Here is a 483,955-nt window from a genome sequence, read left to right as displayed (position 1 = left end):
TTTTTTTTTTTTTTTTTTTTTTTTTTTTTTTTTTTTTTTTTTTAAGTAAGCTGTACACCCAGTGTGGGGCCTGAACTCATGACCTGGAGATCAAGACAAGAGTCACATGATCCACTGACGGAGCCAGTCAGATGCCCCTAGATGGTACTTTTAAAACATTTTCTTTCTTTCTTTCTTTTTTTTAAAGATTTTATTTATTTATTTGACAGAGAGAGACATAGTGAGAGAGGGAACACAAGCAGGGGGAGTGGGAGAGGGAGAAGCAGGCCTCCTGCGGAGCAGGGAGCCTGATGCGGGGCTCGATCCCAGGACCCTGGGATCACGACCCGAGCTGAAGGCAGACGCTTAACGACTGAGCCACCCAGGCGCCCAAAACATTTTCAATGGAGTATATTTTGGGCCATCTGAATGCCCTCTAACTGCACTGCCATTTGGAAGCCTCAAAGACAACCTCAAACTCATGACCTCTAGCTCCACCCCTCTGGACCTCCTCCAGTGCTCTCTCTCTCTCTCTCTCTATCCAGTTATGTAAACCAGAAACCTTGGTGTTAGCCTTGACACCACCTTCTCCCTCCCCTTACATATCTAAGTCCATTACTAAGTTTTATAGGTTTTTTTTTTAAATAACAGCTTAACTGAGATATAATTCATATACCATAAAATTATCCCCCCCTTTTCAAAAGATTTTATTTATTTGACAGAGAGAGAGAAAAAAGCACAAGCGGTGGGGAGGGGGGAATGGAAGACAGAACGAGAGGGAGAAGCAGGCTTCCCCATGGAGCAGGGCGCCTGATGCGGGACTCAATCCCAAGACCCTGGAATCATGACCTGAGCCAAAGGCAGTCGCTTAACCGACCGAGCCATGCAGGCACCCTAAAATTATCCTTTTAAAATATACAATTCAATAGCATTTTGTATAGTCACAGAGTTATGCAACCATCACCACTAAGTCCAGACATTTTATCACCCCAAAAAGAAACCTAGATCCCTTAAGCAATTATTCCCCATTCCCCTGACCCTGACAACCACTAGTCTATTTTCTATCTCTAGGATTTACCTATTCCAGGCATTTCATATAAATGGAATCATACAAAAATGACTTCTTTGTGTGGCTGGCTTCTTTCAGCATAATATTTTCATGTTATAGCATATGTCAGTGTTTCATTCCTTTTATGGCTGGATACTATTCCATTGTACGGATAAAGTACATTTTGTGTAACCATTATATCAGGTGATGGACATTTGGGTCCGATGCCATTTTGGGGGCTACTAGGAATACAGCTGCTATGAACATTCCTGTACAAATTCTGCATGGACATGTTTTCCATTCTCGGCATTAAAGACTGAGAAAGTTCTACAGACTTTTACCTATTAAGATACTGTTGGAAATATCTCTTTCTTTCCATCTCTAAGCTACCAGCACCTCTCACGTGAACTGAAGTGACAGCCACTTCCCCACGGCCTAGTCATCTTTTCAAAATAGGAATCTGATTATATATATTATCCCACCCAGCTTACGACCCTGCAACATCCCTAGGACCCCTCATCCATGCCAGGGCCTTCTAGTTTCTTGAACGGAGCAAATCTCCCTCTCCACGACCCTGCATAGCAGCCCCCTCCCCTGGAAAGCTTCTCTCCTTTCTCTGCCTGGTTTACTCCTACCCACCCTGGAGAGCCCAGTGTAGGCATCTCCCTCGGGAAAGCTTTTCCTCGCCTCGCTGGCGAATGTGGACTCTCCTCAGGGCCCCGTGGCTCCGTGGCAGCTCTCCATCTTTTGTGTGATTAGCTGAGTATCACCGTCTCCCCCGAACACCGTGTCTGCATCTGTTCAGCACGGCAGCCTCGGTGTGAGCATGGTCCCGGCACACACAGTGTCTCCGCAAATGTTTGTTGAATAAACAGATAAACACCTGGACACAGGAATGAAGGCAATGGACAAGACAGCCTCAGAGTCATCAAAGGATCCCTCACGGGACAAGTGTGTGAGGATCGGCAGAACATGCGATTATCCCGAGCAATCAAAAACTTGACTTCTTTCATGATGTTTTCTGTAATATACTTAATATACTTAGGAGAACAGGCATTTGCTGCATTGATAGTATCGAAAGCAAAATACAAAATCATTTTAAGTACAGAACCAGATTGGAGACTATGTCTTTTTACTGGGAAACTCAACTCTGGTGATTTCATTTCAGTAGAACAATGTTATCAGTCACGTTAAATTAATGTTCATTTGCAGTCTTCTTATTTTGTAAGCTTTGTTTGTTCGATGTGATGGTCCAATTTGGGTTTAGGGTTGCAGTAAGTACTTAAGCATGAGGACTTTACATCTAGATTTATGTTAAAACATGTAACAAAGCAAATTAAGACTGGGTGTCTGGAAGAAAAAAGTTGATAAAAAGTCTTAGAAACAAAGACTGAGTAATACCAATCTATTGGATGGGGAGTTGGATCACTTGACTTCTTAGATCCTCTCCAACTATAATATTCTCTAATTCCAATCTTATGTTATATACTGAGAAATAGAGGTGTGAACTATTGAGGCTCTAAAGCTATAAAGAAATAATTCAGGAGGAGGGCAAAAGGAGAAAGCAAGGCATCCTTACACCAGACACTAGACCAACCAGGTATTTTTAACTGACAAGGCTTTTTTAAGCAAAAATGTTCCTCAAAGCATATCAAATAGAATGCATTATTTACTAGCATCTCAAGTCTCCAAGGAAGAACGGAAAAACACAAGAAAACATTTTCCAACATTAAATGAAGCAAAACACCAGAGGGTCAATGACTTACACTTAATATATATTAAGTCCAAACTAATAAAGCAAATTCCCTGGATCTTCTACATTCAAGGGCTGTGATCAATTATAAAGTTAGCTTTCGATATAGGACACTTTTTAAGGCTTCGGTAGTTTTGGTCATTTAGCTCTTTGAACCTGAATACAACTGTCGGCTGCTTACCAGGTAAACAAAGCACCAAGTCCTAAGGGTGCTGATTCCTTTGCCTGCCTCTTCTCTCTCTTCATCAATTACGTTCAGTACCCCTGCTTTAAGACCAATCTCTCTCTCTTTTTAAAGATTTTATTTGTCAGACAGAAAGAGCAGAAGCAGGGGGAGTGCCAGGCAGAGGGGGAGTCAGGCTCCCCACTGAGCATGGAGCCTGATGCGGGGCTCAATCCCAGGACGCTGAGATCATGACCTGAGCTGAAAGCAGACGCTTAACAACTGCATCACCCAGGCGTCCCTTAAGACCAGTCTCAAACCTACTTCCTTCAGAGGGTTTTCGGGCAAACCCCCACACCCCGTATTTACCTCTGCACTTTGCATAGTCCACATTAAGTCATACTGCCTGCGTGTATGGTGTGCCACCATTACCTTCTTGCACCTAACCCCAACAAGACGACAGGTTTGTTGAGAGGGACTGATACAGTTGACCCTTGAACAATGTGGCTATTAACTATGGCAGTCCATTGACAGTGGAATTATTTTGGTAAATACAGTACAGCATTGTAAATGTATTTTCTCATTATGGTTTTCTTTTTTTTAAAGATCTTATTTATTTATTTGAGAGGGAGAGAGAGAGAGAGAGAGCGCTCATGAGGCGGGGGGGTTGGACAGAGGGAGAGGGAGATGTCAACTCCCTGCTGAGCCTGGTTCCGTTTGTGGGGCTCGATGCCAGGACCCTGAGATCATGACCTGAGCCGAAGGCAGACGCTTAACCGACTGAGCCACCCAGGTGCCCCTTCATTGTGGCCTTCTTAATGTTTTCTTTTCTCTAGCTTACCTTACTGCAAGAATACGGTATACAACATACAATATATATAAAATATATGTTAATCTACTATGTTATCAGTAAGGATTCTGGTCCACAGTAGACTATTAATTAAGTTTTGGGGGAACTGAAAGTTATACATGGATTTTTGCCTGTGCAGGGGTCCGAGCCCCTAATCCCCACACTGTTCAAAGGTCAACTGTACTTCTTTTTGTACCCCATAAGGCCTGGAACTCTGAGCTCAAAATGTGCTTACCAAATGGGAAAACCAGGGTGATATCGTATCAGCCTATTTCACAACTGCTCATCCTTTGTTCTCACATTTAGTATATTTAGAGACACGGTAAAGCAGTGGAAAACCAATAGTTTTTCATCAAGTTAACTACTTTTGAAATGTTCAGGAGAAAAGACATTTAAATTCCAATTCTTTGCTTTTGAATGTCCCAGGAATTGGTTTTTAAAACAACCCTTAATATTAAAAATATTTCAGAAAACAGAAGTTGAAAAGGCTCAGCAGAGTGCTTGCAATCCAAATGATAGCAAATTGATTTTAGTAGCAGAAATTGAAATACGACCCCTGAAGCAGCGTTCAAACCTGGATGTGTATAAACATCTATATCTTTGTGTCTGAGCAAAATCAACTTCAAACTCATTGAAAAATATTCTATCTGAAAAATCCGCAATCTAGGTAATGCACATTTTTTTGAACTGAGCATATAATAAGGACAACTCATCATTTTCATATACAAATAAACATACTTCATCTTTTACCACCAAACTCTAAAGAAACCAGAACATTTAAAAAAGAATAAACACATAGTTTCTGCTTTTTAAATAACTAGGGGTGTTAAGAGGTTGGATGTATAATTGTAATATGCTGTTTCTATGCAGTCTTCACGTTCAAATCATAAATCCTTTCCCAATGTTAAATGAAGCAAAACCAGTTTTTAGATATTTGTTTAAAAGGTAAACAATTGTTCTTCATTTAGGTATAAGGCAAGCATTTTAGACTGATTCAATCAGAAATCCTTTGGCAAATACAATGGGTATGGTTGGTAGTTATACCAGTAATGTAAAAATAAAACAAGTTATTTCTGCTTTCATTAAATAAATCACTACAAGTACAATTTGCATCCACAATAAAGTTTAAAATTTAAAAATAAAATACTCCTCCCCCTCAAAAGTATAGGCTTCTGAAACAATGTATCTAAAAAATACATGCAAACCCAAAGCCAAGAATCTTAAATACCCATATACTGGGGACACTGCAGCTTATTGATCTACAGTCAGATCTCTTGGCCAGGTGTTGAAGCAGAAATATAAAATAATGTCACTGCATTCCTCACCAGCGAAGAGAATACCAAATTACTTCAAAAAGTCCTTTCTGACAAAATAATGAATTCCTCCCCATCCCCTCCAACAAGGGACCTTCTCTAAAGGGGAAGAGAAAAATATTCCATATAGACATAAATAAATAATGCAAAACAGATACCTGCGGCCTCTTTGATGCTGCACAGTTTGACAAGCTGTCTGCATGAAAATAATTCCCTTCAGCTCTGGGAACTCAAGGATCTCCAGGTAATCTTGAACAACTTTCCAATCTGGGATCATGTAATGAGTCACATCACTAGACAAGAGTTTCCCATCTAGAACATAATTCAAAATGTAAGCGATTAGACAACAATTGTGAACCTGGCTTATTACTACTTCAATGTCAAGGGTGCTCCACTCTGCAAAATAGCTTCCAGTCTTAACTACACCCTGAAGTTTTTAAAGGACACGACAACCCTACTTTGGTAGCGGCCCAAAGTTCAGGTAAATTCAGCATCTTCATTTGTCTGAAGCTGTGCTAGGTAAAAGCTCAATGTGGTTTATGGTGTTGCCAATGGTGAAGATGACTGATTTTTTAAAAACAAGCAAACCTTTAGCACGACCTAAATATTTATTTCTGTTAACTCACCGACCTACACTCACATTCAGATGGGGTCCCCTGAAATATACATGTTAACCACCTGTTTATGCCTAGCAATTTCAAGCGGGTTCTGAGTCTCAAGCTTGTGTACACGCTCAGAAGTCTCCAGAGGCCAGAAAGCCGGGATCGACTGGAAAACATTCTCGGTGCAAGCATGGGCAGTGGTTAGGCTTTCCACCCAGCCCGCATCTCAGGGAGCTGCTTAGCCAAGCTGTAAATGAAATGTTCACTTTAACCATAAACTGAGGATTCCCAGTACTAAGGACCCCCAGGCTCCTCTCCCACCAGACAGAAGTGAACCAGTCATCTTCCTCGTTAGATCCGCCACCCTTGCAGCTGAGAAACCAAGTGGGCGAAGGTCTAGCCCACAGCAGCTCCAAGTCCAACTTCCCCTTGACCTTCCTGTGCAGCGGGGGCCCAGACAATTCACAAATTTTAGTGTGGACGGCTCTCCACCCGCTAAGAGTCTGAGGATCTGGGCTGGTAGGTCAGAACATTTGTGCGAATAAAGACGTGTCAAATGAGCGGCAGCAGGCGCTCTCCGCGCCGCGGGATGGCGCCCCACCTCTCGCCGTGGGGCCCGCAGCCGAGCACCCCCCATTTCACCACCACGCGATCCTGGGGGGTGCAGAAGAGGCAGGTTCCTGCGTCCCCGGGCCCCTCGGAAAGCCGCGCTCGCCGGGCCTCTAGGCTGTGGGGGCGCCGGGCTCTGGGCCCTTCCATTTGAGAGGGGGGGCCGACGGGAGGGCGGGTGTGGGGAGCCCCCAGGAAGCAGCGCGCCACGGCCGTCGGGGCGGCTCCGGGGCCCCGGCCCTCTCGCTCCCCACCCGCAGCCCCGCCGCCGGGCCCGAGCTGCTGCCTGGGCGGGCGGAGGCCCGGCGGCCTCGGCCTCGGCCTCGGCGCCCGCGCGACCTCGCGCCCAGGCCTCCAGCAGCGCCCTGGCGCCTCCCGGCGGACGCCCGGCCCGGCCCGGCCCCGCCGCCCTCGCTCCCGCCGCCCAGGGCTCTCCGCTCTCCGGCCCGGCCCTGACCGTTGCGGCAGGCGGCGGGCTGCGGGCAGAGCGGGCTGTTGCAGGGCACGCTGGGCCGCAGGTAGTGCTCCCGCACGATCCGCAGCGTCCGGCCCTGGAAGGTCCTCAGGAGCAGCACCTTCTCCCGCTTCTGCAGCATGCTGGCGGTGCTCGGCGGGTCACGGCTCCGGAGCCCCGCGAGGCCCGCCCGAGCGAGCTGCCGGGAGGTGGCGGGCGCTGCGCGGCGCGGCGCGGGCGGAAGCGAGGCCGCGGCTCCGGGCCCGCCCCCTCGGCCGGGCGGCCTGGTCTACGCGGGCTCCTGGGCACCGCTGGCAGCCTCCAGAGCGCCCCGAGGGGCACCGGAACCGCCCTAACGGCCGAGGCCGCGGCTGAGAGCCGGAGGCGGCCGCGGGAGGGGTGCTCCAGCCCCGCCTCGGTCTCTCCCCAACCCACCATTTCCTGGGGGCAGGGAGAGGTGGAAACCGCCCAAACGACGTAGGGAGATAAAGATGTGTGGACTATGTGGAAGCTGAAGGGTTGGGAAGAAAGTGTTGGTCCAACCCTGAAGGATTATTAGATTTTGTTGCTACCCCCAGGTCCTTATGGGCATGGGGACTGCTGGGTGGGTAATTATTAGTGTTTTCTGTTCCTCGCTCTTGGTTTCCTAAAAGAGCTCAAAGATTGAGCGAATAAGCCAGAAACCCTGCCAGTCCAGCATTTTTTTCCTCTTAAAAAGTCGTATTTATTTTTAATTTCATGTATTTTTAATCCATATGAAAATTCAAACAGTGCAGATAAAATGAAAACCAATCCATTTCCTTGAGGTACACTATCTGTTCAATCTCAACTCTATGGCATTTGCAGCCTCTGGCAAAGCAACTTTAAACTGGGAGACTCGGCACAGTTTCTTCTGAGATCATACACTCTTGGTTGGATGCAAGCCTCTGTTCTTCCAAGCCCTCAACAAAGAGTTCTACCAAGCACTGAACAAGCATTCGTATTTTGAGCTGTACCAGAAGCATCACGTACAAGTGTCACATTTAATTTCCACAAGTCAATGGAGTCACGCATTAGTATCCCCATTTTACAGGCGATGAAGCAGGATTAGGGAGGTTAAGTGGCCAAGGTTACCCAGTTATTAAGTGGTAGAATCGATATTCAAGCCAGAATCTGGCTGAATTCAAAGCAGGCTCTTAACTAATTACTGTGTTATTCACAGATGAATAAAATATAGCTCCTGCGTCTAAGGACTTTATAGTCTACTTGTTGAGCTCTAGTTAAGGCAGCTCAACCAGCTGGCTGGGAATATCAGAGCTTCCTCTTTGTTAAAAAAAATTTTTTTTCAAGTAAATTTAAAGATCAAATTGGCTTTATTTAAGGATTTATGAATCATATAGCATCGCGTCTAGCAAACCGAAAAGGAGCACCAAGGAGCTGTGCAAAATGGAAGGGCTTTTTAGGCAGAAGGGAAGAGGAAAAAGAAGTTTTTAACAGAGTGGATTGTTTCAGACAAGGTTACCTTCCTTTGTGGGAAGAGTGGGGGTCTGTCATGCGGAATACCTCACTAGTGCTGATCAGATAATTCCAGATAGGCTGGTTAAGGTCACATTCCTGGGAGAGGCTGAAACTGCAATTAAGCGTTGGTTTGCTGTCACGGGGGCAATTTGGGGCCTATTGTTCCTTTCTTTTTTCCTCTCCCTTCTCTCTCAACTGAAACAGGTCATCAAAATTGAAGGCATTAGCGCCCCTCTCAGCTACCACTCTGGGAGTTCTCATAGGTTTTACTGATCCTCTGTGTGATTTTCACAGGTCAGGATGTTTTTGGCTGAATCTCTGTGGTATTCACATGTCTGGACGCCAGGTTCACCATTTTCTAGGTGGTCATTTTCTTCTTTCGTTTTTTGGCGTTCCAGTCTTAGGGAGATCATTTGCTTGGTGGTTCCTGGTTATACACCTGCATTTAAAGCTTTTTTAAAGATTTTATTTATTTATTTGAGAGAGAGCAGGAGCGGGGGAGAGGAGCAGAGTGAGAAGCAGACTCCCCGCCAAGCACGAGCCTGATGCGGGGCTCGATCCCAGGACCCTGGGATTGTGACCTGAGCCCAAGGCAGATGCTTAATCGACTGAGCCACCCAGGTGCCCCGCATTTAAAGCTTTTGAGGGAATGTAGTGTGCCAAGGAGACCACTGTGATTATTATAAGCAGAATAATTCTCAGTGTTTGGGGTGCACTTTGGAGCCATGGTCCCCAAGACCCAACCCAATCAAAATCAAGTAAGTCAAAGAAAGACCCCCTTTGAAGCAGTCACCTTTTTAAGCCAAGTGGCACGTATAGTGATCCTATGTAATTGTTTCAGCTTCTCCAGAAGTGTTAATCCAGTACAGCAAGTGATGTTGGCCATAGCACAGATACTCTTTGCTCAGCTGAAAGGTAATTGAGGGCTATCTGATTATCAAGAACAACGTTGGCCACAGAGCCTAAGGATTTTTGTTGGGTAGCTGTTGTCTTAGCAGATTCTGCAATATTTTCAAGAGTTAAAGACAGGTTCCTGATCGTATTCGTATTTACATTTATTCCTAGCCGAGGATGTAGGGCCCTGTGCAAGGAAACAAATCCTGAATCCTGAAAGTTTCTTGGAAGGTCCTTTCTAACTTGACAGTGTAAATTCAGGGGGGCCTGAGTAGTGAGGTGGCTTAGTTTGTTTGAGAACTGTTAGGGACACAGTTAGGGAACCTCAGAGGTATTGCCCAGCTGTGTGTCAGCCATCCAGACATTTAGAGACCCAAGGAGAATGATAACCACCACAGACAAAGATACACCAGACCATTCTGGTTTTGGTGGTACCATCAATGGATTCACACACAGGGATTGTTGCATTTGCCTGTTCAAGCCAGGACTCAGGTGGATTTTTAGTGTATTTGGGAAGTAAATCTCCTAGCACCACATAGTTGTTGTTCTAATTATCTTGCAAAGATGGGTGCTGCTGGTGAGTTTTTTTTGTGATTGGGGGCAGATCTGAGTTAGATAATCATGAAAATGTCGGGGTGCCAATGTCCTGAGATTTGCATAGGTATTTGTGTCTACTTGGGGAGGAACAGTTATAATTAGAGAAAGATAAAAACAAGGCACTGGATTTTTGGCTATAAGAGTTGAACTCGAGAAGAGACTTCTAAGTGGGGGGGGGGGCGTCTATCGTTGTGCAGGCATTGGGAATAGAAGAGAACTTGGTCACAGGAATGACCAGGGGGTTTCTAGCCTTAAGGACAGATTGGCGTTTTTGATGACAAATTCAATAATTTGAAAGGTTACCCTCCATAACAATGGTCTGGGAGATACAGATGATGCTATTATCTTTCCAGGCCAATGCCAGAGTAAAGGAAAGAAAGAGAAGAAAGGATTTCATGTTTAAAGTATGAAGTCTTGGGGCACCTGGGTGGCACAGTTGGTTAATTGTCTGACTCTTGATTTTGGCTCAGGTCGTGATCTCAGGGTCGTGAGATCGAGCTCCGCATCAGGCTCCTGGCTCAGCACGGAGTCTGCTTAAGATTTTAAAAGATTCTCTCTCTCCCTCTCCCTCTGCCGCTCTACAGCCCCCTTCCCCCGCCCCACTCTCTCTCTGTCTCTCAAATAAATAAATAAATCTTAAAAAAAATAAAGTATAAAGTCTTGACTGGCATCTTGGGTGGAAGCTGTCTACATCGATGTCAGCCACTTGTCTTCCTCACCAATTTGATTTGGAGGTTTCCAGCATCTGTATAGGACCAGATGTCGGGTGGGGCCTTCTTTACCTGTGAGATGTGCACCCAAGGCTCAATGTCTTCTAGTTTCACAGCAGTGTCAGGAACACTTGGTAAGGTCCCTTTCAACAGGGTTCAAGAGCTGTCTTCTTCTGACCTCATTTCCAGAACACCCAGTCAGCAGGTTCTGGACTGTGCCCAACAGGACCCTTTGAATTGGGATCTGGCAAAGCTTCCTTAACCTGTTGATGACAGGCTTTGACATAAGACATTAACGATTTATAGTTAATAGTTATAATTGGTCATACTAGCTTGAGAAAACAAGGGATCAGCGGACAGTTGTATACCAACAGACATTGGTTGGTGACTATCTTATGCGGAGTAAGTTTATGTTTCCCAAAGGGGGTCTGCAAATAGTCCACAAGACCAGAGGCAATATTTAGGCCAAAAGAGTCTAGGAGTTTCAGCAAGTTAAGATTTTTTTTTAAAAAAGATTTGTTTAGGGCGCCTGGGTGGCTCAGTCTTTAAGCGTCTGCCTTCGGCTCAGGTCATGATCCCAGGGTCCTGGGATCGAGGCCCACATTGGGCTCCCTGCTCGGCGGGAAGCCTGCTTCTCCCTCTCCCGTCCCCCCCTGCTGTGTTCCCTCTCTCGCTGTCTCTCTGTGTGTGTCAAATAAATAAATAAATAAAATCTTGAAAAAAAAAAAGATTTGTTTATTTAGAGAGAGTGGTGGGAGGGGGCAGGGGTAGAGGGAGAGAAAGTCTTAAGCAGACTCTGTGCTGAGCGCGGAGCCTGACATGGGGCTTGATCTCATGACCCTGAGATCACAACCTGAGCAGAAACCAAGAGCCGGACACAAATGACTATACCACCCAGGTGCCCCAAGTTTAGAGATTTTTAAGTTTGAGGATCCCATTTGTTCTCTTGACCTTGCCTGATGATTGAGGGTGATAGGGACAGTGATAATTCCAAGAGGTTTGTAAGATTTTTGTTAAAGCTTGTAGATTTGCCCACTGAAGTGGGTGCCTTGATCACTGGAGATTGTGGGAGGTGTACCCCAAGTGCGAACCATGTTTTCCAACAATTTCTTTGCCTCTGTGAGGGCATCGGCCCTGTGGCAGGGGGAGGCTTCAACCCATCCAGAAAACATACAGACAATAACAAGGCCAGATCGATAACCCATACTAGGTCGCAGTTGACTGATGTCCAGCTATGGGTGCTTAAAGGGTCCCGAGGGAATTTTGAGGCCTCTGGGAATAAACATAGGTTTTCCAGGGTTATGGACCTGACAGGTCAGGCATTGGTGGTAAACGGTTTTGGCAATTTTGTGGAAGTCTCTCCACAACTATTTATTTATAATATGAATCACCTTAATTGCTCCATGGTGGGTAAAGGAACTCAAAAACAGGAAAATGGGATATGTCAGGGAGTGGGGAAGAACCAAGTGGCTGTTTACCCATTGCGGTCTCTGATTCAGGAGCAGACTGTTGCCACGTTACAAGGAAGACATCAAGATGGCAAAAGTCTGGCAAGGAGGGGTCAGGAGCAGAATGGACTTCATCCACATCTGTTGCTACTGCCTTTGCATGAGAGTGAGCCAGGGCATTTCTCCGATGCTCAGGTTCTGTCTTTTTAGTGTGAGCCTCAATTTTGATAACAGCAATTTCAGAAGATAAGAGAATAGCAGTAAAAAGTCATTTATTTGTTGTACACTTTTGATTGGGGTCCCAGCGGATGTAAGAAAATCCCTTTGTTTCCATAACATCTCCAAATCATGGATGGTCCCCAAGGCATACTGGTTATCCGCATAAATATTAACAACTCTTCCTTTTGATGATAACTGGCATGCTCCAGTGAGGGCTTGGAGCTCTGCTGGATGGATTTAGCTCGTGGGAGGTTATCTCTTTCAAGGAGCTCCTACTGGATAGTAACAGCATAACCAGGTTGGAAAATCCCTTTCTCATTTTTATAGTGTGACTCATCAGCACACAAAATTAGATCAGGATTAGTCAAAGTGGTGTCTTATAAATCAGGATGCGGTGTCACGAAATGGGACATTATTACCTCACAGTCGTGGGGCTCACCTTCATCAGGCAGGGGTTGTAGCCGGAGGGATTTAGGACGTTGCCACATTTAAGATGTAAATTAGGCAGCAAAAGCAGACGGATCTTAGAGGAGGAGTCGGCTTGCAGAGAAATAGTGAGTCAATTCAGAGTTAAGGAGGCTTAAGGCCGCATGTGAAGTGTATAAATAAATGTCATTTCCTAAGGCTTCTACCAACTTTGTAGCTGGGGCTGTAGCCTGAAGGCATTTGGGATAGGCAGGAGCAACTGAGTCAAGCTGTATGCTGTCCAAGGCAGTAGGTCTGTATTCATTGCCATGTTCTTGCACAAGCATTTCCAGGGCTTGTGTTTTTCTGTCATGCACAAACAAGGGGAAGGGTTGTCAATAGTTGGGTGGCTCCAAGACACGCAGTTCTTGCTCTGCTTGTTTTCCTCGTAGAAAGTCCTGCTCATGTTTATCCTCCCAAGGCAGGCATCCAGGGACTGAAATTTTAATAAGTTCATAGAGTGGGGAAGCCAATAGAGAAAAATTAGGAATCCATAGTCCGCAATAGCCAGCCAGGCCTAGAAATACATTCACTTTATTTTTTTTTTAAAGATTTTATTTATTTATTTATTTGAGAGCGAGAATGAGAGAGAGAGAGAGAGCATAAGAGGGGGGAGGGTCAAAGGGAGAAGCAGACCCCCCGCCGAGCAGGGAGCCGGATGCGGGACTCGATCCCAGGACCCCGGGATCATGACCTGAGCCGAAGGCAGTCGCTTAACCAATTGAGCCACCCAGGTGCCCGAAACACATTCACTTTAAAGAGTACGAGTAAAGCCAAATGGCTTTTAGGGACTTCAGGGATGAACAAAGGTTTACAACAGTGAACCACCTTGAGTCAGGTAGAACTTGCTACAAAAGGGTGTTCGCCTTGGAAAAACTGAGAAACAGGGGCTAGCTATCTTGTGTTGTGTGTGTTAAAGATTTTTTTTTTTTTTTTTACAAACAACAAATATTTATTGAGCGCCTATCATGTGCCAGGCACTGTTCTAGGATCCCCCCCCTCCAAAAAAGGAAAACAAAACAAAATAAAATGAGACAGAGGCGGAAAATGCAGTTCTGAGGGAGAGGACAGGGGCAGCTGAGGAAGAAGGCTGAGGGAACGGAGAGCCTGAGGTGATGGTGCTCTGCCTTAGGCCTCCTCGTCGGCCTCCTCACCGAAATCCTCTTCTTCTTCCGCGGTGGCGTCCTGGTACTGCTGGTACGCGGAGACAAGGTCGTTCATGTTGCTCTCGGCTTCAGGGAACTCCATCTCGTCCATGCCCTCGCCTGTGTACCAGTGCAGGAAGGCCTTGCGCCGGAACATGGCCGTGAACTGCTCCGAGATGCGCTTGAAGAGCTCCTGTGGCCGTGCTGTTGCCGATGAAGGTGACTGCCATCTTGAGGCCACGAGGTGGGATATCGCAGACTGCTGTCTTGACGTTGTTGGGGATCCATTCCACGAAGTAGCTGCTATTCTTGTTTTGCACGTTGCGCATCTGCTCATCTACCTCCTTCATGGACATCCGCCCACGCAAGACAGCAGCCACGGTGAGGTAACGGCCATGGCGGGGGTCACAGGCGGCCATCATGTTCTTGGCATCAAAGACCTGCTGGGTGAGTTCGGGCACAGTGAGGGCCCCGATACTGCTGGCTTCCACGGCTGGTCAGAGGTGCGAAGCCGGGCATGAAGAAGTGGAGACGTGGGAAGGGCACCATGTTGACGGCTAGCTTGCGGAGGTCAGCATTGAGCTGACCAGGGAAGCAGAGGCAGGTGGTGACACCACTCATGGTGGCTGAGACGAGGGGGTTCAGGTCCCCGTAGGTTGGCGTGGTCAGCTTGAGAGTACGGAAGCAGATGTCGTACAGGGCCTCATTGTCAATGCAGTAGGTCTCATCCGTATTCTCTACCAGCTGATGGACGGAGAGGGTGGCATTGTAGGGCTCGACCACCGTGTCAGACACTTTGGGTGAGGGTACCACACTGAAGGTGTTCATGATGTGGTCAGGATACTCTTCTTGGATCTTGCTGATGAGCAAGGTGCCCATTCCAGAGCCTGTGCCCCCACCCAGCGAGTGGGTCAGCTGGAAGCCCTGCAGGCAGTCACAGCTCTTAGCCTCCTTCCTCACCACATCCAGGACTGAGTCAACCAGCTCAGCCCCCTCTGTATAGTGGCCCTTGGCCCAGTTGTTGCCTACCCCGGACTGACCGAAAACAAAGTTGTCTGGTCTGAATATCTGCCCAAAAGGACCTGAGCGAACAGAGTCCATGGTCCCGGGTTCTAGATCCACCAAGATAGCACGAGGAACATATTTGCCACCTGTAGCTTCATTGTAGTACACGGAGATGCAATCCAGCTGCAGGTTGCTGTCACCGTGGTAGGTTCCGGTGGGATCGATGCCGTGTTCATCACTGATTACCTCCCAGAACTTGACACCGATCTGGTTGCCACACTGACCAGCCTGGATATGCACGATTTCCCTCATTGTTAAAATTTATTTTTAATTCTTTTGCTCGCCTCAAGGTGTGTACGGGGCAAGAAAATGATAGGGAATTTTTTTTCTATACTGCTAACCGCAAGCTGGAAGGATGGGACATGTCCCAGAGGCTGGAGCAGCGAGGTCTGAACGCAGAGGCAGGAAGGTTCTGAGAGGGAGAAAAGCAAGATTTTTTTTTTTTTTAAAGATTTTATTTATTTGTTTATTTGTGAGAGAGAGAATGAGAGATAGATAGCAGGAGAGGGAAGAGGGTCGGAGGGAGAAGCAGACTCCCCACTGAGCAGGGAGCCCGATGCGGGACTCGATCCCGGGACTCCAAGATCATGACCTGAGCCGAAGGCAGTCGCTTAACCAACTGAGCCACCCAGGCGCCCAAGATTTTTTTTTTTTTTAAGTCATCTCTACATCCAATATGGGGCTTGAACTCACAACCCCAAGATCAAGAGTCACATGCTCTACTGATGGAGCCATCCATGGGCCGTGAATAGCTATGTTGTTAATAGCTCTCAAGTCCTGGACAAATCTCAAGTCCTCATTAGGTTTCTGGACTGGAAAGATGGGTAGGTTACAGGGGCTGGGACCAGGAATGATTAGGTCTTCTACTATTGGTGTAAGGCTTTGTGTGGCCTCAAAATTTAATGGATTTTTGAGGCCATTTGGGAAGAGGTTTAGTTATGTCTATCTGAATTTTTATAGGCTCTGAACTTTTTATTCTCCCAATGTCAATATTAGAAGTAGCCCACAGAGGGGCGCCTGGGTGTCTCAGTCGGTTAAGCATCCGACTCATGATTTCTTCGGCTCAGGTCATGATCTCAGGGTCATGAAACTGAGCCTCACGTCAGGCTCCGTGCTCAGCTCAGAGTCTGCTTGAGATTCTGCTTGAGATTCCCTCTGTCCCTCCCCCGACTTGTGCTCCCTTTCTCCCTCTCTCTCAAATAAATAAAATCTTTTTTTAAAAAAGCAGAGGCCCACAGATTTTTGGGTATCTTGATTAAATCAGGAGACTTTGTTGAGATTCTTCCTCTTCTGTGTCAAGGACATTGTAGGGAACATAGAAGATCAGGTTCAGGTTGGTCAAGAAATTCTAAGGTGAGGTCTCCATTGGAGGCTAAATGTATTATCTCTTTTAATTTAGAAAGGAGATCTCTACCTAATAGATTAACTGGGGCTGTATCACACAGCAAAAAGGGATGTTTTTCAGTGAAAGGTCACAGAGTCATTTGTACTGCTTGAGATAGAAACTCTTTCTGAATTTTATTAGATAACCTTCCTATGGAAACCTTCTTTTCACTCTGAGGTATTTGTTGTCCTATGAGAGTGGGGTTTAAAATAGAAAGTGTAGCTCCAGCAGCTACCAGAATTTGGCAAGATTTCCCATTAATTTTAATTTTAGTCTCCGCTAGACTGTTTAAGGGGATTACTGATGGCAGAGTAATCTGGAGGGTCCCTTGGAGTCCCATCTACTCTGGGCAGGGACCATAGGGGGGCCTCTTTTGGGGGCAGATACAAAGGCATTCGAGTTGATATGGAAGAATTTGTATTGGGCCTCGGAGGATGATCTCTTTTCCAGTGTCCCACTTGATTACAATAGAGACATTGATTTCTGGGCCAGGGTTTTGATAATGGACCCCTAGGAAGGTGTAATGCTGGAGGCCCAGGTATCATTTTAAGTCTCTGGCCTTGGGTCTGTTGTAGCTGTAAGGCCAATAGTTTGGTGAACTTTTTTATGGTCTTGCTTCAAAGTCCTTTCAAAATGCTCAGTTGTGGTCATGACATCAGTCTAACTGGTGGCTTCCCATCCTATTTTCTGCCTTTTTATCAATCCACTAATCTCAAGAGATAATCCATTTATAAATAGGGCAGCTAGAGCAGGTTGGGTGACCTAATTTATTGTGTGGAACCTGGAGGCTGTAGGAAGACAGCTTCCATGGAGGGTTTTAAAGTCTGCCACAGGTTCATCTTTCTTTTGTTTGCATGTTTGAAAAATAAACCAATCAATGTGGCCAGGGAAGACTCTAGGAATGGCTTTTTTTTTTTTAAAAATGTATTATTATTATTATTATTTTTGAGAGAGAGAGAGATGGGGGGAGGGGCAGAGGGAAAAGGAGAGAGAGACTCCCAAGCAGGCTCCACGCCTAGTACAGAGCCTGATGCAGGCTTGATCTCAGGACCCTGAGATCACAACCTGAGTTGAAATCGAGTTGGATGCTCAACCCTCTGAGCCACCCAGGTGCCCCTAGATTTTTTATTATTTTTTTGATTTTTTAATTATTTTTTTGATTTTTTAATTATTTTTAAGTAATCTCTACACCCAACATGGGGCTCCAACTTACAACCCTGAGATCAAGAGTCTCATGCACTACCGCCTGAACCAACGAGGCGCCCCTAGGAATGGCTTTGAAAAGATCAGTTACTACATTGCAAGCATTGCAAGCTTTTTCTGGTCCATGAGGGGAACATATTGAAGATTGAGGATCTCGAATATCATTCTTGGGGTTTTGCCATTTTGCTTCCTGCATGCGTTTTTGGGCTTCAACAGGTCCTACCAACATGCATACAAGCTCATAAAGATGTGGCTGCCTGGGTCATCGGTCCCAAGAATGACTCTTAAATTTTTCAAAAGCCATTCGGGGATCCTCCCTAGGGTTAGGACATTTCTTTAACTATGGCTCTTAGTTCGGCCTTTGACCAAGGAGTGATCGCCTGCAATCTGGGTTGGTTTTATCTTAAAGGGGAATTGTTTAATAGTCTCTTCAGAGTGGAAAGGCAATTCGGATAGAGAATTAGTAGAACATGAGTACTCAGGTAAATGAGGATAGAAGGGGGCAGTAGGAGTCACGTCAGTCTTACTGTCTTTTAAGGTACCTCTTGTGTCTTTAATTTTTCATTAGCTTTTTGCAATGAATTTTTTAATGAAGCAATTTTGAAATCTTGAAGACTTTTGAAAGCTTCTACATACCAATTAAAATAGGCATCTCGGGGTGCCTGGGTGGCTCAGTCGTTAAGCGTCTGCCTTCGGCTCGGGACATGATCCCAGGGTCCTGGGATCGAGCCCCACATCGGGCTCCCTGCTCCGCGGGAAGCCTGCTTCTCCCTCTCCCACTCCCCCTGCTTGTGTTCCCTCTCTCGCTGTTCTCTCTCTCTCTGTCAAATAAATAAAAGCTTAAAAATAAAATAAAATAAAATAGGCATCTCATCCCATTTGTTTAAATCAGGAATCCCGGCTTTCAAGGGCACCTCTTAAATGAAGAATCTTGTCTAATTGGAACATTCCCCATAATGGCCATGTTATTCTAGATTGTTTTTAGTAAGATTTTTGCCATTTTTTTCAATATCCACAGCTTCCATGACTGTAGTTCTTAGATGTAAAATAAATAGGTGGCTGGAAGGTGCGTATGTTCAACTCTTTAGAATTTAAAGACCCATTCTTCTCCTTCTCCTCCTCCGCCTTCCTCTTCTTCCTCCTCCTTCCTCCTGCTCCTTCCCCTTCTTCTCCTCCTCCTCCTTCTTCCTGCTAAGTTTTTAGGTCTCTTGGAACCAAGCCACTATCTAAGAGGGATGTGCTGCTGGGTTGGAGGTGTTTCACAGTGTACCTTCCTTGAATAGAGATTTTCTTGAAGTTGGTGGGTAATCTAGTGTCAATATAACTCATTCCACAACCAACTTACCCTAACACAAGAGTCTTTGGGTTAGCTGGCAAGTGCCCTAATAACTTTTAAGTGCTCAACCCATGCCCATCAAATTTGTGGCTTTTTGGCTCCCGAGGTCCCTGTTGGCCATAACTTTTATTGAGACAAACAAACATGTACACTGAAACACACCAGCAGTAACCAAGAGATGTTACTGTGGACTGGGCAACAGAGGGTCCTGTGTGCACCACCAGCAATTCCCAGCCTGGAACTGGATACTGGGGAAAGGACCAAAACAGCAAACTCCCAAAATGAGGACTGCAGACTGGACTGGATTTCCAAAAATGAGAATTGCAGACTGGAAAGCCAATAAGACGGTGGAGCTCAGAACTGAAAGGAATTTACCCACAGTCCTTGGAAACAGCAAGAAAGACAGAGAACTCAAAAGGGTTCGTGGGCATCATGTTTGTGTTTCTCTGTCCCCAAAGTCGTTGAAAGTCTCTTTTGATCCCACTGATGCCACCAAATCTGTTAAAAAATGAAATTCAACTGAGTAAATAATCAAATTAGCTTTATTCAATGATTTATGAATTGGACAGCCTCCCGTATAGCAAATAGAAAGAAGCTCTGAGGGGTGCTGGGGTTTTCAGAGTCCTGGGATCGAGCTCCATGTTGGGCTCTGTGCTCAGCAGGGAGTCTGCTGCTCCCTCTCCTGCTCCCCCTGCTTGTGTCCCCTCACTCTCTGTGTCTCTCTGTCAAATAAATAAAAGAAAATCTTAAAAAAAAAAAAAGAAAGGAGCTCTGAAAAGTTGTACAAAATGGAAGGACTTTTTAGGCAGAAAGGGGTAGAAAATGGAAGTTTCTAACAGAGAGTAGACTGTTTGGGGCAAGGTTACCTTCCTTTGGGAGAAGAGTGTGGGGGGGTTCTATCATGCAGATCACCTAACTAGTACTGATCGGTGATTCCAGATTGACTAGTTAAAGGTCACATTCCTGGGACAGACTGAAACTGCAGTTAGAATCTTGATTTGCTGTCATGGGGGCAAGTGACTCCATGTTGAGCCTGTGGTTTGTTTGTTTTTAACACCGTTATGCTGAAGTGAGCAGAGCTAGGGTGTTTTGTTGGATTGCTTAGTTTACGCTAGGGGATATATTAAAACGAGTCACTCATCATATTTTTATGTCAAGTTATCTGCAGTGTGGGATGATGTGAGTAAGATCAAAATGGCACTGCACGAGTTAGGAGGACATTGCAGGGCTGGTCCACAGGCCAGAGCACCGGGAGGCCCCATAAGCAACCAACAGTGCAGGGGCCCCTCTGTAATTCAGGAGGTCAGTTCTAGATATCCCAGAGGACAGGCAAGCAGCCAAATTTGTGCCCTACTTAAAAATACTTCAGACAGCTGCCCACAATGCCCTCCAAAGTTCTCCCATTTTCATTTTTCTTTTACTTCTGATTATATGTCCTTAACATCTCTCTTTAGCATTTTGTAGCTTTAAACTTCCTTAGGGACTCCTGGGGGGCTCAGTCGGTTAAGTGTCTGCCTTCGGCTCAAGTCACGATCCCAGGGTCCTGGGATCAAGTCCCTCATCAGAATCCTTGCTCAGCAGGGAGCCTGCTTCTCCCTCTGCCTGCTGCTCCCCCTGCTTGTGCTCTCTCTCTCTCTCTGTCTGACAATAAATAAATAAAATCTTAAAAAAAAAAAAACTTCCTCTAAATTGGGACTAGTGATCTTTTAAGGAAGAGAGTGTATCTGGGGCTCTCTTGAAAGTTGATTTTATCAATATTTAAAATAATGCAAAGCCCATAAAGCACTTCCTTTGCTTGCATTGAGGCAATAATATACAAATTATGTTCTTAAAAGCGTGATCCCTTTATTCTTAGAACTGATCTAAAATGGACAAGAATAACTTTTTGTTGATTTGTTCGTTCACAGACTATCCGATGACTCTTGCCTGAAAAAAGATTTCTATATCAGTCAGAATAAATATGTTATGCTGCAGTAATATACAATTTCCCAATTCCCAATGATTTAAAACAACACAAGATATTACATGAGTGCCGAGAGGCTCCACTGTGTGTTGCCCTCCTGGCTCCGGGCTGATGGAGCCAGTCCTCTCCAGAATATTGTTTATTGTTCATTGGCAAAGGGAAAAGAGCCCTCTAGACAGCCTTACACCGGCAATTAAAAACTCAGTCCAGAAGTGATACATGTCCTTTCTGCCTTTTGGCCTCAACTAGTCACATGACCACACGCTCAGCAATGTGGGTAGAGGCCTTTGGTGTGAGGGGTGGGGGGTGGAGAGGTAGAGGATTGGAGGTAGCGGGGTAGGGGGTGGTGTGCATTCCTGCCTTGTGAAGGCAGAGCACTGAAACCCTTTGGTGGGCAGCATTAGGACTACCTGAGTGCCCCCAACTCAAACCCCTTAGCCCTAATTCAGTCTGCTCTGTCATCGCCTTAACCCCGTGCCTGTGACTCCTCCAGCTCATCCCACTATCTAGTCCCTGCTTGGGCATTCTACAGCTTACCTCTTTTTTACATCCTTACTCTCCTCCCCAGTAGCCAATGAGCCAAGCACACCTCCTGACGTCGTCTTTAATCCTTATCACAACTTTCAAGGTAAATATGTGATTTCTTCCATAGAGACTGGCTCTCTGTTCACCAAATCCATGTCCTCTTTTCCTCTGGGCACAGAGATGAACCACATTTCCCAGCCTCCTTTGCACATAGATAGGTATGGCCACAGAATGTAACAGCACCATTTCCAGGCCTAGCCCATGAAAACCTCCCATGAACACTCCTCTTTCCTGTTCCACCCGCTGGATGCCAAAGTCCAGGGGATCTTGGAAGCCAGTACTGAAGACAGAAGACCTGCTCCCATCCCACCAACTTGGGTCCTGTAGGGACTGTACAGAGCAGAGCCCCACCTCTCCAATCCAGGAGCATCTGCAGGGCATTCCTGTAAGGGTGCAATGAACTTTTGTTATAGCACTAGCATTACCCTAATACCCTCCAACTTTACAAAGGAAATTAAGAAACTTGCTGAAGAGTTACCTATTTGTTTAAACAATCTCTCATTGGACATTAAATATCCTGGGAAAGCTGCTTGAGGATTTTACAGCAGTTAATGAATTGTACACTCCTCTGGGAAGTATAAGAGCTATGGGGCTCTGGTTGGGTCTGGGCTATGGTGCCACAGCCATGCCACCCTGGGAAGGATGCTTGGCGCTTGCTTCTCTCTTCTGTTTTCCCTTTCCTTGTCAATCCACATGCTGATGGACAGCCTGGTGCCCAGATAGCAGAACGCTGTGACAGCCTTCAGCACTCTATTGCTGATGGAAATCTCTGCTTGGGGCTCAGTTTCCCTGGCGCATGACTGCGGTCTTCTTCACGATGAGCCCAGCGTGCTTACACTTGCAGGAACTTGCAATATTTGCATGCCTTTTTGCAGATGCGCTCCAGGAGTGCAGACATCAGCAACCGCTGGATTATAATCAAAAGGTCTCATCAAAAGGTTAGCCTGGAGAGGGTGGGGCATCTTTACAAAGGACTAAGGGAACAGGGAGGTTAAATGTATAAAAGAAATTCTGGAAGGTGACCTCCAAGGGCTCAGTGGATTCCTGAAGTGGGCTTTGAAATATTCTGTCTTTATTTAATTAAAATTAAAATAGTACAACATGCTTGTTGCAACACAGTCCATACTTACTTCTGAAGTATGCCAAGTGAAAACAACATACTTCTGAAGTATGCCAAGTGAAAACACTGAAGTTCAATTTGCATCCGAAGTCTACTCCTCCCAAGTAATTTACCATTGTTGGTAGTCGGTATGCATCCTGGAAATGTCTGTTTATTTATTTATTTATTTATAAGATTTATTTATTTATTTTGGGGGGGAGGGAGAGTGAATCTTTTTTTAAATTTAATTTAATTTTATTTTATTATTTTTTTTAAATTTATTTATTTGAGAGAGAGAATGAGAGACAGAGAGCACGAGAGGGGGGAGGGTCAAAGGGAGAAGCAGACTCCCCGCCGAGCAGGGAGCCCGATGTGGGACTCGATCCCAGGACTCCAGGATCATGACCTGAGCCGAAGGCAGTCGCCCAACCAACTGAGCCACCCAGGCGCCCTTTAATTTTATTTTATTATGTTATGTTAGTCACCATACATTACATCATTAGTTTTTGATGTAGAGTTCCACAATTCATTGTTTGTGCATAACACCCAGTGCTCCACTTAGAACATGCCCTCTTTAATACCCATCACCAGGCTAACCCATCCCCCCCCTCCCCTCTAGAACCCTCAGTTTGTTTCTCAGAGTCCATAGTCTCTCATGGTTCGTCTCCCCCTCCGATTTCCCCCCCTTCATTTTTCCCTTCCTACTATCTTTTTTTTTTTTTTTTTAACATATAACGTATTATTTGTCTCAGAGGCACAGGTTTGTGATTCCTCAGTCTTACACCATTCACAGCGCTCACCATAGCACATACCCTCCCCAATGTCTGTCACCCAGCCACCCCATCCCTCCCAACCCCCACCACTCCAGCAACCCTCAGTTTGTTTCCTGAGATTAAGAGTCTCTTATGGTTTGTCTCCCTCTCTGGTTTCATCTTGTTTCATTTTTTCCTCCCTTCGAGGGAGAGTGAATCTTAAGCAGCCTCCACACCCAGCATGGAGCCCAACGCAGGGTGGGCGTGGGGGCTCCATCTACCTCACAACTCTGGGATCATGACCTGAGCTGAAACCAAGGGTTGGATGCTTAAGTGAATACACCATGCAGGCACCCTTATTTATTTATTTATTTATTTGAGAGAGTCACAGCGAGAGAGGGAACACAAGCAGGGGCAGTGGGAAAGGGAGAAGCATGCTTCCCGCAGAGCAGGGAGCCAGATGCGGGGCTCGATCCCAGGACCCTGGGATCATGACCTGAGCTGAAGGCAGACGCTTAACGACTGAGCCACCCAGGCGCCCCCTATTGATTTAAGTAATCGCTACATGCAATGTAGGGCTCGAACTTGCAACCTTGGGATTGAGAGTCACATACTCTACCCACTGAGCCAGTCAGGCGCCCCTAGAAGTCTTTAAATATAACCGAATGTTTGCAACTTCTTGAAGAGCTTGTCAATCTATGCAGTGTCAGCTAATTACAGCTAATGTTTCTCAGACTTTTACAGGGTGCCAGGCTCCACTCAATGTACTTTTCCTGTTTTCTCATTTAATCTGGGGGAAAAAAAAGGCCTCGGACTGTGATCCTGTTATCAGCTACATGTTATAAGGGAGGACCCTGAAATGCAGAAGGGTTGAGTAATTGCTCCAGGCCACACACTCAATAAATCGTAAAGGCGGACTTGGAACCCAAGTGGTTGGGCTACAGAGCCCAAGCAGTAATAACTCAACCATGCCACTTTTCAGCTAGTAAATGGGGAGAGTTACAGAATGGGGTACATTCCGTATAGTGGGCCATGGATGAACCCAGTTATTTTAGGCTTAGGGAATTGGAAATAAGGACACACAAATATTGACCCTAGTATTTTCCTATCTTCCCTGAGCCTTAGTGATTTCAACTATAAAATATGGCTAGCAGGACAGATGTTTCTGGGTATTGGTATTAATGAGTCGACAATTCTAAAGGGTCGCGGAAGTGTCTAAAATTATCCCATTTATCTGAAGAATCAGCTTACTTTCATTTGTGCTCCACCTCAGCAGAAGAATCGTTGGAGAACGAACAGCTGCGGAGATTACTCTGCTGCTTGTATTAGGGATAATTCAATTCCCAATATGTTAAAGGCTGTTAATCTTTTGATTTTCACTTTTCCCAGCAGATACAATGGCTCCCTTTTGGCTTTCAAAACACCCTGTGACTCCCCATAATCCACTTTGCAATAATTGTTCTAAGGTGTTCTGCTTTACTCTTTCTAATTTTTTAAAGAGAAAATTATTTTGTACTTACCGATTTATATCTCGGCAAGATTTTTACTGTACGGTTAACCTACCGACAATTTTGTTCTTCTACCACTGAGGGGCGCTGTTTCATTGATTTTTTTTTTTTGAGGGGGGCGGGGGTGGAGGGTGCTTTCACTGAAGTCCCTTCTGTGTTGGTATCTGAGTAGTTGAAATTTGGCCTTTCACATACTGCCATTAAAATGCATCCAATTATTTGAGACAAAAAATAAACAAACAAGAAACCTTAGTATTAAACAATACCTTTATTCAAGGAGCTCAAAGGTCCTGATGCTCCGAAATTAATTAGAAACTAAGCTTCATTGATTAATACAGAAAAGAAAAAGAAAATCCATTATGTCTTGAAGCAGACTAGAAAAAAAATTCAGTTATATGGATAGCCGTTTATAATTCAAAAATAGAAACATCACCATTTGGCATTTATTTTTGTTTTGTATTGATGTTATTTGAGGAAATTAAATTTTCATCCATCTTGTAGGATTATTACCAGTGGAATACCAGTCATGGTGTATAGTTATTTCATTGGATGAATATACTACAAGGATTTTCCTGTTTATTTTACTGTTTTGTTACTGCATATGTTTGAATTTGTCTTGGTCTTTGCAAGGATGGACTTTGAATTCTAAAGCCTTCTAATTGCAATAGAAAGGTTGTGGAAAAATGGAAAAGAGAATAAGAAGTACTTAGCAATGACCCTAGCCTCCAGGAAGCCTTCCAGGTTTGGGATAAGTATAAACAAAGTATTAAATATCTCAATTTAACCTTTATTATTTAATAAAGAAAAGGCATATGAAACTACATGTTTGCATCTGGTTCTAAAGGAAGAAGCACAAGGGCTAAAAGTTAAAATTACATTTATGCTTAAGTTCCTTTACATTTTAGACCAGAGCACGCTCACTCTATCTGCTTGTGTTCGATTTCCATTGCCACCTAACAAATTAACCACAAACTCGGCAACTGAAAAAAAAACACTCATTTATTATCTCGCAGTTTCTGCAGGTCAGAAGTCTATGCTCGGCTGAATTAGGTTCTCTGCTCGGGGTCTCACAAGACTGACATCAAGGTGCCAGAGGGGAGGGGCTGATTCCTTTCTGGAGCTGGGGGGCAGGGGGGCGGGGGCGGGGTGTCTTCTTTCAAGCTCACGCGGTTGTTGGCAGAATTCAGGTGCTTGCAGTTGGAGGGCTGAGGCTGCTCTAAGCTCCCAGAGGCCCATGCAGCTCCTGCCCATGTGGCCTCTCCATATGCCCTCTCACACTTTAAATCTTCTCACCGGAGGGACCCAGGCCCTTTAAGGGCTCACCTGATTCCGTCAGGCCCAACCTGAGGTTGATCTTTTACTTTCAGGTCAACTGATCTGGGAACTTAATTGCCTCTGTAAAACCCCTTCACTGCAGCATCTAGATTAGTGTTTGAATAACGTGCACCAGGGCACAGGAACCCGGGGGGGCCATCTTGGAATTCTGCCTGCCCATCTTAGTCTGTCAGGCTGCTATAGCAAAATATTACAGGCTGAGTGACTTACAAACAATAGAAATTTAGTCCTCACAGCTCTGGAGGCTGGAAGTCTGAGGTCAGGGAGCCAACATGATCGGCTGAGGCCCCGCCTCTGGGTTGTAGACTTCTCCTTGTAGCTTCATCGGGTGGAAGGGGGTAGCCAGCCCTCTGGAGCCTCTTTTATGAGGCATTAACCCCATTCATGAGGATCCCACCTTCATGTTTGAGCACCTCCCAAAGGCCCCACCTACCACCGGTACCATCACCCTTAGGGATCAGGATTTCGACATATGAGTTTTGGAAGGATGTAAACATTCAGACCCTAGCATTACCATAATGATTTATAGTAAACATTTGAACTCAATAAATTATATTTAAAACTATGGTATTAAGTATCTGAAAGCAGCACAGATGATGTTCTTAAAAAAGAAGAGAACCAAGAGTGGCATCCAGAAGCTATACAAAAATTAATGAGATAATGCAATGCTGCCTTGGTTAGTTCAAGCTAAGGGGGGAGAAATCCACCAATATAAACCCGCATTCTATTAGTCTTAAGTACCACCTGTTTACACTGGGCCCAGGATTCACTCACAAATCACTGCATGGAGTCCAGCCCCTTCTGCTAACACAGGATCAACTTGGAGAGGGTGGTATGTCTGGGGGGTCATGTGGGTAAGAACCATCTTCTTTTACTTCCCCCTTAGTTCCTACCTAAGAGGAGTGATGCTGTATCCCTCACGTTAGGATCCTCTCTTAAAACCCCACTGTGACAGGTGATAGAGGTTCTGGCATTTTTTGAAGATTTGAATTTTAAATGTAAAATGTCATCATCATGGGCATCCTTCATTTTGCGGCTAGCTGCCATCATCAAACCCAGGAGAGTGGAGGTGGTCAGTATTTGCTGCCTTGTTTCCATGTAGAATTGTGATGGGGTCAGAGCCATGATTAAATAAACTCTGATTGCAGTGTTCGGATGGGGGGAAAGCAGGAGGGTTTTCTTTTACTGTTTTTTTTTTTTTTCTGTTAAATGTGACATTTTAAGAGATATTAAAAAATATTCTTCTGCCCAGGAGAGAAAAGCCCTCGATCTTCAATATCTTTCATTGGAACTATAATGCTCTTGTTATGTTTACCATTTTAGCCTTCAAGGCCTTATCTTTTCTGGCTTGGAGAACTGAAGGCGTTTTGATCCTCCTCTGGTTCCACAAACAATGTTCTTTAATCAGCTTGAGGCATCACTGTTGATCAGAGAAAAGCACTTCCTCCCTCCCTGAAGGGAGCAGCACCTGCCAATCTCCTCATCCAGAGGCAAGAGAGAAGAGCTGTTCTTTGAGCCCACAGAGCACTGTTATTTCAAATGTACACAACACCACAGAAAATAACCTGAAACCCATTGCCTCATTAATGGACGCAGAGCACAGGGGCATTTGTAGACTTAAAAGCGTGGCCGTGGACCCCCCCTGCCCACCAAACATATTTGTTAGTTCATGCTAGTTTGATATTCCTGATATTGAAAACACGATATTTCATTTCCACTGGGATTCAATTCATCATTTTGGTGAAAATGCAAAAAGGATAAATAACTAACCAGGAGGTAGAAGCGTATTATTAGTCATATCGTTGATTACTACTGAGCAGACTGTAACAAACCATGCTTTCCTCTTTCAAGCTATTTGTTTTAAGCTTTCTTCAATTTTAGAAGGATAGGCTATGTATACGAATATATGGGATGGAGACATCACATATACAATATAGACATCGCATATATGTAAAATAAGTCATGATTGTCTGGGTTCTGCTGCGGTAACAAATACCCCTCAAATCTCAGTGGTTTAGAGCGACAAAGGTTTATTTTTTGTTCACATCGTATGTCCTTCTGCTCTGTGTTGTCCTTGTCAAGAAACCTAGGCTGATGGAGGCTTCCTGTAGTGCTTCTGCAATTGGTTGGTAGGGGAAAAAGAATCAGACAAATTGTGTGCTTGCTCTTAAAGCTTCCGGTTGAAAATGATGCAAGTGACTTCTGATAACATATCACTAGCCTGAACGGCCACTTGGTCACACTCAATTCCAGTGGCAAGAGCAAGAAATAGAGAAGCCAGAATGGAACCAAGGACAGACAGACAGACACATTTTAAGGTGAAGATTGTGAAGGAGGGAAATAAATTCTATTATAGCCAAGTGAAGAGAGTCAACTCTGATTTATCACTGGAATATGGTTACGTCAATAAGTTTGGAATCAGTGAAAACAATGACACAGGCAATATTCATAGACTATGTTGCCGTCGCTGAGAAGGGTAAGTCAGATCTTTATGTACAGACATGCAAATATCCCTGAAAAATACTGAATTTGAAAAAGAGCAAGTAGCCGAATACCACGATCTCATTTATCTTAAAAGACACGAAAATATATAAATATGTTTGTGCATGTGCGTGTGTGTGTGTTAAGTGCATAGAAAAAGGCCTAGAAGAGTTGTTCCCAAACAGTTACTATTCACATGGGGAATACAGAGGGATTTGTGTGCCGTGTAGGGGACTATCACCCTTTTCACTTTACATAATCCTGCATCGTCTGAATTAATTACATCCATTTATTCATGTATTACTTGTTGTATTAGTTTCCTAGGGCTGTATTAACAAATCACCACACACTTGGCAAAACAGAAATGTACTCTTTCATAGTTCTGGAGGCCAGTAGTCCAAAATCTGTCAAAACCATACTCCCTCTGAAGGCTCTCGGGAGAGTCTGTTCCTTGCCTCTTCCAGCTGCTGGTGGCATTCCTTGACTTGTGGCCACGTCACTCCAGTCTCTGCCTCCACGATCTCATTGCTTCCTCCTTTTCTGTGTGTCTCCTCTGTGTGTCTCTCATAAGGATGTTTGTCATTCGATTTGGGAGCCACCTGCCCAGAATGATCTCATCTCAAGATCCTTAAGACTCTTTTTCCAAATAAGGTCACATTCCCCAGTGCAGAGATTAAGATGGGGACATATTTTGGGGGGAGGGAGGGAGAGCATTATTCAGTCCACTCCGCATGTATAATGGGAAAAAAATCCAAAGGAAAAGATAGAAAAAAAAATCATTATGAACAGTGATTACTTCTAGAGGGAAAAATTTCCAAATTTTCTATGGTGGACCTTTATAACATTTACAGTCAGAAAACAGAGTCAATATGATAGAGCAAGAATAACAACCACTATCACAACAAAGCAAAACATAGCAGGTCCTACTTCATAGACCCAATTAACAAATGACCCTGACACATCAGAAAGGAGTGGAAAGGTCCTATCCCTAAACTCAGTGGTGAAGCCCAGTGGGTGAGCTTAGATTTAGGGCCAGGGGCCCTGCATCAGCTGTGGGTTCTTAGAGCCCAGAGACATAAGCTTTCTCTCATGCAAGGCAGAGAATTAACCTGGGACCAGTGCCTGGGAGAAGCTATCACCTACCTCACCAGAAGAGGGGAAAGACTTTCCTGGTGGTGGCTTATAGAAATTAATTTTTTTCCCCCAAAGAAGCAACATTATTGAGTGGAGGTTATTTGGGCCAGTTTTAGCCCCCTGATAGGACTTGTTTCATCTGCATTGTGTATAAAATTTTTTCAAGTTTGTTGCCAACTATTTTCACATAAAATGTTGGTTTTTGGCTTCTCCTGATCTGCTGTATGGAGTGTGTATTCTTCCATAGCAACCATCAGCCGGAGCTGGGGGTGGGTGGTTGTTCCCTTTAGATGGGACATGTGCAACACAGTTTCAATCATTCTGCATTTTCCTGACCTGGCTCTCTTCATTTCCACTGTCCACTACAGGCATTTGAGTTTGCAAGCCCCTGATGAATAGCGTAAAAAATTGCTTTGTGGTATTACAGTGCAGTACATTATGGGTTAAGCGGGCCCGTGTACCCTCTTGCTTCGAGGGAAAAGCATGTTCTAAGTTCCAAATAGCCAACAAATGAACTTGAAGCACACAACCTGTTCCTAAATTGGCAACTCCTCTACAGTGATGTTTTATAGTCTGCCTAAACAATAATGGAAAATGTATATCCATATATGTACTCAGATATCAGAAATTCAATTCCATGGGCTGTTTGGGAACGAAGTTTCAAAATTCTGCTGAGAATGATTATGTTGTCTGAGTCTGCAGGGTGTTGTGTGTGCGTCCGTGGGAGCATGGACGTGCTCTGCCTCCACTTGGCAGGCTCTGGCCTGTCCTAACCCCAACAGTGGGGATTACTAAGTCATAAGCCCAAACTAGCCTCATCATACTTGGGTCAGAATCCAGGATCTCTACAGAATCTCCTTGCTGGGATCCACGTTGACTCATGGCAGGTGTTTCCAGTGAGGCTCCTGAATTTTTAATTTGAGTTGAGCCATTGAGGCGAGAGGAAGTGGGTCTGAGGGAGTGTTACCTCATCTGGGGCAGGAGCCTTTTTTGAGAGGCAGTCCCCCCTTTTTTTTTTTTTTTTTGTAAATTCCAGAACAAACTGCTAACTTTCAAGACCTCCATGGAGAGAATGTTCTTCAGGCTTTCTCCTCTCAAATTGGTAAGTATTCGGTGAGCACCTACTCTATTTAGGACAGTAGGCTAGGGCAGCAAGGAAGTGGGGACCTGAACGAGGCTTGCAGACCAAAGAGCTTTCAACCTGATCTGGAAGTGGGGACACAAAGAGGCAAAACATTATAGGAAAGCACAGGTTCCTGTAAAACAGAAGAGAAGCCACAGGTAATGACCCATAAATTTCCAAGTGGGTGGTGGAGACTCTGGGTGTATTGTATGTACCTTTAGGAAAGAGGAATATTATTCTGGGCCAGGTGAGGGCCAAGCAGTGGAGGTGGTGACTGAGCTGAGCCTAAGCAGAGCAGAAGGCGAAACACCAAGCAGACATGGCAAACGGAAGGTGGCTTGGGCCATAGAGAATTGGGTCAGAGAGGTTAAGACCCCAGGACTGTGACTTGAATGACAGGATACTCAATCCTGGGCTTTGTTGTATAGACAGTGGGGACCCCAGAAAGTTTTTAGCAGAGGAATGGTATGATCCAAGTAGTATGTTAGAAGATCAATCAGGAGGTGATATCAGGATGGTTTGGAGGTAGGAGGAGATGAGAGCGGGAGGGAGGAGGGAGGAGAGGGAGGAGGGGGAGGGGGAGGGGGAGGGGGAGGAGGGTTTGGAGCTAGAAACCAGGATGGCTGGGGTGCCATGGGCTGAAAGAGCCACATGTGGTGGGAGGTCCGCTGGGAAATGGCAAGAGGAGCAGATTAATTTGAGTCCTGTATGGAGGCCCTGATGGGGCCCTCAGATGCGATGATCCAGCTCTGGTCCCACATTCTCAGCTGCTTGCTGGTGGTTTCCACCTGCGTGCGTTTATCTCTTAATTTCAAGCTCAATAGGCTCAATACCAGTAATCGCATAGGACCTATTGTGGATGCTGAAGCACGTGGTAGACCTCCAAGCCCCTCATGCTTCCTCCAGCCGGTGGCCAGTAATCTCCAATCAAGCAGACCGCCCACTGTGTCGCCTTCCTGGTTGAGTGAGTGTTTTGTATCCGAATGATTTGAAAAATGTGTAGTATTTATTCCAGCCCATGTCTCCACCTTTGGGGAGAAAAACCCACTGGACCTCTGAAATTCAACAAGCTCTTTTTTTTTAAAAATTTTTTATTGTTATGTTAATCACCATATATTACATCATTAGTTTTGGATGTAGTGTTCCATGATTCATTGTTTGTGCCTAACACCCAGTGCTCCACGCAGAACGTGCCCTCCTTAATACCCATCACCAGGCTAACCCATCCCCCTACCCCCCTCCCCTCTAGAACCCTGTTTGTTTTTCAGAGTCCATCGTCTCTCATGGTTCGTCTCCCCCTCCGACTTACTCCCCTTCATTCTTCCCCTCCTGCTATCTTCTTCTTTTTCTTTTTTCTTAACATATCTTGCATTATTTGTTTCAGAAGTACAGATCTGTGATTCAACAGTCTTGCACAATTCACAGCGCTCACCATAGCACATACCCTCCCCAATGTCTATCACCCAGCCACCCCATCCCTCCCACCCCCCACCACTCAGCAACACTCAGTTTATTTCCTGAGATTAAGAATTCCTCATATCAGTGAGGTCATATGATAAATGTCTTTCTCTGATTGACTTATTTCACTCAGCATAACACCCTCCAGTTCCATCCACGTTGTTGCAAATGGCAAGATCTCATTCCTTTTGATGGCTGCATAATTTTCCATTGTCTATATATACCACATCTTCTTTATCCATTCATCTGTCAATGGACATCTTGGCTCTTTCCACAGTTTGGCTATTGTGGACATTGCTGCTATAAACATTGGGGTGCACGTACCCCTTCGGATCCCTACATTTGTATCTTTGGGGTAAATACCTGGTAGTGCAATTGCTGGATCATATGGTAGCTCTATTTTCAACTTTTTGAGGAACCTCCATACAGTTTTCCAGAGTGGCTGCACCAGCTTGCATTCCCACCAACAGCGTAGGAGGGTTCCCCTTTCTCCGCATCCCCGCCAACATCTGTCGTTTCCTGACTTGTTAATTTTAGCCATTCTGACTGGTGTGAGGTGGTATCTCATGGAGGTTTTGATTTGGATTTCCCTGATGCCGAGCGATGTTGAGCACTTTTTCATGTGTCTGTTGGCCATTTGGATGTCTTCTTTGGAAAAATGTCTGTTCATGTCTTCTGCCCATTTCTTGATTGGATTATTTGTTCTTTGGGTGTTGAGTTTGATAAGTTCTTTATAGATTTTGGATACTAGCCCTTTATCTGATATGTCATTTGCAAATATCTTCTCCCATTCTGTCGGTTGTCTTTTGGTTTTTGTGGACTGTTTCTTTTGCTGTGCAAAAGCTTTTTATCTTGATGAAATCCCAATAGTTCATTTTGGCCCTTGCTTCCCTTGCTTTTGGCGATGTTTCTAGGAAGAAGTTGCTGCGGCTGAGGTCGAAGAGGTTGCTGCCTGTGTTCTCCTTTAGGATTTTGATGGACTCCTGTCTCACGTTTACGTCTTTCAACCATTTGGAGTCTATTTTTGTGTGTGGTGTAAGGAAATGGTCCAGTTTCATTCTTCTGCATGTGGCTGTCCAATTTTCCCAACACCGTTTGTTGAAGAGACTGTCTTTTTTCCACTGGACATTCTTTCCTGCTTTGTCAAAGATGAGTTGACCATAGACGTGAGGGTCCAGTTCTGGGCTCTCGATTCTGTTCCATTGATCTATGTGTCTGTTTTTGTGCCAGTACCATACTGTCTTTATGATGACAGCTTTGTAATAGAGCTGGAAGTCCGGAATTGTGATGCCGCCAGCTTTGCTTTTCTTTTTCAAGATTCCTCTGGCTATTCGGGGTCTCTTCTGGTTCCATACAAATAGGATGATTTGTTCCATTTCTTTGAAAAAAGTGGATGGTATTTTGATGGGGATTGCATTGAATGTGTAGATTGCTCTAGGTAGCATTGACATCTTCACAATGTTTGTTCTTCCAATCCATGAGCATGGAACGTTTTTCCATTTCTTTGTGTCTTCTTCAATTTCTTTCATGAGTATTTTATAGTTTTCTGAGTACAGATCCTTTGCCTCTTCGGTTACATTTATTCCTAGGTATCTTATGGTTTTGGGTGCAATTGTAAATGGGATCGACTCCTTGATTTGTCTCTCTTCTGTCTTGTTGTTGGTGTATAGGAATGCCACTGATTTCTGTGCATTGATTTTATATCCTGCTACTTGACTGAATTCATGTATGAGTTCTAGCAGTTTTGGGGTGGAGTCTTTGGGGTTTTCCACATACAGTATCATATCATCTGCAAAGAGTGAGAGTTTGACTTCCTCTTTGCCGATTTGGATGCCTTTGATTTCTTTTTGTTGTCTGATTGCTGTGGCTAGGACTTCTAATACTATGTTGAATAGCAGTGGTGATAGTGGACATCCCTGCTGCGTTCCTGACCTTAGGGGAAAAGCTCTCAGCTTTTCCCCATTGAGAATGATATTGGCTGTAGGTTTTTCATAGGTGGCTTTTATGATATTGAGGTATGTACCCTCTATCCCTATACTCTGAAGAGTTTTTTTTTTAAAGATTTTATTTATTTATTCATGAGAGAGGGAGAGAGAGAGAGAGAGAGAGAGAAGCAGAGGGAGAAGCAGGCTCCCAAGGAGCAGGGAGCCCGATGTGGGACTCGATCCCAGGACCCCGGGATCATGACCTGAGCCGAAGGCAGACGCTTAACCATCTGAGCCACCCAGGCGCCCACTCTGAAGAGTTTTGATCAAGAAAGGATGCTGTACTTTGTCAAATGCTTTTTCTGCATCTATTGAGAGGATCATATGATTCTTGTTCTTTCTTTTGTTAACGTATCGTATCACGTCGATTGATTTGCGGATGTTGAACCAGCCTTGCAGCCCAGGGATAAATCCCACTTGGTCATGGTGAATGATCCTTTTAATGTACTGTTGGACTCTATTGGCTAGTATTTTGGTGAGAATTTTTGCATCCATGTTCATCAAGGATATTGGTCTGTAGTTCTCCTTTTGATGGGGTCTTTGTCTGGTTTTGGGATCAAGGTAATGGTGGCCTCATAAAATGAGTTTGGAAGTTTTCCTTCCATTTCTATTTTTTGGAACAGTTTGAGGAGAATAGGTATTAATTCTTCTTTAAATGTCTGATAGAATTCCCCTGGGAAGCCATCTGGGCCTGGGCTTTTGTTTGTTGGGAGATTTTTGATGACTGCTTCAATTTCCTTAGTGGTTATAGGTCTGTTCAGGTTTTCTATTTCTTCCTGGTTCAATTTGGTAGTTGATACATCTCTAGGAATGCACCCATTTCTTCCAGGTTATCTAATTTGCTGGCATAGAGTTGCTCATAATATGTTCTTATAATTGTTTGTATTTCTTTGGTGTTGGTTGTGATCTCTCCTCTTTCATTCATGATTTTGTTGATTTGGGTCATCTCTCTTTTCTTTTTGATAAGTCTGGCCAGGGGTTTATCAATCTTGTTAATTCTTTCAAAGAACCAGCTCCTAGTTTCGTGGATCTGTTCTACTGTTCTTTTGGTTTCTAGTTCATTGATTTCTGCTCTGATCTTTATTATTTCTCTTCTCCTGTTGGGTTTAGGCTTTCTTTGCTGTTCTTTCTCCAGCTCCTTCAGGTGTAGGGTTAGATTGTGTATTTGAGACCTTTCTTATTTCTTGAGAAAGTCTTGTATTGCTATATACTTTCCTCTCAGGACTGCCTTTGCTGTATCCCAAAGATTTTGAACAGTTGTGTTTTCATTTTCATTGGTTTCCATGAATTTTTTAAATTCTTCTTTAATTTCCTGGTTGACCCATTCATTCCTTAGTAGGATGCTCTTTAGCCTCCATGTATTTGAGTTCTTTCCAACTTTCCTCTTGTGATTGAGTTCTAGTTTCAAAGCATTGTGGTCTGAAAATATGCAGGGAATCATCCCAATCTTTTGGTACCGGTTGAGACCTGATTTGTGACCTAGGATGTGATCAATTCTGGAGAATGTTCCATGGGCACTAGAGAAGAATGTGTATTCCGTTGCTTTGGGATGGAATGTTCTGAATATGTCTGTGAAGTCCATTTGGTCCAGTGTGTCATTTAAAGTCTTTATTTCCTTGTTGATCTTTTGCTTAGATGATCTGTCCATTTCAGTCAGGGGGGTGTTAAAGTCCCCCACTATTATTGTATTGCTATCAATGTGTTTCTTCGTTTTTGTTATTAATTGCCTTATATAATTGGCTGCTCCCATGTTCGGGGCATAGATATTTACAATTGTTAGATCTTCTTGTTGGATAGACCCTTTAAGTAGGATATAGTGTCCTTCCTCATCTCTTATTACAGTCTTTGGTTTAAAATCTAATTTGTCTGATATAAGGATTGCCACCCCAGCTTTCTTTTGGTGTCCATTAGCATGGTAAATGGTTTTCCACCCCCTCACTTTCAATCTGGGGGTGTCTTTGGGTCTAAAATGAGTCTCTTGTAGACAGCATATTGATGGGTCTTGTTTTTTAATCCAATCTGATAGCCTCAACAAGCTCTTTTGACTATGCTTCCCGGGTTCACCACTCCCTGCTGTCGGGAAGTCCTTTCTTACGCTTACTTTCACTTGCTCCCGGGGAGCTTTGACCTTCGAAATGGAGTTCCAATGTGTCCCCCGCACCTTTCAGCTAGGCCCTCTTGAAGTCTGTGAGCTCATGTGTAGAGGGGGAGTGGGGTAAGTCAGTTAAAGGAAATACCAGCAGTGACATAATGTTTCTGCGGACTACTTGTTAATTACTGCAAAGCCTTCCCCAGAATGGGGGGAAAACAAAGAAATGGCACCCTGATTGTTTGGGATTGTTGCTAAATGCAAAGACAACATCACCAAGCCACGCCCGGACTTCAGTATGACCGAGGATGTATTAGTCCACAGGACTCAGAGTAAAGCAGTCCTCATTCCTTTTTCTTCTTCCTATTCCTTTGTCCTCTTCAATTTTCGCCTGTCAGTCATCAAGTCCCTTTTCTCTGCCCTTCACTTCGATCTGCATCTCCCCTCTTTGCCCCACAACCAGTCTGTATTGATATTCATTCCAGAAGAATTACCCAGCCCATTTTGCGGTGGAAAACCGAGACTGGTGACCGGTGCAACTGTTGGAATATATAAACATGACTCTTTTTCAGGTAGCATCTAAGATGCCAGTCTTAGCAGCCTCATTTTAAAAACTATTTACATTCACAAAAGTCTATAGTAGCATTTTTATTGTGTACGCCTGTGATTTGGGCACATTTTTTTTTCCCATGCCAGTTTCTTATTATTGTTCAACACTGACTGCAGCCTTAAATGATAATGAAAACAGAAACACTCCTTTTAAAAGGCGATGACTCCTTTCCATGTCCTTTAGTATATGTGGGCTCTCCTGCCTGAAGGGGCTGGTTCGGTGTTTAAACCATCCGCACCTGACTCCCCCAGAGCCCGGGTTCATATGCTTCCTGCATAGACCCAATCTTTTATTCTTCTGCAGAGAATAAATTGAATACCAGGCTATTTAGTGTGTGGGTGTCTTTCAGAGCAGACCTTAAAACCCAAAGGCTTTCTGTGGCCCCTGGGGACATGGGAGTACCTGTCCTCCCATCCTTGCCTTGGGTTCCAGAATCTGGCATGGCCCCAGATGTCACACACTTGCCTTGGAAGAGAGATGTGTATTTGGATTTTTCTTCCCTCAGTTCCTGTTGTTTCTTTGCTTCCATGATGGGACCTGCTGCTTTCACCCCTTAGTTTTCCAGGCTATTAAGAAAGAATAACAAAGCAGTTTCCCTCAGAGTCAAAGTGCTAACAAATATAAGCTTGTTATCTGTATTCCATTATGATGACTAACTCACCGACTCTCATGCCCTGTGTATGATTGACTTGCAATTATGGGTTGTGTTTTATAGCAGCTCTGAATGGTATTCTTCCCTGGCTGCTCCTTAAGCCAAGTCTGGAACCCCCAGGTCCCCTGAGAAAGGGTGGATTTTGTGGACTCCACCCTACTTTCATTGTTGTTGTTGTTTTTTTTACCCTAAGCCTAGATATTGGATCTGTAATTAGTGATGTGATAATAATACCTTTCATTTGCCATTTTATGCCTTTTCAAAAAGGCTTTACATGTTTTTTGTGCTGATTCTCATAAAAATGCTTTTGGCACAGGCAGGGCAGATCCGATGGCCTGATTGTATAAGGAAACAGACTGAGTGAAGTTCAATGACTTGCCCAAGTTCTTACAGCCAGTCTAAGATGGACCTGGGGCTGAAATTAGATTTCCTGATTTCAGGGTGTGTGGTCTTCCTATGGCCACTGCATTTGTAACAAACTCAAGGTGATTGGTCTTCCATACAAGATTTCATTTGATCCTAAGATGATCTTAAAGGGTGAGCAGGTATTAGGATCCTCATCTTCCAGATCAGAAGCTCAGAGAGGGTGAATGCCCAAGGTAACATACGATAAACAAAAGAGGCAGAGGGACGCCTGGGTGGCTCAGTGGGTTAAGCATCTGCCTTTGGCTCAGGTCATGATCCCAGGGTCCTGGGATCGAGTCCTGCATCAGGCTCCTTGCTCAGTGGGGAGCCTGCTTCTCCCTCGGCCTGCTACTCACTCTCTCTCTCTGACAAATAAATAAATAAAATCTCTAAAAAAAAAAAGAGGCAGGATGCAACCCCAAGTCTCCAAGCCCACTGATCTTGGTGATACTTTGCTGGCTGATTAATGACATCATCACTCATTCAGCGGCCTTGGCCAAAAACTTAGACTCATCCTTCATACCTTCCTTCCTTTTGGCGCATATCTGAGCCACAGCACATCTTACCGATTCTACCTTAGAAATATGCCCCAAGTCAACCATTTCTTACCACCTCCCCTGCTACTGTCCTGAGCTAAGCCTTTGCTTTTTTACACCTGATTTGCTGCAACCACTTAGTGAGTCTACAAAGATTGTCCCCAGTGAACCAGGCCTCCTGGGAGTCATGCCCATCTGGATCTGTAACACTGAATCCTGGCTGACTTGTGACTCATTTTAATCAACAGAATGTGGGACATGTGATTCAGTGCATTTCTGGCCTAAGCATCAAGAAGGCGTCTGGGGTGCCTGGATGGCTCAGTTGGTTAAGCCACTGCCTTCGGCTCTGGTCATGATCCTGGAGTCCCGGGATCGAGTCCCGCATCAGGCTCCCTGCTGAGCGGGGAGTTGGCTTCTCCTTCTGACCCTCTTCCCTCTCGTGCTCTCTCTCATTCTCTCGTTCTCAAATAAATAAATAAAATCTTTAAAAAAAAAAAAAAAGAAGAAGGCGTCTGTACTTCTGAGAGCCCGAGCCACCTGTGTGAAATCCAGCTACTCTGCTGGAGAGACTCAGTGATGAGGCCCCGTGAAGAGGTCACGTGAAGAAGGGGAGAGGCCCCGAGACTGCACGGAGTGGGAGAGAGGCCCGCAGTCAGTGTCCCAGCTGAGCCCAGCCTTTTCACTGTCCTCCACAAAGGTGCCAGAAATATGAGTGACTGTCATGGACATGTCAGGTGGTTGTACCCTCCTATGACAGCAGTCCAGGTGATTTTACTGGGAGCGGAAGAGCCAGTCGGTTGAACCCAGCTGACCGACAGAATCACGAGAGACGGTAACACGGTTGTTCTATGGCACTAAGTTTGGGCTTGGTTTGTTATGAGGCAGATAACTGAACATCTAAAGGGTCTCCCTGCTTGCACTCCTTCTTGCCACCAGTTTATTTGCTACACAGAAGATTTCTTCTAAAATTGTGGTAAAATTCACATACCATAAAATTCACCATCCTGGGGCGCCTGGGTGTCGGTGAAGTGTCTGATCCTTGATCTCGGCTCAGGTCATGATCTCAGGGTTGTGAGTTCAAGCCCCACGTTGGGCTCCACACTGAGTGTGGAGTCTACTTAAAAAACAAATTCACCTTCCTAACCATTTTTAAGTATATGGTTCTAGTTAAGTACGTTGATATTGTTGTGTATCCTATCTACAGAACTGCTTTCATCTTCCAAAACCAGACTCTATATCCATTAAACAATAACTCTATTCCCCCTCCCTTGGCAACCACCATTCCACTTTTTTTTGTGTGTGTGTTTTTAAAAAGATTTTATTTATTTATTTGAGAGAGAGAGAGAGAGAGAGAGATAGCAAGAGATAGTATGAGCAAAGGCAGGGGGGAGTGGGGAGAGGGAGAAGCGGGCTCCTGGCTGAGCAGGAAGCCCATCATGGGGCTCAATTTTAGTATATGTGCTGCCGAAGCGAGCACACCATCGTGGGGCTCCATCCCAGGACCCTGGGATCATGACCTGAGCGGAAGGCAGACGCTTAACCTACTGAGCCACCCAGGCGTCCCACCATTCCACTTTCTATAAATCGGACTCCTCCAGATACCTCACGTAAGTGGAATCATGCAGTGTTTGTCTTTTGTGGCTGGCTTGTTTCATGTAGTCCGGCGTCCTCAATGTGGCAACGTGTCAGGATTTCCTTCCTTTGGTTGCTTCCACCTTTTGGCTATTGTGAATAGTGCTGCTTCGAACATGGGTGTACGAATCGCTCTTCAAGCCCCTGCGTTCCGTTCTTTTCAATATATACCCAGAAGTGGAATTGCTGGATCATTTGGTAGTTCTGTTTTGAACTTTTTTGAGGTACCATCAGACACAGAAGATTTTAAAATATATATTTTGTCACTCCCTTGCTCAATACCCTCTGTTGACTTCCTGTTGCTCTTAGAATAATACCCAAGACCCCTACTGTGGCCTCCGGGGCCTGATAGAACCAGCCCATGGCTGCCTTACCAGGCTCATGTCCTGTCATCCTTTTCCCTCCCTCTGCTTTGACCCTTTTCAGTACCTTGCTGCTCCCTGTCACCCCGAGCACGGCCCCAGAGCAGGAAGTTCGCGCTTGCCACTCTCTGCTTACAGTGCCCTTCCCTGGTTATTGACATGGCTCACGCCCTTGCCTCATTCAGGTCTCAGTTGAAATGTCCCCTCCTTCAGGGAAGCCTTAACGGAGCACCCAATTTAAAATAGCCCTCCACCATCTCTATATCTTTATTTTTATGTATTTATTTATTTGAGAGAGAGAGAAGTGAGCGAGCGAGAGAGGAGGGTCAGAGGGAGAAGCAGACTCCCTGCCGGGCAGGGAGCCCGATGCGGGACTCGATCCCTGGGACTCTGGGATCATGACCTGAGCCGAAGGCAGATGCTTAACGACTGAGCCACCCAGGTGCCCTATATCTTTATTTTTAATTCATCATTTTATCCCTGTCTGATAAGCAGGGAATTTATATTATTGGCACACACATATAATGCTAACTACATGCCTTGTACTGTTTTGAACACTTTGCATAAATTGATATGCTGATCTTAACAGCAACCTTGTGAATTAAGAATTATTATTATTATTACTTTTTTAAAAAGATTTTATTTATTTATTTGACAGAGAGAAACACAGCGAGAGAAGGAACACAAGCAGGGGGAGTGGGAGAGGGAGAAGCAGGCTCCCCGCTGAGCAGGGAGCCCGATGCGGGGCTCGATCCCAGGACCCTGGGATCATGACCTGAGCCGAAGGCAAACGCTTAACAACTGAGCCACCCAGGCGCCCCATATTATTATTATTACTTTTATTGTCTCCACTTTACAGATGAGAAAACTGAGACACCAGATGTTAAATAACTTCCCCAAGTTGCTACAGCTAGTAATTGACAAAGATGGGATCGAACCAAGGCAGTTGGGATCCAGAATCCATTCTATTCTACTCATCTCATTATAAATGGATATATGTAGGGGCGCCTGGGTGGTGCAGTGGGTTAAGCATCCGACTCTTGGTTTTGGCTCAGGTCATGATCTCAGGTTTGTGACACTGAGCCCTGTGTCGGGCTCTGTACTCAGCGTGGAGTCTGCCTAAGACTCTCTCTCTCTCTCCCTCTGCCCCTTCCCACCTCTCTCAAATAAATAAATCTTTAAAAAAATAGGTGGATATGTGTAAAAATATGTATGCATCATGTATGTGTTTGTTTATTGGCTGTCTCTCACTAATGGGACAGGAACTTTGTTTTGTTCGCTGTTCTCCAAGGCTTAGAACAATGTCTGGCACTTATTAGGTTTTCACTGAAAAATGTGTTGAATGAATGAATGAGTGAGTTCTCTGTATTAGGCAGCCATTGATACTTGTCAGTGCCTTCATGATCCAAAGACCTGTGGGGAAAGAATTTTACGGTGGTCTGGATCTGATGTTTAAAGCATATGCAGGAATGTGAGCTCTCAGTTCTTTTGCCCCATGAATTTGGTTGTATCTGAAAAGTACGACTTGCCAAATAGAGCAGGTAGATATAGTGGGTGCTCAATAGTTGTGTATTCAGGAAATAAGGTGTGAGGTTTTGAGGATTAGAGACTGGTGTCTGTTTTATCTTGATATCCCTCCCAGCCCTTGGCCCGCTGCCAGGCCGCCCAACCTTTGCTTCTGTTCTGGAAGAGAAGAATTTGCCAAGTGGACCTGGCCTACTGTGTTGTGGCAGCATGTAGTCGGCGCGCTTGTTTTCGAGAAGCAGCTACAAGGAGATCAGTGTGCAAGTTCCAGGCCAAGGACTAGGTGAAGGAGATACCATTTCCAGGATTTTTTTTCTTTTATTTCCTCTGATCCTTCCCATCAAAAACATCACTCCCCATAGGATTTAGCAGCAGCTTGTCTTAGACTCTGAAACAAGTTTCTAAAACAGGGTTTGAGAAAATACTCACGATTTCCTTTGTCCTTCTCCTAAAGAACTTCCATCATGTAAAATACACCTCCTCTCCTCGGCTTTTGGAAGACGTGGGACTTCAGAGGTCTACCCGGTGCTTTGCCCAGAGAAATTGCTCTGTAAACAGATGCTGCATGAATGCATGTCTTCTTCTCTTTAGAAACAGCCACCCGGAACTCAGTTCCACAACTGGTTAGCTTTCACCTGGGATCCACTTGTGGTTCAACATATTATTTTTTTTTCTCTGGTTTCAGCTATACTTAGGAGTCCTTCCAGTACCTTTTCCATCAGATTGTCATCGAAATGTAGGTCAGAAGTAAAGAAGACCAGCATTTATTGAAGAGTGGCATCGATGCATTAAAGGGTACCCTGGTGGCCTGAAAGACTTAATGCAGCTTTTTAAAAGGGCTAATTTATACACTGGGCTACTCCAGCTCACCCTGGCACACTGGCTCACATTATACAGGAAAGTAGATGGAACACACATATAATAGGTGGTGGCTGGGCTCAGTTATGACCTTATTTTCACTGATAAAGACAAATCTCATAATTCACTGGTGGCGGTGCCAGTCTTTTATCCTTCCCCGGACTTATGAGGATACAAGTCACATCCACTGAGCCTGCTCTGTGTGTGACAAGGAAACTTAGGCGGCCAATCATTGCAAAGGTGATTCATTCATTTGCATTCAGATAGCCTGTTGGCTAAAACGCAATAAAAGTGTTTGGGGCTTTTTTTTTTCCCCCATGCTATAAAAAGTGACTTACTGGTAAAATATACGCCTTCACTCATCTTACAGAGCTGCTATAAAAAATAACATTTGGCAGTGGGAAGTGGGACTTTGCTTGAGGAACTAATGTGTGTAGATAATATTTATACATTTCTTAGATGGCCATGGACACTTGTCAAGGCTTTCGTGTTCCAAAGACTCATACGGATAACATTTGCTATGGTGTGGGTCTTGATTTTTAAAGTGTATGCATGGATTTATAAAATGCAAGATTGCGGAATGATGTGGTAAGAGGCGCAAGCCCCTTGGAACAGCAGGGGGGTGATGTGAGGTGAAGTATTTAATTTGACTCTCATGCCAGTCATGAGAAAACACTGTGCTTTCTTTCCTCTGCATTCCCTGCCTGCGTTAGCTCCCTCTCAGATCTGCCTGCCCATGCCTGCTTCCACCTTCAGGCCTGTTCTTTGAGCCCTGACTTTGGCCAAAGAGGCCGGTTGAGGGCCAAGCAACCCAGACGGGGCTTCAGAACACTGGGCAGATTCCAGAAGATCCAAAAGTGCTCAAGGGAAATGAAGAAAGGGTATCAGGGGAGTGCAGGATCGAGTGTTCCAGAATTGCTGAAGCCTGGTTCCCCTGCTGGGGCAGAAATCCAGTAGGGGAGCCTAGATGTTTACTTTCAAAGCAGGAGCTGTGTCTTCCTTTATGCTCTGCGCTGTGCTAAGTACAATGTTGGTACTGGATAAATGTTACTAACAAGCAGCCGTAATGATGATGACAATACAGCGTGGTCACCCCACCCCCTGCAAGCCAAGGGAGTTTAAGAGATTTAACCATTTCTTGTGATTGATGTCAGTGTACCCAGGATCCCGCCCCCTTGGAATTTGTCCTGTTCTCCCATCTGTTTGGAAAGACTCGGGAGGTAGCAAAGAGCTCCCAGGGAGGAGCCAGAGCTTCCTGCATGTTCGCCTTAAGAGCTGTCACTCTGAGAACGAGCCAATGCTCCTCATGTGTCTTGTCTGCCAATTAGACCCCTCTGTCCACAGAGACCCTTTAAAAAAACAATAATGATACCTTCACTTTAATTATTCTCTTTCTTGGTCCCCCTTCAGGACTATGCCTTTTAAATAAGTTACACCAGAGTTTCTTCCTTCTCATCTCGCTACTAATTAAGGGCGGTGGGGGGTATCCTTTGGTCTTATTTTCTTATAATTTTAATTACACTGATCTCGGGTTAAAACAGGACCCATTTAAGCGCTGAGAAGATATGTATTTTCTGGTTCAGTGAGTTTTTTCCTCCATGCCTCATAGAAAGAGGGCATCATTGAGACACGGAACTTCTCAGAGCACCAAATCTCGCTAAGCTGGCCTTGCCCTGGACAAAGGACAACCCCCCCCGGGGGGGGGGCTCTAGCTGCTGCAGGGGGCCCTTGTGTCTTCAGGACGACTGGCACTTTTCCACAAGGAGCAGCGATCATGATGAAAAGTCAGAGTTGGAATGTCAGCCCCAGGAAGTGCTCCAAGGGAATGCAGTGGTGGCCGGCTCTAAAAAGGTGAATGATCTGCTAGGTGCTCTTCCCTGCCCTCCCCAGCACTCGGCCTGCTCATGCTTAGAAGGGCAGTCATCATGCCATTTCTCTTCCTCCTCCTCTTCCTTCTAGATCCCGGTCTGGCATGGCCTTGCTGGAGCACTGCCGTCGTCTGCTTCCTGGAATCCACATGATTCAGTGGTAAGAGAAGATGAGCTCTAGGAGATCAAGGCCAAGGTTTGAATCCCAACCTGGCCAATACGGGTCAGGTAGTCTTGGGCAAACGATTTGCCTCTTGAGCTCTGCGGTCCTCTGCCAAAAAAAGGGGGATCATGATATCTGCTTGGCAGGGTGGTTGGGGAGGATGCCTGTGACAATGAATGCTAAGGAAGAGCGCCTCCTACACCTTTTCTCGTCCCTTTCCTTTGTCAGAGAGGTGTGGGCAAGTACCTGGAAGGGTGGGCAGATATCTAAAGGGCCGAATAAGAAGGAAAGGAATTCCTGATGACACACAAACACACACACTCAAATGTCTATCTTGTCTTCTTTATCTGGCCCATGCTTTTCTCATGCCCTTTTTCCCTGCCTCCTCCTTCATAAAGTTTACATCCATCCTGCCCAACCGTTTTGTGCATATTACTTCAACCACAGAACGTAACATTACATGATAAACCATCAGGGTTTGTATGTTAAAACCTTCTCTCTCTAATCAGCCAAGTTCCTTCGAAAAAGACGAAGCATGATTCTTTTTCCTGTGGCTTTGCAGTGTCCAGCACCATGCCAGGCATGCAGTAAATGTTTAATAATTGATTATTAAGTGAAGTGCCTTTATTGGTCCTACCTGAGGGTGGAGACTGTATTTTATATGTTCTTTGTATCTCTGTAGCAGTTTAAGTGCGAAGCATCCAGACACTCAGGTACTCAATTAAACATTTGTCAGGTTAAAATTACCTTTTGTTTGAAAGATGGCCTTGAAGGATGCTTAGCCATTGATATGAGAAGTGCAGCCAGAGACCAAGGAGTAAATGCAGAATCTGCAGATGGTCCTAAAATACCTGGGATTTGGGGAAGACATAGCTTCCTTTAGAGCAGTTTGTAAACCATGCCCTGGGAGGGCAGAAAGGGCATCGCGTAGGGAGTTTGGAGACCTGGCTTCTGGTCTCAGCTGGGACAGTTGATCTGCTATGGCCTCATAGGCCAGGTCTGGAACCAGGTGGCCTTCTGGCTTTTAATAAAAAAGCAAGTTTCTTCTTGAGTTAGGAGCCCTTTGGAAACTTGTCACCTCTCACTGACCCTATTGACATCTCCCAGTTTTTTCCGATAGTTTGATCTTGGCCCATAATCCTTAAATAGACAAAACTTCCAAGGAGGCCGATTTGCATTGGATTGAAAGTCAATTGGGCTACTGCAAGAATATGAAATTAGGCTTCTGGGGAAGGCAAGGCAGTTCTTTTTCTTTTTCTTTTTTTTAAGATTTTATTTATTTATCTGACAGAGAGAGAGACAGCGAGAGAGGGAACACAAGCAGGGGGGAGTGGGAGAGGGAGAAGCAGGCTTCCCCCTGAGCAGGGAGCCGGGATGCGGGGCTCTATCCCAGGACCCTGGGATCATGACCTGAGCCGAAGGCAGTCGCTTAATGACTGAGCCACCCAGGTGCCCCAAGGCAGTTATTTTTCAATTATCTACAGGTCAGAGGCAGTCGTGGTGTTGCTCATCTTGGAATGATCCAGGAAGGTGACCCTCTGTTCCCTAAGTGTGACCAGGACACTAGGCTGGACCCCTCTTCGGGCTGCTCTCTCTCTTTATCTCTGGCCTGTCATGAGGCTCATTGTCCTTCTACCTGTGTGCACAGCCTTGGTTCCATCCCCTTTTGGGACCCTGCATGAAGGACCCCTGCAGCTGGTGGCCAACTTGTTCCCTGACCTTGGGAAGCCTCCAGGTGTCCACTTACCACAGAGAAGGTTACAGGAACTGTGAGATGTAGTCCAGGAGGCTACAACATCAGCAGCCACAGACTGTGACCTTGAGCTACCACAGCCCCAGACTTTGACCTTGAGCTAGTTTCAGGGCTGTTCTGGGGGCAACGCGCTGGGGTGGCTCTAAACACACAGAACCAGGGGACAGGGCAAGTTTTGCTTTGTTAGCGTTTCCCTCAGCCTTGTTTCTCTTTCACCCAGCCTGATTTCTTTCTTTCTTTTGCACTCTTCCTGCCCTTCCAACAGTGAAGGGCAGGAACCCTTCCTGGCCAAGCTTGAGGAGCGGTCCAGGGCAGCAATGGAGCCATCCTGGAGGGGGCTCTCCAAGTGCACAGCTCACAGGCTTCTATTAATTCACAAAGCGCTCTCCAAGAGGGAGCCAGACAAGCAGCATTATTATTATCATCAATCACCCCGCACTGAAGAAACTGAGGCAGCTCAGGGAGAGAGGGATGTGGAGCTGGCTCATTCACGGGAGGTAGAGGCGGAGGATGCAGCGGGGAAGGGGCATGCAGCCTGGCCCCAGGCTCCCTCTGTGCACCCGCTCGGAGGGGAACAGATGAGTGGATGCCCAGCCTGGGAGAGCCGCCTTGCGGACCACGCACCCTGCCCACCCCCCGCCCCCGCCGTTTTCTTTTCAGGTCCCTAAATCGAATACATTTTGATTCAATTTGGATGTTCTGAATTAGTGGAAGGGAACGAGGTTTAAAAGAGGTCAGCTCCATTACTCAGCATTATTAATGATGTTGTCGACTGTTAAAATCTCAAAAAACTAGGAAACTAATAAATTTTACATATTGAAAAATCACAGATGGATCAGGCAAATGGATAAATTCTTAAAAGTATTTAATATCTGTTAAGAGGACAGAATGATAAATTCAATATTGAAAACCAATATCAGATTCACAATTACAGGCCATTTATCATAACCAACTGCATGGACAGCATCTTATTGCAGGGAGCATGGTGTGATTCATAAGCAGAGACCCGGAACAAGTCCATACGAAACGAGAAATAAATCTGCTTTACATATTGGAAACTTATTTCCACTTCCTATCTTTATTGCCAACAATAATGTGAGCTTTCAAGAACAAATTGTTACACATTAAACCCATGCATAATGAGCCCAATTGAGTAAAAAACTTCCCTAAAAAGAGCTTTAAATTATTCCAAATTGGGTTATTAGCTTTAACTCTAATTCCTCTGAGGGGGCCCACCAATCTTAGAGTAAGTTTCAGCACTTAACCAGACAGTTGGTTTTCCAGGTTGGGCCCCAAAGTTCTGGCTTTGTTCTTTCTTCTCCTCCCCCCTACCTCCCCTGAAGATGTCACATGGTCAGTCTAAGGCACAAACACGATAGTATTTAACAGAAGTGTTAATTAAACAAATTATAAGAACGTTGCAATTTATACTTTTGATTGTAAGATGAATGATTCTGCATATTCTTTTTTTTTTTTTAAAGATTTTATTTATTTATTTGAGAGAGAATGAGAGATAGAGAGCACGAGAGGGAAGAGGGTCAGAGGGAGAAGCAGACTCCCTGCTGAGCAGGGAGCCCAATGCGGGACTCGATCCTGGGACTCCAGGATCGTGACCTGAGCCGAGGGCAGTCGCTTAACCAACTGAGCCACCCAGGCGCCCTGATTCTGCATACTTTCAATATTTGAGTACCTATGAGTAAATGCAATGATTGGAATTCAGACCCTTGCACGTCCTGGTTGGGAAACCAGCTCAGTCAATGTTTAAAACTAAAGACCTCTGAGGCTCAATAGACAGGGAGTGATTTGGCTGTGACGTGTCTCATTTCTCTGACTGCCCAGGCTCACCTAGCTGACATTTGTTTTAAAAACACACAGGGTAGGGTGCCTGGGTGACTCAGTTGGTTAAGCAACTGCTTTTGGCTCAGGTCATGATCCTGGAGTCCCAGGATCGAGTCCTGCATGGGGCTCCCTGCTCAGCAGGGAGTCTGCTTCTCCCTCTGACCTTTTTCCCTCTCATACTCTCTCTCTACCATTCTCTGTCTCTCTCAATAAATAAATAAATAAATAAATCTTAAAAAAAATAAAAACAGGGTAGATTTAAAAAGTTTTTTCATGATCTCAAGAATGAGGGGCTCAAGGGGCACCTGGCTGGCTTGATCAGTAGAGCATGTAACTCTTGATCTCAGGGTTTTGTAAATTTGAGCCCCACGTTGGGCGTAGAGTTTACTTAAAAGTGAAATCTAAATAAAAAAAAAAAGAATGAGGTGCTCAAATGTAGAAAATATGGAATGTGTAGGAGGAAAAAAGCCTGGTCCCCTCACTCAGGTCACCAATTACATTTTGACATGTGTCTTTTGCATTTTTTCTTTTTTTTTTCTGTGCATTTATATATATACATATATATAATTTTCTAGCTCATGTAATCATAATTTTGTTGCTCATATAGTACTCCATCATTTTATAATGAACCCTTTTCCTAATGCTGAGCATTTAGATTGCTTTACAACTTTTCTCTAGTATAAATAACATTTCAATAATCATCTTTGTGCATTCATCTTTGGGTGGATTTCTGATTATTTCTTTAAGATTTATTTCCAGAAATCTCATTACTGGGTTAAAGAGAGCTAATATTTAAAAACTTTTTATATATCCTACGGCTAAAAAGAGAATTTTATGTAAACCCCTCATTCATGAGTTTATTAATTGTTTGCACAAGCTGCTGCCACAGCCCACAGGTTAAAATTATGGGCTTTGGAGTCAGATCCATCTGCTTTCAAGTTCCAGGTCTGCTATGGATTAGCTGGGAGACTTAATCACTTGGATCCTCCATTGCCACATCTGTAAAATGGGCATCATGATACCTCCAGCTTGGGGTTGTTGTGAAGGTAAAATGGGACAGTGCTTATCAGGTGCTTAACACAGCCCTCTTGACATACAGTAAATACTCCATACGAGGCAAATAGTATTGGTCTTTATGCATTTTTTGTGGCAGAATATTATAACATATGTCCTTATAACATGTATAACATATACCTAAAGACATCATGTAACTTTAAAACCCTTAGGTTTTGGGGCACCTGGGTGGCTCAGTCGTTAAGCGTCTGCCTTCGGCTCAGGTCATGATCCCAGGGTCCTGGGATCGAGCCCCTCATCGGGCTCCCTGCTCAGCGGGAAGCCTGCTTCTCCCTCTCCCACTCCCCCTGCTTGTGTTCCCTCTGTCGCTGTGTTTCTCTCTGTCAAATAAATAAAATAAATAAAAATATTTAAAACAAAACAAAAAACCCTTAAGCTTTGATAATATTCTCCATTATCTCCAGAATAAAACTGTAACCTATCAGTCAATATCCTTCACCATCAGAGCCCAGCTCACTTTTCCAACCTTTTCTCTATTACATTTGCTCCAGCTGCCTATGATATGTGCGCTTCTTGAGTGTTGCCATGCACTTCCTATCATGGTGCCCACATGCCTTCTCTTTCTAGCCCATCCTCCCCCACTTCTTTAAGATTTATTTATTTGAGAGAGAGAGCGTGCACACACACACACACACACACACGCACACAGACACACAATTGGGGGGAGGGGTAGAGGGAGAGAATCTCAGGCAGACTCCCCACTGAGTGCAGGGATCTATCTCACAATCTTGAGATCATGATCTGAGCCGAAATCAAGAGTCAGATGCTTAACTAACAGAGCCATTGAGGTGCCCCACATCTTTTCCCTTCTTTTCACTGTTTGCCAGATGATACTCATGGATTCAGATGTGGCTCAGGCACCACCACTTCGGTCAAGCCTTCCTGATACCAGCCTCAGCAACATGAATATGCTTGTCCTCTGTGCTCCATGGCGGCTTGTACCTGGGTCACAGCATTTCCCAGTCTCACATGTTACAGTAGGTAAGGTGTGTTTCCGTCTTTCCCACAAAACTGGGAGCTCTTTAATGTTAAGATCATGTCGTATTAATCTTGGTTTTCCTTCATGCCTACTACAGTGCCTGACACAATAGAAGGACTCAATAAAAGTTGTTTCAATGTAACATAGGTAGGTGGGTAGGATCAAAGAAATCTGTAAAAGACATTTAAAGGCAAATTGAATTTCAACTGAATTGCAAGCTGATTGGACTTTAATTTCTTATTTATCATGGGATTTAGATTGTACTTTGTGCAATTGTGAAGTGTTTTCTAAGCCTTGGGATACCTAACGCTATTTGCAAAGTATTTCCAGGCAAATTATTGAGATTTAAAAATGTGCAAGGAATTTCAGAGGGCCCTGTATAAACATATATTAACATATCTCTTGGGAGATTACAGCATTTATCCATAATATAGGTGGGGATACTGAAGCCTGGGAAAGAGAGACCGTGGAGTTATTGAGACCCTGAATTTCTTGCCTTATTTAAATCATACTATGGTTGAAGCTGAAGTTTGAAGCAGTTTTCATATTGACTCTATACACCACTTAACTAGCCTCGTAAAGTATCTGGGTCATGTCTAATTAACAAATACTATCATTATCATTATTTTTGTCCATTTGGCTCAGTGCTGGATGTCCAGTACCTAGAACAGTGCTTGGCACATCATAGGCACTCAATCAACATTTGCCAAATGACCAACTGAATCAGCAATCACATTTGGTGTGACCCAATCTGCCTCCACTTGGGGTTGTTTAGTTCAACTTGACAAATCATTATAGAGTGGTTTCTCTGTGTCAGACTCCTTGCCAAGGAGGTGAGGGTATGAAGATGAATAGCATGTGGTTCTTGTCTTCACAATATCAATGTCCAGTGTGGGGAGCAGATGCATAACAGATCAATGCAGCATGCTGTGGTTAGTGGTGAGAGAGGCCTATGGACAGGGTTTCAGGAAACCCAGAGGAAGGGTATTTGGTACAGCCCAGGGGCTTCAAGGAAAACTTGCTACGGACAATATGCCTGAGCTCTCTCATTGGATGAGTAAGAGTTAGGTTGAAGAAAGATGGAAGGGCATTCCAAACAGAGGAGACATCACTAGCAAAGACAAAGAGATGAGATGTCATTCACTAATTCATCTAAGAAACATTCTTGATGGCCTACTGTGTTCCAGATGTTGTCCTAGGTGCTAGGTGTGTGGCAGCAGACCACAGTCCCTTTCATCATGTAGCTTGTTGTCCAATAGACACAGGGCCTGCAAGCTTTCAGCATTGCTGGAGGACAAAGAGGAGAGCAGGGAGTGGGGGCAGGGGAAGCTGAAGGGCAGGGTGGCAGTTTGTTTTATGGGAGAATTGAGTTGATACCCTACCTACTTCCACAAAAGATTTGGGCGTGTATTAAAAAGCTAAGGATTTGGGGCGCCTGGGTGGCTCAGTCAGTTGAGTATCTGCCTTTGGCTCGGGTCATGATCCCAAGGTTCTGGGATTGAGCCCTGCATCCTCCCTCTCCCTCTGCCCCTCCCCACCGCTCACGCTCTCTCTCTCTCTCTCAAATAAATGAAAAAATAAAATCTTAAAAAAAAAAAAAGCTATGGATTTGCCAAATCAAACTACCACTGGGCAGGAGTTCCAGACCGCTTCCTGAGGTGGAGATTCTTCTGCTTCCCCCAAAGTCTCTCAGTCACTGGAGAGAATGGCCAGCAGTGCTGGAGAAAAAGGGCTGCCCCCAAACCCTGTGCACTCCCAGGTGCTTCGTAATTTGGGTTGTGACTCAGGGCAGGGAGAGCCTGGCACCTGGTAAAAGTTTATAAATGCTGGTTGAATGAAAACATGAGGATGTTGACTTTATCTGCAAAGCAAAGGAGTAACCAATCCCTCTGAGTTTTGATTTGAGTCTACGAATGAGGAGCATTATGAGCTTTCTGGAAAGTAAGATGGCTCCTACACCAACACCTTGCTCCACTCCAGTCAGAGGATAAATAGCCAAAAGCAAAACCCATGTGCCTTTATGTCCAAGTCCAACCCTCCACCCCTCCGACATTAGGCCAGGCACTGTCTGAAACCTTGGAGATACTGAAATGCCTCTATGGAATTCACTGTCCAGTGGGGGCAGGTAGACCAATGAACCAATAATCATATGACAGTGGGAAGAGTGCTAATCAATGTAGGTAAGCAGGGTAGAGGGGCCAGGAAAGGCCTTGTCAATGAGCAGAGTTTTAAAGGACAAGACTGGAGTTTGCCAAGCTTGATAAAGGATGGGAAGGGCATTCAGGGTCTGAGAACAGCAGAAATAAAGGTGGGGGCCAGGGGTCGGGGGAGGGCAGAACGCTATGTCACATTTAGGACATTCAGACAAACTGGCGTGGCTCTCAGGTAGGATGTAAGGGTTGGCCGACTGTTGAAGGTGAGGAGAGGGGGAAGTGTTTAGAGGTATACTTTCCCCGATTATCTGCTGCAAATACAATAAAAATAGTATCCAAGAAGTATGATTACACAGATTTGAGTCAGAGGCTTACTCTCCACCCAATGGTTTTATAATCATTACTATTCTTTTGACAGCATTCATTTACATGTGCTCTGGACCCCAAATCAAAGCAAATCAGAATATGACAAAGGTGTGTCAGGGAAATGAGGTATTTGATGGAGGATGCATTTTCTCTCTTTTGTGAGTAAGCAGTTTACATCCTGCTGGGCTGCAGACTGCTGTGGCATAAGGACCATTTCCAATGATTTAACTTTGGCCCCTAACAAACCACATTTTATAATTACCTCTTACCTCGACAGCACCATTAATAATAAGGGTAACTTACATAAAATCTGCATACGTGGATATGCTAAGTTCATTCATTAACTTCCAGAATCTCCAATTCTCCAAGGACTTTCAGGAACCTCCATGATGCCTCTGGAAGCTTCGTTTTGCATCTGATTCTCTCATTTCTGTAAAAAAGATTCAGAAATTCATGTTGCTTGTCTGCAGTCCACTGAATTCCTTCTCTTGGACAAATTGGTCTTCGACAGTGTATACCCCATAAATTGCTTCCAGATCATCTTGTGCCTGTGGGAGGACTAAGGGCTTAAGACGTGATACATTTCACAACATCACATTTGGTCCCTTTTCCTGGTAAACATGGAGGAAAGATAACAAACCCAATCCAAATTTGCCTGGACGCAAGGAAATCCAATGTCTCAATGCCACATTTCCTGGGAATGTGTAATATTCCGTTATAATAGTAGAGCATCATAACAAATAATAGCGTAATAATGTCATGATGATAGCCTATAATTTAAATAAATCCATGAAAATGTACAATGGACAGATCTCCAGCTCTGGCTTCTGAGAATTCAAGTTCCATTCAATTCCCAGTTCAAAGCAATTGGCCCTTCTGACGGTTATACATAAATAGGTCTCTACCAGTCTCATGAAATATTCCATCCATATTCAAAGTTATTAAATATTGAACACAATCTAATAAATACAACCAAGTTAATCAAGACTTTGATTGGTGGCTGCGGGTTCATAAAAAGCTTATGAAGAAAGTTTTTCCAGGGTTTTACTCAGATCTTCTATCTCCCTCCCCCGTTTTGGAGTGAGGGCAGGAATTGTATTATATGCATGTGCAGGCATTTTGAGTTGTGTCGATGTGGACGTAGGTGCGCTGGGTGGTTCTTTCCTGGTAATCGTGTGCTGGGCAGGATTGCTGAGTGGGGGTATGTCAGAAGATGTGTCCGGGGTACTGTTGGTGTGTGTTCTGTGAGCGGAGGCAACACTGGTGGGCTCCCTCGGATGCTGGCTCCTCTGTGGTTTCTTCTCTGCACCTTGGCAGTGGCTTGGACACAGGGATCCCACAGTCCCTATAATTCTTTGAAGGGTTATCCGAAGGTTGCTTTTTCTCAGGGTTGTGTAAGTAACAGCTGGTGCCTGAGAGCGGGTGCCTCTTTGTGTTTTGGCTCGAGGATCTTCGCTTGCCTTACCCTAGTGCCAGCCCTAAAGCACAAGACTCGGTTGTGTGGAGGGAAGAGCTTTGAGCAGGCTTGAATTCAAATGTGGGTTCTGTCACTTTGTCTTGGATCCTCAGTTTCCCCTTCTGTGAAAGGGGGATGATACTGCCTGCTGTAGACTATTGCTGGGAGAGTTAAATGAGACCCTATGGATACCTTAGTAATAAACTGTCGATATGGGGATGCTGGGGTGTTTCAGTCGGTTACGCGTCTGCCTTGGGCTCAGGTCATGATCCCGGGGTCCTGGGATGGAGTCCCGCATCAGGCTCCCTGCTCAGCGGGAAGCCTGCTTCTTCCTCTCCCCCTGCCGCTCCCCCTGCTTGTACTCTCTCTCTGTCAAACAATTAAATAGAATCTTAAAAAAGGAAACTATAGATATTTTATTCTCTTACAAGGCTAAGCCGTGGAGGTAAGTAAGGCCCCAAATACCTTAGGGTGTGGCGGGGCAGGTTTCAGTAGGGGAGTTGAAATCTTTCTGTCACTCAACAAATTCCAGTCATCCCCTGATGTGTTTTGGGTAGTTGCCCCTCCCTGGGGCTCTGAGCCAGGGCTCCGCGGACAGCGAGAGGGGGAAGCAAGAAGAGGAGGGAGAGGGAGGGAGAACTTAGGGAATTCCCTGTACACCTGAGCGGAGGGAGGGTGGGGAGCGGTATGGCCGGAGTCCTGGACATCCGTCCTGTGTTCTAGCCTTCTTGGTCCTTTATGTCTAAAAATGAGAAGCCCTCCCACCTTGGTCACCAGAGTTTTGGCCTCCTCACCTTCCAGCCCCATCCAGGCTGAAGTGTTTAGAGGTGGAAATGAGCTGGGTGTCAGAGGCCGTTTCATGGGAGAAGAGACGCTTGGGAGCGCTCTAGAAGGAAAGATAGGAGAAGCCGAGGGGGAGGGGAATGGGGGGGAGCACAGACAATGAAGTCCATTCTGCTTGGGCTCTACTGATTTTCTTTTTTTTTTTTTTTTTTTAAAGATTTTATTTATTTATTTGAGAGAGAGAGAATGAGAGATAGAGAGCACGAGAGCGGGGAGGGTCAGAGGGAGAAGCAGACACCCTGCTGAGCAGGGAGCCCGATGCGGGACTCGATGCGGGACTCGATCCCGGGACTCCAGGATCATGACCTGAGCCGAAGGCAGTCGCTTAACCAACTGAGCCACCCAGGCGCCCCTGGGCTCTACTGATTTTCTGTGTGGCCTTGAGCCAGATGAGCCTTCTTTCTGAGCCTTGGTTTCCTCCTCTGTGAGATGGGGTTGGTAGCAGTGTTTATCTCGTTATCATTCCCATTTTGCAGACGAGAACACTGAAGCACAGAGGGATTAGGTAGTTCATTGGCCCTCACCTAGCTAACAAGTGATGGAGGCAGGACTCGAACTCAGGCAGCTGCTTTGGGGGCCTCTGCTCTCAATCACTTCACTCCACGCCTGCGCTCTACTGTCTTCTTGCCCCAGTTAGAATGTAAGCTTTTTGAGAGCAGGGCTTATAGCTCAGAATAGTGGACTTTTGTCTCAGATTAGGCATTTCGAGGGGCAGCCTGGTCTTCGATGTTGCCGTAATTTCCAAAACAAACTTGCAGCTGGGTTGAACATGTCCACAGTGGTGGGATGTGCAAAGCAGTGCTCCCGTAAGCAGGCACTCGGGAACTGGCAAATGAATGATGGCTCATGGGCTCCAACATGACCCCGAGCCGACCCTCAGAGATGTTTGCTAAAAGTGTTCCTGGCTCTGTTGGGACCTGTGTCCTTGGAGGCCTGCCATCTGGGCGGAGAAGGTGCAGCTTTATAGATCCGTGTGGCTTTTTAGAGTATGGCAGAAAACCAGGCAATCCCCAGCCCAGCAAAGAGGGGGCCAGCAACCCCTGGCTGCGCAATTCACGCCTGACAGGGTGGCAGTGTGGGAGTGTGTGGGTGGGGGGAGCAGGTTGCTTCCTGTGCATTTGCTCCTTGAGATGGGGTGGGAGGGTTATCCGAGAAGACCTGCCTACCTCCCTGGCAGAACTGGGGTTTGAGAATTACAAATGGCTGTCTACCACCCAGAGGTGAGGGTGAAATGCATGGTAGGAGGTAGAAGGTATAATCCAAAAGGCAATGTGAAGATGAGGAAAAAATATGCAAATACCTACCTTGTAGACTATCATTGCTAATGGTTGTCCAGTGCTCCTCTGTGTATTCTCAGCCAAGCCACCTAATCCTCAGAGGGCTCACAGTGCTCTTATCGTTCCCAACCTACTCACAGGGTAACTGAGGTTAGGGAAGCAAAGTGGCTGCCCAGTGTCACAGTTAATAAGGGCTGGAGCAGGAGTACAAACCCAGAAAGTTTGGACCTGTTCTCTTAGCCTTTGGCATCTCTGATACCCACAAACTGCAGCACCTCAGAGCTGGAGAAGGTCTTGGAGAGTATCTATTTCAGCTCCTTCATAGTCAGGTGGGGAAACTGAAGGTCAGAGAGGCATTGAGATGGACCAAGGTGACACAGCTAGTTAGTGGCAACCCTATTTGACCAGGATTAGGGTGAAGCAGGAGGACTCCCAGGGTGCAGAATTTAAGGGGGTGCTCCCTCTCAGATGCTGACTCTGCACATGCATGACACCGACAGTGACCGCCTCTTTAAACGTGCCCTAGGTACCTCACTTGCTTACCCAAATCCAGCCCTGGCCTGATGCTTCTTCTGGTTTTGCGGTGTGAACAACAGAGGCCCCAGCATGGGTTTATTTATTGGATTTGATGTCCCAAGGTAGGGGACTTGAAGGTTTTGTGGTGTGAACAACAGAGGCCCCAGCATGGGTTTATTTATTGGATTTGATGTCCCAAGGTAGGGGACTTGTGTGGGGTTTTGCCAATATCCCAAAGCAGGTTTCTACCCAGGGCTGGGTGGAGGGTCTGCTTTTGGTTGGTATCCTGGAAGGGACAGGATTGAAAGGGGCAAACTCTGGCCTCAGCAACTGGAGGTGAAACTAGGAGAATGATGATCCTGTCTTGATGAAGCAGGGCTACAGAATGGGATCTGTGGGAATCAGGACCCTGCAGCTCTCCTCTGGATCCCACTGGGCTGAAATGTGGAAATGCCAAGAAAAACTTGCCCCATCAGACCCAGAATGAAGATGAGCATCAGTGGTTGACCTTTGAGGGCTAGGTGCCCGGATAGTATTACAGACACACATTTCTCCAAGCTTCAGACAAACTGTTCGCTTTATTTGTAAGAAATTCCGGGGGAGACGTGTGTGTAGCACCTTTCCCCCAGCCTGGGCCTTCCTGCTCTTGTTCTAGTTCAAGGAGAAAAGGAGACAAATCACACAAGCAAAGCACCCCGTTGCTGCTTTATCCCTAATAAGGAGAAGTACACTGGTAAGTCCCCCGTTGCTCAGAGAAGAGTTGGGGTGGGGAGAAGGGGTTCCACTCTCTACATCCGGGCCAAATCTTCCGTTAGGGCTCAGCACCTTCTAGGAGTGCTGTGGGGCTAGCCAGGTGGCCCAAGGTGGGAGAAGTCTTCCTCCTAGTGGCCCTGGGGGCTTGGGGCTTAGGACAGGCACCCTGGCATTTGCCCTCACATTTACCCTGCCCGCGGAGGAGCAGGGGTGATATAGGCCCCGCCTCTGGAGCAGACCTCAGCGAGGCGAGTCCTTGCTTTCTTCTCTTTGGGCCTCAGTTTCCTCCTCCTACCAGGCTTGGCTCAACCCAGCTTGCTTCTTGGTGTTTGACATTCTGCGGGTTGTGCCTTCGCGCTTTATCCCCCCGGCCCAGAAATTTCTCAAGCCCCTTTCTGGAGTTCCAGTCTCCAGCCCTGGCCGGTCCCTCTCTCTCCTTAGTCTGTTTCCAGCAGGCCGAGGGGCTCCCCCGGTCTCCCTCGACACCCCCGGGGGAGATCTCCCATCCCGAGGCAGCCCCAGGCCGTTCTGACCCACCCGGAGGGAGGAGGGGAGGGCAAACGACAGTAGAGACGGGAAAACGTTAAAAGGAAGAGAAAATAGAGAAGAGACACAGAGAGGGGATAGAGTGAGGAAAGAGGGATGGGAGAGGACCGAACAGAAGGGCGAAAAGGCGGGGTGGAGGGTAGGGTGGTGAGAAGGGAGCTGGAAAACCCAGAATCAGAGAAAAGGGAACCTAAAGGAAAGCTGGACAGGGACTGAAAGATAGGAAAAAGCAGGCGAGCTAGCGAGGGAGAGCAGGGTCTGGAAGGAGCGAAGGGGGAGTCGGAGGGAAAACGGGAGGAGGGAGGGAGCCACGAGCAAGGAGGAGGGAGCTGGGAGGGAAGAGGAGGGAGGGACTGAGGGACGCGGGGGGTGGGGGCTGGCTCGGCAGCAGCAGCCGCCGCTCCATCCGCCCGCCGGCTCGCTCGCTCGCTCGTTCGCTCGCGGAGCCCGCCGCGCGCGGCCCGGCTCTAGGCTGCCCGCAGCTCCGGCTCCCGGCGCGGTGCTCTGGCGCGGCTCGGGCTCTGGAGGACGGGACCGCGCGACTGGCCCGCCCAGCTCCGGGCGGCGGCCGAAGCAGGTAGGCGGCGTAGTGGGGACTGCGAGGACGTGGAGCCGCGACGCGCGGGGGGCACAGGGAGACGGCGGTTGGGAGCTGCAGTCGCGGGGAGGGGGCTTTGCAGCCCCGCGACTAACTTTCCACCGGCTCCGCGGATCTCCGCTGCCCTGCTCGCTGCGGGCCGCGGGAGCCGAGTTTGGCAGCGGGAAGGAAGAGAATGCCGGGGCGTGGGAGAACGCCGGGGGGTCCCGGCAGGACGCTGGGCGCCCGGCGTGGGCAGGCGTGGGCAGGCGTGGGCCCTCTGGCCGCAGTCGGGACGCAGCGCCCGCGGCGGGGAAGACCCGAGCGCAGCGGCGCGGCGCGGCGCGGCGGTCCGAGGAGGGCGCCGCTCGCCCCCCGGAGTCTGGGGACTCCCAACCCCGAGCGGCCCCGAGCCGCCCTGGGCGCGCCGACTGAGCGCAGTGCCTCGGGCACCCTTCGTGCCGGGGTCGCGGCGCGGAGCCTGCGGGGCGCGGCCAGGTTCCCCGCCGGGGCCAGCGGAGCGCCTCTCCGCCGCCAAGCCCCAGTCCGAGCCTTGCGCGCTTTTTGCTTTTTGGAGGCGCGAAACGGAATGTATACTCCTTTCATTCTTTCTCATCCCGTCGCCCCGATTCTCTTCGGGGAAGTCCGGGACGCGAACAGCCCTGTGGGTTGACTTCCCGGACGTCCCTCCCTCCCTCCGCGGCGACCCCAGCTTCCGAAGTTAAAAGAGAAGCGAGACACTCCTAGTGCGCGCCTGGAGCGCGGTCCCAAAGTTCCCAACTTCTCGCCCAGCCTTGGGCGGTAGTGTTGGAGGTGGGGAAATGGTAGTGGTTGTGGCCCCTTGGACCTACAGAGCGCAGCTGCCTTCCTCCTGCACTTGATTTATTTTTCCTAATATGTTAGGAAAAAAAATACGACTTAAAAAGGTGCAAAATTGTTCCCCGCGGGCGTCCAGCTCCGTGAGTGAGACGGAGCCGTGACCCGTCGGGAACCTGGGAGTGCAGAGCCGGGGCGTGACAATTTCCGGAGTCCGCCACCCCGGCTGCTTTCTCCCGGACCTGGACTCCCCGGCTCCATCCTCCGGTAGCCGCTCTCGGGAGCCGTTCCTCCTAGCCCGCGCTGCGAGGCTGGTCTGCGTCCTTCCCGCGTGGTCAGGTTCTCTAGAAAAATATTTCAAAGTGGCTCCGCTTCAGGATCTCCACTCCGTCCTCCCGGGAGCGGCTAAAGCAGGGCCTCTGGCAGGTTGGAGGAGGCCTTTGGGTGGTTTCGGATCCTGGCCATCTCGGCTCGCTCTGGCCAGGGTATTCATGCCCGGGCATGAGTGGCCCCCCCCTCCCCTCCCCGCGCTCTGCCGGGGAAGCAGGGGTTAATTCCCGGGCCAGGTGGCACCGAGCGGAGGTTGGCCGTGGCTCTCGGAGCCTGCGGCTGGGGGTGGGGGGGAGGGGGCGTCGGTCCGCTGGCTTCCGGAGTCCCGGAGACCGGATTCGCCGCGCGTGCGGCTTCCTCGGAGCTAGCGGCCCCTGCCTCGCAGCCTTCTTTGTTGGAGTGCTATTGGAGAGGTTCTCTTGAAGGGTTTGGAGCAGCTTCAGTGGGACCGAGAGGTGGGGGCTTTGAGGAAAGGGTTCCTCCCCGCCCGCCGTCTTCCCTGGACTCCCGGTAGGTTGGGCGGGGTCCCGGGAGGGCGTCGAACCGACCACCCAGGAGCACTCCATCCTCAGCTCGTTTGGCGGGTTTTCCCTGGTGCACACCACACGCCACCCCTTTCGGTTGCTCACAGATTGTTTAAGCCTCTCAAAATTCAACGTCTCCTCGGTCTCCCATCTTTTCCTCCCATCTCCCAGATCAGCAAACTGAGGCCCAGAGAAGTGAAAGGACTTGCTTAGAGCTGGTTAAGGGGTGGAAGGGAATGTAAACCAGGTCTCCTGACTCCTAGTTCAGGGTTTGTTTTTTGTTTTTTTTTTTTCTCCTAGTACTCTCATCATCACTTTCTTAGCGTGGTGCTGGTGCTTCCGGTCAGGCCACAGTGTGCCCTTGGCAGGCGTTGAGGACTGGTCTCAGGATTCTCTTGTTAGTCGCTGAGCTGGGATCACCTTCCAGGATAAATCACTGAGGTAGTTGCATACCTATGCTGTGCCTTTACTGAAGTCTGCGGGGCAAGGGAGCCCTTAGACCTGGCCCAGCCCCATAAAGTGCAACTCACAGCGAGAACAGCCGTTGTCTTGTAGCCAAGGAAGCTAGACCTGCTCAGGTGAAATCGCTTTTGGAGGGGGCAGAATGATGGACAGTCTGGAGAAGGGAGGATTTGGAATTGAGCCTTGTGTAGATTTCCAGTTGGGGGCGGAGGATGGTGGGGCACAAGGCTTGAGCAGGGAGAGACGGGCAGGAAGCTCATGATTTGTTCAAAGGACAGCAGAGTCAGGGCGGATGAGAATCTGCCTTTTGAGAGAGAAGCACTAGGGCAGTTGGAAGAGCCAGCTCCTCAGAAAGCAAACTCAGAATGTGTCCCCAGAATCTTCTAGCACTAGGGTGAGCAATCGGCTGGGAAGTCAGCAAGGGTCATATTCAGCCTTTTGCTTCTCCTCTACCCTTTTCTCCTTGTTCCCTGGGCTTTCAAATAGTTTCTTTGTCCCTCCATCCAAAACTTCCAGAATTTAGATACTTGAGGGGTTTTGAACACACTCTTGGTGCTACTATGGGCAGGGCGTTTACTGTGCTAGGAATATTTAGTCAACAGATAGTTTTCGAGCTCATACTTTTTACTAGGCACTGGTCTAAGCCTTGGGGATACACCGATGAACCAGACAGGCAGAGTCCCATACCTCGTGATGCTGACATTCTAGGCTCCTGTTCTCTGTAAGGTAAAGTCTAGGTGTGGAAAGGAGGCAAATACACAAAAGATGTCTGAAGAAAAGGGACAATATAACAGAGAATCCTGAGCCTCACCTCTAGTAGTTCAAGGGTCTGAGGTGAAAGGCTTGGAGCTGTTGGCTATGAGATTTGGAGAGCCTGTGGTCTTCCATGACCCCAGCTCCTGGTTGCCAAGGGCAACCCAGAGGCAGCTGCATTGAAGATCTTAGATATGGCATTGGGGAACGGCTCTGCAGAGTTGCTGCCAGTCAGAGCACAGGGGGAGAGAGCTGGTGAGTGTTGGCAACTGTGATCTTGCTAGGTATCCATAGAGACTGGTGCCAGGTAACCATGTACCTCTTAAATTTCAGCATCCACAGGTACTTGAATTCTGTAGCCCCATTGTACAGATGGGTAAATGGAGCCCTGACTGCAGATTGGGAGAGCTATGCAGAAGGGAGCCCAGCACTATAGAGTCCAGGTATTCCCGATCTCTGATTTGATTTAAAATAATGCTCTTTCCTTTCTATTTTGTAGACCAGTGGCTCTTAGACTTCACCCTGGAAGGCTTATTTAAACACAGATTGCTGGGCTCTACCCCCAAAGTTTCTGGTTCAGTGGGTCCAGAGTGGGTCCAGTAATTTGAATCTGTAAGGAGTTCCCAGGTGATGCTGATACTCTTGATCTGGGACCACACTTTGAGAACCACCGAGGTAGAACAAAGGAAAGTGAGAGATTTTCTTGAGATCATGCGTGCAGTCGAGGAGCCTGGGACAAAGGCTGTGATTTAGCTCTAGGAACTCCCAGAATTTGCCTATGTATAATCCCTTCCCCTTCGCCCCCCCAGGAGGCCATAGAATTAAAAGAATATTTTATCTTCATCAGCACACACAGAGAGAGAATATATTGCAGTATAATTAGGGAATAAATAGGTGTCATGTGTTGGATGTAGACTCCATGCCCTGTGGCTCTGTGGGGGTTTATTATAGCAGTGGTTATAACTGAAAAGGTGTCATCTGCTTTGAGAACCCCTCATGAAACTTTCATGGCCTGGGTGGTCAGTGTCCAAAAAGGCATGTCTTCTTCATTTAAAAGAAAGAAAGTCAGAGAGATTGCTTCTCCTGCTAATGGGACTATCTGTGTTTCATTTGACAGTAACTACGCAATGTGTTCTTAGAGAAGAGAGAGAAAAATTGAACAACCATTGTGAACAGAGAGGGGTTGGAGGAAGTCCACATCACAGGTTTACAGATCTGTTTGTTGAACATTTTGGAATGTTTTGAAACTGTCTGTTTCACCTATATTTCTGATGTGAAGCCGGATCTCAGCAGGAGGAAAGGAGAGTTTGTGTTTCAGTTTAGCTGGTTGGGTAAATGTAACAGCACATTTTATCCCCAACGTGTTAATTAGACCTCAAAGAAAAGAACCATAAAAGGGTTGTTTTCCTAAATGCTGGCATTTTTCATCTGGATCCTATTTATTGATTATTTTACAGTTGAGAAGGAGCAAAAAAAATCCATGTTTTTATAGCAAATAAAGCTGGCTGCAGTAATTATGCAGGCTCAACATGTCTGTTCTGGAGCAGGAAGTTGGAATTCAGCCTGACTCTCAAACATTTGGGTGAGATCTAATTGAGAAAGACATTTCAAAGAACAAATATTTAGGAATGCAGAGTTTCGCTGATGGTCTCTTTGGGCCAAGTGCAAGTACCTTGCTTTTGGTACTTGTAGCTCGATCCTCAGAGGTAGGGGGATGCTACAGGGAAGGACCTGGTCAGTAATGTTGAAGTCAGAGTCCAATTGTGAGGCTGAAACCTAGAGATAATCAGTGAGGTTTAGTAAAGGGAAGAAAGATGCTTTCAGGGAGTATATATCACCTGGAACCGGTGAGCAAAGGGAGAGTCAATCTAATATAGATCGAACACTTACTGATTGTCCAATCTCGGGGCAGGCACGATGAGGGCAGGGACCAGGACTTTTACTTGTTATGTATCTCCCATAATGCTTGACTCAGGTATCTTTAGGGACAAGAGGCCTCTATTGGAGTGGGTATCAGTCAGGATTGTAAATAGCAGAAAACTTGAACTCAACTGGCTGAGGCAGTAAGGAACTTAGTATCTCCCATTGTAAGAGGTGTGGGCTATGTCTGCCCCAAGCTTGGTTCTTTCAGTGGTTCAACAGCATCATCAAGATCTAGATTCTTTTCATCTTCCCTTGTTCATAAGGTCACAAGATGGTTGCAACGGCTCCAGCCATTACACCTTTACAATAAGAAGCAGAGGCAGAAAAGGCTGGAGGGAAACCTTTCCCCTCAGCAGAAGGCCCCTCAGCAGAATTTTCCTTGGGTCTCATTAGCTGGAAATGTGAATCACAGGATCATGTACACCAACCACAGGCCAGGGAGGAAGACCACCATCACTGGCCTAGAACAATCTTGATTTGTGTGTTGGGCCTCAGAGAGGAATGCTTTTTGAAAGAAGCAACCAACAGCACCTGCTATAGACTTTAAGACCTGGGTTTGAATCGTCTGTCTACTTTTTAGCCTTGTGACCTTAGGCAAAGCTTTTTACTTCTTTGTGCCTCAGTTTACTCATCTCTGTAATGGGGATTTATTGGGAAGATAAATTCAAATTAACTCAATAATTACAGTTGATTGGTGTACAAGAAGTAGATTATTTGAAGATTTGATCTCTGACATCAAAGAATTATAATCTAGTGCAGGAGACATGAGAGCAGTAGGCTATCAAATAATCAGAGAACAACCAGAGAGTAAGTAAGTAATTATGACTTGCAGACCAACCATGGTAGGAGGAGCATGACATCAGCGGGAGCCGCAGTAGTTAGGGAAGGCTTCCTGGAGGAGGTGGTTCACAGTGCATACTGGAACGCCAGCATTTAAGTATGGATGGGTTATTAGCTCCTTCTGCACGAATTGCTTCCTCTTGCTTTTTTCTGTGGTAAAATGGGACCATTAGGCCAAGATGAGATCTTATCTCTACAGTTACAGTGTCTTTGAGAGTCCAAATATAGCCAGCCCTAGTTCTGGCTGGTAGGCAGGTCACAGTGGCTTCCTTACCAGTCTTGGATTCCTGGTTTCTGCTGACCCATCAGTCTCCACCTCTCATGCTACCTTTCAGTTGCCGATTCGATATTATTGTTATCACTATTATTATTTGGATATCCGGCTGCCATTGTAAAATTTATATGCCTACATTGAAATTTGATGTCTTCCCATGTCTCAAGCCATCTGCTCTTATGGAGCCTTCATTTCTGTTGTTGGCACCACCACCTTCCCAGCTGCTTGGGCTCAAAACCTCAGCAACACTTTTGATGCCCACCCCCTTCCTCTAATTCCAGTATTCATGTACCAGCTTCCTTTCTTACATTTCTTGGATATAAGTCCTCCTTTACGGCATGAGACATCCCCTTCATCAGGTTCTTTCTCCCTCACGCTGGGCAATGGCTCTGGTCTCCTGCTCCGGTCTCCCATCCTTGGGGCACAGGGACATATGTCTTAAGGAGCAGTCTGTGGGGCTTTGCAAATAGTACAGTTTGTAATCCGAGGGCAGAGGTGGCAACAAGTCTGGAATCTGGGGCCACAGACACATCATGTCGCTTGGAGGGGCCATTTCCCAGCCTCGCATCTGTCTCTCCTTCAAGTCATCCTAAGACCTTGTTTATTCTCCACTTGTCACCTTACATTTTTTTTTCTGTAGTCGTCAGTGGATGAAGCCCACACTCCTCAAATAGACATTCGAAAACTTCCACAACCTGCCTCGCTGTCCTTACCTGCTAGGACCCACCACCCCTGCCGCCTCTAAGCCCGCTTCAAGTTCTGCCCTTCTCCATGTTTAAACCGAGCTGCCCTTTCCTTCAAGGCCAGTGTCTGAGCTGCGTCCTCATTAGACCTCCCCTGACCACCGGAGCCCACAGTGATCTCGAAGCATTGATCTTTCCTTCTGAACTTGTGTAGTACTTATTGCTACACCACCAATTCTGTACTTAATAATATGATGCTGGTGTCATTGCTCCACATTTGGCTGGAATGTTCCTCGTCTTCCCAATTGGATGTTAGACCGTCGAGGTCCGACATAGGGGTGGGGGTGGATCCTTCTTCGCATCCAGCATTGTGGCCAGCGAGCATCTGGCACTTCCGTGTGTATTTATTGAATTAATAAATCACAGGAATAGGGGAAACAGGATTATTTACCTGAAAAGTCAGTTCTTATTTATTTATTTATTATTTATTTATTTATTTATCCTTTACTTCAGTTTAGGGAAGAGAATAAATTTGATGAATGTCTGCTGTATGCTGGGTACTACTTCAAGTAATTTTTCAGGACCTGTTTTAAGTCAGCCTTGTGACACCCCTGGGAAGGTGGGATTATTGCTGTCATTTTACTTATGAGGAAATGGAGGCTGGAAGAGGTGAAGTGGCTTGCCGCCCTTATTCAGCCAGCGGGAGGCAGAGTGAGGGTCAAGGTCAAGCTCTTTCCTCTGTGTCTATTTCATATATCTTCAGGAGGTTCTCCCAGCCCTGCAGTGCTCTGTTCTCCCAGACTTTTCCCTATTTGCTCTGTGCCCTGCCTCCTTCTGTCGCCTGTCTCTGATGAGACTCAGACCCTGTTTTGTCCCGAGAGTGTGTTTGGGGGCTTTGAAAACTCTGATGTTTCCCGTGATTCTTTCCTGAGGACCCGCTCTTCCTGTTAGGTTGTGGCTCATACTGATCACTCGCCTTTCTGGCTTGGCTGTCTTTCCTGCTGCCTTCAAGCCTGGGCTAGAGATTCCTTTAGAGCATAAAGCATTCTCTTGGTGGAATCAAGCCGGGTCTGAGCCAGGTCTTCTGAACTCCTCCGCCCTTCCTCTCCCCCATCCCATCCACCCTCACCTGCCACCACTCCTGTTCTGGGTCTCGGGTGTCACCTGTGGAAGGAAGACACTGCTGATTTGTCAGCAGGAGTGTAGTCTGTTGGAGGAGTCTGACAGCTCCGGGAGTTCTGACAGGCATTCTTCTGTCGTCTGATTCATTCATTCGGTAAATACTGAACATTGACCACATGTTCAACATAGCAGGGAATGAAACAAAGTCTTTGCCTTCGTGGAGCTTGTATTGAAGTGAGGCAAGACAGATGGTAAAAAGCAAACACATTATATAATATACTTTGTGTGGTTATAATGAAGAAAGATAGCAAGGGAAAGTGGTATATGTGGCAATGGGATGCTGCTATTTTATACAGTGTGGTCAGGAAAGGCCTCTCTGATGGTGACATTGGAGCAGAGACTGAGGGGAAGGATGCCATGTGTATAATCAGGGGCAGAGGGCACTGAGCAGCGGGAAGAGCAAGTGCAAAGGCCCTGAGGTGAGAACTTGCCTGGTAAGTCTGAGGATCAGCGAGAAGGTGGCAATGGAGACACAGAGAGGGGCTTGGTAGGAGGTGACACTCCTCTTCAGCCTCTCCACTGCCTTAGAAACACCATCATCCTTCTCACAGCTGTTGCCACTGGCTGAAATGGCCACTCAGCCAGGTCCCACTTGACGGGCACAGCTCAGCTGTGGCCCTCCCACCCCGTAGGGGGCTGCCATCTCTGCCCTCTCTTGTCAGTCTGCCTCTGCTCCGAGTTCCTGTAACTCTCTCCTCTTCACTAGACAACTGAGCCCTCGATTGCATGCTGGCCGGTCCCCTTCCCCTGGGCGTGTTGATCACACCTCCCTAACAAGCCAGCCCACCGAAACTGGTTTATTCCTCCCACCCCCCGCCCCCAGAAGCCAGCCCAGAGCGGGGCTCTGTGTCTACCCATTGGTGATACTGGTGTCAGAGGTGGGAAAGAGGTGGAAGCTTCTTTGCACTAAGCCCAGTGTCCCTGCACAATAGACCGGAAATCTTTTATTCCAGGCAATCTTGGAGCACTTTGAGCTGGGAGCCTCTGGTGCTGTTGGGAGCAGGGAGGAGGAGTCTACCTTTCCTACCACTTGGATGCAGCTTTGGCTCTGAGTGGGGGAGGGCGAGGAGCGGGGAAGTCTGCTTCTTTATCAGGCTTTATTGTTTGCTCAGTGAGGAGTAAGATGTTTTAGGAGCAAATGAGGAAGGAATTCATTCACCCAGGGCTTGGGAGACCTCCCTGCCATGCAGGGCAGGACTTCTGAGTGCGGTGGTTGACTTGTGAATGACCTTGGGTGAGTCATGTAAACTTCGCCTGTTCTACTGCAGTTTCTTCTCAGCCAAGCCACCTATCTTCCCATCCGCTGTCGAAGGAAATGACCAATAAACCTGATTAAAAAAAAAGATTGTATTTATTCATTTGAGAGACAGAGAGAACGGGCAGGGTGCAGGGGAGTGGGAGAAGCAGCAGCAGGCTCCCTGCTGAGCAGGGAGTCCAATGTGGGGCTCGATCTCAGGACCTTGGGATCATGACCTAAGCTGAAGGCAGATGCTTAACCATCTGAGCCACCCAGGCACCGCCCCCCCAAAGTAAACCTGATTTTTTAAAGGACCTTAACTATTCCCTAAGTTTGTTTCTTATTTGTTTATCTGAGAGTGTGTGTGTGTGTGTGTGCGTGTGTGTGTGTGTGCATGCACCTGTGTGTGAGCAGGGGTGGGGGGAGAGGGGCAGAGGGAGAGAATCTTCAAGCAGACACCCTATGGAGGGGCTCGGAGGGACTCCATCCCACGACCCATGAGATCATGACCCCAGCCAAAACCAAGAGCCAGATGCTCAACTGACTGAGCCACCCAGGGGCCCCTCCCCAGGTTTGTTTCTGCATTAATTTTCAGGCCAATGGCTTTAAAACTTGAGAAATGTACAGATGGTTCTACTTTAAATGGGGAGAAAGCTTCCCACAGACCTCTAATATTGTCTTAAATTATTAATAAAATAATATTTAAATATATATAAATACAAAACTAGGCATAAATAACGTATGCTTATAACTCTTACACAATATTAAACTCCAAACAAGTTTATAAATTAAAATGCAGACTACAAAGCCAATAATATCCAGATTAACAATATTAATTTGACGTGATAGATGCTGTTTTTTCCATTAAGATTAAATCACCCCTTGCTACAGATTGTGGTTTTGGCTGCATGGAGCATTTTGGCTGCTTCCTCTGCCACGTGCCCTGTGGTGACTCACCTGTCCTATTACATTTCTCAACTGGAATGACTGTGAAATCTTTGTCCCTACAACCTGCCGGGGGGTCATTTGGCTGGCCCTTGGCGCAAAAACATTTGTGTGTTAGGATGCTGCTTTTTTCTCATTAGCCCGCACAATTAAAGGAGCTCTGTTTAATTCTGGTGCAACAGCAGACCCTGGTGCAAAGCTGGGCATTGAGGCTCAGTGTCCCTACTTGGTCTTTGAGATAAAAAACACAACCAAGATTGTGTCTTGACAGTGCCTCAAGAACCCCTGCTTGAGAACAACTGGTGAGCACTCTGAATAGCGCCCCCAGTGGTCTGAAAGCGTTCATGCTAGAGCCGCGGCTAATTTTTCAGCAGTCCTAATAATAGAAACCATGTTCTGAACCCTTGTTATGTGCTGTTATTTCAGGAGATGCGTAAGCTAGAGGTAGGTATTATACTCATTGTACAGATGAGAAGGTTGAGGCTCAGAGAGATTTACCGGTCAGGGTCCCATTGATCGTTGGCAGCATCTGGACTCCATCCAAGTCTGCATGACCCAAAACCCATGAACTTCCCACCAGGCTGCACTGCCTTCCCATCCACAGACCCTCACCAGGCTTCACACACTTTGAGCGATCAGTTCATAAGGACTTTGGAATAATCAGGAACCTCTGGATTCTCACAGTGGACTCAGAGCTTTTTGGAGAGCAGTTAAGACATGTCACTTGTGCAAAAAGGAGGAGTGAAGCCAGTAAAGAGCAGGAGAGCACTTAATAATGGCCCTCAGATCTTCAGGACACTTTAGCTGGCAGGGCCAGGGGATAGAACCTTCCATGAAGGCCCCTGGGAGGAGTGCATGCTGGTTACTGCAGGAGAGTACTTTAACAATGCTTACCTTTTTTAGGACTTCCCATTTGAGCAAGCAGTTTTTTGGTGCATTCATTTTTAAGGTTGTGGTTTTTTTTTTTTTAATTATTTTTATTGGGGTAAATACACATAACATAAAATTCATCATCTTCACCATTTTTAAGTGTACAGTTCTGTGGTATTAAATACATTCGTAATATTGCATGGCCAGTGCAACCATCCATCTCCATAGTTATCTGGTTTGTGTTTCACAACAACTCTTCAAAGCTGGTTATTGTTGTCAGAAACAGCGACCCAGAGAGTTTGAGTGACTTGCCCGAAGTCATACCCTAAACCTGGTGCTGGCCTCGCAATACTGACTTTGAGTGACAGTGGCAGGCTTGGTTTCCCAGAGGCTTGTGTGGGGACCTGTGAGGTAGTCAGGCTTCCTGAGGTAGGGGCTTGATGGGATGACCCCAGAGTGCTGTTCTAGAATCGATTCTGTGGGTCAGAGTAGGGGCGACTTACTCCTGTATATCTAGGACCCACCTTTCCACAGTGCAAAAATTCTTATTATTATTTAAAGATTTTATTTATTTATTTATTTGAGAGAGAGAGGGTGTTCACATGCAGGGGGAGGGGCATGGGGAGAAGCAGACTCCCCGCTGAGCAGGGGGCCCCATGCAGGACTCCATCCCAGGACCCTGAGATCATGACCTGAACTGAAGTCAGACACTTAACCTACTGAGCTACCCAGGCGCCCCAGAGCAAAAATTATTAAAAATTATTTAAAATTTTTTAAATTTTAAAATTTAAAAAATTATTTAAAAATTTTTAAATAATTTTAATTTAAATAAGGGAGATGCCCTTCCCCTGCCTGACCTGCCTGGTTTATCATCCAAGCTTAGAATACATACAATAATTAAAAACATCTCCAAACTTTTTTATCCTGAAGGAGATGAGCAACAATCTACATATGCAAATAAATGGCATGCCAGTCTCCATGAATATTAATTTGGAAAGAGAGTCTGAGGCCCTAAATACACTCAAAACCAACAATGTGGCATTTTGTAACTCCTCCCTGCTCGCTCCGATAACCATGGCCTTATTATATTTTAAGGTTCCCTGGCTCCCCGCTGACCTCCCTTCTGAGACTCTCGAGGTTACCTGGGGGATGTGGAGTGTCTCTGGTTGGCAGGCCAGAGGCCTGTGGGTGATGGGGTGAATCCTGACCCTGGAGCTGTGTCTGCTCCTGTCCTTCCCTGGTGGAGGTCCAGGCATTAGCAGTGAGTCCCCAAGGCCAGGGGACAGTGCTGGGGAACACTGCAGGACAACTGTCAGCCTTATGCTCTTGTGCTATCAGGGAGACAGAAGGGGCCTTGGGAACTGGCTTGTCTTACCTCTCACAGCCAAATCAGGAAACAGACCCTGGGATGGGAGGGTGGCTTGCCGAAGGTGACATAGTGACTTAAAGGCAGGAGGTGAGAAATCTTACTCATTCTTGCCCTGAAAAGCACATTTCTTTTTGAGTGTGTGTTTGTGGGAAGGGGTGGGCAGGGTGGCATTTAAAGTTTGTATACTTTGGAAGAGAGAGTCATTCTTCTAGTGGGAATGTTCTTTCAGAGATAGGCAGCTACTGCAAATCCAGTCTTGGGTCCCATTTGGGTTGAAAGAAATGATTTCCTTCCACCCCCGGTAGATTTCCGGAGTGAATGTGAGGTTGCATCCTGGAGCATGTCCCATCCGAAGTGATGGGAGGGCGGGAGTGTCTCTGAGGGGGCCGGGTGGAGTTCAGGACCGGCTGGGGAGGACTGAGAAGTTGGGGGGGGGTGGATTGACAGTAAATTCTGTGTCTCACTGTCCAGGGGAGGCCCCACTGGGTGGGAGGGGGAGAATGTTGCAGCATCATGGTATTACAGGAAGCTGGGTCCTGCTGTTTACTGGGCCCATCAGTTCACCTTTGGGCCTCTTTTTCCTTGTCAGTAAACATTGAGATAATCATCCCCACTTCTTTTTTTGTTTGTTTTTTTTTTTTTGATTGAGAGAGAGCGTGAGTGGAATGGCAGAGGGAGAGGGAGAGAGAATTCGAAGCAGGCCCCACACTCAGCACCGAGCCCAAGGCAGGGCTCAGTCTCAGAGCCCTGAGGTCATGATCTGAGCAAGACTGTCGAATCACAGATCTGTACCTCTGAAACAAATAATGAAATATATGTTAAGAAAAAAAAAAAGAAGAAGATAGCAGGAGGGGAAGAATGAAGGGGGGTAAATCGGAGGGGGAGACGAACCAGAACCATGAGAGACGATGGACTCTGAAAAACAAACCGAGGGTTCTAGAGGGGAGGGCGTGGGGGGATGGGTTAGCCTGGTGATGGGTATTAAAGAGGGCACGTTCTGCGTGGAGCACTGGGTGTTATGCACAAACAATGAATCATGGAACAGTACATCAAAAACTAATGATGTAATGTATGGTGATTAACATAACAATAAAAAAATTTAAAGAAAAAAAAAGTCAGAGGCTTAACAGGCTGAGCCACCCAGGCGCCCCCACCCCCACTTCTGAATGTCGCTTTGTAAAGATTAAATAAGGACTTAAAGTTCCCTCCTCACGCCAGGCACAAAGTGGGGATTCAGTACATCTAGATTTCTTTCTTTTCCTGACAGATCTGTCTGCCCGGCTTCAGGGTTTCAGGATGGATGTGTGTGAATCTGTGCTTGTGTGGGGGGCTCTGTGTCCCTGTTGGTGTGTTTCTGTGTGCGTTTGTCTGCATGGGTGTCTGCTTTTTCACCCACGTGTTTGTTTTTGAGTGCGGGGTGGAGCGGGTGAGTATGGGTGTGAGTCTGTGTGCCTTTGTATTTGTGAATGTCCGTGTGTCTGTGTCAGTGTTAATGTGGCTGTGTGTGTTTCCGTGAGTGTGTGTGTTGTGCTGTGTGTGTGAACGTGTGCACGGGTGTGTATGTAGTGCAGGGCTGGTGGGACAGGAAGGGCTCTGTGTACCCCGCGGAGAGCTCCCCCTCAAGCACTCCCGCGGTCCCTGACTTTGGGCCCCTGGCCCCTTCCTAACTGCCCTCTGCAGGCTTCCCTCTACCCCCGTCTAGAGGCACTCTGGTGCCTTCGCCGGCCTGCTCTCTGGGCCATTTGCATTCACGTTTGCATATCACATGCATATCATTTGCATTGTCTATGTAGACTCTGCTCTCGGTTCTTCAGTTTTCAAGGTAAAATGTAGTTGCTCTTCTTGAAGGTCATTATGTTAAGAATTGTGGCTTTTTCTCTTATTCTTTCTGGTCCAGAATTCCCTCTCAGAATTGGGAGCTCCCCGGGGAGGACAGAAGCCCCAGAAACCTGTTTTCCCTTCCGTGCCTGCATGGGGAATTGGTTCAGTGGGTACAGGCCCTGGGACCCGGTGAGGTGCATTTCCGGGGAGAAGACTTTCTTATTCTGTGGGTGGTTGCTTCTGACCAGAGTCAACTATGTCATGTCATACCAGGGACAGATACAGTCTGACTTGTGCCCTGGTGCCTGGTTCTCAGGCTCCCACTGACTTACCCTTGGAGGAATTGGAAAGGAAGGGCCACCTTGGGTTTTCAGCACCCCTATTCTCATTCCTGCCTGGGGATGGACTGTGAGGCCAGGGCTGGGTGGGGGACCAAGGAGCAAAAGAAGTCTTTTCTTTTCAAACACCTAATGCATAATTAATGATATCTGTAAAGCCGCAGACACTACCAACCCAAAAAGCTTCCCCAGCGGGGCTGTACCCCTAAAGTCTTCCTTAAGGGGCCATCACTATACTTGACATTCCCTCCTGTAGATATGGGTTTGAGTCCTGGCTGCATGGTTTTGGGCAATTTACCTACAAGTTATAGGTTGTCTGAGAGCCTTTTCTCTCATCTCTGAAAGGGGAATAATACTAGTACTTAATACTAATAATACAGTACTTGGGGTTGTTGTGAAGATTAGATGAACAATGCAGGTCAAGGGCTTAGCTTCGTGCCTCGAACATAATAAAGACTGAATGAGTGTTAGCATCTCCAGTCCCTATGGGCAGTATTAGAAAACAGAGGTTCTAGAGAATGTCTTTTACACTCTAGTATAAATTGTTCATTGGCCTCTCTTTAGACTAGCTACAGATGACAGGCGGCAGGCTTGAATCTTCAGTGCCTTTTCGGAAGTCAAGTCCCCAGGACACGTGGGTGAAAACATTTGCAGAGGCGGCATGGAAGCAGGAGATTCCTTGTCTGTGCCTCCAAGGGTCTAAGTCCCTGCTGTTCCCCGATCGAAGGGTTCAGCAGTATCTAGTTTTCTTCTCAAATTCAAGTCATTCATCTTCTCTTGTTTATCTTTACTCTAAGCAAGGCCCTGCTGGGCATCAGGGGCCATCCACGGCTGAGCAGATCTGGGGTTCCCCAGAAAACAGAGTTTGAGGCAAAACTTGGTACTAGTGCTTTTCCGGGGGGAGGTGGGTAGGTAGGGGAGCAGTCTCGGGGTGAGGAGAGTGCGGGGGAAAGGGGCAGTGAGCCAAGGAAGGAGGGAAAGCAAATGGCAGCCGGCCACAGCTGGTTGCTGGACAGGAGGGCTGTGTGCGGAGCCCAAGCGGAGCCACTGCGACTCAGGAGAGTTGGAGGGGAGGAGGGAGAGTTTATCTGCCAGCGTCTTGGTTTTCCCCGCTCGGCCCTACCCTTCCTGCACTTCTGGGTCATCCCCTGTGGGTAGCCACTGGAGAAGCCCGGCCCGTGCCCTGTGGCAGGCCCTCAGCTGAGTTGGGAAGTGGTGACAACAGCCAGCAGCTCCATGTGTCCAGTGGGTCGAACCTGGGCCCTGGAGCTGCTCTGCGGGGTGGGTGGGTGGGTGCGGTGGGGACTGGGCCAGGGCCCAGCCGTCACCCCAGGGGAGGCCGAGGCAGCCCGTGGAGGTCGATGAGACCAGGTGGTGGCGGTGGCCCGGCTCACCGTGGAGAAGGCCGACGGTCCAGTTGGCAGGTGGGACCGAGCAGATCCGGGAAGGCACCTAAACGGGGTCCAATCCAGCCACCGTTAGCCAATTAATTAGTCCACTGTGAGGGCCAGGTGCTGGAGTCTGGGCCTTGGACTGCAGGCAGTGGGGAGCCACCGGCTTCCTCGAGCAGGTGAGACACCTGTTCAGCTGGGACAGGGTATAGTAGTCGGCTCGGGCTGCCATAACAAAATACCATGGCCTGGCTGGCTGAAACAACAGAGATCCATTTTCTCTCAGTTCTGGAGGCAGGAAGTCCAAGATCAAGATTCTGGCCAGTTTGGTTTCTGGAGCCCTCTTCCTGGCTAGCAGATGGCTACTTTCTCGCTGTGTGCTCACGTGGTCTTTCCCGTGTATGTGCTCCCTCTCGGGGAGGGAGGGAGATGCAGAGAGAGGGAGAGGGAGAGAGCCGGGCTCACAAGCTCCTGCTCGAGTCTCTTATAAGGACGCTAATCTTATCGGATCAGCGCCTCACCCTATGACCTCTTGACCTTAGTTACTTTCTTAGCCCAAATACCCTCCAGAGTGGGGGTTAGGGCTTCAACATGTGGAACTGGGGGGAACACAAACCCTCAGTCCGTAACACAGGGGTTATTTGGAGAAGGTCTGTTTTCAGGTCTACTTGTCATTGCGCACAAAGAGTCAGACGTGAGCTGCTCCCAGAAGTCCTGGCTTTCCCAACTCAGAATAGGGAACGGAAAAGGCTCAGAGATCATGACGGAGTTTCATTCAGTGGTGGTGAGGCTGGGTCCGCCTATAACACCCATACATGTCCTAATCGGAGAGGAGAATGTTCTTTCTGGGTGAGGCATGGTGATTCAGAGCACCGACCGGGTCAGGGCCCGGAGTGCCTGGTGTTTGAACCCCAGCTCTGCCATTTAAAAGCTGGGTGACTGGGCGCCTGGGTGGCTCAGTTGGTTGGGCAGCTGCCTTCGGCTCGGGTCATGATCCTGGAGTCCCTGGATCGAGTCCTGCGTCGGGCTCCCTGCTCAGCGGGGAGTCTGCTTCTTCCTCTGACCACCACCCCCCCGCTCATGCTCTCTCTTTCTCTCGTTCTCTCTTTCTCAAATGAATGGATAAAATCTTTAAAAAATAAAAAATAAAAGCTGGGTGACCTTGGGCAGGTGACAGAATGTTTATTGAACACTTGATATGTGCCTGGTTCATTTTAGCTGGTGGGGATGTAGCAGTAAACCATACAAGACGGGCAGACTGAACTCTGTCCCTTGTGGAGCTTACATTCTAGTGGAGGGAGCCAGGCTAAAACCAAACTCAGTTAGTAGGCGACAGAGCATATTTGTAGGTGATAAGTGATGTGGAGAAAAGCAGGAAAGGTGTAGGGATGGGGTGGGTGGGGGGCAGTTTAAAATAGAGCAGTTAGGGAGGGTCTCAGTAAAGAGGTGACATTTAAGTGATAGCCCGAAGGAGGTCAGGGAGTGAGCGATGCTGGTTTCTAGGGGAGCTCTCTCTGTGCCTCAGTTTACTCACCTGTACAGTGGGCTATGGTAGCACCTAATGCACACAGCTGCTTTGAAGCCAAAGCGAGTTCGTCCATGCAGTGGGCTTTGACGTGGCACAGCGTAAGCTCTCTTTGCTGCCTGTTCTGATCATCCCTGCTGCTCAGGTAGGAGCCTGTCCCTGCTGCCTTGGGGAGGCACACCTGGGCACCAGACTACAGGGGTTCTGGTGGCCTTCATCTCTCCAGGGGTGGGAGCAGCTCTCCTCCAACTCTCCCTATCTTCTCATTAAAAGGGGACACACAGCCTGCAGTTTGAGAAGCAACACATGCATTTTCTTTCTACTCGAGCATCTAACTCCCAGAGGGAATTGCAGAAGCGCCGTTAGCAAAATCCAGGTTTGGGAAGTAGCTTTGAGGCTTTCTCTGGAGGATCTGCAGACCGAGCTGGGCAGGTGTTTCTGTCCTGGCACAGGGCTGGGCCGAGGGGGCGGGGGTCGCCCGCCTGGACAACCAGAGACCCACAGCAGGTGGGACCTGAGTCCTGCCCTGCTTCCCCCTCCCTTGCCGTGTGGCTGTGCGGCTCTCATCGGCAGGCACCGAGAGTCCCACCAGCAATTGGGACACCATTATTTACTATTGCAGAGATTTTTGTGGCTGTAATTTACCACCACCGTGAAGCCCTGGGACCTAAATCCCAATAGCCCTCAGTATAGATATTGCATCTAATCAACGCTCTATTACCATGCAAATACATCCTATAGGCTACTGATGTCTTTTCCTTTCAAACACTTAATACATAATTAATGATACGTCTAATGCCACAGAAGACACCTACCCAAGAAGCTTCCCGCTATAATTCATACCCACCCAGACAAAAAGATGGGTTCATTGGTTCACTTATCATTCAGGAGTGTGCCTCTCCCTGCCGTCCCGTCACCAGAGGCAGGAAGTGCTGGGCAGGCAGCCTGCCCTGCAGACAGCATTGAGCCATGCAGGGTGATGGCTGTGCATGGCAGGGTTTTGTGTGCTGGCTTCTTTAAGGATTGTCTCACTCGGTTCTTACAAACCACCCTGTGAGGGAGGGCCTCCTGTTATCCCACTATCCGGATGAGGAGACTGAGGCCAGCGAGGTGATGTAACCCAGAGCCACACTTGGGTCTCTCTGCACGCTGGTGCACTTGGCAGACGAGCTTGGAGTTCTAGCCTTGAACTGGGAGTGTGACGGAGGTAAATGGCTTAGCAGCTCCTCGCTCAGGAGCCCTCTGCCTTGCCTCAAACCTTCTTCATCTTTTGCCTGTGATGGCCTCCCTCTTCCCTTTTGGTCCCTCCCTGGTCCATCCTCCCCATGGCAGGCAGAGGGATCTTTCTAAAGTGCCAACTGACCACGGCTCTGTCCTGTCGGAAACCCTTTAATGGTTCCTCCTTGCCCTTGGGATAAAGCCAAAACGCACAAGCACAGCAGTCAAGGGCCCCCTGCCTCCCTGGATCTCCTCTCCACCCCCTCCCTCTCACGCGGAACACACAGTGCTCCAGTCCTCCACGCCTTGGCTCCTGCTGTTTCCTGATGCGGTGCCCTTCCCTGTGACTCTCGCGCATCCTTCACAATTCAGCCCAGACACTGCCTCCTCTGGGAAGCCTTCCCTGAATTCCCCTCCCTGCTTCGGGCTAAGTGACCTGTTTCTGCTTCCCTGACACTCTGCTTATGATAGTCCTCTAACTTTAAAACCACGGTGAGAGCCTCAGGAGAAGGGGCCTGGTCAGGCAAGGACCCAGTACCCACTGCCATCCCTAGCATATCGTCGGGCTAAAGATATGTTGTTCCACTGAACTAGGAGAGTTCTTGCCCTTGGTATGAGACCCTGAGGACTGCCTGTGGCTCTTTCCGACCTACAGGGAAGAGGTGGGATTTGGCGGCCAATTTTGGGATGAACTGTGAGGTGTGGGAGTCTCAGCAGGCAGCCTGGAGATCCATCCAGGGTTTTGTTAGGAGGATCCAGGCTCTGCTGGAGTTTGGAGACCATCAGTGTTCTGAGCTCCTGGAGGGGCTTGGGGAGTGTTGGGGTGAAGGGGTATTGAAGGGCCCTCAGAGGCTTGAGAATAAGGATGATCCCTGGCATTTGAGGCACCTGGCTGGGTAAAGTCGTTGAATACAAAGTGTCCATTTTCCCTCCTAGTCCTGTCTCTGGATTTGTTACATATTTTGGCACCTGAATTGTTTTAATCAGCTCCCTACTTTTTGCCCCCTCTTCTCACATGGCTAGCGAAAGGGATTTAAGGAGAGGAAAATCTTCAAAAAGTAGGGGACTCTGCAATGGGTTTTAATGGAGACAGTGGTACTTCCTGTCCTGCTGTGTGCCGAGTAGGGCTCGAGAGGCGTGTGAGGACAGAGAAGAGGCCCCTGTGTCTTGGCTGGCAGGGAGGGCAATGCAATGACATCACCCGACCCTGAGCTCTGAAGGTGGGAAGGGCAGAGAGGGCCTGGTTCGGGGCCAGGAACTGCTCTGGGGCGCCCCACTGGAGGCTCTGTGTCCTTCTGGGTAATTTCCACCTTTAATATCTCCGAGTTTTATGAACAGGGAGTAAATCAGGATCCGGCACCAACTGCTTCGTGTAAAGGATTAATAAACTGGAGATTTATGGGGCAGCGGCGGAGGAAGGCAGGAGGAGTGGAGAAGCAAACGAGATTTGGTTCCCAAGGGGCAGGGGCTGGCTCCAGGATCTTTCCCCCGTTACGAGGCGTCCGCTGAGCATCCCTGCTCGGGTCCTGGTTCTTTGGGCCTTGGAGTCATGGTTGGGTGGCCAGGCTTGGCCTGGGCCCTGGCTTGTGTTTTCGACCTGGGATCGGATCAGGCAGGCCTAAGGTCGAGGGGACAGAGCCATGCTGGGTTTGTCTCGGTTGACGGTCTGATATCTAACCTCTGTTCGTATATATATATTTAAATGTATATTTAAATGTATTTTTAATTTTTTTTCTGACGTCCAGTCTTCAGAGTAACATACAGATACAAGTTCTGGGCTTGGACTCAATCTAGTTTTGAGTCTAGAGCCGGAGAGATGGACGTTCACCTTGCCTTTGGCTCTGTCAGTTCGGCTGCGAGTAACAGAAAAGCATGACTTCAAGGGTTTAAACAAGAAGCAGCCGGGTCCTTTCTACCTCTCTGGCTGCTTCTCCTCAGCGTGTCGGCTCATTGTCATGCTTGTGCCTCATGGTGGTGAGTTGGCTGCTGTGGTTCCAGGCATCACATGCAGAAATGAGAATATCCAGTGGAAGAAGAAGGGGGTGTCCATCTCTTACTGGGCATCTCCTTTTAAGAGCAAGGAAACTTTCCCCAGGAGCCCTCCAGCAGGCTTTCCTCATGGGTCACACACTCCTTCCTAAACCAGTCACTGGCATGATGAAAGGGATTTCCAGAATTGGCTCGAGTAATGACAATTCACTCGGGTTCTGTTTCCCCGGGTCCTGTTGGAGAGGAGTGGGCCCCTCAACAAAAGTGGGGCACTCTGGGAATGAAGAAGAGGGTATGGCTACTGGGCAGGCACTTACTGCAGTGACTTTGGGTCATTGCTGTTAGCTCCTCATCTGTAAAGTGAGAACGGTAATAATGGTGCTTCTCTTCTAGGGTTGTGAGGATCGAATGTGATAATGCATGTGAAGTGCTTAGCAAGGGGACTGGCACATAATCTGTGCAAAGTTGGTGTTCGTATTAGTAATAGCTGAGTGTCTGCCCTGTTTGGGTGTCAGGACCGTGTAAAATGGAGGTGGTATTCTCTCTCCGGGGCTCATACCTGCCTCTGTTGACGCTGGAGGTGGTGTTACTATGGTGGGAACACTGTGGCATCCTCATTAGCAGCGTGAGCCTTCCAGTCAGGCTAGGGGCTTCAAGTTATCTGTAGTGCGACTTTTGTGAAGTTACTTAAACTTTCTGAGCCTTAGTTTCCTCATCTGTAAAATGGCGTAGTATTGCTCACCTCGTAAGGCTGTTGGGTGGTTAAGTAAATCAGGCAGGAAGTATGGCACCAGGCTGACACAGGGCCTGGCCAACAACTCCCTTAATAAAACTCCCTATCCTTCCCTGGAAACTGGAGGTGTAAGGATCAGAATCCACTCCCTCTGGTGACCAGGACTGGGGGTGGAGGGGGTGGGGTACAAAGGCAAATGGTTAGTCAGTGGCTCTGGGGAATTCCTGGGGTTGCTAGGGATGGTTTCTACAGCCTAGGGGCCTTGGTGTGTCGCAGCTGGCTGCCCCTGGGGCCATCCTTGCCTCTCAAGACCTGCCACCAGGGGGAGGTTCAGCTCTGCAGGCTTCTGACCAGGAACTGCTCACTGGGGGGCAGCTTAATGTAGTGGTTCTGAGCAGGGTCTCCAGATTCCCCCTGCCTGGGTTCAAAGCTCAGTATCACTCATCATTTAGGTGATGCGGGCCAAATCCTTTCCCTTCTGTGTGCCTCAGTTTGCCCATCTGCAAAATGGGATGTAAAACAGACCCTAGGTCTGTTGTGGAGATTGTGTGTGGGTAACTACCCAGCACAGGGCTTGGCGCACAGTAAGTGCTCACTGAGGATAATAAACAGATGCATTTCCAGCTTTCACAAAGCAAGCCACATTTTCTCTTACTTACTTTTCTATGGCTCAAAGCCTCACTAACGAGTGGGAGAGGTGGAGAGGAGGTTGGAATAACCCAGGCTTCAGTAGTGATTAAGCGTCCATATAGCCACCCAAAGGGCTCGTGAAGCTGCCAGAGAAGCTGGTGTGAGCACAGAAGGGTCCAGGGGTGGAGGATCGGCAAGGAAGGGAGAGAGAGAGAGCGCTTGAATCAGCAGCTCAATTCATGGCTCAGGAGAGGGTTGGAGCATCGTTCTGGTAGAGTGCTCAGGGGCTGCCCGTGCAGGAAAAGCAAGCCCTCTCCCTCCTCCAAAATCAAATTTCACGGGGCTCTGACATAATTCAGGAGCCCGGAGGCCCGGGTCCAGGGAGGGCCTCAAGTGTCTGTTGGCGTTGTTGCCAACTCCTCTTCTGACCTGGTCATTGTCCAGAGGCCTTAACACCCCCTATAATTGTCCCCAACTCCCTCAGCAGATTCTGTTTGATCTTCTGTCACCCAGCACCTCGCACACACCCAGCTGGGCTCATCTGCAGCACATCGTTTCACTTGGGTTTCGATCTCTGGAAAGTCCTGCTCTGGGGGCCAGTGAGGCACATTATAGGGCTTCTCTGTGCCTGTGGGTCTAATGCACCTTGATATTTCCCAGCTGTGTCCTAGGGAACAGTAGTTCTAGAGAACGCCCTAGAAAGGCTCTGACAAATCCTGCAGGAAATGGACTGGATAGCTTTGTTTAACCCTTTGTTAATCTTATTTAGCCATGGGATCTTGGTCTCAGTAGAACTCTTTTAACATTCCGAAGAAGTGGTGTTTGTTGGACCCACTCTGGGCAACAGTGACGTAGGGAAGAGAGCCCTCGACAGGGGGTGGGGATGCTGTTTGTCTAGTCTTAGAGGTGTGGGTCCACACAAACTGAGGGACTGAGCTTCAGTTCCTTTAGCTTAAATAGAACCCTAGTGATGGTAATGCCTCTTACTTTACTGACATACTAGAGTGTTTTTAAAAAACTCTTTATAACAGAACATTTCAAACAGATCCCCAAGTAGAGAGAGCCGCACAAGGCACCCCCACATCCACACCATTCTGCCTCACCAGTAGTTTGCACTTCACCTGTCTTGTGTCATCTCGGCCCCTCCACCCCCCTTTCTATAAGGAGGATTTTGAAGATGATAGAAAATTAAGTCTGTGAAAGTGCTTTGCAAACTTCAAAGTGCTCCGCAAATATAAGACATCTATCATTATTATTGTTAGGTTTATTATTTCTTCTTCCTAAAGTTCAAAGTGCTGTGTAAATGTAAGGCATCTGTCATCATTAGTATTATACTTAAAATTTCTTTTTTTTTTTTAAAGATTTTATTTATTTATTTGAGAGAGAGAATGAGAGACAGAGAGCATGAGAGGGGGGAGGGTCAGAGGGAGAAGCAGACTCCCCGCTGAGCAGGGAGCCCGATGTGGGACTCGATCCCGGGACTCCAGGATCATGACCTGAGCCGAAGGCAGTCGCTCAACCAACTGAGCCACCCAGGCGCCCTATACTTAAAATTTCTTAGTACTATCCAGTTACAGCACCGGTAATGCCCACTAGTGGGGATACTAATGGAACTCTGTTCGTAAGAAGCTAAACCAAGCCCTGAGGGGGTATTAAGGCTTAACCCCCAGCCCGCTGCCAGGGGGCTTGCAATATAGTGGGGGTGTTAAGATGGAAGACCCCCCCCCAAAAAAAAACCAGGCTCATGATATGTGGTAGCCTGCGTGGTGCCAGATGAGGGAACAGACAGTTCTGGAATAATTTGGGGAAGGAAAGAGGCAGGAAGCTGAGGAATGTCACACAGGAGGCTTTTGCTCATTGGTGAGATTTCCCTCTCCCCAGCAAGTTTGGGGGCCTGGCTGGTCCTAGAGGCAGCCGGAGGGACAAGGTGCCCTTTCTGGGACATAGCCACCTAAGCACCTACTGATTGGATGGCCCTGAAGGAGGACAGGCGCTGGGCCTTTGTGAGAACACCAATTTCCCTCTCTCCCAGGAGCTAAAGAGGCTGCCGTTACCTCCCCCACCAGGATGGGGGGTACGGACCACTGCCATGTTCAGAAAGAACTTTGTGCAGAGTCAGAACAAACAGAGCTTGGTAATCAACCAGTGACCCAACCAACCCTAAATAACCCCAAACTGTTAGAGGCCAGCTCATTGGCCAGTGGGTCCCCCACTTCTAACCACCTCAGTCTAGCCCCATCTCGGCCAGCTCCATGCCCCTGACCTGGGGCCATTGACCTCACCGTTGCCCGCCTCTCTCTGTGGTCTGGGCTCTGCCAATGGCCCTCTTCCTTCCCCAGGACTCAGAGATTCAGAGTGTGCCGCCTTGGCAGGGCCACCAAAGCTGTCATCCTCTGAATTGTCTATGTCGAAGATGGAATTTCAGTCCTAGAGCCTAACTGAAGGGGGTACAAACAGGTCACTGTTGTCTGTAGCTGCGTTTGGCTGACATTTTGCTCCTGAAACATGTGAAACGGGAGACGATCTCACATAAAAATGTGCATTTCCGATCTCCTTTGCATACTTAGAAGACTGGCAACTCCAGGCCTGCATTCCTGGAGGGAGCTGAGCAGCGCCTCCTGTTCTGCTGGGTCATGTGCTATCTGGGTTGCCATGGCCCCTGGGAATCTTGGACTCACTCACATTCCTGGCTGGGTCCTGGGGGGGCATTTGGGTTGGGGACCCCACCGCTGAGTGCTCTGCTGTGCCGAGAAGGCACAAGCCCAGAGGACCCCGATGCCGTTTCTGCCTGACTTTCTCGTTTCTGGTCATGCCCATTTTGTCATCGTTGTTCAACCGAGAGCATTCTCCTTCCGCGAAGTCTTGGGGTCCTGGCAGGAAGCGGGTGGCACAATCAAGCTGGGCAATTTGATGAGTTGCTTAATAAAGGGATCGTTTACAAAGGTGTGGGCAGAGTTTAGGGAAACCCACAAAGGATAGTGCAGCGCCCTGAGGCTGGCAAGCGTGGGGAGCAGTTCGCATCCCTGGGCCACGGGCTCTGGGGGAGCGGGTGCTGTATAGAGAGGGCTGCCTGACAGGAAGGCAGCTTTCCAGAAGGGATGCGACCAAGTCACAGTGACCCTGCTCCCTCTCCTCCTGCTCTGCATTTGCCTTTGGGCTGCCCCATTGGCCAAACCCAACTGGAAGCCAGAGATCGTGGGAACCTCTGGTGCGATCTATCCCAGGAGGGGCCCAGATAGAGGGGAGAAGTGTGGAAGAAAAATCTGCAGGAACAAATGGAAAATACCCTTACAGGCAATGTTACACTAGGTTGACAAATCCTGTTCCCTCAGCTGACTGCTGGGGGATGGTTCGGTCTGGGTGGGGCAGTCCCCGTTACGGTGAGGTGAGCTGTTATTTCTGGGGGCAGAGGGGCTTCTCCCCTGCAGGCCTGCCTGGCCTGGTTCCCCGACCTGTTGGGTCTGACTCCTCTCCAGCATGTGTCTGCGTGTAGCCACCAGGCTACCCCTTTCTCTGGAGCTCTATAGGCTTCCACAAGTAGCTCTAAAAGGAGACTTCGGATAGTCAGGGGAGCAGGTCTGTCTGTCTGTGAGGGCTCCCGTGGGGACAGCCTTGCAGTGAGCCTCAGGGCAGGGCAGCATCCCTTTATTGACTATTATTTGAACATCCTCTGTGCACAGAATCTTCTCGAGAGCCTTCTTGCTGTGATATGTTGTAAAAGACTCCTTCACCCCAGATTATTTTCCCCACTAGCCTGCCTTGGATTTTGAGATTTTATGAAGCTCCCCAGCCTCAGAGAATGTGATAGCTTGAAGGACCTTCCTGTCCCCTCATTTGGCAGTGAGTAAGCTGAGGCCCCGAGAGAGGAAGTGACTGGCCCAAGGTCACAGGGTGATTTGGGGCTGGAGCAGGAACAGGATGCCTGGGACTACTCCTGGGCTGGGTGTCTTGTGTCTCCACACCCCAACCACCCTGGCAGGTGTTTTGGGGGTACAGTCTGACAGGAAGGCAGGGGTAGTCCCAGAGCCTGGGTCCGGTGGTCTTAGGAAGAGGGGAGGATCTGGAGCATAAAAGGATTTGCTGTCAAACTGACCCAGGGTTAGCCCTTCCCTGAGGGGCCTCAGGCAGAATGGGGATGAAGAGATGGAAGAGCCATTTCAGGGCATGTCCCAACAGCAGGGCCCAGACCGCATCCATGGGATGAACTGGGGAGGGAGGACGCTGTCTGCCCCTTCTGCAGGGAGAAGCTCCAGTCATGGGGCCAGGCTGGGTGTAGCAGGTCCCGGGCGAGCGCAGGGGGCATGGAGGACTGGAAAGAATTCCTGGGAGGTGGAAGGCCTGAGTCCAGTTTTGCCACTTGGAGATGTGATCTGGGACATAAATCCTCTGAAGTGCCAGGTCTTTGTTTTCATTTGTACCAAATGAAGACAATAATACCTCGCAGGATTGCCGTAGGATTTATGGATATTTAATATCCAATATTAATAATGCCTAGGATAAAAGCTATCATTTATGGAGGCTTACTACGTGACAGGCACTGGGCTCAGCAATTTCCACGCATTATCTCATTTAATCCTCACAGTGACTCCGTGAGGAAACTGAGGCTCGAGATGCTTGGGTGGGTTAGTGGAGCAGCAGGGGTGTGATGAGGTAGCATAGGAAGACATTCTCTAGAAACTGCGAAATGCTGGCATATTTTCTGACGACCTAAGAAAATCTATCCCATCACTGTCAACGTTTACTCCCTGTGGGCTATGGACGTCCTTGGAACCTTCTTCCAGAATGGGGGTTTTCAGAGGTCTCTGTAGACCCATGTGTTTTCCACTCTTCACGCCACTTCCCTGGGAATCTTGCCCAGGTCATAATTTTCTGAAGGAAGAGAAGAGCCTGGCAAATGGGAAAACAATCTTCTGACTTAACCATTGGCCCCCTGCGACCTGTGCCGTCAGCGGAGCCTGGAGCCCTGCGGGCTGAGGTTCGTGTGAGAGTGGGCGTGAACACGTGTGTGTGCATGTGTGAGGGTGTGGACACGTGTGTGCGATTGTGTGCATGTGTGAGCGTGTGAGGGTGCGCACGTGTGTTTCTGGAAGTGTGAGGATGGGTGTCAGTTGGAACATGTGTGTGAGTGACTGTGTGGACGTGAGCATGTTTGCTTCTGCATGAATGTGTGTGTGGGTGTGTGCCCGTGTCTGTAGATGTATATAAGCTATTTAGGTGCATGTGCAAGGGGTGTGTCCACATGCGAGTGTGTCCGCAAATGTGTGCCTGTGTGTATGAGTGTTCTTGTGTGTGGGATAGCGTTTTGGATGACTGTGTGCATGAATATGTGTGTATGTGCGTGTTTGTGGTTGTGTAGGTACGTGAGCTGTTTGCCTGTGGATGAGTGTGTGTACACGAGGTGTGACCAGATGGGTCAAGCCCACTGGGTCTCTGCTTCCAAAGGGCAGTCATTGAGGAAGCATTTTTTTTTTTAAAGATTTTATTTATTTTGAGAGAGAATGAGAGAGATAGAGCATGAGAGAGGGGCGGGTCAGAGGGGGAAGCAGACTCCCTGCCGAGCAGGGAGCCTGATGCGGGACTTGATCACTGGGACTCCAGGACCATGACCTGAGCCGAAGGCAGTCGCTTAACCAACTGAGCCACCCAGGCTCCCAAGGAAGCATTTTAATTATCCAGACCTGGTGGAGGAGCCTGGTGGGGTGCAGGGTGATGTCACCCACTGAGCGCTGGTCTCCCACCTCCTCACTGGGGCTTATAAAAGCCATGTCGCCTACCGAACGGGTTCCTCAGCCACCACTTTCCTGGGGACAGAGCTGGTTTTTACTGCCTTTCTTAGGCAAAATGGAGCATGTATGTTGGACAAGTGCACTGCAGACGACTCTCTTTAAGGCAGGGCGGCTGGCCTCTCCCCTGTGATAGGAAATGGCTCCTACAGGCTGGGCCTTGGAGCTGCCCCCTGATGGGCCCTTGGTAGAGGTGCTGGGCTGCGACCAAGTGTGAATCCATGCCAGGCCACTCACTGCCACCGGGAGAGCAGATGGCAGGGCTGGGCCCTTCTGGCTGGCTGCTCCACTGTCCAGGGCCTCTCCCTGCTGCACACCTGCCTCCCTGTCTCTCGGTCCCGAGGACAGCCAGAGCACGCTGCCATGTTCTTGCTTGTGCCCATGTCCTCTAGCACTCAAATGAGCAAAGACCCAGTTCCATGGGGGAGCAGGGGGGTTGACATGTTTTGGCTGAAAGGAGAGAGGGCTGGGGAAGAATTCCACAATTCAAGGAGAAATGGGTGCTTGGAGCGGTTGACTGAGGTGAAGATGAACTTTGCTAAGACTTGCCCATCACTAAACCTATTCAGGGGATTCACTCCCGAGTCTTGGGAAGTGAATATTCAATCTAATCCTGTATAGAGTTTACACTATGACAGGTACTTTATATGTATTAATTCACCTAATCTACCCAACAGCCTGATGAGGTAGATAATGTTGGTATCCCTTCCTTTTACAGATGACAAAACCAAGGCTCAGAGAGGTAGAGTAACTTGTCCAAGATCACTCAGCTGGTAACAGGCAGAGCTGGGATTTGATGCTAAGTGGTCTTCTTCTAGAGACTGCTCTTAACTGCTATACTTTATATCTAAGTAGAAAGTTATCCTGTTGTTGATTGAATTTACTCCATGCTGACTGATTCAGGGAAGGAGGTCATGGTCAGTGTTTCTTGGGCCAAGCAGGGAGCTGACATCTTGAGAGAGTTTATAATAGTGGAATAAAGATGCTCCGTGCTAAACAAGCTTTAGCAGAGGGGTGTCCAGGAGCTCAGGCTACTGGGGCTCAGCCCTTTTTGTGCTGCCCCTCCCCCACATAGTAAGTGCCCAACAAGTGATCTTTAAAATGAAAACACTTTTGTTAACATCTTTATTGAAATATAATACACATACCATACAATTCATATTTAAGTGTACAATTCAGTGGTCTTTAGTATATTATTATAATTCAGTGGTATTTAGTATATTCACAGAGTTGTACCACCATCACCATAATTACCCCAGAAAGGAACCCAGTACCCATCCATAGTTACTGTTATTCTCCCTCTCCCAGCTCCTGGTGATCACTAATCTACTTTCTGTCTCTGTATGGATTTGCCTGTTCTGGACATTTCACATGGATGGATTCATATAACATGTGGTCTTTTGTGACTGGCTTCTTTTGCTTAGCACAACATTTTCAAGGTTCGTCCCTGTTGTAGCATGAACTAGTACTTTGTCCCTTTTTATTGCTGAGTTATATTCCACTATATAGATATGCCGCATTTTTTAATCTGTTCATCAGTTGGTGGATATTTGGGCTGTTGCTACTTTTGGGCTACTGTGGATAATGCTGCTATGAAGTTTTGCATGGATATGTGTCTTTTTATGTTGGGTATGTACACTGGGGTAGAAGGGCTGGGTATATGGTTACTTTGTGGTTAACATTTGAGGAACTGCCAGACTGTTTTCCAAAGTGGCTGCACCATTCTACATCCCTACCAGCGTTTCTTGGGCCAAGCAGGGAGCTGACACCTTGAGGGAGTTTGTAATGGTGGAATAGCCATGTATGAGGGCTCCGATGTCTCCACATCGTCATCATCGCTGTTCTTTTTTTCCTGTTCTTTTGGTAGTGGCCATCTTGATGGGTGTGAGGTGATATTACACTGTAGTTTTGATTTAGGTTTCCCTAATGATTTGTGATGTTGAGCCTCTTTTCATGTGCTTATTAGCCAGTTGTTTATCTCCTCTGGAGAAGTCTGTTCAGATCCCCTGCCCCTTTTAAAATTGGGCTCCAACAAGTTTGTTGAAGGAAAGAGTGAAGGAGCGAGGGAGGGAGGAAGCCAGCCAACCTACCACATGTCAGGCACTGGGGGTGCCAAGGTGAATAGGACCAGTCCCTGCCCTCAGAGAGCTCATGACGCAGAGCTGGAGACAAACACAACCGAGGAATCAGACAGCTAAGTGCTTGAACAGCAGTAGGCATAAGATGCTGGGTCAAGCAAGGAGGGCTCCCTTGAGGAGGAGCCATTGGAGCTGGATCTTTAAGGGAGCTGGGGAAGTGCGGGGCTGAGGAAAGGCCATGCTGGTGGAAGAACTTGTTCTGGGATGAGGAGGCGCTAGGATAGCTGGGGACCTGCCAGGAAGTAAAGGGCAAGGCAGGGTGGCTCTGGCATCGGAGGCTGGTTTTGGAGCCAAGGAGAAAGAACCGGGAGAGGTGCCTGCGTGGCTGAGGGGTCTGGAGTGGCAGCAACTCGACATGGGTTTAAATTTGCCATCGAAACCCTGCTTCTCGTCAAGCCCTCCTAACAGAATTGCTGAAGCTGCTGCTGTGGTACCGAGTGGGTCCTTTTATGTTTCAGTAATTATCCTGTCACCCACCAAAAATAATTTCATCCCAGGAAGAAGGAAGGTTTGGTGGTATTGAAAGCTGCTGCCGTCTAAGTGTGAGCGGCCTATTTGGGATTCATAAATCCACTTTTTAACAAGCACAATTAGGAATACTTATTGCAGGCCAGCTTGAGGAAATCAGGAAAGTGCTGTTAGCTGGAGCATCTTTTATGTGGCTTTATTTAATGGGGTGGAAGACTTAGTTTGATCCTGGCATCTCAATTAGTCACGAGGGGAGGAAGTCTCAACTTAAAAGTGGAATTTTACCCTAAAGTTTAATTCTGAGTAGTTTATTAGGCAATGCTATGATGGGAAGAGAGGTATTCTAGATTGTTCTTTGGGGGGAAAATGCCAAATCCCCATAAGTGTGGGAAAAGATGAGAGAGATCCCTCCAAATCAGACTCATAGTATGGACAAACACTCCAGTAGGGGGGGTTCTATCCCTCCCCCCTTTTTTGCTTTATATTCACTCAGCTATGCCAACTGCTGTGGGGAGGGTGGCGGTCGGACCGGGAAGGTTGAACTCAGGCTCAGGATGGTTGTGATAATCACGTGACATCCGGAGGTAGCGGGGGTGGGGGGGAGTAGGGGTTGATGCAGCAGTGGTCGATGGAAGGAGAGACCTTTGTGGGCTGGAATAATCTGGAGAGCTTTCCAGGGAGAAGCAGGGTTGAATTGGGGCTGGGAGGATGGGCAGGATATAGGAATGTAGAAGGGAAGAGAGAGTGCTGGAAGTCCTGGGGACCCCTGACCCAGGCAGTCTTCCCCCCAGGAGGAAGGCAGGCACGACTGTCAGCAGGGATGGAGCTCAGTTCGGCTGTGCTGGGACCCATGCAGAGATAGCCTGATAGGAACTGGGAGGCCTGGAGGCTAGTCCTGCCCCTGCCTCCGTCTCCCTGTGGGGCTTGAGGCAAGTGCCTCCCCTCTGTGGGTCCTGGTGTCCTCTTGAATGCTCTCTGAGGTTCCTTCCAGCCTTGGCATTGTGGGATATGGACAAGACTCTGGCTCTCTATTGAGTTGGGGAGCCATGGGAGGGACCAAGAGGGTGAGTTTGAGAAGGGATGTTGGTGTTATTGCCTAACGTAGGCAAAGGATGCTCTAGTAAATTCCCAGGGTGGAAACATGACACAGTATGAAAAGGTTGAGCCTTTTGGGGATGCAGAGTAAAGAAGAACATCTGAAGGTCCTCAATAGTGTGGGGCCAGAGCACGCATGGGTCTGGTCTGGTCAATTCAGGAAACCCCCATGGAGAGAAAGGATTTCCAATTGCTTCTTGTTAAAATGAACGGATGGATGGGTGAGAACATGATGGGCTTTGTGCCTGGTGTAAAGGAAGGATCTCTGGATTAGAGTCAGGAAGGCTAGGGTCTGATCCCCATTCTGCCCTCATTGGCCGTGTGTCATTGGGTATGTTACTTACCTTTCTGAATTGAGGAGAAGGAGGTTTTTTTCATCTGAAAAATGGAGATTTAATACCACTTATGTCATAATCTTGTTGTAATAATCAAATGAAAGAAAATAAAGTGCTTGGCACACAGTAGGTTGGTCCCCTTCTCTCCTTCCTATTCCTCAGCCACCTCCTCAGCTGGAAAGTTGGGATGCTTACCTGCTCTGCCTCCAGTGGGGGTCTTGGTGTGCTAAAGAGGTATAATACATGTATGAAAATATTTTGTAAACTGTACTTTGCCACCATAAAGGTTGTTTTTGTAAGGCCATTTGGAATAGCACCTGGGGTAATGAGGAAGGGAAAGGCAGGGAGGGCTAGTAAATGGGGTCTCAGAGCAGGAGAGAGGAGAGAGTTTTTGCTGTGCCCTATTAATGCTGAGGGCTGAATGGTGGGGGAGCTTTGCCGACCTGGATGGGGCTCCCAGAGAGGGTGTTTGTTTCCCAGGAGGGCTCAGCTTCAGGGGCGGCCCAGCCCTGATGCGGGCCCAGGTAGGGAGATCTGGAAGAGCTATACTCTAGAGGAACCTGGGTTCCCAGGAGAACCCCGTTTGACCTTGAAGGGTGGAGTCAAATGCAATGGCAGGTGGAGAAAATAAATGGGAGAAGGCGCACTGGTTGGGATGAGGTGGGGGCTAAGATTTACCGCACCCCATCCACGTTCTAGTTATGGCCTCGGTTGCTTTTACACACATCATCTCAGGTGGGATATGAGTGTGGTGTATCATTACTCCGGCGTGAGAGCTTGCATGCGAGGAGCCTGAGGCTCAGAGAAGGGAAGTAACTTGCTCACATAGTATAAATGCGAAAACCAGGAATTGATGGTGGCACCAAACTATTAACCCAACTACAGATCTGGTTGGCATTTCACCAGGGTTTACATGAATTCACTTGGTGCGGGCATCACCGTGAATTTTGTCCTGCGTTCGGATTCATGGAACCACCACCGCAGTCAGGCTACAGAGCTGTTTGATCGCCCCCCAGAAACTCCCTCATGCTACCCCTGTACAGTCCAGCCTCCCTTCCCGACTCCCTGAGTGACCGCCGATCTGGTCGCCACCACTCTAATTTTGTCATTTTGAGAATGTCATATCAATGGAATCACAGAGTATGTAACCTTTTGAGGTTGGCTTTTTTCATTCCGCATAATTCTCCCAAGATTCATCCAGGCTGTTGCATGTATCAATTTGTTCCTTTTTATTATTGCCCAGTAGTCTCCTCTGGTGTATTAGTATCCTAGGGTTGCTGTAACAAAGTACCAGAAGCCGGTGGTTTAAAACAACAGAAATTTATTCTCTTGCAGTTCTGGAGGCCAGCAGCCTGAAATCAAGGTGGCAGCAGGGCCATGCTCCCCTGAAACGCTCTAGGGAAGAATCTTGCCTTGCTTCTTCCTAGATTCTGCTGGCTGCCAGCAACCCTTGGTGCTCCTGGCTTGCCGGCCCCGTTGCTCTCACCTCTGCCTCTGTGGCCATGTGGCCTTCTCATGAGGACACCAGTCATTGGATTTAGGGCTCACCTTAAAAAAAAAAAGATTTTATTTTTCTGAGAGAGAGACAGCACGAGCGGTGGGGGCGGGGGAAGGGGGAAAGGGGCAGAGGGAGAAGCAGACTCCCTGCTGAGCAGGGAGCCCGATGCTGGGCTCGATCCCAGGACGCTGGGATCACCAAATGCAGATGCTTAGCCGACTGAGCCACCCAGGCGCCCCTAGGGGTCACCTCATCTTAACTAATTATATCTGCAAAGACCCGGTTTCCAAATAAGGTCATATTCTGAGGTTCTGGGTGGATGTGAATTTTGGGGACACTAAGCAACCTTAGTATACGTGGTATGGGTGTAGTGTGGGTGTATAATCATTTGCCCCTTGAGGATATTTCGGCTGTTTCCAGGTTTGAGTTGTTACAAATAAAGCTGCTATAAACGTTCTTGTGTAGGTTTTTGTGTGAACGTAAGTTTTTATTTCTCTGGGATAAGTGCCCGAGAGTGTAATTGCTGGGTCATATGGTAATTGCATGTTCAGTTTAAAAAAAAAAAAAACAACCTACCAAACTGTTTTCCAGAGTAGCTGTATCATTTTAAATTCCTACGGCAATGCACGAGTGACCCAGTATCTCTACATCCTTGCCAGAATTTGGTGTAATTTTTTATTTTAGCCATTCTGAATGACATTGCATTGTGGCTTTAATTTTCATTCCCCTAATGCCTGATGATGTTGAACATCTTTTCACGTGCTTATTTGCCATCTGTAAATCCTCTTTGGTGAAGTATTTCAAGTTCAAGCATTTACCTGTTTTTAACTTTTTTTTTTTTTTTTTTTTTTTTGCCTGTGGATATCACATCGTTCTGAAACTGTATGTTGAACAGGCTATCCTTTCTCTCCCAGTGCTTGCAAGCTTCACTGTGGTGGAATAAACAGACATTTGTGCTGCTGAGGAAGCTGCAATCCAGAGAGAATGAAGGACTGGTTTGAAGTTAGGCTGCACGTTCTCAACAGAGTGGGAGATGACATCCAGGTTTCCATGGTCTAGGGACATCCCCATTTTAAAGATGTGAAAACTGAGGCTAGTTAGTGGCAGAACAGGCCCTGGCTTCCCACCAGGGGCCATCTTTTATAAAGCAGGCCGACAAGCAAGCCAACAGGATAAAGAACAAGAAGTTCAATGCTTTAGAAATAGAACTTGTGTTCCCTGTCCTACACCCCACCCCCTATTGAGCCTCATCCAGCAGGGAGGAGCGACTGGCTGTCAGCAGGGATCTGAGAAGTTGGTCCTAAATGGGAAAGGCAGGCTCAGGTACAGATTCCAGGGATTCCCTCCTCCTTGGCTTCAAGACCCCCGACCTGGCGGGCTGGCGGCATCTGGGAATGGTTGCTGTGGCCCTAAGAGCAGGCTTTTAGCTTAATTGAACCAAGTGTCTTAAAATGGCAACTCATCAGTCAGCTTTCATTTTGTTCCTTTCGTTTAATTGTACTTTCCTCTAGGGATTAACCAAATCAGTGTAAATGCTGGGTGATTCTGGGTTTTTATTTTTTTTCCTCCATTTAAAAATTTGGGGGACTCATGGACGGGTGTTTGTCAACTGTAACAACCCAGCTGAGAACGATGAAAGCATCTTTCCTTAGTTGAGCGAGGCTCTTGATAAATCTCGTAAAATGGCAGCACTTATGTCCCATTCTGAGAAGGATGCTGGCAAGACATGCCAAGAAACGCTGAGAGCCCTTGGAGCATGTTTTTGGCGTAAGGGCCCACAAAATGACAGAGTGAAAGCAGGGGCCAGTAGGGACCGGGAAATGATCTTTCTCAATTACTCATTGAGGGCCTTGCCTTTCTGGAGGGTTCCTGGGGGAGCGTGGTATCAAGAGGCCCGAGTTCTAGGGGCAGCTCTGCCAGGACTCGCCTCGTGCACGGAGGCAAATCTCTTCCCCTGTCTGGCTCCTTTTGGCCCTGTCATGAAGGACTAGGCTAGACAAGGGATCTCGTGTCACCTCGACATCTGTGGCACCTGCCACATCAGGGCTTGTCTCCCTCTTGCTCTGGTATCAACACGTGGGGGGAGTGAGGGCAGCGAAGTGGGGCAGAGGGAAGAGCCGGGCGGCGATGCAGTCTCACCGAAGGCCTCCCCTCTGTGGGGGGCTCTGCAGCAGCGGTGGCCCGCAGAGTGGTCCCACCAAGAGGCAAGGGGCCAAGCCTGGATAGCCACCCTCCCTGCGGCCAACTCACCAGTCAGTGGATGCAGCTGCCCCTGGGTTTGGGGTGTGACTTTGACCCAGGTGGCTTTCTCTGGCTTGAGGGTAATTCCCAGAGAGTGTCTTGGGAATGAATGTCTCAGTCCTGAAGAGGGGCTCTGGGTGGCCCACCATCGCCTTCAACACATCCCCCACTCTGGTCTCCTTCTCCAGGTACCCTGGCCTGAGATCCATCAGTCTTTGCAGTGGAAAACCAACTTCAATTTCTGCACTCCTGACTGTCAGCCAGCTCTGGCCGGGACCAGGGTCTGAGCAGAATAGAGTTCTAGGTCCCTGTCCACTGCTTCCTCTCCATAGCTCACCTGGGACCTGTGCTGTGCTAGGGGAGAATGAGGTTGGGGTGAGTTTGCTCAGCAAGGCCTGAGAAGGTAGGCAGCATTTTGTCTGGTCTTGCATAAATGTTGCCGAACACCAGCTAGGTGCCAGGCCCTGGGCACCGTGTTAGGTATGGCAGGTGCAAAGGGTCTGAGTGTGACCTGACTTTACTGTGCCCCAGGGTCTCCTTCTTGGGGTGATGGGGTGTCTCTTAGGACCAAAGCCATCCTCCTGGTTTCGGATCCCTCCTACACCGGACAGTGTGTGATTTTTAAGGGGAATCTGGAGTCCTTCCCCAAAGACCCCACCAGGCCAATGCCTGCCACTGAGCTATCACTCTCATCTTAGCATCATTGGAAATTCCAATTTACGGACCATGGTTTTGGAGAGACTCTATGACAGGAGCCATCAATCCCTGCATTTCAAATTTATTTTATTTTATTTTTCCAGCCTGGTGCCTGTTCTGCTATGAACTCTATCTGTCTAATCAGCTTGCCAGCAGTTGAAGGAGAGTGGGTGTCCCCTTGATCTGGGGGGTTTATGTGCATAATTCCCTTTAATTCATCTCAGACAGAGCTTCAAGAGCCAGGTTTGAGAGTGATTTTCAAAGTCTTTCACTGGAGTTCAAAGATACATCTCTCCAGCCGGACCAGTAAATTATAGGAGCAATTTGCCATGAATTTCCAATGTGGAGCGATTCCTAGGACTTCTCAGGGGCGCTAGCCCTCCGCCCCTCATTCCCTCCCCACCCCGAGCAGAGGCCAGGGACTGTGTGTCTGGAAGGCACCTCTTCCCCATGCTGCCTGGACCCCCCTGCACCCCAGTCCACTGGCCTCTGCTGGCCCCTGGCCCCATAGACTCTCCTGCTCCCCATTTCCATCTTATTCTGAACCTGTGCTGATGTCTCATTTGTTGGGGAGGACTCCAGGTCAATTGTGCACTCCAGTGCTGACAAAACCTTTATCCTGAATGTATGTCTTCACACTTTATTTGCCCGTATGATAAATGCAATTTCCACATCACGACTATCAGTCATTTTCTGATGTGATCTGTGCAGCTCTGCCTGAATTGAATCAGCTCCTGTATTATTGTGACAGTTTATTTGGTGAAAAAATGAAATAAGATGTGTAAATTAAAGTGGAGGTGTGCTCTGTTGTAATGTGGAGGTTTCAGGGGCTCAGGTGCCCCTGTCGACTTGTTTCCAGCCTCCCCTGCCCCCCACCTTGGGCTCCCAGCTCTACTACCCTCTCAGCGCAGGAGAGAGACTAAGGCAAGGGCACAAAGTGATGGGGGTGGGGGAGCTCACGATACTGGGATATGTCAAGAGACAAGCGGAGAAAAAGTCTGGATGCACTGAGACTGGAACTCAGGCTTAGCATTCTAGTCTTCATGCAAAGGGCTAGAGGTGGGTTGGGGGGAAGAGAGAGAGAGAAGAGAGAGAGGGAGAGAGAGAGAGAAAGGAGAGAGAGGGGCATTATGGCTACACATCGGAGATTAACGGCACATGGGACATCAGGACCCTTTCCCTGGATTCCCTGTGCATCCACCTCCCCCGCTACTCCTCAGCCCTTAACAGGCAGGATCCTTGCTGACTCAGGGTAGAAATCCTTTTCTTTTTCCTTCTCTTTCCCTCCCTTGCCCTTCCCATCGTCCTTCAGTGCACACTTACGATGCTCCAGCTCTGAGCTGGGCCTTGGGCACCGGGCTGTGTGGGAGGAAAGGGCAACTTCTGTATGTGCCGTATATGTAGGAAGGATGCCCATGGTATCGTGAGCTCCTCTGAGGAGATGTCAGGCTTGGGGGTGACGTGGCAAGGAAGCCGACACAACGATGCAGTGAGGAGGAGGGTGTGTGGAAGCCTGTAGGAGAGAGGAGGTCACTCTGCCCGACGAGTCCTTGGCAGCAATGGGTTCTACCTGGGCAGCTTTCCATACAAGGAATCTCAATGAACCAACCCTCCTGAGTTCTGTCCCTCATCCTTGTGCTGTGTCATTTCCAGCTGCTGTTGCCTAGGCCTCAGCCAACCCAGGAAAGCGAGGGTCCCCTCCCTGCCTGCACAGGACCCCCCAGAATACATAACCAGAATGTTTGCCCCCTGCAGTGTGGAGGCCAGGACTGGGAGGGGTCAGGCCACCCTGGTCTGGGGGAGAACCTGGCCTGAAGCAAGGACAGAGACAAGGTTTTGCTCCAGAAGTAGCCAACTCAGGTTTAGTCTCTACCCCCTAGATAGATCTGACTGCTTCTGAGTCTCAGGAAGGGGGTGTGGGTGGGGGGCAGGGTCCATTTTCTCCATCTTGGACAGTGATGAGGATCGCTTCCCCAGTTGGGGAGCTACCCTGGGGCTTCTGAATTCCTTGGGACACTGGTAGTGTTCCCCTGGGTGGGGGAGCTGGTCTGCTGAGCCACTGGCCGACTGGAGACAGAACTTACTGAACTGAGCTCTCTAAAATGGCATCGTCCAAAATTGTCGCTATTAGCCACATGAGGTTCTTTAAATTAATTAAAAACAAATACAATTAAAAATTCAGTTCCTGGATGGAAAAAGATACACCATGCAAACATCGATCAGCAGATAGCATGAGTGGCTATATTAATATCAGACAAGGCCACTTCAGAGCAAAGAAAATTACCAGTGATTCAGAGGGACCTTACATAATGGTTCATGAAGACATAGCAGTCCTAAATAGTAGGCACCAAACAGCATACTGCAAAATACATGGAGCAAGCATTTTGTTCTTTGATCACTATGGCTACATTTCAAATGCTCAAAAGCCACAAGTGGCTAGTGGCCACTACATTGGATACATTTTGTCACTGCAGAAAGTTCTATTGGGCAGCGTTGCTCTACATTGTTAACCCTATGTCTGTTTTGTTCACTGCTCTAACCCCACCATCCAGAAGAGTCAGTCCCCAGTGTGTAGCAGGTTCTTAACATTTTGAAGACTTGAGGAGCTCTGCCCTGGGCTGCCACCATCTTGCTGTGTGACCTTGGAGATGTTGCTTCACCTCTCTGGGTCTCTTCATCCTTCAGTCAAAGGATTGGTGTCAACTCTGAGATCCCTTTCAGCTCCCTTAGTAAGCTATGGCCAGAAGTATCTAGTTGGCTTATTTCATTTATTTTATTCACAAGGAGGGGTCAAAGAGGGCAGGAGAGGATAAAGGGGCAAGTTTGATTTTTAATTTCCGGCCTGAGTTAGCTGCAGCTCACCAGCAGCCCCCCAGTGTAGGGATTTGCAAGGTCCTGTGACTTGTCCTTCCTGCCCTTCCTTGTGCTACAGTTGCTTGATACCACCAAACAGCTTTCAGCTCCGCCTTCAACCCCAGGCAGGTCTGCAAAGCTGGGAAGCCAGCAAGGGCATAGGAGGGCTCACCCCACTCCCAGAGCTCGGCCCCCCCTCCCGCTGTCCAGAGCCTGCCGCTCTTTCTCTCTTTGGATACCTGCATTCCGCGGTCTGAGGTAGCCTGCCCGGCCTCAGTGGAGCCCTGCCCGCTGGTGCTCCCCGCGTGGGCTGAGGGAGTCTCTGGCGGGGGGGAGTCCCTATGCTGGCTGTTGCCTTGGTACATCTGCCAGCAAGCCTCTGGGGGCCGGCTCCGCCGTGGGGGTGCCACTGCGTGTGCAGGGGCAGATCAGGCTGCAAGCTGGCAGTGGGGGGTGGGGGGAAGTGCAACCCTGTGTTGTTGGGGGGCAGTGTGCCAAGAGGAGGAAAAGCAATGTAATTACCTTCAGTCCTGGGCTCTAGCCCTGCCTGGCTCTAGGGTTCTGCAGCTGAGTGTTCGGCCACGTTAGGAGGAGAAGCCCTCCTTTGTCCTCTCCCTCTCCTGGGGACCTAGGGCAAGGTCAAGGGCAGGGAGGGAGGGCACCCTGGCTTCCCCTTTGCAGTCAGTCCCCCTGGGACACAACAAGCCGGTGCCGATGGGAACAGGAGAATCCGAGGACAGCTGTGAGGTGATGGGTGGGTGCTGAGTCCAGCAGGTGGTTCTGGGCCTTGGTGTGCAAGGGACCATGTGTGCTAAGTGTCTCCGGGCCTCCGATTGCCTCTCTGTACCCCACAGCCATCTCTGCCCTCCCTGCCATGGACGAGCTCACGTTTGCATGCGCCCCTGCTTTCTGCTTCCTGGTTGGGTTTGGCCAATGGGAGGCACGGGAATTGGAGGGCGGGAGGAGAGAGGCTGGGGGATTTCTTCTCTACTCCTTCCCTGTGTGGGGCTCTGGGAATTGGAGGGCGGGAGGAGAGAGGCTGGGGGATTTCTTCTCTACTCCTTCCCTGTGTGGGGCTCTGGCAGGGGCTGCACGCCCCACAGCTATGGTGCCCCTCCTCCTCAGCTTCGGCTCTCATTGGGCTTCTGCCACCCTGACTCTTCACTGTGCCTGCTCAGGACCCGGGGTGGTAATATCTTCCTACCATCGCAAATCCTGGAGTGTTTTAACATTCTTTGTGGATTCCCTTAGTCCTGCTCATGCCTCTGCAAATAGTCCTTTTTCAGTAAACTCTGCTCAGTCCAACGCCTTTGAGTGGGACTCTGATGGTCTCTTTGAGTCTATATATATCTTAGGATGTCTGATTTTGTTTCATTAGGTCTGTGCCGTGGGTCTGTATTAGTGATTTGGATCCTTAGGGCAACAAATCAGTGTATTTTTCTGACTTCTCTGGCAAGAGGAGTTAGGTAGGGTAGGGAACATATCCTGGCATTTTGGATATAGCCAGAGGAAGGCAAGAAGCTGCTTCTAAGAGGCTCCCTCATGTACCGTGTCAGTCAGGAGAGTGCCTTAGCCAGCATCATAGCCAAAATATTTGACAATTAGTACATCATAGAACCCACCAACCAGAACAGGGCATTGAGCACTGTAAACAGTCTCCTGTCAGAGTCTAGTACAGATGCTGACCTTAACACAGCTGTTGAATCTGGATCAGTATAACCTGCTGATGGCCAGTCCTGGAACGCATCTCAGCTTTGCTTTCTCTCCTGTAACACGGGACTGGGTTGTACATTTGGCAAGATGCTGCTTATATTGGTCTGGTTATAAAGGTCCCAGGGAGGGTCATACGTGAGGAGATACCCAGGAACAAAGGAGGGGACAGGAAGTTATCCCATCATTCCCCCCCAGCCACCCTGAGATCTAGCATCCCCAGGATTTGGACATGCAGCGAGAAGGCTCAAGGTTGCCTAGTGCCCAGTACCTCAAAGGATGACAGCCAGAGCGACCTTTCTTTTCTCTGTTTTGCTAACATTTGTCATTCCCCCAAAGAGGGTATCTTCATCCTGGTCTCTAGAAAACAGAATCTGAGGCCAAAATGTGTTGCTGCTTTATGGAGGAGTGCCGTCCTGGGGAAGCAGGAGTGAGGGAAAGTAGAAGTGGGCCCGGGGAAGCAAGGAGAGTGGATACGGGCAGTGCATTGTGGAGTGAGCACTGCGTATGGGTGCTGAGCTCAGTGAGCTCCCTCTTGTCTTCAGAGAGGCCGAGTGCACCCCTGCATCCATCCAGGGCGAGGAAGTAGAAGAGGTTAAGCCCAGCTTCTGTCTCCCCACGGGTATCACCTTCTGACGCTTCTGGGTTGCGCATGTGTGGGTGCTGAGTGGTTCCTGGGGTATCTCACACCTTAGTGGCAACAGGGAAGCCCCAGGGCCAAGGGGGACTCATGGCAAGGGCATGAGGCCAGGTGCAGGGGGCTGTGCCTGGGTGAGGTCAACAGAAGCTGGGCAGAGCCCACACAGAGCCGGCAGTGGCTAGGTAGGACACGTGGCCAAGGGCTGTGATGACAGGTGAGGCCAGGAGGGTCTGAGAGCGTGATGAGAGGTGGCTGATACAAAAGTGGTCTGACCAGGCTGGTGGAGCACACTGTGCTCCAACGTCGTCTTCGACTACCACTCCTTTCTCACCAACTGTGACTTCTCCCTTTCCCTTGTCCTGCGGGTTCAAGTCCAGTTCTGCCTGGAGCTAATGGCCCTGGAGATGCTTGTTGTCGGGAATTATCTGGAAGGCAGAGATGTTGCCATATTTGCCTTTCATTAGAATGTGCTTCCTGCTCATGAGGTGAGAACCCCAGGCAGGAATCTATCTGGGTGGCTTTGGGAGAGTGTGATCTTTTCTTCTGGGCTTCAGTTTCTCCATATATGAAGCCAGATGATCTTGAAAGTCCCTCCCTTCTTTTAAATTCTGTCTCTACAGAATGCACTTGATTCCCCTTGAGTGCAGTGGATCGTCCCACTACCTTCTTACCTGGTGTTCCCCATATAGCCACTGTTCCACGTCACAACAGAGTTGGACTGGGGTGTTTGGGACGTGGATGGCCTCTTCAGGGACCAAATTTTGGTCCTCTGGTTCTAGGATTCTCCAAGTGGATTTGAGAAGGCATCATTCCCAGGCAGGGCTGGGACCAGAGTAAGGTAAGTGAGACCCCTAAGGTCCACACTTAAGGAGGTGCTCGCCCTCAGGTGACAACCCTGTACTTGCACGGCACTGAGACTGAGTGCCTTCTTAATTTCTTTTTTGAATTAAATTCCTATTTTGAGATACTTGTAGACGTGCATACAATTGTAAGAAATAATATCTTTTAGGGGCGCCTGGGTGGCTCAGTCGTTAAGCATCTGCCTTCGGCTCAGGTCATGATCCCAGGGTCCTGGGTTCGAGCCCCGCGTCGGGCTCTCTGCTCGGTGGGAAGCCTGCTTCTCCCTCTCCCACTCCCCCTGCTTGTGCTCCCTCTCTTGCTGTCTCTCTCTCTGTCAAATAAATAAATAAAATCTTAAAAAAAAAGAAATAATATCTTTTAGTCAGTTACTTCCAATGGTAACATCTTGCAAAATTATGGTACAATATCATAGCTAGGATATTGACACTGGTACAGTCAAGACACAGAACGTTTGCGTCACCACAAGGGTGTTGCTCTTTTATAGCCACACCCACTTCCTTTCCACCCCCAGGCAACGACTAATCTGTTCTCCATTTCTATCATTTTGTCATTTCACAGAATCCTACAATATGCAGCATTTTGTGATTTTTTTTCTTTCACTTAGCATAAGTCTCTGGAGATTCATCCAGGTTGTTGAATTTCATAGTTTGTTCCTTTTTATTGCTTAGTAATATTCCACGGAATAGATGTACCACAGTTTGTTTAACTCTTCACCCGCTGAAGGACATCTGGGTTGTTTCCAGTTTTGGGCTATTATGAATAAAGCTGCTTTAAATATTCTTGGGTAGATTTTGTGTGAACATGTCTTCATTTCTCCGCATGGTTAGTTTTTAAGGAAACTGCCAAACTGTTTTCCGGAGTGGCTCTACCCTTTTATTTTATCACAAGTTATATATTAGTCATAGTTTCTCTACATCCCTGCCAGAATTTGGTGTTGTCACTATTTTTAATTTTAGCCACTCTAGTGGGGCATGTTTTTTAAACCACTTTGCCAATCTCAATCTCCCTGCCACCTTTTTTTTCCCCCAGTCTCTTTTTAAATTGGTGTATTTAGGCCATTTACATTTAATATAATTATTGATTTCTTTTTTTTTTTAACTTTAAAAATATATATTTAATACTTATAATATTATTCACGGAGTTCTTGGCAGAGTTAAGTATTTTGAGGTTTCTATTGTTGAGAAATTTGAGGTTCATGTTGTCTCTCTTTCAGTCCCAAAAGCTCCGTTTTGAGTTCTCCAGGCTTTGGTGGAATTTCAGGTATTGTCAGGTCCGGCCGGTAGTACCTGTGCACCGCTTCGGCCCCGGTGCACATGGTCAGGAGGCTGGCAGCGAACATTTTCAGATACGTGGCCCAGGACACGCCCGCGGGCATGGTTGGGGGTCGCAGAATGCACCGGCTGTTGGCCGCGGGTCATTAGGCCAGCGGCATTGACTATAATTATTGATTTCTTAGGTCTTAAGTCTATCATTTTATTTTTGTTTTTTGTTTGTTTCTATTTCTCATTTCTCTGTTTTCTTTTCCCTGCCTTCTGGAGGTTACTTAAACACTTTTTAGAAATTCCTTTTAATTTATCTATGGTGTTTTTGTGTGTATATCTTTGTATAGCCTTTTTTAGGAGTTGCTCAAGGTATTTCATTATGTAGACATAACTTATGACAGGTTTCTGGGTTCATTTTACCAGTTTGAGTGAAGTATAGAACCTTGTATCCTTTTCATCCCTATAACCTTCTTATTTATAATATAGTGTTTAACATCAACTTCATTTCAATGGTATGCAAAACTTTATTTCTGCATAACTCCATTCTCTTTCTCTCTTTAGTGCTGTTATTTGTCATACAAATTACATCTTTATACATTGTGTGCCCATCAACACAGATTTATAATTCTTGCTTGATGCAGAAGTTGCAAACAAAAATAGATTTAAACTGTCCTCTAAAAACCCAGGGAAATCACCCTCATGTGAGATCTTGAGGTCCCTAGTTGGCCTGCTTCCTCCTTCCTCCTTCTTATGACTGTTTTACGTATAATGTCCAGAGTTTTTAGTTGGACCCAGCAGGAGGAATAGGGGACAGTGCATTTTCATTATCTTCTGGGAAGTGGAAATCCTTAACTTTTGCATCTTGCTGCCTCATGCTAGACTGACTCTCTTACCAAGTAGGGGAGATGAAGAGAAAGGACAAGAATGAATGTTTATTGAGGACCCATTGGGTGTTATATACTTCCACATGTAAAAATTCATTGAGTTCTCAGAACTTGGTGAGGATAGTCTTAATATATCTGCTTTACATATAAGAAAAAGCTGAGGCTAGGGGCACCTGGGTGGCATAGTTGGTTAAGCATCCAACTCTTGATTTTGGCTCAGATCATGATCTCAGGGTCTTGAGATCAAGCCCTGCATTGGGCTCCATGCTGGGCATGGAGCCTGCTTAAGATTCTCCCTCTCCCTCTGTCCCACACCTTCCTCCCCCCGACCCAACCCCATGCACAGACAGGCGCGTGCCTACACACACTCTCTCTCTCTCTAAAAAAACCCCCCAAAACCTGAGGCTGAAAGAAGATCTGTTCATACAGATAGGAGGGGCCGTGCTGGCCTTGAACTGAGGCTCTCTGACTTCAGTGCATGAGCCCTTTCTACTAGAACTCATTGAGTAGCTAAAATCTGAGTTTGCCCCTGGCACTGCAAGGCTGGGAAACATTCTTTGTGACTCTTCCTTTTTAAAAAAAGTGTTTGTGTTTTGATTTGTTTTGTTTTAACTTTTTATTACGAAAATCTGCCAAGGAATAGCAAAGTGGAAAGAATAGTACAATTAAAAATCCATATACCATGACCAACATTCAACAATCATTGATGTTTTTGTATACTTACTTCATCTATGATCTTTTTTTGCAGAATAATTTTAAAGTAAATTACAACATCATGATATTCACTCCTAACCATGTCAGCATGCATCTCCAAAAATAAGCACATTTTCCTGCATAATCACGAGAACATTATCACAACTGGCAAAATTAGTAATTTCCAAACATCCTTCCCCCCCCTCAAGATTTTACTATTTATTTGAGAGAGAGAGAAATCACAAGGCGGGAAGAGGGACCAAGGGAGAGGGAGGTACAGACTCCTCACTGAGTGCAGAGCCGGATACGGGACTTGATCCCAGGACCCTGAGATCATGACCTGAACTGAAGGCAGATGCTTCACCGACTGAGCCATCCAGGAGCCCCAGTAATTTCCTAACATTTTTTAATACCCAGTCCATATGAAAGCTTTCTCTATTGTCCCCCAAATGTCTCTTATAACCGTTTTTTCCCCAAACCAAGCTCCAGTTAAGAATCACGCATCACTGCATTGCTTGTGTGGTCTCTTTGTCCTATTTGATTTGGGTGGTTGCTTCTAAGCTCTGTAGAGTCTCATTTAGGTTAATTTAGGCGGGGCGAGGGGGAAGTTGTAGGGGTGCTTGGGTCATAGCTGGCACTGCCTGGCTCAGTTTCCCTCTGGGGTCAGAGTGCTCCTGGGGATCACCTCCTTCTTGTAAGCAGGCCGAGTTGTGGCACAGGAGGGGATCTGAGAGGTCACCCTGCCCGCACTCATAGTTTGCGTTGAGGATGACTGAGGCCTTGTGCACTAGTTCCTCCCCTGGGACTCCAGAGCCTGACCTGGATACCCTGCTTCCCCCCTATTTGCCAGTTTCAAATGAAAGAACAAAAGTGGACTCCTGCGGCCTCTTGAGCAAGCAGACAGTGGTAGGTGCAAATCAAAGTGATTGTCCCCCTCTGCTGTGGAGGATTGATCATGTTCTATAAATAGGGTGCAGTGGCCTGCAGGGGAGGCAGGCCCTCGGATCCAATGGGTCAGTGCTCTGACCTCTGACCTCTACCATGGTCTCTACTGCTGCCCCCCAAGAGAGTGGCAGGGCGCACAGGCTCACGCAGGTAGGAGCTTTGCAGAAGGCAAAGGAGCAAAGCAGAGGTGTTGTGGGGTTGCTGGCAGAGAGTAGGGGGAACTGGGGCTGATGTTTGGGGGCTAAGACTCCAGGAGCCCCTCTCCCTCAGGTGTGAACTGAGGATAGGGCTTTCCCCAGCCAAGAGAGGTGCTGGCTGTGTGGGGTCGGGGAATAGCACTGTTTCACGTGGCCAGATGCCTCTGGTGAGTTCTATTAGGCCCTTGAGGGTAGAAGGGCCAGGTCAGCAAGGCTGAAAGAGAGTGGTGTCCTTCCTGTTACCCCATTCACGTATTCTTCATACGTCTGCTTTGGTGCGAGCATGGCCCGGCTGTGTCCCTCTGACAGGATGCTCACATCCCCTGGGGACCAGAGCTCCAGCAGAGGAGGGCACAGCCCTGCTGGGCAGTCAGTCCTGAAGGAAACCCAGCCACAGGCACAAAGGGCAGCCTCCAGAAAGGAAAGGATTTCCTCAGAATTCTCTGTCGGGTTGCTGGCTGGGAACTGAGGTGTTGCTGCTGACAAAGGGCCGAGAGAGGCTGGGGTTGGGGGGCAGGATGTGCGGGATGCCAGAGGCAGGTGCAGCGGAGCCTAGGATAGCCGGGCCTTGAGAGTGGTGGGAGATGGGGAGCAGTCTGCCGGGCCAGCAGCAGGGGCTGGAGCACTCCCCCTTTCTCACTCCGGCTGAGTGGCTGCTACCGAGGAGAATGGAACTTGACCTTAGCGGTGAGTGCTGTAGGGCCCACTCACCGCAGACATGATTGCTCTTCATTGCTACTAAATATCTCATTGTAAAAACACAGGGGTCCAAATGGGCCTCCAAGCCGGCGCTGGGTGTTGATTGCTCTGATGTGTGCAGGGCATATGTATGTGTGTGGTGTGTGTACACAAATGTGTGTGCACATGTTGTGTGTGCACATGTATGGTATCTGTGTACGTATGTGTGGTGAGTGTGTGCACTTGTGCATGCTTGTGTGGTGTGTGTCTATGATGTGTGCGTGCACACGTGTGCGTGTGTATATATTAGGGTCTCAGCACTTACCATGGCTTTGGCCCCTATCTGTCATTCCTCTTTCTGGACACTGGGGAAAGCCCCCCTCTCCCCATGCTGGGATAATGGCCCGGTCTGCATGCATGTTGCCTCCTACCCTCTGTGGCTCCGAGAGCGGTGGGCTGGGGTGCCCTCCTCGGCCTCCCCAGCCCCACATGCAGCCTGGAGGCCGAGGCGGGGAGCAGGGGCCACGGAATGGAGGAAGGGGGCCGTGATACTCAGGCTAAGGCCGGGAGGAAGAAGCCAGGGAGGAGTTTGGATGGACTGGGGTTAGGATGGGTGAGTGAGAAGTGTGGACCTCACTGGGGTTTCCCCGAGGTGTGAGAGCTTCTGTTCCAGGCCTGTCGTTGGGCATCAGGAGCTGCCCCTTCAGAGACCCTTCTGATCCCAAGTGGCATGGAGGCCATTTGGTCCTGACCACAGCCGCCTCCCAGATGAGGGGTGCATTTAGGGTCAGCCCAGCCAGCTGGTCTCGGGTTTGTGTCTAAACACTTCTGTTTGGCAGTGGGGAGTTTGAGGGATGCCTTGGAGCTCAGCAGTAATCCCTGGGGACCAGACCCTACCCGGGACTCCAGGGAGGCACACTGGTTTCCTTGGGCTGCAAAGAGGTCCCAAGGAGGCCTGCTCTTACCCTGCCCACCCCTGACTTCCCTGGAGAAAGGAGTCTCCCCACTTTGTGGTTTAACCACCATGCCAAGAGGCAACTCCTGCCTGTCTCACCTCAGTCCTTCCTCTTGGAGCTATAATGCCTTTGTCTGGATGCCAGTGGAGATGGGGGTGGGTGCTGTGTCACAGCCCGTTTGCTGGCTAATTTGAGCTCAGTCACTAGTTTTCTGGGGGCTCTGGAAAACTAAGGTGGGGGGAGTGTAACTGATGATAAGAAGTAAGATCCCTAACTTCCGAGAGAGAAGAACTACCCAGGAAAAGAGGCACATTTCTCTAGAAAAAATAATACCCAATTACCCCCTAGAGGTTTTTACAAGGGGTAAGAAAAATGTAAGCAAGCAGGAATCAGTACATACAATTCAGATATTCAAAACAGTCTTTAGATTAATGGTATGAGCTTTCATAAGAAAAATATTGTTTGATTCTGTTTTATTTTTTGTAAAAGTAAAACTCGTTCTTTATAGAAAACTAGAAAAACCCAGAAATGTACAGCGAACCAAAATCAGCCATGATTCCATAAATCAGGGCTGAGCTCAATGCTGCAACACATAAGGAGCATCAGTGAACACTTAACTGAATTGGTGAATGAAGGCAGAGGAAGCCTTTAGCGACATTTTGGCATATTTCTTCCCGGGCTTTTTTTCTTATGCATGTTTGCATATTTATGTTGATTATGCTTTTTTTTTCTTTCTTCAGGAAGTGATGTAAACTATAATATGTCTCTTAGAACCTGACCCTTGGCAGGTACTTCTATTAATAAAATTTATACTCTGAAACCCAGTGAGCAGAGAAGCGAATTTACATTCTGGAAAAATACGATTTTTTTTTTTTTGCCATTGACTATATATACCTGGAGATTGAGATTAATTTGAAAAACTGTCTGCTGGTCAGAGTTTACATGTTTCTTATATCCTAGCTGAAGAATGCCTTCTGGGGGCGCCTGGGTGGCTCAGTCATTAAGCGTCTGCCTTCGGCTCGGGACATGATCCCGGGGTCCTGGGATCCAGCCCCTCATCGGGCTCCCTGCTTGGCGGGAAGCCTGATACTCCCTCTGTTTGTGTTCCCTCTGCCGCTTTCTCTCTCTGTCAAATAAATAAATAAAATCTTAAAAAAAAAAAAAGAATGCCTTCTGATCTGGTTTTATTTCTTAATTAGATGTGATGGACATGCAACATTGTATTGGTTTTAGGTATACAACATAATGATTTGATAGATGTTTATATTGCAAAATGATAACCACAAGAAGTTTAATTAGTGTCCATCACCTCTCATAGTTATAATTTTTTTTCTCGTGATGAGTGCTTTGATGGTCTACTCTCTTAGCAACTTTCAAGTATATAATACAGTGTTAAGTTGCAAATACACAAGACAGCACTGTTGACTACAGTCCCCCTGCTTACATTACATTCCCAGAACTTATTTATCTTATGACTGGAAATTTGTGCCTTTTGACCAGTTCACTCATTTTGCCCACCCCCACCCACCTCCTGTTTCTAGTAACTACGAATCTGTTTTCTGTATCAATGAATTCTTTTTTTATTTTTAAGATTCCACATATAAGAGATGTCATACAGTATTTGTCTTTCTCTGACTTATCTCACTTAGCATAATGCCCCCAAGGTCCATTCACACTGTAGCAAATGGCAGGATTTCTTTCTTATCTTTGGCTGAATACTATTCCAGTGTGTGTGTGTGTGTGTGTGTGTGTGTGTATCTTCATCACACATCTTTTTATTGTTATGTTAATCACCATACATTACATCATTAGTTTTGGATGTAGTGTTCCATGATTCATTGTTTGTGCATAACACCCAGTGCTCCACGCAGAACGTGCCCTCTTTAATACCCATCACCAGGCTAACCCATCCCCCCACCCCCCTCCCCTCTAGAACCCTCAGTTTGTTTTTCAGAGTCCATCGTCTCTCCTGGTTGGTCTCCCCCTCCGACTTACTCCCCTTCATTCTTCCCCTCCTGCTATCTTCTTCTTTTTTTTTCTTAACATATATTGCATTATTTGTTTCAGAAGTACAAATCTGTGATTCAACAGTCTTGCACAATTCACAGCGCTCACCATAGCACATACCCTCCCCAATGTCTATCACCCAGCCACCCCATCCCTCCCACCCCCCACCACTGCAGCAACCCTCAGTTTGTTTCCTGAGATTAAGAATTCCTCATATCAGTGAGGTCATAGGATACATGTCTTTCTCTGATTGACTTATTTCACTCAGCATAACACCCTCCAGTTCCATCCACGTCGTTGCAAATGGCAAGATCTCATTCCTTTTGATGGCTGCATAATATTCCATTGTATATATGTATACCACATCTTCTTTATCCATTCATCTGTCGATGGACATCTTGGCTCTTTCCACAGTTTGGCTATGTGGATATTGCTGCTATAAACATTGGGGTGCACGTACCCCTTCGGATCCCTACATTTGTATCTTCGGGGTAAATACCCAGTAGTGCAATTGCTGGATCGTATGGTAGCTCTATTTTCAACTGTTTGAGGAACCTCCATACAGTTTTCCAGAGTGGTTGCACCAGCTTGCATTCCCACCAACAGCGTAGGAGGGTTCCCCTTTCTCCACATCCCCGCCAACATCTGTCGTTTCCTGACTTGTTAATTTTAGCCATTCTGACTGGTGTGAGGTGGTATCTCATGGAGGTTTTGATTTGGATTTCCCTGATGCCGAGCGATGTTGAGCACTTTTTCATGTGTCTGTTGGCCATTTGGATGTCTTCTTTGGAAAAATGTCTGTTCATGTCTTCTGCCCATTTCTTGATTGGATTATTTGTTCTTTGGGTGTTGAGTTTGATAAGTTCTTTATAGATTTTGGATACTAGCCCTTTATCTGATATGTCATTTGCAAATATCTTCTCCCATTCTGTCGGTTGTCTTTTGGTTTTTGTGGACTGTTTCTTTTGCTGTGCAAAAGCTTTTTATCTTGATGAAATCCCAATAGTTCATTTTTGCCCTTGCTTCCCTTGCTTTTGGCGATGTTTCTAGGAAGAAGTTGCTGCGGCTGAGGTCGAAGAGGTTGCTGCCTGTGTTCTCCTTTAGGATTTTGATGGACTCCTGTCTCACATTTAGGTCTTTCAACCATTTGGAGTCTATTTTTGTGTGTGGTGTAAGGAAATGGTCCAGTTTCATTCTTCTGCATGTGGCTGTCCAATTTTCCCAGTACCGTTTGTTGAAGAGACTGTCTTTTTTCCATTGGACATTCTTTCCTGCTTTGTCAAAGATGAGTTGACCATAGACGTGAGGGTCCAATTCTGGGCTCTCGATTCTGTTCCATTGATCTATGTGTCTGTTTTTGTGCCAGTACCATACTGTCTTTATGATGACAGCTTTGTAATAGAGCTGGAGGTCCGGAATTGTGATGCCGCCAGCTTTGCTTTTCTTTTTCAAGATTCCTCTGGCTATTCGGGGTCTCTTCTGGTTCCATACAAATTTTAGGATGATTTGTTCCATTTCTTTGAAAAAAGTAGATGGTATTTTGATGGGGATTGCATTGAATGTGTAGATTGCTCTAGGTAGCATTGACATCTTCACAATGTTTGTTCTTCCAATCCATGAGCATGGAACGTTTTTCCATTTCTTTGTGTCTTCTTCAATTTCTTTCATGAGTATTTTATAGTTTTCTGAGTACAGATCCTTTGCCTCTTTGGTTACATTTATTCCTAGGTATCTTATGGTTTTGGGTGCATTGTAAATGGGATCGACTCCTTGATTTGTCTCTCTTCTGTCTTATTGTCGGTGTATAGGAATGCCACTGATTTCTGTGCATTGATTTTATATCCTGTTACTTTACTGAATTCCTGTATGAGTTCTAGCAGTTTTGGGATGGAGTCTTTTGGGTTTTCCACATACAGTATCATATCATCTGCAAAGAGTGAGAGTTTGACTTCCTTTTTGCCGATTTGGATGCCTTTGATTTCTTTTTGTTGTCTGATTGCTGTGGCTAGGACTTCTAATACTATGTTGAATAGCAGTGGTGAGAGTGGACATCCCTGCCGCGTTCCTGACCTTAGGGGGAAAGCTCTCAGCTTTTCCCCATTGAGAATGATGTTCGCTGTAGGTTTTTCATAGATGGCTTTTATGATATTGAGGTATGTACCCTCTATCCCTATACTCTGAAGAGTTTTGATCAAGAAAGGATGCTGTACTTTGTCAAATGCTTTTTCTGCATCTATTGAGAGGATCATATGATTCTTGTTCTTTGTTTTGTTAACGTATTGTATCACGTCGATTGATTTGCGGATGTTGAACCAGCCTTGCAGCCCAGGGATAAATCCCACTTGGTCATGGTGAATGATCCTTTTAATGTACTGTTGGATCCTATTGGCTAGTATTTTGGTGAGAATTTTTGCATCCATGTTCATCAAGGATATTGGTCTGTAATTCTCCTTTTTGATGGGGTCTTTGGTTTTGGGATCAAGGTAATGGTGGCCTCATAAAATGAGTTTGGAAGTTTTCCTTCCATTTCTATTTTTTGGAACAGTTTGAGGAGAATAGGTATTAATTCTTCTTTAAATGTCTGATAGAATTCCCCTGGGAAGCCATCTGGGCCTGGGCTTTTGTTTGTTGGGAGAATTTCATCACACATCTTTATCCATTCATCCATCTATGGCCATATGTTTTTTCAATGTCTTGGCTATTTTAAACAATGCTGTAATGAACATGGGGGTGCAGATATCTTTTCAAGTTGGTGTTTTCATTTCTTTTGGATAAATACCCAGAAGTGATGGAATTGCTGGGTCATAGGGTAGTTCTATTTTTAAATTTTCGAGGAACCTCCATACTGTTTTCCACAGTGGCTGCACCAGTTTGCATTCCCACCAACAGTGCTCCATTTTCTCCACATCCTTGCCAACATTTGCTATTTCTTGTCTTTTTGATGATAGTCATTCTGACAGATAGGAAGTGGTATCTCATTGTGGTTTTGATTTGCATTTCCCTAATGATTAGTGATGTTGAGCACCTTTTCACATATCTGTTGGCCATCTGTATGTTTCCTTTGGACAGAATACACTTTACGTAGATTTTGAGGCCTGCTTTTGCACTTGATTGTGTAGCTTGAGAATTTCCCCATGTTAGTAAAAATTTCTAGACAATATATTTTTAATGGCTGCATAATAGACCATTTTGTAGATATACCATAATTTTTTTCTCCAAAATCCTCCTGGTAGGTATTTAGACTGTTTCTAGTTTGGACTACATTGTGTAACATTTCAAGTGATATTATTATACTGTTGATGTGTCTCAACTCCACAATTACCATGAACGTAGAGACCCGGGGCTCTGAGCTGGGCTGAGGGTCCAGGAGCCAGGTCTGGGCACGGGAGCCTCTGGAACGCACCTGAGTAGCAGGGTGCAGGCCCAGCTGATGGCCAATGAGTACACAAGGAGTCCAGTAGACTGGGCAGAGAGCAACCCAGAGGTCTGAAGCAGATAGTAAGAGTGGAGATTTGAGGGAGGTGACAGCTAGAAAAATACCCAGGGCAGTAGGACTGGAGATGGGAGGATAGGGTGATGGGGAGAATATTTTCAGCAGTGACATCTACATTTTTTGGATCGTCCACTGCTCTTCATAAGAAAAGTTTTGAGTTCCATTCCAATACGTGTAAATTTGTTAATAATGTATTAACATTACATGTGCTGCTTATCCATGTACACTAAGTATTTAATAAAGATTATTTTTCTCCTTTTTGATAAAGTAATACAAATAGGAGATTTAATTTTTTTCTCCTCGCTTACCATGGATCTATTTGTTTACCTCCTTTTGGGGAATACCGGCTAGAGAGGGGTGGGAAGCTGAGCTTGGGTCCACACAGAGGGTTGCTGGGGCCCAAAGCAATGAGGGCATCCAGGTGCACAGAAAAGGGCCCATGGGGGGGGGGTTTAGAGGCCCACCCCCTGGGGTTCTCCCGAAGACAGTATTTGCATTTTTACATGGGATTTGAAAATCAGTATTCATGGTGAGCTTCAGGCTTGCTGCTGACATTAAAATCCCGTGGGTGGGGAAGAACTAAGGTGGGAGCAAATAAACTGGGGAAAATCGAAGAGCTTTCTGAAGGGTCACAGGAATGGTAGACGAGGAACAAAGTGAATGAGAATAAAGGAATATATATATAGCAGTGGTTTCCAACCTGGGATCCCTTTAAGAAGTATTTCCAAAATTTCAAAAAGAATCCTCCTCCCATCTCCCGTTCAACATTTATCCATGTTGAGACAATTTTTCTCTGCTTTCATCTGAAATGCTGTCAAGTTCACATGGTAGGTAGCTTCACGCTGGTCAGAAGCTCTTGACTCGTAGTTATGAAGGTGTTTGATTAATTTAAAGTTGGGAAAACTATTTTAATTATTTCTTGGTAAATGTAACTTGTTCTATGGGCACAATTTCTAGAAACCTGGAGGCCTTTTCGAGGGGAGGGACCCAGGCAGAATTAATAAAAGGCGTCCTCACCAGAGGAGACGTTGAACTCCTGCTGGGCTGATAGGATGTGAGTCTCTGAGCTACCCATTAGGATGCAGTCAAGGACAAAGGAATTTTGGAGACTTTACAGATGTAGTTGGAATGTAAAAACATAAGCGCTGTGAGAGACAATGGCCTGAAAGGCAGAGAAAATTGGCATTTAATGAAGCTGGAGATGAGACTGGAGCATATAGTATCCTGCTGAGAGGACACAAAACATTGAATGATCAGATAAGACTTTTGTGACTCAGGGACCTTACCCAGGATCAAGGTTTACGAATAATGTCAAGAACACAGGAGGGACAGGTGAAGCTGGGAAGGGTCTGGGACCACTGAGGCAGCCTACCAAGTCCTTTCTCACCAACGTGGGGCTCAGTCTCAGAACCCTGAGATCAAGATCTGAGCCTAAATCAAGAGTCAGATGCTTAACCGACTGAGCCACGTGGGCGCCCCTAAACACAAAGTTCTTAGTGAGCCTCTCTCTACACCTGCTTAAAACCCTTCAGGAGCTCCCATTTCTCTTGGGATAATTTGCAGCTCCTTAACATGGGCCGGAATTGTCTGGCACTTTCCTGCCTTCCCAGCCTCATCTCCCACCCCTGGTTCTCTCCCTGAGCGCCAGCTACACTGGCCTTTTAGTGTTCCGAACACTCTATGTCCCCTCTGGCCTCAGGGCCTTTGCACATTTTCTCTACTTGGAAAGCACTTCTTGCCACTCACCTGTCTCTGGTGAGCTCCTCCTCCTTCTGTCATTCACAGCTTACACTGGTACCTCTTGGGCCTCAGCTCATAGCCTCTCATGGCCGCATCTTACTCCAACCCCCACTGTGGCAACTAGTTCCACGCAGGCCTTGACCTGCTTTGCACAGAGGTGATCTGACAGGGTCTCACCTTGACTCAGCCCCAGGCCTCTGGCTTCCTGCCCCAGGACTTTTCTGACACTGAGGTGAGAGACCCCAAGCAGAACCCATATACCAATGTGGAATTGCAGAGGAGGTGACACCAGTGTGGCTCTCCCTAGACGGTGGAGACAATGGTGATGGATAAATGTTTCTCCGTTTCATTTTCTGGGTGGACACGTCTGAGCTGCTTCTCGGGAGTCCGAGCAGAGCGAGCCCAGCTGTGTATAGCGTTGGCCAACTCGACAGCGAGTCCTTGTGTCGTTGGTCTCTCCTGTCGCCCCTCTTGTCCCTGTCTCCTACCCTCTGGGATCACCTCCCAGTTAGACTACCCGCGTGCATGCCTTTGGCTCAGGCTCTGCCTTGGGGGGAACCCAGGCGACACCCACTTTGCTTAATACTGTACCTCTTGTGCTTAACACACCGCCGTAGTAGGTGCTTACCAGATTTTTGCTGCACAAATGAATGAATGAAATGAAAAACTTTTGAAGAGGCTAAGGGAGTCATTGGTTATGGAATAAGGGCAGCCATATATATATTTTTAAGATTTTACTTATTTATTTATTTATTTATTTGAGAGCACAAGCCAGGGAAAGGGTGGAGCAGGCTCCATGCTGAGCAGAGAGCCTAACATGGGGCTTGATCCCAAGACCCTGGGACCATGACCTGAGCCACAGGCAGATGCTTAACCGACTGAGCCACCCAGGCGCCCCACGGCGCAGCCATATTAACAAAATTAATCTGCTTTCGCTTGGGACCGTGAACAGCTGAGGGAGGATGGGTTAAAACATACGGAATCGTAATGGCTTTGGAGTAAAAGAACAGACTTTTTGCCATAACCAAAAGTACCAAAGGGTCTTCATGAAATGTTAAAATGGTATATTTAGCATAGGCCCTACCCTTGTCTACTGATAATGTATTAACATACGCTACTAATCTGGAAATAGAAATGCATTTAAGGATTTATATTGATCCAGGGATTGTCTGGTTTGTGCCAGTGATCCAGGGAAGGATGTAGTGTTTGGGGATGTCCTCATGACTGTCTCGGGGCTGACCCATGGAACAGCCCCTCTGGCGGGGTAATGAATAGGCGCTTGGGGGGATGGGTATTGTGGATGGGTTTCCACCCACAGCGCTCTCCCAAAGGCTGTACTGATCACCACACCACAGTCTTGCTCATAGGGCTTCTTAGCAGGTAACAGACTTCTTTCCTGATTTTATTGGAGTCTCGTACCTTATTATTATTATCACTCCCATTCTAAAGACAAGGAAACTGAGGCTTGTGGAAGTTAAGTAACTTGCCCGTTAAGAAGGTAGGGTTTGAAGCCAGCTTTTCTGACTCCACGTTTTATTTCCTTGGTGCCTCGGGGCAGGCTCTACAGACGCAGAGCTGGACACAGGGAGGCGTGTGCAGGTGATTCACTGAGAGCCCTGGCAAGTGGTTTCACATGGAGTTGAATTCAGTCTGATCACGGGGGGAAGCTCTGCAATGGGGATCGCACTGCAGGGTCTCCATCCTTGGAGTGAGGGAGCTGGGCTTATGTGTCAGGGTCCTCCTCAGTTGCTGGTGCACTGTGATGGGGTGGGGTGGGCTCCTGAGAGCCTCCCCTGCAGGCAGCTCCCATCACCCAGGCCGGGGGGGATGGGCATCTTCAATAGTCACAGGGACTCCAGGGGTCTGGGAAGGAAACACTTGTGATTTTAAAGGGGTCAGGAAAATGGTGGGCAGACCCAGATATGGTCCTCATGAGAGCACCTTGGTTGACATGAAATTTGAGGAGACTGAAGAGCACCAATATTCTGTGCCCCTCCCACGTGTACCTGCCACTCTCCAGCATCCCAACCCCTTCAACTTCCAGGGTGTCCCCCGGTGGGGCTGGTGTGTGTCACGCACGTGTGTGTGTGTGTGTGTGTGTGCATGCACCTGTGCGTAGTGACCATGCTGTCTAGCACCCCAGCACTCTTCTCTTTCAGATGAACACTGACGCTTGTCCACTCAAATGAAGGTGTGTTTCCTGGTGAACTAGCTCATTTGGTGGAATGGGAGGTCCATGTGCCAGTTTGAAGAACAGAATAGGAGCAGCAGAGAAGGAGGTCGTGGGCCAGGTTTGCCTCCAGAAAGCTGAGTTACAGTTTAGTGAGGCACCGGCTTATCTTCCTGTCTCTCCTTCATTCTCCTTCTTCCAGCTCTCCTTCATTTCTGCTTCTTTCTAAAAGACCCCGCACTCTCCCTCTATATTTCTGGTTTGGCTAATGTCTTACAAGGATCCCTGGATTATATTATCTTTGGGGTTAGGAACCTCCCTCAGGCTGGGGATACCTCCAATGGGGAGGTGCAGACTGAGGCTCCCTCCTCAGGTTGATAGCTCTTTGAGGGCAAGCACTGGGTCTTCCTGTCTGGCATGGTGTGTTCCTACGGCAGCAGATGCATGTCTTGCAGCAGACAGAAGGCTCTCTGGGGGCAGGGGCTGTGTCTCCCCCATCAGACAGGGAGCTCCCTGGGGGCAAGGGCCATGTCTCCCCGACCAGACAGGGAGCTTCCTGGAACAGGGGCCATGTTTCCTCTATCAGACAGGGAGCTCCCAGGGGCAGGGCCATGTCTCCCTCATCAGACAGGGAGCTTCCTGGAACAGGGGCCGTGTTTCCTCTATCAGACAAGGAGTGCCCAGGGGCAGGGGCCATGTCTCCCTCATCAGACAGGGAACTCTCTGGGGGCAAGGGCTGAGTCTCCCCCCATCAGACAGGGAGCTTCCTGGAACAGGGGCTGTGTTTCCTCTATCAGACAAGGAGTGCCCAGGGGCAGGGGCCATGTCTCCCTCATCAGACAGGGAGCTCTCTGGGGGCAGGGGCTGTGTCTCCCCCCTCAGACTGGCATCTCTGGGGGCACGGCTGTCTTCTCTGTGAAATGGAACTAGTAGTTGTTGGTGGTGGCTGATTTATGCCTCTGTCCTTCCATCAGGATGTGAAAAGCCTGGGTGTTCATTTCCAAAGCCAACTCCTTTCTTCTGGGTGAGGGAAGCTGTGAGCCATTTAATTGTCTCTGGAAGCACCATTCCTTAGCCTTTGGGTCTTTCTTTGGATCAAGAAGCAGAGGAGAAAAGAAATAGCTGTTCCTCCTTTGAAGATAGGGCGCTGTGAATGGGCTCTAGCAAATAGCTCCCAGGGAGCTGGGTGCAGGGTGGGGGCCCGGCAGAGACTGGCAGAGAAGCACTGGGGTGTCGCACCATGGTTTCCTGCTCAAAGGGGAGAGAGATTAGGATTGAGGTCACTTGGAGGAGTGGAAAATGGCCTTCTGACGAGGAGCACTGGAGGGCATGGGGGGTTGGGGTGCCCCCTGAGAGAGCTAGAAATGTTCCGATGAGCCTGGTGGGTAGGTGAGGGATGCACACTGAGTCTTTCCCCTTATCTAAACTCGTTTCTCTCCTGGGGGCTCAGGGCTCTGCCTTGTACCTCAAAATCCTTTACACTCATTATCCTCTGAGGCCTGTGGACAGGAGGTCTCCTCCTGTCTTGCAGATGAGGAAACTGGGTGTCAGGGAGGTGAAGTAACTTGTCATGTGGTATACGCGGCTAGAGAGTGACAGAGCAGGGATCAGAACATAGGTCTTCTTGAATCAAAGCCCTTTCTCCATCATGCCATGTCCAAATGCCATTTTGCCAAATGAGCAGCTAGTACCAAATCATAGGCGCATTTGATATTTGTAATATTTAAAGAGGTTGGGGGTAGTACGGTGGAAAGGGCCCACGCTGAGGTCAGAAGGCTTCACCTGCCAGCCAGTGATCTTAGGTGAGTCACTTAGGGTCACTGAAACTCATCCCTAACCATGCTGGTCTTCTTTGCTTTACAGGACAGCTGAGAGGCTTATGTGGTGTAACGTGGTGGTTCGGAGCCTTACAAGTGGAGGGCAAATCCTAGCTCTGGTGACTTCTAGTCATGTGACCTTGGGCTAATCATGCAGCCTTTTGGAGCCTCAACCTTCTCCTCTGTAGACTGGGACAGTTCTAAAGCCTATATCCTAGGATTGCTATGAAGATTTTAGCAGAATGCCCTTTTCAGAGTAAGCCCCCCAACATTTGTTGAGCGACTGTTTAGTAGGTTTCCTTGTTAAGAGTGTAACCCAGGCATCAGCTGGGGTCTCCCAGATCCTAGTGATCTAGGGAAGAGATCCTGCAGTGCCACGCCCATGCTCTCCTCAAGGTTTCTGCAACCTGGCAGTGGTATAGGGTTCATCGGGACTGGGTTGATGGCTCGGTCTGAAGTCATCTTGACCCCTGGGCCTCTCCCCACCCCTCCTGCCCCCCATCACTCCTAGGCCTCATTTCATCTAGCCTTTCTCCATTCTCGAAGGAGTAAAGCAGACCGTGGTCTTCCCTGTCTGTGGCACCTGCTCCATGGTGTCGTCCCCACTGCACCCCTCTGTGGTTGGCTGGCTGACTTCAGTGGTCTCAGACCCTCAGCTCCCAGGTCCCACAAGGGGTACATCAAAGGCTTTCCTCCCCCTAGAGACAGTTCCCTCCCCAAGGGATTCTGGTGCCAACTGTTAACATAATGGATTTTTCCACTCAACTATGTGATGCAAAGCATCAATTGAAACCCCCGTGTAAGAGCTTAGCATCGGGAGGGACCTTACAAGTCAGCTGAATCCTTTGTGCTTTGGCCTTGACAGTGTGTCTATAATAAATAAAATGACCATTTTGAAAAGCAGGCTTTCCTCCAGCCTGGGCTCAGACAGGAAATGTGGTCCCCACTGCAAGACAGGACAGCAAAACAGGGTTTGCTATTTCGGGGGGGGGGGCTACGGTTAAAACAGTGACAGTGCTCTGGTCCTCCTTCTGAGGCAGCCCTCCATCAGCCCTGGCCTGATTTGGGGGAGGAAACGTGGACTCCTGTCTCCCTGGAAGTCCAGCCAGGCTGTCTTCATCCCCACCAGCAGGTCCTCTCCAGGCTGCAGTGTTAAAATGTCCTCTGTGAACACTCGCAAGATGTTAGGTTGGAATACAATTGCAGCAGGAGGGACAATAAATAAGCCAATTTATTTTATCTCACCTGCTTGGAGTTGGGGTATTTCTTAAATGGAAACAAGCAAATTTATGCAAATTACATGCAAATTAGACCCTTCCTGGATTAACAGAAAGGAAATTGAAGTTCTGGGTAGTGCCCAGGGCCTGTGTAGGGTGTATTGTGAATCTCAGTGTGCCATGCAGGGGGGGTGGGGGGAATGGAGTCACTCTGGGGATGGTGTGCATGTCCTGAGATCCCAAGTTGGGTGGGAACAGTCAGATCATCTGGAATGTCCCTCTGGGGGTCTCAGGTGGGCAAGGGTTTCTGACAGGTTGCTGTCTGGCATTTTGAACGGTGCTATGTACTCACTCTTTCCCTCACTCCTTGCCCATCCTACCTACCTGGGACCTTGCTCAGTTCGGGTGCATACATGTTGGAGGAAGGCCTCTGGAAGGCTCCCCTCCTCTCTCCCAGGCTCTTCCTCAGTCACCAAGAGCTGCTCTTGCCAGTCCCCACAGAGGGACATTCTACATTATTCCTTGAGTCTGCCTTCTAGAACCCTTTAGAAAGGCCTCGCTTAGTGTCTACCCTGAGTCCTACCAGCCACAGAGAAATGTGTACCTTCACGTTTGTATCCTAAATGGAGACAGAGTATCATAAAGGTCCTCGACCATGGCTTCACGTTGGAATCACCCAGAGAGCCTTAAACAGGCTGAGATTCCAATTTGCTTGCTCTGGGGACCCACATGGGCTTTGGGAATTTTCAAAGCTTCGTGATGATTCCAACGTGCTGCCTGGTTGAGAATTGCTGGGATTACCGGGACTAACAGTTCACCAGTAGGATGGACATTTAATGACCCTGACTTCCCTAGTTGTTCCTTGGAGCCATTAAGGGCCCCAATCATTGAGCACCTACTAAGTGTCAGGTGTCTTAGCTGCACTATCTCTCAAAACCCTCTCAAGAGTCTTGCCAGGTGAGGATCATCCTCCTCTTCCCCATGAGGAGAGAGGCTAAGGGAGGTGAAGTTTCTTTCCCAGGGTCACTCAGGGCGGAAGCAAGCAGAGGCAGGATCCGAACTGGGCTTTGTCCGACTGGAGGCCCCCTGCTCCTGCTCTCCCCTCTGGTGGTCCCCCTGGAAGTTGGCCCAGCAGAGCAGGGAGGGAAAAGGGCCTCAGTGCATCTTTGTGCAGGAGCGCAGGGCTCCAGGCCTGGGTTTGGGTTTATTGTTCCCTAGCTTTGTGACCTTGGGCCGAGCCCTTCCTGGCCTTTGCCATTCCGGGCCTACCAGGGGGATTACGGCACGGAGCCCTGGGGTGGGTGTGAGGATTAATTAAAAAACAACAACAACAACAACAACAACAAACGAGACAGTGCTTTGTAAACCATGAAATGTGATGCCCGCATTAATTATGTTTCTCGAACTCCCCTTTCTTACTGTGGGGGGTACCACTGCCTCCCTCCAGCTCAGCTCCCCAGACACACAGGTGTTTTGAGCATTTGACTTACTTGGCCTCCCCTCTCTCCTGCCAGAGGATTCTGCTTTATCCTCTCCGCTCGACAGAACACAAGCGGCTGTCTCCCTGGGAAAGTCGGGTGGTAATTAGGTTAAATAATTTAAAGTAACTTTTAATTTTTAAATAATTCCAATTTGCATTTGTGCAATGTACTTTTCTTCTGTCCCCCACTCCTCCTCCACCACTGTCTTCCTTGGCCTATTTGTTTGTTAGTTCATTTATTTATTTATTTGAAAGTTTGGGGTATTCCCCCCCCTCCCAGCCCCAGATAACCAATTTGCTCCAAATGGCAGCTAGCCAGTTTGATTCAGAATAACCACAGATTGTAAGGCAAAGGCAGGAGGCAAACTCTGCTGACTTGGAAACGTCTGAAAGGCAACTTTGCCCAACCCCCCTTGGGAAAGAAGAATAAAGAAAAGACGCACAGGAGGTGGTTAACCTTCGATTTGCTGCAAGGGGTTCAGCTCGGTGCTGGGTGGAGGCTGGGAGAAGATGTACCGGCGCCGGGGTGGGGGCAGGTAGCAAAGAAGCAGGTCCGCGGAGGAGGCTGCGCACTGGGCTCAAGGCCCCCGCCCCCACCCCCCCCAGCTGGAGCTGCAGGGCCTGGGGCTCCCTGTCTGTGGAGTGGGTGCACCAGCACCTTCCTCAGGGGCGTGAGGCTTCTAGGAGCGCACATTTGTTTGGAAGGTTGAGCGGGCTGACATGCAGTGAATGCTCGCTTGGGGGATCCAGGATCTGGGAGCAAAGGGAATTAGGGCCTTTGGGGTGGAGACAGAGAGCTGGTAACCTGGCAAGGTCTTTTCTTTCTTCCTTTTATTTAGATTGTAAGTGCTGATAGAATTTTATTTATTTTGAACTTTTTATATAGAAATTATTTCATGTTTATAAGAATGTTACAAAAATTGAGGTTAACATTTTACCACACTTTCTGGCTCTTTCGTTCTTAATAGGAAGGGATTTTGCCCCCCTTTGGCAATGCCTGGAGACAGCTTTGTTGTCATACCTGAGTTGGGGGGGACGGGTGATACGGGCATCCATAAGGTAGAGGCCAGTGATGCGCTTAACATCTTAGGACGCCCAGAAACCCTGCTCCCCCATCCCCTGCCCCCACACGGAATGATCTGGCCCAAAATGTCTGCAATACTCTGCGGGGTGTGTGTGTGAGTGTGTGTTTGTGTGTCTGCGTGTATCCTGTTTAATAGTTGTAGACGTGATGCCCCTTTATCCCTAAAATGTGTATTTCCTAAAAGCAAGGGCATTCTCTTACATAACCACAGCTCAGTTATCAAAATATCATGGAATTGACATTGATACCAGGACGCTGAGGTCTGATGCTGGCGGGAGTCCTCGGGGAGCATGTGGAACTCAGTGTAAAGGGCACTGGAATCGGACATGGAAGTGACAGAAACTTGGGCTCCGGTCTGTTGAGGTCATGCCACGCTACCCTTGACAATCTTTTGTGATTTTCCTCCCTGCAAACTGGGGCTGATAGAGGTTCTGCTGCCCACCTCCCAGGACTGTGGGTGAGGTGACATAGATGGGAGAGGAAGGGCTTTGCATGAGTCCCAGAGATGGCTATCATGTACCCATTCCACTTGGAGCCCTCCTGCCCAGAGCAGAGATTGGGTGTGAGGAGCTGCGTCCCTGGTGGCTGGTCCCTGGTTGTGAAACTCCAGCTGTGACCAGGCTTGGCGTGTTGACAGAACTTCCGGCTTCAGGGGCACACCTGGCCTTGGCCACTGGACCCTGCAGAGCAGGTGGATGTGCCCAGCGGCAGGGAGCCGGCTTCCTTTCCTTTGGAAGGGGTGACCCTGACCTGGGGGTGCTGCTCTGTTTGCCCTGTCGTACAGAGGCCAGAGGCCGGGGAGGGGGAAGAAGGAGCTGCCGGGCCTGGGTGGCTGAAGACAGAGAAATGCGTGGCTACACAGGTTCCTAGATTCGACTTTCACTCGAGAACGAGAAAGTGCTTCGTTTTTCACCGAAAAGTCCTTTGTAACCTCTGTGTTGGAATTGTCCCAAAACAATATGTTTGAAAATTTGGAATTGGAGAGAAGAAACGTTTATTAACTGCTTTCTATGTACTGTCACTTTCATATATTTCACTTCTTTTCATTCTCCCTCGTATCTTATGAGATAGATAGTAATTAATACATTTGTTAGGAAAGGAAACTGGGTGGGGCGCCTGGGTCGTTCAGTCGGTTAAGCGTCTGACTCTTGATTCTGGCTCAGGTCATGATCTCAGGGTTGTGCCATTGAGCCCCACATGGGGCTCTGTGCTGGGCATGGAGCCTGCTCTCTCTCTCCCCCTGCCCCTTACCCCTCATTCCCTCTCCCCAGTGGGGGGAGGGGAGGAGAAAGAAATGAAACTGGGCTCAGAGAGATTGACTAATTTGCCCAAGGTCACACAGCTGATAAGTGGCAGAACTAGGATTAAAATGTAGATGGGATTTACTTCAAAGCCGGTGTTGCCGCTGGTTTAAGCCCTGGCTCAGCCATCACTAGCTCTGTGACACTGGGTAAGTTTCTTAACCTCTCTGAGCCCATTTCCTCACGGGAGAAGGATGATAATCATGTCTGTCCTAGCTGCCAAATAGGACAGAGAGAAAGTGCTTTATAAACTGTCCATCAGTTAGCATTTTGTTATTAGCACGAGGGGAATTCACCTTTCGGTTCGTTCCTCGTTCACCCATGGTGTGAATGGGTGGGGGCTCAGCAAGGGATTTGGCTTAGCAGCGTGAGGGCCAGTCAGTGACGGGCAGGGTCCCCTAGTGATGGAGACAGAGAGTACACCCATGACTGGATACATGGCAGGTGCTCCATGCCTTTTCTCTGGGATGAACTCCCACTATGTGCAGCTACCTGGCCTGCTCCCTGTCGCCCATCCTCCTTTCTGGAAGCCACGTTCGGTGACCTCTATGTCCTTCAGAGAATTATGCCAGCTCCTTCAACACAGGGGTAGAGAAGGGATGCCTACAGCATCACCACCCTTTGGGGCTTAGGATAGAAGCCACTGCAGGCTGCCCAGGTGTGGGCTGCTTCTCCTCCACAAACTCTGGGCTCTGGGCCCCACCATCGACCTCAAGGGCAGCTCACCGTGAATCCCTCTCCCTGCCTCCTGGAGGGTCTGTGCATGCGATTCTTTCCCTCCCCCGTACCATCTCAAGTGACGGAGAAGCCTGGGAATTATGGGGCTTGTCAGGGAGCACCCTGGGTCTGGGGCTCCTGTGCACCTCACTCTTTTGCACACCCCCCTTTGGCCGGGCAGAACTGAACGTATGAGGAAGGGTCCAGAGGGCTGCCTCCCCCACCCCAGGAGCCGCTGAGGGGGTCCTGACATCCAGACAGGATTTGGGCAGGAAATGACCAGATGTGCTGATGGGAAGGGATAGTTCTATGGCAAAGAGAAGGCCAGGAGTGGTGGCTGCTTGAGGTCTGTTTGGGGTTAGTCTAGCCCTCCGGATCTCTGACGCCTGGCTGGCCGACCCTTTAAGCCCTGCCTCTTGAATTCCTAGGGCTCTCTGGAAAGCCCTCTTGCCTGGTTTCTGCGTCTGATGAGCTGGTCTATCTGGCGCCTGGCTGCCGACTGGGCATCCAACCCACTGCCCTGACCTTTGCTTCCTGTGAGGCACCCATTTCTCTTCTGGCCTCTCTGTTACCTGACCCCTCCCTACCGGTACCCTCTCTTTGGGGCGGCCTCATCTGGTCTCCTGAGTCTGCCCCGGGCCACCCTGGGCTGGCAGGGAGTCCCAAGGCTTGGCTGCCTCGTCCGAGGGGACTTTTGTTTGGGTCCAGATCATCCTCTGAAACTTACCTTCCTACTCTCATTGGCACTGCCAGAGTTTGGGATACAAGCCCAAAAAGGAAGTAATTACATCCAAACACAGTGGTGTTGAAATTGTGGAAAGAAAAAAGCCTACAAAAGGCAACGTGCTGTTTATGCAAAGTGTGCTTTGAAAGGAAGGTTAAGGATCAGGTTGGACGTGAGGGAGAACTTGCAGATCAGCCTGCATTCCTGGTGGATCTTCTCTGCTGCAGCTGGGGCGGGCAGTGGGCAGGGCAGTACCGGAGGGGGGCTACGGGGAGGGGGGTAAATGAACTGCTGCCCCCAAGTCTGGAAATGTCTTTGCCTAGCAATGGCCAAAGGCCTTTGGGAAGGTTCACCACTCTCACAACAAACGAGGATTTATGGAGCACGTCCTACGTGTTCAGCCTTGGGTGAGGTGCCGGGCACAGAGGTGAGCAAAAGAGACATGGCGCCCCCTCCCGGGGCTCACGGTGCAGTGGGAGAGGCAAGCGCGAGTCATGGTGATAGACTGGTGTATGTGCGTGGAAGACAAGGAACATGGTTCTAGGAAGCTATGGAGCAAAGGAGCCTGGGCAGGGGGTGGTCTCTTGGGGAAAGGACACCTGAGCTGGGACTGGAGGATGTGTAGGAGTTCACCAGGCTAGAGCGATGGGGAGGAGGTGGGTTGGGTGAGCATTGTAGATGGAGATCCAGAGTGGATGGAAAGGTGGTGTTTTGGGAGAAGTAAAAGGAAGCATGGCAAGGTGGAGAGAGGACAGCGTGAAAGAGGGGCTGGGGGAAGCAGGTGGGAGGCAGAGGTGGGATGGGTGACGAGAGGACAAGGGTGGAATCGACACAGATTCCCAAGCAGGCAGGGGTGGGAAGGGGGTGGGCCTGAGGTGGGAGGGGTAGAGGCTACGGAGGAATGTTCCAGCCATGGGAGCGTGGGCTAGCTAGAAAGCTGTTCCTCACAGCTTAAAATGCAAACGGGGCATCTTCGGTGTGGTAGGGGTGGGGAGGAAGGATGCAGATCCTTTTCTGTTTGTTTTCAGCTTTGTTGAGGTATAACTGAGGCACAATAACTACCCTGAAGTGTACAGTTTGACGAGTGTTGACATATGTATATGCCTGGAAAGCCCATCGCCATGCTCAAGATAGTGAATATATCCATTATCCTCAAAAGTTTCCTTTGTAATCCATGCATTCTCCCCAGCCCCATGTCCAGGCAACCACTGATGTGCCTTTTGTCATCAAGGAGTAGTATGCATGTTCTAGAACTTATACAAATGGAAGCATACATTATGATCATGTACTCTTGTTTGTCTATCTTCTTTCAGGCAGCGCAATTACTTTGAAATTTATCCGTATTGGACATGTAGTCTTTTACTTGGACTTCACTGCTCATTTTTTATATTGGGTAAATCTCTTAAGCCTTTGCTGCGCATGGCAAGGTCTGTGGACCAGCAGCCTCTCTGTCACCTGGGAGCTTGTGAGTGATGCAGAACCTCAGGCCCCGTGGCAGCCGGAGGGCTCAGAGGCTGCATTTTAACCAAATCCTCAGGACATTCGTTCGCGTTGTTAGTGTTGGAAGAGCACCATCTCTAGCTCTCTGGACCTCGGTTTGTTTCTCTCCCTCTTTGTGGACTGCAGGTTCAGGGAGTTGAGTTAATTCCACTAGGTAGCTCATGGTCAACATCAGCCTTTGTGTGTCCTTTCTTTCATGTCATGGCATCCATTGGGTGCTTTCTCTGTCCTCCATCCTCACCTTCGTTACCCTCCCCCATAGTCACCCCCTCTCATGTGTTTGGAGTATGTTCTAAAATAGGCACGCATCATTGTAGAATAGTGTCATTCTCTGCGAGCACCTGTTTTAAATTCACACACATTCAGTTGTGCTACAGACCTTCCATTCCCAGCTTTTCTCGCTCAACACCACGGTTTGGGGCCCACCCTTTTGCTGTAGGAAGAGTTAGTGCATGGTTTCTTACTGATGCCGAGTTCCCTCTAGCGTGTTTCTACGGCCGGTTTCTCATCCGTTCTCCCAGGGAAGGGCGAGGGACAGCTAAGGATGTGTCCAGGTCCCCACTGCTACCCATAGCTTCATCCTTGTAGGCTGACCCGTCAGCCTCCAGCTTTGCAAAGGAAGTGTCTTTGGCTAAATGACCCAAGTTGCCTGTAGTTCTGACTCCAGTCACATATTTTGCCGGTGGAAAGACCTCAGCAAGTTGCAGGCCCCCATAACTGTCAGGCAGAAGATCTAAATAGTTATGTTTTCCTTTGAATTAAGTTTCCGGCTGACACCGTGCGTGGTCTGAAATCCTTTGATAGCTAGAGTCCCTGAGACCTTTTCTTCTCCCCGAGCACATGAAGTGCCTTAACTTCTGATTTTTTTTTCCCCTGTGAATAATACACACCAGCTGCTCCAGGGAGCTGAGTGTTTCGCCAGTTTGCAGCGCTGTTTAAAATCCCGATTCTGCAAGCTCCTCAGAATGGAGAGACAGTTCCTACTCCTGTGTAATCATTTATAGATCAGGTAATGATTTCCCTCTTGGCCTTAATGACAGTTCTATTCTCGGGAGAGCTGGTCAGCTTGTCAAATATTGCTGTTCCCTGGGAGATCAAGAACCGTGGCTCTATCTGCCATCCCTTCTCACCTTTGGCACCAACAGTGGGTGAGAAAAGTCATTTCTTTCACAAGAATCTCAGGACCAGTGAGAGTGCGGGGGGTATGAGGAATAGAAGACTCGATTTACCTTTGTCTGAGGGCATTAGAAGGCATGCCTGCTTCCCTCCCTGTTTTAGGGCTGGTTGTCTTGAGAGGGGCTGCCTTGCAAAAGAGGAGGCTGGAAGTATGGGGGGGCTCCTCTGTGGATGAGGGGGCCACGCATTTACTTTTCACTGGAATCCAACAACTGTTAAGGGAGAGACTCTCCCATGTGCCAGGATCTGGGCTGATTTCATGGGACTCAGGCTAGTAGCCTTGGCTGGTTGCCCCAGAGGACGTTCCCCTAGGAAGACGTTAGTGGAACTCCATCTCGTTTGGGGGGCAAATTGGTCAGCAGTGGAGGAACCCAAAAGATACGAGAGGTCAGTTCCTCTGGACCGTTGTGAGAGTGAGCTCTGCACTCAATGACCTGGGCTGATAAGCAGCAAGCAGAGACAGCACCCTCTGCCTGCATCACGCCTAAGCAGAAATTTGGTGAAGAGGGCCACCTGGGTGGCTCAGTCAGTTAAGCGTCTGACTCTTGATTGCAGCTCAGGTCTTGATCTCAGGGTCTTGATCCCAGGGTCATGAGTTCAAGCCCAGCAATGGGCTCCATGCTGGGTGTGGAGCCTACTTAAAAAAACAAAAACAAACAAAAAACTTAGTCAAGAAAAACCAGTCTATGCCAGGCATTGCCAAGGGCAGTCTGGGGACCTGGGCTAGAATGTGACCAAGTTTTCACAGATGAGATTAGGAAAATGAAGACAAGGTAGGGAGTTCTTCATGAAGCTAAATTTATTGACTATTAAGGACTATATTTTAAGATTGTCATCCTATATCCCTAGTGTTCGTGAAATTGGGATGATAGTAGAAGATGACCGCAAAAAGAAGATGTTGTTGAATGTTGTCAAATCTGCTGGGGCCTCTCGCGTGTGTGTGTGTGTGTGTATGTGTGCGCGCGCGTGTGCACGCACACGCTCATGCAGACAACTGTGCATAAATTTTACTTGTCTGTGAACTTCCAAAGTCTGAGCACTACACTCAACTCTGGAATCAGACGTACTGTGCTTTGATTCTTAGCTTCTCTCCTAAATGAATATCTTAACACATTGTATCCAATTTGTGCTTAAGTAATGTTACTTTGTTTCTAATAATAACAATGTTTGCTAAGATCAAAATCTGACCTTTGGAAGAGGAGCACCTTCTACAAATTAGGTTAATTTAGCAATCATTAACATTTTAATGAATATATTCTGTTAAAACTTGCATAAGTAAAAATGTAAATGAGCAGCAGACTGAGGTGCCGATGAGTGGTCAGCTGAGAGTAATTGAGATTCACAGGGCTCTTCTTCTGCTGTGGGTGTGGGGTCACTATGGGCAGCCCCTCCCCCGGCCCCTCCCCCCCCCTTGGCCCGGGGCTGGGACCAGGGAGCCTCCCCGGTGGTCCGTTCCTCTACTGTATTTAAATGGAGAGTCAGTGTGAGATCATAATTAAATTGTGGTCGTAGAGGAAGACAACTTAACTAGAGCCCCCTCATGCTACACGCTCCAGAATTTAATTTTCCAAATAAACTAAGTGTGGCTTTGATGCCCAGGGAGGATCAATAGAATGGAAATTGCTTGCAGTTTCCCCTAAAGTGTTACAATGGATTACTGCTCTCACATTTCCCCTCCATGCTCCTTTTTTTCCTGCCAGAGAGAGCCTGGTATTCATTCTAGGCACATGCTATTTGAGGAAATAGAAAATAAAAAAAACCCATAAATGAATAAAAAAGGAAACTACAAGCCATGCTGAGGAGGAAGATGAGACCGTGTCCTCCTGCCTGTGAGGTGAGTGAGGGCTCCTGGGTACCTGTGAAGGAGAAAAGCGTCCCCATCCCACTCTGCGAGGCCTGGGGTTGGGGGGCTCCAGGGGGAGTGGTTCAGGTGCTCTGGGAAGGGACATGGAGAGGCTGCTTCCCATCAGGTCACCTTCCCAGGGAGGCCACACTGGAAGGTGAGCCAAATGTCGGGTCCCAACTGAGGGTGCTACTGCCAGGAACCTCACTGCCTGCTGATCCCCTCTGGAATCTTAGAGAATGTTCTAGCTCCTTTACATCCTGTCAGAATAGTTGGGTCGGGGGGGGGGTGGTCCTCATTCACACTGACTTGTGGCAGTCAGTTCCATAGGCACAGGACTTGTCGCACTGTGGAACAGGCACACCTGTTCCTTTGGGGCTCAGATTGTGGAAGATGCCTGCCCCACGGACTATCTGGGGTTTTAATCTGAAATTTTCAGCTGTAGGGCTAACTTCACAGGGTCAAGTGCCATGTCTCTTTTTGCTCCTTTGGGGAGATACCAATGAGCTTGGACAGTTGGCAGGAAGAAGGGACTCTCAGGAGTGAGGTTCTTGGGTCAGAGGCCTCCCACCAGTTACGGTTTGGAAACCTTTTCCTGGTCTGGTGATGGCAGACAGGTTGCAACTGGGAGAGTAGAAGGCTATGATGCAATCGGGGAACACTTCAGTGGGCATTTTTGTGTGTAAGACAGTGTTAGGCACTGTGCGCTGGGGGGCGGGGGTAGGGGACAGAAATGAGTAAGACTCAATTCTTGCCCTCCGGGAGTTTACGGATTAGACAAATACCCTCATGGCTTTAATGCTTGGCAGGATAACATGAATTCAGTAATCTGAAACCAGGTTGAGTATGATCTTATTTTACATTTGGGAAAACTGAGGTAAGGGGACGGTTTTTCCCGGTTGCACACCCTGTTCTGCGTTCTAACATGCTGTTTCTCTTGGCTGGAACAGGTGCAGGGATATTGTAAGAGAGCAGGTCAGAATGGGGGAGCCTAAGCTTGCTGTGGGCTCCTCTCCTCCCCTCCTCTGCTGTGTGGCAGAGGATCCAGAACCACCAACCCCCTACAGTGGGTGGGGGCAATGTCTCCTGGGGCTGACAGATTGACCATGTCCTGAGATGAGTGGAGAGCGAAAGTTCTAGAAAATTAATTAGTGGCAGTAGACACTGGCTACCCAAAGGCTGTAGGAATTTATGGGGTTTTTGTTTCCTTCTTGTTATGGAATAAGTTATCAGCATGTGTGTTGATTGATTTCTTGCTAAATTCCCGTCTTTACAACACACACACACACACACACACACACACACACACACACACACACACACAACATTCTCACAGTTTGGAGTTCCTTGAAGCATTTTAATGAACTCCGTTCCAGAGTTGCTCTTTCTTCTTGGTGTGGAATCCCCCCCTCCCCGCCCCAAACTCCCCATCTCTCTCTCCTGGCTCTGACTCTTAGACCTACAAGGGGTTGATCCTTGTGGGGGGCCAGGACCTGGCTGAGGCTGGCAAAGCGCCTAGGGCCGAAGTAAGGAAGGAGTCGCTGGCTCTCAGGGTCTGCCAGGGCAGGGTTGGCACCTGAGAACCAGGACCACCTTAAATTTTTCTGCCTCGGGTGCCTTGCTTTCCTGACTGTTGTCCACTCTTTCACATCGGCAGAAGCAAAGGCAGTGTCTGAGAACGGGTGGTGATCTAAATGGACCAGGGTGGACCCCACCCCAAAAGGGATGTTAGTGGGAAGCACGGATTTTCATGGGGAGGCCCCTGGGTCCTCTGTGGACAAGGATGGGCCTGGACGGGCGCTCTGGGCTCCCTTCTCTGGCCTGTCTGAGGCACATCCTCAGAGAAGAGCCCCCCCAAAAGACCATTGAGTTGGGGCCCTGGGCAGGCAGGGCGCCCCGTGTTGCATTTTGGAGCTCACGATATTTACAGGGCATCAGTGGAGGTGAATTTGAAAAAAACAAAACAAAACCCAAAACACAGCTGTTACTAATTTAAAATGTGACAGTCCCCTCAGCCCCCTCCCTCCCCCACCCTGGAACCGGAAGACAGGAATTATTGACTATGTGACATCGGAGCAGAAAGATTACCATTGCATATTAAGTGAAGAGAAGAGTGATGCCCAAATGCTTGATTTAAGAGGGGATAGTTGCCACGAAATTCAAGACCAAAAAATGCAGTGGAAAATAATTATTGTCTATACATTATAGCCTTGACATATGGTAAGTTTTCTACTTTTAAAAGCTTCTTGTAATTTCTGGATAAGCCATTCAGCTGTCTGGTTCCTGCTACCCCGCCCCCACCCCTGCCAGGCTTCTGTGCTGTCAGAGAAGGTCTTTTCTTGGCTTTTAACCCCTTGTGGGGATTTCCCCAGCCCCATATATGGATAATTTCTGGGAAGATGAGGACCCCAAAATGATCCCTGGGGTTGGCTGAGCTCGCTTGAATCATGTTGGTAGAAATCTCCCAAATCTCGAAATGTTCTCTGGCTCTTTCTCCTCTACCCCCTCACAAGCTGTGGCATCCTTGAACAGTGGGAATGAGCAAGGAACAGATCAAATGGGGAGGGGGGAGGTGGCTGGCTAAGTGGTGGTCAGTGATCATTGACACTGTTTGGAGCTTAATGTCTATAACCTGCCTCAGGTGCCTGATGATGGTTAGCCTGACTGTGTCCTTCTCAGACTCTGGCAGGTGACTGAGTGTCCAGGGCCAGGCAGACAGGAAGGCCTACCCCATGGTCACTTGTGGTGAATCCCCATTCAGGACCACCTAGGATCCTCCCCAGAGCAGAGGACCGGAGAAAGTGGGCTGATTCTGTAGTAGGAAGGAATTAGGGACACTGGAGGAAGCACTTTGTAGAAACAAAGTTATCTTCTTGATCAGAGCTGTCCAAAAGAACTTTCTGCAGTGACGGAAATGTTCTGGATCCGCAGTGTGCATTACGGTAGCCACTGGCCATGAGTGGCTGTTGAGCACTTGAAATGTGACTCGTGTGTTGGAGGATTTGAGTTCTAAATTTTATTTGAGTTTGGTTAACTTAGGTTTAAATAGCCACACATGGCTACCGGGTTGAACTGTGCAGTTCTAGATAATTCAGGTTTCAAAGAGGATGGCCTAGAGAAGAGAGGGGAGGCTGGCCAAGGATGCCTCTGTCAGGGGTTGAAGGCTTTGACTCCTTTTGGGATGAGCTGGGCTCTTCAGAGCAGCTTCTTCCAACAGCCGACCCAGAGGTGAGGCTGGGCGGGTTTTCCTCCCCAGGGGTCTATTTCCGGAAGGGCATTATGGAATTCTGGTTGTCCCGAGTGCGGTGCCTGGGTTTAGGTCACCACAACCCTTCCCCCTGAAAAAAATGCACAGTCACATCACTTACAGCAGTAAGGCTGAACCGATCCACCCCTTTCTTTGACAGAAGAGGCCAGGATGGGGAAGGGCTCAGTGGCAGGATTGGCTACAGATCCAGGTCTCTGGATCTCCAGCCTAGAGGCTCTCTCGTATACCTGCCACAATTCACTGGGGCCAGTTATCTCTCGATTAAACTCGGGGCACAGGCTTTGTTCCCCTCTTAGAAGGGGTGGGATGGGGTACTTCCCAGAGGTCTCTAATAGAGCGATCCTATCCCTCTCACTTCAGCCCCTTTCCAATCTCTGTCCTCATTCTGACCTTTGGGGAGCTTTTTGGGTGATTGCCTATTCCATCTGAAGGTGGCAATGCAATAGGATTTGCTGATGACTTCTGGATTTGAGCCAGGTAATGTGAACTTGGCAGTTTCTTTGGGTTCCCATCCCTGTGGAATAATGGACACCAAGCCAGAAGGAGGTGCCAAGAATAGACCACAAGTCCCCGAGTGGGAGACCTGTGACAAGTGCCCACGGGGAAGAAAGAGTGCACAAGCACACCCGTGTCTTAGGCCTCGGAGAGGGCATGCCAGCCCCTTGGAGGACTATTCCGGTGAGAGGCCCCTGGCAATCAAAGGGAATACTGGCTTCCCTTGCAGGGATGGGCTGTTGATTGCGACAAAGTGTCTGCAGACTCTGCAGGGAGTAGGTGGCCAGGGTCTTCCCCCTGTAATGGGAGGGCTCCAGTGGGTTTCAGCGGGAAGGCAGGTCTTGGCACTCCCGAAGAACTCCCAGGGCTTAGGGTTATCCCTCTAGACCTCCTTGGTCTCCACCCCATGGGACAGGGAGGGGAGGAGTCAGTCATTCAGCCTCAGGTTTGTAGATCCTATTTCATTCTGTTAGCCGGAGTTGGCTGTTTATGTGCCCTACTAGACAAACTCCAGGGCCTAGCTTAGACCCTGGTCTCTCAAGAAGCTGGAATAGAAGCTCATTGACTACATACTCATCTTCTGTAATGAAGGACTTAGGTAAAAAGAGAGGACTTTGCTAGAAATTTGGGTCTCCCAATCTCTTAATTGGTGGGGGTTGGATGTGGCCTAGGCTCGGCATTTTCAATAGGAGTTGCCCCGTTGCCCGAGGAGGCAAATGGAAAAACTAGGAAAAATGTCTCAGGTCACAGAGCTACCTGGATGCCCCAGGTCTGGAATAGATGCCCCAACATCTGCAAGGGGCCGAGGAAGGGAGCGTCTGCACTGAGTTGATGTTACTGTCTCTGGCAGGGACAGGTTCTAGGAGCCCCAATGGCGTCTTGAACATGTTTCTCCCGGTGTGGCCCAAATAAAAAGAGGCGTGAACTGTGGTTAGGCAGTGGCAGAGAAGGAACGCAGAGCAGTCAGGAGGGCAAAATCTTATTAGACGGTTAGGGGACCTGAGTTCTGGAGCCAGCCCTGCCATCAACTCATGTGAGCTAGGACAAGCCCTGGTCCACCCGGGGCCTCCGTTTCCTCACTGGTAAGATGAGGTATATTGGGCAGGGTTCTAATAGGGTCCCAGTGGGAAACAGGTGGCATGCTCGAGCTGGGTCACTTGAGGAGAGTTGAAGGAAGGACTGCTTACAAACTGTGGGCAGAACAGGAGGAAGGCACAAGGGAGGTGTAGGAGTGAGGGGCAGTGGGCTGTTTCCAGCCCTAGACCCAAAGGGGCAAGGAAGGGCAAGTGGACAGAGAGAAAGGGTGTGTGTGGGGGGAGCGGGCGAGGGTCACCTGACAGGAGCTGGGACCTTTAGAACACAGGCAGCTTGAGGCAGCCCTGCAGGGAGGGGCCAGTCCGATGACCAGCCTGGTCTTATTCTCTTCCCTCCAATCTGCTGCTGGGACTCCCCATTGGCTGAATGCTAGCAGAGGCAGGGGACAAGGTTGCCCATTGACGCTGTCCATGCAGGTCTGCCCCCTAGGCCATAGAGCAGGCTGGAGAGTGAATGGGTGTGTGTGTGTGTGTGTGTGTGTGTGTGTGTGTGTGTGTGTGCGCGTGTGCGTGTGTGTTGGGGGTGGTGGTTGTAGGCTGGGCAACATCTGGCCCATGAGGGACGGACGGGCTGGCCTTCCAGCCCTGGGACAGACCGAGAGGGAGGCAGGCAGGGCCAGGGGCAGGCATGTGTTGGTTCCCGCTGATGTCCTGGGTCTCCGCTCTTCCCTGCCGGCTCAGAGGAAGGTGGCAGTCATTCTCCCTTGGAGCAAACTTCTGACTCTAGCCTGGACCGGGAGGAGGCGGAGGGCCATCTCCCGCGCTGCGCCGTCCAGCGCCGCCATCCGTCACTCTGCCAGCTGCGTGAAGTAATGATAGATTAGTGCACATTAGGCCTCCCATCCTGCAGGCCTACAAGCCCGGGCTTTACCAATCAGGGAGGGGGAAAGCAGCGCGAGGTGAGCGGGGCTCTGTGTGGGGAGCTGGAGGCGCCGGGAATTAATAAGCACTTGGAGATGGCAGGGATATTGAACTCATTCCTTAAATCAATCCTTAACCAAGAAGGATGAGGGAATGAGATTTTGGACAATTAGTGGGTAATGACGACCTTGTGAAAGGAGCTATTGACAAAGGGTGTGAAGGTGGGAGTGGGTGGCTGGCGGTGGGGGATTGGAAGAGGAGTCTGCAGGTTGTGGCCCTCCTGGAGGAGAGGGTGGGCTAGCGCGGGGGTGCTCTCTGCCCCGGAGGAGGAGGTCTCTGCGTGGCCTTCTTACTGGGTTAGAAAAAGAGACCTGGACAGGGTGACCCTTCCCTCCTCCCACCGCTCCATGCCCTTCTCCAGAGACCCCCAAATGCCGAACACTTGGCAGTGTGAGGTTAGGGTCCCTGCTTTCCGGACAGAGCCCAGCCTCATTTCCGGTGAGGGACCTGCAGTCCTCTCCATTCTCAGAATCTCAGGGCGCTTTGTGGCAAGGGGCTTTCTCACCGTCTTCCATCAGCCCTGGTGGTACAGGAGCAGGACCAGGGTCCCAGAGGTGAAGGCCTTGCCTCCCACTTTGTGGGGAGCTCAATCCTCTTTCCAACCCTGGCTTTTCTGCTCCTCTTGTCTCTTTGGCCTCCTCTCTGACTGATTGGGTACCTGTGCAGCCTGACCCGAGATGTCCGGCAGAAACACCGTCTGTACCCCTTCCCTGCTGAGCTTCTGCCATGGTGTCCTGCCTCTGCACTGTGGTCACCCAGACTCTAGCAGCAGCCACAGCAGTGCCAGAGACTTGGGAGGAGCACCTTTGCTTTGAAGGAGCCTTCTTCAGTGGCTTCCTTAGAAAGCAGAACCTGAGACAAGGATTCAGAACATGTGATTTATCCTTGGGAAGGCTCTTCAGAAAGAAACCTCAGAGGGAGGGAGAGAAACAGGGGAGGCGAGGGGAAGGAGCTGAGCAAGGATGTGGCCTCAGGTAAGGCCTGGATGTGGCCTGTCCCACTGGGGAAGTTCTGGAGTCTGAACCAGAACTCAGAGTGATCCCCTGGTGGGAGTGGGCTAGGCTTTTGTACTGGTCAGTCATTGACTAAGAGCTATCAGGAAGGGGAATTTAAAGCTCCTGGATAGGGGGCTCCAGTCAGCTGAGGACAGTTCTTGGGGAGTGGGTGGGAGGTAGGCATGGGGAGCGATGGGCCTTCAGCAGCCCACCCCCACGGCACTGGGGTCAAGGGCACCAGAGTGTTCACTGCAAGTGCTTTTCAGAGCCCCTGTGGCCACCCCGTCTCACTGTATAAGGGATGATAATAATTCAGATCCCTTACATTTGTACAGTATTCACAAGCTAGACGCTTGCAAGAAATTATCTCATTTTATCCTTACCGCTTAACTCACTTTGCAAGAAAGTTTTGATCTCTACTCTATAGATAGGAAGCCAAATGCATGCCCAGAGATCTAGTAGGTGAGGAGGCTGGGACCTGAACCACCAGGGTCACTGTGTTGATTCAGTTCCAATTGTCTGCCATCAAAGCTTTCCCCATTAGAGGCACTGCTCTCTGAGTGGGAGGAAGAAATGACCCTCAATAGAGCATGTTATTAGTGTCTTGCACACACTTCCCCACTTACTCACTACCTTCTTAGGCAGTCTCCTCTGCAAAAGTTGGGAATCTGAGAGCTTTCCTCTCTGGACAAGACCCCTGTAGGTTAAGAGGCATCCAGAAGGAAGTATTGTTCTCTCTGGGTTTCCCTCCACCTGCCTCATCTCTCCCTGTTGCCCACCCCAGTTCTTGACTCAAGCCTTATTACCACTTTATTATTATTTTGATCCTAGGGGAGAGGCCCCCGCATCTTTGGTGCAGCCTTTTAGATAGAAAGATAACCAAAAGGAGCCACACTTAATTTAAAACGACAAGTTAGGTTTCCTTCTGGATTTTTGGGGGAAGAAATTACATCTGACAACCTAAAATAAACTGAGTAGAAGATTTATGCTTTCTGTGGACTTGCAAAGCCTAGCTCCTGAGATGGCAGGGTGAAGGGAGCCTCTAGAAGCACTGGCTAATTGCAAAAATTAGCTGTGTGTGACTTACCCGGATGGTCTGGATGCTGCCAGTCTGGCTCCCATTCTGCCGGGGGGCATAATGGGGTGTGTGGGAAAGTCGGGGACAGCACTGCTAAGGTCTCACCGGGTGACCTGGCCGTGGGATAGAGCTATTCTGGTCTGGGATCCCTTCTTTTCAAACGTTAACCATAAAAAATAAAATGAAACAAAACAGGGCAGGGAAGCTTTAGATAAGGAACCAAGGACATGGCATCTTTGAAAGTTTTCCCAAAGGAGATGTCAGTGTCAGCTGAGACCGCCAGAATTTACTTTAGCTATTACTATGGATGAATAATTATGGGCAAGCCAGCAAGTACTGTGGGTTCACAGCAGGTTAATTGGGAATAATGGGTTTCATTCCAAACTGTGAGAAATGATATTTGGGGGGTGGGTGGAGAGGAGAGAGAGAGAGAGAGAGAGAGAGAGAGGGAGGCTTTGCTTGCCCTCATTGAGTGCCAGGCTGTCCTTTCGTTGCACATTTGGCTCTGCTGGTCCTGGCCAAGCCTCTCGAGTCCAGACATCTGGGCCTGGGTCTTTGTTGGGCAGAGGGTGTGTGTGTAGGGGTGTGGGATGGGGGCTGAAGCCAGCGAGATCAGGTGGCTTATTTGCATTGTTTCCCCTTCCTGAAACTGGGATGGGCGACCTGGCATTTGATCATTCAGCACATGTGCTTTGAGTGCTTGTGATGGGCAGGACCTCAAAGGCACTGGGGCCTGGGCATCTCTGTGAGTCTGCACGGAGGGAGTGAGGGAGGCAAGTACTGACAAGCTCACTGCAGTCAAATAGATATACAATGCCAGCCACAAATGTCAGCTACATATGTAATTTTAAATTTTCTCATAGCCTCATTAAAAAAGGTAAAAAGAATGTGACATTAATTTTAGTAATGTATCTTATTTAACCCAGTATATCCAAAATATTGTCATTTCAACATGGAATCAATATAAAAATTATTAAGGAGGTATTTTATACTTACAGCACATCTGAATTCATATTAGTCACATTTCAAGCGCTCAATGGGCCATCTGGCCAGTGGCTACTGTATTGGACAGTGCAGGATGAGATCATCACTAATCTTGTGTATGTGCACGCGCGCGCGCGCGCACACACACACACACACACAGTGTAGTGAGTGCTGCCAAGGAGAGGTTTCACACAGTGTCGAGCAGGGAGGCCTCATGGTTGGGCAGGGGCTGAGAGGGTCAGAGATGCAGTCTGAAGGGCGGGTGGCAGTTACCAAGGCCAGGGGGTTGAGGGAAAAGCATTCTAGGCAGAGGGAACTACATGAGCAAAGACTACGGGGCAGGAGTTGAAGGAACCAAGGAGACCGCGTAGCCGGAAAGGATGAGCAAGGGGAAGAACAGTGGAGGCGAGGTTGCTGGGGGCAGGCAGGAGCGTGCATGGCCCTGCAGGCAGCCTGGAGATTTGGGTCTTACTAGCAGAAGGGAGCTGGGGAAGAGGTGTAAGCAGGAGCAATAGGATCAGATCTGCTTTCTGAAGCGCGTTCTGGCTGCTGGGAGGAACCTGGCTCAGGAGGAAAGCAGGGGGTCTATCAGGCAGTGTTGCAGCATGCTGCCTGCTGAGGGGGTTCTCTGGAGGAGAGGCTGCATGTTCCAGAGGCCAGGCCAGCTGTGGGCTGTCGGAGCGGCTGCCCGCCCCTCCCTCCCGCCCTGGAAATTAGGCTGAGAGGCACCAATACAGGGGAAACTTACCCACATTTGGGGTAGGTCAGTGCAATTTGCCCTGCCTGAAGTTAGGTCTCTAGAAGGGTATCTCAGCTCCACTTCCTGGCTGTGCAACCTTGGACAGGTCTCTCCCCCTCCAGAGGCTTTCTTCAGCTGTAAAAATGAAGTGAGGGGATGGTATGTGGATGGACTAGGAGTCTAAAACCTCATGACAGTAGGCTAGGCTTCCCCTCTGGGTTGTCTTGGGCACCGCCTCCTTTGTTCTGGTTGGCCCTGGACTTGGAAGGTTTCTTTCTTTGTTCCGAGGAGTGGGAGTGGTGCTCCATCACCCTGGAGCTGTTCGCCCCTGTCAGATGCCCAACTCCGCTGTGACGCTGGCCACGGAAGCCACGTGGCCATGACAGGCAGGGCTGGGACTGTGAGACAGGGTTTGTGAGGAGAGAGGACGCCTCTTGGACCTCAGCACTGGCTGCAGCCACAGTGGCCATGACCAAGTTCATGGTGCCCAGGGGAGGGAGGATGGGATGGCAGGGGACCAGAGAGCCACATGCCGTGTCCTCCACCCTGCAGCCGTAGAAGTCCTCGCCTTCTCTGACACATTCCCTCAGCAGATACGTATCCAGGGTTGCTCTGTGCCAGGCAGCTGGAGATGCCGGGTGAGGGTGGATAGGGTCAGGGAGAGCATCTTGGAGGAGATGGTCTGAATGACGAGCAGGTGGCAGATGTGGGGGAAATCTGGGAGAAAGAAGAGCTTTCCAGGCAGAAAGGACTGCCCATGCAGAGCCCCTGAGGTGGGAATGGGTCTGCATTGCTGGAGGAACAGACAGAAGGTGCATCAGGATGGAGCAAAGAGAGTAAGGAGAGGGTGGTGTGAGAAGAGCCCAGAGGGGTGAGCAGGAGCCGGACTATGCGGAGCCTCCTAGACCTAGGAAGGGATTTGGATTTTAGTCCAATTGTGAATGGAAGACGCTGGAGGGTTTTAAACAGCAGAACAGGGTGATCTGGTTTATATTTTAAGGCTCTCTCTGGCTGCTGGGTGGGGGAAGCAGGAGGCCAGTGAGGAGCTTCTGCCACATGTGTGGTGGTGACCTCCTCAAGGCAGCGAATGAGGCAGCAGGGGAGGGCAAGGGAGAACCATGTTCTGTGTTGTCCATGGTGAGTTTGAGAAGGCTGTTAGGCATCCCGGGGAAGGTGTCCAGCAGGAGGTTGGTGGCTGTGGATCTGGAACGCGGGGGCCCTGCTGATATAAATCTGGGTGTTGTCACTGTCCTGACAGCGTGTAAAGCCTGCGATGGACCGGATCGCCCAGGGAGTGGAGACAGGTAGATGCGGACGGACTTCATGACATTCTCGTGCTCTGCCAGCCAGGGCCACCGCTCACACCTGAAGTGGTTTCGCTGAGGGCGCTGTCCTGGGTCCCAGCCACGCCTCTCCCCCGGGGGCAGGAGTCTTTGGTGGCCATTCCTGCGCAGAGCTGAGCCTGGACCAGGTGTCTCTGGCCTGGCAGGATGTGGAGGGTTCAGGGAGAGAGAGAGAGAGACCACTCCTTTGGGCTTCTGAGTCCTTCCCTACACTCTGGGATTATTGCAGCATCCAGAGGGGACCTGGGAGCTTTTCTTCCTGCCTTTTCCCATTAAGTCCCCCTCTGCTCAGCCTGGGAGATAGGGGACCCAGAGAGAGGCAAAAGGAAGGGGGACAGAGAAGCAGAGACTGAGAAGGGTGGGGGAAGCCCCAGCAGGGCTGCCAAGGGAGCAGGAGGGGCCCAGGCCCAACTGGAGAGAGCTGGGGAGGTCAAGGGTCATAGGACAGGGACGGCGAAGGAAGGACAGAGAGGGTTTGAAAAAAAAAAAAAACTTCCTTTCTCCCTCTGGTGCTGGTGTTGGTGGCTCGTTCCCTTTTCCTGCCTGGGACGTAAACACCATCCCTAATCTCCTAAAGTAAAGTGGCCTGAGGATTTTAGACAAGGTCAGTTGCCCTGTGGATACCCACCTCATGCCAGGAACTTGACCTACTCTCTCAGCCTCACACTACCTTCAGACCAGAAGATCAGGATGTTTATAGAATCTGCTCAAGACCCAGGGATTTTGGGTGGCGGGGGTGGGATTCGGCCAGATGGCTAAGTCAGGCTCCTGAGCAATCCTGCTCCACTTTGTGTTTATTTCTCTCAGCACCTAAGCCCACGTGCTTGGAAAATTATGATTTAAAAAAAGATTGTTTCTGAAGCGCTGTGAGGGGAAGGCTCCAGGGGTTATCCTAGTCTGAAAGGATGAGTCCACACACACACAGAAGAGGTGGCCCGCTCTCCTGGATCTCCCGGCCAGCTGGTCCCTGAGTTCGGGAGGGAAAGCAGGAAAGCTTGCTGGTGCTCTGCCGTACCTCCTGCCCCAGCCCCTCTTCCCGGGGGGTGCCAGGTGTTAGCAGCTGCCATTACCTGCCTGGGATCCGCAAACAGAAGGCCCTGAGTTCCTGGGACAGTTCCAATTCCAAATGTTCTCTCTGGTTGTCAGACAAACGTACTGCTTTTTAGTTCAGAAATTATGGAGCACCTTATGCATGGCTATAAATCCTGTCCGCTCTTGTAGGTTCTGTCCGAGAAAGGTGTGGCCCCTAGAAAGGCAGGATGGTACTTTTTTTTTTTTTTTTTTTTTTTTTTTTGGTGGGAGGGGAGAGGCCGAGGGGGAGAGAGAATCTGAAGCAGGATCCACATCCAGCACAGAGCCCAACTCAGGGCTCGATCTCACAACTCTGAGATCCTGACCTGCGCTGAAGTCAAGAGTCAGACGCTTAACTGACTAAGCCACCCAGGCACCCCAGGCAAGATGGTAATTTGTAAAGGCTGGTTGAGAACTGGGATTGGGGTCTGAATGGGCTCTGGAAGGGCCAATCTATAGAAGTCACCCTCTGTCCAAAACTGCACAAAGCCTATAGGAGATGTGTCAGACCTGGTGAGAAAGATCCAGTGGGTCAGAAGTTATTGTCCCCATCCTATAAGCACAGAAAATATGGCTCAGAGAAAAGCTGTACTTGCCCAGGGCCTTTGGCAAGTCTGGGATGAAGCTAGAACTTGAACCCAGATCCCCTAACTCTTGGTTTAGTGTTCTCTCCACTACCCCATCCTCCTGAAGAAAGACCTTTCACGTAGGTCCGGTAGGACTGCCATATACAGCCACCCAGGCTGTGCACTGCATAATTCCATTCACACTGGCAGTGATATGAAAGGTGCCTGCAGAGTTGTGTGGTGTAGCAATTCTGGGTTCAGCTCTGGGTTGGCTCTTCCCTGTCTATTGCGCTTCCACCTTCAGTCCTTCCTGGCACTACAAGAGAAGACATAAGAAGGGTGTCCCTTCAGAAGTAGGTGTGATGGCTCCACCTGGGTATTTCTAGCCTTGTTCAGGCCACACTGGGCCCCCTACCCGTCTAACAGCCCTGCTCCTAGGTGTATGGTCCTTTCTCATCTGCTCTTTCAGCACCATCTGCTTAGGGGTGGGACTGGTGGGAGGTGGGTTTGGGGACTCTGATGGGGGATGAGTCCAGCTGAGGGCCATATTTCGCACTGCTTTCTCTTTACTCTCCCGCACCCCCCGCATGCTTCCCTGGAATTAAAACTGTGGCACGAGCTTTCTTAAATACGACACATCTGTTCCTCCTGTGTGGGGTTGGGTGGGGGGGAGAATTTATAGGTGAGAAACCAGCAGACTGATCTTCCTTCTGCTCCAGTGGTCAGGCTGTCACTGATTGATGCCCCGTGTACCGCACTGCCTGGACGGCTCCTTTTTATGGGCTCCGCCCGCCTTCCCATAACTCAGGAGGGAGGCTGTAAATCCTCAGGGGTGGCCGAGCAATCCTCTATTAGGACAGCCACCTGGAGTTCCTGGCAAGTCCCTCTAGCCAGCAACACATCTTACTGTCAGAGCAGTTGTGAGTGGAGGGGACGTGCCCAGGACGGGGAACCAGGAGATCCGGCCAGCTCCGAAGCTCCAGGCTGGCAGGGGCCTGGAAAGGTCACCTGGTGCAAGTGTTCAGCCTATGCATTCCCTCTGCTGATGGGGGAACTCACTACCTCCCAGCCCATCCATCTTTGGAGAGCCGCTCCATTTCAGTTGATGAGCTTCTCTTCAACTGGAATCCATCTTCCGAGGATTTCCAGCTTATTTCTCTTCCTTGGGGCCAAACAGAAGGAATCTGAAGATGGAGTGATGGCTCTGTTTAACTTCTCTGCTGGCTTCAGGACCCGGTTCATTCAATTCTTACTGCAACAAAAAAAATCAATTTTTTATAACATAACATGTTACAGTTGCTTAAAATTAAAGCAGGGTGGAACAAGCCTGGATGGGTGGGCAGAGGGCTCTAGATTTTTCTTTCCCCTGCTCCCCGACACGATGTGACAGTTACTGCAAAGATGGATAGCTGCAGGCTCTGGCATCCATGCCTCAACATTCCCTCTGTTCTAGCCTTTCTCCAACCTAGTGTTTTTCCAGCTGTAGAAGGTATAAGCATTATGTGCCAGTGGTGTATTTTATACCCCACTCCATGGGTGCTTTAAGAGATTTGCAGGGGTCATTTTGACTCTATGCAATGTTTCCCTTACATGATGACTTTTGAACTTAACCCCCACCCAAGAAGTGACTCGATCATGTTTTCTTTTTTTTTTCCATTTCCTTTCCTTTAAACATTTTTTTCCCTTTATTTCCTTTCCTACCGAGGTAGAACTTACCAGCAGTGAAGTGTATAACTCTTAAGCGCACAACTCAATGAATTTTCACAAGTGGATACACCTAGGTGGCTCCCACGCTGCTCGAGATAGAGAATACTTTGCTCACCCTGGATGGTTCTGCATGCTCCTTCTCAGTTCATGCCGTCTCCCCTCACAGAGGTGACAGTCGTTGCCTCTTCTTGACCCTTGTATAAATGGAATCATGCGGGAAGTGCTCTGTGTATGCTTCTCGTGCTCTGCAAAACACCGCATTGCCTTGTGGGGCTGTAGTTCTTTGTACGGTGCTGCGTAGTATTCCTGAAGCTACTGCTCAATGTTATTTAAAGACAATGATTATAGGCCATTCTCCCCTTTTTAAAAATATTTTATATATTTGAGAGAAAGAGAGCACAAGTGGGGTGAGGGGCAGAGGGAGAAGCAGGATCCCCACTGAACAGGAAGCCCGACACAGGACTCGATCCCAGGACTCCAGGATCATGACCCGAGCCAAAGGCAGACGCTTAACAGACTGAGCCACCCAGGCGCCCCTCATTCTCCGTTTTTTAAGTCTAAATAATTTTTTATTTGTAGTAAACTAGGCATTACATACAATTTACTATTTTCCATTATTAAGTGTACAGTGTTCGGTGGCAGGAAGTACATTGACGTTTAACCATCACTGCCGCCAGGCTGTTCTCTTTTTACAAACTGTCTGGTTATCTTCTGGTCCCTCCTCTGGTCTCCAACCTTACTTCTCAGTACAGTCCATCCTGATTCCTGGTCTTTGTTCCCCCAGCACCCTGTTTGTTCCACACTCATCATGATGTGGTTCTGTGTTTTCCACATTGCTGGTAGCCAGCCAGGAGTGGGTCATCGAATCAATTCAGTGGATGCCAACTCACCTTCTAAAAATAGGAAAATAGAGGGACGCCTGGGTGGCTCACTTGGTTAAGCATCTGCTTCTGTCTTGGGTTCAGGTCATGATCCTGGGGTCCTGGCATCAAGCCCCACATCAGGCTCCCTGCTCAGTGGGGCGTCTGCTTCTCCCTCTCCCTCCTGCCCCTCCCCCTTCTTGTGCTCTCTTGCTCATGCTCTCTCTTAAATAAAAAATAAAATCTTTAAAAAAATAAAAACAGGAAAATAGAAAATATTCGATCACCCCATGGGTAGTAAAGGTAAATATAGCCGTGTGGAGCCTTCGTTTTACATATATATGCTTATATGTATTTGTGTCCAGAGGTTCATGGTGTCAAGTGGACTTCTTTTTGTGGGGTTTCTGAAGTGTGGAAGCCGCTGGTTGGTTTGGTGGGCTGTGAGGCACTGCCGTATTCCCACAACCAGCAACAGTGATCGCCTGTGATAGGTTCTCACCAAATGTCTGTAGAAGGGATGCATGTCCATCTGAGCGTCCACTACTCCAGCTCCCTAGGTCTTTCTGCAGAGAGGGCATCTCAGGGCTCCTTGGCCTGGCTTCATACCCCCGGGGCAGATTCCAGTTTGTCTGTGTCTTTTTGGCTCGGACTCTGGCTTCCAGTGGCATTTGGTCTGATGCAGGGAGAGAGGGGCTGGCACGCTCATTTAAAACATGTCCATTGAAAAGACAAAAACAAACAAACCAAAAAAAACATGTCCATTAAGAAGTACTTGGAGATCGTGTTATTAGCTTTTCAAGCAAACACATCCTTCTGTTGAATTTCCCACCACGGAACGCTCCTGGGCTTCCTTTGCTCACGTGACTGCCATGGGTTTCCCCATCTAGTGTTGTGCTGTTGCTATTTTAGATCAAAAGTGAAGCCCCTTACATGTATCCCTGTTATGTTTCATCTTCTCCCATCCCGTTCATTGCTCCAGCCTGTCAAGAGCTTTTGAGATACTCATCCTGCTCTCAGCTTACGTATGACTCAAGGATCTCGTGAGCCTGGGCTCTAGGTGGTTGTCCAAGTCATGGAGGAATAAGTTGAAGAGTCTAGCCCTCTGACCTCATGCTGTGAGCCTGCCTTCAGGAGGAAAGTGCTCTCCTGGTCAGCAAGCATTAGACTGCTCTTCCCTCTGCCTAGGACGTTTCCACCTCTAATACCTGCATGGCTGGCCCCTCGCCTCCTCCAAGCCTGTACTCAAATATCACCTGTTCAGTGAGGTCTTCCAGACCACTCTGATTTAAGTGTAACCTGTCTCCCAGCTCTGACATCCCATACCCCCTTCCTTGCTTTAGGTTTTGCCACAGTGCTTATTGCCACACAACATGTATATCACTTATTTATTTTCTTAATCTTCTCTGTCTCCCCACTAGAGTACAGGTGCTTCTAGGACAGGAGCGTGTGGGTATGTTGTGTGTGTGTGTCCTTTTAGTGCCTGGGGAGTACCTGGTATGTAGTAGGCACTCAACAAATACTTGTTGAATGAATGAATGAACAAATGGCATCAGTAATTACACCCACCAATTAGAGTATTTTAAATAAATAGAGGTATTTATTTCTCACATAGCAAGTTTTCTGGAGGTTCAGTATCTGCTGCTGGCAAAGGGGGTCCGCAGGGAGAACTAGGCTTTATCCACTTTGACTACCCTCCTTTGCATGTTGGCGTGTAGCCTCATGGCTCCAAAGTGGCTGCTGCACCCTCAGGCATCTTGTCCATGTTCCAGTCAGGAAGTGGGGAGAGAAGGAAGGCTTTTCCTCAGGAGGTTTTGTCTTTTTATTTAGAACAGAGAGTTCTCCTAGCTGACTTCTCGATACACTTTATTACCAGAACAGTGACATGTGCCTACTCTTATACCAATCACTAGCCAAGGGGGATGAGATCACCAATCATAACTCATCCTTTGGGGCTGGTGCTCCTCCTGAGGTGTAAGGGTCTCCATCTGTCATATAAGCAAATTGGAGTTCGATTAGCAAAGAAGAAAGGGGAGAGGGAATGACCATATCATGAGAGAGACTGAACATCTTTCAGAAGATTTGTTGTGCTGATTTGCCTTTTCCTAATCCAGAAGAATTGCAGTTAGTCTGACCTGCCTTATCCGCAAGGAGCCGGCGTCAGGCCATGGTGCCCACTGTGTCCTCTCCTAGAGCCTCTCTGGCCTCCCTTGACTAACCCTCTGGAAACCAACCCCCGCTGAGACTCTGGTAATCCTTCCCACCAAAACTCTCCCCATCTTCTCAGAACCTTGCTTCCCCCAAAGGATCCCATAGGGTACGATCACACCAAGACCCACGTCCCAAGGTCTGTCCTTGTGATCTGGTGAGAGTGTCACTGTGTCCCCTCTGGCAGCCGGGGCTCAGGCCTGAATCTTCCCCTTCGGCCGCCTGTGTACTGTGAGGTCACTGAGGGTCCAGCTGTGTGGGGGATGGTGGCTGGGTGGTTGTGTAGAAGGTGTATCTAGAGTGACCACAGTTGTGGGCCAAGTCAGGGTGCCGAATAACCTGGAAGGATTTCCCCTCCAAACTCCAAGTAATGGGATGCCTGGGTGGCTCAGTCGGTTAAGCATCTGCCTTCGGCTCAGGTCATGATCTCAGGGTCCTGGGATTGAGTCCCACATCGGGCTCCCGGCTCAGCAGGATCCTGCTTCTCCCTCTGCCTGCCGCTCCCCCCTGCTTGTGCTCTCTCTTTCTCCCTCTCTCTGACAAATAAATAAATAAAATCTTTAAAAACAACCCCCCCCCCCAAACTCCAAGTAATGGATTCAAAGCATTTACATGGGGCCCCAGACCTTAGGACTGGAGATCGGTCATTCATTCCTGGGGGTTCTTGGTCTTTCTCTGGGCCCTGGGGCTCCTGGGCACCGCTCTGGGGGGAGGACGGGAAGAAAAGTATTTCAGGATGGGCACCATGGATGCCGGCGCAGCCTGGCATCGGCCATCAGGTGGAAGACAGGATCCACTGGGCATTGTGTGAGTCTCTGATTTACCAGCTCCCTGCTGTCCCCTCTATTGCCATTTCAATGCTGATGCTCTCCCAGGCTCCTTGCCATATATATATATATATCCATTCATCTGTCAGTGGACACTTAGGTGTTTCCTTGTGGCAGCTATTGTAAATAATGCTGCAATGAACATGGGGTGCAGATATCTCTTCACGGTAGTGGTTTTATTTTCTTTGGATAAATACCCACAAGTGGAATTGCTAGATCATATGGTAGTTCTGTTTTTAACTTTTTGAGGAATCTCCATACTGTTTCCCGCAGTGGCTGCACCAATTTACATTCCCACCAGCAGCGCATGAGGGTTCCCCCTTTCTCTACATCCTCGCCAGCACCTGTTATCTCTTGTCTCTTTGATGCTAGCCGTTCTGACAGGTGTGAGGTGATAGCCGTGTGGTTGTGATTTCCATTTCCCTGATGATGAGTGATGGTGAGCAGCTTTTCATGCCTCTGTTGGCCATCTGGGTGTCTTCTCTGGAAAAGGGTCCATGCTGGTCCTTTGCCCATTTTAAAATTGGATTATTTGTTCTTTTGCTATTGAGATGTATGAGTTCCTTATATATTTTGGATATTAACCCCTTATCAAATATATGGTTTGCAGTTTTCTTCTCCCATTCTGTTAAGAGAGATGCAATCTAGGCTTGTCTGAAAACGCAGAGTTCAGAAGCCACAGGGTGGAGGACTTAGAAATACTTAAGTTGAACCCGGAGCTGGTTGTCTGGCCCGTTTTAGAATTGTGGGTTCATGCCTGAGTGGGGGGCACTATAGCAATGGGCCTCTCCCTGAAAGGGCAGTTTCAGGCACCCAAGGTGAAGGAAATATTTGAGGAGCAGTGACCTTTCGCTGTTCACCTTATCAGAGCTGATGTGGCCCATGCTTCCCAAGCTTGCCTGCTTATTAGGACCCTGGAGAAACTTAAAAACAATCTTGCTTCCTGGGTTGCATCCTTAGAGATTCCTTTCAGTGGGGCCTGGTGGGGGCCCAGGAACCTGTGTCTTCTAGATCTCTTTTCTCCCATGCTACCCTAGGTGATTCTGATGTGCAGCCAGTTTTGGGACCCTGACCCAGAGGTGGGGTGCCAAGGGCTGTCTGTGCCCCAGGCAAGCAGCTGTTGCTGGGACCTGGCACCTCCAAGTCCTGTTCTCAGCCCAAGGGGCAAAGTGGGTGGGCTTTGAGGAAGCTGCTCTGAGGCTGGGTGTCCTGATGGTTCCATCTGCCTGGTAGGGTAGATGTGTTTGTGTGAAGCCTGCCTTAGGAGAAGGAGAAGGAGAACTTGAAATGGTTGGCTGCAGTTAAACCAAATTGCCTTAGCTTCCACATGAGGCTTCTGACTATTGATGCTGCAGAGGAACACGCATGGGTGACCCCCACTCTGGACACGTGGATGTCCCCGATAGTCCTTCTGGTTTGGGGGCCGAAAACAAGGCAGGGCTTAAAAGAGACAATTTCAATATTTAGTCCCTTTTCTGGCCACGTATTTATCAAAAATGATTCTTGGGACTCTGCAGCCACATGCATTTCCAGCCCGGCTGCAAGTGGTTCACAGCAGCGAGCATTTCCAGCGCCTCCCAGGGAGCAGAACATTTCAGAGGGGCTGCGGCAGGAGGGGCATCCGGGGATTCATTTAAAATAAAAGCCTATTCCCGTGTTCCCATTACCGCCTCGGAGGTTGCTGTGCATATACAACCTCACGCCCCTCTTTCCTTTAAAATAATAGAAAAAAAAAAAAGCCCCATACTTAGCAGCAAAACTTTAACCTTCCCTTTAGAAATCGGTCCAAAAGGTCAGAGCTATGCTCCTGTACATTTCCTGGGCTCAGCTGGGAACTGATTAAAGCAGCCAGCCCCGGCTTGTCAGCTTTGTCAGAGACAACTCTATAAATTCTTTGTTATTCACTTTGCTGTGTATTATAAATATATTTATCTTCCCCTGTCAGGCGTCTGCAGGTCAGGTGCTAGGGGCCTGGGAGTCCTGCTTAAGGATTCCCTGAGTGACATTAGTGCAGCTGATGGGGGCAAGGATGAGGAGGTTCTGGACCCAGGGCTGCCGTAGGGCGGGGGCTCATGAAGCTGGCGGGGCTCGAGAGAACACCGGGCGCAAAGCCTTGTGTGTAGAAGGCCCCCCCCACCCCCACCCCATCTCGGGGTTGATTTCCCGTGATGCACCTCTTTTAGCTCTGTGACACACACATGGGTGTGAGGTGACATTGATGGGGCAGGACACTTATGCTTCCTCACTCACTTTGACTAATTAAGGCAGAAGTTTTTGTTTTTTGTTTTCTCATTCAAGGGTTAATACCATTCTGCCAGAAGTGATCAGGAGAGGGGGCAGTGGATAGGGTGGCTCCCATGAGGAGTGAGGAGGTCGGGTGGCAGCATTTGGCCGTGGAGATGTCATTATTTCTACAGCGATCCTTCATCCCTGTAGGATGTGGGAAAGCCATATATGTTCTGATTCAGTGCTGTTAGCACGTCTTCCATCCCAGATATTCCCCCTCTAAAATCTGTGAGTGAGGTGTTGGCTTCATTTCTACGGATGGGGAGTTGTAAGCATTCAAGAGGTAAAAGGACTTTCCTATAGTCACGGGGTCTGGGAGGAGTGGGGGTCTGGCTCAGGGTCTGGGCTTTCCCCGGAAGTGTGGTGTGGGAGGAAGGGACAGAGCCTCGAGGTGCAGGAGCTCATGCTGGAAGCCTCCCAAGGCCTCGTGGGAAGGGACGGGGCTGGGGCTTAGAGGGGTTTCGCACTGGCTCAGTGACCTTGGGCAAGTCATTTCCTCTTGCTGAGCTCTCTTCTCTGGGTGTAGAGGGAATTGGACTGTGATGGTGATGTCCTCTCAGCTTAGATACCACCCATGTCTGGGATGCCCTGATTTCGACAAAGGTGGGCTCAGGCTCAGGCCCTGGAGGCTGTTATGGCCCACGGTGAGTTCCTTGGACCAGGGAAGACTTGAATTTCCTGTTTTATTTAATAGCAAGGGTTAATAAAGGCAGAGGGAATGAGAAGGGGACTGGGATGGGGTACACAGCTATAGAGGCCCAAAGACTCCCAAACAGAGGGGATAGCAGGAGCCTTGATGCAGGAGTAGGCATCTTAATAGGCATCTTCCTCCCCTCGGGGACCAGGCTCTGCCCTGGCTCGACATAGGGAGAGGTGGCAGAGCCCAGGCCACCAACCATGTCTGTCTCTGCAAGGGACCTGGGACATGGAAAAGGAGGCTCCCTGAAGGGGGCAAGAGGAACCAATGATTCACAAACTGCTGAGGAGACCTTGCTGGCTGCTCTAATTTTGCGATCTGAAGCCCTGTACTGAGGCTGTGCTGCTGAGAAAGAGACTGATGTTTGTCTTGAACAGTCCATGAAGTACCGTGGAACCAGCCTGTGGGAAGGCGCTGGGAGCCGTCAGAACATTCCACAAAGTACCCTGGAACCAGCATGTGGGAAGGGGTCAGGAGCTGCCAGAACATTCCACAGAGTACCATGGAACCAGTGTGTGGGAAAGGACCAGGAGCTGCCAGAACATTCCACAGAGTACTGTGGAGCCAGCATGTGAGAAGGTGCTGGGAGCAGTGAGAACATTCCACAAAGTACCGTGGAACCAGCATGTGGGAAGGGGCCAGGAGCTGCCAGAACATGCCACAAAGTACCGTGGAACCAGCATGTGGGAAGGTGCCGGGAGCAGTGAGAACATTCCACAAAGTACCGTGGAACCAGCATGTGGGAAGGTGCCGGGAGCAGTCAGAACATTCCACAAAGAACCGTGGAACCGGCATGTGGGAAGGGCCAGGAGCTGCCAGAACATGCCACAAAGTACCATGGAACCAGCGTGTGGGAAGGGGCCGGGAGCTGCCAGAACATTCCACAAAGTACCATGGAACCAGCGTGTGGGAAGGGGCCGGGAGCAGTCAGAACATTCCACAAAGTACTGTGGAGCCAGCGTGTGAGAAGGTGCTGGGAGCAGTCAGAGCATTCTGCAGAGTACCGTGGAACCAACGTGTAGGAAGTTTCTGGGAGCTGCCAGAACTGGCAAAGGCATGGGAGTTTCTGGCCGTGGAGGTGCAGAGTCAAGGCTGCTGGGTCCCTCCCAGGGCTGCTGTGAAAAGATCCACATACTGGGCAGAGAGGTGGTTCAGGGCCTCTGAGCACCCTTCCAACCAGGAGACTCTGGGAGTCCAGGCTACATTTGCTGAGGGGACCAGATATGACCTAAATGCAGACATAGGCATTAAGACTCCTTGATGCATCAGCATTTCCTTCCCTGACTACTACTGCCCCAGCGGCTTCCTCCCAGGTGGGAAAAATCAAGTCCTGGCTCAGTTGGTGGGGTCCACTCTGGGGCCCCATCACCCCTTCCCACCACTTGCTTGGAAGAGCTGCCTTCACCATGAAAGCAAGTCATAGAGTCAAGGGCAAGAGTGGAAACAGGAGGACCGTGAGGAGGCTATTGCCAGGTGAGAGGTGATGAGAAGAATCAAGGGTGACTCCTAAGTAGGAGGAGCAGGCTTTCGGGGGGAGGTCAGATTGGGGCATGCTAAATTTTTTTTTTAAGATTTTGTTTATTTATTCATGAGAGACAGAGAGAGAGAGAGAGAGAGGCAGAGGGAGAAGCAGGCTCCCAAGGAGCAGGGAGCCCGATGCGGGACTCGATCCCAGGACCCTGGGATCATGACCTGAGCCGAAGGCAGACGCTTAACCATCTGAGCCACCCAGGCGCCCTGGGGCATGTTAAATTTGAGCCGTCTACTAGACATCCATGTGGGGAGATTGAGTAGGAAGGTGGAAACACGTCTGAAACTCATGGGCACAGCCCAGGCTAAAATTAGAAATTTGGGAGTGATCTGTGTCTAATAGATGTTCCTTAAGGCCATGAGACTGGAGATCAGCAAGGGTGTGAATATCTGACTCCTGGCCCTTAACCTCTGTTTGCATCACATCCTGAATTTGGGGGGTGGGGGGTGCTTTCTTCTAGGTTCATAAAGCCCTGTGTCTTAGGGTCTGCCCAGCCTCTTTCCTGCCCACTCCCCCTGTGCTCACCCCAAGGCAAATATGGGCAAATTCTTTAGCGATGGGCTCTCCCTCCTGGTCCTGTGTCTGAGCCCTAACCCAGGAGGGTGGGCATCACTGCATATGCTCCGCCCACCTGGTTACTGCTCAGCACAGTGACCTGTGGGCCTGGGGCTCAGCTCTGGTGACAGAGCCAGACCCGTGAGCACCGAGCGGGCCAGGGGCCCCTACAGGCCCTGCCCTCAAGTCCTAGAGTGACCTTGAGGAGCCTCAGTTTACACATCTGCCAACCCCAGGTTTGGACGATCCTCTCAATGACCCTTTCCAGATCTAACATCCTGACTCTGTGATTCTAATTTGGCCCTCGGTTTCCCCTGAAGGGGATCTTGCTGGCTGTCAGAGAACTTGATGCTTCCCTGGGGAAAGACAGGGAGTTTCCGCTGGAATAACCAGGGAAGGAAAGTGTGTGTGTGTGTGTGTGTGTGTGTGTGTGTGTGTGTGTGTGTTTAATGGTTGTTAAAATATTGCACTCCTTCCATACTGATTGGTAAATAGCTGAGCTGCTTCCCCAAGTCGCCCAAGGACTGTTTGTCTGCCACCTCAGCCTCTCCCCTGGGATCCACCCCCACTGAGACCACACCAAGATCCATCAACATAGAGGTGTACATCCTGGCCCCGCAGCTCCTCTGCCCCGCCCCGCAGCTATTAAAGATTTTGACCGTCACCCCAGTGCAGGTCCCCAGTAGGCAGGCAGCATTTTAGAGGTTCCTCTCGCTCTTACCTAGCCCTGTGCTTTGCTTCTGAATCTAGGAAAATAGTACGGTCCCAGTAAATAAAAATTAATAACTGCATCTTTATGACAGGGAGTCAGAAGCAGTCTCATGCTGGGATCCCTGTTAAATCCCTGGGTTACTTATAACCCAGATGTTGACAGATGTTGGATCGGGTATTGGAGCTTGTGGGCTTTTCCTTTCCTCTCTTCTCTGAAGACTCCATGTGCCGATTCACTCTGCAGCCCCTTGGCTCCTGGGGCCAAGTACTGTCTGCCGTGGCTTCTGGAAGGGCTGGCTCATAGAGGGGCTGACTGCGGTGGGGGAGGAGTGCGCCCCAGCGTAAGCGAGCAGAGGTGGCAGTAGGGAGCACAGCAACAACTCAGGTGTTAAACTACTGAGGTGGAAAATTGCTGTGACAGTTATGATGTTGTTTTGGGTAGCAAGGGTTACACTATCATTTACTTCAGCCACACCTGCTGGCACTGCGGGGCCGCCTGACTCAAGCAAAGCTGCTCATTGCCGGTGTCAGAGTACGCAGGGGTTTTCACCTGCCTTTGGAGAAGCAGGCCACCTGGGAGCTGGTGGGCTGCCCAGCCCCGGGGCGGTGATGGGGGCACCCTTGGGGTTGGCAGGACCCCGTGCATCATTCCTCTGAGCTGCTGATACCTGTTACTGGGGCCTGGATTGGAACCCAGAGCCACCCACTGGGAGGATGTGGGGAGCTGGTATTTAGGGAGCACTTTCGTGGGTCAGGCCCTGTGCCAGGTGCTGAATATGCCTGAGCTCTTGGGACCCTATCTGCCACCCTGCCAGGTGAGGGGACCGAGGCTTGGAGAGAAGCCGCAGATTGCTCAGGGAGCGCAGGAGGAAAACGGAGCCAGAGTTTGAGGCCAGTCTCCTGATCCCAAAGCCCCAGACCCATTACTTCTTCATCCTCCAGGCGCTTCCTGCAGAACCCGGTGTGAAGTGGCTCTCTGACCTGGGAGAGCCAAAGGGAGCAGGAAGTTCTTTGAATCACGCCATGAGTTGGAGCTAGTTTCTTTCATGAGCATTTCATCATGCCAAGGAGAACCTGCCTGACTCTGCCCATCAGCCCATCCACTAAAGAGCTTTTATCGATCACCTGGTCAGCTCCAAGTAAGACGTCAATGCTGTGGGGGATGTGGAAGCCACGTAAACCTGGGCCTCTTCCCCTGAAGAGTGGGGAGCCTGGGCGGGGAGTGACAAGGAATGAGTGTGGAAGGACGATCTGGCGTGCTAGAGGCTCTCTGTCAGAGGACTGAGGAGGGGGCGTGAAGGGGACCTAGGGCCAGAGAGGGCATCCAGGAGGAGAAGGGAAGGAGAGGAAAGGTGGGCGCGTGATCCAGGCAGGGGATTGTCGTGGGCAGTGTGCGTACTTTCTTTTTTTTTTTAAGATTTTATTTATTTATTTGACAGAGAGAGAATGAGAGATAGAGAGCACGAGAGGGAAGAGGGCCAGAGGGAGAAGCAGACTCCCTGCTGAGCAGGGAGCCTGTTGTGGGACTCAATCCCGGGACTCCAGGATCATGACCTGAGCCGAAGGCCGTCGCTTAACCGACTGAGCCACCCAGGCGCCCCGTGTGCGTACTTTCTAAGAGGATGTGCCTGTGAGCAGGTGGAGGCTTTAGCTGGGGGCGGAGGCTTCCTCTGAGGCCTGGGTCTCCTGCCACAGCCTCGTCCTGAGGGGCTCATGCCCTGGGCTCTGGGTCACAGCTGCCTCTAATGACAGAAATGTGCTCCCGTGGCCTCTGCATTCTCCTGTCAGGAGGGGAGATTTCCGGAAACCAGTGGGGACTTGAAACTTCAAACACAGAATGGTCCAGAGAGAAGCACATTGAGGCCCCCCGCTGGATGGAGGAGCAAGGGTTCGGGGAGGATGAGCCCTGCCCCGCCCTCAGAGTGTTCCAGGCAGGGCCCCTCAGGTGTCAGGGGTCAGCCCAGTCTCCTGGGTAACCAAGTGCAGAATAATTTCTATTTTCTCCGCCTTGGAACGTGGTTCTGGGAGGTGACTTCCACAGCAAAGAAAAGTCCGGAATCTGGTGGAGGTGGGGAGGCAAGGGAGGGGAGGCCCGGGCTCCAGTCCTAGCTCCTACAGCGAGCCATCCCTGCTTTTTATGTCTTTATTTTGTCTCTGAAAAATAGGGACCTTCTTTCATGCCCTTTCTACCCCCATGAGAGCACTAAAGATGCATTGAAGGGAAGGGTGTGACTTGAAACTGAAGTGGCTTTTTATTGAACAAATGGGGATTCTGAGGCATAGGTGCATGCTCACCAGTCACTACCACACCATCCCTGGCGGTAGGCCCATGTTTCCTGGGGGTCCGGCGGTGCCCAAGCTGGGCAAGGTGGTGCTGCCAAGCTGGGTCTCCTGGAGCAAAGATCCCAGGCAAGGCAGGGGGCTGCCAAGGCTGGGCCTTGGAAGCTGGAGCAGGCAGGTGGGAGGGAGAGTGAGGGGGTCCCTGCAGCAGCATCTACCTGCACTCCCCTCACCTCCACCCTGCATCCAGGAGGAGCCAGGTACTGAAGAGCATCTGGGCAGCAAGGGGGTGGGGAGGGAGTCCCACATTTTGTCCTACCCTCCCAGAGTCTGCTCTCCTTCCTCCTGTGGTTGGAGCTCAGAGCTGTTCCCCCTGGCCCCCAGGGAGAAAGGGGAAAGGGGCTGGGGCTCCCTGAGCTGGGATGATTCTCCCATAGCTGCTAGGAGCTGTTCTCTGCTGGAAACAGGGGTTGAGGGGGTGCACCAGACCTAATGACCCATTCTCTCTCTGAGAGGCATTGGCTGTAGGAAGTACGGAACTCCTGAGGGAGAAGGGGTGGGAAACTGAGGGCTCCTCAGAAGACTAGGAAGTCAAGTTTTCTCCCATTGCTTTAGAATCCGAGGATATCAGCCTGGAAGGAAAGTGACAGTCTGGGAGTGGTGAGCTCTCGTGACAGATTAAGAAACCCAGACCCAAGGAGGGGAGGGCTCTGCCCATGACTGCCGGCACAGCAGGACCTGAAGGCAGGGTCCTGATGGGCTCGTCTAGGGTTATCTGCCCCGGCGTCCCGCCTTCCCTCTAGCAGAGCTCAGTCTGGGTAGTGAGACCTTGGTTCTTCCAGGGGACTCAGCTCCAGCGCAGAGACAAGGCAGTGATGGTTTGTGGATGCCGAGGAGGAGGGGGGTGCTGGCTCTTCACTTCCATCCTCCCTTCTGGAGGTGGAGGAGTCTGAGGGGCAGGAGACCTCTCTCTGGGGACTTTGGTCAGGGTTCTGTGGCTTCCCAGCAGGGAGCCTATGTTTTGGGAGGTGTCTCAGCTGATTGGGACATTTCATTCCTGCTCATGGAATTCCAAGTAAGTCAAAGGTGTGAGGCTGGACACTCCTGAAATATTCCCAATGCATTTCAAGGCAAAAAGAGTACCTCCCCAACCCCCAAGACATTCCTTCCTTGTCCCTTGAATCTTTCCTAACTTCCACCAAAATTAAGCAAGGTGATGGTGGTGGAAAGGGGACTGATCATCTGACACCTGGGTTTTCATCCCACCTGCATTGCTGACAAGGACATTTGAATAAAGAGTGCCTAGATTATGATTCAAAGTGTTCTTACCCTAAGAGTCTAGCAGACTTCCAGGTGAGCCTCATCATCCACTGATCCATCTTGCTAATAAGTCTTAATAGCATGCCTACTATGTGCGAGTCACTGTCTTCATAAAGGGTAGTATCTGCCCACCCATGGACAAGGAGGGTGGGCTTCCTGAGGTTCCTAAGTCACCAAACTGGGGGAAAAAGCCCCCCTCCCAGGCTCTGCGACTCCTTTAAGAATATTAATTATTCTCCAAGGAAGTCTTCATTCTGAGTCCTTCCCGTTCTCCGGTAATTAACATTACATGTCATTAACAGTCAGAGAACATTGTATGATCAAAGACAGCATAATTCGTAGCAAGATTCTGAGGAATAGCACAATATTTGTTAATTATGTTATTGATTCTTATGGTCTGGAATGCCCTAATTATTCCCGATCCCAATCGGACCCCACCATGTCCGCTGGGCTGGCTTTGAACTGCTGTCTTACCCTGGGCGGCCTGGCTCCCTGCTCTGGGGCTGGTGGGACCACAACTTTCAAAGGGATCAGAGAAGCTCTGTGTCCCCAGAGCCACATGAAACAGGGAGCTGGTTGGGACGTGGGGGCTGCTTCTCCCAGGGTCCCACTGCAGCTCTGACTGAGTCAACGAGTGAAATGTAACACCTCTCTTTAATTAGCCAGATGCTGTTAATTGACTTTTTGGGGGCTCCTGCAGGCACTGCTTCCAGGGAGCGGAGGGATGGGCGTTCTTCTAGGCCTAAGGCTACTTGCTGCTTTTGAAGAACGTGCAGCCCTGGGTGAGGCTCTGGAGGCCTGGTGGGGACAGGGAGGCCCCTGGGGGCGGGGCTGTAGCTGGGGTGTCTTGGGCGAACCTCTCCGCCTGCTCTAAAACGGCTAAGTGGCATGGTGGATTTCTATTAGTGGCATAATTACAAAATGATGCTTGTTTCTTAATCAGCTGTATTTACGAGGGGGCCAAGCTCCCTCCCTCTTGTTGCTGAATCCTGCAATTAACCTTTGTAATTGTGTGACAGTCAGCTTCCCACTCAATGTTTTGTCTGAACCCTGGTGGGCTGAGCTCTGAGTGGTGCTGACGGGAGGGGTGGTGTGTCCAGCGCACCGGGGCGCCTGGGGGTGGGGACAGGGGTGGGAAGTTAGACCTAGCCTGACGAGACCCACGCTCACCACCACGAATAACAGTTAAAAACAATGCCTCCCCAGGCTGGACTGACTCATTCAGACCTCACAGAGACCTGTTGAAGTAGGTCCTAGTAATACCCCCACTTTACAGTTGGGGGGGAACGGAGGATCAGAGTGATCAAGCGACCGTCAAGTTCACACAGCCAGGCTGAATCAGGAATCCAGCCTGTGTTGATCACGCCAGGGAGGGTTTTTCCAAAGTGGCTTCTGGAGCCTTTCTGGGGTGTTTACTGAGCTCCAGCGTGCCTCCAGCTGTAGTTCTGGTGATTTGGAAAGGGAGATGGGGGTGGGGGGTGGGAAAGGGTCTGTGAGGGAGAGCTGAGCATAGAGGGGAGTAGAGGGGGCAGAGAGAGCTATTGCTGTAGGGCACAGACACTCAACTTCATTCTGTCCTGGGCATCTGCCTTTCCTCCTCTTGCCTGATCTCCTTACAGCTCTGGAGACTGAGGCTCTGGGCAGGGAGGTGACTTGACCAAAGGCTTCCCACTACTCATGGTGGAGCCATGTCCAGGAACCAGCTATTATTTACTGAGTGCCCTTAGGGAGTGGAGCGGTGTGGGAGATGGCTCCTGCCTCAGGCAGCCTCCACTCTAGCAGGGGATGTGAGATCATGGGAATGCCCTCCCATGGGGAGGGAAGGGGACCAGGGACCTGGCCCAGCCCTGCCCACTCCACCTTCCACTCTCCAGTCCCACCCTCAGTAACAGCTGGGACAGCACAGATGTGGAGAGACTGTCAGGCTGCTGGGGGGGAATGGGTTTGAGGACACTGGCTGAAGGGCTGCCCGCCCCTGGGGTGGGCGTGGAATCAGCTAGTGCAGTCTGCAGATTTGACCTGAGAGGGCCGTTGTGCCCCAGGCACACTGTAGCAGCCCTACCCTGCCCCACCAGCACTGTTCTGCCTGCCCAACCCCAGCCCATCTGATCCCTTCTCTCTGTGCCTCAGCCAGTGGGAAATTGCTTACTTTTCTTTTTACATTCTGGGGCTACTGCCAAGGGAGCCTGAGTGGGGGCACTGGTCAGAGGAAGGGGCAGATAAGCTGAGACCTGAAGGTTTCCACATAAATGCGATCATATCATATTTATTTTTTTAGCTCGTTCTTAAAATTTTTTTTTCTTTAACTTGCCTCCCTCCTCCCTTACCCCTGCATCATGCCCCTTACCCCTTATTCTCTCAGGGAATCCTTCCCCAGAGCCTGTTCTGTATTCTTCCATGTCATATAACTCTAACCACGTACAAACAGGTGTGTGTGTGCACATGCGGATTGTTTGCTTTAGAAAACAGAATGATGCTCTCTAGCCCCTGACGTTTTCCCTTTCCACTACCCTCCCCCGACAATCCTTCCAACTCAGCCACTGTTGCTCTCATTCGTTCCTTTTAATAGCTCCCAAATATTTCATGGTGTGGATATCCAACCATCATTTAAAATTTTTATTTCCCTATTAATGAACATTCACTTCTACTTTTTTTTTTTTTTTAATCAGAAAAGGATTTTTTGAAAATACAACCCTGGCCAGAGTGCCTGGGCGGCTTAGTCAGTTAAGCATCTGCCTTCAGCTCAGGTCATGATTTCAGGGTCCTGGGATCGAGCCCCGCATTGGGCTCCCTCTGCCTGCCGCTCCCCCTGCTTGTGCTCTCTCTGTTAAATAAATAAATAAAATCTTAAAAAGAAAGAAAGAAAATACAACGCTGGCCAAATAGATCCCTTACTTAAAACCTTCCAATGGTTGCCTCTTTATCTTGGGACAAAGTCAAGGCCAGTCATGTTCTGCGGCTGACCTTTCGCCAGCTCAGCCTGCACCCGCACTGCCTCAAATTCTGCTCCAGCCAGAAGGAGCCAGTTTTCCTTCCTCTTTCTCCCTCTGCCTGGAACACTCCTGCCCTACCTGGCTTACTTCTCAGCCTCCTTCAGGTCGCCACATCTGTGCCCCTCCTCAGATCCCTTGACAATGGCCTTGGAGTTGGTCCTCTCACACGTACTGGAACTTCATGGTTACAAGTTGTTCTGTCTCTCCCGTTTAGCATCTGACTTGGCATGTTATGGATCCAGGTCCTTGCCTAATGTCTGACACTTTCTAGGTGCTTCTGTGTTGCGTGAATGATTGATGAAGGGTGAAGCTTCGGTCCTTGGATGGAGGCTGGCAAGAACCTGGGCTAGACCATCATGTAAGGTGCCAGTTGGAGAGGGGCAATAAGTCAGGATTTTGGAGCAGAACCAGGGAAGGAGCCAGACTGTTAAAGCCCAGGCGGGGTGGGGGGGTGGGGGGACGGTGGTTGGGGAGGACAAAGTTAGACAGGGACTTTGGAACAGGTGAGATGACTGGGGTCCACCGCTGGGGCTCACTGGCAGTGGGAGAGGCTTAGGGGACAATCCGGGGACCTTGCAGCTCTGACCCAGCCACCCTCCATCCCAAATCCGAGGTCAGGAAGGGCATCCCCATTATGCCTGCCTTGGCAAGAATAGCTTCAGGAGTGGGGCTTTCCTGTGAGTTTTCAGGTGGGAGTGGTATGGAAACCCATAGGAAGTAGTTAGAGAGAGCAAAGGCAGAGGAAGTGCGCAAGGAAAGGGCAAGAGGGTGTGAGAAGGAGACATGATATTCCTTGAAAAGGTGATGATCTTTGTAAACAAAACAGGAGCAGGGCAGAGAACCCCATCTGGTTCCTCTGTCCCCACTGTCTTCCAGCTACTTAAAGTATGCTCCACGGAATGATGTGAGCCTCCACACTGTCAGGTCTCAGAAACAGGAGTACAGAAATTAAGAGGGGGCAGCTTGATAGCAACTTGACATTGATACAGTCAGTGGACGCCTCTCATTATGTGGGGTAGAGACCCGTGTGTCAGGTGGCAGTGGTGAGTCGCACTTGGTACACACCGCACGGGGCCATGTACTGTAACGACCACTTACCAGCCACATCTTATTGGAAATTAGACTGTTCTAGACTATGAGCAACTCCCATCCAAACGGTGAATGTTGGCTTGTCACTATCTCTCCCATGGGCAGAGCAAGAGGACATGCGTCTTCTCAAAAGCCAGAAGGAAGAACTTCAGTTAGACATCAGCAGGAATTAAAAGCTATAATCTGCTGTCACTTTTGTCTGGAAGAAATGTAGCCTCTTCTTCTGAGGTCTTGAGAGAGACTGTCCCTTGCTGCCTGGGGAAGGGAGGCCAACCAGGGCATCTAGAACCACCTTCCTGTTGGAGGCCAATAATGATGATTCCCTGCACCTGTGTCATTCATTATACCTCCCAAAGCACTTTCACTAGCATCATCTTTTTGACCTTTATAACTACTCCACAAGTAGATCAAAGCAGGCATCGTCATCCTCACTTTGTGGACTAGTTAAGATCAGAGAGGTCAAGTCAATTTCCCAAAGTTGCCCAGCAAATTAGAAACAAAAAAGGGTAAGCGACAACACGGAGGCTTTTGTTTGTTTGTTCTTGTTCTTGTTGTTTATTATGTTTTAGATCAGTGGCAGTAAGAGGAGTATGGGGGAACCGAAGGAGACAGCAGTGTGAACAGTAGCTACTCTTTACTGGGTGCCCAACAGTGACAGTAGCTATGTCTGTTGTGTTGTTACAGTGTATCAGATACTGTATATAATTACCTCATTTAATTTTCACAGTGGATACAATTACCATCTCCATTAGCAGATGAGGAAACAGAGCCTCTGTGAGATTAAGTCATTTGTCCAAAGTCACTCAGCTAGTAATTAACAGAGCTGGTTCGGGGATTCATACCAGCTGACTCTGGAGTGTGTTTTCTACACCACTACCCTAAGCCAGCCAGCACCCACGCTGATCCTCCCAGGGACCCAGCGCGGGACATGCGTTCTTGCCAATCTCCTAGATAGAAATTGAGGCTTGGTCACATTAGGGACTTGTCCCAGAGCTACACACCTAGTGGAGTTTGACCCCCCAGGCTGGGGTTCAAGGTGGGTCTTGCTGATTGCCAAGCTTCCCTCTTTGGGCACGTTCCACAGCCTCTCTCAGCAATAAGCTCTGCCCTGGCCAGGGTGCACGGGTGGGCAGGCTGCGTGGATGGGTCAGCCCACGCATTGGACCTGGTTTGCACCTTCCCTTTCTCTTCCCGTAGAGAGGACTAGAAAATCAAATGCATTCAGCACCTGGCAACTGCTAATTATTAACGCCCGAGCCGCTGGCAGCTCCTCGTTATGTCACGTCACACAGAAGATTTATGGCCACTTTGAAAGAGGCTTTGAAATGAGACAAAACTCAATATTGAATTTTTTTCATCTCCTTCTCCCTTTGGGGTTTCAGGGCATATGATATCAGCTTCCTCCCCATTAGCATATTTCTAACGAGCTCTTATTAAGGTGAATTTCATTCCAGCTCTCAGAGTTTTCATTAGAGGAGGAGTGGGAGGGAGGGCAAGACACAGGCAGATGCAGGGACCTCAGGACACAGGGACCTCTGGGCTCGGGGACCGGGCGGCCCTCGCTTGGCTCCAGCCTCCTCCAAGTGAGCACCGCTCTCCCATCCATGCAAGAGGGTCTCTGCTGCTTTTCACTGTGGGATTGGGCAAAGGGACATGGGCAGTTATGCAGCGGGGCTCACCATATGGGAGGGCCTGGGTTGGCTCAGCCACTGCCCAGTGACAGGCAGGCCATCACTCTTCTTTGAGCCCATAAGTGGGGACTGTGGCACCTGCCACGTGGCTATGCTCTGTGGGGAGAAGCGGTGTCTCCTTGGTTCACTGCTGGAGCCTTAGTGCCTGGCACATTTACTGAGGTGCTCAGTAAACAGTGGTGGAGCAGATAGAGGGGTGGAGGGAGTGATGGCAGTGTCGTCCCACAAATGGGACCGGCTGCACGTGCTAGGGCACCTGCTTGTGGGAGTGCCAGGAAAGGCTCACTCATTGACCATCTATGACTGGGCTTGCGTGGGGTGGATTGGTGCCCAGGGCACTCGTACCAGCCCTGGGCTGGGTAGGGGAGCTACACACCCCTCTGTCCATATCTGTTGCCATACAGATGTGCTATGGGAGGGTTTGACAGGCATTCCTGGTACAGCAGCTTTGCTCTCTGCTTTCACCCGGGCCTGGCTGGCTTCTTGAAGGCGTCGCTCAACTGCACTAACAGCTTAGCAGCACCCTGCTTCTGCCACCCAAACACACTTTGATAGGGTGGGGATACCCTGGGAGTCCAGGGCAGAAGCACAGTACCAGCCCGAAGGAGGTACCCAGGCTAGGTACCTGTGCCCTGGGGTGAGAATGGAGAAAGAGACAGAGAAAGGACAAGGTCACCCACCTGGTAGACTTTCATCTGGATGAGGGCCCCAGCCCCTGCCCTCAGCGGGTCCTAGTGGGTGATTCTCAACCCTGGCAGCTCACTAGAATCATCTGAGAAGCTTTCAAAAAAGAAAAAATACTGATGTCCAAGCTCCAGCCACACAAATTTGGTTCTCATTGGCTTGGAGTGAGGTCCCAAACATGGATATTTAAAATGTTCCTACGTGATTCTAACAGGCAGCCGGGGTGGGTACCACTGTTAAGGGTGTGTATGTGTTGGAAGAGGGGAGCTAGATGTCCTGCCTAAGGGGGCACCCTCCACCACCTGCCTCCCACCAGGGGAGCCTCAGCCCTTGCCCTGAGCTCTGTGATGGGGGCACCCTGATTTCTGCCGCAAGGAGAGAGGAGGCGCCACAGGAAAGGGTGAAGTTGCCACCTCTGGACAAATGTCAGCCTGCTGTCTCTGTGCCATCTGGTCCACGCTCTGCTACTGAAACTTTGGGCCCCTCTTCATCCCCCACCCCGAGTCCCACCTCAGGGTCCTCATCTCCAACCGGCACTTCTAGGAAGCCAACGAGACTGTAGACGAGGATTGCTTTATAAAAAGCCCACAAAAAGGTAAGGATTTTTAAGACCGGGAGACTCTGCAGAAGCTGTCTCGTCAGTCCTGGGGAGAGAGGGCTGGTGGAAATAGTTTCTGAGGGCCTCGGGAAGGCAGGGCAAAGAGGAAAGCTTTCCTGCAGCCCTCCACTCTGCCTCTCTAGTTAGTTGTGTCCTCTGTGCCCCTGTTTGGAGAAGGAAAAGAAACACCTTCAGGAAAGGCTGCAGGAGGTGGCAGGGAGAGACCCCGGGTAGCCACTGTACCCAAGGAGAGGAAGGCACCCCCCCCCGGGGACAGGGTTAGAATGGGCTGGAAAGTCGGCAGACACTGGGGTTCTTTGAGGGGCTGGCAGATCCAACATGTCTCCAGGGGACTCTCCCTGTCCCCTGCCCCCAGCCTCCCTGGGCCTTGCCCCCCCCCCCACCCCAAGGGGCTCTGCTCAAGGGTCTCCCTTCCCTTTCCTGTGGCATGGTGGAGTGGGAGGGGCGCTGGATTGAGCGTCAGCTCTGCCATCCGCTGTGTGACCTTGGGCAAGTCTCTCTTCTTTCACGCAGAAAGAGACCTGTTCATTGATTTGTTGATCGAACCATTGGCCAGTTATCAAATGTTTATTGATACTGGCCCTGGGCCAGGGGCTGAGAGCACCCGGGGGGGGAACCCTGCTTCCCTCTCACCTTCTCTTGCTGCAGAGAATCACACCTTAACAAGAGTCCAGGTTTGGCTCTAAAACAACAGAACTATCACTCAGCATCCTTTTATAAATGGGGAAACGGAGGTCCAGAGAAGCTGTTAAGGGTCTTCCCCTGGTCCCATAGCAGATAGGTGATGCTAGAAAGCGCAAACTCACGCCTGTAAGCCCATGTCCTCTCCTCAGATGAGCCCACCTACTTGAGAAGTGATTCTAGCTCCTCCCTATCAGGAAAGAGCCCAGAGGGGTACAGTGACCCATTCAGTGTCACACAGCAATTTTGCCAGACCTGCTGAGAGGCCTGGTTTCTGGGTTTCTTTGTCCCTGGCCTGTTGATCTCTGCCCTTGGCTGGGTGCTCGGCTCAGGCCATGTTGAGAGCCCACGGGCGCCTTGTCAGAAGATCCTGTCCCCTGACGGGCCCCCACTCAGTTGCTGTGCCAGGCTGGTGGCCATGCTGGCTCCCAGTTCATGCGCTGCGACGCAGACACGCACAGCTCTACCTTTTGGCTTTCGTGATGGCTCCACAGTGGGTGAAATTGGTTTGAAATAAATGTCCCCTCTGCCTTCTTCCCTCCGGGTGATTTGATCCTCATCTTCACTTTGTGGAGTGAACCAGAGTCTGGCATGCGCCTGTCCTGTCTAGATATGTCCTTTTTGATGCAAAGATGTTGCCATGGCTACTGCTGAGCCAGATGTTTCTTGAGAGGCATGCTGAGGTGGCTACTGAATCCCACGCCGGCTCGGCCCGTTCCCGGTCGCCTCCGGATGCATCCGCACCCCGAGGAGGCGGGGGGGCTCCATACGCAGAGCTGAGTGTTAACAAGGGCTCACAGTGTCCTCACCTTTCAAGATTATTGGAATATTTTCCAGACGGAGCTCTGCGTGGGGTGGGTCCTGCCCGTTCCTGGGCACAAACCACTGCTCTGCCTTGCTAGGGCAGTGGCCCCTTCTCTAATAAAATCACCTCCTCATCCTCTGAAGGCTGGGGAGATGCAGGGGTGTCATGTGCTCAGTTATGGATCCCATTCAGATCTCTTGTCAGTTACTGCTGCCGTCAGCACCCGAACTAGCCCTAAGGGGAGAGAGGGAGGGGTAGGCCTTGTCCCCTTGAAGGCCTGTCCCCAACCTCTTTCTCGAGTCCTCAGAGCACAGCTGAGGCGAGATTGGCACATTTAAAGAAGGTAGTTAGGCTAAGGGATGACACCAGGGAAACACACATAGAAGATATATTGTAAAGTAAGATAATCTGGTCCAGGGGCTGTGGCTTCCTCGTCTGTACCCCCGGTTGTGCTCAGGAACATCCCCCTGCCCGGTTCCTCTAGAGGAGGCACACAGCCTCCCCACCCATCTCTTGATGTCAGAGCCATAGGAGACTTAGAGACCATCTAGCACTTTCTCAGCCAGGCTCCAGAGAGAATTCAGCCCGAACGCCCCATGATGTCCACAGTCTCTAATGGATCGGATTTCCTCCTGTGCATCTAGAATGGTACTTCTTATGTACCACCCTTGGAAAAGTTGAGAAAATAGTCCCTGAAGTTATTTTCTGGGTTCTGAAATCATTAGATGAGGATCTCCAGCTAATAAAGGCTTCCTCTTCAGCTAACAAAGCACTGAGGAGGTGGGAGACTTGCCCAAGGTCACACAGGGAGCACAGCCACTGTACTGTACTGTCCTCCCTTCCTCTGCCCAAATTAGATGAGTGTGGAGGAGGCCCTGATCCAAGGAGATGGCCCATCCCTCCCCCAACACACCATATATGGCATGCAGACACGCACACATGCACACACAGAGGCTCTGAGCTTGAAGAGCAAAGCCATACTTGGAAGCACCGTGATGGACGAGCAGGTGGTCCTGAATTCAGATCTAGTTCATTCACCTCCAGACTGTGAGCCTCTGCAAATGGAGATGGTAACACCAGCTTCCCGGAGCCCCTGCGAGAACGCAGTGAGGTCGGCCAGGTGCCCAGCACAGGGTCCGGCGCAGGTCAGGATCTTGGGGACTGTTCATTTGCTGCTCTCCTCTGGTGCTCAGTAAGCTGCTCCCCAGTTCACTGTTGGACTCCATCTGTATCCAGCTTCTCATTCAACAAGGGACATTCACAGAGTGTTCTTAGTAAGTGCTGTCAGGGCACTGGATGTGGTGTTAGCAGGCAGTGCTCACTGGAGCTCACACTCGCGGTCCCGGGTCCACAGACCCAGCTCCCACCCACCTCACTCACTTCTCTCTTTTCTCCCTCTCTTGGCACAGCTACACATGCATCCTGGTCGGAGGCCTACCGCGGTTATCAGGCTTCTGTCCTGCCCCCCATTCTTCCCACCCCACTGAGTCCCTGCGTGTGTGATGGCAGATTTGGAGACTTGTGGGCACACCACAGAATTAGGAGCGTGCTGTAAATTTGGCACAAGCTTCCTGTTTTCTGCATATTGGCAATTCAGCATACTGGAGGTTAGCGCCTCGCAGGCCGGGCCTGCCTGGGGAAAGGGCAGAGGGCGACCCAGAGGAGCTGGAGCCGGAGGGGAAAGCTGCCCCCACTTCCATTTTGCCTTGAGGAAGGGATTGTCCAGATTTCTGAATTTTCTGTTGAGTTGGAAGTGAGGCAGAGAAGACCTTTATAGGGTTCCGATGCCTGCTACCCAAATCCTTTCGCAACGTGGCTTTTTCCCTTCTGGTCTTGGTAAGTGGATTCTATCGAGTGGGAACACATCTCTTTGGATTTATTGGGATTCTGCGTGATTTCAGGGTCATCGTTCCTAAAGGCGTTGTCCTTGTTCAGGAGTAGGTAGGAAGCAAGGGAAATGAAGCCAGTAAGTTACCAGAACAGAAGCTAGCCCTGGCGACGGTTTCTCAGGAGGGCCCTGGCTGGGGTGGGCCCCGCTCATCCTTGGGGCACAAACCGCTACTCTAGGGTGGAGGCACACTGATGAGAACCAAGCCTGACGGGCGCCACTGGACGTGACTAGCTGCACGGTGGCATTCTGGTTAACCGAAGGTTTCACCTCACTGGGGTCTGGCTCCGTTTTCTCCCCGACCCCGGTGCTCAGGATTGCCTGTGCCCAGATCCTCCTCCCTCCTCACGACCATGCCTCTCTCTCACCCAGTGTCTCAGGTGGCGTTGTTCCACAGAGCCCTCAGAAGGAACTGCTCTGACACGCTAAGCTTTTTAATTTCGCACACACGGTGCGTAGATGCCCCCAGACAAAACAGAATTGATTTATAATTCTCTTAATGGAAACACAGGCTTCAGTTGCTCTAGAAATAGATCGTTACCTCTGCCACCTTTGGTAATTTTTCCCTCCCATTTTTTCCCCCCACACTGCTGCGGTCTAAAAATACAACGGTCCTTCGCAGCCTTCTATCATAAGCCACTAACTGCCAGACGTTTCTCCTTAGACCTTTAATTTATAGCATGTTTGTTCAGTTTCACTTCATTAATTAATGTTCTTCCCAGGCCAGAGTCTTTGTGTAACTGTCTCTTACAGTAAGCAGGTGCTTTTATCCTTAATGAACAATTTCCTGTAAAATACTGAAATAAACAACAAATAATCAGGCCAGGAACACAATGAATCTGAGAGTTGTGTGCCATCCTGCAGATTAACCCTGGAAGATGAGGGATGGGTTTAGTTTAGTTTTTTTTTTTTTTTTTTTTTTTTATATCTTCCGCGGTGCTGTTTCAGTGGTTCCTTCCTTGGGGAGGGAGTGCAGGGTGCTGAGGTTCTGGAAGGTGAATGAGCTGCTCGCTCCTCCAGGAAACCAGAGTTCAGAGGAACTGTGTTTGATCACCAAGGCATGCGGCTGCAGAGATGATCATCAGACGCAGTGTAAGCCAGAAGCGCAGCCAGATCGGCCTCTGGTTCCAGACTTGGAATCCTCTCTAACTTAGGCTGTGGGTCAGCAGGGCCTGGGCTGGGCCGAACTGCCACCTCATTGCAGTTCATTCTGTCCTTAACTCTCCTTTCTGGCAAATTTGCTCCACTCCGAGGAGGCAGTTCTTGAGCCCAGGACCCTAATAAATTCATTCTCTCTCTGTGCACACAACCCCCACCCCTGCCAGGACTATTTGTACTGCACCCTGCCGCCCGCCCACGCCCCAGCAGAAGGGCAGTGACCAGACTTTACCCAGCGTTTTACTGTTGACAGGCCGCCTTGTAACCCTTATCTCTTTGGCTTCTCATGGCCTTGTGAGTAGGTTTTCTTACTGTTTCCACTTTACAAGGAGGAAGCTGGGACTCCCAGAGGTCAAGTGACCTACCCAAGGTTGCACAATGGGTAAGAGATGGAGGTGGGATTCGGACCCAGGAACTGATCAGGATTCCAGGACTCTGGGTTCTTGTTATCTTTGGTGGAGCAAAGCCTGTGTGGGTAGAGTGAGGACTGAGCAAGCTCTGGAGTGAGGTGAAGTGCCCCAGGCCGACCTGCCCAGGCTGTGAGCCAGAATTCATCAGTGTCATGAACAAAGGACTGCAATAAATTTCTTTTAAAATCTGAATACCTGATTCATTTATTATCCTGAATAGAGCTGACAGATTCATACATTATCCATCCATTTTTCTGTGTCGTAAGATCATTTTGGGTCTTTGAAATGGCATAATGTTTTTAATCACGGCATGGATACAATCACAGCATGGACCCATGCCATACAATTGTAATGGCAATTTTGCCCCAGCCTGATGGCTCCCAGGGCTGCCTGGGGAGCCCTGTAAAGTGGCCTGTGTCCCTAGGGGTAGCAGGCTCAGGGCTTGATGAATCCCTGTTTTCTGGGAAAAGTCACCCCAAGGGGCAGTGCAGGAAAATCCAGACCTAGAGGAAGGTAGGCTGTGGGGCACTGTCCAAAGGATGCTGCCTTCTTTGTTTCCAAAACGAAGATGGCTTTATTGTGGTGTTTCACATTTTAAAATCGAGACTAGCTCATCGTAGAACATGCAAATGTATAGAAAAATATAGAGAAGAAAGTAAGTCACCTAAAATGTCATCACCCGGATATCTTTGTTAACATTTTAAACATCCTTTCAGATATCTTTCCATCTTGCTTGCTCTCAACACACACACATACACACACACACACCATAAACATGGGCACTACATTTTATATAAATGCGATCCTAATGCGCATGCTGTTTTGTAACCTGCGTTTTTCATAGATTAATATGTCAGGGTTATCTTTCCATGTTGGTGAACTTATGTACATTATCTTAAAATATCTTTGCCTTTCTGATTATGGTGGTAATAATGTTTATTTTAGGAAACACTCATATAACAATAAAAATACTGACTTAGAAGCACAAGTCCTATGATACCGCTTCCTTCCCCTCCAGCCCCCATGAAAGATGATCACTATCAATGCTCTAGTGGATAGGCTTCCATATTTTTTCTGCACATCAATATTTTAATGTTTTCATAATATTTTGTTATGTAGACATGGTGGAATTTATTTAGCAAGGGCCCTACTGATTTAGGCATTTAGGTTGTTTCAATGCTACAACAAACATCTCTTTATTAAGAGATGATGCAACAAACATTCTTGAACCTATCCTTGACACTGGCCAATTTCTTAAAAAAAAAAAAAAAGAAATTGCAGAAGTAGAGTTCTGGATTACAGATACACATTAAAACAGGTTGCTATGCATTGCCAAGTTGCTTTACAGAATACACTGATGCATGTTTCCACGACGAGTGTGCAAGCATAGACATCTTAGGGCTTTGGGACAGTTGGGTTGGGTCATCTGGCTTCAGAATCTTCTGGCCTAGATACATGTGGAAGGTTCCAGAAGGAAACCCGGAGAGGTGCCATAGTCTGATGTGCATGTCTGCAGGCCAAAAGCCAGGTCCTCCTGTTTAGCTCCTGCCCGGGGAGGAGTGGCCCCCAAGACGTGAGGGGGCAGAGTCTGCCCTGATATGGGTGCTGGGTGGGAATAGAGCACAAGACAAGAAGGCAGTCTTTAATTAAAAGGATGCTGAGTAATGGACAGGGAGGGGGTCAGAACTACGGGTCACAACCATCACAGTGCTACTGATCCCCGCATTCCCGGTACTGAACTACAGTTGAATCCTCCCAAGGGTCTGTTGCTGTCTCATCCTGCCCATGTTGTCAAAGAGGAAAAGGAGGCTCAGAGCAGTGAAATGAGTTCTCCGGGATCCAGGATTAGACTCTGGTTCTCCGACCTCTTGTGTGTGTCTCCTTGCTGTGGGGAGATGGGGCAAGCCCCAGGCTGGGAATGGGGTAAGAGAGAAGAATATGGTGGGAGGAGGGGCAGGGAAGGGAGACACATTGTAGGTGAACTTGTAGAGCTTAAACGGTCCAGGAGATGATTCAGTCGGACCCCCGCCTTTGGCATAAGCAGAGCGTGAGGCTCAGAGAGGGAAAACCACCTTTCTCAGGTCACACAGCAAGTTAGTGCCCTTAGCAGACAGAAGGGGAAGGACGGGGCCTTTGGAAAGTCAAGTTGCTTCTGAGCAGAGTGGGCATTCAGGAAGAAAGACCCCAGCAGGAGGAGTTGCCCTGAGTCCTGGGTGGCCGGGCTGTTCTCTCTTCAAAACAGGCAGCGCGAATCAAGAGTGGATTCAGAGGCAACAGGAATGGAGACGGGCTGGGTTCAACGTGGGAGGCGCCTGCTGGGGTGTGAAGCATCGATTCCCCACAAAGGTCTCTGATATCCCATCACAACACTTGCCTGAGGCTTCCTGCCAGGGAAAGGCCTCGGGGCTTTGAATTAAGCCACATCCTGGGTCCACGGCCCTCTCACAGCCATTCCCACACACCCTCCAGCAGGCGGTTAGGGGTCTTGGGGGAGGGGCCTACCCGAGTCACCTTTGTGCCCACAGTGACTGGTAAGTGTTCAATAAATGTGTGCTGAGTGGATGAAACATGAGGCCTGTCTTGACAATTGTACACTGAAAACTGACCCAGTAGTCACCACATAGAGACGACCAAGCCTTGATTTTCCAGCAATTTTATATATATATATATATATATATATATATATATATATATATATACACACACACATTTTTTTTTTTTCCTCTCCAGCTCCTTAGAAATTCCAGAAGTCAGAATTGGAGAGTGGAAGGATCTTTGAGGTGGCGGAATATGGGTTGGGAGGAGACGAATATTTTATTGGGTACTTTCTATGTGCCAGATGCTGGACTTGGCCAAGTGCTTTACCTGCTGACTCACTGACTATCCCAACAGCCCCGTGAAGTTGGTCGGGCCCGGTGTGGTCCATGGGAAACACTCAGCCGTAAGGCAGATAGATGATTTTATCCAGGTTGTGCTGCCAGTAAGGTGGAGTCAGGATTCAGACAATGTCAGTCCGGCTTCATTATTCCTCTCATGTGGAGCCCTGCCACCCACGCATCATGTGATCTTGAACCAGTCCCCTGGGGACAGTTCCCCCTCCTGGGGGACGAGGTGTTGGACAGTTGATGCTCCTGGGTCCCAGTGCCAGTTCTGAAACCGTGCGCCTTGTTGTCCAGTCTGTCATCCCTCACCTCCGCCCATGTGGGACGCTTGACCTGCCAACGGTGGTGATTCTCCAGCGCTTTGTCCCTTAGCGCTCCTTCCTATCCAGGCACTGGTGGTTGCATCTTGTAGTCTGAGAAATGTTTTTTTCAGAGTGGGCAGGAATGGGACTGATCTCCACGGAGGTGCATGGCACCCAGTGACTGACTTATCTTTGGGGGTGTATGGACAGAGCCATGATTTAATGCTGGGTCGTGTGGGACTCCCACAGTCCTGAGACTCCCACAGCCCCAGGAGGGGGGTGGCAGAGGGAAGCGGAGCTAGGCCTGGGGAGGCTGGGCTGGGAGGGGCAGGCGGCCTCGGGGCTGGCCAGGCCGGCTGAGCGTGCCCTGATTTGCAAAGAAATGGAAAGATGGAGATAATTGCTTTGTGAGAAATGGAATGGTCTGAGAACACAGATAAGTTTTCTCCCTTCGTCTTTGGAGGGCCAGGAGGCTGCTGCCTGTTTGGGAATGGGAGGGCTGAGGGGCCCGGCACAGTGGGTGAGGGAGGGGGGTGCTTTATTGGCCTGGGAGTTTCTACACTCCCCCACTTCCTCTTCCCTGGGGATGTGCGGTGATTTCTCTCTGAGGCTGGCTGATGCCAGGGCCTCTCGGTCTGTAGGGCTTGAGGGCGCAGGGGATGGGACAGTCTTTTGACCCTGATTAATGGGAGCTGCAGGGTTCCATGGTGCCATTTTCAGGATTTGCAGCCCGAGGCTTCCCGGGCAAGGAGAAAGCAGGATTTATCGGGATGGCAGGCCCCAGACTCCGAAGAGGACATTTACCACGTCTCTGGAGGTGCCTTCAAACCCCTCTGATTTATCCCTGTGGGCAGCCACCTGGTAGGGCCTCCACAGTGGCCCTGGGGATTTCTGCTGTCCTCCCGCTGTCAGGGGATCACTCTTTTGGAGATTAAGAGCTGTGGATTTATTTTGAAAACTTTTTTTTTCTTTTTAAGTGCAGAGAGATTAGAAAGCGTTCTACATAAACCCGGCCCCTGGTGGGATTGCTGGAGGGCAGGAAGCTTCATCAAGGCAGAGGGTGAAGCCTCTTAATTACGGGGCTGATCACAGCTCCGCTTTTCATCTCATATTAATCAGACCCCAGCAAGGCCAGTAAACAGAGAGGGGCCTGGGGACTGGGAGCCAGCTCAGAGATCAGTGGGCAGAAGAAGGCGAAGGTCTGCCGGACGGGATGATCACCACGGCATTTGCCCCTTTGAGGCCAAACTCGGCTTTTGTTTTTTTTTTTATTCAGAAAAAAATAGAGAAGTGTGTGTGTGTGTGTGTGTGTGTGTGTGTGTGTGTGTGTGTGTGCTATAAATAGAAGATAGAAACCTCTCTCTCTATACCACATGCTGGGAGGGATGTGAGGCGTTTGCTTTATCAGTCCCAGTTTGGGGTTTGCTTCTGCTGCTTCCCGAGCCTGAAAGCGCCTTTTCATGAGGTGCTTGGAACACGTCAGCCCCCGGTTGCAGCTTGAACTATTGAGTAGGCTTCAATGCCCGCCTTGTGCTGGTCCCTGGAGCAGATGTACCCTGGCGCTGGTGGGGTGGCCCGGGCGGGAGTCTTTGAATCACTCTCAGGATGTCACCGTGCTCACTGTATCTGTTGCCAACAGACTGATGTCTCCGCGGGGCAATGTTAACGCAGCGTGGAATGCCCCCTGCAGTATGATCTGCTGTTGGGACAGATCTTTGGTGGCCTCGGTCGGGCCAGACACAAGCAATGTGGCTGAGCCCGAGGCTGGGGATGGCTGAGAGGTCAGGGGAGGTGCTTGGCTGTAGAGCCAATAATTGGTTGACGAGGGGTATTGAGCCCCTTCTACATGCAGACAACGCTGTGGGTGCTGGGGACAGCAGTGAACGTAATAAACCCACATCTCATCTCTGCCTCATGATGTGTGTTCTGGTAGTGTGGTACCAAGGAAGGGAAAATGATGTGCAGGTTCGAAGGCCCAGAGGGAAGAGCTGAGTCCACATCTAGATGGTTTATAGAGAAAAAGAGCAATTTCTAAAGCTAGTAACAACCCTTCAGCAACGTGGGACAGGGACAGGGGCACGGTACCCGTGAATCCCTCTCCCACCCAGTGCCTGTGACAGGCATTACTAATTGATCACGGCACACTTTCCCTGCTCAGCCCCAGTTTCTCAGCCAAGCCATTACTACTGATCGATGTCCAGTGTTGTAGAAGTGAAACCTCCCAGGACCCACAAAATAGTGCCTGACCACCACCATCCCTGCCGTCAGTGCAAATTTGTCAGGAAGGAAGGGCTCCCTGGAAGAGACTGGGGTAGACAGAGAGCAGGTTCCAGGTACGTGGAGTAGGCGCCCGTGTCCCCAAGATTTTGGCACGGTCAGGAGGACTAGGCAGATGAGGGAAGCAGGTGGGGGAAGATTTTTGCACAGATGGACTGTGAGGTCATAACTACCGATTCCAGGGCAGAGGCCATCTGTTTGTCTGTCTGCCCTCTGCCCCAGTTTTATGCATCTTGGTTGATGTAAGCATCTGGTGTCTGGCCAGGTGTGTGCTGCCACTAGAGAGTCAGGCTGGACTCTACAGGTGCTGGTGATGGCAGGGGCCCGGCAGGAGGCACAGGCTTCCAGAGGAGGCCGCCATCTCTGAGGTCTGCCCAGCCTGCAGGTCCGGCTGGGAGGAGGGATCCTTTGCTGTGATGTCAGTGTCTCTCGAGTTATCCAGGGGCAGGTTCCCTGAGCACCATGTGCCAGGCACAGAAGGCCCTCAAGTGTTAGAATAAACAAAGGAAACAAAGGATATAATCCACATCTAAGGATGCGGATTGACAGGACCAGGGCTTCCTTCACACTTGACCTTGATGAAGAGGAGCAGAGCTTTCCAAACAGGTACCCTGAGGACCTCTGCGCCTAGAGTTAAGGTGCACTGGAGACAAACCATAAGGGACTCTTAACTCTAGGAAACAAACTGAGGGTTGCTGGAGGGGAGGGGGGTAGGGGGATGGGGTAACTGGGTGATGGGCATGAAGGAGGGCACTGGATGGAATGAGCACTGGGTGTTCTGTGCAACTGATGAATCACCAAACTCTACCTCTGAAACTAATAATATACTATATGTTAATTAATTGATTTTAAATTTCAAAAAAAGAAAAAAAATACACTGGAATATTTAAAATGAAGAAATAAGCACATGCCGCATTTCCTGAACGAATTCACTCATGGAAATCTTTGGGAGATTTCTATCAATATCTCGAGGGACTAGTGTCCTACTGGGCATTTTGGAAAACGCCTCCCAAAGTTGCCCTCCCAAAGCACATGCCGCATTTTCTGAACTAATTCACTCATGGAAATCTTTGGGAGATTTCTAGCAATATCTTGAGGGACTAGTGTCCTACTGAGCGCCGTTTTGGAAGACGCCTCCCAAAGTTGCCCATGTGGCCACCACTGGTCTGCAGTGGAAACCATCTACTACCTGCAACACCACCCGCACAGTCCTGCCTTTGGGCGCTGGCTTATGCTCTACCCGCTCCCCAAATGCCCTTTCTCCGCCTGCTCCTGTTCCACGGTCTATCTTAAGTCCCACCCACTCCCAGGAGCCCCCCAGCGGGACTTCACCGCTTGCTGCTTGAGCTCCTCAAACAGATGGCAGCGGACCCGTGCTATTTCTTTGTGTCCACAGCACAGCCCAGGGCCAGGCTGGTGGTGTTCCGGGAATGCTCAGTTGATTGGCTCAGGCTGGGGCAGGTGTGAGGGCTCCCCTCCTAGCCACCTTCTCTCCCCTCCAGCCTCTGGCCCGGTTCATCCGGGATGAAGCAGCCACACCTCACCGCCAGGAGGGAAATTTCTTCACCTTTGCAACTTCCCTTCTCTTCCTCTGTTCCTTAATATGCAGGGCGCATGGACCAGAGGGAAGGGAACCAACAGATCTATTTCCATGTTCTCTTCCTCCGAAGTGAAACCCGGGGCATTTTCTTATTTAATTATTAATGCCCTAAATCAGATGGTGCCCGATGCGTTAACCTCTGTCACTCGGAATGGAGTCGGCCTAATAACCACTGTGGCAGCATTGATTTTCCCTCAGTCATCTCGTGAGCATGTCTTTGGGATCCTTCCTCTGAGAGAGCGCCAAGCCCCATTCACGTTCACAGTGGTGAGGAGCTGCCCCCGTGGGGAGGGGGCGTGGCCCCTCTCTGGCTACTCTTCACTTAGCCTCAGTAAATTGCCTGAGAAAGAAATACTTTTTCTAAAATCAGTTCCCCAGGGGCGCCTGGGTGGCTCAGTTGTTAAGCATCTGGCTTCAGCTCAGGTCATGGTCCCAGGGTCCTGGGATCCAGCCCCGAATCAGGCTCCCTGCTCAGCGGGCAGCCTGCTTCTCCCTCTCCCACTCCCCCTGCTTGTGTTCCCTCTCTCGCTGCGTCTCTCTCTGTCAAATAAATAAAATCTTTAAAGAATAAAAAATAAAAAATAAAATCAGTTCCCCAAAGGAACTGACTGGTCTGGCCTAGGACGTGACCCCACCTTCGAGGCGTTTCTGTGACATGTGGGCAAGATGAAGTAGGCGAGCTGGAAAAGCTGGCGATGTGAGATGGGAAGAGTGGTCAGCGCTGGGCCGTGTGGCCCAGACTAGAAGCTACGTGCGTGGAGCGCGCCCAGCACCCTGTTGGTGCCAAGCCCAGGGTAGGTGGAGGGCCCGGGGGCCCGAGCTGGACCTCGAGCTGAAGGTCCTTGGACACGCAAAGTTGATGATGACGCGCTTTGAGGGCAAGGGGAGCAGTGTGAACAAGGAGCAGGAGAGACCAGTCTGGCTCTGGGGAGGGAAGTGTGGGTGTTAAGGTTGCATCTATTAGATTGGGCTCCAAGAAAAAGTCTGAGGGCAGAGCGAGTCCGAGGGGAGCCTTCCACCCTCAGGCTGGACGTCCTTCTTCCCCGAGCCCCTCCCACACTTCCACAGGGGCAGACTTAGCCTCAGATGGGGAACTGTGTGGCTGCCCATGGCAGGGCTGTTCCAGGCTTGGGTGTGAATGCCCCCCGCTCTGCTAGCCTTACCACAACCACACGGACCGAGGAGTGAGACTGCCTCGCTGCCTGTGTCCTCTCGTGCTCCCCGACCACCTCCCCTTCCCCCTGCCCCTCTCTGCACCCGGCATCCAGGTGTGCCACTGCCAGTGGGAGTCAGCCAAACTGTCCTATCCACATCCGACGTAGAGGGAAGAGGTTTGCATGAAGATTTTTTTTTTTTAAGATTTATTTATTTATTTATTTATTTTGAGAGAGAGAGAATGAGAGATAGAGAGCACGAGAGGGAAGAGGGTCAGAGGGAGAAGCAGACTCCCTGCCGAGCAGGGAGCCCGATGCGGGACTCGATCCCGGGACTCCAGGATCATGACCTGAGCCAAAGGCAGCCGCTTAACCAACTGAGCCACCCAGGCGCCCTTTGCATGAAGATTTTAAAAGATCTCCCAAATTCTAGCAAGGATCCTCGTTACCTCCATCTCCCACCCCTCTCCTATCACCATGGGTCAAAAGGGGGCCAGAGGAACACTCTCCTCTAATCCAGGTGGCTTCAACCTTTGATGTTCTAAGCTTCATGAGTTTGAAGATGTGGTCGTGGGATCCACTCAGGAGATGATAGGAGTGGCCGAGTCAATGAGACAGGGCCGTAGAGAGAACCGGAACGAGGCATTCTCTCCCCCTGGCATTCCAATGCTGTGCCTTTTGGAGCACCGGGTCTCTTCCTTTACTCCTTTATTTATTTGGTGGTGGATCTGCCCAAACTCCACCTGGAAGACAATGCTCCTCCTACACTTGGCTCTCCCTAAAACTTAGTGCTACATCTGGGCACACTCTTTCTCATCCAGTTGTGACTCCTGCTCTCTGAGGGGAATGGGCTGAAACGCCCTGCAGCCCTAGAGGAGGCGTGGGCCCCACGCTGTGCCCTGCCTTTTGGGGGGGCCCTTAGGTCTCCGGAGGACTTGTTGTGGGGGAGGTGAGTGTGGGGGGGAGATGAGGGGCTGTGACCTGCATACTCCTGGACTTGGCAAATTAAGTGGAAACACCAGAATTGCTTTTCTCTTTCCGAACTGATTTTCAAAATATGTTTAGCCAGATTATTTTCAGATCTCAAACAGAAAAACCTCATTAATCATTAATTTGGATCCCTACAGTTATACAGAATTTGTAACAATTTGTTTATCTTTGAAGGAGCTGCTAAGAAAGAATTTAGTGAGGAAATTACTGGGGACGAGGAGGAGAGTATTTAACCTTTCACGAAGACAGGAGCTCTATTTAGCTTCCCTCTGGGTACCGATGGGGTGTGTGCGACATGCATGTCACTCTTGTCTGTCCCTGAGTGGAGTGAGTCCTTCCTCATCGGCAAGCTCAGGGCCAATGGACTGGATCCTCAACCATTTCAAACCTGGGGACCCCTTTCTGATGTCAAAATATTTTCTATATCATCCCCGCCCCCAATTATTAGAAGATGCATCTTTTATTTTTTATTATTATTTTTTTTAGAAGGTGCATCTTTTAGTGTAGCAGATTGAGAAGAAAAGCTACTCTGAATTCAGTAAAGCTTTTAAGCAAATCACAACAGCATCTGTGTACACATGAAAAATAGTGCTATCTTTCTGAGTCATGGTGTTATTCATTCTATAGCTGATGTTTGAGCACATGTGAATTCCAGCTCCCCTGGGCTATCCCCGCAGGTGGGAACCCTTGCACAGTTCTCTAAGTCTGTAGGACCACGGGGTCCTAGAGTTCCAGGGCAGGAAGGAGCCTAGGGGGTCACTGTGGTTACTCCCACCTTAATGATTCTCTGCCTCCATGAGGAGTCCTTTGTTGGGGGAGTCCTCAGTTTAGGGGACCAAGGGGGTTGACATGTGTGTAGGCACACTTGACACCTGCCATAAGCTGTCACTTCAGGGGCCTGGATCAAACTCTACAAGCTGCTTCCTCGAAGCCCCTCACCAGTCCTTCATCCCTCGGTGGGAGTGATGTGTGCATCAAGCTGGGTGTCAGTGACAGATATCCCATAGCAGCAAGAGAAGCAAGGTGCAGTCTTCTGGGTAGCCTGGAAGACTTTTCCCAGCTCAGCTTCCCCAGGGGCCACCAGACACCTTTCTTCCCTTTCTTTGTTGCAGGAAGTTGGGGAAGGGGAAAATGGATGTGCAAAGCACATCAGAGCTGAGGAGGAAGGGACCGAGGGGAAGACCCTGCACTTAAAGGTCAGGAGTTCTTGGTCCCAGCATGGGCTCAGGGGCCTGAGGACACCCTGATCTTACAGCCAAAAGTTGTGCATGTGGGCATTTTTCTGGGGAGAATTTCTTGAATTTGCATGAGATTCTCAAAGCAGTCCACAAGCCAACAAACTTTCAGAAGCCCTGGCCTGGAATACCAACTTTTCCCTGACTCAGGCTTCCCACTCCCCGGTTACTCAGAACTGGTGAAGTGTAGTCAAAGCCCACAAGTGTGAAATATCAAATGCTCATTACATGACGTTGGGGGCAAACTTAGTCTGTTGAGCGAGTCTGTTTTGCTGCCTCGTGTGAGAAGACTCAGTGGCGAACAGATGCCCGGGAAAACGGTCTGATTAATGACGCTGCTTCCTTTGTCCACCCCCACCCCCACCCGCCAGGGCCCGGGATGGCACTCTCCGTGACAGAACTCATTATCTTCTCCCTCCTGCAAACTGCCCTGTCCCTGAACCCCGAGGACCCCAACGTGTGCAGCCACTGGGAGAGGTAAGCTGTGGGTCTCGGGCGGCCAGGCGTTCCCTCAGGACCTGTCCCTGGGGCTTGGTATGGTTGGGACAAAAGCAGAGTCGGGAGGTACAGAAGCTGCCCACCGTGGGCCTGCAGTCCAGCTGGAGAAACAGCGCATGCACTGGAAGACAGGACCAAGCAGTGTCGATTCTGTCTACACTCGGGGCTGTGGGAGCTCCAGGCCGAGGGGCTTGACTTAAGTGATGCTGTCTGATAGTTTGCAAGGAATTCTGGTCTCTCCCTGCATTTGCCCTTCCTGGCCATTTTACAGATGAGGAAGTAGAGGCACAGAGGGGCTCAGTGCCCGCCCATAGCCAGGCGGGGGGTGGGGCGGGGGCAGCAAGTGTGGTCCAGATGTGCTCTTCTCCAAAACCGTGACACCTTGCCTGGTCCCCCAGGACTGGCATCAGTGTGGTGGCTTGCCTGTGCCGGGCGGCCGGCTGCCAGCCCCAGGGAGGACAGGTGAGGGACTCTGCTGCTTCCAGCCGGGGTGGGAGGGCCCCCCGGGGGAAGTACGGCCCGGGACCTTGGCAGAAGAGCTGGCTGCCTTCCGGCTGCCGCACTAGGTCCGCACTGGGTCCGTGGGGAATGGGCCAGGGCCCTGCAGACAGCCTGACTTTGAAGTACAAGGTTAAAGTATTGATTCTGGTGAGCAGAGAGATAGTGACCAGAGACCCAATCAGGAAAAGCGAATTAAACCCTGGAATTGATTGGTTATGCTGACCAGGACGACTCTGCCACTTAGATGTTAATACATCAAATGAATAAAATTAAGATGAGCTCCAGCGAGTGGGGCTCTCCGTGCTCTCTGCTTGTGAGGGGGAGTGTCCCGGCCCCACGGCAGGGCAAGGCGGCCCGCCCAGGCAGCACCAGGCCCTTCAGGGATGGGCTGGGGAAGCAGACGGACTGTGCCCCTGCTGGCATGGTCAGCATGGACTGGGCACGCTATGGGAGTCCCTACAGTCGGGGCGGGAGCAGAAGCTGGTGCTGTATCATGCCCCTTTTAGGGGAAGGGGGAAGAAGGCAAGACCTGTCAGGAGAAGACCTTTGTTCATTCCAGTCTGGATCTTGCCACCTGCTAGCTGTAAAGACTTGGGGGAAGTCTCTGAACTGCTTTGAGTTTGCTTCCATCTCTGTAGAGTGGGAAGAATAATTGCCCTGGCCTCCCAGGCTCGCAGGAGGATCAGGGTGCCAATGTCATGAAAGGGCTTTCAGGACTGTAAAGGTCAATTATGGTCTTTTCTTGTTTATACCTCTGGCTTTGCGGGAACTGTTTCTCACACACTTTAATGCACCTCAGGCTCACTGTAGGTGTGGATGAGAAACAGTCTCCTGGGTCCCAGCCCCAGAGACTCCGATGCTATAGGTCTAGGGTAGAGCCTAGGAATATGCATTTTTGATAAGCTTTCCGCATGACTCTTAGGTTACTCAGGCCCTTTGCCCCTTCTGGTCTTGGCGAATCGAAACCTTTATTTCCCAGAAGGTGAGAAAGCTGTCAGCTCAGATTGCACATTATTAGTATGTGGTACGTAGACTCCAGCATCAGTAGCCCCCCTACCATCCCCCATCCCAGCTGAGACACAGTTGCTTCCTGCCCACGGTCGTGCTATATCCCCGACCTCCAGAATACCCTCTCCCCGTCTGCCTTTCTCTGCCTTCCCCAGCTCCTCTGACCGGGCCCCTCTCCTCCAAGGAGCCTTCGCTGATGGCAGAGCCCTTCCTCACTTCCCTCTTCTCAGGGTCCCGACTGGATCACTTTGAACAGTGGATCAATTCAAACTCAAACCGAATTCTCTAATTTTCTAGACCTCCCCGATATCAATCAGTTTGGAATATGAAAATACTCTGAACGGAGCCTGCACTGAGCTGGCTGTCAGCTGAGGTGATCCTTTGACGGGAGGACAAGTACTGACCGTATAACTAAAGTGAAGTCGGGGGACCCCTGTGGCTTCTCCAGCCCCTAGGGAGGAGGCCTTGCAGGCAATGCCCCGCAACACCACGTGCCTTCTTCTTGGCTTGCCCACCTGAGCTCTGCTGCCAATGACACGTGGACAGATGTAGTCTGTGTCATTCCAGAAACAACGCTCCGGTCCCCAGAGACCGCTTAGGGAGAATTTCTCAGCCGGATTAGTGCTTGTGGCGGGCTCCCTGTTAATTATGCCCCTCCACCATCAAACCCAGTGGAAAGACCTCCCCTGGCTAATAAAGCCCAGCTCTACAAGATTAACCTGGTCCCTCATTAGCATGTTGGCAAGTGAGCGTGTTAAACCGACCAGCCATGAAACTGGGGGCACACCCTTCGCCCCAGAGACTTGGAGTTGATTCGAGGTCTCATTGCCAGACTTGCTCAGCCCAGGACACCCCTGCAGAGCCGGGACTGTCCCCCATGACACTCTCCTCACCCCTCTGTCGGGCTGGTGCCTCTTCTCTGAGCACCCGCTGTCTCTGTCAGGACTGGAAGGGGTGCCTGAGTCCCCCCCGAGTGCTTAACAAAGGCAGGGAGTCCATTCCGTGTGTGGGTCCTGCTCTTCTCTCCCCTACCACGGTCAGGGAGGAAATGGCCCCCAGTGCCAAGTGCAGGAGGTGAACCGCTGCGGTCGTATAATAATGGTGGCCAGCATCTATTCGGCACTGGGCACCCATTAAAAATTTTACACGTGTTATCTTGTGTTGAGCACTTTACATGTCTGTCTTCTCTTGCCTTATCTTCCCACCACCCTGAGAGGTGGACACTCTTATTGCCTTGCTGAATCCTTGCAATGACTGTGTGAAGTCCCTGGCAATTTTTGTCATGAATTTACAGGGGAGGAAAAGGAGGCTCCCATGAGTTAAGCAACATGTCTAAGGACATGCTGCGAATAGGTGACAGGGTTCACATGGGACCCAGATCTCATGCACTCTGAGCCGTTCATTCTCCTGCCCTAAGTGAGGTGTTCAGAAGCCGCGTGGAAACATAGGATCATGGACTCTGAGAGTCGGAAGGGGCCCCTTGGGAAGCCAGGGGTGGGTGTTGAGCTGCCTCGGTGTCCCCAAGCCTGGAGATGAAACCGGGCTTGGCCCATGTCTGCACAGACGTGTGCCTCTGACTCACATCTCCATTGTGCCGGCTGGTAGAGGCTCAGCAGGGACCCTCCTTACATCCTCAGTGCTTCAAAGAACCAGAATTTTCCAGCGCCCTGAGTCCCTGTGCCCTGCTGACTTCTCCGGGGCCCTCTTTCTGGATTCCAGATCTTTGACCTTTCAGGCATCAGAAAGCCTGCTGTGGACCCACTCGGGGAGCTGGCCTGCCCAGCCCCCTTGCAAGCAAACCAACAGTCTCCTCAGGCAAAGCAGACGGATTTTTAGAGCCTGGATCTGGCCATCTGGCCCAGGTCAGTGAGCCGTCTGGGGGGAAACAATGAGGAGTACCAACCTACAAAAAAATGAATTCCTGACATCTCAGCTGGGGCCCTCTCCCAGCCTGCATAGCAAGTGTGAATCTTCCCTTCAGCATCCTGGCTCGACTGCCTTCTCATACAAATCCGGCTGGGGGCGGGCAAGTAGAAAGGCTTATGGGTTAAGGCTGAGATCTTCCTCCCCAAGAGTTCTTCCCACTGTTCAGGTTTATAGCTAACGGACAGCATAACAAGATAGTACTTCGATTAGGAGTTCTGGGGCATGTCCTTGATGCTCCCCCAGCTATACTGGAGACAGAGCAGAAGGTAACTGGGGGACCTTGGGGAAGTCACTTATTCTTTCTTTTCTTCATTGTCCTTGTCTGTAAAATGAAGATAGCAATGCCACCAACCTTATAGGATTGTGAGGACTAAAATGGATTAAAACACTTAGCACAGGGCACTCAATAAATATCAGCAGTTAATTGGTACCGTGGGCAAGCTGGTCTCTCTGAGCCTTAGTTTCTTCATCTGTAAAATGGGACCACTTCATAAAACTGCTACAAGGATCAGCTTCCATATATATGCTTTGAAACCCATAAAAATCTGAACAAAGTATTTTAAAGCTTGTTGGCTCTGCCTTCCAGAGCCACATAGAATAAACCTAAACCCTCCCTTATTCATTCTCTGATAAATGAACAAATGATCTAGAATTTCAGAAAATGAGCTGGGCCAAAGGGCAGTAAGGGATATGTCTTGGATCCAGGCTGCGTCAGGGAGGTGTGAATGCTGAGGGCATCCAGGGCAGGAGGAGGGTAGTGGGGTGGGAGGAGGTTGGAGCCCCTGAATGCCTGGCTGCGGGCCTGGTTCCCCTGGGGAAGGAGCCCCCATCTTGAATATCAGCTCAGCCTCTCAAGTGCTGACCATAGCTTCTACCTCCTGTCCGGTTCTCAGCTATGCCATGACCGTCCAGGAATCATATGCACACCCCTTCGACCAGATCTACTACACGCGATGCACGGACATCCTCAACTGGTTCAAGTGCACCAGGCACCGGTGAGTACCTGATCTCGGGTGATGGTGCAGGGAGAATGTACTGGGCCCTCAGGACTCACCTTTGTGCCAGTTAGTAAAAGGCCCCTGGAGTAGCTGTAGGCAGTGCACTGCTTGTACCCCCTTGGTGCTCAGTCTTTACCCTGAACATCTGAGATGCTCTGCTGAGGGCTTCCTTCTGGCTAGAGAAGCTTATGGGCAGGGCGGGTCAGGAGTGCTGGAGAATTACTGCCCTTGGGGGCATCCCTCAGCCAGTGAGAAATGGGGAGTTGCTGGGTAAACCCCCCCCCCAGCTCCCTCACCCTGAGGGTAGAGGGGAGAACTCTGAGGAACATTCTACACATATCCCAGTGCACCGTGAATTGGCTGCCTTTTCTTCCCTGTCTGTTTTCCCCCCTCCCCTCCCAGCGCTTCCTTAGATTGCCTCTCCAATAAAATGCTTGTCCCTGAATCTTTGCCTCAGGGTCAGCGGGGGGACCTCTAACCTCAGGCAGATCCCTCAGAGCAGATGTAGCCCCATGGCAGGGCATCTGGCTTGGGGAACTGAGCACGGGAGAGAACTGGGCACCTTCTTGTCACCTTGGCCCGGCTGCCCATGGGAAGAGCTCAATCTAAATGACTGTGTGGGGGTCCCCTGCTCCCTTGTCTGCAGCCCTCCTGCAGATCATGCCATTCTCTCATGTTGCTGGGGGAGAGAGGAGAGGAAGGAAGAGAGAACACGTTTTATTGGATGACCCTGGGCAAACTGCTTTATTTGGGAATTCCCAGTGTGCTCATCAAACATACAATGATCTCTGCCCTACCTACTCACAGGGTCCATTGAGGTCAGGGATGAGAAAATGCTTTGAAAAGTGCAGGGGAAGACGGGGAAAAGCGAGCTATTAGATCTGAGCAAGGTGGCACTATTATTTGAGGGATGGAAACCAGCAGATGAAGGGTGGATGAGCGCATGAGGGGAAAGCCACCCATTAGGCCTCTTCCCTAGTCGCCGAGCATCCATGTTGGTTCCAGATTTCTTTGGCTTCCTCCACGGGGGCCTTGTCCCTCTTTGTGGTTTATGCCTGGATCGCGGTGGGTAGCAAGGTGGATGGGGAAACTTGCTCTATGCTGAAGTGCCAAAGTCCTGGTTTTCTTTGGGGTTTTGTTGGTAGGTTGCTGTGAGCATAGACATGATATAGCTGCTAATTCCAACGTCTGGGCCACTTCACGGTGGTCTTCATTCATTGTCTTTTCCTTTATGTAGGCAGTATTTTCCAGTTGCTTCTTGCATCTAGTAATTTTGAATTGTATTCTGGGCACTGTGAACAGCAGAGATTGTAGAGAATGAAATCTGTTACGTTCCTCCCGAGAGGATTGACTTGTTGTTGTTGTTTGTTTCAGCAATCAGTCAATCTGGCTGCATTCGACTTCCAGACTCTGAAAGTTCCATATTTTTAGCCTTAGTGGGACCGTGTGGGGTCTGCCCCCCACACATACCATTCAGGGGCCAGAAGTTTGGGCAGAGATTTTACAAAGAATATGGGACTTCCTCTTTGTGGCTCTCTCTTTTCTGGGGTTTCACTTTTCACTCTCAAATTGCTGGATCCACCCTGGACTTGTCTTGCAGTGCTTTAAGCCAGGAAGACTGTGTGTTTTCGATCTGAATTATAGCCAGCTGGAATATGGTTGATTGGGGCCTGCCCTTGAGCTGACCTTGTCCAGTGTCATTTCCTTCTCCGAATTTCTCTTTCCCTCCAGTATCCACCTTTGTTCCTTCTCTGGTGCCTTCTGGTAGTTGTGTTTTGTTTTTTGTTTTTGTTTTTGTTTTTTAATATTTCTCCCAGATTGTATAGTTGTTTGTAGGAACTTTGGTCCAACAGGAGCTACTCGGCCATGACCGCATCCCCTTCCCCTAGCTCTTGATTGTGAAATGAGGCGGTGGGATCAAATATCCCCTTCCAGCTTCCTTAGCTGTGCCACGTTGGCTGCCTGTGGCCCCGGTCAAAGGTGGAGGCAGAAATAGAGGTCCTGCTCCCTCCGTGAGCCCTGTCAGGCCCTGTGCCAGAGCCAAGTTTGCTCTGAGGTGTGGCTTTGTTGGGTACTCGGAGGCCGGGGCTGCCATCCATCAGCGCTGGGGGGAAGGTGAGTGAGTGGCTGCTTATTAAAATAGGCTGCCTTCCTGGAACATGAATTATTTTGCTAAATTACTGAGTTGCCTTGCAACTTTCCTGCTGACCTGGGGTATGCATGCTGACAGCCACACCATCAGTCTGCTTCAGTGTGGAATGTTTTATTTAAATGCAGCATCCTTTTCCTGACAGCCTGGCTCCTGGACCCTTCCCTCTGCTGCTCCCCACCCCAACGCTGGGAGCAAGCAAGGGTGGGAGAGCCAGAAGCAGCAGGAGACATCTCTCTCCTGGGAGGCTGCCATGGTGCCGAGACCACCCCTCCACTGGAAGGACTGGGGGATACCCCTGTGTGGTGGGACAACTGGGTTGGATGAACTCTGAGCCAACCCCGACTCTTCCTTTATCTGAGAGGTCCACGCCACCCCCAAAATTGCCAGGAGCTGCTTTCCTGTACCGGGGAAGGAGCTTCACTTTGAGGCTGGCTTACTTTTCATTATGGGCTTTTGACAAAGTAGAATGACCTTAGTTTATGACATTCCCAAATATCACGGATTTCCCTGGGGCCCTGCACTGTCATTTGTCATAAAGCGGGGGCTTTAAAGACTGGGAGGGCTGTGGGACTCCCTTCCCAAGTTGGCCTGACCCTCCACGAAAAGCAGGCTGTAGGCATCTCCCATGTCTGGTCCCCGCTGCTCTGCCCCCTGAGGAGGGGTCCTCAGGGCAGGCTCCCCTGGGGTGTGGGTGGGGATTGAAGGAGCTCTGGCTTCAAGGCCCAAAGACGGGGTTGAGTCCTTGTCATACATCATGACCTTGGGAAGTTAGTTCCTCTCTCTGTCCCTTAATGGCCTCTTCAATCTCTTCCATTTTGACTTTAGATGTGAGGAAGGGGTTTTGGCGTAACAATACCCCATCTTGATTTCCTCTTAAGGACTCGGTCCTCCCACCAGCCATTTACCTGGTCTTTCTCATTCACTATGGCCATCCCATATGGCCAGCCAGCCACCCTGTGGGGACTGGCACTGGACACTAGGTTAAGCCTAGTGGCTTTGAAATTAGAGTGACTTGGTTCAAATCTTGATTCTGAAGCTGATTCATTGTGTGACCTTGAGCAGGTCATTAACTTCTCTGAATATCAGTTTTCTCATCCACGAAACAGAAGAGGGGTTCATAAAGTAAGAATAAAAACTGTAAAAAGGAAATAAAACAAAGGTGACATAGTCCTGCTACCTGCCTCAGATAGAGAATGGAATGAGGTTGCGCCTAGAAATCTCTCTGGCACAGGATGAAGTGTCCATGCCTGTGCCAGCAGAAGGGCCACACTCCAGGTCTCCGATTCCCAGGCCAGAGCTGCTTCTGCTCCCTGGGCCTTATAGCTTCTTCCTATTGCAGAGCCAGGGGCTGGTTCTGAGCCTTCCCAGGGATGGCATGCGAAGCTCTTGCCCAGGACATGTTATTTTTGGCATGAGGGAGGTTAATCCACTCTCTGGGACTGAGTCAGACTCAGAGGGCCCTTTGCTGATCCTGTTTCAGTTCTCCAGATGGGTGGACTGAGTCCCTGGAGGCCGCGAGCAGCCTGCTCATTTGGGCAGTGGCCATGGCCACTCCCAGGGCCCAAGTCCAGTTCGGGTCCCCCCAGGAGCTCCCTAGGAGCTCCCCAGGGTCTGGAGGCTTTCAGGAGAAGCACCTGGTTACCTTCCACCGTCACCCCGGAAAGGATCTTCCTAAACCCTTCTCGGTATCACGCCGACGAGACGGGGGAAAGTAGGTGTAGCAAACGCCATGTCAGTAATACATTCTGCATCACAGTGGCCCAGATGCAGCCATCGATTTTTCTTTATTGTGTTCCTTCATATTCGAAGCTGCCATGCATTTTAAAGTAATTATTGAATGGCATCCTCAATATAGCTTAACACAAATATCATTCTAATGCGAGTGATTGATTTTCAATACTTTCAAGTGGCTTTCTCCCTTGTGCCTCAGGATCAGCTATAAGACGGCATATCGGCGTGGCCTCCGGACCATGTACCGGCGCAGGTCCCAGTGCTGCCCTGGCTACTACGAGAATGGGGACTTCTGCATACGTACGTAGGGGCTGCCTCCCTGGGGCGGGGAGGGAACCAAGGGGAAGGGAGGTAGGGGGCTGTCAGCCAGGCCCTGGGCAGCAGGCCTTGGCTGAGCTGAGGGCTCCAGAAATCCCTGCCTACTGGCAGCTCTGCGGGGATCAATGGGTCTGGTACAAGCACGTTCGCACAAATTTGTCCATCAGGTCGATCTCCTAAGAGGGTTGGATAGACGCCAGTCGGTTCTAGGCTTTGATGGGGTCAGGAGAGAAGTGGACACTTTCGGAGCGTGCTCTGAGGAGCTGTGGGGAGGAAGGGCTGAGTGCCTGGCACAGATCGGAAGGGCTCCAGAAGGCTTTGCTGGATGGAAGGAGACATGGATGGATAGAGGCTGGAAGGGAGGAAGGAAGGCAGGCTGGATCACTGGAGAGCAAGACTGTAGTACCGAGAAGGAGGGTAGGAAGAATAAGAGATCACAAGGGGCCGGTTCTAGGAAGTGGGAACATTTCCAAAAAGGGTCAGGAGACCTGAGGACACGGTGGGTGCGAGGGCTTAGTTTCTGGCAGCTGCAGGCCCTCTGGGTGGGAGGGCGGTGCTGTGCAGTGGGAGACACCCAGGAGTCTGCAGATCTGGGTTCTGGTCCCAGCTTCCCGGAGATGTGGCTTTGGGCAAGTCATTTAACCTTTCAGGGAGAATGACTGTAGGGTTAGAGTCTGTTAGAGTCCAACGGACTCTTTCCCACCACCTCTGACAGGTGCAATGGGGCCAGTATGGGGTGCTCCAGTGGGCAGTAGAGTTTTGCCACAACTGTGGAGAGTGTCAGAGAAACTGGGACCCCCCCCCATTAATGACAGAGGGGAATCCACCCCCATAGCTTCTGCCTCTTCATTTGGAGGCAAATTTGGAGAGTGATTTTCCTTGTTAGCATTCTCCTTGCCCTTTGGGTGGGTAGAGTGAGCCAGCACCAGAGAGCCGATTTGGGCAGGGTGGGCGTTAGTGTTGGGAATGAAATGACAATTTTCCCCTCCTGATGTTACATGTCCCCTCTCGCTGGAGAAGCTCGATCCTAATTGCATTACAGGAGTGAATGAAAAATGCTCACACAAATGGGTTCCGTAGTGATGGTTTTGCAGGAAACATACAAAGATACGCACGCAAAGCCATCCCCAAAAGGCTGTGTCTCAGGAGCGGGGCAGAGGACTGGACTGGGACAAGGCATTGGCCAACGCCTCACCTGGGATGGAGCTCCTACGGGGACCTGGGTGTAGAAGTGAGATCAAGACCAAGGTTTTACTGCTGCTGTCTGCCCAGAGGAGAGTGAGAGCCAGGCGTGGGGTGTGACCCAGGACTCACAAAGCCCGAGCAGAATGGATGTGAGCGGCCCTTCAGGGCTCGGGGCGCAAGGATGGACTCGGGGAAATGATAAAGGGAATTCAGCTGTCAGCACAGGGCTCCAGGAACAGAGGAGCACATTCTTTTTCTAATTTCCATCAGTGATTCTTGGTAGAGCTCTTGGAAAATGAAGAGCAGGGCAGAAGCACTAAGTGTCCCGATTGCACAGACCCAGTCTTATAATCTCCCACCTACTCCTTATGTCACAGCCGTGGGCCAGCACCCCTCTGGGAAGCCAGCCAGAAAAGCCAATTTTAGGACTGAGGGCTCCTCCTGAAGGGGGACAGGAGTTTCAGCAGTGAGATGGGTCACTGTGGCATGCGGGGTGCTGGTAGTGATGACCCAGGGGGGCAAGAGTCCCATAGGTCTGGGTTTGAGTCTCAGTTCTGTCCCCCCCAACTTCTTCCTCTTTATGCTCATCCTTATGGTCTTCAGAGCACACCCCCCACACGAGGCACTGTTCTGATCACTTTATATACATGAATGCATCAGCTCCTCAGAACAGCCCTCTGAAGTAGGTACCCTGATCTCTCCCATTTTATAGATGGAGAAACTGAGTCACAGAGTGATTAAGTGACTTGACCAGGATCATACAGCTAGAAAGTGGTAGAACTGGGATTTGAACCTAGGCTCTCTGGCTCTGGAGTCTGCTCTGACCCACTTAGATGGGCTGCTTCTCTCTCCATGAGCCTAGGCAAAATGCCGCCTCTTGGTACCTCAGTTTCCTTTCATGTAAAATGGGGATAGTAATAGATATCACCAGACACAGTGTAGGGGCTTAATAAATGCCAGCTTCCTACTCCATGACTTTGGGTCTTACCATTTTTCACTCTTGGCTTTTGTTTTAATTTTTTGCACCTCCATGGACCCTGTCCCTGGGAAAATGCACATGACATATATAACCCCCCCCACACACACACACAGCTCTTTGCACACAGTTTCAGTGGGTCCATGGAGCCCTCAAATCCCTTACAGAGTCTTTGGACCCACAGTAAATCATTTCTGCCATATTTCATGTTTATGTACACTGTTCCTTGTCGACTTGTTTCCTACTCAGTGCTGGGGACATAGACACACACGAGGAACAGTTGCTACCTCGAGGAGCTTGCGGCCTAGTGGAAAGAGATGGTCTGGTACATGGATACCTGCCCCCAGAGTTACAGATGCTTCAGTGGGCATCTTCATAAAGTAGGGCAGAGTAGAACGGAGAGATGTCTTCTTCAGCCATGCCCACTTGTCGGGTATTAATGAGGAATCAGCTTTAGGGGAGTCTGGGTGGCTCAGTCGGTTCAGCATCTGCCTTCAGCTCAGGTCATGATCCCGGGGTCCTGGGATCGAGCCTCACATCAGGCTCCGGGCTCAGCGGGAAGCCTGCTTTCCCTCTCCCTCTGCCGCTACCCCTGCTTGTGCTCTCTCTCTTTCAAATAAATAAGCAAAGTCTTAAAAAAAAAAATGAATCAGCTCTAGACAGAAGACTGAAGGGGGAAACCCTTGAAGGGTTTTCAACCCAGTATTTATTAGATGCCCGCTGTGGCCCACCCGCAGTGCTATGCCTTGGGATATAGGAGAGGTGTTAGGAATAGCTCTTGCCCTCGTGGAACTCATGGTCTTGTTGGGAAGGCCAGGCCACACGCAGAAAAACCCTGTGGATAACAGCCAGAGGCGAGTGTGTGAAAGAACACAGATGGGACATGCGAGGCTGGAGACAGCCCTGTGACCTGCTCTCCCTCGGGGGGCTTCGGAGGGCTTTGGGCTGGATGGAATGGTGTCTTTGGGCATGGATGGAACAGGGAACCCCATCAACAAAGACGGGGAGGCGGCTGGCCTGACCGTGGGGGCAGATCTGGGCTGGGAGGCTGGTTGGCTGTGAGGCAGTTACTCATTTCCCTGGGGCTGCCATTTCAAGCCGCACAGCCTGGCTGGCTTAATCCATAGGAGTGTACTGTGTAACCGCACTGGAGGCTCGAAGTCCAAATCAGGATGTCAGCAAGATTGGTTTCTTCTGCTCTAGGCCTCTGCCCTTGCTTCTGGTAGCTCCATGGCTCGAGGCGCCGGAACTCCATTCTTCACACGGCCTTCTCCTGATAATGTTTGTCTGTCTCCAGGTTTTCCCTTTGTATAGGGACACCCTTCAGACTGGATTAGAGCCCACCCTAATGACCTCATTTGAACTTGATTACCTCTAATAAGACCCTATCTCCAAATAAGGTCAGATTCTGGAGAATTGGGGATTAGGACTTGAACATATGAATTTTAGGGGGACACAATGGAGCCCATGAACAGGTGAGTGTTGGCCATTGCTAGCGTTCTCTTGTTCCTGCTTATTGTAATGGGAAGAAAGGAAGGGGACCGGCCAGGCTTTGTCAGCTGTCCAGGAGTGAGTGGAGACCCCAGAGTCAGGGATCTTGTGTGAGGGATGGTGCCCAGGGTGCTGGGTGCCAGATGAGAGCTTGCAAAACCAGAGGCTTTCAGGAATTGATGCCCTGTGGCCCCTCCCCGTCCACTTCTTCTCCACCCCTTGGGAGCCAGAGAACCTCCAGGTTCACCAGAACCTGGTGAGAACCCATCTGATGCCAAGAGTCCTCAGGACCGTGCACAGGAACATCTGTGCTCTGGGGCAGGGGACATCATCCTCCCTCCAGAACCACCTTCTGGAGCCCATTTCTTAGCAGATACTAGAAGGACACTGGCCTGGAGTAAAAGCCTTGGCTGACTCTGCTATCAACTTGCTGTGCAATCTTGGGCAAGTCCCTTTGCCTCTCTGGACCCACTGTGGCATAGGATGGATCATCCCTGTGCGTGGAAGGAGTAAGATAAAACAATGAGTGAGTGTGTCCTGGGGTGCATAGAGCTCGATACAGATGCAGACTCCTCTTTGTGCCATTTTCCCTGCCCCAGAACTGCCGTCCTTATCCCAGAGCCCTTGGCAGCCCTTCTAGAACCTTCTGCACCAGAACTGCCCACCCCCTCCGTTAGCTGCCGATACAGCTGAGTCCTAGCTCCTCTTGGTCACCCAGGCATCAAATATTTCCTGAGGATCACCGGGCACAAACACAGTTCTCTTTCTTTCTCCTTTCTTGGGAGATAGGGCAGTGAGCATCTTTGCCTGATCAGCATCTTTGAGCTGATTTTGTCACTTACACAGTGGGGTTTGCGGTATTTCAGCAAACTGCTCTTTGAAAATATTAGGTGCTATCGGACTGGATGGGTTTGGTTACGATGCTGTAACAAACAACACCCAAATCCTGGTGGCTTAAAAGAATAGTTTTAGCCCTTGTTCATTTGACATGTCTGTCCTCTGCCAGGACCCAGGCTGTTGGAGCAGGGGGCTCTGGAGTGTTGCTGGTTGCTGTAGCACAGAAAAGAGGGCTTGAAGTATTGAAAGCAGAGGGCCAAAGTATTTAGTGAGCACTATCAATGCTTAGCACCACACAGATGCCATGGTAATCACAATTCACAATTCACTCAAATGTATTATCGAGCACCTGATTACTTAATATAAGAATCACCTGGAAGACGTGTTCTAACTTCCGACACAGACTACTGAGCCCCAGCATCAGTCTCAGATTCAGAAGACTTGGGGAGGGGACTGGAGAATGTGCATTTTTTTTAAAAAAAAGATTTATTTATTTATTTGAGAGAGAGAAAAAGGAAAAAGGACAAGCAGGGGGAAGGGGCAGAGGGAGAGAGAGAAGCAGACTCCCCGATGAGCAGAGAGCCTGACATCGATCCCAGGACCCCAGGATCATGACCTAAGCCGAAGGCAGATGCTTAACCGACTGAGCCGCCCAGGCGCCCTGGAGAATGTGCATTTCTAACAAGTTCCCAGGTGATGCTCATGCTGCTGCATTGGGAACCACGCTTTGAAAGCCACTGGGCTACCTACTGCTGAGGTTACACAGCATGATGCCTAACAGGGGCATCCTGTTGGTATTCAAGGCCTCTCCTGATGGGCAAGAGGAGAGTGCCTGCTTCAGAGCAGCCAGCAACGAGGGGGAATTAATCTGTGCAATCCCCCATCTCCTTTTTCCTTTTGGTGGGGGAGGCAATGCCCCCGGACTTCCTGGAGGGGTCATCTAGCCCTTCCAGGGGCTGCTTGGAATGCTAGAGCGCTGCGTGTGGTTTTCATCCAAATGGAGAAGTGGAGGGATTAGCCAGCAGCTCCAGGTATGTGGCCTGGGGGTAGGGGAAGGGGTTGCTCAGCATCCCGGCAGGGGGACTGCGCAGGCCCAGTGGCGTCGGTATGAACCGCCCGGGGATGGCTAAGGGGGAGCCAGCAGCTGACAATCGGGGAGACTGGCCGCACTGAGGGCACCTGAGTGGTGCCTAAGACTGAACTCCAGCAAAGTCCTCACACCATTTTTGGGATTTAGGTACCCCTGTCTTATTATCACCGTTGTTTTATGTGGTGGATGGCTATTTAAATGTAAATTTAGCTCATGTTTCCTGATTTGCTTGCTCTTCACCTCTCTTGCGTCTCACTCCTTTCTAGATTCGGCCTCGTTCTTCTTGAAGGGCCACGTTCAGTAGTTTTTCCTGGGAGGGTCCACGAGCAATCGCCTCTCTTACGCTTCGCTCGTCGGAAAATGCCAGATTTTATTTTGTTGTTTAGATTTTATTTCATAATCATAATCTTAACTGCAATCCAGCTAGACTTGGAGGTGAAAATGCCTTCATTTTACCCTCACTCTTGAATGGTGCTTTCGCTGCCTGTGGAATTGTAGGTTTTCAGTGATTTTTCCCTCAGGGCGTGAGAATGTTTTTCTGTTGTGTTCCGGAATTTGTCATTGCACACGTTGCCGTTTTCCCAGCATGTGTCTGGGTGTGGAGTCGTTTTCATTCACACTGTTTGCTCCTCAGAGGCTATACATCTCCTTCAAGCAAAGGATTCATGTGCTTTATCAGTTCTGGAAAATTCTCAGCCATGTCTCCTCTAATATCTCCTGTCCTTCATTTGCTCAGTTTTCTCCTATTGAAGCTCCAAAATGTTGGAGACTCGTTTCACTCCCTCTCCTAGGCTCTCATGTTTCATCTCTGTATCTCTCCATGCTGTATCTTGGAGATTTTCCTCAGATCCATTTTTCAAATCCTTTAGCTCTGCTAACTAACCTGTTTGTTGAGGTCTTAATTTCAACAACGGCATGTTTCATTCCTAGGAGGTCTGTTGGTCCTTCTTCAGATCCAAGGGTTTCCTTTTTTATTTCATTTTTTCTCTGTAGTGTCCTGTTCTTTCATTATGAATTCTAATCCTTCAATGATTGCTTTAGTTATTTCAAACATATTTCTCTTATAGTCTCATGGTTTTATCTGGAGCTATTAGTTCTATATGGTCAAGATAATTCTATCTTGAGTCCATGATTTTGGTTGACTCAGGTTCCTAGAGTATCAGTTCTGTGTGTGGACACTGCTGATTCTCCCTTGTGATGGATTATTTCCCTGTATCAGTCATAATTTCTTTTTTCTTTTTCTTTATCACTGTGAACGCTTGAGCTTTTTGCCTCCTCCCCCAAGCCCTGGGGTGTGCGCGTGCCCCACACACCAATTCTGCGTTTTCTTATTAGGCACACTAACGGTTTTTAGTGGCTCATGACCCGTCTTTGCATTGATAACTTGGTTTGGGATTCCACACTGAGGCTAGAACTGTGGCAGAGGCTTAGGTTTGTTTGTTTGTTTGTTTTCTTTTTCCTTTAAAAAAAATGATGTGAAGTTCACATGATGCAGTAGTAACCGTTTTGAAGCATACACTTCGTGGCGTTTAGCACACTGACAGTGTTGTGCTCCTGTCTGTCTAGCCCTAAATGGTTTTCATCACCCCTGAAGGAGACCCTTGGACCCTTGAAACAGTGACTCCCCATTCCCCCCTCCTGGTTTTTGTTTCTTGTGGAAGACTTTTTACTCGTGCAGAATGCCTTATTTTTCACTTGGCTGGTGGCGCACTTTCAAGTTTCTCCTACATGGAGCCGGCATCTCCCAAAGCCACATCTGACCCTGTGTGGCTGTTAAACCCCAGGCTCCTAGCTGGGGCTGGGGGCAGCAGCTGGCTAGGTCCCCTGTTCCCCGGGCTAGCTTAGCTTTAGCATCTGCCCTTCTGTACCTCCTATAAACCGCCCGCTTTTTCTTACACTTGGGCATTTACCTTTGTCTCGTTAGAGCTCAGTCAGATATCTATTTTATTTTTTATTTTTTTATTATACTTTGGGAGCATTTTTGTAGCAGAAGGGGCTACATTCACACTTTCTCCATGTCACCGGAACTCCATGCCCCTGTTTTATAGTGAGCCGTGTGGTGGGGGGCTTCATAACCAGACCCAGTGACATTTAGTTCAATGCTTTCTTGGACTGATGGCTAACTTCCAACAACACTGATAAAACAACATAACATCTGGCGGTTGACCTGTCACCTTCCCATACAGTCTATTACTTGCTCCTCACAGACTGGTGGAGGGTCAGACGGGCCTGGCATGGCAGTGGAAACGGATGCCAGGGCAGCCCAAGTCCCTTTTCTGGTGGAGAAGGGCAGCCCAGGAACTGAGATCTGTGCTACCTTCAGGCCTACCCTTGCCCTCCTGCAGCGGGTCCCCTCTCGGCGGGAGGGACCTGTGGCCAGAAGAGGGAAGTGGGGTCGGACAAGAGGGCGGGTGAAAAGGTTTGTAGGGAGAGGAAGGGCCAGAAGCCAAACTGGTTTGATTTCAAAAGTTTGCTAAGCTAGGTCACAATAGGTGCCAGGATCGAGGTAGGGAATGGGAGATTGCTCTGTGTGTGTGTGTGTGTGTGTGTGTGTGTGTGTGTGTGTGTGTACGTGTACACGCAGAGCTGTAGGACTTGTCTGAAAGTCAGCCTCTCCTCGTAGCTACTACGTAAAATAATTCCCTCCTGACCCTCTAGGAGGCTCCCCGAGGGATGCTGTCAGCTGCCAGCCCCAGAACCTGTGCTGATGCTGCTCCCCCGGGTCACCAGCACCTGGTGCTGAGCCTTGCTGCCTGGAACAACATTCATCCTTCCATCTGTCCATCCATCCATCAACATTTATTTGCTCTCTATGCCTTGAAGGCACTGCTGAGCCCTGGGGATAGAGAGATGAATAAGAAGCATAGAATCTAGTGGGAAATATATATATTTTAAAAATTCCAACATAACATGATAAGCACACTTTAAATAAGTAGGCAAGGAAACGGGGGTGTCACCAGGCTGGTGGAGGTGGCCTGTAGGGGGGGAATGGCTGTTCAGCTGCCCCAACACGTCCTCACCGAGTGGCCAGAGTTGGTGCAGCCACAATGATCTCAGCTCCAGTCTCATGGGCTTAGAACATTGATTTAGGACGCCCAGAGTGGCTGAGCTCCAGCTGGTGATTCACACTGACCAGACTCATAAGGTACTGATCTTGTCCACCTGTTAGCACTTTTCAGGCCCTCATAAATTATTGTTGAGCAAGTAATTCATGGTAACAGCACCAAGGCCCAGCGGCTTCTCTGGACACCTAGCCTGTTAGCACCTAGTTTAGATTCCTCTGATTTTGCTCTAGAGTACCACTTGTCTGAGGGCCACATAGCCCCTGTCACTCCGTCCCATTGGTTGTGATGGGGCCTCGCCTGTCCATCTCTCCCACTCAAAAGTGAGTTCCCAAAGCTGAGGGACCATGTCTCCTACCTAGTGGGTTATTCCCAAGGCCAGGCACAGTGCCAGGCCCTCAGTGCTGAATAATTACTAAATGAGTGAGAAAGAAAATGCATGAATAGAATAGACTCAGACCCCCAGCATTGAGAGACCTCTCTGGGAGAAGTAATCGTAACACTGTCTGGGGAATTACGGGGCAAAGTTGGGGGGGGTGGGGATCAAAAAAGACTTCATTGTTTTTTTAAGATTTTATTTGAGAGAGAGTGAGCACAAGCATGAATGGGGGAGAGGGGCAGAGGCGAGGGAGAAGCGGACTCCCCACTGAGCAGAGAGCCCAATGTGGGGCTCAATCCCAGGACCCCCAGATCATGACCTGAGCCGAAGGCAGACCTTTAACCACCTGAGCCACCCAGGCGCCCGGTGCAGCCCCGCGAAGAAAAGACTTCTTGAAGGAGGTTAGTTTTGAGCAGAATCTCAACGGTGAGTATGGAACTTGCCAGAAGGGCAGGAGATGGGCATCGATTAAGACAGACCCTGCATTTTCAAGCCGTTCTTTGCCCTGGGCGACTGTCCCTGAGCACGTTATTTTGCTTCTCTCTGCCTCGGTATTGTCATCTGTAAACTAAGGGCTGTATGAGGTACCTGCTGCTCTAGGCTGTTGTGAGGACGAAATGAGTTACCACTAGGAAAGCATTCAGACAGAAGCGGGCACGTCGTGAGGGCTCAGTAAATGGTAGCTACTGCCGTTTGTGTTCTGTTTGTGAGGAGGGCACTTTGTGGCAGAGGGGCCAGTGTGAGCAGAGTTGGGGGGGTGGGCAGAGTGGATGGGCGCAGGGCAGCGCCAGCAGGCCTCCGTGGCCGGAGCTCGGGGAGTGTGGAGGTGGTGCTTGGAAGGGCTGGGTGGGGGTGGGCCTGGACCTCAGCACCACACCAAGGATCCTGGACAATCTCAGGAGGGCGCTGAAGGGTGAAAGCAGCCAGTGACACACTCACGGTGGTGCCAGGGGGCAGCAGCAAGGAGGGATTGTCGAAGGGGCGAAAGCTCAATCAGGAGGTGCGTGGGGCCGTGGACGGCCGTGCTCAGGCACCCTGGTCAGGAGGACCCGGGAGACCGGGGGTCTGGCTGGCTGCATTTTGCTGGCCTAGCCCTGAAGTCCTCCGCTAGGCCTTTCCCCCACCTGCAGTGAGTGCCAGCAGGGTCCTGTGTGCTGACGCAGCCGTGGAAGGATCGAGGCGCTGCTGCTTAATTACCAGCTGCAGCTGTAATGAAACCTCAGCTATCCGGACTGGGCAGCCTCTGAGCGGAAGCCTCCGTTAGCGGCTGGGCAGCTAGGCGTTTATGTAAAGCCCCCTTCCTGAGTGTCCTGGGCCAGGTAAAGCCTGGGAAGGAGCTCACCTGTCCCCAGCCTGACTCCCTGTTTCTCTACGGAGACTTCCCAAAGGCCCCACTTTCCGTCTTCTGATTTCCCTCAATATCTGTGGGATGCCAGCCCTGATTTCTGGTCCTTGTTGGGTGTGTTGGCTGCTTCTCCGATGTTCTCACGGTGGCCGTGAGATCAGCCCCGGCTGATTTCCATCCATCTCCTCCCTCCCTCCTCCATGCTGGCCTCCTTGCTCTTCTGCGTCTGCCCCACTGCAGGGCTCAGGAAACCCTGGGCCTTATTTCACTCCGTCTCTTTTCAAAAGCCATATTGTCTGAGTCCTTCCTGACCACCCTATCTGAAATAGCAGTCCCCCCACCATCTTTCTGTACCCCCTATCCTGTTTTGTTAATTAGCGCTATTGCTACCTGACACAGAGATGTAGACCGTGTATGTTTTTATTTTTTGTCTCCCCAGCTAGATAATCTGCTCAGTAGGGACAGAGGATTTTGATTTGTTCCTAGCTGATATCCTTACGCTTAGAACAGAACCTGGCGTATAGTAGGTGTTCAATAAATGACGAATGAATGAATGAACAAATGAGCTATAAGCTCCTCAGGGCAGGAGCACCCTTTCATAAACACACCGTTGTATGATCTACAGTGGCTCACAGTGTACCACACAGAGTAGGGGCTCAGAAAATAATGATCAGCTACCACCAATCCATTCCACGTCTGCCCTGCCCACGCCCAGAGTTTTGATCCCTCCTTCCCGTGCCCCCCACTACTGCTTACTTCAAATCAGGCCCCTGCATACTGAGATTCCTCATTCTGTATCTTGCTCTCTGGGGTCCCATTGTGGTCTCTGGTCCTTTCTGCCCCAGCCAGGCTCCTGAATTCTCCACAGTCTCCCTCTGGGACTTCATACCAGCTGCCCCTGCTCTTGGAACCCCTGGTCCTGCTTTGTGTAGCAGCTCTTGGAGACTCAGTGCAGGGCCGCATGGTCTCTGGGGAGCCCCACCTGACACCTCCCTCTCCTCTCCCAATCCCGATCTCAGCCCCGTTCACCCCCACCTGCCCTTCCGATCTCTCTCTCCCTGGACAGTGAGCTCTTTGACAGCCATGGCCGTGGGACCCCTCTGTATCCCTAGCACCCACCACAGGGCCCAGCATGGACACATGCTTTCTGTAGAGCCTTATTGACTAGAAGAAGGCCATGTGGGCTGCCTTTTCCTGGGGACCCTCAAAGGACACCCACAGAAGCGGTCTCTGGGTGGGACCCTGAGATCCCAGAGTAGAGGGTGGCCTGCCTCAGATAGGGTCCTTGTCCCCATTTCCTCTCCTCCTCCTTGGGTTCCCAGAGCCCCCGAGTTCTGGTGTCTGGGCCCAGTGTCACCCATGTGTTACAAAGAGCCTGGGGACCCTGCTCTGGGGCTCTGCAAGGACTTAGCCCACTGTCTCAGAACCCAGGAGGCTAACTCTCTGGGTTGGAGCTGAGCTTCCAAGACATGAGAAAGCAAAATTCCTCATGCAGTGCCTCCTGGTTTGTCAAGCTCCTTCTTCCCTCCTGGTCTTTGTAGCAGAGAGGTTTCAAAAAGTGGCCATTAATGGGATTTTGTGGATGACAGACCAGCCCCTAAGGCTCCCCTACTGTTGGCTTTTTGATTAAGGGAAGCCGAGTGGCCTCACTGAAGGTGGAAATGACACCTCAGAGTCTCCCTTTGCTCCCAGTGTCCACTCAATACTCTTGTCTTTGAAGAGCCTTGATCAGCTGCCCATCAAGTGGATGGGGTGGGGACCAGCTGGGAAAGCTGAAGGCCTCCTCATACCATTCTGGCTGGGCATTGGCCAAGACTCACGGAAGGCCCAAGAGCCAGGTCCCCCTGCCTTGTTGCAGGCACACATCCCACTGTCCCTGCCTTGCCCATACCTGGGGATAAGAAGGAAAATATTTAACTACATGTGTGGCACTCCTACCAATAGGTTAGAATGGAATAGGGACACAGAGGCCTATTGTGGTGCCAGGGGTTAACTCTGTAGGTGCCCGGTTATGGGTAGGTAGGGGACTGGGGGAGGGACAGGGGTGGCCGCACCAACTAGAGCAGAAGTATTTAACTATTTTAATGTTCACTACCCTTCTCCCCAGTCTAAGTCTTGGCTTGAACCTGAAGATGTGATAGGTCTGGACCACCTATGTGATATACGGATGCTTGAGCATCTGGCTGTGTGCACGTGTGTTATGTATGACCTTGTGAGTTCACACGTGTGGAGGCTACTCCCAACCCATGAAAGGGGTGTCTCGGGGTGCCTGGCTGGCTCAGTTGGTAGAGCATGTGACTCTTGATCTTGGGGTCGTAAGTCCAAGCCCTGCATTGGGTGTAGAGAGGACTTAAAAAATCTTGGAAAAAAAAAAAAAAGGAGTGTCCGTATGGCATGCTGTGCCAGACAATGTAAAGGTTAAGAATACACCAGACTGCTGCCTTCTGCCTCTGTGACGGGGGGCGAATTACTTAGCCGCTCTGTGCCTCAGTTTACTCAATCGTAAAGTGGTGTAACAATGGTACCTTTCCTCACGGGGTTGTCGTGAGCATTAAATAAGTGAATAACTGTAACCGAGCACATGGTCAGTGGTGTGGCAATGCTAGGTTTTATTATTGTACACACACTGGTCTATTTGTGAGTTTTGGGTTTCACCATGTGTGAAGGGCTCCCCCTCTGACACGTTGCGTGTGTACAAGTGTGTTCTTGGCATATGGACTTGCTGTATGTGTATGTCGCGTGTCTGCCAATGAGAAGGGCCCCGTAACCTGTATGCTGGGTGCAGAGCCACAAGCTCGTGTGTTTAGAGTGTGTGTGTTCACGTCTCCCCGGGCTCTCCTGAGAGTCACCTTCCCCACCCTGCTTTCCCACTTTGCTTTCTCCTTTTCAAGCAGCCAGTGACGCTGAACCGTCACCAAGGGAGCCAGAATTGTGTCTTTGCTCCGGATGGAGGGCGGCGGGGGGAGGGGGAACAACTGACACCATCAGTCTCCTTCTGGGATGGAGCGGACCTGGAGCCAAGGGCAGAAGCCACTGAGGCCTCCTCCCACCCCCGGCCAGCCAAAGCCCAGCTCCTCCAGCCACCTTTACCCTGGGCTGAGCCGATGGCAAGGAGAAGGAAAGTCTCAAATCTGGGAGCCAGGGGAACCCCAGCTTAAAGGCAGCCCTCATCCCATTGGTCTGGTCAAGTGGAAGGACCAAGGCCTTGGCCTCTGTTTATCCACAAGGTTCCATCACCAAACAAACTGCAGAGGCCTGATAGTAAATCAGCAGTGAGTGTGATTTAGAGGACTGTTTGCTCAGCTAAGCTTTTGGCAAGGTAAATGCATAAGCTGCAGAAAAATCTCTTTGAAACAGCCGCAGGGCTCAAACGCCCTTCAGTCCTCCATAAAGGATTCTCAAAATTATATGGACTAGATTAGTATCTCTATTACATAAAACCACTTCCATGCCTGCTCTGGGCTTTGAGAATAAAGTCACCGGACAGAGCTTTTGTCGCAGTGCCCCGCCAGCCCATGGTAATTGAAGATTTCGCTTTAAAAGTGTGTCAGGTGGAAAGAGCTCCTAATTTACTAAGTGGAGGGGCCTTTGTTAGGGAGAGTGATGCTTTGTTCTGCCTGTCCCTTTTAATCTTGTTTTTGCGCAGTGGACCTACAGAAAGCACTACCAGCTGAGTTGGTTCTGGGGGCAGGAAGGAGGGCAAGCGGGGCTTCCTTTCCCTCCTCCTCCTGCGGCTCTCCTCCTGGTCTCGATTTTCCCTTTTCTGGGCTCCGACCTCCATCCTGTGGGGCAGGCATAAGCCCTGGGACAGACTCTGTGGCTTCGTGGCTGCTCTAGACCCTCCTTTTTTAATTGCCTCTCTGCATGAAACCCCAGAGGCAAGACCCAGGCTTGGGGCTACACTCTCTGCTATTTGCTGGGTCTGAATGGAGATGAGGTCTTCAGCCCCAAAGTCAAACGCCATCTGGTGCCTGATGGGATGGTTTGGGTTGGAGGGCCTCTCCAGTCCTGGGGCACAAAGCAGGATTTGTTGTGGGAGAGCCCTCCCTGATGCAGGCTTCTGGCTCTGAGGAGGAGGTCCCTGACCCTGGCTTCGAGGACTGGGGTTTTGCCTCTAGCAGGGAGAGGCTGTCCGATGCGAGCCCCGGCCTGGCTTTCAGAGATGGAGTTCTCACCCACTCCGCCATTCTCTTGCTGTGCCGGCTGGGTACAAGACTCCACCTCCCAGGGCTTTCGCTTCCTCGTGGGGAATTAGAAGATCTGTAGGCTTCTCTGTAGTGTGAGTTCCGGGGATGGAGACGGTGGGGCAGAGGGTTTTCCCATAGCCAACGTGAGACCTAGGACCAAGGGGATAGTTTAAGATGGAAACAAGCATTTGGAGGAAGAACCAAATGGAGGCAACACGCCTGGCCACGGATCATGAAACCGAGTCAGGGAGATCTCTGCAAGGGCTGCAAGGGGGTGGACGTACGTCTCCCTGGGCTGATCGTGACAAGTTTCACATGGCGGAGAGGTTCATAAAGCTTTCTGAGGGCGGGACCTTTCGGGGCTGGCACGGGCCTTCACAGTTTCTCCTAAAGATTTGACTACCAGGCAGGGTGGGAGAGGGGAAGGAGGGGCTCCTGGTGAGCCCAGACTGGGTGGAGGGGCTTGTTCAGGCACACCAGGCCTGTTTGGAACACATCCTCCATAATGACCTCCTTTGGTGTGCATTCGCCTTCACAAAGGGACCAACTGAGGGGGGGGCTTACTTTTTTGGTGTCAGGCTGTCACGTATGTCACCTCATTTTATCCTCAAGATGACTTCCTAGGAGCTGTTCCTCTCTTCACACATGTGAAATGGAGACTCTGAGAACTTGTGTTTTGCCCAAGGGCCGACAGCTAGTAAGTGGTGAGCCGGTTTCCAGTGGACTGGCGGTCCAGGAACCTTACATTTAAAAGCCTGGGGCCCCAGCCCTGGCCGGGGCGGGGGTGACCTGTCATTAGTCCTCAGGCTTGGTAGCAGAGCCTTCAGCTCAGGAGCCTGGGCTGCAACCCAGATGTCCACCTCAACTAGCTGAGCAACCCAAGACACCTCTTCCCTCCTCATTGCCGGTGCAGACTTTCTCTTGTGTACAAAATACGAGCATCAAGCCTGTCCTGCAAGACCATGTGATGGGGCTTTGTAACCGGAGGCCCTGCTGACAGACACCTAACTCATCGGGCGGTAGGAAGAACAATCTTCTCCTCCCTTACCTCTTGCTCTTCCTCCTGGTGCTGCTTTATCATCACCATAGCTAACCCTTACATAGCACCAACTCTATGCCAGGCCTCACTTCTGTGTTAACTCAATCCCCACAACACCCCGACGAAGTAGGGACTGTTCACATTCTCGTTTTGTAGAGGAGAAAATGGAGGCACAGAATGGTCACGTAGCTTTCCCAAGGCCATCCAGCAATGAAGCAAGACAGCCAGAAGCCAAACCCAGGCATCTGGTGTTGGTTCCGTACTCCTAACCATTCTGTGACAGCCAGTGGTCTTCAGGCTTAGCTGCTGCAAGGCCACATCTGGAAGCTTCTGGTGTCTCTGGAGGTTGAGCGTAGTATTTAGCTGAGCTGGCCATCCGTCCCGCTCAGTTCCTATGCCTGTTCCCCTTGCCTCCTGAGACGAAGCCTTGTCTAGGGGACCCTGCTGTGTGTCCTCTCTTTACCTCACTTTCGTTATCCGTGTAATGGCGTGATAACAGTGCCTTCCACTGAGGCTTATAAGGATTAGGTAAGTTCGTGTGAAGTGCTTGGAACCGGGCTTGGCACACAGTAAGTGCTTAATAAGTGTCAGCTCTTGTTATCTAGTATGGCAGGATAATGCGGAGAGAGCTTCCCCGCTAGGCTGAGGGCGAAAGGCATCACAGTTTTCGGATCTGGGAAGAACCCCTGCGTGTGTAAGCATAGGGTCGAGAGGTGGGGCGCATGGGCCCTTCCCCTGACTTCCTCAGGAGAATGGTTGAAATTGTCAGAAAGAAGAGCAAATAAACATCACCAGGCTCCTGGTATGTGTCACCTTTGTACATGCTGAGGCCCCAGTCGTGGCTCTCTTTGCTCCAGGACAGTGCGCAGATTGCCACAAAGACTGAAAGTCTATGTCTGCATCCCCAGGGGCCTGGGGTGCAGTGTGCAGGTGTCCCAGAGAGGGGTCCGAGGAGCCAGCCTGCTGGTGACAGTGAGCATCTCTGTCCGGCGGTGCTGTTGATGTTCCGAGGGGCTTGGTGCATTCCTAAATCACAAGCTAGTCTTAAAGGTCTTTGTTAATGTGTCTGTCTGAAACAAGCCTCCATCAGAAGGTGGACAGTGTGACCTCTGAAGGTCACTTCCAGCCCGGAACCCCGGGGCGCGTCTGGGTGGGGGTGGGCTCACCATGTACAGAGGAATGGCGAACCGAGTTCTGGGGGGGCCTCTCTCTCTCTCTGAGTCTGTGATGGTAGGGGCTTCCCTTGAGTAGAAGACAGTGCTGGCGGGCCTCGCCCACCTGCATTTACCTTGATGCGAGCTTTAAAACACTGCTCTGACATGTGTACAAACCACATGTGGAGCAACATGGATGCCTCAGCTGGAGGTCTTAATTACCCGCTAAGAACAAGCGACAGTTGCGACAGTTCTAAGATCTGGAAGCTGCCCATGCAAAGTGGTTCATTTCCCAGAGCAGGGTGCAGAGCAAGGGGAACCATATGGCCCAGCAGTGGAACAGCTGTCTCTTGAGAAGGAACAATTCGGGAGCTTCCACCATCTGGGTGAATTATGAGACTTGCAATTCTCCCACATATGTCGCGGCAACCCACCAACCCAGCAGTCAAGCAGGTGGATGATGGAGAGTGACGGAACATCCCCGCGCTCGGTGCACAGGTGCACTGCGTGGCCAGCCATCCCGAGAAACCCCGACTCAGCGGCTGCCCCCTTGCTGGGCTGCCCTGGCCGGGGCCTGCCTCTGAGGTCACGTGGGCCAGTGCCCTGCCACCTCCCCTGGGCAGGTGGGTCTTCACTTCCTCCAGAAAATGTACGTGTCATTCCTTTAACTGGGGCCGCCGCTGGCCTCTTTGGCAGGGCTGGGAAAATCGAGTTGAAGAGTGTTTAGTGGTTTGGGGCCGTTGTATTTTCTCTGCTCTATGATCCGTGCTAGGTTAAAAGGGCCAGAGCTGCTTTTCCTGCCCACGGAAGATAACTCAACCTGGACAGGCTCCCTCTGGGAGAGTTAAAGGTGATTAGGGGCTTCTGGTTGGCTGGAACCGTTAATATCCTTCCCCCAAAGTGGCCCGCTCCTGGCCCCAGCTCCCCAGCTGGTTGGAATGATGAATATAGTCCGGTATGTTCTCATTCCAAATGACAGCTCTCTTGTTTGGCACGTGCGCCGTATCCAGTGGGGCAGGAGGAGAACCGTGTGGCCGGGCCCACGGCGTGCCAGCCCCGTGACAGGAGCTCCTCTGATCTCCTGGCGATGCTTTGTGGTGGGTTGTGTCATCCCAGTTCACAGATGAGGAAGCAGAAGCACGAGAGGCCAAGTGACTGGCCAGAGGTCCTTGAGCTGGGAACCAGAAGCGACGACTCAGACTTAGGTCTGTCTGACTTCCTAGAGACTGTGCCAGACCTCGACAGAAGCCAATCTAACAAATCGGTGTTCACCGAGGGCATGCTTCTTAGGACAAAGGCGTCATGCAGACTGCTATGTCTCAGGGCTTCTCAGTATCTCTCTCCCACTGACGAGCCAGGAATTTTGGCGTTAGAATCTCCTGGGTGATTTCCTGTTCTCCAGAAGGTTCCTGCTAAAATGCAGCCCTGCTACCTGAGGAGGGAATGCGTTAACCTCCGTGCTCCCCAGGACGGAGAGAGGTTGCTATAGGTGATAGGGGAGAGAAGACCGAGGTGGAGGATAGTAGCACCCTCCCCCCTTTAAAATTTGATCTGAAGCCAGCTCTGTTCTTATCCTTGATCCTTACCTGCCTCTTATTATGAGGGTACCCCAACTCGAGACTCCACAGTCAAGACATCGCAACTGATCTAAGCGGGTTGGCCTTAGATTGCCCTAGCATCCCAGCAGGGAGGAGACATGGCCCGTGGCCCCCTCCTCATCCCTCATTCTCTGGCTTGTGGAGATGGGACCTGGACTTGAGGTCTTGCCGTCTCCCCAGCCAGGAGACTATGCTCTCCTCAGAGGCCCAGGGCAGGCTCTGGGTGCTCTGCTGTTTGACTTGGGGTGCTTTGCGTGCATCATGTCCTTGTCCCCTGTTCTCCTCCCTTGAAGTCCCCTTGGGGAAGTTGCCCAGAAGGTCCGCAAGGCAGGGTTTGGGTCTGTATATTTCCGTGTCTCTGTGGAGCTAACCGGCGATTGGAAGGGTTTCTTTACCGTTTCAGTGTTTGCCAGGAGCGGACTTGAGGGAAATCAAAATAGTCCCTCCCCAAAGAGGCTGGGGGGCTTGCTCATGGATCTCTGGCAGCAGAAGGGCTGATCCCAGCCTTTAGGGGCCACCTTTCTGGTTCCCCCTCCCCAGAGACAGTGAGGCCGGGTCCTGGGAATGGGCAGGCAGACCCAGGCCCTCTGGGCCTCTTGTTCTGAGGTGGGTGTGGCACTGGCCGCCAATCAGTAAAGCCAAGGAGGCGGAAGTGAGAACTTTTCCTGCTTGGCGTCCCCACTCTCCTTCTCCTTCGTGAATCTCCCTTTTCCTTGTGTGGAGGCCATCTGAGAGTTCTCCTTTAGTTATGCCCACGGAGCGGGGAGGACCGCAGGTGACAGCTGCATGCAATGACCCTTAGAGGCAGCCAGGAGCGGGCACCCAGTCCTGAGATGACTGCCTCCCTCCCCCCTTGTCTCTGGGTCCAGCTGCACCTTGTTCTCCCCACGCAACGGTGCCTTCGTGCTGGGGGTGTGGGGGCCCCTGGGAGATGGTTCTCAGGACTTTTGGGGGTTGTGTGTGAGTGAGATTGTGCCCCAGTGGTAGAGGGAGGGGGAGATGCACCAAGGGGACAGTGCGCATCGGGGAACCCACACTAGGGGGGAGTTTTGGTTTTCTGATCCCTGGTGAAATGGGGTAGCTGAGGCTTGAAGCCAAGTTGTGAGACCCTCTGGTACCAGAACCCCAGGCTTCATGTCCCCTGGAGCTGGGGACTATGAATCTGGAGACATGGGGGTGGATCCTGATTCCCTTCTATTCTGAGATCAGGGAGTCACACATTCTTGGGATTAGGTGGAACCCTGCAGACCACTGACCCTGGACATGGCTCTCTGGAGGCTAATCTACCTGAGCCTTTGGGCCATCATGCATACTCTTGATATGTAAATAGAGCCCCAGGGTTCTGTGTAACACAGAGGCCCTGCTGCTATTATAGCCAGAGATGGTGGTTCTGGCTCTGATTACCTTGGCTGACAGGGAACTCACTCTTTCCTAAGGAAGCCCAAGTGGGTTTGGACTACTCTCAGTGGGAGAAAGGTATTTATTTTGGTCCTAGAGCAAGTCTCTTTCTTCCATATAACAGCTTTTTAGATGTTTAAGAAACTGTCTCCTCTCTCCCTTACCCCTTCCTTCCCATTTTCTTTTCTAGGTGAAACATCATTTGTTGATTTAGCAATTTATTTTCAAGTATCTCTGTTGGGCCACACGCTCTGGGCTTGGTGATGGAGAGACACGAATTAATAAAACAAAAATGGTCATTCACTCAGGGAGCTCACAAGCCAGCAAGGCATCCTTTCCAGACTTCTCCACTCTCCTCTTGAATGTGGGAAGGGCTGCAGGTCTGGCTTGATCAGAGCAGAGGTGACAGCCCTGCTTTGCTCTCCGTACTTCCATTAACCTCTGTGTGAAGCTGGGGAAATCACTTAGCCTCCCTGGACACCATCATGAGGATAGCAACATTGGCCTACCTACCTGGCAAGGTTAATGTGTGGGATCTAACAGGAATTAGAGTTTTATTTTGTTACACACAAATGCAAGGGGTTATTTACATCCAATCCCATGGAGGCCTGGAGTGGGGGCAGGAAAAGAAGAGTGTCTATTTTGGTAGTGTCTTTATGACCATAATTACGAAACCTTTTCAGACAGAAGGGTTATTTGTTTAACACATTTGTTGAGTGCCTACTCTAGTGGCTACATAGTGTGTTCATTTACTTTTTAGTCAGGCAACGTGTATTGCGTGCTTACTGTACTCCGTGCTGGGGCCAGGGATAGAGGTTCAAGGGTCAACAAAAGAGATGCCGTATTTACCCCCATGAAGCTAATAGCCTAGAAAGAGGCAGGCTTTCAACATGTGCTCCCCAGGTAAATGGAGGATGCCATTTTCATTGGTTTTCTTGAAGGGGAAGAACATGGGATGTTGAGAGCCACTACCAGGGACCCTTCTTTCGCATGGGAGGATGGGGACATCAGGGAAGAGGGTTGGGGCTGAGATCTGAAGGAGTGAAGCCTGGGGATGGGGCTGGAGCTCTTGGCTGGGCAAAGCGCATGGATGAAGACCCTGAGGTGGGATCGAGATTTATGCACCTAAGAAACTAGAACTTGGCGGAGGGCGGAATAGAAGAGGTGAGCAGGTGTGCCAGATCCCACAGGGCACCCATGGGAATAGCATCTGGCCTTGGAGTCACCACCTGGCCCGGGGCTAATGCAGGCAAGAGCCTGGAGCGGAGCTGGGGAGCGTGGAGGTGTCACTGTTGCTGCAGTTGCGGGCGCTCTGCCCTGTGACTGCCCGGCCATCTGGGCTAGGGAGTGGCAGCCCCTGCCTTGGGCAGCCTGGCAGGGCTTCCCTCTTCCCTTTGTGGGCATGGGACTCCTGCTGTGGGGTGAGCGATGTCCCATGGGCACTCTGGTACCCCACGCCCAGCACAGTGCCCAGCTAAAGCAGGCTTTGCTGGACCCGGTTCTGGCTATGACTCTGCTGTGAATCTGTGGTGTCCCCGGCTCCCTGTGAGCTGTTTGGGGTCCTCTTCCATGTGCACCTGACAGATAGTCCTGGCTATGAGCTGCAAGTAGGGAGGGGAGCGGGAAAGCAAGATCGTGGGAAAGAAGGGTCTTGGCACACTGCTAATGTTCTAGGAAGATGTGAAGTTGCTCTGGTAACGGACACCTGCCCTCAGGCTATCTTCCACCCGCTTCGTTTCTCCCTGTGCCAGGGCCAAGACCTCCCTTACCTGTAGTGCCTGCCAGCTGCTTGTTCTTGCAGGCATGAGGGGAAACAATGCAGCTAGCAGTTAAGCGAGTTGCCCTAGTAACTAGCTAGTAAGTGGTAGAATGGAAATTGAACGCAGGAAGCCTAGCTCTAGGGCCCACACTTGAGCAACTCTACCGCATCTTTTATTTTCTGCAGAGCACTTGCTATTCTGTGTACTTTGCAACAAGGAAGGTGTCATCTGCCTCCTTCTCCAGATGAGAAAATTGAGGCATAGAGAAGCACTCACCTGGTCTCCTTCTGGGGCTGGGGGGGGGGGGGGGGGGGGGCTGGAACACGGAGCAGGGGCTGGGGGTTGTGTGTCCACACGCATGTGCAGGGAGCCACGGAAGTGGGCTTCGGCCCTGACCGTGGCCTTCTGAAGGCTTGTCCGACTCCATGGCAACCCACGCACCACCACTTTGGGCCTGATCTTGCCTCTTGTTTTGTTAAAATGTTTTGTTGAGTGCATGCTATTCGTGGGTGCTCTGGGACAGGGGTAGAAGAAGCAACATTGTTTATGTGTTTAAAGGCTGAATGGTTACTTTTCCTGTACTTTTCTGCCCCCAGGAGAAAACGAGTGTCCTGCCCTTTCAGGCTTTCTGGTTTCTCGAAGTGTGTGTTCTCGGGTACCGTGTGAGGCAGGGCTCCTGGCCCCCTTCCCAACACAGCTCCTTGCCACCGGGCCTTGAGCAAGGCCTGCCTTATGGCTGTAGTGACCAGCAAGCATCCCCAGGCCACTGTGCAATGCCAGGCTCTGGGCTTTGTCTGTGCACTGGAAGGAGCATCAGGCAGGGGTCTCTGCCCTCCAGCAGCTGATAGCTCAGCTTGCAAGATGAGCCCTCCACAAGAGGTGATATTTAACCTTGCTAGCGCTCCAGGGCACGGGCCAAGGGAATGCTACAGGTGAAGAGAGAGACCGTGACAGTGCCGGGGGCCGTCTCTGGTGTGGGTGACCTTGGGCAAGTACCTTCATGTCTCTGAACCTCCCTGTCCCCATCTGTAAAGTGAGTATAATAACAGACCTGCCTTGCCAACTTCTTAGGGGAGTCGTGGAAGCAGATGGAATGGCGAACGTAAATGTGCTTTAGAAATGCTCAAGTGCCAGATGAAGAGTAATTACTACATGCTTGGAAAAGTCAGAGGCAGAAATCAGTTTTCTCTTTCTTCCGTTTCTTCCTTCTGCCTTTCCTCCTTCCTTTCTGCCAATACCTGCCACATTGCTTTCCTCTGTAAATACTATGCTAGGTAATGGGTCAGGGTTGGGGGAGAGAGTGGGGCACAGATAGAGAAGACCTGTTCCAACCTTGAAGGAGTCTGAGATCATTAGGAGGCAGGGGTCCCCAGAACTGTGATACAAAGTAGAGTATGTCACCTTCCTGACAGCTGGGGTTCAGTGCCAGATACCTCAAGAGCAAGGGCATGGCCTGAACCCTAAAGAAAAGGGAGAAAGGTGGATGGGCAGCAACAGGGAAAGGACAGTTCGGCATTCCAAGGGGGAGTTTGCGCTAGTCTGGGGGAGTGCAGAGAAGGAGGGGAACAGGGACTCAAAGAAGATGCTCATGTGTTGTCAGCATGCTGCGTAGATTCAGCTGCGGTCTGCTGGAATGCAGCTTCCTCTCAAGAGCTGATGCTGACCAATGGGTGGGTGGGTGGGGGTGCCCATCAGCTTCCTTCCTGCAGGTTCCTCTAGGGTGCGGGGCTCTGGCCTGAAATGACAGGACCAGCTGGGCCATGCTGCAGCCCCTGCCCTCCCCCTCCTCTCTCCTTTATGCGCCAACCCATCACCCGCCAAGGGCCGGAGCAACTGGGTGTGGACGAGGGGACCATCCCTGGAGATGAAGGGAAGAAGGCAGCTTGTAAGCAGGGCTGCGAATTGCTGAGTTAACAAAGAAGGAAAGTGGAGCCGGCAGGGTGAGGGAGTGGGGAGAGGGGTGGGAGAGAAGGGGTGGGAGAGAAGGAGAGGACGCAAAGAGGAAGGGACCGAGGAGGGGCGGAGAAGGCAGGCGTCTCACCAGATTAGGCTGATAAAAGTGGGAATGAGGGAGAACCAGGGTCTTATTTGAAAGAATCAGGCCTAGTCTCTGCGTGATACGGGAGTAACCGCCACCTCGGGAACCTGGGCGGTTGTATTTTACTGGGTCTCACGGTGCTGTGCTGAGGCCCGCGGCAGCCCTTGCTGCCGGCTCACCCCTTCCTGCGCACGGCAGTCGCCCTGGGGAACCTGCTGTCGTCAGGGCTGGGGGAGACAGAGACCGGTCATTGCCGGAGAGGTGACTTCCAGGCCCTAACTCAGCCGGAGAACCGACCTGCACGCAGTGCTTGGGCCCATGACTCAAATTAACCTTCCACAAAACTCATCATCAGTCCTGAGTCCCGCCCGCTCCGGCCCCCGTGGGGGTGGCTGGCGCTCTCACTGGGGACTAGAACATGTGATGCTGTCTTTCCACTCCTGGAGGATTCTTCTGTATGTTAACAGAAGCCTTTTGCATGGCATGCCTTATTTTTTACAGTTTAAGTGATCTTTATTTTCTGCGCAGACAATAGCCTCACCTGGTTTGATATTTAACCACTAGAAAGGGGATGTGCCTTTCTCCCACATGCCCTTCCTGGAGGAAGTTTTGGTGCGTCTTCCCAGTGCTATTTTATGCACCGAGGAGGAAATAGACACGTGCAGTCTTTTCCAACACATTTTCATTTTTACACCACAGGCAGCATCTTCTAAACCCTGCTCTACCTTTACTTTTTTCCTTTTGGCTCTAGCGGAAGTTCGCAGTACAGGAAGAGTGGTCTGGTTCCTTTTTTTCAGCTGCACGGTATTCCGCGGTGTGGCTCTGCCATCATTTCTTTGCCCTTTGGCTTGTGGATGGACATTTGGTTATTTCCAAGCTTTGGCTCTTCTGGACAGTGCTGCAGGAAATGACTCTCATGTTTGTCATTTTCTCAGGTGCAAGGATATTGAGGTGATGCTTTCCCCCAAAGAGACAGAGACAGGCCCATGGGCGAAATATTTAGGGGAGAACAGAGTCCCAGCCCGTTCTCGCCTTTTCTGCGTAGCTGAGGGCTGCTGCAGGGCAGGGCAGGGGGAGGGGACAGGGAGTAAGGAGGGGGGCAAAGGGCAGGGGCATCCTGCAGAGTGAGACTGGAAGGCTCATGGGATGTTTGTTCCCTCCACCCAAGTCGCCAGGGCCAGAGTGGTGACAGGTCCTCTCCTGGAGCAGTGAGAGGCTGCTGACGCCACCCTGGCCACTGGAGTCTGAAGAGAGGGCTGGTCGGGGCTGGGTGTCCAAGACCTCAGTCTGCCCACGTGAGGTGCTTCATGCCACCCAACTGGGGCGTTTTCTTCTCCTCTGGGAAGCCTTCCCTGCTCACCCAGCCCACGGGCAGCATTGGTCCTTTACCCGACTGCCTGACAGGCTCAGGTCTGCTCCGGAGGCCATATGGGAGCGTGGGGAGAGGAGTGCCAGGTCCGGGCCTGCAGAGCCCTCCGCTTGAATCCTGGCTTTGCCACTGAGAAGCTGTAGGGACAGGCCATCGCGATTTTGAAAATAAAAAGGTCATTTAAAAATAACACTTCCCCTTAATTACCGAAGCATTAAATGTTCAAATAGCGTTATTTGGAATGTAAGGAAACACTCTGGGCTTGGCCCCGGGTCAGGGATGGTTTGAGTCAGTGGGGGTGGAGGGGTAGAAATCAATGTCTCTGAACCTGAGCAGGAGAGGCCTGCAAATTCCCCGCTCACGGGACCTCAGATGACGCAGACTCTGAGCCTCTGCCTCGTCCTGTCACCACCTGCGGTGCTCAGGCAGAGGCTGTAAGTGGTCCGTCCCCACGGCCAATGAATCACAGAGGAGCTGGGGCACAGGCAGAAGGCTCTAGACTCTCAGGCTAGGGTCTTTTTAGAGAAGAGAAGTGTTAAGGTCCTGAGGTGGCAGGAAATTCCTAAATAGCCCAGTGAGAAACAAATGGAGCCTGGGCTGTAAAGGGGTATGATTGTGAAGGGGCACTGCCTCATAAAAGCACCAACTCACCTTTGTGGGACTGCAAGGAAATTTAGGGGTCCTCAGGCTGGGCAAAGAGGCAGGCAGAGAAGGCAGGAGTGCAGTAGATGGGGGGAGCCACTGACAGTGACCTTCACGGCTGCCTTTCCTGTTCGCTTTGCATTATTTTTATTAAAGCCCTAAATCAGTGGTGCTAAGTAGCTCCTGATTTAGCTTCTCAATAGAAATGAAGTTTAAACCCAGCAGGACTGCGGGCTGCTCACTGCTGGGGGTGGGGTGGGGCAATGACAGTGCTCATATACTTTGGGTGGGCTTCATCGTGCTGGTCGGTGACCGCCACCTGGCTGCAGACCAGGACAAAAGACTAACTTTGACAGAAGGAAGGGACACTTCTCCATGGGCAGGCACCTTTGGTCCCAGCCACATGCTGCTCAGAAGCTGTGGGGTCCTATTACTCCGTTTCCGTTCCAATAGAGAAAAGCTCCCCGAAGGCTTCTTATGTGGAATCAGGAGAGATGTAGGTTGGGGGACAGGAAAGGGCAAGACGGCAGCTGGGCAAGCTCCAAGGAGGCAGATTTCAGCTCACTGAAGCAAAAAGCTTTCTAGTGATCAGAGCTGTTCATAAACGGAAGGGACTTCACTGATTCGTTCATTCGTAGATTCAGCAGATGTGTATCAAGCTTCTGCTCCATGCCAGTACCACACTGGGCCCTGAGGAGTCGCTTTCAGAAGCTCCTGGGCCAGTGCTGAAGACCGTCAACAAGCCAGACAGGGACCTGTGACCTGTGCTTTGATGAAGAAGGGCAGGTGCTAGGGGAGCACGTATTGGGAACACCTCATCTATCAAGGGTGGCTAGGGATGACTTCCTAAAGTAGGCACCATTGAAGGTGAGACCTGAGAGATGCGTTAGCCAGGCAAAGAGGAGGGCGAGGAGTGGCTCCAGGAAGGAATACAGCATGTGCAAAGGCCCAGAGGTTGGAGAGAGCCTTTCTCACTTGAGGGTGTGGATGCAATTGAATGAGTTTGGAACAGAGTGACTGCATTCCCTGCTTATAGAGGCATGTCTGTCGAAGTTTGGCACGGATATGGGAGAGGGGCTCCAAGCTCTGGATGAGGTGGTAGAAGTGGGGACTCTAATGACCTGGCCCCTTCTGCTCTGAGACGCTGTGGTTCTGGGTGTCTGCTGAGGTCCCTGAGTTCAGCATATTCGGGCATCCCGTGTGGGCTGCCTCCTCTAAAACCAATCATGACAGTAAGAGCTGAGACTTATGGGGCCCTTGCTAAAAGCCACTCTGTCAACCGCTCAGTTATTTCAGCTAGCGCCCCCCCCCCATATCACCCTTTATTTAGGCAATGCTGTCGGTCCAGTTTCACAGATAAAGAACCCAAGTCTTTGCGATGTTAGGTCATTTCACTTGACTCAAGACCACACAGCTAGCTCAGTGGAAGAACCAGGACTTGACCCCAAGTCTGTCCATCCTGAATTCAGCCCATGTGCTTAATCACATCCTTCTGCCTGGGGTCTCTCTCTCATCCATCTGCCCAGCTTCCCAGTGCCCCCTCCTTTGGGCCTCTGTCATGTGTGGCCAAGAGAAGGGGCTAGCTCCTTCAGGAAAGGCAAGTTGCAAGACAGAACCAGGGGACTGGTTTATAAATCAAAGCATTAAAAAAAAAAATACTCAACAAGTTTCATGTTTTTCTTTCCTTGTAGATGATGAGAATCAATTTCCCAAAGAAAAAAAAAATCAATCAGTTGGAATGGGTCTTTCTAGAGAAAGCCTGGCATCTGCCAAATGGGAAAGAAAAGACCCAGAAGAAGATTTTCTTGGGTTGTGTGCTGGGGGTTGCTGACTCAGGCTGTATGTTCCAACATCATTAACAAGTTGAAAAGCTGTTGCTCCTTGCAGGAGTGCGGCATTGGTGGTTGGAACAGGTCAGCCAGGAAAATCTTTTACAAAGCGAGGAGGGCCGAGCCCACCAGGAGCACCCACTGGCAGCTCTGGGGCCCGCAGGATGGATCAAGGGAGTTGACTGCAACACTGGGGCTTTTGTCAGGCTCAGTGGTTAGACATGATTGCTCTACGTGGAAACCCTCAAGGGACATCCTGACAAGTTGGCAATTTTAATTGATAAACCATTATTAATAGTTAAGCCATGTTGAGGCAAGCCATGAGAGGCAGGCTAATACCTTTGGGTGATTGGTAGAGATACAAAAAAGGTGCCCAGGGGAGTCTGCGATCTCATACTGGCGTTTGATGATTGATGGACCCCAGGGCTCCAGGCTAGAAGGGGGAGGCCCAAACCCCAGACTGAAATCCTTCTTGTCGGGTTTGGCTGAACAGTTCTTGTCTATTAGCCAGAGAATCACTGGAATTTTTCTCAAGAGCGTTTCATGCCACCATGAGATGATCTGGGACTTCTTGGCATTGCCCTGGTCTCTTAGCTGAGTTACGTATTCCATCCCAACCAGACTGGTGTGGCCCACATTAGAGACAGGTAGGGCTCAGCATGAAGGGAAAGGAGAGAGATCCTTTGTAGATTCAGATACATATTCATTCAACATTTATGTTTTGAGTACCTCCCATGGGCCAGGCACCATGCTAGGTAAGGAACATATGGATGAACAACAGAGGCCCATTCTTTGCCTTCGTGGAGTTTATGGGAGATAGATAAGTGGCATAGAGTAGTCCGTTCTATGCCCTATGGGGCAAACCAGATGCTTAGGAGCAGGGAGGGAACCAACCCAGCCTGGAGGTGGGGGGTTGGGCAGTGCAGTCAGGGAAAGTTTCCTGTAGGAAGTGGCATCCAAGTTAACGTGAAGGGTAAGCAGAAGTGGTAAGAGAGCTGGAGAGCTGGGTTGCAGATGGAGTTCCAGGCTCTGTGAAGGCCCAGGGTAGGGGGAGTTGAGGCTCATTTGCAGCCAGAAGTTCCATGTGCCAAACAGAAGAGGGCAGGAGGGAGGGCTGTGGCTGGACAGGTGAAGGGTGGGAAGGAGGAAGGTAAGGGAAGTTTCCTTCTAGCCGAAAACCCTCAGACGCAAAATTTCACGGTCTGTGGGAGAGGGGAAGGCGGATACAGTACCCGGCACGCGGTAGGTGCTCTATAAATGCATTAGGAATGAAGGTCAAGTCAAGCATTCCCCTTCCTGTGAAGCCTTTCCCCTGTCCTCCAACATACAGAATTGCCTCCCTTCTGTTGGTGCCCACCCTGTACTCTGAACTGGCTGTGATTTCAGCATCAGAGACCTTTTATTTTTAAAAAAATTTTTTTAGGATTGATTTATTTATTTTGGAGGGGGGGAGGGAGAGTTACAAGCAGGCTCTGTGCTGAGCACGGAGCCCAATGCAAGGCTCCATCTCACGACCCTGAGATCATGACCTGAGCCGAAACCATGAGTCAGAGGCTCAACCGACTACACCGCGCCAGTGCCCCAGCACCAGAGACCTTTTAGTGCCCTTGCTTGCTGACCCACTTGCTTGCCTACCCACCCCCCCCCACTCGTCCCCCCACCTCCCTGCTTGCCCACGTACTCCGCTGCTGGCTACCTCTCCCAGTATCACCCTGTGAAAGCAGGGACTATGACCTACTCGCTGATGGTATTCCCAGCACCTAGCACAGTGTCTGGCACAGAGTAGGTGCTTAATAAATGCTTCTGGAGCCAGTGACTGCTCAGAGGGAGGGGGATGGAATAGGTGACCTTGAAAAAAAAATAATAGCTTGGTCCCTATGTGCCAGGCAGTACTCTAAGCAGTTTATTTGTATTGACAGTTTAACTTTGCAACCAAATTATAAGGTAGAGGACCATTGTCCCCATTTTAAAGATGAGAAAACTGAGGCCCAGAGAACTAAAGTAACCTGCTTGAGGTCCCAACTAGAAAGTGGCCAAACTAGGACTTGAATCCAGACAGCCTGGCTCCCACGTCCGTTCCCTGCTCTCCTCCCAGTCTTGGCCCCTGTGGGAATCCAAGTGCAGTCCTTCTGTGCACAACTCTCCGAGAGGGCACCCTGCCTCCCAAGGGGTCAAGAGCAGGCAGGAAGAATATTCTCTGCCGAGGAGTCCCATGGGCAGGACAAGGCCTGCATTTCTGCATTTTGGACTCCTCTGCATAATCCCTGCCCAGGGGGCCCAGCACACAGCATATACTGGCTAAACACTTGTCAGGTGGGTGCACGTGTGGGTGGGTATTTGCATGAATTGGGCAGAGGGGGCACAGGAGTAGGGTGAACACTTGGCAGCAGGTAGCCCAGCCCCACCCAAGTTCACATTCCCCCCTGGAAGCATGACCAACAGTCCTTTAGGACCGTTGGCCTCCTTTTGTTCCAGGCTTCTCTTCTCTGGAATTACAATTATAATTCACCAACGAGCTGAGCCTGGACCGTGGGTCCTCCTTGCCTGTCCCTAGTGCCCACGCTTCGAGGCTTCCCAGCGCTGCGTCCCCCCTCCCTGCCTCGGTGAACGAGGAAGCCTCTTCATGTCTCAGGCCTTTCTCTCATCCTTTGAGCTGGAAATGAACCTAAGAATGCTTTGGGGCCATGGGATCCCAGCTCCCCTAGGCAGTCCTGGGAAGAGGACTATTAATTACAATAGCATAAAGAACAAAAACAACCGGCAGCAATTATAACTGACCTCTGGCTCTAGGTGCTTTGCATGAATCAACTCTTTTATTCTTTGCAATAACTGTCTTAAGCCCACAGCCGTTTTATAGATGGGGAAACTGAGGACCAGTGTAGCTTATGGACATGAAGCTAGTAAGTAGCAGAACAGGGATCCAGGCTTTTAGCTGTCAAAGAATAAAATTCAGCAAAGGCACCACCAAATTAAGATGAGTGGCCATGGGCCAGCTTGGCAGATTGGGTGGGAGCAGCAAACCCCTGGTTACCTGTTCAAGTCCTGTGAGAGCCTTCCCGGTGCCCATCCCCCCCCCCCGGCCCCCCTCCCTTGCCAGAGGGGAGAACGGGAACCTGCAGGCCTATAGACTCCAGACAAGAAGAGCTCCTGGCTCCCAATGTCCTTCCATCTTACCAGCCCTGCAGGTTAAATGCTTCCTTTCTTTTGTTCTGATTGACTATGTCTTGGAGCCAGATGTGACCACAGCAATTCAAAGCCAGCTCTAGATGTGCTGAGAGGGAGGGCCAGGTGTTTTGACTCTTCCTGGCCGTGCAGGGGACTCGGTGCTGGTAGTTATAAAGGAATGAGTAATAGACATCTGATGAATTGTTTGGTGACTCCCCGATGTGGGCACTTATACCAGCCCCCTGCCACATGCCACATGACCTTGGGTGTGGCAGAATCACTCACGCTAAGTGTGTCACTTTGGAATTGGCACTTGGGCCCACTTCTTTGTAGGTCGTTTTATTTCCAAGCAGAATCAGATGAGAGCCTGATCTGTGGTTCCTGCCAGGAATGCTAATGGAGGACTGATCAATGTGCCTGGGGGCACCAGGGACACTGGGTTGGGGGGAAGCTCCAGAAGCCATATGCTGCAGAATTCTGGGAGGCCACTGCCTCCTTTCCCTGGCTCCCTAGTCTTCTTTCGTCCTAGCTGGGGATCAGCCTGGTTGGCCGGGGAACATGGAAGTTGTCTTTATTTATCTTGACCTTTTCATGTAAGTAATTTTTATAGTTCCATTAACTAGTAAGACCGTTTCAAAACCGCCAGGCAAAATATATTACCATGAACGCCTCAGGGACTTATGGGTTGTCTTGGGTGGAATGCTAATAGGAGTGAGAATTGATTCAGAGGGCTTACCATGACCGAGGGACGGCGGACGGGGTGCCTTGATCACGGGAGGGCCACTGTTGTCTCGGCAGTCTGTTTGCAGAGGACACCTCAAGTCTGACCTAGACCTCTTTGCTTGATGCCAAGATGCCTGTGCTGGGTCTTGGGCTGCTTATCGGGGCTCATCCCCGGCCCAGGACTGATGCTCCAGCCTTGCATCGGTATCTCAGAATACATTTGTTCCATGGCATGCTCTGTGCCTGCGTCTGTGGAATGGATTCTTCTCAAACTTGGTATAAATCAGTAAGCCCAGAAGCCAGTTTCTGCTACAGTGGAGCCCTAGACTCCCAGAGCTGGAAGGGACATTTGGATCATGTCCTTCAACCCCTTCATTTCACCGACAGAGAAACTGAGACCCAGAGGAGGGAGGGGACTTAGCAAATCCATGACCGATCTGGTGCTGGAACTTACTTCTCTCAACTGGGGGTCCAGGTGGTGGTGGAGCATGTGGGGCAGAGCCTGTTAGCATCACAAAGATGTGGGCTCAAGCCTTGGCTCGGCTGCTGGGTCAGTTAGGGTCCTGGCGAGAAACAGATGGTGTGTTCACCAAGGAGAGTTTAATAGAATGATTACAGGCACCCTCCACTTATCAAAAGTTCGCCTTATGCCTTTTTGCTTTAACAAGACTTTTATATTAGTACCTGGTTTTGCTAACGGAAAGAAATCCAAAGAGGATTTTTACTTTTATGAAAAAAGGTGAAAGTGAAAATAGTGCTTAGCGTTGGTTTTGCAGCAAGTGGTTATGAAGTCAGCACGCACCCGGAGGAGTCAGAGTGGTGCCCCAAGCTCCTTCCCCCCGGAACTACATTTAGCATCTCAGCAGCAAGCCTGCATAGCTCTGAATTGTGTCTGAGCATCTGTGCTTTATCTCAGTTTCATTTTGTGCATCTGTTAGCGAGAGGTGGCATAAGGTATCAGAAAAGCCTAAGAGGTGATTTTTTTGGGTCAGAATTTTTTCCTATAAATTAATGGTAATTGCTTTTTTGCTTTATGCCATTGTGGTTCACAAAAGGTTTCATATGAACGCTGTACTTTCAGATGGGGGGAGGGATCTGTATTTATAAAGGCATGGGAAGGGATAAGGAAACCAATAGGAAATGGTAGTGCATTTAGGGCTAGCAACCAAGGAGGACCACTCCACGCTTGGGCTGCAAGAAGCTCCCCGCCCCCCAACTTGCCCCCTGATACCTTGAGCTGTAGGGGAGAAGACCACCACTACTGCCAACCCCTTGCCCTCCCATCTCCTGCTGGTATTTCCCATTGGCCAAACCCATCCAGAAGCCAGAGGGTAAGGAAGCCCATTAATGCAGTCCATGGAGGCCTGCTTCTCAGGGCACAGAAGGGCAGAGAATGACCCAGAGGGGCAGATGCCCTACATTCTTGCAGGGGGTTCTTAGTCTGTTTATACAGGAAGCTCAAATACACTGTATATCGGTGGTATCAAAATTTCATGAGAGAGAGTGATTAAGAAAAAACTGTCTAAAGTGGTTCCCAGAGGAGGAGGGGTTGATTGTGAAAACAAGGTTGAGAAATAACTGATTTTGCACAGTAAGTTGTGTAGGCCTCCCTGTGGTTGATTCCCAACTGTAAATGGGATAGTAATCATGCCTGCCTCAAGGATGAAGGGGGGGGGCAATGGGAATTCAGTGCCCAGCAGAGAGAAAGGACTCATCACTTGGCTTTTTCTCACCACCGTGACTGGTGTCTACCCGAGCAAGACCACCAGCTGCCCCAGGAGGGGGTCACTAAATCCTCCATAGTCCTCGTCCCCAGCCCTGGGAGGACAGAAAGACTCAAATTAAGGGCCAGCTGAGCGTCTGTGGCTGCTGAAGTTTATGCGTCCCAGCTTGAAGGCCCCTCGTGGCTTGGAGTGGCCGCGGAGTACTGCTTTAGAAAGGAGGCTGGGCATCGTTGGGTGTTTCACCATCGGATCATACCTGGGTGTGAGTAAATGATAGAAGAATAGAAGGGGGGAAGGGACCTTTAAAGTCCCATAATCTGATTTCCCACCAGACCAGGAATCCTCTAGAGCAGAAGGGCCCCCTCCCCTCATAAAATATTAGAGAGTAAATATTTTAGGTTTTGCTGACCATCCATCCCCGTGGCCACGGCTCCACTCTGTCCTGGTAGTGCAAAATCAGCCCTGGTAATATGTACATGAATGGGCATGGCTCTGCTCCAGCAGACCTTTATTCACAGAAATAGGCAGCTGGTGGGATTTGGCCCGAGAGCCGGTTTGCCTGTTGACCCCTCCCCTCGGGCATTTGTAGGTTCTCTGTGCTTGGCTTGAGTGTTCCCAGCGATAGGTTGCTCCCTCCCTATGGAAACAGCCCTCTGAACTGCTGAACCCATTCAGGTGTTAGGACGTCTTACCTTGGGTTGGGCTGCAATCTGCCCCCCAGGACCGAATGGCTCCCACTGTCCCGCTGATTGTGATCTGCCTCGCGTCCAGTACTTCCTTCTTCCGGTTAGACAGCACCCCCACAAGTCCCAGCCTCCTTGACCCTCACGGGTCACGTGTCCACATCCTCTAACTCCTGAGCCTTTTCTCCTGGCTTATTGATGTCCCTTGGAAAGGACAGACACTCAGAAGAGTCACCACCAGCCACACATGGAGTATCTGTAAGGTATGGCCCATGGGGAAATCGGGGGATATTTAAGACTCTGGATTTAGTCTCAAGGAGCTCACAGTCTAGCTGGGGAGACTAAATGAACCTGAGCTAAAGGGGGAAGTGGCAGGAGGCCAAGCGTGCTATGTACCATCAGCTGGGCCCCCTCCCACACATAGAGTGTGTCATTGGATTCAGTGGAAGGAGAGGCCTCTGGGCCAAGGGGAGCCTCAGGTACACAGGGGGGCTCTGGTGGGGATATATTTTACCTCCACAGATGTGCACACTGTGTGGCTGAAGCCATCCTAGGTTCTTGGTGGAACTGGGTGATGGAGGCTACCCCTGGCCTTGGTGACTGAGGTGACCCAGGGCCAGGGAGCCTAGTGGAAGCATTCTGAGCTTCCAGCTGCTGCACGGTGACATGATGGAGCCAGAGTGGCCCTGGAAGTATCTAGGGGTGTCCGCAGTAGAAGGAGCTTTAAGGGTGATGTGTTACAGTGCCAGAGAGAGGAAGCCACCTGCCTGGGGTCCTATGGCAGGTCGTACAGAGCCGGAACTCCCACTCAGGTCTCCTTGCCTCCTAATCCAGTACCATTTCCAGAGGAATGGAGGACAGAGACCAGGGTCCCCGTGATGTCAAGGGTGCAGGTTTACTAGGCCATAGAGAGGGGGGCTCCTGTGGGGGCCAGGAAGTGGGACTAGGGCAATGGCAGTGATGCATGCATTTCCTGGAGGGGGTAGGGCTGGGCAGGATGGTAGCTCCTGATGATTCTTAGCTGAATGGGACTTTGCAGATCTCATCTGGTCTGGTCTCGATTTATAGGTGAAGTTGCAGGGCCTGGAGAGGAAAGTGGGATGCTTGATACCTTTGAGATAGATGCGGGTGGCCACCAACCCAGATCTCCTCCCACCTGTAGCTGGGCTTGTTCTGAAACCCCACAGCACCGTTGCTCAAGATCCCTAGCCACCCCGGTCCCCCATGGCCAGAAACAGCCTGAAGCCAGTGCGCAGGGCCCCGAGATTCGGTGACTTCTCTGTGACTGAGCTCTGAAGCTGAGCTCGGGGGAGACAGCCAGGCCCTCCCTGCATGTGTTCAGGGGGCTCTCTCCTGGAGGAGATGACTCCCTCCTTGGGATCCACCAACACTGAGACAGCTGTTTTGTTTCAGGCAGCATGAGAGCTTTAAAAGGGTGAGTAGGAAGTGGCCTCTGTCCTCCCAAACTCCAGAGATTCACAAAGGAGAGACAGGTGCTGACATTGCTAACTCCATCAAGGTGTACTGGGATGGCCTGTGACAGAGGTGGAGACAGCATGTGTTGGAAGTTCCGAGGCCTGGCACGTAGTAGGTGCTCAGAAAATGGTAATGTACAGGAAGCAGTGATACGTGGTAGCAGCTGTCAGCTGGCTTAGACATCAAGTCCAGACCACATGGGGCACGCATGTGTATGTGTGTACGTGTATGTGTGTGTGTGCATGCAAATAATCAGGGCAGCTCATGCTTACTGAGTACTTACTGTATGCCAGGCACTGGCCTTAGCATTTTACCTGTATTTCATTAAATCTTTGCAACAACCCATGAGTTAGGTACTATTATTGTCCCCATTTTACAGATGAAGAAACTGAGGTACGGGAGGTTAGATAATTTGCTTATTGTCCTGTAATTGTCATCGACACATGCGGAATTTAGACTCAGGTCATCACCTTGTCTCCCACCCTGGCTTCCCCCGCAGGGCTGGAGATGGGGCCACCCTCCAGCATACCATCCCCGACCAGGGTTTATCCGCAGATCCCTACAGCCCTCCCCATGTATCCATGTGTCTAGGGCCTCAGTGAAGGAGAGAGGGAGACAGCTAGTGTGCGGAGGCCCCCGCCTTGAGTCCGAGGACACCCTACTAAATAACAATAGCAAGACTCAGCCTAGTAGACCCCAGGCACCGCTCTGGGTGCTTTGTCAACTCCTGTAATCCTCACACACAGCCTGAGGCCCGTCCTGTCACTGTCCCCCAGTGAACAGATGGGGACTGACATGGAGATGGTGTGAACTTGCCTGAGGTCTAGAGCTACTAAGTGGCATCTCTGGGTCTAGACCCGGCTTTCTCGTATAGACTTTGCTGTGCTCCTTCTCACTAAAGACACCTCCAGCATCCGGATGTTGGGAGCAGCACCGGGCAGGAGGGTAGGTGGTGGAAAGCTGAGAGAGCAGAGGTTCAAATTTCTCAGTGGGGCCGGGAGAAGGGAGGTGGCTGGCACTCAGTCACACTGTGGGCATGTCTCCCAACAGCAGTTGGGGGACAGCAAGTGGGAAGAGGGGTTCAACAAAATGCCCCTGTTGAGAGTTACAGGAGCCGGAGAAAAGGGAGGCCAGGGTGGCAGAACCCTAATTCAGCCCTTCCTGGGGGGTCAGCTGGCATGGGGGGCTGGGGTCAGAAAGAACTCGGGGGACCTGTACACCCCAGCCCTCTGCAGAGGGGCTGCCCACTGCTGGGCTAGTGAAGGGTCTGGGGTAGGAGTCAGGAACCCCAGCCCCAGGGAGAAGCTTGGGTCTCCCCTCCATTCCTCCTCAGGAGACTTCCCTCACAGCACCTGCCTCCTACCCCCTCCCCACCAGGTCCATAAGCACATGATGGCCCAGTTGCCAAATCTGGCCATCTGAGCCTCAGATATTTGCTATCAATATTTCTTGCTTCAAACAACACTGTCTAAACACCACCTATGAAATATGAATGGATTGAGGTTTTGACAAGCAGAGAGCCCAGGCATAGTCCCAGGGCGATGAGGAGGGGAGGGGCATAACAAGGTCTGGACGGACCACGGGGACAGCAACAACATCCCTGGAGCCAGGCCCAGGTTTTGTGGGATGGCTCGTCTCCGCACATCACGTCACTGGGAGCCAGCAGGCTGGATACAGGGCTGAGCTGGGGGGACATGCTTGACAGATTGTCCTAGGGGATCCCTGGGGTTTGGGGCAGAGTCCAAGGGAAAAGGTGGTGTGGAGCTTGCCTGGAGCACCCGAAGGCCCCACCCTTCCAGCTAGGGAGAGGGCGCAGGAGATAGGCCTGTGGATAGCTCCTTAGGGTGAGAAGGGCCAGGGAGAGGCGAGGGTTGGCAGGGTACTTCATCCTTCCTCCTCCCTTGAGCTCTTCTGAGCCCCCCTCAGCCCCCCTGCAGGGCGCCCAGTGTGTTGAAGCAGCTCCTCTGGCTTCTTCCCTTAGCTCTCACCCTCCTGGGGGTCACCCACTCTCTGTCCTTCTGGGCTGGCTCCCCTAGCCGTTGGGGCTGGGAAGACTTCCAGGTGGGTGAGAGCTGAAGGTCCGTGGTCTCGGGCACCTCTTCCCTCCCTTTACCTTCAGGAGGCTCATCCCCAAGCTCCTTCCCTCCTGGCCAGGAGACCACACTCTGTCCACGAGGTCACAAACACTTGGGCCTCTGTTTCTCCGTGCATAAAATGAAGGGGTTGGACATGATTTTCTCTGCGGTCTCTTCCAGCCCTGATAGTTGGCAGCTTCATTGTTCACTGTCTGCTTTCGCTGCCCTCCCAGCAGAGCCCCCGGGGATCAAGGTGTCGCTCTGTGCCGTGAGAAAGCAGCAGAGGTGTCTTGAGCCAATCTGAAAAGCTGATGGGAGGGACCCAGCAGTAGACCATGCAGGGACCTCAGCCTATGGGGATGCAGATGGGGGAAAGAAGCAGCTGAGGCCAGAGCTTGGAGCTGGCTGGGCTGAGGTGCTGGCCTCTGATGGGGAGCCTGGGGATGGACATCTCGTGTCCGGTGTGTTCTGGGCACACTGACCTGTTTGAGTTTGTTTAGAACGTCCAGCAGAGCAGGAAGAGCCCGGGAAGCAGGCATGGTCAGACGAGGTCTTGCCAGAGGTCTTGCCAGCAGCTGAGTGAGCAGCTCACTGTGGTTCTCAGTGGAGCTGGTCACCGGAACCAGGAGCCAACCCAGTTCCCCAGAGAGAACTGGGTTAGATGGTGGGCCCCCTGCCACTCCCCGAAGCTCCAGGGCGGTGGAAAATTTCACAGACCAGACCCTTCCCTGAGAGCCACCTGTCCAAATGTGAAGCACATGGGTGTCGGGGCCCTCCCCTGATATACCACAACGAGGCCTGGAGAGGGCAGGCTGACTGTGGACCGCTGACAGATGGGGCATTTGAAATGGCTCTTCTGGGTGCCTTTGCACGGGGGCTTGGGCAAAGCCAAGGCAATGGCTTCAGCGTCAGCATCACACCAACCATAAAATGGACTTTGTTGTCTAACCTGACCGTGGCCTCTAGATGGGCGTTCAGACCGGGCAGTGGACATAAGAGTGGAGTGGGTGTTTGGAAGTCAGTGGTTGTCCATCAGGACTCAGGACTAGGGGCCGCCTGTTCTCCCCCACCCAGGCCAGTTCCAGGCGGAGAGAAGGTCTCTCACTGCTTGTCCGAAACCCCTTCATCTAGATCCTGTCTAAGAAATTGACAGGGTCGATGGTAGCTGCTGATTTCCCGAGCTTACAAAATTGGCCTGGGTGGCAAAATGGGGGTTTTCGCTAATCCTTCACTGATGGATTGATTAGATGGTGGGGCAGATCTCTCAGGAGTAGAGGACGACCTTGAGAACGTGTGGATGTCAAAGGAAGAGAGAAATAATCCCCCTTCCTCAAACTGCTGCCAGTAAGCCTTCTCAGAGCTGGAGGAAGTAGATGGAACCTTTGCCACTGCTGCCTCCCGGCTCAGGAGGCTATAGCATTGACTGTGTGATAAGAAATTGCCAGGCACTTTCTAATTACAATTATCATCATCATAGATGTCTCTCTTAATTACTTTCTTATAATTAGCTGTTGCTTTTTCCTCAGCATCTGTGTACTTTGCAGATTTGCTGACATTTGAGAGCCCCAAAATAGAGGGGCATTTGGGGAGGAGAACAGAAAGGTGGGGGAAACGGGAGAGGAACCTGTTCTTTGCAGGCAACCTGATAAATTTCGGGGCCTTTGTAGAAAGAAACCGGGAAAAGCAAAGGATGGACATGACAGGTCACTTCCTGAGCTCATGGGAAAGAGAGCAGGAGTGTGGATTTAGGGCCGGTTTGTGGAGGGTCTCCAAGTGTTAAATCTTGGAGAGAATGTTCTTGAAAAACTAAGGCTGCCCTTTCTTGGGCTTGGGTTTCCTTTTAGGAAATGAGGCTAGGATGAAGCACACTCTCGTTGGATTCGTTTCAGAGTTAATTAAATGATGCGGGTCAGGAGTAGCTTGATTTTCCCCAAAGCCAGTGATGCATTCTGAGCAGCCCTGGGCCCCAGGGGATCATTACAAAGTGGTTTATGCTCTTTGACCAGATGGTTGGTTTTCACTGTCTGTTCCTGTGCTTCCTCCCTCTCTCCCGGCCTCCTGCAGCCCTGTGTACGGAGGAGTGTGTGCATGGCCGCTGCGTTTCCCCGGACACCTGCCACTGTGAGCCTGGCTGGGGAGGGCCTGACTGTTCCAGTGGTGAGTCTGGGGTCTTTGGGGGCCAGGAGGTCCCTTGGCTGTGGCTTGGGGGAGGCGTGCCATGTACAGTCTGAATTCTTTGTGTTGGCCTGGGGCAGCCCAGGTCAGTGTGGACATCTGGGAGGAGGCATCCCTGCATTTACATGGTGATACTTGGGGTGGAAGCCTCCAGGGGCATGGGGAGTCATGGTTTGTGGGGGGTCTGGAGGAGCGTTGTGCGTTGCATTTGTTGGGAACTGTGGAGTATTTGTACTACTCCGACTTGATGAAACACTTCTAGATACGGTCTTTTAAGGGTCAAAGTGAAATTGAGATGCTCTTGGGACCGACGGACAGGGCCAGAGACTGCTACCACCTGCAGCATGGGGCATTGCATCTGCCGTGGGGCTGACAACCGAGAGGGTGGGGTGCACCTAGCAGCTGTTCAGGGAATTCTCTGCCAAGAACCCAGATGAAAACAACTCCTGCTCTTCTGACTCATTTCCCCTAAATGCTCACAGATGAACCTCTTTCCATTGGCACATTTTGCAGTCAATGGTTGGTCAACATTATGGTCTTATGGGATTTTCAATTAGGCTTTGATTAGTGTTGAAACCCAGTGTTCTTTCTGCTTTGAGCTGGGGTAGAGTGTCTTTTTTATTGTGACTTGAGTAGATAACATATCTAAGCTGATCCATTGGGGTCTAACCCCCAGCATTTACCCATCTTTGGGAGCCACCTCTCTGTTTCCAGTCCCAGTGTAACTGTAATGGTTATGAAAAGTTGAAGAAGGGAATGGTGGGTCCATGATGGTCTAGTGTGGTGCTCTTGCCCTTTTCCACTATCTCTGCTGGGGTGGAAACATCTAGTTACGGTCCTTTTTCCCAAGGGCCTTGACCGGAGCTTCCCTGTCTACCCAGTACATGAGAACATACCCCCCAGCAAGGCTATTGGATGTGGTTTTGTTTTGAGCCTGGAGGTTATCTTGGCTCGGGGAGTCTGGGATCTGTTTTGGGGGACTCAGGAAACTCTTCAATGCACTGGGGCCTCAGTGGCCTCTGCCTCCCACCTGTTTCACTGCTTTGAGGTGGGCCACGCTGAGCAGCGAGGCCAGGGATTCCTCCAGACATTGAAAAGTAAACTTTAGGGAGGTAAGGGAATGTGTTGCACCAGTCTTTCTGTGGACTGCAGGAAACATGTGGGCTAGAATGTTCAAGAGCTTGTCCTCCCCCACCTCCCATCCATGTTTTGTGTTATGTAACTTTGCTCACCACGAATGCTTGACGGAGAACTGACTTGGATTAGGGGAGCCTTGCAGGGACAGGTCTGCTTGCTTCGTGCTGGATTATAATGTCAAGGGCAGCCTGTTGGAGGTGAGAAATACAGCCTGAGTCTCGGGGGCCCTGAGTGCGTATAAACCACCGATCAGTGCAAGTGCATGTGGCGCTCGCTCTATGCTAGACTGTGCCAGGCCTGGGGTGGGCCCTGGAGGGTCTTTTTGACATGGTCTGTGTCTTTCAGGGTTTCCCTTCTGTGAAAGAAATGGAATGAAGGTGGCACTCGATTGAAAAGGACTGGGCAGTTTAGAGTAAATCTTGCCCCTAGAGTGAGTTTACCAAACAGGGAAATGGCCTTGCTAGCTGCCAGTATAACACGGGACTGCCTAATTTCCCCCACCCCTGATTCAGCCATCAGACTCAGTGGTGAGCTGTTTCCTGAATTAAATCCATTTTCGTGAGCTGAAGAGCCACCATCCCTAAGTCGACTCAAAGGCATGTACTACTGAACCCATAGGAAGTCCCAAAAGATGGGTTCCAACCCTCTGCCGGAACCAGCCTTGAATGAAAGGAATTTATCATAGACTCTCCCGTTCAAAATCATTCAGAGCACCGAAAGCTTAGATGTCACCAAGAGCCTTCCCATTTCTGCGTGAGTCCCTCCATTCACAAGGAGCTCACTGCCTCTTGTGAAAGTATGTCCTGACTGTTGGAAAGCTTCTCCTTCTATTAAGTGGAAATCTGTCTCAAGGATTCACCAGTTAGTCCTTACTCATGATAAAGTCCAGAGCAGGTTGATGGATCGCCATGACTCTCCTCACCATGTCTGGAATTTCTCCCAAGGAGATCAGTGGACAAGGCCATGGATTGGGTACAGGAAGATGTTCATCAAAGAGTAGTTGATAATAACCACTGGGGCTGCATAGAAGAAACCGGGGTCCCCTTCCACGGCTCAGCCCTTTGGGTGTTAGAAGACAGCGATCACTTCCTTCCCCAAGTTTTTATTCTCTAAGCTCCTTTGTTTCTTGCCTGATGTGGTCTGATCTGCCTTCCCCATCTGGTTCCTCTCCGTTGGCTGTGGCCTTTAGTCCTCTTAAACTATCATTCCTAGGTCTGACCACACAACTGTAGGCTGGTATGGAAAAATAATAATAGAAGTAGATACTGTTTATTGAATTTTATGATGCACTAGGCACTCCAGTTACCTTCTCACTTAATCTCCACAACAACCCTGTGGAATAGGAATTATTAGCCCCATTTACAGATGAGAACAAACTTTGCACAGACACACAAGCTAGTAAATGGTGAAACTGGGACTGTCCACCAAGCAGACACCTGAGTCCCAAACCTAACCTCTTAATGATCACGTTCTTCCTCTAGATGCTCAACCTCTATTCATACAGCCTAAGGTTAAAATAGGTCTTTGATGAGAAGACACTTTTGCTCACAGGAGAAAGAAGAATCCGCTTGGAATATGTGGTCCCAAGATCCTATTCTGGAGGTAGATGAATCAGCCACAGGACACAAACTGTGACCAGGGGTAGTCCAAGCAATTTGAGCCTGCTTGCTAGCGTGCCGCTGGATGCTGTCTGCTTGAGTGTGCCTTAGGGTCTTTGGGGCCCGTGCCCATGGGGATGGGTGTCCTGGTCCATGCAGTGTGTACCTCTGGAGATTTCTGAATGTGAGCTGCCCATGTACATGTCTATACATATGATCCCCTTGCAGGGAAGCTTGGATTTTCGTTTAAAAAAGCATCATTTTTGTTGTGGTTTTGATTCTAAAATCACACCTGTTCATGTTAAAAAGAAACTCCAAACTACACCAGAATCCTACAAAAAGGTTAGAAACACACACACACACACACACACATTTGGGTGGTTGCCCTCCCTGTCATTTCTCTACATATTTGCACTGAAAGCTACGTCTTTTATGAGAGATACAACTTTTATGAATGAGATCATGTCTATGTGCTGTTCTGTAACTTGCTTTTTAACTTTATGTCATGCACTGATATCTTTGTCGATAAACACGAATCTCCCTTTAAATTTGTTAAGACCTTTATAGAGTTTTCTTCTGTGGATTACCAGAGGTATTTGACCGGTCTCTTGTTGATGGGCTTTTAAGTTGTTTTGGGGTTTTCACTATTGTAAGGCCCCACCATCCTGTATTCAGGGTCCTTGGGGCTTGTTGATTTCAGAATTTCAATTTTTTTCAGAGTTTAGAAACGTGTGTGGTGACAATACGTATATGACCTATACCCCCAGAGGGGTCTGGGCAGCACCCTGGGATGAGACATAGTAATATTTCTGAATAGGACTAATTCCATCTAGTGACATCAAGGCAATGCATAGCCATGAATCAGTTCCATGAAGATCTGGCCTCTAAATGAATTTTGGTGCTGAACTTTAAAGCAATTTTTCTTTTGGGCTTTTTAGGGATTTTTGGATTGTGGGCAAGGGACTATGGCCCTGTGCAAAAAAAAAAAAAAAATGCTACAGTGCAGTGATTCTTCTCGTGCATATATCTTTGCCCATTTGTCCCGATTTTTTCCTAGGATACATTCCTGGAAGAAGCAAGGAGGGTTATAAAGATCCATCATTCCTACCGCCTGCCCTGCTCTGCCCTTTGTGGCTGCCAAGGGATTTATGACTTTGACAGTTGTGAAGGGGACAGATCTAGTCCTGGGGTGGGGTGGGAGAATTTTCATTCTTTTCCAGACTGACAACCCCATAGCCTAATTTCTTTAAGGCCTGGACTAAATTCTTTCTGCTTCATAAAGAGAGGTGATGCTGATTTGCCTGGCAAACAGGCACATGAGCTATTGTGGATAATTCCGAGGTGTTAGGAGGACTGATACAGGGAAGTGCAGTGCCTGCATGCTTGGTCATAAACCTCCATCCCATATCATAATGAGGAGTAGAAGGATGAAATGTCAGTTTACACCGAATAAAGACGACAGAGTGGCTGTTATTAAATTGCACTAATCTCACAAGTGGAAATAAAAAGAAAAAAAGTTTTCCTATATTGAATATCTAGCTTTTTAAAGTAATTAGGAATATTAAAGCACTGACAATGATTGAGATAGAAACATTATTCATAACTTTTATTTCCACACTGGGCACTGATCCAGTATATTCCATTTATGAGGTTTCAGCTCTAAGGAGAAGGATGTGGGCCAATTCCTAAATTAAATATGCCCTGTTAACGTTTACAAATGATACCCAAGAATCAACTTGGAAATTTAAGCCTTCATCGTACTATTTAATTATTGTGTTTCCTGGGTCCTGCTTCGCAGCCTCCCATCCCGTGGTGCTTTGTGGTTTGGGTTTGGGGCTCTAGCGTGATGCTTTGGGCTGGGGTAGACGTGAGAGAGAAGCCCTCCCCTCTACCTCCCCACCTTTCCCTGCCCCCCATTCTTAGATTCCATTGAATGTGTTTCATCCATGTGCACAGACCAAGTGCAGGACAGTAAGCGCTCCCTCACTACTCCGTGTCTCACTTCTGACGCCGCCGCCACCCCGTGCTGGCACGAGGCAGGACCGCAGTCCCCGAGTAATGAAGGCAGCGGGATCCGCATTGGGCCACCACCAAGAGTAGCTCCTGCCAAATCAAATGTGTTCTTATCTTGAATGGTGTGTGAGACCCCTGGCTGACTTGGCTTGCAGTTATCCTTGCGGATTAAAATAAAACATTTACCAGCTCAGAAATCTGCCCATACTCCCAAACTAGCCTGGGATGGTTTAGGTCAGTGCTTTTCAGAACTAAGGTATGGGCTTATTAGAGTTGTGTGTGTGTGATAAAAGATACATAACATAAAATTTACCCTATTTTAACTATTTTTTAAAAACGATTTTATTTATTGAGAGAGAGCGTGTGCGCACATGGGAGGAGGAGGGGCAGAGGGAGAGGCAGACCCCCCGCTGAGCAGGGAGCCCGCCCAGGACCCTGGGATCATGACCTGAGCCAAAGGCAGATGCTTGACTGACTGAGCTACCCAGGCACCCCCCCCCATTTTAACCATTTTTAAATGTACAGGTCTGTGGCATTAAGTACATTCACATTATTGTGCAATCATCATTATTATCCATCTCCAGAACTTTTTCATCTTCCCCAAATGAAGCTCTGTACCCACTAAACACTAGCTCCCACTCTCCTCTCCCTTTAGCCATAGCAGCCACATTCTATTTTCCGTCTCTAAGAATTTGCTCATTCTAGGTAGCTCATATAATATCTGTCTTTCTGTGGCTGGCTTATTTCACTTAGCATAATGTCTTCAGGGTTCATCCATACGGTAGCATGTGTCAGAACTTCTTTGCTTTATAAGGCTGGATAATATTCCATTGTCTGTAGATACCTCATTTTATCTGTTCATCCATCAGTGGACACGTGGGTTGCTTTCACCTTTTGACTGTGGTGAGTAATGCTGCTAGAACACAGGTGTACAGATAGCTTTTTTTTTTTTTAAAGATTTTATATATTTATTTGACAGAGAGAGACATAGAGCAGGAACACAAGCAGGGGGAGTGGGAGAGGGAGAAGCAGGCTTCCCGCCGAGCAGGGAGCCCCATGCAGGGCTCGATCCCAGGACTCTGGGATCACAACCTAAGCCGAAGGCAGACGCTTAACGACTGAGCCACCCAGGCGCCCTACAGATAGCTTTTTTGCTTTCACTTTTTTGTGATTGCTGATCCAGAAGTGGGTTGCTGGATCATATGACAATTCTATGTTTAATTTTTTGAGGAATCATACCTCACTCCACAGCATCTGTACCATTTTACATTCCCACCAGCAATGCCCAAGGGTTCCACTTTCTTTATATCCTTGCCAACACTTGTTATTTTCTGTTTTTTTTTCCTGATTAAACAACAACAAAAAAAGTCCCTGTGGGTGTAAATTGGTATCTCATTGCGGTTTTGATTTGCATTTCCCTGATTAGTGATGCCAAGCATCTTTTCATGTGCTTGTTGACTATTTGTAGATCTTCTTTGGAAAAATGTCTAGTCAAGTCCTTTGCCTATTTTTTAATTGGGTTGTTTGTTGTTGACTTGTAAGAGTTCTTTATATATTCTGGATATTAATCCCTTATAGGATATATGATTTGAAAACATTTTCTCTCGTTCCGTGGGTTGCCTTTTTGCTCTGTTAATTAGGGTCCTTTCATGCACAAAATTTCTAATTTTGATGAAGTCCAATTTATTTTTTCTTTTGTTGCCTGTGCTGTTAGTGTCTTATTCAAGAAATCATTGCCAAATCCAATGTCATGAAGCTTTTCCTCTATGTTTTGTCTAAGAATGTTATCATTCTAGCTCTTGCAGTAAGGTTTTGATCCATCTTGAGTTAATTTTTGCATATGGTATAAGGAAAGGGTCCAACTTAGGTTTCTGTGTACATGGATATCAAATTTCCTGAGCACCATTTGTTGAAAAGACTTTTGCTAAAGATTTTTGAGGCTGTGTAGTTTAATTTTTCACCATGTAATGGTACATTAGTTATCTGATAAGTAATTTTAAACATTGCTCCTTATATTAAAACAAATAAAGATTGATTATAGAATTAAATGCAGAATTGGCATGCTTTAAAAAAAATCCCAAAAATGTGATTATTTGAGCCTTTGGTGGACCTTTTGGAGCTATGCCACCAGACCTCCCTGGGGGTGGGGCTAATTTAGGGGTAAAGTTTGGGAAGCAGTAGAAAAGGCAAGAAGTCCATAACCAGAATTAGACCTCCCAGTGCTGGTGACTGTTTGCAAGGATGGTTGAAAGTGAGATCAGGCCCTGAACCCCTTTCCCCACTGCATTCTTGGGCACTGTCTTTCCTCCAACATGCTGGGCTGCCTGCGGTCCCCCCACTGTCTGTGTCTGGGCTCCTTGGCTCTGGATTGGCATAAAGCCTCTGGCCCAGCCCACACTATCTCGTCTTGGGTGTTCCAGGGTCTCTGCATTTTCCACAGTGCTCAGTGCTGGCCCTCCACAGCTGTGAGTCATACGAATCTCACATTGCTGTTTTCTTGAAGATCTCTTCACATATCTTTCATTGAGCCACTAATTCCTGGAATAGAGTATTAGAAAGTATGGCCTGGGATCCTGGAACCAAATGTGAGATCTCATGATTTAACCTGAAACCACTGAATCAAGAACTAGGAGGGACCATAGAAATTGTTGGGTCTGCTTCCATTTTACAGATGGGCAAACTGAGGTCCTGAGGAAGGAAACTGCTTCTGGGTGACCCAGGGAGGTCGTGGCAGAGCTGTGACTTGATCCCAGATCTCCTGACTTCCATTCCTTTTGTCTCCCCTCAGTTGCTTTAGGAGTTCAGGACTAGAGTTATCTTAGAGGCAGATGGATCTCATTATACCAAAACAAATAGGCCAAGTTGTTCTATAGACTTTTGTGCTGATGACCTAAAGGTTCCCGACCCTCCTGGTTCCTTCTTAGCCTAGGCCTAGAGCAGAGACTCCTGACCACGGGTCAGACTAGGGCACTGGGATTAGAAATTTCCAGAAGGGCCAACCCTGTGTGGCTTGAAAAGTACATCAGGGAAGAGTTCCCACCTCAGGGGCCCCTGGACACACTTCTCACTGATGGACATGGATACGTCGCAGTCTAGCAGCACAGAACATGAGGGCAAAGCAAAAGTACAGGATGTGGGCCGAGGTTCCTGCCTCCTGGGGCAGGTGAGGGGGGCCCAGAAGGACATGGGCAGGGCCTGATGGGGGAGCAAGTGGGCCCAGCCACATAGGTCTGCTGGCAAGGGCCACAGCCAAAACTTAGGGGCTCCTCCTCAGTGATGGATGGGGTAAGGGGCCCAAGTGTGAGCAGTGGGAGAGGAGAAGGAAGCGTGAGGGACCACAGGGTCTGAGGAGGAAGGTGAGTGGGGATTCCTGCTCTCACCATGCGCAGAAGCCCCACAGAGACAGTCTCCTTTCTGCTGGCTGCTTGGAGAGGTCATGTGTGTCACAAAGAAACCAAAGCTCAGGAAGTGGAGTAACATCTGATCTTTGCCCAGCTAACGAGGGGCAGATCTGGGATTGGAACCCAGAACTGTGTTTTCCCAAAGCTCCCTACTGCTCCAAAGAAATGGAAGTCCTGTGCCATAAAACACAAGAAAGCTGGCTTCAGGTCAGACCTCTGCCTGGATGACCCTAGCTAAGTCCTAAGTCCTTCCCTCTCTGTGAGCCTCACTTTTCTCCTCAGTAAAATGAGAAGTTTGGCGTGGATATTCCACTCTTCAATCCCATGATGCTCTGTTTCTGGGAAGTTACAATCCAGCATCACCTAAGCAAGGACCCCTGTGACCTTCCCACTGACCTCTGGGAAGGGAGTCTCCTCTCCCCTGCCCCCATGCACGGCCCTCCTGTGATTCTCTCTCCTCGTTCTGGGACCTGGGAAAGGAGTGGGGAGGGGCCATGGGTGGGGGCAGCCGCATGACTCACATCCTTGCCTCCCCCGGTGGGGCTGGTGGTGGGGGGGGTTTCTGGTGAGCCCTTGGCCACCTCAGCTGGGAGGGGGTGTGTGGAGGGGCATCTTGCCACCAGGGAGGCTGCAGCTCCCCCGCTATGTTTCCACTACGCCGAGCCTGCTGTCAAGGTGAAAGCAGCTTCAGATGAATCACCACAAAGCAATTACACTTGCTCTGCCCAGCCCGCGGCCCCTTGCAGAACCGCCTGGGCCGCCTTCTGCCGGCATCTGGTGCGCCTGTGGGCCTCCCCGGGACAGTGGGCTCCGTGTCAGCAGCGCACACCGGGGTGCAGTCACCGTGACGGGAACAGAAGGGAGAGGCGGATGCGGCAGCAAAGGCGTTTTCAAGGTCTGTGCGTAAGAGAAGCTGCTATTCACCCCAGAATTCTAATTTTGAACAAAAAAGAAGTCAGCAGCCAGGGCCCCAGACCCCACTGGCTCCATGTTCTCTGTCCCTTGAGTTCCACTTAATGCACATTGTTGAGCCCTTCTCAGAGGACAGCACTGCCAGGGGCGCAGGGCTGACGCGGGGCGGGCTCTAGGGACGTGCAGGGCATAGCCCCCATCCTCAGGGAACGTGGAGCAGAAGCCAGAACTAGCACAGAGAGGGGGGAGGGGGAGGAGCCGAGCGAGAGGGAAGGCTCTGGCTTTCCTGGGCAGGGGCACCTGGCTGGCTCAGGAAGGCCCTCAGGGGGAAGGTGCAGGAAGGAAGGCTGCGTGCCTTGCTCTCATCTCAGATGAAGAAACTGAGGCCCAGAGAGGTGAAGCAATGGCCTGAGGTCCCGCAGCTGGTGAGCGTCAGGTGGGTGTGCCTGGCTTTTTGTCCACAGGCCACAGGGATAAGAAAGGGATAAGAACCAACTCACTTGTGAGGAGCCTATGATGGACGCCAAAAGAGACCTCAACCCAGTTGCTGCCCGAGTCCTGGGGGCTTCGGGGGGAGGACCGCAAGAAGGCGGATTTGCCCTTGGCTGTCGCCCCCCCCCCCCCGGCCCCTGCCTCGCTCCTTTTAAGACCCCCCACCCGACCCCCCAGCCTTGGCTGTGTTCTGGAAGCTAGTGAAGAGGTTTACTTCCTCTTTCCAGAGTTTCTTCGTCTCCGGAGGTGCCTCTCAGGAGAAATGGGGGATGAGAAGCAGGTGCTGGGGTGCTCTGCCCTCATGGGCGTCCAGACCATCGTGTGGGCGAGGATGAGGCTGGGTGGGGGGGCAGCCTGTGGAGATCCCGAAACGCGAGCATGAGGACAGCTGGTCTCCCCGCCGCATCTCTAGCCCAGGACTGGCTCTTGGTCCTGGGATGGCACCCGCCATGGAAGGAGGGGAAACCTAAGGGTCTCCTTCCCGGGTCCACGGGGGCAGAAGGGGGCATGGGGCTAATGCTTCTCTGGGGCCTTGAGGGAGGGCAGCCCCTCAGCTTCACCCCTCGCCCCTGGGCCCCTGGGCCTCTCACACCAGGGGAGGTATTGGGACCAGGCCCATCCGAGCAGGATCAAGGGTCAGGAAGGCCTGTGTGGCCTCTCCTAAAAGTCAGTTTTTGTTTGAGAATTCCAGAAACGGGGTCGCCCGGAGCCTGTGTGAGCTGCGCGTTCGAGGGAGCTGTCAGAGGGTGGGGGTTGGAGGCACGTTCTGCCAGACTCAGCTCCGGCCATCTGCTCCCCGAGAACAAAATTAATAAATAAGTGACACACAGGGAGTCTCAGGAACCGGGGGAGAGGGAGGAGGGTGGGAGAACCCGCGGAGAGTGTGACAACAGCAGAATTGAACGGCAGCAGCCAAGCTGGGCTCTTCGTGTGGGGCTGGCAGGCAGGGCTGCCACCCCTCCCCGGCCCCACTCAGGCATGAAAAGGACACTGTGCCCACCCCCAACACACGCACACGCACACGCACACGCACGCACTCACGTAAGCACACGGCCTCGCTTCCAGGAGGGTCGCGTGGGCTGTGTCTCCATGGGAAACCGCCCCTCTGGGAAGGGACGCGCGAACTCTGCCATCTTGGTCCCAGCAGCCTAGAGAACTATCTGGAACTCTGACCGGGAAGGGGAGAAGGGGGCCATCGCCTCTGGGGCAGCCCGGCCCTGCAGCATGCTGGGCACCCCTGCAGATGGGGGTTCGATCTAGCTTCACCCTCCTGCCGCCCGGCGAGGTCGGGATGACGGCCCTTGTGCTGCAGTTGAGGGAGCTAAGGCCACTCAACTGCCCCAGTGTGTGCGCTCTCCACTCCGAAGTATTTCCACCATGGTGTGGGACTCTGGAAGAGGAGGCATTTGAGGCTGAAAGGGAGGCCGGTCTGGCCTTTGCTCTCGAGGTTGAGTATCTGGCCTGAGGGCACTAAGTGTTAGAGTCAGGATTTGAACCCAGGCCGTCGGTTTCTGGAGATCACACTTAACAACTCGGGGTCACACTTCTTTACAGGGCTCCCTGGCTTCGCTCTCCAGCCCCTCCCACACTTGGGAGGTAGGGAGGGAAGAAGAGCGCACTGGGCCCTGCCACTTTCCTGCTCCCCTTTGCCTGCTGGGAAGTGCCCCCTGCTCCTTGGTCAGGCCTATAAAGCTCCTCTGGGTCTGATGCCTGCCTAGTTTCTAGCCTCATTTCCCATCACTCCACATCCCCCACCCCGCGCCACCTTCCTTTGTCCACTGGCCCATTGCTCTTTTGCTCATTGACTATCTACATGTGGCCAGTGTGGTCCACGCCACCCCGGGGGGATCAGTGTTTGATTGTGTGTTTGCTAGCCTCTCAGCCCCCTCCCCCTTCGACCTTCCCCGTGGCATAGCCCAGATCTTGTCTCTGTGACACCGGGGCCCTGCATGCCACAGGCACGTGGGGGGCGCTCAGCACAGTGTTAAATGGGATCCAGTGCATTCACTCTCTCATTTTATCATGTTTTGTTCCTCTGGACGATGATCTCGTGGTGGTGCTAGGACTAGGGAAGAGTATGGGGCTCAGGGCTAGCTGCTTGGGAGAATTCAAAGCCACGTCCCTTGATCTTCCAAAAGTTCTCACCTACCGGCGTGTCCCCGGTGCATGTTCCCAAGGATGGTGATGTGAGGCCAGGAGTCAGGTTGGTCCTTCGGAAGAAGCAGAGATCACGGCTAGCTGGGAAAGTGGGAAAGATGCCAAGAAGACACTGGAACCAGAGCTCAAAGAAGGATGAGGTTTGAAGTTTCAGTAGTCAGGTACGGAAAGAGAGGGCATTCCAGGCGGACAGACGCGCCTAAGTCAAGGTACCTCCTGGTGAGCAGGTTTCTGTGGCTGCTGCAGAGGCTGACTGGGGTGGAGGAGTGGGAGCCAGGCTAGGTGCTGTGGTGCTCTGACACTGACAGCCCGAGGAGCTTGGACACTATTCCATGGGCCTTGGGGAGCCCCCGAAGGCTCACATTTCATCAGCCATCACATTTCATCAAACCAGTTGTTTCCTGGTGGAGCAACCTCTGAACTCTTCCTTCTCCCAATATCCTGTGACCAGGTCTGGGCCTTGGTCTGGGAACAGAGAACACGCTGGAGGCTCTGATCGGCCCTCCAGTCCTGGCTAAGCCCCCAGGACAGCTGGGCCATGCTCTCCTTCCCCTGTCCCCGACTGGAGGCCACTGAAGAACATATGGCAGGCTAACTTGGCATGGTGTGGGGAGCAGATTGGATGGGGAGCGGGGGAGACTGCCATGATTAAGAGTTGGTGAATGGATCTGGGCCGGGGGTGACCCACACAGGCCAGGCTGGATATATTCTGATACCCTTCTGCCTCCTTGGCCAGACCGGGGAAGACAGATCTGATGGCCCATGGGATGTCCAGGCAGATCGCCTGAAACAGCCTTTTTGGCCTCCAGGATCTCTGACTCCCAGCCTGCCTGTCAGGGGCAGCCCTACCCTCCACCTCCCATCCTCAGACACCGGGGGGTCCCCAGGCGGGTAGCCACTGCCCAACAGGGCTGCAGCAGCAGAGGCAGCAGCTGAACTGGGGAATCTGTCACCCTCTAATAAGGAAAGCCCATTTTGGCAGGCTGGGTAATAGACCTCAAATTGAATAATTAATAAAGTTATAAAAATATGTCTACTATATGGCCAGAATAATTCAGCCCAATTAGAAGCAATTATTTCTTGCAGTTATGCCACTTGGTATATTTTATGAACAGCTGCAGCAGGATTCCCAACTTTGGCTGCCTGCTTGAGAGGTTCTCTTGACACCAGATCTTCCCCTAGGGCATTTTCCAGATGAGGAACATCCACCCATCCATTCATCCATCCATCCATTTAACTATGTATCAGTTTATCTCTGAATCTGTCCAGCATTCCATCCGACCATTCATCTATCCATCCCTTCATCCATTCCTCCATCCATCTGTCCATCTGTGCATGCGTCCATTTGTTCATCCATTTGTCCATTCAGCAGATGCTTCTTGAGCCCCTTCCTTATGCCAGACACAGTGCTGAGTCCTGGAATGTGGAGACAAGTAAGACCCTGCCCCTGTCCCTGCCAAAGGATCCCCTAGCCCAAGCAAGTGGACCTTGGATTAATGCAAGCTATCATTCCTGTTCCTGTTCTGAGGTTGTGCCGAATAGGGTTTTTGTCCTTCATCTCTCTTTGTATCCCAGCGATACATATAGAGATATTTGGACTTCAACTTGGCTTGTGTTAGGTAATAGGTTCCTTCCCAGTATGGTCAGCTCGTTCCCCTATATCTGAGAGCTTGGGGATCTGGCTTCAAACTACCCACTGCTCTGGGTCCCAATCTTTTATCAGGTGGAGGTCAGGAGATGTGGGATCCAGCTCCACCCTGGCCCCTGCTTTCAGTGTGATCTGGAAAGACATTTACTTTTTGTTGGTTCACCTGTGAAGTATGAAGAATCAGTGTGCTACTGGGAACTCACAGGGATGACCGAAGTCAAGATGCTTGGGCCACCTGTTGGAGACCCCAGTTTGCTCTCTGGAACACTGGACATAAGTTGAATTCTGAGTTAAACCAACTCATAACTTTATATAGATATCCTGCAGAAAATCCTTCCATAAGGCCAATGCTCTTTTTGACAGTGGAGATACCCTCTTTCTGATTTCTCTGCCTGCACATTAAGACTTTTCTTATAGTGCAGCAAACCTATGACTCAATTCATTAAGTCTCCATAGGACCTTTGCTGTAAGCCCAGCTCTCTGCTGGACAAATCTGACAGAACTATCACGTGAGTTATATTATGGGCACCAAACATTTACTAGGGGTCTGTCTGCTCTGGGGATGCAGAAAGACCTCAGCCTTCACCCTGCTCTAGAGTCAGCCTCTCTGATGTGGGTCCCCTTTTGCCTCATTGTGAATCAGAATGTCAGAGCTGGCAAAACAAAAAAGGCAAGCCTCCAACTGGGACAAGACACTCATAACACATACAGTCCACAAAGGGTTAATATCCAGACTGTATTTTTAAATCCTACAAATCAGTAAGATCAACCCTTCAAACCCTGGCACAGAATATAAACATGCACTTCACAGGAAAAGGATATTTTGATGGGCGGTGAGCATATGAAAAGATGCTCACCTCCCTGGTCATCAGGGAAATGCAAATTCAAATTGAGAGATGCCACCTTATCCCAGTCAACAATCTGGGGAAAACCAATTTCTCATAATACCGAGTGTTAGTGAGGATGCAGGCAAACGAACACTCTTACGTGCTGCTGGTGCGAGAGGGAGAATTTGGGGAGCAACTTGGCAATTTTAAATAAAGCTGACCATAATACCAACCCCATCATGCCTTGTTTCTTAAACATTTTTTTCTATCACAACCTGGGTTGAGAAACACATTTTATATTGTGCCCCGGCACACACACAGGCACACACTGATGTTTTAATATATCTTCGAGTTGTTTAAAAGGGTTGTTGTGACCTTTGATACTAATTTTGTGACTCTCTTCAGGGTTCCAGGTTACAGCTTGGAAAGCTGCCCCAGAGAGCTTCTCCAGCTATGTGTTGCCTGCACCATTGTTTGCAGTGGTGAGAAGCTGCAAGGAGCGGTAGAGGTCCCACAAGAGGGGACTGGATGACTTGTAATATATTCATACAATGAAATCTCCACAGCAGTTAAAAGGAATGAGCTAGCACTGTACCTGTCTACTTGCATGAATCTCAAATATATAATATTGAGTGAAAAAAGCAAGTTGCAGAGGGCTACACACATCCCACATAATAATCATTTATATAAAGTTCAAAAGCCTGCGAAATAATGAATATGCTATTTGTGGGTCCATTCATATGTAGTGAAAGTATAAAAATAGGCATGGCAATGATAAATGCTGAAGTCGGCCTTAGGTTGCCCCCGGGAGGGAGGAGGGGAGGGGGGAGGGAGGGCTACACAAGGAGTTTCAGCTGTGTGCTGTTTTATTCGAAAATGCAAACATCTGTAGCAAAACTGGGGCATGGGACTTGTTGGGCAAATCTCTCTGCTTTAATTTTCTCTAAACTTTACAATGTGCTCAAAATATTCCATATGCAGAAGAAAAAGCCCTTACCTCTTTCTCTACCTGGCAAGCCCCCAAGCTCAGGTGAAGAGAAACAATGTGTTGGTCTGTGTTAAACTTAGGTGTCTGTTTCGTTCGATTTAGTTCAACAGATGTTTACTGAGCACCAACTACGGGACTGTCAATGCCAGATGTGAGGTACAGAGCAGGCAGGGGGAGGCAGGGAGGATATTGCGAGTAAAAATTGGGAGCTTGGCAAGGGCACGGGCCGCCCATCCTGTCTGCTACAGAAAGCAGATAAACTGTGCATGCCACAAAGAAGGGCTTGGGTCTCCCTGAGAAATCAGGGAGGGCTCCCTGGAAGAGGTGAGGACTGAGATGGGCCTTGAAGGATGGACAGGAATTGACTGGTAAGGGACTCTGGAGACAAGAGGGATCTTGAGCTCCAGAAAGCTCCAGGTCTGCATGGGAAAGAAGAGGTGACAGGGCAGCTCAGGCCTCTGAACTAAAACACTGCAGCTAAGATGGTGAAATGCACCTTTGTCTGCAGTGCCTGGCAGGAGCCAGACAAATGGAGTGGGGAAGAGTGAGTCATCATGGGGGCTGAAGCACCCTGGGCTCCTAGAAGCTGCAGGAGATGGTAGACAGCCTGCCCTCAGCGACAGCCCACTGCACTGCCCATCCCCAGACCAGGGCCCCAGCAGGGAAGAGAGGGACAAGGTTCTGCTCAACTCCCAGACTTCAAATTTATTTGACCAGCTCCCAATAAATTCCTCACACCAGAGGCCTCACCATCCATCTCAGGGTGGTGGGGCAAAGGCAGAGGTGGGGGTGGACGGCACAGGAAATGTCTGTCTTAGATTGCTTGGGGACCTGTCCATGTGTCTTTCCAGGAGGCAAGCCCCTAAATCCTCCTCTGACTTGCTCCCCTCCTGGTAAATCTGAATAGTTTAAAATAACTCCCTCCAACCTTGAGGCTGGTGCCAACTTGGTGTCATCCATCAACTCTAGCCGATTTCTTATTAAGGTTTTGCTATTCCCTTGGAAAAGTCGCCACCTTAAATCAAAGGGCCGATAGGGCCGGGGAAAAACAGAGGAGCTGGAGACAGTGGGGTGACAGCAAGTCAGGAAGGTGAGGTTCTAGTCCTACAGTGGGGGCAAGATGGATGGCCTTCCCGGGTCCTGGCTCTGCAGCATCCCTGGGGGTTTGGGGACATGAGCTGTCTAAGGTCTATATGGCTTGAAAGGGCTGCCCAGGGAGCAGCTCAGAGGTGAGCACCTTCCCCCAAGAAAGCAAGGATAAAGTGGGCTCCCACCACTGAATGTGCTCACCCTTCATTCACTCACTCACCTAGGAGTGCATTTCACTTCGTACATTGGTGTTGGATGCCAACTGGGCATTTGTGCCTGTTCTGGGTGCTGGAGAGACAGCAGCAAAGAAGACAGAGCGTGTGCCTTCATGGGGCTTACCTTCTAGTGAGGGAGACAATTAGCAGGCACAGAAATAAATACGGTAACTTTCAGATGTTGGTATGAAGAAAATAAGAGTAATAAGTTCAAGGGAGTGAGGCAGGGTCGTTAGCTAAGGCCTCCCTGAGGAGGGACATTTGAGCCAGGACTTGGATGATGAGGAAAAACAAAGACTGAGGGTTCATGTGTTGGTAAACCCTAGGACTTGGTCGATTTTTGACTTAGCAGAACAGAGTTTGTTTAATGCATACAGGACAGTTGCTAAGCAGGCTCTGTTTAGGACTTATGAATGGACAGGCAGGTTCCTGCCCACAGAGTGCCTTCAATCTAGGAGGTGTGATTACCCCACTACCCGAGGAACAATAGGGCGGGGGATGGGGGGGTTCCAGGTGGGACCACCCATTGTGCTGAAAGCTCAGAGAAGGCACAGGGCCCTTCTGGTTGGGATGAGCAGCGAAGGGCTCCCGGGGGACAGAGTGCCTGCAGGGAGTTGTCCCGCGGGACGTGGGTTCGGCCAACAGCACTGGGCTGGGCCAGGTAGTATTCATTTATGCCTCCAGATGCAGGTCTTGGGGCGGGGGGTTGGGGGGACGTCCCTGGTGTGTGAGCCAGGGCAGAGAGTAACTTGGAGTTGGAACCAGCTTTCTTTCCATCGTTGGCAGCAGGGTGAGTGGTATCAATTGTTTTCTCCTTGCCGTTGCTACCACCAAAGGAAATCACTGAGGGTTCCCCTCTTTTCTGCACTGCATGTTTCTTGGCTCTGGGTCACAGCCCTGTTGGGGAACCAGGAGCCCTGCATGGTCCAGATCACGGGAAATGACAGATCTCCAATGCGGCTGTCGGGCTTCTCCGGGGAGAGCATGAACCACAGAGGCAGAGCTGCTGTTGAAACAAACAACTCTCTTTCGTAAGTCAATACCGTTTGCTTAGCAAATAAAGATTAGCCGGACAGGCTTCCCTGCCTTTGCTCTCAGCTCTAATAGAAGTCTCTCAACATTAGTCACAGCCAGAGTGTCCAGAGGGCAAGCAAGAAATGCAGTGAGTTTCTGTGCAGCTCGGAAGCAGACGGGCTGATGACTCTGAGGGCCGGCCCAGCAGTGTATCTCACAGTGGGAGCCCCCAGAAAGCGGGCTCTAGGTTAGGCATTGGGGAGACAAGGCGGTAAGATGCTGCCCCTTTCCTTAAAGGAACATAGAGCCTAGTAGAGGGAGACAGACAGGTGAATCAGAGCGTGACAGTGTTGCTGGTGCTGATGCCCGTGTACAGGGCAGGTGGGCAGGGAGGGGGCAGTCCCATAAGGTGGGTCTTAGGTAGAGCTTTTTTTAAAAATTTTTTATTGTTATGTTAATCACCATATATTACATCATTTGTTTTGGTGTAGTGTTCCATGATTCATTGTTTGTTCATAACACCCAGTGCTCCATGCAGAATGTGCCCTCTTTAATACCCATCACCAGGCTAACCCATCCCCCTACCCTCCTCCCCTCTAGAAACCTCAGTTTGTTTTTCAGAGTCCATCATCTCTCCTGGTTCGTCTCCCCCTCTGACTTACTCCCCTTCATTCTTCCTCTCCTGCTATCTTCTTCTTTTTCTTTTTTCTTAAAATATGTTGCGTTATTTGTTTCAGAAGTACAGATCTGTGATTCAACAGTCTTACACAATTCACAGCGCTCACCGTAGCACATACCCTCCCCAATGTCTATCACCCAGCCACCCCATCCCTCCCACCCCCGACCACTCCAGCAACCCTCAGTTTGTTCCTGAGATTAAGAATTCCTCATATCAGTGAGGTCATATGATACATGTCTTTCTCTGATTGACTTATTTCACTCAGCATAACACCCTCCAGTTCCATCCACGTCGTTGCAAATGGCAAGATCTCATTCCTTTTGATGGCTGCATAATATTCCATTGTGTATATATACCACATCTTCTTTATCCATTCATCTGTCAATGGACATCTTGGCTCTTTCCACAGTTTGGCTATTGTGGACATTGCTGCTATAAACATTGGGGTGCACGTACCCCTTTGGGTCCCTACATTTGTATCTTCGGGGTAAATACCCAGTAGTGCAATTGCTGGATCGAATGGTAGCTCTAATTTCAACTGTTTGAGGAACCTCCATACTGTTTTCCAGAGGGGTTGCACCAGCTTGCATTCCCTTAGGTAGAGCTTTTATCTCCCCCACTCTATTCCCATGCAGTGCTTGGAACAGAATAGAACAAGCTATGAGACATCATGGCCACTAAATTATACCGAGAGAAGCCACAGCTGAAATGAACGACAGCTGTCCTTTCCTAGTTCTTGGTGGGGAGGTGGGGAGATCAGACTAAGGCAGAGTTTTCTCTCACATCTATGTTTTTCTTTTCAAAGTCTTCCTATAACCTTTGGTTTCTACAGCTGTTTGGCTAGACAAACGTTTAGGGAAGGGGATGGAACATCAGTAAGCGCCTACTATGTGGCAGGTGCTGGGCAGTTCTGTGTCTGTGCTCACTGAATCCTTCAGACAGCCTTGCAAGTTATTCTCATTCAAGAGGTGAAGGAACAGAGAGGCAGAGTTGTCAAGGTCTCGTGGCTGCTGGGGGAGAGGCGGATTAATTTGAAGAGCATATCTGTGTAAGAGGATATTCGCCTTAACTCAGAATTATCTAGTTAGCTCTGCAGCAACTTCGTAAATGGTGTTGGGACAAGACTCCTCTAGCACCAGAGCCAGCCTCTTCTTGAGTACGGGGTTACAAACTTCTGAACCAAAGATGGTCGAACCCCCTTTTTGTGGGGTGGTGATTCCAGAATGCTGAGTGTTCCTCTTTTCCTGCTGAAGTGGATCTCGTCACATCAGGTACCCTCCGTGCAGCCAGCACAGGTCAGGTCATCAAATGAGTCACAGTGGGGCAGGTAACATCTAGGACAGGTGTGCCTTTGAGCTTTCCTGGGCCCAGCTCTCTGACTGCTCACTGTAAGGCTCTGTTTCAAGGGATAGCCAAGCCTGACACGGTTCCCACAGCTTGCAGGCTCCAAGGACTTCTGCCAAAGCTGGGCTTCCCAAGCCCTCACCACTTGTGGGGGCAGCCTTGGGGCTGACCTTCCCATGAGCTGTCCCCTGCCCCAGAGCCCACGCATGTAATTTTTACTCCAGTCTTTCCTGGATGTTCTCCCCAGACCACTGGGCTCATTTCTCCTGGGCTGGAGAAAAGAGAGGGACCTAGGCACTTTTCCCAATTAAAGTAGTTCTCTTAAAATGGGTGGGCAAACTAAGGCCTGTGGGCTATGTGTTTCATAGCCTGCCTTTGTAAATAAAGTTTTATTGGATCACAGCCATGCCCCTTTGTTTCTGAAGGTCTATGATAATTTTCTCACAATATCAGCAAGATTGAGTAGTTGTGACAGGGATGGTCCTGCCTGGAAAGTGAAAAATATCTATTGTCTGGCCCTTTATAGAAAATCTTTACCAATTCATATCTTAGAACATTAGAATTTTTTGCCCCAATGTTTTCCCCCATGAAAAGCATTCAATGGCTTAAAGAGAGCATCACCAAACCTTTTTCATCACTGAGGATAATATCATCATCATCACCACCACCACCACCACCACCACCATCACCATCATCACCACCACCACTACCATCACCATCATCACCATCATCACCATCATCATCATCATCACCACCATCACCACCACCATCACCACCACCATCACCATCATCATTATCATTATCAGCACCGCCATAGTGGCAGCAGTCCTGGGGTAAATGCTTTGTCCTGGGAAGCTAAAGGCACAGGTTATAGAAGCAGACTGGCTCACATCCTGGTTTCACCTTTGTCCCAACTGTGGGGCCTTGGACAAGTTATATGACCTCCCTGTGCCTCGATTTCTTCTTCTATAAAATGGTAGCTGCTTTGGGGTCTTGTTGTGTGAGATGAATAAGGTATAGCATGTAGAGTTCTTAGATGGTGCCTCAACAAAGTATCCAGTGGATGCTGGTCTACACATTTAATCCTCACGGCAAACCCGTGCCGATCCACAGTCTTGCTATCCAATCAGGAACAGAAGAGAGGGATATCAAATTTTGGGTTAATCACTCACCATTACAGCTTCTTCTGAGCTCAATTAGCTTTGGATGGTGAGGGACCCTTATGCTTGTGATCTTTAAGTTGCTGCCATTATCATTCCCATTTTACAGATGCAGAAATTGATGTTGAGGCTGCTTAAGTGTCCATGAGAAACAGGATTCTCTCCAGGCTGTCTGAGCACCCAGTAATAAGCATGTGCCCCTCCCTGGTGACTCTCAACCAACTGAGTCCCTGGCTAATAGTAGATGCCCATGTTTGATGAGTGAACTCATGAATGAGAGACACTGTAAGAGCCATCTGATCACACAGGTGGTTTTGTCCCACACATTGTCACCAGAGCAGGGGACCTTATACAACTGGCTACGCAGGCCTCCCATGACCAGCACCCATATTATAGGGTAACTGAAGGACAGCCCAGCAGCAACTGGCCTCCAGTTTGGAGCTCATTGCCATGTCCTGATGGGAGGGCTATGACGGCGAGGCACTGAAGACAGGGACGATGTGGAAGAAGCCCTGGGCTTAGAATCAGGGCACCCGGGTGTGAATCCCAGCCCTGCCACTAACTTGCTGTGTGACTTCTGGAAGTCGCTTTCTCTGTCTGGGCCTCAACTTCCTCATTTTTCAGATGAGGTCATTCCATGTCATTAGATCAGGGGAAGAGTGGGTTGCCCCTCAGGGGACATTCTGTAGTATCTGGAGACATTTTTTTTTATTGTCACAGTTGGGAGAAGGGTGTGATTCCTTATTTAGTGGTAGAAACCAGGGATCCTGCTAGGCATCCTACAATGTATAGGACAGCCCCACAACAAGAAATTGTCATAGCCCGAATGTTGGTAGTGCCACCGTAGAGAAACCCCACAATCTATAAATCCGGCTCTAAAATTTCACCCGTCATTTGTTCATCAAAGATGGGTTTAACAGGTGCCTATTATGCACCAGGCAGTGAATGGGACAGAGTCCATAGATAATAATCATAGGAGTTCATATCAGCTGAGTGCTAACTATATACCAAGTTCTTTACATGAACTGGCCCTCTTAATCCTTGAAAAGTACTATTACTCCTATTTTCCAGATGAAGAAATGGAGGCTCAATGAAGTAAAGCATCTTGCCTAAGGCCACACAGCTTGTAAGTGGTGGCCTTAGCATTTTTATTCCAGAGCCCAGGCTCCTAACCGTGCCTACTCTTACCTGCCCCCAAACAGGAGAAAGCAGGACTGTCCCGCCAGCCACCAGCCAGAGCCTCCCTGGAGGAAAAGCAGCTCCAGAAGGCTTAGCCCCGTGGTCTCTTTCTCATGCAAACCATTTGCAAACCTGAAAAAGGCCTTGCGACTATAAACCAGCCAGTAATGACCTGACAGGCAAAGGGGGCTGAGAAGTGTTAGGGCCACGGAGACATTAATCTGCTTTCAGCCACCGCTGCTGGAAAGACATTTGTTAGAACGGTTATGGGAGCCCGAAAAGCCGATTTGACGGCTGTCCTCCCTAGGCAGGTGCCTCAGCAAATAAAAAAGACACCCCCCCAGGGCTTAGGTGTTATAGGCCCTGTTGGCCAGAGGCAGACACTTCCTTCTGCCCCAAGTAGGATGCTGGGAAAGGAACAGCAGAGAGTGTGGCATTGCCCCAGGAGAGCTGGATTCGGCCCCTTCTGTGATTTTAAAACAGCCCCAAGGCCGCCAGCAAGTCCTGTCCTTCCTCTGGGCCTCAGTTTCTCCATCTGTAAAATGGAGACTTTAATGTTTTGGCTCCCATGGCTATTTTGAGGCTTTAGTGTGGTGATAGACGGACCGTGGATGTGACAGATTTCACAGAGGTGTTAAGTGTCATTATCGTGGGCGGTGGTCATAGCAGTAATAGTAGCTGCAGCTGCAACGTACGGGGCTGACTCTGAGATTGAATCAGACCTGAGACCTGGGTGTAGCTTTATAGCTGCCTCTAGCTCGCCTTCCCCACTGGATAAGGAATAGCCTCCATTCATCACGCACTGACTATGTGCCAAACCTCGTTCTAAGCACTTTCTCTGTACTAACCCACTTAATTCTTATATCAAACCTATGAATTAGAGATGGATATTATCCCCATTTTACAGATGAGGAAGCTGCACTCGGTACCCAGAGAGGTACCAAAGTTGCCTAGCCGGTTGCAGGCAGGCTGGCTCACCTGTGGCCATCAGACACAGATGCGGAGTGGAGTCAGGTGCGGGGGCGGGGGGAGGATAGGGGTGGGGAGGGGAGGTAGGCTGATGGCACTGTCCTTCCTGGGGGCCTCCACTGCCTCCTGATTGCTGGGGTCGTGGGGTATCACCTGACCTCGGTCTCCCGTCAGGGAAACAGCACACACTGGCTTGTTTTTGTGGGGCTTGACTTTTCCCAGGAAGTGGGGCCACCCCAAGCCTCAGCTCCGGGTGGGGTGGGCTAATCCTGCGTGATGCGCTCAGGAGGCAAGGCTCAGCCCTCCTGAACCACGCAGAGGAGACATTGCAGCCCCACCAGGGGCCTGGCCGGGCGACGACAGAACTTCACCTCATGGGAGCCTAGAGGTCCGGGTGGTTTCTGTAACTGGGACGTGGTGTGAGGACAGGGCAGCAGGCTCGTCTTGGACTGGGACACACAGGGGATAGTGGTCTCCGTTTGGGAGCAGGCCAGGAGGACAGCAGAGCGGGTGCCCACCCCAGACAGATACAGGGCTGGAAAGCAGGGAGGGCAGCTCGAGGCTCAGTTGCAGTGTGGTCATCCAGGGTCCGTACAACATGCTCATGTTTGGGTTTTTTAACTTATCATTGAAATAGACACATAAAAATGTTGAATTCCTGTACATTCCTTCTGGGCTTCCAACAATAGTATAGAAACATTAGCCTGGACGAATCCCAGCACCTGTGTGGGTGAGGAGGGCCGGGAGTGGTGGGGGAGGGAGGGTCAGTGGCTAGGGAGATGGTCCAGCAGGCTCAGGTGCCGGAACCCCATAATTCACACTCTCATGACCCCAAGTCCCGGGCAGCTCACTGCCACCTTTTTCTTCTCCTGCTTCTGTTCTCAGAAAGCATCCTCTGTGTGTCTACTACATGGCTTTTCCAGCCTCAAATCCTGTTAACTTGGGGTGTGTCTGTGCAAGATGCAAGGTCAGACTGCTCATCCCAACCCTGAGGTATGTCCCTGAGCCCTGGGCCACAGCCCCACTGAAGCAGGACAGTTGGGTGGAGGTTTCCCATGTTCCTTAGAAGATGTTGCAGGGAACCCCAACTGCTCCCCACCTCACCATGCCCTCCTCAAGTATCCTCAGCAGGGAAAAGTCAGGGGAATCTTGGTGTTTGCCAAGTGGAGATCATTAGAGGGGAAAAAAAAAATCTCATTTTCAAGCTTCTAAGCAGGTATGGTAATCAATAATGCAAAGGGCAGCAGGAGGCCATTAAGCCACACTTGGCAGTGTCCCCCTGGACAAGGAAATGTTTGCTGAGGAGAGAATTTCTAGAGCATCTGGGCACCCACCCCTGCCTTCCCTAGGGTGGTGTCTCTTAGGGAGCTGTCTGAAGTTTCATGGGGGAAACACCACTTGGAAGTGAGTTAACCAATCCCCCAACCCCAGTGTGGACCCCAGTGTGGTGGGCCTGCAGATCCAGACAAAAATAGGGAGGGGAGGGCAGTGTCCAGGATGACCTGGCATTGGTGGTCTCGTCAGGAGCGGGGGGCTCACCATTTCCCCCTTTTCTTTTCAATTCTGGTGATAAACATGGCTTTTTTCACCCCCTCCAGAACAAAGAGACTCATGATTTATGTTCCATAATTTCCTAGTCTATTGATTATACTGCAAAGTTTCACTTTTAAATCCCATTTCTGACAATTGCCAAAAATGTTAGGTGCCATGGTGGGGTCTCGGGGTGTGCTCCGACGGTGGGCATGTCCCCTCCTGCCTCATCCATGGCCAAGTGTGCTTCTCCTCTTGCCTCCGTCAGTTATGGCCGTGCTTCTAAAACCTGTGGGGTCTGTATGGACACAGGGCCCAGGGAATAGGGGCTGTGGATGGAGCTTAGTAGGCAGGGCTGGTGTGGGGTCTGGGGGAGGAGCTATAGAAGGGTGAGCCTGGTCCCTCCAGAAGCTCTCAGGTTGATGCGGGGGCCCCAGGGCTCTGACTCACAGAGCTCCCAGGATGAGGGAGGAGTCTAGACCCTGTCTGTAAGACAGTGGAATAATAGCACTTAAAGAAAACATAATTGTATCATGGAATAATAACACAAATTAAACATATAATCCACAAACCCCCACCCTCCTAAGAGATGGCCCTAACTCATTAATTATCCTGGAATGCTGTTGCCCTAGGTATTGCTTGGGAAAAGTGGGTTATTCGGTGGGGTTTGGAGGTGTTCTATTCCGTGTTTTATTTTGGCGTTTCATCAGAGTGCCGGGTGGCTGGCATGGTGGTGGGTTCTGAAACGTGGACCTTGGAGTCAGACAGACTGGGTTCAACTCCCAGCTGCGGAGCTGAGAGTTTCTGTGCAACCTCAGGTCTGTTACTTGCCTTTTCTGAGCTTGTCTCCTCATTAGAAAAAAAATGAAGGCAGTCATGCCAATCACACTCTTCACTTCAGAAGCGAAGGCTCCCAGGATACTGCCTGATAAGCAGTGGGTTCTCAGGCAACATTTGTTCCACTTCCTTTATTCCTTTTCTCTGTGGGTTTTAGTCTGACTGAGGCACATTTAATGGGTAACTCCCAAGAGTGGGGAGCTGGAAGCACAAGGAATACTCCCAAGTTTGGGGGATTCATCAGGAAAAGCTCCTTAAAGAAAGTTTAGCATCTGCCCTAAGCACAACCTGGGGTCTTCGTAACCCAGACAAGAAAGCTAAAGATGACGGGAGGGGCTCGTACAGTACTGAGGGCTTGCATCCTGGTTTGGGCTAAAGCTGTGGCCTGAAGGTTTTGCTGCCCAAGGACGGGGACCAAGCTGTGTCATTTGCCTTGCCTTTGCAGGCCACCCCAGGGCCTGCCAGAGACCAGCCAGGCTGGTTGGTGGGAGGGGACAAGCAGCAAGTTTCCTCATGGTTCACCACGGCTTGTTCGGCTCCCTCTCACCCCACTGCCCTGCATCCACCTTCGCCCTCCTATGGCCCATTCTCCACCCAGCAGCCGCGTGGATTCCAAAATACGAGTCAGGGCAGGTCCCTCTTCTGTTCAAAACCTCCAGGAGCTACGTAGAAATGATGTTTAAAGCTTCAGGTGTGTCCCAGAGTGTTTCCAAATAAAAGGATCATATTATCTAGGTACAAAGCCATTGGTTTTGAAATTATGTAACGTGTTAGCATTTGAATAAAAATGAAATTTTGGGGCAGTGAATATATACCGTTTTACAACTATAACTATGGTTCAGGGGGACATCTTTTTTTTAAAATTTTTTGTTGTTATGTTCATCACCATACATTACATCATTCGTTCTTGATGGTAGTGTTCCATGATTCATTGTTTGTTCATAACACCCAGTGCTCCACGCAGAACGTACCCTCTTTAATACCCATCACCAGGCTAACCCATCCCCCCACCCCCCTCCCCTCTAGAACCCTCAGTTTGTTTTTCAGAGTCCATCGTCTCTCATGTTTCGTCTCCCCCTCCGACTTACTCCCCTTCATTCTTCCCCTCCTGCTATCTTCTTTTTTTTTTTCTTAACATATGTTGCATTATTTGTTTCAGAAGTACAGATCTGTGATTCAACAGTCTTGCACAATTCACAGCGCTCACCATAGCACATACCCTCCCCAATGTCTATCACCCAGCCACCCCATCCCTCCCACCCCCCACCACTGCAGCAACCCTCAGTTTGTTTCCTGAGATTAAGAATTCCTCATATCAGTGAGGTCATAGGATACATGTCTTTCTCTGATTGACTTATTTCACTCAGCATAACACCCTCCAGTTCCATCCACGTCGTTGCAAATGGCAAGCTCTCATTCCTTTTGATAGCTGCATAATATTCCATTGTGTATATATACCACGTCTTCTTTATCCATTCATCTGTCGATGGACATCTTGGCTCTTTCCACAGTTTGGCTATTGTGGACATTGCTGCTATAAACATCGGGGTGCACGTACCCCTTCGGATCCCTACATTTGTATCTTTGGGGTAAATACCCAGTAGTGCAATTGCTGGATCGTATGGTAGCTCTATTTTCAACTTTTTGAGGAACCTCCATACTGTTTTCCAGAGTGGGTGCACCAGCTTGCATTCCCACCAACAGTGTAGGAGGGTTCTCAGGGGGACATCTTAATTGCTCTGAATATATATAGCAGTCTTAGTTGTTTTTGTAGATTGTATTTTTAAGGTTTTTATTATTTATGTATTTATTTTTTAAAAGTAGGCTCAAATTCACGACCTTGAGACCAAAAGTCGCGTGCTCTACCAACTGAGCCAGCCAGGTGCCCCTGTAGATTGTATTCTTAAAATCCCTATCTGAAAATATGCTTTTTCATAATTCAAAGGGATTGTTTAACAAAATGTCTATCAGACTAAAAACAAAAAATCCTCCATGTCACTCAGTCACGTCATTCAACTTCATCTCCTACAGTTATTGCCTTGCATGGCTGTCATTCTGACCTCCGTGGGATTCCTCTCCTGCCTCAGGGCCTTTGCACGGGCTGCGTTGTCTTCCTGCCTTTGTTTTCCTCCAAATACCTGCATAGCTCATTCATCATATTTCGTTTTCTACTGTTACATAATAAATTCCACAAACCAACGCACACTACCTTGTAGTTTCTGTGGGTCAGGACTTTGGGTATGGTTTAGCTGGCCCCTCTCTGGAGGTCCCACAAGGCTGCAACCAAGGTATCAGTGGGCTGTAGTCTTACCAGGGGATCAACTAGGGAAGATCTGCTTCCAAGCCCCCACCAGTTGGAAAATTCAACTCTTTGCAGCCATAATACTGAGGCCCCGTTCTCCTGCTGGTGAATGCAGGGCAGCCAGGTGGGAAGATATGGGTTGAATAAATGAATTAGATTCATCTCACCTGCTAAGAATCCTCCAGTGGCTCCCCATTATCCTTAGGAGAAATCCAAAATCCCCCAAGTCTTGGCTGTCCTGACAAGACCTGGCACTCCCAGGCCCTGTGCTACCTCCTCCAGCCTCACCCCTGCAGGCTGTGAATCAGCCACATTGGCTTCCTGTAAGCCTTTTTCTGACTTGGGGCCTTTGCCCTTGCTAATCCCTCTGCCTAGAAGGAGCTTCCTCCAGTCTTTGCAGAGCTCCCTCCTCTTAGTCCCTCATGTATCTAACACCCCCTTCCCAGAGAGGCCTTCCCTGACCACCTGACCCAAAGGAGGCACCCCTACCCCATGCACTGTACCCCCACTCACCACACCACCACACCAGCTCTGATGGCAATCTGTGATCATTTTATTGGCCAGGTTACATGGCTGTCATCGTCTCTCTTGTAGACTGTAAGCGCACCGAGGGGCCTCCTCTGGTCTTCTTCACCAGTGTTATCCCCAGTGCCTCGAACAGTGCCCATCCTCAAGAAAAATAGGAATGAATGAATGAATGAATGAATGAATGAGTCTAAAGCTGAGATGTGGGTGGTGAGACCTTCCCAGGTTTGGGCCAGGGAGGGAGATGGAGATATTAGGGGAAGGGGACAGTGTGGTGGGAAAGCTGTCTCACCCTGAATACTGGGGATGGCCTGGGATGGCTCCCTTCCCTCCCTCGGTCTCTTTGGCAGTCAGGTTGGAGCTACAGTTTCCCTGGTCCTCTGAGCAGAGTCAGGGCTTAACCCCTTGGCCCCACCCCCAGAAACCCCCCAGGTTTGAGGGGGCGGGAGGGCAGCCTTCAGTTACCACAATTTGGTGACATGCCTATTAGGTCACATTTGTCAGTCCCTTCTGAGGCCCTGGTCTCCGCAACCAGCACCCTCCTTTTTTCGTGCTCCCCATCTGCTACTCTAGCCCGGACAGGGGGCTCCCTGCTTCCTCCAGTCCCCAGTCTGGCCCCTGCCTCCCCCAGGGGGCCTGGGAGCCTGTGCCATAGGGACAGACGTGCATAGAGAGCCGGATGACTAAAGTGGTGGGCAGGCCAAGTGCCTCGGGAGCCCAGAGGACAAGGTGCGGTAGAAAGGAGGGGGCCACTTGGTCGAGGCCTCTGCAGGAGCAAAGGCGTGGAAGCTGGTCACTCAGGAGCAGGGTACAGTGTGGGGCACCAGGCACACTGGGGACCAAGATGGGTCTGCGAGGGAAGAGACCGTGGCCAGGTTGGGGACCTTAATGTGTCCCCACACCCCCATCTGTCCCTTCCCAGGTGCCCACTCAGATCCTCACCAGTCCTTCCCCTGCCGCCCAACCTCCCAGGAACCCAGGCAGGGAGGTGTGGCTGCTTCCTGAACAAGAGCACAGATCCACCTTAGTTTCCAGCTTGTTTGTTTTACGATAATTAGGTAAATAAATCAGCACATTAGCTCCCTGCTTGGGAGCCTGGCTTCTAGAAGGAGCAGCTCTGTCTTACACCCAGAGTGGGTAGGGGAGTCTCCAGGGTCTGAGACCTATCCCCAGCATTTCTCAAAGGTTGGCGGGCCTGCTGGCCCTCCCCCTGTCCTGACAGATGAGAATCACTGGCTCTCTGTCTCTCCTGAGCCTGCACGACTCATGTTCCTCTGACTTAGGAGCCCGGAGCTAGCGGTTTGCTGGTCTCCTTGGGGGGGTCTCTGGGGCTGGGCAGGGGCAAGGGGGCTCGGGGCGCAGCTGAGTCAAAAGCAAGTGGTCATGAGGGCTACAGGTGTTGCTCATTAAGCCGCACTCCTGCCTTTTGCTGGCGTCCTCAGCTGGCCTGGGGCCAAACATGGCAGCCGACAAGCTCATCCCTCTGGCCAGGACCATTAAAACCCAATTAGTGGAAAGAGAGCGGGGTGCCGTCTTCCTCTGCAGGAATGCTAGGGGGCTGGGAGAAGGGGTAGTGGAGCCCTAATGAGGCTGGCAGGCCTGAGCCAGAGAAAGTGATGCCCGGAAGCAGCCAAGACTTGGGTTAGAACCGGGGGGAGGACTTCTGAGTGGTGAGGATGGTGATGGGGGGCGGGATCCAGCCCTCGTCATGCCACTGGGTCACACCCTCCCGTGGCCCTCCGTGTGAGTTAAGGGGCTTAGGTGGATGGTTTCTAAGTGGGATCAGGTCGAGAGCAGCTCCTCCAAGGTGACTAAAGGTGATGTTAGAAGTGTGTGTGTGTGTGTGTGTGTGTGTGTGTGTGTGTGTGTGTGTGTGAGTGAGATGAGGGTACTGACCCACCCACCACCAGACCTCAAGCTGCCAAGCTGAGGCAGGAATGAATCCTCGAATTGCTGAGTGGTTGGGAGTCCTGGAAGGGGAGGTCCCAGTGAAGGGGGTGGGATGGCTGGGGCAGTGGGCAGAGGGACTTCAAGGGCTCGGGGAAATGGGTCTTTACCAACCAGTATGGAAATATTTGAGGCTATGTGGTAGCTGGAACAGATGTGCCGACGTGTACCAGCTGAGTAACTGCATCACAGGTCTTAAGGGAGGCAACACCGTCTCCTTCTCTTTCCTGGAAGGGAGTTGGAGTTGCACTGGAATAGGGCCACCCTAGAAGGAGGGGACGGGATGCAGTGACCCCTTGATGCCTCCCTTCTGCAGAGCTGGGATATGGCTGGGGCACCCAGAAGCCCTTTTCCTCCCTTTCTCTGGAGCTCTGGAAGGAGTGGGGGGGTTGGGGATGTATATAACTGGGATGTCCCAGCCCTGCACAGCCTGCCCCAAATCTCCTCCTGCCTCATGGCCCGGGGGCCTCCCCCAGAGCCCAGCCCACAGCTGCCCCTCAGGCCCTTGGAAGGATGTTTTTTTTTTTTAATTTTTTATTGTTATGTTCATCACCATACATTACATCATTAGTTTTGGATGTAGTGTTCCATGATTCATTGTCTGTGCCTAACACCCAGTGCTCCACGCAGAACGTGCCCTCTTTAATACCCATCACCAGGCTAACCCATCCCCCCACCCCCCTCCCCTCTAGAACCCTCAGTGTGTTTTTCAGAGTCCATCCTCTCTCATGGTTCATCTCCCCCTCCGATTTCCCCCCCTTCATTCTGCCCGTCCTGCTATCTTCTTTTTTTTTTCTTAACATATATTGCATTATTTGTTGCAGAGGTACAGATCTGTGATTCAACAGTCTTGCACAATTCACAGCACTCGCCATAGCACATGCCCTCCCCAATGTCTATCACCCAGCCACCACCATCCCTCCCCCCCCCCCCACCCCCTCCACCACCCCCCCGTTTTTTTTTTTTAATAAATACTCATATCAGTGAGGTCATATGATACATGTCTTTCTCTGATTGACTTATTTCACTCAGCATAACACCCTCCAGTTCCATCCACGTCGTTGCAAATGGCAAGATCTCATTCCTTTTGATGGCTGCATAATATTCCATTGTATATATGTATACCACATCTTCTTTATCCATTCATCTGTCGATGGACATCTTGGCTCTTTCCACAGTTTGGCTATTGTGGACATTGCTGCTATAAACATTGGGGTGCACGTGCCCCTTCGGATCCCTACATTTGTATCTTCGGGGTAAATACCCAGTAGTGCAATTGCTGGATCGTATGGTAGCTCTATTTTCAACTGTTTGAGGAATTGGAGGGATGTTTTTAGCAGTTCCCAAAACTGCTTCCTCAGCTCCTGCCTTGTCTTAGCCTAAGTAGGCCTTTTGGATTTATGAGTTCTGGGCGTGGAAAGAAAACAGCTTCTCCAAGAAGTGTGTGTAGTGCCACATTTCAAACTTCCAGGCTTGATTGAAATGGTAGTTAAAACATTTTAAGGCTCTTAGGTAAAGTTGCATTTGCCTTCTGCACGGCCTGTATTCTGATATTAACCGTTTACTGCGGTTGCCCCGTTCTATTACTGAGCAACAGTGTTTTATCGAGAGCCGTCAGCCCATCCTGCAGGGATGTGGCCCTGGCTTCCATCTGTGAGCCCATCTCCTTGAAGCCACCAAGAAGAAAAAAAATGTAGAATAATTGTGCATTTTAATTAAGCCTCAGTGTGCACCCTATTGTGGAGATGCTAATATTAAAGAATTCTTTCCACTTTGCAGGAAGCCGGGATATTTGTTCCCCATGTCATTTTTATAGTCCTTCAGTGTGGCAATTAATATTTAACTCCTGGGAAATAAAGCTGCCACCCGATACGGTCTTTATGGCCTGGTATTAAAATAACTGTTCCTGATAAACTATTGTAATAAAGTATTAGGAAGACCCTGCTGGAAGGGGGTTTAGCTCAGGTATTAATTCTACTCAAGGAGCTGGGTCCCGAACAAGCCTTTTTATCCTAGTTCATTTCATTTTTCACGATGACACGTCAATGAGCCTAAACATAATCATAATAACTGAGGAGAAGAGAATATCGTGTATTTAAGGGATGAGGGGGAGGGACCTGGTCCGCCTTTCTTCCCTCCCTTCAAGCTATTTCCAATTAGGGTCATCGGTAACGCTGGTGCTTGGAACTTGGCCTTCATCTGCTTACATCACCTCTAGCCAGAGCATGTCCTTGATGTGAGGGAGAAGGTGAAAGCCGTGCATTTGTAGTCACAGGTAGGAGTCCAGCTCTACCTGGTATCAACCGTATTTAACTGGGAGACCTAATTTGAGTTTACAAGTGATTACAAGCTGTCCTGTGGGATTCTGCTTACCGATGAATTCTCAAATAAGTTGCAAAACAGTGACGAATTAACGTGGTATGCTGTTAAAATCAATTACTGCAGAAGACAGCTTAACTTCCCGGCCTGCTCTCAGGGCCCTCAAGCCAGCGCCGCGACCCTCTGCCTCGTGCGGGTGGATCAAGGAAGTGTGCCCTGCCCCAGCCTCCTGTCACAACCAACCTCCCCTCCCTACTTCCCACCCTTGCTTTGCTTCGCTCAAAGTCCGCAGCTTGAATTTTGGTAAGTAAATTCTCCAGAGCAGGGAGTGGGGGAAAGCGAGAGGAGAGTCAGCCTGACATATGGTAACCACCCCCTACCCCCCAAAATGATGTTCTCTCCCATGAAGCCTGGGGGAGATTGATTCTAGCTGGGGCTTTAAGTAAGATAAACATCTGAAGGCCCCAAGATCTTTCCTCTGCAGCACTGAATGGAAGATGCAATTTATAAATGTTCCCTTAATATTTCTGAAACAGATTGGCCAGTAATTTATAGACTGCAACATTGAGGACTGAATTAATTTTCCCGGTGAGAAAAGTCTGCATGCAGCTTGGCGAGAGCTGTTCCCTGCATCTCTGAGCAAAAGCCGAGAGTGACAGGGTTAGAAGGGACTTTGGAGATAATGAATTCCACCCTCTCTGTGGCACAAGTGGGGAAACTGAGGCCGAGGGTCACACAGTAAGTTTCTGGCTGAGTCAGGTCTGGAGCCCCAGTCTTCTGAGTCCTAGACGGTATCTTCACTTTGTGCCCCTTATCAGCAAGTGATGCCTCCCTTGTGGAGCTTACCTGTCTTTGTTACGGGTACCTGCAGCCTGATATCATTGAGGGGTCCTGCTTATTTTTCTGGCTTTTATTTCCTTTCTTCTGAGGAAATGAAATGAAATGGATCAGAGACTTCCAGTGACTTGGAGGAGTCACTGGGGCATTAGCTAGACCAGGACGTCTTACACTGTAATGTGCACATATGTCCCCTGGAGATCTTGTGAAAATGCACAATGTTCTGATTCAGTAGCTGGGAAGGGGATAAAATGTGGGGCCTGAAATTCTGCATTTCTGTGTGATGCCCCTGCAGCTGGTCTGGGACCACAGCTCAAGTACTAAGGGCTGGATCACCCTATCAGGGCCAGCTGCCTCCATGCTTTCCAGAAGCCTTTGACCCACTGTCACGCATTCGTGCATTCCTGCTACTGGCCATGGCTTCCAGTGGTCATGAAGTCCATTCTCCTGCCTCTGGCATGTGGAGCTTCCTTTTTATTGTGAGCAGTCTCTAGGAAAGAGATGAGAAACTGCCCCCCCACAACCCGGAGAGATTCCCAAATCAGAGAGAGGCTGCTCCGTATTTAAAACCCAAGCAGTGTGGCCACGTACGGCTTCCCAGTATTGTGATTTAATAACTAGTAATTGAACAACAAATTGGCCCCTTATATTTACTCGGTCCTGGAATCACAGAGCTTGTGTCAGGGGCAAGATATTTACTGCAGAAACTGAGTCGAGACCAGAACGTTACCAAACATTATAAATAGCACCAGGTTTATTTTTTGAATGCTGCATATTCTGAAATGAGAAAAGAAATGCACAGAGCCTGGGAATCAAAGAAACTGCTTCTTCCCTTCTGGCACCCCAGTGCAAATACACACCACCGAGTGAGGCACCCTTCTGCCAATTATGTTGTGGATCACGTCTGAGTGTCTCCTTGTACATGACATTTACGAAGAAAAACACTTGCAAACTAAATGTTTGATTAACATTACATCTTTTACCATTTAAAATGGGCGAGTGTAATTGAAAGCTGTGTTCGCTAATGCTTATGCACTTCACAGGAGCCTTGTCCTGGGCCTGTGACCCTCGATAGTTCTATTGAGTCCTTAGTGCCAACAGCCCAGAGTATTTATACTCAATGTTTCATGAAGTAATCGAAAAGTGCAGGAGTTTGCAGCCTATCAGAGGAATTTTGGCATAGTTGGAGCGTGAATCTTGTCCAGTGGCAATGGGCAATTCATGTTGGCGCTTGGGGTACATTTTATCAAGACTGGGTTGGTGAAATGTACTCTTTCTTGTGGGGTTCAACACAGGAGGGATGGTTACCCAGTTACCCAGATTCTATGTCTACACCGGCCACTTAACCGGATTCTATGCCTACATCAGTAATGTCACCTGCTTGTATTGCCTGCTTCTAGAAAACAGCCTCTTGTAATCTCAAGATAGAGACACACGTTTTCTGGACTATTCTCTTCTTCCTTTTTATTGTCTCATCCTCTTTTCTTCTTTTTCTTTTCCTTCCTTCCTTCCTTCCTTCCTTCCTTCCTTCCTTCCATCTTCCCCGATCACCCCATAAACCCGGAGGTGCCTCATGTTTGGGGGCTGTGTCAACTCTCCTAAGGTAGGTCCCTGTTCAAGCCCCCCCCCCCATGACTGTGTGTTTTAAGTGGAGTTTTATAAAGTAGAGTAAAGCCCTATTTGCATTATTTGGACCTTCTTATATTGAGATTTTTCAAAGAACACACTTGAAGTCCATGTTCACACATGCACCACTTGCCGGGCCACTAATTCTGCCCAGGCCAGTGGAGAAAAATCCTCATCCAGATGGCCATGGATGTGATGTTTAAAGGCTGAGGTGAAGTTGATCAAGTGAAGAGGCTGGAGCAGGGAAGGGAATTCCAGGCAGTGGGAACAGCACGTGCAAAGGCCTAGAGCTGGAAAAGTACACAGTGTGCCTGAGAAATGTTGAAAACTCCGTTTGGCAGGAGCACAGGCTAGGTGGAAGTCAGGGGCTAGAGCTGGAGAGGCCTCTTAGAATCGGGCCCTAAGGAGCCCTCAGGAAGGAGCCCACCGAGAATTTGAAAGCAGGAGGGGACCCAATCAGGTTTGCATTTTCAAGATCTGTGGATGACTCGAGTGCAGGATGGACCACAGTCTGGTGGCGGGGGCTGGGTGGGAGCAGGCTGGCGTGCTGGAGTCAGGGCCCACGCTGGGCAGCACTGCCGGGAAGCCTACTGGGAACAGAGCAGAACTGACAGCTCAGGGTCTGAGGGGAGCAGGGGTGCTGGCCAGGAGGGGGCGAGCTGGCAAGAGAAAGGCTAAGTCCTCAAGTGGAGAGCAGAGATGCCAGGGTGCTGAGTCGTGGCGTCTTGGCTGGGAATGGAGAGGGGTCAGTGTTAGATTTCAAGGGTCCCCAGAATGTCTGGGTCCATATCTCCGTCAGCGGGGGCCTGGGCCCTCAGGGTGGCAGCTAAAATGTCACCAAAGTCAGGATGGCGTCTGACTACAAGTGATGCAAGGGAGGTTGGGGACACTGTGTTTGGCTGGAGAACTAAATATTAGAGATAACGGTAATAATAATGCTATTCCCCATGCATACTATACTTTAAAATTTATCTGGGCCACTTGGCCTTGACAAGTTGGCAGGGGTTATTATTACTATTGTTGTTCCTAATGCCATGAGAAACCTAAGGCAAGTTGACTGAACTAGAGTCACGGTAAATGGGGAATGCAATATTTAAACGCCCGTCTTCTCCTAGTCTAGTGTTCTTACCATGCAAGTGTGTTAGGACTCCCTTGAGCACTGGTTGTCTCTGGCTCTACCTGAGCATTGCTAGGGGACATAAAGGGTGTGAAAAATTCTTGCCCTAAGAGAACTCATAGTCTTGATGATAAGAGGTCAACCCAATGAAAATAGAAAAAAAAATTTTCTTTTTTTTTTTTTGGCAAAAAGTATACGTTTATCACCCACCCAATCCACCTATCCACCCACTGTCCATGCACTCCCACCTACCTGTCCGTCTGTCCATCCACCCCTCCCTCCATCCCTCCCTCTATCCATGCACTCACCCACCTGTCCACCCACCCATCCACCTCTCCATCTATCCACTGAGCATTTGCTATAATAATTATAAATTGGGTTATCCAGATCCCAAGTGGGTTCTCCCAACTCTGGCTGGATATTAGAATAATGTAGACATTAAAAAATATCACTGTCCAGGCTCCACCCCAGAGATTCCAGTTTATTTGGCGAGGGGCGGGGGGCGGCTAGGCTCTGGTAAATGTTTTTTAAGCTCCTTGGGGATTCTACTATGGAGCCAGAGATGAGAACCCTCGGAAGAGGTTTAATAGTTCCAAGATGGGAAGGCTTGTGAGGATGAGGGCTGGGATGTTCAGTGAGCTTCAGATCTGGAAAGGTCCCGGAAGTCCTTTGTACAGCCTCCCATTTTAAGATGAGAGGAAACTGAGTCCCAGCAGTGTGAGGCCTGGTCAGTATGGAGTCAGGCGTTGGCCCTTCACCCTCGTCTTTGTTGTGCTTTCGGCTCAGGGGACCTCCTCCCACTCTGTGTTGCTGGGGAAAGCCCTGGGAAGGAGGCGTGATCTGAGTGGGGCTTGGAGGCCTGGGCAGGCCTCGGACAGGACAGGAGGGAGAGAGGGGTTTCAAGGAGGAGTGGCAGCCCGGCTAAGGATCTAGACCAGGAATGAGGATGCTGTGTGTGCTTTTGAGGGCTCTTTCAGTTGCATAAAACAAACCTCTGCCCAAACACCCTGGCCTCCCTTCTGTGGAGCGCCCTGACTCGGGCCCGCACCTTCCATGGATTCTGCTGTTTCCTGAGGGAACACCAGGCCCCCAAGCCCCTCAGCACAGCCCGGCCCAGAGAGCAAGGAGGAGAGCTGAGCCTGTTGCAGGGAGGAAGTTGAAACAATTACTTCGCTCTGATTAGGAAGGGTAATGGCTCTCTTTGAGGAGCAGCGTTAAGGCGAAGGTGGGGATGATGGATACCTGCCCCCCCACCTCCGCCCACCTAAATCTCACCTCTGCGCCTCGGTTGCCTTCTCATGATGCATGTATGAGATAAATTCTCCAAATCTATTTTTGTGCTGTTGCCAGCAGCCTGCTGATGGAGTAAATAAGAGTTATAGCCGCCATAATGGCATCACTTATGAGGGGCTAAAAAAAGCAAACATGTCCACACAGTTCTTATAAATCTATTATAAATGTGGGCTCAAGTTTCAGAGGAAGCCTCAGCAGACTGCACTGTGCCCTCGCTGTCCCTGGAGTTTAATGAGTGACCAGGTGGGCAGAGCCCAGAGAAGGCCGGGGGACAGGGGGGCGAGGGGGGTGGGTGGTTGCTGAAATGACCATGACCAGTGAGCACTTCCCTGTTGCTTCCTCACTGCCTCTGAGTTCTGAGCCCTGGTCAGCCACAAGCCACACAGGGCCACAGAGCCATGCCCCAGAGGCTCCAGCCTGGGGGCTGAACGGCCGCCATCAGCACCTTCCCCCAACAACGCCAGGGCATAGCAAACCTGTGGAGGCCGGCTTGGAGTGCGCTGACCCTCCTCTTCCTCCTGCACCTTTCTCCTGGGTGGAATTGAGCCAAGTTCCTCTGTGGGAAAGGGGGTCTTGGACCTGGTAGGTCTTGGTTGGACCAGGTCTCAGAGTCACCTCGTGGACGGCTGGTGTCCATAGTCCGGAGGAAAACTGCCTTTGCTTTTGCCATCCCAGCCTGGAGGGAGAAGGGCTCACTGGCATGGGGGGTGGGAGGTAGCGAGACTCAGGACCCTCTCCACCCCAGGCTCATGTCGCAGCCTCTCCTCCCTGTCCTCACTCTCTGTGCCCTAACTGCGGCCTCAGTTTCTCCACCTGCCAAGTAGACACAATAATAATAATAATAATAATAAAATGCGCTAACTTGTAGGATGTTGTGAGAGGTGCATGAGCTAATGCGGGTGAAAGTACTTTGCAAGGGTTAAAGCTCTGGGAGGCATAAAGGTTCCTTGCAGGGTTTCCTCTTTGGGGCTCATCTCTCTCTGGGAAAGCGGCCTGAGTCCTGTGCCTGTAAATGGGGGTCCTCATTGACTCCCAGGGGGACAATGCTTAGCCAGTGCTGCGGTAAGCCTAATGATCATTTAAAGCAGGCGTCCTCTCATCCCAAGATAGGCTTTAAGCCCCCAGAGGGCAGTGCTGGCCTCTGAAATGGCTAGAAATCCCAGCTGAGCCACGTTCCAGAACTTTCTCGGGTCAGGATGGGCCTGTGTCTGGGGAGTTTAAGGACTCACTTTCTCTGGGGGGCTCTAAGGAACTCTGGCTTAGGTTATGGCCATAGCCTCCTCACTGCTCTCTGCCTGTCTCTCTGAGCCCCTGAAATCTCTCCACAAAGTTGCCTGAGTGGGCCTTTTAAAACGCTGGCAGGGCATGCCTTTTCTCCAGTGGCTCCTCACAGCCCCCGGAATAAGAGCCAAAGCCCGTTGGAGGCATGTGTAGCCCTGTGTGATCCTGGTCTGCTCCTCCCCACCTTGTTCACTCATCTCCAGCCGCACTGACCTCCTTGCTGTCCCCTGCACATGGCGGGTCTCTCTCGGCAACCTTAGGGCCTTTGCACTGGCTGTTCCCCATGCCTCCATGGCTCACTCCTTACTGCTCCAGGTCTTTGCTCCTCTCGGTAAGGCTGTTCCTGTCTAAAGGTGCAAGTGCAAGTCTTCCTCTCCAGCTTGCCCTCTCCCCCTCCCCTCCTGTATTTTCTCCCCAGCACGTTGCACAATTGATATTCCACATATTTATTTTGTTTCTCTGTCTTCTTTACTAGAATGTAGGCTTTATGAGGACAGGGACTGGGTCTGTCCTAGTCTCTGTTACATCCACGGTGCTGAGAGCCACAGTGCCTAGAACATTGCCTGGCACATAATAAGCCTTTGGTAAATGTTAGCAGCTTGCATGGATAAATGGATGGATAGGCAGAGAGATGGCCTAAAGAATCAGGCCCCTGGCTGGGCTGCAGGAAGGGGGCCACATTGGCTGGAGGGAGAAGGCTGGACACAGTACCACGGAAAGGAACAATCTTTCCTGGGAGGAGGGTGGGCTTGAGCCAGAAGGCAGGTCAGGAAAAGGAACCCCGATCTTTTAGTTCCTTGGGTTGTGAGAGAGTGAAGTCTCCGGGCCCACTCTAGACCAGAGCCATCCTTTCTGCCGCCTCTTCCTGGCATGGTCCAGAGCAGCGAGTGGGTTTAAGGATGCAAAATCAGCTGCATCTGGAACCCACAGGTATAAAACTTCCCACAGTCCCTGGCAGTCACTTTTCCAGAAAGCCAACAAACCTGTTAAAATGCAGCTCAACCCCCACCCTGTAAAGTATGCAAATGGCCCAGGCTGGGAGAACACATCCACAGGCTCTGAGTCCCCATTAAAAAAACATTGCCTCCCTCGCTGCAGCACTTGGCTTGCAGATTCTAAATGTCAATAGTTCCCCCAGTGAAGGCAGGCAGAAGGTTGAAAGGTTAGCCGTCTTTGGACGCTAATTGCCACCGGTAAATTAGAACTATGAACACACCGTCCCTTTTCCTTTGTCACCTCTCCCCCTACCCCGACCCTTCCCCTGGCCCCGGGGCCCCAGGATCAACACGGTTTGAAACCCAGAGCTGCAGTCTTTCTGCAATGAGGAGGATAATGGGGAGTAAGTTCCCACCTTCCTCAAAGTAAGTGGATCCGGTGTGGGTTGCAGCCAGGCTGGGCCACAGCAGCCGGTCCGGAAGCCCACACTTCCCAGTTCCAAAGGCACATGGCCTCGGAGGGTGGGGCAAGCTGTTTGGGGGCATAGGGGCTGTCTGCCCCAGACCCTTAGCTCCCTTGAGCAGCCCTTCTATCCTATTACAAAAATACCCCTGATGGTCTCTTCTGAGAGCTGGACTGAGAAGCATCAGAGTGCCTTGGTTTTCCCTACCTGTAGAATGGGGATGAGAGTGTGTTCCTCACAAGGCTGTTTTGAGGTCCAAAGGGACTAAGGCCTGTACAGTTCTCACTCAGCACACGGCCCCTGGAAGCTTCCATAAATGATAGCAATTTGGATTTTGTCTTTTAGTTCTGGTGCCTCCTAGAACTTACAGTATCATTGGTGGGGTCTCTCTCGCCCATCTGGGACCCTGGATGGGCAGGTCTTCCCTCCCTGTTTGCCCCCCAGCTGTCAGCCAGCATAGGCCGGGCTCTGGCTGTCAGGGGTCCAGCCCACAAATGTTTCCACACATTGTCTCCTTAGAACACCACAATGAGCTCGGAGCCAGGTGTAATAGGTGGGGGAAGCGGGAGCTGAGGCTCAGAAGTAGGCTTGTCCATGGTCCCATGGCTGCCATGCCCTGCAGAGCCCTGCGCTAGAGAAGCCACCTTCATTCGTCAAAATCCACACAGGTAGCTGTCTCTCTTTTTCTTTGAACCTCCCAGAGAAGGGCACCTTCCAGGTTCCCCCCTGATGATAGCATGCAGGATCTAGAAGCTTAGAGAGACCTAAGGAGCCCACTGATCCCCACTCCTCTGAGGCTGCTCCATGGTCTGCAGGGAAACAAACACTCCTCCAGTGGGGGTGACTTAATGTCCCCTCAGGCTCTGATCATCCTGCCCTGGGCCCAGTGTGGCACCTTCTGCTTTCGCCTAAACTGCTGCCCCACTACCAGACGTGTAGGCCAAGGAGCCAGCTCAGCCTTAGTCCGGGGGACGGCCTGTGGGGCAGGCAGCCTGGCATCTTGCGAGACCTGCTCTCTCCAGACTCTCCCAGGTTCGCCGGAGTCCTGCCGGCTGTCAGCACCTTTGTTCTCATCTTTCAAACAGTTTCACAAGGAGTTTGGATGGAGTTTGTGGGCCGGGGATAAAGGGGTCCTAAGTGGGAGGACGTGAAATGAACCGAAGAAGGTATCTAGAATAGGTGGGGATCTGTTCTAGATAGTGTATGTTAATCTTTGTGAAGTGAAGCGGGCCAGTAATAAATAGGTCATTATAAAGCATTTACTACACCCCAGTGCTCTGTGTGTGTGTGTGTGTGTGTGTGTGTGCGTGCGTGTGTGTGCGCGTGCGCGCACACAGAGTTCATTTGGTCCTTACAGTGAACCCATGAGGAAGGCAGAATCCATTCCTTTTTGTAGATGAGGACACCAAGGCTCAGAGAAGATGAATAACCTGCCTGGTTAGCAGCTGGTGGAAGAAACAGCGGTTCAGAGACGTGTAATAACGGACTCAAGGTCACACAGCCAGTACGGTGCAGAGCTGGGGTTCAAACCCGGTTCTGACTGTCAGGAAAAAAAGGAAAGGATGCCTTGTTACAAGCAACTGCACAACACCTGGGGTTTTTTTTATTCCTTTTTATTTTTTAAATTTGAATTCAATTAATGAACATATAATGTATTATTGGTCTCAGAGGTAGAGGTCAATGATTCATCAGTCTTATGTAATACCCGGTGCTCATTACATCAGATGCCCTTCTTAATGCCTGTCACCCAGCTACCCCATCCCTCCACCCCCTCCCCTCCAGCAACCCTCAGTTTGTTTCCTGTGATTAAGAGTCTCTTACTGTTTGTCTCCCTCTCTGATTTCATCTTGTTTTATTTTTTCCTCTCTTCCCCTATGATCCTCTGTTTTGTTTCTTAAATTCCACATATGACTGAAATCATATGGTATTTGTCTTTCTCTGATTGACTTATTTCGCTTAGCATAATACTCTCTAGTTCCATTCACATTGTTGCAAATGGCAAGATTGCATTTTTTTGATGGCTGAGTAGTATTCCATCACACACACACACACACACACACACACACACACCCCACATCTTTATCCATTCATCTGTCGATGGACGTCTGGGCTCTTTCCATAGTTTGGCTGTTGTGGACATTGCTAGTATAAACATCAGGGTGCAGGTGCCCTTTCAGATCACAGTAGCTGTTTAAATACTTGCCCTAAATAGCAGGCATTTGGACCTTCCTTCTTCTGTTAGGTAGGGTTTTTGCCTCCCAGGTCCCCCTCTCAACAGGCATAGGGGCAGCATGACAGTCTGGATGGCTCCCTTTAGACCCGAATTTTGGGTCTGCTGAGCCAGGAGTCAAATGAACTCCATGAGATGCATTGAGATCCACATTTACTGACTTAGTGCATTCACCTGCAGAGGGCACCTGGGGAAGAAGACCCTCCCTGCCTCCTTTTCCCCATTCCTGACGGGGGATGGTAGAGCATGGGATATGGCCTTAACTAGCTAATTGTACGTACATGAGCTTTGGGCAGGCTGATGCCTGTGTGGGCAAAGCCAGCCCGGGGCAGAGGGACGGGGAGGGGCTGCCCATCAGCATCTCTCCTCACTGCTGCTCCAGGCGTTCTCTTCAGAAGTGGACACGGTGTACACCACAAATGAACAAATCCCTTAAGAACAAAGCAAAAACAAGGAAGCCCCTCGACTGGGACACTCACGCTAAAGCCTGTGTGAGAAGCCTCTTCTCCAAGAGCAGAGGCTCTCTGCCCATGGCCGCTGCAGGTGATCTACAGGATGCTCAGCGATGCCGGCCCAGAGCCCAGCGGTCCTCCCAGATCTGCTTCTGCAGAGCTCTCGAGGCAGCCTGACCACCACACCCTGCAGGCGGAATGCCCACCTTCCAGAAGCAGGGCTTCCTGAGCCTTTGGTGGGGCCCCCCCCCCGCCCCGGTTAGATGAGAAACTTCCAAGGGTAATCTGGGCTGTTTGGTATTGGGGATAGCGGGTGTGTGAGTAGGGGTGGAGGGGTAGGAGGCAAGCTGGACAGAAGGGAAAGAACAAAATAAGGCAAGAAAGAGTGGAGAGATAGTTCCCTGTCACTTAGCTGCTGTGTGACCCGCAGCAGGTCGCTTGGCATCCCTGAGCCTTGGTTGCCACAACTGCAAAATGAGACCATGATAATCCCTACTGCACGTGGCTGTGGGGAGGCTCAAATGAGATCATGCTGGGGCCAGTGCTTTGCGAACTGCGAAGCCCTGTGCCCACACACTCTGCTGTTGTTGGAAAATGAGGGAGCCAGAGAATGTGCCAGAGTCACACCTCTTCTTCTGTGCTGCAGGCAGGGGTGATACACGTCACACCCCTCACGTCCCACTGGGCACAACTATTCTCACGGCCCCTCCTGGCTACCCAGGGCTGGCAATGGGGCAGAGTGCATGTGGATGTTGGGTGGGCATTCATATCTTTGCTACAAATGGCCAAGCTGAGATGCCAAGCTACGGGGCCCTGAATCAGAGGAGCTTGTGTGGAGGGAGGTTCAGGCCATGAAACGGGAGGGTGCCCCTGGGACAGTGCCTGGAGTGGACCAGCCGGCAGCAGCAGTCTTCCCATCCTGCCTCTCACCTGCCATGCCTGGCATCCTGCAGCTCGGGACCTCTATACCAAAGCCCTGCTGGGTTCTATGGCCACAGGATTCTAGGTGGGGACAGGAGAGGGAGAAGGTATGATGGGGGTATATGTTCTCCCCTTCTGCGGGAGGCACAGAAGCCTCATGTTGAGATGGGGGAGCCACAGAATTGGAACTTCCTGGATTGCTGACTCAGTACATGAAGGCCAACTGCCCTGGAAAGCCTCCTGGACCCACAATAGACTTTGTATGAGCCTAACAGAAATCTTTGCAGTGTTGATCCTCTTAGATTTGGGAATTATTTGTTATAGCAGCATGACCCAGACTCTCCTGACTATTGCACTTTCTCATCTTGCACTGTTTGGGCTTCATCATTCAGACTGTCCCCTCTGCAGAGCACTGGGACTGAGACTTTACTCTGGTTCTGCATCCTGTAGACATGAGCCTCCCAGTTAATACACCACACCTCCGTTCTCCTTATCCTCCAGTTTGACTTCTAAGACCAAGTGGCCCCAAAGGCAGACATAAGAGAACTTTCCATCACCCATTTCCTCTTGTGAAGAAAATCATGGGGCACCTTCTGGGACACTGGCTCTATGTGTGGCATTGGGGGTATGAAGATGGACACTATCCCTTTCTGCCTTAAAGGAGTCCACAGTGTAGAAGGGAGCACAAAGAGAATGCAGTGTGGTGATGGGTGATGGATGAATGGATGAATACATAGATAATGGATGAGAGGGTAGGTGGGTGGGTGGATGGATTGGTGGATGTATGCATGATGATGGTAGATGGGTGGATGGGTAGATGGATGATGGATGGTTGGAGGTGTGGCTTGATGATGGATGGATGATGGATGGAGGTGTGGCTTGGTGATGGATGATGGTTGGAGGTGTGGCTTGATGATGGATGGATGATGGATGGAGGTRTGGCTTGGTGATGGATGATGGATGGAGGTGTGGATGGATAATGGATGGATGATGCATCATACCTATTGATGATGCATCAGTAGGTAGAAGGATGAATGAAATGATCATCGATTCAGTGCCTACTGTGGGCAAGACCCCTTCTTGTCCATTACCTTCCTTAATGCCAACAATTCTGTTAGGTAGGTATTATTTTCCCAAATGTAGGGGTGGGATTTGAACTCCTATCCGGGTAATGCTGGATACCATCTTCTACATCATCTTGCTATAGCAGAGATGTCTGTTTTGTATAAGCTCCCCAAGTATAGAAGCTTCCTCTCCTTTCTCAGATTAGACCCAGTTTACTGCCTCCTCAGGAAGTATTCTTAATACTCCTTCCTCCACCCCACGCCCACTGCACCAAGTTTGTTTTTAATTTTTTTTCTTATGGAATATTTAAAATATATACAAAAGTAGAAGAAGAATATGAATCCCGGGTAACCATCACTCAGCTTCACTAAGTAATAACTGCTGGCCAGTCGTGTTTCACCTCCATCTCACCTGCTTACCTCATCCAGGTATCAGTTTACCTGTAAATACTGCAGCCTACAGTTCCCTATTTCTGTGTATTTTTCCCCCTCTGGGGCTGGTATTGTGGTCTTTTTCATCCTTAGATTCCCAGTGCTTGGTTGACTAGAAGTGGCTCAGGATGTATATGTTGAGTGAGTAAGCGACTGAGTTGTGCGTGGGGCTGTTAGTAGGTGTGTGGTGCACGGTACTGCCTACCGATCAGCTGGGCCAGCCCTGTGGCCAGTACTTCTGGATGGCCTACTCCTTAGATTCTGTGTGTGTGTGTGTGTGTGTGTGTGTGTGTGTGAGAGAGAGAGAGAGAGAGAGAGAGAGAGAGCGCCTTTCTGTTGAAGCAATCTGGGACTTTTGGGGTGGCCGATAAGGCCTTCTCAAACATGGCTCCTATTGTAGCAACATCTCGAGGGCATAACTGCATTAGCTGTGCAAACACCCAGGCAGAGGGCCACTAGGCTGCATGCTTTCTGGCATTAGTGTGGCCTCTGCCCAGTTGTCCCTCAGAAGCCCTGCCAGGAGAGCAGATGGGGCCAGTGCAGGGCCCTCCTGCCCCAGGACGTCCCCAGCATCCCAGCTGGCCTGGCAATGCCTGGTTTATTTGCATCTGATTTCAGCCCAAGAGGAGCCACAGAGCTGGTCAGCCCCATGGCCCCATGGCCTAGCTACTTTTCCAACAGAGGTGTGGAGGGACAGTTGGACATGATCATCAGGTAGCCAGCTACTACTGAACATGTACTGTGTGGAGACGAGGGAATAAGACCCAGCCCCGGCCTCAAGGAACTTTCAATCTATGGGAACAGGGAAAGTTCTAGAAGAGGACATTTGCCATGGAAATAGCCCTGAACTCACCCGACTCTGGTTGCCTGAAGGGCTCTCTTCCCTCTCTCTGGCTCCCTTCCCGTCTGGCTGGCTCCCTGACTCAGAGAAGGGTGGGGACAGCCCCTTCAGAGTTTTGAGACATTCCTTGTTATGGGCTGAATTTTGTCCCCTTCAAAAAAAGATATGTTGAAGTCCTAACCCCTAATATCTCAGAATATGACCTTGCATGGAAATGGGGTCATTGCAGGTATAATTACTTCAATTAGGATGAGGTCCTGCTGGAGTAGGGTGGGCCCGTGACCCATATGACCAGTGTCCTTAGCAGAAGATGGCCACGTGTAGTCAGAGACACACAGCGAAGGCAGAGATGGAAGTGCTTGCTGCTGCACTTGGCCAAGCAACACCAAGGCCTGCCTGCAAACCACCAGGACCAGGAAAAGGCAAGGAAGGATTCTGCTACAGGTTTCAGAGGGAACCCAGCCCTGCTACCACCTTAATTTCAGACTTTTAGCCTCCAGCACTGTGAAAGAATTTGTTTCCGTTGTTTGGTGCCCTAGGAAGCTTATCTATTCCCCCATCTATTCCCCCAGACTCTTAGCATCCCTGGAAAATAAGTCTGTTCCCCAGAAGCTTATCTGAACCTTTCCTGGCCTTATTTCCCATTTCAGCCCTGACCAGCTCCCCTGGGTGATGATATCTGCATTATTTTCTCTCTTGCATGAGCAACGACCTCCTTCAGGTTGGCTTTAAGCTCTTGTTCTCGAGCATCCCCTTTGTCCTTGGGGTCTAGGACCTTCTAAACTGGTCCCTGCCCACCCTGGTTTGATTCTCAGCTCTGCTACTTCCCCACTGTGTGACCCTGGACAAATGACTTAACTGCTCTGTGTCTCAGTTTTCCTATCTGTAAGATGAGGGTGATAGTATTAGTACTTAATGCATAGGGTGGTTAGAAAGGTTAAGTGAGTTAATACAGGTATTGGTGTACTTTTTCTGGAAAGGACCAGATAGTAAATATTTCAGGCTTTGTGAGCCACATGAGAGATTTCTGTCACAACTACTCAGCTCTGCCGTTGTGGAGTGAAAGCAATCTCAGACAATATACAAATGAGTGGCTTGGCTGTGGTGCAGTAAAACTTTATTTATAAAAACAGTTGGCGGGCCGGATTTGGCCCACAAGATGGTTGGCCAACCTTTGAATAATGTGTCTGAAGCACTTAGTCTAGTGTGTAGCACAAAGCCTCCCTCAGTACATGGGAGCCATGATCATGTAGCTCTTCAGAAGTTACAAAACCCTTTCTCACACATAATTTCATTTTCTCTCACAGAAACCTTGTGAGATAGGGATTGTGGATATCCCCACTTTACAGACAAGAAAACTGAGGTCTAGAGAAGTTATCCTTCTTGCTCTGTAGGGAGCCTGAGGTGGAGAGCTTGTGTCTTCTGCTCAATAGCCTGTGTTTGTTCACCCAGCTCACGGTGGGTCTTAACAGACATGGGTTTCTCTCTTTCCCAGCTGATCAATTTACCAAGGCCCTGTTGTGTGCTCAAAGCTGTGTTAAGCTTAGAGAGGGAGAATTGGAGATGTTGAGAAATACTCAAGAAAAGTAAAAGTCATGGTTCCTGCCCCAGTTTTCTGAAAGCTGGTTTCTTATTTGTGAAATGGAATAACACGCCTGCTTCTTTCAGAGCTTTTCTTTCTTCCATGCAGTCATTCTTGGATTCTTGCTTAGTTGCATGCCTTCAGTAATGCAACAAACATGTACTGAGGATCTACCGTGTGCCTGGTACTGTGCCGGGGGTTAGGGATACAGCCAGGTGCAAACAGGCACAGTATCAGGCAGGGGCGCCACGAAACTTAAACGAACCCTTTGTGAAGACTGCAAAAAGGCAGCCCTTCCTCTGAGTGGACACAGCCCCAGTGGCAAGCTGAGGGCAGACTGAAGATCAGCCCATTTCCCTTTTGGCCAGGCGCCTGAGCAGTGCACAACTCACACAACCACACATGGTGTTCCTGTTCCTTTGTTCCCTGGAGCTTGAGTCTACTAGAGTTTTGAGGCATGGAAGTGAGTGATGAGAGTTGTGCTATGATTTCTCCAAAAGAGAGGAGAGTACAATGCTCTAGGATGCTCTTGACTTCCCTCCCCATCTGCCGGCTTCTGACTCCCCATTTGGAGCTGCCACCTCTGTGCCCCCATAACCAACCCTCAGCCTAGACCTTCATCAGCACCCCCACTGAAGAGTGGCTTCCTCACCTTGTAGTGTTGGGAGGGGGCACTACTTGGAGGACTGAGTGCACATTTGCTGTGAAATATACTTCCCAATGTACCCAATTTGCATTAATATGTGCCATTAAAAGATAATTATTGTATGGGAAGGAGGCCGGGGAAACATCAGTGAAACATCTGGAATTATTTTAGAGGCCTGATGGAGAGCCAGTCTGAGGTGCCAGACTTTCTGCAGCCGCCGCCACCACCGCCGCCGCCACCGCCACCGCCACCGCCGCCACCACCACCACCACCACCACCACCACCACCACCACCACCACCACCGGCTCGGGTGTTGATTCTGAGCATTGTAGATGCCCCTGGGCCACTGAACCCAGGAAGCCCTCCCAAACTGCTCCAGGGCACACTCCCCTCTCCCCTCTCAGAATTGTTGGTCTTTAACCACTTATTATCTAGTAGTCAGAAATGTTTCAGTTGGGTTACATTTATCTCCCCAGTTGGGCCGTAAGCCCCTCTGATACCACATTTGGCATTATCATCTGTGCTGCCTCAGTGAACATCAAAGACCACCAGCTCCAGCACCATACCTGAAGCGCAGGAGGGTTCGCTAAGAGGTAGAGGTGGGCGAGAGCCGGCTCCCACCTCGTTCCACCTGATGCAGGTCAGAACCCTCAGCCAATGGCTCCGCTCTGCCCTCCCTGGAGGTATGGGCTTTGGGGGCAGGGCTGGGGTCCTGGATCTTGTCATCCAGTGGAGAAAGCACAGCTGGAGGGTTTGAAATCATCGAGGCCTGGGTTTCAGGTTCCATCCTGGTGCAGCCACTTGGCCAGTTTCTGCAAGTTCGCTGGGCCTGTTTCCCCATCCGTAAGTGGGGAGCGTGCCGCCTACCTTTCATTTGCAAGAACTAGATGAGCTGGTCAAAGTCAAATGTGTAGCTCAGTATTCAGCTCATTAGAAAGCCACAGCACATGTCTGTCCTCTCCCTCTTCCCTTAGTGCGAGATTGGGCTCACCAGCCGGCGTTAGGCTGAGTACCAAAAACACTGAACTCCCCTCCTCGGCTATCAGCGCCTGCTCTGAGCAAAGCATCTCCACTGCCTCTTGGTGCAGGTGGGTCCTGTGGTCCTGCTTCTGGGGCATTTACCCGGCTGGCCTTCTCACTGTGGAATGAAAGCCTCCCTCCCTGTTCTTCTGCTCCTCAGATCTGCTCGCGGGAGATGTTTTACAGTGCAGTTGTGAATCCTGGCGTTCCGAAAACTGTATCACATAGCTAGCTACCTCGTGACCTTGTCTAACGTGGACCTGTTTATCATTCATTTCTGATTCAACAGGTCTGAGGTGGAGCCTGAGACTTTGCATTTCCAACGAACTCCCGGGAGACACCCCTGCTGGTGCTGCTGTCTGGGGACCGCACTTTGAGGACCATTGCCCTAGACTGACTGCACCGGCAGGAGCGTGTGCCGTGAGTGAGCTGGGAAGCCCCACAGAGGCTGAAGGGTTAAACCAAGCCTTCCCTGCTACTCCTGTTTCTTTCCCCCCACCCCCTCTCCTGCTTTGGATCCGGGTGCTGCTCAGCACAGGTGCCAGGGAGACCCAGGTGATTGGATTAGTGAACTTGGCTCGGTCCCCCATCATCTGCTCCGAGAAACTGCATCATATGGTGGAAAGAACAAAGGCTTAGAGGCCAAACCTGAGTTCAGCCTCGTGTCTGTTCCGTGACAGGGATGACCTTGAGCTGCTTGTAGTTGTGATTGAAGCAGTGGTGACCTCGCTCAGCTGAGCCTCAGCTTTCTCATCTGCAAAATGGAGACAACAGTGTTCTCCTGGCACATCTCTCATGTTCCCCCAGGATGTGCTTGAAAAGGCTGGGTTACACCATAATCAAAACCACGGATCTTCTTGTTCCCAGTGTGAAAGAAGAGGAAAGAGTGAACACTGAGCTTTAACAGCACAAAGATGCAAAGCCTTAGCTGCAGAGGGCACTCTGGGGGATCACATCCTTAAACATCTCCCCATTTTTCAGAGGAGGAAACAGGCTCAGAGACCAGGGTTGAAGAGTAAAATTGGGAGAAGATTTCAGCTGTCCCCTGAGCGCTGCTCTTTCCTCCGTACCAGAGTGTAAACATCCCCCCGAAGTTGGCCTCAGGAGCCCTACCTCCCCGTCACCCCATCTTTGAAGAGAGACCAGGTGTAGCCCTCGATTTATCATCCCTGACCCTCTTAGGAAGCTCCCGTTCTTAATCTTCTTAATTACTCCTTTCTTTTCTCTTCCTGGTTCTGGGCTTGTCTCCTTTTCTGCCTCTCAAAGCCAAGACTGAGACAATTAAAAGATTTTATTACATATAAAACCGCTTTGGTAAGCACTGCCATTAGCGGATAATAAAAGGAATTTTTTTGAGTGTTGCAACCAGCTGTTTTGACCTTTCCTATTAATTGCTCAAAAACGTTAAGTCCGGTGCAGATGTCAGGTTGAGGGTTGAGGGTGCCTCCTGTCTGTGTCCCCAGCATTGGCCCTGCTAGGAAAGAACTGGGCCTAGGGAGGGAGCCCTGGGACAGACAGCGCCAGCAGCATCTTGCCCTACCCCTGGAGCCCTTCAGTCGGCTAAGGGAGGTGAACTTGCTTCCTCCCCACCTCAGGGAAAATCCAGTCTCATGAGGAAATTAGGGCCAGCCTTCAGAGGGCTGCCAGGATGATGGGAGAGACCCAGAGGGAAGGGTGGCATTTATCCATCGTTCTGATAGGAAAACTCTTTCCTGAACTTGAGACCCCTCCTCCCTACTGCCCCCACCCATCATCGGGGCGAGAGAATGTCCAGACTACAACAGCTAACCCTCTAGGAGCGCTGACTATGTGCGAGGCACTGTTCTAGCTACTTGGACGCGAGAACTCATTTTGTCCTCACAACAATTTTGTGAAGTGGGGGCTGTTCTTACCCCTGAGGAAACTGAGGAACAGAGCGGTTAGGTTGCCTGCCTGAAGCCAGCCCCCAAGGACACAGCAAGCTCAGATAGGAAAACTGTCAGGCTCGCTTCAGCAGACCGTGAGTTCACTCACCCTGACTACAGTAGGTGCTCAATAAATGCTTATTGAGCCATTGGCTCAGCAAGCGTGAGAGACATGCTCGACGCTTCAGGATGTTGGTGCCTGGGAGAGTCAGGAAGCCTTCCGGGAGGGTGCAGGGTTTGATGGGAGGGCCAGATGCTGCAGAGACCGTCTCTGGCTCACCTGCCCAGCATCACCCGGGCTCGGCCAGTGGCAAGAGCTCGGAACTGCTGCTTGTAGGCCATCTGCACGTAGGTTAACAGGCTGTGAAGCATCACTACCGGTGTGGTGTTCTAAGAAGTAGCTCAGGTTGGGCGCCTGGGTGGCTCAGTTGGTTAAGCGACTGCCTTCGGCTCAGGTCATGATCCTGGAGTCCCAGGATGGAGTCCCACATCGGGCTCCCTGCTCAGCAAGGAGTCTGCTTCTCCCTCTGACCCTCTTCCCTCTCGTGCTCTCTATCTCTCATTCTCTCTCTCTCAGATGAATAAATAAAATCTTTAAAAAAAAAAAAAAAAAGAAGTAGCTCAGGTTATTGCTGGTGATGCTGGTAGATACCCCCCCACCACGCCCAGCAGTATAGCCTCTAAACTTCTGCAGGAAGTCCCTGGGGCCTGGGAGGACCCCTGAGGAGGTGGGGAAGGAATTAGGGAGAGGAAGTTGATGAAGGCCTCTAATCCCATTCTGTGTGCCCGGCACATCAGTGTTTGCTATGGGGATGAATGGGTGATCATTGGAGACTCAGTGGTGATACCCAGCTGGATCCGGCTAGGGGTGAAGTCCACCAGGCCTGACTTCCTTTCTCTAGCCTTCTAGGGCTTGCCTTTAGGCAGGGAGACGTGGACTTCAAAGAGCTACATGGCGGGGGTGGGGGGGAGGCGGAAGTAACTCAGAGTGAGAGAGACTAATGGAGAATTCTAGGGACGCAGGAACCCGGCAGGAAGGTTCACTGCATCTCTGTTTGTCATAGCGAAACGTTGGCGGTCACCTAAGTGTCCCCCAGCCCGAGAGGGGTATATCGTCAGACCTGTACATTCTGCGGAATACCACGTGGCACAGAAACAGAGTGAAGCAGAGCTGTATGTGAGAACATGGATCGTTTTCCAAAGTGATGTTGCGGGCAAGAGCGAGACCACCCCGCAAGAGCAGAGCTGCGTGTGGGGAGCTCCTTTGGGAGCTGTCCCCAGGAGAGAAGGAGGGAGATGAAGGGGAGAACAGGGAAGGGGAGAGCCAGTCAAGGGGATTACTGAGCAGGTCACTGGGGGCGGGGGCACTGCCTGGGCCTCTGAGGAACCAGGTAGCACGCCCATGGGAAATGGCACCTGACGGAGGGAACTGGGTTGGCTATCCACGGAGTCGTCTCCCCCATTGCTTGGGATCCCCTGGGATGCTGGCTCTCAGCCCCTTTGGCTGTGTCTGCACAAGCTGAGCACTTGCAGGGATGGGGGAGTGAGCCCTGAGGCCAGACAGCAGAGACTCCACGGGGCTGAAGTGGGAGGCTGGCAGGGTGCCCCGAGTGGTCCCCACAGCTGTGCCCAAGGCAGGAGGGCCGAGGACACATGGCACAGGGTACACAGAGTGCCTGCGACAGATTCCATACATGTCCGTCCAGCTTAAAAACATGCAAAAGTACAACTGATATTGACAAGGGTTATACAGGTGGTAAAAACCCATAGACAGTCCTGACAGCGATAAACATCACACTCAGGATGCTGGTTCCCTCTGGGAAGACAAAGAGAAATGCAATCAGGAGTGAACCACGAGACCTCAGTTGCATCTCTGATTTGCCTTTTCTTTTTGAAGCTGAGTGGTAGCTACATTGGGTATTTTTTTTTCATTACTTTTTGTTTGTTTAAAACACTTCACGGTAGTGATAAACCCCATAGAAATGCATGTGGAGGGACCTCTGATGTGCAGTGAGAGGGGGTGGTTCATGGTAGAAGTTGGGTAAGAGCCTTGGCTTTGAAGGAGAAAGAAGGTTTGTTAGGGGCGCCTGGGTGGCTCAGTCGGTTAAACGGCTGCCTTCGGCTCAGGTCATGATTCCAGGATCCTGGGATCGAGCCCTGCATCGGGCTCCTTGCTCAGTGGAGAGCCTGCTTCTCCCTCTCCCTCTGCCTGCCTCTCTGCCTACTTGTGCTCTCTATCTCTCTGTCAAATAAATAAATAAAATCTTAAAAAAAAAAAAAGAAGAAGAAGAAGAAGGTTTGGCGAGACAGAGGAGGGGGAAGGGCCTGCCGGGCGGGGGGAGCCTTGAGAGCAAAAGCTCGGAGGTGGGAATGAACAGGGGAGAACAGAGCTGTAGTTGTGTTAGGGAGCTAAAGGGAGGGGGAGGCCATCCTGTGGAGAGCATTCTGTGCCGTGCTGAGGAGTATAAACTCCCCAGAAGGAATGTCAGCGAGGCAGTAGTATTAGTAGAAATAATAACTAACAATAATATAGGACTAAGAAAACAACTCTGTACTACTAATCCTTAAGCTCTTATTCTGGGCACATCAGTTCATTTAAATTGCACAACAACCCCATGAGGAATATTCGGCTGTTATTTTTTTTTTTTTTAAGATTTACTTATTTATTTGAGCGAGAGAGAGAACAGGGGAAGGGGCAGAAGGAAAGAGAGAATTTCAAGCACACTCCCTGCTGAGCATGAAGCCCAATGCTGGGCTTGATCCCAGGACCCTGAGATCACGACCTCAATCGACACCAAGAGTTGGATGCTTAACCGACAGAGCCACCCAGATGCCCCTGACCGTTCTATTATTATTATTATCCCATTTTACACCTTTGGAAACTGAGGCCCAGAGAAGACATGTAGCTGCCCAAGGTCACATGCCTAACAGATGGTGGGATGTTGATTTGAGTCGGCTTTATGCCAAAGCCCAGCTTCTCTTCCACTCTCTCTTTACTGCCTTTCCATGACTTGCATATGGATGCTCTCTCCCCTGCCCCCAGAAGGATGCTGAATGTGGCAGCAGCACTTCTCTTGGAATGGTGCATCATTCTCCTCCTGCACATCGCCTCCGATCTGTTGGTGGTGGAGTGCTGAGTTTGAGGGAGAACCCCAGCCCAGGCTCAGTAGGGGAGAGTGCGGTGCTTAGCGAACAGGGTTGGCCAAGAGGGTCTTGTGTTTGCTAACCCTGTACCCAGGCCTCCTCTCCCAAGGCCACAGCCTTGCATATTCTGTGCTATATCCCAGCAGGGGAAACCAGCCTGGGCATAGCGGGGCCTGGCTATGCACAAATGGACCAAGCCCCCCCACACATCGAGGAACAAGGAATACCAGATGTTAATGGGTGCTGAGAAGGGCGTCCTTTCCATGCAGAAGTGAAGCGACCTTTCCTTGGGCAGAGCACAGAACCCTTCAAAAGATGCTTGTAAGACCTTCTAACTTTGGTCCTGATGCTGCAGAAAGGCGGTCAGAAAGGAGACCCCGCTTTCCTCCCCTTGGACAAGGTCTGGTACTCTTGTATCAAGCTGACCATCCCAGTGGTGGGCCCTAGATCCCACTGATCCTACTGAAAGCATATAAGCCCTTTCAGCTCTCCGTTTATTTTTCCCTGAATGGGAATCGGGCCCTGGGTCAGATCCTCAAACCAAGTCTAGGAATTAATTAGCATGTAATGCTCATTAGCAGTAATGAACATTCCTCGCTGAAGTCCTTGTGCAGCCTGGTGGGGGATGTGGCCTCTGGGAAGAATCGAGCATTTTTCCCTGAGCAGGATCTTGACAGAGCAGGAGCCCAAAGCCTTCATGTGAGGGGATGTGTATGTGTGTAGAGTGTGTAATGGGTGTGTGGTCTGAGGCATATATATAACATGTATGGGATATGCATCATGCATGTTTGCATCGCATGAGTTTTTGGGGTGGGTATTACATGCTAAGTTTTTGATGTGTGTGTGTGTGTGTGTGTGAGAGAGAGGGAGAGACGTGGAAACGTGGTGTCTGCTGAACATACGGTGGGAATGCCTGCAATTTTGCACATGGCACATATGTAGGACATGTCCTGCAAGTGTGTGGTGTGGGTTATATGAAAAGTGGTGCCTGTATCTGTGAGTGTGTGCTCAGGTATCTGAGCCTGAAGGACTTTGTCACTGTCAGAAGCAAAAATTGCCGAGAATTCCCATGACATTGGGCAGAATTATGATCCCGCTTAGCGCTGAGATAACATTGGTTGGAGAAAGGACGGGTGAAAAATGTCCTCAGGAAGAGAGAAACTGGCTCAGCAGAGGATGAGCTGGGACGGGGGAGACAGGAAAGAATACCTGATTAAAACAGCAAGTCTCTGTTAGCAGTGGGGGGAGGTCAAGAGGAAGGAAAGGTGCAGCTCAACCTGGAAGAGTGGAGGAGAGACAGCCTTTGGAAGCAGGAAGCGCAGGGGGCCGTGAATGTCGGGGGGAGGGGTGCAGAAGAGGACGTTCCAGGAGGGGAGAATGAAGGCATGGTTGTCCCCCATGAAGCCCCTAGGATAGAGACAAAGCATAGGAGCTATGAAATAGGAGGGGCAGGTGAACCAGGGCCCACGAGAAACCCTTCTTGACATCTCTGGGTCTGGGACTGGGTCCCCTAGGAGAGAGAGACCCATCCCCTCCCATCATCAGTCACAGGGCAACTTCTCCTCTCTTTTCCTGCTGGGATGCGGTTTGAATAATGTGACCATGTCCCATCTGGGACACTTTTAAGACTAAAGGGGCTATTAATAATTAGGCCAGGCCAGCAGGTGAAAATCGGGACTGTCTCAGGCACAAGAGACATAGTTTCTCAAAGCTTGAAGGTAAGGATGCGTGGGTGTGGAGTGAAAGCCTTCTCCCTCCTCATCGGGACTCATCCTGTCTCCTGTGTGAGAGGCCCTAGCAGGAAAGACCTTGAACTTGAACATCCTCTGACCCACCCCCCCCGGGCCCAGCCCCCCACACTGTGGGGCAGCATGGGCTTCTGGGAGACTGAGAAAATCCAACCTTCCCCAAAAGGTACCCCAGATCATTTAAGAGCACTCAAGAAGGCAGGGTGACTCTGTGTTGGCATGCCATGCTTCTTTAAGGCTCAGCCCCATCCAGAATCTCACTGTTTATTCCGACGCCAGGGAATTGGCCCAAGATACTCTGGGATAGAGACAAAGCTAGATTCAGTCTCCCCCCACCCCCCAAACATCACCACTCTTCCTTACCTCTCTCTCCTTGCATTCTTGACAAACATTTATTATTTGGCTAGTTAGCTTTTGCATTGTGAAAATGGCATTGTAACAATCTTTTAGGCAGTGTTTAAAAAATAAATAAATCACCCCTAGTCCTTCCACCTTAACATGATAATTTCATTTTTGCCTAGTTCCTTCTGATCCTTGTCAGCATTCCTGTTTTCATTACATAGTTTTAACGTGCATGTAATCTTATGTTCTGCGTTTTTTATTTCACATTTTATCATCAGCATTTTTCCATGTTACGTAGTTTGCATAAATATTTTAAATGGCTGCATAATAGTTTGTTGACTTTATATACCATAATTTACTTAACAGTTCCCCTATTGTTGAACATTTAGGTTGTTTCCTGTTTGGGGCTGTTACAGATAATGTTGCAATGAATATCTTCATGCGTATATAACACGTGTTCTTTTGAATGATTTCCATTGGATGCAGTATTAGGGGCGGGATTACTAGGTCAAAATGAATAAGCATTTTTATAACCCTTGATAGATATTGCCATATTGCCTTCCAGAATGATCATTCCAATTTTCAGCATTATCGGTAATGGGTGTGCCAATTTCCACCTAACATTGTCAGTCATCCCTGTTGTCATTTTTCCCCCTGAAATTGCTCATTTAGGAAGTATAAAATAGGACCTCGGTGTTGCGTTCATTTGCACTTATTGGCTTGCTAGCAAGGGCAAACATTTTCTGTGTTACAAAAGACTTTTCTCGGCTACTTCCTGTGTGCCGGGGTCCGTGGAAGGGTCTGTGCCGCAGGGGCTATGAGAGATGCGGAGACCAGGGTCCTCTCCGGCATCGTGCAGTCCCGTACAGGCTTACATTGGCTGCCAGGAAGAGGACACTGGGCACAGTAAGAGATGTCTTCTTGGAGCAGGTGCCACTGAGGTGGCTCTAGAAGGGTGGCCGAGCTTTGACTCTGGGGAGGGAGGAAGAGCAACTCATGTAGAGGTGACAGCTCGAACAAAGGCATGGAGGTGGGAAAGCAGAGGGTGTGTGCCTGGAACGCCGATGGAGGGTGGGAAGGAGAGAGCCAGCTGCGAACATGAGGCACAGCCAGCAGGGGGAGCCTGCGCGGTCAGGTGAGGGACTCTTGGAGGGACCATGGGTGGTGCTGGCTGGCTGGCTGGACCTGGGATGGAGTTCAGGGATGGACTCGGGAGGATGCTGCTGGGTGCCCCGGCACCACACTTCTCAGAGCACCTTGTATTTGTGCGTACATCCATCTTTTCAGGGTGTTTCCAATTCCTGATCTTTTTTGACCCTGTATATTCCTCCAGGATGACTGGCATCACTGTCCCCATTTTGCAGATGGGGAAATTGAGGCCCAACTCTGTTAAGTGACTGATCGTAGGTCATGGCTTAAGGTGCACAGCCAGAACTTGAACCTGGGGTTTCTGATCCTGCACCCAGTGCTCATGGGCATCAACATAAGGGCGAGGAGAGCATGGAGGGAGGGCAGTGGTCCTCAGCCCTGACTGTGCATCAGCATCACTGGGAACTTAAAAAAACAATAGTAGATTATTGCGACCCCCACCCAAGGGGGGGGTCAATCTGAATCTTGGTGCTGAGGCTGTGGCCCACTGAGATACGGATGGTGTGATGGGATTGGGGTGAGCTCCTAGTGGGGCAGAGCATGGAGATGGGGCTCTGACCCCATGAACAGGGAAGAATGAGTGACCCCTGTTGTCTCAGTAACTGGTTATGGTTCAGAGGGATGGAAAAGGATGAGTTCCAGGTGGCCTTACCTTGTCATGGGTCCCCTGTGCCCTGCCTTCCAGCCTGTCTGTGGGCGGGCTCAGCTTGAAGAGATGCTGGTGTGCAGACACCACAGCCTGGGGCTGCTTCAGAAAAGGGTGATTCGGAAGCTGGTTGTTTATGAGGGCTTCTGGGAGCCCATATGTGGGCTGGAAGAGGCAAAGTTCAAATTCGAGCCCAGGTGCTCTGAGCCTTTGTGTGCTTATGAATCTAGAAGCCTGCTTGTTTCTGAGTGAGCTTTTTGGGCCGGCCAGGGGTCTGGAGCTGGGTGGGGAGATCCGGGACGGTCTGCATAGCTAGGGTGACCAGTGCTTGTTGGATTTCAGGGCTGCCAAAGATAGTCGGCCAGATTAGAGGCATGGAGAGGTCACTGAGGATGGGCTATGTGTTGTATGTGCCCTTCAGTGGCAGGTAGAAGAAAAAAAGAATATTAACAAGTTAATTTCATTAACTAGTTAATTTAATATTAACAAATTAATTTCATTAACTTGATACCATTTTATTCTCCTACTGATCTTATGAGGCTTTTGGGGTATTTAATGATGTACCTATTTTATAGATATAGATACTGAGGCCCATGGTTGATAAGTGCCTTGCCCTAATCCACAGAGCTAGAACAGTTCAAGTGGGAATCAAACAGGCCATCGGGCTCCGAATCCATTGCCGTTTCATTTATGGGTGCATTAAATTCCACAAGTGCTTCCTGAGAGGGATGCTGGGCAGAAACCTATTAGGGCTGGCAAGGAACAGAGATGATCAAGCCAGGGTGTCCTCATCAGGGCAGTGCTACTGAAAGTGTAGTCCCAGAACCTGCAGCATCTGCATCAGCCAGAGCTTGTTAGAAATACAGAACCTCCGGCTCCACCGCAGGACTCCGGAATCAGACACTGCATTTTAACAGGCCCTCCCAGGTGATACTCACACACATTAAAATCCAAAATGCCTTGTCTCGAGATGGAGGTTCTGCATGCCGGCTGCACATTAGAATCACCTGGGGAGCTTTTCCTCACCAAAGCTTTGGTGAGGAAAAGCTCCCCTGCCCGGGCTCCACCCTTAGAGATCTGAACCAAGATCTGGGGCTGGACACTGGCGTTGACTTTTATAAGTTCCCCAGGTGATTCTAATGTGCAGCCAAGGTGAGAAAGCTGGTCCTGGATGCCCTAACCAATTCAGGCCTGTCTTTTCTGACTCCTCCCCCGACGCCCTTTCTCCTAAGTGTTCAGTTCGATGTGCTGTGTGGTTGAAGGCATTGTTAATTATTATACCTGGGAACAGGTGGGCCAGGAATTCCCCAGTGTCATGAGGTTTAGAGAGGTTGATCCTGAAGCCTGAGAAGCTGACGATGTGTGTTAGGTCAGAGGTTCACAAAAACTCAGGTCTGCAAGCCCAGGCTGGGTCTCAGGGACAGAGGGAAGCTCCGAGGGCCCTGCAGGGCAAAAGGGGGTCCACCACTTAATGATTCACACAGCACTGCCCAGCATGGATCTGGGTGGCTGGTTTATCATTCCAACTGTATAGCTTGAGGTCACTTAAGCTTGTAGGAGTTAGACTTGAACCCAGGTCTGACTACTGTGCTACCTTTGTTCTCAGGGTAAAGATGGGAGGCCCCGTGGACCCCAGTGCAACAGCCCTTCTTCCCTCCTCCCTTGCCCCTAGGTGGACTGGGGGCCCAGCATGAGTGTCAATAAGCTAAGCTAGAGTGGGCCAGCAGGAGGCCCCACCCAGGAGTCAGCATGGAACCAGCGCCTCCCGGAGGTGGCCACCAGTGGCCAGGGATGGGGGGAAAGAATGAGCGTGTGTGGGGGCATGTGCACTCCCCTTTTCTTGGGCACCGGCCCCAGTGTTGAATCTACATGCTGAAAGAGAGAGTTCAGTTTGGCCTTGATCCAAACTCCGCAGTCACTGAACTGCCATCTTCATTTAGTTAACGCTCTTCCTGGGCCGACCTGGCCAGGATTCATCTTCATTATCCAGTGAGGGGGCTCACTCTGGGCCAGGCTCTGATCTAGGAGCAGCAGAAAATTGCCTCTTGCAGATGATTTTCCCTGTAGGCCATTAGCAGGGGTGGTGGGAGGCTGCCACAATTGCCCCACCAACACAAACACAGCCCCACTCCACCCAGATAGGTGCCCAGTGCACCTCCAGCAAGACCCAGTTCACATCTGGCCTCACTTAGCTGAAACGGACTGAGATCCTGATTTCTTCCTCTCTCTGCTCCCCACAGTTTTCCCTGCCCAGTCCCAGCCCTGATTACTGACACCCACAAAGCACTTTACAAATCCCCTTCATGTCTGATTTTTACAAGCTCTGCAGTCAGACCCACCAGGGTTCAAATCCTGGCTTGGCCACTGACATGCTCTGTGACCTTGGGCAGGTTACTTCACCTCTCTGAGCCACCATTTCCACATGTACAGAATGGGGTGATTCCACCAACCTACAGCATTCTTGAGATGAATCCACAACAGAGTGTATGTTAGGGGCTCAGCACAGGGCCCGGCGCATAGTAAATGGCAGCAATCATGAGCACTTCCAGGAGGCACATACTCCCATACCTGTTTCACAAACGAGGAGATGGGCTTGTGGCAGCACCCTTGACTAGCCATGGGACTCTGGGAAATCACTTCTTTCTGAGCCTTGGTATTCTCTGAGGTCCAGGGGGTGTCAGTCCCACCCTCTGAGCTTGCTGTGAGGATCAGGTGAGATCATGTTGTGGGGAGGCCTAGAAGTCCCAGAGGGCTGGTATGAGTTCAGAATTCTGGAAACTGTGGGACTGCCCTCATGGGGGGGGGTGGTTTGTTCTGGGTAACCACACTCCCCAAAGCACTTGGACTCTAAATAGAAGCCCGGAACTTCAGGAGACTTGGTGGCTCTTAAAATTGTTCCAGTGATTGGTTTGGGCTCCAAGAATGCAGACAATGCTGAGTCAGTGAGAATCTGAGTGTGGCTCCCAAGAATAACCCAGCCCCATCCTGAACCTACATTGTCCCCCTGCTTCCTACGCCCCCCCCACTTTTGCTGGTGACCTTCATCCCCTCTATCCGAACCCTTCCTGGCCCTGGTCCCAGCCCCCACCCCCTCCATCCTCAGCCCGTCAAGGTACCCCTCCCCCAAGACCTCCAGGCTGGACCCCCACCTGCCCCTCCCACCACCCCCAGCCCCTTTCTTGGCTGCTAGCTCAGCCTCAGGGCTTTCTCTCAGGGCCATGGCCCCTGGCGGGTTTTAATCCGCGGTAATTGGCACTTTCTGACCGTGCAGGGTAAGGACATTAGGTTTGAGCAGCGGGTGCTTCACTGCTATTACGTGCCCACGCCGCAGCGTCTCTAATCCAGCCCGTTGATTGAGCCGCTTTCCTTCTGCACACGCACAGAGGCACTCCGACCCCACTCGGATTTCTGGGAACTCTGCAGTGAGCAAAGACAGAGGAGCCTTTTCGCAACTGGGGCTGTGAGTCTTTGGGAGGCTTCTCCATTCAGAAAGGCCAGCTAGGAGGGATTCATAAAGTGCCTCACAGAGCCGAACAAATGCCTTGTGTTCCCCAGCATGGCGCCTTGGCCAGCTTCCTTACACCTGACCACCCATTAATCTGCCTTTTAACTGGGTCTGCATGTGGCCGACCCACATGGTTACATCCTCCAGCCCCAGCTGGGCCTCCTCTAAACTGGGTCACCCTGCGGGGTCATGTCTTGGGGCTCTTGTGGATACAGCCCTGCTTCTTCCAGGCAGGCTTCAGCCCCGGGGCCTGAGCTGATGGGCAGTTTATTGCTACCTGGAATTCAGGACAAGAAGCAGCTACCTCTGGAGTCGGTCCAGGGGATGATCAAAGAATAGGATCTCCATCTGGGCTTTTTTTCTGAGCCCAGTGGCCCTAGAAATTTAAACAGAAATTTGGGACCCGGAGTCTGTGGACCTGAGCTCTAGTTGGACTGTGAAGTCCTTGAAATCATACGCAAAGTTGTATGTATGTATGTGTGCGTGTTGTGTGCATTTGGGCAGGGACAGTCCCCGGCTTTCTTCAGATTCTTGTAAGTATCTGGGACCTAACGGTGTGGTCGAAGCACAGCTGCTTCAGTAGGGACCATCTGTCGTGACCCAACAGCACAGCTGAGAGCTTAGAGGTCACCCGGACCAAGCCCCTCGCTTTACAGGTGAACCTGGTGGGCTGGAGGTCAAGTCCGGGAGCCACGTGGGGGGCAGAGACAATGATCTAGTTGTGAAATAGCAGGGCCTGAACAAAGGTGAGTGGACATGCAAAGGGGGCACCAAGGAGTTTGGGGAAAGGAAGAGCGACAGAATTTGGAGACCAATTAGTTCCAGAGAGTAGGGAAGAGGAAGAAGGTACCTGCGGAGGTTTCCAGGTTTCTACCTGGGATTTGGGAGTCAGGGGCTCCCTAGGTGGTACTGAGATTGGGACAGAAGTGGAAGAAAGGGGAAGGAGAAGGGGATTTTGCAAATTGGATGGCCTTTCTTATTTTTTTAAATCTTGTCCCCACCATTAGCAAGGACATTATCAGTACTGGAAATTATAATACTGGAAAATTGGCCCCAGCCGTCGGCCAAACAGAAGTTGGGCTACACACCCTTCTCTTCCGCTTGGGTGAGTTTCCATGTTGCACTGGGTCCAGGAGAGAATGTATTTGTGGGGCTGGTAAGAGGTAGGGGGACTGGCTCATAGCTGGCTTCTGGGAGAATGTGGTCCCTCTGTCTGGACATAGAGGGAGAAGGGGCTGGGGTGTGTGGTCAAAAGAGGGACTGCAGTTCACCCCAGCCTCGGAGAGGTTAGCGGGTTTGCCCATGGTCACTGTCAGGGAGGACAAGTTAGGACAGAGCCCCTTCTCTCTGCCCCAGCACTTTCCCTCTGTGCTCAGGACTATTTGCCTCTGTACCTTGAGAGAGAGCACAGGGCCCACCCCCGCAGCACCTCTCCCGCTGGATGGACCTGGCCTCATGCCAGGGCACACGACCTGGTGAGTGAGGGCCAAGCGGGGTCTAGTCCCCACTGGCTCCCTCCACTGGGCACCCTTTTGCAGCAAACATCCTGTGTTACTGTACCTCGTAACCCAAGAGGGCACATGAGATAGAAGAAGCAGCTGGCCTTGAGACCCCAGCATCTGTCACCACGTCTGGGTCCCAAGCCACCAGGCCTTACCTGCAGGAAGGAGCCCCGAGCTCAGCTAGCTGTGGCCCAGGGCAGCTAATAGTGTTTGCAGGGGTCTTTCTCTATCTGGTCTCTTGCCTGTCCCTGGCTCAGAACCCTGATGGAGACCCCAGAGCCACCCACCTGCCTGGCTAGCCCTAGTCTCCTCGTTTGCCTCCCACCCTGCCCTTAATCCCCAGCTGACCCAAGAGCTGTGTCCTGCCTGTCTCTCCCAGCATCAGCTCTTTCCTGGGCTGTCCCCTCCTCACACTCCAGCCCCAAGGTGCCCTCTGACTTCGAATTTTTCTCTCTTGCCAGAAACCACTTTGAAATTTGCAGACTTGCAAGTGAGGAAATAGTGAAGAGAAATGAGCTCCCCACGAGGGCCCGTGCTCCCCCTTGCCCTCTCTTCTCCCCTCCTCCTGCTGAGTTTTCACACCAGCCCACCAGGGGCTTGGTTCCACCCTTCGCCAAACCAGCTTGGAAAGGCAGGGGCATCCGGGAAACTCCTCGACACCCAGACCCTTCCACAGAAAACTGTTCGGGCTTGAGGTCCCTGGCGCTGGCTGCTGTTCTGTCTCCCCGAGACATAGTCTCTTTCCTTCTCACAGATTCTGAGAGCCAGGAAGGGGCCTGTGGTCCACCCTGGCCACTTCTCCGCTCCTTTAGAGTTTGCCTTTAGGATAGCATTCTTGTTTTTTGGTTTGGGGTTTTGGTTTGTTCGTTCGTTCCTTCCTTCCTTCCTTCCTTCTTTCCTTCCTTCCTTCCTTCCTTCCTTCCTTCCTCTTTCTTTTGCTTTATTGTAATGTGTCTTCTAGTCCCAAAGAGATTATGAGGTTAAGAATAGAGTCCTTTATTTTTATTTCTCCAAGTTTCTAAAACATAGTTAAGATGCACAAATATGAACGATGTTAGAGCCGGGTTTGAGTTCATCTTGTCCAACGCCCTCACCCTACTGACAGGGAAACTGAGGCCCAGAGGGGCATCCAACCTGCCCAAGCTTCCTGATCCTGAGCCCATATTCCACTTTATCTTTGTTGCTGGTTACCTGATTGATTGGTTGATTGATGACAGTACTGAGAGCAAGAACCCCAGGCCAGGGAGGGGCGGGGCGGGGCGACCCCAAGAGCTGTCCAGGCAGAATCCTCCCCAGCTCCCCGAGGGAAGCTGGGAGTTTCACAGGGGAGCCATCACTACAACTGCTGATTGTATTTGAATTCTTCAGGGTGCCTCCAGGGGTGAGGGGACTGGGACCAGCCAGCACGGAGCCCCCACCATTTCTGCCAATTGGATGCCTGGCTTTCCCCAGACATTTCCCAAGGGATGAAAAAGGTTTTTTAATTAGTGAAATGAAAAGACATGCTTCAGATCCCAGGCATTAACCAGCCCTGTTTTATTGCAAGTGACAGAAACCCAACCTAAGATGGCTTAGTCAGGAAAGGGGATTTGTTGTCTCTTCTAACTGGAAAGAGCAGAGGTGGATATTGCTCTGGACAGAGCTGCATCACAGGGCTCAGATGATGTCAGTAATCTGTCTCCACCTTGGAGCTGTTTTCCTTTATTTTGGCTTCATTCTGAAGTGTTCTCTTCCAGAGAAGTACCAGAGATGGACCCCAGCAGCTCCAGATCCATGGCCTCGCAACCTAACACCCCCAGCAGAGACAGAGAGAGAGCACCCCTTTACCCGGCTATTCCAGCAGAAGTCCCAGGATTGTCTCATTGGTCTGGTTGGGTCCCATGCCCATCCCAGAACTAATCACTGTGACCAGGGAATGGAATGTTCTGATTAGCCGGGCTTGGGTCATGTCCCCTCCTTCTGGGACCGGCGATGGAATCAGCCCTGCCCATTCCACATGGCCTGAGCCCAGAGAAAGGGTAGTGCTTTTGGGCTGTCAAAACAACAGGGACACCTGGGTGGCTTAGTCGGTTGAGTTTCTCCTTCGGCTTGATTTCAGCTCAGCTCATGATCTCAAGGTCGTGAGATCGAGCCCTACATCAGGCTCTGCAATCAGCGGGGAGTCTGCTTGGGATTCTCTCTCTCCCTCTCTCTCTGCCCCTTCCCCCATCTCTCTAATAAAATAAATCTTTAAAAAAATATACCGGATGTCTACTATCCCCTTCCCAGCCCCATCTAGATTTGCTTACTGCCGGTGGGATGGGGTAAAGAATGAAAGTGGGATAGCAATAGAAATGGCTTAATAGCATGGATGCAGAGGAGGGTAGGTTGTGGTGGGGATAAAAGTTTTTGGATAACTCTGCCTCGGCTCCCAATCCCAGGGAAGGGTGATCATTGATGTGTATAAAGTTGTTCACAGCCGTTGCATCCTTTTTGATCTTCATAAGACCGTTGTAAGGCAGAGGGAAGGAGCAGGTGCAGAGAGTGAGGTCACGTGACTCGGGTTACCCCGCAAGTCGGGGTTGCTGGGAGTGTTCGAACCCAGCTCTCCATCCCAAGCTCTCGGCGTTGCCCTATTCCTGAAACTGGGCCGTGCCCCTTGAGAAGCTGGTGATGGCCATGAGTCCAGAGGGGCCTGCCATTGCCTGTCTGCTCTGAGAGCTGCCCAGAGCCCTGGAGCAAGGGGACTGTTCCTGCCCCCAGGGGGAGGGAGGGCAAAATTGGCCTGAGACCAGGCAGGCTGAAGGAGGGGGACAGCCTCCCACAAATGAAATATTCATGGTGGTTATTGAATCAAGTATTATTGGAATAAAAATACACTTGCTGAATACATTTATTTCCCCTGGTTCCTTTCAACCCTCTTCTTTCCCTGAGTGATTTGATTTGGGGGCCAGGGAAGTTTTCTTCCCCAAGTAAATTAGACTTAAGTCAGCAGAATACGCATGTAGTGTCAGGATTGGTGCATGGCCAGAGAGGAGCCGCCTGGGGGCTGTCGGTGTAGTCGCTGAGATGGGAGGGATGCGGGGAGAGGGGAGGGAGGAGGGGGTGAGGATACGCATAGGCCCTGCCCACCCAACCCACCCATACATTCAACAGACACGCGTGCTCTCCCCTCTCCCTTGGCCTCTGCCCTTCCCCTCCATAATAGGGGCCAAGGCTAACATTTGCGACCAGAGAGAGCCCCACAGCTCTGGGGTTACGGTGACGGGTCTCACTGTGAGGCTGACCCTCCGGTCCATCTCAGGGGGCCCCCCCATCTAGGGGATGCGCAGGTGTCCCTGATTCTGCCTTCTCTGCTCAGAAGCTGTACTTTTACTGCTTTCTTTCCGCAACCAGCCTCCCTCAGTTTCTCTCTTCTCTCTATCTCCGCAGACCTCCACTCCCTTCGTGGTCGTGCTAGGCCTGTGTCTGGGGCCTCTGCATCTCTAAATCCTTCTCTGATCTCAGCATGTCTTTGGCTCTGTGTCTACCTGACTCCATCTGTAAAGATCTCTTTGTTGCTCTAACCTCACGTTCTGAATGCTCCCACAGCCACACGCACCCCTCGACATGCTCTTCACACTCTGACATATTCACGCTCACGGTTGCACACGCGCGCACACACACACACACACACTCATGCACACACACGCACTTACTACTGTCACACACGGGGTCAGGCTGCTGGCTGATGCAGCAGAGAGAACCAGGGTCTTCTGTTGCCTGGAGTGGGCCTCTGGGGCTCACCCCTCTCTGCACCCACTCCACTGACAGCATAGGGTGGCTCTGAGACCAGCCCAGCCACCTGTAGGCCGCCCCCTTATGCCACAGCGGGGTCAGAGGTGAGAGCCAAGAGGGTGGGGCCCAGACGGGGGTTACTTGTCCTACAGGATGAGGTGGAGGCCCCTCCTGACTGGGCAGTGCCACCTGGATGGTCCATGCCCTGACTGGTCACTGGACTGAGAAGGGAGGGGCAGACTCTGAATGGCACTGGGGGCTTCGCCGTGACCCTGAGATGAGACTGTCAAGCACCCGAAGGAGACAGATGTCCTGTCTCATGGGAGCAGAGCCTGGCTTCCCTTCCTGTCTGTCCCTGACCACTGCCTCTGTGGCCCTGCTCCTTGAGGCCTGGAAGACCCTGTCAGGTCTGAGAGGCCCTGCTGGGTGGGCAGTTTATTTGGGTGTAGCTCCCTATCTATCCCTAGGCTCATCTGGTGTCCCCGTCAAACTCTGCTGGTCCCCCTGGTGCCCTGCCTCTCACCTCCACCCACTCCACTGTTTCTTGTTTCAACCCTACCTGGCTCCTCTCCAGAGAAGTCTGGAAGTCAGGCTCTTTTCCTTCCAGGAAACCAGCTCAAGTCTTATCTTTGGGGGCCTGTCTCATCTCTCTCTTCCTGGCCTTTACATCCAGCTACCCCTGGGTCAGGCTCTAAGTCTTTAGTATATGTGCTGCCGAAGCGAGCACCAGGCTCTAAGTCTTATTGCACAGTTGAGCCTGGCCGACAAGTCAGGTTCACACTGCCTCACCGCCCCCCCACCCCACCCATGCACACATGCACCCAAACGCTCTCTCTGGGACACCTGTCAGAAGGGACCTGACCGGCAGGCCTTAGAGGGTGGAGAGCCCAGGCTGGAGTCATTTTTGTGCCTAGAGCAAAGACAGCAGCAAACGTGCCCCTGGCTTCGGCTGCCCAGGTGCCTCTAGCAGGCGGAGCCCGTGGGCACTGAGGAGAAGGGGCCCGTGGGAGCACGCACGTCCCGGGGAAGCACTCTGAGAAGGGGAGGAAGGTTGGGTCCAGAGGACTCAAGGGTGGTGGGCGGTGGGGGGGGCGGGTAGTAAAGCCAGCTTTGTCTGAAAAGGAGGATGGTGGGTGGCTAGGCAGACCTGACCCTCATACAGCGTCTTCACTTTCTTGGCAATGAGACCTTGAGTAAGTCAGGGTCTCTGAGGGTCAGTTTCCCCTCCTGGAAAATGGGCACAGGAACACCCATTCAGGTGCTACCTACCTTATGACTCGGGCTCGGCCCACAGAAGGAACTCGGTTAATGGCAGTCACTATTGTCACCATCATTAGCAGTATCCCAAGAACCCGTGGGCCCCAGCAGTTCCCTGAAGTGACACCAGGGCCTCCTGTCAATCTGACCGTCTCTGCCAGGCTTGACATACGGCTGTCTGTCTGCAGAGGACAGCTCCGTTTCGGCGGTAATAACGGTCCTGGCTGGTGAGCCCTCCTCCCCGCCTCCATCCCCCTGCTGCTTATGATAACTTAATTGATCCAGCTCACACCAGCTGTGCTTCTCCAGCAGCATTTCTTGGCTTAACTCAGGAAAGAAAAAAAAAGTAACTCCTGTCCAACATCCCTGTAATTAGGAGGTTTGGCTCAGCCCAGAGTCAGATGACCACGAGTGAACCAGAGGGAGATGCAGAGTCTGCCCCGTGGGGAGGTGTTGGAGGAGGAGAGAAGTCAGCCCCCGGCCCAAGCCAGGCGCACCTTTGGGACAACTTCCTGTCTCCATAGGCATTCCCTTTCCTACTCCCAGGGAGTAGATAATTAAACCAGAGTAATAAAGACTCATTCGTTGCTAATTCCTGCAGTGTTGAAACGAATTTACATTCCTGTGCAAAGGGGAAAAAAAAGAATTAAAAATTGAAAACAAATAGAACCTCCAATACTTGCATAGCATTCACTATGTGCTAGACACCCTTCTAAGCCCTTTACAAATAATAACTCATTTAAACTTGTCGTTTTGAAGGTGATATTTGGCTGTCAGCTTGGATTTGTAGCTGGAAGCTTTGTAAAAGAAGGCAGTTTGGATCAGAGACAATTTGTCAATGTTGCAGGTTGTCAAGGGCGTTGCTAAGAGGAGTCACTGTGTTTAAATTTTGTTTTAACTCTTTGCTTCCAGAGAAAAAATTGGATGGATGGGAAAGAGATTTTTTTTTTTTTTAAAGAACAGAATGACAGATTGCTTTGTTTTTACTAGAAAATTAAGAGTTTTGATTCTGATCTCAGATAGAATTCTTTGAACCGCGTAAACGAGACAGCCTGCCGCTCTCTGGTGGCAGCATACAGGTATTGTAGGAAAAGTACTCAAGAGGAGGTTATTTTGCAAACCTGGAGTGACGGGGTAGCAGCAAAAACTCAACCAATCCTAACTGATTGTTGAAAGAGAAAAACCAGGGGGAAGGTGGGAGGACAGAAGATAAGTTGAAGCAAGACTGACCATAGAAAGAAGATGACCACTGGATGAGCAGACAGGAAGGGACAAGGGGAAGGTGTGACCTTCCCATCTTCTAGCCCAGGGGCCGTTTTTGCAGTCCCCAGAGCTCCTAGCGTGGAACCTTGCCAGAGCAGGTGTGTGCCATCTCTTTACTGATTTCCCGCTGCAGATTTGCTTTCCGAGATTTAACAAACATTTGCTGAGCCCCTATTCTGTTCCATGTACTGTGAGGAGCTTTCTGTGCATGTTCCCATTCCATCTTCTGGAGTAGATCCCTGACTCCCATAGATGAGACTGATACCGACCCCATGATATTATAATTTTTATGACTCTCTTTCCACCAAATGGTGAATTTCTTGATCCAGGGACTGTGTTTTATCTTTCATCTTTATTTCCCCATCATCTATAACAGTGAAGCTTCAGTAATTGTTGAGTGAATGATAAATCACGCAACAAGAGGTTATGTGATTTACCCGGGTTATACAGCTAATAAGTGACAGACCCTGGATTCAGATCTGGCCCAGGGCACCTTTGCAGCACCACACCTGCCCAAATGATGCTCAGCCTCCCCCAATTAACAAGAGTTTTGCCACTTCTAAGCTCATATTTGTTGGTGATGACCACCGCAGAAATGAGCAAAAGGTTCTGGCTGGTGGGGAGCGGGGGTGGCGTGCATAGACCTCTCCGCACAGAGGACTGTGTGTGGTGGTGCTCTGAACTGACTCATTCTAGCACGTGACGGCCGATGGTGTGCATTTCTTCCCAACTCTGTTCTGTTACTTCATATTGGTAGCTTGAAATTGCCCTTGGTAGAAGTATTTACACCACAGAAATGAGCAAATGCTACAAATCAGGGCTTTTTCTCCGCCCCCCCCGTGAAGACCTGATTGTTGAACATTCACAGGCACCCCACTGGCTAGGTTATAGCTGGTAAGTGGGAGCTTCTGGAGCACCATGTGAACATGAAGTGTGCATCTGCGTTACCCTCTCTGGGGAGAGCTGTCAGTCCTGCCACTCGATGCACGTTGTGGCATGTGCTGTGATGGCACGGGAAGTCCGTGGAGATGGAGGATGAGAACTTGAGGCGGTGGGGCCGGGGGAGAGGGGGGCTCCCTGGGGCACTTGATGAGTGATGGCCAACCCCAGTTTGTGCTCCTTGGGTACCCAGGGAATCTCAACGAGGATTTTGGTGACTATCCCTCTCCCTCCTGGATTTGTCCTTCTATATAGTCTTTCTAAGGCTTCCTGGCTGGGGATTCTGGAGCAAACTCTGTACCTCGAGGAACAGTGGAAGTCAGGTAGTTGTTTCCCATGATCATATCTCAGCCCTAGGAGGGGGCCACCCTGTGAGGCAGAGGTATTATTCCCCTGTGTACCGTGAATGGTGACCCCCAAGTTCATGTCCACATGGAGCCTGTGAATGTGACCCCCTCTGGGAGTAGAGGCTTTGCAGATATAATCAGTTAAGATGAGACCCTACCGCATGCCAGTGACCCAAACACAAAATCCTGGAGACCCCACATTCAGTCAGCTGCACGTGATGTCAGGTCAGGCCTACCCACGTCTGGTTGTTGCTTTCTTCCCTGTTCCCACCATCCCTGCCCTGGCTCCAGGTTTCATTAGCTTGTACCTAGAACGTCGTGGTAACTTTCTAATGGTCTCTGCTCCATCCCAGTCTCTCCCCACGCTGACCCACCCTCATCAAATCAGGGTCCCTGGATCACCACCCTGACCACGGCCCTCCTCTGCTCAAAGCCTGAAGCTGCTCTCACTGGCCTCAAAGAAGGCATCCAGATTCTCCTCCATTCATTCACGAGTCTTCCGTGATCTGGCCTCAACCAACCCCTCCAGCCTCGATCTCTCTTTGCCCCTTCACTTGCCTTAAGCCAACCTGTATCCAAACTGAACTACTCTTGTTAATGCCTGTACTTCCCTCTCTTTGCCAGTTTCAAAATATCATTCTTCGGTTCATTGACTGGGTGCCCTTCCCAGTGTTGTTATGAGGACCACATGTATCCTATGGTCGGCGCTATTATATGCCTCTCCTGATTTCTTTCCTTTCTCCTTCCTGTGAAGGAATCATGATGCGCTTTGGAGTAACACAGTCCCAGGTTCAAATCTTTGCCCCTTGTTCTCAGCGGGAATATGGCAAGCTACTTTATCTCCCCGAGCCTGTTTCCTCATACCTCTGTTCTTTGGCGAATTGTGGAGATGAAAGTAGATCATGTGTGTGAGGTGCCCAGCACAGAGGAGGCACGTAGGCAGGGGGTTGGGGGGTGGGGGAACTCATCCAGACCCCCAAGGACTCAGGAGTGCAGGTGTGTGACATAAGTCATCATGTTGAGATCAAGAGCAGCTGTGGAGTCTGGAGACCTGGGGCAGGGGCGGGAGGCCTGAATTCTCAAGGCCCAGAAGGATGATAACAGGAAGCAAGCCCAGAGCCAGGGTGGGAGGGTAAGGCCATGAACAGATAGGGCTGGCTCACCAAGGCCACGGTGGGTACCCAGCTTCTCTGCCTGATGATAGACCCCATGGTAGAGGATGGAGACAAAAAATAAAACCTGTCCCTGCTCTCCAGTCTCCCCCCACTTTCTGCTCCATGTGGATGGGACAGGACATGGAGGCCAGAGACTCAAGTTCTAGCCCCAGCTGCGCAATGACTCAGTGGGCCATTTTGGGCAAGACTGTGCTCTCCACGGACCTTGGTTTCCTCACCTACAAAATGACAGGGCAGGAGAGGAGAGTCTCCCAGACCCTTACTACGAAAGGAACACTGAGATGGAAGTCAGTCTCTACCCATGGATACAGCAACAGAATTCTGAGCACCGTCTAGAACAAAGCCCAGAACTACGGTAACCCTTTCTCCAGAGCCCCCTGCTCCAGGACAGGCCCGTTGTCAGCCACTTGCCCTGCTTCCTCAGGGAAGCTAACGAGGGCTGGGATGTCCTCCCCAGGGCTCCTAAGGGAAGCGCTGCAGCCTGGTGGCTGCGGGCCGAGGGGGCCTGGGGGGAGAGGCAAGGGCAAGACAGAGATGATAGCCTCATCTGCCCTACCCGTGTTTCCTTATTTGTTCCCAACAGGAAATCGATGGTGTCAGAAAACGTGGGTAACTCTGCAGCCGCAATCAATAGACCCTGATTAATTCAGTCATGGCTGTTGGGTGAATTTGCTGCATCATAATTAGAATTATTAATTAAAAATAGGAAATCGATTGACACAAATTAAGCAAAGGAGGAGTCAGTTGGGCCACTTTGACATTGCTTGGGCAGGTGCTTGGGGACTCTCCACGTTCCCCTCTAGCTTCAGGGTGCCCCCATCCCGGGGGTGTCCACACTGTGGACAGGCCTCCAGGCCCTGCAGCTAACCAGGGAGCAGAGAGAGCCCCGAGGCCTCCACATGCTAGAGATGGGGGCCCCCCCAGGAGCATCTCACTCAATACCCTTATTTTTTTTTAACACTGAGAGATGGAATTTGGGGAGGAAAAAAAATCTGTATTTCTGCTCATTATTTTGTATACTCTTTTCACATGCATACATCATTTTATCATCATAATGTATCCATATGGTATGTGATAATATGTTCTTTTCTCTCCCATCAGCATGGCATAATCACTCTTTTATTTGCCACATAATTATCATTTGGAATGGCTGCATACTATTCCATGAATTTGCTAAATCAGTTCCCTATTGTTGGCTCTTTGAGTTGTTGAACAATAGTAATACTAGCTAAATTCATTGGAGGTCTATTCTCACAGCTTGCACTATGGGCTTTAGATGCATTGTTTTATGCTCACAATAGTCCCATGAACTATTATTATGCCCATTTTATAGACGAGGAAACTGAGACGGAGAGGAGTTAAGAGGCTTGTCTGAGGGACCTGCCCAAGATCACACGAGGCTTGTTGGAGGTGGAGCTTGTAAGAAACCAGGGATTCTTGAGCTCAGTGCTTTCTATGCCCACTTTCTTGATATGCACATAAGCAGGTAGCCGTACACAGCTTCTCACATCTTTTTTCTTCTGCAGATGTCATTTTTTATAGACAAGGAAACTGAGGTCTGTAGTCATTTGGTCCAAGTCTCACAGCTGGGCAGTGGCATATCCAGTAAGTGAGTCAGGCCTCCGGTCTCCCTGGTCTGGACCCTTTCCACTCTCCCCGACCCCCCCACCATCCCATGCTTCCTTCTTCCTTGGCCCTTCCCTCCTCGTTGATCCCTCGGGGTCCTCTAAAATCTTATGGTGGCCACATCTGGTCAGAGGCATCCCTGAGAACATCTGTCCTGAACGCAGGGTCTGAAGCCAGTGGAGGGACAGAGAGAGAAGCTCCCTGGGCATTTCTATACCAGCTATGAGACAGGCCCCACATGTGACTGCTTCTGCCAGGTCCCTTTAAATGCCCCCACACCATGCCACATAGAGCCACTGGGGACCCTAGACTCTAGTTGGAGGATTCCCTCCTTCCACCCTCTGCCCCAGCCCCATCGCCACACCTAATGGCTCCCCACCTGTCAGGAGTAGACCATCTGACTGTGTAGCCTCAAGAACAGTTTTCTCGAACTTTATTCCGCTGAGACACAATGACATATGCTATTCACATGGGCAAGGGCCGAGATAAGTTGGCTGTGGGTATGGGCAATCTCAGTGGCTCCTGGTGGCAGAATCCCGCTCTTTCTCTCCCATTCAAGAAAACATTTAGAGGGCGCCTGGGTGGCTCAGTTGTTAAGCATCTGCCTTCGGCTCAGGTCATGGTCCCAAGGTCCTGGGATCCAGCCCCGCATTAGGCTCCCTGCTCTGTGGGAAGCCTGCTTCTCCCTCTCCCACTCCCCCTGCTTGTGTTCCCTCTCTCACTGTGTCTCTCTCTGTCAAATAAATAAATAAATCTTTAAAAAAAACATTTAGAAATTGAAGTAATGTAGAGGGGAGTTACTGTGCACTTCCAACCTTGACATTTCTGTCACTTAGTACGAAAAAGAAATTATTCACCAGCTTTGTACTACATTAGTAGCAAATCACTTGTGACAAACCTCACCCCCTATTGATTTGTCACACATGATGCAGCATTAAGAAGAGCACCTCATCTAAAATACACAGATTGTTCTGCACAGGTACCAAAAATTCATCTCTAAAATACCTGCAGCTTTGGGCAAAGTCTTCCAAGGCTCTCCCCTATTCCCCCTTTTGTTTAGAAGACTAAATATGACCCAGTGTTTTCACTCACTAGATTCTGTTCAGCAACCCCAACCTCTGCTTTTGAAATGCCCACACTCCGCCATTTTATTTCACCGTGACATCTCTCCTCCCTGGACAGAGTCATGGGGTTTTCAGTCACAGATGTCAGCTGGGTCACTGGGTCTTGAGTCACAGCCTCATAGCCCAGGTCACATCTCCCTTCCCTTCTCTGCCCCTTTCTTCTCATCCCCCACAATTTGCAGTCCCCCAGCTCCTCGGAAGGGGCCCCCAAGGATGCTCCTTCCTCTCAGAATGAGGTGCCTGGCCCCCCATGCCTCCCAAGAAGTACCATCAAGGGACCGGTTTTCCTTCGGAACCAGTAATTTACTGCACTTGTGTGCCGTAAAAAAAGTTAGTTTGAAGTGTTCTCTAACCAACTTAATTACCACGAGCCTCCTTCTGAAGATTGTTCCAGCTAGTTGAATATTAATCTGCAATTCAAAGAGTCCCCAGGCACAGATTGCAAGATCTCGTACACGCAAGTAATTAAGACCATAAGTAGACAGACTCCAAAGAACCAGAAATTTTCTCCCAGGATGCGAGAGCAAAAAGCTCTTATGAACTTCAGGTTACATTGCTGCCCTTCTCGTTAGCCTTCCAGCTCACCTGGCAGGCCAGGCCAGGACAGGACTGCAAGTTTTGTTACTTCATGGGTTCTGGAAAAGGCAATATTCTTTGACAGAGGCAGTGTGAAAAGAGCACTGAACTGGAAGTCCAGGGACCTAGTTTATAGGCACCCTGTGACTCTTTTACCATAGGCAAGTCACTGTCCCTCCCTGAACAAGAGCATCCTGATCTATAGAAGAAGGGAGATATACCAGACTGTAAGTCCTGTGGGTCAGGAATCAGGTGCATGTGGGCACATGGGGTGTGTATGTGTGTGTGTGTGTGTGTGTGTGTGTGTACACACATCTGTACCTGTGTGTCTGTGCATGACTTTATTTTCCTAAGGTTGTTCCAAGTATGGGCTTGGCTATTATTTGATGCTAAACTTTGCATAAGCCTCATGCAAATAATGCCATGTGTTAACTCCGCCATTAGCATTAGGAGGTGGCCCGAAGTGCCTGGTGACTCACCTGTGCTGACCTATGAGTCCCCAACTTAGTGCACTCAGTGCTGGCACCGTGGACCCCTCAGCCCCAGGCAGGTCAGCAGTGTGAAGCCACTGAATCAGAAGATGAATTAGGCTTACTGATAGCCACTGAGCCAAGAGAGAAAGAATTCAAACCAGGCTAATAGAAGGAGTGTGTTGAAACGCAGTTCCTGGGGTGAAGGAGACTGAGGGGCTGTGTTGGCTTGTAAGGCTGGATCTGCAGATTCAAATTCCTCTGCTTTCCAGGAAAAGCATGAAGGTCCCTTTCCCATTGTGTGTCCACATGCACAGACTCTACTTTCTTGGACACTGGATAGTCCGCCAGTGAGGAGCTGTCCTTGGCTCTCTCCCAGCTGGGGAGCCCACCTCTCTATGCTTATTGTTCTGGCCTTTAGAAAGGACTTCTATACCCAGGTTACTTAATGTCATTCAGATATCTTATTCCTGGGATATAGACTGGAACAAAAAGCAGAATGACAACAGCAATTAATTTTCCTGTCGAGGGTGCCAGCAGTAGGGAGGGAGCGGGGCTGGAGCCAAGGAGCTCAGTGAAACACCAAGATTCTGAATTCACAACCCAGTCTCTGTCTGCAGTCTCTGGGGCCCACTGTGTATAAATCATGCCCCCTTTGGGGTTTAGCCACAGGTGCAGGAGAGGAGGGAAGCCTGGTTACTCTCTGGACTTTGATGCTTGGCCCTTGTTGGCTCGGCTGCTTCTCATTTCCCTCAAAGAGCTCTAGGCCAGTGTTGCTTTAGCTCTGTGGGCTCAGACAACTCAGGGAGAAGCCCAGTGCTTGGGTATGTTGTACATTTTAGCTGGCAGGGACCGAGTCCCATCCTTCACTTTAGAGATGTGGAAGCTGAGGTCATGTGGTTGAATGGGGTAGAGCAGAGACTAGAACGCCCATCTCTCACTTCCAGCTCAGCATCTCTCCTCTGCCCATCCTGCGTTCCCCTTCCCACCCCTCACAATGATAACAAAATGAGTGCAGGTGTATGATTCTTCTCCTCATCCTTTCCCAACTTATAAGGTCAAGCCTTGTTGTCTCCATTTTGTAGATGATGAATACTGAGGCTGACAAAGGATAAATACCAAGCATCATACAGTGCTACAGGTTAGCAAGCCCTTGTCACCCAAGACTTCATTTTATTCTTATAGCCATCCTTGTGGGTAGACTTTAATATACCCATTTTCCGCCAGACAAAACTGAGGGTTGGAGAAGTGAAGTGACTTTCTCACGGTCACACAGCTAGTCAGTGGGTAAGTTGGACTTGAGTCCAGCTGCTGTCCACTATGTGAACAGGTTAGTGGCAGAGAGCCAGGACTAGAATGTGGGACCCGACATTCAGCCCTCAAACCCTTTCTGTTGTCCCAGGAGGACCCCATTTCCCTACCCAATGAGACTGCCCCTCAGCTCACTGAGTCCAAATAACACCACACCACTTAGAGATGCTTCACTACCCACCTCCACTCTGAAATTCTGTGATGCTTGCAAATGTCAACAGACAACCATCTGAAAAGGTTTTCATTTACCCATAAGGAAGCCAACAGGACAGTTTTCCTCTAAACTTTCCCAAGAGTTCTCTCAGCTTAACTTAACCCCCAACACTCACTGCCTTCTTTCCTTCCCACCCTGAGAGATAGTTCCACTTCATATTTACTGGAGCGGGAGCCATAATATTATTACCAATTAATAATTCTGTTACACTTAAGTGTTTTCAGAAGCATGTTTTCAAGCATTCTATCACCTGGTGCAATTATCTCCACTTGACAGATGAAGAATCAGAGGCTCACTATAATGAAGGGATTTGCTGTGGGTCATGAAGGCCTGTGGGTGGCTGATCTAGAACTCAGTCCCAAACTTTCTGGTTGCCAGTTCTGTGCTTTTCCGTGTAAGGTTGGGAAAGAACACGGAAATACTAGCAAAAGGTGGGGATGGGAGAAGAAATTTCAGGAAAACAAATGCCAGAAACCCCTTTAAGAAGGATTTGTCCCTGTCATTTTGGTCACCAGAATGTCTTGAAAGTTGAAGCATTTATTTGTATCTTAGAGTGACAAGAATGGAAGGAATTGTTCTGATTTCCAGGGTCTGTGTTCAGAAGTTTATGCGTGTGGAAGTCAGCACCAAGGACAGCACCTCGGGTCCCAGAGCCCAGATAATCAGAAGAGTCCCTCTGAGGTCACAGAGTCCAACACTCACCCTCTGTACAAGCCACTTTGACAATATGTAGAGCCCATCTGACCTCTGCTTGAATACCTCCTGCGGTGTGGGATCTCATCACTCCAAAATGCACTGATACATGGTTTGCACTTGGAGATAATACCTCCTGTTAAAGTGGGGGAAGTCGGGGAGATAGGTGGTTACTACTGAGAAGTGGATCACAGAATTCTTTTTTAAATTGTTAAATATTTGTGACATAGGGAAAAATAGAGAAAATAATATGAAAAACACCCACCACCCAGAGTGAAAAAAATATTAAGATTCACTGTATTTATTTCATATTCTTTTTAAAGGAAGGAAATGTTACAAAAATATTTGAAGGCCCCTTTGTGCCCCTCCCGAGTGAATTTTCCTGCCTCCTTCCCTCTCTCCTCGGGGGTCGTCTGTATGGTGGTGGAGACTCTTCAACCCAGAAAGTTAGGTCAGAGCTGAAAGGTTTCCTGGAGGCCTCCTTCTCCAACCCCCTCATTTAGCAGAGTAGGGAAGCAAGCCCTGGAGGGAGGTCTTGACTTAAGGTCTCAGTGGTGGCCCTGAGCCCTTTCATGGCCTCCCTGTCTGTTCATCCCAGTCTTTGATGTGGGGTGAAACGTGGATTAGTATACCCACTTTTACAGGCCTTTGGGTTGTCCTCTGCCCTTTTAGCTCTCTGCCTCAACTCAAAGACATCAAGTGACCCTCTGTTGCCTATGGAAATATCAGAGAAATCCTAGTTGGAAGAATTCCTTGTCTCACACACTGTTTTCCGTATCAGAAATTTGAGTCACTATAAAAGATAACTGAACAATAAGGGAAGTCGAACCAACTTGCTTTGTGAGGGTTTAGAATGGGACGACGTGAAGGAGGACTCTGGGTGATGGGGCAGGGGCGATCGCTTCAGCAAAGAGTGAGGCCAAAAGAGGCAGACTCTACTGGGAACCTGAGTGGGAAGGGGTACCTGGAGGGACTGGGAAGTGGGAAGCCTGGGCCTGTGTGTGGAGAGTTTTGAATGCCAGGCCCCCATGCATCTGGACTTGAGCCTCAGGTCACTGGGGAGCCATGGAAGTGCTCTACACAGGGTGGTGACCTCATCAGATTGGGCATTTAGAAAGATTGCTCCAGGAGTTAGGCAGAGGTGGGATGGAGGAAGATGCTGGAAGGTGTGACTGGTTTAGAACCCTTGTTACAGTCATCTGTGGCCACCTGAAGTTTTCTTTCTCCTGGTGCTGTTGGGTTATTTGGCAGATAACAAGCAACTCTTGGGCTCTGATGGCTAATCCCGGGCCAGATCTACCTCCCCACCCTGAATTCAGCCACTCCCAGGGATAGAAAATTTGTCTGCATGAGACATGAGAAGAACATGGCAAATAAGGGGAACCACCATAAACCTGCTCTTAAATGGCAGGGAAAAGGCAAAGGGGAGTGTTTTGCCCTATTCATTGCTGACTCACATCTGCGGTTCAGCTCCCGGGCTCTGGAAGCAGCAGCCCTGGGCCTTTGGAGACCTGTTGTGGCCCCAGCATTGTTCCTAGTTCACCATGTGACCTTGACCAAATCACTTTCCTTTTCTGGGCCTCTGATTCTGCATCTGCAAGAGGAGAGCACTGGACTAGCTCCTTGCTCAGGTGTCTGCCATTCTAATAATTTATAATTACATCTTCCTCCTCACTCTCTGAGAATCATCTATGGGATTCTTAACTCTGAGGCCTGTAAATGGTCCACTTAGCCCTGATCCTTCATAATCATACCTGATGTAGGAAAAGACATTAGGGTCCGAAGCCAGTGGCCAAGAAAGAAGTCTTGAGATGTCTTTGGTGCAAAAAGGCGGTTTTGTTAAAGCCCGGGGACAGGACCCGTGGGCAGGAGCTGCTGGACTGGGGTCATGAGGCGTGGCCCATTATGTGCTTTCAAGTTGGGAGGGGGTTAGGGTTAGTGTAAGCCTCCCAGGTATTTTGGAAACACGGTTTGCAGGATCCTGAGGGGGCTAACTATTGTTAGGAAAGTCATTTATTACTGTTTATTAGAAACTCAGTCATGAGACCCTTCAGATGTATATCGGTGGGTCAAATGCTTGGGAGACGTTTGCCAACATGTATCTTGGGGGTAAAGATAAAGGAAGTTTCCAAAGCAATTTTTATATGTTAAAGTAGACTTACAGGATCCTGGGGGTCGGGCTAAGATTGCCTTTTGCCCTTAGCAAAGTATTAACATTGAGGCAGCTGTGTCCCTAGAGGAATGTCACTCTGCCTGTTTCAAGGACTTGTCAATGGGCTGTAGATAGTAAGGAAATTTAATAATTGTTCTTCTGCCTTTGTTTCCCACATCAATAAGGGCTACAATTTATTCATTTATCGTGTGCTTGGCACTGTGCTAAGTCCTGTGTGATTGCATTGAATTGCTACAACTACTCTACTTGGTGGGTGCCATTATTATTTTCATTTTACAGATGAGGAAAACTGAGACACAGAACATTTTAGTAACTCGCCCAAGGTCACCCTGCAGAACCATAACTTGAATCCAGGTCTGTTAGCCTCCACATAGCTCTAAATTCCTATGCCTGGCCTTAATGCCCAGCCCCCAACTCAGATCCAGGCCAGGTCCCAATGGTAGAGTCTTCCAAGTTCTCCTCGGTCCACATCAAATCATAAGAGAAATGCTTGTTTGGGGCCCTCCTAGGCTTTGTGAGTGATTGGGCCCTGCACCTACCACCAACCTGGAGAGCTCGGCTAAGGAGCTGGCCTCCTGTTTGCTCATTTTAATAAAATAGTTCTCTCTCCAGAGCCTGAGTGATGACAGCTAGCCAGCTAGAACTAACTACAGTGTTAGCTTTGCCTTGAAATCCTCTGCAAGCTCCCCAGCTGGAGACAGCTTGAGCCATGAGCTCATTAAGCAACAGAAGCCCGTCTCCCTACAGCCTAGATGCAGGCAAGAAAACCTGTAATAGACCTGCTTTTACTTTGAGTTGAAAAGAGCTGCGCTCCCCCAGTCCCCAGCAACTTGCTTTCGGCCCCCAATCCACTCCCCTCTCCCAGTATTCAAGTAGCTGCCAATTAGGCGTCAGGGTTCCCCAGCCCCCTGCCAGCCCCTGACCAGGGACAGGAGAGGACCATAGAGCTCTCAGCCCAGGTTCAAAGACATTTTGACTGCGTGCCTGAGTTTATCCCATCCCTTCACTTGGGCCCGGCTTCCTTCGAAAGTGAAATGTTTTAAAAGGAAAAGAAAAGAAAACCCCCACACACTGGGGAGGCCTGTTGGGACCCCCTTTAGTTCAAACATCCAGTTCAGAGGGCTGCCCGACTGCCCTCCCACGGAGTCGGAGTCTCCCGCTCCTGCTTCTCCTACCTTGTCTCCTGGCACGTCCTGGGCTCAGGCAGCCTCACCTAGTCCTCCTACCCCCACCCTTTGGGTCCTAGCCATCACAGGGAGGGAGATGAGAGAGAAAGATGGGAGGGCAGAGGCAAAGGGGGTGAGAGTATGGAAAGAGGCAGCAAAGACGGAAATCAAGACAGAAGTGGAGGGACATCAGGGAGCCTCCTAGTGTCCCTAGAGGGCCCCGGAGCTACAGAATGAGGGCCACCTTTGTTACCCTTCAGCTTCCAGGGAATTTGATTCTTGGTAGTGACAGCATCGTCTATGGGCTTTGGATCACTGGGGGCAGAGTCCCGATCAGTCCAGCCTGGGGAGGTGTCCCTTCCTCCTCAGTTTCGAGGCCCTTCTTATCCCTCTCTCCCTGCTTATACCAGCCAGGCGAGGATGCTAGGTACAGATGTTCGGGCTGTGCACTGCATGGAACAGACATAGAAAAACTTGAGGCTGCTGAGGTGGGCATTCTCCCTCTGGTACCTCCTGCTTGCTGTGTATTGTTCCTCTAGCAGTGTCACAGGAGTTTGTCACAGACAGCCTTTGGTGTGTAGAAGTGTGCACTGAGACGTCTGGGGATGTGGGGGGCACATGGGTGGATGTGGGGACCCCAGCCCTCCCAGAAGTCCTGGAGAAGCTTCTCCTACACATAGTCGGTGGCACACACTGCCTGGAGGCTGCTCCCAATCCCAGTTCTTCCTAGACAGGCCCTGAGGTCCCTTCTCTTATGAGCTCTCTGAAGCCAAATTTCTGTCCCTAAGCCCCAACTCTAACCCTGACAAGGGTAGAGAAACCGGAGATGCTCCAACCAGCTCTCCCACCCTGTGGTCTCCCTACACACCTCCACTCACTCCCTACTTTCCTGCCTCCAGGTCTTTGCCTGTGCTGTTCTCTCAAGTCTCCTTACTCCTTTCCCTTATGCCTAAGTCCACTCTTCCTCCAGGCAAAGCAAGTCCCACATTCTCCTTAAAGCCCTCCCATCCCCAGAGGCCACTCCTCTTCTGCGCCTCGTTTGCAGTGTGCCTTCACTCTCCCCGGGCCTTATCTCCCTGACTTTGAGTGAGACTCCTCCTTTGTCTTTTTCATGTGTCCTTTTTCCACCCCCATCCCCATCCCAGGTCCTGAGGACCCCAGGGCAGGAACCCGGCCATCTTTTCGTCCCCAGCTCCTCTAACCATGTCTTAGGTAGATTTGTTGATGAGTTAGGTATTGAATCAATAAACATTAAGACTGAGTGCCTAATGTGCACCAGACAGCACGTCAGGTACGGTGTCCATCGTGGGCAACAAAACAGACTGGCTCCCTGCAGCGGATGCTCCTGATTCCCCAGATGACTCAGTGTGCACTTCTACGCACCAAAGGCTATCTGTGACAAACTCCTTTGACACTGCTAGAGGCGCAATACACAGCGAGCGAGAGGTGCCAGAGAGCGAATGCCCACCCCTGCGGCCCTCAATGAAGGGCATGACCAAGAGGTCAATGGATAAACACCCTGTCTTCCTTGCCCCTTGACGGGGGTATCCTAAGCCCTGTTCTCCATTGTCTCCCAGAGGTGCAGGTGGGGCTTCATCTCGCTTCCCTTCCCCATGGAATCACCTCCGGGTTTGCCTCTGGGGAAACCCAGACCAAGTCCCTCCCCAAAGGAATTTTCAGCCAGGCGATGACAAGGATGACCCATTATTAATGCAACTAATAATTCAGCTACCTAATGAATTTACCCCTGCATATAACGTGATGCTTCGGGGCATCTGTGTAACTCAGTTGGTTAAGCATCCAACCCTTGATTTCGGCTCAGGTTGTGATCTCATGCGTTGCAAGGTTGAGCCCCACGTCGGGCTTTACGCTTGGTGGGGAGTCTGCTTGAGATTCTTTCTCTCCCTCTCCCCCCTCCCTGTTCATGCTCTCTCTCTCTCAAATAAATAAATAAATCTTAAAAAAATAATACGATGCCTCCATCGCTGACTTTAAGAATTTATCTCCACATTTTCTCGAAGGGTTTGTCCAGTAGTACTGAGCACCTCCTATTGTGAGTCACTGAATGGTGCAAAAGTACTTTATATCCCGACCACAGCCCTCTAAGGCATGCATGAGCCTCATTTTCTAGGGGAGATGAGGAAGCTAAGGCTCAAGGGATAATGTAGCTTGTCAGATGCCACACAGGTGATAAGAGGCAGCAATGGGATCCGAACCCAGTTCTGTGTGATTCCAAAGCTCGGGGGCCTGATGGGTAAGCATCCATCTCAATGCTAGGCAAATAAACAGTAGGCACCATGGATTTAGAATGCGGTGTGGAGCTGGAAGTTTCCTGAAGCCTTGTCTAGGGAGGAGCATTTAATCTGAGCCTTAATGGATAAGGGGGCTTGGGGAGGTAGAGAAGCCCCTCCCCTGTGTGCAGGGCCTCAGGGAGTGACTCCCAGGCGGAGGACCAGGATAGGTGCTCTGGAGGAGGCTGCGGGCCCCCCAAGACAGAATGAGGGGTGCTAAGGGCCTGCAGCACTTTTTTAAGTTAAGCTCATTAGCTTCCCTCTGAAGTCCCAGGCCCCGAGGAGCTCAAGGGATGTTCCAGAAGCATAGAATGTGGATGTCCTGCTTAATGAAGCTTGCTGCTGCTGCCTGCTATGGGCCATGCCTGTGGTCATCAGAAATCCTAAGGATCATTAACCCCGTCCCGTTTGCTCATGTGCTGCCCGGGTTCCTGAGCGGCCAACTGACGGGGACATCAGCGGCCGGAGTGGCCCTATCCTTCCCTGCAGCCCTGGGCTCCTCCCCACGGTTCTCAGCTGCACAGGGGGCCCGCCCACCCTGTGTCCAGCCCTCTCACCTCGCCAGCTTCTGGCGAACACGGCACCCACAGTTAGTGATGGGTGAGACAGGCTTCAGGAGTCCCTGCTTGGCACCCAGAGACATACATAACAGTAAGGGGAGCTATATTTAGCAAGGCCTCCGCCTCTCCGGGGGGGTGGGGTGTAATTTATGAGATCTCAGCTTGTGTACAACTGTCAGCACATTTTCTGAGTCACCTGGATGCCGAAGTGTACTTAGCTGCCCTGACTGATTCTCCTCCCCATTCATCCCCCTCCCCAGCTGTCTCCTGCCTGGCACAGGGGTGGGGAGACCTCATTGGCAGCAGGTAGTGCTGTGAGCAAATCTCTCCCCCACCCCATACTCTTCCCCCTTCTTTCGCTCCCCCTCCCCCCTTCCTTTCTAAGCCAGGAAAGTCCTGGCTTGCCCAGGATGATGATGAGGGACCACGTCCCTCCTGGTTCAGGGTTGCGATTCCTGCTCACAGGGGAGTCCTGCCTTATGACTGTCATTGAGTCATGATAGAACCCTTCAGGAGCTTCCCATCACTCTTAAAATCCTGGCTCCCTGCCATGCCACGTGTGGTCTGACCCTGTTGACTCCCGCTGAGCCCTTTCCCTCTCTGATTGCTCTCACCGTGTCCCAGCTATGCTGCCCCCTATCCATGCCTTGACTCTGCTCAGCCTCGCCCCACCTCAGGACATTTGTCCATGCTCTTACTTTTACCTGGAAGGCTTTGACCTTCCACTCTTCCCACAACTGCCTCCTTCCTATCCTTCCTTCAGCTCTCCGCCTAAATGACACCTCCTCAGAAAGGCTCTCCCAACTGAAAGGAAGCCCCTGTCTTTGTTTACTATCAAGCTCTTATTTGGACCCTTCATACCTTACTGCAACTTCTAGTTACATACTAACTTGGTAATCCATTCGCTTGTTTGGCAAATATTTATTGAGCATCTACTAGACACCAGATGTTGTTCTAGGAACTGGCGATACAACAGTCAATAAAATAAAGCCCTGCCCTAAAGGAGCTGATATTCTAAAGGGAGTCCCAGATAATTAAAAAGATGAAAATAAATATATGATGCAGTGATAATATAATATCAGATTGAATAAGTTCTAGGGGGGGAAAAAAAGCCAGGGGGATTGGGGAGAGAACTTAGTGATGAGGAGGCACCATTTGAGCAGAGGCCAAAGCAGAGGCTTTTATTTGCTTATTGTCTCTCTCTGCTGCTGGACTATTAGCTCTGGGAAGGTTCTGTGGGTGTTTAATTCCCCACTTGATCCCCAGTGTCTGGCACACAGTAGGCGTTGGATAAAGTTTTACAGAGTGAAGGAACAAATGGACAGTTCGCACACCTCCTACTGCAGCCACATGTCTCTCCTTGGCTTCCTCCTTCACAGATCCTAGGAGCAGCCAGTCCCTGTCCTTGATAATAACTCTCAATAGACGGGAAGGCCATTTGTCACTCACCCTCAGGCCTCCTCTCTCCAGGGAGACCAGAGGTCCTCGCCCAGCAGTGATAGATAGAGTGTCCTCTGACTGGCAGGCCCAGCTGGGAGCTACCCTCAAGGTCCCTCCCTGTAACAGGGACAAATGGACCATGACACAAATGACATCAATACCAACAGACTCCAAACATCAAAGAGCTACAATTTGCTGCTGATAGGTAGGCTCTGTGTTAAATGACCCCACTGGGGAAGCGGTACCAGGGAGCGCGGTGGGCTGGGATCAGAGCCTGAAGACCCGGAGTCTCAGCTCTCCTGCTAACTAGACCAGTAGCCTTGGGCAAGCCGCTTCACTGCTCTGGGCTTCAGTCTCTCCATCTGAGCAATGGGATTGCCAGTCTTTGCTTTGAATACCTATCAGCATAGAGGTCATTTAGAAGGTCAAAAGTGTACGGATAAACAGGGTTATTCCAGATAGCAATTGCACAAAGATTGGAAGAATGGTTGCATAAAGTGAGGCAAACCTGCATTCATTGTCCTTGTGAAAATTCTTATTCATGCCTGTAATTCGGTGAGCTTCCATGAGCAGAGATTCAGAGCACACACGTGTGCTCCAAGATTCAACACTGGGCTTCCTCCTTTGGGTTTGCTGCTCTCCGCATACCTGCCTGGGTCTTTGTCCCTTTTAGTTCTTCCACGTGACTCAGAGGGTTCAGAGAGCCCGAAATGGAAGACATCTTGGGGATCAGCTTGTTCCACTCTCTTTATTTTACAGTGGGGGAAACGGAGGTCCAAAGAGGGGATGCAGTTTGCCTAAGATGGCACAGAAACTCAGCCGAGGGACCTGGACTATCACCTGGTTAGTGCATAACTCCCAGCTGGAGCTGGGGGCCGGAAGGGGATGGGGGCTATGGCAACATCTGGATGCTCAGCTTACGCGGGGCATTACCTCTCTGTCTCAGTTTCCTCATCTGGAAATGGAGATTGTAGGATTGTTGGGAGGATTAAATAAGATAACTGTGGAGCGCTCAGACAGTGCTGCCCATTGGCTGCTCGGCGCTGGCTAGAACAGCAGGTTCCCGTGCAGCCGCAGGGCCGTTCTGATCGGTGGGGGCCCTGCTCCGCCAGTTAGTGATCTGGGTGTCACCTTGGTTACCTTCATCATTCCCAGGTTCCCGGTGTCTTAGGCAACACAGCAGCCCCTTGGAGTACACGTGATCAAATAACTTTCTGACCATGAGGGGAATTAAACACAGACTTTGAAAGACAAAAAGGATCTTGGATTGGGGTTTTACCCCCCTCCCCCCACCACCCACGCCAACCTCGAGCTGCTTAAGACTTTGTCCTTATGTGAAAAACCAGCAAAGCCCACAGCAGCTCCGAAGGCCCTGGCATGGCCCCGACCCCTACCCCACACACAGGACCCCTCTGGACTCCATGGGTCACCGCTTGACACCCACCCATCCGGACTAATCCAGTCAAGGGAGATGCTGAAGCCTGGAAGGGTGGAACCTTGCCCAGAGCCATGACAGGCAGGGAGAGGCTCTTTCCACCAGACCAGACCTCACTGTTTGGAGAAAGTTGGGATGACGCGAAATAATGGAAAAATGGTAGGCAAGGGTGTGGAATGAGTTCACTTCTCATGGGAAACCAGCTTGGACCCCGTGACCTTCCTGTGTCCTTTCCCGCCCCAACTGTGAGTTCACCTCCCTCAGAGCTCACAACTGGGGCTCCCATCCCACACTCTGGAGCTTCGCCAGCTTCCCTTTGATCCCCCACGGCCCTACTCCCATCCCGAGCCCAGAGTTTGCTCAGGAGCTTTGAAAGTGAGGTGAGGGCTGGGCCACGCTGGGGAGGGTGTGGGGCCAAAGCGGTGGCCCCCCCCCCCCCAGCAGGTCTGTGGTGCCTCTGCCGCTGCCTTTGAAAGCTCTTCCAAAGAGGTAATTCCTTTGTGCACAGACATGATTTATGAGGCTTTCTAGGCAAATTGTGGAGATAAATGGTCTTTGGGGCTGGGAAGCTTCAAAGGCAGTGATACAGGCAGATCAGAAGGAGCCAGGCAGCCAGGAGCTGAGCCTCATTAAAAGCCTGTGGAGGTGGGGGGGCGGGGAGTAGGTTTTAAGCAGAGCTGAGGACACAGCTCTGGTCCACCCATGGATCCACTTGGGGACAGCCCCCAGCTTACCTCTCACCCCGGGCCTCGCTGACCCCATCACTGAAATGTATGAGCCAGAAGCGCTGGGGTGGCCAAGGTACATTTATCCCAGAGAGGAGTACAGCCTAGGGCTGAGAGGCGGGACACTGCACGCGTTCCAACTTGGGCTCTGGAAGGGAAGGGATTGGCGGTGCCAGGAGCCCATGGATTCTGCACCAGCCTCTCTGCCCAGCATGGCCTAGAGGCCTCACATGAGTCCCAAGTCTCACCCTCTCCTGTCACTTGCCTGCTGGTGACCTAGATGGCTCCCTGCCCTCTCTGGGTCTCAAGATCCTCTTCTGTAGGAGGAGAGCACAGGTGTACATGAACTCCGTGTTCCAGCTCTGCCGCATCACGCCTGATACTCTGTAGTTCAAGGCATTTGTGTTAAATGTCCCCATTCAAGAAACAGGCCGGAGATTGCCCTGGCTGGGAGGTCATGAGCTAGTCACCTAACCACACCTGACCTTGCTTCCTCCCTCTGTAAAATGGGGATAATTCTAGCTAGCCTGAGGAGTTGTGGCTCGAATTGAACAAACTAGGTACTACAAAGTACCCAATGCCTAGTTTTCTTTTTCATCACACGTACTATCGTAGCGTTCTATATCCAGAGCCGTCCCTGCGAAGTTGATAAAGTTGACTTTTATACCTTCCCATCTCCTCTCTCCAAAAGTAGACACAACACACCCCCTTCCTAATCTGGCTCCCAGGTCTACTAACTGCCACTCAGATGTTAACAGATAACTGGGCTATTAATGGCCTGTATTGCCTCATGTTGTGACTGACACACACACCCCTCACACAAACGTGGGTGATGTGCATTTCAGTAGGGGATCCCTGCACACCCTGAGGAGTGGAGTCCTCATGGTGGAATGCGGGCAGACTCGGCGACATCTTGGAGCCAGGGCCCAGCACAGGCCTCCAGATGCTTCTTTCCACAGCAAGACGCGGGGCCCTGATGGAATGGAGTTACTGCATCTCTCCACTCCCTCCTGGTATTTTGATGGCTTGATGACATCTGGTTAAAGTGGACTTAGGTGCCTGGAACTGTGGTTGAGGCCATGGTGATGGAGGTGAGGAAGGTGATGAGCCAAAGTGACCGCCTTTGCTTGGGGCTTTTTAATGTACCTGCTGGCTTCGTTCCCTCCTCCTGCCCTGCTACCTCAAGACCCTCCTGGGTCTCCTGACCCCTGCACTGACAGTGAGGTACCCTCCCCGATTGTAGCTGCAGCACACAGCCTGACCAGCATTTGCTAGTCACTCCATGTCCCGATGGGTCCATGTTTCCCATTTGCTCGTCTGCTTATCAAACTAACTCTGGGCTTCTCAGCATCTACAACAGAGTAGGCGCACCATAGTTGTTTGCCAAGCGATAAATGAACCTAACTCATCTCCCCAAAATCAATACGGTGGGATGCAAAGAGCCCTAGATCAAGATGGCCAGCTGGTTTCCAACCTAGCTCTTCACTGCATTAGCTGTGTGGCTACAGGCAAGACACTCAGCCTCTCTGGTCCAGAGTTTCCTGACCTGTAACGTGTTTAGAGAAGACCTCTAAAGCCTAGCAGTAAGACAGGCAGGCTCAGACTCTTAACTCTGTCTTTTGTCATCAGGGGTGATTTTGTCCCCAGGGGGACATGTGTCAATATCTGGAGACATTTTCAGTTGCCACAATTGTGGAGGAGGGTTTGCTGTTGGCATCCAGGGGGTGGGAGCCAGGGGTGCTGCTAACCATCCTACACAGGACAGCCTGCACAACAAAGACTTTTCTGGCTCAAAATAAGTGCCAAAATCGATAAGCCTCAGTTTAGTTATTTAAAGTCTCTGAACCTCAGTTTTCTCAGTTGGAAAATGGGGTAATAATCCCACCTTCGCACCGGACCAGAAGAGGAACCAGAGTGAATAACCCAGGTGAGGATGCCCCTGACCCACAGGAGTGTGCAGGGGGCGGGGGTGTTCCTGCGCATGCGTGTTTCTCCCTCGGCTCCGTGCCTGGGAAACCAGCAGGACGTGGAGGTGCCCTCCGCATCCCCAGCAGCCACTGTGAATCCCGCCTCCCTTCAGAGGCTTACAGGAGATACAGATAATGTGGTTAAATAACAGAGTAAGTAACAAGTGTAATAAATAGATCACTAAGAGCTAATGATACATCATTATAATCCTGTGCTGTCAGCATCTTCTGGCTTAGGGACTGCATCAGGAGATTTGGGTTTTAATCTATGGCACCTTGGTCTATTAATATTTAATTCCAACAATCTGAGTGGTGGAAAGGTAGGGAGCTGAGCGATGGCTCAGCTCAGAGCCTGAGTAACCACCTCGAATTTTTCTTCTCTACACGAGGACAAACACACCTCTCACCCCTGTCCCCTCTGGCCTGCTTCTCAAGTGGGGACATTTAGCAACAGAGCATAGAATCACATAATATCAAGGCTGGAAGAGACCCCAGAATTTTATCTACTGGTTTCTTGAATGAGAACACCCCTGGCTTTGGGGAGCATAGCTCTTCATCATGCAGGACAGTCCCTGATCATTTGTGACAACTTAATTCCTCCCTCCCCCCATTTCCAGATGCTGTCGTGGGGAGGGTGACCTACTCTAAGCACAAACCACTGGTCCAAATCGGTCGTTTTACACATGAGAAAACAGGCCCAGAGAGGGGAGGGGGCTGCCCCAGATGGCACAGCGCTGGCTGTGACTCAGGCTCAATTCACCCTCAGAATTGTGGCTCGGACCTGAAAAGAACGGAGGCACTCAGCCTCTGAAAATTTGTCTGTGCTTTTATTAGGGCAAGTCAGTTGACAAATGACCTCCCTCACTGGGATGTCACTTTATTTATCAGCTGGAATGGTTTCAGGCCATCTCTGCCTCTTGGCCCGCTGCTTTGTAAACCCAGGAGTAATTCCATGACGTGTCAGCTCCCCCTCCATCTTCTTGGGGTGGGGGGCATAGGGAGGTGCTCTATTGCTAAAGGGGGGGGTGGGGAGACCTTGGCCCAGGCTCTAGCACAGGCCAGGGCAGCGCAGGGACAGTGGATCCCAGGTTCATTTCTGAACACCTGACCTTCACTTCAGCGGCCAATTCTCCATGCTGAGTCTCAAGATTCCCATCTGTGGAATGGAAAGAACCATGTATCTCTCCCATCCCACCTTGGGCCCAGCATCCACCTGCCTATCTCTGGGAAGACCAGTGAGAATGCAGGTCACCAGAAGGACGGTAGTTCTTGTCAGCTGCACTTTTTAAAAAATTTTTATTGTTATGTTAATCACCATACATTACATCATTTGTTTTGGATGTAGTGTTCCATGATTCATTGTTTGTGCATAACACCCAGTGCTCCACGCAGAACGTGCCCTCTTTAATACCCATCACCAGGCTAACCCATCCCCCCACCCCCCTCCCCTCTAGAACCCTCAGTTTGTTTTTCCGAGTCCCTCGTCTCTCATGGTTGGTCTCCCCCTCCGACTTACTCCCCTTCATTCTTCCCCTCCTGCTATCTTCTTCTTTTTTTTTTCTTAACATATATTGCATTATTTGTTTCAGAGGTACAGATCTGTGATTCAACAGTCTTGCACAATTCACAGTGCTCACCATAGCACATACCCTCCCCAGTGTCTATCACCCAGCCACCCCATCCCTCCCACCCCCCACCACTCCAGCAACCCTCAGTTTGTTTCCTGAGATTAAGAATTCCTCATATCAGTGAGGTCATATGATACATGTCTTTCTCTGATTGACCTATTTCACTCAGCATAACACCCTCCAGTTCCATCCACGTCGTTGCAAATGGCAAGATCTCATTCCTTTTGACGGCTGCATAATATTCCATTGTGTATATATACCACATCTTCTTTATCCATTCATCTGTCGATGGACATCTTGGCTCTTTCCACAGTTTGGCTATTGTGGACATTGCTGCTATAAACATTGGGGTGCACGTACCCCTTCGGATCCCTACGTTTGTATCTCTCTGGTAAATACCCAGTAGTGCAATTTCAGCTGCACTTTTTTTAAAAGGACCTATGCTTGGGCCCCTTTCACCCCGGAATAATTAAATCAGAATGTCCAGGGATGAAGACCAGGCATGATTGTTTTTTTTTTTAAACCTCCCAGGGTGATGCTAATGTGCAGCCAGTCCAGGAACAACCCTGAGGGGCGCCTGGGTGGCTCAGATGGTTAAGCGTCTGCCTTCGGCTCAGGTCATGATCCCAGGATCCTGGGATCGAGTCCCGCATCAGGCTCCCTGCTCCTTGGGAGCCTGCTTCTCCCTCTGCCTCTCTCTCTCTCTCTCTCTCTGTCTCTGTCTCTCATTAATAAATAAAATATTTAAAAAAAAAAAAAAAGAACAATCCTGAGGAAATGAATTGTCACAAGCAGCCAAGAGAAGGCTCTTTGGTCACTGGAAAAGCGCTGGCCAGGCCCCCTTGTCGGATGGCTGACGGCTCTTCCTGGGCCCAGCTCTGGGCCGGACACTGGGGAAGACTGTGTGCATGTGGGGGACAGGGCAGCTTCGAACAAGGGCACACCCCAGCTCCCTCCACTCCTCCCTCTGCAACCCACAGAATCTCCAAGGCTAACGGAAGAGACTGGACACAAGGTACCTAAACCCTGCTTAGAGAACAGGGGTGACAAAAAGCAGTGGTCAGCCAAGTTATTCCTAACAGAGTCAATGAAGGCATGAAAACATCGTTGTGCCTTTAATAAATGATCTTCAAAAAATACTGTACCCCAGTGTTTATGACAGCATTACTCACAACAGCCAAAAAGTGGAAACAACCCAAGCGTCCATCGGCAGAGAAACGGATAAGGAAAATGAGGCATATTTAGACAATAAAATAATACCATTGAGCCTTAAAAAGGAAGGAGCTTCTGACACAGGCTCCAACACGGATGAACCTGGAAATATTATGCTACTTGAAATAAGCCCGTCACAAAAAGACTAATATATGGTTCCACTTATACAAAATATCCAAACTAGGCAAAGTCGGAGAGACAGAAAGGAGATAGGAGGCTACCAGAGGCTGGTGGGGGAGGAGGGAACAGGGAGCTGGTGACTTAATGGGTGCAGTTTCTGTTTGCAGGGGGTGATGGAAAAGTCTGAGAAACAGTGGTGACAGTTGCATAACACCGTGAATGCAATTAATGCCACTGAATCATATGCTTAGAAGTGATTAAAATGGCACAAGGTATGTTATATATATTTTACACAATAGAAAAAGTTCTAAATAAATCATCTCGAGAGAATAAAGTTCGAGAATCAGGACCAGCCATGGAAAACCTGGGACCTACGACCATGGAAAACCTGGGACCTATGACCTGCCACCATTCGCACGTACACCAATCCTTGCATAAAAGTACCTGCGACAAACGAGCCTCTGCTTTCTCATCCCTTTGTGAATGATCCAAGGTGGTTGTTTAAGCCCAGGCTGGCCGCCAGTATCCCATGTCCCCTTTCCATCAACACCAGACCATACTCAGCAGGACAGCAGTGGTTAGGAGCTCAAATGCCCAGTCACTTCCCCAGCTGTGTGACTCTGGACAAGTTATGTCACCTCTCTGGGCCTCTGTTTCCCAATCTACAAAACAGAGATCATAATAGCATCCCTTGCAAATGGGTTGTAGGAATTAAATGAGCCGGGAACACATTAGCCCTGGACCCCGAAGTCTAAAAGAGGTCAGCCGGGAAAGGGGGGTGAGTTGGCCAGCTTGAAGGAACAGAACAAGCCAGGCCCCACAGTAGCTGTCCATAGAAGATACATCCACTTGAAACATCAGCCAAAGCCAGAAATAATGAGAAAGAAACATCTGTGACAGACAAAAAGCGGGTGAGGGGGTGACATTCCAAGGCCAAACTGGAAACAGTTTGTGAGTATCTGCAAAAGAAGGCTCAAAGTCCTGTTGTAATTTTAATGACCATAGTTTTTATTCACCTTCACCAGGAAAGATAATTGACTCGCCACAGCTCTGCCTCATTTCTCTGTCATTGCTGGGAAATGAGGTGTTTTTAAGTGGATTTTCTAGATAACTGAAGCTTATCCCTGTGAACCCTAACATTTTTTTTTTCATTTAATCACTCTGAGGGGAACTTTAAATGGAACGGATTACACACTTCCCTGCTTCCTTAATCAGAATATTCTAAATTGAATGTAACCTCTTCCTGTCAACTTGGATTTGTGGGGCTATTTGCCCCTATATTAACGGCTCTTTTAATACAGCATATGCTTTGCTTTTTTTAGTCCAGAAATGTTTTCTGTGTGGTTCCATGGTTTCCACCTGTGATATGATGCTCTTTCTATGTATTTTTAGGAGCTCCATAAAACATACAGACACACAGACACAAATGTACACATGTATGTGTACATGTGAAAGCCCCTAAGCATTAGTGCATCAGTTAGTGGTAAGTGAATGGCTTTGAATGCCTTCCTGGCTGCCCCTTGGGCACCTCAGACTCAGTGACCAAGATTAATGTCATTCTCTTTCCCCCAACATCATTGCTCTTCTCCTTGAGTTTCCCATAAAGAGTTCAGGTTAGGGTTTAGTGGCGCCAATATCCACCCAGCAGCCCAAGCCTAAGCTGGGCTGACATCCTTCCTCCCTCCTCTTCCTTCCCCCAGTGCCCCATTGTCACCAAGTCCTTGCTGCTTGTAGCTCATAAATACAGCTGGAATCTGTGCCCTTCTCTCCATCCCCAGTGCTACTACCTTAGTCAAGGCCACCACCATCTCTTTGCTGCTATAACCCCCAGACCCCACTGTTGCTCCATCTCTCCTGTTCACACATCTATTCTCACCAGCACGGTCTTTCTAGGGCCACACGTAATCATGTCTGTCCCCTGCTTGGAGTACATCCAGAGCTTCCCGGCTGCCCTTGCGGGAAGTCAACACCCCTGAACACAGCTCACAAAGCCCTAGACCTCGGACCCTGCCCAGGAAGCTGCCCCACCTATACCTTGCCCTCCCTTAAAGTCTATATTCCAGACACACATATCTTTTTTTTTAATGTTATGTTAATCACCATACAGTACTTCATTTGTTTTTGATGTAGTGTTCCAGAATTCATTATTTGCCTATAACACCCAGTGCTCCATTCAATACGTGCCCTCTTTAATACCCATCACCGGGCTAACCCATCCCCCCACCCCCGCCCCTCTAAAAACCTCGGTTTGTTTCCCGGAGTCCACAGTCTCTCATGGTTCGTCTCCCCCTCCGATTCCCCCCCTTCATTCTTCCCTTCCTTCTCCTAGTGTCCTCCATGGTATTCCTTATGTTCCACAAATAAGTGAAACCATATAATTGTCTTTCTCCGCTTGACTTATTTCACTTAGCATAATCCCCTCCAGTTCCATCCATGTTGGAACCAAATGGTGGGTATTCATCCTTTCTGATGGCTGAGTAATATTCCTTTTTAAATTTTCTCCCGTGTCTTGCTTTTTCCCAGCTCCAGGCTTTCACACATATCAGTTCCTTTGCTTAGAAATATATGTAGAATAGATCATTCCCCATGCTCACCCCTCCTTCCAGTCTCTTCTTTGAGGACATGTTCCCTAACCCCCCAGTCTGGACTCAGACCCACCCATGCCCTTCTATATTGTTCAGAACAACCCCTACTGTATCACGTTTGCGGTATACTTTCAATGCTGCTTTAGCATCTCCATCCCCACGAGACTGCACACCCTACAGTTTGGGGGTTTGGTTGTGCCACAGAGAATCAGAGGTCACCTCTGATAAGCAAAGTATAACTGTATGCCCTGGGATGCACCAAGGACCAACTGGCTTTGGACTCTAACAGTTTCCTCCAGAGTCAAGGTCTGAGGGCAGTAACTATGGCCCTAACAATGAAGGGAATCATTGTTCTGGATGCTGGGGTTGTCCCCAGTGACGAACAGAGAGGAAGTGGCTAGCCTCCGTGGTATCTCTGCACTCGCGCTTTGCAACTGCCGCCTTCTGCCCAATGGCACCTCAGAGTTTCTGTCCTCAGAATCGTCATTCAGAAAGTGTCCCATTTACCAGCAGTAGAGACTGCTGGAGCCAGACCGGAGCCCACCCTTGTCTATAACCTTGGACCGTCACTTAACCCCTCTGACCCTTTATTTCCCATCTGTAAAATGGAGAGTAATAAAACCTGACTTACAGGGTTTTAAATGTCACAAGTGAACATTTAAAATGGGGTTGTCATTATCATTACAATGGAGTCACATCATATACACATTAAATTTATAGGAATTCAACTATGTGTGCTTGGCAACAAAAAGAGGTAGAAAATGGTATAGGAGGTAATTCAGCTAGTCTTTCCACTTGCTGATATATGTCCCAGAGGGTGGGTGAGGTGGGGGACACCGACTGCTGGGTACTCCATTACTCTCAGTCCCATGAACTTCTTCCACTGTGGGTGGAGGTTGTAACTATAACTGGACTTGATTTTTTAATTGAGATATAATTGATATATTAGTTTCAGGTATATAACATATTGACTCCACATTTATATACATTGTGAAATGATCACCAGAAGTCTAGTTAATATCTATCACCATACATAATTACACATTTTTTTCTTGTGATGAGAAACTTTAAGATCTCCTCTTAGCAACTTTTATGTATTATTAATTATACAGCATTATTAACTAGAGTCACCATGCTGCACATTACATCCCCATGGCTTCTTTATTTTACAACTAGAACTTTGTACCTTCTGACCACCTGCACCATTTCACCCACTTCCTATGCCCCACCTTGGGTAACCACCAATCTCTTCTTTGCATCTATGAGTCTGGTTCTTGTCTGTTTCTTTGTTTTTTAGATTCCAGATAAGTGAAATCACATGGTATTTGTCTTTCTCTGTCTGACTTAGTTCATTTAGCATAATGCCCTCAAGGTCCATCCATGTTGTCACAAATGACAGGATTTCCTTCCTTTTGTGGCTGAATAATATTCCATTGTGTGTGTGTGTGTGTGTGTGTGTACCACATCTTCTTTATCCATCCATCCATCAGTGGACAGTTAGGTTGCTTCCATGTCTTGGCTATTGTAAACAATGCTGCAGTGACCATGGGGGTGCAGATAGCTTTTCGAGTTAGTGTTTTTATTTCCTTTGGATAAATACTCAGAGGTGGAATTACTGGATCATATGATAGTTCTATTTGTAATTTTTTGAGGAGCCTCCATACTGTTTTCCATAGTGGCTGTACTAATTTACATTCCCATGCCAATGAATGAGGGTTCCCTTTCCTCCACATCTTTGCCAACATATGTTATTTCTTCTTTTGATACTAGCCATCCTAACGGATGTGAGGTGATATCTCATTGTGGTTTTGATTTGCATTTCCCTGATGATTAGTGATGTTGAGCACCTTTTCATGTGCCTATTGGCCACTTGTATGTCTTCATTGTAAAAATGTCTATTCAGACCCTCTGTCCATTTTTTAATTGGATTGTTTGGGTTTTTTTGCTATTGAGTTTGAGTTCTTTATATATTTTGAATATTAACCTCTTGTCAGTTACATGAATTGTAGATGTGTTCTCCCATTCAGTAGGCTGCCTTTTCATTTTGTTGATGGTTTTCCTTGCTGTGCAGAAGCTTTTTAGTTTGATGTAGTTTATTTTTGCTTTTGTTGCCTTTGCTTGTGTCAAATCCAGAAAATCAGCACAAGACCTATGTCAAGAGCTTATCACCTATGTTTTCTTCTAGGAATTTAATGGTTTTGGGTCTTACACTTTGGTCTTAACTCCATTTTGAGTTAATGTTTGTGTATGATGTAAGATAGTGGTCAAGTTTCATTCTTTTATAAGTGGCTGTCCAGTTTTCCTGACATCATTTATGATGTCCTTTCCCCACTGTATATTCTTGACTCCTTTGTCATAAATTAAATGACTGTATATGCATGGGTTTATTTCTAGGCTCTCTGTTCTGTTGATCCATGTGTCTGTTTTATGCCAATACCATACTGTTTTGATTACTATAGCTTTGTACTACAGTTTGAAATCAGGAAGCATGATGCCTCCAGCCTCGTTCTTATTTCTCAAGATTGCTTTTGGCTACTGGACTTGATTTTGCCTCACTCACTATAGTACCAGGTAGAAAATGCAGGGTGAGACTTACTCATAATCCGGCAGCTCAGTTTGTAAATGTGAATATTTGGGGCACAGATGAAGAAGGAATAAAGCAAGATAGGGTAATTGGGATTTGGGCCTAGGCTGGCTCCATCTACTAAGGGATGATAATCAGGCTCCATGACATTGACCACTTGCCCTTGATCAGCATGTGGCAGATATGTACAGGGGAGTTTGTGGGGCTGCTGGAGTGATTCCTCCATCAATGCCTGCATCATGCCAAAGTTCCCATGTACTCACTGGCCTCACTAGAACCTTGTGCTCTTGTACCTGCCCAACACTCGAGTGCCCCCATCTTTTTGTTCATACCGAGTCTGCCCAGTGACACCTTCTCCAATCCCACTCAACTGCCTCCTTCCTCCCTGGGTGTCTCAACCCTAGAATCACTGGAGCACAAAAGTCAACTGATCATCTCCTCGTCTTTGGGAGGTAGGATGTCTAGCCATTCCAGTTTGCTCAAGACTGAGGGATTTCTCAGAATGTGGGATTTTAGTGCTGAAACTGGGACAGTTGGTCACTCTGATAGGCAGACAAGTGAGACAGCCCACTTCAGATCCCTCTCTCTAGGAAGTCTTGCCTGGTCTCCTTAGCTGGGAGCAATCTTTCCATTGAACTTCTCCTAGAACATTATTTGTGCTTGTCCATGTCCATGCTTGAACTCCACATCCACCATACTCTAGGATTCAAGTGGATGAGGCTATGGTTTGAGGACACCTTCTTATTGTGTGTCCTGTAGTCCTGTATGCACCAGATGAGGGTCAGAGTGGGAGGTGGATGCAGGCTGGGTGACCTACCTGGGGCTCTGCCGTTCAGGCCCTTTTCACAGCTGTGGAAATTTCTGCAAAGCTGGCTCAGATAGTGCTCTTTGAAACATTTAATTACATATAAAGATCCTGAAGTCTCTCTGTCCCCTCCCAGGGAAACATTACTTTTTCCTGGTCCTTCTGAAGTTGGCTTTGGAAAGTAAAGAAATTGAACTGAAAATGAAGCAACCAGGGAGGGAGGGTAGAGCGGCGGGGTTGGCGGGGAGGGTAGGCATTACTGAAAGGGAGAAGCAGCAGAGAGAGAGATGGGAAGGGTGACAGGGAGATAGGGTCAGCCAGGGGAGGTGCAAGGAGGTAGAAGACAGGTTCACTGAAACTGAGGTACAGGAGGTGAGAAAACTAATGAGTTTTAGGAAGACAGGGCTGGGCTGGGGAAGCACCAAGAAAGGGAGGGGGTGAGTAGGGTCACAGAAAAGAGGGCTGGCAAACCAGGAGAGAAACAGCCTGGCTGAGAGAAAGAGTCAGCCAACCAAGAAGAATTTAGAAAAGCCAGAGGGAGGTGAACAGTTTATGGTTCCAGAATTTCAGTCCAGGGGAGGGGCTTCAGGGAAGCACTGGTTGGAATGGGATGGCTCTGACCAGGAGATGCTTTGAAGAAACAGTCTTCTTAGCTTGTATAATATTTGGAGTCACTTAGTGAAGAGCCGGTGGAGGTTATGAGGCACCAAAGCTTCCGCCCAAACGGCCCTTGCTGCCTCCTCTCCAGGAGAGAGCAATGCAGAGATAGGAAGGCCGCCGTTGGGGCACCGGTGCTGGCCACCATCCCAAGGAGAGCCCCTCAGGGCCCTCCCTCAGCCCTGACCGGCTCCTGTCTTGCAGGCTGTGACAGCGACCACTGGGGCCCCCACTGCAGCAACCGGTGCCAGTGCCAGAATGGAGCCCTGTGCAACCCCATCACGGGCGCCTGCGTGTGTGCCGCCGGCTTCCGCGGCTGGCGCTGCGAGGAGCTCTGCGCGCCCGGCACCCACGGCAAGGGCTGCCAGCTGCCGTGCCAGTGCCGCCACGGAGCCAGCTGCGATCCCCGCACCGGCCAGTGCCTCTGCGCCCCGGGCTACACCGGAGTCTAGTGAGTACTGCCCCCCGGGGGGCGGGGGCCGAGGGGCGGGGCGGGGCCGCCCCCTCCCGCAGCTGCGCAGTCCGCCACTGGCGCCTGACTGGGGAGGCAGGTGGTCGCCGCAGAAGGAAGTTCAAGGCAGTTCTGGCTGTCGGATATCCGGCGCTGTGACTCCAAGTCCAACAGAGGTTTAATACCCAGGCGTCTCCCACGCAGGTCTTAGGTCCCTCCCACCCAGGCCCCAGGGTGACTGGTGCCAGCTGAAACCAAGCATGGCCCGGGGAGTTCATTAAACTCCTCCACCTTCCTGTCCGGGGCCCCAGACCTTAGCTTGGCATTCTCCGATCATAACCCAAATGCCGCCCCTCACCTGGGTCCTGACCTCTTGAGGCCATTTGAGAAAGAGGTGGGTGAGGGCCCTGGGCAGGTATCATGCATAGATTCGGGGAATTTACTGTGCCTGTTCCTCTCCCTCATCTTCTCCCCTCAGACCCCAACAGCCCCTCACTCCAGTTTTCTGGAGTCTGTACTGACAGGGGCCACCACGACTGCTTAATTGAGACTCCCTGAGAGGCAAGATTGAAGTTCTCCTCCCCACCTGGTTGAAGGTTCAGTGGCCTCCCAATAGCCCTAGATCCCGAGAGGGCACCCAAGGACACTGGCCAGGAACACATCCTTGATTGAGGATGTTTCCTGCCCCGATGTCTGGCCAGCTCCAGGGCCAGCTCCAGCTAGAGGCCGGGGCCATTGCCCTAAGGCTCAAGGCCAAGATCATGTGCAAATCCTCCCTCATACCTCAGCAGTGCACGAGAGACTGTTATGATAGCTGAGAACCTTCCAGAGCCTGGAAGTGGGGCAGGCCCCAGTTACTCCCTCTCCCTGAATCTTTAAGAATCTAGGTGGATTCTTAAAAGCTGGATAGATAACCGCTTTTCAGTGCCTCTACTCATGCTGTTCCTTTTGCCTGGCATGCCCTTCCCTTCTCCCAGTGAAACTAACTTCACCCTCAGGACCCAAATAAAATGTCTTCCTCTTCCGGAAGCCTCCCTCCCCAGAAGAATGCTCTTCTTTACACTCTAAGCACGCAAGTCATCCCACCGGTACTGGCCCAAGCACTCAACATTCCAGTTCATTATATCCGAGCCCTGTTTCCCCCTTCTGGCGGGAAGCAGGACTGCATTTCAGCTAACCGCAGCCCAGTTCATGCTGATGGTGAACTCACTAATTCCTAGGGAGTCCTGGGGCCCTGCCGTCTGACCGAATGCTGCCATGTCTAACACCTCTGCTTCCCCATGCAGCTGTGAGGAGCTGTGCCCCCCTGGGAGCCATGGGGCTCACTGTGAGCTGCGCTGTCCCTGCCAGAATGGGGGCACCTGCCACCACATCACAGGAGAATGTGCCTGCCCCCCAGGCTGGACGGTAGGTGGGCCCACAGGACCTGGGTGGGACCCTGTAAGAGGGATGAGCATCCCTCACTCACACACCTTGGGGGCGCTAAATTCCTCTCCCACCCTGAAAACCCTCCCTCCTGTCTGTGGTCATGGGCATCACTAGACACTGCCAGTGGACACAACTTTGAATCACGTCTGCATACTAAGGGCTGTGTGAACTGATGGCAAGTTACTTAACCTCTCTGAGCCTGTTGTCCCTCATGCTCAAAGGAGTGGAAATCTAGATCAGCTCTGTCCTTGGGCATAGGTACTCACCTGAGCTGCCATGGACTCTGGGCCAGACGTGGCAGAAAGGGTGTGGAGTAAGGGCAGGGGAGCAGGCGGGAGGAGGAGAGAAGATGGCAGCGTATGGATCCCCCGAGGTTCTAGAACTTCCGATACCGAGCCTCCATTCCCTGCTCTCTCATGCACACATCCTGGTTCTGTGGGCCCAGAATCTATTTTAACATGTGCTCCAGGTGATTCTATGCAGCCTCCCCCAGTCCAGGTCTTGTGTCTGGGAACCACTACATTGGAAAAGGGGGATGGGAATTATAACCTCACAGGCCTAAATTCAGGTGCTACATCCAGTGTTGACACTGAAAAAAGTACTCAGTTACTCTGGTCTCTGTTTCCCCCTCTGTAAGCAGAACTGATACAACACTAGTCAAGCCCTGCCCTTGGTAACTGCCATGCTTGGCAAAAGGCTCACATGAGGCAGTGCATGTCCAAAGTGCCTTGCAAACTCTGAAGTCCTTTATAATTGCTTGTGTTATATCCCTGGATCCCACAGACAATGCACAAGCCTCCTTTTTAGCCAACGCGTTCCCTTCCCCCACCAAAGACCCAAGCTTCTCAGGAGCAGCAAGTGACTAAGGCTGACTTCCCTGGGCTGTGTTCTGCCTCCAGCTCTCCAGGAACAGCCCCTGTTTCAGGGGAAGCTGGGTGCCCCAGCTGGCTGCCTCCCTTGGGGCCTGAGACTTTGCAAAGCTGGAGAGGACAGGGTTGCTGAGCAGAGCAGGATATTTCAGGAGGCTGTGAAGGCAGAGGTCATGGGGAGCAGGCAGGGGGGACGCCTGCAGGGCCCACTGAGGCACACATGTGCCAGGATTTTCTAGAGCAGGAAGGGACCAGGGGATGATTTGGTGTAGCAGTGTCCAAACCTGGCTGCACAGAGTTCCTGGGGGCAGGGACCTTAAGTACACATTCCCAGGCCCTACCAGGAACCTTCTGGGGCCTGGATCTCTATCTTTAATAAGCTCCCCAGATGATTCTGAGGCAGCCAACCCTGTCTGCTTGTCTGCATTCGGAAATAATTGATCGAGACTATAGGATTTCCTTCTGTGTTTCACAGAAACCCTAGGGTTTCTTGGGGTGAGGGTGAGAAGCCTGATAATTAGGGCTCTCGGTCCCACTCTCCCCCTCTTCTCCATTTGAATCTACTTTCTATATGGAGGTTCTAGGTAAAATTTCACATAAAAACGGGGTCTCCCAGAGTTTAGAGTTTGAACACCACTGGTCCATCAAGATGTCCCTTTCTCAGATGAAGAAGCTGAGGCCCAGAGAGGCTGAGTAACCTGCCCAAGGCCACGCTGCTGGTTAAGGGGAAGGTGGGCTAGTATCTAGGTGTCCTGACTCTGGACTCCTAAAACCCAGCCCTTAGTGTCTGAGGACAAAGGGTGCTATGGCTGCCTCTCCCACACCTGCCCATTTCTCCCACCCTGAACCACTCTCTGGAAAGACCCTCTTATCTCCAGCCAGCTTCCAGAATTCCACCACCCACAGACTGGGTCCTTGGAGGCCTAGCAGCAGGCAGTGAGGGTGGCTCTGGGCGAGGTAGGAGGAGAATGGGCCACAGGCAGGCCCTGCCCCTGTAAAGGCCTCTGTGGAGAGACCGATGGAGGCCAGTGGTCATAGGAGGGGAAGGGAGGAGGCCAACACATGGAGGAATTTCTTTTTCTCCCCAACACATGAGAGGTTTGTTCTTCCTGATGACAGGAAGCTCTGGCAATAGAAGCCTTTGGATTTGGAGACTTTACGTTTTTAATTTTATTGTAGACAATTGCGTTTCTATTTTTGACATAGCATTTAACTTGCAGATTTGTATGAATTATTAATACCCCTCATTCATGCAGAGTCACAGTGGAATGAAGCTGTGGCTCAGCCCTGAGGCCCCTCCCAGGGGGGCCTGGGGCCCAGAAGAGGGTGATGGGCAGAAGGGTCCTGCCTTGATCATCCTCCAAGACCTCACTTTCTCGATGGGCCCAGGTGGCTTCCGCCACACTCAGAGATCTAAAGAATATAGTTGCTGGGTCACACAGTGCGGCTCCCCAGAAGACTGAGGCCTGGTGCAGAGCTAGAGAAGAGCCCCAATGTAAGTGGGATCTCTGGCCCTCCAGGCCCCTCCTCGGAGATTCCTGGCCACCAGGCTCTAAGTATGCCTGTAGGACACTCCACTTGCCTAGCTGTCATTAGCTCATTCCAGGAGGGCCTTTGCAAAGGGCCTGGGAAATTACTCTTTTTCTTTCACTGTTCAGAGGAGAGAAAGCAGGTGTGAGTAGTTGAATGAGAGTGGGCACTGCAGACAGAAGGGGAGGTAAGAGATGTGATCGGGCCCCATTAGGAGTCCCCAGTCTGATGGTGGATACTGGATATAGTGTATTCTCTCTCTCTCTCTCTCTCTCTCTCTCACACACACACACACACACACACACACACACACACACACGAAACAACAGGCCTGAGGAGAGATGGGGCTGAGGTGCTGGGAACTAGGACCAGGTGTCCCAGAGGGCCAGAGATTGGCCTTTGGAGCTGAGGCTGCAAAATTACAGATGCTCAGGTTTAGGAAGGATGATTTGTAGAGACCCACGCCCTGGCCGGTACCTGGACCATTTCCTCAGCACCCACAGCAGCCTTTGGTCACTGACAATTGAGAGCATCATGCAACCTGGGACGGTGGTTGAGAGGCTGAGTGGTCCCTTCTCTGGGAGAATCGATGTGACCTTGCCTAAGTCCTTTTATCATTTTGTTCCATTTAGCCATGGTCCTCTTAAAGAGTGGCTGGTTTTCAGATTTTGACAAACCATTTGGTCTAACCAGTTCTTTATTTTTTTTTTTAAGATTTTATTTATTTATTCATGAGAGACAGAGGGAGAGAGAGAGAGAGAGAGAAGCAGAGGGAGAAGCAGGCTCCCAAGGAGCAGGGAGCCCGATGCGGGACTTGATCCCAGGACTCTGGGATTATGACCTGAGCTGAAGGCAGATGCTTAACGACTGAGCCGCCCAGGCGCCCCTGGTCTAACCAGTTCTGAGAGGAGGGAGACTATTGCCTCCGCTCATCTCCAACCTTCTGGATGCCACAGTGCCCAAGGTCCCGCCACAGTTGGAGATGTGCCCTCTACTTGACCATAGAGCAGGTGTGTTAGTGTGCTGGGGCTGTTGTAACAAAGTAGCAGAGACTGGGGTACTGTCTTTTCTCACAGTTCTTAAGGCTAGAAGTCCAAGATCAAGGCGTTGGCAGGGTTGCATCCTTCTGAGGCCTCCTGCCTTAGCTTGTAGTTGGCTGCTTTCTCCCTGTGTCTTCACAGGGTCTTCCCTCTGAGCATGTCTGTGTCCTAATCTCTTCTTACAAGGATACCCACCAGATTAGATTAGGGCCCACCTTAATGGCCTCATTTTAACTTTATTACCTCTTCTCTTAAGCTGACACTTTGCTGCCTGCTCTCTCCCCCCACCCAACCCCCAACGCCTGTTCTTCCACCAGCAGTATTACTAGTTAAGGTTCTCCCACTCTTTCAAGGCTCTGCTGGTCCTGGGCCCCTATGACGTGCAACATTGGGTGTCCCCTTAGGTGGAATTAATATTAATTAAGGAACTGCTCTTTAGGACACTATACTAGGTTCCATCCCATCTCCAACCTCACTTAACCTCCACAACCACCTTGGAGACCGGGAGTTATGACTCCCATTTTATAGGTGAGGAAACTGAGGCTCAGAACAATCATAGGGCTCGTCCTAGCTCAGCCATCTGGGAGGAGGCAGAGCTGGGACTTGAACCTAAGTGCTGACTTTGAGTCCAGTGTTCTGCCAACCACACCAAGCAGCAGGCCTTCCAAGGTATTGAATTCCTTCAGGCTGTAGGAGCTCAAGCCCAAGGAGGAGCCCAGGGATTCAGGCACCTGGGTGCCTGCAGTTGGGAAACATTGAGCCGGGGCTTAAGGAGGTGCTTGCCCACCCGTCCGAAAAGCCTCCAGGATGCTTGATTTCCTCAGGAAATGTTGGAAGGAAGTACTCTGTGCACCAAGCTTCCCTACTGGCCTCCTCAGGGGGCCCTGGTCATGTCTCAGAAGCTTGTGGGGTGCACTGAGGAAGGCAGGCCTCTGTGGGGAACCCCTACCGCCTCCAGGAGGAAGAGGCCCCCTTCCTCTGTGGCTTTTCCCTGCCCCTCTCCTCACATACACACTCATCTTGCTGTCATCAGCTGCTGCCTCTGCCCCTTCAATCCCCCTTCCCCTGTCCCACCTCTACCCCATGTGCGGAAGAGAAATCTGAGCTAAAAGTTCTCCCCCTTAATTCATTACAGTAAACTGGAGGATATTGAAAAATGAGTTAGTTCTGGCAGCATTTCCCTAAGCAAACTAGCTTCCTCTGGGTTGGCAGTTATTGGTGCTTAATAACTGTGTGTTGAACTAATTGATTAATGAATTGTGGGAGAACCCTCGGTCTCCATAAGAGAAATGACTGTCTCTGGTGTGGGAGCAGCTGGAAGGGCAGCCACCTCCAATTCCTGTTTAATAAAGACCTAAGACTCGTAGATATAATGTTTAAAGTTATCTAATCCCACAAGGCTAGTACTGGACGGAGGGGAAAATAGTTCTCCGACTGACTCACAAATCCCACTCCAGAAAGGCAGGTTTGTTCGCATTTTGTGTTTCTTCTGGCATTTCGTCCATATTTCTGCACCACATATTTCACTGCCATTTCCTGACTTTTCCATTGTAGACATCTGTTGAATCTGTTGACTTCCTACCATAGAATAAGATTCAGATCAGATACAGAGAAGTGCAACCCTTCCCCCACCCTCTCAAGTGGTACTTTCTTACAATTTTTGGTTGAATCATTTTGATAACATTAATGATTTCATAATGTCATGACATAATGAATTCAAAATCAGTGTTTATGTTGATATGCTCACTTACGTATCATCACTAGTTTATCCCTAAAACACTCTGGCAGAACTTGAAAAGACCTCTCGATAAGGTCAGACACATCAGATATCTCTCAGTTTGGTTTTTGTTTCTGTTTTTTACTTTGAGGCCGCACTCCCATGCTGAAGCTTTGTGTGTTTCAGTTCCTGCTTCCTGGTGTCATTATGGACTCCCTTTCACTGCCACCCTGTAATTCCCTTCACCTCTCTCTTCTGTTGTCATCCCCATTTCTTTCTTTTTCTTGGATAATTCTTTTTGATGAAAAGAAAATCCTCCAGTAGCTTCCTGAGAAAGTTCATGGAAAGTTAAATTTTTTGAGGCTGTTCAAATCTGAAAATGCCTTTTTTGAATCCCCACTTAAGTGTTAGTTTAGCTGGATAAAGAGTTCTAGGTTGCAAACTATTTTCCTCTGAATTTCTAAGGCATTAGTCCATTATCTTCTAGCTTCTAATTAAGAAGCCCAATACCTTTTGGTTCCTGTCCTTTTATATGACTTTCTAAAAGCTTTGAGGAAAATTTATCCATAGAAGTATAAAAATTTATAGTGATAAGCTTTAATATGGGTCTTTTTCACTTTTCATGCTGGATATGCTAGAGACCTTTTCAATTCAGAGATCAGTGCTTTCCATCTTCCATTCTGGGAAAGTTTTCTTTTATTATATTTCCCACTTAATTTAGGTGCCTCCATTTTCTCTGTTCTGCTGTCTGGAATCCTCTGTTACTCAGATATCAGACCTCCTGGACGGATCCTCTAATTTTATTATATTTTGCCTACAATTTCCTTCCTTGGTGCCTCCCCTCCTTCCCCTTCTTTATTCTTCTTTGTGGGAGATTTCTTCATCTTCCAGCTCTTCTATTGCAATTTTAAAATTTCTGCCATCTTATTTTTAGATTTTTTTCAAAAACTCTTTGCTTTTCTCTGGATATCCCCTTTTATAGCACTCCACTCTTTCATAGATAAAATAATTTCATATAACTACATACAGATATTCATTTTAATTATAATAGAAGTTCTTAATTCTCTTTTTAAAAGTTTTCTTTCCTCCCTGCTTAGTTCCCATTTCCTCTGTGTTCCACTTGGGTATTTGTCTGCTTAGGTCTTCATCTGTCTTGTTGGAGACTTATTTGAACTATCTGGTCGTCCTTCACCACCTGTTCATGTTTTACAGTGAGCCTCAGAAAAGCTGGTTGGAAACCTGCAGGGTTAGAGGGAGTTGCCAGGCTTGTTGACTGATGGGACCCTTAAATATCAGGATCTGTAGGTCTTTCCTCCGGAGTTTTTCAGTGCCCCCAGAAAAGAATCTTCCAAAACCTTGCCAGTGGGAATCAGCAATCTGGTTGCTGAGCAAGCAGAGGTGCACGGGATGCCCGTTTCTCCTGGCACCTGTTTAGCCGTGCTTGGCATCCTCATGTCCAAGCCTACATGGGCCAACCTCTTCAAAATCAACTGCCAGGCTTCTGCCAGACTGGGCAAGTCACCTGGCTATTTGAAGCAGGGGCAGAGATTTGGGGTCTTATTCTCTCTTTTATACACTTTCAGACAGCCCTCCTGTTTCAGCATACCTGCATTCTGACCCTGAGAGGTTCCTGATGTCTCTGATTCCTGAGCTCTTCCGAGGTTACGATCTTCCAGCATGTGACATCTCGTGTCCTGCATGGACTCTGCTCCCATTCCTTTTGTCCTTGTAGGCTTATAACTTTTCCCCCTTTGCTCTTGTGTTAGCGGGGTTTGGGAAAGGAGTGGAAATGAAGTGTGTGTTTCCAGACCAGAGTCTCCTTTTTTTTCCAGAGCACTTAGCCACTGTGCTTTAGTTATCTGCATCACTTACCTCTCTCCCCAGTAAACTGGGAGCTCACAAATCGAGTCTGCCTCATATTTTTCTCTCTCCAGTGTCTAACACAGTACCTGGCATACAGTAGGTACTTAATAAATGTGTCCTGAATAATCGGAGGAGCCGATGGGCCTCAGTCTCCCTATCTCTCAAATGGGGCTTTAGGGCCACAATGCTCAGCTTCTTAAGCTTCTGTGATTGCAGAGGATGTCCCACTGAGGAAATGGGGAGGTCCCCGGGGCTACACCAGCTGTGCCAGTTCGAGGAGAGAATGACATCATGTGTGTCTCACCTCCTGTGCTTCAGGGAGCAGTGTGTGCCCAGCCCTGCCCACCGGGGACGTTCGGCCAGAACTGCAGCCAAGACTGTCCTTGCCACCACGGAGGGCAGTGTGATCACGTGACCGGGCAGTGCCACTGCACGGCTGGCTACATGGGGGACAGGTAAGACTATGGTCCTTGCCGGGCGTGTGGCTCCTTTTCCCAGACGCCTTGCAGACAGTGGCTGAGGTTTGCCAGCCCACAGCGTTCCTCTGCGAGCTTTCCTGCCTTCTCAGGAAGCATTCAGAGTCCTCCGGCCAGGAAGACTCATCACTCATCCTTCCTGGCCCTTGGGTCTGCTACACACACACCCCTCCCCCTGCCCAGTGACCCAAGCCCTACGCTCACACTGACTCACCAGGAGAGGGAGGTGAGCACCTGTCACCCACTCTGCTTTCTGCCTTACTGGAGGGACGCAATGGCACCAATAGTCCAAAGAAGCTGGGAGTGCACACTAGTTCACACATTTTGCATAATTTCTTCTAGAACTAAATTTTGACTCCGAATTTGGGTTGTACCAAAAGGGTACTGGCCTCAGTTTGCATCCTCTGAGGGCTAGTGGCCTGATAGCTGAACAGGGGCTCCAATGTCCTGGAATCAAACCAGCCTTGTGGAGCGGATAGCCCACAGAACTCATCACTGAGGAATTCCCGTATGCGCACATTGGCCGAGGCAGGAAGAAGGATGCTATGACAATCAGGTAGGTGCTGTGGAAGAGAAGCAACAACTAGTGTGTTGGATAGTGAGTGAATTCAGAGCTAGAAGAGGACATTTGTCTCGGACAGAACCCAACTACGCCTCAACTATATGCATCTTTTCTAGAAGAGAGAGGAGCGGTAGGGCGGAAGTTCTCACACCCCTTCTCTGCTTCTGTGGGATCCAGGTTTCATCTCTGGCCCTGGATTTTGTTACTCTGCCCAGACAAAGCGAGGCAAGAGGAACATTTTTTCACCATCCCCTGCTTCCCCTGCCCAGGTAACATCAGCAAGCAGGGATCGAAGCTGAGTCAACTCATCGATCCTTCTGGCTGTGACTCTTCCAACTGTCACTGGAGTCAGCCCCAAATCCTTGGTGATGCCCAGAAAAGTGATTTTCCATTTTTTGCCTTAGGTTTGTTTGCCCCTAGCCTGAAGTCTTTTGAGCCAGATCTGATCTCTTTGTAAGCTAGTGTTCATCTACATGAGCTTCCCAGCCTTAGAACATGGGGTATGGCATCTGGAGATCCTCCCTGACTTCTGTCAGAGAGGGGGGTCTCTGGGGGAAGTGGGTGGGAAGGGGGACTGAAGCACTGAGCCCAACGTCCCATCCTCACCCTCTCCCCCGGTAAGGGAAATGCTCAGGATGAGCTAGTAGGGTCAGGAGCCGGAAGACCCCAGAACCAGAACAGGACCCTTTGTTTCAGTCCACTTGCACGTGAGAGGTAATCCAGCTCACTTGTTGTTGGAGATGAACAGGCCCGGACTTCCAGCTGGTGGGACCCAGCACCAGTAGACCCTACATCATTGGCTCTCTCAGTTTTCACTGCCAAGATGTACCCAAAAGAATAGTAATCCTAATCTCTCATCTTGTTGGGGCCAGCCCATGATCCCGGGGCAGAGAGATATCCCAAACCCTTGGGGGCCTCTGAGCAAGCTTCACCCATCAACTATAGAGAGTTCAGGGGGAGAGCCAGGTAGCATTTGGGTTTCCCACCTCAATGGGCCGCCTAGTGTTTAATATTTTATAAAATTGCCTCCATTAATTTTGTAGGTGACAGCTGCATTAACCCTCCCCAAATCATTGCAAGCATATTAAAGTTGAGTGGGTGTAATAATGCGGGCCCCCCCCCGGATAGGCAGAATCCAGTGCAAATTAAACATGAAATGTAACGAGGGCTTTGCAGCTCATTTTGTAATTTAATTGAGCAATGGATCTGGTTGTTAATGGCAATATCAGACACATTAGATTGATATGTTGCAAAGGAAAGATGTTTAAGTAGAAAACTAATTCCTGCTGTGATTACCCTTCTGTTCCACAGGCCCCCTTATTAGCGTGCTTTGTGGAAAATTCATTAGCAGTCATTGCTTGATCTCTAAATAAATAAGTTGTTTAAATTGTGAGTAGGAAAAAAAAAAGAGGCTGATTATGTAAATGGATTAGGTTGTCAATATTTCATTTCCAGATTCTTTTTCTGGGGCTATGGAGTCAGTCACTACATAAATATGGCGGTGGGGGGGGCGGGTAGTGCCCTTCAGGGGGAGCTCACTGGCTGGGGCTCTGCCCAGTCCTGCTGGGTGGCAGGGAGCAGGAATGTTCCAGTGGAAGGGTGGAGTTGTCAGGAGGCTCTGCTGGCTTGGGTTTCTTGCCCTGGTGTCTGAGACATCTGAGGAGAACCAAACTGGACTGACTTCTGGGAAAATCCATTCTTTTTTTTTTTTTTTTAAGATTTTATTTATTTGACAGAGAGAGAGACAGCGAGAGAGGGAACACAAGCGGGGGGAGTGGGAGAGGGAGAAGCAGGCTCTCCGCTGAGCAGGGAGCCCGATGTGGGACTCGATCTCGGGACTCGATCCCGGGACTCCGGGATCATGACCTGAACCGAAGGCAGTCGCTTAACCAGCTGAGCCACCCAGGCGCCCCGGGGAAAATCCATTCTGAGAATGGCTGAAGAGGAGCTAGCAATTCAGACAGTGATCTTCCAGCCCTTCAGTGCTTTGTGTCCTGCCCTTCTGCCTCAGTTTCCCTCTTTCCCTCCCCCATCCCACTACTCCTCCTCCTTCTTCCTGTCTTCTACCTTCTGTTTCTTCTCCAGACAACCTCTTCTTTCTTCTCTCTTCCTCCCTCTCTTTTCTCTTCTTCCCAAATGGGACCTTGGACTGGCTAAAATGCCGGAAGATCTGGCGGGCAACAAGCTGGGGTCATCTCGGCCACTTGCAGGCTGTATGAGCTTGGGACACACCTCACCTGTCTGCATCCCAGCCCTCTCAACTCCAGAGTGAGGATGATGGGCATAGCCCCTGCTTTAGGGACCCGGGGCCGGCTTTGGGGCCTGCCTAGCTGGGAGCCCCTTTCTGGCCATTGCCCCGGGCTGTGGCCACGCTGGTCCCTGCTGCCCTTACATTCCGCCATGGACCTCCTTTGGCCACAGTGACTCTGTGAGGGGACAATGGGTGGCAGCTTCCTTGGGGAAGCCCTCAAGGTTAGACCCCAGTCACCCTTCTCCTCTCCCTGTCATTGTGGGCACAAGGTGACAAAGAAAAGACAGCGGCATCCCGGGCACAGTTGCCAGGACTCACATCCGACACCCCGGCCACTCTGGGCCTCAGGCACTCACCGCCCAGCCCGACAGCATCGCTAGGGCCCCGCCACGCGCCCTCATGAGCAGCGCCCGAGGGCCCCCAGACATGGCTCTCCCTGCCCTGTTCGGGAGAACAGCACTGGCTCCAACTCATGACTCTCCAAGATTTAATAAAGAAGTTAGGGCTGTATTCTGTTTTTTAAAAAAAGCATCTTTTACTGCTCCCTCCCCACTGTCATTGTGGAAGGGACAGGAAACCAGAAAATGGTTGTCTAGATGACAACAAGAACACTGTAGAATTCCTCAAGTCCACTCCATGGGTAACATTTTGGAATTCTTCCCTCCGAGCCTGTTCATGCCAGTACCTGAGGTGGAAGGTCGGATGGGCTCTGTTCCGGGAACTTCAGAGAACAGTATTAACAAGGATATTAATCGTAACTAATATTTCTTCCTGAGCCCTTACACGTGTGGGACACCTTCCCAAACGTTTACACACCTTATCTCGTTTAATCCTCTAACAACTTTGTGAGCTTTAGGTATTATCATCCCAATTTATGACGAGAAAGCCGATGTCAGGACTGACCTTCCAGCACCATGGGAGCCGTGTGGGACGTGGGTCATGAAAATCTCAGAGGCCATTTCCCAAGTCTCTGGGACGCAGGAGCCGCCCGCCTCTTTTACCCTGGATGCCCACAGGTGTCCCCCTGACCTTGTCAGGGTCCAGGTGCAGGGCAAAGACTCTGCATCCCTGGGGAATAGCCCCAGTCTGGGGTGGGGGGGGGGCGTCGGGCAGTCGGCAGCAGGGATCACGCTCCCCAGCAGAGGCTGTGAGGCAATGAGTGGAAGAATTATGGTTATGCTGGGCGCTCCGAGGAGCAGGCAAAGCTACTTGACACGGAAGGAGCTCAGTCCTCCTCCTTCGGGGGCGGGGATTGGTGCTCACGGGCTGATGGTCGAGGGTGTGGGCTGGACGGATCTGGGAGGCGAGGGGGCGGAGCCTCACCCCCCCCCCGCCCCCCGCCGTCTGCGGTCCTGCAGGTGCCAAGAGGAATGCCCCTTCGGGACCTTCGGCTTCCAGTGCTCACAGCGCTGTGACTGCCACAACGGGGGTCAGTGCTCGCCCACCACCGGAGCCTGCGAGTGTGAGCCTGGCTACAAAGGCCCGCGCTGCCAGGAGCGGCTGTGCCCCGACGGAATGCATGGCCCAGGCTGCACCTTGCCTTGCCCCTGTCATGCTGACAACACCATCAGGTACGAGCTGGGGTCTGGGGATGCTTGGGTGGGTGGGCACCGGTGGAGAGGGGGCTTCTCAGGGCACAGACCCCCCACCTCCAGCCCGGTCACCCAGGCAGGGCAGCGAGAGAGCTGGGGTCTCAGCAGTCATCTTTGCTAACTGACGACTCTGATGAAAAGAAGGGGAAGCCAAAGCCACACAGACAGCCAGGACCGGGACCCAGGTCACCTGCCTCTGTCTGCCATACCCGGCTGCCAGCTTTGAAAACAGGCCCACCTGAGACCCGCCACAAAGGATCAAGGAGGGAGTTTGGCGATCGCCAGGGTAGCAGGGCGGGATGGAGCCGCAGGGTCCTGCGGTGCTGGGGTGGGACAGTGCTCCGGGGGCATTGTCCTTGAGAAATGTCCCCTCCACGTGCTCTACATCCAACTTAGCCATTCCCCAACCCCTAGAGGCCCGGAGACGAGACTGCCAGGGCAGAAGCAGGGGCTTGAGCCACAGAGGGTCCGTACTGGAAGGGACCTTAAAGATCAGTAGGGCTCTCCGAGGGCCTGGTGAGGGCTGTCCCAGCGGGCCCTGGCTAGGATGGAGGAGCAGGAGGGACAGAGCTCAGGCCCAGCCTCTCCTTGCACTCTGTGTCCTTTCGGGCTTGAGGACGCCTCGGCTGAAGCTGGCCCCATGAGGGAGGAGCTTCAGGGGAACCTGAGTCTGGGGAGCAGAGAAGCCAGAGCTGCCCCGGCCCCCTCTTTCTGCATCTCTTCACGTCCCGCTTCATGCACCAGCTGGCGCCACCCTCTGGTGATAAATGAGGCTGTTGGCCCCAGAGAAGGCCTCTGTGGCCCTTTATGTGGCTGCCCCTTATCTGGGTGGCGAAAGGTGGGGGAGTCTCCCTTGTCCCCTCGGACCTGCAGGACAGCTCAGGGGAGGACTGGCAGCTCTGGGTGGTGGGTATTGTGGCAATTTGCCGGCCAGAGATGCCTCTTTGCACCCCCGTTGCTAGGACGGCCAGGACTTGGCCTCAGCCCCCCCCTTCATTTCCAGCTTTTGATTCTCCACAAATACCCCCCCCAGAGCCTCTGGTTGCTGCAAGTGTTTTGGCTTAGGTAGAATCTGTCCTTGGTCCTCAGTCCCTGGAGCTGAGCGGCTGGGGTGGAGCCACCTGCAAGCTGGAGGGCTGGGAAGGAGGCTGTTGAGAGGGGCCCTGGAGTCAGCGGAGCAGGCCCGTCTATGACCCGAGCACTCATTCACTCAGTCAGCCATTCAGCAAACACCGAGTGCCTGCAGGGCTGGACCACGAGGAGGAAAATAGAGTCCCTCAGCACCAGTCCAGCCCTCGGGAACTCGGGTCTGGAGCACTCACACACACTGAGCACCTTCTACCACATTTCTGCAAGTACAGGACAGTACCAGGAGTGAGGCACAGCTCTGTTTTACGTACTACCAGGAAAGGAGAATGCTATTAATGCTATTAACTGAACCATGATGTGCCATTGATTGTATAGCACACCCAATATCTGAGATGTGAAATGTGGGGGGAGGTGCATCTTAGAATAAGTGAGCTATGTGTGGCTGGCCCTGCTGGGTCCCAACGTGTGCTCAAGTAACTGTGACCAGGGCTGTGTGTAGAGAGCACCAGAGGAAACTGCTGTGCTGGTCAGGGAAGTCTTCTTGGAGGAGGTGGCATCAGGGCTAGGTCTGGAGGACAGGGTAAGAGCTTTAAGGCTCTCAAAGACAGGGGTTCCCTATCGCCGGTCAGAGGCTGGGCAGCTGCCTCAGCCTGTTGCACAGGTGGAGAACTGCACCAGGAGCCCCCACCCCTGCTGACAGCCAAGGGAGGACTCTCTCAGGGCTGGGAAGCAAGGCTGCCGCTGAGGTCCAGTGCAGGGAGAATCCCTGCCACAGAGATCCAACCAACCCCCAAATTAAAGAGCCGTTGTTTTCCTCCTGTGCCTGAGCAGCCGTGCCCTGCATAATTTATTCTTCCTCTGAAGGAGTCCTCGATGCATTATTAATCTGGAAGGACTCCCTCTTCTCCGTCGCTAATCTCAGCCCATCCAATATTGATGATTATTTGCTTTGCTGCCTTTAACACGTGGTCCTGTCGCAGGGACTGGGAGTCAGTAGCGTTTCTTAGAACTGGGGGCTCCAGGCTGGGCTCCTCCATGTCGGCACGACACTGAGCTGTGTCACATTCCAGGCTCCTTGCGGGCAGGAGTGGCCTGGCTGGTCCTCCGCTGCAGCCTCAGCATGGCATGGTGCCTGGCACAGAGCAGACCTTCAGTGAGAAGAATCACTGAATTCCCCCAACAGCCCATTCCTCTAGGTGGTTCTGCCCCCGACCTGATGTCTCTCTTATTATTTTTTTAGTGATTGGCACACTGGCCCAATAACTGAACCCACAACACTCACACGTTTTCATTCACTCTAACTCAAGACTGTCTCAACCTGGCCCCTACTGACATGTGGGGCTGGATAATCCTTTGATGTGCATTGTAGGGTGCCCAGCAGCATCCCTGGCCTCTTCCCACTAGACACCAGTGGCAACAACCAGCCCCCCAAGTTCTGATACGCAAAACTGTTTCCTGGGTGCGGAGGGGAGAGGCAACCTGGCCCCTGGTTGAGAGCCTCTGGCCTGACTGAACTCTCTCGTGCTGCCCTTGGCTTTGCTCTCGTGGTCACAGAGAACACCTCTCTTCTTCTGTGTGGACACAGGTCACTCCTCTCTTCCATGAGCCTTAGTCCCATTACAGAGCCTTCTCTTGGGGTCCAAGAAAAGTAGAGGGAGGATTCTCTGACTCCTAATCTCGAGGCAGTTAAGCTGGCCTGGGTGGGGTCTAGGACCCCCGAGTCCTGGCTAATATGCCCAGTGTGGGTAAAAGTTCTCTTGTGGTCTTTGCAAGTGAAGCTTCCACCCAGCTCCCTGAGAGATGGAGTGTGGGATCCCCAGAAGCCTAGCCTCACCGCCCCCTGGCTTCCAAGAGCGCTTAAGACAGAGCTCCACCAAGAAGGCTTGCAAGGCCTTGTGAGGAGGATCTTTCCTAAGGAGACAAAGTACTCTCAAGCCCCAACTAAAGGAAACCCTACTTGTCTGGCCCCAGCCTCTGTCTGCCTGGTGCCCTCTGGAGAGGCTGCTTCAAAGAGGTTGAATCCATGTGCCCGGGGAAGGAAGAAGGGGCTGGGGTGAGATTTCCCCATCACATTGTTCTCTTTATAAATGCTCTGTAGCATACACGAAGAAATGATTCCCCTTCGTAAAGGAATAACCTTGAGAAAGAAAGTGCCTGTGTGTCAGGCCTCTGTTGTGTTCCCTCCACAACTGGATTGTTGTAGACGAATTCTAGCAGCCATGATCATGTATTACCTTTGAAAGATTTTATTTAGCCAACAGATGCAGCATTGATAGAAATCTCAGAGCAGCCCAAAAAAGGGGGGAAAAAACCCAAACAAACAGAAAAATCCACCATGAAAAGATTCCTGTATTGTTCAGCTTTCGGCTCCTATTAACTTGTGATTAATCTGTATCTGGGGAAAATGGCAGAAAGACAAGGAAAAAAAAAAAGAGAGAACAAACAGCCAGCCTGAACACCACTGTTTGTGACTTCTGCCTGAGCCTCCCCAGCAGTCACTTGCCCACCGTGTGACCAAAGGGAATGGCTTTGCCCCCATGGGGCAGAGGGGAGTGGGGAGCAGGGGTGCCTGGGAGAGATCAGACGTGAGGAAGGCACCCAGTTCTGGGTCATAAACCACTCGGCCAGCCGTCGCTGCCCACCCTCTCTTCAAAGGGATTTGAGAGGTTTTATGATAAATGATAAGCAATCAAATTAAGAAACTAGAAATCTTGGTTTTTTACATAGTATTTTAGGGAGGGAGAAAGAAGTGATTGCAGAATCAGTTTCGAGCTTTCTGGTTCTCAGAGTGGAAAGTAAATTTGGCACTGAGCACAGCCCTAAGCCGCCAAAACAGTGGCGGCTGAGACAGCAGAATCGGGCACTGCTGGAGTTCTTAGAAGTCAGTATTTGCCCACCAGCACGTGCCTGGTAGGCTCCTCACAGGGTGGTGGTCCCACTGGAGCCAGCACCTGCAACGAGAGAGTCCACCAATGGGAAGGGCAGAAGCGTGCCTGAGACCCTTGGGCATCGCCAGGGCTAGGCGGAGCTGCCGGGTCCGTTTGCTAGATCCACGTGTGTCTGTCTCCAGGACCGTCACGGAGCCAGTCCCTCTAACCCCAGGGGAGGCCCCTGGAAGGTTGGAACCGAGAAAGGGCTGGCTCAGAGTGTTGAGACAGAGCGATGTGCCCCACATCTGTCTGGCCGAAGGTCTGGGCCACCACATGGGGACCACCCGCCCCATAGCACCCGTGCAACCTACTGTTTCCCCCTCATAGTGTGGGGATCAGGAGGAGTTTGTCTGGAGCCAGGAAAGTCAGGAAGTCTTCAAGCCCTCATCCCCTTACAGGATTCTCCTTTTCTACCTATTTACAATTTTCATTGCTTTACATCTGTTTATAAATGTAACAGATGCTCAGTTTGGGGGAAGTTCGAGAAGACATAGAAATTTAAGGAAAAAACTTCAAATCACTCATAATTTCCCAACCCAGAGATGAGCCCCAAAACCATTTTGTTGTGATTTGTTCATTCTTCATCCGTGTCAAGATATATATTTTTCCCATATTTTAGATTGTGACTTTGTATATAATTTGCTTATTTCACTTCACCTTCTATCACTAACAAGTTTGGAAAACATTTGAATACTTCTCTAACATCCCTTCATACGAATTGTCATAATTCACTTAACAAGCACTGTGTTGTCAGAGGAGGCATGAGGCCGCCAGACAGATCTCGGTTTAAATCCCCGCTGCCACTGACTTAAGCCGTGTGACCTTGGGCAAGTCACATAACCTCCAAGTGCTGTCTGTAAAATAGAGGCTCTCGTGCCCAACTCGCAGGCTTATCTGAAGATTAGAAATGTGTGTGAAGTGCCTGGTGCTTTAGTAGCCTGGTCACATTATTATTTAAATTGCTTCCATTTCCCCACTGTTATAAATAATGCTTTAGGGAACATCTCTGTGCATAAATCTTTCTCCACAACTCTGATTCTTTCCTTAAGATAGAATCTTAGAAATGGAATTATAAGATCAAAGGGTCTGAATATTTTTAGGACTCTTGCTACATAACCCCAAATAGTTTTCCAGAACCCTTTACCAGTGATGAGTATTGTCCCTTTTCATTAAAAAGAAAGAAAGAAAGAAAGAAAAATACTATTTTGATAGAGAAAAAGTGGTATCCGGTTGTTATTTTGACTTGGTAATTAACGAGACTAAACATTTTCCAAAAAGATTATTAGCTACTTGCACTTACTATTCAGGAACTGCCTGCTCCCATCCATCCCTCATTTTCCGTGAGAAAACCAAGGCTCCAGGAAGAGAAAGAGCTTGGCTGGGCTTCACACAATTAGCATGTTCATTAATTCATTTGCCAAATATGTACTGAGCATCTCCAATGTGCCAGGGTTTCTGCGGGGCCCTGGGGTACAATACACAGAAAGGTGAAGTAGACAAAGGGCCTTGCCTCATGGAGCTGCCACCTGGTGGGGGAGACAGATGATAAACAAGTCAATAGACACAGACAATAATTACTCATAGTGGAAGTACTATTCACTCCCAGATACTTAATTGGGCAGTGAATATAAGCCAGGCACTGGGGATCTACCAGTGACCCAGGGAGACAAAGCCTGTGTCCTTGTGGAATTTAGCAGAACCAAGACTTGTACCCAGGCTCCCCTGCCAGCCCAGAGCATGCTTCCTTTGATCCTATTGCTTGAGCTGGACTCCGGAGCTGAGAGGCAGGTGACACATGGAATCTAGGAAGGTCGGCTTGTCTCTACCATCCAGCATCATCTCTGGAGTGTTAGTCTGGGTTCTCCCCACGTGCAAGAGATTTACTAGGGAGACACCTATGAGGGAGAACGGGGAGGGGGCTGGAGAGGCTAGGAAAACATCAGACTGCAGGGTAGGTTGGACCCATGTGGAGGAGAGGGAGGGAAGGAAGGCTGGGTGGAAAGCCTTAGGCTATATCACAGTTCTAAGAAAGACTGGCAAGATTGGGAGTCTTCAAGCCAAATTGCCTATCAGAGGAGTTTCAGACCTCCCAGGAATGTGCCAACCTTAATACCCTTGCCCTGCTCTAGGTGGGAGCAGCCCAGGGGAAATGTGGGCTCTGAGCAAATGTAGTGGTGGATATCAGACACAGTAGCTGGGGCCATTGGGCTTTTACCCTGCCCCCAGAAGCTCTGAGAAGCACACGGTAACCACACAGGCATTGCCTCTGATCATGGTGGATAGTGGCTGTTGGATCAGACCTCTGCTAGCCAGGGATTGCCCACCCTCTATGGGTCCTGCCGGGCAGCCCCTGCCTGTCTGGCCTAGACAGATAGGGGGTGGAGACTATCACAGTCACTCTAAAAAAGCACTAGCAAAGCCCAGATGGAAGGTATTCTCTCGTGTAGACATTGCCAGAGGGGGGAGGCCACATCTGCCCCGAGGTCTCATTTTAACTTAGCAAACGTCCGCGGAGTAGCTACAATGTGCAGCACCGCTGGGTCTCACTGCATCCACCTCGTGCCTTCCCTTACACCAGCCATCTGCCCTGGGTTCAGGGTGAGTGAGGCTCTGGATGTCATAGTCCTAGGGCAGGGACTGAAGAAGGCTGCCTTCTTCTTTGGACTGTGCGTATTTGTATTAGAAAGAGCACTTCTTTGGGAGTCAGAAGACCTGCGTTATAATCCCGATTTTGTTGCTTCCTTGCTATGTGACTTGAGGCAAATTATGTAACTACCAAGAGCCCCAGTTTCTCGGGGCCGCCAGGACCACGTGACCTTGGCACCTTCTGACAAACAGGGCAGTAAGCAATTCAACCTCAGAGGCCCTTGGATCCTGCTACCCTGGCCGACCAGACTTGGGGTGGGCAGGCGGGGGGACGTGGCTGCCTCCCTGGCCAGACTGTCCTCTCATTCTTCTCTCATCTGCTCAGCTGCCACCCAGTCACTGGGGTGTGCACCTGCCGGCCAGGCTGGTCTGGCCACGACTGCAACGAGTCCTGCCCTGCTGGCTCCTACGGCAATGGCTGCCGGCTGCCTTGCACCTGTCAGAACGGCGCTGACTGCCACAGCATCACTGGGAGCTGCATGTGTGCGCCGGGCTTCATGGTAAGATGGGCGGGGCCTCCCGTGGCGCCAGGCTCCCCACCCCACACAGGAGCAGAGGGGCCAGCTCGGCCCACCTCCGAGGAGAATCGGGGAATGTGGCCCTTTGCCCAGGGATGAAGAATGGGAGTGTCTCTGTGCTGCCCTCTCAGAGATAGGGCTCCTGACCACAGAGCCCCCAAGCTGTTCTCGAAGGGCCAGTTCCACTGGTTTCTGTAACTGCAGATGTAATAGGAGAGGGTCTTCCCATTGTCCCTTCCCCCTGGAATACCAGTTGTCTTTGCACTTTGCGCTCAGCTCCTCCCTGTCTAAATCCGACGCACACGGTGTTTTTACATCATAATGGCCACAGTATACACACACACACACACACACACACACAGTTTTGCATTCTACTTGCCTTCACCCACATTTGCTGCTCAGGCTTCTCAATTATCATTTTAAATAGCTGCATACCACTGCAGGAGTTGCCATACCCCCCAGGTTACTCAGCCATCCCCTTACTGCTGAATACTGTCTCCAATGTTCACAGCAAATGTTGCAATAAGCATCTTCCTACAAACAGCTTTTCCTCTCCTATTGAATTATTTCCTTAGGGTGAATTTCCAGGTCAGTGGGCATAATGTATTTATGGCTCTTGATGGATGTTGCCATATTACTTTCCTCAAGGGTTATATAAATCTATACCGCCACCAACCATGTATGAATGTACCTATTTCAAAACAACTTTGCTAACATCCTTTTTTCTTTCTTTCTTTTTTTGCTAATTATATCGGTAGAAAATGGCTCCTCGATGTTGTTCTAATTTGCATTTCTCTGATTACTAGGGAGAGTGAACCTTTCCCCCACATGTTTACTATTTGTGCTTTCTCATGAATTATGCTGGGTTTTATGAAGTTAGGGAACTTGACACTGGAAGTGGAATCCTGTTCGAAGGCGGGGCGTGCCCAGTGGGTCTGAGGACCCAAGCACTCGGGGAGTCCCCTACGGCCATGTATTTTGCTGTGCTGTAGGAAGTGGTTGGTGCGGTACCAACCATGGTCTTTGGAACCAGACTGGAGTCAGTCACATCCTGGCTGTCCTATCACTGACTGTGTGACCTTGGGCCAGTGAGTTAACCTCTCTCAGGATGGGTTTCCTCACCTCTGGAATGGAACGCCTGCCTTGCAGAATTGCTGCCAGGTGGAGAGATGGACTATCGAAGGTAGCTCACCCTAGTGCTTCTCGGACTTTCGTGAGTGTATGGGTCAGCGGTGGGCTCTCTGACCTTGCAGATTCTGATCCGGTACGTAGGGGTGGGGCCTGAGGGTCTGCCTTTCTAACAAGCTCTAGGTGATGTCGGTGCTGCCGGTCGGTGGCCTCACGCTGAGTAAGAAGGGGTGGTGCCCAACTTGGACTCCCTGTTGGAATCACCTTTGGAGCTTTATAAACACTGATACCTGCCCCCCCCCCCCCCCCGCTTGCCAGAGACACCGATATTTTTGGTCTAGTTAAGGCCAGTGTGCTGCCAAGGTGGAGATCCACTGGTCTACAGGGAAGCCCTGCTCATGATGTGGGAGTGTGGGTTTGCCAGGGGACTTTTGTGGGCAGGTTGCGCTGGTCTATAGAACTAAACTCTGTTCAGTTCCTTCTTCCTCCTCCCCAGGGCAGGTAAAATTGGGTGAAAATGAATTCTAGTGACATCTTTGAAAGAAAGAAGTCTGTTCCTCCTGCAGGTCTCCTTTCTAATTTACCTTTATCGATGTGACCTTTGGCCATCACTTCCACAGAAAAGTGGAGTGCCCTAGGTTTGGGGCTCGGGTAGGAGAGAATAGTTGTTTGGGATTAAAAATCTCACACAGCCGAGTGATCAGGAGATGGAAGCAGAATTGAACTGACCACATCAGGACCGTTAGTGGGGCCTTCTGACCCTTGTCCCAGTTTGGCTTCTATGACTTTGGGAAGGTGGCTTTCTCTCTCAGGGCCCCAATTCCTTCATCTGTAAATGATAAGTGTGTAGGGGGAAATGAATTCACTGATTTCTAAGATGGTCCACTATGTGGACTCCATGGACCACACCCTTATGGGGAAAATAAAGGAAAGTAGGAGCAAGGAAGAGAAAGAGAGAGAGAGCGAGTGTGTGTGTGTGTGTGTGTGTGTGTGTGTGTGTGTGTGTGTGTTCGTTCGTCAAGGGAGAGGGGGCTCATTGAGGTTGTATACATCGTATATGCGCCTGCCGAGAGTCCCATATTCCCCTTCACCCCCAACTACCTGGTCACTGTTCCTCAATAGAAGGAAGAATTAGCACCCTTCGAGGATTAGGGAGGCCAGTGTCTGTGTGCCCACTGCCCTCAGGCCAGGGCTCCTGCAGTCTGGAGGCCAGCCCACTGCTTCTCTTCCTCCCATCTGGGATGCAAATGACTTCCTGCCCTTGAACTTTGGGAGACTTGGCACTTGCAGGAATCATCTCTTTGTGGAGTCCCACCTGCCTGGGGCTCAGGGCTAAGACAGATTGTAAGCCAAACAGCCCTGGTGAGACCCCGTGAATTCTCATCCATCTCCTCCTGCCCAGCCTCATTATACCTGAAAAGGTCCTTCTGGGGCCCTGTTGGGTGTTGAGCAGGAGCTGCTGGAGGTGATTACAGAACAGTCAATTGTTCTCATGAGCGTGACTCATTTCTGCATGCCCCAGACTCCAAGAGGGAACTCATTACTGTTGCCTTTACCCCAGCTTCTGAATGAATGCAACTTCCTGCAATTAGCTAGCTCTGGTCAGGGTCAGGGATTGAGGCAATCAGCAGAGCAGGCTTGGCTGAGACCCTCCCCAGAATGCCCTGCAGTCAATAATAATTAACAATGCCTTTATTTGCTAGCTAGTCTATAAATTTATGCAGCTGCCCTTTTCCTTGAAAGATTTTTAGGATGAGCAATTAATTAGAGACTAATTAAAAGAGCCCCTTTCTGAACGTCTGGAGACCTCAATCCTAGGATCACTAACCTTGGACGTGTTTCCTCACTTTGCTGGGCCTCAGTTTCCTCCTCTGTAAGATGGGAGTGACATCACTCCTGCCTGCTATCGGATGTGAGTAGCCAACATGGTAATGGATGTGAGGCGGCATCCTCAGCTGGCCCCTCCCACCAGAGCCCTTCCTGCCAAGGGCTCCCTAGGGAGGATGTGGGGATAGCTTTAGGAAAGCAGAGTCTTGAGGGCCGGGAATGGCCTCAGACTCAACATAGATGTGAGGAGTGCTAATAAGGTAGTGCAGAACCACCCCTGGGAGTCCAGTAACATGCCTGCTCCAGCCAGGGGTCCAACCCCTGCAGAGGCCATGAGAATATGGGGCAGGAGCAAGCCCCACCTGGCACTCTGGGTGTGCTGGCCCTCACACTCTTTCTCCTTCTTTCCCGGAGCACTAGATATTTACTTTGCCAAGGACTTGGGGGGCAGCTGGGGGCATGGAAAGGCTAATCAGACATCCATCCAGCCTTCAAAGAGCTTGTGCTCAGCGATAATCATATTCACGCTAGTAGCAAACGCTTATGAGTCCTTGCTGCATGCTTCATCTCTATCCCTCACAGGAGCCTGGTGGAGGTGCACTTTATGTTCCTCAATTTGAAAATGAGGAGCTGAAGTTCAATCAGGACAAATGACTTTGCCCTGGATCACAAAGCCACTGAACTGTCATAGGTTAGATGATAAACTTAGATTGACAGGTCACCATGGAACCACACAAATCTGAGTTCAGATCCTTGCCTTCCAATCCCCACTCTGCCTACTGGCAAGTCACTTATCCCGCCTTAGTCTGAGTTTCCTCACTTGTTAAGAGGAGACTTTGCCATGAGACTGAGAAGCTTCATATGGGAAGTTTGTCATTCAGTGCCTGGAACATAGTAAGCACCCAGTAAAATGGTAGTAATTATTGGTGCACTGTGAGAGTAGTAGGGGAACAGTGCTTCTTCCAAGCCTGGCACCCCTCTCAACAAGGAGAGTGTCAAGATGAGCTACACCCAGGGATTCCTGTTGGAGCAAGCAGAATCATGAATATGCACGGCTGCGGGTCCAAGCAGGTCCACCGAAGCACCTGTGGGTCACCCTGAATAGTCAGTCTCAGGAGGCCTTGTGGGGTGGGACACACCTGTCAATGTTTGGAGAAACGACATAGGGCTGGAGATAGGAATAAAGTCTGGGCGTTTTACATGTTAGCTTGGCAACAACATTGGAATCACTTGAGGCATGATTTGCTGAATTGCATTGAGGCTGCTGGGTGGGGCAAAAGAGCCCTGAACTGGAAGGTGAGAAAACATGTTCCTAGCTCTGGTTCTGCTAACGTTTAGGACTTCTATTTCTTATCTGTAAAGTGGGAATGTTATTCTCTACCCAACAGGAACAGTGTTATGGGAACCGGTCATTGAAATGGGAGGGCTTAAAATTCAGCACCTCGGACAGCCACCACGAGGCTCTCCTCCAAGGTTGCTCTTGTTCTATTAGAACCTAGGGTCCTCACCAGTCAGAACACCAGGGGGAACAGGGGCGGGGAAGGGCAGAGTGAGGGTCACATGACAGGCGGCTCAGGCCAGCAGAGTCCTATGTGTGTTCACGTGAAGGATAATCCAGGAAGTGAGGAGGGAATAGCTGAACTGTGGTGAAGGGACTAAGTGGAGCCTTCCATCCACTTGGAAGTTGGAATCACATCGTTCTTCTCCATGGCTTCTCATTACCTACCAAACAAAACTCAAACCCCAGTCCTTTGTAACCTGCCCTTAAAACTAGTTAGTCCACCCTAACTTCATCTCCTGCTAAGTCCTGCTGCAAACCTGTGCTGTGGCCACACATAACTCACCTTTTCCCAAGCACAGTATCTGCTTTGGGCCCTCTGCCTGTACCTTTTCTCAAGCTTTTCCCTCCTCCTAGAATGCCCTCCCCACTGTCCTTTTCTTAGTCCATGAAAATCCTTCTCAGCCTTTTAGGGCTGAGATCAAAGGCTGCCTCTTCCATGAAGCCTTCCCTGAATATCCCTGTCTTCACAATTAAGCCTTCCATCTCCACCATTCCCATAGCAGGTGTACTCTGTACCCACTCTTCCAACTGCCTCCCCCTGGTCCATGTCTGCCATAGGAACATCTTGCTCAATATACTCGCTTTGAAATCAATGAAATTTGGGGGAAGAGCAATGAATGCCCTTAAAGCAGAAGTTTTCAGAAAGGAAATTCATGGCACTTCCTGAGGGGCATGCCAGCAGGGCTGGAGCTTAAAAATACCCGTTGGCTTCTCTGCAGTTCAGGTAAACAGGTATCGGCAGTGGGACTAGAAGAGCTGTCCGCCAACATCATCTCTGGGGTTTTTTGGCTGGGGGGAGCAAACGGTGTGAGCTTCTACCTTATGCAATACTACGTAGTGGCTACTCAGAGGCTCTGGAGCCAGATTCCCTCCCTTCCAATACCAGCTTTGCTGCTTACTAGCTGTGTGACCTTGGGCAAGGTATTTTACCTCTCTGTGCCTCTGTTTTCTCATATATGAAAGGGAATATTAATAAAGTCTTTTGGATTCCTGGGCTGATTAATTAGTACATGTAAGATAACTAGAATACCTGGCATGTTAATACTCTTCCAGCATGAGTTAGCTTATTATTATCATTATTATTATTATTGTCAACGCTGCCACTGCTATTGTTATTTACTTCAAGGGGTCCCCTACCTAAAGAGATGGACTGGTCCTGGTGGAAACACCCTCTTTGGGGGTACAAGCAGGAAGGGAGGCAAGAGGAAGAGAATAGGGTTAGTTGAAACCTCCTCCTGGCTGGGAGCAGCAGGGTTGATGGGGGCTCCTGGGTTCCCAAGGGCAGCCACAGAACTGAGAAGAGACTTTCTCATCACGGGAGGGGGTGGAGGGAGTAGGCCAGCTTCTCAGCTCCTTCACACGCCTCTGCTGACCAACTTTCCTTAATTAAGGCCTCACCTAGGTGGCCAGCCTGATGAAGCCTCCTCTGCTGCTCTCGGACTAATTGCTGCCACCTTGGCACCCGCAGCGAACGGCCTGTGAGGTCACCAGAGCTACAGGGCCTGGCTTTCCCAGACCTCCTCCCTGCGTGGAACCGTGTGGCTGGGAGATAAGGGGCCCTCTGGTCATTGCTCAGCACAAATGCTCCCTTTCAGCTCTGGATGCAATGGGTACGGAGAGCATGGGAGGCGGGGGAGAGGAGCCCAGTGTCCCCGCCCAGGGGATTCGGGCCCTATATTTCTCCTCTGGATGACAGAATTTCTATTACCTTAAAGGGCTCATCTATTTATGCTGCAATTTTTTGAAGCCCTGTCTGCTGTTATTGAACCCTGCATGCTGGCGTGGGGAGCGGGCGCTCCATCACCCAAATGAACAAACTCGTTTCTGCATTTTTCTCCCTTTCCTCCGTGCTGTCGGGAGGTCAGTCGCAAACCTCAGCTGCTCTGGCCGGGGAAGGTGGGACAGGGGTGAGAGTTACGAAAATCCAGATCAGTGAAGCAGTGACTGAATTTTCCTCCAAGGTTTCTGGTGTCCTTTAAAGATGTCACTCTCCCTCAGCCCCGACTCCGGAGCTGGACAAAATGCGTGCCTGCCTTTTGTGCAGCTCCTGAGCTAGAACTCAGGAGGGAGGACAGCTGCGGGTCCAGGAGAGAATGTGGACTGAGAAGTACCGCCCGGTGACATGTATAGAATGTATGTGTGGTTCCTGTTCTAATTGTTTTGTTCTTCAGCAAACCTGAGGTCTGCAAGCTATTAGCCCTAAGCTTTCCATGCCACATCCCCGCCTTCCACCGCTGACTAGCTTCCTAATTATAATAAAAGATTTTCCAGGCTGTTGCACTGGAGACGAGGAATTCACCCTCCAGCTGCCCTGCCTGTGTGAACAGAGGGACACAGGTAGTGCAAACTAGCAGAAGTGATCGAAAAACATAAACACATGCACGCCACACTCCGGTAGTCCCGCCCCAGCTCCGTCCTCGCCTGTCGGGTGGCCTTGGCCCACTTACTTATGCTTCTCAAGCCTTGGTTGTTCATCTACAAAACAGGGTAAATAATGGTTCTGTGTTCTAGTGTTCTTAGGATTGAATTAGATAAATACGTACAACGTTTCGAACAAAGGCTGACATGTCACAAATGCTCACTAAATGATTGTGGAGGTCCCTGATGGAGTTGTATAGGGATGGTGCCCTAGAGGCCAAAGGCATGGACTTTGGGGTCAGACAAGCCTGGATTGGAATTCCAAGTCTGTCCCTCAGCTGTGTGAACTAAGGTGACGTCCTCAGCCTCGTTGAACCCCAGTTTCCCGTCTGTAAGATGGGCTGATAGTGCCTCCCCTTCAGGGTCAATGTGAGCACAGAATGGGTCACACAGCAAATCATTGGCAGAACTGGGACAGAAATCAGGTGACCTAACTTCCAGTCCCATGCCTTTCCTGCCTTCACCTCCTTCCCCTGAGTTTGCGGTCCCCAGAGCAGACATCTACTGATTTTTCCCGGGGCAGAGAGGGATGGGGTTGGGGGAACAGTCACCAGAGTATTAAATCATGTTGGCAATTAATCCACAGAGCAAAGTAGGGAAAATTGGGTTTATGTCACTAAGGCTGAGTCCAGCCTTCCCCCTCTGGGACCCCGTGGTTTGTGGCTTTATTAAGGAAAACTGCTGACTCTTCTGTTCCAAAAAATAAACATTCCCATGTCACGCCACCCTCTCCCTGCCATGCTCCTCACGTCTTTATCAGTGCCCTCATTACTGGAGTCTGGAGCGCGGGCTTTGGTCCAGGCCTGGAACCTAGAGTACTCTCCATGCAGCAGAAGAGGGTGTGGGAGCTGAAGCGTCCATGCTTTGAGCTCTCCCAGTTTTCTTTTTGTCCAAGTCTCTGGTGCTGATGGGATTTCTGCCCCTGCTGGCTCCTGGGCCCCACCACCCCACAGATTCTGGAGGGTGGGCTCGGGCCACCAGTCAGAGGAGCTACCGTGAAAGGTCTGGAGGAAGCTGACGAGCGGGGTGTGAAGGCCCACCCTTGGAGCACCGAGTCACTGTGGCAGGCCCCCTGCTCTTTGTCCGTTACTTTATGTAATCCTCACAACAACCCTTGTGGGTGGGGGCTGTCAGGATCCCCACCTTGCAGATGAGGAACCGAGGCTCAGAGAGGTGAAGTGACCTTCCCTAGTTGGTAAGTGGTCATCAGGAGCTGAGCCTGTGGCTATCTGAACCCAGAGCCTGCACTTTGAGCCACAAATAAAAACTGTGGGGAAGGAAAGGGTTGTGGATCTGTGGGAAATAAGCAGCTTGGAGACTCTCTCAGGGCTTTTCCGAGGAAAGGGGACATTCCCAGCAACCTCATTTCTCAGTGGGAGCCTAGTGCCCTCCCTCACTTTGTCTTTGAGGGGAGATAGGCTGAGACCGTCAGTCTCCCTCCCTTGCTTCGGGGCGGCCAGTCCCAGCTAACCCAGCCGCCTCACACCTGGGCTTGTTAGTCTCACAGCTCTCCTGTGAGGAAAGCAGGGCGAGAATCCTTAGCTCTATGGCACAGACAAAACCAAAGTGCAGAGCGGTTACAAGTCTTGTCCAGGGTGACGTGTCTTGTGAGGACATCAAGCTGGGCCTCGAACCCAAGGCTTACGGCTCCAAGGCCGTGCTTGCCTTGGGACGGCGGTGCAGGGAGGGGAGGTCAGTACGGAGGAGAAAGCCAGCAGGGAGGCCGACCTGGGCTCCAACCTTTGACCAAGTCACCCCACCTCTCTGTGCCTTAACTTCATCTTCTACGAAGACAGGTGTTCCCTGTCTCCCGGGGGCCAATGTCAAGCTGAAGGGAAGCACTTCTAGGAAGGACTGGAGGAAGGGCCAGGGAGTGTGCACGCAGAGGCATGAAGAGGAGCAGAGGGCCCTGGCCCGCAGAATGACTCTCTCACCAAGCTGGCAGGTCTGGAATAAAGGAAGAACCCACTCCCCTCCTGCTACCCCTGCCCTCCAGCTCCGAGACCCCACCCAGCCTGGCCCCTCCCCAGCCATCTCCCCATGTAGTCATTAACACCAATAATGCCAGCTGCGGGAGTAATTATGCACCCTGGGAGGGGAAGGAATTCCTGCCAGAAGATGTGATTGTGTCTGGAAAATGAAAGATGTTGCAGAAAAAGGTCACGAATAAATTACTTCAAGGTGGGGTTAGCTAATAGGAAACTAACAATGGGGGTAATTGCACACACACACACACACACACACACACACAAAACACAACCAAAAAAAACAAGCAAAAAAAAAAAAAAAACGTCAAAAGTTCTTTCCAAAAACACTACCCAGATGAGCAGGGATGGAGGAAATGTGAGGGAGAGAGTGGGAGCAGAGCAGGCGGGGCCCTGTGCGCCAGGGTGGGGGCCTGTGCTGAATTCAGCAGGCACGAGGGAGCCACTGAGCAGGGGCATGACAAAACAGTGCTGCCCTTGACCTCCGTAGCCTGTGTGGGGAGATGGGGACATCACTGTCTGAGAACTCAGCATACAGTAAGTGCTCAGTAGATGCTAGCTCCTGTTATTCCCCGCAGTTCTTAGGTAGGGGCTGCTTGGCTCAGTGGGGAGAGCGTGGGCTTTGAGCCAGGGGAAGCCGACTTTGAAGCTCCCCAACTGGGTAAGCGGAAACAGGGCAAGCACTAGGAACGTGGCCCAGCGCAGGTAAATCTCAGTATCTCTCCTTATATCTGCCGTGGCCAGAGCTCTTATGGACCATGTGTAATAGTCAAGATGCCTAAAGCATTATGGCACTTCCTCTGGGCCAGGCACTGTTCTAAGAAGATTACATAGGTCAACTTATTTAATCTTCACCACTACCCTTGGAGGAAAGTCCTACTAGCATCCCCATTTTGCAGATAGGAAAACTGAGACATAGAGAGGTTAATAACTTGCCCCAAGTTTGTCAGTTATACCCCATTAAAACTAAAAAAAATAAAATGCCCAAGGTTCTATAGGTATCAGAGCCAGGACCTAAACCCAATAGTCAGATTCTGGAGCCTGTTGGAACCTCTGTGCCCTGCCTCTTCTGTGGGCAAACCCTAAAGGATCCTTGCCGCAACCCTACCCGCCCCCAACCAGGGTAAAACCTTGACTGGGGCCACGGGGGTGCTCCAGCCACCAGAGCCGAATTTGAAAGTAGCATCAAATTGGAGAGCAATCAGGCATCCATCAGGTAGTCCAGGGAAAGAGTCAGCTTGCCGGTGGTGGTGTGGATGGGATACCCGGTCCCGACCATGACACCCATCCGTGCCACAGTTCTGCCATTACCAAATGCTCTCCTAGCCATCACCTCATGTGTTCTCATAGCCCCGTGGGGTGAGATGTCACTGCTGCCATTTCATACACAAGGAGACAGGCTCAGAATGGTTTACACAGCTTTGAGCATCTTGGCCTTGCCCACTGTCGAACCCAGTGCTGAGCCAACCCCAGGCAGATGCTGCCAGGACACGCCTCTCCTGCCCCATTTCCCTCTGAGGCCTCACTCCCCTCTTTTCCCTGGCCTGCAGCCCCGGGCTGGAAACCACCCCATCCCTTCCTCCAGGGAGGCCAGATCTGCTCTACCCTCCCTTCAAACCTGCCCCGTGAGGCCGCGGGGCCTTAAACGGGGAGCACATTCCAGGCCCACGTTATGTGTAGTGAAGCATTCTATGAGAAGTTGGCTGAGAAACCTCCGAGAGCCAGAAAAATCCATAGGGCACCAGCTTTAGAAAGATGCAGAGAATCTGCAGTTGGGGGATGCGAGGGGGATGGTGTGGGCAGCAGGGGCAGCCTCTTCCATCTCCACTCTGCTTCTGGTCCCCAGAAAAGGCCTCTCTTTCTTTGCGGTCAGTTCTAGAACTTTTTCTTTGATGACTGACTGCACAATCAGTAAGCTATTGAATTTGCCTGAGTCTGGGTTCTCAGCCTCTCTCACCCAGAAAAGAGTGGTCCAGACTCCTGCCTTTGGGGAAGGGGGTTCCTAAAATAGGCTGGAAACTTGAGTCCCTTACCTGCTGTCGGACCCACCTTTGCCTTTAGGGCAAAGTATGAAGCCTGGCCCTCGAGGCCTTCCTGGGTGGGCTGGTCTGACGTCCAGGCTCCTTTCCCACCTTGGCCCCTCAGACCCGGTGCTCCAGCAAATCCTAACAGAATTGCCTTACCCTGGATGCCCACCCACCCGTGCACGGCCCTGCCACCAGGCCTTCGTTCCATCTACCACTTCTCTGAATGCCCTTGCTCTCTACCCTCCTGGCCAAACCCTGCCCGTGCAGCATCGGGCTCAGCTCCGCTGCCCCTTCTCGGGCAGACTTCTTGCTTTCTTCCCACCGGGACGTAACCTGTCCATAGTACAGTGGCACGTCCGCTCTGGTGGCACACTGTAGATGTCTCTGTCATCTCAACAGCTGCCGGGAGCGGGTCTGTTTGATTCATCCCTGTGTCCCTGCCCTAACCCCCACCCTGCCCCCCCACGCCTCCCTCCTCACTCCGGGCCCTCCCAGGCCTGGCACAGTCTCCTGAACAGAGTGGGATCAGTAACTATTCATTGAATAAATGCACGGGTAGTTTAGAAGCATCCCCTAAATCATGAATATGCCACGCTTTGCCTGGACCCTGGTAAACACCCCCCATAGGCATCTGTAGGACCCTCTGTCTCCCATAATCTGGTTCCCACTTGGGACATTGTTGCTGTCACTGTATTGAGACTCAGGCTCTGCAAGCCACTGCCCAGGGCACATACCACTCAGCCGCCACCTCAGAGGATCTGGGTCCTGCAATACACATGCATGCACCCTTCGTATATCCAATCCCCTTCACATGGATGCGGCATGTCTGTACCATACACACCACACTCAGAGCTCCCACGTACAAATCACCCTTAGGGCTCTATGGCCAGAATCGGCCCAAATGTCTGACACGCAGATGCTAAGCTTACCCCATAGCCGTCACACCGCTGAGACAGAACACACACCAGACTTGCACACTGCATGGACCACACCTGGGGGCCCCGATAAGCTACCATCCAAATCAAGACCCTGGGACAATAGGCATAAATCCCATCCCTGGCCTGCTCTTCACCACCTGCAAAGCATTTGTCCATCTTGTATATGTGGGGCCTACATGTACTGTTCACATGACATGCATCACGAGTGTATACCACTGCTTGTGCACACGCGCGTGCACATACACACACACATGCACACAGGCTCACCAGAAACAGCCTGCAGAACATCTGGAAGTAGGGAGGTAGCCCTCCCGTGCTAGTCTCATCTTGTGCCCCTGCCCCACTCCGTATTCTGCAAACTCTCTCCTCTAAGCTCATGAAGACTTCCCCTAATGCCCCACAAGAGGGTCTCCCGGCAGGTAAGAAGCAGTGTTTTGCTGGCACTTTTTAAAACCACTAAGGAAATCATGAAACCTAATGCAGAGTGACTTGGGCCATATGCTGTCGGGGCTTGCCCAGAGCCTTTGCAGGGGAGCCTTGTCCTGTCCTCAGATGGCTTGCAGCGGAGGCCCTGATCCTCCCCACCCCCAGTCCCTCCGGGAGCACAGGAACTGGCCTGGGCGCAGGGGGAGGGGCGGGGGGGATATGAGGACGAGAGTAGGAGAGCGAAGCTGTTCTAGGAGCTGAGAGCTGAGGCCGTCCGCGTGTGCGATGCTGACAGCATGCCCGGTCACCAGCAGCGGTGTCACGCTGTCACCACTGTACCCGGCGCCCTTTCAGGGGATATGCGTCATCTGATGGATGCTGGCACACGCCCCGGGCCCACGCTCGCTCCCATGGCCTGTTATTCCACCGTCTTAGCTTTATTCCTTCAAGTTTGGTTTTCTGTTTGTTTGTTTTTTTTTTAAGATTTTATTTATTTTTTGACAGAGAGAGAGACAGCAAGAGAGGGAACACAAGCAGGGGGAGTGGGAGAGGGAGAAGCAGGCTTCCCGCCGAGCAGGGAGCCCGATGAGGGGCTCGATCCCAGGACCCTGGGATCAGGACCCCAGCCAAAGGCAGACTTTTTAACGACTGAGCCCCTATTCCTTCAAGTTTTAAAGGCTTTGAGGTTTTAGGAGTCTCCTGACACAAGATACAAATGTTCCCAAAGACTGCCCACCGGAAGCCCCTGGTAGCCATTTCTGCCTCCACCAGCAACAGATGTTTAAAACGAATGTGTAGGAAGCCACCTAGTACAGGGCGTGGCATTCAGTAGGCGCCCAGGACATTTGGGTCCCCAGCATTTGCTGTCCTGTCTGCCATCAAAGCGGCCAGGCCGAGGGGAGAGCTTGGTCTATGGAGTCGGTCGGGCCCTTCCCCACAGTGACTTAGGGCAGGGTGAGCCCTCCAGTCTCGGTTTAGCCTCTTTCTAGGGTGGTTCTTTCTCTGGGAAGGTAATTCCTTCCCTGCAGGGCTATTAGAAGAACAGAAGGGGACAGAGGGCAATAGGCACAGGCTGGTACCAAGGGAGCAGCCCTAGGGGAGCAATCTGTCCTAAGCCAGTGCATCCACCTGTCTGTAGGGGTGCAGGGCTGTGGCCAGTGGTGAGGACCAGAGTCCTGCCCACACCTGCTCTCCCTCTGTGGGGGCTGCCCACTATGCATGCAAGAATGCCACAGGAACCTTAGACCTGGGGGTCGCCTGGCAAGATGCAAAGACCTCTGACCAGTGCTCAGTAAGCCCTCATTAGCCTGTGATTCTCTCTCTGAGCCCAGAAGAGACTCTCGGACTTACAGATGGGACAAGGGCAGCAATGCAGAGCAGAAGGGACACTTCGTTTTACCAAGACAGCAGCTGAGTCTCCAGGAGGACCCCCAGTCTTGCGGTCAGTAAGCGGCCTGGCTTTCACTTGAGCCCAAATGTCCTTCCTTGACCACACTCACTGCCTCTCAGGTCTCCCTGAAATAGCTTGGTATCTGTCTAAGAACTATTAGAAGGTGTCTGTGCTCCTCCAGAGAAGACTCTTGAGGGGTCAAAGTTAGCATATTTGTGCAGATTAAAAAAAGGCATCCCTTTCTGGAAACATTCTACCGTCATCTGCCAGGAAATTGATGTCATGTACACGCAAACTACGATGACTGTCATGTTAATGGCACCTCTAGAGTTGTGCAGTGCTTAGCCTGCACAGCTGTACACAGCAGCCTCAGGTCACTGACAGCCGGTTCATTTGGGACAGACAGAGAGAGAGGGCTTCCAGGCCTAACCTTCAGCCCTTTTCCACCCATCCCCCTCGGGAGCCAGACAGAATGACCCTGGGCATTACCCACCTCAGCATGGGGAGGCGGGGATGGGAATGGATGTGACAAGTGGCCTCCACCCTTCTCTCCCTCTCATCTCTCTGACCCTCTGCTCTTCATGCCTTATGCAGAGTTTCTTTTCCCCAACATGCATCCACTGTCAGTTGCTGCTTCATCAGTGACACGCTAATGAGGTCCAGTGAGGTTTGCTCTGCGTTGGAGAGGCCTCTGTGGTTGGCGTTCGGTCCACGCTGTTCTCTCTTTGCCTTGTGGGCCATGTGTCGTTCTTTCACCCTGGAAAATCATAAACGAGGCTCCCTATGTGGGACTCCCACTGCCTGAGCCTGGGAGCTGGGAGTGGGGGTGACTGAGAAGGGTGGGCAGGGGGAGCCAGCGGCACAGCCCTGGTACTCTGCTTGGCAAGGAGCGGACACCTGCCTGGAGGGGGCTTTGGAAGGAACAAAGCACACTCCACATGGGTGCTGCTGGCATTGACGTGACATTGGACACCAAAATCAGCCTGCATTGGTGGCCCTGAACTTCCAGGGTTAGTAGAGGAGAGAAAGGAATGGGAGCAACCAGCAAAGGTCTCTGGACTGAATGGATGGAATGCGTGAGGCCACGTCACCATGAGCTAGTGCTTCTGCCTCACACCCATGTATTCGGACCCGAGGTGCAGGGCCCTCTCTTGCCTAAGCCAATGATACTTCTCCAGCAAGAAGACAGGTGGGTCTTGGCTGGCTGTCCCAGAGTCCTCCCTGCTGAGCTCCCATAGGCTGGCAGGGGCATACCCACTGCCCCGGCCTGGATCTAGAGAACCCAGTTCCACTCTGTTCCCCCTGCCTCCTACCCACATATTTAAGGGGGACCTGGAGAGGAACTTGCAGCACTAACACTACCTCCTTCTTTTGTGAGAGGGAGGGTCAACCACTTCCCATCCCCCTCCTCCTACCACTCCAAAAAATACTCATTAACCTCTGGCCCATTGCAAGCAAAATGGATGATCCACATAAGAAGCCCAGCTGCTGATTAATTTTCCCAAACAGGGCCCAACTACAAAGTAGCGTATTGCAGGGGAGAAAATTCAGTTAACAGCGTTTGAAACAAATTTAATAGAACATATAGCTCATTACCCACTGGGGTCTGGGCCTCTGCTGCCACGTTGTGCAAGAAGGCAGGTGGAAGGAGTAGGGGAGATTTGCATCTCTTTAGCAGGACCAGCTCCAGGGGTTCCAGTCTGACAGTAGCTCTTTCAAATCAAGTTCAAGATGTTAATAGCCAAAGCTGCATCTATAATTAACAGGCCTTTGGATGGGAGGAGGTGCTCCCATCCGTCCTCCATTCACAGAGTAGAGACGCTGAGCGGGAGTTGGCCCCATGCAGTCTTCCCCGCCCCCCCCCCCGGCCCCCCAGCGGGAGCTGGAACCTCAGGGACCCTTCCCGGGGCTGCGGGATGTGGGCTGTGTGGAGGTGAGATGGGGATAGAAAAGGATGTAAGAATACTCAGGCACCAACTTCCAGGTGCTGAGAAAGGCTCAAAGCATCTGGGCCTCAGCAGGCGGCCCTTCTTCGAGGTCAGGGCCATGTCTTGAGGACGCTGTGTGCTTTGGTGTGCGGTCAGTATGGGCAGGGGCAGCATAGACTCTCTGAGAGTTTCACTCCATCTAGACTGTTAGGATCCTGTGCCCGAAATGGGAGCCAAGAGATTCAAGTCCCACGGCCCCTCCCCTGCCTGGCTTTGGCTGTATGGCCTTGCGCAAGTCACTTCCCCTCTCTTGGCGTCAGTTTCCTTACGTGTAAAACAAGGCAGCTGGACCAGGTGATTCCCAAAGTCCTTCCAGCGCTGGCACCATGGGCTGTCCCCCGCCCCGTGTTATGAATGGTATGTGGTCAGGCCCAGGCCATGAATTAGGAGGCGGCCACCTAGCTGGTGTGATTGGTGGGGCCCCAGGGGGACTCCCCAGCCCTGGGCCTCCGCTCCTACCATTCTTCCCTCCTGTGGGCTAAGACCCCTGCTGCAGGCGAGAAGATGTTCAGAGAGTCAGAGCTGAAGGGCCCTTAGAGACAACCCAGCCAGTGGTTCCCAGCTAGACCGTTGCAAAGGCTGCAGCAGGTTGCCAAGAGAGGTTTTGAACATTTCACAGAGCCTACGGGCAGCCTTCCATTACCTGTGATGAAGCGAACTAAAACACCAAGGTTTTTCTTTTGCTTTTAATTAGAATTAAATTAAGTCAATGTGATATTTCAGGTTAGCGTGCGTTCTTCAGAAGCTCTGATTGGTTGCAGGTGACATCATCGGAATTTCTAGGTCATGGTTGGTGGACAAGATGCTACCACCTGAGTCACATGGCATGTGGTCACTGGCCAAATTGCACCTGTTCAGTACGTGACTGGCTTTAGACACCAGCACAGAGGATCAGCAGCGTCTTTCAGACTGAGAGGGCTTTAGAGGGAGGATACTCACAAGGGTCCTTGGTGGCGAAAAGTCGGGGAGATGGATTGATTTTGATAACCGCATATAATCGAACAGGAAACCAAGGCCTGTATTTTACCCGGCATGAACACAAGTCCATCAGAAGAGAACACTGTCTTCACAGCAGTGAGAGATGTGCTGGACAGGGATCTTGGGGGACAGCCTCAGTCCAGGGCCTGGGGGTGCTCCTTGCTGAGGGAGTGGGGGTGCGAGTGCTAAGCTACGAGAGGCATGGGAGATGCTGAATGCAAACTCCCCAACTTCACCTCTGATGTGTGCTCACAAGCCTGGCCTCGTGTCCTGTTCTTACCCCCCGAGTGTGGAAAGATCAACAGACATGGGTTCAGGGCTGGTCTGGGCCAAGGCTGGGCGGGGGGGAGCGGACAGGACGTGGTCCCTCAGCCGGTCTCCTAAGGAGCACTGGCCCACCACGGGTCTCAGCCCCTGGCCCTCTGGCTCGCAGTCTCCTTTTCCTGAAGGCCCTGGGCTTGGTCATCTCTACCGTCCTGTTCGGCTCAGGGGGCCTCGTCTCCCTGAGCGGACGCCCTGGCGGCCAACAGATTAATTTTCCAGCTGGACTTCTCAGCCTCAGCCTGGCCGGGCAGGGCTGGGGCAGGATCTGGCCTGGCTTTTCCTTTTCACAAGAGCCCCCAGAGAGGCCCAGAGTCAGTGCCGTAGCACAGGACCAAGTCTTAGACTAGACAATATTCCGTGTCCTGTGTGTGATGGGAGCCACGGAACCTGGGCCCACGAGGGCCCCTCAGCCATCTGCACGACACTATGGACTACATGTACTCTGTGCCTAGATAGATGGGCACCTCTGGACACGGGCAGGAGTGTGCCTGTGTGGACACTGCCTGGGAGCTGCTCCAGGGCGGAGAGTCTCAGCATCCTGGGAGCCCCCGGATTCCGCAGCCAGGGCTAGCTCAGAGTTGGCCCCATGCAGCGAGCGTTTGTTGAATTGCCTGGCAGGAGAGAGAAAGCATATGGAAGGTGCCCAGCCAGTCCTTCTGGTTGTCCACAGGAGAAGCCAGCGTGTACGCACAAACATTGCATTGCAATTCAACAACATTTATTGAGGGCCCATTATGAACCAACAGGGCTCAAGCCCTGAGAATCTAGACATGAATAAAACCAGATCCCTGTCTCCCTGAGCCCCCCAGCCTAGGGCAGAGGCAGGCACATGAGCCAACCAGGACCCCCAGTGTGCTCAGATGGTGGTGGCTGTGTATGCACCCATTCCCATGAGGGCAGGACTGGGAAGGGAACACAGCAAGGGCCGGGGGGCGGGAGATGAGGAAGGAGTCACAAATTTCTACCCAAATCCACCCAGGCAGGTAAACGGATACCCCCAGACACACACATAAGCACACACGCATGCACGCACGTGCACACACACACACTCTTAGGTGTACCCACTGACCACCTAGGCATATGTAGACACAAATACCCTGTAGACTCAAGCGCCTCGCAGGCCTTCGTGATTAAAGCCTGTTAGTGGTCCCCCAATCTGGGGAGGTGTGCACGAGAGGATGGCCTGTGTGTTGGGAGCCGGTACCTGGGGCAGCATGGAAATCACTCCACCTTGGCCAGGGGATGGCCGGAGGTGGGCAGAGCTGTTAGTCTAAATCTTGACAGGTTAGGGGCGCCTGAATGGCTCAGTCGGTTAAGCGTCTGCCTTCGGCTCAGGTCATGATCCCAGGGTCCTGGAATCGAGCCCCGCATCGGGCTCCCTGCTCAGCGGAGGGCCTGCTTCTCCCTCTCCCTCTGCCTGCCAGTCTGCCTATCTGTGCTCTCCCTCTCTCTCTCTCTCTCTCAAATAAATAAATAAAATCTTTAAAAATAAATAAATGAATAAATCGGACAGGTTAGGCTGATTATTGGCTTGCTGTGAATGTCAATCACCAGAGACAGCCAATCAACTATAGACCAGGCCTGACGCTCAGCTCAGTGGCCAGAAGTAGGGAATCGGACATAGAGTTCACTTGTTAGTACTTGTGCTCCTTGAGGAGTGTGAACCAGGCAGGAGTCAGGACAGCGGGGTGGAAGAAGGGGTGCTGGGAGTTAAGCTGTTGCACGCTCACATCCCTTCACTTTAGAAACAGCTCAGTTCCCTCTTTGGATTTTTTGCTATTGGGAGCTAACAAATGGAAAGTGTTTGGAGGAGCTCCTGGCACACAGTAGCCCCTCAGTGGGCGGTCATTCTGTCCCCCAAGACCATGCCCCTGGTGTGTGCCTGTTTTAGCTCTGAGGAGGAGAGCCAGGGCTCCAGCCTGTAGCGGGTAGCAAAAGGTGAACCTGGGGGCACGAAGCTAGGATTCCTGCCCCCTTGTGAGCACCAGCCCTCCTCCACTGCACAGGGCCCAGCATGATTCATTGAGTGAGAGATAGATCCCTCCTCCAGAGCTGCCTTATGCCTAAACCTTGGAGAGTTTTGTGTATTCCTTCCATAAGCGATATTTCTTTGCAATAATAACAGCTTTTGCAGCGCTTTCTACCTGCCAGGCACGGTTCTCTCTACTTGAGATATAACTTAACAATCATACGAGGTAGGGACGTTATTTTTCACATTTTACAGATGCAGGAACTGAGTCCCAGAGTAGTTAAGTGTGCAAGGTCATGTAGTGAGTAAGTGTGGCGGAAGCAGGATGGCACCAGAGTCCATTCTCTAACCACAGGGCTCTGCCATCTCTCCGGAAGGAAGATCTGATACTTTCTCCTCACGAATACCCCATGGGGCCCTGGATAAGTCACTGAGTCTCTGTTTCCTTCTCTGGGAAGGAGAAAGTCCTCTCAGCCTGGCGACCTCAAGCTGTCGATACTCCTGCATGGGTTTCGCTGGGAGGAAATGGTGCCCTGGTGTAACATTCTGGGGGCCAGATATTCCAAGCTGGGCACTCCGCATCTTGGCCCCTGGAGTAGGGCCAGGGTGGAGGGTCCTCTCTGAGCCCCATCAGCAGACTCGCAGCTGGGCTCACAGGCCCCTGGAGGCCCCCTGGGAGGACCGGGGCTGGAGACACTAACGAGGAGATCAGGAGAGAAACCCCTCTCCCTGGAAGTAAATTCATGCAGAGAAACTTATAAGCTGTGCATGCAATTTGCAAGCGGGCCAAGGCCCTCAGAGCTTAAATATCTTCCTAGGGGCTATTTATAGTCTTGGGAAAGTTAAGAGTTTTCTGGGTAATGGGAGTGCTGCAGACTCCAGCTGGTCAGGGCCTGCCAGGGACTGGCAGAGAATAGAGTGGGAACCATGGAGTCTTCTGGTGAAGGACTCCAACTTCTAGTGACCACCTGCCCAGAGCAGACAGCCCCAAAAGTGGGCTCCTGAGGTGGGGAAGGAAGAGAGCCCAAACCCCCTTACCTGGCATTTAAGGCTCCCAACTCCCCTTTAAATACCCCCCCTCACCTTTCCCTACACAAACCCCTCCCCCAGCCGCCCTTAGCACATTCTCAGCTCTCAAGCTCCTCTGCACTCCTGTCACACCCTTCCCACCTGGACTGCCCTCACCTCACTCTTCTCTGGTGAGCTGACATGCTCCCACCCCGCAAGGCCCCTGACGTCGCCATTCCTGGTCCCCGCTGCCCTGGCCCTTGCCCGCACTCTGAACCCTTCCCTGGAACGAATCGCCTACCCCCGGAGACCTGGTGTAGTGGACGCCGTAGTGTGCCCCTCAGATTCACCCTTTGGGCCTGAGGCACCACTCCTTCCCCGGCTTCAGGAAACAGGGGCTCCTGGCTGCATCCCTCTCAGTCAGAGGGGGCCAATTCGTCTGAAACCATGCCTCCTTCCCCGGGGCAGTAGATAGCCAGTGCTTGTCGGGGAGGGGCGTGGGGTAGAAAGGTCCTCCCTCCCTTTCTGCTGGCTGGACGATTCCAAGGGCCACTGCAGCTTCAGAGCTTCCTGGCAGATCAGCAGAAGCCACCTTGGTGCAGGATCCCCCTCTGTCCCGTCCTGCCTCCCTTGCCCCCATGGGGGCCATTCTCAAGAGCTCGCTAATCTCCATCTCGGACAATGCTTTCTGGGCAAGCCAGTTTATGACAGCTGGTAACAGAATGACTAAGCAACCAGCCTGGGTGCCAGTAGAGATCAACCGTTCTTAGCGCCCTGACCTGGGCCGAGTTACCTAAGTTCTCCATACGATTGCTTTATCCATAAAATGGGAATAATGCTGAGGCAACAGTCTCTGGCGAGTCTTGTGAGGATTAAACGTGATGATGTACGAAAGCGCCTGATACTGAGAAAGCGCTCAGTAGACATTAACTATGACTGTCTACATTAAACTTCTCTGAGGTTCAGGTTCATGGGGATAGAGTCGTCTTATCTGTGTCATGGGGTCGTTGGTGAGAGTCAAATAATATTGAGAGGCAAAGGGTTGCATTCTGTGCTGCTGGGACCTAATACAGACTCGGGGGTCCAGTTCCACGGGGGCTTTGCCCACCTGGAGCTGTAGTCGGGAAGCCTGACCCTTCCCCCGACTGGTGACAATCACTGTATTAGTTTCTTATCACCGCTGTGACAAACTACCATGCATTTAGTAGCTTAAGGCGACACAGATTTATTATCTTACAGTTCTGTAGGTCAGGTTTGGGTCTCATCGGACTAAAGTCAAGGTCTGCAGGCTGTGGTCCTTTCTGGAGGTTCCAGGAGAGAATCCACTTCCTGCTCATTCCGGAAGTTGGCAGAATTCAGTTCCCCGGGTTGTAGGACCGAGGTCCCCATGTTCTTGCTGGCTCTAAAATGAGGGTGGTTCCTATCTTTCACGGGCCGCTACCTCCCTATGCTGTGTTCCCCCTTCCTCCATCTTCAAGGTCAACACAGGCTGATGGAGGACCGGCTTTAGTCATCTTTCACTTTTAAGGACTCGTGTGATTAAATTGGGTCCACCTGCCTAATCTAGAATACTCTCCCCATCTCAGGGTCCTTAATCACATCTGCAGAGTCCCCTTTGCCACATAAGGTGCCATATTCGCAGGTTCCAGGGATTAGAAGATGGGTATCTTTTGTGGGGGCTGGAGGGGAGGGCATTATTCTGCCTCCCCTAGCCCCCCAGCGTGGGACAGCGTCTGATCCAAAATTCACCTCCTCCTCTTCCAGGGAGAGGTCTGTGCAGTTCCATGTGCCACAGGAACCTATGGCCCCAACTGCTCGTCTCTCTGTGGCTGTAACAACGGTGGTACCTGCTCCCCCGTGGATGGCTCCTGCACCTGCAAGGAAGGTGATGTGCCTTCTTGCCCAATCCCATCCCCCTCAGATGTGCGCACTGCCCAGGTGGGCTGCCGGCTAGGGAGTCTGGGCTGTCCCTGCCTCATCCACCCACACGCAGGGTCAGGGAGCTTAGAGATCAGGTCCCAGCCAAGGAAACCCAGGCCAGGGACTTCAGTAGGAGGAATGTAATAGAGGGGATTAGTTACAATCGCGTTCTAATCGCTGGGGGAGCACACGAGGGGAAGTGCACAAACCAGAGATCACAAGTGGGGGGGAGAAGCTGCTACCACTCCTAGGGTGGGAGGGACAGATGGAGGAAGTGGTGTTCCAGAGCTTGGGAGTGAGGGCCACCTGGTGAGAGCTGGGACGTGGATAGAGGGGCTGCGTGACAGCAGTGGAACATGGGGAGACCCAGCCCACACCACCATCAGAGGCCTTGCCAAGGCCAACAAAGGTGTCTCTCCTGCTCCCCACCTCCAGTCTGTGGGCCAGGTCTCCCGTGGTGAAGCCCACCTGGGAGCCAGCTGAGGGGGAAGCCGGGGATATGCAGCTGCAGGGACCAGCCTCCTGTGACACCGATCAGAGCCAGGGAAGGGGAGAAATGGATCTGAGAGCAAACAGGCTAATGACCAGCCTCAGAACGGGGAAACCAGCCTGTCCTAAGAACAAAGGGCCCTAAAATAAGCCTCCTGATCCCACTCCAGGCAGAGATAGACCTCCGCATCTCAGCTGGTGCCCTGTCCCAGGTGGGATCATGCACCTGCAGCAAGAGCAGTGAGAACCAGGAAGGAGGAGCCCCTCGGGCTGGCCCTAGGTCTCCTGACAGCCCTGCTGTGTTTTGGAGCCGACTCCATGTGGAATGTGTGCTCTAACCCAGTGATCAGAGAAACGGTGGTTTAGGGGGCAGGGACAGAGCTGGGGGAGTAGGCATAAAGCCAGCCGTGCGGGGCCCCGATGGAGAGGTGACAGACCCTTCCCCCCCCCCCCCGCCTCAGGGTGGCAAGGCCTGGACTGCACCCTGCCGTGTCCCAGCGGGACGTGGGGCCTGAACTGTAACGAGAGCTGCGCCTGCGCCAACGGGGCAGCCTGCAGCCCCGCAGATGGCTCCTGCTCGTGCACTGCCGGCTGGCTCGGAGACACCTGCGAACTGCCCTGCCCAGTGAGTGCCCAACAGCCCTCTCCCCCTCTCCCGCAGAGGTGTGCAGAGAAGAGCACTGGCCTCGGTAGTGGGACCCTTGGATTCCGGTCTTGCATCTATAAAATGGCAAATATCTGGCAGGCGTAGCACCCTGGCCTCACTCCCCCCTTGCTGTGCTTGGTCAACGTTATTAATCGACCCTGGCACACTGACCTGAGCCCAGAGGCAGCCTCAGAATCATTCCCAACACAGTGCTACAGGACAGCCCTTACCAATCCCTCAGAGTCACTGTTCCTCGATAATTTTATGATCAGGGTATGAGAGGGCAAAATCAAGCACTATTCAGTGATAGCCACCCAGACTTAATCACCAGATCTTAGTCTGAGAGACAAACACGTTAAACCAACCAATATATGGTATTGTTGAACGAGGCCTGCAGTCCTGGGTTCAAATGCTGACTTTGCCACATCCTAACTATGTGACCTTGAACGTGTTACTTCAGCTTTCTGACCCTATTTCTCATCGTTAAATGGTGAATATAATGGAAGCATCCCATAGATCTGCTGTGAGGATTAGGAGAAATGAGTGATAAAAGGCTCTTGATACCTAATGAGCACGCGGCAGATGTCAGTTGCCACCATCCGTCTTCCCTAGAAACAAAGAACAAATCGGTCATTCTTCACATGTGATCAATGCATTCTGATTTGCAAAGTGCATTCTCATTTACAATTTTAGTTAACAATCACTAACGACACCCCTTTGAGCTTAACCATCAAGAAGTAGGGCAAGACCGGGGTGCCTGGGTAGCTCAGTTAAGTGGCTGCCTTGGGCTCAGGTCATGATCTCAGGATCCTGGGATCGAGCCCCACATAGGGCTCCTTGCTCGGCGGGGAGTCTGCTTCTCCCTCTCCTTCTGCCTGCCACTCCCCCGGCTTGTGCTTGTGTATTCTCTCTCTCTCAAATAAATAAAATCTTAAAAAAAAAAAAAAAGGGCAAGACCATCACCCTCTCCTTCCAAACCCCATACTTCTGTTAATGTAGTCAAAGAATTATTTGGCATGGCCTCGTGGCTATGTGGCTCATCAGTGATAAAAAGTGCTCCCACTCCGCTCTGGCCACAGTCTCTCTAAATCCTCATGGGGCAGAGGCTCACTTTTGTTATCAAAATCTAACAGAAGTGTGTGAAGCTCTGGGAGTCTAGGTCTGATCATTTCTCTGTCCCCTTCCCTCCACAGGACGGCACATTTGGGCTGAACTGCAGTGAGCGCTGTGACTGCAGCCACGCGGATGGCTGCGATCCTGTCACGGGCCACTGCTGCTGTCTTGCCGGATGGACAGGTAGCCACCGCCCCCGCTGCGCCGCCCCCCGCCCCCACCCAGGGCCTGGGAAACCAGGTTCTAGGTGTTCTACTTCTCTTGACTGTTCTTTCTCTTTCTCTTTCACTTCTTCTTGCTCCTTATGCATGCACGTTTCCCTTCTCTCCTCTGGGCCTCAGTTCTCTGTTCCCTACAGTTCAAGCAAACCAATTATTGAACACCTAGTATGTGCAGGCTTCATTCTAAAGGCTAGGGACATACCAGTAAAAAATCAGACAGAGGCTAATACATGGTGAGCACAGGTGCTTAATCTGCATTCTCGGAGGATATGGTCGAGAGGGGGACGGGGACCTTCCGCTTAGCCCAGCCTCACACTCCTGGTCCCTTATATGTGTCTGTCAGCCTATCTCCTAAGCACATGGCAAACCCATCCCACTGCTGCTATCCTGGTCCTCCAAGGACCATCTCTCAGCTGGCTCTGCCCCGGCCTCCTCCTTACTCTCTGGGCCTCCCCTGTTGCCCAGCTGCATCCATTCTGCATATGGTGGCCAGAGTGAACTTCTCAAACCCCAGCTCCATTCACATCAGTTCCTGCTCAGAGTGCCTCAGTGGCTTCCCATGGCACTTATAGAAAATCCAAAATCCTCACAGTGGCCCAGGGTCCCTCTGACCTGGCCCCCGCCCAACTCTGCCACCTCCCTTTTGCCCCGTCCCATCATTCACTACACTGCAGCTACCTGGGCCGACCACCTTCCTGACCCCAGGCCTTTGTGTGTGCCTTCTCTCCACAGGCATTGCTCTTTCCTTTTCTCTGCACCTGATGATGCCCTTCCCCATTACCACCCAGCCAAGACTATGTAAGAGTCCCTCTTATGAGTTCTCGTAATATCCTACACTCTTCTCTTTGCCATACTTACCTCCATTGTCACTGAACAGTCATTTGAGTATTTTTTTATTATCTGCCTCCTCAACTAGACCATCAGCTCTCTGGAGGCAGGGCGGGCCTTGCTCACCCCTGTGTCCACTGCCTGCCACCGAGAGATGACATGGTGGTTAAGAACACAGAGCTGGAGCCAGACTGCCTGGGTTTGTGACCTTGAGTGAGTCCTTTAACCTCTCAGGGCCTGAATTCTCCATCCATAAAATGCAGATAATTATAATCCCTGCAATTATAGGGTCATTTTGAAGTTTAAATGAGTTAATACCTGCAAGTGCTAACAGGGCATGGCGCTGTGCTCTATAAATGTAGCCCATGAATACGGGAAGTGCTTAATAACGCTGTGCTGGGTGAATGCATGCAGTCCCAAGGTGGTGGGCAGAGGGAGAGATACAGGCGTTCCTGGCAGTGTGGGTCTTCAGATAATCGTTCACACCAGGTTGCTGAGCAGCCTCTGTTTTCCACAACCAGAAAGTGTCTGAGCAGCAGAAAGCCCAGGGATATTGCTTCCTCGGTAGCATCTCTGACCTGGCTCCCCTGCCCGGCCTTGTGGTACAGAGTAAGGCTCATACCCTAGTCACTGGCCCCCCAGATTCCTAGCTGGAGCCAAGTGGAAATCCGCTTTAATTTTTCATGGCCTTAATTTCAAGTGAGCCGCTGATAAGATTTTAATGCTAGTGCTTAAAAATTCTGTCTTTGATGGGCAACTTTTCAGCAAGGCCTCTGCTGTTCTCATATAAAGCCAATTTTCCCAAATATGGTCCTGAAGTCATTTCAAAGGAGTGACTGATGTCCTGAGGTTTGTAATGGAAAAGGGGACCAAGGCAGGGAAAGGAGGGGATGCAGGCATAAGACCTGGACTCCCACTCGGTGAACCCTCCCCACCCACCCCTGCCCCAAGAAGTCTGTCTCTGACTTCCCAGCCCCTGGCATATTGCTCATGCCTTGGCTCAACAGTGGCTTTGCTCTGCCCTAAATATGTGCAGGTCTTCTCCCCTTGCCCACACAAACCACAGATTTTGACAGGTGCCACCATGTTTCATTCACTTTGCCCTGTGCATAGCAGGTGTTTAGTAAATGTCTATTGAAGTAAATTGAAAGAAGCTGGGCTGTAACCATATATGAGTTTTTCCCCTTGAAGTGAAGGAACCTCCAAGGTGATCTACTCTAACCTCCTCAGACTACAGATGAGGAAAGGGACTTGTCCAGGGTCTCGGGGCATTAGGGCCAATAGGATGGGGACATGGAATTGCATCGTAAAAAGGAGCCATCTATTCATTCAATTAGCATTTATTGACTCAAGCAATCATCAGGTCCTTAGTTGGCAACTACCATGTATCCAGCACTGTGTCGGGCCCAGCGTTAAATAGCAAAATTCAATAACAGCAATGGTCCCTGGACGCCCGTTATGTGCCAGACACCATGCTGGGCACCAGAGAAGCAAAGATAACCAAGAAGGCATCCTGTCCACCAGGAGCACCAAATAAGGAGGGTCAAAGTGTCAATAAGCCACGTTCCCTGCCTTCAAATTGCTGGCAGGGGAGATGAGACTTATGCATGAAACATTCAAATAATAGGCAGGGACAAAGCTGTATGCCACTGACTACCCAATAGATGCTTGAATCCCTGAGCAGACATCTGGGAGGGCTTCCTGGAGAAGGAGGACCCTAAGCGAACCCTGAAGGATATAGACTGCTGAGTTGCTGGCCTCGTGGCATGGACTTGAGGTCACGCTACGTGGATTCTTAGCCTAGCTTTACCCATCAACATGGATGTGTAGGGAGTCCTGAAAAATAAAGCAGGGAGATTCCCTAGGGATAAGACAGGGAAGGACCTCTGAGGGGGATTATTATCCCTATTTAACTAGGGAAAACAGGGCCTAGATAAGGTAACTGGTGAAGCTATGTCTCTTCAGAAGCTGTGCTTGGAAGACCCTCTCACAGGCCAAGGGGCAGCCCCTTTGAGCACTCTAGTAGAACCGGGGCTCTCCACGCAGTGGGAAACCCTAGACCCTTCTCCCCACTCAGGGAGTGTCTTAACTTCCAGGGAGTTCTTAGAACATATGAAAACCTCCAACAGGGGCCCCACTCCCACAGAACCAGGCCTAGAATATAATAATTGCCAGATCCTAAAAACAGTGAGCCCTTGCCACCACCTGCCATCTGCATGATCACCTTGCAGCCATGGTTCTCAATCCCCAAGAAAGAGAACCCTTTTGGGACGTGAAAACATCTTGAGGGTCCCACACGAGAGTAGCTGTAGTTTTAAATACCCGTTGATTGGGAGAACACTCGATAGCAACAAGCTGCCATGAATTCAAGGGGGCTTTTGCATGCATTGGGTTTCATTAATTACAGCAGGGTGTGCAGACGGGTTTAGGAAAGAGCAGTGTGACCCGTGTGCCTTGGTCAGACTACGTGAGCACGTGGGGCACAGATGGGATCAGAGGTCCCTGTCAGGTGGCAGGGTGCCTCCCGGGAACAGCAGAGTCCCTCGGCCCGCAGCCTGATCCGGGCTTTCCCACAGAAGAATTCCTTGGTCACAGCTCCTGTGTCCCCAGAGAAGGGGAGACGTGAAGTTGTATCCAAAGCTTTGAGCAGCCTTGTGGTTCTCACTTCCTCAGGCTCCCCTCGGGTCCGTGCACGGGCTTTGTCCGGGTGTTAGCCCCTTGAGCACCTGAAACTGCACCGGGCGAGACCTCCATCAAGGGGTGAAGCGGGCCAGCCAGATTCCCTCCCTCCACAGAGAGGCCTCATTTCTCAGAGAGTGGCATCGAAAGCCCTCGCCCTGCTGCCAAATTGAGATGTCCCCGGGAGGGAGGCCAGGGAGGGAATGTGGGCGCTAGACTAGACGAGAGCTGGAGGATGAGTAAAGCCCTGTTGCGGCCCCTCCCTCTCTGCTCTCTCTGGCTGCTCAGCCCTCTCCTCCCTTTCCCACGGGCTCGGGTGGGCTGTACAATTCCAGCCTGCCTCCAAATTGGTCCCACTGCTCTCCTGCTGCTGCTCGGGCTGGCTCTCTTCGCTGGGCCTGAGAGTCTTCCTCCCTCTTTCTGTCTCTTTTGCGTAATCCCTGTCCCTGTAACAAGGCAGACATGATTTTTAAACCAATTCTCTTCTCTGAGCCTCTGATGTTCGCCTTCCCGAGCCGAGCCAGTTTCCTGGGCCCACGCCTTCCGTTCGCCTAATGCAAGTCAGACTGGAAGTATTTCTGCCCAAGAGGAAACCCCACCCCAGAGCTGGGGCCTCCAGCCTCAGGCCTTTTGAAATTCCTTCTTAGCCTTTGGGCTGTAATCACCTCAGTACATATTCGCTCTATCTCAGCTCCAAAAGATTATGTAGGCCTTCTTCCTCTTTCTTAATAGAGTACATCGCAGTGCAGAGAAAACATCAGAGTGCATCACCTCCAGTGACAGTAAAATGTCATTTTGCAAAGTGTTGGTTTCTGTCATACACGTATGTGCACTTATGATCTAAAATCCACGTTCCAGGCAGGGCCACCTGGGTGGCTCAGTCGTTAAGCGTCTGCCTTCGGCTCAGGTCATGATCCCGGGGTCCTGGGATCGAGCCCCGCATTGGGCTCCCTGCTCGGCGGGAAGCCTGCTTCTCCCTCTCCCACTCCCCCTGCTTGTGTTCCCTCTCTCGCTGTGTCTCTCTCTGTCAAATAAATAAACAAAATCTTTTAAAAAAATAAAATAAAATCCACATTGCGCTGAGGGCCATGGTCAAAAGACTCTGAAGAGACCCCACGCACCGTCTGGGCCTGCACCCTAGGTTGGCTGGAACCCAAAGGCCCCGGAGCTCCTAGGCTGACATGGGTGGGCACGAAGCTCACCCCCAGCTGCTGCAGCCAGCCCCATGACAGCACTCCCTTGCCCCACAGTTGGTTTCTGTCAAGCCTAACCTTGGATTCCAGCGAAGATGTCAAAAAGGAAGGTGACCCTTCATGACCTGGTTCCTTCTTGGTCCCACAATCTCATCTCTTGCCATACCTCATTTTGTACTTTGTGGCTCAGCCACACTATGCTGTTTTCTTTTAAGGCGTGATTCTCTCTCCTGCCTCCTAATTTTTGGACAGAGTTTCCTTTACCTGGTAAATTCCTCCGTGGCCCTTAGGACTGACTCACTTTGGGCATCACCTCTTCCTGGAAGCCCTCCCTGACCAGCCAAGCCTGGACTGGAGTTTTCCTCTACATTCCCAGATGCACTGTGCTCACCTCCACCCCTTCATTCTGCAGAGGGCCCCTTCCCATCGTCCTTCCCTCTGCCTTCACTCCTCTTACCACTGACCCAAATTTACCCCCGGCCCACAGGCATCCGATGTGACAGCATGTGTCCGCCTGGTCGCTGGGGTCCCAACTGCTCCGTCTCCTGCAGCTGCGAGAACGGCGGGTCCTGCTCCCCAGAGGATGGGAGCTGCGAGTGTTCCCCTGGCTTCCGAGGAACCTTATGCCAGAGAAGTAAGGCTGAGCCCCCCACCCCACAGATGGCTCACTTTCCCCACCCCTTCCCTGTTGGAACAAGTCAGGGCTGGGCTCTCAGGGTCGGCCCCCATCAAACCCCTCCCTTCTGGTCCCCTCTCTCCCTGCGCTGGCTCTTCTGTCTCTTAAGTTCAGGGCCCAGCCTGGCTCCTCAGTGGAAACTGGACCAGACCACAGCTTCTCTCTGCAGGAAGGGACAGGCCCTCAAAGGTGCAGGGTGGGGACAGCTTTCCCCATACTCTTGAGGAGCCGCCCTTCATCTCCGTGTGGGACAGGACAGGTAGCCAAGCTGACTGGGGCCCCTGAGGCTGCTGACCGTCATCTCCACTTCATCCCCAGTCTGCCCCCCTGGGCTCTATGGCCATGGCTGTGCCCAGCCGTGTCCCCTCTGCGTGCACAGCAGTGGGCCCTGCCACCACATCAGCGGCATCTGTGAGTGCCTCCCAGGATTCTCCGGAGCCCTCTGCAACCAAGGTAGTGTCTCCAGGGCAAGTGTGGGCCGGGGAGGTGAGGCATCCTGGGAAGGAAGCGGCTGGAAGGAGGGGCTGGGGGATTCTCATCATACTCCGTGGAGGCAGCTCCCTGCCTCACCAGGGCTCGGGCCTACCCTTCTGAGAATTGGTCACCACCAGGCGTGAGACGAAGCTATTATGCAGTTAAAGGAACAGGCTCAGAGAGGTTAAATGGCTTCTCCATGGTCTCACAGCTAGGAAGTGGCAGAGCCGAGAAATTCCGACTCCAAAGCTGATGAAAAATGAAATTAGCGTAGATGAGTTCTGCATAAGAAGTGTCCCCAAATGGCTTATGCCAAGTGCCAAGTGGTAAAGGCAGAGGATGACGTGGGAACTCAGAGGGGACAGTTCTGGCAGGAGCTGGAGATGGCAGCTTCCCAGCCCTTCTCCCCCCACACTCAGGCCAACATCGCTGATCCCTCACGGCACACTTTCCTGTCTCAGCGGCAGAATCCTTCGCAACGCCAACTCCAGCCAACCTCCACCACTCAACAGGACTCGGAAAGGGAGACAAAGCTCATTTGCATTGGTGTGCTGCTAAACTGGCTCTCTGTGGGGGAAAAGCCTTGCTTTGTAACATTTGCAAGCAAGTTCCATGATCTGAATGTCTCCACCACGGCTGATTCCGTGGTACCAGGGGTTTGACACGGGTCACAAAATTCCTGAATATTTAACAACCAGTGTGAGGGTAGAAGCTGGCTCCAGCAAATACTGCTGCTTTTTGCCATCCCTGGCTCAGTTAGGCCAAGGCGGTGTAGATTTGGGGGGGCGGCTCCGTGCTATTGCAGGCCTTCTGTGAGGCCTCAGCCTAAGAGGCAGAGAAGGCAGGAAGGCACTGTGGGTAGAGCAGACAGCTTGGGTGTGGACATCTGACTGTCCAGCAGTAGAGAGTGGCTGAAGGATGCCGGGGGGCTGGGTGGGGATGGCAGAGGGAACTGGGAAGGGAGTCTGGGGCCCTCGGGACAGCTTAGAACACAGGGTTACAGAATTTGCACTCTATCCTATAAGGAGCAAAGAGATCTTAGACTAAGGTAAACGTTAAGAGCTAAAAGCAACTTCAAGGTCATCTGTGCAAGAATCTCATCTGGCCTGTGTTTAAATGCTTCCACTGAGAGCTCGCTACCTCCCAGGGGAACAGATTCTTTTGATGAATAATCACCACTGAGCTGGGCTGGCTTTGTAAGTGTATGGGCCGTTAATATGTATGAGTGGAAAGTTCACTCCATGATGCTTTGAGGTCATGAGAAGTTTGGGCCCCAGGGAAGCATATGTGACAGTTTCATTTGCTTGCAGTCCTCCCAGGACAGTTTAATCATAACCTGACACGTCGAGGTTTACTTATTAAACATTGGAGACCCAGCCGTCAATACAGATAGGCTGGGTCTAAATTAGGATCTAAGCAGCCCGAGGAGTAAGTCTTGGATCCTGCGATGTCTGATTTATCGCCCGCTGGTCTAATGAGTATTTTCCACATATAGATCTAATAGAGTTTGCTATTAATGGCAGCTGCCCTGGTTAAGTCTCAAACCTTGTAAAAAATTGAACTGACACTTTCTAATGACCGGCTTTCCAGCGAGTTACAAATTACAGACACTGCTTATGCAGAATCATTAAACATAGATTAAATATAACCGGATGTTTTCTTTTCACCAGCCCCCTTCTCCACCACCCCTTTTTGCCTCACTCTTGATTCAGCTAAGAAGTCGACCAATTAATGTATTAGACTGATCGCATTAGCAGCTCTGTAGGTGAATTTGTCAGCCTTGTGTGGGTGAGAAAGACTTCAAAGATAAGACTGTCTTGTTAAAGAAGCTCAGAGCTGGTTTGGGGGGTATGGGTAGGTGGAGCAGCTCACCCCACCCCCCATACAGGGCCAGGACTGGAGAATGGGCTCCCCAAATCAAGCACCTCCCAGAGGTGGGGAAGAGGAGGCTGGGCAACCTGCTGTTCTGGAAGCTGAAGCTGGGACCTGAGCTGCAGGTGGCGAGGTGTGTGTCAGCCGCCCTGGTAGGAGCTAAGGTTTTTGCCAGGGGAAGCACAGGGCCCCACTATCAGCCAACCCCCACGTCATAGCTGTTAACCACAGCCTGAGGCCAGTGTGTGACGGGTACAGGCCCCATTTCAAAGATGAGGAAACAGGACGTAGAGGGGTCATGCAGTCTGCTCAAAGCGCCTAGCCAGTAAGTGGCAGACCTTCCGAGCTGTGTGACCTTGGGCAAATTACTTAACCTCTCGGTCCCTCCGTTTCCTTATCTGTGAAGCAGAGTTAATAATAGGGAGTAATAATGAAAATATCTAACATTGACAGTATTACGAGGTTGACTGAACTATTTGTGAAGCACTTGAAACAGTGTCCAGTGCATATAAGTGCCATAGAAATTTTTGTGGAATACATAAATAAAATTAAGACCCAAACGCAAGGCTTTAGACTGGAGACCCTGGTGTGCCATGCTGCCTTCATGATCTGTCCCAACCACTGATCATGCCCAGGAAAGGCATAGGGTGGACACAGATCCTAGGCTCCAACTGCCCACAATCTGACCATCTTGTTGGGGAAGGGCTGGCAAGGGGAGGCAGTGTGGCATAAAGGAGCGGGTGCGAGCCCAAGGTTTAAGAGAACTGGGTTCTCTGGGTACGTTGCTTTGCTTCAAGAATCAGTACCTTCCCATGATCCTCCATGTGGCTCACCCAACTGAGGGCCTCGGGGGGTTCAAGGAATTCCTCCCCCATAACAGGAATGCAATGAAGCCTTCTTTGAGGATGGAGGGCTGGCTACAACCAGGCTTTGAAGGGAGAAGGTTGAACTGAGAAGAGCTCAAAGGGACAGGAGTCAGTGATCCCAGCAGAACCCACTGGAAGGTCACCGCTCCTGGGGCCTATTTTGGTATTCCATTTTGGAATACTTCCTGAGTATTTGCTGTGTGTCAGGCACTGTCCTGGGCACTCAGACACAACAAGAAACAAGAGAGCCAAGTGCCTTGCCCTCACACAGCCTGTAGTCTAGAGGGGGACATTCAGAGCTCAGCCTTCCCCAGCAGAACTTGGGAGTTGAAGGGGAGCCAGTTTACTCCCATACGTTCAGCCACCATGCCTGCTTTTTCCAGGCATAGTGGAGAACAAAGACATGGGCAGAACTCAGGCCTGGCCTGAAATTGGCTCACAAGTCACAGTAACAGAAGACCAGGGAAGAAACTAAGAGAGAGTCTGGAAGTTCAAACAGCTGGGAAATAGCTGCCCAGAACAGAGATGATGGGCGAGTCAGGATTAAGTTCAGTTTTAAGTGACATAAAAACCCCAAATACCTGGCTTGAAACTGACAAACATTATTTCCCTTAAAAAGAAAGAAAGAAACGATCCAGAAGTAGACCACTGGAGAATGGCAGGCTAGCTTATACAAAGAGGTCAGGAGCCAGCCTCCTTCTGTCCTGTTCAGCCATCCTCAGCACACGCCTCCACCTCTGATGGAAGGTAGTTGCTTAAACTCCAGCCACCTCATCCACAGTTCTTATCCATAATCCACATTATCCTTCAACAAGGACGAGGAATGGACAAAGACACACATTTCCACTTACCAGAGTGTAGTCACATGGCCATATCCAGCTAAGCAGGAGCCTCAGAAATGAAGTCTTTATTGCAGGTGGCCATAAGCCCAGCTAAAACTCCAGATTCTACTTCTAAGGAAGACTGGATGGTTGAAGGACTAGCAGCCTACTACAGGGGGAGCATGGGGAAGGTAGCATTTTAAAATGAGTCTTACGGGCGCCTGGGTGGCTCAGTCGGTTAAACATCTGATTCTTGATCTCGGCTCAAGTCTTGATCTCAAGAGTCTTTGAGTTCAAGCCCTGCCTTGGGCTTGATGCTGGGCATGGAGCCTACTTAAAAATAATAATAAAATAAAAATAAAATGAGTCTTATAGGCAAGGTAAGATTTCCACAGCTGGACAGGAGGGTCAGGGAAGCCCTGGAAGGGAACAGCTGGAGCTAAGTTCTAATAACATGGGGTGTTATTAGAAAGTGGTGTGTGGACCAGTGGCTTATGTGTCTTGGGAGAGAGGGGTAGTCACCAGGTGAAGTAGCTTAAGTGTTGCTCTTTAGGATCCAGATTTTATTGTGGGGCAGTGGGAGCCACTGAGGATGTTTGAGCAGGGCACAGAAGTGCCATGAAGAGAGCTAAGATTTAGAGAGCTTAAGTTGTAGGAAGCAGGTGGAGGATGAACTGCAGGGGAAATGAGAGGCCGGTGCTCAACTAACACTCAGACCTTGTTCTACAGCAACTCGCAGCCTGGTTGAGGAAACCAGCCCTTGCTTTAGGGACCAAGGAGTGTCTCCTCCGGGGGGGGGGGGGAGAGGGGGAGAACCGCAACCCTACAAGTGACTCAAAGTGAAATACCACAGGGGCTCAGTGGAAGACAGCACCTTGCGAGCCCAGGAGGGCTGTCCGGAGGCTGAGCTTAAGGCTTGAGGAACAGGTGGGATTTGGAGAGACAGAGGCAACGGGTGGGCAGAGACAGTCATCCAACAGTCTAACTGCAGGCCGACCCGGCCCCCTGCACTCGTCCCTCTCCTTCCAGCTACAAACATTGTCCACCCTCGTGCCTATGGGATCAGTGATGCTGGCAAGAACATGGTAGCGGACAGCAGGAGGCTGCGGAGCAGTGTGGGGAGCACTGGATGGAGGGCGGAGGTGGGATTCCCGGCCTCACCCGCTTCCATCCGTGGGGCCCAAGTCAAGCGACTCTACCCCTCTGGGCCTATCTGTGCCTTCAAAGGGATCATTAATTGAGCCTCCAGAGGAATGCAGCTGTGGGCACAAGAAGGGAACTCAATTGGAGAAGGGTGATGGGGCTGTGGAGGTGGGCAGTTCCCACCCAGATCTGGGAGCCCCGGGGCCGTCAGAGCTGTGGCCTGGGAACTTGCAGGGGCGCAGCAGCTGTGGGTGGGGGTCTGAGGAGAACAGGTGGGAGGGCAGGTGCCAGGCTGTCCTGTGCCCACAGTGTGTGCTGGAGGGCACTTTGGGCAGGACTGTGCCCAGCTCTGCTCCTGTGCCAACAATGGGACCTGCAGCCCCATCGATGGCTCCTGCCAGTGCTTCCCTGGATGGATTGGCAAGGACTGCTCACAGGGTAAGCAGCTGCCCAAGGAATGCCCTCCACCAGGAGCCAGGCCCCAAAGCACACCCTCCTCCTTGCCCAGAACCTCTTTTTTGCCCCTGGTGCCTCCACCTCCCAGGACTGAATTCTCCTTCCGCAGACAAGACTATCCACCTGAGTCCCAGTTAAGAGTCCCATAGCTGACGGAATGAGTTATCAGGGTTGATCATTGGCACTATTAACTGTTAGTACGAAAGGTACTGACATTGTTGGGAGTACCATTGTTACCCTACCAAGAATTGATACTCCGTGAGCCCCTGAGCAAGGAGTAGCCCCTAAGTTTGGTTGGGGAGGAAAAGGGGCAGGGACTAGCATGCTGGGGTTTGGAAGTGGGGAAGTGAGGTGAGAGCGGGGCAGTCACCTCAGAAGGGTGAGGGCGTCCCCTGAGTGACCCATGTGAATGATGTCCTGGGCACATAAGCCTGGACAAGGCATTGTAGAGGCTGTTCTTGTAAGGTGTGCCCAGCCTTGTAAGGTGTACCCAGAGACCACACAATCTAAGGATGGAGGCTTAACCTCTGCCCTGTGGAGCACCCTGTCTGACGGGTGAGACAGGGACAGTACCCCTAGGGAGGTCCCAGTTAGATGGCCTGGCCTGAGGGAATTTCCATTCTGGTGGAGGAGACCCAAGTGTCATCCTCAGGGAGCTCAGCAGACGAAAGAGGGGAGTCCCTATCCTGGGAAAGTCCCCATCATGGGGAAGTTAACACACAGTGTTCACACTGTAAACTGCAATGTTTCGTTTACCACACCCACCCACATGCTCCAAATCACAGCCAGTCCCCCGAGAAGGGAAGTTCAGGAGCCCTCAGAGCTGGGAGAGTGGGCAGAGAATTTGGGCTTCATGGGAATCCTGGGTAAGCAGGCCAAGAGGTGAGTGGAGGAATTCTGGGAAGTGTGTCAGGAACGCCAGAAAATACCAGCTGGGTGTATCATGGCATCTTGGCTGATGTGCCATCCCGCTTCCTCTCTCCCCCTTTCTGTCTGCTGCATTCTGCCTTGCCCTCACCCTGTGCATCCCACCCACCCCCAGCTTGCCCACCAGGGTTCTGGGGCCCCGCCTGCTTCCACACATGTAGCTGCCACAATGGGGGGAGCTGCAGCGCTGAGGATGGAGCTTGCCACTGCACCCCTGGCTGGACTGGACTCTTCTGCACGCAGCGTAAGTCCTGCCTCCTGGCCTCCCAGCCTCGCAGCCATTCAGAATCTCATGCTGCGGCCTGCTGGCTGCCTTGGGCATCGTCCAGGCCGGTGGAGGGAGAGAGGAGGCGGGGCCCGAGGGTCCGGAGCTGCCCCCACCCCACCCCACCCAAGGAGTGGGAAACTTAGGTGGATTCAGGGGGTTGAACAGCCCCGTGTCCTGGAAAGTCAGGGCTGTAAGGTGCTCCAGCAATCACCGAGACCTGAGAGTGGGGCCCAGAGAGGGAGGAACAGCCTGTGGCTACACGGCAGGGAGACCCCAGCCTGGCCTCTCATGCTAAGAAGGATTCCTCACAGCCACCCCTACCCTGTCGGCCTGAGAGTCCAGAGTGCAGAGACAGCTGAGGTGAGGTGCTGGGTCTCACTGCTCCTCACCGTGTGCGCAGAGAAAGAGGCAGCAGATGACAGGTTTGGTCCCAACTGTACCGCTGCAGTTGTCCCCACCGTTTCTCCAGGCTGCCCTGCAGCGTTTTACGGGAAGGACTGTGGGCGTGTGTGCCAGTGTCAGAACGGCGCCAGCTGTGACCACATCAGCGGCAAGTGCACCTGCCGCACGGGCTTCACCGGGCGACACTGTGAGCAGAGTAAGCTGTCCCAACCCCTGACCCTGGGTGTTAGTGCCAGGCATCAGCCTCCTGCCGGGGAAGCCTCTGCCTTCACAGTCCACTCATTCAGGGCTCTGCACCTCCTGTTCCCTGGATTTTTGGAGCAGCTTCCAAGAAAAAAGGCTGAAGAGGGGTCATGCCTACATCAATGTTCGTTGAGTTTCTTCCTCCAGTTGGGGGTCGGGGGAGGGATGGGGGGTGCTGAGAGCAGAACAGACGCCTGAGGGAGTACTGAGGGAATAAAGGCAGTCAGATCTTTAATTCTTCTTTGAAGCCACAGTGGCACCCAGCTCAGGGCCTGGCACGTGGAAGATGCTGCATACATGTGTCAAGTGAGGAAGAAGTAGAAGTGTGTGCCCGCCCCCCCACTCAGGGCTGAGGTGCTCCATCCACCCCCAGGCATCAAACCAAACCACAATGGGAGCCACAGGGAAATAGGTTTTACTCGGAGTCAGAACTGGCTAATCATAGCTGGCCACAAGTGTGTCTCACTGTCTGTTGCATGTTTCATGTCTTCATGCTACACAGGATGTGCCCCAGGAACCTTTGGCTATGGGTGTCAGCAGCTGTGCGAGTGCATGAACAATGCCACCTGTGACCACGTCACTGGCACCTGTTATTGCAGCTCTGGATTCAAAGGAATCCGGTGTGACCAAGGTAATACACAGGTGGGGAGTTCCTAGGCAGGGGCTCTGGAAAGGGCCTAGGGAGACTCCAATGGGAACTGGATTTTGTAAGGACAGTTTGTGACTTCCCTTTTATTCACTTCTGGAAGGAGAGCAAAGGGGTGTGTTGCAGAGGGGCAGGCAGAGGCTCCAGGTACTGTGTACTAGAGGCAGTCGGAGCAGGAGCCTCTCAGTCATGGCTTCCCCATGCTCATCCTTGGCAGGTTTCCTGTGAGCCAAACAAGGGTAACCGCAAGCTAGTTCATGTGGGAAGGCCAATGGACAGTCGAAGATAGGCCCAGTTCTGGTTCTACTAGATGTCCTGGGCAGGTCATTTCGTTGTACTGAGCTTATTATTCCACATGCAAAGTGGGAAGAGATTAATCCTTGTCTTCCAGCACAAGACAAGGTTCTTTTGAGGGCCAAGGAGCCCAAAGGGGCTCAACCCTGGCTCCAGCTCTACAGTCGGAGGACACCCCAGAGTACAGTTGTGAGGACCAAGTTGAGAAAATATGAGTAGAGGACTTGGCACAGTCCTGGCGCATAAGCAAGCACTCAATAAATGATTTTGTATACATAAAAACCCTTTGTGAAGTGCTGCAAACAAATAAGGGATTATTATTGTTGTTTGGTCTAGAAGATGGGGAATGAGAATGGGCTTTCAATCTACCCACATAACAGAAAGGGGGCCAAAAGACATTTCCATTGCATTCTGATGATAGAGCATAAAGAATGATAATGCAGCACATTATTTCCCCGAGGATGTTGGCTAGCTCCGTTCGGCCAGTTGCTGATGACAGCCAAGGAGAGGTCTAGACGGTGCCAGGCAGCAGGATGACCTCCACCATGGGCTTAGCATCAGCATGCAGTTAGCCCACACGTACGTCATCAGGAGGGGTTTTGTGGACAGTATTCCTGGGCACAAAGGCACACTTTCACTGCCAGTCTGTCATGTGATGCTCACAGTTCCCTGCAGAGGGTGGAATTACTGTCCCTATGTTACAAACGAACAATATGAGAACTTGGGAGTCACACAGCTGGTAAGCAAGGAGATGGGCTGAGTCCAATTTTTCCCAACTCCTAAGGAACCTGACTTCACCAATTACCTGTTATATGATCTTGGTCAAGTTATCTAGCCTTGTGATGACTTCCTTCATCTGTGAAAGGGAAATAATTAAATAGTCCCCATATTATATGGCTGCTGGGAAGATCAAATGAGTGAATATCTGTAACTCACTTTTTAGAACAAAGTACTCCGTAAACATTCGTTGTTATTTTATTTGCCATCCACAGTCACATTTGTTCTTTGTCATAACCCTGGAGCTCCATCCCCTGTAGGCAGTTGAAGAAAAACAGGCACAGTAAGGGACAGGATTGAAGAATAGGGCCAAAGACCAGAACCAGGTCTCCTAAAATGAGAGGAGTCTAGGCCCTGGGCCAGGGTCTGAAGAGCAAGCAGGCCTGCCCCAGACTCAGGTCCTCCCTCTATCCGCAGCTGCCCTCATGATGGAGGAGCTGAATCCCTACACCAAGATCAGCCCAGCGCTGGGTGCAGAGCGGCACTCGGTGGGTGCTGTCACAGGCATCGTCCTCCTGTTGTTCCTCATTGTGGTGCTGCTGGGCCTGTTTGCTTGGCGCCGGCGGAGACAGAAAGAGAAAGGCCGTGACCTGGCTCCCCGTGTCTCCTATACACCTGCCATGAGGATGACCAGCACGGACTACTCGCTCTCAGGTAAGGGCTCTGCCCCCAGCATCCCCTCTCCTACCCCTACACACACACCACACACACCACCCCCCACTTCCCCACCCCACCCCCCAGGAAGAGACACATGATACCCCTGGGGACACCTGTGTTTACTGCTGAATGTTGGTGGTCAGGCTTGCAGGATTGCCTGCTGGGGCTGGATGCTCAGACTCTCCTGGGAGAGTTGGAGGTTGGGAGCAGAAGCCTACTTGGGAAAGGTAGAGGGGGTTTTATGAGTGTGTCATTTCCCGGATGCCTAGCTCTGAGCAGCTATGATTAGGAGTCTCCTTCCATCTCCCCAGAGCTTCCTTCCTGTCTTTCTCACCACGCTTTGGCCACAGGAACACCTACACTAAACAGTGACTTTCCTAAACTCTCCAGGGGAACCTCTTCTCAGCCCAATGCCTGAGCCACCTCAAGAAACTGGCCCTGGGGCTATTTCCAAGCCCTGTTCCATCTTTGCTTCCTTGGGGAAGGCCTCAGAGCAACTCTTCCTCCCAGTTTCCAGAGTTAAGAGGGCCCTATTAATACAGTGGAAGGGGATGGTGCCTGACCTGGGGTGGGGGGAGAGTTGAAAGTTTGGGCAATGTCCCAGTATATCCAAAATGTGGTAATTATCTCTAATGGGCATTCGATCTAGAGTCTGAAAGGGGTGGAGGTGGGGCTGTTAGGCCAGATCCTTCCTCTGTCCTGAACTCTGGACTGCTACCTTAGAAATGAGGCTTTGGGCTTCATATTTAGTTAAACAGAAGAGGTCAAAATGCTCTGAAATTGCACATGGCCCTGGGCCACAGGACGCTGGGCCTGTCTGGGTAGGCACAAGGATGATCACTTTCTCCAGCTGACTCCATGCAGCCTCCAGCATCTTGGACTCAGAAAACCAAGATCACATCAGCCCATTCATGCTAAGTACTGCCCACCATGTGCCCACTCCATGCTAGGTGATACAGGGTAGACAGGGGTGGTCCAGGTGCAAACCTTGCCTTCAGAGAGCTCCTGGCCTGCTTGCCTCCCTGGGTTTCAGCCAAAGCAAATACCCCTGATGAAATCCCAAGCCCACAGAGCTGATTTGGGGATTTTCTTCTATGACTATAATGAATAAGTCTGGCTGGTTTTCCCATACCATTCCACTGGAATTCCCCTACACCGTGGAGGGGTCCTAGAATCCACAAAAGGGCAAGGCTAGGGCTCAGAGGAGAGGGATTCTCTTTATGGCCTCACTCCTGGGATAGATCTCTGGAGGGAGGCAGGGGAGGGCAGCACAGCCCTACGGAGCGGCTCAGGGACATACGAGGCTGTCAAAGCCAACACTCCTCATCCATGCTCTAGCTGCTGGATGCCACCCTCCACACTAGCAAGCCTAACTTGGATCCTGCAGGGGGCGGGGGGGACACCATGAAGGAAGAGGCAAATTAGGATCTACAGATTTCTGTGGGGGTAGTGGATACCAGAAAGTTTGGGGGATGGGGGACTTAGGTGTCTCTCTTTGCAGAACATTCACAAGGCTGCCCAGCCCAAGTGTTAATATTGGGGTGTCTCATGCCAGGGACAGGGGTATGATGGTATGGCACCTTGTTCTCTTCCCAGATTTGTCTCAAAGTAGCAGCCATGCACAGTGCTTTTCCAATTCCAGCTACCACGCACTGGCGTGCGGAGGGCCTGCCACCAGCCAGGCCAGCACTCTGGACAGGAACGGCCCCACCAAGGTACCGGGCCCCCGACTCCCCAGCCCCTACCCACCGTCCTCCCAGTGAGCCCTCACCTCTGCTCAGGGGGGAACCGTATCCCACCCGGAGGGTCCATATAGAACCAACTGCCAGTACATTAAACACAACCCTGTGATCCATGGGACATGTAAACACTCTGAAGCATTTAACAGGAAGCCAGCAGGTTACATGGAACCAACAAGTACCATGTAAGCAGCAGACATCACATGTAACCAACCTACAGCATCATTCAATAGGATATATACCCCCACACCTGTGTGTAAGGAATTGGTACCAAATCATGTGATCATCACATGGAGCGTTCTCATCACATATAACCATGTGGCCATTTTTGTCATATAACGTGTAATCAAAATACTACACCACCTACGACTAATCACTACAGTGCATTTCCAACACCATGCATGCAACCAGCACCTTAGAGAATAACCGCTGGTACTCAGGTACCACCAGATGCCCTTATATCTGGCATACACATTATCACTACATACCCGCAAAACCATATTTTGCAATCAGAACCACCACAAGGGACAGGAAACCCAAACATCAGCTATAGGCAATGTTCTCATTGGCAACGAACCCTTCAGGCCTTCAAGGACAGGCGTGCACCACCCTGGACAGGGTTCTCCCTTCACAGCTCCCAGCTTATGCCACCCTGGCTGATGGCAAGACCTCCTCTTATAATCACAGGCCCTTGGGCAAGGATGTTTCAGCACACGGTGTAGGAAGCCCACCCCATGGTGTGTCAGGACCCGTACTGGGGACAACAGGAGGTTCAGAAATGTAAACAGCCTCAAGGACCAAGAGGTCTGACAGGCTCATGCTGCACACCTCCTGACACCTAGGCATGGACACGTGCACACGCACACACACAGCTGCACATGCATAGCAGGACCGTGAGGCGGGCAATCCCAGGGCTCCTGGCCTCCTCTCCTGTAACATCCTTCCTGTGTCAGGAACATGGACAGAAGCAGTTTTCATATTCCAAGCCTCTGCCCTAGAGCTCTGGGAATCCTTTCTCCCTATCTGGCCCACAGAAATGTCCACTAGTCCACAGGCCTGGTGGCAATGCAGCTTGAACCCCGTAACAATAACACAGGGGCAACCACTCTCAAGCCAGAACCCCAAGGCCACTTTCTTCCACTTGTTCTCAGCCTTAGCTTTCCTATGAAATGGGAGTGCTGTATGCAGCGTTCCTTGAGGCCCCTATGCAGTCTGTGGCCCTAAGCCCTATAGCTTTGGCCCCTCTTCCTGTGTATCTCCTCAGCTCGGACTCTCATTCCCAGCTTCAGCTTTAGGCTTATCTGAGGAGCTGAAAGCTGAGGGAAGGGAATCTGGATTTTCCTAGTATGAGGCTCTTGATTAACAAGAGCCACATTATCAAGGCTGCAACAGGTTAGAAGCAAACGATGCCAAGGACAAGGCTTTCCCTTGCTCACAAAAGGGAGACTCACACACAGGCCAGGTCAGGTAGCAGAGGTGACAGTGATGTGGCAGACCACCTTAACACCTCCCTTTGTGCTGGAGATGGCCTCATGTGGCATCTGAGACAAGGGCCAGAGCCTGTTCTCCTATAGCTCAGTCCCACCTAGCTGACCTACTTCCCATCAGAGCCAGCCACCCAGGCTCAGGCCACTTCTTGGCTCTTGGGCGGCCCTGGCCTACTTGGTCCCAAGGGGTGGGAACCCTACAACTTCAGCCAGACAGCTTAGAATTCCGCTCCCGCCGATCGCAGTCAAGCTGCAGTACACCTAGCTCTTCCTTTCCCTCAACGATCTAAGATGTAGGTGGGTCAGGATCATCATAGGGGGGGGTGCCCAAGGCTGGGCAGGGGCACCTCGGGAGCAGAGGGATTAACTCACTCTCCTCCTCTCCAAACAGCTCAGTAACAAGTCCCTTGACAGAGGCACAACAAACTGGACCCCTTACAGCTTTGTGAACGTGTTAGGTCAGTAGTGGTTTGAGTCTGGTCCCCTGTCATCGTGTCCCATCTGTTCTCCTTTCTCCACATTGAAAGGCTCCCTGTCCTAGTTCCAAGGGAGAAGATTAGTAGATGAATCGTGAGCATGGGTTCCCCCAGGGAGAAGGGGCTTCGGGAAACCCAAGCCCTTGTTTCAGTTCTCATAAGCAAATGAAGCCCACGACACCCCTCATTTCTATTAGGGGAGAGGGTGGCTATGACCCAGGGACCACAAAGGAAGACAGCTAGGACCTGGATGCAGGCAAAAGATTTATTCACCGTCTGGGAAAGGGACCCTTGCCTGAGCCAGGCCCTGCCAAGGTACTCCTCTCCAAGGGCTTCTTTCCTCTGTCCCACTGCCCTAGTGGCCACCAGTTCCTATTGGGGGCGGCGGGGGGGGGGGGGGGGGAGGAGGTAAGGGAGAAAGGTAGATGGCTTCAGCTCTAACAGATCCTCCTAGCCCTTGCCCCTTTGGATACTACACATCGGGGCCCTGACTCCTTCCAGCCTGCCCTACCCTGATCCCCTCCATACTCCCCACCCTGCCATACCAGGGCCCTGGGAATAATGGCTCCTCCCTGTCATTCCTCTCACTAGACTCCCATTTCCAGATCAGTGCCCTGGAGGCCAGGTACCCGCCCGAGGACTTCTACATTGAACTTAGACACCTCAGCCGCCCTGCTGAGCCACACTCACCAGGTTAGACCCCCAGCCCTACCCTCTACCTGCTGGGCTCCCAAGGCTCTCATACCCGACCAGACCTACCCCTTCCTGCCCTTTGACTCACCGCCATGGTCCCAGAACGCTCCGCTGGGCCCTCCTCCTTCCCAACATGGTTAGTCTACAGGCCCCATCCCCTATCTAAAGGAAGCTTGCCTGGATTCATCCCCCATCACCCCTTCTGCTCCCATAGTGGTCAGTGGATGTGGACAAACTGTGACTGGTATTAGGTGAAGGAGACACAGCATAATTGTACTCCCTATAGGCCACAGAATACAACCCTAAACCACTGAGAAATGACTTGAGGATGGGGACACCTTTGGGGTTCTCTGGGCCCTGTGGGTGTAGATGACAAGCCCAATGTCTCCCAGAGAGAGACCCCAGACCCACCAGTGGCTCAGATCAAGCTCTCCCAGGTCATAGGGTAGGGTTGTCAAGCAGGGATCTGGAGAGGTTGGGGTAGGATGTCAATCGACATCCACTCTGCTCTGTATTAGGCTCAAGCTAGTGGCTTGGGAAAGAAGAAAAAAGGAGACTTGCAAAGTCAATCCTGATGTGGGAGGATCTGGAGTTACAGAAATAGGTGCCATAGGAGTAAGCATAATCAATCAACAGAGAATGTAGCCTCCCTAACAAGTGGCCTCTCTAGGGCAGGGCCTTAGTATACTGGATAACCCTTGGGCTCTAGCTGGTTTCTAGAGCTCAAGGAATGCAGCTCTGCCAACCCCTGCAGGTCCCTGGGTGCAGTAGCACTAAGAAGCATGAAGGTTCTGAATTTATCCACCCACTGAGGAGCTGTGGGCTGCAAAGACCCTGAGTCTGTACCTAGGAGGCTACGCTCTTGGCTGCGGGTCCCCTGGGCCATGTCTAGGTCTTTCAATAACTCCACCAAATACAACCCTCAATCTTCCCAACCCCCCTCCCCTGCCCCCCACTACCACCATGCTGTATCTTTCCCCAAGGGACCATGCTCTGGGCTCAGCCCAGATTTCTCCCTGCTTTCTAGATGTACACTCTCCAGTGTAGCCAGGGCCACCACATGCTATCTTGTGGCTTATACTAAGGCAGGCTGGTGGCCAATGGAAGAGAATACTTGGGGAGATTAGCTTCTAGTTCATGTGGTGTCAGACAAGTCACTGCCCCTCTTTGGGCTTTGGTTTCCTGTCCTAAAGAAAGGAAAAGTTAACAGCCTAGCCTCCCTCCCTCAGGGAGGGTGAAGGAAGCCCTGTCTAGTATAAAAAGCTGAACTGGTGCCAGGAATACAAATTGCTAATCATGTTTCTGAAGGGTACAGGTTACCTATAGGCCTTTTAGAAGAATAGCAAACTAGAGGAAAACTTGGACTGGTTCTGCCGTATCACTCAGTAATGTGGGGAAGGCAGGCAGGTAAGAACAGGTTTCTACATATTCAACTTAGGAACTCTGTGGAGGAGGTATGGTATGGGGATGTATCGAAATAGCAGTGCATTGGCCTTCAGTGTCTCAAACAGGGGAGAGTCAAGTGGAGTGACATTGTATTTTAGTAATTATTTGCTGCATGCCTTGCCTGGTAGTGTGTCCTCAGTTAAAAGCTGAAAAAAATGGACTCTGAGCCAGAGTCATTACAGTCTCAACCTAAAAATGCCAGACAGCTTCTTTTTTGATATCACCAGCAGCAAAGAACCTGAGCTTGGTCCCTTAAGTATTATGTCCTGCCTCTGGCTATGGCTAAGGACCATGCATTTTAGGAGCTGGATAAACTGTGACAGCCAAAACGGAGAAAAATCCTTCAGATTAAAAACACTAGTAATACTTTTCAAAGACAAGTCTCAATTATGTACAAATGGTCCACTCCCCAAAATGGGTAACTAAGAGAGCAGACTATGGATGGGAGTGACTACATTCTGGAAAGATGACTAATCAAGCCACCGGTCCACCTCCCTCCCTGGCTCCCCTCAGTCGAGCTTCAGATCCAGGAGAGGAGGCAGGACCAGACCTGAGGTAAGAAACAGTCTTCAACCCCATTCCAAGATCCAACAGAACTGGGATTTGGAATGTCATACACCTCTTCCCCAAGCTAAGAACTGGCTCTGATTCGTTCCTTATCCTGTACTTTTGGAGCTTGGGACTTCACCTATGGTGACTGCAGGTGGCATCAGAACTGCCTGTGATCACCTCATGGAAGACACACCCCTCAGAGTTAAGGTTAAAGAGGAGGAGTGCTGCATATGCCAGGGGGCGCTGTTGCTCACCACTAATGCTTCTGAGCCCTGAAAGAATTCCTGCATCGTCAAAATGATTTAGAGTAGATTAAACCCAGAATAATCCTCTAGCACTGAAGAACTAATTTTATGGGTAAGGAAGGAAAAAAAGGCAAGAAAAAATAAAGCAAAAACACATGCAGTCTAAGTAAACGTCACGCACCCCATTTTTCTCTTTATTCTCTTTTAATGCAGGTGCTTGTGGAATGGATAGACGTCAGAACACATACATTATGGACAAAGGCTTCAAAGGTAGAGTATCCAATCCTGACGCCCCATTAGAAAGGGCTTAGCAAGATAAAGAGTACAGATGTGAAATGACCAGGAATTCTACCAGAGAGACACTGCGCACCTCTCTTCCCTCACTCCCCCCAAAAGTAAAAAGACCACAGGACCTGGGGCTGCTGGGTAGCTCTGCTCAGGAGGAGCAATCATAATAATAATGAATTTATATTTCGATTTAAGTTGCACCTGCTTAGCAAGTGCTTGTGGGTTTTTTATAGATGCCAACTAAATGTCTTCAGAAATGGAGAATGTCATTATCCAACCAATTAGTATGAGTTAAATTGATTATATATTCTGAAATAAAGTCAATCTACCTGCCCCAGAGGCCTCCTGTCGTCGTGCTGGCAAGGACTGCCACCCTGCACCTGCTGGCTTTCTGGGGCACAAGGAATGAAAATTAATACCTAGTGTTAATACTGTATGGCACTCCACCCTCGAGATCTCTGCCCCGAGAGTGGGGAGGTAAGGACTGATCCCAAGCACATGGGAACAGCAAGTTGGATCATCCTTCTAAGAAGTCTGTGAGTGAAACCAAAGATGAAGGTCAGGTTCTGCCCTGGGCTTAGGCCTTACATTTAAATAACAGAATGTGTGAAATAGGTGGCTTTGGGACTATGTCACTTATTACTCTGTCAAGTATTAACCGTGCCCTTAGACTGGGAGCTCTCCAAGGCCTAGTTTCCTCATCTGCAAGGTTCCAATTATGCCTAACCTAGTGTCCAATAAGGTTATCCTGAGTATTCAGTAAAAATCAGAGATGGGAAGTGTTTTTGCATATTGTAAAAGATTGTACTAATGTAATAGGGCTGTCCTTTTGTCTCTGAGGTCTATTTAGGAGTCTCAGCCACACTGAAAGAGACGACGGACAGCAAAGATCCCAATGGCTATCATAGATCTAGCTGTGCACCAGAATCACCTGGAAAGCCTGTTAAACATACAGAGGTCCACATCCCATCTTCCCAAGACTCTGAAGCAGTGTATCTAGAGTGGGGTCCTGGAATCTGCCTTTGTAATGAGTACTTCAGGGCATTCTTAGGTCTAGACTGACCCAGACTTCCTGGATTACTGTTCTTTCAGACTTAGCCCTTGGTGGAGTGGTTATTAAAGGTGGGGTGAGCTAGGGGTGGGTTTTTCTGAGCAAGAGAGCAGGAAGGGCAAGTCTCCATGAACACGTTAGGATGTATACAGCTCAAGAGAACAATCTGAAAACAGGAGGTCACCCCTCGGCTTCTGGTCAGCCAAAGTTCACTACTCCCTTGGGAGCATCAATTCTGGCCATTTTCTGCATACTGACTCAAACCATCCACATGGAGGCAAGCACCATTACAGTAGTGAAGCTAAAAACAGAAAAGAAAGCTTTGCTGTTTTTATCATTGTGACCTGAGACCTGTTTCTTTCTCAAAGAGGAGTGGGGACTGGGCAGAAAGATCTCTTAAATAAGAGACTTTCTAGCTCCGAAAATATGCATGACTCAAGAATGAATAAGCTCAGACAGGCCCAAACAGCTCAATTAATGAGCACACAACTTTCCTATGCACTTTGTTGTGCTGTGCATTGTGATTAGGGTAACTGCTTTCAGACTCGAAACCATAAATGTATATATAACAAAGCTAAGGAGGGCAGTATCTCTGCCTCAGTGTCATTCACTCCCGTTTTGTGGGATCATGTATCTGAGCCTGAGTACAGGGAAGGCCAGATTTTGCAGCCAGATTTTGTCTCACCACTCTGGCTATAATCATCCTTTAGAGAAGAGAAGGCTGCCCAGGTAAATATGCCAACGGGTGCTGGGAACCAACACATCAGAACAAGAGAATTCAAGAACAGGAAAATGAAATGTCACGGTTTGGAACTTTACAGAAATATTTATCAAAGACATGGAAAAAAACCCCACTAACTGAACTCCCAAATAAACATTTAATAAACTAGTCTGTACCAGGAATGAAATTATTTCCTAAAACTGCTGGGCCAAACCAAATGAGAACCATTAAGAGTGAGGAGTCTTGAGTGTTCTCTGAACTCAGTGGTCTCAAGACGCTGGCCTGGAAGTTTTGGATTCTAGTCCTAGTTCTTACTGTGTGGCACTGACTAGGTCACACTGTTATTTTCTGCGCTTGGTTTCTCTACCTCCGTTAGAACCATGAGGTTGTACTAGCACTCACTCTAAGGTCTCTCTAATTCAGCCAGTGCTCCTTCTTGCCCTTGGTACTTACTTTAGACCTCCGCTCACTGTCATCCTGAAGTTACACGACACCACACATTGCTTGCTATGCTAATCGCATTTTACCTCTGAACACCTATCCATCTCCCCTTCCCCTTCTCCCCCTCAACACAATGATACTGTAACAAACTATGTTTAATTCCTTGTCTGTCAGGCCTTTCAAAGTGCTACAGAAGAAATCCTCCCTGGCACTCTCCACCACCTTTATGATCCTGAAATCCTGAATCCCACTGTTGCTGCCAAAGGGAAGCCACCTGTATGCTCCTTGCTAATCCAGCCTCCACGTGCCTCCTTGCAGTAACTTTGGGTTCCAAGGTAGTGAGGAGTCCAGTGACATCCTGAAAACTTTTTTTAGCCAGTGTGGTTCTCCTTCTGACCGTGAAATCTCCCCTTTCTTCTCCCCATATCCTTGTCTCTCAAGGAAAAGAGGGCTAACTTGGGGCCCAGGAAGAGAAAAGGCAGTGTGGCTTCCTAACAATAGTAACAGGCTGAGAAGAAACATGTTCAGTGCCTGGGTTTTCCCCAAGGGCGAAATACTGACTTTACCTAGATGTTCGTGTGAACCTAAAAGCCTAAGTAAGTTCCAATCCCACTCACAGGGTGGCCTTGGATAGTCATTTCCCCCTCTCTGGATTTGCTGCTTCATTTATAAAATGAAGGTGTTTAGGCTCATTTCCAAGGCCCCTTCGGCATTTGAGGGTATAAGACTGTGTGATTTGGAAGAGGTAGGAACTAGGTGAGAACAAACACCAAGGCATTTTAAGGCTAAGCCTTCAATCCTGATGCTAATTACAGGCCTTGGAGGAGTGACTCTCCAAAGCTTAGGTAGGTAGCCTTGGTTGACGCTTCCCCTTTCTTTGCAAAATGCCCTGAAGTGCATGGACTGGCTGGGGTAGGGTGGGGCTGTAAAAGGATGAGGAAGTGTCTTAGAGAGACTGGTTGCTCTTCCCCTTACCCCACCCTCCCTGAGGGCAGGCAGGTAGATGACTCGGCAGGAGGAGAGAAGAATAGCTTTCTGGAAGTGTACATTTTCCAGCGGGCCTTGCCCTTTCCTCCTGTCAGTTCCCAGAAATAGAATCCAGATTATCTATAATCCAACACCCCCTTCCGACCACCTCAACCTACACATAACACTTCTCCATCCTTTCTTTCCCTCGGGCCCCTTTAAATAAGGAAGGTACATCTTCCCCTGAGATGAATCCCCTCCCCCAACCCCAACTTCTCTTTTATTCACAGAGATGCATCCCCTGCTGCACAGCAAACTATTGGCAGTAGTCCTCTTATCCGCAGTTTCGGTTACCACTCCCCCCTCCCCCCTCCCCCGTCACAGGATCAAGGTCAATAGTGGCCTGTCACAATGCCTACCTAGGTAATTCACCTCATTTCACCATCTCACATCATCACAAGAAGGGTGAGTATAGTACAATAAAATATTTTGAGACCTCATTTACATAACATCTATTACATTATACTGTTATAATTGTTCTATTAGTTACTGTGGTTAATCTCTTAGCGTGACTGAGTTATAAATTAAACTTTAGCATAGGTATGTACGCATATACGCGTTAAGAAAAAACAATATATCGAGGGTTCAGTATTATCTGTGGTTTCAGGCATCCACTGGCGGTCTTGGAAAGTATCCCTGTGGATTGGTGGGGGCGGGGAGACTGCTGTATACCCCTAAACTTAAAGGCAGCCTTGACTTTTCTGGTGGAAATAAGAGGGATACTACTACTGGCTGACTGAGGCTCTGTTAGGCTTTGAGCCACAGCTTCAAGACTCTGCCACTGCCGTTACTGAATCAATCATGGGATATCTACAAAAAGCTTAGAGCTTGGCCTTTCTCTGTCAGCAGGGCTTGGCCCCATTGGTAAAAGGTATTCCTTGCTGAAGGTAAGGTGAAGCTGTTGCAGCTGTAGTTTGCATTTAGAGATCTAGAACAGGAGGACGGGTAGTAAGATGCAAGTGGAAAACATCATGACTGGATACCGGAGATTATGGGTTGAGCCCTATTTACTAACATTAGGTGAACTTTATGAGCTTCAGTATCCTCCTTTCTAAAGCAGTAATCATAGTCCCTCCTGCACAGCCCTCTCCACAAATTAACAAGTTTCAAATGACCTAACCGGTGTGAAGATACTAGCGTAAGGGCTACATTTTCTATCACCATTCCTCAAGTTTTAAGAAAACATGCAGCTAAGGTAGACGCCAATCAAAGTAAAAGGATGTGCCTGGGTGGGGAGGAGAGGAGGGTTTTAGAGGACTTTTCACTCAGATGATAGCCCTTCTGTAAGCAGTTCTAGTCCTCAGCTTCCAAACCAGCAGCTCCGAGTCATGCTGCCTTACACTTTGGCTGCCAAGTTCAGAGAACCCAAGGTGGGACTGATGGACCATGCTGGGGTTCCTGGACATACCCCAGCCCCTTGTACTAAGAAACAAAGTACTCACTAGAAACTACTTCGTGTGGCTCTGGGCAGACTGTGGCCCAGGACCCACATCCCCCTTTCCTCATGAGAGCCTCACCAGCAGCTGGGCCTGCTCACTGCCCAGCAAGAATGTTTTCTCCTACCCCTCTCTAGGGTTCTATGCTAGAAAGAGGCCACAATCTCAGATGGGACCAAGGCCAACATCTCTCTCTCTACACCTGTGGGCCAGGATGAGATGGAAAAGGCTCTGAGCCTGGTTGTGGAGCACACTCTGCTACTGACAGCAGAGTGACCTGGGGAGGTCACTTCCTCATGCCAAGCCACGGTTTCCTCATAAGCAGTTAAAAGGGAAGGAGAGAATTAATTATTGCTCTAGCTACATCGCAGGTATTAGGAACGAACTAATGGGTAAATGTACTTTTGTACAAGATTGAAGAAATGTTACCTGCTGAAACAAACATCAGTAACCCTATACTCAGAATTCTAAGTAAATCCCCTCCCAGCCAGTCACCTGTTACGGAAGAAAACACTGCTAGTGGTCACACACAACTCAACTTTCAGCCACATGGAGTGTTCTGCTCTCCCAGGACCTACTCACCCCTTGAGTTACAATGATCCCTTTATTATTATTATTATTTTTTACATTTTCATTAATCTCACAAGCTGAAGGCAGAGAGCATGTGATGGTTCTAGTGGAAGACTGTCCAAGAATTTCACCATCTGCTACCACTTAAGAGAAATTTAGAGCTGAGAAATATAGAAATTTCACCATCTGCTACCACTTAGAGAAATTTAGACCTCTGAAGACCACTCATTACTGTAGAGCCCCTACAATTCTATGCTTATTTCTAGACCCCCTGGCTGGCAGACTGTCACAGAAGAATGAGGGCCAGAGTTGGCCAGATTACAGAGACTCTAGTGCCTTTTTCAGGCAAGTCTTGCCTCACTTGGAATGATCTATAAGAACCAGTGATCTTCCCAAAAGGGGAAAATCGCATAGAAGCTGAAGGAGGGGCTCCCCTTCCCTTCTGTGACTCCCAGTCCCAAAGAAAACACTTTCTTCCTCCAGTGAGCTACAGTTACTTTGCCTCGTACTTGGGAGACTAGTTTGCATTCTTTTGTACCCCAACATACCCTGATGTCTTGGGGAAGATGTACCTGGGAGGCAGCAGGAAAAGAAGCATGAGTTCTCCTAGTATCAGAAAAAAGATACTGCTAAAATTGGTTTCAGTTAGCATTCATAAGTACTGGGATGAGTGACCCCAGAGGATACATTGGAAGGCTTACTAGAAAACAGGAACTTTCCAAAGGCCAGCCTGAGACCCAGGTGCTTTTTACACCTCAGTTACACTTCAGTCTGCCCCACCTCTGATCACAAGCTTCTCAAGAGCCAGGGATGCCGCCAAAATTTGCTGCCTAAAGGTTGCCAAGTTGCTGACACCTGTGCCAAAACACACACCTACTTCTTTTGACTCTAAATTTCTTACTCATCAAAAAGAATTCAGAGGAAGAATGATATCACAGAACAAACACAGGCCAAGGAGTCCCAAGGCCTGCATTCAAGCCTTGGCACTGTCATTTATGAGCTTATAGGACATTAGCCAAGTCACTTCATCTCTCTGGGCCTTCATCCTATAAAATGCAAAGTATCATCTTTGCAGGATTTTATAAAAATTAAATAATAGATGTGAAAGCACATTGTGAAAGCACATTATGAATATCTTGAATCAATCCCCTTCTGGTTCTGAACCTGACTACTAAGAACAAAAATGTCCCTATCCTTCCAAAAACATAAGTTTCTTTATGAAAAGAACTCTGCCTACCTAGGGAAGCACCCTTCAACATATTTTAAGAAGGAAATCTTGGATTATTATAGGCTTTTACAGATCCAGGATCCTGATGGCACATAAAATGCAATCTGTTTCTGGTACTGAAATTAAGTCTGTGTCCTTGCATGTCCTAAGAAATCTCTCTTGCCTTACAGATTACATGAAAGAATCCGTGTGCAGTTCTAGCACTTGTTCCTTGAATAGCAGTGAAAACCCTTACGCCACAATTAAGGACCCACCCATTCTCACCTGCAAGCTTCCAGAAAGCAGCTATGTAGAAATGAAGTCGCCTATGCACAGGGGGTCTCCGTACACAGATATGCCATCCTTGTTGACATCTAATAAAAATATATATGAAGTTGGTAGGTGTCTCAAATAAGTAACTTAGTGAAATCAGGGCAATAGTGCAGCATCTGAAATAAAAACAAGCCCTCTCCACTCACCCTGTCTTGAAAACACACCCTTCTTTTGTTGCTTTTTAAGGAATCCAAGGTGAACGGTCTTTCCCAGGATTACCCTCCTCTCTCATGCAGGAAATCAAATTCTCATGTCAACTCTGCTTTAAAAAAAAATACCAGGACTACTATGAAGCAGAAATGCTGGGGGTGGAGAATCAGTGGGTATACACACCTCAAGTGATTCAATCAGAACAGACGTGCAAGTTTCTAAATCACCGTCTTCGACCTTCTCCCGGTTTCCCCTATGTCCCTGGACTTACTGATAAGATCCAGACCTCTTGGTTTTGACCAGAGCTTGGGATTCTAATAGTACACTCACTTAGATTCTCCATTTCGTGAGCAAGCCTCAATCCTAACCCTCATATATTTATCACAGATTTATAAATCCCTGGCTTCTCTCCCTAGCAAGTTAAATAGAACTCTATTCCCCTCAACAAGGCAACCAAAGCTAATCTGTTCTCTGAACTCATTTTTCACTATATTCCTTAGAGCCCACAATCAGTGTGGTCCAAGAAGGCCGCGGTCATAACTCCAGCTATATCCAGAATCCATACGACCTACCTAGGAACAGCCATATTCCTGGTCATTATGACCTCCTCCCAGTAAGACAAAGCCCTGCCAATGGGCCCTCCCAGGACAAGCAGTCTTAAGAGAGAGAAGCCTCTCTCTTGCAATGTGTTCTGCTGAATATTCTGACTCTGAAAGAAGACAATCCCTTGACTCGAAATAATGATACAGACTGACTCCAGCTGCGTGTTAGTCATTACTTTCACCTGGAACTAAAGAAGAACTTCCAAGTGGGACTGGGGTAATTATTCAAACAGTCTGTTCACAAAGGCAAATCCTATCACTCACCCACACCCAACCCCAAATGCCCAGGATTACATGATCTTTTAAAAACACTTAAGATCCAGCTACTCATCAACATCAGCTAAATACATATATTGAGATACGTAATTCTCTGAAACGTGATGCTTAGAAAGCATACAGCATAGGTTTCACAAACCTTCCTGGGGGAAAAGGGAACTGGGGAGGGGAAAGGATTCAAGATCCCGAAATGTATGTGCTTTTGGTTGCTGTTACCCTCAACATCTGTTTTATTACCTAAGATAAATAGCACACAAACTGTGCTAATATCAATCCTAAAGTACCTGTACATCTATGTCTGACCTGTCAAATCACAACAGCCAAGATTATAGTATACAATCTAATACTGACAACTTCAATTTTTAAAAAATAAGACTTTAATAAATACAAATTAACTTTCCCTCTTCTGCCCTTCGTGGTAGTAAGGAGGAGAAGTTTCCAAAGCGCAGTAGCCTCTTTCAGTCTATAATGATTTCTAGGCCAGCTTTACCAAATCTTGCTGATTCAAAGTTTGAGAACACTGCCAAGTCATTCCTAGCCTGGTCATAGCTCCTCAATCCATCCAACACGAGTCATTCCATGTGAAACAGAATTCTGAGATGATGCCTTTAAGCAAGCAGTCACAGACTGGTAAGAAGGAAGTATCCCTAAAAGGCCTCCCGAATTTATTTGATTGGCATCCCTTAACTCAGAAGAGTACTTGCTTTCATGCATTTCTTCATAAATCTTGAGCTTGATGTAGAATACAACCCAAAAGTGTAGAAGAAATTAGATAAAAGTGGATATAGCAAGTTTAAAAGTTTAATAAGCTGCTTAAATTACATGATGCTTTTTGATGGAACTAAATGAAAAGAATGGACTGTAATCAGTTGCTGTAACATGATGTAAAACTTTACAGTAAACAGCAAATAAGGATATGAAGTACTTCTACCTTAAAACCACCACCTACTGAAATGGCCAAAAACATATTACAATGAGCTAATGCTCCAGATCCCAGTATTTAGACGTGTCTGTACCTTCCACTACTAACCAGGTAAACTGGGGCTCAGTTTGAGTCAAACTGGAGCCAACTCCCAAGCCCTAAAAAAGAGGACCTCCTCACAAGAATTAAAGACCAGAAGGACAACCCGAGGAAACTAATGGCCACCCCTACACCACTCCATTCTCTGGTAACAGCCAGCCAGTAAAAAATACTTCCAAAAAGGTAAACAGAAGAGGAACTAAATGACCGCAAAGATGGAATAGCAGCGACAGGAAGTGTGGGAGTCCTGAAGCCCTTGATACAACCTGGAAGTCTGCCATGGAACCCATTAGTTGGGGCAATGACCAGCAAAAGCAAGAAAATAAACAAGTAAATCCCCCTCCCTCACTTCACTCACGGCTTAAGCAAATTTTACTGTTAGGGGAAAGCATAGAATACTTACATGAATGCTGCATGTGTGCATGGGAGCAAGTGATCAGCAATAGCAAATTTCCTTTCCACAAAAGCCTTATGAAATATAAATAATAGAAAATTCCTTTGTAGACCCAAGTAAATATTGCTCATACATATGTAGAAAGAAATAGATAAGAGACTTACCTCAGTATTTCAGGGCAGCAAGTGCTCAATTACCTTTGTAAAGCAAGGATCAAGAAGCATGGCGAAGTCAGATCAGCCAGGAGAAACTTCATCTCAATCCCAGGCTTTATCTTCTTCCCCTACCCTTCGTGTACAGTCATTGCTGCCTGGCACACTGCAAACAAGCAGCATCATGCCAGTTTCAAGTGTCGCCTCTTGTTTGCCAACTATCTTATGGGCAAAATTCAGCAAGAGGGAGCATGGTGGAACTGCTAAAGCATGGGGTCAAGAGATTTGAGTGTTACTTGCCCTCTCTGGGCTTTCTTCCTCACGTATTAAAAAGGAGAGAAGGAGAGAGAGGGAAGAAGCTCTAACAACCCTCTGGCTCTAGCATTCTATGACTGTTAAAGAAATGTAATACAATTCAAATTAGGCAATACAGAGAAGGGGAAGGCAGAGGGTGTGATTCATCTCTGGTGACAACAGCTGCCTTCACAGATCTAAGAGTTACTGGTAAAAGACATTTCATTCTTACAGAGCAACTGTTAGGAACTTCTGTCTAGCACTGTCACACATAGGTTCATGGTCAACCTAAATATGTGTCTGTGCATTTTGTTGGCAACTTGGAAAGATCTGTTTATTTTAAAGAAACCAGTTTTCACTCAAAGTAATCTGCATTCAATTCAAATGAATAAAGGAAACACTATTATTGTACAATAGCATAAGTGAGACTATGAAATGGCAATACTTTTTTAAATAACCCAGATTTGTAATATATTTGTTCACTGTGCAAAGGGACCATACCTTGTACAAAATAAAAGGAATTTCTCAAACTAATTTAACAAGAATGCCTACTGTTGTGTTGCACATTGAAAATGTGTCTATAATCTACAACTTAGGTTTAAAAGGTAGAACTAAACTACATTTTGTGTGGTCACTTTAGGCAGCCAGAGAAGTGAAAATTATCCCAATAGACACTTGAAAATAAAGTGAACAAGTTCTATCATATTTATAACAAGAGTCTCTTCCTTTAATGAATGGGATCAACACATTCTTATTCATGTCTAAAAATTATTGAAAAATCTCATACACATCAAATGCTCAAATAGAGAATTTCTCTGCTTTCACAAAGATTTAAACTCAAAGGCAACTATTACAGCCTGTGCTCAGCTCCAGAGGCACAAAGGTACTTCTATGGAATGGAATAAAAGCAAGTGATGGGCCACCTAATTTGCATAAGTGCAATGAATAGCTCTCCACTAGTAGAAGTTATCACCCAGTACGTTACTGTGGGTGCATGTTTTAGGACCTTTTAAAACATAACCTTATGACCTCACTGGTAAAGAAGCAGCAGGATTAATTTTATAGTAAAACGTGGATGCTAAAAAAATAGCTTACTGGATGCTTTCAAAAGTGTAAGTTTAAAATTTTTCCTTCATACTTTCAAAGTTTGTACATAATCCTATCTAAGTCAACCTAAGCCTTTCAACTTGTCAGTTCACAAAGCTTACATGACACTCAAGTTATTCCCAATGTTTAACCAAGAATAATACATTTTTGTTAGAGACTAAGACTCATTCTGAAATTATCTTACTAAGACAATTCTCAAGGGCTGGAGCTTGACATCTCGGTGAAAGACAAAACATGATCAAGAGTTATAAGGCTAACAAAGGTGTTTACTGAGAATAGTGGTATTAGATTATGACTCATGAGGCTCAGATTACTACCCAATACCATAAAGGATAACCAAAGGCTGCAAGTTATGCACTCAACACAGAAAATTCAAGAATGATACATTCTACGAGCCATTCATCTAACCAGAAGGCCGGCAGAAGGGGCCCATTTAATCAGTATGTGACAACAGGAGACAGACTCTTTCTCAGAAGGGATGGATGGATACATAGGGATTCATTACACTGTCATTTGTACTTCTGTATAATTATTATATAGCATTTATATAATCATTTTATATAACTTTTAATTAAAGTATTTTTTAGTCTGAATGGTAGTTCTCAAGACTATAGCTCCCCAAGCTAGACTAGAATGAATCCTAGGATTAGCCCCCTCACTCTTTTAGATGTTCCTTCTTTATTGTTCTGACATGGAATAGCAGGGGGGATAGGTATTAGGAATGTAAATATGAACAATGAACATTCCCACACTTATGGATCTTACAATTTAGCAATTACAAAAGGGCAGAGATAAATGCAGGGCCCTAGTGATTAGTAGGGTACTGATTATACATTTTCTTCCCTGACTTGCAGAGCTAGAAAGACTCGGACTCCAATCCAAACCCACAGAAGGCGGAAGCCCTAGTCTGTAGCGATGGGTTGTCAGATTCCTTCCTCAATTCCAGCTTCTACTTCCCAAGCCATTGTCTAACCCAGCAGATGGCCTTCCAGAGCCTTGGAGAGGAGAAAGCACAGGGACTGGAAATCTTAAAAATCCTATTATTGGGCGCCTGGGTGGCTCAGTTGGTTAAGCGACTGCCTTCGGCTCAGGTCATGATCCTGGAGTGCCGGGATCGAGTCCCACATCGGGCTCCCTGCTCAGCAGGGAGTCTGCTTCTCCCTCTGACCCTCTTCCCTCTCATGCTCTCTATCTCTCATTCTCTCTCTCTCAAATAAATAAAATCTTTAAAAAAAATAAAAAAATAAAAAAATAAAAATCCTATTATTTAGGAATCCACTTAAATGTAAACCAAAACCAGTAACTGATGATCCTAACAGATCCTGCATTGTGGGGTTCATATCAAAGATAGTCTGCAGAAATAGTATTGCTTCCTGGGGCTTTCCAGACTGTCCCATTTCAGGCATAACCTTCTATTAATATTCTTAGGGCCATATGATGAAATGCTTTGGCATAGAGACTAATACAATGGTCAGCACGTCTGGGTGCCTGGGTGGCTCAGTTGGTTAAGCAACTGCCTTCGGCTCAGGTCATGGTCCTGGAGTCCCGGGATCGAGTCCCACATCGGGCTCCCTGCTCAGCGGGGAGTCTGCTTCTCCCTCTGACCCTCTTCCCTCTCGTGCTCTCTGGCTCTCATTCTACCAAATAAATAAATAAAATCTTAAAAAAAAAAAAAAAAACAACGGTCAACAAGGATCTGTCACTTCCCTAGAGAGATCTGAGAAAATGGTACCCTGAGACTGGAATTTGTCAAGGGAAATGAATCTGAAAGCAATACACTTACTCACTGGGATGGGAATAACAGGCAAGTTAAGTTCCACTGACTCAAAGAGAGAAAAGGAATCCTACTGGCTACTAATTTTCACTACCATCACTGGTACTGGTAACATATAGTAGTTAAGAGCAAATATATACAACGACGTGGATGGAACTGGAGGGTGTTATGCTGAGTGAAATAAGTCAATCAGAGAAAGACATGTATCACATGACCTCACTGATATGAGGAATTCTTAATCTCAGGAAACAAACTGAGTGTTACTGGAGTGATTGGGGGTGGGAGGGATGGGATGGCTGGGTGATAGACATTGGGGAGGGTATGTGCTACGGTGAGCGCTGTGAATTGTGCAAGACTGTTGAATCACAGATCTGTACTTCTGAAACAAATAACGCAACATATTTTAAGAAAAAAGGAAAAGAAGAAGATAACAGGAGAGGAAGAAAAGGGGAGTATGTCAGAGGGGGAGACGAACCATGAGAGATGATGGACTCTGAAAAACTGAGGGTTCTAGAGGGTAGGGGGGTGGGGGGATGGGTTAGCCTGGTGATGGGTATTGAGGAGGGCACGTTTTGCATGGTGCACTGGGTGTTATGAACAAACAATGAATCATGGAACACTGCATCAAAAACTAATGATGTAATATATGGTGATTAACATAACAATAAAAAAATTTAAAAAAAAAGAGCAAATATATAGAACATCTGTGCTGGGACCTATCGCTAATGATGTTAAATAATTGATTTCAAATGATCAGACTACTAAACTAACAGCCAAATAATGCCATTTATATCATGTGTATTTTGCCACAAAAACCTATTCACTTGGATTTAATCACTGGTTCTCTCGGACAGCTAGCTCTATGGACTGCTCTACCTTCTTATAGATGCCTGTAAGAGATGATAGTAAAAAATTAAACACAAGATATTGTTAAAAGTTCTCTCACCCAGACATGAATATATTTTAAAAGTATATATTAAAAGCCAGCAGGATTTTAACAATAAAAGCCAAAACAAGCAGTTCTCAATTTACAGTTGACATAGCAGCCCCTCAAGTGCTCCTCCCCGCCAAGCATGATATTTCGATGCATATTTTTGAAAATGACAGTCATTTTGCAAATGTTCTAAAATCTTTCATCTTATGGAATGAGGTTAACATGGAAATAGTAACATTTTAATCAAGTTATAAGACCAAAAACATTTTGCAAAGTGATTTTTACTTATCTATTAAATTTGAGTTCAAATGTGTAATGATTTGGCTCTAGTACCTGAAGAGTTCGTTCATAGAATTGCTGAATTGGAGCTGGGATGAACCCCAGGAATAATCTAACCCATTCCCCTAACTGGAAGAAGGTGAAGCTCAGAGAAAATGACTAAAAGATCTGTGACTAGAATCCAAGTCTTTGTCACCCAACCACTCTTCTATTATACCTGCCACTTTCAATCTAACTCAGTTTAGCATACTTTCTAATATATGCCTGGTATCAATGTCCTTTCAGATATTCTTTCTCTATCCTCCAATTCAATTTTCAATGAAATGGATGCTTCAATTAAAATGATCTCAGCCTATGATCTCCTTTACAGAAGCTGTAATGACATTTTATATAACTTTATTGTTACCCTTGGCCTCCTATAGTTTGGGGAAATACAACCATTCTTTAAAACATCCCAATGACAACTTCAGTTTATTTAGCATATCCTTTAGGTGAGTGGAAAAAGTGACCTGTCAAATCCCAGCAAGCGTGTGGTACCAGCACCAACCCAACCAAGGTAACAAAAATCAGCCCTCCTCTTTTTAGCACTAGCCTATTATGCTACCCCATTAAAGCATGTGATAGAAGAGGATCCTTTCATGGTCTTTGTTTTTTTCCCCCCATACAGGGAATACATGCCATGCACAATCCTTATACAAAATTCATATTTTGTGGGCACCTGGGTGGCTCAGTGGGTTAAGCGACTGCCTTCAGCTTAGGTCATGATCCTGGAGTCCCGGGATCGAGTCCGGCATCGGGCTCCTTGCTCAGCAGGGAGTCTGCTTCACCCTCTGACCCTCTTCCTTCTCGTTCTATCTCTCATTCTGTCTCTCAAATAAATACATAAAATCTTAAAAAAAAATTTTCATAATTTGTTTCGAATTTTCTTCAGGTTTAAAATGTTTGTGAGATATCAAATAACCAATCTCTATTTTCTTCCTGTGTTTAAAAAACAAAAACAAACAAAACTCCATAAATTGAAACCTAACAGGCTGGGAATAAGTTCTTAATATCAACCCAGGCTTTCAATTATTCTGCTTCTGGTACTGGCCAAAACGGCCTAAACAGTTTTTTTCTCTTTAAGGTAGATGGAAGAAATTACGACAATAGTCAAACCATTGACAGCATTTGTATTTTGTAAATACAAGTCACTGAAGACAAAATTAAAATGTCCATTTTCCCACTGATACAATAAATAGGACAAGCTCTGATGGACAATCTAAACTCAAGAGGTCTAACTTTTCTGCAGAACCTTTCAGAACTTAAAACCGCTGGCCTAAGTCACCAGCTAGCACCCCTTCTTAGAATTAGAATTTAGCATACACAATGTAATGGCTAATGATAACTTACCCCTACAGAGTTGTAACTACTATTATTAAAGAAAAATCATAGATAGCACTTGAGACCAATGGCATGTTTAAATCAAGTCAAGAAGGCTAACTGGCTTTTCAGAATAAGTTAAAAAAAAATTCAGTTAAAATGACTGAAAAGCAGGGTCAAGCGGCAAAACACTTCTAAACTACCTTGAGCCCTACATTGTCATATTTTAAAACTTAATGTTTCTTACTTGAGACAGTTTGTCTCCTGAGATACTATTCAGAATGAAGACACTGTTAAGATGCAATCAAAGACATATTCTACTACTACTTAAAGGGTTCTTGGAATTCTCCCAAGATCCAACCATGCCCACAGCAACATTAAGTCTATACTTGATACAAATTCAAAGTTACTCATTTTCAATTCACCACCTAGAGTTTCCTTTTCTTAAATAATTTTGTGAAAGATTTACTACCGATTTCGAGTAAATGCCTCTTCCCGGGTCTGGTGACACTGTTACATATGAAAGTACAAAGATTACTTCCTTAATGTTTTTGGTGATACTTTTTCCAAGAAAAGCATAATTGAAACGTATGTCTAAAATCAAAGCTGAATTCACACAATGATGCCTCCAATTTAGTGTTTACTCTGTAATGCAAGGACCTATGCTCTTACTCATCAGAATCAAATATTCCATGGCTGCATCCAAAGCACTCAAAGGAAAAATGTAATCTGACAACATAAAGAATAGTCCCCCTATAACTGTTTATTAGAATGTGAATATATTCCAAATCAATAACTAAAAAATAAAATAAAAATAAAAATAAATCAAGTTACAGAGCATGCATAAAATACAAAGTAGCAATTTACAAATAGATAATAGTATCTTCATAACCAACCAACACTCTAATAAATGGCTACAGAAGAAAACCGAAAGACTGACCACAGCAATGCCTTCCGTGTGCCCCACACGACATGTGCCCCACACGTCATGAGCACCGCAAAAGACAGATTAACTAAGAAACATAGTAATCTATGCAAGCCCAAACACATATATTTTTGTACTGGGGGGATATTCCACCATCCTGAATAGTATCAATTCAGTTGACACAACTTTCAGAACACTGCAGAGTAAGTGCTTAATATTATCCACAATAAAGTAAAACTCAGTATTAGTGTGCACATTTCTAAATGGGAAACTAGTTGCTCCACTGATTTCAATAATGTAGTGGGGGAAAAAGTAGTTCAGGTTTGTATAATGCCTAAATGCATTCTATTTAAACTCAAGGTACTACATACTAAAATACATGCCTTTAAGTGGTACCACTTGAGCAGAAATTAACCTCTTACTATATTCCTTAGACATACTGAAACCAGATATTTAACTGGACTGTATTCCATAATATACTGCAAAACTCAAAAATCAGCATAGTTAAAATAATTATCCATGCCTGCTGATAGATAACGGTGATAAAACTAGGTTGCATTTCATTTACTGGAAGGTTTTAAGACAAAATTAACACTTCACAATTTGATACTAACAGCATTAAACCAGTTATTGCCTGAGCAATAAAATGCCACATATCTACTGCTGGGAAATTAGAGGAGTTCAATGATTTGGGCTGCCTGATCATTGCAACAGAGGCATCTCAGATGGAATTCCACCAGTCTCTCAAGTTCCCAGCCTGCCAGGCAGCATTGTTGAACATATGGCTCCATAACCACACTGCTACTGAAACCATAAACAGTCTTTTGTTTATTAAGATAATTCTTATCCAGAAAAAAAGTGTCCCCCTCTCTAATCAACTTTGACGCTTACAAAAATTAAAAGACAAAATTTACTAAACTACTTAACCTTATTAAGGCATTTTTAGAAATTGACTTCCAGAATAATGGAAAATTTTCAAGCTCTCAAAATCCTGCTATGTTTATAGGGCAATTCTTAGATTTGTGGAAATATACACTGCATTGAGAGAAAAGTGTATGAATTATTAGCTGCTCATTATAAGCTGCTCTGTGGCAAAATGATAGCTTATTTCTTCTAAAGTCTTCTTAGTTTGATTTGATCAAGACCAATAGGTCTGAGCTTCAAGTGATCAAGTTCTAGTATGTCCTACAGTGACAGGCTTCCATGATGAAAAGTAAACAGTAAATGAGGAATCCAAACATTCAGTTTATTAAACTAAGGCTAGTGAAGCCATAGCATGAAAAAAAGCTGCAGTCATTCGGGGCAAGTGGATGATTTTATAAAGCTAAAATCAAAAGACTTAAGACATGGAAAAATTCATAAGTATGAGGAAGTAATAAAACACAAAGTGACCACAAGAATTACAAATATATTTAAATCTCAGACCTGGGAAATGGACTATACACAGCCTTCTAGGGGAGAAGAGAAACGCCTTAAATGTTCTGACAGCACTGCACCTTTGGCTTGTTTTCAGTGGTTGGTGGAACATGAATAGGAACCACATTGTTGCTTGGAGACATGTCATTTTCACGTCTGTCTGACATTTGCTTCTGGGAAACAATGCGGTATATCTCTGGGGGGAAAAAAACCAGCAATACTCACTGTGAATAGACACTTTAGTAGCTGATATAGTAGTACACAGAAGTAGAAAATAGATTTGCAGAAAAAGACTGCAAATAAACTTGGACAAAGAATGTATAAATGCAGGGGCGCCTGGGTGGCTCAGTCGTAAAGCATCTGCCTTCAGCTCAGGTCATGATCCCAGGGTCCTGGGAGGGGGAGAAGCAGGCTGGGGGCTCCCCGCACCGTGGGAAGCCTGCTTCTCCCCCTCCCACTCTCCCTGCTTGTGTTCCCTCTCTCGTGTCTCTCTCTGTCAAATAAACAAAATCTTTAAAAAAAAAAAAAAAAAGAATGTATAAATGTAAAGTTTTATTTTCAAATAGCCACTGAATAGAAGAATGGTAAGAAGAGAAAAAAAGTTTTCCATTTCAGAGATAAAGGTTCACCAATTAAATAAATTGGTTTAAAGAGAGTACATAGTTTATGGGATTAGATCTAAATTAAACCATGAGAAAAAATAAATAAAAATTAAACCATGAGAGTATTTTCAGTCTACCCTTGTCAAAAAACCCTACATACATTGATACTGTACCACAGAAAAATAAAAATAAATCTGCACTATGAGATACATTAGTATTTTTCCTGGCTGTGTAGGGAAGAGCACAACTTCATAAATATTCCAAAATCCCAAAGTACTCTTAAAAAAGGAGGGAAAGATAATGTTTATCAATGCCTCCTGAATTAAAGCTAAATTGTAATTAAATAGTTATTAACCAGGAACTTAAGATTTTCTGACACTCATCAAAACTAACTGTAAAAAACCAAAAAACAAAAACTGTTGTCTACCTCTTCCACTAAACATTAAACTCTGTAAAGACAAGCACTGTGTCTACCTTATTCAGTTCTTTTTCTCCAGCATATGACTTATAGCAGGGGTGTGATAAGTAACTAGTTGGTCCAATAAATGTTATTAAATTCCTCTACACCAAGTATCTTTACTTAACTCATTTTAGTTGGTCTTTTATTTCACTGCCTAAAAGGGTTTCCCTCTGACTCAATTATAGACTCCTTACAAACAGAAAAATGTATCTTATTTATCTTTATTCTCCCAGTTCTCCCTCAAAAAAAAAACCTCAAAGGGTAAGAGAATTCTAAAAATGGGACAAATTGACATCATGTGCCTACTATTATGATCTACTATGAAAGACACACTGTAGTCCTATGATGAATACCTATGTATTCCTGCCAAAAATGTTTAAAATGAATTTATCCTAATAAAACCACTAGATAAATCCAGATTGAGGGACATTCTACAAAAAAACTAGCCAAGAGTCTTCAAAAAACTTATTGTTATAAAAATACATTTAAAAGATGGGACGTAAATGTTCTACAGCTGTAGTGTCCAATACAGTACTCACATATTTAAATTAAATTTAAAATCCAATTCCTCAGTCCACTAGCCATATTTCAAGCATTCAATAACTTGTGCCCAACAGCTACTCTATTTAATAATACCCCAGATATAAAACAATTCTATCAATGTGTGACCCTTGGCTGAACATTTAAAATGTAAAAACCAAATCTATAAAGAATTATTAGTACACTTGGAGAAATAGGAATATGAACTGCACATTAGCTAATACCATATAAACATCATTTCTTAAACATGGATATATGGTACTGTGATTATACAGAATGCCTTGTACTCAGGAGCTAAAATGCTTCAGTATTTACTTGTAAAGTGCCACAATGTCTACAATTTATATTCTGAAGACTGAGCAAAAGGGAAAAAAAGAATATGCACACATGTAGACATAGGTCAAATGTGGTAAAGTGATGATTCTATATGAAGGATGTAACATATTTCTATAATACCTGAAAATTTTAAAAATATAAAGTTATAGGGTAAAAAGAGAAAGCAGAATTCTATTTTCAAAATGCTCAAAGAACATGTCAACCAACTGCAATGTAGTAACATCATTTGGATTGGATTCTAATTTGAACTGTAAAAAAATAAAAATTGAGACAAAATTTTAGTACTGTTTGGATAATAGATAAGAAATTACTGCCAATTTTTAGTAGTTTTGTTGTTTTGGGTTTATGCCCTAATCTTTTAGCTATACATCATGAAATGTTTACCAATGAAATGATGTAATATCTGGGATTTGTTTCAAAAAAATAAGGAAGGGAATAGGTGGAACAAAACACTGGTCATGAACTGATGGTTGTTGGTGGCTACACTGGAGGTCAGGATACTGTCCTACTTTTGGTATGTTGGAAACTTTACATTCAAAAAGTTAAAGAAAAAGAAATGTGTTAAATGAATACATTTTCTCCAAATTAAGAACTAATTTCCCTAAGTTGAAGAACAGCAACCTATAGTCAATTGAATGTGTGAACTAGCAAGAACACTGACAGCTATAATGTACATTTTCCTACTTTTTTCGGGGTGGGGGGTGGCTAAAATCTGTGTTTGAGGAGGCTGACTGTACTTCTCAAAGCTGAAGAAGTATCAAGGGAAAACCAAAAAAGCCTACTGACTGAATTAAAAAAAGGATATGTAGTCTTCATTTAGATTCTTTTCATTGCAAAGAGATGGAATTGGGGAAGTGTGTCAAGGGTAAAGAAAAAGACACTCATTCATCAGGCTAGTGGCTAAGGAATAAAGACAGTTATCAACATAATGTAAAACTCTACTATTCATTCTTTAATGTTCTCTCTAATCCCAAACTGGATGGGTCTTCTTTAAGTGCAAATGATTATATGTGACCCTCTACAAATTTTAACTTCTTTACAAGTTGGAAGATTCAAGTTAGAGAAACCAAAACAAAAAGTATTTTGCAGGCTCTTACATGAAAAGCGAATACTGTAAGAGAAGAAAAGGCAGAGTTCTCAGAGAAAAGAAAGTTAAATATTAAAGAGATCTCATTACAAAGCAAGAAATCTGAGCAGTTATTATACAACTGGTCTGCAAGGACTGCACACTGTTTTGTAGAAATGGATTACTACTACATTAGTTCCAGTCACCAAAAAGATATCCGCTAATGAAAATGCCAAAGCAATAAAGAAAATAGGAAAGCGTTGATCAAAAAAGTAAAAGAAAAATTTTCTTTCAAGTAGAATGAGCACTAAGAGGCTACTGAAGTAGTTTATTTAACATCTCCGGTGGCTCGGCGTGTCACTAAAAAAAAAAACTTTGATAAGGTAATAGGAAGCAGGTACCTTCTAGTTGGTATCTGATTAGAGGTTATTTAAGTGGGGGAAGGGAAACAAGACTAGTGACGTGCTAAACCAGATGCAAGTGTTTTCTTCTTTCAAGGGCATGTTCTCCTTTAGAACCAAATGTATGTGATACAATTCCTGTACAGCCCCTTTTCAAGATGTCCAAAGGCTAGGCAAGGTTAAAAAGAAAAGGAATTCTGCTGTATCGTTCCTATGTTAGAATCTCTTATAAATCTAAATAGAAAGTTAAAATATTAATAGAAGATAGTTTTAAATATAACCTGGTAAAGTTAAAATTAAAAAAGACATATGCCTATTTCTACTCTAATGAAAGTATGAAGCAAATTGCAAAGTACACTCTAAGGAAGTTAAATGCAATTGTTCCAAACTGGGGAACAAAGAGCTAAAATTCTTTGGGCTCTCAAAAATTATGAAAATAGCAAAAGCCTGAGTTATTCCACTACAGCCTAGGTCAGAATTTGTTAGGTCTTCTTCAAACCCACTGCTCACCATTAAGTTTCTTAAACATAAAAAAAAATGTTCTGATCTGATACACTGACACATACTTGAAAACACTGCCACATGCCAAGAACAAAAATAAATTACTACACCTAAGGGCGGCACCTGGGTGGCTCAGTTGGTTAAGGGTTATTAGACTCCTGATTTCATCAGCTCAGGTCTTGATCTCAGGTCTTGATCTCTAAGCCCTACAATGGGCTCTACGCTAGGCATGGAGCTTACATTAAAAAGAAAAAAAAAAATCCTACACCTAATTAAATGATTCTCACTACTTTAACCATAAAATTAGCAATTCAGTTTTCGTAACTAAAAAGATGACTTGGGCTTATTATGTGGAGAAACCTTGCACGTACCACTCTAACCAAGTGATCAGAGTTCGCATCATCAGTAATGAATACAACAAACCAGTATCACAACCTCCTGATGGGATACAGAGATCACTTTTGTGGTATTCTTGCTGAAACTGCAATAATCTGAATTTAATTATGAGGAAACATGAGACAAACCCAAACTGAGGGACACTACAAAATAAATGACCTGTACCCTTCAAAAGATGTCAATAAACAAAAGACTAAGGATCTGTTCCAGATTAAAGGAGATGAAGGAGATGGGGAGAGCTGAATGCAATGTGTGATGTGATCTCAGAATTTCTTTTGCTAATAAGGACATAATTCAAACAACTGGCAAAATCTGCACAAGGTCTGTAGCTAAACATTGATTTGGACTACAATCTAACTCTTGATTTTTGCTAACTGCACTATGGTAATGAAAGAGAACATCCTTGTTTTTAAGAAATATGCATTGAAAAGTACTTAGTTCCAAGAGGCAACATGTCTGCCACTCTGAAATGGTGCAAAGAAAAATTAGTATATAGCAACAGGAAGAAAAAAAATAAAGCACATACAGTAAAATACCAACATTTGGGGATTATGGTGAATGGTATGTACAAATTCTTTGAACTATTATTGTAACTTTAACTCTGAAATGGTCAAAAACCAAAGTTAAAAGAAAAAATAATTAGGAGTATGGAAAGTATAGATTAAAAACATCCCTTAACAAACTTGAGCATGAAAGAAAACAAAACTGCACAGCAATGCAAAGGCTGGGCAATCTCACAGACTCACTCAAGTACTAGCAAACTACCTCTAAAAACTATCATCAGCAAAATTGTCATGGAGTTAGTATCAAATTCACGGATGTCAAAAATGCCACAGGTCTATTCTAATAAAACAAGCAACACAATTAACTTTGGAGTAATAATGTAGATAAATTTTCTAACACATAATTTTCCACCTTAAAAATGAAAACACTTTTTTCTTCCAGCAACATCAAAATACAATGTAAATACTCCCTTAATGCTGTTAACATTCAAGGTAGAATTAAAACCTAATGAAATTACTGTTGTCTTTCCTGGGTTTTTTGTCCTATTTCTTTTTCCTTTAAAAAAAAAAAAAAAGATTATTTATTTTAGCAGGGGTGGGGCAGAGGGAGAGGGGGAGAGAAATCCAAGCAGACTCTGCACTGGTCACAGAGCCTGATGAGGTGTTAGATCCCACCACCCCAAGATCACGACTCAAGCAGAAACCAAGAGTTGGACACTCAAACCAACTGTGCCACCCAGGTGCCTCACTCCTCCAAGTACTAATACTCCTACTGGTATAAAGAGAAGTTTAGAACAAACATCCTAGCACACTCAAAAGAACAGAGAGGTCTACTGCCATATGCAATGATTTCTGATCCCACAGAACAACATTGAAATTTATGGAGGAAGCTGAGAAAATAGTGAATATAGAAAGGAAAAATGCTAATAAGTGAAGCTAGTCTTGTTTGCTTTTAAGCAAAATTAAGCAGTAACAAATGTTAAATCTAGAGTGAATTTTAAGAAAAATAGCCAAACCTTCATCTTTTAAGATTTTATTTATTTGACCGAGAGAGAGAGCCAAAGAGCACAAGCAGGGGAAATGGCAGAGGGAGAGGAAGAAGCAGGCTCCCCACTGAGCAGGGAGCCTGATGTGGGCCTTGATCTCAGAACCCTGGGATCATGACCTGAGCCAAAGGCAGATGCTCAACTGACTGAGCCACCCTGGCACCCCTAAATGTTCTTTAAGGACAAAACAATTCAATTTGAAGTATATATCATACTTATTGATTAGTTCATGTTTGAGCAGATCATTAAGTTCAATGTTACAAAATGATACTTAAAAGAGTTAACTGCAGATGGTCTCATCTTCACTTAATATCAGAATAGTCTAGAAAATGTGATCAGAATGGGCTACAATGCAGAGGAGATCTGATGGGACATAAAAAATATCTCAACAAGGACTGACTAAAAAACTTTTTCAAATGACATTTTCAGAGGCCTTGAGAGACTCACAGACCCTCAAGGTGACTTAACTCACTCATTATTTAAGGCACTGTGACTCTGAGGACCAGGGAGTTTCAGTTAACTAGTTACACAGGGAGTGGGAGCAAAGTGCTAGTAAAAACCTACAACTCCTAGGTCTAAATTTAGTACTCTACGTATCGATTCAATAGAATCTGCACAAGTGATCGTAAGAAAAGTAGGATTTGCAGATACACTGCAATATTTAATCAAATCTTGCTTGCAACAGTCTGTAGTGAAACTTGACACAGAAAAGATTCTAAAGGAAAGCTACTGTGTTCCAAAGACTAATGCAACCGCAGCACCAGTTGTTAGTTAACTATTTTTCTGGTAACAGAAAAGAATTCTAATAAACTATTGTTTATTATACCTATTGTATGAGAATCACCAATATCTCGTTTATGTTTAAGTTTTTTTGTGTGCTTTAACTGCTATTTAGCTACTAATTCATCAAATGTCCACTCTGTACCAGGGATAGCTAAGGATTTTACATGTATGAACTCAAGTACTCATTTTTGGAGTCTAGAGTAGATGTCTCAAATAACAGGCAATTCTTTTCTGTGGATTATAGAGACAAAAACCTTTAAGTCTCAACACAAAAGTCAAGTCAAATCATATCACAATGTATTTATAAATAAAAGCCCTCTTCTCTCAAAACAAAAAAACAGAACTCCCTAGAACATATTTAAATTTCACAAATAAAGAATTTAAGGCCTAGAAAGGTTAAGTAATTTGCATAAGATTACAGAGCCAATGGAAAGTGAAGGAGCCAGGACTAAAACTAACATCTAAGTCAGGCTTCCAAGTCCATGTTGTCAAATTCTAGGCTTTATTCCCTACCTATTTCCAGTATAAAATAAGACATTTAAAAGTTAAAATCTGTGAATCACTAAATTCTACACCTGAAACTAATATTACACTGTATGTTAACTAACTGGAATTTAAATAAAAACTTGGAAAAATTAAAAATAAAAAAACTGGGGCATCTTTGTGCTCAGTTAACAGTCTGACTGTTGTGGAGCCTGCTTAAGATTCTCTCTCTCCCTCTCCCTCTGCTCCCCCACCTTGGGCTCACTCTCTCTATAAAAAAATAAATAATGTAAAAATGTTTTAAAAATAAAAATTAAAAATTGAAGTTAGAATCTGTTCACCTCTAATACAAGTGATGTATACAAAGAATGTTAAAATCTTGTTACATTAAAATTGGAAACTCATTTAACCATTTCTCCATACAGACTTGTTAGAACACATTAGACTATGCTATATAGTAATCCTATACTCTATATTGAGAGTTCTTAAAAATAATGTATAATTTTACAGTACTTTAAAACAACCCATCAAACTATTTACTAGAGGATTATGATTAAACTTGCTGATAAGTTGGTCATTCTAATAAAGTCAGAGTCAATGTGAGTCAACACAAATACAATGTCTTCTTGTAATTCGAAGCTGACCTGATCTGCACATCTACATTTTAAAACAGCATGAACTTTGTTCTTTTCCCACTACTTATTTAAACTTTTCCATATGCAATCACTTGCTGATTTTCTTCATAGCTGACACCATGCTTCTTCTACAATATATCACAGGAGAATTTTACTTTTTGTTTTTTCATTTAAATTTTTAAAAATACGTTTTTCCCTAGCTGCTTCTATAATATATCAGAACAAAGCAAGTCTTTTCTTTACTGAATTTCAAAGGGCATTTATGTCTTTCCATAGCCAGGATTTCAATATTTATCTTATGAAAGTGCCTTTAAGCATTATTTTGTGCTTGTGACCACAAAGTATGGAATACCTGGACTGAAGTAATAATAGAAGTGAACAAAATATTTTCAAAGTACTTTTCCCAATATAAAGCAGATAAGGGAGAATGATTAAAGTTCAGCACGCAAGGGTTGTTAACTAATTTTGTACTTTAAACAGCTCTTGCTATAGCAGCTCTCAAATGACAGTGATTCTCACTGTGATATATAGTTTAGTTTCCTAATTTGTCTAAATTACATTCCTAAAACTTCTAATCCCCACTAGTATAATCTAAAAATTCAAGTCTTACCTGTCAGAATTGTCTGAAAAGCAGCTTCTACATTTGTAGAGTCTAGAGCAGAAGTCTCAATGAATGACAAACCATTCTTTTCTGGGGGTGAGGGGGAAGGAGATAAAAACTTCAGTCTAGTCAACAAGAGATATAATACATTCAAGCCTTCAAAAGGAAAATAAAAAACTTTCTAAAAATTAAGGCCTCCCCAACTTCTTGAGCAGTAAGGACACCATTCTATTTACACTTTAGCAGATTAAAAAGAACAGTGAGAAATTTTCATTGGCTCCTTAATTAAAAAATACTTATTACATCTATATACTACCAATGAATGGTAATGAACGACATTACTCAAAACATAGTAAACTTATCAAATATTCAGTTATTTCCATCCACGACCATCCTTCTCCCCCATCAACCCACAGAGTTAAGGTATAAACATGGATAGGTAGGTGTTATTCACTTAGAATTCTATAACTGTATTTTTTGAAATAAAGCTTCTTGCCTGGAACACTAAAAAACTATTATAAAAACCTTTATTCACAGCGTAATCACTAGTACAGAGTAACAACTTTCATTTGCCAAGAATACACAATGCTGCCTTCTGGTAGGCTACCCCAAACAGAACAGAAGTAAGCAGATCCTCTACTAAAGCAAAGAAGTTCTAAATCCTAAGCAGCCGCATTCCCTGTGGGTTGTTGACACTCCCTGGGCCACTGCTTTTCAGACCCACAAAGAGCAGCCTTGGTAAAACACAGACATAACAGAAAGAGACAAGAAGCACAGAATAAACTGATAGATGTCATCTACCCCCTTCCAGGGAAAGGAAAGAAAATGGGATTTATATTCAACTTTTGGCAGCAAAAACTACAGTGTTTTAATGACTCAAAGTTAAGCAAAAGAGAAAGTCACCACAAACTTTCAGAATAACAATCCTTGCTGAGCATTCATGTTTACCTTTCTGAAACTACTGTAAGCGATTACAGTCATTGGGAAAGTATCAAAACTGCATGACATAAGAGTAAGAATCTCTGTAATGTCATGAAATTCATATCACCAACCTGCAAAAGCTCTTGCTTCATCTGTAGGAACTGCCCTGAGATGACGCAAATCACTCTTGTTGCCCACAAGCATGATAACAATGTTACTATCAGCGTGATCTCTCAGTTCTTTCAGCCATCGTTCTACATTTTCATATGTGAGATGTTTAGCAATGTCATACACCAATAAGGCACCTACAGCTCCACGATAGTATCTGAAAACAGAAACAGGTATGTAACTATTAGAAAACAACCATAAGATGGAAGGGAACACCAGGAAGAACTAAATATATGGATTATGTATGTTTAAAAGCACATTTATAAATACATTTCAAAATCCTGATACAGGAATTCTTACAAGGAAAAAAAAGTACCTTTTCCAATACCAAAAATCAGCTAATTCAGTTGATGACAGTGTATTTCTCAGAACTTAAAGACTATGAGACTTACGCTGATGTTATAGCTCGGTATCGCTCCTGCCCTGCCGTGTCCCATATCTGTGCCTTTATTGTTTTCCCATCAACCTGGATGCTTCTGGTTGCAAACTCTACTCCAATGGTGCTCTTACTTTCGAGATTAAATTCATTTCGAGTAAATCGAGATAAGAGATTACTCTTTCCAACACCAGAATCTCCAATAAGGACAACTGAAAAAAAGACAAAGCACTTAATGTCAGATGAGTGAGGCAGACACGTTCAGAATTACCACCATGTTTTAAAGCAAAAAAAGAGCATCTGATTTTTTAAAAGGAATAGGGGTAGCGGAGGGTGAAGAGCCCATGTTCTTAACCTGTTACCAATTGATAAAACCAATTTATTCTTTTTAAACTGTGTCTACCTACATAATAACTTCCACACATCATCTGCTTAGCACAAATACAGTATCTTGTCTTACACATGCAATTTTAACTACAGGTCTGCTAGGCACTGATTAATTACCATCAATGCTGTACCAACCTTACTACCATAGAAGGTAATAACATGAAAGATAAATCCTACACCAACTAAAAAATTTGTGATTAAAGAGTATCATACATGAAAGTAATAAAGGAAGTTAGTGAGTAGAAAGGAGAGAAAGAATGAAAATGTTCTTAGTTTCATCAAAGACTGGGTGTGACCTCAGGACTCACACCTTGGCAAAATTAAACATAACATTTACCGTAAGAGGCATCAGGTTTATAAACTTTGCCACCCAGATCAGAGAAACTAGAATGACCTTTTCATAGTTGCATTTATCAGGTGGGCAGGAAACTATAGAGACCCCTACAAAAACAGACATCCCAATTAAGTTTAACAGGGGCCCCAGGAAGCTAATAATTCTTGACTTACTCTGAGTAAAGGCCAAAGCAAGGAGGGCACATTACTCTCTCTTATGACTTAAGAATTTTTAAAAAACAAGTTTGGTTTAGATGAATTTATTTCCTGTGATTACTATAGGAGGCAGTTTATTACTAACTAAATACATGAGGATTTTTTTTCACGCAAGGCTATGTTATACTTAAGAATTTCATAAACATTGGGAAAATAGGCAGTTAACTTGTTCTAAAGCATTTCTATCTGAATTTAAAGAACAAATGAGTTCACAGGTTTAGAGAACATGAGCTAAAAAATTTTTACGAAGGAAAAAAATGCTATCAGCATTTCAGGAAATATACTTATTTCTACTGTTGACTACTGTTTTTCTTACTAGCTAACTGATTTGGGCACCAGGACTAGAAAATCAAACATGTGAGAACACCACTAAGGAGTAAGACCATACCTTATTAAAGAGACTGCGATTTGGTGGTAGGGGGAGAGGGAGGTAAAAACTCTTAAGAGCTCATTGCACTCTGGTCAGAGGGCAAAGAGAGTCTATTATGCATTCCTTCCTTGCCACAAGAGCGGATATAAGCTGGCCTCTGGACAGTCTTGGATAGAGTACATTACTCTATTAGCTGATTCAGCAAGAAATCATCTAGGTGGCAGTAACTCCATGCAGCACAAACAGCAGTAATTTCTAGTTATATAGTCAATCAGAGATGTCAAAGGTATTGTGACAAACACAGATATATAGCAAATGCTTTAACTTGGATACCAGAAAAGATAAGGTCATCAAAGTAACATACAAAAACAATGCACTTCCAGTTTTATAGGACGGTTGGTTATGTTAGTTTCCAAGGAGCGCATTTCTGGCAGTGAGGTCAAATCCCAGTTTCAGTGATAATCTACCCAATTAACAGGATACACACACTGTTGCCTCTTAGTGCAAGAGGCCTAATGTTCTGCTGAGGAAAACCTTTGAGAATCATTTCTAAACCCACACTAGCAATGAGGTATAAAAGCCTCACTTGAGGGGCGGAATAGGGAAGAAGGGAAAAACCAAAAAGTTAAAACATGTCTACTTCATAGACACTCAGATATCAATCAATTCAGGAGCCAGCCAGTTTAAAACCAAAAAGCAACACATCTAGAATGACAATGCCTCTGGAAAATTAAGTAAGTAACACACTCAAAGAACATCTTCTCCCTCCCACAGAAACTCTAGCACTTTCAAGTTTTGGTTTTTCCCTTTTGACCTCCATGTTAACTAATGACTATGCTCATTATCTCCCCACCTCAGCATAAAGATAGCAAAGGCATTTTTTCCCCTCCATGTAACCAATTAATTTTAACATTATAAAAAATAGCACCCTTATCTGAAAATAATTCAAGACTCATGAATGCTTTATACAGTATAAAATAATTATGTTAACTAGACATGGACAGAGTGGCCAGAATTAAAAGACTAACAACTTGTTAAAGGATTAGATCTTGAATGACACCAGAAGATACTGGTTCTGTAAGAATTGTGCTGCCAAGAAGATGCTGAGAAATGACACAATAAGGAAAGCTGGTTCTATTCAGTTACCAAATGAGAAATCAAACCAAGATGGGTTACATTTAAGGTCACTAAAAAATAAACCAGAATGGATTAAATTACCTAAGCAACGTAAGAGAATTTACTGGCTATGACTGAAAAACGTTTAAACAACAACAACAACAAAAAGTTCATGGACTCAATTTCTAATTAAAATAGTTTCTCTCATTAAGATGACAATATATAATTGATCTTTAAAAATGTGATAAACTATACGATCATATCCTATATTTCAAGAAAGGAATTTGCAGTGACTTTCCAATGTTTTCCTTAACTATTACCTTAGGTTAAAAGTACTTCCCACTTTAAACATTTTATAACTATATCCATCTATATAGTATATGGGGGGGAGTATGTATAATAATATAAACATAAATAACAGCATCTATATATCAAACATCTATATTATTTCTAAAATAACCTAATGATATTTATTACCACTTGGTTAACCTCACCTGCTCAATTTTAACTACCATTCTAATACCTAATATTAAATTTGGTTCATTATATATCAAATATTAGGCTAAATGCCATAAAAGCAGAATATACATATAAATTATCCATTATTTAATAAGAAGTTCCACCTCTTCACAACCATTTAGTTTTATACACTCTCTTGCAAACTAATGTACTGGACTAAAATTTAATTCAACAAATCAATCACAGTACATCAGATCTAAAAGTTATCACCTGAAAGGATAACATAATTTTCATATTGATTTTTATAAATAAACTTGGGAGATTCTTCTACTCTTTTCAGCTATATTCATAGTCCTACCTCACCAAAAGTCTTGAAAATAAAATGCATTCAATAAGTCCATAAGGCTTTTAGCCTGGACAAGTTTTTCCAGATTCAGCAGAATGTGAGTTGCTCAACCGAAAGTTGTGAAAGAAAAACTACCAAGATGCAAGACAGCAAAGTTCCTAAGATCTTTTCCATTGACAATCAGCTGATGGTTAATTACTACTGACCTTCAGATAGATTGAAAAGAAAATGATGTAGACTATGTATCCAGATTATTTTCAAAAAATGTGACTCTGAATTGGCGTCCATAACACCAATAGCAACTATGACTGATGCTTACTTCTGTGTCCCACAGGGCCATAACCACATTGTATGTACATAATTGTAGAATTAAATAAAGCTTTTAAATAAAAAGTCAAGTTTAGGGGCGCCTGGGTGGCTGAGTCGTTAAGCGTCCACCTTCGGCTCAGGTGGGTCCTGGGACGGAGCCCCGCATCGGGCTCCCTGCTCTGTGGGAAGCCTGCTTCTCCCTCTCCCACTCCCCCTGCTTGTGTTCCTGCTCGTGCTCTCTCTCTCTCGTTTCAAATAAATAAATAAAATCTTAAAAAAATAATAAAATAAAAATAAATAAAAAGTCAAGTTTAAAAAAATAACCTCCCCACCCTGCAACCAAAAGTCTCCTGCTGAAATTAACTAAAGATTAATGTTCAAGAACAAATACATAACGTAGAGTAACTGTCCTGCTCTCTCCCCACATTACGTTCCCATCTGGACCGCTCCATCCTGTACTAATCAAAATATCCCTTCATTTTGAACTGTTAAAGAGTTACAAACTAACTTCCAATTCCCTCACGTATTAAGGGTGCCAAGTAAGCAATCTTACAAGTAGAAAGGTCTACCTCATCTCGGTGTATAAACCTCTGTAGAATGAAACCACTTTAAAATTGTTGCTTTGCTTTAAAATATAATTGTATAAATAAGAAATTGCCAAACAATCAGCAGTAAAGTAAAAAAAAAAAAAAAAGTGACTCATATCCTGTTAGAGCTTTTTAAAAAGTGGAAATTCTTCTCAGCAGAATTTTTTAAACACCCTATCTTGAACAGCAAAATGTACAACAAAATGAAACCATAACCCATGGTAACATAAAACACTTTAAAAGTTCCTACTTTTAAGTTTCTTTCGTAATATTTAAATGCTCTTATAAAGATTAAAGGTTCAAAAAGCTGACAAGAACCACAGTAACTTTCTTCATATTATTATCACTTAACTCAATCCTCAAAACGAGTCTCATTTTTTTTTTTATTTATTTATTTGACAGAGACACAGCGAGAGAGGGTACACAAGCAGGGGGAGTGGGAGAGGGCGAAGCAGGCTTCCCGCTGAGCCGAAAGCCCGATGCGGGGCTCGATTCCAGGACCCTGGGATCATGACCTGAGCCGAAGGCAGACGCTCAACGAGTGAGCTACCCAGGCGCCCCAGAGTCTCACTTAATTCTGGTTAAGAGTTCTGAGAGATAGGTATTATTTCCCTTTTATAGACAAGGAATTGGGAGGCTCAGAGATCACAAAGCAAGTTTTAAGACCTTGAGTCAGAATTTGAATGCAGGCCTGTGTGATTCCAAAGCCCTGTGCTCTCAATCATTGTTAGCAGGATGTTCTAATCCCAACGTTAAAATCCCTTAAACCAATCCAGGATAATTAATATTCTTAGTGAAAAAAATAAATGGTTTCTATAAACAGTCAAGCTCCAAACCAAACAGGAGAAATACTCTTCAGTTGTTTGTCTATCTTTGTTCTAAATTAATCACTTCAAAGGTAGCTAGCTGCCTAATGCCTTGTACCTTATTTTAAAAAAATAAATCTTTTAATGACTAAACACTAGTCTCTAGGGTCTCACCTAAGTAATTTCACATGATCTCAGATGCCTTCAGCAAACAGTATGCTAACGAACCCACATCTCCTTTTTGTATTTATAAAGATGCATTAAGTACTCTTCTCTGTAAATGATTTTCCACTATAGGGGAGTGAGGGTGAACACTGAATGTACTCACCCTATGTAACAGAATATTCTGGCCAAGAGGAGTGAGGTGATGATAAGATTTGCAAAGTATTGGTAAAGCAATGTTTCCTGCTTCCTTTAAGTCAATCATTCTTAGCACGCAATGACAAGGTCAGAAACAATCACCATGCTTAACACTCTTTTTAAACTCCACCCTCCACTGTAAAGCTTTAATAGCAATGGCTTCTTCCTCCCTGGTAATGATCTTTGTTAAGCATACTACTGATGGCTGCCCTAATTCAGGAGCTGAGAAAGAGCATTTGAGTAACAGCGCATTCACTTAACAACAAAAAAAAAGCATTTACCGTACTCTTTCCCATTGAAAACGGTACCCCTTATTTTTGTTGATTAAAAAAACAACTATTGGGATTCTTTCCCGACTAACCAATAGGCAATTCTTTCTGTCCATTCCCCACCCTCCAATATGTTTTGTCCAAGGGCACTACATGTTTCCCTATCTCATAATACATATTAAATTTCACCAAAGAGCACACAACTTCCCCCTAGCCCCCACCTTTTGGGAAAGGTATGTGGCTAACTAGGACTCTTCCCTTCCTGTTCTAAAAACACCAAAAGGCTGGATCCTCCCACTGTTGCAGCAGGAAGCAACCAGTCCATAGTGATAAAGCAGGCTAGTATTTGTGCAGCGCACAACCTTTCCTGCTCAGGAACTGGGCCTTCAGGTCTGGCAAGGATAACAGCCACCACCCATCCGCAACCTCTTGTCGCTAGCAGTCTAGAGTTATCCCGGCTGGCTGTCGCCCGGTAGGGAGGGTAGGAGGAAAAAAGCCTAGATTAGAAGTCACAACAGTCGGCCGGGTCACTGCGACAAGTGCGCGCGTGGGTGATGGACAATCCCTCTTGCCTTACCCCCCACGCTCGGGGTCGCACAGGAGACACGGGAAAGCTCTCAATTATTTGGGGAGGAAAGACAGGGAAAGAGCTACCAATCCCGGGGGCAGGGCGAGAAGGTTATTGACCACGAGACCTGTTGGGCGGGTGGGGTGGGGACCCCTGGCCCGCTCAGATTTTAACCAGGGCCTGGCCCAGGGAATGGAAGAAGACGGCTCGAGAGGCGTCCGTCCGAGGGGAGGGGCCGTGAGGAGACGCAGAGAGGCTCGCTCGAGGGGCAAAGAGGGGCAGATGAGAAAAAGACCTGTAGTGGGAGTCTGCGCCGAAGGAAAGGTGAGCGAGCGGAAGGGCCGGCCAGAGGGGCTCTGGAAGGGGGGCGAGCCAAGAAGGGTGTATACTGAGGAGGAGGGGCGCCAAACCCGAAAAGATAGATGGTGGGAGGGGCGGCCCCTTTCAAGGGGCCATCGAACCCGGGAAACGAAGACGATTTGGGAGAAAGCAGCCGCCGTGAGGACACAGGGTGAGGGGCGCTGAGGATAGCCTATGAAGGCCTATGGGGAGGTCGCTAAGAGCCCGGCGTGTGGGGAGGACTCCCCGTCTGAGGGGAGAAGGGCTGAGCTGGGAGACCGCAGGACAGATCGCCCAGAGAGGAAAGGGCTGAGGAAGGCCGACTTCAGTGCAGGGGCAGTCCGCACGCGGGTCCCCCGGGAGTGTCCCGGGCCCCCGAACCCGGACTCGGTGAGGAAAGTGGGAGAGCCCACGGCCTCACCTTTGAAGAGATAGTCGTACTCGTCGTCGCGGGTGCCCATTGCGCGGCCGAGGAGCGAAGGGGCGGGAGCAGCAGTGGTATCGGTGGGACCAGGGGGCGTCGCTGCAGGGGTAACCCGAGAGCCGAGCTTCAGCTGCCCGACCGGGTAAAGAACCCCTCCCTGCCCCTACGACACTTCCGGCAAGCCCCAGCCCCTAAGGGGAAGTACTTCCGGGAGGCGGTGCTCCGCCCCTGAGCCTAGGGAGGGCGGTGCGCGGGGGCGTCGCGTCCGTCTTCAAATTCTGCCCCCCTCCAAGAAGCTTAGGGGGGAAACTGAGCTCTGGACTCCAGGCTCCTAGCCGCCGCATGCCACCCTCTGAATGGCCTCTCCCTCATTCCTCGCATCGATGTGCGGGGAAGTGGGATGCTGGGAAGCGCGTCAGTCCCGCTTGTGAGTGGTAGGTTTGTGGATGGGGGCGGGGTTCTCTAAGAATTAGAGAGCCGAAGGCGGCGGTGCTCTTGTGGCGGTTCCATGGTGTAATGGTTAGCACTCTGGACTCTGAATCCAGCGATCCGAGTTCAAATCTCGGTGGAACCTGTGTCGTCTTGTTTTTTTTCCTCAACAGATTTTTAATTCATTTACTTAGTCACTAAGTGATTGTAGTACAACTACGATATATATGGCCTTGAACGAAATGGGGACAGAATTTCTCAAAACAGTCTTTGACTACGAAGACCCTTCGGTTCTGTAGTCACTGTCACCTGGCTGTCTCCTAAGAGACTCACTTCGCCCCTTTTTTTTTTAACCTGGGCCTCTGCCTCAACGCTAGCTTCAAAAGCTTCGATGTAACTTGATTCCTTTTGCTAGAATTTTTCAACCTCCAAATTCATTCAAGGGCAGGCGCTTTTCGCTCCTTTTCTCTGGAAATCTCTCAAACTATCTCCAGATGTCATTCAGAGAACTTCGCCCACCCTCCTCATCAAGATTCATCAAGAACTTCTTGAGCCTTATTTGTCATCCTCTAAACTAAACCCGTTTACATAATTATTTCATTTAACAAGCAGAGCAAAGAATGGCAATTTTCATTTTAGCGGACATGTGGATACTAAGACACAAGTGACTTGCCAAAGATCACGCAGCAGGGCCTCCCTGTATTTGAAAAGAGTTCTTTTATTACAAAATGCTTTTACCATTTGCTGCCATACCCCCTACCACCTATATGCAAACCCCCAGTTTAGACTTTTGGGCAAGGGTGCCTGTGGTGAGCAGGATAATGACTCCCTGAAGATGTCCACTTCCCAATCCCTGGGAACTGTGAATATGTTAAATTAAGTGGCAAAGGGGAATTAAGGTTACAGATGGAATTAAAGTTTTAAATCAACTGACTGTAAAATAGGGAGATAACCTAGATTCTCCAGGTGAGCCTAATTTGTCACAGGGATCCTTAAATGTGGAAACCGGAGGCAGTGATGTGGTGTGAGAAGAGCTCCACTTAGCCGTTGTGGCTTTGCAGATGGAGGAAGGGGGCCAGGAGCCTAGAGATGCAGAGGCTTCTAGAAGACAAGAAAAGGCAAGGAAATGGATTCTTCCCTATGGCCCCCAGAAGGAATACAGCCCTGCAGACATCTTGATTTTAGCTCCATGAGACCACCATGCAGAATTCTGACCTAGAGAACTATAAACTAATAAATTTGCATTTTAAGTCACCAAGTTTGTGGTAATTTGTTAAAACTGCATTAGGAAACTAACAGTGCCATTTTCAGTGCTTTCTGTGATGGTATAAGTAATAGACGGTTTATCTAAGGCCTAGATACTGCCTTGTGCCAAGGTATTATCCACATTGGGGGAGACGCACAGTATTCTCAAGCAGCTAAATACTGTATGTACGACAGATGATAAGACACAGTCCTACCTCTCCTCAGGTGAGTAAACAAATGGGCCCAAGAAAAGGGGGATATCACTAACTAGAGAGTTCTGAAGTTGTAATTAATGAGAGCTCTGGTGCTAGGTGTCACAGTTCAGAGAGACTGAGATAATTAGGAAGAACTCCCTGGGGAAGGAGGAACTAGCACTGACCCCTGAAGGAAGAAGCAAGGAAGGAAACTCATTTTGACCCGTGGAGGAAATCCGATGATAAAAAAACATGTTTGGTAAGGCATTAATGCCAGAAGAGTTATTATGAACTTTTCCCCTTTAAGCCATTGTTTCTCAAGGTGTGTCCTGAGAAGGTCAATAGTATTACTCAGAAGAATTGCATGGCCAAATAAATTGAGAAGAATTACAGTCTCTCCTGCTCTAGAAGTTTCCTTAGCACATTGGCATTTTAAAGTCTAGATATTTCACTCTGAAGAAATCTTTTTTTAACTGTGTTAATCACAGCATTTCCTAGATTCACCAGACCACAGAACTCTTTTCCCATGGAACACCTGTTAGCATCTCTCTGAACTCTTTGGGGGATCCATAAAAGATTTTGGACAGAAGGATGTTGAAGTCAACGTGGTCTTAGAAAAAGTAAGTTGGCTGTGGACTGCAGGACTGGGGTAAAGAAAGACTGGAAGTGTGAGTATCCGTTAAAAGGCTTTTGCAATTAACCAGGTACAAACTAATAGAAATGGAGTACCCCGTGGGAATAAAGGAGAAAGAAAAATCAAAGGCTATTACAGAAAAAAAAAAATGGTAAATGGAATCCATGGACAAAGAAGCGAGGGTTTTATGTTCTTGTTTTTTTTTTTGGAGGAGGGGTAGTAATTGCTTGATGTGTCTTTTTTAATCTCTCAAGAAATATAGGAATTTATGTAAATGACTTAAATAATACAGAAATATAGACTAAATCTTTTTTTTTTTAAGGATTCTATTTTTAAGTAATGTCTATACCTAACCTGGGGCTCAAATTTACAACCCCAGAATCAAGAGTCACATGCTCTGCCAACTGAGCCAGCCAGGCACCCCCCAAAATAGGGAGTAAATCTTTTTTTTTTTTTTAATTTTATTTATTTATTTGAGGGAGAGAATGAGAGAGAGAGAGAGAGAGAGAGAGAGCACATGAGAGAGGGGAGGGTCAGAGGGAGAAGCAGACTCCCCACTGAGCAGGGAGCCCGATGTGGGACTCGATCCCGGGACTCCAGGATCATGACCTGAGCCGAAGGCAGTCGCCCAACCAACTGAGCCACCCAGGCGCCCGGGAGTAAATCTTTAAGGGCCTCCTCCACTTCAATTTCTCCTCCAACCCCAGAGATAACTGCTACATTTTTTTTAATGTATATAAGATCAGGTTTGTGTACTGTTTTTCATTTTGGAAAAAATCTTTCCACATCAGTCCATACAGTTTTAATTAATTTGCTACAGTTTTTCTTAGCAAGAATATACTATAGTTGGTAACCATTCCCCTTCTCTTAACCTAGGATATGGCAAATACTGAAGGTTCACTAAATTAAAACCTATTCCTAACCCATTTCTTCCTTGCCCACTTGCCCTAGAAGCTGGAAAGCCAAATACTCACTTTCCCAGCTACTCTGCAATATTTTATATACTACTATTTGAGTATCTCAAATATTGAGAGAGAGAGAGAGAGAGAGAGAGAATGCACAGGGAGAGTGAGAAGGAGAAGTAGACTCCCTGTTGAGCAGAGAGCCCAACAAGGGGCTCGATCCCAGACCCCTGAAATCGTGACCCAAGCCACTCGGGCACCCCTGATTTTTAATGTTATTAATGATGCTTTTTCCCATATGTTAGTTTTAAATTTTAATTTAATCAAATCTCTCTCATTTTTTTATGGCTTCTGGGTGTTGCATAAGAAGGCTTCTCCACACCAAGATTATTCAAATATTTTTTCTTCAAATGCTTTATAACTTTTTTCTCCGTCCAGATTTTATTTATATTGAGGATGATGTGACATAGGGACCTAAATTAATTCTTTCCAAAAGGATAGCCAGTTGTTTCAACATTATTTGAACTGTCCATCTTTTCTCACTGATTTGAAATGCCTAATTTATTATAAATGAGTTTCACATATATAGATGAGTCTGTTCTTGAGTCTTCACAACTTACTTCTGGCAGCTACAGAGGAACACTGCTCACATGGCCCTTCAAGAGAGCCTGTTTTGAGAAGTGTAGTTGGCTGAGTCTCCAGCTGCCACACCTCCAGTATCTACTACAATGTTCACACTGAAACCATGATTCTTCTGGACTGTTTCAATGACTGAGCGTGATGAAGGTACTAGAGTTGGGCCAGTTCTATCTAAAATGACACTTCTTGGGGCACCTGGGTGGCTCGGTTGGGGGTCTGCCTTCAGCTCTGGTCATCGTGGTCCAGGGTCCTGGGATTGGGCCCCAAGTCGGGTTCCCTGTTCACTGGGGAGCCAGCTTCTCCCTCTCTCTTTGCCCCTCCCCCTGCTCGTGCTCTCTTTCTCAGATAAATAAATAAAACCTTTAAAAAATAAAATAAAATAAAATAAAATAAAATGAGACTCTTCTAATGGGCAGGCTTTGGAGCTCTCCATTGGCCTGGCTCAGATTTTCTTAGAATTGCACTACAGTCTGGGGTGCCTGGGTGGCTCAGTCAGTTAAGCCTCTGACTCTTGATTTCAGCTCAGGTCAGCGATCTAGCCCCACGGGTTCTGTGCTCAGCGGGGAGTCTGCTTGCAGTGCTCTCCCTCTGTCCCTCCGCACCTCATGCGCTCTCTCTCTCTCTCTCTCTCTCTCTCCAACACCAAAAAGGAAATCTTAAAAAAAAAAAAAAGAATTGCACTACAATCTGAGGCTCTTCTTACCCAATCCTCCTTTCTTCCCTCTCTCCTTGCATGGGTATTAGACCTACATTGTGGTCTGAAGACTCTCCTTCTTCCTGTTGTTCTTCACAGGCATTTCTCCCAAATGAATCTCTTACACTTCTAATTCCAGAGGACCTGACCCTGATACAATCCCATTAATCAAGTTTTCTATTTCTATGCCAATATCACACTGCTTTATGCTTTATTACAGCTTTATAGTCTATTTGATGTCTCATATATGGTACTAAATGAGTAAATATTTGTATAGTGCTTAGAATAGTGCCTGACATAAGAACCACATGTATTTGATAAACAAAAATAAATACAGCAATTCCTTCTCACTGTTTTGTTTTGGGTTTTTTTTTTTTTCCTAAACTTTGACTCTTTTTAGGGACTTTCTTTTTCAGATGAACCTTAAACTTCTTAAGTTCCAAAAAGATTCATATTGGGGTTTTGATTAGGATTTCATTACTAATCATTAAAAATATTTTTTTAGAAATGAAATACAGAGTTTGGACAAGATGTACAAAAATATGAGATTCTGCTTATGAAAATACAAAAAAAGTCAAAGAGATCAGAGGTTTAATATCTATTTGGAATAATGATTAATAGAAGAAGAGAAGGGGCGCCTGGGTGGCTCAGTCAGCTGAGCATCTGACTCTTGATTTTTGGCTCAGGTCATGATCTCAGGGTCATGGGATGGGAGTCTGATTGAGATTTTCTCTCTCTCAAAAAAAATAGGAGAAGGGAGTGGGGGAAAAGGCAAAATGTTGACTTTACTTTCAGGCATGTCCAACTTAAACAGCCGGTAGGAAAACCAAAAGGAAATATCCAGTAAAAAGCATAGAAATATAGATTTAGAAATGTCTTTTTTTTTTTTAAAGATTTTCTTTATTTGAGAGAGAGAGAATGAGAGAGAGAGAGCACAAGAGGGAAAAGGGTCAGAGGGGAGAAGCAGACTCCCTGCTGAGCAGGGAGCCCGATGTGGGACTCGATCCCGGGACTCCAGGATCATGACCTGAGCCGAAGGCAGTCACTTAACCAACTGAGCCACCCAGGTGCCCTGTACTACAGTTAAAAAGTGTGTTCTCCCCCCTCATTGTAAATTCAGAATATACAATGCAAACTGGCCTTTCAACTACATGTGCTATCATTCTCATGTTATAAATGAAAATGTTCAAGTTAGGTATTGGGCCAAGTCCTCTAAGTGCTGGTGCTCTCTTTCACACTTTCTGAGGGGAGTTGGCAGAGGGTCTCAGGCCCTCATACCCTTACTCCTAGAATCTGTTAGGTGGATTTCTGATGTACAGGTAAGGAGGTAGGGGTGCTAAAGCATTTACACCCAGACCAGAAGAGAAAAGCACTTGTTAGCATTTAATGAACGCCCTCAAATGTGGCTTCAAGCTACTAGAACGCAGGCGCCCCCGACACCCTTAATCTTCTCCTCTGCTCTTCTACTGAAGAATTTGGCCTACACGATGACAGGCTGTTTTGGGAGTTTTCCCTTTCCCAAAACTTTGTAGTAGCCCGATCGCACCACATCAATGATAGGAGCAGCTCCAGTCTTGTTTTTGGCAGCATTTACCCGTGTCTGCTCACTGACCAAGGTCCACAGTTTATCAAGGTTGACAGTTGGGCAGAAGCTCTGGTTCCTCTTTAAGTGGTAATGTCTCATACCAACTTTTCCAAAGTATCCTGGGTGATATTTGTCGAAGTTGATCCTGTGGTGATGCATGCCACCAGCATTACCCCAGCCTCCTGGGTGCTTCCGGTGCTTGCCGATGCGGCTGTGGCCGTGGCTCACGTGGCCCCGAAGTTTCCGGGTCTTCCTCAGTCTGGATGGCATGTCGGCAGCTCAGACGGAAAAGATTTAGAAATGTCTTAATGAAAGAAGCAAGATCTGGAATATACCCCATCCTCTACCGCCTGGGAGGCAACTTTACATGGTTGTTGAAAACAAATTGAGGACTGATAGGTCTGTGCATAAACTCCAGCTCAGCCATTCACTTGCTGTATCACCTTTAATAATTTATCTAATCCTCTTGGAGCTCAGTTCCTTATCTGCAAAATGAGGACAGACATGAAGATTGAAATAATGAATGTATAGCTCTTAGCACCATGCCTGGCACATTGTAAATGTTTAGTTAATGCACTGGGTCTCAACAGGGGCCAATTTTGCTCCTAGGGAATTTGATAATGTCTGGAGATGTTTTTAGTGTACAACTGGGAGGCCCTCCAGGCATCTAGGGGGTGAAGACCAGGAATGCTGCTAAACATTCTACCATACACCGGACAGCTCCACACAAAGAATTATCTGGCCCAAAATATCAGTAGTGCCAAAGGTTGAGAACCGTGAGTTAATAGTAAAGACTAGCCAGAGGCCACACCGGGGCCTATGGTGGGAAAAGAGCAGCATACCATGAGCCTCACCTCTCCAACCTTGCTCATCTTTGAAAGGCTGACCATACCCCCCATGCCTCGGGAAGAGTGTCCAGGACAGACATATTTCCCTTCAGTATCTCATAAAGCAGAGCCCAGAGAGCCACCAGCCTGACACTAAATACTTCCATATGTGCGTCCTATTTGTTAAGTAAACAGATCTCAGTGTCCTATTTCTTGATCCAAAAGGATTTTTACAGTGTCATTCACTTTATAACTATTAAATTCTACATATCAGTTTCATGCTCTTTTTTATAATACTAGGTTTATTTCACAATAGAAATTTTTTGAGGAAAAAAATTAGACCCTTATGAAGTGGTGACATTTGTTTTCTTGCTTTTTATCTTTTCAATTGAGTATATTATAAGGTGACAAATCATACATAAGACAAGGAAATTCTCAACTTCAATTATCTGATTACAGTCACTAAAGCACCGAATAGCCTTAAAGGAAGAAATGGTAAAATATACATATGTGTACATATATTTAAGTTATAAACATACATGTTTAAAATAAATGTGTATCATAGGGGCGCCTGGGTGGCTCAGTTGGTTAAGCAACTGCCTTTGGCTCAGGTCATGATCCTGGAGTCCCGGGATCGTGCCCCACATCAAGCCCCACATCGGGCTCCCTGCTCAGTGGGGAGTCTGCTTCTCCCTCTGACCCTCCCCCCTCTCATGTGCTCTCTCTCTCTCTCATTCTGTCTCAAATAAATAAATAAAATCTTTAAAATAAATGTATATTATAGCTTATTATTTATACCAAAATGCTACACAGCTCAATCAGATTTTTTTCCATATCATGAAATCTGAATCAGAAAAACTTCTGACTTTCATTATAACACTTTACCCTTCACATAATCTTAGTCTTCTAGGTTCAGGACTCATAGATCACAGATCATATAGCACAATCATCTTTCAAAAATTAAAAAGAACGGCACTATCAAGAGGATGAAAAAATCACCCACAGAATGGACAAAATACTTACAAATCATATAAGTGATTCATACCCAGAATATATAGAGAACAACTACAACTCAATAACAAAACAACAAAGAAAAGAAAAACACCCAATTCAAAAATGGGCAAAGGACTTGAATAGACATTTCTCCAAAGAAGATATACAAATGGCCACTAAGCACATGAAAAGATGCCCAACATCATTACTCATTAGGGAAATGCAAATCAAAACCATATGAGATATCACTTCACACTCATTACAATAGCTATTATTAAAAAAACCAAACAAGTGTTGGCAAGGATGTGAAAAACCTGTACCTTGTATACTGCTAGTGAGAACGTAAAATGGTGCAGCCATCTTAAGAGTTTGTTAAAGGGTTTGGTGGTTCTTTAAAAAGTTAAACATACAATTACTGTATGGTACAGCAAATCTACTTCTAGGTATATACCCAAAAAAGTAAAAGTACAGACTCAAACAGATACATGTACACCAACGTTCATAGCAGCATTATTCACAATAGCCAAAAAATAGAAATAACACGGGTTCCATCAACAGAGGGATGGATAAACAAAATGTGGTATGTACTAACAGTGTCATGTTATTTAGCCTTTAAAAAGGAGTAAAATTCTGATACATGCTACAACATGGGTGACTCCTGAATACATTATGCTGTGTGAAATAAGCCAGGTACAAAAGGACAGATAGCATACGATTCCACTTATAGGAGGTACCCAGAATGAGTAAATTCTTAGAAAGTCAAAAGGACCGGGGAGCTATTGTTTAGTGGGTACAGAGGTTCTGTCTGGGATGATGAAAGAGTCTGGAAATGGATGGTGGTCTTGGTTGTACTTAATGCCACTGACCAACTTCCATTGGTTAAAATGGTAAACTTCACATATATTTTGAAACACAAAACTACAAGGAACTGGATTTCAGTTTTTAAAAAATGGAGAAAAACAGGAAACAGAAGGTCAGGATAAAAGGGCAGATAGTGGCACAAGACTGGGAACAGGCTACTGTGAGTTCCTCAGGCTTTCCAGGATCCCTGTCTTTCTGGGGCTCTTTGCCTCTTTCCCTGACAGCCTCCCAGAATTTCTGTAGGCTGGCTGGCTTTTTAGAACAAAGTTAGCTTGTTCATCCTCATCCACACCCATCCCAGAAGTGACACCCCCTACGGCCTCTGAAATTCTACCATGACAGTCATTTCTTTGGACGAGTACCAATTAGCAGCTGCCTTCCTTCCCCACACTCTTGCCCTGTGCCTCTGTATGTGGTTGTGTGTTTACTACCACCTCTTAGAAGAGTGAATTGGCTTTGGCACTGTGGAACCCCACCAAGTCCATGCAATCTCCCATGTGGATAAGAGCTATGCTCATTCAAAAGAGGAAAAAAACCCAGCAGACAACCAGTCTCATTTTTGTTTCTCAATCATCAGTGGGTGGGTGGGGGGGACCTAGATCTTTTAGAAATTTAAAAATAGAAATACCACAATACTAAATTGGTCATGGTAAGCAAAAAGAAGATAAAAGTGACACTTTTAGATGTAGAGCCAAAGCTTAAAACAGGGGAATAATTACTGTATGACCCAGTCAATCCGCTCCTAAGCATTTATCTGAAAGACATGAGAGCATATATCCAAACTCCTATATATGAATGTTTATAGCATACGCCTTTGTAATAGCAAGAAACTAGGAAGAGCCCAAACGTCCATGAAAAGGTGAATGGATAAGCACATTCTGGTGCATCTACACAATGGAATACTACTCAGTAATACTGGATACACACAACAAAGTGGATGAACCGTAAAATAATCATGCTGAGTGAAATAAGCCAGAGGGGAAAAAGTACACATTGTATGATTCCATTCATATAAAATTCTCGAACATGCAAACTGACTTAGGGTGAAAGAAAGCAGACGAGTAGTCCTAGAGACAAAAGGGGGGGGTGGCGGTTAAAGGTATGAGGACATTTGTGGGGGTGAGGGATATATTTGTTGTCTTGGAGTGATGATAGTTTCACAGGTGTATGCATATATCAAAACTCATCAAGTTTCACACTTTAAAAATGCAGCTTATTGTTTTTTAAAAAAGAGAGAATGAGAGACAGAGCACACAATCTGACAAAAGATCCTCCCTCATCTTCAATATTTTACTGAATGCAAGGCTGGAATGCATAAATGCGAAACAAAAACACCCCTGCTGCACTCTCTCTCTCTCTCTCTCTCACACCCACACACACCCACACACACTAATCACTCTCTAAATTACCCGAGTGTTTCCTTCACAATATGTCTAAGTAGTGTCCCTTTCCATTCCCACAGTCACTGGTCTGGTCTAAGCCCTCCTTCCCCACCATTACGCTACAACCTAGCCTTACCCTCAATCCAACATGGGCTGCCAGAATAATCTTGACAAAGGACACCTCCAACCACATGACCCCAATTATCCAGAGCCCATCACTGGAAAATCCAAATATGTACGCCTATGCCTGAAAAACTAAAGGTTATAAAATAAAACGTTAGAAGTGGTTACCCCTAGAGAGTAGGATCATGGGTGATTTTTTTTCTTTTGCCTATCTGTTTTCTAGATTTTGCAGTAGTTTTTTAAATAAAAATATCCTTATTGGTCTTGCTGAAGATCATTCTTGCAGAAAGAATGAATACTCATTGTCAAATATTCAAATAGTACTAATACAAATGATATTGGAGTACAATAAAGTTGGAAAAGGCAGTTTGTTTCCTCCTGGTCACCAACACTGTGGTTGCCTCCCCAACATCCACCCCATCCCTCCCATCCAGGAAGCAGCCAGGCACTTTGGTGGGATTATCTCCACCCAGAGTTCTAAGAGTGGCTTTTGGAATGGTCTAAACCTGCAGTTCTCAACCTTAACAACCAAACCCTGATACTGTAACAAACATTCCATAATACTACTTTACCATCCTGACTTAACAAATCAACAGATCATGTATTATGATATAACTGATGATATAATGCTATAACATAAAGGAGAGATAGTAGGACAATAATTCATTATAACATGATATGTATTTCAATATGTAAATGCTTGGGCACAACAATAAGAGAAGACATAATGAGGTAGTTAGGTGCTTGCACCTAATGTCATTCATTCAACAAATAGTTTTTGAGCACTATGTATTGAGCACTGTCCTAAATTTACTGGAGATACAGACAGAAATCCCTACCTCGTGAAATTTACATTCTAACAGGGTGATGGGATACAGACAACAATCAACATGATACTTAAGTAAATTATATAGTACATTAGAAGTTAATAAGTATTATTGGTGGGGGAGAAACCAGAGTTCAGAGTGGTAGGGAAGCCAGTAGGGGATTGCAGTTTTAAATTAGAATGGTCAGGGCACCTGGGTGGCTCAGTCTTTTACGCATCTCCCTTTGGCTTAGGTCATGATCCCAGGGTCCTGTTGAGACCCGCATCAGGCTCCCTGCTCAGTGGGGAGTCTGCTTCTCCCTCTGCCCCCCCTTTACCCCTGCTCATGTGCTCTCTCTCTCCCTCTCTCCACCCCCTTTGTCTCAAATAAATAAAGTCTTTTAAAAAAATAAAATAGAGTGGTCAAGGCAGGTCTCACTAGCGAGTCACATTAGGGCAAAGATTTGAAGGAGGTAAGAGAATGAATCATGCAGATATCTAGGGGGAAAGTATCCAGGCAGAGGGAATAGACCGAGCAAAAGCCCTAGGGTGGAAGCTTGTCTGGGGAGTGTGTGTGCTTTAAGTAGCCCGTGTGGTGGATTGGAGTTAATAATAGAAGAAAAAGCAGAAGCGGGAGATGAGTCAGAGAGGTAACAGAGCCAGATCTCGCAGGGCTTCATAGAGCATTGTAAGGCTTGTACTCTCAGTAAAATGGTGCAACATTAGATGGTTTGGAGCAGAGGAGTGACATGATCTGATCTACATTTTAAGAAGAAAAATCTGGCTGCTCTGTTGAGAATAGATTGTAGGGTGGAAGCAGAGACCAGTTGGGGGTTTGTTACAAGAATTCAGGCGAGAACAAACACAACAGCTACAAATGCATTCAGTACCGTATTTCATAGAATCTAAGATGTCATTGATCATAGGATACATCCCAATTTCAGGGATAAAATATGCGGTGTGAATTGCATTATGCAGTGTGAACTGCAATATGCAGGGCTGAACTGGTAACTCAAATACCATAAGTGGTGTTGGTTGTGGAAAACATGATTTTCTGAAATAGTGAACAACTCTTGGTAAAGATCCAAATGAAACAAAGTACTATTTTTTCTCACTTTACCCATAATTCTCACATCTTGAAGTTCAGTGTATATTAAGACCATACAAAAAATAGTTCGTGTTTATATATAAAATGCAGTTAGGGTCTAAGTTCAGGTTATTATAAACAGATTTTTTTTAATGTACATTAATGTCAAGTAGGACATTACAAGTCATGCAAGATGTGGGAAAATTCTGTATTGGATTGGATTGTTCTATACATTATCAGAATCCAGTATCTCTGCCCCACATTCTCTAAATGTCCAATCATTATAACAACCAAAATGACTCCCTAAGTTTACAAATAGGTTCCTAGAATGTGAGGCCAGCATAGTGCATGATTTCAGGAAAAGGCACCTGCCCAGGACTACGGTATGACAGGGGACAGAAGCCCATAGGCCCGAATGTGCCAGCAACCCTCCCACCACCAGGGGGAGCCAGCCTCAGGGTGAGGCCTTTACCTTTTTAAAAAAAATGTAGGTTTTTTTAAATTGTGGTACAAAATACATAAAATTTACCATCTTAACCACTTTTTAAAGATTTGTTTATTTGAGAGAGAGAGCACATGCGCATGTGAGCAGGGAAGGGGGGTGGGGGGCAAAGGGAGAGCGAGAGAGAGAGAGAGAATCCTTAAGCAGAGGCCCCACTGAGCTTGGAGCCCAGTGCAAGGCTAGATCTCAGGATCCTGAGATCATGACCTGAGCTGAAATCAAGAGTCAGAAGGTTAACCGACTGAGCCACCCAGGCACCCCGCATCTTAACCATTTTTAAGTGTACTTCACATTTTTGTGCAAACAATCTCCAGGACTCTTTTTATCTTGCATAAAGAAACTCTATACCCATAAAACCACAACTCCCCATTCTCCACTCCCCACAAGTCCTTGGCAGCCACCATTCTCCTTTTGTCTCTGTGAGTTTGGCTACTCTAAGTACCTCATATAAGTGGAACCATACAATGTTTGTGCTTTTGTGTCTGGCTTATTTCATGTAACATAACGTTCTCAAGATGCTTTTACCTTTGAAGGCAAAGGACAAGGCAGAGGAAAGCTAGCAGCTGAATGACATTGTTGAATCCTTTCATCAATCCTTCAACAAAGCCCCCTTTACGGCTGGACATTTTGGTTACTTGGCCAACATATTCCACTTATTATTTAGGCATATTTGTGTCTAATTTTCTATTACTTGCAGATGAAAACACAAAAACTGATACCCTCCCCTTCTGTCCTCAAATAATATTAACAGCTTGGTATATATTCTTTCAGACTCTTTAATATACAAATAAAGATGTATATTTTATTTTTACATAAGTGAAATTCTGTAGTACTTTTAAGCAACCTAATTTTTTCACGGACATCTTCCACTATTAATAAATATAGATCTAGGGCGCCTGGGTGGCTCAGTTGGTTAAGCGACTGCCTTCGGCTCAGGTCATGATCCTGGAGTCCCGGGATCGAGTCCCATGTCGGGCTCCCTGCTCGGCGGGGAGTCTGCTTCTCCCTCTTCCCTCTCGTGCTCTCTATCTCTCATTCTCTCTCTCTCAGATGAATAAATAAAATCTTTAAAATAAATAAATAAATAAATAAATAAATAAATAAATAAATATAGATCTAGCTTAAATTCTTCTAGAGCCCTGTTGTATGGATGAACCAGAGTTTATTAAACCAATCCGGCATCGACAAACATTTAGGATCTTAGTGTTTTGATTACCGTAAACATGCTGTAGTGAACATCCTTCTGCACATTTATTTCCTTTGAATACATTCCTAGAAGAAATACCTTTCCAATGGCTTATTAATTTCTATTCCCAATAATAATGTGTAAGAGTTCCTGATTCTTTATAGTCTTAAAAATATTGTCCATCATTTTCATCTTTACTAATATAACATATAAAAATAATATCTGGGGGGCGCCTGGGTGGCTCAGTTGGTTAAGCGACTGCCTTCGGCTCAGGTCATGATCCTGGAGTCCCGGGATCGAGTCCCACATCGGACTCCCTGCTCAGCAGGGAGTCTGCTTCTCCCTCTGACCCTCTTCCCTCTCGTGCTCTCTATCTCTCATTCTCTCTCAAATAAATAAATAAAATTCTTTAAAAAAATAAAATAAAAAATAAAAATAATATCTGGGGCACCTGGGTTGGCTCAGTCAGTTTAGCGTCTGCCTTCAGCTCAGGTCATGATCCCAGAGTCCTGGGATCGAGCCCCACATCGGGCTCCTTGCTCAGCAGGGAGTCTGCTTCTCCCTCTCTTCCCCACTCGTGCTCTCTCCCTCTCTCAAATAAATAAATAAAATCTTTAAAAAATATATCTAACTTTTATTGTAATTAGTAGTTCTCTTTCGCAAGTAAAGAATTTTTTAAATATTAATTGGCCATTTTCATTTCTTTTCTTGTGAAATGACTGTTGAAATCCTTTGTCCATTTGCCTATCAGGGTATTCATCATTTGCCTAATAACTCATAAAAGCTCTTTAAAGAAGTAGGCATATTAAAACCTTATCAATTAAATATGTTGCAAATATCTCTCCCAGTTTATTATTTTTATTTTAACGTTTTTAATGAAATCTTTTCCATACAGAAGTTTCATTTTTGTAGAAGCATTATTTTATTCTCATATGAATAGCCAGTTGTCCCCATATTTATTGAATAATCTGTCTTTCCTGTTTTGAAATGCCATCTTTACATCTTAAATCCCCACACTAAAACTTCACAGTATATGGATCTGCTTTAGAGCTTTCTATTTCATTCTATTGGTTCTTTTTTCTACCCATGTGTCAGCTGCTCCTTCTAATTCTTTTTTTTCTTTCTTTCAAAATGTTCTTGGCTTTATCACATTTGTTTTTCAGATGAACTTCAGAAACAATTTAAGAAATTCCAAAGAATCTATTCTGATTTTGTTTGGAATTGCAATTACAGATTGATTTGTGACGAAATGACTTATTTTTTATATTGAGTTTTGCCTTTTTTATGTATTTTAGTAAAATAATGTTGTTTCCTCTGAAAGCTCCTACACATTTTAGATTCAGTTTATTCATAAGTATTTTATAACTTTTGCTATTACTATAAGCCAAATATTTTTCTAACTGGCATGTATGTTGTTTGTGTGTGTGTGTGTGTGTGTGTGCATATGTGTGTGTTTACATACATACCTATATAGTATATATATCCTTTTAGCCACCTTCTTGAACCCTTTAAAAAATTTTCTCCTTACTTGGAGTTACCTCAATATATAAAAAAACAGTCGGGGCGCCTGGGTGGCTCAGTCAGTTAAGTGACTGCCTTCAGCTCAGGTCATGATCCCAGGGTCCTGGGATCGGGCCCCGCATCGGGCTCCCTGCTCAGCGGAAAGCCTGCTTCTCCCTTTCCCTCTGCCTGCCCCTCTGCCTACCTGTGCTCTCTGTCTGTCAAATAAATAAATAAATAATATCTTTAAAAAAAAAAGGTCTCCAAACAATGATTTTTTAAAACTTCTTTCAAAAGTCATACCTTTTATTTATTTGTCTTGTCCTATCATATTAAACAGGTCTTCCAGAAAAACATTTAAGAATAGATGTAGTAACTGGAATCTTTGTCTTGTTTCCATTTTTTTTATAGTGTCAGTTTTTTTCTCATTTTTTAAAAGATTTTTATTTATTTAACACAGAGAGAGAGAGAGAGAGAGAGAGAGAGTGCACACAAGCAGCGGGGTGAAGGAGAAGCAGGCTCCCCGCTGAGCAGGGAGCCCCACATGGAGCTCAATCCCAGGACCCTCAGATCATGACCTGAGCTGAAGGCGGCCGCTTAATCGACTGAGCCACCCAGGCACCCCTTCTTCCATTTTTTAATAACAGTTTTGTTGAGATATAACTTATATACCATAAAATTCACCCTGCTAAAGTGTACAATTTAGTGTACACTTAGAAAGGTAGGGCTGAATCCTAAAGGCACTTACAACTGGAGTCTGATAGCTAACTATAGTCCTTACAGTTGACTGAGCATTACATTTCCACAGTTGCCATATTTGTATTACAATCTCTTAGGTATATATTATCTCACAAAGTTTAGAATATCCTCCTCTTCTTTAAATAATATTTTGTATCCCCCAAAGTCCCTAGCATAGCTTCTTGGCCATGGTAGGACCTCATTAAACATGTGTGGAATAAATAAGTAAGTACCTACCCACTAATTTCAGGATATTCAGATAATTCTGGGCAGAAAAGCATTTGACACAGCTCTTACCAATGGTATGCTGGTAAATGTTTAACAACTGGTTCTTTTTTTTTTTTAAGATTTTATTTATTTATCTGTCAGAGGAGAGAGAGAGAGCACAAGCAGGGGGAGCGGCAGGCAGAGGGAGAAGCAGGCTCCCCGCTGAGCAAGGAGCCGGATGCGGGAATGGATCCCAGGAAGGACCCTGGGATCATGACCCGAGCCAAAGGCAGAAGCTTAACTGACGGAGCCACCCAAGGGTCCCTTAACAACCAGTTCTTAGGAGTACTGATTTCTAGTGTTTGCTGATTTCCAAGGTATCAGTATTCCCACCATGGTCAATTTTGTTACCTATATGATGTTAAACAAGATGCAAAATTCCTGAAAATTTAACAATCAGTCCTCTCAATCTGATACAAGCCAGCTCCAGCACACCACTGGTTCTTAACCTCAAAGAGGTTTTGGCGTGTTTTTTCTTTCCTTTGGATTTTTTATTTATTGAAAGATAAAATTGGAATAATGTTAAATGAGATTTAAAAAACTAATTCACCCATAATTCATCTACTCTAACAGCTAACATAACTCCACAGTTTTCTGTGTTCTCTTCCACTCTTTGCTTTATGCATACATATTTTAACTAATTGTAATCATCCAATTCTTTAAAATGTTTTGTTTTAGCAAATTCAAATATATACAGAGTAGACAGAATAAAATAATAACCCCATGAACTACTACCCAGCCTCCCAGAACATTAACTATGCTAACTACACCAGCTACTTGCCTCCCACCCACATTTTTTTAAACAAATCCCAAACATCACATCCTTCCATCTGTAAATATTTCAATAGTAACCATTTAATTTTTCATTCAGCTTTTTTTCACTTGTAGTCTAAAGAAGACAAAATCATAAATAATTCAACCAAGAAAATATTTAAATATTCTGATGTGGGCCGTGAGAATTGATTTAAGGGTCAAGGGAGGACTGTCTAAAAGCTACAACATCTGAAGAACTTTAGCAAATCTTTTCCATTTTCGTCATCCTTCTTTTTGTGGCAAAGTGCAACAGAACCCAATTAAAATCCTACATGTTATCTATATACACAGAATCACATATAACATGGATCAGATCAATCAGTGTCTCTATACATGAAAAAATAACCATCAAAGCAAATTTTATTTATTACAATTAAATCCCAAGGCAATTATTAGTCATGTTCTCTAATTGAGCAATTTTAAAGATTTCACTACAAACCCCCTTGGACATATTTTTTTTTTAACTTTCCATCTGATGATCCATTGGTCCAACATTTCCTGGAAGATAGATTATTGTCTCCTTCCCTCATTCTATTAATTCATGCTGTCCTCAGGCCTTCAGGGAAGAGCAGTACAGAGCATGCCACATTGAAGCCCAGTCACAAATACAAATCTGGCAAACAAGAAGTCCTCATTATTCCCACATTTTCCATAAGACACTTGATCCTCTAGTAGAGTAACTCAGTGTAAACTGGGAGTGGGGAGCAGAAACTGTTTATTAATTTTATAACCCTTTTAGACTATTAGTTACAATTTTGGGCATACACTATCTCCTACCATGGCTCTAGCTGCAGGGTAGATTTTATTGTATCCAATTTGCGGGTGAGAAAACCAAGACCAACAGAGACTTACTTACTTACTTACTCAAGATCGCAACACTTAAATGTGGTGAAGCCAGATCTGAACCCTAGTGCATCAACTGGGTTATCTGGCTGCAAGCAAAAGATTGGCTAAGTTCAGCCAAAAAAGAGGATATTAAAAAGAGGATATTAGGGGCGCCTGGGTGGGTCAGTCGTTAAGCGTCTGCTTTCAGCTCAGGTCATGATCCCAGGGCCCCGGGATAGAGCCCCACATTGGCCTCTGCGGGAAGCCTGCTTTTCCCTCTCCCATTCCCCCTACTTGTGTTCCTGCTCTCACTATCTCTCTGTCAAATAAATAAATAAAATCTTTTTTAAAAAATCTTTAAAGGGGCGCCTGGGTGGCTCAGTCGTTAAGCGTCTGCCTTCGGCTCAGGTCATGATCCCAGGCTCCTGGGATCAAGTCCCACATCAGGCTCCCTGATCGGCAGGAAGCCTGCTTCTTCCTCTCCCACTCCCCCTGCTTGTGTTCCCTCTCTCACTGTGTCTCTCTCCGTCAAATAAATAAATAAAATCTTAAAAAAAAAAAAAGAGTTTGGGCGCCTGGGTGGCTCGGTTGGTTAAACGACTGCCTTCGGCTCAGGTCATGATCCTGGAGTCCCGGAATCGAGTTTCACATCGGGCTCCCTGCTCAGCGGGGAGTCTGCTTCTCCCTCTGACCCTCTTCCCTCTCGTGCTCTCTATCTTTCATTCTTTCTCTCTAATAAATAAATAAAATCTTTAAAAAAAATCTTTAAAAAAGAGGATATTAATTGAACAGCTCACAGAATAAATGGGAAGCCATATAAGACAGGGCTGGAACCAAGGGCAACAGGGATGACCCCATCCTCTAGTCGAGAAAGTATGAACATCAACCATTTTTTTTCATCCTTCTGTCATTTTGTTCAAGACTCAAAGTTCATGGAAAGAGTCCTCCCACGGTCTTTAACTTCAGAAGGAGGCAGGACATGTAATTTACTACTCCATAAAGAAGCCCCGTTCTGTAGAAGTAATTCCTCAAAAAGAATTCAAGTCACAGTTTTGAAGAGTGACATGGATGCTGGGTGTGAAAAAAAAAAAGTTCTGTGATGACATCTTGAATGCACTGTGCAGATCTCCCTCCAAAGAGGGACTTGTCACTCCAGCTGTGGGAGTGTTGTTTATAGAGAGACTTCAGCTGTCAGTCCTTCAGGAATTGCCTTTGCTGCAGAGAGCCACTTCATCCATGGTTACACCCTTCCAGGGACAGCCCACATTATTGAAGTTGGGGTAAAGCTTCATGGCACAACTCTGTAGGGCCATTTTCACTCCAGAGCCCCTGTGAGGCTGACTGGGGCTGTTGGGAGAGCCTGCAGCACAGCTCCGTTTTTCCCTGTACCCACACCTGCTTCCTACTCCTCCCTTCCATAGGTGTGGTTTCCAAGAGACGTTTTAAAAATAAACATCCTGAATGCTAAACTCCGTCTCAGAGTTTGTTTTCTGGAGAAGCCAACCCCACTTACCCATTCTGTCTGACACCAAAAGTCCCACATTTTTACCCCACCGATTGTAATTACACTTCATTATGACTTTTTTTATTATGGTAAAATATATGTAACATAAAATTAAACATGCTAACCATTTTAAAGTATACAGTTTAGTGGCATTAAGTACACTCACATGATTGTGCAACTTCATTTTGGCTTTTTATAAACATTTAGAAACACAGATCCACAGAATATCAGAACAGAGAAGGAGATCTTTACATGCTAATATACACAAATCAAACTATCAGAACATAGCAAGCATAGAAAGAAACAGAAAGATTGATGGGGGGTAAGAGAGAGAAATAAATTAAGCAGGCATGTCCCCCCTCTATGGCAAGTGAGCAAAAAGTATAAATTTGCCGCTTCCTTTGGGAAACTCAGTCCCTTCTGCTTTTCCCAAGAAGGCATCTTTCCATGCTGAGGGTGACTGTGGATTTAAGATTTGTATTTGCTATAATATGGCACCAAACCCAAGCCAACTACTTTATCTGTTCTCAATGAAGAAATAGGGATATGACCTAATACCAGAGAAAAAATTATCTGGGTGAAGCTTAATAATAGATGATGTGACAGGGAGAGTTTGAGGCCTTGTTAAGGGATTTTCAAGGGTAATTTTGACTATATCCAATTTTTGCCTTATATGCTAACCTTATAACTTCACCCAGGTAAGATACAACCCCGTATCCATTTTCCTGCCTTGTAGTAGTACAGCATCAATTCATACCAAAAATCATGATATTATTGGGGTGCCTGGCTGGCTCAGTCAATAGAGCATGTGACTCTTAATCTCGGGGTTGTGAATTTGAGTCTCATATTGGGTGTAAAGATTACTTAAAAATAAAATCTTAAGATAAATAAATAAATAAAATCTTTAAAAAAATCATGACATTGTAAAAGAAATGGTGAATGGAAGGGTAGGGTGAAACAACAAAATGAAAGAAGTTCTTATTAGAATGCTTGTGGGTTTCCCTGTTCATCAGACTCTATGGCAATGCTGTCCAAGAGAAATATAATGCTAGACACATAAGTAATTTAAAATTTTCTAGTAACCTCTTCAACAAATGGTGCTGGGAAAACTGGACTACAACATGCAGAAGAATGAAACCGGACCACTTTATTACACCATACACAAAAATAAATTCAAAATGGAGGAAAGACCTAAATGTAAGACAGGAAACCATCGAAATCCTAGAGAACCTAGGCAGCAACCTCTTTGACCTCAACTGTAGTAACTTCTTACTAGACACGTTGCCAGAGGCAAGGGAAACAAAAGCAAAAATGAACTACTGGGACTTCACCAAGATAAGCTTCTGCACAGTGAAGGAAACAACCAACAAAACCAAAAGGCAGCCTATGGAATGGGAGAAGATATTTGCAAGTGACATATCTGATAAAGGGTTAGTATCCAAATCTATAAAAACTTCTCAAACCAACACCCAAAAAACAAATAATCCAGTTAAGAAATGGGCAGAAGACATGAATAGACATTTTTCCAAAGAAGACATCCAGATGACTGATAGACACATGAAAACATGCTCAACATTATTCATCATCAGGGAAATACAAATGAAAACTTCAATGAGATACCACCTCACACCTGTCAGAATGGCTAAAATTAACAACACAAGAAACAACAGATCTTGGTGAGGATGCAGAGAAAGGGGAACCCTCTTACACTACTGATGGGAATGTAAAGTGGTGCAGCCACTCTGGAAAATAGTATGGAGGTTCCTCAGAAAGTTAAAAATAGAGCTACCTTATGATCCAGCAATTGCGCTACTAGGTATTTACCCAAAGGATATAAAAATACAGATTCAAAGGGGTACATGCACCATGATGCTTATAGCAGCATTATCAACAATAGCTAAACTATGGAAAGAGCCCTAGTGTCCATTGACTGATAAATGGATAAAGAAGATGTGGTATCTATATACAATGGAATATTACTCAGCCATCAAAAAGAATGAAATCTTGCCATTTGCAATGACTTGGATGGAGCTAGAGTGTATTCTAAGTGAAATAAGTCAGTCAGAGAAAGACAAATAGCATATGATTTCACTCGTATGTGGAATTTAGGAAACAAAACAGACGAACATATGGGAAGGAATAAGAAGAAAAAGAGAGAGAGGAAAGCAAACTGTAAGAGACTCTTAACATTAGAGGACAAACTGAGGGTGGATGGAAGGATGTGCGTGGAGTATGGGCTAAATGGGTGATGGGTATTAAGGAGAAAACTTGTTATGATGAGCACTGGTGTTATATGTGATAAATCACTAAATTCTACTCCTGAAACCAATATTAACAAACTTGAATTTAAATAAAAATTTGGGGAAAAATAGTAATAAATAACTTACTGCTGTACAGAAAAATAAATAAATTTTCTAGTAGCTACATTTATAAAAAAGTAAAAAGAGGGCGACTGGGTGGCTCAGTTGGTTAAGTGACTGCCTTCGGCTCAGGTCATGATCCTGGAGTACCAGGATCGAGTCCCACATCAGGCTCCCTGCTCGGCAGGGAGTCTGCTTCTCCCTCTGACCCAACTCTCTCTCTCTCTCTCTCATTCTCTTAAATAAATAAATAAAATTTAAAAAAAAAGTAAAAAGAAACAAGTAAAATTAATAACGTAATTCATTTAACCCAATGTATATCCAAAATATTGTCATTTACAATGTAATCAACAATTATTAATGTCACATTTTACATTTTTTTATACTGTGTATTTTGTACTTGCAATGCATTTCAATTAGAACTGACCATATTTCAAGAGCTCAGGGGTCACATGTGGCTGGTGACTCCCTTATTGGACAGTCCAGGCCTCAAACATATTCTCCAATAATAGAGAAATCTCTCATTTCTCTAGAAAGTTTGGTCTAATTGGGTAACATTTGAGGGAAAGATGTGGAAATATAGTAAGTTCTGTATCAAAATTTTACCTGCCAGAACTGAAAAAGACTTCCATGCATACTAGATGAAAAAGTAGGTTGGGGTACCTTGGTGGCTCAATCAGTTGAGCATCTAACTCTTGATGTCAGCTCAGGTCATGATCTCAGGGTCATGGAACTGAGCCCTACATCAGGCTCCACACTCAGAGGGGAGTCAGCTTGGGATTCTCTCTCTCCCTCTCCCTCTGGCCTCCCCTTACTCATGTTCTCTCTCTCTCTCAAATAAATAAAATAAATATAAATAAATAAATAAATAAATTGTGGGCAATTGTCTGCCTGTTGGCAGAATGGAAGCCCAAACCCAGCCCTATAATGTACCCTTAGCAGAGAGAAATAACATCACCCAGAGCAGAACATGAATCGATAGTTTCCAATTCCCCAACAAGCAGTGAATTATTAAGACTTCACAAGGATTAATTCACAGTGCATTCCAATCAAGTCTGTAAATTATAGACAAGAAGTCTATTCTTCAAGCCTCGCTGCCTTTTATCCCGGAAGAGAAAACAGACAGCTAATAGAGAAGGCATGAGAAAATGTACCAAGTATTAAAGTTTTGATTTAATTTAAAACAACAAAATACATTTTACAACAACATAAATGAGTGGAGGTGAGAGCTCAAATTTTACTACTTTGAAATAAAACTGAAATATGGAACTAAAACAACTTTAACAAAAATGAGACATTTTAGGGTGCCTGGGTGGCTCAGTCAGTTAAGCAGCCAACTCTTGGTTTCAGCTCAGGTCATGGTCTCAGGGTCCTGGGATGGAGCCCCACGTTGGGCTCCTTGCTCAGCGGGGAGTCTGCTTGAGGATTCTCTCCCTCTTTCCTTCTGCCCCTCCCCCCACTTGCACACTTGCGCTCTTTCTCTCTCAAATAAATAAATCTTTAAAAAAAAAGAGAGGCATTTTAAAACCTTGAATTCCAGGGGCATCTGGGTGGCTCAATCGGTTAAGCGCCTGCCTTCGGCTCAGGTCACAATCCCAAGGTCATGGGATCGAGTCCCACACCAGGCTCCCTGCTGGATGGGCAGCCTGCTTCTCCCTCTCACTGCTTGTGCTCTCTTGAGCACTCTCTCTCTCTCTCTCTCAAATAAATAAAATCTTTAAAACAAATAAAAAATAAATAAAACCTTGAACTCCATTCTACTAATTCTGTGCCTACATAATATCAAACAAAAGAAAGGACTAATTTATTCATATACCCCCAGGCAGATACCACACACACACACAATTTTGCACCTGATGTAGAATCCTTGAACTAAAAGTTCAACATAAAAACTCTTTCATAATTAGTGAAACCTGCAGGGTCTTGGCAACAGCAAACTGCAACTGACCTGTTAGAAACACCCTCAAAATCCATGACACACAGAACTCCATGGAAAACAACCCTACTGCTGATAAGCTCAAAGTCAAAAATTACAAATCATATGAGGAAATAAATCACTAAGAGGCAGATTAAATGAGGGAGAGGAGAAACAACAAACAGGAAAAACCCTCAAGGTAATAGAACAATCTGAAGAGATTTTTAAATAACTTTCTTTAAAAATTTTAAGGAATAGATACCTTATGGCAAAAACAGGACACTATATAAAAAGTATAATATGGTAAAAGAACCAATTAGAAATTTAAGACACAAAACATATAATCACTGGGGGAAAAAAACACTTAATGGACAGATTACACAGTATATTAGACATAGCTGAAAAGAAATTAATGAATTGGAACTGGATATAAAGAAATCATCCAAAATCCCCCCCAAAAAACCTTAATAGAGACATGAAAGATAAAATGAGAAAATCTCACATACAAATAAATAAAATGAGGGAGAGACAATATTTGGAGAAATATAGGTGAAATTCTAAGGATTTGGTTTTCTTTAATTGAAGAAGCCTGGCAACCAAGCAGGAAAAATAACAACATGCCCTCACCCACACATAATGGAATGAAATTGTAGAACATCAAAGTCGAAGGGAAAAATCTTAAAACTACCAGAAAGATGATAAAGCTTATCTTTAAAGACATGACTATTTATTAAACTTATAGCAGACTTCTCATGGACAACCAACATTGCCAGAAAACTGGAATGTCACCTACAAAGTGCTGAGGGTCAATGACCTAGAGTATTAGAGTCTCCTACATTCTCACTCAAGACATTTCCAGACATACAAAGACTGAGAGCTTACTTTTTACAGGTTCTTGCTGAAAGAGCTATTAAAGGATATACTCAGGAAGAAAGAAACTGAAGTCTGAAGGAAGAAGCATGTCCCAAAAGCAACTGTAAGCAAAGGAATTGGTGAACATACTGGTCAATCTTAAAGAGCTTAAAGAAAGAATAACTAGCTGATTATGTATTAGGAATTAAAATTACTTAGATACAATCCCAACATTTCAGGAAAGGGGAGAATTCCTCTCCATTCCTGTGCCAAATTTGGCTCTTATCTTAATTCCACCTAACACACAGAGCAAATACCAGCCCAGATAACATGAATAAAGATCTCAATAATAGCATCTTGCTTTAAAAGTCTTTATTAGGGATGTCTTATGAGCCCTCAAGACAGGAATGATTTTCTGGGACCATTCTCTCCTATGGAAAGTGCCATTTTCTATTTTCCAAGAATAACAATAGAGATTTTTTTCAAGAACATCTGTACTTCCCAACATGAAATAAACATTTTTAAAATTTACCTGATGATTTTAGCTATGTTTGTTGAGATTAGTAACTTAAAAAATCCAGATTTTTAAAAGAGGGATATCTTTGTGCAAATATCACCTTCTGTGTATCTGTCTCTGTGTGTGAAATTCTAGAATTGTATTTAAATCAAAAAAAGAAAACACATATCTCTATGCCTTTCTTTCTTTGTGCAGCTCCATGTTTCTATCTTAAAATGAACTATTCCTTTGTTCCTCTGTCTGCCTCTCTCTTTCTTGCTCCCTTTCTTTCCATTTCTTCTCCAATTTTTTTTTTCTTTATCTTATCTACCCTCTATTTCCTGTCTTTAACTTGCCAGTATTAGAAATCACTTCAGGGAGGCCTGGGTGGCTCAGTCAGTTAAGCGTCTGCCTTTGGCTTGGGTCATGATCCCAGGGTCCTGGGATTGAATCCCACATCATGCCTCTTGCTCAGCAGGAAGCCTGCTTCTCCCTCTGCCTGCTGCTCCCCCAGCTTGTGCTCTCTCTCTCTGACAGATAAATAAATAAAATCTTTTTTTTTAAGAAATCACTTTAAAATGATGTGTTTAAGATAATAATGTGTCAAGTCCTAGTTCTTCAATTCCAAGCATTGTGGACCTTGAGCCAATTATTATCCCCTCTACCCCTTAGTTTTCTCATTTGTGAAGTGGGGAAATGATGTCTGTTGCAGAGTTGTTGTCAGGATTACCTGAGATAAAGTATGTGAAATAGTTAACATAGAGTAAGTACCCAGTAAATACTGACTTGCCTCCTCACTTGAATGGTTTTATGATCTTTGTTCTTCATTCAGAAAGAAAATGAATAAAATATTTTCTATTTCTCCCCCAAAATTCTCTATTTCTAGTTCCTTCCAAAGAATTGCTTTATACCTAATATACCTGAACTTGTTTTCTTTCATTAATAATCAATGGGTTTTCCTTGGATGATGCTCACTACAGGTCCAGTCATTTCACCAGGCAACACAGGCACAGAGCACTCCCAGAACATTCCAGTAACACCCCACTTCAGCTCCAGACATTTGTCAGGGCACCCACTGCATAGAGTATTCCAGGACCTCCCAGCCCACACCTGCTTCAGCTCCAGTTGTCCTGCCAGGGCCCACCTGTGCAGAGTGCCAAGGAATCCCAAGTCCATGCCCACTGCAGCTCCAACCATCCCACCAGGCAGGCCCTAGTGTGGAGTGCCCCAAGACCACCAGGCCATGCCAGCTACAACTCTAGTCAGCCAGTGAAAGCTGCCAGGCACACACAGTCTACACAGGGAATGTTCCTACACAAGGCCATCCCATTAAGTTTAGGAGAAGTAGCTGTTCCATCTCATTCACAGAAACAAACACAAGAAGTCAAACAAAATGAGGAGACAGAGAAATATACTCCAAATGAAAAAACAAGACAAAACCTCAGAAAAAGAACAAATGAAATGGAAATAAGCCATTTACATAATAAAGAGTTAAAAGTAATGGTCATAAAGATCTCATTAAATTGGAGAGAAGAGGAGGTAAACTCAGTGAGAACTTCAACAAAGAGACAGAAAATACTAAAAAAGAACCAATCAGAGTTGGAGAATGTAGTAACTAAAATGAAAAATGCACTAGATGGAATCAACAGCAGATTAGAGGATACAGAAAGATGGATCAGCACTTTGGAAGAAAGGGTAATGGAAAGCACCCAAGCAGAACAGCAAAAAAAGAATTTTTAAAAATAAGGATAGGTTAAAGGATCTCTGAAACAACATCAAGCATATAACATCCATGTTTTGGGGTCCCAGAAGGAGAAGAAAGAAAGACAGGAGTACAAAACTTATTTGAAGAAATAATAGCTGAAAACTTCCTTAATCTGAGAAGGAAACAGACATCCAGGTCCAGGAAGCACAGAAAGCCCCAAATAAGATGAACCCAAGGAGGTCCACACCAAGACACATAATAACTAAAATGTCAAAGATTAAAGATAAAGACAGAATTTTAAAAGCAGCAAGAGAGAAGCAACTAGTTCATGCAAGGGGAAACCACATAAGGTTATCAGCTAATTTTTCAGCAAAAACTTTGCAGGCCAGAAGAGTGACATTATTTAAAGTGATGAAAGGAAAACTACAACCAAGAATGCTCTACCCAACAAGATTATTACTGAGATTTGAAGGAGAGATAAAAAGTTCCAAAGACAAACAAAAGTTAAAGGAGTTCATCACCATTAAACATATGAGAAATGTTAAAGGACTTCTTTAAATGGAAAAGGCCATAATTAGAAGAAAATTATGAAAGGAAAAATTTCACAAGTAAAAGTAGACATACAGTAAAGGTAGTAGGACAATTACCTATAAAGCTAGTAGGAAGGTTAAAAGACAAAAGTACTAAAATCAATTATATCTAAAAAATTAGTTAAGGGGACTCACAAAATAAAAAGATATTAAAAATGACTACATATACATAAAATGTGGAGGGGAGGAGTAAAAATGAAGTTCTTTTAGAATGTGTTTAATTTTCAGTAACCATCAACTTTGTAGAAACTGCTATATACTTAGGATGCTGCTATATGTGAACCTCACGGTGACCACAAACCAAAACCTACCTATAATAGCTACACAAAAAATAAATATAAAGAAAGCCAAACATAAACTAAAGAAAGTCATCAATCACAAGGAAAGAGAATAAGAGAAGAATAAAGGAAGAGAAAACAACTACAAAAACAACCAGAAAAATAATTAACAAAATGGCAATAAGTATATACCTACTCATAATTACCTTAAATGTAAATGGTCCAGAGGTGCGTGAGTGGCTCATTTAAGCATCTGACTCTTGGTTTCAGCTCAGGTCATGATCTCAGGGTTGTGAGATCGAGCCCCACATAAGGCTCCATGCTCAGTGTCGAGTCTGCTTGTCCCTCTCCCTCTGCTCCTCTCCCCTCCCTATCTCTCTCTCTCTCTCTCAAATAAGTAAATCTAAAAAAAAAAAAAAAAGGATGACATAGGGTGAGAAGGGATGAAGAAAAACAAGACCCATATATACTGCCTACAAGAGACACACTTCAGACCTAAAGACACATACAAACTAAAAGTGAAGGGATAGAAAAGATGTTCCATGCAGGGGCTCTTGGGTGGCTCGGCTGTTAAGTGTCTGGCTTCAGCTCAGGTCATGATCCCAGGGTCTTGGGATCGAGCCCTGCATCGGGCTCCCTTCTCAGCGGGAAGCCTGCTTCTCCCTCTCCCACTCCCCCTGCTTGTGTTCCCTCTCTCGCTGTGTCTCTCTCTGTCAAATAAATAAATAAAATCTTTAAAAAAAAAAAAAAGATGTTCCATGCAAATGGAAACAAACAAAAAAGCAGGTAGCAATACTATATCAGACGAATAGATTTTTTATAACTAGTTTAAACATTTTATTTATGTGTTTATTAGAGAGAGAGAGTGCATGCATGCAAAAGCAGGGTGAGGGCAGAAGGGGAGGAAGAGGGATAGGGAGAGAATCCCAAGCAGACGTGGTGCTGAGCCCGGAGCCCCATGTGGGGCTCCACCTCACAACTCTGAGATCATGACCTGAGCCAAAACCAAGAATCAGATGCTCAACTGATTGAGCCACCCAGGTGCCCCTCAGACAAATAGATTTTTAAACAAAGACTGTAAAAAGAGACAAAGAAGGGCATTATATAATGATAAAGGGATGATTCAAAAAGAGTATATAGCAATTGTAAATATCTGTGAACCCAAATTGGAATGCCTAAAACCATAAAGCAACAGACACAAAGAGAGAAATTGACAGTAATACTTTAAAAATAGAGGACTTTAGGGGCGCCTGGGTGGCTCAGTTAAGAAATCAACTCTTGGTTTTGGCTTAGGTCATGAGATAGAGCCTCGTGATGAGCTCAGAGCTCTGTGGGGAGTCTGCCTCCCCTCTCCCTCTCCCTCTGCCCCTCCCCCACTCACACTTTGTCTCTCTCTTTCAAATAAATAAATACATCTTTAAAAACATAAATAAATAAAAAAATAAAAATAGAGGGCTTTAACACCACACTTACATATATGGATAAATCATCGAGAAAGAAAATTAATAAGAAAACAGTGGCTTTGAATGACGCATTAGACTAGATGGATTTAACAGATATATACAGAATATTCCATCCAAAAACATCAGAATATGCATTCTTTTCAAGTGCATTTGGAACATTGTCCAGAATAAATCACATGTTAAGCCACAAAGCAAGTTTCAATAAATTTAAGAAGACTGAAACCATAGAAGCCTCTTTTCTGACCACAACAGTAAGAAACTAGAAATCAATTGCAAGAAAACAAACTGGGGAAAAAACTCAAAAATATAGAGGTTAAACAATATGCTACTAAGCAACTAATGGGTCAACTAAGAATTCAAAAGAGAAATTAAAAAAAATACCTTGAAACAAACGAAAATGAAAACACGATGGTCTAAAATCTTTGCAACACAGTAAAAGCAATTCTAAGCAAGAAATTTATATCAATACAGGCCTACCTCAAGAAACAAATAGAAATCTCAAAGAAACAATTTAATCTTATACCTAAAAGAACTAGAACAAAAAGAACAAACAAAGCCTGAAGTTAGTAGAAGGAAGGAAATAATAAAGATCAGAGCAGAAATAAATGACATAGAGACTAAAAAACAATAGAAAAGATCAATGAAACCAAGAGCTAGGTCTTTGAAAAGATAAAGAAAACTGATAAAGCTTTAGCAAGATTCATCAAGAAAAATAGAGAGAGGAGTCAAATAAGTAAAACCATAAATGAAAGAGGAGAAAAACCACCCAAACCACAGAAATACAAAGGATTATAAGAGACTACATGAAAAACTATTTGCCAAAAAACTAGAAGAAATGGATAAATTCCTAAAAACATACAATCTTCATAAAACTGAATCAGAAAGAAATAAAAAAACCCGAATAGACCAATTACTAGTAACAAAATTGAATCAGCAATAAAAAAACTCTCAACAAAAAACATCCAGGACTGGGGCGCCTGGGTAGCTCAGTCGTTAAGCATCTGCCTTTGGCTCAGGTCATGATCCCAGGGTCCTGGGATCGAGCCCTGCATTGGGCTCCCTTCTCAGCGGGAAGCCTGCTTCTCCCTCTCCCACTCCCCCTGCTTGTGTTCCCTCTCTTGCTGTGTCTCTCTCTGTCAAATAAATAAATAAAATCTTAAAAAAAAAAGTCCAGGACCAGTGGCTTCACAGGTGAATTCCATCAAACATTTAAAGAAGAGTTAACACCTATCCTTCTCAAACTATTCCAAAACATTAAAAAGGAAGGAATGCTTGCAAGCTCATTCTATGAGGCCAGCATTACCTTGATATCAAAACCCGACAAAGACACTACAAAAAAAGAAAACTACAGGCCAGTATGACGGATGTAATTAGATGCAAAAGTTTTCTACCCTATATTAGTAAGCCAAATTCAACAGTACATTAAAAGGATCATTCATCATGATCAAGTGGAATTATTCCATCCATAGGCAAGGATGTTTCAATATCCACAAATCAAACATGATACACTATGTTAACAAAATAAAGGATAAAAACCATATGATCATCTCAATAAATGTAGAAAAAGCATTTGACCAAATTCAACATCTGTTCATCATAAAAACTCTCAACAAGGTGGGTTTAGAGGGAAAATACTTCAACATTTTAAAGGCCATAAATGAAAAACCCACATTTAACATCATACTCAATGGAAAAGAGCTAAAAGCTTTTCCTCTAAGATCAGGAAAAAGACAAGGATGTCTTTTCTCACCACTTTATTCTACATAGTATTGGAAATTCTAGCCACAGCAATCAGACAAGAAAAATAAATAAAAGTCATGCAAATTGGTAAGAAAGAAATAAAACTGTCATTATTTGCAGATGGCATGATATTATACATAGAAAACCCTAAAGACTCCACCAAAAAGCTACTAGAACTAATAAATGAATTCAGTAAAGTCATAGAGTACAAAAATCTGTTGCATTTTCATACATTAATAATGAAGTAGCGAAAAGAGAAATTAAGAAAACAATCCCATTTACAATTGCCCAAAAAGAATAAAATACCTGGGAATAAACTTGACCAGGGAGGTGAAAGATCTGTACTCTAAATACTATAAAACACTGAGGAAAGAAATTAAAAATGACACAAATAGAAAAATATACCATGTTCATGGGTTGGAAGAATATTGTTAAAATGTCTATACTACCCAAAGCATTCTATAGACTCAATGCAATCCCAGTCAAAATACCAATAAGTATTTTTCAAAGAACTAGAAAAAATAATTCTAAAATTTGTATGGAAGTAGAAAAGACCCTGAATAGCCAAAGCAATCTTGAGAAAGAAGAACACAACGGGAGGTATCATGCTTCCTAATTTCAAACTATACTACAAAGCTATAATAATCAAAGCAGTATGATATTGGCACAAAAACAGATACATAGAATAGGATAGGTTAGAGAGCCTAGAATAAACCCAAACTCATATGGTCAATTCATCTACAACAAAGGCAAGAATATATGATGGAGAAAAGACAGTCTCTTCAATAAATGATGCTGGGGAAACTGGACAGCTACATGCAAAAGAATGAAACTGGACCACTTTCTTACACCATATGCAAAAATAAATTCAAAATAGATTAAAGACCTAAATGTGAGACCTGAAACCATAAAACTCCTGGAAGAAAACATAGACCGTAATCTCTTAGACATCAGCCTTAGCAACATATTTATAGATATGTCTCCTCAAGCAAGGGGAAGCAAAAGCAAAAATAAACTATTGGGGCTACACCAAAATAAAAAGCCTTTGCACAGCAAAGGAAACTACCAACAAAATGAAAAGGCAGGGGTGCCTGGGTGGTGCAGTTGGTTAATTGTCCGACTTTTGGTTTCAGCTCAGGTTGTGATCTCAGGATCGTGAGATCAAGCCCCGTGTCAGGCTCTGCGCTCAGCATTCCCTCCCCCTCTCTCTCCCCCTCCCCACCCTGCACACACACTCTCTCTCTCTCTAAAATAAATAAATCTTTATTTTTTTTAATTTTATTTATTTATTTCAGAGAGAGAGAGAATGAGAGATAGAAAGCACGAGAGGGAAGAGGGTCAGAGGGAGAAGCAGACTCCCCGCTGAGCAGGGAGCCCGATGTGGGACTCGATCCCGGGACTCCAGGATCATGACCTGAGCCGAAGGCAGTCGTTCAACCAACTGAGCCACCCAGGCGCCCTAAAATAAATAAATCTTTAAAAAAATGAAACGGCAACCTACTGAATGGGAGAAGATATTTGCAAACAATACATCCAATAAGCAATTAATATCAAAAGTATATTAAGAATTTATACAACACAGAAAAAATCAACAAATAATCCAATGGGGTAAAATGGACAGAGGACCTAAGTAGACATTTTTTCAAAGAAGACAGACAGATAGCAAACAGACACATGAAAAGATGTTCAATTATCAATCATCAGGGAAATACAAATCAAAACCACAATGAGATATTACCTTAAACCTGTCAGAATGGCTAATTTCAAAAAAACAAGAAATAAGTGTTGGTGAGGATGTGGAGAAAAGGGAACCTTCTTACATTGTTGATGGGAATGTAAATTGGTGCAACCACTGTGGGAAATACTATGGAATTTCCTCAAAAAATTAAAAATAGAAATACCATACAATCCAGTAATTCCACTACTGGGTATTTACCCAAAGAAAACAAAAACACTAATTGAAAAAGACATATGCACCCCTATGTTTACTGCAGCATTATTCATAATAGCCAAGATATGAAAGCAGCCCAAGTGTCCATTGATAGCTGAATGGGTAAAGAATATGTGGCGCGTGCGCGCATGCGCGCGTGTGCGCGCGCGCGCGCACACACACACACACACACACACACACTGGAATATTACTCAGCCATTAAATAAATGAGATCTTGACATTTGTGACAAAATGGATGGACCCAGAGGGTATTATGCTAAGTGAAATAAGTCAAAGAAAGACAAATGCCGTATGATTTCATTTCTATGGGGAATCTAAAAAATAAAACAAATGAACAAACAAACAAAAAACAGAAACAGACCCAAAAATACAGAGGACAACCTGGGGTTGTCAGAGGACAGGGGGGTGAGGATGGGCAAAATGGGTGAAGAGGAGTAGGAGGTATAGGCTTCCAGTTATGGAATGAATAAGTCATAGGGATGAAAGGTACAGCATAGGAAATATAATCAATGGTATTATAAAAGCGTTCTATGGTGATAGATGGTAGCTATATCTCTTAGCATAGTATAACATATAGAGTTGTCTAATCACTATGTTGTACACTTGAAACTATGTAACATTGTGTGTTAAAAATTTTTTTTAAATAAATAATGTTCAAACTGAAAGCCTGAAAGATGAGTTAGGAGCTTTCCAGAAGAAAAAGGAAGGAAAGAGAAAAACATAATTCAGAGAAAACTTGCATATTCTTTTAGCATTAATGTTAGTCTAAAACATCACTACTGTTAGTTCCTTAAAGGGAAAAACTATTTGCCTTAAAATATTAATTGAGCAATTCGTGTTTAGTAAGGAATAAAGGAATGTGAAAGCTGCTTTTCCTAGAAAGCTTCTCAGTCCGATAAACTTCGCCTCTGTTTGTGTAGTTTGTTTGAATTTATACATATGTTGGAGTCTCTTTTGTACTAGGCTTCTCTTTGGAAAGTCTAAATTTCTTTTTAAATTTTTTTATAGATTTTATTTATTTATTTGACACAGGGAGAGAGATAGTGAGAGAGACAGAGCACAAGCAGGGGGAGTGGCAGGCAGAGAGAGAGAGAGAAGCAGGCTCCCTACTGAGCAGGGACCCTGATGCGGGACTCGATCCCAGGACCCTGGGATCATGACCTGAGCCAAAGGCAGACACTTCACCGACTGAGCCACCCAGGTGCCCCTGGAAAATCTAACTTTCAATTTTACTGATACCTACATTTATGTGCCAAATTACACACAAAAGCAAAATACAATCAGAGTAAGATTTCACCATTTGGGGTTGGTACCCATTGCTTTAATTTGCATTTGACTTCCCAGTTACTTAAGGGCCTATGCCTTCTGCTTCTTTCAAACATATAGGGGGTTCTTGGTAAATGCATTACACGTTTTTGCCACCAATGTTTTCTGTATCTATGAGTTCGAGGTTTTTTTAGATTCCACCTATAAGTGAGCTCATACAGTATTTGTCTTTCTCTGCCTGAATTGTTTCACTTAGCATAATGCCCTCACAGTCCATTCATGTTTTCACAAATGGTAGTATTTCCTTCTTTTTTATAATTGATGAATTTTTTGATGGAAAACTATTTCCCACCCATCAGTGTTTCCCAAATTGTGTTCCACAGAACACTAGTACCTATTAGGCATTAATAGAGATCAAATCAGTTTGCATATGCTATGTTTGTCTTGTAGACTCCTGGTGCACACTAGCCTATTAAAGGCAATTCTTCAAGCAATTTCCATGAGAAGCTTTGTGTTTTCCATCATTCGTTGTCCATACCCATTTTTCATATAACACCTATTAACATCCTGCACAACAACCCAAGCAACCCCTTTTAGAAAATGCTAATCTACAGAGATGGATGGGCTTCTACACACTTGACACTCATTTTTCCATAAACCTAACTTCTTTCAACAGAGAGATAAGAGTTAAATAGCATCCAAATACAAGTATATATTCTTTGGCAAAGGCCAGAAGAATTTTAACTTGGTGTTCTGGATTATCTGGGTTTTGACTGTTTTATTCTATTATTTTTTAATGTAGCTATCAAAGGAGAGTCAAAGGACACTAGCTGAGTGCACCAGAGTACGATCACAAAGACAAATCGCACACACTCTTCTGCTAATGTGGGAGATTAGGAATTTTTTTACAGGCTTGCTGTGAGGGCCTAATGAGATTACCGTGTGAAAGTAGCTTGGATTGGTTAAAAAATAATGCCCTTGGGATACTGTGGACTGTGGGAGTAGAAGTGAGAGGGGCATCCTATTGCTCTAAACAGAAATAATCATCACTGCCCAATTGGGTAGGGGGAACGATTTGAGCTCTGACCCAACCAGGGTATGATTTTTCTTTCCAAAGGAATTTTAGAGTCCACAGAACACTCAGATTAGATATCCCAGGTCTGGAGATATGAACAAGTTGGAGGGAGGAAAGAAAACACGACCTCGCAGGGTTATTACGAGGGCACAGTAAATGTACCATAAATGTTAGCTATTATCAGAGAGCTGTAAATACTCTACTATTTGAGAAAGTAAATAATGAGAGGCACAAATGACCACTTACAGAACTAAAAGCCAAATTACCTCGAAATTACCAGAAAGGAAAAAAATATATGCCTAGGAAGCATAAGAATATAAAACAAAATAAGAGGATAGGACTAAAACTATACATAATTAATACATATGAATGAGATTAATTGAGAGAAAAATACTCAAACTGATAAAAAAAAAATCAGTATACAAAAGCCACATCTAAAACCAGAAATTGATAAAACCCAGTGTTGGTGACAGTGGGGCAAAGATGTCCTTCAGTCCAGTGTTGGTGAGAAAATAAATTGGTATAACATTTCTGGAAGGAATTTAGCCTATCAAAATGTAAAATGTATGCACCATTGTACTGAGCTGGTCCACTACTAGAAATTAGCTGAGGAGAAAATTGTACAAAAGCAAAAAGCTGAGCACAGGATGTTTATCATTATGTACTTTATGTCATTAAAAAATGCAAACAAACTAAATGCCCAACAATAGAAGACTGGTTGAGTAAATCATGGTTTATAAATATCCTGAATGGTTGGCAAGCATTAATAATCATGGCATTAGTCTGTAGTTTTTGACTTGGAAATCTATCCATTGCAAGTTCTGAGTGAAAATAGCAATTACAGAATAATATGTGAATTATGACCCCGTGTATGTGAAACTTTAGAGACGTCTAAGGAATTATTATGGCTGTTGTGCTGGGTGGTGGGATTTGGGGATAATTTTTATTGCCTGTTTTGTACTTTATCTTGGGTAAAAACATCAGTCACAAGAACTCCCATTTTTGTATATGCATCTAAAAACCTGTAAGCCCTTAAAGCCACTGGCTCAACCTCACAAGACCCCAGATGCCTTTATGCTTCATTCCTATCATTCTCAGTAAGTTTTAGGAAGGGGAAAACTACGGATTGCTCTCAGGAAAGCCATGCCCCAGACCGGCTTCCAGCCTGGAGAGATCAACAGGGACTTGTCATGTAGACCCAGCCACCAAGTCACCTCTAGGGCAAGTATTTATTTATTTATTAAAGATTTATGTAGTTATTTTGGAGAGAGAGAGAGAACAGGGGGGAGAGGCAGAGGGAGAGAGTAAACTCCCCGCTGAGCATAGAGCCCCTGGGGCTGCTGACCCAGGCCGAAATCAAAAGCCTGATGCCTAACCGACCACGCCACCTAGGCGCCACAAAACAATGACTATTTTAAAAGTTAACAGTACATAGGAGAGTGGGGTGCCTGGGTATTTAAAGCAACTGTTCGGACTAGGGTTGAAAAGTTAGTGAGGGCAGGCCCTTCTCTATTTGTTTATTTGTTTGTGTGGGGTTTTTTGGCTTATAAAAATTTCTTGGCTTCTACAATAGGGCAAGTAAGGAATTTTCCCCAATTAGAAGGGTACAGTGACTACTTTCTGGGAGTTCTGAGGCTGCTTCGTGTTTCGGGCCCCTGCACAGGTGGCTGTGTGCAGCAGAGAAACAGCGTGAGCCTAGAAGGAGCTTCCTACCGCTTCTATTTTAAAAAGAGCATCACTTCTGTGGGAAAAAAAAAAAAAAAAGAAAGAAAGAAAAGAAAAGAAAAACAAAAGCAATAAACAATAAACAACAACCAAGAAAACAAACAGCCAGGCTATTTTGTAAAGGCTAGTGTGGTCAGCAGTGTCAGAGTACAATAAGGACTGAGATGGGTTTATTGGATACAGCAACAGGGAGGTAGTGAGTGACCTGGTCAAGAACAGCATATGTGTGGCTGGGGAGGGGCGTGGTTTTAAGAGAGAGGGAGAAGAGAGGAAGTGGAGACAGTGAATTTGGGTAACTCTTTCTGAAAGTTTGGCCATACGGAGAAGGCAGGAGATACAGCAGTAAATGACTGAAGGGAGAAATGGGGAGGCAGGAAGAGGGATTTGATTTGTTTGTTTGTTTTAAGATTGGAAAAGGAGCTTGCAGATAAAAAGTAGATGATTCAGCAGAGAAAGGGGATGCTCATAATGGGAGTGTCCGGAAAAGAGGAAGGGAATGAAAACCAGAGCACCAGGAAAGGAGCTGGCCTTACGCAGAATGATGGATGTTGTTAACTGTGGGGAAACAGGAAAAGTTACGTGGAGATCAAATGGAGAGCTGGATCTCCAATGAAGATAGTGACTGAAATAAAGATGGCCTTTCAGCGGCCAGCACCACTATTTTTGAGAGGGTGGTACTGCTTTTACCATACAGTTTTGATCTGGGCGCACTTACCCTGTTCCACCCTAAAATGGATAAGCTGTCTGTGATGGAAATGTTCATTATCCTGACTATGATGGCTTCATGGGCATATATACATATTTACACTCATCAAATTGTACACCTTAAATAGCACAATTTATGCCTCAGTAAAGCTGTAAAGTTTTTTGTTTTGTTTTGTTTTTTTAGTTTTAAACTGGCATGCCTCCATCAACAGGGGGGTGTGGTTGTGCATGACAAGATGGGAAATGGTTCTCCTTTTCCTGAGTTTTAGTTCTATGGTTCTGTCTTTCCTGATCTTTTCTCAGATGGCCGAACTCTTATTTGCAGGAATTAAAAGAAAGCAATTAAATAATTATAGGCATGAAAATATAGGCAAATGGATGTGCAAAGTTTAGATTGAGACCCAGAATTGCTGAAATGCTCTCAGTGTCTGAGTAAGCAAGCATTGACAGCCTTGGTCAGAGAAACAATGAGATAGCAGGACAAAAGCATTTCTTCATCATCATTTGGCAAAGATTACAGTTGCTGCCTTCCAGAGAGGAGAGTTTGGTTACCCATTTTTGTGAATCAGTCAATGCCAGGACAGATATCACATCGCTGGCTGACTAGAGAGGGGAAGGGGACAGAATTGAGAAGAGGCTTCTTTGTACCAAAGGCAGGTTTGAGGACTTTCCTGCAGCCTGGGACAGAGTGAGTGTTGGCCTCTGACCCAGGGGGAGACTGTTGTCTCCAGTATTAGGTCCTCATTGTAACATTTTGGGGCAACTAGGTTTTCTTTTCTTTCTTTCTTTTTCTTTCTTTCTTTCTTTCTTCTTTCTTTCTTTTTCTTCCTTCCTTCCTTTTTCCTTTCTTTTCTCTTTCTTTCTTTCTCTTTCTTTCTTTCTGTTTTCTCATCTGCAAAATTGAATAGTCTTTGCCTTACCTGCTGTTCAGAATAAAAGTGTAAGATCCCAATGAAAACATCAAAAAAGTAAAAGGAACTGTGAATGTGAGCTCTTAATGCCAGTGCCACAATTTGGCAACACAGTTGGTAATCTAGGGGTCTCTGGTTTGTGAAAAGGTTACACAACCTCACCTCTCCCAGATACTTGTGGCCTGTTTTGTTGATTGAGTATACCAATGATTCCTTCCTTCTACCCAAGGCCCCATCCACCTTATCTATCATAACAACACCATAAGGTAGACATCATTGGCCTCATCTTACAGGTATAAAAAGAGGTACAGAGAGCTTAAATATTTTTCCTTGGGTTACAAACTAGCAACACAGAGGAGGTGGGATTAGAACCTAGGACTCAAACACCAATGCCTAATCTCCTACTTCTCTCTGCTATTTTTAAAAATGCTAGTGTCTCCACTATAGCAGTCACCAGTCACATGTGGTTATTTAGATTAAGTCAGTCAAAATGAAATGAAATAAAAATTTCAATTTCTCACTAGCCACCTTTCAACTGCTCGATAGCCACGTGTCGTTACTGTATTGGATGGCGCAGATGCAGAACATTTCCATCATCACAGATAGTTCTAATCGGCAGTGCTGCTGACATCTTACTGTCATGCATCAGGAAGATATGGTTAGACAAATGAAATACCTTTACCTGATTCCGCTCCTCTTTCATCTTTATTGTCTAATTCTGAATATTCTCTCTAATCCCCCTTGAGCATTCCACCTGAGTACCCGGAGGGTATGCCTGGAGCTGGCCCACTGGCTCTGAAGGGCACCCAGCCCACAGGGCAGACATCGGGATTGTGCTGACAAAGACTGATGCCGACACTCTGCCGTGGCAGCTCGGAAGCAACAGCACCAGGGTGGGAAGTGAACAGCCTGGTTCTCCAAGTCTGCTGTATTTTTGCCAGATCTGTCAGAAGTAGAGAGAAGCAGAAAAGATAAAGGGACAAAGCAAGAAGTGAAGTGACAGGATGAGAGTAGTAAGGCTAAAGACGCTAAAAACTTGGTGATCGAATTGTCTTTAGTTCTTCAGGGCCCAAGTTGATCCTGCAAATCCACAAAGGAGAGAGACTTCATGTGCCATTCCCACAGTGGGAGGAATTTCAGAGTCATTCTCTTCAAACACCCACCAGGCATGAATATATAATCCTGGATTGGATTATGTGTTAAAACGACATCCTCCTGATGACGAACATTCTAGAATAAATGGTGGAATCAGGTGTTGCTTTAAAGAGAAAAGAAGAAAAAGAAATGAGGAAAAAAAAAAAAGGCCCTCTCCTCACCTGGTCCTATGAATACCTCCTCCTTTGTCCTCATGCTGGATATTTAGAAGCCCCACTCTGGTACTTACCCTTCCCCAGGAGTCCTATATGCCCATAGGAATTCTGTGAGGACCCATACAACTTTTGGCATTCATTCTGACATCACACCCATCAAGGCCGCCAACTTTCCACACCATCTAAATGTAACAAGTTTGACCTGCACAGCTTTTCTGCCCATGTTTCTCCAGCTCTTCATGTAATTTAGGAAGTAGCATCTTCAGAACATTATAAAACACTCCTTAAGTAATTTGGAGGTACTCTTTTGCAAGCCTGGCCTCACTCCTATGAGCATTATACGAAAATACTGCCTCTGAACTCTTGGTCTTTAATTTGAAACTTTTGTAGCTGCTTCAGCACTTCCTTCACAGAAAGAACCAGTGGCCTTGCTCCAAACAACACTACATGTCTTCTTCTAAGCATCCAGGGTTGTTTTGGTTTCCTACAACTGAGCTGTCACCCTGTGAACTGCTGTTGGCAAAGCCTGCTGTGAGGAAAACAGGATTCAGCCTCTGTGGTACCACACAGAGGGCCAAGGAGCTTGGAAGCTGCTTGGAGGAGAGGCTCGGTGAAAAGTGGCAGGCCTCCCTGAGATTTCTGGTCCTCCCCTATTGGCACACAAATGACACTGGAAGCCTGTGCTTAAGAGTTTCTCAGGGGCCTGGCACTTTGCTCTGTTGTCCCAGTGACTCACATGATAATTTCCCAGGCCTTCAAACTGGGTCAACAAGCTTTGTTTGTCTAGAGAGCTCCCCTGGGAGGCCACTCTAAGAAAAGCAGGCTGAATGGGGATGTTTGGCCAGGTGATTCTTTTTGGTGGCTTTTAGCCTAAGGAAATATTTCCAGTATTCAGGCCAGGAGTTGGGAGAATTAAAAGCTGCCCAGCATCTGGGTTGGATCAACATACACCAGTGTTATTAGTTAAGTGTTCACACTGCTAACGGTGGCTCTTGCTGTGAGAGAACCTTAGGAAGGCCCTCAACAAAGATGTCTACTTCTTACAGATAAAAAAGACAGCACGCTTGCACCATGAAGCTAGTCACAGAAGCTTTCATTAACTCTGTGAATGTCACCTGATCAATTCCTTTCTTTAGTCAACAGTGAAGTCAGCCTGGGTCAGTACTTCTCAAATTTGAGACGTCACAGACTCCAACAATGTATCTGAAGACTTAACAGACCTAAATTTTTGTAACTTAGAATTAAAAGTTTCTCATAGCAGCATTATTCATAATGGCTAGAAAGTGGGAACAAAACCAAATGTCCATCACCTGATGAATGGATAAGCAATGGGATACAATGAAAAAATGTTCTGCCCCGAAAAGGAATGAAGTGCTGATATGTGCCACAACAGATGAATCTTGAAAACGTGCTAAATAAAAGAAGGGAGATGCAAGAGGCCACATATTATATGATTCCATTTATATGCAATGTCCAGAAGAGACAAATCCTAAGAGATAGAAAGTAAATTAGTAATTGCCAGGGGCTGGGGGGAGAGGGAAATAGGTAATGACTGCTAATAGGGATGGGGATTTTTGGGGGGATAATGAAAATATTCTGGAATTATGTAGTGATGGTCATTGTACAATCTGTCAATATACTAAAAACCAGTGAATTGCACAGTTTAAAAGGATGAATTTTATGGTATGGCAATTATATCTCAATAAATTTATATATTTAGTTGACTACTGGGTACCAAGATAAATACTTTGTGTGGGACAGTGAATCCTTGTGTCCAGATTCACTTATGAGGTAGCTAGCCAGATGGTCCAGAGAGCATTTATGTTAACTTCGAATGGTCATAGAAGGACATCTAAAATTGAAAATATTCACAGATAACTTCTAGACCCCGATAATTCATTGGTGGAAACTCCAACGGTCCATGAACCCGGGTTTTAGAAACATTGACCTAGATAATCTCACAGGATTTGTTATCCTTTTACATGATGTGTGATGAGGACTTTTCAGTAAGGTGCTTTCCAAAGACAAAGCCCAACCAGGGAAACCTTGGGATTTGCTTGTGTCAGATTACTCCATCTACATTCCAGGTAGTTGATCAAACATGGGATCTATGAGGATGGAAATGCATAAGCCCCAGGATGAGATGAAAATGGAGTTCAATACCAGGTAATCTAACGTGGAAAATCCTCTGAGGAAGACCTCCCGCTGGCTTCTCACTTGGGGTATGGATTGACCGCCCCTGATTTACACACTATGACCTTCCATTAAGGTCCCTAGCAATGAAATAAAGACAAATGCTGCTAACTCATATGAGAGGGGAAGGCCAGTGGGCATTTATGAGAGCAAGGGGGCTTTCCTACATACTATGGGCATGGGCAAAAGTGAAGGATTATAGGGTGTGGTTCATGGTTGGCTCTTCTACTTATTTAGCTAGAAGGCAATTATCTTGACTCATTGACCTGTTGTTTCCTCAGAAAAAAATCAAACTATCCCACCGTTTGCAGCAGTTGTTCAGATGAGTTCAGTTCATCAAACTTTTACCGAGCACCTCTTTTTTACATATTAGACAGTGAACTGGTTCTGGAAAGAAACCCGTATGACCCCTGCCCTTGGGGAGCCAATAACCTAGTAGGGGAGACCATTATGCTGAGTGTCATGGGAAGAAACTGTGTTTAAAGGACTTTGATAACTACTGAGTGCTAGAAAGATATATGGTAATAATGCGTCTTGATTATCCAATATGCATGAATAGTTGGTCTGATTCCTGGCTCTGGGTATTTCTCTAATAAGAATTTTTTTTGTAGAATTAAGCAGTAAGCCACTTATTGGATATCATTTACCTGGGTATTGACTGAACTCACCATCTCCCACAAGGACATTTTCATGTTGTGCCCACTAGGTGTCTCATTATTTTGCAAGAAAATGGAGAAGCACAATGTTTCACCTGTGTCAGGAGTCAGCTATAGTATAAACATCCGGCTCACTTGGCTAAAATCTCAGCCCCATGCTAGCAAGCATTGTATAAAATACCCATAGTGTAGTTGCTTCTCATTTGAGAGGAAGTAATGGAAGAAGATGTCTTTGTGGGTTCTCTTTCTCATAAGCCATGTACCTGCAAACTGCTCTCCTAAAAAGGCCAGAACTAGTTAGATGAAATAGGAATTCTTCCACAAAGTGGATACAAAGACCTACAGGCTGCAGCACTGCATCCCCACTGGTTTCCTGGGCTAGAATTTAGCCATCATCTGCAGGTGAGCTGACACCCCCAAACCACACCATACTACCTATGCGCCCAGGCAGGTGTGTTCTTCCCTATTCATTGGTGTCAAAGAAGTCATTTTCACAATAAAATCCAGGGTCTGTTCCTGCATTGGGAATCTCAAGTTTGTAAATGATAGACAAGTGTTTATCCCCATATTTTCGCCTTTGTCGTGCATGACTTTTCTTTCAGTGGCCTATGGCAGAATGCTTTGCCTCTGAGTGACATCAGAAAGAGAAAGGCACCAGATAACAAACAGGAGACTGAATGCCTTCAAAAAATCTACTGCAACTTAAAGAGTTCATCTCATCAGGCTTTCACACTCTACTAACGGGAGCGTAAATGGATATCTTTCTGTAATGCAATTTGGCAATATCTACCAAGAATGCATTTCAGAAGCTTATATTCTTTTACCCTGTGTCTGTCAGGATCCCAAAAGGAAAGGGGTTTCTCCAGGATGGTTCAAATGAAGAGACTTTAATAAAAAGACTACTTACAGATGGGCAGGCCAGGTTAAAGGAGTAAACAAAGGATGTTGAGGGACCAAAAAAAGAGCAATAGTGGGAAGCTGTTACCATTCCTAGAGCTAAAGGACTGAGGGAGGAAATAATCTTGGAATAGAATCCAGTAATAAGAGCTAGAACAGTGGAGGGGGGGCCACCAAGAAAGGAGGTTGGGCTGAAGGTGGGGAGGGGCATGCAGCCACTGCCCCAAAGCAGGGAGGGAGTGAGGAGGAGATATCCCTACTTTTCTCTCTTCTCGCCCTCTGGTCTCCTCTTGGTGCCACCCACTAACTGAATCCCAAGGAAGCCAAAGGCGAGGAATCCTGGAGATGCTATCTATAAAGACAGAAGAATAAAGGAAGGCAGAGAAGGGAGCGGGGGCTAGGAATGGAAAACAACCAGCACAATCCTATAATTCCATTTCTAGGCATATATCCTAGGGACATAATCACAGATGGGAGGAAAAAATTATATGCAAGGATGTTCTTCATAGAATTAAGTATAATAGTGAAAACAAGCTAAATTTCCTATAATGGAGAAGAGATATATAAATTATAGTGTACCCATAATTTGGAATATCACTGTGCCCTTGTAAACATGTTTGAAGAATCTGTGATGGTATGCAGAAATGCTTATCATAAAATGTTAATTGAAAAAAAGGAGACACAAAACTGTATGCATAATAGTATTAACTCAAATCCTTGAATACCGATATGCAAAGGGAAAGACACTTTATTTATTTTTTTGGTTGGCAAATCATCCTTTATTGAAATACTTTTCTTTGTAGTTAGCTAGCTGGGCATTCCACTCCACCACTATTGATGTTATCTATGATGACATGAGGGTGGTGGCCATCAACATTGTAGCCCACAGACTGGGCAGTCCCCAGGATCTCTTTAATGGTTCCAGAGAGTTGTCTGGCTAAAGATTGTTGCTGCATCTGTCGGGCAATATTGACAATCTCATCAAAAGTGATATTTCCACTGTGCTTCATGTTTTTCTGCTTCTTTCTGTCTCTTGGTGGTTCCTTGAGGGCTTCAATAATCAGGGTAGAGGCAGAAGGTACCACTTCAATCTGGGCCTGACTGTTCTGAATGGTCATTTTCACTATAATCCTCAGACCTGCCTTCCGATCACAGGTCACTTTGGCGATGTCATCACCAACCTTTTTTGGAGACAGACTCAGCGGGCCAATCTTTGATCTTCGGGGACGTGGCACCAACTTTGCCAACAGTGCACCTCAGATACACGACTTGGATCTCATTGGGGTCAAACTTAGGCAGCATGGTGGAGGTGGCTGGTGTTGGATGACCGAAGACAGTTATACCTTTGCCTCCTCTAGCCAAAAGACAAAAGCAGAAAAAATGCTTTATTTAAAAAATTTTTTTTAAAGATTTTATTTACTTATTTGACAGAGAGAATACAAGTAGGGGGAGCAGGAGAAGCAGGCTCCCGCTGAGCAGAGAGCCTGATGAGGGGCTGGGGCTCGATCCCAGGACTCCGGGATCAAGACCCGAGCCAAAGGCAGATGCTCAACTGACGGAGCCACCCAGGCGCCCCAGAAAAAACACTTAAAAAATTTCTTTTTGATGATGGGGTTACATTATCTTTTCTTCAAAACTTCCAACCTTTTTTTCCTGTTCACAATAAGCATATGATACTTTTGTGATCAGAGAAAAAAAATCAATGCCGAAAAGGAGAGTTGACCTCATTGAAATGGACTCTGCTCAATTTAAAATATTGATGATGGACACGGCAATTATTGAAGTAAATTAAAACTAATGGCATGAAGGGTGAACCTCAATCTGTATGTATTTGCTATCTGGACAAAAAGTGAAAGAAAAATCAGTCAATTTCTACATATCAAATATCCAGATGGATGATTTTGATTTTTGACTACACTTTTTATTCTCGACCTGAATGGCAGATATCATATTAATTCAGCTTTAGTTTAGGACTCTTCTTACCTTACAACTCTGGAAAATCCAAGAAACACCTATAACCTAAAAGTTGTCCCTTATACTGAAATAATAATGTTCTCTCTTAAATTTTATTGTTTAGTGTTCTGTATCATTTTAAAACGATATTTTTAATCAATTAGCCAATTAATACACAAATACATTCTTGTTTTAAAGATTTAAACAATACAAAGAATACGGAAGTTTCCCTTGGCCACCTGCTTACTTGGTCTCCTTCCCCTGGGTAACCTGTTTTCAGTTTGTTACATAACTCTTAAGACATTTGCTTATCATTTACATGCATACATATGCATATAGAAATACATGGTTATATTTTCATTTTCTAAGTAAATGGTGTTTATATTGTACATCTTATCCTGCAACTTGCTTTTTTTCTCATGTTCTCTACTTCATTCATTTCCAATGGTTACACAGTGTTCCATGGTTTGTATAGTCTATAGTTTATCTGACCACTTCATCTATTGATGGTTATTTAGTTATTTGTTATTTTAGACACTGCTGTGGTGAAACACTTTGTGCATGCCTCTATTTGCATACATCTGAGCATTATTTCTCTAAGGGAGCAATTGAAAAATGCTATTTCTTTTTTTTTTAAACTTTTTTTTAAGATTTTATTTATTTATTTGAGAGAGAGAATGAGAGAGAGAGAGAGAGAGCATGAGAGAGGGGAGGGTCAGAGGGAGAAGCAGACTCCCCGCCGAGCAGGGAGCCCGATGCGGGACTCGACCCCGGGACTCCAGGATCATGACCTGAGCCGAAGGCAGTTGCTTAACCAACTGAGCCACCCAGGCGCACGAAAAATGCTATTTCTGATTTGAAAGGAATATGCACTTAAATTTTTACTTGGTACTATCCAACAGCCTTCCATCAAGCTTTATCAATTTACACTTCCAATAAGATGAAAAGATGCCAAGCCTTGCTAATAATCAGGAAAATGAAAATTAAAATAACAATAGGACATCATTTTTACCATCTTAGGTTCACAAACTGAAAAAGGTAATACAAAGTATAAAGAAGGATAGAGACATGAATCTTCACGTAAGGGTTCTTTTTTTTTTTTTTTTCTTTTTACAACCAGCATCTACATGTTAGGGAAGGGTCCTTAGAGACTTCCGAAAAGTGATTATGCTAGACTCTTGTGATAAATAAACAAAGGACATTTCCTGTTACAGGGCCATTGACTTTTATAAGAATGCTGTTAACAGTGCATCCGCCCAGGGCATTCTTATCAGTTACTATTGTTTTGTAATTACTAATTCCTTAATTTACTCAGTAGATAAGAACTTCTCCATTTTAATAACCATGTAGCACTTTCTCATAGGTTGCTTCAATTGTCCTCTGTCTCAGTGACAGAGTGAGGTGCTACTTTAGATGAGGAAGTTGAAGTTCGAAGAAGTTCAATGATTTCCCAAGCCAGCTAATAGGTAGAAGGGCTAGAGTCTTCTGACTCCCAGTTCTATCAGTTTCCCATTTACTCAGTGGAAGTCCTCTCTGCTTCTTCTTTAGAGTTCAAGTCATCCAAAAGGAACCACAGGGGGCAGCCTGGTGCAGCAGAACATGATACAACAGGCCGGCTGTGCTCCTCCCCTCTGCGTGACCTTCGGCAAGTCCGTTAGCTTCCCTGGGCCTCTGTTGCCTCTTAAGAAAAACTCACTTACTAGTACTGTAAGCAGAGATGATGCCTTGCAGTTCCTCCTAGTTGTGAGATTTTATTTAAACCAAATTTAGACAGTGCTCCCTCTCTGCTCATATATTTTATGGAATACCATTTTCTGCAATGGATTTTATTTTTCTCTGCAAATATGAACCCACAAAGGAAAAACTTACCAGAGAACACTTTCTTAGATGGAAGTCTGAAAATGTTCTTTTGTCTCTCTCTCTTTCTCTTTCCTTCTCTCTCTCTTTCTCTTTTTCTTTCTTTCTTTTAGCATTATTACATTAAACCCCTTGCCAAAGGCTACGGAATTCCCCAGGGAACAACAGCAAATGGTTTCAGGTAGCTGGCTGCATCTGAAAAGATGTTTTCTGCCTGGATCTCTTACTGCTTGGCAGGACTCCAATTCCACCTATATTTTTTGTTGCTTCTTATTACAGATTTTTAAAGCAACTTACTTTCCCATCCTATTTCTAATAGTGTGAAAGCTTTACACAGAGTTGTTCTTTATAGTTCCAACTTCCATAAACCAAAGATTTTGAGAGGGGAAGGAGTCTTAAGAGATCAAATGATCCTGTCCTCTGTCTTTGAATAGATAAAATATTTTTCCATTTAATAGATGATGCATCTGATCCCCAGAAAGCCTGTGACTTATGCAAGGTTTCACACAGCTAGCAAGTGTCCTCCTACAGTACTTACTCCATTCTTACTGAAGGACAATTTATTGGTGATCCTGGCTCTCCCAGAAAATCACAATGAAAGTCAAAATGAGTAAACCATGTGATCATTGGTTGTTTTCATTTTATCACACATCACGAATTCTTATAGTTCTAACCATATTTTGATGCATTATTTATGAGAGCCATCTGGTCACAGGTTTGCGGAGAAAACTCTGTAATTTTAAAAGTGTGCTTCATTCTTCCAGGAAACACACTGCATAGCTTGGATCTATCCTTCACCTGCCCATCAGTTATATGTGGTACAATCACAATTGTTAACTGCGTCCTTTTTTTTAAATTGGGTTATAACTTACATACAATCAAGTACACACATCTTAAGTATAGAACTCAAAACATTTTTACCTGTGCATATAAAACATAACCATAACCCAGATCAAGATATAGAGCGACAGCAGTACATCTGAACATACCCTGTGCCCTGCACTAGTCACCACCCTCCAAGGTTAGCCACTATTTTAACTTCTATCACCAGAAATTAGTTTTAAAGTTCAAAAACAAATGTTTTTGGACTTCATACTAAAGGAATCATACAGTATAGACTGTCTTTTCTCTCCTTTCTTTCATTCAACATTATGTCTTTGAAATTGTTAACTACATTCTAAAACTGCAATTCACTTTCTGGCTCAAGTCCTCAGGGAATCTCTCAAAATTGGGCATATAATATGCCAGCTGTACACAGGTATGTGTAGTCTTTAAAAAAAAAAAGGCAGTGGAGAAAAGAACTGGATAGGATAATCTATACAGCTCTTGTCACTTTCTACTCTTGCATCATAATTTCTCTGCTCATCTCAGCTTTTAAATGGACTCTGATCCACCCAAGTATTCTCTTTTCTTCTCCTCATAACAGATAAATACTTATCTATATCCAGCATTCCTCATCAGTGTTCCTTAATCATTGGTCTAAAAGCTGGAAATGGCCTGAAGCTACCATCTAACACAGACCTCTCTCATTGATAAGAAAAGCATTATTATTCCCTATTTTCAGATTCAGCAGATATTTACTGAGCACATATAATCTTCAGTATATTTTTCTAGATATTATGGGGGGAGTACAAAAATATAGTAGGGATGGGCCCTACCCTTATGAGCTTTCACCCTCGAAGAGAAGCAGAGTAGTACAGATATCTACCTAAGAAATCATAACATAAGCTATAAAACATTAAATGACATCATTAAGTTTAAAGAAAAAAGTGCTGTGTGAGATTGGGGGAAGGTAACTTCTAGCTGGGGTGGTGTCAAGGAAGCTTGGCAGGGGAATATTGGTACTAGGAGGATTATTAAGAAGTAGGATGCCATGGCTAGGTAGACTTAGTCATGCAGTGATGGAGGAAAGCATTTTAGATAGATAACTATAAGAACAAAGACACTGAATTGGGAAATCACGTCGCATGTACAGGAGTGGTAATGCAGTTTGACCCAAGACTACAGCAAGTGATGAAGAAATTTGGGGCCCAAGGTGGTTGAGGATTACCCAAAGCCATAGCACTAAGGAGAACCAGAATGGATACTGAATCCCAGGGATCTTCCTTCTTTAATGTTCTTTCCGTACCTTGATCAAGTCAACATTTATCTACGGCACACTTCCCTTACAACAGCCCATTATAAATTGTCCATTAATTAACTGGTTCAACAAACACTGAATATCTACAACATGCCAGGCACAAATGGACATTGTCGTCTCCAAGGCTGATTTGGTATGTGTTATAAAATAATGTTTTCCAACCGCGGAGCAGGGCTAATACTGGGCTAAGACAGATTTCCTTTCTCTTTATTTTTTTTAATTTATTTTTTTATTCTGTTCAGTTAGCTAACATATAGTACATCATTAGTTTTTTATGTATGGTCAACTTCCTTTCTCTTTAATTGTTAGAACTTTCCGAGTTATACCTCAGAGAAAATACCATAAATAACAGAGAGAATTAAATAAACCATGGAAAATGATCTCTGTATCATGTTTTTACATGATATCCCTACACCAACTCTTAGCATTGACTCTACACGTGGTTTTTCCATAACTACTTTTACTTATTTTTGAGCAAGGGGTAATACAGGAGAATCTGAAACCTTCCATTCTTGAACTAAAGTTTAAAAACATTCCTAATGTTGTAGTACAACAAGACTCACTTCCTTTTAGCTTATCAACCACCAAAAGACATTTCCCCTTTGTACTTGTTATGTTTAATGTAACTATGGAGATGCAATACTTTCTATGCACCAAACACACATGATTCTGGTTTAATGTACTCATTTTCTGAGAAACATTAAAAAAATTGTGGTTACTATTAAACCTTTGTGCTACTTTGGTATTTCAATGTAAATCCAGTACATATGTGAGTAAAATTCATGGGGGAATATAGTCAAGAACAAGTGACTACGGATTCTCTCTAATTCCATTGAACTGTTCCTAATGAAAGCATTGGTGCCAGAAAAAAAGAAAAAGGGTAATTTTTATTTGTACAAATGAGGCTATCAGATATTTTTATGAATTATAGGGAATATATAGTTGAATTTGAGAATTCTATTTCTAGGCATATGACAGGCTAGACATTCAGACTGCCCTTCCCACTGAAAATGTTTAAATTAAAAAAAAATCCTAAACCTCTTCAAAGCACTGAAGCATAAACTAGAAAGCAAAAAATTATCAGCTCAAAGGAGAGTAAAGTAGGAACCCAGACAGGTAACTGACAATATGGCTCAGGTATATAACACCAGGAGGTACCATTTATATTCTTCTATTCACCTAAATGATGTCATTGGAATTGCTCAATTCGATGGCCCTGAAGTTGTTTTTGCCCAAACTTGTATTTGCTTAAGCTGGTGAACTTCAGATTTGGTTTGGGTAGGGGGAGTTAGGACAGAAGATAAAGCCTAAGACTTGGAGAATCCTATAAATAAGTCATCCTATAATAAAATAATCCTAGGGGAGCCTGGATGGCTGTCAGTTGAGCGACTGACTCCATTTCAGCTCAGGTCTTGATCTCAGAGTTGTGAGTTCAAGCCCCGCATTAGGCTCCACGCTGGGTGTGGAGCCTACTTAAAATTTTTTTTAAATAAAATAAAATAATCCTATAATAAAGCTTGGACCCTTTAGGTGGTGGTGAAAAACCTACATACCCATTCATCCTCTGATGACTGCAAGAAAAATTCCTGTGGTACTAAGCAGAACTGAGGACCAAAAAATTCTGTCGCTGAAAGACCGTCATCTCATGATAATCTACAACCAAGATAGATCTCAAAATCCTCAGTCCATTATTATAAGTTGAGTAGGCCCCACATGCATGGAACAACAAATGCAAACTGCTTCTGGAGGAATGTATCTCAGTAAACCACAAATTATTTTCTAAGGAAAATGAAGAGTTCACAGTAACAAACATTAAGAACCCCCACCCCAAATAAGTTATATGGATGAGAACCAGAAACAACGTAAAACTCCCACAAAGACTTCAGATATTTGATTATCAGCCACAGAAAGTGAAATAACTATGTTTTATTTAAAAAAAATAAAATACAAAATGGAAAACACCTATTCAAAACAAGAAACAACAGAAAATAGTCTAGCAGGTTAAAAAAAAATTCTAGAAATGAGAAACATAGTAACTGAAATCAGTAACTCAGTGGGCAGGTTTAACAGCAATTAGACACAAATGCAGAGAAAATTAAGAACAGAAAGACATGACAACAGAAATTATTCAGCATACACTAAAAAGAGACAAGGAAGGGGTACCTGGGTGGCTCAGTTGGTTAAACATGGGCCTTCAGCTTAGGTCATGATCTCAGGGTCCTAGGATCGAGCCTCATGTTGGGCTTCATGCTCGGGGGGAATCTCTCCCTCTTCCCGCTTCTCTCTCTCTGCCCTTCCCCTTGCTCATGCTCGCTCTCTTGCGTGCTCTCTCTCAAATAATAAGTAAAATCTTTTTTAAAAAAAGAGAGAGAGAAGAAAAAAGGAAACATGAGAACAGTTAATAGATATGGAAAATAAAGTAAGATATTCTTTAACATACATCAATCTGATTGGAATTCTGGAAGGAGAGGAAAAAGAAAATGGTACAGAGGCAATATTTGAAGAGGCAGTAGCAAAGAATTTTCTAGGACCAATCTGTTTCAAAACACAGATTTAAATGCAAATTTGTTGTTAAGAGAATGAAAGACACTGTTGAGAGAATGAAAAGACTGGGCATACGCAGGGAGAAAGTATTTGCAATTGACAAATGACTTGTGTCCAGAATATATATATATATATATATATAAAATTCTCAAAATTCAACAATAAGAAAACAAACAACCTGATAAAATAATGGGCAAAAGATTTAAATATATATCTCACCAAAGAAGAGGCATGGATGGCAAATAAGCAATGAAAAGTTCCTCAACATTAGTCATTACAGAAATATAAATTAAAACCACAATGAGATCCTACTACACCTGTTAGAATAGCTGAAATAAAACAATCTGAGAATACCAAGAGCTGGTGAGGACAGGAAGCAACTGCATTCTCTCAAACATTCTTGCATTGCTGGTGACCAATACCTAATGATACAGACACTCTAGAAAACAGTTCAACAGTTTTTTACAAAGTTAAACATAGAATTGCCATAGACGCAGCGATCTCTGTCTTACATATTAACCAGAGTGAAATTAAAACTTACGTTTGTTCAAAAACCTGAGCATAAATATTAATGATAGCTTTATTTGTAATAACCAAAAATTGGAAACAGCCCAGATTTCTATTGACTGGGCAATGAATAAACTGCAGTATATCCATAAAATGGAATATTACCTAGCAATAGAAAGGAATAAACTCTTGATACACATAAGAACATGGATGAATCTCAAAAGCATTTTGCTAAGTGAAAGAAGCCAGACTCAAAAGACTACATATGTATGATTCCATTTACATGACATTCTAGAAAAGACAAACTATAGGAACAGATTAGTGGTTGCCTGAGTTTAAGTGTGGGGTGAGGGTCAGATCACAAGGAAGTAGCATAGAGGAATTTTGGGGGGTTGTGTTCCATATCTTGATTGTAGCAGTGGTTTTACCACTCTACACCTTTGCCAAAACTTATTCTTGCTGTGTGTTCTATAATTTTTTTTTTTTAAGGCAAAGATGGTCTAACTGGGTAAAAATACAGTAGGGTCTCTGTTGGCCAGTGGCAAACGATGCTCAAGAAAAAGTGAGTTTGATTCTCATTCTGAAATGAGATTATGAACCAAACCTCATTTAAAAGTGAACAGTATTTCTAATTTTGGATTGCTATCATAATAGCAGGACATAAAAACCAATACACATCAGACTTAAATAAACACAGTTTAATGTACCATGGTTTTTGTACCTTATAAAACTGCAAAACATATGGATACTAAGAATTAAAGAGGTTGTTGAAATTGTATGTTTGAAGAAACAAGATGAGTCCTTGAATTTTTCACATTTCAGCCAGCTGTTTTGCCATTAGAAAGCTAATTTTAGAGGGAGTAATCTTCTTATAAAATACAGTGTAATTAAGATAAGTAGGGTTTTGGGTTTTTTTGTGGGTTTTTTTTTTTTTGAGACTTCTAATTCAGAGTTGTACAGAGTACTTAGTTTTCTGAACCAAGACAGCAACCTGAGAATATTCTGAACCATAAACTAAGGCTAAGCCAAGAAACTTTAGGCTAAAGAATCATAATTAGCTTCTACAGGAATTGAGTTCCAGCTCCTTTATACCAATGGACTTGAAAATGAAAATAAAATTACAAATAATTTTTTCCTCAATCTGTGAAAAACAACACGGAAATCATTGTGTGTGACAGATTATCCTTCCCTGCAAGCCAAATGACTGTATTTGCTTTTTTTTTTTTAAAGATTTTATTTATTTATTTGAGAGAGAGAGAATGAGAGATAGAAAGCACGAGAGGGAAGAGGGTCAGAGGGAGAAGCAGACTCCCCGCTGAGCTGGGAGCCCGATGTGGGACGCGATCCCGGGACTCCAGGATCATGACCTGAGCCGAAGGCAGTTGCTCAACCAACTGAGCCACCCAGGTGCCCGACTGTATTTGCTTTTAATACATGTAAGAGAAACGTGCTTGCCTACTCTTGCTGACGACAGTAATAGCTGCTTCCCTTGCTTTCTTTTTCTGAAAGGAATCATCAGCAACTTGGAACACATTGCCACATTTTTTGAACAATGGTATTTTAAAAAAAAATGTAAGGCGTCAAACCCAAAGTGTCAAACCTAAACCAAATAACTTAGACCACAAAGTCCAAACTAGTTTTCCCCATTTCTCAAAATTACTGAAACTGGGTGCACACCAAATCTCCACAGTTTTCATTGTACCATGTAGACGCTGCTACAAATGCAGACATTCTTCACTTTTCAGGCCAAAATTAGGCCATCCTTTTCACTCTGTTACAAAGATGAACGATGACTTTTCACCGTTAACTATCAAAACAAACCAGATTAAGAGAAACAATTTCATGAAACTCCTCAGAGTTTCAAGGGCTATATGAGGAAGGATTTAAGTGTGTTGATAACAGCTTATTCAGTGCATGAGTTTCTGTTACACTATGTAATAAAAATCTTAAGTTATAAATAATTCAACCAACTCCAGTCCCTAGAGTAAGTTATTCCAACCAGCCAAGAACCCAAGAAACTTCTACAGAAAGAAAAAAAAAAAAAGACTTAAGGAAACTGCCATCTTCTATTGTCCTGGAATCATGCTTTTTCTGAGGCTTTAGTGTCACCTAATTATCATAAAATAGTGCACCCGGTCACATGATTAAAGCCGCTAGATAGATCATGAGACTGCTGACTGGCTGAATATACTGTTGTGTGGTTAGGAAAACCATATTACTGAACTCTTGGCCACTGGCTTGTGACATTTGTAAGAACGCTGGCAATTTACCCACAACTACTACTGAAAAAAAGTGTTTTAAACCTTTCTTTACATTTCCACATTAAAAATGATCATAGGTGTGTAGGAATGGAGAAAAACTGTGGACAAGTTTTTCCCATCAGCTGGTTTTTGAGTGGATACATGTTTACAAAATGTTGTGAGATGGTCAGATAAGCAGTTCTAATGACAGCATAAGACACAGTTATCATGAGGCCGCCTGGGTGGCTCAGTTGGTTAAGCGACTGCCTTCGGCTCAGGTCATGATCCTGGAGTCCCGGGATCGCGTCCCACATCGGGCTCCCTGCTCGGCGGGGAGTCTGCTTCTCCCTCTGACCCTCTTCCTTCTCGTGCTCTCTATCTCTCATTCTCTCTCTCTCGAATAACTAAATAAATAAATCTTTAAAAAAAAAAGAGAGACACAGTTATCATGAGTCATGTGCTGCCTGAGAATTTTCAGTCTATCAGGGTGGCCCATATGTTGCTGTTTATCAATTCAATTTCATTTCAGAATCAAAACTGGAGGGCGCCTGGGTGGCTCAAATGGTTAAGCGTCTGCCTTCGGCTCAGGTCATGATCCCAGGGTCCTGGGATCGAGTCCCTA

General features: G+C 48.3%; 4 protein-coding genes, 1 long non-coding RNA gene, 1 other non-coding gene and 3 pseudogenes across 14 annotated transcripts in view; 2 read left to right on the top strand and 7 right to left on the bottom strand.

Moving 5' to 3' along the window:
* DIS3L (DIS3 like exosome 3'-5' exoribonuclease) overlaps positions 1-7,006 on the bottom strand; it is a 31,529-nt gene extending 24,523 nt beyond the window's left edge. The window contains exons 1-2 of one of the 3 annotated variants that reach the window (XR_003210521.2): positions 6,775-7,006; positions 5,265-5,418 (exon numbers count right to left, since the gene is read on the bottom strand). Coding sequence is in view for 2 of the 3 variants with exons in the window: in XM_025883839.2 (XP_025739624.1) it covers positions 5,265-5,418; positions 6,775-6,913 (293 nt within the window). In the remaining variant the exon portion in view is untranslated. Of the gene's footprint in view, positions 1-5,264; positions 5,419-6,309; positions 6,327-6,774 lie in introns of those variants that run through there. The other 2 variants (XM_025883839.2, XM_073877222.1) reach the window with 2 other exon arrangements.
* Positions 7,007-13,600: 6,594 nt separating this feature from the next.
* On the bottom strand, positions 13,601-15,163 carry LOC112832983 (tubulin beta chain pseudogene; annotated as a pseudogene).
* A 43,673-nt stretch (positions 15,164-58,836) lies between these two features.
* On the top strand, positions 58,837-401,738 carry MEGF11 (multiple EGF like domains 11). 3 transcript variants are annotated; one of them, XM_073877220.1, is made up of 26 exons: positions 58,837-58,988; positions 179,406-179,511; positions 183,861-183,962; positions 188,048-188,148; positions 227,456-227,548; positions 326,833-327,079; positions 328,366-328,486; positions 335,845-335,981; positions 340,174-340,386; positions 347,398-347,572; positions 369,322-369,442; positions 370,428-370,591; positions 371,806-371,908; positions 377,134-377,280; positions 377,641-377,775; positions 382,808-382,936; positions 383,997-384,125; positions 384,619-384,747; positions 385,297-385,425; positions 386,929-387,165; positions 388,765-388,883; positions 390,786-390,852; positions 391,462-391,563; positions 394,020-394,076; positions 400,738-400,944; positions 401,530-401,738. In XM_073877220.1, the coding sequence occupies exons 2-26, from the start codon at positions 179,414-179,416 to the stop codon at positions 401,688-401,690; spliced, it is 3,423 nt and encodes a 1,140-aa protein (XP_073733321.1). In that variant the 5' UTR covers positions 58,837-58,988; positions 179,406-179,413; the 3' UTR covers positions 401,691-401,738. The 3 variants fall into 3 exon arrangements, with proteins under 3 accessions (XP_073733321.1, XP_073733322.1, XP_073733320.1); XM_073877221.1 differs by lacking the exon at positions 58,837-58,988 and adding an exon at positions 60,609-60,644; XM_073877219.1 differs by lacking the exon at positions 58,837-58,988 and adding an exon at positions 166,856-166,974.
* On the bottom strand, positions 102,317-102,570 carry LOC112833330 (ubiquinol-cytochrome c reductase complex assembly factor 6 pseudogene; annotated as a pseudogene).
* Positions 368,758-401,626, bottom strand: LOC112833358 (uncharacterized). Of its 5 annotated transcripts, XR_003210607.2 has the most exons (4): positions 401,026-401,626; positions 400,832-400,920; positions 371,177-371,220; positions 368,758-369,431 (listed from the first exon to the last, which is right to left on the bottom strand). It is a non-coding gene; the product is annotated as an uncharacterized lncRNA (long non-coding RNA). The 5 variants fall into 5 exon arrangements; XR_012373674.1 differs by having other exon boundaries at positions 400,832-401,626; XR_012373676.1 differs by lacking the exons at positions 368,758-369,431; positions 371,177-371,220 and adding an exon at positions 386,688-387,063.
* An 8,225-nt stretch (positions 401,739-409,963) lies between the features above and the next one.
* RAB11A (RAB11A, member RAS oncogene family) lies at positions 409,964-428,441 on the bottom strand. The gene is made up of 5 exons (XM_025884477.2): positions 428,267-428,441; positions 421,397-421,592; positions 420,968-421,161; positions 419,925-420,005; positions 409,964-411,758 (listed from the first exon to the last, which is right to left on the bottom strand). The coding sequence occupies exons 1-5, from the start codon at positions 428,304-428,306 to the stop codon at positions 411,619-411,621; spliced, it is 651 nt and encodes a 216-aa protein (XP_025740262.1). The 5' UTR covers positions 428,307-428,441; the 3' UTR covers positions 409,964-411,618.
* Positions 428,442-428,771: 330 nt separating this feature from the next.
* Positions 428,772-428,843, top strand: TRNAQ-CUG (transfer RNA glutamine (anticodon CUG)). The gene has a single exon. It is a non-coding gene; the product is annotated as a tRNA-Gln (tRNA).
* Positions 428,844-434,363: 5,520 nt separating this feature from the next.
* On the bottom strand, positions 434,364-434,876 carry LOC112833357 (large ribosomal subunit protein uL15-like). Its single transcript, XM_073877217.1, has one exon. The coding sequence runs from the start codon at positions 434,859-434,861 to the stop codon at positions 434,487-434,489; it is 375 nt and encodes a 124-aa protein (XP_073733318.1). The 5' UTR covers positions 434,862-434,876; the 3' UTR covers positions 434,364-434,486.
* Positions 434,877-472,822: 37,946 nt separating this feature from the next.
* Positions 472,823-483,955, bottom strand: part of LOC141370015 (large ribosomal subunit protein uL11-like) — a 25,450-nt pseudogene continuing 14,317 nt past the window's right edge.

The sequence above is a fragment of the Callorhinus ursinus genome, unplaced genomic scaffold, assembly GCF_003265705.2.
Source record: "Callorhinus ursinus isolate GAN/ISIS: 27379988/994484 unplaced genomic scaffold, GSC_fseal_2.0 scaffold25, whole genome shotgun sequence".
Lineage (NCBI taxonomy): Eukaryota > Metazoa > Chordata > Mammalia > Carnivora > Otariidae > Callorhinus > Callorhinus ursinus.
This window is presented reverse-complemented; position numbering and strand designations above follow the sequence as displayed.

Coding starts and splice junctions, on each gene's coding strand:
- LOC112833357 (XM_073877217.1), bottom strand. CDS start 434,861: ATGCCATCCAGACTGAGGAAGACCCGGAAACTTCGGGGCCACGTGAGC.
- RAB11A (XM_025884477.2), bottom strand. CDS start 428,306: ATGGGCACCCGCGACGACGAGTACGACTATCTCTTCAAAG. Junction 421,593..428,266: donor GTACGACTATCTCTTCAAAG/GTGAGGCCGTGG, acceptor TCTTTTTTTCAG/TTGTCCTTATTGGAGATTCT. Junction 411,759..419,924: donor TTTTCAGACAATTCTGACAG/GTAAGACTTGAA, acceptor TTTTCCCCCCAG/AGATATACCGCATTGTTTCC.
- MEGF11 (XM_073877219.1), top strand. CDS start 166,923: ATGCCTGCTACCCAAATCCTTTCGCAACGTGGCTTTTTCCCTTCTGGT. Junction 166,975..179,405: donor CTTTTTCCCTTCTGGTCTTG/GTAAGTGGATTC, acceptor CCCACCCGCCAG/GGCCCGGGATGGCACTCTCC. Junction 183,963..188,047: donor TTCAAGTGCACCAGGCACCG/GTGAGTACCTGA, acceptor CTTGTGCCTCAG/GATCAGCTATAAGACGGCAT.